The sequence below is a fragment of the Hemitrygon akajei genome, chromosome 19 (genome assembly GCF_048418815.1).
Source record: "Hemitrygon akajei chromosome 19, sHemAka1.3, whole genome shotgun sequence".
Classification (NCBI taxonomy): Eukaryota; Metazoa; Chordata; class Chondrichthyes; order Myliobatiformes; family Dasyatidae; genus Hemitrygon; species Hemitrygon akajei.
In genome coordinates this window covers 38,336,663-38,913,378 of record NC_133142.1, presented here as the reverse complement: position 1 = coordinate 38,913,378, position 576,716 = coordinate 38,336,663, and the positions used below count along the sequence as shown (strand labels likewise).

At 39.8% G+C, this 576,716-nt stretch overlaps 2 protein-coding genes, 1 long non-coding RNA gene and 2 pseudogenes across 19 annotated transcripts in view; 2 read left to right on the top strand and 3 right to left on the bottom strand.

Annotated features, from left to right (window-relative positions):
• LOC140741889 (contactin-4-like) overlaps positions 1-271,712 on the top strand; it is a 2,152,419-nt gene extending 1,880,707 nt beyond the window's left edge. For 8 of the 9 annotated variants that reach the window (XM_073072410.1, XM_073072411.1, XM_073072416.1 and 5 more), the window contains 10 exons: positions 18,594-18,714; positions 105,031-105,189; positions 108,277-108,426; positions 132,562-132,632; positions 135,140-135,374; positions 154,729-154,844; positions 158,031-158,217; positions 160,010-160,122; positions 164,716-164,884; positions 268,904-271,712. In XM_073072410.1, coding sequence (XP_072928511.1) covers positions 18,594-18,714; positions 105,031-105,189; positions 108,277-108,426; positions 132,562-132,632; positions 135,140-135,374; positions 154,729-154,844; positions 158,031-158,217; positions 160,010-160,122; positions 164,716-164,884; positions 268,904-269,007 — 1,425 coding nt within the window. In that variant the 3' untranslated portion in view covers positions 269,008-271,712. The remainder of the gene's footprint in view (positions 1-18,593; positions 18,715-105,030; positions 105,190-108,276; positions 108,427-132,561; positions 132,633-135,139; positions 135,375-154,728; positions 154,845-158,030; positions 158,218-160,009; positions 160,123-164,715; positions 164,885-268,903) is intronic. The other variant, XM_073072419.1, reaches the window with a different exon arrangement.
• On the bottom strand, positions 210,909-215,261 carry LOC140742114 (uncharacterized). Its single transcript, XR_012102222.1, has 2 exons — positions 215,183-215,261; positions 210,909-213,312 (listed from the first exon to the last, which is right to left on the bottom strand). It is a non-coding gene; the product is annotated as an uncharacterized lncRNA (long non-coding RNA).
• LOC140742134 (Y-box-binding protein 1-like) lies at positions 222,596-223,254 on the bottom strand (annotated as a pseudogene).
• LOC140742156 (5S ribosomal RNA) lies at positions 226,039-226,147 on the bottom strand (annotated as a pseudogene).
• Positions 271,713-302,983: 31,271 nt separating the features above from the next.
• pdzrn3b (PDZ domain containing RING finger 3b) lies at positions 302,984-558,104 on the top strand. Of its 9 annotated transcripts, none has more exons than XM_073072403.1 (10): positions 302,984-303,071; positions 305,787-305,867; positions 307,020-307,127; positions 522,451-522,704; positions 532,694-532,781; positions 537,766-537,864; positions 540,068-540,130; positions 545,322-545,423; positions 555,082-555,198; positions 555,879-558,104. In XM_073072403.1, exons 1-10 carry the CDS (start codon positions 303,021-303,023, stop codon positions 557,409-557,411), a joined length of 2,496 nt encoding a protein of 831 aa, XP_072928504.1. In that variant the 5' UTR covers positions 302,984-303,020; the 3' UTR covers positions 557,412-558,104. The 9 variants fall into 9 exon arrangements, with proteins under 9 accessions (XP_072928504.1, XP_072928506.1, XP_072928505.1 ...); XM_073072404.1 differs by lacking the exon at positions 302,984-303,071 and adding an exon at positions 303,361-303,407; XM_073072402.1 differs by lacking the exon at positions 302,984-303,071 and adding an exon at positions 303,723-304,535 and having other exon boundaries at positions 555,882-558,104.
• Positions 558,105-576,716: the final 18,612 nt, after the last annotated feature.

The following is a 576,716-nucleotide window of genomic DNA, read 5'->3' as shown; positions in this document are numbered from 1 at the left end:
TCATTCTTTTGGCTTTCAGTTTGAAATCTGCAAGCGATCCCTCTTTGTCCAAACAGCATTTCAAATTCTGCCTCTTCGCAGCACACCCTTGAATAACAATAGTGCATGGGGCACCTTTACATTCCAAATCAAAGTGTAATTGATTCGCAGGCACCGTGTTACCAAGCCATTGTCTCTGTAGCCTGGTTACTGCTTCCGACACCAATCCAGATTTTAAATTTTCTTCATTCAATTTAGGAACTACACTTTTTCCTTTCCCTTCAATAATAATATTCACCTCACCACCTTTTATCTCCTCACTAACTTTTAACACACCTTCGAACACAAACAACTGGGAATTCTCACTTCCCACTAGTACCATGGTTAACCCTTTCTTCACTGAACCAAGTCCATCTGACCCACAAGGACTGATTCCACCCTTTCTTTAAATTTCTGAACTTTTGTCTATAGGCCTCAGGTACCAATTCATAGGCCCGAAGAATGGCCTCTTTTACTCCCTCATAATTCTCAGACTCCTCCTCCTCCATGGACAACACTGCATATGCCCATTGTGCCTTCCCTTTTAACACACTTTGTAACAACGCCACCCACTGATCTCTGGGCCACTTCTGATTCACTACCACCTTTTCAAAATGCAAGAAATATCTATCAACATCCGTCTCCTCAAACGGAGGTACTAACCTAAACTCCCTACTAACATTAAACCGCTCCTTTCGGTCTGCCCCTTGAGCTCTTCGCTCTTGCCTGAACTTCTCCATGTCCAACTCATGTTGCCTCTGTTTCTCCATCTCCCTCTCCTTTTCAACTCTTTCCTTCACCTTTTCAGCTCTTTCCTTCTCCTTTTCAGCTGCTTCCAGCTGTTTTAACTTAATTTCATGCTCCCTCTTCACCTCTAACTCCTTTAGCTGGAGCTCATGCTCCCTTTGCTTTTCAGCTCTTTCTTTTTCCTTTTCGGCTCTTTCTTTTTCCTTTTCGACTGCTTCCAGCTGTCTCAACTTAATTTCATGTTCCAACCTTAATTTCTCCAACTCTAATTGAGCCATCCCACTAGCTGGTACCTTTTCAGGGATATTTTCCAATACCTCAGCCAAAAACACATTCTTCACAATATAGTACTGAGTTATGGTCCTCCACACCTCCCACTTTTTCATCGACAACCTCACCTCTGCGAGATTTAGTCCTTTCGCAATATTTATCAAGTCCGAATTTGTGGCAGCCTCAAGTGCCTCTAGAGTTGGATTTTTTATAAATTTGTCTACGTCCATCTTTGCTGGTTTCCCGTCTGGTTACCCGTGCAACCAGATCCAAGTTTGGACTTAAAAGCCCGATTTACTGGCCCTCCAATTTGGTATCAAATCCCGGACGAATCCTTTAGCTAAACTGTTCCTCCGTGATGAGCCCACCACCCAGGCAAGGGAGGACGCACACGAGCTCTCACTGGCTTTTGCTATAAAACGCTGTCCCTGGATCTCTAGCGTTTCTCCTGGTGCGTCTAAAGGGGTTGTTCCCCAGACCCCTCTTTTATCCTCACTTACGGGGTCTCAGATGTCAATCAGGTTGGGATGATGCAATCCCTCAACCAGACCACTCTGGTTGTCCCCTGAGAGGTTTCAATGAATAGTACAGTACTCAATACACAATTCTGTCTCCAAGAGACAATGGCCGTTATCAGTGGTTCCGTTCCGCTGAGGTCAGGACACATTCCAAACCTTATGTATTCTGAGTGTCTCTCTCTCTCTCATTTCCTGGGTCCCCGACCCAAATTAATAGCGATCTTGCGATTCTCAAAAAGGACTTTGTACCCTTCGGCCCCTCAGAGTTGCTTCACATTCGTAACACAATCAGCTTGGAGTAGGCTATACCTGAGGAAGTTTACACTGATAGACCCTCGGCAGAGCCTGTACAGTGGGTATTCAAACCCTGATACTCCAGTTATGGGCAAAAACTTGGATTATTTAACAGATTTTTGGGTTGAATGGAAAGAAGAATCAGAGGCCAATATTATAGTTCAATATTACTTTAAATATTGTTCCATAACGAAAGAAATTCAGTGTTACAAGATTGCAGTTGTTGAAAATACTGCAGCTCAATAAATTATTATGAAAGTAGTAGTATACATTTGTCCTGTTACTATCAAATAGAGCTTAAGTTTCATTAAAATTTTGCCACACTACTGCTCAGAAAAAGTCTCCTCCCCTACTGTGTGTTTAATATTTAAGTAGTATTTCAATAATACTGTAACCATATTATTGATTAAGCATTCTTTGTTTAAATAATTCATTTCAGGTTTTATGTAAAAATAAGTGAATTGCATTTGTCATGACGCTACCATGATTCGTCTGAGCCTCACTTAAAGGAAAAACACAACTCAGGCGCGTATCATTTTGTACTCCTGTCTTTTTATTGCTAAGGGGCCAGTTAAGGTTGCTGGCCGCCCCGAGACTCGGAGCTACCCCAGGTTGAGCTCCCTTCCTGTCCTTGTCTCCATGAGGTAAGTCAGACCGTCTTTGCAGTTACCCTAATGCTGGTCTGTTCCCTCCCCCTCTCCATCTGAATCCCTGACAGCTTCCTCGGCGGTTGACCTAGGCAGTCATCCCGGCCCTGCGTCCTAGTAAGGGTCCCAGCCCTGCGCTCTTAGAAGGAGTGCCTTGTCCTGTCCAGGAGTGCCTCGAAGAACCTTAGCCTCGTCCAGTCCTGTAGCCACGTCATGTCATCGCCAAGTTCCAGTCCGAGCCCCAGTCAAGACCCAGGTTCTGGGTCCTTGTCCAGTCTCTGGCTCGGAGTCCAAGCCCTGGCTCCTAGTTCCCAGTTCCTTATCCTGGTCCCGCGTTCCTAGCCAAAGTCTTAGCCCAAGTCTGTGTTCCTGTCCCAGCTCCTAGTCTTTGTCCAGTCCCATCCCTAACTCTAGTCCAGTCCAGTTCCTAGTACTTCAGTGTCTGTGTCTTGCATTAGGGTCCATTCCCAATGCCCCCCATGTGACAGTGTCATGAAATTTGTTAACTGTATTATATATTGCAGTACAATGCAATACATGATAATATAGTAAGAAAAATAGTTAAATAACTAAAATAAATAAATCACAGAGTAAATATGTATATTTATATTAACTAGATTAAAAATAGTGCAAAAACAATGTTCATGGATTCGATGTCCGTTTAGGAATCAGATGGCAGAGGAGAAGAAGCTGTTCCTGAATCACTGAGTGTGTACCTTCAGGCTTCTGTACCTCCATCCTGATGGTAACAGTGAGGAGGCATGTTCCTGGTGATGAGGGTCCTTAGTGATGGTCGCTGTCTTTCGGAGGCGCCGCTCTTTGTCTGTACACCTCCCCCGCTCACCACCATCCATGGACCCAAGCAACTCTTCCAATCAGGCAAAGATTCACATGTACCTCCTCCAACCTTATCAGCTGCATTCAGTGCTCTCACTGTAACCTCCTCTACATCGGTAGACTAGGCAGCTGTTTTGAGGAACACCTACGTGGCTGTCGATGATGATAGTTTTGACTTCCTATTTGCATGTCATTTCAAATCCCCTTCCATTTCCCATACCAACATCCATCTGTCAGTCATTAGCCTTCTTTACTGCCAGGGTGTGCCCCAACACAAACTAAAAGAATAGCTCGTTGTATTCTCTTTAGGCGACATAAAACCCAATGATATAAACATTGAATTTTACTACTTGGGTAACACACTCGCTGTGCTTCTTTCTCTCTTACTGGTTCAGCCCTCCCCTCCCCCACTTCTGGATACTGTTTCATTCCTCTTCTCACCTGGTTTCATCGGCATATCACCCACACCCTCACCTGGTTCTCAGATTCAGATTTACTTATCACACGGACATCAAAATATACAGTGCAATGCATCATTTGCATTAACAACCAACACACTTAAGGATGTGCTGGGAGCAGCCTGCAAGTTTGCACACATTCCAGCACCAATATAGCATGCCCACAGCGTTCAGCAGAACAACACAAACGGCAGCAGCAACAACAACAACAAAGCAAAGCTAAAAAGCAACAACAGCAAAACAGGCCTCTTCCCTGTAAACCCACCCACAGCCTCCAACTGTAGGATAGGCCACTTCGGGTCTCCAGTCCTAGGCCCCAGTCTTTCATCAAGCCTCCAACCTGTCTCACAGATCTTTGGCCTCTGACCACCAGACAAACCAATCCGAGGTTTCAACCTTCGGGTTTTTATCTCCAGAATCAATGACCTCTGGACTGACATTCGGCTTTGCCCTCCTGACTTTGCTGACATTTAGCTGGACTTTAACTTCAGGCTTCGGCCTCTTGTTTCATCAATTACAGGCCTCTGACTTCAGGCCTCAACTCCAGCACTCAACGACCATGGATTTGACCTTCAGGTCTCAACTTCTGGACTTGCATGAAAGGGGGTGTGGACCAACAGCCCTCATGCCTCCTACCCATGCAGTCCTCCAATTTGAGGGTCACTGAAAATGAGGATTGCTGGTCGACCGGAACCGCAGAATCGCTGACCAACAGTCATTGGGCACTCTGACCTGGACTCCAAAACCATCCCTGTTTATCACCATCTGAGCCATGATCTCAATGGACCGCAGCTTGGCACCATCTAGATTGAACCCCCTATCTGCTCCCCCCAGCTTCTTCCATCTGTCTGAATATAAGTTGACTCTGACAGGAAATAATAAAGGAGTAGAGGTGGGTTAGTGGGTGGAGGCGTGAATCAACCTTACACTTGGAGAAAGTAACTGTTTTTGAGTCTGGTGGTTTTGGCGTGGATGCTACATAGCCCCCTTCCTGACAGCAGAGGACCATACAAGTCTATGGCAGTGTGAGTTGGATTCTTAACAATGTTACTGGCTCCCCCTCCCGCACCCGTATCTTTCTGCATATACATCCTTGATGGCAGGTAGACTGGTGCTGGTGATGTGTTGAGCAGGTCTGACTACCCATTGAAGAGCTTACAGTGCAATTTCTGTACCATGCAGAGATGCAGCATGTTTGGTTGCTCTCTACTGTGCATTTGTAGAAGGACAAAAGTATAGATGTGCATAATCCAGCTTTCTTCAGCTCCTCGGAAGGCAGAGTCATTGGTGAGCTTTCCTGATTATGAAAATATGTTCTTGGACCACGGAAGTTTGTGTGTGATGTGCATTCCCAGGAGTTTGAAACCGCTTGCAGTTTCCACTGCTGTGCTGCTGATATAAAGAGGGATGTGAGTGGTGCAAGTTCTCCTGAAGTTGATAACTATCTCCTTTGTCATGTTGACAGTAAATAAGAGACTATTTGCCTGGTACCAGGCCTCAAGCTCTTACACCTCCTCTCTCTAGGCTGTCTCATCAATTTTAGTGATGAGTCCCACCACTGTCGTGTCAAACTGATTGTGGGAAAAATGACAAGGACGAAGCAGAACGGCTGTAAATGTGAAAAAGCAAATAACATTTGAGATGTGCCCAAGGCCGTGAGATTATTCTATTCAATGAGAACTCATTAACTGTTCTTAAAGTTTACAATGTTTGTGACACTTCATATTTAAACTTGATGTTTACTCTATAGCTTGGTGGAACTTTCTCAGTTTGTTGAGGGAAAAACAAGGCATGAACTAATTCTGAAATCAACTGTTAACATGTGTTCATCTACTGAAGTTTAAGGGTCATGGAGTAATTCAGTACCAAAACAGGGACTTTGGCCCAGAGGGTCTATACCAACCACAGCATCCTCCCTGCTGGTTCCTGTTAACCACGTTCAGCCCATAAACCTCTAAGCATCTCCCTTCTACAGTATGTAACTATCAAAATGCCTCCTAAATGCTGCAATTGTATATGCCTGAAGCATTTCATCTCACAGCTCATCCCATGTACTCACCTCCTTCTGTATAAGGAAATTACCTCTCGGGTTGCTTTTAAATCTCTCCCATCTTATATCTATGCTTACACGAGGAAATCTGCAAATGCTGGAAATTCAAGCAACACACACAAAATGCTGGTTGAACGCAACAGGCCAGGCAGCATCTATAGGGAGAAACACTGTCGACGTTTTGGGCCGAGACTTTCATCGTAAGCTTTCAGTCCTGAGGAAGGGTCTCAGCCGGAAACGTCAACAGTACTTCTCCCTATAAATGCTGCCTGGCCTGCTGCGTTCCACCAGCATTTTGTGCATGTTGCTTATATCTGTGCTCCGTAGTTTTGGATTCTTGAACCCTGGGGAAAAGATAATGACTGTCCACATTGTCCATACCCCTGCTCTATGAGATCACCCCTTATTCTCCAGCACTGCAGGGACTAAAGATCCAGTGTGGCCAACCTCTCCTTATAACTGAGGCTTCGTAGTCTAGGCAGAATCCTCATATATCTCCTACATCTCTTCTCCAGCTTGGCAGTCTTCCCTATAACAGGGTGATCAAAACTAATCAAAACACAGTATTCGAAGTGAAGACTCACCATTCAGGACCTTTTCAAAAGCCTTAACTAAAGCCAAATCCACTGACCTACCTTCACCTATCCAATTTGATGCTTCTTTGAAAAACCCCAAAAGATTTGGTAGACATGACCTACTACACAAAAAATTATGCTGACTCTTCTTGAACAGATTCTTGATTATCCAAGTGATGGTTGATCTTGTCCCTCAGAATTCCGTCTAGTAACTTTGCTACAACTGAAATTAAGCTCACCAGCCTGTAGTTCCCCCATCTGTCTTTGCTACTCTTGAACAATGGAATAACCCTTTTTCAGTAATGAAGCAAGTATATACAAGGGCCTTCACCATTTCTTCACTGCTCTCCCACAAGGTCAGGCCCTGGGGATTTTCCCAATTTATTAAGCTTCAACACTGCAAATACCTCCCTCCTTTACCATGTATATGATCCAAGACCTCCTGCAGCTCCACACATAAGAAAACCTGATGGTCTTTAAAAGGACCTAATCTCTCCGTAGTCATGAAGAACATTTTGGGATTATCTTTAATCCTGACTGTCAAATCCATCCCATACCCTCATTTTCCCTCCTGATTTTCCTCTAAAACTTTGGCTTAAACTTTTCAGATACATTGGGAATTCATTCGTAACCAAATCCCTAAATGTGGTGCATGCCTCCTTTTTTTCCCTCATCAGATCTTCAACATCTCCCATCAGCCAGTGTTCTCTGAATTGGGTACGTCTACCCTTCACCCTAACAGGGACATGTTGCCTCTGTTGTCTTAATGTGCCCTTTTTAAATCTTTCCACTTGCCAACTGTTCCTTTTCTCTTTAAATAGAGTCACCCAGTCGACCCCAGCGAGATTCTGCTGAATGCCCTCAAAGTTAGCCATGCTCCAGTTTAAGATTTTAACCTGTTTTATCTTTTTCCACAACTATTTAAAAATTACTGAAATTGTGGTCTCTGGATCCAACGTGCTCCCCAAACTGCCGCTTCATTTAGTTGGTCTGCCTCATTTCCTAAACAGTGGTCCCTTTCATGAGAATGCTCCTCTCTGCCTTGCAGGAGTAAACTGTCTTGGACACACCAGACAAATTCCACTCCACCTAGGCTCTCAGCACACTGGGTGGCTCAGTCAATATCAGGTCATTTGAAATCACCCACTAGTACTACCCTACTGTTCTTTCTACTACATTCAATTTCCCAACACATCTGATCCTCAAATTCCCATGGTCTAATAAGGTTCTATAACACAGCCCTACCAAGGAGACCAATCCCATCTAATTTCTAAGTTCTACCCAAATGGCCTCAAAATATGATCCTTAAACATCCTTTCTAAGTACTGTTGTTATGTCCTTCCTGATCAAAAAAGCAACAACTTTCCATTCTTAGCTGCTCCTCCTCAAACCTAAAGCATATGTATCTAAAAGCTGGTCTCTAAACAACAGATGGGTTACAGTCCAGCCCATATATGTCTGCCATTGTGGCTTCTAGGATCAGACCAATAAGTTGTGATGGATAATGAAATAGAAAATACATCTGTGAGGTGGAACATCTCAGAGTCTGGATATGTTCATAAGTTGTGTTAATGGAAGGATAAGCCAGTTGAACCGATAGAATTAACCTTATTTATAGTTTATCCTGCATCAGTGTGAATGCGCATCCTTGACTGTTCCATTGAGAAGCAAAGAACCTTCTGCCTCTTGATGGCAGCACTGAATGCAAAACAGGTCTTTTTTTCAAAGACAAGAGAATCTGCAGATGCTGGAAATCCAGAGTATTCACATAAAATGCTGGAGGAACTCAGCAGGTTAGGCAACACCTATGGAAATGAATAAATGGTCAATGTTTCAGGCTGAGACCCTGCTTCAGTACTTGAAAGGAAGGGAGAAGATGCGAAAATAAAAAAAAGATGGGTGTAAGAGAAGGAGAACTAGCTAGAACTAGCTAATAGGAGAAGCTAGGTCAGTAGGAAAGGTAAATGGCTGAAGAAGAAGGAATCTGATAGGAGAAGAGAGTGGACCATGACAGAAAGGGAAAATAGAGGGTAACCAGAGGGAGGTGATAGGTAGGAGATGAGAAAATGTATGATGCCAGAGAGGGGAATAGAAGAAGTGTTGGGGGAGGGAAAAAATACCAGAAGGAGAAATCAATGTTCATGCTATCAGGTTGGAGAGTACCTAGAAGCGATATGAGGTGATGCTCCTCCACCCTGAGAGTGGCCTCATCATGGCAGAAGAGAAGGTCATGGACCAACATGTCAGACAGGAATAGAGATAGGAATTAGAATCGTTGGCCACTGGGAAATTCCGATTTTGGTGGATGGAGCAGAGGTGCTTGACAAAGCAGTCCCCTAATCTATGTCGAGTCTCACCAATGTGGAGGAGGCTGCACTGGGACCACCAGATTCAATGGACAACCCCACCAGATTCACAGGTGAAGTGTTGCCTCACCTGGGAGGACTATTTGTGGCCCTGGACGGAGGTAAGGGAGGAGGTGAATGGCCAGGCGTTGCTTGCAGGAATATGTGCCAGGTGGCGGATTAGTCAGGAGGAATGAATGGGCAAAGTTGTCATGAGTCATGGAGGGAGCAATCCCTGTGGAAAGCAGAGAATTGGGGGGGGGGGTGTGGTAAAGATGTGTTTGATGGTAGAATGTATTGCTCACCTTCTGGGTTTCCATATCTATCCCTGAAAGTTGCTAAGATCCAGACACTGTTGTAGGAAGTATTCATTCTGACTATATGCCTTACTGAAATTATCTTCCTAAGTATAGTAGCTCACATTCTGAGGAAATGTTGATACTGTACATAATTATATTTTACCATGCTTGTGTAATATCCTGATTGTTTGGTGTATCCAGATGTAGACACAAGACATTGCCGTTTTACTAAAAGGCAGGCAGGCGTACATTTCCCCTGCCATATCTCACCCTTGTGTGTCAGTTTAATGCATTGACCCATTTCTGCATTTTCCTTCCTATGTTTTGAGGCAGTAATAAATATAAACACATGCTGCATGTGATAAAATCGATAACAAAAATAACATCAGATGTTGATGTCAGTTCATTGCTTATTTGAACTGAAATTGTAAAATGTAAGGAACAAAAGCCTTATCACATTCAGATGAATTTTCCTTCTGAATGAGTGGACACAGAAATTAACCATTGAAAAATATGAAGCTATACAATTTGTCTGCAAGAGCATGGCAGAATTTTAATACGGTTGTGGAAGAAGAAATCTCCAGGGCAGTTTCTGCACAGAAATGTACAGATGACAATGGCCTTGGCTTTCAGGAAAAGTGTCATTAGATACAAAAAGCAGGAAATTATACTGCACCTATGTAAATTATCATTTTAATCCCAATTGAAATATTATGTTCAGTCAGAGCACTTTAAAAAGGATGTGAAAAATCTGAAGAGAGACCTGGGGTTCACTAGATTCCAGGATAGGAGTTTATAGTTGCATGGATAGACCAAGAGAACTGTAGTTGTTCCTTTTTGAATTAAAATGCTGAGGAGGTATGAGAGAGGTGTTTAAAATTATGCATGCTTTGGATGGACTTGCTGAAGAAAATTGTTTCCAGTTGCTGAACTATTAATAACGAGAGGGTGTCAATGAAGCGTAATTTACAAAAGAACATGAGGTGACACAAGGAGAAATATTTCCCTGAAGTTCCTGGTTAGATTTGCAACATTTTGCTTGAATGCAAATACAAAAATAACATTCAGAACAAAGTTGAATAAATAATCAAAAGTGAAACAGTAGGAGAGTGAGAATAAGTCTTCATCAGAATTGATATAGACCCCTTCCCTTCCGAAGTATTCTCTGTTTCTATGAGTCGAGGAAGAATTTCAATCTGATACTGTTATTTTAAAACTTTATCCAAAAGCTTCCACAGGTATCTGCAGATAGTTGATTACCAAGCCCATGCAAAGTGTCAGGCGCACAAAGGTTCAAAGATTCATTTATTATCAAAGTATGTATGGAGTATATAACTGAGAATCTTCTTCTCCAGATAGTCACGAAACAAAGAAAAACATGGAAGTCAGTTCAAAGAGAAACAACAAACCACACCCCACCCAAAAAAGAACGATCACATGATCATCAACCCACCCCCCCCCCCACCCCAAACCCTCCTCCACCTACACAAAATGCAACAAGAAGACTGGCCCCCAAATCCCCTTCCCCACACAAAGAAATGAACATACTAATCCCCTTACTACATTTCAATGGTTTTCCCAAACTATAACAGGTTTAAACTTGGAAAAAGTTAGGAGTGGCACTATCAACCCTTCAGTTAAATTTGAAGAAACTTGGAGACCATTTATTCAACATTTTCATATGATGTAAGCTGACCTTTTCCGAATCCTTCTCAATGACTATTTGTTTGTGTATAGAGGAGCAGAGTTAATGACAAATAACGATTTTAACCGATGAAACATGGCAGCCCAGCTTTTGTTTTGTTTTGTTTTTATTGTGGGTTTTTTTTTTGTTAGTTTAGGGGGACTTTTTTTCCTCTTGTAAAAAACTTTTTTTCTTTGAATCTTTTTCATGTTTAGTTACTAAGCGATTGGGAGGCTTAGATTACACGTTACTCGGAGTCTGTTTCTGTATACGCTAACTGTTATTAATGTAATCCTCATCTCTTTGTATCACTATCATTGTTATATTTATCTATTTGAAACTCAATAAAAAAGATTGATAATAAAAAATAACATAAATACAACAAGAAAATCGATCCTTAAAGCCTCCTCCCTCAGACAAAAAAAACAGAAGGGACAGTACAGAATATAAAAACCGTAAAACTGAAAATTTCCATAGTCCATATAGTTAAAATCAATAAAAGCAGAACCTCAGTAATATCCTCCAACATCATCAAAAGAGAGAGACTCTGCTCAAACGCAGAGGCCTACCCTCCAGGCATAGCAACAGGCCACGTAGGCTCCTTCTCCAGCAATCAAAAGTAGTGAGATTTGCAACATCATAGTTGCCTATTTCAGGATTATTAAATTTTTGCCAAGATAAAATTATAGTTTCTTGAAAGAAAGTGAATAAAGATTTTGTATATCAGTTGATTTATCAAAATAAAATGTAGGATATACCTTAAAACATTTCCAATGAAATGTACATTGCAAAACTAATAATTTTGTTTGATGATCTGTATGTTTAAATATCATCATGTTTAAGAGATTTAATATCAAGTCCTTTGAACCTCAACATCTACCAGTTTGCTTCATTGTTTTCCCATTATGCCAAACACACTTTTTATGCACTTTAATATTATACATAGTGACAGGAATGTATTTTTTAAAGATTTTCCACAGTTAAATGAACCATGAAACCTCACAGACAAAATACTCACAATCTTGCTATTCAGCATTCATTACATCATTTCTCCACTTAGATAAGCCTCTTGTTAGCCCAATGGTGTATATGATGAATACTGACAATTAAACCCCTCAAAGAGCTATGCACATTTGAAAAAGAGAATTTGTACAGCATTTCAAAAAATGGTTAAGCTAAATCAGCCTATCTAATGGGGGCCACCAGGATAACTTCCAGTTCTCAAATGGCAGCGAGCCTTCCTCCTGTCTGTTGAGAAATAGTACCACAATACATCACAGAATGAGCCTTGATGTCACGATGGAATATCCTGAATAAAAGTCAAAAGTTGGGCTTCTAATTGAGTATCCTAATAAGGATATATGAGGGAAATTTTTCAGAATCTTAGTGAAATCAATTAAAACAATGGGCAGGGTCTTGCTGACTGTTGTTGAAACTAGAAATAGAATCTGTCAGTTTGCTTCATAACAGACTCCATAAAGAATGCACTGATGGAATTGAGAATTGCTGGGATTCCCAGCATTGTACCTAGTGCAGCATCTAAGATCCCCCATTGATCTCATTGGGAAGTGTAAGGAAATTAAGTTAATTCATTAATTAGCTTGCATGAGTTTAATTATAGGTAAATTTCAGGAAGAGTTTTTCAAGTGTTTAATGATTTGGTAATTGACCATTTAATTCTCTAACATTGCTTGCTTCTATTTTAATAATTTTGAAATGTTTCTGAAGATGAAAACAGAATGTTTCCAGTTGTTTCCAGATGACAGGGGTGGTGTAGGATAGGAACTGTTTCCACTCAGATCATATTGCTGAACTCAGAGACCTGGAGGGCAGTGTGACTGGCCGCCAACTTTCAGACAAAGTAAATGTGAACATAGTGGAATTGACGTGATGTACGTGGCACTCCTATGAACCATCAATCTGAAATTTTATATAAATAGTACACAAACCAAATTTTGAAAGCCTTATTTTTAGCTTTTCTCTTTTGTTATTCTGTATCTTTAATCACAAAGATAAAGTACTGGCTTATTCATCTATTTTCTGTCCTTAAGGGATTATGAAATTAGGTTAGAAGTTTTCCTAGCATAGAAATGAAAGATCTATGCTCTGACTGAATATTAATTAATGCAGCCTTTATTACCGGTTCTGTCAATGATGTGCAGTGCCCAGATGTGTGATCATCTCTAAAAAGCAAGCACACGGAATTTGTCAGTGCAATAATTATTTCCATAGAGGACAGGTTGATGAGTGCAACTGATTTGGATGAGAAAATTGGATTTCTTTCTGCTTCCTGAGATTTTTGAAGACAAGTTATTCCCAACAGCTTATCAAATGTGAAAAGAACTTTTACTTAAACTTTTCACATCTTTATTAATGGCCAAATGAACTATGAAATGAGTTCGGTATCAGAGCATGCATGCTGTGAAGGAATATGCAATTATGTGTAGTAACCCTGTCTTAGAATCGTACACACAAAGATAATTGATGTACAGACTGTGCCTGGGTTATGAATCCCAATTTAGGGATACCCTATATGCAGCATGAACAAACTCCCATTGAATTGAAATGTTCAACATATAGATCTTCTTTCCTACAAATGGCAGAACTAGTTTCCTCTTTCTCTTCACTTTTTATAGTCATTCTTTATTATCAGCTCCATGTGTTTTAGATGCCATTTATTACAATACAATGGAAGTATAGCTGCCATATTAAGTGATTTTTGTGTATTTTCCAACTTCGGGACAAAAGTGATTTGTGGACATCTGTAAAAATGGAAAAATAAGATGGGCCTTCATTAAAGTAGCAACATCTTGACAGAAAACAAACTCTGATATGGTTCTTTGTATTTTCTCACACAATCTTTCCAAAATCAATTGAAATTCAGCCTTGAAGGTTGTTCTATGTCACACTGCAAGCAATCTGTGCTTGTTTCGTCTGGTGTCTGCTGAGAGTCTCCTGATAGCACGTCGGCTCTGAATTAGAGTTCTAGTTCAAGTACTATTTCAGATAGATGGACACCAAAAAAAAGCAGAATTGCAGTCCTGAGGGACTGCTGTACCTTGGAGATGCCATATTTTGAATGAAATGTGTTTTCCAAGGTCCTGTGTATTCTCTCTAGTGGAATTACGAAGAAGTAAAGTGATATCTCCTTGAAGCCCTGCATGTATTTAACCTTCAGATAACCTTTCTGAAATGGATCATTTTCTTACTATCACATTGTGGTTCATGAGGAATTGTGAGAACATTGTCTGATGCAGTTTCTAATTGCAATAATGATTTCTCTTCAAGTGTACTTACTAGGCTAAGAGTACTTTAGAAATATTTGAAATGTTGCTATATAAGTGCGAGTATTTTTAATTAATTCAATTCTTCCTGGTGGTAGCTTATGTAACAGTGACCTCGCAAAACACATTTCATTCTCACATCATACTTACAGGAAACAGGATCTATCACCATAAATATCAGTAGTAAAGTCAAGGGTCTTGATGCTCCAGTTAGATTGACTTTTCTTAGCTTTCATTGCCTAGCCTCATTGTTTGAATTAAATTAAATTAATTAATTTACTGTTTCTCTGTTAAAAAGAATAAATTTAAACATAATATATTTATCTCAATCATTTTGAGTTGACAACCCATGCTGACAAATAGTTTTGATTATCAGTATGATTCCTAGTGTAGCATGCTGTAAGCAGGTTTCACTGCTGATGTAACGCTTTCTCTGTAGCAGCAATGTTTGGGTTATGACTAGAGATAATGAGGTTTGGAGTGCTGGGAGCTATCCAATGAGAGGACTGTTGTTCTTTCTTGTGAGTCTGGAAGAGAGAGTTTCGTGGTTTCTTTTTTGCTGGGGAGAGATGAGGAGGGAAGATGCAAATTGAGAGAGTTGGTAGACTGCCGGACAGAGTGGTCTTGGAGCAAGGGTCCGAAGGGCAGCGATGATCAAAGGAGGTTGATGGTGGATGAACGGCTTATCGGTGAGCTCCAACATTGCACAATAGACTGTTTCATGAGAATGGGCCCTTTTACTTTTTTTTTGTTTTCTTTACTAACCATATAGTCAAAGTAAGAATTATAAAGCTTAATTGCTTAATTGCATATTGTGTACTGTTTGTTATTTCGGGGTACTGATTTTGTATGTTTCTATAAGATCCCCTCTCTTTCTTCTGAACTCCAGAGAGTATAGTCGCAGGCAACTCAATTTCTCCTCATAGGTTAACCCCTTCATCCCTGGAATCCACCTGCTGAACCTCCTCTGCACTGCCTCCAAAACCAGTATATCCTTCCTCAAGTATGGAAACCAGAACTGCACACAGTATGTCAGGTGCGGCCTCACCAGTACCCTGTACAGTTGCAGAATGACCTCCCTGCTCTTGAATTCAATCCCTCTAGCAATGAAGGCCAATATTCCGTTTGCCTTCTTGGTAACACGTTGTACCTGCAAGCAAACTTTTGTGATTCATTAACAAGCACTCCCAAGTTCCCCTGCACAACAGCATGCTGCAATCTTTCACCATTCAAATAATAATCTGCTCTTCTATTATTCCTTCCAAAGTGGATGATCTCGCTTTTAACAACGTTGTATTCCATCTGCCAGACCTTCACCACTGACTGCCAACTGGAGAAACACCCATTTATACCAATTCTCTGCCTTCTATTGGTTAACCAATCTACTATCCATGCTAGTACACTTCCTCTGACTCCAAGCATCCGTATCTTATTTATAAGTCTCTTGTGCGGCACCTTATGGAACGCCTTCTGAAAATCCAAGTATATGACATCCACCTGCCCACTGCACTCATTATGTCCTCAAAGAACTCCAGTAAGTTTGTCAAACAGGACCTGCCCTTTCTGAATCCATGCTGCATCTGTCTAATGGAACCACTCCTTTCTAAATGTTTCGCTATCTCTTCCTTAATGACAGCTTCAAGCATTTTCCCGACTACAGATGTTAAGCTAATTGGCCTATAGTTGCCTGTCTTTTGCCTACATCCTTTTTTAAAAAGTGGCATGACATTTGCTGTCTTCCAATCTGCCAGGATCTGCCCAAAGTCTAGTGAATTCAGATAAATGATTACCAATGCATCTACTATAACCTCCACCAATTCCTTCAGTGCCCTGGGATGCATCCCATCAGGACCAGGGGACTTATCTACCTTCAGGCCCTCTAGTTTGCTCATCACTACCTCTTTAGTGACAGTGATTTTATCGAGGTCCTCACCTCCCATTTCATCCATAACATCATTCTTTGACATATTAGACGTGTCCTCCACTGTGAAGACTGACACAAAGTAATCATTCAAAGCCTCAGCCATTTCCTTATCACCCAATATCCATTTCCCCTTCGCGCCTTCCAAGGGACCTATGTTGACTTTAATCACCCTCTTCTGCTTTATACAGTATATTTATAAAAGCTTTTGCTATCTGTTTTTATATGTTGTACTAATTTACTTTCATACTCTGTCTTCCCTTTCCTTATTTCTTGTTCAGTTGTTCCTTGTTGCTTTTTAAAGTTTTCCCAATCCTCCAGTCTCCCACTACTCTTTGCGACTTTGTACACATGAGCTTTAAACTTGATACTCTCTTTTATTTCCTTAGTTATCCAAGGCTGGCTCTCCCCACACTTACTGTCCTTACTTTTGACTGAAATATACTTCTGTTGAGCAGTGTGAAAAATCTCTTTGAAAGTATTCCACTGTTCCTCAACTGTCCTCCCAAAAGCCTGTGCTCCCAATCCACATTAGCCAACTCCTCCCTCATTCCATTGTAGTCTCCCTTGTTCAAGCATAATACACTAGTTTCAGGTCTAACAATTTCATCCTCCGTCTGTATGTGAAATTCAATGATCACACTTTCCAAGAGGATCCCTGTCTACAAGATCGTTATTCTTACCCGTCTCATTGCACAGGACTAGGTCTAGAGCCTCTCTACCTCCCGCTGCAACTGGATTCTCAACTTCCTAACCAGAAAACCACAATCTGTGCAGTTTGGTGATAACATCTCCTCCTTGCTGACGATTAACACTGGTATACCTCGGGTGTGTGCCTAGTCCACTGCTCAACTTCCTATATACACATGACTGTGTGGCTAGGCATAGCTCAAATACCATCTATAAATTTGCTGACAATACAACCATTGTTGGTAGAATCCCAGGTGGTGACGAGAGGGAATACAGGAGTGAGATATCCCAACTAGTGGAGTGGTGTCGCAGCAATAACCTAGCATTCACGTCAGTAAGATGAAAGAGCTAATTGTGGCCTTCAGGAAGGGTAAGACAAAGGAACCCATACCAATCCTCATAGAGGGATCAGAAGTGGAGAGAGTGAGCAGTTTCAAATTCCTTGCTGTCAAGATCTCTGACAATCTAACCTGGTCCCAACATATCTATGCAGTTATAAAGAAGGTAAGTCAGCAGCTACACTTCATTAGGAGTTTGAAGAGATTTGGGCTGTCAACAAATACGCTCAAAAACTTCTATAGTTGTACCGTGGAGAGCATTCTGACAGGCTGCATCACTGTCTGGTATTGTGGGGGGGCTACTGCACAGGACTGAAAGAAACTGCAGAGAGCTGTAAATTTAGTCAGCTCCATCTTGGGTACCAGCTTGCAAAGTACCCAGGACATCTTCAAGGAGTGGTGTCTCAGAAAGGCAGTGTCCATTATTAAAGGACCTCCAGCACCAAGTGCCTGCCCTTTCCTCACTGTTATGAACAGGTAGGAGGTACAGAAGCCTGCAGGCACACACTCAGTGATTCAGGAACAGCTATTGTGATCTAACACCACTGATGTAGATCAAATTTCTTGGCAATAATTTCACTTCTTCTAAGTATTCAATTGTAAAATATTCAAGAGTTGCATCTCATTATGAATGACCTCTCAGAATTGTAAAGTTGTCAATTGTTATCTGATAATAAACAATTAAATTGATTGAAAAGTGCTAACATCTGGGTTAAAGTTATGGATGAAGTCAATCTCCTGCATTCCTTCTATAATCCTGCAATAATTTTCAACCCTAAATCATTTCTCATAATAGGTACTTACTCCTGAATATGAAAGGTCAAATTTTGTTTATTTTTCAAACTGCACAAGTATTAGAATTAGCAAACCTCCGCTATAATTAGCAAATCCATTACAATGCTTATTCACTGGGGGGATGTTTCTTGTTGCTCTTACAAATATTTTGACTGTGGGCAAAACTGAAACCAACAATAATAACAGGATAGAAATCGATTATCACTCACACGTCCATTTAATTGCATCAATTTTATTATAGACATCAACACTTAATGTAAATGAAAATTGTAGGAACATTAACAAAAGACGATATGCTGTTAAAATCCCTGAACTTGGGTGGTCACAATTGTATATTTTTAATGCTACAGTCACAGGCCACCAACTGAGTGGCATGTTCACATTTTACTCAGTTCAGCTCTGTGGATGAAATCCAGAGTAGTTGGTTAGTTTGGAGTTCTTCCATCTCACTGTTTAGTGCATTGATTTAAGGAAATTCTGAAAGATGTAATGCTGTGCTGGCCTGGAGTAAACTGGTTAGTCTGTACTAGCTATGCACATTGTCAGTGGTTGTCATGCAAGTCTGAATTATTCTGCTGCAGACTTATCGCCTGGCCTAACCAAAACAGCATGGATGCCAGTTTATGATATCTGGTCATATATCCCAGGCATTATGGGGTCAATTTTAATTTCACAATGTAAACTTCATCTTAAAGTAGGCAACTACTCTGCAGTTCAAAGGAAACCAAGGAATAAAACGTGAAATTAATTTAACCTTACATAATATTTGTACAAAATTTAGTTCATTTTCCCCATTTCTAAGCTTTAGTCTTTTTTCTTTCAGCAGGGATCCTCTGGTGATTTGATGATCAGAAACATTCAGCTTAAACATGCCGGTAGATTTGTTTGTATGGTCCAAACTGCTGTGGACAGTGCGTCAGCTGCAGCTGACCTGATTGTCAGAGGCAAGTATCCCAACTTCAAATGAAGTTTACTCACTGATTTATAATCTTATTAAGTGGCTGAAATACTTTCCTTAAAATGCTGCTGCTGGTTCTATATACATTTCTAAATATATTAACTATATGTGTTCTGATATGTTTTAGCACTTCACAATATGTAATCCTTTTATTTGGAGTCCATATTTGTTTATTCTGATGCAGTGATCTATTTTATTTATTATGGGTGCGAAGAATGCAAAATTGTGGCATGGTAACATGGATGAAACATGTATGAACCAAAGAAAATTGTATTCTCTGAATAATACGCATGATTATGTTTTTAAATACTGTAGTTAATGTTAATGGGTACTTGATAATCTGGAGAACCTTTTTCTTTATTTTATACCTGTGATTCTGTGACTTTAAGAATGTATTTTTGCAATTTTTGAACATGTTGTTTGGTTAAGAACACTGGGAAAGTAAACTCAGTGCTTCTTGGTGTTACTCTTAATGGAAATTTTTAGGTAAAATTCAAAACATGCTTGTGAAAATCCATGTGTTTTTTTACTAACCTCCTTTCTCTTGTGCCAGTTAAGGGTCTGGATGAATGGCTTTATTTAATTATCTAAAAGTATATTCACAAAACTGAAGGATCAGATATCACTAGTAAATGTAGGTCTTGATTTATTACTTAAGGTCTTGGGTAAAAGACCTTGAGTAATAAAGATCTTGTAGATTGTCTTATGTTTGAAGTGCATATAGGGAATATACTACATATATATTATAACCACAGTGACACACTCAACAAATACACAAAAGCAACCATACGGCTTAGTCCAGTGACAATCTATCCAATCGAATAAGTTATACTTACCACTAATAAGTCCAGGAGATACAATGGAGGGAAAAATACTTTTTTGCATGGAAATGGTACTATTATGTTGAAAGCTTCTATATATTTGTTATTGGAATCCGAGAATGAAAGGTACAAAATGTAAAAAATGTAATTACTTTGAAAAATCCGCCATTATGAAGTGAAATTATACTTAGTGAAAGTAAGACCCCAGTATTATTTTATAATTCAAAGATCAAACAGAATTTGTGAACATGATAGAACTTATTTGGCATACCTTCCTTTAATTGTGTAGACAGAATAGTGCTTTTAATATTTCAGAAATATTTGAGTAAAATTGTATATTGTTTGATTAAGCTTTCTTTGTAGTTCACATAATTCATTATGGGTTATATGTAAAAGTATGTGAACAGCATATGTCATTATGCCACCACGTCATAAGTGCATGCCTTACTAAAGTAAAACAAAGCTGACATGTGTATCCCCTGCTCCCATCATTTTCATTCAACAAATTTCTGGAGTTACAAAACATAACAGTGATGACAGTATGTTTTAAAATGAACCCAAGGTGACTATCAATTTGTAGAAGCACAGCACATATTTTTCTTCTGAAAGGGGAGAGGGATGTTCAAGTTTAAAAGAAATGCAGTACATTTCTCCAGAAGGGGAGAGGGAGAGGGATGGTCAAGTTAAAAAGGCAGAAAACAGATAAAATTCATGGGTTCATAAACAGTGAGTACAGGTGATAATAATATAAATAATAAAAAGGACAGAAATGACTGGCTACATTGGAAAGACAGGTGTATTTGATTGCACAATGGATAACTGGTTGATGTATACTTAATGAATTGAGCAGCATTTTGAAGGAAATGAAATAGCCAATGAAAAGCAAGTGGCAAGTGCCAGTGTTACCGAGTACATTAGCTGGAAAAGAATACAGTTTGCTTTGGAGTTTAACTGCTCCAACCAAACCAGCCAAAATGATCTGTGCTTATATCATGTAAGTAATGTAGGAACATTTTGAACCAAAACCATTGTTGATTGCAGAAAGCTTTAGGTTTCATAAGCAGAATGAACTTCTAGTCAAGATGGTAGAGCAAACAACGATTCCTCAGACAACATCTTGCAGATAGCCAGTCTTTTCAATTATTTCACTTTCTCTACATCTTCTGCTTGTTGTTTCTGTAGCCCCCAGCATGCCTTAGGCTCACTCAGCTCGCTGCCGTCTATGGGGGAGCAACCTTCGGCCCCGTCAAACTGGGTAGCCAGCTTGTGTGGATGTTGTGTGATGTCCACACCTCACCAAATAACAGACAGTACACCATATGCAATTAAATGATTACACTTTATAGATATTACTAGAACTATGTGATTAATAACGATACAGTATATATGAAGGAAAAGAAAATAAAGAAAAGGCGCCAAACTTATCAAAGTCCAAACCACTTTGTGCACAGCTGTTGGAGCTCAAATAACGAAGTCTTCTGGCCACCATTCGATCCCCTCAGACCTCCTCGACTCACAGCTCAGGACCACCTGAAGTGATCAACCCACACGTCTGTCTTCATCTCCTCTCCTCGCCAAAAATCCTGGCCTCAGAGCTCTGCTTGGGGTCTGTTCTGTTGCCCAGCTTACAGCACCGCGCCCTCTCTCTCTCACCCCCTCGTGCCGACTCCCCAAAAACCCTCCAACAATATCTTACAGACTCAGAAGAGAGAGAATAACATTAGTCCCAATTGGTTAACAAATGAATACAATTCTCATTATCAGTAATTTTAACCCAAACAAAACTGCGAGAGAAAGCACTTATCATAACAAAGAAGCATTCCTACTTTTAACAAAACGAAGAAGCCATTTTGATTAACATACGCAGGAACAAAAGAATCCCCTTACACAAAAAACCCCCACAAAGAAGAAACCCCCTACACTCTCCCCCCACCAAATTCAGTCATGTCCTCATGACTACTAAATAACTTGCCACCCTTCCTGCCAACACACACCCTAACTCAGGCACAAACAGTGACATTGTTCCCCACCCAGTAAATCTCACGCCCTGTTCCTCATGTGCTACATAGGTCAACTTATCTGGGAGTTCCCTAACACTCCGAGACCTCCGTATCCCCTCACCTAAACCCTCCAGGCTCAGACACAACTGGGAATACCTCGGGTCCACTTGCCAACTCCTCTCTCAATCTCTCACTCATGCCCCACTACACCTGACTCAGTGGGAGAAGGGCCAAAGATCTCTCCCTCATTCAAGGGTGATGCACCATTAATAACTCTCTCTGAGACGTAAAGGTGAGATATCGGCTTTTATTGACTGGAAGAAAGAACAAGCAGTAGTTGACCACCATACTACATCCTGGAGACTGAGGGCAGGGCTCAGGCCTCAATCGCCTTTATACCGGGGTCTGTGGGAGGAGCCACAGGAGCAGTCAGCAGGGGGGGGCGTGTCCAGACAGGTATATGTAGTGCACCACATTCACCCCCCCTTTGTTTTAAAAGAGAGTCCCCATGGGGCGAAGTTTCTTACAAGTATATTTACAGGTTAAGTCTATCAGGTGGTCGAATCTGTCGCTGCGATCTACGTAGCACCGGCTGTGATTGCACAGGTGCCGGTGGTGATTGCACCGGAGACGGTGGTTGTGCTGGTTCCGGCCTAACTGGAGGTGTCAGCCCACTAGGCATCAGTGATCCCTCATGCGTGTGCGAGGCGACTGGTATATACGCGTACGAGACGCCCGGTATAGGAGTGTCGTGAGGAGTCTGTGTAGGGCTTGGTGTGCGCGGTGTCACCTCGGGTACAGGGTTCATAGTTACCGTGGAGTGTTCAGGGTAGCGGTCTGCTGCTCCTGCGGGTGCCAGGTCGCGGACGGAGACCGTGTCCTCCCGCCCATCAGGTAAGACCACGTAAGCATACTGGGGGTTCGCATGTAGAATGTGAACCATCTTGACCAGCGGGGAGTATTTATTGCTCCTCACATGTTTCCGGAGCAGCACTGGCCCTGGGGACATCAGCCACGCTGGTAGGGTGGTCCCAGTGGCAGACTTCCTGGGAAAAGAGAATAGGCGCTCGTGAGGGGTGGCATTGGTGGACGTACATAACAGGGAGCGGATAGAATGGAGTGCCTCAGGGAGGACCTCCTGCCATCGAGAGACCGGCAACCCTTTTAACTTAAGGGCTAAGAGTGTGGCCTTCCACACTGTGGCATTCTCCCTCTCCACCTGTCCATTTCCCCGGGGATTATAACTCGTGGTCCGACTAGTAGCAATGCCCCTAGCCAGCAGGTACTGGTGCAGCTCGTCACTCATAAAGGAGGACCCTCTATCACTGTGGATATAGCAGGGATATCCGAACAGAGTGAAGAGCTGGCGCAGGGCTTTTATGACGGATGTGGTAGTGGTGTCGGGGCAGGGAATGGCAAAGGGGAACCGCCAGTACTCGTCGATAATATTGAGAAAGTAGACATTGTGGTCGGTGGAGGGAAGGGGGCCCTTAAAGTCAATACTCAGTCGATCAAAGGGGTGGGTGGCCTTGATAAGTTGCGCCTTTTCAGGATGGTAGAAGTGCGGTTTGCACTCAGCGCAGACTTGGCAGTCCCTGGTCATCGTCCTGATGTCCTCAAGGGAGTACGGCAGGTTCCGGGCTTTCACGAAATGGTAAAATCAGGTGACCCCCGGATGACAAAGATGTGCATGGAGGGCGTATAGCTGGTCGAGCTGTGCGCTGGCACACGCTCCCCGGGATAGGACATCAGGGGGCTCATTGAGCCTTCCAGGCCGGTACAGGATGTCATAGTTGTAGGTGGAGAGTTCTATTCTCCACCGCAAAATTTTATCATTTTTGATTTTGCCCCGCTGTTGGTTGCTGAACATGAACGCAACTGAGCGCTGGTCGGTCAGCAAGGTGAACCTTTTGCCGGCGAGATAGTGCCTCCAGTGCCTAATAGCTTCCACTATGGTCTGGGCTTCTTTCTCCACCGCGGAGTGCCGAATTTCAAAGCCTTGAAGGGTACAAGAAAAGAATGCTACTGGCCTGCCTGCCTGCCTGATTGAGGGTAGCAGCAAGCGCGAAATCAGAGGCGTCACTCTCTACTTGGAAGGGAATGGTCTCGTCCACCACATGCATCGTTGCTTTGGCAATGTCCCCTTTAATGCAGCTGAAGGCCGCGCAGGCCTCGGCAGAGAGGGGAAAAGTGGTATACTTGACCAAGGGGCGGGCCTTGTCTGCATAATGGGGGACCCATTGGGCGTAATAGGAAAAGAAGCCCAGGCACCGTCTGAGGGCTTTGAGAGTGGTGGGAAGAGGGAGTTCTAACAGGGGGTGCATACGGTCGGGATCAGGGCCAATGACCCCGTTTTCCACGACATACCCAAGGATAGCGAGTCGGGTGATTCCAAACATACACTTATCCCTGCTATAAGTAAGGTTCAGGGCTTTGGCCACTTGGAAAAATCATTGGAGGTTGGTGTTGTGATCCGGCCAGTCATGACCACAAATGGTGATGTTAACCAGATAGGGAAATGTGGCCTTCAGTTGGCACTGGTCCACCATCCAGTCCATTTCCCTCTGGAAGACCGAGACACCATTGGTGACACCAAATGGGATGCGCAGGAAGTGATAGAGCCTGCCGCCCGCCTCAAAGGCGGTGTAGGGGCGGTCCTCTGGGCGGATGGGGAGCTGGTGATAAGCGGATTTCAGATCTATTGTCGAGTACACCTTGTACTGAGCTATCTGGTTGACCATATCCGCGATGCGGGGTAGGGGGTACGCGTCAAGCTGCGTGAACCTATTGATGGTTTGACTATAGTCCACGACCATCCTATTTTTCTGCCCGGTCCGAACAACAACCACCTGGGCCCTCCAAGGGCTTGTGCTTGGCTCAATGATCCCCTCCCTGAGCAGCCGCTGCACCTCTGACTGAATGAAGGCCCTGTCCCCCGCGCTGTACCTCCTGCTTTTAGTTGCCACAGGTTTACAGTTGGGGGTCAGGTTGGCGAACAGCAGTGGGGGAGGGATCTTGAGGGTGGAGAGGCTGCAAGTGGTGTCAGTAGAGTGACTGTTGGCATGGTGCTGGGTGGGATGTGTGGGTCGGTGTGTGTGTGTGGTCCGTAGCAGGGTATGTGGCGAAGTCCCACAAAACTGAGGATTCCTGAGAGTGAGTGGTGGGAGGGGCCTGTCATATGCCATAGTCACACTTTCGAGGTGGCTCTGGAAGTCCAGCCCCAATAGCACAGGCGCGCACAGTTGAGGCATGACCAGTAGTGCAAAGTTCCGATATTCTGTGCCCTGCACCACCAATGTCGCTACACAACCCACCTGGATGTCTGTGGAATGCGACCCAGAAGCCAAGGTGACCCTCTGGCTTACTGGCCGTGTCACGAGTCCGCAGCGTTGCACTGTGTCCGGGTCAATAAAACTCTCAGTGCTGCCCGTGTCAAACAGGCAGCTAGTCCTGTGCCCCTCCACCAGGATGTCCATCATTGACCTTGCAAGCTGGTGTGGGGCGCTTTGGTTGAGGGTTACGGTAGCCAGAGTTGAACTGCCGTCTTGGTGCCTGGTAAGCACCGGTGGGTAGGGGGCGGGGCATGTTGGCGCTGACAAAGATGGCCGCCCCCATCCGGGCATGCAAGATGGCGGCCCCCATACCTCGCACGAGGCGGGCAGGCAAGATGGCGGCCCCCATGCCTCACACACAGCGCTGCCCGACCCCGCTCGTGGTTCAGACTTACAGACCTTGGCGAAATGGCCCTTCTTCCCACAGCTGGAGCAGGTCGCTTCTCGGGCCAGGCAGCGTTTTCGGGGGTGCTTTTCGAGTCCACAGAAGTAACACTGCGCGGGCTTGCGACTGGCAGCAGCTGTGGTTGGGTTCGGGGAGTTCGTGGAATCACGACTGGCAGCGGCGTTGGTGAATTCGCTTGCGGGAACCGGTGGCTGTGGGGTCTGAGGTGTCCACGGAACCGGCGGGGGATCGCGCGGCTGGACAGCATCAGCATTGTGCAGAGCAGCCTCCAGCGTGTCGGCCGTCTCGATCGCCGAGCGTAAGGTAAGATCGGCATTTTCCAGCAGCCGCTGGCGCACGTACACTGACCTGATCCCTGTAACAAAGGTGTCTCATACGAGGAGCTCCGCATGCTGTTCCGCTGTGAGAGTTTTGCAGTCGCAAGTCCGCACGAGTGTCTGTAGGGCTCAGAGAAACTCGGCGCTCGACTCTGCAGGCCGCTGTCGTCGCGTAGCTAAGCGATGTCTTGCATAGACGGTGTTCACCGGCCGCAGGTACTGTCTTTTGATGGCATCCGGTGCCCCTTGGTAGGTCGACAGGTCTCTGATAAGTGAGTAAACTTTTGGGGTGGCCCTCGAGAGGAGAATTTGGTGCATAACAGCGGGTTCAGTTGCACTAACCTCCTCCAAGTATGATTGGAAGCATGCAAGCCAGAGTTCAAAGGCAAGAGCTGCTTCAGGGGCTTGGGGGTCCAAATCCAATCTTTCCGGACGTAAAATGCTTTCCATGTTTTAAAACTTCCAGTCAATAAAATTGATGCACCATCAATAACTCTCTCTGAGACATGAAGGCGAGATATCGGCTTTTATTGACTGGAAGAAAGAACAAGCAGTAGTTGACCACCATACTACATCCTGGAGACTGAGGGCTGGCTCAGGCCTCAATCGCCTTTATAACGGGGTCTGTGGGAGGAGCCACAGGAGCAGTCAGCAGGGGGCGTGTCCAAACAGGTATATGTAGTTCACCACAAAGGGGAAGTTAGCAAAAGGCAGCATGTACCACCATCCAGCACATCATCCTTTGAATCTGTATTCTTCCTCATTTCTGCAATCGGTAGCTGCTGTTTGATTTTCTCCAAACTGAAACACTTGGCCTGGACTGCGCCTGTTGGCTCTTCAGCCTCCTGCAATCGAGACGTCAGCTTTTTCTCTGGCTTCTCCAACTCTCGCCACAGTCTCAGCAGTGCTGACTCAGGTTTCATGTTCATCTCCATTTGGGATGCAGTTACTCCACTAGCATCTTGCACCCTGACCTGAAAAGCAGCAGTTAAAGATAGGTCAGCCTCCAGTTCAGTGTTCACTGAGCTTATCTCCAGCCTTTTCTTCCTAAAGACTTCTTCCAGGTCAACTTCCACGTTTTCCACTTCATTTGGACTGTCGATGGTCATATTCAGGTTCCCTTCAAGCTTCTGCTTCCCTCTTCCGAGATCTGTCCGCAATTTCTTCACCTTCGCACACTCCCCTCTCCGGGCTCTTGGTTTGCTGTTACTCTTAGCCAGACAACTTTCTTTGTCTTCCCCAACTTGTAAGTCTTCCAACTGGTTCCGGATCACTTTCCTCAGTTTCTCCATCTTTACTTCAAACTTGATTCCGTAGAGACAGTCACTCACAAGCTGCAACCTTTGCCAGACCTGGCACGTGTCCAGAGAAAGCTTTAGCTCTTTAGTTCTCAGCCGCTCCTGCAACAGTCTTGCTTCAGATTGTTCCGAGGCAGATCCAAATACCAGGAGATCATCCACATACGCCAAAACTCCAAACACCTCCATATCCCCCAAGGTCTTTCACATGCCCTGCGGGAAGGTTGCAAGGGCTCCGGATATGCCCTGTGGCATCTTTTCAGACTGGAAGAATCCTAGGGGACCTGTAACGGTTGTCTTCTCCTTGTTGGCCTCATTGATCGGGATCTGGCAACCTCTGCTCCTCAGATCCAGCATCTTAAACCACTTTGCACCACTCAGCCAGGCCATCGCCTCTTCGGCCCTCAGGGCCATATTCTGGTCAATGATAGTGCGCCTCTTCAGCACACTATACTCCACGCACGCGCTGCCTACATCTTCCATGGCTTTAGGGGCCAGTCGTCACGACCTCTCTCTCACCGAGGTATCTTCAGCGGTCAATTCCCCTCCCTCGTGGTATTTCGGAGCATCCACTAAGAGGGTCTCACCCTCAGACACTTCCTCCAGACTATACCACCACTGGTCCTGGCTTGAATTCGGTACCGGCCCAATTTTGCTACACACGTCCGCACAAGCAGCTCAAAACTCTGGGTGCCTCGACAATGCCTCCAAACAGCGCTCACACGCCTCCTCCGGGCAGGCCCCCAGGCACCTCCTCAACAGCAGGGTGTTTGTCCCCTCCAGAATCGAAACGCTGCCCGTCTCAACAGTGTCCAGACACATCAGCATTAACGATTCATGAACCTCAGGCACCCCCACATTGGCCTCTAAGAACTCCATTTTCACTGACCAATAACTGTCGTCTGGATAATCACCGGCACTGGTACCCCAAATCTCCAGCGCCCTTAATATCATTAAGAGTAAATGCTTCAAATACCGGTTGTAAAATGAACTGTACAGCAACTTGACTGACACCCCAGTGTCGAGGATGGCTTTAGCGTGGCTTCCATCCATCCGTAATGACACCCGAGTGGGTGGTCCCTCTAAGCCTTCAGGAATAGGGTCTGTTCCTTTCGGGAGTTCCTTGGTGCATTGCTGGGAACGAGCTTCCCCAGAGACCCCAGAGCCATTCCCCCACTAGGCCTCCTCTAATTTTCCCGACAACTCTCAGATCAACTGAACAACTGAGGAAGGAGCTGATCCCCTTGACAGATCCCTCTGGCACCACAAGCAATTTATCTGCCCCCCTAGCCAAAGAAGATACCCTGACAACTTTCCACCAATCTCCTGCCACAGATATGGTATGCCTCCCAGCTGCGGCGTTTGACTTCCAGTCGAACCAAATGCATTTTCCCACACTTTCCCAGAACTGGCAGCTGTCACTTCGAGGTAATTGTACCAGACAGTTCTAACAACGTCACCAGCCCGCCTATTCAAACTTCCAACCAATCCCTGTTGCTTTCCCTCAGCCAAGCACTGCCACTCACCCAGCAACTGAGAGGTCCGCTCTGCCCACGCCTCCACCCCTTTAGGGCTGGACATTATTCCAACAACCGGGTGGAGCCCACCATAGCTGGAACATACCCACCAGTCCTTCCTCGCTCTCTTAACAGTATGGGCAACCCATGGTACCACCACCATTTCATCAGCGCTAGTCTGAATTCGAACAATGACCTCCAAGGTACCAACAGCCACCCCACCCAACACACATGCAGTGATAACCAACCGCACCGAGACACACTAGCTTTCCGTCCCCACAGCATGCATAATTTAAAGAGGGCGATCACACAAAATTCCACAGAATACAATCCCGGATGAGCCCCCACAATGTAGTCCCCTGGCACACCTTAAGCTCGCTCAGCTCACTGCTGTCTAGGGGGAGCAGCCTTCGGCCTTGCCAAACTGGGTAGCCAGCTTGTATGGATGTTGTGTGATGTCCACACCTCGCCAAATAACAGACAGTACACCATATGCAATTAAATGATTACACTTTATAGATATTACTAGAACTAAGTGATTAATAACGATACAGTATATATGAAGGAAAAGAAAATTAAAAAAAGGTGCCAAACTTATCAAAGTCCAAACCACTTTGTGCACAGCTGTTGGAGCTCAAATAACGAAGTCTTCTGGCCTCCATTCGATGCCCTCAGACCTCCTTGACTCGCAACTCAGGACCACCCGAAATGATCAACCAAGAAGCACCCCCCCCCCCCCCCCCCCCGCACGTCTGTCTTCATCTCCTCTCCTCGCCAAAAATGCTGGCCTTGGACCCCCGCTCAGGGTCCGTTCCATTGCCCAGCTTACAGCATCGCATGCTCTCTCTCTCACCCCCTCACACCGACTCCCCAAATGCCTGCCAACAATAGCTTACAGACTCAGAAGAGAGAGAATAACATTAATCCCAATTGGTTAACAAATGAATACAATTCTCATTATCAGTAATTTTAACCCAAACCAAACTGTGAGAAAAGCACTTATCATAACAAGAAGCATTCCTACTTTTAACAAAACAAAGAAGCCATTTTGATTAACATACACAGTAACAAAAGAATGCCCTTATACAAATAAACCCCCACAAAGAAGAAACCCCCTTACACTTGATTGTGTTATGGAAACTGTTAGAGCTGTGACATGCAGTTTAGAGTTTGATCGAATGATCTAGTGCCCTGCTGTGTCCAGAGAGTTGCCTCATGGAAAGACCAGAGATGAGGACTCATAAAGAACTGAAAAACTGATTCATGGAAAAGACCAGAGACAGGGCACAGGTCATGAACAACTCTATTTTGAAGCATTGAGGAAGATGGAAGCATTGAGGTGAATGCAGAGAGGGACAGCAATTGTTCTCAACTGAGGCCATGGGGGTGACAATGGTCAGTAGCCAGGTTGGTGGTGTTTGACCCAGTATGGTGGTCGCTCTTGTTATGACCTCGGCCCCCTCCTTTGTGAGAATCGCAAGAGCCCTAGTCAAGGGGGGGTCAACTGACCCAAGAGGGGGAGAGACGTGCTGAATAGACACAGGAAATGGGAGAGAGAGAGGGAGACGTGCGGAAGACCACGTTCTCCCGAGAAGCAGAATAAAGGCGACATTGACTATTGTCTCATGGAGACCACGTGAAAAGCCCTCGGGCAAAGTGGGCTGGTTGAGAGAGAGATCGCATCACCTGCAACCTGATTGACACCTGCGATCCCGTGAAGAAGTATAAAGGAGGGTCTGAGGGGGGGACAACCCTCAGACGCACCAAGGAGACACCAAGGAAGCACGATACCGATTCCCGTGGGAGCGAGAAGCCATTTTGAAGGAAGCCACGTGCGTTAGATTCCGATTTTTGAATCTGTGGCTGGAACCATCGGAAGACTGCTTTTAACTAACAACGGGGAAGCCTGCTCCCCTGATTCCAAGGATTTGCTCTGTAAAGACAACGGGCAAGTGCTTATCCTTTCTCAACCATCTCTCTCTCTCCACAACGTGAAACCCCAGCGGTTCCCAAAAGGGAAAAGCCTGCAAACTTCTGAGTGACTCTTTATATTTCAATTGGACTCAGTATTACCCCCTAGACAACTATAGAGCTTATTTCTGATTGATTATTATTACACCGGTGTTTTAGATTGAGTTTTGACGATGTATATGATCTGAATGTTTTGTACTAACCATACGTTTGTGCCCCTTTTTGAATAAAATGTTTGAAAATAGTAGCATCCGACTCAGCTGATCCATCTATCTTTGCTGGTAAGTTACCTGGTTACGAGGTTACGTAACACTCTTCATGGAAGAACTGAGTTCATGCAGCCACTCTCCTTGAATGCTGAAGAGAAAGTGTGTTCAATATTCTGAGATTTATGTGATTTTAGGACTGTACTTTCTATTGGTCTCCTTCAGTTTTTCAGTGCTTTTTTTCTTGTGCCCGATTTGCATCTGGGGAATTTGTCAGTTTTTGCGAGGGGGGTTAGGGATTTGGGATTTGATTTTCTTGTTGCTGTTTTTCTGTGTGGGTGATCTGTTACTCTTTGTGTAGGAGAGAGGGGGCCAGGGGTTTTAATGCTGTTGTTTCTCTTCTTTTCTATGAGTGAGGGGGCCATGGATTTGATGCTATTGTCGCTGTTCTTTTCTATGAGTGAGGGGGCCATGGATTTGATGCTATTGTCGCTGTTCTTTTCTATGAGTGAGGGGCCATGGATTTGATGCTATTGTCGCTGTTCTTTTCTATGAGTGAGGGGGCCATGGATTTGATGCTATTGTCGCTGTTCTTTTCTATGAGTGAGGGGCCATGGATTTGATGCTATTGTCGCTGTTCTTTTCTATGAGTGAGGGGCCATGGATTTGATGCTATTGTCGCTGTTCTTTTCTATGAGTGAGGGGCCATGGATTTGATGCTATTGTCGCTGTTCTTCTTCTCTGCAAGGGAAAAGGGTTTTGAGGTTTGTGAGTTTTGTTTCTTTTTTTTATGCAGGGGGAGAGTTAATGCCTTTTCTTCCAGCAGCTCCAATGTTCTTTTCTGTATTTCATGGCTCTCTGGAGAAGGCAAATATCAATGTTGTATTGTACATGCATACTTTGACAATAAAATAAACATATGAATAAATAGGAAGGGGAGTTTGTTTCTGCTTAGTGGCTGAACTGAAGACATTGTCCGAGCATTGCCAGTTCAGTGGCGGGCTTAATGATGCAGCAAGTTTGTGGAATCTTCAAAGTAAGCATTCAAATATAGCTGTTAACCGAATCACAACTCACATTTAAAGGAGCAGTTAAATCACTGCGTCATTCAGAGATACAACTGAGTTGCAATCAAAAATTACATTAGCATGAAAAAAACAGAAACCTGCTTGGTCAAACAAATTGTGTTACTATTGTGACAGGGGCTCACACACAATAGACCAATGCAGGTTTCAAGGTGAAACTTGCAGAAAGTGCAACAAGGTAGGACACATAAAAGGAGCATTTCAGCCAGACAAAAGTAAATGGACTGCACAGGGAAGAGATAAAGATAAAAAGTTAAGTTTCAGATTCAAAAAGAGTACTAATCAGTATGTTGTTGATGAAAAATCCAATGATGATGAGAGTGACACAGGACTGGGTATCCTTGAGGTTTACAATGCAAAAACTAAACAGAAACAAGTAATATGACTTACACTGGGAGTGAATGGCAAGTTAATTAAAATGGAATTGTACACTTGCTCTGCTGTTTCAGACATTCCACAAAAACAGTTTGAACAGCATTTCAAAAATACTGAAATGAAGCCTGTAGATATCCAACTGAGAACTTATACTGGTGAAAAGATAATTTATGTGGGAATGACATTCGTAACAGTGAATTTCAACAACGAGCAAACCACACTGGACACATATGAGGGAAAAAACAGGAGTGCCAGCCTTGTGGATCCATGGTTGGCTGAGACAACTACAACTTGATTGGAGGCCCATTTACTGTTTGCATGCCAATCCCTGGCAATAGAGTCAACTGAAAATGAATTACGAAAGGTACTGGATGAGGACACAGCAGTGTTTAAGGATGGCATTGGAAAAAAAACGTATTGAGTAAGTTAGTGTTAAATGAAAGCGCCACACCCAAGTTTTACAAAGCATGTTCAGTTCTTTATACCATCCATGATAAAGTAGCTCATGAGCTAGATCACGTGGAGTCCAAAATTGTTGAGCGGAGCCCATGGACAATGCCAGTGGTTTGGGTAGCCAAGAAGAATCGGTCTGTGTGGTGATTTTAAGATCACCGTCAGCACAGTACTCAAAGTAGATAAATATCCTCTGCCCAGGATTGAAGATATCTTTGCAAACATCTCCAGAGGAAAATACTTGAGAAAATGCACTTAGCTGTGGCCTACCTACAGATGGATATGGAAGAAGAGTGCTAAGTGTTTCTCACCATAAACACTCTAAAGGACTTTATCACCATACTCAGCTTATTTTTGGAATAGCACCTGCACCTGCACTCTGGCAGAAAGCTATGGACCAGGTGCTGCAAGGCTGGTCAGGCACGCAGTGTTACCTGGATGACATCACTATTTCTGGTGAAGATGACAAGAAACATCTACAAAATTTCAAGACAGTGTTAAAAAGATTAGAAGATTATGGGCTCACAGCACAACGCAAGTGTGAATTCTTCAAATCAAGCATTATTCACTGTGGTCGCACCATCAACGCACAAGTTTACACAGGTGAGCTGAATAAAATTCAAGCAGTGGTGGATGCCCTCAGGCTAAAAGATGTGTCAGAGATGCGATCCTTTTTTAGGATTTGTTAACTACCATAACAGATTCCTGCCAAACTTGGCTACTGTGCTCCACCCCTTGAACTCATTACAGAGTGGTAATCAGTGGCAATGGACAAAGGGTGTGAGGTGGCTTTCCAAAAGATGAAGGAAATGGTGATGTCATACACTGTACTCACACATTATTATCCACATAACAGTTACAAATCATACTAGGCTGGTATGAAGGAATGAAATTTCTTATAGGTATGGGTGAATTGTACTTCCGAGCAGAAAGCAGATGTCAGCTGTTCATAGCAGCTGAGGTAAGTTGATGTCATTAATGGAAGTTAATCCTCAAGAGTTATTGAAAGACAGTTATTGCTATATGTTAGAAAATACAATTTCCACAGCCAATAACTCAATTTTTCTTACCACTCATTAATTGCTAAATCTGTTCACAAGTAAAATGTGTTCTTCTAGTCCCTGACTGAGTTATACTGTATAATATAATTGCTTCATAGCTGCTTTGATATCTCCAGCTATGCAGTGGTCCTTGAAAGAATTGTTCTGAACAGCAGTTTCTCCTCACTTTGCTTAATGATAGAGTTGTGAATAAATTATCTCCAATTACTGATTGTCTCTCCAAAGTGATCTCAATATCAATCTGCCAACTCCTTAAGTTCTCCTGTCATTATCAAGAATTCTCTTTCCAAATAACATTGGTTCAAATATTAACTCTGACAGGGCAATGGACAGGTGATTTGCAAATTCAGCTGCAGTTCCAGAAATGAAATAGGGCAATTTGAATTTGCAGACACAAGAGACTACAGATGCTGGAATCTGAAGCAACAAGCATTCTGCTGGAGCGACTCAATAGGTCAAACAGGGTCATAAGTAGAACCTGTGAGGGGAAAGTAGTTGTAGATATTTTGATTGAAATCCAGCATCTGTACAATTAAATATGTATGTGGGAAACGAGTTGAAAGTAGGAAAGATTGTTGAGACATCTGGGCTGAATGGCCTTCAGAAAAAGTGATGGAAACTTCCATGTCAGTCATTAATTAAAATGGTGCCATGGTGATTTGCTGTTTATTAAGAGGAACCTTGGGACTTTTGCTGGGTACGTTTTTAGACTGCACAGTAGAACAAGTTAAGATCGCAAACAAATGAATTGTGGTGACTTCCTGTTTTCTATTTGCTGCTCTCTATTTTCTATTATAATAAGAAGATGTGCTTTAATAATATACCACACAGTCACACAGTTTTATACATTATACTGAATTGGTGTAAACAAGTTACCAGACTCTAGAGAAAGAGACAGTTCCATTCTCATCCAACCGCTATAGAAGCATTGCATTCACAGAAGCCTTTAATTTAAGGACATTAAAAAAGGTGTCTAGAAATTGGATTGCTTAGCACTATTCTTTTCTCAGTATTATGTGATCTAGAATTAAAGGTGCATTTTTGGACAAATTTTTTAAAAGACAATGGATGTTAATGGTAATGGATGCCAGGTATAATTGTGGAAACCACAAAATTGGAAAAGCCATAGCCCTTTGGCATTCGAGCTTTATTTCCCCGATATCTGATGTGCACTAGTGATACCCATTGTTTAACACAGAGCTCCCAGATCAAAAATAAAGAACAAAGTATGAATTGGTCTTATTACACATTATCATACACTTCCTAAACTGATCAAATTCTGTTCAAACCAAGACATTTTTGGAGAATTTAATGACTGAAGACTATAACTCATTGATATTCCTGTGGTCCCTCTTCTCATGAGGTGGATGAATCCCAGGCTTGATGACAGGGTTTTGCACACTGTTCATAAGTCGAACGTGAACAAGTGCTCACTTGCAGACATTGCAGCTCAGGATTGGGGGGCATGGGTAAAAGAAGGCATAGGAAATGTTCTGACCCCACCTCTCAGATGATGCTTACAGTCTATCAGCAGTCAGCAAATACATTCCAATCCTCATCTCCTCTCTAATCCTTCTATCAATGGTTTTAAATCAATGCTTCTGGTTTTAGATCACCCTGCTAATGGAAATAGCTCCTATTTTCTCCATCTAGACCATCAAAATTTTATACACTCTAAACTTCCGTCCACCTTCCAATTTGACCCCGCATCCCAGTCACGTTGTCTTCCTAGGTCTACTCTGATCTTCTTCTTATCCTATTGCCTCCACTCCAATTGACTTTGATTCTCAACCATCCTACCCCATCTGACACTGGCAATTCAGAGCTTGTACTTGTATTAGTTAAATCAACCAAATCATTCCCTTGTCCTTTCCTTGTAAAATTCTGAAATCCTGTATTACCTACATTCACAAACACTTTGTACGGCCACCCCAGGTAAAGGAAGGCTTCATTCAGTTCAGCCCTCATTCTCCATTTGTCAGCGGACATGCTCACTACTTCTGTAGTCAGTTGCCACTAGGGTTTGTGAAAAATCTTTTCAATGACAAGTGAACTCAAATGTGAAAATCAATTACATTTCACTCAAGTCTGTTTTGCAATAAATAGGTAAGAACATTCATAACTCAAACTCACCTAAAATATTGTCACTCTTCATGAAGGCAATCACGCTCCAGAATATCGAGATTAAATCTGATTATGAATAAATAGTCCAGTTTCCAGCTGTTCTTTCAAATGCTGTCACATTTTAAAAGCTTTAAAACATGAGAAATCTCTTGTTTCAGTTCTACCTAACCATAGTATTGCAATATTTTTGAACTGTATTGTAAAAGAAACAACCCTTCAATCCAGTCCTCTTTCCACTGAATTCCAAAAATAGAATTTCTCCATATTTCTACCCTGAATTATTGATCTGCTATTCTTGTGTTTCATCATATGACAGACACAGCATTCCAGGAATCAATCTAGTGAATCTTGACTCTTACTTGGATATCCTTTCTTAGTTTGGAATTTTCTTGAATATTCCAGATAGAGTCTTACCTGAGCCTTTTATGTCTCTGTTGTTGTACTCAAATCTTGCAATAAAGGCCAGGGCTCCATTACTTGCTGTATCAGTTCCCTCTGAACATCAACACCTTTCAAATTCTCAGCATTAAAAAAATTCTAATTTTTTTTCTCTAAAAAAATCAATGATTTCACATTTACCCACATTACCTGCCATAACCTTGCTCATTAAATTAGCCCTGAAGCTTTTCTGCATTTTCTTCAAAACCCACATTGCCAACTTGTGTCAGTTAAATTTGCAGTTCATGAAATTAAAATGGAAGCAAGGAGTTGTTGAATTTAATGTAAAATGTAAACTTGTTATACTGGGGAATTAATATCCTAAGATTCTCCCTAATTCCTTGAGCACTGTTTGTGGACTCTCTCTTTGATCCAAAGCAAGAGCAACTTGGTTTGTTATGAAGCAGTGCACTGCCGATCACTATTAATTAGAGAAGTCAAGGTGACAAAACCAGATAAATTTACCTATGCTCCATTCACCATGTGCTGTCACACAGGCCAAAACTGCTGTTATAAAAGTAGGCAATGAATTTGGACAGTCCGTTCCTTTCTGGTGAGAGAATATTTGGATTTGTTGAGACTATACTGTTAACCACTATGATCCTAGCTGAGCCATTCCAGATAGCTCCCAAAGATTTCATATTGTTTCACCATAAGTAAAATGGTGCAAATTCCCCTTTTCTAACTGTAATATCTGTATACTTGACATAAGCTTTAAAAGTTAGCTTCCTGGTGAATATTTCAGTGTTTGGAAGTCTGATCATTTTGCACTTAGTAACCATTTCATTTATGGTTAAATTCATCTATTTGACTGATTTTTAAATATATTCCACTGATGTCTGATTGAAATCAACTTTTGTGAAACATGCATTTGTTCTCTTAAAAGTCTTCATTGGTTCTTGGAAAATTAAGACCATAAGGCTATTAAATATAGGAGCAGAAATAGGCCATTTGACCCATCAAGTCTGCTCCACCATTTCTTCATGGCTGATCCATTTTTCCTCTCAGCCCCAGTCTCTTGCCTTTTCCCCGTATCCCTTCATGCCCTGAGCAATCAAGAATCTATCAACCTCTGCCTTAAGTATACATAAAGATGGCCTCCACAGCTGCCTGTGGCAACGAATTCCAGAGATTCACCAGTCTCTGGCTAATGAAATTCCTCATCTCCATTCTAAAAGGAGACACTTCTCTTCTGAGGCTGTGTCCTCTGGTCTTAGATTCTCCCACCATAGAAAACATCCTCTTCACATCCAGTCTATCAAGGCTCTACCATTCAATAGGCTTCAATGAGGTCACCCCTCATTCTTCTGAATTCCAGTGAATACTGGCCAAGAGCCACCAAACGCTCTTCATATGACAAGCCATTCAATCTTGGAATCATTTTCGTGATCCTGCTTTGAACCCTCACCAGTTTCAGCATGTCCTTTCCAAAATAAGGGGCCTAAAACTGCTCACAATACGCAAAATGAGGCCCCACCAATGCTTTGTAAATTCTCAACATTACATCCTTTCCTTTATGTTCTAGTCCTTTTGCAATGAATGCTAACATTGCATTTGCCTTCCTCAGCACAGACTCAACCTGAAAATTAACCTGTTAGGGAATCCTGCACAAGGACTCACAAGTCCCTTTGCACGTCAGTTTTTTGTATTTTCTCTCCATTTAGAAAATAGCCAACCCTTTCGTTTCTTCTACCAAAGTACGTGACCATGCACTTCCCCTGTATTGCGTCTTCCATTTCTTTGCCCATTTTCCTATTTTGTCTGTCCTTTTGTAGCCTCTCTACTTCCTCAAAACTACCTGTACCTCCACCTAGTTTCACATTGTCAGTAAACTTTGCAGCAAAGCCATCAATTCCATCATCCAAATTATAGATGTATAATGTAAAAAGAATCAGTTCCAACACAGACCCATGTGGAACACCAGTAGTCACCAGCAACCAGCCAGAAAAGGCTCCCTTCAATTCCTCTCTTTGCCTCCTGCCAATCAGCCACTGCCTTATCCAGGCTAGAATCTTTACTGAATCTTTCATGTTTTTAAGTAGCTTCATGTGTGGCGCCTTGTCAAAGGCCTTCTGAAAATCCCAGAACACAACATCAACCAATTTTCCTTTGATTATCCTGCTTGTTAATTCTTCAAAGAATTCCAATGGATTTGCCAGGCATGATTTTCCCTTGAGGAAACCATGAAGACTAAGGCTTATTTTATCATGTGCCTGCATGTACCCTGAGACCTCATCCTTCATAATTAACTCCAACTTCTTCCCAAACACTAAGCTCTGCCTTTCTTCCTTCTTGAAGTGTGGAGTGACATTTGCCAATTTGTAAACCATAAAATGATGAAATAAATTTCTGTTAGAGTGGAAAAATATAATTGGAGAAGTAATTTCTGTTAGGTTTCTTGTGGCATGGCATATGGTTAAAGGATGTACTGGAGAGATCTCCTTCATCTTGTTCTTGTGGATTCCCTTGTGCCAATTATTGCATCAGACCATAAGTATTCATGTGCTCTGCAGAAGCCACATGATCATTGTGAACAGTTATAGCATAAAGATGCTTCAGCATTGAGCCATCCCTTCTATTAAATCCTAATCACTATGGCATGAAAAGTCACATGATCTTTTCTGCTGAAGAAGGGATTGTTATTTTAGTGTGAGCATTGATTGAGTTTTGTGTCACATGCATGTCAACACATTATTTTCAAACTGGTTAATAGTCATCTACATCTTGGAGATCTCTGTAATGTACTCTTGGTGTATATATATATAGACTAGCAGTTACAGTGGATTCCGGTTAATCAGGACACATGGGGATCAATACATTTTGCCTCAATTAAGCTACTGTCCCATTTAGCTGAAATTTCATAGAAATACTTAAAAAGGTATAAAAACACAAACTCATTTTAACTGAGTAACTAGCTATGAATTTAAATGAAATACAGAATAAATTAGAACATATCCGATAAATTACAGTACTATAAAACTGTGTATTAGTTCATAATAGTTATCAGTGGTGGAATTGTATGCAACCATGTTCTTCTGAATGACTGTAAGTGAGCAAAATCAGCGCAGACACATAGTGCAGATAATGGACTGCCTTCATACAATGCTCTTGACAATTGTATCCTCCAAGTTCTCATTTTCATTGTAACATTCAAGGTGATTGTTGATGCCTTCAAATTCTTCAGGGTTCCTAACTTGCTGAAGTAGTGAAATAGTTTTAATTTCTTTTCTGGTCTCTTCTTGCATCTCAACTTCACTCCTGGCCATTTCTCGCATCTCACCATGGTGAGCAAAACTGTTCCGAATTGTTGTACAGCTTATTTCTCACCAACTATCAGTGACAAACATCACTGCTTTTTGAACACAAACACACACAACTGATGCTAGTTAGAAACCATTTGTCAAAAGTCTCCTGTCCCAATTAAGCCACATAGTGGCCCAAATAAGCGAATAGGATCCTGGCTATTTTCTCGATTAGTTTTTGCTCTTTAAAGGTTGCCCCATATAGGTAGCTGTCCTGATTAACAATGCCCTAACTAACTGTAATCCATTGTAATTGACTGAGAAAGTCAGTTTAGAACATCTGCAGAATTACATAGAATTTGCATCAAAAGTGGGTTTATCTCAATTCTGAACCTAGTCCGTGCCACACTCCATAGGAGTCTGGCAATTCATAGGATCATGCGGCATGAAAATAGGCCGTTCAGCACACCAGTACTGACTATCAAACACAATTTACATTGCACTATTTACAGTACATACAATAATCCCATATTATTTTCCCTGTCTTCCTTAAAACACCCCCCATTTACAGCTCCTTCAGCATTTTATATGTCTTTTTTCTTTCTCCTGCTATTATTCTCTTGCCGTCGTACAAGTGCCTATGCACTGGGCATCCCTGTTACTCTTCCACTGATGATCGGGCCATCCATGTTCCTTAAGCACAACAATTATTGCTGAACAGTACAAGATAGGTTGCAAGTGATAATGTTTAGGTTAGCAAGTGCACAGTGAGTGGGTGATCAAGAGTGCAATAAAGTAATCAAGTTTACAGTTAACAAGACTACAGATGAAGGTTTCATCAGCAGGTGAGTTGAGGCAGTGGTGACATCCACCATTGTACTGGAAAAGTGCTGATCTTTAACACTTTTCAACTTACTTTCAGGATGGCCCAAAGCAATTTGCAGCCATTGGAGCCTTTGATGAAAAGCAGTCATTTTTTTTGTGATGTGAGATGCATTCCAGATATTTTGTCATAGTCATTTCCTAGAAGCAGTAGTGCAAAAAGGCAGATAATGATTCTAGGGGTTTTGTTTGAAGGATAAAAGTTGGCCAAATAACTGAAAGTAACTTTCTTGCCCTTCCTTGCCCACCTCAGAGAACTGTCAAAGCCTCAGTTTAACAATTCACCTGAAAGGCAGCATCTTTCACACGCCAGCACTCCATAAGTACCGCATGTGACACCTGTCTGGATTTTCATTCTCACATCTCTGAAGTGGCACTTGAGGTGAGCATTATCCTTCCAATCAGGTTTAATATTCCCAGCGGTTGTCGTGAAATTTGTTGGCTTTGCGGCAACAGTACAATCCAGGGGTAGTCATATCCGAAGGGTGGTGGTGGGGACGAGCTCCCACTGCTAAACAAATGCTCTACATGGCGTGCATCTCAAACAGCCTCTGACAACCAAGTCCAACTCCTGGCCTTCACGTGTGGCATAGTTCTTATGCCCAGCGGAGCTGTTCTCACTGACAGGAGAAGGGGCAAAGGCAGGCCACTGGCACCTTAAAACCAGTTGCTCTGGGCAGATGGGGCTCATTTACCACGGATGGTATAGCTCATCTAGGAGAGGGAAAACTCCAATTTCAAACCTCCACTGCCTTGTGGCTATACCTGCTCACAGGAAAGGCTTTGGGAGTAAACCCCAAGGAAAATTCCAGAGTCAGAGTCCCGAAAGCGGCTGACTGCTGTACCCAGCACCGGCACGGCAACTCCTGCGATGCTGCTGGCACCAAACTGTATCGACTTTCGTCGTTCCTTTGGACCTGTCGTCAGCATGGGGGGGGGGGGGGGGTCCCACTGCACGGGCAACAGACGGATCTCCATATCAACTCTGCCCTGGCTTGCGCCCTGGAAAAGCTGCTCCCAGTGACTACCAGAGGCACAGTACCCATGGTCGAACACAACCGACGGAGGCCACACAATGCAATACATAATAATAATAACATACTGAATTACAGTAAGTATATATATTTAATAGTTATTTTACATAAGTAGTGCAACAATAGAAATTTTAAAAAGCAGTGAGGTAGTGTTCATGGGTTCAATGTCCATTCAGAAATTGCATAGCAGAAGGGAAGAAGCTGTTCCTGAATCATTGAGTGTTTGTCTTCATGCTTCTGTACCTCCTTCTTGATAGTAGCAATGAGAACAAGGAATGACCTGGGCATTGATGGTCCACAATGATACCTTTTTGAGGCTTCGCTCCTTGGAGATGTCTTGGATACTATGGAGGCTAGCTAGTACCCATGATGGAGCTGACAAATTTTACAACTTTCTGCAGCTTACTTTGATTCTGTCCATAAGCCTCCCTATATCAGATGGTGATGCAGCCAATCAGAATGTTTTCCATCTGTAGATGAATTCAAGTGTTTTAGGTGACAAACCAAATCTCCTCAAACTCCTAATGATATATAGCCACTGTCTTGTCTTCTTTGTAGCTGCATCAATTTGCTGTGTCCAGGTTAGGTCCTCAGAGATATTGACACCTAGGAACTTGAAATTGCTTACACTTACCACTTCTGATCCTTCTATGAGGATTGGTTTGTGTTCCCTCATCTTACCCTTTCTGAAGTGCACAGTCAGCTCTTTGGTCTTACTGACATTGAGTGCAAGATTGTTGCTATGACACCACACAAGTAACTAGTGTATCACACCCATGTACACCCTCTCATCACCATCTGAGCTTCTGCCAGCAATGGATGTATTATCAGCAAATTTAGAGATGGCATTTGAGCTGTGCTTCACCACACAGTCATTGGTGTAGGGAGAATAGAGCGGTGGGCTAAGAACACATCCCTGAGGTGCTCCAGTGTTGGTTGTCAGCGAGATGGAAATGTTATTTCCGATCCGCACAGACGGTGGTCTTCCGGTTAGGAAGTCGAGGATCTAGTTGCAGAGCGAGGTACAAAGGCTCAGGTTCTGGAGTTTTTTGAGCAGAACTGTGGGAATGATTGTGTTAGCAGGTGCCTGTATCCTAAAAGCCCACTGAACTGTACCTCTTTTACAAATTCGTAACAAAATCTTTGCCACAATCCTTGTTTTAATGAATAACAAGAAGGAGAAGTAATTGACGGAGCTTTAGAGGAGCCACTGGGTTTGAAGCATCAAAATATGTTTCATTATGAACTTATGACATTATGACAGGTTACTGTCGATGCAATGCTCCTCAGACAGGATGAAGAGGTCAATACTCCCCAATGCCATTAGGCTTTACAATTCAACTGCCAGGACTTAAGAACTTTTTAAAGCTATTATTAATGCTTTTTGAGCTAGTGATTTAGATGCATATCATATTATTACTGAGTTAAGTATTGTATTGTATGTAATGAGTTTTTGCTACAACAAGTGTATGGGACATTGGAAAAAAAATGCTGAATTTCCCCATGGGGATGAATAAAGTATCTATCTATCTATCTATCTATCTAATTATTGCCTTCTATGATAATTTGAGAATTCACATCAGGAGTTATGATTCAAAGAATATCCATCTACCAAACAAATTACTGCAATACTCATCTCCAACCAAGTGATATAACAAGAAGTATTACATACCAAATGACAACTGCAGTACAAATCATCTTTGTAAAAATCCAATACAAATATCAGTAAAAGTCTCATGGAGTACTTAACAAGTACTTTGCCATATGCACAGTTCATGATACTACAGTGTTTACTGGGGAATTGCATTTTAGATAATTTCTTTCACAGAGATTTCTGTAACTTAAATATTACAAGATTTCTCTTACTGTTTGGAATTAAATCTGATTCCAAAGAATGTTAGCTATACATCCATTTTAACCAAAATGATTAAAAAATGTCTTGATACTACATCATCTACATACAGGAGTTCTACAGAAACTTCAGAAACTGAGAATGCTTGTAACTTTAATATTGTAAATGGCAATACTGCGGAGAAATATTAAAAGTAATACAAGCTGGACAATCAGAGCATTGAAAGGAGCAAATCTCCAGAACTTCATCCCTCTCTATTTCCAGGCTTTCAAATCACTATCCCTAAAAACCTGACCAGATGTTCATTCTCCATGCCATATCTTTTCCTTTGTCTTTTCCATTGAGCAGCCTATCTCTAGCTGCTATGCCCTCAACTGTGCTAATCCCTCCTTAAAATCTTCTGTTTCTTTCTCCTTCTGGTAAAGTTTTCTTTAGTAACTACCTCTGTCTACATTTTTTGTACCTACCAAATGTTTCATTCACCAACTTGCTGTTAATTTTTTCTGTAATGGTGAACTTATGGAGGACCTGAGAATTTCTCACTATGTTTAAGGTGCAGTGTAAACTTTAATGGCTTTTCTGTTTATTTTTAATGTTATAGACAACCTTTTATAAAAAGTGTGGGCAGAAAGTGAGTTCATGATTCAAAATCATCTTATGCTGGCAGTTTATCTAATTCCAACTGTACAACTAAATTTTATTTCCAACATAATTCTCCTGTTTAGAGTGACTGAAACTATTTCACATGACCTGTAATTTAATGAGTAAAAACAGCAGTGGCAGCTGATAAAAGAAAAGAAATATCAACTGAAATTGCTTTTAGCTGGAAGTTACTTTTCCACTATTTCTAACTAGTCTAAAGCTTACCACCTGACTTGGACAGTTGACATCACAGTCACACAGAAATGGAATGCACACGGTGTTTAATGCTGCTGATATTTATATCGTAAGATTTTTGGAGAGAAGGGTCAGATTCACTGAAGTATTGCGTCCCAATCGCACTGCAATTTTAAATGCATAATCAGGACACTTAGAAGTTAGCAACTAAAGTAAGCATGTAAAAATAGGATTTTAATTCTGAAAAAATGTTTCAAATTAAAAGTAGTTAGATTATTTTAACCCACCTCAATCAATTATCCTTTTTAAATTGAGTTCTATAAAAAATAAAGTCAGATAAGTGGTTTTCAGACTGATTTACTTACCCCTGTATGGACTATTGTGAAAGCATTCTCACAGTTTTTCAGGTTATTATTGATGGTTCTTCACAGAAATGTTCATACTGACTTTATATTGCAGCTGCAGTTGACTGTTAATAGATAACCAGCATCCAACAACTCTCTGATGCTAGGTGAGATGTGATAAGATTGATATAAATTTGCTAGTCACCATCAACATAACAGTAACTTGGAATGAAAGAGAAGATGGGTTTCTTGTTTGTAAGGTTTTTTGCCGAGCCTGGAGGTAAGGTTGCAAACATTTTATCACCAGTTGAGGTAACATCATCAGTTGTGTAATTGAGTCTTGTTTCTGCCAAGTGCTTGCGTTTATATTGGTCTGACTCATTGGACAGAAGCACAAAACAAGACATCAAGAGAATCAACAAAAGACTCTATTAACAAGCATATTGAACAAGATACAACTTACGAACTTGTGCGTCTGAGGGACCGGGGCCGAGAGGTGAGCCTTGGACTCCTGAGGAGTCAACGCTCACAACGACCAATAATGTGGGATATGGGCCAGTGCAACAACCAACCAATCAGAGCAATGAGCTGGACCAATATAAGTGCGAGCGCTCGGCAGAAACAGCAGTCAATGGCGCACTGATGATGTCACTTTGACTGGTGATGAAACATTTGTGACCTAACCTCCAGGCTCGGCGAACAACCCTACAAAAATAACAGTAATTGTTAATAAACTGCGATGGATGGAGACCTCTATGCTGACGATTTGCTCACACTGCTATCGGAGAGGCCTACCACTGGGCAATCAAAATGTCTTACTACTGCACACATAAAAATTTTGAAAGAAATTTTCAGCAAAATCAGTTTGTAAGAAAAACAGCCATGTAGTATGGAGAGGTAAAGAGGAAAACTCTTTCTTATAACCAAGAAGGTGATTGAAAATGCATAAATGAAAGTTGGGCAGAGCATTGGCAGATGGAATTTAATCCCAAGAAGTGAAAGATGATATATTTTAGAGACCAAATAGTGGAACATGTAGGAATGGGAGTTCACTGGAGAATAGGAAGAGCTTTTTATAGGTTGCTATAGATTGCTATAGGTTTCTATAGGTTGCTGTAAGTGGCAACACAAGTGGATAAGGTTATGAAGAAGGAATGTTTTAAATTAAAAGTAGTTAAGTCATTTTAGCCCACCTTCTGCATAGGTTGTGACATAAAATATAAAAGTTGGAGCATTATGTAGAAAATTTACAAAACAGTGATTAGACTATACATTTGCATGCTACTGAGTAAGAAGGGCGCAAAGCTCATTCACCCAAATATTGCCTAGATTGGAGAAAGATTGGATAGTCTAGGCTTGTTTCATTGCAGCAAAGAAAGCTGAAGAATGACCTGAAAGAGATATACAAAATGAGTCACCTTATCCATGCAGACTGTTTTGCCCATGTAGGGACATTAGGTCATCAGATTTTTTCCTATGGTAAGAGTATTAAAAACAAAAGGGGGTAGGAATAAAGAAAAAAGAATTTTTTTTAAAGGGGAACTGAGGTTTTTTTTAATATATGAAGAATGATGACTAATTAGAACGTGCTGCCAGAGCAGAAGGTGGAGGCAAATACAAGCCTTACTATGCAAGGCACTGACATGAGCAAATGGGATTAGTGCAGGTGGGCAAAACTATATTCATGGAAGTGGTAAGAATGAAGGACACATCCTTGAGTAATGGTATTGCCTAGTCATATACATATTGGGTTACATTTATCGAACAGTCATGTTGAACATGCCATGTAACCAGTTTAAGTTCATTCTGCTGAATGAACATTCAAGGAAATTCTACATGTTTACTTAATACATTGGAAAAGTAATAATGAAACTGGTAAGAACTTGAGATAAACCAACAATGTTAAATGGATTTTTTTTTAAATGGAAAAACAATGATAAAAATAGAAATCTAAACTTTGCCTTCAAGTGCATACATTCACTGATTTTCATACACATTCGGCTAAAGATTCTCATTGTTTGGCAACATGCTCTTTATGAGTCAGCCAGTCTCCAAGAACTGCATCTGCAATGACAATGTGGATGTCCAAAGGTGGAAGAGAGACATTCTGAGCCTAGAGACCAGATAACTATTGCAGTTATCCCCTTAGATATCTGCCAATGATTGATGGTGAATTCAACATGACTATATTTATTTGAAAGACCAACCTTGATTGAAAAGATAAATGCAAATAAGTGATTATTGATTTCAAACGATTTTGTTTTATGTGTTTATAAATGTATTTAATTTGTTGCACTTAAATACTTTATATGAAACCCCTTTTCACTGGGCATCTCTAGAAATACAGCTCGCTAGCCCCTCACTAACAGCTGTGAGAAAACCACCTTTCTCAGATGCTGTATGTTTAGGGTAGATATGACCTGAATCCCACCAAACCCGTGAGGTTGGGATGTCTCACCAATCTGAACCATGATTTGTGTGAATTCTGTGTGTAGCATCTGCGCCCCCGATTTACCCCTGTTCGCCTAGGGGGAACCGCCGTCACCCCACCAACAGTGCAGTATTTCGGTGTAAATACGGTGTAATGCCCCCCCCAGTACACGCTCGCAACACAAGTATCAGACAATACACCAAAAGGCGAGTAAATAATTACAACTTTATAATTATTTCTTAGTGATGGGTTAGTAGAAACAGATAACAGATAACCTAAAGGCGCCAAATCAGTAAGTTTATCAGTTTGTGCACATAATATCTTAATATGTTGGAGGTCACGCCTCCAGTTCCATTTACTACAACTTTTCGAGCCTTCGGCCACCGTCCGACCCGTCGACTTCTGATATCTGCTGCCCTGGAACCGCTGTCCGCTCCTCACACGTCAGTCTTTCTCGCTCATCTGCTGAAAAAGACCATGAACTCCTGCTCAGCTCACACATACAAGATAGTATAACAATTCTCCATTGGTTAGTTCCCCCCTTAGGTAGGCCTCCGTTAGTCTTGATAGACCATGGATTTGCGCCTTGGAAAGTTTCCAGGGCGCAAGCCTGGGCAAGGTTTTTTTAATGGAAGACTGGCAGTTGCCCAAGCTGCAAGTCTCCCCTCTCCACGCCACCAATGTTGTTGTCCAAGGGAAGGGCATTAGGACCCATACACTTGGCACCGGTGTCATCGCAGAGCAATGAGTGGTTAAGTGCCTTGCTCAAGGACACAACACGCTGCCTTAGCTGAAGCTCGAACCAGCGACCTTCAGATCACTAGACGAATGCGCCAACACTCCCCCCTTATCTGCAGTTATAACCTAAACATGCCAGCTACAGAAACCCATTACAGCATTAAGTAACATTACAGAGAAGCCATTTGTTAGCCTGAACAGTTAACACCACAGTCAATGGTACTGAGAGCCCTACATGTGTAACTTACTGTCCCCATGTAGTCACCTGTCGGCAAGAAATAACAGACAGTACACTGTTTACAGTTATAAAGAAAGCATAATTAAGAATGGTAACTTAACCAAACAGTTATTAAAGAAACAAAAGGACCCATCATAATTAAACAGTCAAATGTGCACATAATTTGGAGCTCATCTTTAATTTGTCTTTATCTCATGCGCTAGACCACTTCACTCATTAAATGAAGGTTTTTAAAAAAATACTCTCACCAAATATGATGAATTCATTGATTCTATTCTGTTCCTTGTATTTACTGAGTACGCCCAGAAGAAAATGAATCTTGGGGTTGTATATGATATATTTATGTACCTTGATAATAAATTTACTTTGAACTTGAATCAAAAGTTCAGGAAAGAATATAATATTCAGGAACAGCACCAATATTGTTGCTTTTATCTTTGCCCTCAGCTGAATAATATGACTTAGCATCCACACTCTACCATGATTCAGTGGTGTATAGACTGCAAGATGATGCAACACTAGCTGCACAACTGAAGCTGGGCAGCCTTGCTGTGTTGTATCACCTCCATTTAAACCTGGGCTGATTTCCCATGGATACTAATTGTCCTGAGCATCATCTAACAGATGTAAATTACCCACAAAAGTTGTGCACAAATGGGTCAAATTTCTTGGCAATTCAGCTGGGTAAGCTGGTGCTGTCTTTGGTCATGTGACCTAATTAATATATTATAATATATAAATTATTATATCAGTTGATGCTCAGCTTACAATACTCTATGTATTTTATAATTTTGGGGGTTATATCAGCAGGTTTTCTGCATAAAATTGTTTTACCAAGAGCTCAATTGAAATGTTTCCGCTTGACAGATGATGATATTTTCTTCTCTGTAATAGTGTGTAGTGCTTCTCTAGTGGTTTGCTTTTCCTGTCAAAGGACATTTAAGATCGTTTGGACCTAATAATATTCATGTTCACATTTCATTTATCCTATTTTTACAAGTAAGTCATTTTAAAGCACCATCACCTTGCCATCCGCAGTATTCAGGTCATTTTGTTTTTATGCAACTTAAGCAAAAGGACAGTTTCTGGTCACAACCAGTTCAGATCATTGCATTTCTTTTCAATGTGATGGCACTGTCACAAAAATCTGAAGTACGGTATGTCAGGTTTGCAGCTCCCAATTCGACAGTGTTTGCTCTTTTATTTCTTGGCTTTTCCTCTGGCAAAGTTAGCTTTGCCTTTGATATGCTGGATCTGCCTTTCATGTCAGAAATCCCTCAGTGATTCTGCTTGCCTTTGCCAGTCTGCTTTTTTGTGTTCCAGTGCTGTACTTAGGGAGAATGACTCTTCTGCCAGCTTTACTACTTGTTCACCTTTATATTGTCTTGCTTTTATTTTGAAGTTGCACTTCCCTTTTCAGCTTATGTTTTCATTTTCATTCATTTCTTAGCCTTGTTCAGCAGACAGAGTCAGTAAGAGAGTGATTCACTTGTGTGCCTTCAGTAAGCATCCTCACTGGATTAGGAGCATATTGGCTATTACCCAGTGAAATTGGCAGTAGTTGCATAAAGGCCAGCCTTTACCAATCTCTAAGGAAAATGGCTTTATCTTTCTCTTGAATCCCTCAGTTGGACAATTCATGTTGGCAAGCTATCTTCAAAGGACATATTCCAGTGAGACTGAGACACAGGAAGTTCTCCCTCTTGCTGTGGATCTGCATAGAAATGGAGTTATTGAATTTGTCTTTGATGTGATTGCATTAGTTAAGTATCTTAACTGGCAAATCATCATCAATGCAGGAACCAGGTCAGACAGACAGCATTTCTGTCTCTTCTTGTCTACTTTCTCTGTATCTGTGGGTGCACTTCAAGTATGATGCATGTATTAACCGCACACCTCATCCAGCATTAAAAGGGGCACGAGGAGCCCTTGAAATAGCTGATAATCTCGCATTGGTCAGGACTGAGTCCATTTGAGTTTTAGTACCTTTCCATATTATTCCACTGGGCTCCTTCCAAGACTATCCAAATTCTGCCTGTTACCCTTACAGAATAGCAACTTGGAACCAGCGAGTAGCCTCATTTCTCGGCAGAGTTAGCCTGCAGGTTTTCTGAGTATGAAGGTAGCTAAGTCTTTGAGAACAGTGAAAACACTTACCTAAGTTTTCTACAGTGATAGCACAAACTGACTTCTTCCTGGGGACACCTCTTCAGAGGATTTATTTTGTCCAGAGGGGACTTGCTGCCTCCGCTCCCTCCCATCACTTAACTATGCAATAGTCCCCAGCAGATGGAGCAAAGCTGCTTATTTGTGGTGTGACCTTCCAAGAGATATTTCTGATTTCAGGAAAATATTATGGTAAGACCAGATATAAACATTCTGTAGTACCTATAGTTAACCGAGCACAATAGGATTACATGAGGGACTCACACATTAATGTTTTCAAATGGGCACCATGAATATTTTAAGGAATTTTTTTGAAATGGTGATAGAAGATTACAAGCATCAATTTTAACATGGGCAAATCATTGTAAATGAATATCTAAGGCCCGATTTCCCCATTCTGCCCAGATTTGATAGACATGTATTAGCTCATTTGTGTGGATAGGCCTATTGTCTCTGTCTACTCCTGCCCGACTAAAGTCATGTCCTTGTACCTCAACTCCGTTCTTTCCCCTTGGTTCAGTCTCTTCCCACCTACATCTGTGACACTTCTCATGCTCTCGATCTCCTCAGTAACTTTCACTTTCCTGGCCCTGACCGCCTCATTTTCACCATGGCAGTTCAGTCCCTATACACTTCTATTCAGCATCAATTAAGCGTCAAAGCTTTCCACTTCTTTCTCAATAAAAGAACCAATCAGCTTCCCTCCACTACCACCCTCCCCCATTTGGCAGAAATGGGCTTCACTTTCAATGATTTTTCCTTTGGCTCCTCCCACTTTCTCCAGACTCAAGGGGTCGTCATGGCAACCACTTGGGCCCCAGCTATGCCAGCTTCTTTTAAGCCAGAGTAGTGGCATGAACACAGTACTTTGAGGTTTGAATCCGGCTGATCCCTTGCACACCTTCCACCCGTGCTGGGCAGAGTGTTGAGCTAGCAACACAGCCTCATAAAAAACAGTTAATTGCTACAGAGAAGGCAAAAAATGCTGCCTGATGCTCCACAATGCGTGAAAAGGATCAACAACAATAAAGCCTGCCTCTTTGCTGGCTACGTAGAACAGTCCGTGCTTCAAACCTTCCTCGGTAACGCTCCCCAACTCTTCCTCAGCTACATTGACATCTGCACTGGAGCTGATTCATGCACCCATGCTGAGCTCATCAATCTCTTCAACTTTGCCTCTAACTTCCACCCTGCCCTTATATTCAGCTGGTTCATTTCTGACACCCCTCTCCCCTTTCTTGATCTCTTGGTCTCCATCTCTGGGGACAACTGGTCAACTGACATCGTTTGTAAACCTACTGATTCCCACAGTTATCTTGACTATACCTCTTCCCACCCTACATCCTGTAAATGTGCTTTTCCCTTTTCTCCGCTCCTTTGCCTCTATCATATCTGTTCCCAGGAAGCATCTTTCCTTTCCAGGACATCAGAGATGTCCTCCTCCTTCAAAGAACAAGGTTCCCTTCCTCCACTAATGATGCTGCCATCACCTGCATCTCCCCCATTTCCTGTACATTGACGCTCACCTCACCTTCCTACCACCACAACAGTAATAGAGTTCCTCTTGTCCTTACCTACCACCACTTGAGACTCCACATCCAACACATCACCCTCCAAAACTCCTGTCACCACTAAAGGGATCCTACCACTAAACATATCTTTACCCCCCCCTCTCCATTTCTGCAACAGAATTCCTTTGTCCATTCATCCCTCCCCACTAATCTACCTCCTGGCACTTAACCCTGCAAGCAGCCTAAGTGATACACCTACCCAGCCACCTCCTCCCACCTCTATTCAAGACTCCAAACAGTCCTTCCAGGTGGGGCAACACATCACCTGTGAATCTACTGGGCTGCCTACTGTGCCCAGTGCTCCCAATGCGACCTCCTCTATGTTGGTGAGTCTTGTTGTAAATTGAGGGACTGCTTCGTCAAGGTTCCCTGCCCCATCCGCCAAAAACTGAAACCTCCTGCTAACCAAACCTTACAGTTCTGATTCCCATTCCCATTCTGATTGAGGTCAATCCATCTTTTGTTGTGCCAAGGTGAGACCACCCTCAGGGTGGAGGAGCAGCAACTTATATTTCATCTGGGTAGCATGAATATCGATTTCTCCTTCCGGTAAAAAATGCTTTCCTTTTCCCTTCCCTCTTCTTTAGTTCCCCCGCTCTGGCCTCTTACTTCTCTTTACCTGCCTATTACCTCCCCCGGGTCACCTCCTCCTTCCCTTTCTCCGATAGTCCACTCTCCTCTCCTTTCAGATTCCTTTCTCTCCAGCCCTTTATCTTCTCAACCCACCTGGCTTCAACTATCACTTTCTAGCTATCCTCCTTCCCCTCCCCCCCCCCATCGTTTTATTCTGGCGTCTACCCCCTCCCTTTCAGTCATGAAGAAGGATCTCAGCCCGAAATGTCGCCTGTTGTTTCATTTCCACAGATGCTGCCTGACCTGATGAGTGACTCCAATATTTTCTGTGTGTCATTTTAGTTCATAGCTGTTTAGGTAAAGGAAATGAGGAACAGCTATTATTCAGATAGTTCAGAAACAATTTCTGTGCAATTCTGTCACAAATGATAGTAGAAATATCAATATGTTATCAAATTTTAAAAATATATGTAATGAAAGTTAAACTGTCAGAAAGCTTTAAAGAAGCCTTACTCTGATATTCTTAATTTGAATCAAGAATGTGCAATGATTTGATTCATCTTGCATCTTTTATAGGAGAATACACTTCACCTTTAAATGGTAAGAAGTTTAGCTTCTTGTAAATTGGTGTTGACAGGTAATCTCAGATTTTGTTCAATTTGGTTACCAACAAGATCGTTAAAAAGTGAATCTCTCTGCAGCTGTAATAACAAATTCGCAGAGTTACACCTGGTTGCTTTTGGCTGATTGAGATATATGTTTCAGGAACCTCACTACCACTAGGATGAATACAATCTTCAGAAAGGAGATTGATACTACATCAGTTGACTTTGGGAGAACCAGAACCCCAGGAGAAGAAAAATTTCTTCAGATTTGAAATCAAATTGAGCAGTTAACACTTGGCAGACACAATTTGACTTCCTATCCAGGGCATCAGTTCAAGTTGGAAATTAAATCCAGTTAAAAGTGATAGCTTGTGTCCATCAGATAGGTCAGCAGATAGATACCCTTACAGCTTTAATCTGTGCTTAATGTTGCCACTGATAAAATTGCTCCAAGCCACAAATTTTCTTCCATTATCAGTGCAACTAATTCATGTTTTGCACCCACAATGAGAAAGTTTGCACAAATATTGGTGGAAGAAAGCTTTGAACAGCACTCTGATGTTTGCATTAAAGTGGGATTTTTTTTTTTTGCTGACAACCATCTCGTGAATGCATTTTCAAGGCAGTGCAGCAACAAAGAAAACATTGTTTTGCCTTCCTTCATTTCCTTACAGTTTTCAAATTGTGTTGTTCACCGTTTCATTCCTTTCAGTGTACCATGTAGAATAGCTGAGGATGCTGACTTTTGATTGCGCTCTTCATGTTTTGTGTCATCGCCAGTCTTTGATTTACAAAAGTTTACACAATCAGTGCTCTGAACAAATGTTATTTATATTAATCAAACTTTGGATGCAAATCAAGGATGAAAGTGCTGTTGGATGCTGCCTGTGAACTTCACAGTCTGTGTAAATGGCAGACGCAGCAGAATTACGGAAGGATTGCAGCAATAAAGGAAACCACTTGGTTCATTAAGTCTGTGCAAGCTCCAAGCAAGAACAAACCTGACGTGCCAAATGCTGCATCCTTACTTCATGCTTCATAAATATTTTACTTACACATTTCTGGTTTAATTTTGATGATATGCAGTTTTATTTACTGCTCTCTGAACTTTCCCTACCACTTTCAGTAAACTATGTACATCTACCTCACCCACCTTCTTCTACCCCACTGACATCTCTGTTTCTGCAAATTGTGTTTTCTAATTTCTGTTGCCACAGTGACAGACAGTAGACAGCCAATAAGCTTAATACATGGACAGACTGATTTTATTGTGTTCTGTCCAAAGCTCTTCCTGAACATGCATAGAAATAGAAGATTTGTGCAATTTATAGGCAGGGATTATAGGCAAGAAACTGTTCTTGCTTCCTGAGAAAAATGGGCTTCCATGTCAACAAGAATTTATCATCCTCAGACAGAAGACTATGGATTGTAAATTCATATCTGGAACTTCACCTATTCGGAGAAATGACAGGATTGGATTAATTTAGTACAGAATTTGTAATCTAAACAGATTCCATCTGGCAATAAAACACATTGCAAAAAGAACTGTGATCTTGACATGTTTTGTTTTAAGCATTAATCAAGACAGGATTTAAATTTTTACATGAAGGCATCAATGTGTTTGAAGATTCTGTGGCCATATGTTGTTTACTGCAAGCAAACCACAAAACATGGGCTCTTAATTCCAGTTCCTGGTGATAAAAGTTGAAATTAAATCCTGGCTCTGATTCACTTTATTATAAGTGGGTCAATATTCCTCACACTTCAGGATCCCATGTTATGTTACTGCACATTAGAATCATTAATTTGAATATATAGAAAGGGTAAAGTGTAGTATAAAAATAATATTTTCTTTTATTATCATGAGTTGCAGCCTGTCAATGAATTTAGCTACCAAACAGATCTGGGTGCAAAAAACTTCAATTATGATAGCAATAAAACTGAAATCAAATGTCCTTGTATTTTCTCCTAATTATATTTTTTATTTCACCTCTGGATTTTAAACTTTATGATTAGCATACAGTGGAGGAAGCAATGATAATAAAAGTGTATTAACAATTTAAGGAAGCAGATTTTCTCAAGGTTATAGCTCCCCATAGAATAAAAAAAAGCATGAAAACAATAAAATATCATTGTCCATAGCCACTGCTGCATTTGTATTTATTATTGGTAATCAACGACTAATTTTTACCCAAGCAGTTTGCTCACTATTTATCATCCATTCTGTTCCTGTTTCATAAGCACTCCTACTGTTTGTTTATCATGTTTACGATTTAGTTATATTGTAATGCATCCATCATTTTTAATCTTTTCCTGTCTTGGTACAACAAAAAGGTGATCTCTCAAACTAACCATGTCAAAGCGATAAAACTGAGCAAAGGCTACTTGACTCTTCTAAGTTTTGTTTTAGGTAAGAAGTCATTAAGGGACTAATGAAAATTTTTGCTCATTCCTATAATTCCTTAAAACGGATAGAATTATTTGTCTTAAGCCTGTTATGGCATATAGAAGCCCTTTCAAATTTCAAAGGATCAGAAGGTTCAAAGGTTTATTAATTATCCAGATAGTCATGAAACAAAGAAAGAACATGAAAATCATTCAGAGAGGAACATCAAACCCACCCCCGCCACACAAAAAGGAACGGCATCCTGATCTTTAACACCCAAAACCCCTCCCTTTGTGCAAAAAAACACTAACAAACCACAACGGGACATCAACCCCAAAACCCTCTCCCCTTGCACAACAAAACGGAAAAGGAGCAGATGACAAAAAACAAATTATAAAAACCATAAGTCTGCAAAACACCAGTCCAAAAAATTGCAATAATCCAATGCATAAACACAAAACCATCCTCCGGTATCACCATCGTTCATTGAAAGAGAGGAACACAGTGAGCCAGATTATGATAGGCCACTCACAGACTCCTTCTCAGCAGCGATCAAAAGGAAGCCAATTGGCACTGAGCCCAGAATCAGAATCAGGTTTATTATGCAGGTGACGTGAAATTTGTTAACTTAGCAGCAGCAGTTCAATGCAATACATAATCTAGCAGAGAGAAAAAAACAATAATAATAATTAAGAAAACATAATAATAATAAATAAACACATAAATTATGTATATTGAATGGATTTTTAAAAAGTGCAAAAACAGAAATACTGTAAATTTTTAAAGAAGTGAGGTAGTGTCCAAAGCTTCAATGTCCATTTAGGAATCGGATGGCAGAGTAGAAGAAGTTGTTCCTGAATCGCTGAGTGTGTGCCTTCAGGCTTCTGTACCTCCTACCTGATGGTAACAGTGAGAAAAGGGCATGCCCTGGATGCTGGAGGTCTTTAATAATGGACACTGCCTTTCTGAGACACCAATCCCTAAAGATGTCCTGGGTACTTTGTAGGCTTGTGTCCAAGATGGAGCTGACTAGATTTACAACCTTCTGCAGCTTCTTTGCAGTTGCCCCTCCATACCAGACAGTGATGCAGCCTGTCAGAATGCTCTCCACAGTACAAGTATAGATGTTTTTGAGTGTATTTGTTGACATGCCAAATCTCTTCAAACTCCTAATAAAGTATAGCTACTGTCTTGCCTTCTTTATAACTACATTCATATTTTGGGACCAGGTTAGATCATAAGAGATCTTGATACCTAGGAACCTGAAACTGCTCACTCTCTCCACTTCTGATCCATCTGTGAGGATTGGTATGTGTTCCTTCATCTTACCCTTCCTGAAGTCTTGCTCACCTTCTACATTCATCTCCATCTCTCGGTCTTCCTCGATGCTTTAATCAGTGAAATGGAGTCAAACATCTTAAAGTTCTTTATTGTTGGATTGGCATGTAACAGTTTTACAAAACATAGTTTAGGCTGCAAGTAGTATTGTCTACATTTCTCATTGCCACACAAAAATAAAGATGCTTTGTGATTGTGCTGCAGAGGATGCAGGTAGATTCATCAGGATATTGCATTTTCTGTGAAATGATAAGAGTGTCAGGGTAACTGGACAAAGGTGAATTAAATTATGGGAGACATAGATAAAGTAGTTAGTAAAGACCGTTTCCCATGGTGGGGTTGTTTAAAACAAAAGTACATACATAGCTTTTAGGTGAGAGAGATGAGGTTTATATGAGATCAGAAGAAATATTTTCATGGTTTATTCCTAGAGCACATTATTAGAGGAGGAGGTGGAGGGAGATACAATAACAACATTTAAAAGAAATCTCAACAGGCAGTTGAATAGACAAGGCCTAGAAATGCAGGAATGCAGGAAAATGGGATTAGTACAGATAGGTGCAATGATTGGCAGATATACGCTGGGCAATACAACACTCCACACAGTACTCCAGTTGAAGATTCAATAAAGTAAAAGGCAACCGATTTCCATGAGAGAATCTTGAAAAGCCCGGCAGATGGGAAGGAAAGATCCGAGGGGTGTAGATAATGAGAGGTTATGTGTGACAGAATGGTGCAGCAGGTAATGCTGCTACTTCACGTCTCATGACCTCAGTTTAGTGCTGACTTCTGCAGCTGTCCGGGTGGAGGTCGCACATTCACCCTCATTCTCTCTCCTGTTCAAACTCCGGTTTCACCCCAATCACAAGATTCTGGTCAGTAAATGCAAATTAGACCTAGTAAAGGTAGTGGGGAGAAGGCAAGAAAGTCAGGGGTTTATTGATGAGCTTTATGGGAAAGTATAGTTTACAAATAAATAGTGGTGCAGGAATAATGACATGCTCTGAGAAATTCATTAAGCCAAATGACCTCTTCCTCTTCTATATGGAGGGTGGTCGCTCCTGGAGAAATTCTCCAATTATGACCCCTGAAAGGAAGTTTCGGTGTTTACAAAGCATTGCAGTATTGGTTAAATAACTTGGTCATTATCTGGACTGTGACAAGTACAGTAAAACTGCCAAGAATATTTCTGACTCTCTATTTCTTATCTTTTTATCCATTTCCAAAATGTTCCATATCATATTGAAATATTTGGAAACTTCTGAAAAATCTACCATCTGTTGATACTAGGTTCCTTATTTTAATTTCCTCTGCAAATTTTATGTTACTGTAGCTCTTTCAGACCGAATAAATGACAGACATAAAATAAAGATCATTTTGAACTGTTGACTGCCAGTCTCAATTTAATTCATTTTCATGACTCCTGCTCTGAAATCTGATACTGTAGTTTTGTCACTGTTTCCAATCCACCAGTGTCAGATTCGCAAGTGTCTTCACCCATATAATTTCTCTGTTCTAAATCTCCCCCCAGGAACATTCATTATTTCTAATTCTTCCCATGTTTAAAATTTTCCTCAAGCCATAATGGATTGATTATTTTGAATCTTCTCCAAAACCCTTTTTCTTTATTCTTGCTTTATGACTGCTCTCCTATGTTCAATTTAGCCTGCATTCTTAAACTAAGGCCCTACCTACCCTCTGAAATGGACTCAGATAATATGCTGGCCCTCTTTTAATGAACAGCCTGGTCTCAATGATATTCCAACCAATTTATATTCTTTATTCAACAAATGAAGTGATTAAAGATGTTCTAGAGTCATAGAACACTGCAGCATAAAAATAAGCCCTTCATGCAATCCAGTCTAGTGCTGAACTATTGATCTGCCTAGTCCCATCAACCGCGCCTAAACCATAGCCCTCCATACCCTTCCTATCTATGTACTTATCCAAATTTTCTTAAATGTTGGAAGTGAACCTAGATGCACTACTTCCACTGGCAGCTCATTCCATACTCTCACTATCCTCTGAGTGAAGTTCCCCTTCATGTTTCCCTTAATCATTGCACCTTTCACCCTTAACCTGTGACCTTTAGCTGTAGTCTCACCCAACTTCAGTGGAAAAAGCCTACTTGTATTTACCCTATCTATACCCCTCATAATCTTGTATACCTCTCTTAAATTACCCCTCACCCCTCTGTGCTTTAGATAATAAGCCCTAACCTATTCAAATTTTCACTGTAACTCAGGTCCTCAAGTCATGGCAACATCCTTGTACATTTTCTCTTCACTCTTTCGATCATATCGAGGTCTTTCCTGTAGGTAGGTGACCAAAACTGCACACAATACTCCAAATTAGACCTCTTCGATGTCTTTGGCCAATTTAGACCCAGTGGAACATCCCAGAAGATCATTACTTTGAAGAAGTGCTCTGATTCAATATAGAAAAAAAGACAAACATTTTAGGTATAAAAATGAACCATATACCACATTTCAGTCTTATTGACATCTTTCCTATAGGTAGATGACCAAAACTATGATAAATTTGAAATTGAAATGTTAAGATTGAAATGAGATATTGTACAGTACAAGCCCTTTCTAAACTAAAAGTGTTTAAGAGAAACTTGGATAGGTACATAGATGGGAAGGGTATGAAGGACTATGTTCCGGGTGCAGGTTGATGGGACTAGGCAGATGACTAGTTCAGCACAAACCAAATGGGCCTAAGACATTGGTGAGGCCTAATTTGAAGTATTGTGTCCAGTTTTGGTCACCTTCATACAGAGAAGTTGTCAATAAAATTGAAATGCACTGTTGTACATAGATATCTGCTATTGATGATGTTACGAACCCCGTAACTGAGTCACTTACCAGCAAAGATGAAGACATCCGTTGAAATCTGATGATACTATTTTAACAGTATTTATTAGTAAAAATACACAAAAATAATATCAATGCAAATATACAGTTAATATACGTCATCAATACTAAATCTAAAAGTGCGGGTATAATAATAATCAATAAGAAATAAGCTCTATTGTTGCCTAGAGGATAATGTATTGTCCAATGGAAAAATAAAGTTCACTCAGTTCATGCAGGCTGCAGCCATTGGGGACCGCTGTGTGCAATTGTTGGAGAGAGAGAGAGAGAGAGATAGGATGGGAACAGTTACCGTTACGGGTTTTTTTCCAACCTTCCTTTATGATTTCGATCCGTCAGGTGTCTCGTTGCCATGGCCATTCAATTGTGACCTCTCCTTTAGCTAAACCGTTCTTCCATAATGAGCCCGCCACCCCGGCAAGGGAGGATGCACACGAGCTCTCACCGGCTTTCACTATTAAACGCTGTCACGGGATTTCTAGCGTTTCTCCTGGTGCGTCTAAAGGGGTTGTTCCCCAGACCCCTCTTTTATCCTTACTCACGGGGTCTCAGATGTCAATCGGGTTGGGATGATGCAATCCCTCAACCAGACCACTCTGGTTGTCCCCTGAGGGGTTTCAATGAATAGTACAGTACTCAATACACAATTCCGTCTCCAAGAGACAATGGCCGTTATCAGTGGTTCCGTTCCGCTGAGGTCAGGACACATTCCAAACCTTCTGTATTCTGAGTGTCTCTCTCTCATTTCCTGGGTCCCAGACCCGAATTATCAGCGATCTTGCGATTCTCAAAAAGGAGGGGGCGACTTTGTACCCTTCGGCCCCTCGGAGTTGATTCACATTCGTAACAATGACTAAATCATCTCAGGAAGACATTGTACAATACAAGTCATTGCAAAATTGTAAGTGTTGTTTGACATGGGGATGTCGTATACTGTACAAATATAAGTTAAAACATTTTGAAAGCTTAAGATAAGTTTCTTTTAACTTTTATTCCTGTTTTCACATGATTTTTTAATGTGAGTATATAATCATTACTGTGAAAAATGCTCCTTTTGCTCTTCTGTAGCTGATGTCCTGATTACAACATGAATTATTGGTTCCCAGACCACCAAAGTTGTTTACAGGTTGGAGAACTTATGAATTTCTTTAGCTTTTCAACATTTGAGCTCAGGGAGGTATATACTGGTGTGCATAAATTGTGATCATATGGTGATCACTGGATCATTGTATTTAAGTCCTTTTGAAGGTGGGTTTATATTGATTAGTTGTTGCAGCCTGTGGATATCTGACATATGAGAAAACATAGTCCTGAGTAAAGGGTAGGACATCAATTGGCATAATACATTTTGACTCATCTGCTGCCAGGAATTCTAAAATAGAATAATTGAAGATCAGCAATCTAATTGTAACCCCCTGGGTCACCTCAGGCTCGCTCATCTCATCCTTGTCTAGGGGGAGCAGCCTTCGGCCCCGCCAAACTGGGTAATCAGCTGGTGTGGATGCTGTGTGATGTCCCTGCCTCGCCCAAAAACAGACAGTACACCATATGCGATTAAATGAGTACAATTTATAAAGGTTACTATAACTAAGTGATTAATAACGATACAGTATATATGAAGGAAAAAAAATAAAGAAAAGGCGCCAAACTTATCAAAGTCCAAACCACTTTGTGCACAACCGTTGGAGCTCAATTACTGAAGTCTTCTGGCCACATTCGATCCCCTCCGAACTCCTCGACTTGCAGCTCAAGACCACCCGAAGTGGTCAACCAAGCACATCTATCTTCGTCTCCTCTCCTCGGGGTACCTCCTGGCCTTGGAACCCCTCCCCCCCCGGGGTCCGTTCCTCGCCCCGTTTACAGCATCACGTCCTCTCTCTCTCACCCCCTCGCGCCGATCTCCCCAAAACCCCGCCAACAATAGCTTACAGACTCAGAAGAAAGAACAACATTAATCCCAATTGGTTAACAAAGGAATACAATTCTCCTTATCAGTAAATTTTAACCCAAACAAGCTTCCAGCACTCTCTCGCAACAAGGAAACATTCCTACTTTTAACAAAACAAAGAAGCTATTCTGAGTAACATACACAGTAACAAAGAAAAAGAAGAAATCCCCTTTACATAATCAGTAACTCCAACTTGCCTCACCTAAGTATAGATGGCTTAAAAGCTTTGTCTATGTAAATTTTGCCCTTCAACATCACATATGTTTCAGCACGTGCAAGTTACATTTTTGATTATGGGGAGCATCATGGCAATAGTCAGAGATGAAATTACTGAAGGATCAGCCAGTGAGGCATTATGGATAGAGCTGAGGAAGAAGAAAGGGATGAACAGCTTCTCGGGGTTGTACCATAGGCTTCCAAATAGAAATGGGAATTAGAGACATTGTGGAGGAATGCACAAATAACAGGGCTGTCATAGTCGGAGATTTTAAATTTCCTCACAAGACTAAGATAGGTGGAGTTTGCTAAGTATGAAAGGCCATAATGCTATTAGTTTTAAAATAGTTTTGGAAAGAGACAGAAGTAATTCACAGGTCCAAATTCTAAACTAGGCCAAAACAAATTTTGATGGATTGAGACAGGAGCTTGCAGAGGTTGATTGGTGCAGGTTGTTTGTGGGCAAACAGACTTCTGGCAAGTGGAAGGCTTTTAAAAGTTAGATAGTGAGAGCTCAAGGTATACATATTTCAGTTGAAGTGCAAGGCTGGTAGGAGTAGGGAACCTTGGATGATAAGAAATATTGAGGCATTAGCCAGGAAAAAGAAAGAGGCTGGGTCAGGTACAGACAGCTGGGATCAAGTGAATCCCCAGAGCAGTATAGGGGATGCAGGAAAGTACAGAAGAAGGAACACAGAGAGGCAAAAAGGGCACATGAGTTTGCTCCGGCATGAGTTAGATTTTATAGGTAGATTAAAGGAAAATGAATAGCTAGGGATAGCAAAAACAAAATGGTCATCTTTAGAACCATAGAACATTACAGCACAGAAACAGGCCTTTTGGCCCTTCTTGGCTGTGCCAAACCATTTTTCTGCCTAGTCCCACTGAACTGCACCTGGGCCATATCCCTCCAAGCCCCTCTCATCCATATACCTGTCCAAGTTTTTCTTAAATGTCAAAAGTGAGCCTGCATTTACCACTTCATCTGGCAGCTCATTCCACACTCCCACTACCCTCTATGTGAAGAAGCCCCCCCTCTAATGTTCCCTTTAAGCTTTCCCCCTTCAGCCTTAACCTATGACCTCTGTTTTTTCTCCCCTGGCCTCAGTGGAAAAAGCCTGCTTGCATTCACTCTATCTATACCCATCGTAATTTTATACACCTCTATCAAATCACCCCTCATTCTCCTATGCTCCAGGGAATAAAGTCCTAACCTATTCAACCTTTCTCTGTAACTCAGTTTCTCAAGTCTCGGCAACATCCTTGTAAACCTTCTCTGCACTCTTTCAAGCTTATTAATATCCTTCCTGTAATTAGGTGACCAAAACTGCACACAATACTCCAAATTCAGCCTCATCAATGTCTTATACAACCTCACCATTACATTTCAACTCTTATACTCAATACTTTGATTTATAAAGGTCAATGTACCAAAAGCTCTCTTTATGACCCTATCCACCTGTGATGCCACTTTTAGGAAATTATGTATCTGTACTCCCAGATCCCTCTGTTCTGCTGCACTCCTCAGTGTCCCACCATTTACCTTGTATGTTCTACCTTGGTTTGACCTTCCGAAGTGCAATACCTCACACTTGTCCACATTAAACTCCATCTGCCATTTTTCAGCCCATTCCTCCAACTGGTCCAAATCCTTCTGCAAGTTTTGAAAACCTTTCTCACTGTCCACTACACCCCCAATCTTTGTATCATCAGCAAATTTGCTGATCAAATAGTTTCCATTACAGCAGAGGAAGTGTTGATATCTGAAAATATATGAAGGTAGACATATCTCCAGGGCATAAGAGGTACATCCAAAGTGAGTCTAGGGAAGAAATTGCAAGAGACCTGGCTAAGATATTTGCATAATCATTAGCCACAGGTGTGGTGCCAGTAGATTGCAGGGTAGCAAATGTGGTTCCTTTATTTAAGAAGAGTTCCAAAGTAAAACCGAGGAACTATAGTCCAGTAGGCCTAACATCTGTGGTAGGTAACCTACTGGAGAATATTCCGATGGATAATATATACAGCATCTGAAAGGACACTAGTTGATTCAGAGTGATCTTATGAACCATATTGTGTTTTTGATGACAAGTAAGTATAGACATGGTATCTATTGTTGGATCTCTGATTATTTTCTGATCATTAGGGTTCTTTCAGGAGTCAGGTATGATGAGTAGTCTTTATTCTAATATATCAGTTTATTTTAAAGTGCAAACAAACATACAAATATTAAAAAACTAAATAAAGAGCTGAAAAATGATGCTAAGAGGTGAATGGATGCAAAGACAAAAGGAATAAAGAATGCAAAGATGGAACCCCTGAAAAATCCATCACTTTTATAGATAAAATATGGAATTCCTTAGATAGTAGTAAACTAACTAATAGGTTACATGATTACAGCAATTACATCACATGGGTAATGTGCCTACGGAAAAATGAGAACGCTGATAAACCATTAGTTTAACTGCTATACCGCTTTCTGCCAGTGAGTGGGGATGAACCACCAGATACTGTGAAAAGTACGTGAGTTGGTTAACAAGTACAAATCTTATAGAAGTATTACTGTTAAAAAAAAACAGTGGTTTCCAGCACTATGGACTTGAGTAAGGCCTTTGATAGTGTTCATGGTCTGGAAGGTTAGATGACATGGAACCCAACGAGAGCTGGCAAATTGAATGCACTATTGACTTGATGGTAGGAAGCAGAGAGCGACGATGCAAGGTTTTTTGCTTGGACTGGAAACCCGTGACTAATGGAATGCCTCAGGGGTCAGTGCTGCTCCATTTGAAGTTTGTTATCTTTAACAACAATTTGGCTAAGAATGTACATACAAGGCACGGTTAATAAGTTTACAGATGATGCAAAAAATAGTGATAAAGTGGACAGTAAAGAACATTGTCAAAAATTACAGGCGGTCTTGATCAGTGGGGCCTAGGAATGGCATCTATGGCATCACAGGATTTGCTAGTCATCATTAAATTCAATGTAGGACTGCTTTAGGAACTCCAGCTCCATAGTTTTCCTTTGAGTTTACTCCTGCAGCCTTCTCCATGAGTGGTTATAGCTGGAAGGCAGCAGAGAATTGAGATCAGAATTTTCTTTCTTCTAGGTGAGTTGCCAAACACAGGTAATAAGGCCCATCTGCCCAAAGTGACTGGTTTTAGGGTGCCAGTAACCTGCCTTTGCCACTTCTCCTGTCAGTAAAAATGGGTTTAGTACGTAAGACACACATGAAGGCCAGGAACTGGACTTGGTTGTCAGAGGCTATTTGAGACACACACCATTGGGAGCATTTAATAGATAATGGGAGTTTATCCCCACTACCTCCCCTGACTATAACAACATTAACGAAGCAATGCCTTCACTGGTATAAACATTAGGAAATTATGGAGTGGTTATACAAGACATCGGTGAGTCTGCACTTGGAACATTGTATTCAGTTTTTGTCACCCTGCTGTAGGAAAGATTATATTAAATTGGAAAGAGTGCAGAAATATTTACAAGGATGTGTGAGGAATTGAGGGACTGAGTTAAAGGGACATGATAGGACCTTGTTCTTTGTAGTGTAAGAGACAGCGAGGTACTCTTAGAGAGCTGTACAAAATTATGTGGTGCATAGTTAGAGAATGCATTCAGTTTTTTTTCCATGGGGCTTGGGGGATCAAGAACTAGAGAGCAAAGGTTTAAGATGAGTACAGAACTTAAATAGAACTTGAGAGCAACCTTTTTACACAAAGGGTAGTATGTATGGGGAATGAACTGACAGAGGAAGTGGTTAAGACAGGTACAATAATATTTTTTAAATGACAGTTGCATAGGTACATGGATAGGAGATATTTAGAAAGTTGCAAGCCAAACACTGGAAAATGGGACAAGCTTGGATAGGCATCTCATTCATCGTGGACCAGTTTGAGCTAAAGGCCTAATTCAGTGCTGTATGATTGGAGGATTCTTTGACTCCAGCATAAATAATGTTATGTATTTGGCAATATTGATGAATCCTTGCAGGAAATACATTAAAAAATAATTTCTTGAACATATATATTCAAAATTCCAATTCTAGAAGCTACATTTTGATCAACAAGCCATAGTATTTCAGTGTTGTTTGAAATGTCTTTACATTGAAGGAAGAGCTGTTGCAGCTATAGAACGATCACTGTACTTCCAGCAGGCTATTTAGAGGATGTCTTGGATATTGGAGCATTTCATCCAACCACATCAGAAATCACTTATAATCTACTGATTATTAAATGACACATTATTTTCCTTTTTTCTAAGCGTTAGTAAACTTGAGCCATGATCCCAAATCAATGCATTAGTCATTTAGCTCAACAAATATTATGTGCCTGACATTAATGTTGCAAAGATCATAGCAGGCATTTTAGAGGGTGATAAATACTATATATTAGTCATTGTTTTCGAAGGAAACAATAGCTTCTACATCTATTGTGAAAACAATGCTACATTTACTTGGTTCTCTTTCTTATTAGTTTCTCCAATATTAATCTCAATGCTCTTTTAATCCAGTGAAGTAAGAGTATCTATTTACAAATAAATGTCACACAATTGTCTGTGTCTGAAAATAGAAGGACAAAGCAGATGAGATGCCTATCTTTTCAACTATTTTATATCTAAGCCCAGTACTCAGGGTGGATATAAAAAAGTATTGATCAAGATCAAAAGGTGAATGGGTTTGATGGGTGCATGTAGATATGGAGAAATAATAAACTGAACATTGTTCCAAGACTTGATTTCAAGTTGCCTGGGATATATATGAAGAAAGTAGGTGATAAAAGTGAAGCTCAGAGATATTCAGATTTGCTCACCTGTTAATAAATAATACAAAAAATACTAGATTCTCAACAGGTCAGGCAGCACCAATGGAGAGAGAAACAGCAATAAAATTTCAGGTCAAGAACTATTTTATTAGAGCTTAGCATTTTTCTGGGGTGAATAAACTTAGAGTCATTTGTCAGATCAGATCTTGCTATAGGGCCTTTGGCCTAATGAGTCCATGCCTACCAGGGTGCTCACAATGGATGTAAAATTTGCTCAGATTTTTGTTATATAATTGCAGTATTGCTCACATAATTAACACTATTGAGCAATCATGTGCTTTTAATGGGGATTACTATCTTGGACTTGTGTTTATGATATTGATGTTGCTATTCAATAGCACCAAATAAAATGACTAAACTCTCCACAGCTTTTTCCCACTTATTTAAATCTGACAAGTCAACATGCACTTCATAACCTTGGTGAGAATACATCTTATTCTTCGTACTGTGTTAATATTAAAATCTTCTGCACCTGAGAAAGTTAACAGAGAAAATTTTCAATCTTAGTTTAGAACTTCTACTATATCCACAGGTTAAATTAGTCTGTGCCTTTGGTTAAATCCTGCCAACAAGGGGCAGTTAAACTTCATTTCGACCATGAGGCAAATAATTAGCTCCTGCTGAGATTTGATTAAGGAGACATGTCCAGCAACAGGCAGGAGTTCATATTATGAACTTCATGGAGAAGTGTCAGTTGGGTTCTCAAAGCACTCAATTTTATGAATTAGTCAGTGCTGGAAACAATTGGCTCCAACTGGGTATTGGTTTGGAAATAATTAGCAAGGGCTGATGACTCTGAGGTAACTGCTGTTTGGAGCCAGAGTGGGTGGCTGTTGACACTTGTTGTGAGTTATATGTCATTATTTAAATGTTTTTTCAAAGTCTATGATCCGTACAAAAGCTCTTTCGCTCATACGTGGAGCCATGTTTTATAGTCATGTTGTTTTCTTGGTAGTTGGAAGTAATAAACTCACTGGAGCAATGAAGATCTATCAGAATGTAGCTAATGGTTTACTCCACTATATGGGGCTGCTCCTGTCATTTTGGGACTAGCTAACTCATAAAAACAGTGGTGCTGTTTGATACTTGTTGCAGTTGAATAGTCCTAGCTTCAGGCAACCAATATTTCTAAGAGCACTCAGAAAAATATTGTTTGTAATCATTAATGAAACCGATTTTTATGCATAGATATTCTGTTGCTTTAAGGAAGTTTTGTTGCGGAGCAGTTTATTCTTTTGAAAAGAAATACTGGGGAAACAGGGTTTTAGTCAATCTGTGGAAAAAATAAAGTCAGCTGTAGAACTGATTATGCAGATTTTGCTACAAATTTTGCAGCATTTACCCTCTTAGAATACTCCTGTAGATGTTCAAGTTACAGCAAGGGGAGAGATGAAGTTCAACTTTTCATTTAGTAGTTCTGCTCATTTCCAGAGGAGTCCAGGTATACAAGTTGGAAAGGTTTAGAAGATGTGAGCCAAACACAGCAAAACGCTAGGTGGACTTCTTGTTAGGCATGGAGGAGTTGGACTGAAAGGCTTTTTTCTACTGTATTGCTCTCTGACATCTGCTCATTTTTAAGGTGTTATATTTCATCACCTTGTGGTGTTCCATTTTCCAGCTGAGTCAATCGAGTCAAATGTATTATCAGTCAGATTCCTGCAAACTTCAGAGAGCACTGATTGGAAGGGCCAAAGATATGTGAGCAACCCAGAAGATCAGAACTCATTGAAAGTGGTAGAGAGAGGCCAGGGACCCAAGAAGAGAGAGCAGCCCAAACAGATCTCATCCATAACCACGATTTCTGCAATATTACAATTTAGGTAGAATCATAATAATCCATATTGCCATTTTGATTTTTCCTTATGTTAGGGAAGAAAGTCATTCAGGCTGTTAAGTATACAATACAATCCTGTTCTGATACTAATCTTGCCCATAGCCTATTTTCTCTGTATTCCTGTCAGTTCCATCATCTACACTAGAGGGATACATTTTTGTTGGACATTGTGTAAAATTAATCAAAAACACAGAATGTAAAATTCAGATTCCTCAGACTTTATTTACTCACAAAACTGACTATTCTGTTCCAAGCCCAACAGCAGATTTTGGCTTTGCTTCCAGATGAGCTCAATGCCTTTTATGCTTACTTTGATTATCAAAACATGGAGGAACCATCACAAACTCCCACAGCCCACAATGGTCCAGTGACTTCAGTCTCTGAGGTCAAAGTGCAAGCAGCCATCAGGAGGGTGAACCCATGAAAAACATCCAAAACATCCATCTGGCCAAGTACAAAAAACCTATGTTGATCAACTGGTTGGTGTGTTCACTGAGATCATTAATCTCTCACTTTGGCAATCTGAGGGATCCACCTGCTTCAAGCAAACTTCACATACCCGTGTCTAAGAACAACGTGGTAACCTGCGTCGATGACTATTGTCCAGTAGCACCTACATCCACAGTGATCAAGTGCTTTGAGAGGTTGGTGAGGAAACAACTCCTGCCTGAAAAGCAATATGGATCTGCTCCGATTTGTCTACTGGAGCAACAGGTCCACAGCAGATGCCATCTCATTGGCTCTTCATTCAGCCCTGGAACATCTGGACAGCAAAGGTGCATACATCAAGATGCTCATTATCAACTACATCTCAGCATTCAAGACCACCATCCTAATCATTAACCTTGAAGGTTTTGGCCCCAATACCTCCTTGTGCAATTGCTTCTCTGATTTCTTCTCTTGCAGACCCCACTCAGTTCTGATTGGCAACAACATCTCCACAATCTCCATCTGCACAGATGCACCGCAAGTTTGCATGTTTAGCCCCCGCTCTACTTGCTTTACAGTTACGACTGTGTGGCTAAGCACATCTCCAACACCATATTCAAGTTTGCTGACGTCACCATTGTTATAGGCAGAATCAAAGGTGGTGATAAGTCAGCATATAGGGCAGAGATTGAAAATCTGGCTGAGTGGTGCCATAGCAACAACCTCTTACTCAATGTCAGAAAGACCAAGGAGCTGATTGTTGACTTCAAGAGGAGGAAATCAGAGGTCTATAAGCTAGTCCTCATTAGGGGATCAGAGGTCAAGCTAGTCAGCAACTTTACATTCCTTCATGTTATCATTTCAGAGGACCTGTCCTGGGCCCAGCAAGTAATTGCAATTGCACAAAATGCACAGCAGCACCTCTATTTCCTTAGGTGTTTGTAAAGATTTGGCATGATATCTAAAACTCTGAAAAACTTCTATAGATGTGTAGTGGAGAGTATATTGACTGGCTGCATCACTGTCTGGTATATAAGCACCAATGCCCTTGAATGGAAAACCCTCTAAAAAGTAGCAAATATGGCCCAATACATCACAGGCAAAGCCAGTGAGCACATTTACAAGAAGCATTACCGCAGGAAAACTGCATCCATTACTAGGGACCCCCCACTACCCAGGTCATGCTCTCTTCTCACTGCTGTCATGAGAAGAAAGGTACAGGAGCCTGAGGACTCACATAATCAGGTCCAGGAACCATTATTACTCCTCAACCATCAGGCTCTTGAAACAAAGGGGATAACTTTGCTCAACTTCACTTGCCCCATCAATGAACTATTCCCCCAACCAAAAGACTCACTTCTAAGTCACACATCGGAGTCATAAATAAGTGAGGGACAAAGACTGATCTTTAAGGCTCTCAGCCAGAAAAAAAGACCCATTAAGTCTGACCATGTAATAATCTATCTTTAATACATGCTGGCACACTTCCCCTTAATGCCATGTAGTCATATTTTGTTCACCAGCGTTCGTGGTGGCACAACATCAAATGCCTCTGAAATCCAAATTCACTACATTTTTAGGTTACCATCTGTCAGCTATGTAAATTACATCCTCAAAGAACTCTAACAAAATTGTCTGAAACACCCTGGTTCATTGGCTGCTTAAGTCTAGGGAAGACAACTTCCAGCCCTTCCAAACTCATGAGTTTGAGGTGTTTGATCCCACCCCAATTCCCAGTTTGTGTGGATGCTGTGTAATTTGCTACCCTGTTACAAATTAATGCCACAAAATAACAGTACACTACATACAATTAAAGGAATTATATTTATGAATCTTAACTAAAGGGTTAGTAAAGAATAACAAAAAGAAAAGGGCCCATTCTACATAAGCAGTCAAACATGCACAAGTCGGAACTCATCTTGAACTTCTCTGTCACTCACGTGCTGGGCCCTCAGTCAACAGGAAAGCACACACCACCTTCCGAACATCGCTCGCAATCCATCCGAACAAACGGGTCTCCCACCGGATCGTATGCTAAAGCTGCTTCTCTGTAGTGTCTTCCCTCTTCATCTCCCCTCAAACAAAAACCCCAAGCCCAACCGTCACCTGAGAAACCTCCCCTTAATCCGACTGTCCTAACTGGATGGCGCACATCTCTCACCATCTCTTATCTTCAAGCAAGCATGAAAACAGAACAGACTGCTCTTACAGAACTGCCAAAATGAAATACATACAGCACAACAGTAAAAATATGAACCAGGGCATTAAATGTCAAACAGGATTTATCTTTCAGAAAATTACATAGACTTGATTTCATTATGTTAAGCCTCTCTAAATTATTGGCTATTTCTTCCATGGTTATCAGAATCAGATTTACAATCAATCAGTGAAATGGTGTGAAATCTGTTGTTTTGCGGCAGCAGTGCGGTGAAAAGACAAAATTACCTAAAACCACAAAAATAAAAAAACCAGTGAAATAGCGAGGTAATAACTATATAACAATTACAGCACAGAAACAGGCCATCTCGGCCCTTCTCGTCCGTGCCGAACACTTACTCTCATCTAGTCCCACTGGCCCGCACTCAGCCTATAACCCTCCATTCCTTTCCTGTCCATATACCTATCCAATTTTACTTTAAATGACAATACTGAACCTGTAATGTTCATGAGTTTGTGGGCCATTCAGAAATCTAATGGTTGAGGGAGAAAAACTGAGTCAATGAGTGTGGGTCTTCAGGCTTCTGCACCTCCTTCCTGATGGTAGTAACAAAAGGAGGGCATGACCCAGATTGTGAGGGAAATCACCTTCATGAGGCACCACTTCTTAAAGATGTCCTCAGTGGAGGGGGGGGGTTATGTTATTGATGGAGCAGCCTGCAGCTTCTTGCAATCTTGTGGATTTCAGCCTCCACACCAGAGACGATACAACCAGTTGGAATGCTGTTCTGTGGACATTTCTGTATTTTTGTAGATATTTTTAACATCATTTGAGACCAGCTGAATCTTCTTAAACTGCTAATGAAGGCTGCTGGGATGCCTTCTTTATGATCGCTTCAATACGTTGGGCCCAGGATAGATCCTCCAAAGAGTTGATGCCCAGGGATTTGAAATTGCTTGTGTTTCCACAGTTAGCCCTTCACTGAGGACCGGTAAATATTCTCCTGATTTCCCTTTCCTGACGTCTACAATTAATTCCTTGTTCATGCTGATATTGAGTGTAGGGTTGTTAATGCAACAACATTCAACTAGCCAATTTATCTCAGTGCTGTACGCTTCTTTGTCATAATCTGAGATTTTATCAACAACAGTGTGTTATTGCTGAACTTATAGGTGCCATTTGCCCTGTACTTAGACACACAGTCATTAATGTAGAGAGTGCATAGCAGTGAGCTGACCTTGTATCCTTGAGGCACACCTGAGTTGATTGTCCATGAGGTGGGGGTGTCACTGCTGATGATTTTAGTTGAAAGTCTCCTGAATTTTTCCCATACCAGATGTTAGGTTAGCAGGCCTATGGTTTTCCACTCCTAGTCTTCTTCCCTTCTTAAACAGTGCAAATGTATTTCTGATTTTCCAGACTGTTGGGAGTTTCTCAGATTTCAGTAAGTTTTGAAAACTTCAACCATTGGCACCAGTGTTTCTGCAGCTACTTCCTTTAAAGCTATTGGCCCAGACATTCATGGCCAGTGTCTTTAGTACTGTTCATTTTTTCTGATACGTTGTCTGTCAGAACAGTGATTCCCAACAAGTTCTTCCATAGTATTTGAAACTAGCCCATCAGAAGCTTAGGATATTTGCAGAAATGTCCACTCTGATGATTGTTGCTAAGGCTTGATTTAACTTGACTGACATTTCTTGTTTCCCATTTTAATTCCCAATATTTGCTCTCTTGAGATTACACACATCTAGCTAACATCTTCTGTTTTATCTATCCATAAAATCCCTTGCAGCTTGTCTTGATGTTACTTGTCATTTTTCTCTCATAATCAGATTCCTCACTCCTTATTAACCCAGTTCTTTGTTTGCATTTTCTAGCTTTATGAGGAGGTATTTTTTCATCCCATGAACCTTTGAAATTTTCAATCTGAGTGCCATGGAGCTTGAGTCATTGAATTTGCTCAAGACTGTAATTTATATTTAAGGGGGAGTGGAGTTCCCTGAAAAAAAGCAGGAGAGTGATACAGAGGCCCTGATTAAGTAGCTATTATTTTATTGAATGACAGTGCAGCTTCAAAGGCCTTACTGCCTACTCCTTCTGGATGTTCTTAAGTCATCTCTGAGGCATCTTTTAATGATTTGATCTGACTACCTGGAGTCATTTGTTCTTTCAGATAGTTGGACTGCTACTTCTCAATGAGTATTTATCAGAATCAGAATCAAGTTTGTTATCACTGACACGTGTCATAAAATTTGTGAACTTAGCAGCAGAATTTCAATGCATTACATGATAATGGAGAAAAGCAAATAAATAAATAAATGCATTACAGTGAGTGTTTGTGTGCGTGAAAAAACATATGTGTGTGTTGAATAGATTAAAAATAGTGCAAAAACAGAAATAAAATGCATTAAAAAAACATCTTCCTTGTTTCTCTTGTCGAAAGGTATTGCTTCATAATTATTGCATTGAAGTTCATTTGCCATTTGAGTCTCCATTCTGGGAGTTTAGTAAACTCCGAAGATTTTAACAAAATTTCTGTTGAGTGCTTGCTATCTTTGTGAAAAAGCATTGTGGTCAATTTAATTACAATATTGACCTCTTCTGGAAGTTTTGCATATTTAACTACCTTCATTGATGCATAGCCTAAACAAATGATGAATGTTAGTTTTTAGAGAGAGGCTAAGTAATGCACATAAAGTAGTTTAGAAGCATAGAAAGTAAACTCATTAATAAAACTGCCTGTTCCATTCTGGTAAACTTCAGGCATATATCTTTGATCAGTATGCAAAAAAAAAATATTTTTTGTAAGTAGGAATTAATCTTTAAACACTTTCTGAATTGATGTTCACTTTAGGACTTGAAAGCATCCCACTCGCACCCCCCCCCCCCCCCTCCATACAGTTAGCAGGCATCCCTATGGATTTCAGTCCTGTACTTTACTGGATCTGTCAGGATATGCTTTTGATGTCTTATGAAAAGAGTTCTGATTCATTTCCCAGTTTTTACTACAGCAGATTAGCTGTGCAATATTTATGAACCCTTCCAATGCGGCAGGAATAAGGCAACAAGAACCTTGAAGCAGAATTTGCTTATTTAACAAATGCCACTTCTGTAGCTGGCTGCATTTCCACTCTCACTCTTCACTGCCACTTTCACATTGGTAAGTGTCTGGCAGATAGGGCCTTGTTATTAAGATATTCAATGGTTCAAAATTAGATTGCTGCAGGCCTAGTACATGTTCCCTGGCCCCATCTCTCCGGGTTTTACCCCATGAGGTAGTTTTTGACAATCCAGTGCTAGGAATAGTGAAGACAATACTGTTATTTCCCATTTGTGAGAGTGAAAATGTCCATTTTGGACTTGAACCTGAGAGAAGAAGAATGTTCACGCCCCCATTTATCTCCCTATTTTCAATCTGCTGAGGAGATGGGTAGGTCACAGGTTTATAATCTGCTATGGTAGTATAGTTAATCTTGTTACTCTGCATTATGCCACATAAAAATCTCTATCTTTTTCATTTTCAATGGATTCCTTATTCTGAAATCTTGTCATAGTAATATGACAAACATTTTAACTGAGTCCTCAAGTACTGGGTTAACAGATTCCTACTAGTATAACTATTTCATCTTGTATGACTTTGGTTCTTTGGATAACTGAAGACTTATCTTCACTAGGCACATGGAATCTATCATTCTCATTTTTTTTTTGGTTTCAAATCCCACATATACTACAGCAATAAAGTTGTTACTTTATTTCTGAAATTATTACTGTCTTTTTGCTGGCTAAATTCATCTGGACTTGATTTGCAACAATCAAGCTGCAACAGTAACCAGTAGCGCACATCCCAAACTATTGGCCAGCATTTCAAAGTAGTGTCTGGTGAATGAATGAACTCCACTGACACTTTAACAAATTATTATTATTATGTTGGTATTATTATTATTATTATTATTATTATTATTATGAGCTCTTTCCTCTTTCTAAGGTTTCTCATCACCTTGGTCCAATTCTAACCAGTCTTTGATAATTAACAAATGATCAAATATTTCTTCTCTGTACTTTCTTTAAACATTTCACTGTGATTTGGTCTTTAATAAAATCTTAGCAATCCATTTAATTTCATCGAAAACTACCATAGTCATAAATGATATAAATGTGAAAGTAGCAACTATGATAATAACTTATGGTTACTAAATACTAACTAAACTGCATACATGAATGTCTCCTTTGTCATTATAGTAATATTGATTGACTATAGTGATATTTCTGAACATTAGTGCAGCACTAAATGAGAACAGGATCAATCTCATGATTTTTCTCACTGCTGATCTGTATCATGACAAATGAGATTGTGATCACTGTAGATTTGGAGGTACTCTGTAGGATCCAAAAATGTATTTTTATCATTTAAAATGTGATAGCTGCCTTTTAGAAACACCTTGGAAATGCAGGACTTGCAGCACTTACCAATCTTCTGATTCCTACTATCTGGGTCATCACCTGAAAACCTCCCTCTGGATACTAAACTTCCTGACTGGGAGACCTCAGTCAGTCCGGATCAGAAGCAGCATCTCCAACACCATCACACTGAGCACGGGGGCTCCCCAGGGCTGCGTGCTCAGTCCACTGCTGTTCACTCTGCTGACCCATGACTGTGCTGCAACACACAGCTCGAACCACATCATCAAGTTCGCCGATGACACAACCGTGGTGGGTCTCATCAGCAAGAACGACGAGTCAGCATACAGAGAGGAGGTGCAGCAGCTAACGGACTGGTGCTGAGCCAACAACCTGTCTCTGAATGTGAACAAAAGAGATGATTGGTGACTTCAGGAGGGCAAGGAGTGACCACCCCCGCTGAACATCGATGGCTCCTCAGTAGAGATCGTTAAAAGCACCAAATTTCTTGGTGTTCATCTGGCAGAGAATCTCACCTGGTCCCTCAACACCAGCTCCATAGCAAAGAAAGCCCAGCAGCGTCTCTACTTTCTACGAAGACTCAGGAAAGTCCATCTCCCATCCCCCCATCCTCATCACATTCTACAGAGGTTGTATTGAGAGCATCCTGAGCAGCTGCATCACTGCCTGGTTCGGAAACTGCACCATCTCGGATTGCAAGACCCTGCAGTGGATAATGAGGTCAGCTGAGAAGATCATCAGGGTCTCTCTTCCTGCCATTACAGACATTTACACTACAAGCTGCATCCACAAAGCAAACAGCATTATGAAGGACCCCACACACCCCTCATACAAACTCTTCTCCCTCCTGCCATCTGGGAAAAGGCACCAAAGCATTTGGGCTCTTATGACCAGACTATGTAACAGTTTCTTCCCCCAAGCCATCAGACTCCTCAATACCCAGAGCCTGGACTGACACCAACTTACTGCCCTCTACTGTGCCTATTGTCTTGCTTATTATTTATTGTAATGCCTGCACTGTTTTGTCCACTTTATGCAGTCCTGGTTAGGTCTGTAGTTTAGTGCAGTTTTTTTCTGTGTTGTTTTTACGTAGTTCAGTGTAGTTTTTGTACTGTTTCATGGAGCACCATGGTCCTGAAAAATGTTGTCTCGTTTTTACTGTGTACTGTACCAGCAGTTATGGTCGAAACGACAAAGAAAAGTGACTTGACTTGACTTGATGAAACAACGATTTCCTTTTATTTATTTTTATTTATTTAGCAACAGAGCTTGGAATAGGTCCTCCAGCCCATTCAGCTGCATCTCCCAGCAACCCCAAATTTAACCCTAACCTAATCATTTGACAATTTACAATGACCACTTAACCTACCAACCTGTATGTCTCTGGACTGTGGGAGGAAACCAGAGTACGTGGAGGAAAGCCATGCAGTCACAGGGAGAACGTAGAAGCTCCTTATAGGCAGGGGGAGAAATTGAACCCAGGGTAGTTGTACTGTTTAAGCATTGTGGTAACCACTACTGTGCCACCCTGAACACCTTTTGGCTTGGAGTACATTATTCATTTCAGTGCTCACTGATTCCTTCAGAATGGAGAAAACAGATACATTGAGATGCCTTTGCTGGACTTCCTAGTTCGGTAAACAACCAGGAAGTTGAGCTTTTAGTCATCAACACAATTCTTTTTTCACATTGATTACTGAGACCTTAACTACCTAGACTGGGAAGAAGGTGCATATTGCAAGCTCACTCTGGAAAAAGTGCCAGTGTTAACATTGCAACTCAATATTGTGTGCAACCAGCATTGTGCAGTTAGCTCGAGTCAGATTGAACAAAGAACAGAGCTCCGGAACAAGCTCTTTGACCCACAGTTTATTACTGAACCAATTAAATTAGTCAAATTGCCAGCTAAACCAATCCCTTTTGCCTACACAATGTTCCTATCCTTCCACTTCCTGCACATGTATGGTTCTTTCTAAGAGCCTCCTGAATGTCTCTATTGTATTTGTCTTCTCCACCACCCAAGGCAGCGCATTCCAAGCACCCACCAGTCTTTGTAGAAGAAAAACGTCCCTGCACATATGCTTTGAACTTACCATTTTCACCTTAAGTTCATACCCTGTGGTATTAGGCATTTCAAACCAGGGAGGAAGATACTAACTGTTCTGTCTATGCCTCTCATTATCCTTTGTCTCCCAGACTTCCTCTCTGCCTTAGCCACTCCAGAGAAAAGAGCCTGTCTGCCCCATTTATCCTCATAGCACCTGTCATCTAATCCAGTCACCATCCTGGTAAACCTCTTTTGCACCCTATCCAAAGCCTCGTCATCCCTCCTATAATGGAGCAAACAGAATTAAATGCAATACTCAAATTATGGCTAACCATAGCTATATATAAATCTGCAAAATAACTTCCTAACTCTTGAACTCAGCTTGTTGACTACTAAAGACAAGTATGCCATATACCTTCTTTACCACACTATCAGTCAATATAACCACTTTCATGGAGCTAAGGACTTTCTTTCTTTCTTTCTTTCTTTCTTTCTTTCTTTCTTTCTTTCTTTCTTTCTTTCTTTCTTTCTTTCTTTCTTTCTTTCTTTCTTTCTTTCTTTCTTTCTTTTCATTTCATTTCATTTCATTTAGAGATACAGTGCTGAATAGGCCCTTCCAGCCCTCCGAGAAACACTACCCAGCAAACCCTGACAACCCCTATTTTGCCCTTCCATAATCACGGGGCAATTTACGATGAACAATTCACCTACCCGGTACATCTTTGGCCTCTGAGAGGAAACCAGAGGTCCCAGGGAAGAAAAACCCATGCAGTCCATGTTTGGTGGGGGGAGGGGTGTGGAACATGTACAGACACCTTTCAGAGGATGTTGGGATTGAACTCTGAACTTCAACACCCTAAGGTGTCACAGCACTGCACTACCATGGCTACCATGACTTGGATCCCAAGATCTCTCTGCTCATCAACACTGTTAAGGTCTTGCCATTAGAAGCGTACTATCCCTTGAGCTTTGATTTTCCAAAGTGCAACACCTCACATTTGGCCGGGTTAAGCTCCATCTGCTATTTCTCTATCCAACCAATCCTGATCTATATCCTACCGCCTTCTTTGACTGTCTTCTATTCTATCTGCAACACCTCCACTCTTAATTTTGTGTGCAAATTTACTAACCCACCCTTCTATGTTTTCATCCAGGTCATATATACATACTGTGAACAGCAGAAGTCCTAAAACAGATTTCAGGGAACATCACTAGTCACAGAACTCCAGCCAGAATAAGTCCCATTGAACACTACCCTCAATCTGCTATGAGCAAGGCAATTCTGAACCCAAATGGCCAATTCACCACGACTCTCATGCGCCTTAATCTCCTACATAAGCATCCCAGAGGGATCTTGTCAGCACATTACTAAAATTCACGTAGACAACATCCAGAGCTCTACCTTCATTAATCACTTCTGTCATCTCCTCAAAAACCCAATCCAAGTTAATAAGACATGAATTGCTTTGCACAAAGCCATGATGGCTATCCCTAATCATTCCAAGTCTTTCAGAATGCCCATAAATCCTATCCCAAAGAGTCTTTTCTTGTAATTTGCCTATCACTAACGTGAGACTCACCAGTCTGTAGCTTCTAGCATTATCCATATTCCCTTTCATAATTAATGGAACAATATCAGCTACCCACCAGTTCTCCAGGACCTTGACTGTAGCTAAAGAGGACATGAAGTTAATGTTCAAGGTTATGGCAATCTCATCTCTTACCTTTTCAATAACCTGGAGACTTATCTTCCTTAATAATCTTTAAGGGACCCCACACTACCTCCCTCTTTATTTTGAAATGCCCTAACAAATTGGTATGCTCCACACTGATCTCGCTATCCTCCATGTCCTCCTTGGGAAATATTGATGCAACAAACTCAATTTGAACCTCACCCAGAATCTTGACCTCCAAGCACATTTTCCCTCCTTTATCCTTGAGTGGTATTAGACTAAAGGTTCGTCCTTGTAGATATTCCCGTTGTGGGGAGAGTTGTACATGTGATAGAACAATCTGAGTCCAGCACTCTCTGTGTTCATGTCATTGGAGTTTCCATTCCATGCAACCAATCAGAATGCTTCCCATTGTTATTCTCTAGAAGATTTCAATGGTCTTCAATGACATGACAAACCTCCTCAAATACAGAAGAAAGCAGAGATGCTGGTATGCCTTCCACAGTGAAGACTGTTGCAAAATACCTATTCTGCTTATGGAACACAGCAGACCAGGCAGCATCTATAGGGAGAAGCACTGTCGATGTTTTGGGTCGAGACCCTTCGTCAGGACTAACTGAAAGGAGAAATACTAAGAGATTTGAAAGTAGTGGGGGAGGGGGAAATGCAAAATGATAGGAGAAGACCGGAGGGAGTGGGACGAAGCGAAGAGCTGGAAAGGTGATTGGCGAAAGTGATACAAAGCTGGAGAAGGGAGAGGATCATGGGACAGGAGGCCTTGGGAGAAAGGGGGAGGGGGAGCACCAGAGGGAGATGGAGAACAGGCAGGGTGATGGGCAGAGAGAGAGCGAAAAAAACAAACAATTAAATATGTCAGGGATGGGGTAAGAAGGGGAGGAGGGTCATTAACGGAAGTTAGAGAAGTCAATGTTCATGCCATCAGGTTGGAGGCTACCCAGCCGGTATAAAAGGTGTTGTTCCTCCAACCTGAGTGTGGATTCATCTTGACAGTAGAGGAGGCCATGGATGGACATATCAGAATGGGAATGGGACATGGAATTAAAATGTGTGGCCACTGGGAGATCCTGCTTTCTCTGGCGGACCGAGCGTAGGTGTTCAGCAAAACAGTCTCCCAGTCTGCGTCGGGTCTCACCAATATATAAAAGGCCACACCAGGAGCACCGGACGCAGTATACCACACCAGCGGACTCACAGGTGAAGTGTCGCCTTGCAAGCGGAACAAGTGCTACACCTGTCCTTACACTTCCTCCCTCACCAACATTCAGGGCCCCAGACAGTCCTTCCAGGTGAGGCGACACTTCATCTGTGAGTCGGCTGGTGTGGTATACTGCGTCCGGTGCTCCCGGTGTGGCCTTTTATATATTGGTGAGACCCGACGCAGACTGGGAGACCGTATTGCCGAACACCTATGCTCGGTCCACCAGAGAAAGCAGGATCTCCCAGTGGCCACACATTTTAATTCCATGTCCCATTCCCATTCTGATATGTCTATCCATGGCCTCCTCTACTGTCAAGATGAATCCAAACTCAGGTTGGAGGAACAACACCTTATATACCGGCTGGGTAGCCTCCAACCTGATGGCATGAACATTGACTTCTCTAACTTCCGTTAATGACCCTCCTCCCCTTCTTACCCCATCCCTGACATATTTAGTTGTTTGTTTTTTTTTCTCTCTCTCCCTGCCCATCACCCTGCCTGTTCTCCATCTCCCTCAGGTGCTGCCACCCTCCCCCTTTCTTTCTCCTGAGGCCTCCCGTCCCATGATCCTTTCCCTTCTCCAGCTCTGTATCACTTTCGCCAATCACCTTTCCAGCTCTTCGCTTCGTCCCACCCCCTCCGGTCTTCTCCTATCATTTCGCATTTCCCCCTCCCCCCCACTATTTTCAAATCTCTTAGTATCTCTCCTTTCAGTTAGTCCTGACGAAGGGTCTCAGCCCGAAACATCGACAGTGCTTCTCCCTATAGATGCTGCCTGGCCTGCTGTGTTCCACCAGCATTTTGTGTGTGTTGCTTGAATTTGCAGCTTCTGCAGATTTCCTCGTGTTTGCAAAATACCTATTCTGTTGGTTCTGCATTTCCTTATTACCTCTGCAGCATCATTTTCCAGTGGTCTGATATCTACTCTTGCCCCTCTTTTACTCTTTATAGATCTGAAGAAACTTTTGGTATCCTCTTTAATATTGTTGGCTAGCTTGCCTTTGTATTTCATCTTTTCCCTCTTTATGACTTTTTTAAATTTGTCTTCAGTTGGTTTTAAAAAGTTTTCAATTCTCTAATGTCCAGCTAATTTTTGCTCTATTAACTGCCCTCTCTTTGGCTTTTATGTTGGCTTTCACTTCCCTTGTCAGCTATGGTTTGGTCATTTTTCCTTTAGGATACTTCAGAAGAGATTCCAACGATCGAGAAATCTGACACCCTGTCCCCTGCACTAATTCTTCAGCCATGCATTCATCTGCCAAATCATCCTATTCTTATCATCACTGGTGTGTGGCACAGACAGCAATCCAGAGATTACTACTCTGAAGGTCCTGCTTTTCAGCTTTTTACCTAGCCCCCTATATCCTCTCTTCAGGATCTCCTCCCTTTTCCTACCTATGCCTTTGGTGCCAATATGAATCACAAATTCCAACTGCTTACTCCCCCATTTAGAATTCTGTGGACTTGACCTGAGACCTCTCTGACACTGACACTTGGGAGGCAACATTGTCATTCAGGCATCTCTTTCACATCCACAGAATCTCCTGTCTGCTCCTTTAACTATGGAATTCCCTATCACTTCTGCCCTCCTCTTCTCCCCTCACCACCGAGCCGGATACTTGTGGCTTTCCTCTGCTAGGTATTCACTCCCTCAACAGTACTCAAAGCAGTGTACCTGCTGTTGAGGAGAATAACCATAGGGATACTCTGCACTGGTTGCCTATCCCCTTTACTCCTCCTGACAGTGATCCAGTTACCTATGTCCTGCACCTTAGGTGTAACTACCTCCCCATATGCCCTGTCAATCAACCCCTCTGTCTTCTGAATGATCCGCAGTTCATCCAGTTCCAGCTCCAATTCCTTAACATGGTCTGAAAGAAGCTACGTCTGGGTACACTTCTTGCAGGTGTAGTCATCAGGGACATGGGAGGTCTCCCTGCTTTCCCATATCCTGAAAGTGAGCGTTCCACTAACAACCGGAAATCAGAAAATGCTGATAATCAAAGCAGTATACACAAAATGCTGGATGAACTCAGCACGCCAGGTAGCAGCTGTGAGAAAGAGTAAGCAGTTAAGTTGGGCCAAGACCCTTCATCAGGACTTCTGTCAACTGCCCTGTCGCATTCCCTAATAGGAGATCTGGTATTCCACTCTCTCTACTTATTGATTAAAAAAACTTTCCTGAACACAATTGACAACCTCTTTCCCATCCAGCCCCTTTACAGTATAGGAGTCCAGTCAGTATGTGGAAAATGAAGATCAACGGCTATCACAGTATTATGTTTCTTGCAACAGTCTGTGTTCTTGTTACAAATTTGCTCCTCTAAATCACACGGACATCTTGATGGCCTATAAAATAATCCCAATAATGTGGTCGTACCTCTCTGTCCTCTCTGAGCACTGCCATGATATTTTCCCTGACTAGTAATTCCATGCCTCCTCCTTTAATCCCTCCCGCTCTATCACGTCAAAGACAGTGGAACACTGGAACATTGAACTCCCAGTCCTGCCCCTCCTACAGTCAAGTCTCACTAATGGCTACAATGTCATAATTCCATGTGCTGATTCTTCCCTAAGCTTAATTCAATGAGTGGCGTGGTGGAGATACATCTCTACCAAAGGTGATGTAAGGTATTCCTTTACTTTGCTAGCCTGCAGGTCTTCTTTGGACAAGGTGCAGCACTTGCTTAGTCCCCTGATCAGGGTCACGTGAAGCCATGGAAGCAGCTGGTAGACAGTCATATCACAAGTCCTGGTAATGTGACCACTGATGCCAGGCTGACAATCTCTGAAGAGTATTGATAAAGGCTGGGGTCATCTGTCCAGTAAAGACACTTCTGAGAAGAAGGCAGTGGTAAACCAGTTCAGCAGAAAATATTGCCTAGAACGATTATGGTCAAAGACCATGATCACCCATATCATAAGACACGGCACATAATGACGATGAGGATCCATGCCCTTAGCTCATCCACCTTTCCTACAATACTCCTTGTGTTGAAATATATGCAGCTCAGAACATTTGTCACACCATGCTTAACCTTTTCAGTGAAGCTAACAGAAGACGTACCATCTTCCTGAGCTATTGCACTTAAGTAATGCATATTAGACTTTTTTATTACTTTGGTTATGTATTACAAGGATGCTACACACTACTGCCACAGTTGTGGAAGAGGTTGAAGTTTTTGGAGCAGCATTCTTCCAGAAAACTGGGGAACTTCCCACCACATTTTGGACCTGTAACTTGCATATGGTGAGAATTTTCATCAATGAAGGGAAGCATACCAAATGCCTTCTTCACTAGTCTAGCCACGACACCATTTTCAGCAAGTTATGGAAATGTACATCAAGGTCCCTCTGTACATTAATGTTCCTGAGGTCTCTGCCATTTACTCTAAACTTCTTAGCAGAATTGTGTTGCCTTATGCTTCTCTGAATTAAGCTCCATTTGCTGCAGCTTCCCTCAACTTTCCATCTGATCTATGTTCCACTGCATCATTTTGCAATCTCCTTCACATCTATGACTCCATCAATTCTTGAGTTGTCAACAAATTTACTGATTAAACCACCTTCTGTATGTTCTCATTCAAGTCAGTTATACAAGGGTTTAACAAGTGGTTAGAAATGTGACTTTAACTGTAAAGTAACTGTAGGCTGTAGGATCCTGCCTGGTATAAACAGTTCAAAAATTTGTAGCATCCTGAAATGGCTAAAGGAATAATTAGAATCTTTTATTAAAATGTTGTTATTTGGATTCTCTTACTGCAGTTAATCATTCTTCAATTTCCTTTTGCTTCATTCTGAAGGAGTGCATTTAACAAGCCCATTTAACCTCTTGAGTCAATGACAGATTTTTGTAGATCAAACCAATGAACAGTCAATTATCTTATTTTTCAGAAATTAGTTAATTAAAAGAATGTCAGATGGCAGAAATACATTTCATTGTGAAATTATTACTGGTACTAGATGGTGATTTTTATACTCTTATTGGAACAATTTGATATAATTATTTATTTACTAAAAACAGTAAGATCGTGATGAATTTGAAACTATAAACCTTGTCCTTTCTTTCTCTTGACTATAGTAGTCACAGATAACTATTAAATTCATTCATAAATCTTATGTATACTTGCTAATGAAAACAAACAGCAATTCAGTAGAAGCACTGTTGAAGGTGTGTTCTGAGTAACACAGTCAAATATGATTCAAAGCATGTGGTAGACAATGTGTATAAATAAAGATTGCAACAAGTTTAGCTGCAATGCAATGCACGGCAGTAGATAGACTATATGCATCACATACAGAAAATAATTCTGGAGGAACGTTGTCTCATTTTTTAACTGCATTGCATTTGTGGTTTCTAAATGACAATAAACTGAATCTGAATCTGAATAATTAGCAGTGTCCTACAATTATACAGTAAGACTATACTGTTAAAAGTAACTTCCCTTGAGCAAAATAAAAATTATTCAAACAAAAGAAAATACACTTTGGAATGTAATTACACCCAGGAGGATTTCACCTTTCAATTACTGCAATAGAATTTGAAACAGTTTACACTCAAGTAAATTGCTCCCACCAGGAAACAGCCTGATTACATTTGTTTTGAAAATCAGGTAACTTATGTATATGGAAATAGTGAAATTGAAAGATGTAAAGTATGCTGGACTTGTAAGTTCTGAACTGCTGATGAAATCTATTCAGCACAGTTAAATAACCAAACAGATAAAAAAAAAAATTTAATCAGAGGAGTCATTTTTTTCTCCCAAACTTTTATGGAGCTTGAAATAGAGAAGTAGGTAAACTGGAGATAAGTGACCTCAAAAAACAGACTGATGAAGAAAGTTAAAAAGTTTCAAAAGAAGCAAGTGGGAGCAATTGGGAAGTCCTGCATGCCACAGTTTCTGAAGAAATATTGGATTGTGTAGCAGGAGAGAGAGCGTGCAGAAGAAGTGAGCGAAGGCAGTCGGGACATCCTGCATGATACAGTTCCTGAGGACACATTGGAATATGTATAATTAGGCACTTAGCAAGGACCAATAAAAAGAAGTTAGGTTTAAGCAGAATGGCCAATGTGGGAGCAGCCATTGTATGAGGGGGAGTTCAGGCTTTAAGTCATAGATGCTTCAGCAAGGAGAAGGAAGGCTGTAGGTAGATTTTTTCATTTAATTTTTCTGTCTTTCCTTCTTTTTGCACAGTTAGAGCAGTGGGAATGATAGGAAGGATAGTGGAATGCTCCACACATAAAATGCTGGAGAACTCAGCAGACCAGGAAGCATGGATAGAAAAGAGAAAACTGTCAATGTTTGTGTACAGGAATACTTTGCATCTAGTGATCATGATTCCATTAGCTTCAAGTTAATTATGGAAAAGGATAGGTCTGGTCCTTGGGTTCAGATTCTAATTTGATGGTACAATTGGCCCTTCTTATCTGCGAGTTCCGCATCCGCGAATTCAACCAACTGCGAATCGAGAAAACCCGGAAGTGCTCTTCCAGCACTTGTTGTTTGAGCATGTACAGACTTTTTTTCTTGTTATTATTCCCTGAAAATGCAGTATAACAACCATTTTACATAGCATTTACATTGTATTAGGTATTATAAGTAATCTAGAGATGGTTTAAAGTATACGGGAGGATGTGCATGGGTTATCGTGGATCAGGATCAAAAAAGATCGGAAGTTCTCTTACTAAATAAGTCAGAACAGGTACATCCGGTATAATTTAGCGTCAGTTAGTCAAACGTTTGTCTTAGTATATAGTATATATTTTACTTTTTTATGCATATAAAACACTTAAGAACGTATGTTTCAGTGCCGGGCTCAGGAACGGAAGTTCCTGAGTTCGATCCAGTGACAGACTGCTATTAAGTGCGCTCTCCATCCATACGGGGTTGATGTGGAGGATCAAAAACTCAGAACCCTAAAACCCAATAATTAAACCACTGCGTTGCTTAGTAATAATTGTGGCTTTCATCGAGGCAGAGCCTTTCTCACTTTATCCTTTAAAATTGTTCCGATCATTGACCAACGTGGCCTAACACTTTTACAATGACAAATGACGTTTCACCTCTTTCTGATCGCTTTATTATTGCCACTTTATTTTCAATCGTGATCATGATTATTTTCGTGAACAGAAACACTGCGGATTCAGAGCTCCGCCACCAGGTCCTAATGTCCACTGCACTGAGACAAGTTAAATAAGGTCTGTGGTTCCGCTGGGTCCTAAGGTCCTCTGTATGGAGGCAGGTTGAATAAGGGACTTGAGCATCTGTGTTTTTTGGTATCTGCAAAGGGGTCCCGGAACCAATCCCTTGCAGATAAGGAGGGCCGACTGTGTAAGAAAAGATCTGGTAAGTGTGGATTGGGACAGGTTGTTTTCTGGCAAATGCGTAATTGATAAATGGGAAGCCTTAAAAAATAAATTTGTATGTTCCTGTCAGAATAAAAGGAAAGGATAACAAGTATAGGGAACTTTAGTTTTCAAGAGATATTGAAACCCTGGTAAAGAAAAAGAAGGAGGTGCATAGCAGGTATGGGCAGTTAGGAACAAGTGAAGTACTTGAGGGATACCGGTATATAAAAATGCAAGAGAACACTTAAGATGGAAATCAGGAGGACTAAAAGAAGGCATGAGGTTGCTGTAGCAGACAAGATGAAAGAGAATCTTAAGGGCTTGTACAAATGTGTTAAGAGCAAAAGGATAGCAAGGAACAAAATTAGTCCTCAGGTAGATCAAAGTGGTAGTTTATGCAGGGAGCCAAAAGAAATGGGAAAGACCTTAAATGGATTTTTGCATCTGTGATTACTCAGGAGGCAGACATAGAGTCTATAGAAGTGAGGCAAAGCAGCAGCGAGGTCATGGACCCTACACAGATTACAGAGGAGGAGGTGTTTGTTCCCTTGAGGCAAATTAGGGTGGATAAATCCCCATAGCCTGACAAGGTGTTCTCTCAGACTCTGTGTGAGGCTAGTGCAGAAATTACAGGGGCCCGAGCACACAAAATATTTAAAAAATCCTTAGCCACAGGTAAGGTGCCAGAGGATAGGGAATGTTGTTGCACTGTTTCAGAAAGGCTCTAAGAATAAGCTAGGAAATTATAGGCCAGTGAGCCTGACTTCAGTAGTGGGAAGGTTATTGGAAGGTATTTTGAGGGACCGGATGTATAAGTATTTGGATACACAGGGAGTATTTGGGATAGTCAACATGACTTTGTGCATGGTAGGTTGTGTCTAACCAATCTTATAGAGTTTTCTGAGAAGGTTACCAGGAATGATGATGAAAGCAATGCCTTGGATGTTGTCTACATAGATTTCAGCAAGGCCTTGGACAAGGTCCCGAATGGAAGGTTGATCAAGAAGGTTCAGTCACTCGGCATTGAAGATGAGGTACTAAACTAGATTAGACATCAGCTTTGAGGATGAAGTCAGAGAGTGGTAATAGATGGTTGCCTCTCTGACTTAGAGACCTGTGACTAGCAGTGTGTCGCAGGAATTGGTGATGAGCCCATTGTTGTTTGTTGTCTACTGTATTTCAGACATTTGTAGCTTGATGATAATGTGGTAAACTGGATCAGAAAATTTGTGGATGACACCAAAATTGGTAGTGTAGTGGATAGTAAGAAGACTATCAAAACTTGCAGTGAATCTGGACCAGCTGGAAAATGCAAATGGAATTTGATGCGGACAAGTGTAAGGTGTTGCACTTTGACCAACCAGGGTTGATCTTACATGGTGAGTGGTAGAGCACTGAGAGATGCCGCAGAACGGAGGGATATTGGAATACAGATCCATAATTCCTTGAAAGTAGTGTCACAGATGGAGAGGGTCATAAAGACATCGTTTGGCACATAAATCAACATATTGAGTACAGAATTTGAAATTCTCTAAGACTTTGGTCGGGGCTAATTTGGAGTATTGTGTAGTTATGGTCACCTAGTTACTGGAAAGATATAAATCAGATTGAAAGAGGGCAGAAAAAATTTACAAGGATGTCACCAGGAATTGCATATCTGAGTTATAGGAAAAAATTGATCAGGTTAGGACTACGTTCCCGAGAAGATTGAGAGGTGAGTGGATGGATGGACACCAAAGTATGAGGGGCATAAATAGGATAAATGTAAGCAGGCTTTTTTCACTGAAGTTGGGTGAGACAGGTCATGAGTTCAGGTTGAAAGGTGAAAGGTTTAAGGGGAATATGAGGGGGAACCTCTTCATTCAGATAGTGGTGAGAGCATGGAATGAGCTGGCAGTGCAAGTGGTGGATTTGGGGTTTGATTTCTACATTTAAGTCCAAAGTGCATTTATTATCAAAATATGTGTACCTTAAGATTCGTCCCCTTACAGGCAGCCACAGAGAAAAAGAAACCCAACAGAAGGCATTAAAAAAGATGGTCAAACACCCGATGCACAAAAACAAGAATAAATCGTGCAAACAATAAAAAGTAAGCAAATGACATTCAGAACCATAGTTCACAAAAGTGAGGTCATAGCCACAAAGCCAGTCAGAACTGCAGCCACTCCAGGAGCCCAGTAGTTGCAGGCTACATCCTCAGCTCAATTCAGAGACTAGTCAACCTCATCAAGCAGCTGAACACCAACCCATCCTTTGCCTCTGGACCCAACACCCTAGCCAATTCATTCAGGCCTGGTGCTTATGTCGGCCAAACATCAGCTCATTCCTCACTAATGGATCTAGATCAAGTCAAGTCAAATCAAGTCACTTTTTATTGTCATTTCGACCATAACTGCTGGTACAATACATAGTAAAAAAGAGACAACATTTTTCAGGACCATGGTGCTACATGAAGCAGTACAAAAACTACACTGAACTACGTAAAAACAATCTACACTAGACTACAGACCTACCCAGGACTGTATAAAGTGCACAAAACAGCGCAGGCATTACAAAAAATAATAAGCAACACAATAAGCAGAGTAGAGGGCAATAAGTTGGTGTCAGTCCAAGCTCTGGGTATTGAGGAGTCTGATGGCTTGGGGGAAGAAACTGTTATATAGTCTGGTCGCGAGAGCCCGAATGCTTCAGTGCCTTTTCCCAGATGGCAGGAGGGAGAAAAGTTTGTATGAGGGGTGTGTGGGGTCCTTCATAATGCTGTTTGCTTTGCAGATGCAGCGTGTAGTGTAAATGTCTGTAATGGCGGGAAGAGAGACCCCAATGATCTTCTCAGCTGACCTCACTATCCACTGCAGGGTCTTGCGATCCGAGATGGTGCAATTTCCGAACCAGGCAGTGATGCAGCTGCTCAGGATGCTCTCAATACAACCCCTGTAGAATGTGATGAGGATGGGGGGGTGGGAGATGGACTTCCCTCAGCCTTCGGAAAAAGTAGAGATGCTGCTGGGCTTACTTTGCTATGGAGCTGGTGTTGAGGGGCCAGGTGAGATTCTTCACCAGGTGAACACCAAGAAATTTGGTGCCCTTAACAATCTCTACCAAGCAGCCGTCGATGTTCAGCGGGGTGATGTTGCTCCGTGTCCTCCTGAAGTCAACAACCATCTCTTTTGTTTTGTTCACATTCAGAAACAGGTTGTTGGCTCTGCACCAGTCCGTTAGCCACTACACCTCCTCTCCGGCTGCATCGCCAGCTGCATCAACACATTCTTGGCCCTCGGGCCTACTACCATGATTCAGTCCATACCTGACCTTTCCAATTTTGCCCAGCGCTTAAATCAGCCAGATATCAGCTTGTTCCTCGCTTTCAGGCCTGAGCCCTGTCACCTTGACTCTTTCTCACCTCAACCCCATCTGTACTGTACATGCCACACCGCAAATGTCCCTCACCTTTGAGACTTCTGTTCACACCACCAAAATGCCAGATCATACAGCCAGTTCAAAAGTTCAGCCTTGACAGGGAAGTTACAGGCTGTTGATTGCAGTGATTGTTGTCCAGCAAAAACATGATTTATACAGTAGTTTGCAGATTTGTTCAAACACTAGAATGTCTGCAGAGTCTGGAAATCCAAGCAACACATGCAAATATTTCCAAGATGGCAGCACGACGCAGCTTGCAGCGGCCACTCCGGAGCTGATTATCTGTTACTTGTGAAGTGGGGTGCCATGCGCAAACATAATCGATTGAAAACAGACATGGGAGCAGGGAGGAACATTGGGAAATCTCCAGGAAGACCTTCTTCATTGCTGCTGCGAGGTCCGGGACTCTGCTGGGAAGAACAGGCCGCCAGTCCTCGGGGTCGCATTGCCGATGGCTGTTGGCAGGGCCGTCTTAATACGCTCTGCAGAGGATGGTGCTCGGGGAAGCTGTGTCAGAGGGGATGGTCAGTGGTTCGGAAGTTCGACGGACTTGGAGTCCACTGTGGTCAGGTCGCTTTCACTGTGTGCTGTGTCTGTGAGGCTGGGTTCAACGGAGCTTTCGTTGTGTGCTGCGTCTGCGAGGCTGGGTTTGACGGAGCTTTCGTTGTGTGCTGCGTCTGCGAGGCTGAGTTGGGCGGCACTGTGAAAGTCCATAGCGGGGGTATTCCCTTCTGCCACCAGCATAGGATGGCAAGTCTGTCGGGACCCTGGGGACTCGTGGAAACTGTGATTTCTTTTGAACTCATAGTCCTCTAACATCTTTGGACTATTTTTACTGTGCCCACTGTCTGTTCTTTATCAATTATACTATTGTATGCACTGTTGTAACTATATGTTGTAACTATGTGGTTTTGTGCAGGTCTTGTAGCTTTAGTTTTTGGTCTTGTTTGTCTGGTGGATTTGGAGCTCCTTTCCGGGGAACGCGCTAGACGGTAGCGTGATATGAATATGCAGCAGCCTCTCCGGTCTCTGGATTGGGGATTGCCAAACGTTATGTGGATTTTCTGGTGTAATCTGTTTTGTCATGTGCTTTTGTGATATCATTCTGGAGGAACATTGTCTCATTTTTTAACTGCACTGCATTTGTGGTTTCTGGATGACAATAAATTGAATCTGAATCTGAATTTGAAAACGTGATAGGAACTCAGCAGGCCAGGCAGCATCTATGGAAAAGAGTAAGCAGTTGATGTTGCAGGCCGAGACCTGTCATCAGGGTCTCTTTACTCTTTTCCATAGAGTTCCTCCAACATTTTGTGTGTGTGTTTGTCTGCTGCCAGTAAGGTGTCACTGTGTTTCACCAGTGCTATTGTAAACCAACTTGGTTATCTGGATAAGTACACAAATGGGAGAGGTATGGACGACTATGGTCTGGGTGCAGGTCGATGGGACTAGGCAGATGACTGGTCCAGCACAGACTAGATAGGCCGAAGGGCCTGTTTCTGTGCTGTAATGTTCTATGACTCTGTAAGGTCTCTAATATGACCATAAATGTTCGTTTAGTTATTGCATTTTAAATTGAACTTTGCAGCAGAATATCCTTATATACAAGCATATCATCTCTTCCAACTTTTGACCCTTAGTACAATTTGTCAAATAGCTCACAATAGTTTTTATGGCAACTCTCAACCTATGCAGACTTGTCAACAAGCCGGCTTAGTTGTACATCAGAGATTAATCATTAATCATCTCTCGTTTAGTTTTCTAAGATGCTTCAGCAAGGACAAGATTCCTTATAAGCTAAAATTCAGTCGATACTCACATTATCTAGTCACTAGCTTTGGATATTATCTTACTTACCTTACTTATCTTACTTAGCACCATGACAGGGAGAGGCATATATTTAATTTTACTGATAGTTCATTTTAGTACTTATTACTTTAATTGGGTGCCTAATGTCCTTCTAAATCATATTTTAAAGTATTTACAAATGCAAAGCTATTCCAGTTGCTATCAATTCAGTTGCAAAGTTTACACTAAACCTCAACTGTTTATTTGCTTAACTGTTCATTTTTCCCAACAGCCTGTACTTTCCTCATAGTTGGTGCTTGTTAAACACCGTAGTAGGCTGCATATTATCATAACTGTAAAATAAAAGTTATCCAGCACTTGCATGAAGGAAAACATTATAAGTTTAATTTTTGCCAGGTAGACTATTGGGAAATTACAAATCTGCTCCACTGATTCTCTTTCCATTTAATTAATGAGCACAATGCTTGCTATTTTCTTGTATGTGTTGCCGGTGGCTGAGCTTATTTTACTGCCTGAAATAGAGGTTACAATGCATAGGATCAAATGAAGTTGCAGAGGGCTGTAAACCCAGCTGTCTAGTAGGGAGGCTCCATTGTGCAGGATCAAAAGAGGCTACAATGGTTGTTGACTCATCCAGCTCCATCATGGGCACCACCTCCCTACCATCGAGGACATCTTCAAAAAGCAATGACTTAAGAAGGTGGCATCCATCATTAAGCATCCCCACCATCTAGGACAAGACCTTGTCTCATTGCTACCATCAGGGAGTAGATACAGGAACCTAAAGTAGCATGCTCAAAGTTTTAGGATCAGCTCCTTCCCCTCCACTAACAGATTTTCTGAACAGTCCATCAACACACTCTCAGTATTCCTCCTATGTGCTATTTATTTACTTAACTGTCTATCTATTTATTTATTTAATTACTTGTAATTTATATTGATTTTTCATGTCTTGCCACAAAACAACAAATTTCACAACATACAGTATGCAAGAGATGATAAACCTGATTCTGATCCTGATCCTGAATATAAATCATCTCACACCATTCCTAAAACTCATCATTCCTGGAATTATTTCTGTGAATCCATTCTGCACCCTATCTAAAGTTTTTAGATCTGAGTTTATCTCTACTCCCATTCTTGAATGAGGATTTGTCAGGAGTTTTTCAGAAATTTAATTAGACAACTGCCAAGAATCGATTTCAAAGGGTTTTTGTGGTCATTCATGTTAAAGTCATGTCCTTCCACCAACCGAATTCCTGCAGCAGTCTTCCTAATACCACTCCAACACAATTTTGTACTCCAAGGACACCTTCACTGTGCAAGACTTGTTTTAATTTAAGAAATGATATTGGATCAAAGCTGATAACTTAGAACTTTTGCAAATAACTCACAATAAATTGAGTAAGTAGAAAACTATACATGAATTGAAATGAGCCTGTGAACATTTTTTAATTACATGTTCACAAAAAAACCTCTGTAATTTTATTGATTAAAAAGTGCAGCAGTCCTCTGTAAAATTTATTCTATCTATGAAATGCTACTTGCAGTTCACAGACTCCCTGATCTAAAGATTCAATGTTGCTTTTGATTGGAAAGATATGGAGGCACTCACAACCACTCATTGGGGCAATAGATATTCTCCATTGTTGGGGTAAGGACAAGGGGGATGGTGGGAGAGTCTTCCTTGGAACAGAATGTGTTATTCCCTCATCTTACTCTTGTTTTTAACCACTCTTCTTCTCTCCTTTGTCATACATCTCCATGGCCTTGCAAGGGAACTAAATAAATTCCCAGAAGGGAACTAAACGAATGACTGATCAATTGTTTATCTGGTAAAAGTGGGTTAGGTCTTAATGATTGTAAAGGGTAGCATACCATGTTAAAGATTTCTTAAAGCAAGGATGTTCCGATTTGATGTTGCTGGAGGAACTCAGTAGGTCTGGGAGCATCAATGAAGGAGAATAGACAGTCAGCATACCCTAATGGAGTGTCTTGGCCTAAAACATCAACTGTTTATTCTCCTCCATTGATGCTGCCTGACCTACTGAGTTCCCCCAGAGTTTTTGTGTGTTGCTCAAGATTTCCAGCATCTGCAAAATCTCGTGTCTATTTCAATTTCATGATTTTTTAAATGAATTCAGGTTTGGTTTCAAATTAATATATACATAAATATATTTATCCCTGCAAGTTAAACACAAACTAAATCCAAAATATTTTATGAGAAACCACACTGATGAAGAAGCTGACTGTGTACAATGGTGAATAGTTTGTGTGATGTTAATTGTACTGAACTATTATGTACCATGAAAGCCAAAGCTGGTGCATCACTGAGAGAGATGAAGAAAGTCATCAAATGTACCAACTCAATTTGAAAAAGATGTCAGTCTGAATGTATGTTTTCTAAGACAAGTAATTCATTCACCTTTTATTCAAAATGAAAGAACCATGAAGCACAAAAACAGGTCCCTCAGCTGGCCAGGTTTATATCAGTCGTCAGTGCATCTGAAAAGCGTTTGATGGCTCTAGGCCTGTATTCACTAGAATTCAGAAGAATGAGGGGTGACCCTATTGAAACCTACCGAATGGTGGAAGGCCTTAATAAAATAGATGTGCAGAGATGTTTCCTGTGGGGGGTGGGGAGAGTCTAAGACCAGAGGACACAGCCTCAGAATCGAGTGCCATCCTTTTAGAATGGAGATGAGGAGGAATTTCTTTAGTCAGAGAGAAGTGAATCTGTGGAATTCTTTGCCACAGGCAGCTGTGGAGGCCAAGTCTTTATGTATACTTAAGGCAGATGTTGACAGATTCTTGATTGGTCAGGGCATGAAGGGATATGGGGAGAAGGCAGGAAATTGGGACTGAGAGAAAAATTGGATCAGCAATGATGAAATGGTGGAGCAGACTCAATGGGTCAAATGGCCAAATTCTGCTCCTTTATCGTATGATCTTATCAAGGACTTATTGATATCATTCCTATTTACCTACTGTGCTTTGATAATTCACATGTTTATCTAGTTGCTTCTTTAATATTTTAACATTTATTATATTGTATACAATTACCTCACTGAATGGTAAATAGATCCGTTGAATTACAATTATTTTGGCAATACAAAAAGAAAATAACATTTGAAAGAAGGTCAAAGAAGGACATATATTCTTATGTTAATAATTATGGGAAGAGATTTTAGGATAATTTTAAGCCAAGACTTTGAAGTAAAAAGAGGAATAATAATTTCATAAACATTCTGTGCTGCAATATTTATTGACTACAAGATGCACCCCAGCAACTTGCCAAGTACACTTCAGTGCTATATCACATCCTCACACAGCATCATAATCAGCAATTATAAGTCAGGGTAGCATTAACATCACCTTACCGAGCCTTACTACAGATCTCCCTTTGGTTTTGTGTAGTATTAGTGTAAAAATTATACGTTATTGTTGTCTCTGCATTATGAGAAACCTTGCTGTTTCAGCATTGCCATGCATGCATATCTGAATGCAAACATTCCAGATACGCTTACATGATTTGGCGCTCTTCCCATGTTGCCCTGTCTTCAACATTCTCCAACTGAATCACTGATTCTTTAGTAATTAGTATAATTATAAAATACTTTAAAACTGTACAGTTTTTTGCACCATGTCTGCGAGTTTTTGAAGGACTGCAGTCGATAAATTGTTGTCAAGGGCCATCTTGGCACTTTTTTTGGAAATTTTGTAGCCATAATCCCCTTGAAATTCATTTCCTGATAGTAGACCATATGACCATAAGACTCAAAAGCAGAATTAGGTTATTCTGTTCCACCATTTTATCATGACTCTTTTATTATCCCTCTCAACTCCATTCTTCTACCTTCTGGTAAACTTTACTAATCAACTTACCTATCACCCATTGACTTAACCACCATAGCTGTCTGTGACAATGAATTCTACAAATTCACCACTTCTATTTCAGAAGCGTTGTACATCACACAGTTGCTATAATATCACTTCTTATTACTCCCATCGGAGTGTGTACCTCAGCAAATTATTGCCTGGTCAAGACTTTGGTCTTAGAAAAAATATTGTACATCAAAAGTAATTCCCTCTAATAAGTATTTCAAGATAACTGATTTAATTTTCTTGAAATATGACTTCTCATAATATTTCAGCTGCTACTACAATCATACAGACATATTCCAATCCTATGTCAGCTTCTGCTTGCAAACTATGTTCTTTCCTTCTTGGTTTGGTGTCTGTAAGAATTCATTGTTTTGATCAACTCCTTTGTGGCTTGTTGGCAGCACAGTTACTGGTTTCAAGGGACTATGTCTCAATCCTCATCTGACCCAGATGTTGGGAAGTTTCAAGGCCAGATATTTGCCTCTCAAAATTTGGCTGAAGATCTTACCTCTTTTCTGATGCATGCTGTATCATAAGGTACACAGGTCTGCTCAATATGTCTATGAACTCTCAACCAATTTTTACGGTACTGGTCTACACCCTTTAATAGTTTCTCTCAAGCTCCTTTAATCATACCACTTTATCCTTTTCACTGCCTGTCTTAGAAGCAATTATTCATTTTTCATTGTAGTCAGCAGCCAATACCAAATAACACAAACATTCATAACAAGAATTGCAATCTCTCCTCACACTTACATCAAAGAACTCATGTGGGTTTTATACATGTATTTCGATACTTTCAAAACCAAACAAACCAAAGACATTTTTAGGAAACTATTCCACAGTGCGCACTAATATCTAAAGATTATCTAATTTTATGAGGAAAGGAAAAAGAAGATGCTCTATAGATTCTGCAATGCTTTGTGAAAAAACATTATTGTACATGTCTAAAATTATGATTTGGGATATAAGAACACTAATGCTAGATTTATTTGAAATGTCATTTTTTTTTTGCTTGAAGAGTTAAAAACTTTCCACAGAATGTTTTGAGATATTGTTTGTACTTCAATATCTCATAATATGATTTGGGATAAGATAATATGCTTCCTCTTTCTGACTTTCCTCCTATTAATTGGCTTATGGTTTTATGCGTTTTGTCTCCTTTTTGAATGAAGAAGCTACATGAGCTATTTTGCAATCTAATGCAGTGCTCCTTAAATCTTTAACAAATTAAAACCGATGTATTAACTGTCTCACATGCTATCTTTCTTCAGATCATTGGATTAAGTCCTTTAATTTTTCCCTGAATTTGTTGTGAGTATTTCACTGCAAAATGCCCGGTATCGGTTTTGTAGGTTTTTCACCATTATTAGCATTCCAGAGTGCCATCTGAATAAAGGACAAGCTTTATTCTTCTAAGGCAGACCTTCAGGATCAGTGGTAACTTACCTCACTCCTGTTTTGTGGCTTCTGAGAATGATAATAAGGCCAACGTTAGAAACACGCACACCCCACCAAGAAACAGAAGTGGCCGACAGCCTGGGCTTGTGGTTGATTTGTGTGGTTCCACACTTAAGTAGCACTTGAGGTTCTCAGTACCATCAATAGACAATATGTGCAGGAGTAGGCCATTCGGCCCTTCGAGCCAGCACTGCCATTCAGTGTGATCATGGCTGATCATCCACAATCAGTACCCCGTTCCTGCCCTCTCCCCATATCCCTTGACTCTGCTATCTTTAAGAGCTGTATCTAACTCTTTCTTGAAAGCATCCAGAGAATTGGCCTCCACTGCCTTCTGGGGCAGAGCATTCCACAGATCCACAACTCTCCGGGTGAAAAAGTTTTTCCTCAACTCCATTCTAAATGGCCTACCCCTTATTCTTAAACTGTGACCTCTGGTTCCGAACTCCCCCAACATCGGTAACATGTTTCCTGCCTCTAGTGTGTCCAATCCCTTAATAATCTTATATGTTTCAATCAGATCCCCTCTCATCCTTCTAAATTCCAGTGTATACAAGCCCAGTCGCTCCAATCTTTCAACATATGACAGTCCCTCCATCCCGGGAATTAACCTCGTGAACCTACGCTGCACTCCCTCTATCACAAGAATGCCCTTCCTCAAATTTGGAGACCAAAACTGAACACAATACTCCAGGTGTGATCTCACCAGGGCCCTGTACAACTGCAGAAGGACCTCTTTGCTCCTATACTCAACTCCCCTTGTTATGAAGGCCAACATGCCATTAGCATTCTTCACTGCCTGCTGTACCTGCATGTTTACTTTCAGTGACTGACATCTAAAGCTGTTGCAATGAATGAGGTGAACCCAAGCGCAGGACACAGGCACGGAGGTTGTATTAGGATGTAGATGCAGGCATGAGCCTTGAACAGCGAACAGGAGAGAGTGCAGGAAGGCAGGAGACAGGCAGAATTGATCTTGACACGGAGCATAGAAAGGGAAGCGGCAGACAAAACTTTTCTTAGCACGGAGAGACGGAGTTACACAGGTAAACCTCAATGCTGAAGTAAAACTTAAAAGACTTATCTTGACACGGAGAGACTGAGTTTCACAGGTAATTCTCGGTACTGAAGCAAAACTTAGAACGGTCCTAAGGGGCTGGGAAACATTAATTACCATACAGGAAAATCCAACGATCTGGCAACTAGTGGGTGCAAAGCCGGAGTTCTTATGCTGCAGGTCTTGATGAAAACCAAGTGTGCTGCCATCAAAGGAAATTAGGAGAAAATAGGGAATTAATGGTTGGGACCATGACAAAAGCATTTCTTCTCTACTTCATGCCTTAATGGAATCTACCTTCCCAAACATCAATTTTTCTGCACAATATTTAATCTTTTTTGCTCTACCTGCCTGGTAATCTGATCCCATGATAGATCTCAGACTTAACTAAATATGAGGGCTCACATGAAATATTCAGAGTAAATTAAATAAATCGAACCCAAAAAAATCTTTGATTCACAATGGAAGATGTAGGTTTGACTTTTGCTGAATGAGCAGTTTTGGTTACAAATGAAATAAAAAATGATTAGAAAATGTTCACTTTGTATCAAAGAAAACAAAGATTACATTGTATTTCACTTTGTGGCAATGACTGGTGGATCAACAATTAAAGTTGGCTTTAAATATTTAGAAAATATTGCAAGTGAATCTTTCAGGACGTCAAGACAATCTTTGGCTTGCATTTATTCAACTTGTGATCATTCATTTAGAAAGGGTTATTGATATATCGAGAACGCAGAGTAGTGGCCCTAAGGATGCCTTGGTACAGGGAGCTGAAGAACAGGGCTACACCATCTGATCAGAAATGCAAACATTCATCTTAATTTCTCCTGACCTTTCACCAATTTTATATTCACCCTAACTTTGTCACTCTAACTCCATGGGTTTCAACTTTGTTGACAAGTAGAGATGAATTATCACTCTCAAAAATCAGAGATCACAATTTTCCAAAAAAAAGGCACCTAAAATGAAAATAAAGATAAAATAAAATAATATAGGAAAATAGGAGCAGGAATAGCCACTAGGCTCTCAGGCATAATTCACCATTCCATATGTTCATGGAAATCTATGTTGGCTTGAACTCCTTTTTTGTAGGTTGTAATCTGTTCCCATGATAGATCTCAGACTTAACTAAATATGAGGGCTCACATGAAGCATTCAGAGTAAATTAAATAAATCAGACCCAAATAATCTGTTTCATAATAGAAGATATAGGTTTGACTTTTGCTGAATGAGCAGTTTTGGTTAGAAACCATAGCTCAAGTGGACAGTCAGACGCATTTTCATAGTTTTGAAATGGCTAATATGAGAGAAGATTTTAAGCTGATTGGAAGAAAGTATAGGAGATATGTCAAAGGTAAGTTTTTTACACAGATTGGTGTGGTGAGAGGGACACCCTGCCGGGGTAATGGTAAAGGCAGATACATTAGGGGTATTTAACAAATTCTTAGATTGCCACATGTATGATAGAAAAATGGTGTATATGGGAGTGAAGGGTTTGATTGATTTTAGAGTAGGTTAAAAGGTCAACAGAAAATTGTGGGCTGAAGGTCCTGTATTGTGCTGTCATGTTCCATGTGCACAACTCTCACCTCCTCAATCTTACAAATAATTATCTTTCTCCATCTCACATACTTCCATTCATCTTGCCTCCATCACCCTCTGTGGCTGACATTTCAAGAAACTTATACCTTTTGAGAGAAGAGATTTCTGTGCACCACTGTTTTAAATGACTAGCCCTTTATCTTGAAATAATATCCCTTTATTTCAGACTTCCCCACTGATGAAAACTAATTTACAAAGAGTTTTGTTTCAAGTTAATGGTCTTAATTCAAAATTCAGTAATACTTAATAGTTATACCAATTTGTACATTATCTTTCTGAGCAGATTAAGATATTTCTTTTGAATAATTTTGAAGGTGCTCTCCAAAATGTGATTGAATTTGTAATAACAACACAATATGCATTGCACTTTTTAAAATCCTTTTTAAGATAGCATTATAAATATCTGAATTTCTTGTACAATTGACAATAAATCAATGGATTGAGTTTCCAAAGGCATATCTCTCAATCTTTCACCATAACAGTACTAGTTCAACAGAAGCCAACATTTCTGCCTGTCCTTTCAGGTTTTCCTTCAGTTTTTCACTAAACCAATTCAGTGAACATCTGTTAATTTCTACCTAATTTACTTTTAAACAGTAGATGATAGATATCAATAGTTATCAATGTGTCTATATAAGAAGAGTGAAAAAAGTCAAGAACAAGATAAGGATGTTAAAGCTATCAAATACTTTGCCTCCAGTACCTTACTTTTCCTACATCTAATGTATGTTCATAGTGTGCATCTTTCAAACAAGCATCATTTTGATTCAGAGATCCAACCAGGTTGGATTAACTCAAACACTTATCTTTGTGGCTAACAAGATGTTACTTCTGCAGATCTTGGCTTATTCCACAACATTCAGTGTAAGTTCATTGTACTTAGTTTTAATGAAATAAAAACAGAAAAGAAAGTTCTCAGCAGGTCAGGCAGTATCTCAAAAGAGAGAATTTTAAATCAATGTTTCTGGTTGAAAACCCCTAAAGACAACTTTCCACAAATTTGTCTTTGAAAGACGCATAAAAATAAACTTTAGAATTACTGCATGCTGCAGTTTCTTATTGAGACAAGCATTAAAAATATGACCTGCTTATTGGGTGTTATACAACAGTTTCAAATCAAGCCTCAGTTGTGCTTAAAACATATATATGTACAGTGAATGATTTCTTTTGGATTTCTACTTCACATCCATTTTTTAAATTAGAATTTCTTCTTCTGCCTCTAATAGGAATTGTCTAAATATTTCTCTGGATTAACATTTTCTTTCCTTATTTTATTTTCTTAATATTTCAAAGTTGCAATCCTGAAAACTGCATTGGTTATGAAGTAACACTTCTCAATTGACTTTTGTATAAATATGTTCAATATATAACATGATCCCTTTGTTTCCGGCAGTCTGTTAATATACACAGCTGTTTTTCCAAGAGATTTACTGCCTGTGCATTGCATACATCCACTCAAATGTAGAATTTAGGGGGATGTAATTATTGTTTGAATAAGAGAGGAAATGAAATTATACAAAGCCAACATTCATAAGTTGTTGCGATTTATTGTGGCTTATTATATGGTAAGATCATGGCTTGGTAAATGTACAAATTCCGGTTAATTGGACCATCAGTTAATCAAGGCAGCTGCTTATTTGGGACAACTCAAAAAGTAATCAATAAAATAGCCCAGATTCCCTTAATTTATTTGGGACAATATCCTGCATAATTGGGACAGCAGACTGTTGCCAAACAGGTTTTAAATTGAGTCAGACGCGTGATCTTTGTAGCTGTTTGACACGATACCATGCTTAGAATGAACAGTTTTCAAATTGTTAGTTACTTGTGCTGCTGTTAAAAAAACTGTGATTGTTGTCACTGATAGTTGCAAGAAATAAGCAGTAAGACAATTCAGAAAGAACCGTTTTGCTCACTGCAGTTTCAAGCACAGAAACAGTACTTCAACAAGTTAGGAACAATGAAGAATTTGATGGTATTGACAATCATCTTGAATGTGGTAATGTAAGTAAAGATTTGGAGGAGCACTCATTGAAAATAGTATGAAGGTAGTCTATAATCTACACTAGATGTATGCACTGATTTTGTTCATTTACAGTCAATCAAGAGGACATGGTAATGTGCCCTTAGCTATCACCTGTAGCTCCCAGGAGTTGTTTGCACAAGACTGCAGGCGAACCCCAGTACATCGCTTTGACAAGTGGCTAAACCAGGTGTTGGTAGCCAGCGTGCCTTATACTTTGATGAGAGAGGGGCATGCCTGCCCTAGCATGAGGATGAGATCTACAGTGAGATCCAAGGATGCTCTGTGGAGAGCGAATGGCATGACAAGACACAGAAAAAGTCATGGTCATCCACTGCAGCTAAAGAAAGCCCCAGTTGTGATGGCGACGCATACAACTGGACCCAGACTTCTGAGGTCAAGAGAGTGGAAATGCCCCAATGCAATAGCTTTTCCACTTTAAAACCAACAAACCATTTATTAGGAATTAATACACAGCTTTATAGTACTGTAGTAGTATAGATAGTGTTCTAACTTGTTCTGTATTTCATTTAAATACATAATGTTTTACTCAGTTAAAAAGTAGTTTGTGTTTTTTTATACTTTTTGAAGTGTTTCCATGAAACTTTGGCTAGCTGGGCAGCCGCTTAATTGGGCCAAAATATACTAGTCCTGATGTGTCCCAATTGATTGGAATCCACTGTATTCATGTCTTAATTAAGTGATTTGCATACAATGTAATATTGCTGAAACAATTGTTTGTCAATGTGAGGTCAACATTTGTCCTGTTCTTCAGGCCTGGATATATTAATAATAATAATAATAATAATAATAATTAATATATATTCTGTTATATAATGTACAAACCCCATTTCCAGAAAAGTTGGGATATTTTCCAAAATGCAATAAAAACGAAAATCTGTGATATGTTAATTCACGTGAACCTTTATTTAATTGACAAAAGTACAAAGAAAAGATTTTCAATAATTTTACTGACCAACTTAATTGTATTTTGTACATATACACAAATTTAGAATTTGATGGCTGCAACACACTCAACAAAAGTTGGGACAGATGCATGTTTACCATTGTGTTACATCACCTTTCCTTTTAATAACACTTTTTAATCGATTTGGAACTGAGGATACTAATTGTAGTAGATATGCAATTGGAAATTTTGTCCATTCTTGCTTGATATAAGACTTCAGCTGCTCAACAGTCCGTGGTCTCTGTTGTCTGATTCTCCTCTTCATGATGCGCCATACATTTTCAATAGTAGATAGATCTGGACTGGCAGCAGGCCAGTCAAGCACACACACTCTGTGTCTACAACGCCACGCTGTTGTAGCCCTTGCAGAATGTGGTCTGGCATTGTCATGCTGAAATAAGCATGGACGTCCCGGGAAGAGACGTCGCCTTGATGGCAACATATGTCTCTCTAAAATCCTAATATATACCTCAGAGTCAATGGTACCTTCACATACATGCGACTCACCCATACCGTGGGCATTGATGCACCCCCATACCATCACAGATGCTGGCTTTTGCACCTTTCGCTGATAACAATCAGGATGGTCGTTTTCATCTTTGGCACGGAGAACTCGACGCCCATTTTTTCCAAAAACTAGCTGAAATCCGGACTCATCTGACCACAGCACACAGTTCCACAGTCTTTCAGTCCATCTGAGATGAGCTGTGACCCTGAGAACTCGCTGGCGTTACTGCATAGAGTTGATGTATGGCTTCCTCCTTGCATAATACAGTTTCAAGTTGCATTTCTGGATGCAGCGACAGACTGTGTTAAGTGACAATGGTTTTCCGAAGTACTCCCGAGCCCAGGTGGCTATAATTGTCACAGTAGCATGACGGTTTCTTAGGCTGTGCCGCCTGAGGGCTCGAAGATCACGCGCATTCAACAGTGGTTTCCGATCTTGCCCGTTACGCACTGAGATGTCTCTGAATTCTCTGAATCTTTTCACAATATTATGTACTGTAGATGTTGAAAGACCTAAATTCTCTGCAATCTTGCTTTGGGAAATGTTCCTTTTGAACTGACTAGCAATTCTCTCATGAATTTTGGCACAAAGGGGTGAGCCATGACCCATCCTTGCTTGCAAAGACTGAGCCTTTGATGGACGCTACTTTTATACCCAGTCACAATACTTCACCTGCTACCAATGTGGAGTCTTCCAAACCGGCGTTACTTGAATATTCTGTGCACTTTTCAATCTTATTTTAACTCTGTCCCAACTTTTGTTGAGTGTGTTGCAGCCATCAAATTCTAAATCTGTGTATATTTACAAAATACAATTAAGTTGGTCAGTAAAACTATTGAAAATCTTTTCTTTGTACTTTTGTCAGTTAAATAAAGGTTCATGTAAATTAACATATCACAGATTTTTGTTTTTATTGCATTTTGGGAAATATCCCAACTTTTCTGGAAATGGGGTTTGTATATTGTATATAATTTATTATTATTATTATTATTATTATTATTATTATTATTATTATTATTATTATTATTATTATTATTATTATTATTATGCAATATTTCTTCACAATATTATTTAAAATCGGTATTTATTGACATCTGTCTTTTCACAAGAAGAGATCCCTTGGTTTTGGCAAACAAGGTAGTTTCTCTATTTCAAGAGGACAAAACTGAGGGCAAGTGTGAGATACAGAGAAAAGCCAGTGAGTTTTCGTTGTGCTATTTTTGCCAATATCACTGACTTTCCATTTACTTCTTGCATCTAACAATTCTGTTAATTAAATATAATTGCTAAGAAATCACGTCCTTCAAACTTTTTTTTTGAAAGACATTTATTTTCCTCAAGATCTCAGTAGTACTTTTAATACTGCATCTTCTTGGGAGTGTAATTCTTTCTGTTAATCTTACAATCACACTGCACCATTGCCAGCGTGCAAGTGCAAAGCCTAACTTTGCTTTAAATCGATATCATATGCAGGCAGCGCAGAGTTTCCTCTCCTACATTTTCTGAATCCTGTGCATAATGGCATGCACCATTGAATGAACAATGTGATTTAGATGCTTCCAACATTGACATAACTGCCTCAAATACTGACCAAAGCAAGTTTGAGGGAAACATCTGATTTTTATTACTTATGCACATTGCTGTGCAGAAAATGTTGTTTTTTAAAAGTCTGTAATAAGATCAAAAGACAGCTCACCCCACATCTGTTTAGATTTACCCTTCATTGTTCCTGTAGCTCAAAGTTTTTTTTTTCTCTTTTGTCTGGAAAAGTCAAAGCAGCTGTTTCTTATCCAAACCTGCAGTCTCCTGCAGTCTGCTGTTAACAAAGATGTGGCTTTTACCTAATGTGCTTTGCTTTAAACAATTGATGTCCTGTTATCCATCATATAACATTCTCTCACGTGTTGTGTGTCCTTCTTACAGTTCCGCCAGGTCCACCAGGGAGTGTCATCGTGGAGGAAATTACAGACACCACAGCTCAACTTTCTTGGACTCCTGGCACAGACAACCACAGCCCAATCTCAATGTACACTGTCCAGGCAAGGACTCCCTTTTCAGTGGGTTGGCAAACTCTTAAAACAGGTAAATGCTGCAATAATATGCAAAAAAAATTAAATATTAAAAATAGATTTCTCTTACATTGCATGCCTACTTTTCCAATAATATTGGACACTTATCTCAGATGCACCATGTGATAACATTTGACTTTCACATTAATATGATGAATGAAATTGAAATTTTTACTCAGCATTCACTTTTAGACATTTATCAACATTTATCAACTTTTAGACATTATCTGGATAATTTGGGCCTTCACTTTTCAAAAAGTTCAAGCATTCTATTTGGCTCATTTTCAAGTAATATTTCCAATGCAGATATTACTGTATTGATGTCTTCAGTGGTCTGCAGCATTATATTAATGAATCTATCTCAATATTGATAGGATTATATGTTTAAAGAGAAATCATTATAATTAAGCAAAATTATATTAAAATAAATTTACTTTTTGTGTCTTTGTAATAAAGATCTGAGACACTTAGTTGGCATTAAACAGATTTGAAGACTTTCTAGTCTTTCAGCTCAAGGTAATAGTGAATGCTCTTGAGCTCAATTTGAGCCGAGGCTTAGAGCAGTAAGTCAGGTTGCTTGCACAGTTCTTTCCTATGTAACTGCAGGCGTAGAAGAAGCATGGTTCATCTGCATTCCCTATTACAAAGGCTTTGAAAATTAGTTTCTGTCAGTTTGGCTTTAGTTCTCAACTAATAATGTAACATTAGTTTTCAGTATAACAGAACATTCTGATCTCTGAATAACCAAAAACATGGTTGCCAGGAATGTTCTGGTTTAATAAGAGGTAATATAAAATGGCAATGAGTGACACAGTAGCACTGTAGGAAACAGAGCACTCTGGTTTAGCGATCAGGGTGTGATTCTGACCTCCAGAGATTTACATGTAGAGTTAGCACATTTGCACAGGCTCTCCTCGATGTTCAGGTTTCTTCTCATAACCCCATTGCAGTTTAGTAAATTGATTGCTGCAAATGGTATCCCTGATGGAAAATTATCAGGAAATTGTTCAGGGCATGTGTGAGAGATTAGTTTACAGTAGGGAATGGAGTTGCTGTGAGACCAAGCCGAGACATAAGGGGTCAATTATATTTCTGTGCCATAAGGAAGTATGAGATAAAGCAGCATCTAGCAGACAAGGTATTTCAGGTCAGTGACCTTCCAAAAAGTTGTACATTTTAAGTAAAAGCATAGGTGTGCAAAAGTGAGGAGGTGATAAAAGAACTATGGAAAGCTTTTTATTGTGTCAGTAGGTAGGATTAATTTGGGTTTAACGTTGTTTTGGATTTGACTTGTACTGCATTAAAAATTGGTGTCTAAATGTGTAGCTTTCAAAAAGTATCACGCAGCATCGCAGAGTGTTGGGAAGCAGGGTGACTCTTTCAATCCACCTTTCCAATTTCTCTTTCATTGCAGTGAAAGGGTACAATCAGAAGCATGTGGACATCAAAGAACATTAAAATAGAGGAATTAAAATCATGGGTAATTCTCATTAAAACTTTGCACAGACAATCTTGAATAAAATTCTTTAAGAATAATGTGATCATTTACCTCATATACTGGTAGGAACACTATATGAACTTGGTTTCTTATGGATCAGAAGGAAAAGAATCACTGACAGATTTGGCTCTAACACATGAACAATAAAGTTAATTTCAATTTCAGAATGATTCCCTGTCCTTCACATCAGGAATTAACATTTGTGGAAACAGGCCCAAGGACAGAATTCAATGTGATATTGCTTGTAAAACAATAGCTTATAAATACATCTGAATAATTTTTACTGGAGAGTGATCTGGAACAGAATCAGCATTTAAGTGGGAGGATTAAGAAAGAAAGATTGAAATTATACATGGAATATATATCTATAATATATCTGGAAGGTACTCATTTGGAAATCTAACAACTCAGGAGAAATATTTTTTGTTTGGGTATGGAATTTTCTAACACAGAGAATAGTTAAGGCAAATAGCATTATTGCTTTTAATGGACAGCTGGGTAATGCATGAAGAAGGAAATTGCATTTATACCTCAGATTTGTTGGTCTGCAATTCCAGAGTAATGTCTGGAGGAGAGACAGTGGGAAAACTCAATGTTTTCTAAAGTCACGAATCATTATTTTCATTCAGGGGAAGGAGCTTTTAATGTTTATGCCCATCCTTTCATTGTCCTGGCAGCAACAGCAATTGTGGTCTCTGTACTTCCTTCTTATTTTTTCCATAACTATTATTCCATGGATTTTTATTACATAAATAAGGCATTTTGTATTACACTGACATGAACAGAAGTTCACAGCTCTGTTGATAGGATTCCTTGTTCCACTCTAAGCATTTAAATGTGTGCTAATTGTTTCATATGTCTGTAAAAAGGCTGATGTCAGTTTTTGTTGTTCAGTGGGTCATCTGGTAATTAGCATTGGATAAGGGCTCACAAGCAAGAGAATGTTAGTGCTTCACATACCCGTGTGATAAGAAAAGACAATAATATTTTGGCATCTGTTCGCGGCTCCTGAATTAACTTGAGGAAACAATCTGATTGAGGCATTGATGCATTATGTCACTTGGACTCTGGCTTGGTGGGGGGGGGGGGTAGTGTGCTTTAGACCTGTTTCCTCTCAGATACTCTGTTTTAAGGAGAATTTCACTCAATGCCATCGCATCATATTATCTCACCATTAGACCTTTGCTTTTTACAAAGAACTTGATCTTCTGTGACCACTCCACTCTCAATTTCAGAACCACAATTTAAATAGAATAAAAGAACATACCAAAGGCAGAAAGGAACATACCGTGGAATACATCACATCATTGCAGATGACACTTGGAAAAGAGTACAAAGCAGAATTAAAGCTAGATTTTTTAATGATAAAATATGTTTAACAGCTAAGTTCTGAGAGTGATAATGTTGCATAATCATTTGTTGACCTTGCGATTTCAGAAACTAGCTGAATTCATTAAAAAAGTTTTCTGTAGGTGCCATTCTTCACTACTAATTGAAAAAAAGAGTTCCTTGTTTCAGTTTTACTAATGGATTTGTGTTTTAGAATTAATATGGAATAGACATATTGTATGTTTAGGTTAACACCTTAACTTCTCTTTGCAGTTCCTGAGGTAATTGGTGGCGATGCTGTCACAGCAACTGTAATTGACTTAAGCCCCTGGGTGGAGTATGAATTCCGAGTTGTTGCTAGCAACAGCATTGGTATTGGGGAGCCAAGTTTACCATCTGAAAAATCAAGAACAGAGGAAGCCCGTAAGTAAAGGAAGATAAGTTCTGAGCACGTCCTAATTTCTGTAATGTCTAAAATGTCAGAGTCAGGCAGTCAATATAATGGACCATACTCCAAAGGTCCACTACATGAGTGCAAAGAAACCATTCTACACTCCGCTTGAAACTTCCTCCTATAACCTGTGAAATGTTCTAAAGTTATGTCAGATGACTTACAGAAATTTGGAAAGGTTTTTTTAAAACTCTATGTGCAATTGTGAGCCAGGATCTGAATATTTCCAAAGCCCAACAGTTTATTACTTTGTAATTCTTTAAGCGGAAAATTAATATCTTGAAAGTTATTTGTCATGTTAATTCTTTTGATATAAAATAGTTTTACAAAAATATGGCTTTAATCTGCACATTACCGTGGTAATTATGGACAGTATTTAAATCATTTACATATTTTCCATTTGTGTTTGTGAAAGTCCTGTCAATTGGGCACTGATACAGATTTTAACTTAATTAAAATTTAAATCCTAAAGTCTTACCACATATACACGATTCAAGCCCTTAACACAATAGATGGGGCTATCTATCATTCTATTGTATAAACTGTAAGGTCTGTGAATGGAAATCTGTCAAAATATTTCTTGATAGCAGGCAGCAGGGTGGTCTGGATTAGTAGATGCAATCATCAACAAAAGACACATTTGGCACTTTTGTATGGAATTTCTGTTTCATCTTTTAAAAGCACTATGAAAAATAGTCACAAGAAGAGAAAATCATGCAATGTCAACTATTTACAAAGTTTTGAAATGAAAGCATGTTTTCCATTGAAAATAGATTGTTCTCATGAAGTTAAAAATAATAAGTTACGTTTGCATAGTGTCATTCCTGACTTTAGAATATACATAAGTACTTGCTATGTAGTGTTTATTGTACTTTTAATGGTGATGAGCCAGACTTAACCTGGTCCTAATCTTCAGAATTTGGGCGGGCATGCTGTAGGGTAATATAATGGGTGACAGATGACACACATTGTTAATGATAGATACAGCTCTACGTAATTCGCAAACACTATCATTGAGTTGTTGCGTAAATTTAGAGAGAGAATGTCTGACGTAATGACGTCAATTTAAGGCCACTGATTTTGTTTTGTTTGTAATGGAAGTAAAGGGCTGTGATTTTTGTTAAACAACTCTTGCATGTTTTATTCACAAAGTCTGACATTGGTGGCCTCGATGCTCTAGGACAATTCTAGAGTTACTCAACAACATGTGAACCAGTTCAGTTGCTTTGAACCTGCTGGAGATTTGGGAGCAGCTCACTACGACGTGGTTTTGCACTGGCAGAAGCCCTGTTCACACTGTGAGAAATCACTGCGAGCAATACCAAATTTTACCATGTCGTAGCGTCACTAAGTAGTTCCACTGTAGCTGGAGTGATGAGTCTACTAGAAGACCTGCCTGCTCGTGATAAATATGTCAGTCTGAAAACTCACCTATTACAGACCTTTGGACTATCTGAGTCTGAGCACGCCAAACAGTTGCTCTCCTTGTCGGGCCTGGGTGACAGTAGACCTTCAGAACTAATGGGTCACATGCGACTCTCCTGGGCAATCACCTCCCTTGTTTTATTTTTAAAGAACTCTTAATGCAAACAATGCCTGATCAAATTTGCATAGCCCTTGTTAATACACTGTGACGGACTATAGGGAGCTTATTAAAAAGGCCAATAATCTACACTCAGCCAGGCAGTGGTGCATAGTTTCTCTTCTCTTCCCTGTCTCAATAAGCCCTGTCAGCAGAGTCATGCCCAGGACACCAAACCAGATATGCAGCAATTACTGCGGCCTTAATGAGGCCACCTCACTGATCATTACTCATTCCCACATATTCAAGACTTTTAGACAAGAAGATCATTTTTTCTGAAGTAGGCTTAGTCAGGGACTACCATCAGGTGTGCTCAGGATGTTCCCAAAGCTGCTGTTATAACCCTGTTTCACCCATTTGAGTTTCTGCACATCCCATTTGGGCTGAAGAATGCAGCACTGATTTTTTCAGCATCTTATGGACCCTGTGTTAAAAGATTTAGATTTCCTTTTTTGTTTACCTGGATGACATACTTCCGCCAACACATCCAAAACTGAACACTTACCACACCTCTGCACACCTTTCAAGCGTTTAAGCCAAGATGGTTAAGCTGATCATTAACCCTGCAAAATGCTGAAGGGCCAACCGGTGGTGTAGTGGTATCTGCACTGGGCTTTGAGGCAGATGGTCCTGAGTTCAAATCCAGCCAGCTCCTAACCTGGGCATCAGCAGTATCTACATGGAAGAAAAACTCTATAGGTTCTGTCCATAGGGTTGCTATGAGTCAATGACGACTCAATGGTACTCAACAACAACAAATGCTAAATGCCAGTTTGGATTTTCTACTATTGACTTGCTTGGACACCACATCTCCATAGAAGGTGCAACACCTCTGCTGTCAAAAGTCACCACTATTATGGACTTTCCACTGCCCTGCACGACCAAAGCACTGCAAATGTTTTTAGGATTAGTAAATTGCTGTCACTATTTCATTCTGTGAGCTAATGAACTTATGCTCCTCGTGTATAGTGCCCTTAAAGGCTGTGCCCCTAATCACACGCTTGACTGATCAGTGAACATGAACAGAGCATTTAACAACAACAAACGAGCTCTTTCAAACATGATCTTACTGGTGCACCCACTCCCCAAGCCACCTATAGCCATCACTACTGATGCCTCAGACTGTGCTGTGGGTGCCGTGCATGAACAGTTAGTTGGAGGTGTGTGGCAGCCACTCACCTTCTTCAGTGAGCAGCTTTGCCCCTCCAAAAGGAAGTACGGTACATTTGACTAGGAACTTCTCGGTCTCTATCAGGCCATCCATCATTTTTGTTTTCCACTGTAAAGTGGGCATTTCACAGTGTCTTTTGACCACAAACCCCTCATGCACACATTGGCCAAAGCATCAGACCTACAGATCTGCAATACCATCTGACTACATTTCAGGGTTCACGACTGACATACAGCACATTGTAGCGAAAAATAGTGATGACTATGCCAGTGTGGCAGCTGACTGAGCTACCAACCCAGGTCCAGGCTTACAGGACAACAGTCAGGGGCCTGCAGTTGGCTGACATCAATCTCTGGGATACAGAAGTTTCTCTCCTGTGCGGTGTCTCAATCAGTTGCTCTCTCCCAATAGTGCCTGTAAACTGGAAGTGTACTGTTTTTAAATCCATTCACAGCCTCTCACATCTGGGTGTGAAGGCAACACAAAAACTGATTGCTTTAAGGATGTGTGAGATTGGAATGCAGCCTGTGTTGTGTGACAGCAGGTGAAAATTAATTAACCGTCTTGTTCAGGCACCATTGGCACCTTTCGAGGTCTCTGAGCGATGGTTTGACCACATCAATGTGGACCTGGTTGGCTTTTTCACACCCAGCGCCCTCCTCCCGTGGTTTCAGGTTTCACCCATCTCCTTACCATAGTGGACTGCACTACCATGTTCCCAGAGGTTATCGCTCTAGCATCATCAGTGGCTATGGACGTGGCTTGGCTCAGTTCGGCACCCCATCTGACGTACCTTCCGACTGTGGTCCCCAATTCATGTCAGCCCACTGGGCCGCAGTAACACAGAACCTCAGTATTTAATTGCATCACACCATGCATATTACCCACTGTCCAATGGCCTATGCAAGCAGTTTCACCATTCCTTAAATGCTACTCTGAGGGCCTCCCTGATGGACTAGTGATCCTCTCCCATAGGTCCTGCTGGGGCTCAGAATAGCTCCAAAAGAAGACCTGCAGTCACCCGCACGAGTTGGTAAACACAATTTTATTACTCCTATTCCCACCTCCCATCATGGAGTTCAGCACTCTTCAGTTCCAGTTGACCTACGTTCTACTTTGTTTTTGTCTGCCATGTTGCACATAAAAACCCCTTAATCCCCCTTACGATGGCCCGATCCAAATTTTAGAATGGGGTGAAATGGTTTTTCTTGTAGATAGGAAGGGTAAACCTGAATGTGTTTCTGTAGATCCCCTTAAACCAGCTGACCAAGACCCAGATGGTTCCACTACCATACCCCCTGCATCACAACATGCCCATGTGCATGTCAGTACGCCCCTGGATGAGCAAGAAGCACCTGCTTTTAATCCAACCAAAGCACAATGGACTGGAGTCAGGCAGCTTGTATGAGCTCCAGGCAATCTCACAATGCCAGTTTTGGTGAACTCTGAGGTGGTCTGTGTCGGGTATTGTAATGGGTGATAGATGACGCATGTTGTTCATAATAGAAACTGTTCTACATAATTCACAAACACCATCATGGAGTTGTGGTGTTTGCTTTAAGAGACGGTGTGTAACATAATGACGTCTGTGTAAGGTGACTGCTTTTGTTTTGTTCGTAATGGAAGTAAGGGCAGTGGCTTTTGTTAAGCACACAATATGACTCTTCTCTGTTTTATTCACAAAATCCTAAAATTTGGAATATAAGTAGTTTTTTTTAGCTTTTCCTTTCTTCATTATTGTTGACTCTGATTATGTTATTAGTTTGCAGTGTAGAATTTAAGGAATTTTATTGTAGGTCACTTAATTCAGGGGAATCCAGGTGCAATAATATTTGAACACTAAGTGGGGAAGCCATAGTAGGTTCTAAAAGGAATGCCACATACTACCTTTCAAAAAAGGTAGTAGGGATAGTCCACGTAATTACAGACCAGTGAGCCTTACGTCTGTGCTGGAAAAACTGTTGGAAAAGATTCTTAGAGACAGGATCTATGGGCATTTAGAGAATCATGGTCTGATCAGGGAGAGTCAGCATGGCTTTGTGAAGGGAAGATCATGCCTAACAAGCCTGATAGAGTTCTTTGAGGAGGTGACCAGGAATATAGATGAGGGTAGTTTAGTTAGGCCACACTTGGAGTACTGTGTCCAATTCTGGTCACCTCACTATAGGAAGGATGTGGAAGCATTGGAAAGGGTACAGAGGAGATTTACCAGGATGCTGCATGGTTTAGAGAGTATGGATTATGATAAGAGATTAAGAGAGCTAGGGCTTTACTCTTTGGAGAGAAGGAGGATGAGAGGAGACATGATAGAGGTGTACAAGATATTAAGAGGAATAGACAGAGTGGACAGCCAGAGCCTCTTCCCCAGGGCACTACTGCTCAGTATAAGAGGACATGGCTTTAAGGTAAGGGGAGGGAAGTTCAAGGGGGATATTAGAGGAAGATTTTTCACTCAGAGAGTGGTTGGTGCGTGGAATGCACTGCCTGAGTCAGTGGTGGAGGCAGATACACTAGTGAAGTTTAAGAGACTACTAGACAGGTATATGGAGGAATTTAAGGTGGGGGGTTATATGGGAGGCAGGGTTTGAGGATAGGCACATCATTGTGGGCCAAAGGGCCTGTAATGTGCTGTACTATTCTATGTTCTATATGATGAGAGTAGAACCTGTCTTTGGGCAAGCTTATCTAAACAGGAGTATATTATGTTTTGTAACTTTAAAACATACAACTAATTGAAAGAAAAACATGGTAACTGGGATTAACTCATGTACATTTTGTTTTACTTTATGAAGCACACACATATGATGTGGTGGTGCAATGATGTATGCCATTCACATACTTCTTACATATAACCCATAATGAGATATGTAAACAAAAATAGAATGCTTAATCAAACAATATATTTACACTATTATTCAAATGTTACTGAAATATTAAATTCACTGCAAAGTGCATCTCAGTTCCTCCTCCTTTTCCTATTTAGATTTTGGCCTCTTATCCTGAGTTGTTGCTTTTACTCTTTCAATATTTTCCAACATTTTTCCTTAACCTTTACTTTGAAGCCATCCAACACTCAGACAGCAGCAGAAAAAAACTGATCCTCCTCATAGTTTCTCTATCAAGTTTGTAATATATGATTTGCTCCTCTCAAAGCTATGATGCCTGTCCCTAATCAAGCCATGTTTGTCCAAAAGTATTAAAATCCTATCCCTAAGAATCCTTTCCAATCATTTCTTTATCAATGATATGAAGCTCACCAGACTATAATTTCCTGGATTATCCCTATTTCCCTTCTTGAATAAAGAAACGACATTGGCAATTCTCCAATCCTGCAGGACCTCGCTTTCTGCTCATGAGGATACAAAGATCTTCAAAAAGGCTATGACAATCTCCTCTCTTGGCTCTTTCAATAATCTGGCATGTATTGCACTATGGGTCTTACCCACCTTAACGCTCTTGATATCAAGATGCCCTAGCTCATTAGCATGCCCCACAATTTTCTCATGACCCTCAATGTCTTTCTCCTTGGTATATACCAACACAAAGTATTTATTTCCTCACCTGCATCCTTTGACTCCAAGCAGAGATTCTCTCCTTTATCGTTGGGTGGCTCTACCAACTCCCTAGATACATAAAAAGTCTTGGGATCCTCTTTAATCCTAAATACCAAGACAATATCATGGGCCCTTTGACTGATTTTAGCTTCCATAACTTCACCATATCCATCCTTTTTTCTTTTTGACTAAATTCATAACTTCTCTCAACATCCAAAGTTCCCTCATGCTGCCATCTTTGTCCTTCCTCAATGAAACATGCCAATCCCGAGCTCTGATCAGCAGGTCTTTAAAAAATTCCCACATGTTCCATGTTCAAAGTAAATTTATTATCAAAGTACATATATATCACCATATATAGTGGTTAATTGGGGCAGCCGCTTATTTGGGACAACTCTTAAAGAAAACTAGCCAAATTGCAAACAAATATATTTTGATGCCAAGAAGCGATAATTGAAGGGTGTGAAGAAAAAGTTCCATAATTTGAAAAGACCAGACAGTCTGACTGACAATACTAAAAGTAGGATATGCTGTTATGTTGAAACATTGCTCTTGGAAATATGCAGTGGGAAAATGGAAACTTATGGAAACAACTGTGCTTGTGGAAGCATTGCAGACCACAGGCAAATGAAAGGAATAAATCAGATTTTCAAATTAGTTGTCTTTTGACAACCAATAAGACTAATGCCCAATATTTCATAAGAATTCAGATAATTGGACAAAGCAGCTTAAATTAGAAATCCCCTAAGCAACAACAAATTGCAGCAAGCAAATAAAGTCAATGTAACTAAATATTGAAAAGAGTATTTCATGAATACAGAGAATGAAAATAATATATATTCAAGATAAGTTATTTTAGGTCAAATAATTCTGTTGATTGGATTTATGATACTATATCACTATATATTGTATCAGGATATACCTTGTTAATGTGGAATCAGATTTATTGGCAAAATAAGCAGTACAATGCTTTCTGCAGTTGTTCTATAGTATATCTCAACAGAAAATGAGTTTACTTATTTTAAATTCCAAGTAAATTCTACCAATTAGAAGTTCACTATGCTGTGGTGTTCAACATGTAAACTTTTCACTGCAACCTGTCTTTATCCTGGTCCCATTTAAGTTCGTTTATAGTTTGATCAGCATTCAATTCTTATCCACTTCCACCCCTTCAACCACTGTCTATGTTTAGGAGTAGATTACCAATATCTGTAGGTTTGATTAAAGCTTAAACCTGTTTCTAGATCGGCTGAAAGATTAAAGAGCTTTAAAAACTATTTTCAAAACTGCATCATTATAATTCCATACCTTTTGCCTTTGAAAATTAATGTGAATAAAAAGCACTGAAGGATCACTATTTGAGTATCAATTCACTTAGTTGTATAAAACACATGGTCCTAACAGAAGCTCGCTTTAACAATGAAGGGAAATTTGTAAATTTTAAATACCTTTATCATTTAGTTGCAGTAACCAAATCTTTAATAATAATTGATACCTTATCCTCTTACGTTTCACATATGAGAAAAACTTGAAATAATTGTCATCACTTTGTTTATTTTTTAACTTGTAATTAAGTTAATATTTAGAGTGAAGTGTCCAATCAATAAAGACTAATGAAACTTTTTCAAGCCAATAATAAGTTAAAGAAGTTCGGCTATTTGGCATCACTTGCTTCACATTAGTAGTATTATATTGATGTTTTACCAAAATCAAATTCTGTAGACAACAAGCTTTTCTCAGCCCTGAGAAAGTTGCTGAAAGTGATGCCAAGAGTCTTTTGCTTAATAAGTTTTCAGCAGTTTACGGGATTTACATCACTGTAAATGTAAAAAAAATATTATTTTGCAAAATAAGCCTCCACTTAAACCAAAGATAAATGTCAGAAACTCTCCAGACGTCGATGCCACAGTCTCTATGCTGGGTGGTAAAGTCCAATCGGTGCTCTCAAAGGCATTGAAACACAGGAGCTGCAGATGCTGGAGTCTGGAGCAACAGACAAATTGCTGGAGGAACTTAATGGGTCAAACAGCAGCCGAGAATTAATCAGCAGGCAGCACCTGAACTGATCAAACAGGCGGAGAAGAATTGTTGATGTTTTGGGTTAAAACCCTGCACCAGGACTGAAGGGGTGAAAGAGGAGAAAGGAAGTTGGGAGACAGGAGCTAGATGTGATTGGTAGACTGAGTATGGGTGAAAAATGACAGGTGGGGAAGGAGAGATGGAGGGAGAGTTGTGAGACAGTGGAAGGTTGATGACAGATGGAGGCAGGCAAAGAGGAAATAAAAATTTTCAGAACAAATGGAGCAAGGCTGGTCAGTGGGAATGTGGGAAGCGGAGAGATAATCAGGAATCTGATATGTAAAGGTGGTGATAATGGGAAACATGAATGGCAGTTGTAACTAGAACCAAATGGGGAGGGAAAGGGGGAAGCCTGTGGGTAAACAGTATTTAGAGAATGGATGGATCCAGGAGGGGGAATGAAGATGAGTGCTAGAAGAGATAAAGGCATGGGGAGTGGTGCTGAGAGTGATGTTGGAAAAGGGACAAGAGGTACACAAAAGAACCAGAAGGAGAAAGGTAAGTGTCAGGTGGAGGGGCGATGGGGGGGAACATGGCAAAGCATTGGAGGGAGAGTTAGCTAAATCTGGAAAACTCAGTGTTCGTGTCATTGGGTTCCAGATGAACCAGAGGGAAAATGAGGTTTATTCCTTTAGTTTACTCTGGACCTCACCATGGCAATGGAGAAGGGTTAAGATGGATTGGTCATAGTGGGAATGGGAAGAAGAATTGATGTGGCCTGCAAATGAGGCATTGGGAAGGGCATTATGGACAGAGCATAGATGTTCTGCAAAATGGTCAGTCCATCTATGTTTGGTCTCTCTATGTCGAAGAAGCCACATTAGGAGCAACAAATGCAGTAGTTGAAATTGGGGGTGGTCCACATGAATCTTTGCTTCACCTGGAAAGGCTGTTTAGGTCCTTTGATGATAGTTACACATACTGCAGTTGCTGAGGAAAATGCTAGGGTTGGACAGGAGTTTTTTTTTAGGAGGGATGAGCAGGCCATGGAATCACAGAGGGAATAGTTAGCAGAAAGAGGTAGGAAGGAGAAGTCACAACTAGCAGTGGAATCTCATTTCAGCTGTCAGAAATGAAACCTGATATGCTCATAAGGTGAAAGTTTAGGATGAGGGAACTCTATTTCTGTTCTGTCTGGAGAGAGGTGAGGACAAAAGTATGAGAAATGAAAGAGATGCAATTGGACTCCATCAATATTAACAGGAGAAAAGCCACATTTCTTGAAGAAGTACGACATTTCAGAGGTATTGGAACTGAACTGTTTTTAAATGATCTATTGATCAGAATACAAAATCACTAATAAAGGCAAAAATAAGTGACCTAACTTACTTAAAACATCAGGAGTAAGTGATATTAAAGACATTTGCTATTTCAATCTAGCTTGGTGACACTATTGAAAAGAACTGCATTGTAACATGGATTGGCCATGGCGAGAAAATGAAAAGTGCACCTAGCTCCTTACTTGGCACAACTGAGTTTCACCCCTGAGTCCAGCACAGAACAAGAGGTCAAATGGGTTGCCATCTAACTTTCAGATTAGTTCTGACATCTGAGCTATAATGTGCAAGAGTAAAAGTGAGAAATAATCTGGCCCATGAAGAAAGCTTGCTTTTGGCTCATTATTGAGCTAGTGGTGATGGGTAAGCAGTGAGTCCAGTATGTGGACTGTGGCTTTCCGTTCAGTGGTTTGAAACTCTGTTAGGTAGACACCAAATCATCTTTTCCTAAAATGCAAAATCAACAGATCAATCTGGGAATATTATCCCCTTGAAATATGTGAGTATGCAGAATGTAAATAGGATATAAATTAATAGCTAACAGGAGAATAATCACAACAATGACAATTTGTTTAACAATTTTTCTTTTTGACTCTAGTTCAGTGTTTTACTTTGATTAATCAGCAAGGTCCCTTTAAATTATCCACAAACATTATTAGCACTTCTGACCTAACTGGAAGACCACAATCTGTACAGACTGGTAATAATATTTCTTCCTCGTTGACGATCGACAGTGGCGTACCTCAAGGGTGTGTGCTTAGCTCACTGTTCTACTCTCTGTCCACCCATGACTGTGTGGCTAGGCACAGCTCAAATACCATCTATAAATTTGTTGATGATACAACCATTGTTGTTAGAATCTCAGATGGAGACAAAAGGGTGTACGGGAGCGAGATATGCCAACTAGTGGAGTGGTGTTGCAGCAACAACCTTGCACTCAACCTCAGCGATTGTGGACTTTAGGAAGGGTAAGATGAAGGAACACACACCAATCTTCATAGAGGGATCCAAAGTGGAGGGAGTGAGCAGTTTCAAGTTTCTGGGTGTCAAGATCTCTGAGGACCTAACCTGGTCCCAAAATATCAATGCAGTTATGAAGAAGGCAAGACAGCAACGATACTTCATTAGGAGTTTGAAGAGATTAGGTATGTCAACAAATACACTCAAAACTTCTATAGATGTACTTTGGAAAGAATTTTGACAGGCTGCATCACTCTCTGGTGGGGGGGGGGGTGTCTACTGCACAGGACTGAAAGAAGCTGCAGAGGGTTTTAAATTTGGCTGGCTGCATCTTGGGTAATAGCCTACAAAGTACCCAGGAACATCTTCAAGGAACGGTGACTCAGAAAGGCAGTGTCCATTATTAAGGGCCTCCAGCATCCAGGGCATGCCCTTTTCTCACTGTTACCATCAGGTAGGAGGTACAGAAGCCTGAAGGCACACACTCAGCGATTGAGGAACAACTTCTTCCCCTCTGCCATCCGATTCCTAAATGGCCGTGGAACCCATGAACGCTACCTCACTTTTTTAATATACAAACGTTTGTATATTATTTCTGTTTTTTGCACAATTTTTAATCTATTCAAAATACGTATACTGTAATAGATTTACTTATTTATTATTATTATTACTACTTTTTCTTCTTCTTCTTCTGCTATATTATGTATTGCGTTGAACTGCTACTGCTAAGTTAACAAATTTCACAACACATGCCGGTGATAATAAACCTGATTCTGATTCTGAAGCTTGTCTAAGTCAGGTGTCTAGCATATTCTTGGTATACCTTCATGTTTGCAAACACCCATTCTTTATTAATGGTTAAATTAATTGATAGGCTTCTGTTCTTAAAATGTACCATGAGAATTCCTGTTTTAAGTATCCACCCTGAAATCTGTACCCTTGCCCATGTGTAGCACTACGAACATAGAATACTGTGGAAAGTTTGGATTATGAACTATAAACATGAGGGCATAGATGCACTGGAATGCAAAAGAACAAACCAGAGATAAGTAGCAGTGTAACTAAGAAATTATAACCACTGGATGATAATAAGGAGGCTGATGGTTTCTTAAAGAGCTTGAACTGATATCTTTGCAATTATGATAAAGCTGAACATGAAGAGAAAGCTTCCAGCTATTGGTAAACTGAAGATTGGGTCTGTAAGTAGACGTGTTACTCATAAATCTAACAAGGGTACAAGGAGAAAGTACTTTTCTCAGTGGTTAGAATGTGAAGTTTGCTGCTGCAGAAGTGATTGAAAGAAATGGCTTGTATATCTTCAGAAGGACACTGGATGATAGAAAAAGTGCTGAATTGCTAAGAAGAAGGAGGCACAATAGGAAGAGATTTGTGTGGAACATAGAGACCACTAGGCTGATTAGACCAAAATCTGTGCATTACCTAAAATGATATCAGGGTAGCCTTTTTCAATTGTGCTGAATATAGGTACTTGCCACCTTGCCTGGTTTTCAATGAATGTACAAATAATACTTGATTGATTTATAGCTCATTAAATTTGTTTAAAATGAACAATTGTTTGTGATCAGATTCAATCTGGATTTCTTCCTAAATGCCACGACAAAATACTATATGTGTGTTCATGTTGTTTCATCCACAAATGGAAAGTACAGTTTATTATGGAGAGATTCATTTGTTTTCAGTGATAATAATCTCTTATCTATTCAACAGTGGACTGAATCATTTCCCCCCTATAACAAGGCATTGTTGGTCAGAGATCCAGACTAATTTGATTTAGCGTTTCAAAGATGTAACTTGGTAGACAGATTATAGCAGTGCAATTGATGAAGTCTACATGGGCTTCAGTAAAGCATTTAATGAGAACCCACATGTAAAGCTGGTCCTAAAGCAAATTTGTAAATTGGATCCATCATTGAATTGGTGTTAGGAGACAGGGTATGGTAGAGGGTTGCTTTTGTGATTGGAGGTCTATGATCAGTGATACACCACTGGAAGCTTTCCAGACTCTTACTGTTTGTTATGTACATTGTTGATTGATAAGTGATTGCAAGATGGCGTGAAAATTGTTGGTAAGATCAGAATCAGGTTTATTATCACCGGTGTGTATTGTGCAATTTGTTAACTTAGCAGCAGCAGTTCAAAGCAATACAAATGAATGAATGAATAAATAACAGTATATGTATATTGGAGATTAACAATTGTGCAAAAACAGAAATTATATTGAAAATCTGAGATATAGGTCACGGGTTGAATGCCCATTCAGGAATCAGATGACAGAGGGGAAGAAGCTGTTCCTGAATCGCTGAGTGTGTGCCTTCAGGCTTCTGTACCTCCTACCTGATGGTAACAGTGAGAAAAAGGCATGCCCTGGGTGCTAGGGTCCTTAATAATGGACGCTGTCTTTCTGAGACACTGCTCCTTGAAGATGTCCTGGTTATTTTGTGGGCTAGTGTCCAAGATGGAGCTGACAATATTTATGACTCTCTGTAGCTCCTTTCGATCCTGTGCAGTCACAACCCCATACCAGACAGTGATGCAGCCTGTCAGAATGCGCTCCACGGTAAAACTATAGAAGTTTTTGAGTGTTTTTGTTGACATATCAAATCTTTTCAAACTCCTAATGAAGTACAGATGCTGTCTTGCCTTATTTATAGCTGCATCGATATGATGGGACAAGGTTAGATCCTCAGAGATCTTGACACCCAAGAACTTTAAGCTGTTCGCTCTCTCTACTTCTGATCCCTCTGAGGATTGATATGTGTTCCTTTGTCTTACCCTTCCTGAAGTCCACAATCAGCTCTGTCATCTTACTGATGTTGAGTGCAAGGTTTTTGCTGTGACACCACTCCATTAGTTGGTATATCTTGCTCCTGTATGCCCTCTCATCTGCATCTGAGATTCCACCAACATCAGCAAACTTACAGATGGTATTTGAGCAATGCCTAGCCACACAGTCATGGATATAGAGAGAGTAAAGCAGGGGGCTAGACACACGCCCCTGAGGTGCACCAGTTTTGATCGTCGGCGAGGAAGAGATATTATCACCAATCCGCACAGATTGTGGTATTTCAGTTAGGAAGTCAAGGATCCAATTACAGAGGGAGTGGATGATGAAGAGAATTGTCTCAAATTAGAAAAAGATGCTGATCAGCAGCAAAATTAACAGAAAGAATTTAATTCTGATAAGTGCGAAGTAGTGTATTTTGGGCGGCCAATTAATGATCGGAGAAACATAATGAATAGTAGAGCCTCAGAAAATATTGAAGATATTGGAGAGACTTCAGTGTATATAAATCAAGAATCTATTAAAGTGACAGCAGTAGATGATAGGGTGGCAGACAACGCTGGTCTTCATTAGCTCGAGCATAGAAATTGAGAGCAGGGTTATGGTACAGCTCTATATTACATTGGTGAGGCCACATCTGGAATATTGCGTGCATTTTGGGTTACAAAAGGACATACGCATATGTCTCTTATTGGATTAAAGCCTGTTTCATTCAGGAAGCTTAAATTTCTCAAGTTTAAAGTGGATTTAGCAAGCAGATGATGCTGCACACATTCCTGGTGAATATGAATTTCTTATTAGCCCGTAAATACTTTCTGTTTTGTTGTTTCCTAAATGTCCATTGCAGGGAGAGCAAGGGCTGAGATATTTAATAAAATGGGGTTGGGACGTCAGACCATCTTCAAAAAGAAATACTGTTTGTTGTGAACATTGTATACACAAGATATTACATTGGTGTGACAGGATGGTTTTCCCTGGCACAAGCCTTATTCAGCTTAGTACATTTATTCCTGATTATATCATCTGCTGTACTAGGACCATCTTTCAGGAAGCACAGTTCCATGGCTCAATAAAGCCCTATCTATGTATACAGTGGCTTGCAAAAGTTTGGGCACCTCTGGTCAAGATTTCTGTTACTGTAAATAGCTAAGCGAGTAAAAGATGACCTGATCTCCAAAAGGCATAAGGTTAAAGATGACACATTACTTTAATATCTTAAGCAAGATTACTTTTTTATTTCCTTCTTTTACAGTTTCAAAATAACAAAAAAGGAAAAGGGCCTGAAGCAAAAGTTTGGGCACCCTGCATAGTCAGTACTTAGTAACACCCTCTTTGGCAAGTATCACAGCTTGTAAATGCTTTCTGTAGCCAGCTAAGAGTCTTTCAATTCTTGCTTGGGGGAGTTTCACCCATTCTTCCTTAAAAAAAAGTCTTCTAGTTCTGAGAGATTCTTGGGCTGTCTTGCATGCACTGCTCTTTTGAGGTCTATCCACAGATTTTTGATGATGTTTAGGTCAGGGAACTGTGAAGGCCATGGCAAAACCTTCAGCTTGCACCTCTTGAGGTAGTCCATTGTGGATTTTGAGGTGTGTTTAGGATCATTATCCTGTTGTAGAAGCCATCCTCTTTTCATCTTCAGCTTTTTTACGGATGGTGTGATGTTTGCTTCCAGAATTTGCTGGTATTTAATTGAATTCATTCTTCCCTCTGCCAATGAAATGTTCCCCATGCCACTGGCTGCAACACAAGCCCAAAGCATGATCGATCCACCCCCGTGCTTAACAGTTGGAGAGGTGTTCTTTTCATGAAATTCTGCACTCTTTTTTCTCCAAACATATCTTTGGTCATTGTGGCCAAAAAGTTCTATTTTCACTTCATCAGTCCACAGGACTTGTTTCCAAATGCATCAGGCTTCTTTAGATGTTCCTTTGCAAACTTCTGACAATGAATTTTGTGGTGAGGATTCAGAAAAGGTTTTCTTCTGATGACTCTTACATGAAGGTCATATTTGTGCAGGTGTCGCTGCACAGTAGAACAATACACCACCACTCCAGAATCTGCTAAATTAGTGGTCACCAACCTTTTTAAGCACAAGATCCCCTACCTTGGCCTTAGTTAAAGGCAAGATCGACCCCAGATCAATTAGTTACATGCATGTGCACCAGGGCAGAAAAGACCGGAAGTAAAACCCCTCAACCTGGAGGTAGAAATAATGTATAAACACCAGGGGTACCCACCCTTTTTTGCACCGTGGACCGGTTTAATATTGACAATATTCCTGTGGACCAGCCAACGTGGTGGGGGGGAGGGTTGTTAAACACGATGGGAATACAGCGATACTCGAAGCAGGTTCATTATATCCAGTCTATTCCGCAATTTATTTTTTGCGGCTCTTGGCACTTAGCTGCTGTACCGCTTGCTCACATTTTTTTACGCTCACAAAACTCAACGGGTTTGTCTTTAAGTGCAGGTGCTTGGACTCAAAGTGCCGAAGCAGTTTTGAGGGCTTCTTTGCCTCATTAGACAAACTCAGTACAATAATAAACCAATTTATTTTTATCCCCTTTTCTAAGAAAAGATGCGCTGGCATTGGAGAGGTCAGAGAGGTGTATTGCAGTGTGGCTTAAAATGTTAAACTGAGGGTTGTATTCAACACATTCCCTGTTTCTTTTACTGTAGTCTATCATTTAAGGTTTTGGGGGGTTTTCCATTGCTGATAAAACACTGATAATATGTCTACTCAATTGCTTCCAATGTTACACTGATCCTGCCTTTCCCTGGACTTCCTTAAGGCTGTGAAAGTTACCTCCCTTGTCACTTCATGCTCGTTCTGCCCTTGGACTGTCATTTTTAAGTTACGTTTATTAGCAAGTTTATGCATGTCAGTTCAACCTTTACCATTACAGATCTTGGTTGTCCTGATATTAGTCATCGAAAATGTTTCAAGGCAATATCTTTTTTCTATCTTCCAATTGTAACAACCGGACAAGAATGAAGTTTGCTGATTGCTCAACATGTCGAAACTACAGGCAACTAATAAGAGTAAGACTGAACTCTATGTCAACTGTAGAGTACACATTAACTATAGAAAGAAGAAAAAAATTCAAACACCTACAATTTAATTGCATATTTATATCTCAAACACTATAAATTATCAATATTGCAATTCAAACTGGATTTCACTTGAGTTGAGAAATGCAGATCACATTTGTTTTAATGTGGGTGTTATCTTCACTAAACATATCTTGCCTAGCCTCATAGCACTCTTCAATAACATGAAATGATATCATTGATGGGATCAATCCCAGATTATTGAGAAAGACAAGAGAGGATGCTGCTGAGCCTTTAAAAGAAACCTGTGATCCTCTGTTGACAAAGCCAGGGTGCCAGAGTCCTGGAGAAAAGCCATATAAGTCCTTCCTCTGTTTAAGAGGGCAATAGATTTGAAACAGGAAGACAAGGCTGTCCTCTTAGCCCATTACTATTTAACATTGCTTTAGAACCTTTGGCAATTGCCATCAGAGAATCATAGGATATTTCGGGTATTAATCGTGGGACAGATATTCATAAGTTATCTTTGTATGCAGATGATTTATTATTATTCATTTCTAACCTTGAGAAATCTATTCCAGCAGTTCTATCATTGTTGGCTCAATTTAGTGAGTTTTCTGGGTATAAGTTAAATCTTAATAAGAGTGAATTGTTTCCTTTGAATAGACAGGTCCCAATTTATGGAAACTTACCTTCTAAATTAGTTAATGACTCTTTTATTTACTTAGGGATTAAAATCACAAAAAGCCATAAAGAATTATTTAGGTTTAATTTTTTACCCTTAATTGATCAGATTAAATGCTTGTTTACTAAGTGGTCACCATTATCTTTATCTCTGATAGGTAGGATTAATGCTATTAAGATGGTTATTTTACCTAAGTTTTTATATATTTTTCAAGCAGTACCAACTTTTATTCCAAAATCTTTTTTTACTAATGTTGATTCAAAAATTTCCTCATATATATGGCAGAATAAAAATCCCAGGTTAGGTAAAATATACTTACAGAAGACTAAGAAGGAAGGTGGGTTGGCATTACCTAATTTCAGATTTTATTATTGGGCAGTTAATATTAGATATTTGTTATGTTGGTTGAAAGACTGGGATGGATCTTTTGGCCCTCATTGGGTGAGTTTGGAAATTATATCGGTACCAGGTTATGCTCTGGGTTCTATTTTAGGGACTTCTCTCCCTTTTGCTCTTTCTAAATTGCCGAAACGAATTGACAACCTGATAGTTAAACATACTTTACGTATATGGTTTCAATTTCGGAAATTTTTCGGGTTGACTCAACTCGTTTTAAATATTCCTATTGTATCTAATTGCTTTTTCCGCCCTTCAATTATAGATCAAGCTTTTTCGGCTTGGAAAACTAAGGGATTACTAGGATTTTCTGATTTATTTTTGGACAATTGTTTTATGTCTTTTGAGCAATTATCTAATAAATATAATTTGCCTAGATTTCATTTTTTTAGATATTTACAGATTAGGCATTTTTTAAGTACGGTACTTCCTACGTTTCCAAATTTTGTGTCTTCAGATATTTTGGAGAGTTTGTTTGAATTAAACCCTTTTCAAAAAGGGCTTATATCAAAACTTTATAATATAATTATGAAGATACGTTCAGAGCCCCTTTATAAGACAAAAAATGATTGGGAAAGAGAGCTTAATCTTATTATTCCTATTGAGAATTGGGATAGAATTCTTCAATTAGTTAATACATCATCTAGATGTGCCAAACATTCATTAATACAATTTAAGGTCGTACATAGGGCCCATATGTCCAAGGATAAATTAGCTCATTTTTATTCTTATATAAATCCTATTTGTGATAGATGTCAATTTGAAACCGCGTCTTTAACTCATATGTTTTGGTCATGTCCGCTTTTGAAAAAATATTGGAAAGATATTTTTGATATTATCTCTGCGGTATTGAACATCGATTTACAACCCCATCCTATTACCGCAATTTTTGGTTTACCAATGATGGACTCACTTCATTTATCTTCTTCCGCCTGTCGAATGATTGCATTTCTCACTTTGATGGCTAGAAGATCTATTTTGTTGAATTGGAAGGAAATTAATCCTCCCACTGTATTTCATTGGTTTTCTCAAACTATGTTATGTTTAAATTTAGAAAAAATTAGAAGTGGTGTATTCGATACTTCTATTAAATTTGAAAAGATATGGAGACCATTTATTCAATATTTTCATATGATGTAATATGACCCTGTTCCAAGCTTATTTGATTTTCCAGCTTTAATCTTATTTATGTTGAGAGGATCGGAGTTGACGACACTGATGATTATGTATTCTTGTGAGATATTATAAACAGCCCTTTTTTTTCTTTTTCTAGTTTTTCTTTCTTTTTTCTTTTTTTGCTTCTTTTTTCTTCTTTATTAGCTATTAGATTAGTAGTTTAGTTAATTTTGCAAACATTTTTTTCTTTTTTCTGTTTTTTATATTATATATTATGAAATACCTAGATTTACCTTGTTCATACATATACTGTATGGTTCATGTTTTGGGAAAACTCAATTATACTGTAATCATTGCTTATGTATTCTTTCATGTGCAATGGGAATTTGTATGTTTGTAATCCCTTTATTAATATATCAGTTGTATTTTGTTCATATTATTAATATTAATAAAAAGATTGAAAGAGAGATTCAAAACAGGAACTTACAGGCCAGTGAGCTTTACTTTTATGGTAGGAAAATATAAGAGACATTTCTGAGAGACAGGATCTACTAGTATCTGGAAAAGTATAGATTTATCAGAGATAGTCAAATGGCTTTGTACAGGCCTCGTCTTACAAACAATTGAGATTTTTGAGGAAGCATCACATATAAGGCTGTAGATGTTGTCTTGATGGACTTCAGTGAAGCAATTGACAAGGTCCCTCATGGTAGGCTAATCCTGAAGATTAAAGCACATGGGATCCAAGGATACATGGTAGATTGGATTGAAAATTTTCTTGTACATTGAAAACTCACTGAAGTTGAGAAGATTGAGGGGGGTTCTCGTTGAACTGTACTGAATGTTGAAAGACCGAAATAGTGTGGATGTGAAGAGGATGTTTCCAATAGTGAAGGAGTCTAAGACCAGAGAGGACTGCCTTAGAATAGACGGATGTCTGTTTAGAATAGAGGCATGGATGAACTTCTTTAACCAGAGGATGGTGAATCTGTAGAATTCACTGCCACAGATGGCTGTGGAGGTCAAGTCATTGGGTATATTTAAAGTGGAGATTGATAGGTTTGTGATTAATAAGGGCATCAAAGTTTACAGACAGTGGGCAGGAGAATAGGGTTGAGTGGGAAAATAAATCAGCCATGATCATATGGTAGAATAGATGTGATAGGCGGAATGGCCTAATTCTGTTTCTATGTCTTATTTCCTGAGACAGAGGGTAGTGGTAGAGGGATGTTATTCTGATTGCATGTCTGTGACCAGTGGTGATCTTCAAGAATTATTGCTGAGAGCTCTGTTATATAATGGACTGACTTGTAAGTTTGTAGGCCACACAAAATCTGATTAAATTGTGTATATTGAGGAAGGTTGCCAAATAATTCAGAAGATAGACTAGTTGGAAATACGGGCAGCGAAATGCCAGATAGATTTTAATCTAGACAGATATGGGTTGTTGCATATTGAGAAATCAAATGTAAGATAAGATTAGGTTAAGATTTATTTTATTTCTTACATCCATTTCACAACATGAGGGAGTAAAAATCTTTATGTTGCATCTCCATTGCAACGTACAAGCAATAAGAAGGGAAATGTGGGAGAATAATACCCAAACACTAATATTGTATATGCAATTTTTTTGTATACTTATATGTTCAGTCAGATATGCAATCAGATCAATGTGTATTGATAAATCTGATGGTCTGGTGAAAGAAGCTGTTTTGGAGCCTGTTGGTCCTGGCTTTATTGCTGCGGGTACCATTTGCCAGACAGTAGCAGCTGAAACAGTTTGTGTTGGGGTGGCTGCATTCACTGATGATCCTCCAGGCCCTTTTTACACACCTGCTGCTATAAGTGTCTGAAATAGAGGGAAGTTCACATCTACAGATGTGATGGGATGTCCGCACCACTCTCTGCAGTGCCCTGCGATTGAGGGTAGTACAGAAGAAAGTATACCGTAAATTTCTGTACCCTAAAGAGCACTGGTGTAGAGAGAGAGATCTTGGAAGCAAGTCCATTGTTCCCTTGAAGTGACAATGCAAATAGATAGGGTAGTAAAGGAGACACGTTCAGTGTGTTCAATTTTAAGGATGAGAAGTCACGTTGCAGCTGTACAAAATCTTTGTTTCTGGCTACTGATGGAACACTGCGTGCAGTTCTGGTCACCAGAATATAGTGAGGATGTGTAAATTTGAGTAGGGTGCCAGAACAGGTTCACCAAGATGCTGTATCAAAAGGACCACACTTGCTGTCAGAAGTTGACAAACTTGGCTAGTTTCCCCTGGAGCACTGGAGGCTGAGGGGTGAACTAATAGAAGTATTTAAAATTGTGACATACTCAATAGGATAGATACCTAGAATAATTTTCCAAGGGTGGAAATGCTCAATACTAGACTCAAGGTTTGAGGGGACAGGTTAAAGGAGATTTACGAGCTAAGTATTTTGCACAGAGAATGATGGGAGTGGTAGAAGCAGAAATAGCATCATTTAAGGTATATTTATAGACACAGGAAAAGGCTGAGAATGGAGGAACGCAGACCACATGTGCAGTGAAAATTGGCATCATGGTCAACACAGCTGTCATGGTCAGCAAGGCCAATTCTCATGCTGTACACTTCTAGGTTCTGTTTTCCCCCTCAATCAATAATACACGCCCCTCTTTTACTAAATCTGGATTTTAACTATGGCTGTATCATTCAAATGTACAGAACTATTTTTGTTATTGCATCAAGTCAGGCGATCACCATTAAAAGCCCTTGCAATGAGGTAATGCAGTTTAAAGTACACAGGAGGCACAGTCCAGGTGATACAATGGTGGGGCTTATACTGATGGTACTCATATATCAGTGCTGAGAACGTTTGTAGGAGGGTTGGCCTTGATCAGAGCAGCTTTTCAAATGTACTCAACTGCATTTTCAATCCATGTTTATTTCCTCAAACTAGACTGACAATGTAGGTTTAAGGCTGATGGTGGGTGCAGTTGCTCATGATCTCCGCTGCAGGTAATAATCAATGGGATCGATCAATGGGAGGTTTCTGCCAGTGCTGGTTAGATCAGATGACTGGCCTGACATAGTCAAATCAGGTGGGGCGCTCAGAGAGAGGGAAGTGAATCTGAGCTGATTTACAGTGGATGTTGACTCAATTCCAACTGCTACTCCCAGTGATTCTTTTGTCCTGGTACTTGTAACCTACTGCCACAACTACTTCCACCACTCAGTGCATGCAAGATTGGAAATGAGTATTTGCAGTTTAGGACTGACTTAGGAAAAAGTGTGCATGACTAGTCACACTTCCTGTAAAAATCATTCAGCTTTTAATATGGTGTGCAGCTTGTAAAAATACAGAACCCTAATGACCCTCATCAATGTGACTCACAAACCTACCTATTGCAACTATATTTGTGTTTATGCTTCTTTCTGAATGGTGTAATATGCTTCAACTATGTGAAAAGACCCACATTTAGTGTTTTGTTGCAAGGTTGAAAACACCAAAATTAGTATAATATGTAAAGAAAGGGTTATCATTTAAAATTAATACTCTCAATAAATCTCAATGGCATATTGGCATGATGAAACATCTGGCAATATAGTCCTTTACTGTCCTGGTCATTAAGGTGTCATTACAGTTCAAGTATATATTATGGAAACAGTCTGATTTTTACTTTCATAGTTGTGAAGAAGTGCTTATTAAGGCCATTAGACAGCTTGACAGCAAATTTAAAACCTGCCCTCTGATTGTTTTGCATTTACTGTTTGTAGAGCTAATTCAATAAAAATACACCAAGATTAAGTTCTTAGAATCTTAAGCATTGAGCCATAGGGTCATACAGGGCAGACACAGGTTCTTTGGCCTTTCCCGGGCACTTGATTCACAATTTTCTGGGCCTCGCAAGTTCTAAGTCCTCATCTATGTATTTACAACTATTTTGATATCTACTTTCACCATTCATCCAGGCAGTGCAATTCCAGATACAGCAACCTAGGTGATAAAGTTCATCATCAGATCCACTTCCATACGCCTGTGCTGTCTCGTTTTTGAAACTTCTGTTATAGCAAAACATTTTCTGCTATCCATTGTGTTGTGCCCACCTGTGTGGACCCAGCTCTGCACATCACAAAAACCAACCTCCCTTCAGTGAATTCTGTCTTCCCTTCTTATTGCAGTGGGCCAACAGATATAAAAGCCTGAAGCGTGTATCTCCATGCTTAAGGGCAGCATCTATTCTACTGTTATAAGACTTTTGAATGGTCCCCTTGAATGAGAAGGTGGATTCTACCTTTGCAATCTGCCTCGTTGCCTTGCACCTTACTGTATGTCTGAACTGCACTTTCTCTGTAACCATAACACTTTATTGTATTTTCTTATTGTTTTTCCCTTGTACTACTTCATTGTACTGATGTGATGAAGTGGTCTGTAAGGATGGCATGCAAAACAAAGTTTTCACTATACCTTAGTACAAATTTAACAAAACCTAGACAGCAACATAGTGAAAATCTTATTTATTCTCTTCAGTGCAATCACATTATTCTTATGATGGGAACTACATACAGTATTCCAATTGTAGCCTAACCAATGTTTTATAAAGCTGTATAAGCTCCTTACTCTACTAAATTCTAAGGCTTTGATAAAGAAGGCTGGTTTCCTATGAGTCCACCATCTCATGTACCTGCCACTTTAAGGGATCTTTGAATTTGTACATCACAGTTCTCTGAAGGGCCCAATTATTCATTGTAGGTGATCTATCCCTATTAGTTCTCCAAAGTGCATCACGTTGTACTGATCAGAATTAAATTTCATCAGCCATTGTTTCATCCATTTCACGAAGTATTTTTCTGCCATATAAGACCAAGCTCCTAACTTTCAACAAACCCATCAACTTCCATGTGATCTGCAAACTTACTGATCATACTTCCTACGTTAATATGCAAACTGGTAATGTATATGACAAAGTAAAGGGATCCCAGCATCACTCATCCTAGCTCACTGTTAGATACTGGCTTCCAAAGTCAGAAACAATCTTTCACCATCATCCTCTGCCATCTGTGATCAAACCGGTTTTAGATGCAATTAGCCAACCAGCCTTGGATCACCTGGTATCTAATATTTTGGACCATTCCTGAGTGAGACATTGTGAAAAGACACTCTGTAGTTTTGTATTTGCTATGTATTATTCTGTTAAGTAACAAAAGCCAGCTTACATGAACTCAATGTGCAAATGTTACAAAATTACAATGAGAATACATGTAAAGGTTGCAAATGTAAAGGAAATAACAATGCAGTCCTAAAACTAACAGAAGTTGTGGAATATACAGTAGCATTTGGGATCACAAAATATCAGCTAACGGCATTTTGATAAATAGGAAATGAACTGTTTGCTTTATTTCAATTATGCAGGTTTCCTGTCATCTGTATTTATTCATTCTCTTTGTTCTCTTACAGTTCCTGAAGTAGGCCCAGCTAATGTAAGTGGGGGAGGTGGCAGTCGATCAGAACTCGTAATAACTTGGGAGGTAAGATCAAAGTGCCATAACTTCATTTTTTTTGCAAGTTGAATTTTTCAAGTCAATGCACAGATGTTGAAGTGCAAGTTTTAAATGAGGCAACATAAATTAAACAGGCAAAATTAGTGTGCCAAATTAATAGCAACACACACACAAAATGCTGGAGAACTCAACAAGCCTGCGAGCATCTATGGAAGAGAGTACAATCGATGCTTCAGGCCACCCTTCAGCAGGACTGGAGGCTCTCAGTCCGAAATGTCAACTGTACTCTTTTCCATAGATGCTGCCTGGCCTGCTGAGTTCCTCCACATTGTGTGTGTGTGTTGCTTGGATCTCTAGCATCTGAAGATTTTCTATAGTTTAGATCCTACAGGCAAACAAAAAGTTCAATAAATGATATTCTTTCCAGTCCTGATGAAGGGTCTTGGCCTGAAATGTTGACAATTTATTCCTCTCCATAGATGCTGCCTGACTTGCTGAGTTTCTCCAGCATTTTGTGTGTGTTGCTGTAGATTTCCAGTGTCTGCAGAATCTCTTGTTAATAGAAGATTACTAATCAGACAGAGATTGTACTGTTTAGATAAAGATACAAAGTGTTGTGTCGTCTCCATGATGCTTTTCCATGTGTGGTGGGCATTGTCTGTCATGTCCAATGATGACAAGAGAATTTTTTAAGTGGAAAAAAAACTGCAGTCCCACTCTCTTGACCTCAGAAATCCAAGTCCAGTGGTACGAGCAAGCTCACAAACTGGGGTCTTCCTTGGTTGCAGAAGATGACCATGACATCTTCTGTGCCTTGTCATGCCCCTCGCTCTCCATACAACGTTGCAGTACCACCCTCCTGGCTGTTGTATATCACTGTAGATCTCATTTCCCTAACCAGCCAGAGCTGACTTAGCATGCTGGGACAGGATTGTCCTTAACTCACCAGGGCATGTGGCAAGCTGAAAAAAGAGCTAAATTGTGTGTCCAATGTACAATGCAGGAGTATGCTAGACAAAATTTATTGCTAAGCAACCAGTTTGCAGTTACCCTGGAAGTTATTGCCTTGGCTTCTTTGCAGTTTCACTCAAGTGCTTTGAAATCTGTGTTTCTTCAGAAACATGCCCTGAAGGAAAAGATTAAAGTGAACTAAAACTTAAAATATATCTTGGGCAATTTGTTCTTATGGCCAAATACAGAAAAAGCCTTGCAGGCATTCAGATTAATTACTAACAACTTTATAAATGGAACTTCTTCAAGTCTTCAAGCTACAAGCTTAGATGGGATAAACTGTAGTTGTTCTCCTTAGAGCCATTCTGCTTATAGGGATATTTCATAGAAATGTATAAGGTTGTGGTTGATTTTGATAGGGTAGAGTGAAACTGTTCCCTTTAATAGGTGGTTCAAGGTGCCAAACATATTCAAAGCAATGGGCAAAAGACACAAGGAGAATATGAGGAAAATCATTACAGAAAGGCTAGGAATGACTGCATTGCTCAAAAAAACAGCTGACATGAATGTGATGAGCTGAATATCTGTCCTCTGCACTGGAATAATTCCAAGGCTCAATGAAAAGCAACTACTAATCCCAAAGGAAATAAATTGAAAAACAAGAGATAGAAATGGGCATTTTTGGTCCTCACTGTGGATCAGTCTCCCTGAAAATGAATGAAATAAAACATTGTAAATGACACAATCCAAGTGAATAAGCCCTTCTGTAAGTCCTATGCAAACTTCATCAATCCCACAGTTTTCCAAAATAGTGAAATTAACTAGTTCCTTTTAGAAATTAGGTAACTCTTTTTTCAAGCTGTCAAATAATGCACAGCAAGGTGCTTTAAAATATAAATAAGGTTGAAGTCAGACTGTTCAGTAGTGTTGTTTTAGTGAAGGTTGTTCATCAGAACACCAGAATCTCCTGCTTATCTTCACCAAAAGGTTGTTTTTAGGTCCTGGTCAAGCTTCTGCCTCAAGTAGTGTTGCATCAAAATCAGAACACTTCCAGAAATTCTGTTAACAATGAGCCAAAGGATCAGTATGGAATTGCAAACTGATGTCTTGAGTGGAAGCCGAGCCCACAACCTCTCACACAGAGTGAATGTGCTGACACAGAAATGCAAGAGTTAATCCTGATTGTAATTCTTCACTCTGTTTCTGTGTGATTTAAAGCTAAACAGAGTGCCTTGTCAGCATAGCATTTTGTTTTTTCCAGTCCAAAATTGCAGAATGTGTATCAAGCCTAATGGTACCAACTTTGAATAATTAAATTCTTTGAAAGTTACTGTATATTCATAATCTTTTTAGTTGTTTTGCCTTAACTTGCAAATCATCAGTGCCCATTCTTTGAGAAGTTGCCTACTAAATTGAGGAAAGGTGAAAGATCACTACAAGCCCAATGAGCAAAATGGGCTTCTCTGTGCCTTAACAATCTGTTGGTGACCTGAACGATCAGTTTGAAAAGAATTTTTGTGTCTCCAAAACAGCTTGCAAATGTTATTTTTCATAACATTTTTTGTATTTGATTTCTCTTTCAGCCTGTGCCTGAAGAATTACAAAATGGTGAAGGCTTTGGATATGTTGTTGCTTTTCGACCACTTGGAGCAACAAGTTGGATGAAGGCGGCTGTAACATCAGCAGATGCATCAAGATATATTTTTAGAAATGAAAGTGTTCCACCCTTCTCTCCCTATGAAGTAAAGGTTGGAGTTTACAACAACAAGGGCGAAGGGCCTTACAGTACAGTACTCACTGTATATTCAGCTGAGGAAGGTAAGGAAAGAAGCTGAGTGAGTTACCTGTTGAAATAATTAATTATCATATCACAGCTCCGGGTCTTGCTGTCATGTCTGTCGTATCATGCCAAAGCATTCCATCCACTATTCCACAGCAAAACCATAAGCAGTCGAATTGCTGTCAGACCTCGTCCGATGTCTTTTGGTAAAATGAACACTGCAAGGACCTAGTATTTCTCAGTTATATAGGATATCTAGCTTTGTACAGCCAGCTAGGAGTGGGGATAAGCTCCCATCACCTATTAAATGCTCCCAATGGGGTGCATCTCAGATAGCCTCTGACAAACAAGTCCAGCTCCAGGCCTGCGTGTGCGGCTCAGCTACTAAGCCCGGTGGATCTATTTCTACTGACAGGAGAAAGGGCAAATATGAGTTACTGATGCCTAAAACCAGTTGCTTCAGGCAGATGGGACTCGTTAGCTGTGGCTGGCAGCAATCTGGGAGAAGGAAAATGCTGATCTCAAACCTCAACTGCCTTGTGACTATAGCCACTCATGGAGAAGGTGTCCCTAAGGCAGTCCTACACTGAGTTCAATGCTGACTGGTAATTCTTACAAAGCCTCTGGTGCCAAACTGTATCAATCTCTGCACTCCTTTCGATTCATCAGCTGTGTGTGGAGGGGGAGCCTACGACATGAGTAACAGCTTGGTCTCCATATTGTACTGGCATGGCTTGCATACTGTCTTACATATCATGTAGATAATTCGGATAAAACATCCGTGGCCGACCCTGATCAACGGAGGGCCTCAATGATCAGCTGAAATCTGAATCTGTAAATAAAAGGCACAAAACAAAGTATCTGAAACAGTAGTGAAGGGCCAAAAACCAGAGGGTAATCAAACAGACAGCATTGAGAATTCCCAGAGTGCAAAAGTTTCAGTGGTGAAAAATCTCTTGATCTCTACAGAAAGGCTGATATTGACACAATATAACTGCCTTTCTCTTTTTTTTATTATTGAGGTCTAGAACTGTGAGAATAATTCCAAACAAAAACCTGGATGTTGCAGTTTAGTTATCTAATGTCATGCTACCAAGTCAAGTCAAGTCAAGTCACTTTTATTGTCATTTCGACCATAACTGCTGATACAGTACATAGTAAAAATGAGACAATGTTTTTCAGGATCATGGTGTTACATGACACAGTACAAAAACTAGACTGAACTACGTAAAAAAAAACAACACAGTGAAAGCTACACTAGACTACAGACCTATACAGGACTGCATAAAGTGCACAAAAACAGTGCAGGCATTACAATAAATAATAAACAGGACAATAGGGCAAGATGTCAGTCCAGGCTTTGGGTATTGAGGAGTCTGATAGCCTGGGGGAAGAAACTGTTACATAGTCTGGTCGTGAGAGCCCGAATGCTTTGGAGCCTTTTCCCAGACGGCAGGAGGGAGAAGAGATTGTATGAGGGGTGCATGGGTTCCTTCATAATGCTAATTCCTTTGCGGATGCAACGTGTAGTGTAAATGTCCATGATGGCGGGAAGAGAGACCCCGATGATCTTCTCAGCTGACCTCACTATCCACTGCAGGGTCTTGCGATCCGAGATGGTGTAATTTCCGAACGAGGCAGTGATGCAGCTGCTCAGGATGCTCTCAATACAACCCCTGTAGAATGTGATGAGGATGGGGGGTGGGAGATGGACTTTCAACCCATCTTACGTAGATTTAGCCAAGCTAATACTTCTAGATACATCTTCAATAAATGTTAACCATTCTGATTGCATCACATGTGAATGATTCACTGCTTTTTGTGAAGGATTGACACAAGTTTTACCAATAATTGTGAGTTTTATTTTACATACTAGTAGAAAATTAACAACAATCTGCTGGAGACATTCAGCTTCTGAAGGGGAAAAGGAATTATTGATGTTTTATGTTGAGGCCCTGCGTCAGGGTTAAGAGAGGTGAGAGAAAATAACCGAGAAGGAAAAGGAGGACTGGCCAACTGGTGATTGGTGGAATCAGGAAGGGTAAAAGATAGCAGACAGGCGGATTTAGGTGGGGAAGGGGGAAGAGTGGAATTGAGCGGTAGAGTCAGGTAAATGATAGACTGAAATAGACAAAGAGAAAAAAGGCAGGTAGATCCATGTGAGGTTGGATGCAGTGTAATGATAAGTTGGAACACAATGGCTTCCCAGTGATAGAATCTGATAGGGAATGAAAGTGGTTATGGGGACCACTGGGGGCAAGATAACAGACAGATGGAACTACTTGGACTTCTAACTATCAACAGCTCACATGGCTAGGCCTGAACAAAGGCACTTTGACAGAATATTTTGAACCTTCAGTTATTAAAGTCATTTCAATACTTTGGAGAAATATCATTAACTAGTAATAGAAAACATAATAATTTAGTTAATTCAGTTAATTTATAAGTTTTAAATGACCTAAAACTAATCCTTCATCCTCACAGTTGTTGCTTTCTGTTAAAATTAGAGATGTTAAGTTTCAATCTTATCTGATCTGGTCCAGTATATTACCCATTCTAATTCTTGGATATTTCAGAAAGTTGGTATTCCAACACCAGATACCATGCTGGACCACAGCCAGAAAATCACTAGTGAACACCTTTCAGCTTCCATTTTTGCAAATTCTAGCATTGGTCAAACTTCCTTTCTGTCTGGTAAGAATGTGTCTACCTTCTGACCATTTATTCTCTGAAGTGCCTGAGGGATGAAAACTACACCATTTTTGCCCCACAAAAGCTGCCACTATTCCTTTTATCAGTTAGGAAACATTTAGGAGCCATCATTGTGAGGAAGACCACATGGCCATTGGTACAATTAACCCTCTGTATCAGTAGAATTACATGCCAATAATTCTGTTTGCAGTGAAAGGTTAAGAAACTTGCATTTTTTGTCATTTCAAGCAGAAGAACCAAATCTAAATGTATACTGCTGAAGGAATAGCCCAAGGTAACTCTTGACATTTTGCCTGTGTAAGCTCTGCAGATGTTAATGTACATTTAAACTCATGTTCAAATGTCAACTCTGCACAAACAGGACTTTAAAAATACTAAAAGAATGTTTGTGATAGCTCCCTTGGGACTTTGAGTTTGAACTGAAGAAATCAGTGCAATTACCTCATTGGCAAGTCAGTGGTCATAAATGAATTGAAAATAGCTGTTTTGTCATAGCACGAATTTTATCCTACCTTTAACCTGAATTTAAAATGTAGCTCCAGAACACACAATGAGTCCAGAACTGTGTTCAAAATGTGCTAAAATGTCAGGATGTAGAGGACTCAAAGCAGTGTACTTCAATACTATATGCACAACATGTAACCTGCTTTATCATGCCTGGTCCACTTTATGTGGAATTAATAGAACACAGAACATAGAACATAGAATAGTACAGCACATTACAGGCCGTTCAGCCCATAATGTTGTGCCGACCCTCAATCCCTGCTTCCCATATAACCCCCCACCTTAAATTCCTCCATATACCTGTCTAGTAGTCTCTTAAACTTCACTAGTGTATCTGCCTCCACCACTGACTCAGGCAGTGCATTCCATGCACCAACCACTCTCTGAGTGCAAAACCTTCCTCTAATATCCCCCTTGAACTTCCCTCCCCTTACCTTAAAGGCATATCCTCTTGTACTGAGCAGTGGTGCCCTGGGGAAAAGGCGCTGGCTGTCCACTCTGTCCATTCCTCTTAATATCTTGTACACCTTTATCATGTCTCCTCTCATCCTCCTTCTCTCCAAAGAGTAATGCCTTAGCTCTCTTAATCTCTGATCATAATCCATACTCTCTAAACCAGGCAGCATCCTGGTAAATCTCCTCTGTACCCTTTCCAATGCTTCCACATCCTTCCTATACTGAGGCGACCAGAACTGGACACAGTACTCCAAGTGTGGCCTAACCAGAGTTTCATAGAGCTGCATCATTACATCGCAACTCTTAAACTCTATCCCTCAACTTACGAAAGCTAACACCCCATAAGCTTTCTTAACTACCCTATCTACCTGTGAGGCAACTTTCAGGGATCTGTGGACATGTACCCCTAGATCCCTCTGCTCCTCCACACTACCAAGTATCCTACCATTTACTTCGTACTCTGCCTTGGAGTTTGTCCTTCCAAAGTGTACCACCTTACACTTCTCTGGGTTGAACTCCATCTGCCACTTCTGCATCCTATCAATGTCTCTCTGCAATCTTCGACAATCCTCTACACTATCTACAACACCACCAACCTTTTTTTTGTCTGCAAACTTGCCAACCCACCCTTCTACCCCCATATCCAGGTCGTTAATAAAAATCATGAGAAGTAGAGGTCCCAGAACAAATCCTTGTGGGACACCACTAGTCACAACCCTCCAATCTGAATGTACTCCCTCCCCCACGACCCTCTGCGTTCTGCAGGCAAGCCAATTCTGAATCCACCTGGCCAAACTTCCCTGGATCCCATGCCTTCTGACTTTCTGAATAAGCCTACCATGTGAAACCTTGTCAAATGCCTTACTAAAATCCATGTAGATCACATCCACTGCACTACCCTCATGAATATAAACACCATTGGAAATAATAATGCAGCTCAAAGAGAGTCATTTAGGAACAAGAGCTTAACTCTCCCAACACTGACCTTGGAATCAGGGGCGTATCTACGGAAAATAGCGCCTATGGCTAGCACTGAAATTGCACCCCTGTCCAAACATCTGACACCCATCTTTTAGGTAACTTTACCACAATATCAGCTCAAAAATACAACTCAAGCTCATTAATCTTTTAATTAACAAATATGGCACTACATGAAAATTATAACTGCACCTTTTTTGCTCTCACTGATGCAAATTGGTCTATGATATGATCAAAGTCAGTTTTTTCAGCTTCTCTTTCTACACTCAGCAGAGCAAGATCACAGAGTCTGCCTCGACCCATGGAGGCTCTCAAATATGAAAGTATTAGATTTAACTTGCTGAATGATCTCTCACAGCTGGCGATGGGAACTGCAATTGTTAGCATTATCTGAATAGCAATGCGAAGATTGGGGAAGACACTCTCATCTCCATACTGAACAATAAATTCAAGAAGCTCTTCAGGTCTTGATATTTTCATGTTGACCCGCCTTGATAGCAACATTCTACAATCCAAAATTTCTTCATATAGCTGCTGTCCATCAACATCACAGCTGTACAATTTGCCCAAATTTTCGCACTTCTTCTTTAGGTTGTTACTGTCGATGCTGTAACACAGTCCCTCGACATCAAGAAGGAACCCAAACTTGGCGTCAGTGTTGTGCAAACGAGTGAACCTTGTGTCCATTTCTCTGTGAAGATGATTGAGTGTTCCCTTCATGAGTCTTTCCATTTCCTCCTTAGCTGTTAACCCAACGTCTCTCGAGTTCTCATCAGCCATTCGTTTCTTTCATCTCTGATGCCTTTCAACTTCAATATTCCATTCTTGACAGAGACCGACTCCCTCTTGAGACTCACTGACCAACACTTCTCTTTCATCATAAAAATGATCTCGGAGGGCTTTCAAATCCAGGGCAGCATCGTGGAATTTCTTGCTAGGATCCTGCAGCCTTTTTTGAATACATTCAATGTGAATAAGTACTTTGTTCCAAAATCCTAGCAAAATCAGAAAATCATAACTCAACATGCGGTTGTACAGCTACCTTGCATCACTTCTTGTTTCACTGGTCTCATTTTCATTGTCTATCATGTCCTGGAGAACTTGAAGTATCTCCTCAAGGTACTTGTTGATGGGTTTCACTGCTTCTGTACTTGAACTCCACCTGGTTTCGGACTCTGACTTAACAACCACAGGCACGGCATTTTTGAGTTTTTCCCAGCGCTGTGTTGAATGAGAGAAAAACACATAGAGAGCTTCGATGGTTCCAAAAAAACATGACCATCATTGTATCCTGCTTGGGTGCATGTACACCCACCAAGTTGAGTGAGTGATTGTCGCAATTCACAAACACTGCCAGGTTGTTTTTCTCACTTATTCTTTGATTAACACCACTTCTGTGTCCAGCCATCACAGCAGCATTGTCATAGCACTGTGACCGACAATCTTGCAGCTCCATTTCATACTTCTCTCGCTGTTTCAAGATGTCTTCAACCAAGCTCTCAGCATCCTTCTGGCTTATCTGGATAAAACCAAAGAAGGACTCTCCAACACGGACTGTTTTCCTCTCAAAATCAACTTCCTCATACCTCACTACTTCTGACATCTGCTCACGGTGTGCCTGATCAGGAGTCGAGTCAAACATGAGACCATAGTACTTGGCTTTATGAATGCTTCTCAGTAAACTCTGGAGAACTGTGGATGCCATCATGTGGATGAATTCATTCTGGACACCTGATGAAAGATGAGATGTGGATCCAGGATGACTTTCCAAATGAGTGAGGTGTTTTTTTATGACAGGGTCAAAGATGGCCAGTAGTTTCAGTAAACCAAGGAAATTTCCCATGTTGGAGTTATCATCTAGCTGAAATGATTCCCTGTGTCCTCGCAAAGCCAGGTTCTGAGTCACAAGGAATTTTATGCAGTGAAGGATTCTCATCAAGATATCACGCCACATCTGCTTTTCTTTCTTAATCTGTGACTGAAATAACTCCTCTGTTTCCAGCTAAATTTCTTTCCATTTCTTTCCACTGTGTGAAACATTCCCGATAATTCTTGGCAATTTCATGAACACTAATCCTTTCAGGTGCTTTCCACTGGTTGAATCCACTTTCCTGCTCCAATGAGGATTGATGGTCTGACCGCAAATAGAGAAGACAACAGATACAAAATGCAGACTTTATAGAAGGGGAATAGACCAGCCATTAGCGAGTCACTTCCTCGCCACAACCATTTCCCAATTTCCTCTTGAACCAAGTTTTGCTCATTAAGCAGTTATTTGTTGGTAGGAAAGGCCCCTTACTGTTCTGGAAATACTTTGAACCCAGTTTTATTATTTCTGTTCTCAACACCGTCAGGCAGAATTGCTTTTCCAGTATCCTTGTCAAACTTCAGAAGTCCAATGTCATGCTGTTCAATCACTTCTGGGATGACAGTTCGAGGCTCTTTGACACCATCCAGTTCACTCGGTTCAGTGTCGTCAGGTTCAATCTCATCAGGTAAATTCTCATCAATAAACTCAACATCACCACCACCACCATCGTCTTCCCCTCCTGTCATGTCCACATTCACTGTGGCAGCCTCATTCTTAATCTTGTCATACTCGGATTTATCTGACTTGACTTCCTCCTCGGCTTGTGATGCATTTGTACTTGATCCACCTTCGGATTCTAACAAACTTGTAGCAGGTGCAGGCAACTCCATGGAACGTGTCGAACTACTTGTTCTGGGCTTTTCAAAGAAGGGTATGAAGAACTTACTTGACTTCTTGGCTTCCTCCGCCTCCAACTTCTGTCTCTTCCATCCTTCAGCTCCACTTTCCTTCTCCTTCGTGAAGAAACATTTCATGGTCTTCTTATACAATGCTCTGAAATAAGGCCATCCTCGTGCTTCTCACCCATGATAATCAAAGACAGATCATACATCTGAAGGAAATTCTTTTTTCACTATGTGAGGATGGCTTGTCTGACTTTAATAAAAACTGCTCAGTGGTGCCCCCCCTTCAAGTGGCACCCAGGGCACATGCCATGCCCACCATACCTTAGATACGCCACTGCTTCGAATCCCTGTGGAAATGGAGGGCATGCATAGGTAGGTCCTGCGTGCTTGAGAACTTCAAGTAACAGTGCATCCAAAAAAAACAATGGGAAGTTAAAATGCAGGAAGCCAATATACCCAGAGATTGTTCCTAGAAAATGTTGTACTGTACACTATCAGAAACATACCGTCTTTTCTCTCCACACAAATACAATATCTATCTCTCTTGCATTCTCTCTTACTCTCTCTCATTCTCTCTGTCTTGTCTCCCACTCTCTCCCCCTCCAACTTGAAACACCTTTGCTATGTTGCTTCTCGTATTCTGCTGTAGGGTCCTTGACCTGAAATGTCAACTGCCTTTCCCTTCTCAGTCATGCCGCCTTAAGCATTGAGTGTTTCCAGCATTCTCTGTTTTTTCATGCAGAGTTAACTTAGGGGTGTGCAGTCATGCAGCAATGACTAAGTCACGGGGTCAGGCAACAACAGATCCTATCCACAATTAACTCCAGAACGTCAGTCACCAACAGCAGTATATATCATTTAACAAATCTCCTGAATGTGCACTTGTCTGCCTGCACGCACATATTCAGTTACACACATGCACATCCCAGGCAGAAATTGGAATATCTGAAATGGGTGAATTGCCTTATGAAGAAGGTTGGTGAAGCTAAATTTAAATCTGCAGGAATTTAGGAGAGTGGAAGCACCTCAGCTGAAAAATGTAAGACTTTGTGGGATCAGCAGAATGGATGTTGCACTGAGATAATGAATGGATCAGCCATGATCTGACTGTTTGGCAGATGAGACCTGAGGGGCCAAATGGCCTTGTTCTGCTTCTAATTGACGTATTGATATGTGCATTGCAATTGGTTTGTCATTGTCACATATACCAGGATACATTGAAAAACTTGATTTTGCAAGCCATCAATACAGATTATTTCAAAGCATAAGTATATTGAGGTAGTCCAAGGGGAAAGCAATAACAGAAGGCAGAACATAACATTAGAGTTATGGAGAAAGGGCAATGCAAGATGACAATAGGTTGTAAGGGCCATGATGCAGTAGATTGCAAGGTCAAGTGTTCATCTTTAGCATTCAAGAGGTCTGTTCAAGAGTCTTATAACAGCAGGATGGAAGCTATCCTTGAGCCTGGTGGTGCATGTCTTCAAGCTTCAGTATCTTCTGCCCAAACGAAGGGAGGATAATGTCTGCAGTGGAAGGGGTTTTTGATTATAGTGGCTGCCTTTCTCAGGCAGCAAGAAGGGTATTCAGATTTGATGGAGGGAAGGCAGGTTTTCATGATGGTCTGTCCTGAAAGAACTATGCAATTTTTTTCAGTTTTGAGCAGGTCATTTGCCATATTAAGCTGTGATGCATCCAGAGGAGAAGCTTTCAGTGGTGCATCCTTAAAAATTCATATGGTTGATAGCGACCAGTTGAATTTCTTTAGTATTCTGAGCAAGTAGAGACACTGCTGTTCTTTCTAGTCTATCGTGTCTACACAGTTGAACCAGTTCAAGCTGTTGCTGACTGATATAGTGCTTATCAGTCAGTTAGTCATTACAGCTGTCATTCAAGACAAAATGCTGAAGTCTGAAGCTGAGCCATCCAGGTTAATGCTTTCTGGGTTGCCTTTCATCCGCCATCTATACCATTTTGACAAGATAATGACTGTTTTCAGTATTGATTGGATATGTACAATTGCCTAGCATCAAGATTTTCTTGGCTCTTGAATTCATGATTCATCCTTAAGCAGATATCATTGTGTCACCATAAATTGCATAATCACCTGCTGGGTGATCAATTTTCCACAAAAGTAATTGAGAATGCAGAGAACGCTCATGGCACTTTTTACAGGTTACTCCAATGAGAAACTTCCATATCACACTAAAGAAGCCTTACGATTAGCTGACATCCACTTAGTAGCATAATTTTGGCAGCAATCCTGGCACTCAGTTTCATATCATTAACAAGCTTGGATATATTACTCTTGATTATTTCATCCAAATTGTCGTTATGGATTGTGAACATCCTGAGCTCTAGCACTCTACCTACCCGCAAGTACCAAGTACCTCTCCCTCTTATGTTTGTGTTCCTCCCCTGGTCTTGGTGTTGAGTGAAGCAGTAGGTAAATAGGTCAGTATTATACCTATGTGAATTTAATCTCTTTTCCTTGCTAAAGCAGAGATGCAGCAAAGATTTGCTAGACTGACCATGCTTTCCCTGGCTGAGGACTCTAGAACAAAGACTCACAGTTTCAAAATTTGCAGAAGACTATTTCAGAGAGGGAAGCAGAGAAATTGCTTCACATTGCAGGTGGAGAAACATTGGATTTCTCAAGGTTATGACCTTGTTGATCTTACTGAATAGCAGAGCATCCAGCAGTGATTCTTACCGAATGGCAGAGCATTCAGCAGGGATCCTATTGAATGGCAGAGCATGCTGAAGAAGACTTGAAGGAAATAGTTCTTGTAAACTTCTTACCTTCTCTTGTTCTTTGCTGAGCACTCCCTGTTCATTTACTGATTTTTCTTTATGACTGGACCACATCTGTAGCTTGTCAACAGCAATGTTTAGAGATCCTAATGGACATAAAATTGGAATTATTCTTGCTTGTAATGTTTTTACACAAAAGTTAACATATAGCTTTATGATTTTGGAATCTTTATTCTTCGAGTGAAGAAATGCAACTGCTGACATAGAGAGAAAAAAATGTCAAGGCAAATTGATATGTAGAATGTCCTTAAAGTATCAAATACTATTTCCAAGTTCTAAGTTACTTTAAAGATTATAATGTAGTAATTGTATTTATTTCAAGAACTTCTTTTTATGTTTTGTTAATCATTAGTTTCAAATACTTTCGGTGATGATTATTGCTAAATGATTATCACTTCAGTTAACAATATATAATTCCAAATTCAGGCCAAAATTTATCATCAGAGTGTCTGCTGTGTATCCAATGCAGAAACACAAATGTATATGATCACAATATCTACCTCATTCATGAGTGAAAGAAAAGCCTTGTGCAGTTTTAGTAAACACCTCCCTAGTGAATTTGACTTTCCTAATGAATGTCCTACGATCTCTCTCCAGATATGACATATTAGAATGTAATATAAAGGTTCATTGCAGTATTCACAATCTCAATTGAAATACATTTAAAATGTTTCAGGCCCTTCAATGTTCTAAAGGTTTCAATCAGATCTCTCCTCATCCTTCTGGACGCTATAGAACTTAGGCCCAGAGCCAACAGACAATCATCTTATACTAAGTTTCTCGTTCCATGGATCATTCTTGTGAATCTCATAAGGTCTGATAGAGACAACTGTTGACCCACTAACTTTCCTCAAACTGCTTATGAAGTAGATCTGCTGCCATGCCTTCTTTACAATTGCATCAATATATTGGGTTAAGGATCAACCCTTCATTATGTTGATGCCCAAGTGAAATCCTTTCCAACACTGACCCCTCAATGAGGACAATAGAGAGCCAGTGGGATTCTGTTTTTATAGACCTTAAACACCAGATATTCTGCAGATGCTGGAAATCCAGAGGTATACACACAAAATGCTGAAGGAGCTCAGTAGGTCAGGCAGCATCTATGAAAAGGAATAGAGTCAATGTTTTGCCAAATACTTTATCAGGGTTGGAGTCCTGATGAAGAGTATTAGGCAAAACATCAGCTCTTTATCTCTTTCCCTAGATGCTGCCTGACCTGCTGAGCTCCTCCAGCATCTTGCGTGTGTTTCTGTAGACCAATTGTAGCAATACACAATGAACTGAATCCAGATCCTTGCTCAGGCAGGAATTGATTCTAGCTATAAGCAACCTCTCAAACCACTCTATCACATCACCGCAGCAGATGTGACTGCGACTTTGCAACGGCCATTTGAGGCTGCTCACCCTGCTCTTCATGGACATCGATATGTTTGATGCCCTTTTGAGGCAGGTAGGAACTGAGTGCACAGCAGTGAGTGTTTGAAGAAATCCATGAACGCTCCAGCCAGTTGGTCAGCAAGGATTTCAGTACTCCACCAGACTCACAATTAGGGTCTAACACCTGGCAAGGGTTTATCCTCCAGAAGGATTTTCTGATGACACCTTCCAAGACAGTGATCACAGAGTCACCAGATGCCACGGGGATTTGCCCAGGCGTAATATTATTCTCCTTTTCACTAAGGAAGACACAAGCAATCTCCCAGATGTATGGATGGGCCAAGGCCATAGGGTAACAGAGGAAATGAAACAGATTGACATTAGGAAGGAAACGGTGATGAGAAGACTGATGGGACTGAAGGCTGACAAGTCCCCAGGTCCAGATGGTTTGCACCCTAGGGTACTAAAGGAGGTGGCCCTGGAAATTGCGGATGCATTGGTAATCATTTTCCAATGTTCCTTGGATTCAGCATCAGCTCCTGAGGATTGGAGAATGGCTAATGTTATCCCACTTTTTAAGAAAGGAGGGAGGGAGAAAACAGAGAACTATCGACCTGTCAGCCTGACATCGGTGGTGGGGAAGATGCTAGAGTCCATTATTAAGGATGAAATAGTGGCATATCTAGATAGCAGTGATAGGATTGGGCCAAGCCAGCATGGATTTACCAAGGGTAAATCATGCTTGACTAATCTGTTGGAGTTTTTCGAGGATGTAGTGTACCTCGATTTTCAGAAGGCATTTGATAAGGTCCCACATTGGAGATTGGTGGGTAAAATCAAAGCTCAGGGCATCAGGGGGAAGACATTGACATGGATAGAAAACTGGTTGGCAGATAGAAAGCAAAGGGTAGTGGTGAATGGGTGTTTCTCGGAATGGCAGGTGGTGACTAGTGGGGTGCCACAGGGCTCGGTATTGGGACCACAGCTGTTTACAATTTACGTCAACGATTTGGATGAAAGCATTGAAAACAACATCAGCAAATTTGCTGATGATACTAAGCTGGGTGGCAGTGTGACATGTGATGAGGATGTTAAGAGAATTCAGGGTGACTTGGATAGGCTGGGTGAGTGGGCAAATACTTGGCAGATGATGTTTAATGTGAATAAGTGTGAGGTTATCCACTTTGGGAGTAAGAACAGGAAGGCAGATTATTATCTGAACGGTGTAGAGTTAGGTAAGGGAGAAATACAAAGAGATCTAGGAGTCCTTGTTCATCAGTCACTGAAGGTGAATGAGCAAGTGCAGCAGGCAGTGAAGAAGGCTAATGGAATGTTGGCCTTTATTACAAAGGGAATTGAGTACAAGAGCAAGGAAATCCTCTTGCATTTGTACAGAGCCCTGGTGAGACCACACCTGGAGTATTGTGTACAGTTTTGGTCTCCAGGGTTAAGGAAGGACATCCTGGCTGTAGAGGAAGTGCAGCGTAGATTCACAAGGTTAATTCCTGGGATGTCCAGACTGTCTTACACAGAGAGGTTAGAGAGACTGGGCTTGTACACACTAGAATTAAGGAGATTGAGAGGGGATCTGATTGAAACATATAAGATTATTAAGGGATTGGACAAGATAGAGGCAGGAAATATGTTCCAGATGCTGGGAGAGTCCAGTACCAGAGGGCATGGTTTGAGAATAAGGGGTAGGTCATTTAGGACAGAGTTAAGGAAGAACTTCTTCTCCCAGAGAGTTGTGGGGGTCTGGAATGCACTGCCTCGGAAGGTAGTGGAGGTCAATTCTCTGGATGCTTTCAAGAAGGAGCTAGATAGGTATCTTATGGTTAGGAGAATCAAGGGATATGGGGACAAGGCAGGAACCGGGTATTGATAGTAGTTGATCAGCCATGATCTCAAAATGGCGGTGCAGGCTCGAGGGGCCAAATGGTCTACTTCTGCACCTATTGTCTATTGTCTATAAAGTGTGCATAAAATGTACTTAGATCATTGGGGAGTGAATCCTCACTGCTATTTATACTAATAGGTTTTTCCTTTTTGGAAGTAATGACATTAAAACATTGCCCCAGCAGTCATCAAGTCAAGTCAACTTTTATTGTCATTTCGACCATAACTGCTGGTACACTGCATAGTAAAAATGAGACAACATTTTTCAGGACCATGGTGTTACATGACACAGTACAAAAAACTAGACCAAACTACATAATAAAAAAACACAACACAGGGAAAGCTACACTAGACTACAGACCTACACTGGACTGCATAAAGTGCATGTACCTAATTTAAGCAGCTAGTCAATCCTTACCAATTCAAAAGGATTGCAAATCTTACTATTTCACCTCAGCTGGCTAAAAGCTCTGAATATGTATCCTGTTTTACTGGAGGCCAGAGATCTGCATTTTTAAACAGTTATTTGTAGGATGACTACAGATGTTCAGGACTGCCAGAACAACCAGTCTAGCTTCCACAGAAAAATTATCAAAATTATCTTTATATTAGCATTTTTGATAAATGAGTACCGGTAAATAACACTCTCCACTCCAGTCACTGTTGCTCCAGATGTGTTGACTTAATGGGGCAGAACCTGCTTTTTGCAGTCCACCAGCATAAAAAAGATCAGCACTTTTCCAATCAACATCATCAAAAAGAAAATTATCCATCCACCTAGTATACTGAGTGCAGTTGGAAGAAACTTGTAAAATGCCTTTGAAGGCAGCATGATTAACCATGACGATTTTGAAGGACATCTCATTTCTGAGTTCAGCACTGAAGTAGCAACCATCCACAACATGCAAACATGCAAACTTAAACTACATTTTATTTTTGCTTGGCCATAGACAGGATAAACTGATGGCTCCTCCTGATATATTTCAATCTTCATCCATCAGCAGGTCACTTAGTAGAAGAATGCCTGATCTGATCCACAATCGATGTATGAATGCATCCAGTTTGGGCTGGATAACTGGAGGCTGATTAGGAATACAAACAAACCTATTATCTAATGCAGAAAATGGATCTCTATCAATGCCTAGCCACAAATGATGAACTGTGCGAAGAATCAGTGTCAAATTGAACACTGCTATCCTGGATGGCTTTTCATTTCTTTCTTAATATCAACAGATATATTCAAGTAGAAAGCAGCCTTGGGATAGCTGCAAGTCAGGATTCAGAGTTACTATATGTTCACAGTAATGCTCATGTTAACCTGGGAAGAATATATTTTTGGCATTGTTGATTCTCAGATCTAGAACCAACATTCAAAACGACGATAGTATGACATAGTTCAATAGAAACTATGTGTACCAGCAAAATGTGGATAAAGGTCACTAGAAATCTTAAGAATACAGTATAAGTATATAAGATTCTGTCATTATGTAGAGAGGTACAGTGGATTCTGATAAATTGGGTTATCGATTAATTGAGGCATCAGTTATTTGGAACAACTCTGAAAGATCAAAAACTAATTGAGAAAATAGCTGGGATTCAATTTATTTATTTGGGACACTTTGCCATTTAATTGGGACAGGATACTGTTGCTGAGCAGTTTCTAACTAGTGCCAGTCCCGTGCACTTACGTGGCCATTAGACACTCCGCCAAACTTAGAGGAAACAGTTTTTAAATATTGTCAGTTAGTTATTTCAAAAAGCAATGATTTTTGTCACTGATAGTTGGTGATAAATGAGCAGTAAGACAATTCAGAACTGTTTTGCTCACTGCAGTTTCAAACATTCAGACTTGGAAATGCCTGAAATGGCTGGGACTGAAAAGGAAACAATTTCACAACTTCAACAAGTTAGGTACTATGAAGAATTTGAGGGTATCGACAATCTTCTTGAATGTTACCTTCTTCCCAACCAGACACTCAGCTCTTAACTGTGGCTCCAAGTAGCTGCTTGCATGCAACAGCGGCCACACCCGGTACACTGCTTCGAAAGGCAGACTAACCAGGTGAGGGTAGCTGGCAAGTCTCATAGCCCAGTGAGTTAGGGACGTGCCTGTCCTAGCACGTTTCCAGAAGTCTGGGCAGATGAGATCTACAGTGAGATCCATTGGCCAGGAAGGTGTTTCTGCAACACTATGTGGAGATGAAGAGCATGACGAGGCACAGAAGAAATGATGATAATCCACTGCAACCAGCGAGGACACAGTGTGACATCTACTCATACCACTGGACCTGAACTTCCAAGGTCAGGAGAGTGAAACTGCCCCAGTGAAATTGCTTTTCCACTTTAAAACTCTCTCGCGCAGGTTTCCTGTCATCATCAGATACAACGGACAACCACCAGTAGTATTGGTAGTTTTCTAGTTTGTTCTGTATTTCATTTAAGTACATAATGTGTTACCCAGTTAAATAGTAGTTTGTCTTTTTTATACTATTGTGACTACTTCCATGAAACTTCGGCTAATTGAGGCAGCCGCTCAATTGGGCAAAAGTGTATTTGTCCCTATGTGTCTAAGTTAACCAGAATCCACTATATTTTTAGGACTTGTTTCTCTATTACAAATAGGATTTTCTTGATTGCAAAACCAAGGAATTTTCAACCACAATGAAAGCCAATGGCTGTGTACCCAGAGACTACTTACCACTAACTTTGCTGTACAGAATGGTGCAATGAATTTTTAATGACTTGGTTTATTATTAATATCATATTGATGGATTGAATGATGATTATTCGTGTATGCTTGCTTTTACATAGTTTACTGCCCCTTGGTCTGATCATATGTAAAGGGCAATGTGTCTTCAGCAATACTTTACCACTTCTAGCATTCAACAGTATTTTTTCTTAAATTATACTCGTTTCTGGAAGAATTTGCCTGTACTTTGCCCCTTTAAATTTAGTCATTGCCACTTAGTTTCAAGTTTTTTTGTTCAGTGTTTTTAATATTGTCTTTACAACCTAGCCAAGTTGTTGTCATTGGTTTACAAGTTTAATTAATGTTGTTTGTATTATTATGAATTCAGAATAGTCTGAGAAAACTAGTACTAAGTTCATATGCACTTTACTAACTGTATGCCAAAAGAGAAATTTGGGATATTTTAACATGTTTTACTTATTTTTGACTTAATTTATTCATTTTTATTCTATTAATCATTTTAATCTATTTGAATAAGGTCATTAGACATGGGAGAAGAATTAAGCCATTTGGCCCATTGAGTCTGTTCTGCCATTCTGCCATGGCTAATTTATTTCCCCTCTCAACCCCATTCATGTTTGGGAAACAAGGATACTCCAGGAAGATGGGTTGTGGTGACTGGTAGGGGTTTGTTGATGCACTTGGAGTTAATCAGAACATTGAGGATTAGATTAAGGTAATGGTGATGGTGATTGTTTAGCGAAAAGCTTGTGGTCTAGTGATATGGGACCAGAAGGAGATCTGAAGGCAGGAGAGGCATTTGGCAGTTACATTGGGTAGTTAAAGGAGATTTAATTTTAATTAATTAATTGCCCATTATGCCACTGGCATTTGGTGGTCGGAGCTCCCAAAGTACTATATCAGCAAGCTGCAGTGCTGGAGTTTCATGGCAGGAAGAGTTTTTCTTCCTTCTACCGTCTGCGTGAGATGATGGGCTGTTGGAACTTTGAGACTTTCTTTTAAACCGTGCCATGGACTGCTCTTTATCAGATTACGGTATTGCTTTGCACTGTTGAAACTATGTGTTATAATTATGTGGTCTTTGTCAGTTAGTCTTTAATCAATTATGGTATTGTCTGCACTGTTGAAACTATATGTTAACTATAACTATATGTAACTATGTGGTTTTGTATATGTCTTGTAGCTTTAGGTTTGTCTGATGGGTTTGTAGTTCCTTTTTGGGGAACGTGCTAAGACGGTAGCGTGATATCGATACGCAGCAGCCTCTCCGGACTCTGGATTGGGGATTACCAAACGCTATGTGGCTTTTCTTGTGTGGTCTGCTTTGTGCTTTTTTCGTGTTATCATTCCAGAGTACGTTGTCTCATTTTTTAACTACATTGTATTTGTGGTTTATAAATGACAATAAATTGAATCTGAATCTGAATCTCCGTCTATCCTTGGCCACATAGAAGGAATCTTCATTGCTGTTTTTGTAACAATTTTTTTGACCAGTCAGGGTTGTAAGCCCTAAGCTGAACCTCTAAACCTTGGGGACCAGTGGACCACTCTTAGTCTGGCCTTTACCATCTGACCTGTTTGGCATAGGTGACCCTACCAAGAGCCAAGGCACAAGGCCCTGACTCCAGCTCAGCATAGGTTATTATCCAGGCTTTAAACTCCATACTGACAGACCAACTGAGACTACTTCTCTTTAATTGACATTGAGCCAATTCGCACATTCATTGCTTATGCTGCTGCTCACAAACCTGATTATGCATGAATCTCCTGCACTGTCAGTATGTACAGTACATCCAGATGCCTACATCTATAAGGAAGCCATAATCAATTTGGTCTTCTGTATTAATTGCACAAGATTTAAAAGCGTAAATAGAATTCTATTCACTAGCCAACAAAAATATTGAACGGTACAATAGAAATTAGAGGCCAGTGCATTCTTAATTGGTTGGGAAGTGATAATCGCTGCTGATCAACATTCCAAACCCTAAAATGCAACTTTACAAGCATAAAGCCTCATTATTTTCCAATCTTTGATTAATTTTGGTATACTAGTTGTATCCACTTTTCATTTTTCTTCTCATTTAGACTTCACTTGGTTTGGAATCCTTCAATCTATTTGTTTGAAGACCCTCTCTATTTCTTACCACAGATAAGGGTTAATAGATCAGCTGATGTCATTTAACACAGCAAGGAAGTTCAGTGTTCCCAAAAAGAAAAGATGACCAATGCTGGAAAATAAAATCAGAGATTTGCCCTAGTTTTTAGCAGAGTCCTAAAAGCAAGCCTTAATTAATTATCTTTTGAAGTCAAGTCATGGATCTTGTGTGGCATAATTGATGAGTCAAATGACCTCCTTCTGTACTCTAACTATTTTATGATTCTAGATAAATTAGTAGTTTGTAATTTGGATATTAGTCATTTGGATATTCTTTCTGCATTATATTTTCTTCCCTATTATGAAATTTTTGATGTGATTTATCAGCTTTACTTCTATTTTAATTGTTGCCTGCAAGCTAAGTATGGGAACAATGTTTTTTGAATTTGCTTTCTTTTATATCTTCTGCTAGCTACAATTTACCCTTAAATACTTGCTTTAAGCAGACAACTTCAGCAGATTCTTGAGCAGTTGGTAACAGATTAATTCTTTCAGTGACAAATATTGGCTCTTTAAAATACGGTACCCCATTCTGATTCCGATTATCCTTTCCAGAACTTACAGCTTACCAGATTCTATTTGGCATAAGGCTATTAATCACTGAATCAGAGGAATCAATTTTTGATGCATTATATCAATAAATAATGGTGGTTAGTGCTGTAAAATTAAAAACGTCAGTTCTTATTGGGAAAATGACTATCAATGGTGAACTTTTCCAAATCTGCTTTTTCTGCAGTTCTATGTAATAGCCACATATTGCAATGAGATGCACAATTTCCTCCTTTTAGTGAGGCTTTACGTTTGATATTAGACTCTGTGCTTGAGCTTGCAAAATTCAAAACTAGATTCATAATTCTGATGTTGCTTGATATTGCTGATTACATCTTCCTAGTACTTCTTAAAGAGATCAGCTTAAAAAAAATAAACACAAGAAGTTAAACAGTTAATGGATCCAACAGATTTTTTCAGAAAACCAACTTCTTACCATTTGAACCCAAACTCATCAAGATAAGACTATCAGAATTAATTTTGGTCCAAGAACGTTAATGGGCCTCTCCTCCTTGTGATCTAGAGCCCACTGTAGCACCGTACAATGTCTCCGCCAAAAGTCTGTCAGCCTCTGAAGTCCAAGTTTTCTGGGAAGCTGTTCCTTGGGAGACAAACAAAGGAAAAGTCCGGGGTTATGAGGTAAGAAAAATGATTTCTGTAATTAATTCTGAAAGATGAAAAGAATCCAAGTAATTATAGCTGAAGTTAATGCAATTCAACAGGGTGTTTGGGGAATAACTCATCCTTTAAAGTTTATCCATAACGAGTTGTCAATATTCTCAGGAGTGAGCGGAAAAAAAGCTAATTAATTTTTGCAAAGTTTTGTGTTGAAGGAATATGAAAAAATAATGTATTATACAGTATAATTTGTCTTTCATTGCTATTAAGAAGCAAAGCACCAACCTATATCAAGGTTACCAAAACTCAACAAATACCCACATGTTCATTGAAATGTATAAGTAATTAGTGTAAGATTCTACAAGTTTAGTTTTATACTACCGTATACTTAAGTAGTTTGAACTTACCCTCACAATAGTTTCCAATTACTAAATCAAACAGAAACTATGTGAATGCAAGCATTGTTCACAAGAAGTTTAGAGATGCTTTAATGGTTTCCATGTCAAGTAAAAGTTATTCTTTTTCTTTCTTCCTGAACAAAGAGTTTTTGAACTACATTATGAAATTGGTTTATGCTGATTTTGTCACATAGTTACTGCACAATGTTATGTTATATAAAATCACATACAGTATTGACCATTTAATACATGTTAGTTCTAATTATGAGAATTGAAATTTCTCAAGTATATCAATATTTTTCAAGATTTCAAAGTCTAAAATATGGACTATCATTTTTATTAATTAAAATTATCTATTATGCTGTATCACTATATGCCCATTTGGAATAAATATCAATTTTGCCTCAATTTGACAATTTTGATGAGAAAAACGTAAGTATAGATTTGCATTTTATGTCTTCCAATAAAATAATTATTTAAAGAAATAAGCTAACCAAATGCAGTATCCGGAAATGTTGCAATTCACTCTATAAGACGCAAGTTGAGAAACCGGAACTTCAGTACAGACTGACCATTTGGAACTGAATTTATCTGTAATATCTGAGGATTAAGTATTCATTACAATTTCTTTGGAGAATACTATTGACAAAACAAACTTATGATTGAAATTACCTGACAGATACTATTGAGCAAAAGCGTCATTTTGCAATAACTTTCTTCAACGTAAAGACGAGGGAAGTAGAGCAAAGTTTCTGCTGGCCCCTGTGCCTTTGATAATGATACTTACCCATTGATAGGAATCTGAAAATTCAAGAGAAAATGGGCTTTCGGTGACATATGAAAATCAAATGAAACCTTCTGAAGGATCTTTGACTTGAAACATTAACTCCATTTCTTCTCCCGTGATTGTGATCTGATCTAGTGATGAGTTTAAGCATTGTTCTGTTTTTATTTTGGGCATTAATTAACATCTAGATCTCACAAATACTGTATACTCATCTTGAATGACATTTACCTTCATATTGCATTTTGTTATCATTTCTGTTACAATTTTCTAAATGTACAGTATATACTCATATACTGCTGCAACACAAAAAATGCTGGAGAAACTCAGAGGGTCGGGCAGCATTTATGGAGGAAAACAGGCAGTTGACATTACAGGTCGAGACTTTCACTAGACTTAAAGACAGAAGGTAGTGAGGGAACGGGAGGAGCAAGAGCTGGCAGGCAATTAGTGGATCCTGTTGAAAGTGGAGGAGAGGGCAGACAGTGATAGACAGATGGGATAGGGAATAACACCAAAAGCTGGGAGGTAACAGGCAGAAGGGACAAAGGGCTGAAGGTGATGGAATCTGATAGCCCAGAGAAGGTGGTGTATATAATAAAGGAAGGAAGATAAGGAATGAAGATGACAGTAGTGAGAGAGGTGAACCAGTGGGAGGAGTATGTGGGTGATGGGCTGATGGTGTGGGTGGAGGAGGGTATAGTGATGGGTCCAAGTAGATGAGGAAGAGGGGAAAGGGACAGAGGGGTGTAATTACTGAAAGTTGGAAAGTTCAGTATTCATGCCACCAGGTTGTCGGCTACTCAGGTGGAATATAGGGTGCTGTTCCTCTAGTTTTTATTTAGTTTGTTAGAGGAGGCTGAGAGTAAACATGTCGATGTGGGAAGATGGAGGAGAATTAAAACGCCTGGTAACTGGGAGATCTGGATGGCTACAGCAGATGATTGTAAAGCCTTCATCCAGTCTGCATTTCCCACTAGATGCAGATTGAAGACTACTTCATAGAGTAATTATGCTCTATCCACCATGGCTCTCTGAATTTCCCCAGTGACTAGTCACTTTAATTCTCCTTGCCATTCCCACACCAACATGGCTGACCTTGACCTCCTTTACTGCCACAATGAGGCAAAATGCAAACTAGATGAACAGCATTTCACATTCCAGCAGTGTAGGCAACAACCTGATGGGCTGAACATTGAAATCTCCAACTTCAGCAATTGCTCCTCTTTATTCCCCGTCACTCTGTTTCATTCATCTCCTCCATCATCTCAACCTGCCCATTATCTACACTGGACTGAAAGGTTGAGGGAACTGAAAAACTGAAGGAAAATTTTCCGCTGGAGCCCCTTGCCCACTACTTCCCCACCTTTCTCCCTTTATTCCATGCTCCATCTTCCTCTCCTATCAGATTTTGTCATCTTCAGTTCTTTGTCACTTCAACCTATCACACCACAGCTTCTGGTGCTTTCCTCTCTCCTTTCCCCTACCTACTTCTCAGCCTTACTTGGCTGGTTCCACCTGACAGCTCTTATTCCACCTTATCCCTCCACCTTTTTATACTGGCCATCCCCCCTCAATCTTTCAGCCCAGATAAAGGGTTCCAACCCAAAACGTCCCTTTTCCCTTCATATGTCCTGGCAGACCTGCTGAGTTCCTAGAGCATATTTTGCATTACTCCAGGTTGCAACATCTGCACTCTCATATATTGATTAATTTTGTGACTGCAGAAAACAGAGGAAGTTGGTCATAAAATTGCTCATGCAGAAAACTGACATATACCCAAGCAGTAGCTTCATTCACAGCTTTTACCATTGCACAGCTAGAGTATATAAATTGTACAGTCCACAAGTTTCAATTTGCTTTATCATCATAGAGGTTCTGATGACAATAATGCCTTCATTATTTGCTGTACAGTAATGCCATCAGTTTTGTTTCTGACATGCCTATTGAATTCAGTCACGAAAAACATTTATTGGAAATCAATTCATATTCTCTTGTCTTCTGCTTTTATGTCTTTTTCTTAAGATATGGTATTGGTCGGATGATGAAAATGAAGAAGTAGCAAGCAAACTGAGATTAAATGGAAACAACACTTCAACAAAAGTCACAGGATTGAAGGGCAGCACCCTTTATTACCTGGTAGTAACAGCTTTCAGTAGTGCTGGGACAGGACCTGCCAGTCTTCCAGTCAATGTCACAACTAAGAAACCACGTGAGTATTTCTGTGAAAGACTGATGAACTTCTAAAATTAGTTTCATGGGATTTGTCAAGATATGCTTCCAACATTCCATAATGTGAAAAATGGAGATATAAAAATCTGGAATTTCTTCACTTGAAGTTGTATTTGTAGAATAATCTCTGCCAAAGCCTTCTGTAATATTAACTGACCCTTAACAGTTAATAATTCTAGTTCAGAAATTCAATATAAACATCTTTTCTTTCTCTCTTCATAAAAATAAGCCTGAATTTACAAACAGAAAAATCCAGAAGTTGCTTTTACATTGTAAATTGGTATTTTGTAGTTGGTTTCTTATTGTGCTGAGATACATTAAAAAATATATATTTTACATGCTATACATGCATACATATTTTATCATCAATGGGAAAAACAATAACATAATGAAGGTATAATGTTACAGTTACAGAGAAAGTGCAGTGTAGGCAGACAAATAAAATTCAAGGGCAATAACCAGGTAGATTGAGAAACCAAGGGTTTTTCTTTATCATAAAAGAGATCCATTTAGTAGTCTTATAACAGCAGGATGGAAGCTGTCCTTGAGCCTGATAGTGCCTGTTTTCAATTTATTTACGGAAGGGGGGAGAAGAGCGATTGGCCAGTGTGGGAGGATGTTTGATTATGCTAGCTTCTTTCCCTCAGCATTTGGAAGTGCTTACAGAATCAATGGCTGTTTTTTTATGATAAACTGGACTGTGTCCAGAACTCTCTGCAATTTCTTATGCTCAAGACCAGAGAAGTTGCTGTATCACGCTGTGATTGAATACTTTCTGTGAGAGTCAATAAGGACATATCAAATATCCTCAGCCTTCTTAGGAAGTAGAGGTGCTGCTGTTCTCTCTTGGCTGTTGAACCAGGGAAAGCTATCAGTGATGCTTACACATAGAAAGTGGAAGCTCTCAAGCTTCTCCACTTCAGCACCATTGATATATGCAAGCTGTAAACTGTGCCACGCTTGCTGAAGTCAATGACTAGTTCTTTTGTTTTACTGACTTTGAGATAAGATTGTTGTTTTGTCTCCATGCTGCCTAGCTCTCTATGTCCTTCCTATACTTTATCACATCATTATTCAAGCTCTCTCCCACTGCCGTGGTGTCTTCTGAGAACTTGTAGATAGAGTCAGAGCAGAATCTGGGCACACTGTCAGGAGTGTAAAGAGAGTAAAATTGGGGGGTGAGGGTGCAGCGTTCTGGCTACCTGTGTTGAGGATAATTCTGTAAGAGATTACGCTGCCTGTCCTTAATGTTTACAGTCTGTTGGCCAAGAAGTCAATGATACATTTGCAGAGGGAGAAGCTGAGAATTTGTTTAGGAGTTTGGAGGTGAGGTAGCTTGGAATTTTGGTATTGAAAGTGAAGCTATAGTCAAAAACTTTAAGTCTGACTTAGCTATCTTTGTTATCCAGATGTTCCAGAGATGAGTGTAGGGCCAGGGAGATGGCTTCCGCCCATGGACCTGTTTTGGCGATAGGTGAATTACAGTCGATCAGTTTGTGAGGTCAGTGTTGATGTCTGCCATGACCAGTCTCTCAAAGCACTTCACGTTTGGATGTCAGAGTCACTGGGTAGTAGTCATTAAGGCATTGTTCCATTTTTTTTTGGCATTGGATGATAGTATTATTTCATCTCGTTTCAAAAGCTGGTTCTTGCATATAAAAACAGACAGGTAGATGGCATCTCTGGGCTTAAGAATTCCACCTCATAAGTTGCCTAATATTATTTGTGTTCACTGATATAAGATATCAATTTAGTATTTCATTATCTTATAGCACCAAGTCAAGCACCTGGAAAAATATGGTGGGAATCAGCTAGCTCCAGAGTTGTTCTAAACTGGGACCACGTCAAAGCAATGGAAAATGAATCAGAGGTGACAGGATATAAAGTAAGTAAATCTAACAATCTGTAAGACTATTTGTTAAGTATCTGGTTACTTATTATTTCCAAGGGATACGATACTGCAGACTGTTTTATTGATCTCCTGTGTAATGATGAAAAAAGCACTCTAATTTTTAAAATCTGTGCACAATGAAATATTCTATCTTTGAGAAAATCCGTTAAAACTAAATCCCTTATAAATTAAAACACATTGCACTAAATTTATTTAGTACTTCTTTTACTTGGCAGATTTTGGACAAGAAACTCACTTTAATGGTAAAATTGTTTAACATTACAAAGCTCTAAGATTATTTGGAGAGCATTGAGTTGGTTCTCTCTCCCAAAATGAATGTGTTACAGGCTCTTTAAATGATTCTCACCAATATGTACAATGCAAGTGTGAACCAACTGAACAGTCTACAGAAACAGAGGGATCTTATATATCTGCATATAACCTTGAAATGAAGTATTACATTTAAAAGGTTTTGGAAAAGATACAGAAATAATATATGAAAATACTTGCTGGCATGAGGAATTGCATCATAAGATTAGAATATATAGATGTTGTTCTTCTTCTTGGAACAAAGAATGGTTGGAAGTGATTTATAGAGGTGTACAACATCATAGCTGGTTGAGATTGGACAACTAGGGGGATCTGTTGGCAGATCGTTCAAGGACTATGGGACATAAATGATGTTAGAAATATCTTGTTTAAAATGTTATGGTTGTTTTATAAATATTCACTTCAATTTTATTGTTTATTAATTGTCTCTGAGTTTCAGGGACATCTAAGAATATTAAAAATAAATTAATAGTTTTGTAGTTAGCGAAGCTTTTCTACATCTTTACTGGTAAACAAAGGGCATTGGGAGTTTTCAGGGGTGGAGACTTTGAACTGCACTATTGATGGTCCTGTTGCCAGACCTTGCAGCTGGACCCCATCATGCAAAAACCAGTAAGATACTTCCACTTTCCCCATGCAAAGTAACTGCATGGACTACAGACAGCCTTTATTTTGGTCAGAGGCAGCAACCTTGCAAGGTCTGATCCATTATGTAATCCACATACCAACTGCAAGTAAATTATTTACTGCACGGAAAGCAAGGGGCATGATAATGACTTCCAGGGGATCCCCTTGCATGGTCTTTTGCGGTCATAAAATAATTCATAAGTCTTAGCTGTTAGATTGATTTTTGGGTTTAGGACATATATATTTAGCAATTGACTTTGGCTACCAGTCTTCACATCTGAAAGAGTATTGTGGATTTAATTTGGTGTGCTGCTCTGAACAATGTGTTCCTAAAAGCTGTGAATCCCAGTCCATACAATGCTGATTAAAGTTCGTTTAGCTGTCTATGGTGTGGATGTGAATCTGGAAGTGTGAAGGTTGTATGTAGTTACAAAGAAAGCATTGTCCATACATTGTAAATATTGACTGGCCTTTGGTGTTTGGCACATTAAATATCGAGCCCCACATTGGGCCAGGGACCTTTCCACCAAAAGGGTCTCCATATCATGCCTGCTGTATCTTGTTTTGTTGAATAAAGAAGCTGCTTTGTATCTACCACTAATATTCTCCAGTGACTTCATTCACACAACAACATTAGCTATCTCTTTACCAATTATCTATCCAAAGTCTTAGACACAACAGAGAAGTCAAAGTGGCTCGAAAGTGCCAGCTACTTCTCCTTACTCCAATGCAGTTTACTATTGCCTCAAGAGTTTCAGTTGATCTGTGTGGTGATTGGGTTTTGGGGTTAGAGAACGGGAGTTTGGCAACTGGTGTTTCATAACGTTGTGGTTTGGGAGTGAAAGATTGTCATTTGATCAGGTGGAGAAGACAAGAAAGTGATTTTGGGAGGGGAGCAGAATTTGGAAGACTGGTATTTTGTTGGCTGGTGGAAGGGAAGTGGGGATGTCAAGTTTAGGATTGAAAGATTGGCACCAGCAGCATATCAGTATAGTTTGTTGCTGGGAAGCTGGAGATTGGGGGAGTAGGTGGTGAGTGGTGATGGGGAAGCTGGATTAGAGAAAAGCATGCTCAAGAGCTACGGTAAGTAAATAAGATAACTACTCAGAAGATCGAGGAATTGAAGATTATAGGGAATTGTTACAGAAGAGGAGTTAAGAACAGCATGAATCAACATGATCATATTGATTGATAGGGCAGATTAGAGGACGACACATGGTCTATTCCTTCTTCCTTTTCTGATGTCCTAGTGTCCTTGCTCTGCAGGGAGATAGGTCTGAGGCATTCTTGGGAAGCTCATGCTCTATCCTGAGTGTTCATGAATGAAATAGTATGGTGCAAGATCCTAATCCAAATGACATCAATCTGTCTGATCTGTTACAGGGATATAGCACAAAATTAGCCCACTGTGTCCTTGCCAAACATTGAGCGCCAATTTTTTTATACCAATCCTTCAAATACCCATTTCATTTTTCGGTAGTCAAATCAACTTCTTCCATATTTTTCCATTCAACTAAACAGTAAGGGAATTTACAGAGTACTTTAATTTCCACCCTAATTTATATCCTAAACTTCTGTATATCACTGCACATTGTTGGTGTGTGGGAGGAAACCAGAGCACTGGGAATAAACCCAGACTGTCACACTGAGAACATGCATACTCTCCAAGGACATCACTGGAAGTCATGGCAGAACCCATCTTGCTGGATTCCTGAGCTGCCCCAATCTCACTGATTCACCAATTCAACAGAATATTTCAAGCAAATATGCACTTATTGGAAATGGCTTTATAAATAGTTGTACTGTATTATGAATTCTGAAGCATGCACGCAGTATTAACAGGTCATCTTTGCTGGACTCTGAACTAATCACCCTCCAAATAATGCTCTTTTCTCCAGATGGTTAACGATTAAATTCAGAAGTACAAGCATGTGATTTTTATCACAAAACCTAGAATGTATCCAATGGTGCCTACTTTTCTTGCACAATTTACAAGATTAAAGAACTAACCTGAGTTAGATAAGACAAGTGAAATCATGCAAATTGGGAAATTAGACCAGTTCCTTCAGTGCGTAATTCAATTCTGGATGCCGAACAGTTTCCTGCATCAGTTGTGTATCTCATAACTTCAAAGTACTTTATGCTTAAGACGTGAAAAATTAACAAAATCTCACTCAGAGGCATAAGATCTTTAAAAGTAGTGCTAATAGCAATCCTCCTTCCTCAACTTGCTTACTGATGCACCACCAATAACTCTCGGAGACGTGAGGCGAGAGATAGGCTTTTATTAGCTGGAAGAGAGAGCACTATCAGCAGCAAGAGACCATCACACAACATCCTGGAGACTGAGGGAGGAGCAGTGCCTCCAATCGCCTTTATACAGGGGTCTGTGGGAGGAGCCACAGGAACAGTCAGCAGGGGGGTGCGTGTCCAGACAGGTATATGTAGTTCACCACACTTACTCTGTGATGAGATAAGAAATCGCAGTGACGTACAGAAGTTTAGGGTATAAGTTTCCCATTGGAACAAGTAAAGTCTGTCTTAGAAAAGTTTCAAGCAGGGAACATAAATTGGGATAAAATCTTGTACAGAAGCAAAATGATGATTGTTAAGGGCAATTGGTCATTTAAAATCAGATGCAAAAATAACTTGCAAACTTGCAAAGTAAAATTTTCACAGTCAGTGAGTTTTTCAGCAGCACCTATCACAAAACATGCTGTGACAAACTCATTATCTCCTGGAATTATCAGACTTCTGCTGCTACCTTTAGTGAAAAACTGATGTGAAAGTAAAGAAAGTCCACTGTATTTTCTTGTTTACAGCTTCTGCGTAATGCTCCAGATGGAGAAGTCATCTTCCTTCAACAGCAGTTTCCAGACTTACACATTTGACTGCACTGTGAAAATCAGAAATGGTTTTCTATATTATAACAGCTGCTATTGTTAGCCTCACCATTATCAAGTCAAAATCCAGGTCACTTTTCTCTACAAATAGAGAAAAGTGGTTGCTTACTCTTGCGTAGCTAGCTTCTATTGATACTTTTCTCATATCATTGACTGGAATCCTGAATATTTTGCAGAAAACTAACAATAGTGCAGAATATTGGAGGGTGCCTGTAAATATTCCATTGCATTAGGGTCGTTTAATGCTTTAATAAAATGTGACTTGGAGCATAGGCATTGGAATGGCAAAAAGTTAGGCAAAGCTGGTCAATACCTCAAAACATCTCCATAATATATATATAGCAATGGCAAGCTCATGGTGGAGAAAGGTGCTGAATATTAGTTCAATTAAAAGGGGGGAATTATGCACTTTGTTTTATTTTCACAGGCAGGAACATTAGAACCAATATCAAAAGTGGACAGAAGCCCAAAACCTACAGAAGAAGAAATATAGGAATTATGGTGGAATGTAGCTCACAATAATACAAATGGCATTCATAGTGCTTAAAATGGTGCTTCCAATTACTTAGCCTCTATGTCTGAAATAAAACTTAACTGCTCCATTATATAATTGATACCTATGTTAATGCATAAGAAGGAAAAAATATCGAGAGAGAGTGAGTGTTTTGGCCAATGTTCTGGGGTCTAGTTTTAGGAATAATTCCTAATTGCGCTTATACCTTGACAGGTTTTGTACAGAAATAACAGACAAAGTAGTTCCAAGGTGATAGAAACCAATAACACATCTGTGGAGCTTCTACTACCTGATGATGCTGACTATATTATTGAAGTGAAGACATTCAGCGATGGTGGGGATGGAATCAGCAGTGCTCAGATCAGGATTCCAAGAATGTCACGTAAGTTATCTTTTTTTATATGTATTGCAGATAGCAGTTATTCAGTTTAATAGAGAGTAGTTCTATTGTATTAAAATACACCTTTTTGTTTTGATGCAAACTACTATGTGTAGCAGCAGTTCTCTCTCATTCTACTGCAGCTATGTTGTTTGGAACTATGCTATGTGCTGCCACTGAAGGAAAGAAGACATGCTGATCCCTTCTCACTGATGTATCTTGGATAGTCTAAACATGCTTTACAAACGACACATTAGTATTAGTTTACGGACTTCAGTCATTGATCTTGATTGTGAAATATGCTGAAAATGGAAGTGTCACATTTGTTCAATTGAACTGGTATAACATTCTAGAACTGGAGCAAGGGTGAATGCTGTATTTGTTCATCTTTATTTTGAATGAGCTATGATCTCCATTAAGACAGCAGGTCAAGGAGTTTCTTGAATGTGCGAGAAGAGATGGTTTAAAAAAATCTCTGCATACTTTAAAAAAACATGTTGATGCACTGTGGAATGAATATTGCCATGCATACAACCTTTGATATGGCAACACTGGATACAAACTTTAGCTGCAAACTAAAGGTAATCAGTCACGACATTTGTGAAAGAATAGACACCACCACAGAAAATGCAGGGGATAAATTATCATCGTCGAAGAATTTTAATTAAAATAAGCAAATGGCTAGATTGTTGCTGTTTTTTGGGGGGGTAAAGGAGAGCAAGGACTTACTTAATCCAGGGGGATAAAATTTCTTCCTAAAATTGAGGTGAAAGTGGTTAGAAATCATTGATTGTGGGTCTTATTTTCAGTTAGAGGAATGTTTCATCTCATCAAAGAGAATCCTAGATATGTTTGACACAGTATGAGACATTTAAAGTTTGTAGAAAGATCAGAAGAAACATACGGTTGTAATAGTAGGTGATTTTAACTTTCTACACATTGTCTGGGACTCCCATACTGTAAAAAGGCTGGATGGGAAAGAGTTTGTCAAGTATGTTCAGGAAAGGTTCCCTAATCAGTGCATAGATGTCGCAACTAGAGAGAATGCGATACTAGATCTCCTATTAGGGAATGATACAGGGCAGGTGACAGAAGTTTGTGCAGGGGAACACTTTGTATCTGGTGATCATAATGAGTTTGTATATTCCTGTCAGAGTAAAACGCCACCTAGTACATGCTGAACCATTAACTTGCCTGGTCCCATCCCATCCACCATAGCCCTCCGTACCCCTCCCATCTATGTACCTAGGACTGGAAAATTGCAAATATTACTCCACTCTTTAAGAAGGAAGTAAGCAAGCCACATAGTCTAACTTCAGTGATTGGCGAGATGTTGGAGTCCACTATTAATCTGAGGCTTCAAGGTAGTTGGAGGTACATGAGAAAATAGACCAAAACCAGCCTGATTTTCCTTTAGAGGAATCTTGCCTGACAAACCTGTTGGAATTCTTTGAGGAAATAACATGCAGGATAGACAGAGCAGAGCCAGTAGATGTTGTTTACCTGGATTTTCTGAAGGCCTCTGACAATGTACTGCACATAAGGCTACTTAACAAGTTAAGAGCCGGAATTACCGGAAAGACACTAGTGTGGATAGAAGATTAGCTGACTGGCAGGAAGCAAAGAGTGGGAATAAAGGATACCATTTCTGGTTGGCTGCCGCTGACTAGTGTTATTTCACATGGGTCTTTGTTAGGACTGCTCCTTTTCACATTAAGTGTTAATGATTTGGTTGAGAGAGTTATTGGTTTCATGGCCAAGTTTGAAGATGGTGCAAAAACAGATGAAGGAGATGGTAAAGTTGAAAAAGCAGGGAAACTGCAGAAGGATATAGACTTCAGGAGAATGGGCAAAAAAGTGGCAGATGAAATACAGTGTCAGGAAGTGTATAGTCATTCACTTGGTAGAAGGAATAAAGGTGTTGAATATTTTCTAAATGGGGAGAAAATTATGAAATCAGAGGTGCATAGGGTCTTGGGGGTCCTCGTGCAGGATTCCTTAAAGGCTAACTTGAAGATTGAATCAATGGCAAGGAAGGTAAATGCAATGTTAGCATTCATTCCAAGAGGACTAGAATATAAGAGCAAGGATATAATGCTGAGCTTTTATAAGGCATTGGTCAAACCACACATGAGTATTGTGAGTAGTTTTGGGCTCCTTATCTAAGAAAAGTTCTGCTGGCATTGGAAAGGGTCCGGGGAGGTTCAGGAGAGTTTTTCCAGGAATGAATGGGTCAATGTGTGAGGAGCATTTGATGGCTCTGGGCCTGTACTCACTAGAATTTAGAAGAATGAGATGGAATATCATTGAAGCCTACCAGAAATTTAAAGGCCAGTAGTGGGGGAGTTTAGGATCAAAGAGCACAGACTCAGAATAGAGTCACATCCATTTAGAACAGAGATAAGGAAGAATTTTTTAAGCCAGAGGGTGTTGAATCTGTGCAATTCATTGCCACAGACAACCTTGGAGGCCAAGTTATTGGCTATATTTAAAACGGAAATTGTTAGGTTCCTGATCAGTCAGGACTTCAAAGGTCATGGGGAGAAGGCAGGAGAATGGGGTTCAGATGGATAAATCTGCCAAGATGGAATAACAGAGCATATATGATGGCCTGAATAGCTTAATTCTGCTCTTATGTTTTCTGGTCTTATGCATACACTCTGATGCCTTATCTCTACACACTTCAATGTCTTATTGCAGCTGCCCATCCCAATTCATTTTCCTGCAACACTTTCGAGTTTGCTTGATTGTTGAATGTTAGTTGGGTTTCTGTTTTACCAGCCTTGAGGCGTTTCCTTCAATTATCTAAATTGTCTTTTAAATACTGATGTGACTTCTGTTTTAGTCAGCTTCTATATTCTGCAAAGCCTCAATATTACCTTCAGAAATAGGTGATAATTTACTGTTTTGTTTACCAGTCTTTTAGTAACTAATTACAGCATCCTTATTGTTTGCTGCTGACAACCTGGAGGATTTAGGATTATTTGAAGCAATGAAATTAATGAATTCAGATTTTGAATAAAATTGTAGGTATGCTAGCAGAGAGATTCTGAGAAATTGTGCATAAATGCATTCTCTCTGATCACTGAGTTTGTATCACATCTACAAGGAAATAAATTTTCAATAATGTTCATTGAAATCACACGACAGTTATTTCAGTGAATTTGTGATTGACAATGTGATATATAAAATGGAAAGTGAATCAGTGCAATAATCCCAACCAGGGGGACTCCAAGTACATATTGCCTGATTTTACAGAGAACCTACTGATTTAAGTAAAAGCTATCCAAATCATATCTGATTTGATTTGAACGGTACAGGAAGAGGAATTTAGAAGCAAATTACTGGAAAAATACACAAAGGTTTTTCAATAATGTTTTACATAATGTTTTGAGTAATCCTTGTCTCAAATCACAATAGTTCTCTTATTTAGCCTCTCATGGATGTATGAACTTATCCAGACTCAAGACAGATCTCTGTCTGCTTAGGACTTGCCTGTCCAAACCAATATTACTTGGCAGTCTACCCAATGTTTTATTTTCAAATTGATGAAAAACATAGAGATAGCCTGATTATAATACATCAAATATGACTTTGCAGTACTGGCCTATCAAGAAAAGTACCTCTTAGATAGGTCCCAAGTTTACCTTCAATTGTTCTCAATCCCAATCAACATATTTAATGCTACTTCTGATCCCTCAGCCCTCTAGTCTTTTGACCTACCTGGTCTCTATCTAACTCTACTGTCTGGCACCACATAATCTTGATGCTCCCTCCCTGGCTAATCATGAATCTAATCGTTCTTCTAACCACTCACTCATCACCTGATTCGAGGGACAACTCTGGCCCTCTCCTCAATCCCCAACACAAGGCTTCAATCCCTCCTGTCCCACTCCATCTCCATATGTCTAGATGTAGTCTTATTTTCTCTCTCCCCACCACAAGCAAAGTCAAGGTTCGGATCTCTCTCCACCCATCTCAACATCTCTTGGCTAGATCATGAAACCATATATTTCACTTATTTTATGTCTCTTACATTTGTTTTTCATCTCGAATGTGATTCTGGAACTGCTGGAGCCTGTGATTTGTGGTTTGGAGATCGTTTGGGTGTTCCAATTCTTTGCAGTCTGCAAGAGGGTTTCAGGAGGCAGAGACAGCATGCAGGATTCACATGGTGGGCAGGCTGCGAGCTGATGTTCAACTTCATTGCGCCGATGAAGTCTTCCATTGTTCACTAATTAAAGTGACGAAGGAGATTGAAACATTGAGGTGAATGTGGAAGCTTGGTGATCATTTGGGTGCTTCAGTGATCTGAGGTCCCCGAGAGGATTCTGGGAGACAGAGGCAGCGTGCGGGAACCTCGTGGTGAGAAGCTTGCAGGACAGAGCACAAGCCGTTGTTTGACTCCATTTCACCGATTAAAGCGATGAGGGATATTAAAGCATCGAGGCAAGTGCGGGGGGTGAGTGCTGGCTGCCTGTCTTTTGATGGCACATCTACAGCGAGGGAGAGGTCTGTCCCTGGACCTGGAGAGTGTTCCCCAGGTTTTCTGCATTTTGGATGTGGACCTGGTCTATAGACTTCTTCTCATTCTTATAGTTTTTTTAATATATTCTGTGGTTTTTGCCAAATCTTTCTTTTTGTCTATGTGGGGAGTGAGATTTAGGACCAATGTGGCTGTTCTATATTGTTCTTCTTTTATGTGGGAGGAGGGATTTGGGGTTAAAGTGCCTGTTCCATTTTTGTTTATTTTTTGTATGGGGAGGAGGGATTTTTGGGAGTTTGATGATCGTGCTGCCTTTCTTTTATTTCTGGGTTTCATGGCTACCTGGAGAAGAAAAATTTCAAGCTGTATACTTTGATAATAAACAAAGCTTTGAACCTTTGAACATCTGATCTAAGGCATAATTGTGTCTTCAGCCAGAAGCTACCTTGAGTACCCTACCTGTCCAGCTGTGCACCCCTTACCTCCCCCTGTCCCCAACCAAAGTCAACTGAGGACTCAGCTACTAAATATACATTTCCATTCCTGAAAATGTGAAAACCCTTGGGAACTCATGACCACAACTGACAGAGGACTGTCATCTTAAATTATCCTCGTCAGTGTAGTTGTATCTTCCGATGGTAGTGGACCTAGTCACAGATAGCCTAGTAAGCATTGCTTTCCTGACAAAGCCTTAGTGAGGGACTTTTACAATGATTTAACAGCTTTGCAAATGATTTTATCAAAACTCTAGTTGAAATTAAACTTAGCTAATTCATCTCAGACCTAGGTCCGGTGCAAAGCTGAAACTAAAACAATGTACATGATTATTTTGCGTACTGCACAAAAAATAATGAAAAGAGTTCATGAATACTCTACCATTAAATTATAAATTTAATGTACTGTATGTATTCTGCTTGAATAACTTCAGATCTACAGTTACTTTATGCGCACCAAGTAAATGTACAAATTTTAAAATAATTTGTTTTTGAGTTTAAGCATGCTTCTAGGAAATTCTCAGATAAGACAAAGACAATGCTGAGACTTTAATCATAGCTTGGCTAAATGCAAGCATTACTTTAGTATGATGTTTGATAAATCTTAAATACAACTGAAATTTTTGAAATAAATGTTTCTGATATTTTATTTGTCAGACATCTTCGTTCTCTTCCTTTCAGAGACTTGATTTCCTTCCCTACATGTTAAATAGATGAGGTCCACAAAAGGCACATGTGATCCATGGGTCCTTGGTAGATCAGATTCAAAGTTGACTTGACCATAGAAGCCAGAGAGATTCATGAAGGAGAGTTATTTTAAATGCAGTTCTGTGAGCAATGCTGTTCTGACAAGATCTGTGCTGGGACCTTTGGTGTTTGTGATATGTGTATAATTATTTGAATGATAAAAGTAAGTGCACTGATGTGTAAGACTCAAGATGGCACAATAATTGGTGGACTTGTGCATAGTGAGGAAGGTATTCAGACAATTCAGCAGGATACAGACCAGTTGGAATGTAGCCATTTAGCTCTTGTTGCATTTGCCAATGCAGTGGGTATTCCTGTGACAAGAGACCTCGCTGAGGATGGTTACGACCCAAGTGAAGGAGTATCCAAGGCTAGGACATAGAAACAGTACGAAACTGAAATGAGAACTGAGCACTAATCAAGACACTAGGTAACAACCCAAGTTGAGCTTATGGTTGAGCATTGAACCTCCGTTCAGGTACTTCTTAAATACTGAAATCCTGGCACCAAAACATGGCACCTAATTAGCGGGATGGTTCTGAATCCTTAAAGATGCCAGGCCAGCTATCCATACTCCGGAGAGTGAGAGCATTGAAATTCCGGAAGCTGGCACGTTGAGTGTTTTGTATCAGTTCAAAAATTTAATTTAGTTTGTGCTCCTGGTTGTCGTCTTGCTTGGTGTTGTCATGCTTCTAATATAAATGAATAAAAATCTGGTTTATTATCACTTTCTTATGTAACATGAAATTTATTGTTTTGTGGCAGCAGTACAGTTCAAAGACAGAAAATTTCTCTAAATTGCAAAAAAGTAGAGTAATGGGGTAGTGTCATGGGTTCAGGAATCATTCATAAATCTGATGGCAAAAGGGAAACAGCTGATTCCAAGTCACTAAGTATGGATCTTCAGGGTCCTGTTCCTCTTCCTTCATGGTAGTAAGAGCAAGAGGCCATTTTCTGGATGACGAAGGTCCTAAATGATGGATGTCGCCTTCTTATTGTACCCAGTTATTTCTATTGTTGTTAAGTTCAGGTTAGCATCAGTTTTTCCAATATGCCCACTGCACTCACATGCAGCAAGTGGGCTTGTCCTCTGAGTGACGAAATTGTTTCCCTTTGATTCCTGCTAGTTGTCTTAAAGCATAAATGCAAGATCTTTTCATTTGGTGGTTTCAGGAAGAAAAGTTCCAATGTCAGTCACCATGAGATCCAGTAACAATCACAATTCAGCTGAAGATGGCAGTGAAGACCAATTAAGTTGACTGTGCAATTGTGTGATGAGAAAAACAGTAGGGGTTTTCTCCAAACTATATTGAGTAGGCAGAAATTGTTTTGATGAGTATCTTGCCTTAAAGTTATTGTGATGCCATGTAAGATGTGATATCACTTTGGTGAAAATTCTAATCAATGAATTGAAAATTGTGCAGGTTCCAGAATAAAGATGTTCAACTGGACAGCAAGGTTAAAAATTACTGCACATTCAGTACTGCCTTGAGCATTTAGGAGTCATGTGCAAATACATTTATATTACCTATGCTGTAACTATATATGCTGGCATTATATTTTTATAATTTTAATATAGTTTATCACTTGTTATAAGTTCATCACTTATTAATACATGAAAGGGCAAATATATTTTTCACATTGTTTGATGTGCAATGTTAATAATTCAAAATAACTGAATTATTATACAGATTATTATAACACCAACTTTTTCACGGCAGATGTTTCAGCAGCATGCATTGAAATTGCATAAAATTCCATGGCAGGCAGGATAGGAAAAGTCATGCAAGCAGACTGATTTGGTACGGATATGTTGATGTTTTACTTCAATAAAATTTCTTGGAATTGAGATAAGAATCTGCAAGGTGTGATGGAATAGCAAAAATGCAGTGCCTGTGTGTTATCTTGCTATGTTTGGCTGAGCTGGCCTGCAAACAAGCTTGATCTCATCCTTCAGCTATTCATTCTACCTTTAGTTTGCTTGGATAGATGGAACAGTCAGATATTTGAACATAATGTAAATATAAAAAGTGCAACTCATTGATGCATTCTGCCTGAAGTAGCCTTATTTGTTCAATTTAAGCTTGATCCAAGGTACCAGTGTACAAACCGGTAGAAGTCACAAGCTAATTTTGTAATTAATGTAATTTCTGTAATCAGTGTAATTAATAGAGAATACCAGATCTAAAACATAAGGAGCCCAACATCATGACACTATCAGGAAATTGGTGACGGACAAATTAGAACTTGCACATTCACAGATAGGAGTATGGATCTTCCAAACCAGCTAATGCTTGTAGGTAAAACTGAGAACAGTTGTATTCAAATACAGCCCAGGCCAGCATTGTACTTTCAGCTTCATACAGTGGATCACAATGATTATAATTTAGAGTTACGTTGTATGATTAGCCTATGCCAAGAAATATGGTGAGATTTGAACTTCCCAAAAACACCAATAACGTGTTTAGTTTTGAAATGTAGTATCTTAACGGCCCTATCAATATTTTGCCCACTTACCCTTTCTGCAACAGTCCACAAAAGGATGTTATTCAAAATAACAAACTGTTTTTTTCTTAGATCTCAAATTGTTAGGACAGGACAAAACTAGAAATAAAAGTTTCTGATCTGATCTGCTGCATATCCAACCATTCCAAGTTACCTTGAATGGATCAGTTTTGCTGCTCCCATGAGCCAGTATTGTACTTTTCAAAATTGGATAAAATCTGACACTTCCTAATTGGGAAACCACAATCAGTGCAGATCAGTACTAACATCTCTACAGTTCTCACTGACAATAAATATAGGTGCACCTCAAGGATGCGTGCTTAGCCCACTGTTCTACTTTCTCTATACTCATGACTAAGTGGCTAAACACCACTCAAATGCCTTCTATAAATTTGTCACTGACATCACTGTTGTTAGTAGAATCTCAAATGGCAGCGAGAAGGTGTATAGGAGTGAGATAGATCGAATGGTTAAGCGGTGTTAAAGTAAAAACCTCTCACTCAATGCCAGCAAGACCAAGGAATTGAATGTGGACTTCAGGAAGAGGAAGCCAGGAGAACACACATCAGTCCTCATTCAGGAGTCAGTGGTAAAAAGTAAACAGCTTCAATTTCCTGGGTGTCAACATCCCAGAAGATATATCCTGGGCCTCAGAGTGTGATGGAGAACATTCTGATTGGTTCTTGGCAGCCTGGCATGAAGGCGTTCATGTCTTTGCACTATCCTGCTGCAATCAACAAATTTCACATCATCAAAACTTCAACTCAGGGAAAAACAGGTCAACGTTTCAAGCCAAGACCCTTCATCATCTCATAAGATCTTGCTTCAAAATGTTAATTGTTTTTCCATATCTATCAATGCTGTCTGATTTGATGAGTTCCTGTAGCATTTTGTGTGTGTTGTTCAAGATTTCCAGCATCTACAAAATCTTTTGTGTTAACATTATCTCCATTGACAGCCTGCAAATACTTCCTGGGGCAAATACATTCCCCACTTTCAATATCATCCTTCTTCCTTTGATTCTGTGGTCCACCAAACTCTCCTCTCAGATTCCTTTCTTTAGCTCTTGCACTTATCACTTCCCAGCTTCTCACATCATCCCACTCATCCACCTTCAGCCTCACCTGGTCTCACCTATCATCTGCCAGCTTGTACTCCTGCTCCTTCTCCCATATTCTTAACTGGGTTTCCCTTCATTTCTAGGTCTGATGAAGGGTCTCGGTCTGAAATGTTGACAGTTAATTTCCTTTCATTGATGCTGCCTGAATTCTTTCTGCCTTTTATGAGTGTTGCTCAAAATTTCCTGCAGCAGCAGAATCTCCGGTGCCTTTCTGGGACATTGCTGAGATCACAATGCATTATAGACCAAAACCATAAACTACAGATACCGTATATTGTTAACATATAGTGCACTTAATTCATATTGTGAATAGAGTACAGTCTTAGAGTTAACACAAGATTAGTGCAATCTTTCCTTTCAGTTAGTCCTGACGAAGGGTCTCGGCCCGAAACGTCAACAGTGCTTCTTCCTATAGATGCTGCCTGGCCTGCCACATTCCACCAGCATTTTGTGTGTGTTGATTAGTGCAATCTGGCCCAGTTTCACTGTAGGAAGTAAAGGCAGAAAAATTAAATGAAAATTCAGAATTTATGAATGCAGTTTGTCACAAAATAGATAGATAGATAGATAGATAGATACTTTATTCATCCCCATGGGGAAATTCAACATTTTTTCCAATGTCCCATACACTTGTTGTAGCAAAAACTCATTACATACAATACTTAACTCAGTAATAATATGATATGCATCTAAATCACTAACTCAAAAAGCATTAATAATAGCTTTAAAAAAAAAAAGTTCTTAAGTCCTGGCAGTTGAATTGTAAAGCCTAATGGCATTGGGGAGTATTGACCTCTTCATCCTGTCTGAGGAGCATTGCATCGACAGTAACCTGTCGCTGAAACTGCTTCTCTGTCTCTGGATGGTGCTATGTAGAGGATGTTCAGGGTTTTCCATAATTGACCGTAGCCTACTCAGCGCCCTTCGCTCAGCTACCGATGTTAAACTCTCCAGTACTTTGCCCACGACAGAGCCCGCCTTCCTTATCAGCTTATTAAGACGTGAGGCGTCCTTCTTCTTAATGCTTCCTCCCCAACACGCCACCACAAAGAAGAGGGCGCTCTCAACAACTGACCTATAGAACATCTTCAGCATCTCACTGCAGACATTGAATGACGCCAACCTTCTAAGGAAGTACAGTCGACTCTGTGCCTTCCTGCACAAGGCATCTGTGTTGGCAGTCCAGTCTAGCTTCTCGTCCAACTGTACTCCCAGATACTTGTAGGTCTTAACCTGCTCCACACATTCTCCATTAATGATCACTGGCTCCATATGAGGCCTAGATCTCCTAAAGTCCACCACCATCTCCTTGGTCTTGGTGACATTGAGACGCAGGTAGTTTGAGTTGCACCATATCACAAAGTCCTGTATCAGTTTCCTATACTCTATTTTTGAAATTCAAAGGGAAAACAAGACAGGATATTTATCCCAATTGTAGCTGAGTTAAAGGGTTAAAAGAAAAAATGAACAAAACTGGAACCTGTTAATGTATGTGAAAAATCTATTGGAACTTGAAAATTTATAGTGATCATAAAATTAATTATGGTAGTCATGGGAGATTTTACAGGTCAGTTGGGAAAATGAGGTTGGTAATGGATCTCAAGAGGGCGAGTTTGTTGAATGCCTAAGAGCTAAAGCTTTTTAGAGCAGTTTGTCATCGAGCCTACCAGGGAATCAGCTATACTGGATTGGGTGTTATGTAATGAACCAGAGGTGATTAGGGAGCTTAAGGTAAAAGAACCCTTAGGAACCAGTGATCACAATATGATTGAGTTCAACTTGAAATTTGATAGGAAGAAAGTCAAATCTGATGTAGCAGTATTTCAGTGGAGTAAGGGGAAATTACAGTGATATATTAGACGAGTTGGCCAAAGTAAATTGGAAGGAGCTGCTGGCAGGGATGTCAGGAAAATTTTTAATTGGGGAAGGGCAAATTATGAGGCTATAAGGCTAGAACTTGTGGGTGTGAATTGAGATGATGTTTTTGCAGGGAAATGTACTATAGACATGTAATCGATGTTTAAGGATCTCTTGCAGGATGTTAGGGATAAATTTGTCCCAATGAGGAAGATAAAGAATGGTAGGGTGAACTAACCATGGGTGACAAGTGAGGTGAAAAATCTAGTCAGGTGGAAGAAGGCAGCATACATAAGGTTTAGGAAGCAAGGATCAGATGGGTCTATTGGGGAATTTAGGATAGCAAGAAAAGAGCTTAAGAAGGGGCTGAGAAGAGCAAGAAGGGGGCATGAGAAGGCCTTGGTGAGTAAGGTAAAGGAAAACCCCAAGGCATTCTTCAATTATGTGAAGAACAAAAGGATGACAGGAGTGAAGGTAGGACCGATTAGAGATAAAGGTGGGAAGATGTGCCTGGACGCTGTGGAAGTGAGCGAGGTCCTCAATGAATATTTATCTTCGGTATTCACCAATGAGAGGGAACTTGATGATGGTGAGGACAATATGAGTGAGGTTGATGTTCTGAAGCATGTTGATAATAAGGGAGAGGAGGTGTTGGAGTTGTTAAAATACATTAGGATGGATAAGTCCCCGGGGCCTGACAGAATATTCCCCAGGCTGTTCCACGAGGTGAGGGAAGAGATTGCTGAGCCTCTGGCTAGGATCTTTATGTCTTTGTTGTCCATGGGAATGGTACCGGAGGATTGGAGGGAGGCAAATGTTGTCCCCTTGTTCAAAAAAGGTAGTAGGGATAGTCTGGGTAATTTTAGACCAGTGAGCCTTACGTCTGTGGTGAGAAAGCTGTTGGAAGAGATTCTTAGAGATAGGATCTATGGGCATTTAGAGAATCATGGTCTGATCAGGGACAGTCAGCATGGCTTTGTGAAGGGCAGATCCTGTCTAACAAGCCTGATAGAGTTCTTTGAGGAGGTGACCAGGCATATAGATGAAGGTAGAGCAGTGGATGTGATCTACATGGATTTTAGTAAGGCATTTGACAAGGTTCCACACGGTAGGCTTATTCAGAAAGTCAGCAGGCATGGGATCCAGGGAAGTTTGGCCAGGTGGATTCAGAATTGGCTTGCCTGCAGAAGGCAGAGGGTCGCAGTGAAGGAAGTACATTCAGATTGGAGGGTTGTGACTAGTGGTGTCCCACAAGGATTTGTTCTGGGACCTCTACTTCTCGTAATTTTTATTAACGACCTGAATGTGGGGGTAGAAGGGTGGGTTGGCAAGTTTGCAGGTGACACAAAGGTTAGTGGTGTTGTAGATAGTGTAGAGGATTGTTGAAGATTGCAGAGAGACATTGATAGGAAGCAGAAGTGAGCTGAGAAGTGGCAGATGGAGTTCAACCCGGAGAAGTGTGAGGTGCCTGAAGGGTATTAGAAGCAGATTCAATATTACTATTCCTGAGGAAATGACATAACAATTGGAAGGTAAAATCATTGCAAGTCAAAGGGGAAAGGACTGGGAATTTGTAGTAGGGCCACAGTTACAGCTCCAGGGACTCAAGCTCAATTTCAACTTCAGGTGCTGCCTTTATGGAATTTGCAAATTCTCTCTGTGACATTTGGATTTCCTCTGGGTTCTCGAGTTTCCTTAGAGCAGATTAATGGCAAAATAATTCATCAGGAGTTGATGGGCCTGTAAGAGGGCAAATGAAGGATACAGGGAAGTAATGAGATTTTTCACTTTGGGAATGGGACTATTCATGTTTCATTATAGGATTAATCATTCAAATCTCGCAAACAGTTGGCAGAGTTGCAATGGAGCATGCAATTTCTTCACCATGTTACACTATTCTATAATGTTGTTTTCTGCTGTGGTGCTAAACAATTATGTATGTGTCTACTATTGTATTTTCCCAAAACATAGTTTCAACTAAATTCAGATTCCTGCCTGAAAGAATGAGTAGTCCAAAACTGAAAGTGGATTTTCTTTGTTAAATCGTGCTTTACTTTCTTTGATTATTTTATTTTTATTTAATATTTATTAAAGAAGGGGTAGTAAGTAGGCCGTCATGCCTCAGAATCTCTGGGCTTGTGGCCAGGTTTGAAACCTACTTAAAGCATTTTTGAGATAAGTCTGTAAAATGGTGGACACACCACCTCCACAAAATATGTGATTTTGGATCCTTATACACTTCAATTCCCCATCAAGAAGGCCTCAAAACCCTCCGCTACTTTCTGGACAATAGACCTCACCAGTTCTCCAACACCACCACACTCCTCAGGTTGACAGAACTGGTACTCACACTTAATAACTTCTCTTCCGGCTCTTCCCACTTTCTTCAGATCAAGGGTGTAGCTATGGGTACTCGCATGGGCCCCAGCTATGCCTGCCTCTTCGTGGGTTATGTGGAACAGTCTATGCTCCAAATCTATACTGGTACTGCTCCCCAACTTTTCCTTCAATACATTGATGACTACGTTGGTATTGCTTCCTGCACACATGCTGAGCTCGTCAATTTCATCGACTTTGCCTCTAACTTTCACCCAGCCCTCAAATTCACTTGGTCCATCTCGGACACTTCTCGCCCCTTTCTCGATCTCTCGGTCTCCATCTCTGGAGATAGACTGTCCACTGACATCTTCTATAAACCCACTGACTCCCATAACTACCTTGATTATACCTCTTCCCACCCTGCCAAATGCAAAAATTCTATTCCCTATTCCCAGTTCCTCCATCTCCGCCGCATCTGCTCCAAGGATGAGGCTTTCCGTTCCAGGACATCCCAAATGTCCTCTTTCTTTAAGAATCGTAGTTTCCCTTCTGTCATCATCAATGATGCCCTCACCTGCATCTCCTCCATTTCCCGCACTTCGGCCCTCACCCCATCCTCCCGTCACCACAACAGGGACCGTGTTCCCCTTGTCCTCACCTACCACCCCACCAGCCTCCAGATCCAGCATATTATCCTCCGAAACTTCCGCCACCTTCAACAGGACCCCACCACTAAGGGCATCTTTCCCTCTCTACCCCCTCTGCTTTTCGCAGGGATCGTTCCCTCTGCGACTGCCTGGTCCACACGTCCCTCCCCACAGATCTCCCACCTGGCACTTATCCCTGCAAGTGTAAGTGCTACACCTGTCCCTACACCTCCTCTCTTACCGCCATTCAGGGCCCCAAACAGTCCTTCCAAGTGAGGCAACACTTCACTGGTGAGTCTGTTGGGGTAATCTATTGCATCCGGTGCTCCTGGTGCGAACTCCTCTACATCAGTGAGACCCGACGCAGATTGGGGGACCGCTTCGTCGAGCACCTACGCTCCGTCCACCACAACAGACAGGATCTCCCGGTTGCTACTCACTTCAACTCTGCTTCACATTCCCATTTGGATATGTCCATACATGGCCTCCTCTACTGCCATGATGAGGCCAAACTTCGGTTGGAGGAACAACATCTCTTCTACCGTCTGGGTAGTCTCCAGCCCCTTGGTATGAACATCGAATTCTCCAACTTCCGGTAATTCCCTCCCTCTCCCTTCCCTCATCCCACTTTCACTCTGTCTCCTCTTCTAGCTGCCTATCAACTCTCTCATGATTCTGCCTTCTTCTACTACCCATAGTGCTTTCCCCTTAGATTCCTTCTTCACCTCTCCTGCCCTTCCCCTCCCTGCTCCCCCTCCCCCACCCCTTGATCTTTCCTCTGATTGGTTTTTCACCTGGCACATTCCACCCTCCCCCCACCTTCTTTATAGGGCCCCTGTCCCCTCCTCCTTTAGTCCTGACGAAGGGTCTCAGCCTGAAATGTTGACTGCTCCTTTCAACGGACATTGCCCGACCTGCTGAGTTCATCCAGCTTGTTTGTACGTCTTGATCTGACCACAGCATCTGCAGTGTACTTTGTGTTTGCAAAATATGTGAATCTGCTTAAATCAGTAATTGGGTCTGATGCCAATGATTTGATTCTTGTTCAAATGGCCAAGCTTGTAGCCTAAAGCTTTGGATAGCTATAGGTAGCTGCTGAGATAGAGGAAGCAACAGTGGTGATTTTCTAAAATATTCTGTATTCTGGGCCAGATCCAGCAGATTTGAAGGCACCAAAATCACTTGTGCAATTGAAAATAGACGGGGAAAAACTATAGATCAGTTGCACTGACATCAACTGGCAGGAAAACAATGTAATGTTAAAGATGTGATGACTGGGCACTTGAAAAGTCATTAAGTAATTAGGCAATGGTTTTATAAAACAGAAATCATCCTTAAATCTCATGAGCTTCTTTGATGTAGTAACTAGCAAGGTAAACAAGGGAAGACTATTACCTGTGATGTATCTGGGATTTTTAAAAGACATTCGACATCCTTGATGTGTGTAAAACTATGGACTCACAGGGGAAAAGGGTAATATATTAACACTGAAGACTGGATTAAGAGAGTCGGAATAAATTTTTGGTTTGGTAGACTGTTAGTCATGGGATACTGGAGAGATCTGTATTACTTTTTCCGCTATATAGATTGCTCTTAATGTCTTAGATTAAATGCCAAAATATAATATATCCAAATTTGCTACTGGGTGGCTTTCTAATAAATTACAAATGGATTTAGAAATGTTAAGAAGGAGAAACCAAGCCAATTATAATACAGAGAAATGTATGCTTATTCACTTTGTTGAGAAGAACAGAGGAACAGCATTTTTTGAAATAGTCTTTTTTTTAACTGCAGATTTAAAGACAAAGAAGGAAGTTTTTCTGCAATTACCCCGAATTTTCATAAAAACACACACATGGAATAATGCATGAAAATTCCCTTGTACATCTGATTTGAACTTTCCTTCTCTGTCCTTAAAATATATGCCCTCTACTATTAAGTATTTCAACCCTGGTTTCCCCAATACCGCTCTGTCCTCCACCTCTGCCTCTCATAATTTTTATACAGTTTCACAGGGAAATCTTGCAATTATGTGAAGTTAACCTCAGGTATTGAAGTTCATTCCTTTTACTCAATTCTTGCATGACCCATGAGGCCAAAGAGTTTACTTTTAGCTTTGAAAGAAACCTTGGTAAGTTGCCACCATTCCTTTTATTACATACGGTTCCCACTCTGATACTATTATTCTGGAATGGAAGAGGAGATGTTCGGAGTGATCAGCAGGCTGTGTTATCCTGAATGATGTCAAATCTGAAGATTTATTGAGACTCCATCCAGATGATATTCCTCACTTATCCATTGCACTAGATGGAAAGGCTTTGCAAAGTCACCAAATAAATCATTACCACAGAATACCCAGATTCTGAACTATTTGTACTGATGTGCTATTTTAGTGGTTGGTCTATTTCAGTACCTGATTTATGATGGCCCTTAATATGATGGGGATTTACCATTGTTGTTTAATGTTAAAGAGAAATGGTTATGCATCCTCTCGCTGGATATGGTCATTGTACCTATTTGTTTCTAATCTTATTTGCCAGTTCAGGCCATGTCAGTATATTGTCTGGGTATTTCATTATCTAAGCCTTATAATGCTAAGCAGGCTCCTTACTGGAAATTAGGGTAGTTATCACTTCCTTACATAATATCGATCAAGGACCTGTGTCCATTGCCAGCTTCTTTAATCCTCCTCTTTTTCTTCCTCCTTCCTGCTCTGCTTTATTCACATAAAGGTTTATATACATGGAGTTCCCCAAGCCACAGAGGTAGTGCCTGGAATGAATAGGAATGAGCATCCAGCCCTCATCCAGATGATGTAAATCTGTGTTTCATTTTCCTGACCATTATCTCTATTATTTTTCTGGTGTCTTTGTGACTCTTGTTTTTGTAGCCCACATACTGATGTCAAGAAGCATGTATATTAGGATGGATCTTGTTCCCCAAGAAATATTAGAACTATACTTCTGTTGCGTGGACAGGAGTATAGAATTCATGGCTGGCAGATGCAAAATATGTGAATGGTGAAGCTCCCTGAGTGCTTTGTGCCGAGCATGATTATTATTTAGGTGTAGTTACTTCTCGTTTGTAGATTAGGTGAGTAAAATTCGTGGCCGCAAGGATGCAATTGATCACCAATTGCAACATGAAGAAGCTTGCTTTCTCTGCAAAACATACTCATTGGTTACCCACCATTCTTTGCTCTGGGTGCTTTAACCATCATTATGGAGAAATACGCAGCAAACTAAACATTAGCAACTTTGGCAGTTGAAACTCTGCCTTCGGCATGTGCCATATCTCAGTGACTAGTTCCATGGAAACATCAATGACCAATAACATTGCTCCTTAGGGAAAGGAATGTGTGGCCTCAGCCCCTTACAGGCTCTCTGAACCAGAACATTCCTCTTTTTGCCTTGCTCTACCTCTTGCCTCTTCTGCCAACTTGGCCTGACTTCTGACCCTTCATCTCTGTCTCTTTGTCATTTGGCATATCCATCAGGATGACAACCAAAACAGCGTTTCTCCAACAAAAGCATACCCCCTGAACCCACAAAAGGTGTTAACTAATTGTCACAGATGTGTCTTACATTTGCAGAAGTTACTTTTAGCAAATATATTTTAAAAAGATGCTATAAACCTGTCAGGCCACAATTGTAGGAAGATAAAGTTGAAAGTTCAAAGTAAATTTATTATTAAAGTACATATATGTCACCATATACAATCCTGAAATTTGTTTTCTTGTAGGCATACTCAGTAACTCCATTATAAAATAATAACCATAATAGAATCAATGAAAGATAACACCAACTTGGGTATTCAACCAGTGTGCAAGACAACAAACTGAGCAAATACAAAAAGAAAGAAATAATAATAATAAATAAATGAACATTAAATATCGAGAACATGAGATGAAGAGTCCTTAAAAGTAAGTCCATAGGTTGTGGAAACATTTCAACAATGGGGCAGTGAAATTGAGTGAAGTTTCCATTCACTCAATTGTAGGATTGTAGGATTTTCCATTCAAGGGCATTGGAAGCAATGTTTCTGCTTGAGAATTTCCAGCACCTTTTTTGTTTGTTTTCCTTATCCCCAACACATTTTCCTTCAAGTATGCCTGCTTCTAGTCAATCACCAAGTTGTTCATGATATCCATACATATCAAAATGATTTGCGATACTGTTTGGCATTTTTCACACGTGGTTAGCACATGATACTAACAGGCTTCCAAATATTGTGTTCAAATAGTTCAAGGGTTCATATATTATCAAAGCATGTAGCCATGTACAACTCTGAGATGTGTCTTCTCCGGATAGCCATGAAGCAAAGAAGATCATGAAGTCGTTCAGAGAGAAACATCAGACCCAACACCCCCCACCGCACAAAAAAGAATGATATTCCAAACACCAACCCCCAAAACCCCCTTCCCTCACCCACACAAAATGGGAACAGAAACATCAACCTCCAAAATACGTTCCCCTGCACACAAAAAAACTAACAGACCACAACAGAATATCAAGCCTCCAAATGCCCTCCCCTTGCACAACCAAATGGAAAATAAACAGGTGATAAAAAAACATAGAATACAAAAACCGTATGTCTGAAGAAGTCCACAGTGCATAACACAGAACCATGATACCTTCCTCCAATATCATTGAAAGAGAGAGACACCACATGATTCAGAGAGACCTACTGGCCTGCCACAGCAAGCCGCACAGAGACAGGCTGCTCACAGATTCCTTCTCTGGCAGCGGTCTTAAAGGAATGCAGTCAGCACTGAACTCTTGTATGCCTTCCACATTCGCCTTGATGTTACACTCTTCCTCGACGCTTTAATCAACAATTAATAAATGCTTTAACTAGCAAAATGGAGTCAAACATCAGCTCATACCCTGTCTCAAAATTTCCTTGCATCAGGCTATCCCAGTACACACTCACTTCCCGGAATCTTCTCAGATAATTGTAAATTGCAGGCTCTAACAATCCCAGAAACACATTTAAGGTGAGAATAAGATGTAAAACAAGTAAAAAAGGTCACTCTAAGAAATAAACTTTATTATTTATAATTGAAATTAAAATTCAGGATGTGCAGTGCTGAAAAATGTACTGCAGACCCAATTTTGCAGTTACCAAGTTCAGCTCATCTACCCCTTCCCAGTTCAAGTACTCACCTGATGAAACTTGAGCTGAAAGCAAATGTAGTATATAATCTTTAATCCAAGGTCATTTCATTTTGCAAAAATTGTGAAATTGATAACTTCCATTCCAAACTCTTAAATTATTTTTATTCATACAAATTTAAAATAATATTTCTAATCACAGTGATTGTTTCTCTTCAGGCATTAAAACACCTAGTGTATGATTGTATATTGTATTTCAGAAACAAAACTATTTATTTCAAAGTCACTTGAAGTTTGTTATACCAAATAGTTGTCTGGTATTCTATTTATATTGTCTGAAACAATAATATAAGCCAAGTCTTAAATTATTCCCAGATGATATTGTGCATAAGAATTCAGCATGTCATAACTTTACAAACTATTTAAAGTAATTATTTATTTAAAAGGTGCTATTTCTCCTTTTAGACTGTATTTCACCTCATGATGCAGGGAGATGTCACAGCCTCCTCATGTCAAATGCAAAATAAAGAACACTTGAAAAAGATCACAGTCATATGGAGGGATATAAATGATATCAGAGTTCACAGAGCAGGGGTTTATGAGTAAAAAAGAGAGCCTAGAAATTAAATTAATAGATTATGGAAGGCAATATGTAGAATATGGTATTTTATAGTAATATTTTGCAGATTTGTGATTTGAGGTAATTTTGTCCATATGAATTCATTGACAATTGTTAGCAAGTAATTCAGACTGTACAATTAATGTCCAAAGGACACTGAATAGAAAAGTGAAAAAATTAATATTTATGCAACTGCAATATTTTTCAGCATAGCAAATTTCCAGTGATACTATGGTATTTTATATTTGTGTCTCTGAGAACTTGTGAAGAGAGCATTAACAGTAATGAGTGCTGCATTATTCACCTCAAGATGCTGCTGATGTCCAACGATTCAGTGCACAATTAAAATCTGCTAAATCATTTAGAGTCAACTCCACTCAAGGAAACCAAAATGCATAGGCATGGTGCTGAGTGCGTTCCTCTGATTTACAAACCAATGTTTGCCCCAGGCTCCATCAAACCCAAAAGTGTGTTTCAGAGTTTATTGCCAGTTTCAACCACATTATATTTTTTGACAAGTTGATACTAGAGAACCATAAAGATCATTGTTGCTGTGAATTTACACCAGACTACTTGCAGAAAAATGGGAATCAACATTGTTAGAGAAAACAAGATATTCTATAGCTGAGTTTCTCAACCTGCTGTTGGCAATTTATTTCAAGTCACTACATCCAATGCATCAACACAGAAGTAATTTTCAGTGTATCTTTATTGATGAAATTTATGTTTCATACTATGGCCCATTTTCTCCCAGAGTATATTTCTTTATATAATTTAATTAGCTCAAGATTCACTGAAGTTTTGTCAAGAGTAAATTTGTTGGGCAGAAAGAGTATCTTTTAACAAAAGCAGATCTTATAAAAACATGATAAATGAATATTTTTCTACATTTGAGATGCTGTTGTGTCTACGGGTTTTACAATGACTCACTATTTATATATTATTCCATCCATTGTTTTATTGATTGCAGTAAAGTTCCAGGCCTGTTTCCTTCTCCCCAGTCATGCCCACTTACACACAATCTCTCTTCCAATACAAACCATCATTTAGAAATACTAGTTGCTACAAAAAAACGGTAGTAATACTCCAGTTTTTGCTATTTCATATGACGTTGAGCTATCTTTAAAAACATACATGATATTAGTATTGATTTTGTTTCAAAGTTGAAGTTCACCAGGGACTTACAGGGAATTACAAAGATAAAATGATAATCACGCCTGACATGGCATGGATTAGGAATCGTAATGTGAGTGGGTAGTCTGACTACTGGAGATACTGGAGATTTCTGGCATTTTTTAATTTTTGAGTCAGTGTAAAGGAAAAAGATGCATGGTAGTTCTTAGCCTAATCATAATTTATGTATGATAATAACCTGGAACAAGCTCAAAAGGACGGAGAAGCTTCAAAGGTCATTTGCACTTGAGCAGAAAATGCTGAGGCTGTAATGAATGAGTTGTTCACAAATGAGTTTAATCAGCATATGGAATCATACTTTTTCAATATCACTCAACACTTTAGAATGTGCTCAAAGCCTTTACCTTGTTTCTTCAGCTAGCTTATTAGCAATGCGCATCAGGATTATGCTGGAAAAATTGCCCTTTTTCAAACATAAGAAAAAGTTAGGGAAAAAGCAGGGGCTGTAGGAAATTATCCTTGCATCCTGATCCTACCATTATGGTTTCCAACTGTATCTTCAACCTCAAACTTTGTGTTCAACCGTCTTAGCTGGCAAGTTCATCATGGAGTTTTAAAAAAATGTTCTTCCTGATATATCAGTATACTTAATATTCTTGCTTTATTTTGAAATTTGGATTTTTTTTTGTCTATGCCACTTGCATGGGCCTAATTTTTCTCTTACATCTCAAAAAGAATCGCAGTGAGTATGCTACTCATTCTTCCAGATTACTTGGAGATAACAAGGATGAAAATTATCCCTGATATCCATTTATCTGATTGCAAAAGTTTGTCAGTGATGATTCCAATTGCACTAAAGTTAATTTTATTTCTACAAATGGACTTTATCATGAATTCAAGGAAATGCAGGATTTACATTGCTGCCTGGGTATCTGAGTTTGTGGATTGTTGATCTAGAGACAAATTTGAACATCGCTATTGCTACTAGGTATTTAAATTAAAGTAATTAAATAATTTTGGGGCAGAACAAAATGAATGAGTCAAAATGATGGCAATAAAGCTGTTCACAAATGTTCTTCAGGAAGGAAACCTGCTATCCTTAACAGAGAATTAATGTGGTTCATCTGTCAAAATGGTTAGCCTTCGACAGCCCTCTGATCTAGCCTAGCATACTATGCAGTTGAAGTGAAGTTAAAGATGGTCAACAAAGCTCCTATCAAAGAATGAATGAATGAAATAAGAAGTTCTATCAGAATGGATACGCACATAGGGGTTACTGTGTGTTTTGTTGTTGCCTCTCAATTATGGCTCTCCATAAGTAATTTCAGCCTTGGGTTTTCAACACATTGCTCAAAATTTGTATGCATTTGATGCTTCAGTAAAATCCTGTCAATGTATTGATAAGGTGGAAGAAGACATTTAACTTTAGTATCAGATCGTTGATGATTATTGTTAGTAATGATTCCTCTGACAGATACAATTCTGAAATGAAGAGCAAAGAACCAAAATGGGTTCAGTTAAAATGAAGAACAAAGGAAAAATTGTGTTGCTTCAATAAGTTTGATGATGGAAAAAGTTCATTTTTCATCCTTAAAAGGCCATCTGATCTTAAACAAAATTGCATTTGTATTGTTCAACAGAATATTGTACATGCGGGCAGGAGCAAAAAAATGGGCTCGATTTAAGAATGAAATTTTAATTTCTTTTGCCAAAAGATGGGAAAAGGATGAACAACACCACTCTGTACAAAACAGGCTCTGAAATGAACCACTCAGAATTTTTGAAGATAAACTTAAATTTTTTGAAGGTTTATTTGTAGCATGAAGATTTGTTCACTGAATAAGCAATATATTCTGCAGTGAATATTGAATTCAGTCCAGATTGCTTCCAGCAGAAAATATGCTTATGAATGTGATTTTCCTCTGAATAAGGAAAACGACACATGACACTGATTTGTGTTTAAAATGACGGTAGAAGATTTTACATTCCTCTTGGAGATCACCAACGCAGTTTTTTTTCCTGCTAATTCATCAAAGTTCTTTCAGGCCATGTCCCGGAGTTTGTCCTAAAGGTCAAGTGTCTGTTTCACAATGCCTTGCATATGATTAGAAGTTTGTTACTAGAACAGTTAACTGCAGTTTTATTTATCCACATGGTATTTTTAAGACTTTTTCTGAAAGAACTTTGAAAAACGGTCTTAGTGAATATTGGGATGGAATAAAAATACTTTTACTGATTGTCTATGAATAAGAAAAATATACAAACAATAATATTACATATTACCAATCCAGCTGATGCGATGCCACATTCAGAAAACAATGTACCTTTACCTCTCCAGGAGAGGTACAATGCTCTCCAGGACACAACCCATTTACTGAGTCAGTCCTGCGCTGGTTTAACTTACTAAAATACAACACCTTACACGTGTCCAGGTTAAATTCCATTTGTCGTTCTTTGGCCTATTTCTCTACTTCATCTAGATCCTGTTGTATTCTTAGATAATCTCCTTCGCTGACCACTGCACCATGAATTTCCTGTCATCTGCAACTTACAAACCATGTCATCCAGATTGTTAATGTAGATGGTGAGCAACAGTAGACCCTGCGTTATCACAGTGGCACACAGACCTCCAATATGAATAAGAAATCCCCAATACTACTCTGTCATCTTCCATCAAACTTGATATAATTTATATATTAGCTTAAATCAATAGATTTTTTTTGAATAAACTCACAAATGGATTAACTGAATTGGATAAATAGCAGATTCTAACTTATTCACATTTTAACAATTTCCTTGCACACTGAAAAAGCATTAGGCTAAATTACAGATCCGATGTTTCTGATAAGATATCATGACACTTAATATCCTATACCAATCTCCAACAGCAGAGAATTCCCAGTATTTATGCTGTGGATCACCCAACATTTTCAGCTGCATTTACATGGAACATAGAATAGTACAGCACATTACAGGCCCTTTGGCCCACAATGTTGTGCCAACCTTCAAACCCTGCCTCCCATATAACCCCCCACCTTAAATTTCTCCATATACCTGTCTAGTAGTCTCTTAAACTTCACTAGTGTATCTGCCTCCACCACTGACTCAGGCAGTGCATTCCACGCACCAACCACTCTCTGAGTGCAAAACCTTCCTCTAATATCCCCCTTGAACTTCCCTCCCCTTACCTTAAAGCCATGTCCTCTTGTACTGAGCAGTGGTGCCCTGGGGAAAAGGCGCTGGCTGTCCACTCTGTCCATTCCTCTTAATATCTTGTACACCTCTATCATGTCTCCTCTCATCCTCCTTCTCTCCAAAGAGTAAAGCCCTAGCTCCCTTAATCTCTGATCATAATCCATACTCTCTAAACCAGGCAGCATCCTGGTAAATCTCCTCTGTACCCTTTCCAATGTTTTCACATCCTTCCTATAGTGAGGCAACCAGAACTAGACACAGTACTCTAAGTGGGGCCTAACTAGAGTTTTATACAGTTGCATCATTACATAGCGACTCTTAAACTCTATCCCTCAACTTACGAAAGCTAACACCCCATAAGTTTTCTTAACTACCCTATCTACCTGTGAGGCAACTTTCAGGGATCTGTGGACATGTACCCCCAGATCCCTCTGCTCCTCCACACTACCAAGTATCCTACCATTTACTTTGTACTCTTCCTTGGAGTTTGTCCTTCCAAAGTGTACCACCTCACACTTCTCTGGGTTGAACTCCATCTGCCACTTCTCAGCCCACTTCTGCATCCTATCAATGTCTCTCTGCAATCTTCAACAATCCTCTACACTATCTACAACACCAACAACCTTTGTGTCGTCTGCAAACTTGCCAACCCACCCTTCTACTCCCACATCCAGGTCGTTAATAAAAATCACAAAAAGTAGAGGTCCCAGAACAGATCCTTGTGGGACACCACTAGTCACAACTCTCCAATCTGAATGTACTCCCTTCACCATGACCCTCTGCCTTCTGCAGGCAAGCCAATTCTGAAACCACCTGGCCAAACTTCCCTGGATCCCATGCCTTCTGACTTTTTGAATAAGCATGTGGAATCTTGTCAAATGCCTTACTAAAATCCATGTAGATGACATCCACTACACTATCCTCATCTATATGCCTGGTCACCTCCTCAAAAAACTCTATCAGGCTTGTTAGGCACGATCTTCCCTTCACAAAGCCTGTCCCTGATCAGACCATGATTCTCTAAATGCCCATAGATCCTATCTCTAAGAATCTTTTTCAACAGCTTTCCCACCACATTTGAAGGTAAAAAAGGTGAGTTCAGTGTATTTCAGTTATTTTAATGCAAAGGCGTTGTGAGCATTATAGGTGTTTTTAAGAGTGTTTAAGCTAACTTAATGTTTTCAAAAAAATCTATTTTTTTTAACTTTATTTTAAACAGTTTTGCATGACTTTGGGTGGCTAATTTGAGACCATGAATCTGCAGGACTTTCACAATTTGTCTATTTATGTGCAAGGTCTACTATTTATGGATTGCAAAATAAAGAAAAACACTTTATTAAGAAGAAATATAATCAGATTATTAGCAATTTCTTGCACTTCAAAGGTGGCGTGGCAATGTAGCAATTAGTGCAGCTGTCTCTCAGCTCCAAGGACATGCACTTGGTCCTGACCTTGGGTGTTCTTTGAATGGAGTTTACATATTCTCTCGTTGAGCATGAGAAGATTCCTCCAGATGTTCCATTTTTCTACACAGTACAAAGAGATGCAAACTGCCTCTCCTTCAAAAGGATCAGGCAAAAGGGAATGTTGATGGGCACGTGAGAGAAAATGAATTGCAGGGCTGCAGGAAAACGGAACTGATAATGTTTGAGTCTGGCATGGGCTAGATGGCTCACTTAAGCATTGTAATCATTCTCTATTATGCCCATTCTCACATTGTTTTTACATTTGTAAAATTGATTTCTTTGAATTAAACCAAGCTTGGAAATTTTATGTGGCAAGACAGATGTGGAATTTGATAAATCAACGCTGAAATTATAACATGGTCTCAAAACTAACTGATCTTCTTTTCTGACTGCAATCATTTTCTTGTGGTTGGAAACTGCTGAGTGTATTTTTCTTCTGGATAAAGAGCATGGACAGTTGCTCATTTTACAAATATTTCCTGCATCAGAGAAATTGAAAAGCTCAGTCAGTCAGACTGGGTTCTGTGCCTGGCAATATAACAGAACATTTTGTTTAATATGAGTTTAAGAACTCAGTTAAATATGTCAAGTAGAATGAGCATGTAAAGTTCTACATAAATGGAGTTATCAGCTGTGTTGTTTTCCACTGTTTCACAGTTCTGTAATATTGCATTTTCTTGCAAAGTTTTAATGGAAGTACCTTTGGTGTACACATATATATGTAAAACTGCAAACAGAAAACATTTCACAAGAAAAAAAATTACCGTAGATTCCGGACTACAGAGCGCACCTGATTAAAAGCCGCTGGCTCTAATTTTAGAAATAAAATCAATTTTTAAATTGTAAAGGCCGCATCGGATTTTAGGCCGCACCGGATTTTCGGCCGCAGGTGTCCCACGTTGTAATATGAGATATTTACACAGAAAGATATTACACGTGAGGATTTTTTTAACTTTTAATTAAATCCATATGGTAACAAAAACAAATACATATTGCAAATGCTTTTTTTCGAACCGTGCCCGTACGCGGCTACTTTTAAATATACGTTGCGTATACTTCTTTACTGAACAACATTCCAATATCTCCTAACGACTGGTAAAAAAATATATATATTGCAGCCTACCAGGAAAAGTTATTGATACCTTTAACTTAAAAGCAGAGTTCGCTCAGATCCAAAGCCGCTCGCGTAATGCGCTCCCTCCCTCCGTCCCGTTTCATCGCAAACCGGCATTTTCCCACAAGACACCGCGAAACCGGGTGTGACGTCATAGCATCCCGCGATGTAGTACAGAAAACAAATATAGTTTAAACTAAGTAGGCAGCACAATGCTTCGAGTGTTTTCCATGTTGATGAGGGTGAGTACAAATGACTGATTTACAATAATTTAATTGTGAAAGTGCGCTTGATTTATCGTACAATTTCATTGGACCTCTGTGAACTACTCATCAATTTTATTGGTCTACTGTTATGAGGCAAAATGTTTACGAGGCGGCATGAAAAAAATCATGCATTAGCCGCTTCGGATTATTGGCCGCAAAGTTCAAAGCTGTTCAAAATGTGGGAAAAAAGTAGCGGCTTAAAATCCGGAATCTACGGTAGTTCTCCCTAGTGAATGGAAATATTGCCTGTAGTGAGCTTCTTTTAGTAAGAAGAACCATAACTGATAAGACGTCAGTTGTGGTCATGCAGATGGAAAGAAGGTTGTAGCCTCCATTCGCGTTATAGGTAGAAATCATAAGAATGATGACATGAATCATGGCTTCAGATCTATTTGTCTTGTGTGACTATTAGCTGTCGTGATTCTTCTAACCCATGTCTCTATTTGGAAAGTCCTTCACTATTTAGCAATGACACTGAAATGATGACACCCTTTAAAGATGACGAATTTCAGTACATAGTCTGACTCTTCTGTTTTCTGTCCTTTAACATGGATAAATAATGGTTGAATTTGAAGCTGGTCTCAAAGCTTCATGCTGTTAACACTTGTTTTGTTTACATTCTAAATTCTCGTTTAAAAATCTTCAAACTCTTGTAAGGAGAATGTCCAGGGAATGTTCAAAGAAACCTTTTTGTCATATCCTCTGTGTTATGATCCTTTAACCTTTATTACAGGGAACACTTTCCAGTTCCTGAATCAAAGCAATTTTTAATTTAATTTTTGGTTGAACTATTAATTTTGTCTCAGCAGGTTTACTTATTTTAATTCTTGTTGTGTCTCATTGAAAATAGAACTGGCTGAAATAATATAAGAGTTTCAAACAAAGATGTTAACTACTTTCCTTTATCCTTTATCTTCATATCATTTATCCCATTAAAGAACTTCCTGAATCTTCCATGAAAATCTCAACTTCTTGTCCAACTACCCCTTAAAATAGAATGGCCTGTAAATGGAACATGTTATTTTTATTTACAGACAGAGGCATCAGCATATATATGTAGCAGCCTTGAGCTCATCTGGAAGCATGTCTGAAAATAACAGAGCAAATGATCTGGATCATTTGAAAGGGAATAATTCATGAATAGGAAAATACAACTAGGCCTTCACAAAAATTGTGTAACTACAGTCATAATTGGAACCTACTTGCTTACTTTTAAGCGGCTGTGTTTCTATTGACCAGATTACTTGTGGATTTTAGGATAGTAGTGCATTTCTGTGTGCAAGTCAGTATCATTGTGTTATTTTACATTGAAAGTTCAATTCCATTGAAGTCGATGGAACTCAAAAATTGGAGGGTGTACAGTATTTAGTTACTTGTATGCTTAGCGTAAGCAACAGAGAAGGGAAGGATCTTTGCATTTACTTTTCTTATTTTTTTATGCATTGGCAGTTCTTATTGTGCATTGAAATTCTACTATTCCAGTTCACTTACAGTTTCTGTGTCACATTTCAGACTTTATTTCCACTTTTTTTTTTCTGATACAATGCAGTTGATCATCCTGAAAGTAGGCACTAAATATTTGTTCAGAGCTTGAAGGAATTTTCAGCCATTTGTAAGTATCTTGGATTGATATCAACATGTGACTGAAAATTGAAAAATGTGTTGGGATAATTGTTTCCAGTTCTCTTGTGTGGTTTCAGAACCTGTGAATAGAGGCCTTGGGATTTTTGGGAATGTAATCATTTGCAGACTTGCTGCACATTTGGTTGGTCTTTCTAAAATTTATTCAGTATCATGCGAGAAGAGTGCAAGTGTTATATATGTGAATGTCAGTCTTCTTAAAATAAGAATGCTTCTTAAATGAAATAGTGGTATATATAACTTATATTGAAGTAAACCAAATCTCATTCAAGAAGAGCCTTCTTCCTATGTCCTCAGAAGCATGATAGATATGCTCAGTCATTTGCTTTTCCTCTATAAAAATGATAACTTAACAAATATTGTGCACATAAATGTTATAAGCTATCCATCATTAGATTGCTCTTCAAGTATAACATGCTGAAAATTTAACATAAGCAAGAGAAAGTCTGCAGATATTTGGAATCCAAAGTCACACACACAAAATGCTTGAGGAACTCAGCAGGTCAGGCGGCACCTATAGGTGGCATGAATAGACGGTCGATGTTTCGAGCCAAAATCCTTCTTCAGGAGTGAGAAGGAAGGGGATGATGCCAGAACAAAAAGGTGAGCCAAGGGGAATGAGGCAGCTGGAAAGTGATAGGTGAAGCCAGGTGGATGGGGAAGGTCAAGGCCTGGAGAAGAAGGAATCTGATAAGAGCGGAGAGTGGACCATAGGAGAAAGTGAAGGAGGAAGGCACCCAGAGGGAAGTAATAGGCAGGAGATGAGAGGTAAAAGGTCTGAGTGTGGAATGGGGGAGAGGAATTCATTTACCAGAGTTAGAAATCTGCCCAGGCAGAATATAAGGTATTGCTCCTTCACTCTGAAGGTGGCCTCATCTTGGAACAAGAGGAGACCATGGACTGACATGTTGGAATGGGAATGGGAATTAAAAGGTTTGAAACCAGGCAGTCCCGCTTGTGGCAGATGGAGCGGAGGTGCTCAGCTGATGCTGAAACAATATTAATTTTTTATTGCTTTCTGAACATTTCAAGTTACAAGGCAGATAGAACTTCTCTCTAGTGAAGGACAACCTGATGTCCAGAAGTTAATAGTTAGGCTTAAACCTCCTTGTTGTACAGGGTGTTTCTCATTTGTTCAGGATTAAAAGAAAGCATGAGTCACCTACTGTTTTTGCTGAGTAAGATTGTAGATCTCATGCTTTCAATGCCAGCCAGTGCTGTAGTGATATCCTTGCCAGACTTTGAATCGAGTGGTCCCAGCTTCCAGTCGGGCCTGCTCCTCACACGCTTTCTATCCGTGCTGGGTTGAGCGTCAAGCTACTAACTTGGCAAATAGGTTGCCATCCAAAGTGCCTTACGGGGGGGAAGGAACAACAACATGTTTTCAAGCAAAAAATCAAAATACAAAATCAAAGTGTACCGAGTTCAAACTGGTTAAGTAGGTTTTACTTATATTATTTAGACTGACACTGAAGGATGGCTCTAATTATTGGAGATTCCATTTTTAGAAAGTATGATAAACCAAGGCTCCATCTGCCTGTTTGGATGGATATTAAATATGCCATGATGTTAGAAGAGCATATAATTCTTAATTTTATAATACATTCTGCCATAACTGCATAAACAAATATGAAATTCATTGATTTTTATTTGAGGGATCTTCCTAAAAAAAATTTGCAGCAATATCACACTTGTCAGTTGTTGTCTGGTGCATTCATTTGAATATCACTTACAATAATATGCAAGTGAACATTTTGATTTTCAGTTGTTTAGTTAAGTCTGACTCTTCATGACCTCATAGAGTTTTCATGGCAAGATACAGAGCAGAGTGCCAGGCCTTTCTACCCCACAGATACTGCCGCTGCCCAGGTTGGGACCCAGCTGGATTTGAACTCAGGACCATCTGCCTTGAAGTCCAAAGCTGATCCCACTACACCACCAGCTGACCCGAAGGTGAACATTACAGAACAATTATTGCCAATGTATTTGCACTCTTTATTTGGAGATAGAAACTATTTTCCCACATTTAGTAAATCCAATAATTAAAAAATATATTCGCTCGGGTATGAGCTTTGGAATTCATCCACCTTGCTCCATAAGATTACAAAGAACAAAAAGATTGCATACACCTGAGCCATTTTGAACAAAAAAGGTATATATGTTGAACTGGCTTTTAATGAGCTACAGCAAATACAATATACGACTGAACAAGGTAACAGCTCCAGTTTTATATAAAATGCTCTCTCATTCTGAAGTATGAAAAGCAATATATTTTCTTTTAATAGCACTGGAACTACAAAGTCAGATGCTAAATCTTGTACTTCAGTTCCTTTGAAATCCAATGAACCGTAAAGGAGTCATTGTAAATGCTCAAAGAAAAGGGAAATACTCTCATGGCTCATTCTCTTAACTCAAAACACAGGAGCTCTGGATGGATTGAGTGGGAAGATGCATTTCTATATGAAAATGGAAGTGGGGGATTCTCAGAGAACTTGCAGCAAAGCAAAAATGCATGAGAATTTGAACAGGAGTGGAGCGATTAGGTCGGAAATTACATTTGCCACTTTCTAAGGACCTTAGAATGCATTTCATACTGTGAAAATGGGCATGCTTTCTCAAAAGGCCTGCCTGATGAATTGCAGAGGATAGAAAGTAAATTCTGTTCATGTCCTGCTGAAAAGACCTCCTTGGCATCAGAATTGGAATCAGATTTATCACTGACAAATGTCATGAAATTTGTTGTTTTGCAGCAGAGGTACGGTGCAATACATTAAAAATAATTACATTAAAAATACTGCAAAAAGAGCAAAACAGTGAGATAGTGCTCATGGGTTCATGGGCCATTCTTGCCATTGTCTTATAGCACAACCTTTTGTCCTCGATGATAGGATAATGCTCATGATGGAGCTGGCTTAGTCTACAACCCTCTGCAACTTTTCTTGCAATGCTGTGCATTGCAGCATCCATACCAAATTGATAAATTCATTATTCACACTCGCAGTGCTTGTTTATCAGTCTCTCAGTTGGCCTGCCTGCTCATGTTGCTCTGACTGGGGAGATTGAAATCATTGACATTGGTGACATGTGTCAGTAAACATTCTCTTTAAAAGAGTTCATAGCCAAACTGAAATCCATTTTGAAGGAAGCTTTCTGGTAAAAATATTGAAGAATGGTATTGACTCCTAATGAAACAAGGTGCCTATTAGTAATGAGTTATTTCATCAGCCATCACAATGATTGGCTAACACTCTGGCACATTATTGAATAAATATTAGATTGGCAATGAAGCCATTTTGTGAATCATGCTGTCAACCAATGCTTCAACAGATTAGGTGGAGTAACATTCAAGAGTCAAAGACAATATTCTTGAGGAGGAAGATATGCTTCTTCTGCCCCTGCAATAATTTCTTCCTTTACCACTGTGACTCAGATGTATTACCTATTCACTTGCTTATTTCCTTTTTGAATCTCAGGTGGGCCATGAGTCAACACTAATGAGTCCTGCCGAAGGGTTTTGACCCAAAATGACAACTTAAACTTTCTTCCATAGATGCTGCCTGGCCTGCTGAGTTCCTTCAGCATTTTGTGTGTTGCTCGGATTTCCAGCATCTGCAGATTTTTCTCTTCTCAGTAGTCGGTGTGTTTGACTGTATAATAAATGCTGCATTTCTAAGTAGTTAACTCTTCAAAATATAAAAGGAATTCTTGAGAATTATGACTGAGACTTAGTTATATTTCTATTGAATTACTTGGTCATGGAGAATTAAAGTGTAACTTTAAGTGTCTTAATTCGTGTTTCTATGCCACGAGCCTAAGGCTTAGTTTTTTGAGAAAGAGGATGATCCATTCAGGCAGTTTTTAGTGGAACTTTAGTGAAGATACTCACTCACTCAGAGGCTTAGAGGTCTGCACCATTTTCTCAATATGAACACACAGTCTCAATTTACAAATCAACACAGCACTGAGAGCGCCAGAGATGCTAGTTTTGAACCAAAATCATTTGAAGATAATTCATACTGTAGAACACCACAACACAGAAACAGGCCTTTCAGTCCATCTGGTCCAAGCTGAACTGTTATTCTGCCTCATCCCATTGAGCTGCAACGGGACCATAACCCTCCATACCCTTCCCATCCACGTACTGATCCAAACTTCTCTTAAGTATTGCAATTGAACTCGCATCCATTGCTTTTCCTGGCAGCTCATTCCGCACTCACTCCGTCGTTTGAGAGACTCAGAAGAGATCTACTGAGATGATAACGCTGAGGAATTTAACGTTACTGACCCTCTCCACCGTCGATGGACCTCCAGTTTCCTTCTCCTCTAGTCAATAATCGGCTCTTAGGTTTTGCTGACATTCAGTGAGAGGTTCAGGGGTAGAGAATAGTAGGAAGAGAGGAGGGAATAAATATCAATAGTATTTGGAAATTGTTTTGATTTTATTCATTGCAGTATGACTACATCTTAGGCCCAACCAAGTCAAATAGGGCTTTATTAGATTTCCATCCACATCCTGACATCTCCCACAAACTTCCTGCCCCACTCACAGGATTAGATATTTCCTCAGGGAATGCATTCGCTGATATGGATAGAAGACTGGCAAGAGGCAAAGAGTGCGAATCAAGAGGGCCTTTTCTGGTTGGCTGCCAGTGAAAAGTGGTATTCTGCATGTGTCAGTGTTGGGACCACTTCTTTTCATTTTATATATCAATGGATGATGGAATTGATTGATTTGTGGCCACATTTGTGGTTGGTATGAAGATAGATGGAGGGGCAGGTAGTGTTGAGGAAGCAGAGAGTGTGCAAAAGGACTGACAGGTTAGGAGAATGGGCAAAGAAGTAGCAGATGGCAAATGGTGTATGAAAGTTTATGGTCATGCACTGTGGTATAAGGAATAAAGGCACAGACTATTTTATAAATGGGGATAAAATTCAAAATCAGAGGTGCAAAGGGACCTGGGAGTCCGAATGCAGAATCCTCCAAAGGTTAGCTTACAGGTTGAATTGGTGTTAAGGGAAGCAAATGCAATGCTAGCATTCATTTTGAGAGGACTATACTAAAAAAGCAAGGATGTAATGCTGAAGCTTTATAAGGAATTGTAAGTAGTTTGGGCCACTTATCTGAGAAAAGATGTGCCAGCATTTTTGGAGAAGGTCCAGAGTGGGTTCACAAGAATGGTTTCAGGAATGAAAGCATTAACGTCTGAGGAGCATTTGATGCCTCTGGGCCTGTACTCATTGGAGTTTAGAAGGATAAGGGGATCTAACTGCAACATCGAATATTGAAAGGTCTAGAAATAGTAGGTGCGGTGAGGATGTTTCCAGTGCAGGACCAAAGTACACAGCCTTAGAACAGAGGGACACCCACTTAGAACAGAAATAAAGAGGAATTTCAAACAGGAAAACCAACAGACCCAATCTGTTTCCTTCCTCCAGCACTCTCTTCCATCTGGCAGAACTGGTCCTCGCTATCAAAAAATTTCTCCTTTGGCCCCTCCCACTTCTTGAAACCAAAGGTGTAGCCATGGGCACTCACATGGGTCCCAGCTGTGCCTGCCTTTTTGTCAGATAGGTTGAACAGTCCATGTTTCAAGCCTACACCTGTATTACTCCCCACCTTTCCCTACACTACATCAATGACTGTATCGGTGCTGTTTCCTGCACCCATGCTAAGCTCGTCAACTCCATCAGCTTTGTCTCCAACTTCCACCCAGTCCTCAAATTCACCTGGTCCATTTCCGACACCTTTCTCCCCTTGCTTGAACTCTCTGTCTCTATCTCTGGAGACAGTTTACCCACTGATATCTTTTATAAACCCACTGACTCTCACGGCTAACTGGACTATACCTCTTCCCACCCTATCACTTGTAAAAATGCCACCTCCTTCTCTCAGTTCCTCCACCTCCATGGCATCTCCTCTCCATATGAGGCTTTTCATTCCAGAACAAAGGAAATGTTCTCCAACTTCTAAGAAAGGAACTTTCTTTTCTCCACCATCAATACTGCCCTCAACAACATCTCTTCCATTTCACCCATGTCTGCACTCACCCCATCTTCCTGCCACCCCACCAGGGATAGGTTTCCTCTTGTTCTCAACTACCACTCCACCAGCATCCAATTCCAGCACATAATTCTCCATAACTTCTGCCATCTCCAATGGGATCCCATCACCAAGCACATCTTTCCCTCCCCACTTCCCCCCCCCCCCCCCCCCACTCTCTGCTTTCCACAGGAATCACTCCCTACATGATTCCCTTGTCCATTCATCCCTCCTGGTACTTAACCTTGCAAGCAGAACAAGTGCCACACCTGCCAGTACACCTCCTCCCTCACTACCATTCGAGGCCCCAAACAGTCCTATCAGCTGAGGCAACACTTCACCTATGAGTTTGTTAGTGTCATCTACTATATCCTGTTCTCCTGGTGTGGCCTCCTGTATGTTGGTGAGACTTGACATAAATTAGGAGACCGCTTCAAAAGCACCTATCCTCCATCTGCCAGAAAAAGCAATATCTCCTGGAGGCACCTATTTCAATTCTACTGACATTTTGGATTCCGACATGTCAGTCAATGGCCTCTTCTTCTGCTGTGATGTGCCCACACTCGGGTTGGAGGAGCAACACATTATATCTTGTATCCTCCAACCTGGTGGCATGAACATTGATATCTTGAACTTTTGGTAATCATCCCCCCCCCCCTTTCACTATTCCCTCTCTCACCTTATCTCCTTACCTGCCCATAACCTCCCTCTTGTGCTCCTCCCCCTTCCCTTTCTTCCATGGTCTTCTACCCTCCCCTATCAGATTCCCCTTTCTCCAGCCCTTTATCTCTTTCACCAATCAACTTCTCAGCTCTTTATTTCACCCCTCCCCATCTCCCAGTTTCACCTATCATCTACCACCTTGAACTCCTTCCTCCCCTTCCCCACCTTCTTGATCTAACTTCTTATCTATTTTTTCCAGTCCTGATGAAGGGTCTCGGCCCAAAACATCAAATGTTTACTATTTTCCATAAAGGCTGCCTGGCCTGCTGAGCTCCTCCAGCATTTTGTGTGTGTTGTGAGGAAGAAAATTTTTAGCCAGAAGATAGTGAATCTGTGGAATTCATTGCCACTGATGGCTGTGGAGGCCAAGACATTGGATATATTTAAAGTGGAGGTTAATTGAGTTTTGATTAGTCAGGGCAGGAAAAAGGCAGGAGAATGTGGTTGAGGGGATAGTAAATCAGTAATGATGGAATGGCAGAGTAGATTCTGGGCTGAATGGCCTAATTCTGCTCCTATGTCTTATGATTTTATGATATCACCATGGTGATACTGTTATTGATGTTGGTTTATTTTGTCACACATATCAAAATACAGTGAAAAGCTTGTCTTGCAAACTGTTCATACAGATCAAATCAATACACAGTGATATCACTGACAGTCCACACTCAGAAGTCAAGCTCAAGGTTCAAACAAACAGTATGCCTCAGGGACTGTGGCTTGTAGGTGACAGAATCCAGCACTTCTGTCAGAAAAGTTTACCAGTATTGAAATGTCTTTGACATTCACTGAGGTAAATAAAACTACTAAAAACTGTAGAAGGTAGAAAAAAGTCATCATTGGCACATTAAAACACAGCATTAAAAATAAGAACTAAACAAAATAGAACTAATTTAGGATAAATTCTCTGCAGGACAAGGCTTTAAACCAGATATGAGTAAATGGGTGAGTGTAGATGAATACAGTGGTATTGTTGGATCTGGAGATAATGATACCATAATAATGACTCCAGATGGTTTTTCAGAAATCAGGAGTGAAGCATGAATCTTGTGGTTACAGCATTTTATTAGGTATTCATAACAAGAAAATAACAATAACCAAGCTGATCTATAGAAAGTAAGAGCTGAAGAAAGAAGACCAAGGAAAGTAAAAGAACAAATAAGTTGTTAAACGGGTGATTATATAAGCATATAAGCAAGCTCAAAGATACTTAAACTGCATTAAAAATAACAAACTATACCTAATCCAACAGGGGGAACATGATAGGCGTGTGCTGCATGATCTGTCATTCCGTAAACTTTTTCTGTCCTGCTGTTGAGAATTCCAATTAAATCAATCGGCTCTGGTTCTACATTGGGTCTGTCTGGCAAATGATTGGAGAGGTGATTACCCAGCATAATGTTTGGGAGTCCTCTTGTGTTTCGGCTCTGTCATTTATAATTAAGCAAATCTCAGCAAGTGAGTAACTCCAAGTCTTGACCTTAGTTCTGTGGAAGTAGCTGAATATTGGCAGTTTCCTTCAGAACTGTGGACCACAGTCTGGAAGGTTAAACTCATAGACACCTCAATCATTCACAAATCAGCGCTTTCGGAGATGCAGTTACACTTCTTTAATCCAGTGTTAAATTTACTGAAATACATTATTTCTTGCCCAGAATATCTTGAATCAAATTTTCAACCATTCATTAAATGGGAAAGCCTTTTCCAAGCAATTCCTCTCAAAAATCAGTGGTGAATCTTCCTAATCAAGCCATCGTACAAAGAACTTAAAGCATTGTCATGTTTTCACTCTCTCTTACAGTTTGACCGTGAAAACTAATTGTAAAACAATGAGCACTAAAATATTTCAAGAACAAACTGAAAAATATTGCATTTCAATTTTCAGTCACACTTAAACAAAGGCAAGTTGTAAGGTACTGTAAACATTCCATCTCCATACATTGTAAATAAGTGCATAGGACAGACTTTACACAGGTCACTTTATATGTATGCCCTTGAATCAGCTTAGTATTTGAAAAACAAATTAGCTCAACTAGTTTGAAGCCATCATATAGCATACAGTAGGAAAGTCAAAATGCTTGACATGCAGAAGGTCATTTTGGCAGTAAAGACTGACATCATCACAATAGACGGTTTGCTCATACAAGCAGAATAATTACTGAGGAATTTGAAAGAGATAAATGCTTAATGGATCTTGTGTTTCAATATATAGCAAGAATATAAATGTTAGAAAATAAGAAAATTTAAAAGCCACACTTCAGAAAATATGTAAATTGAAATTTGAGACAATGTGTTAGACATCTCTACTGATTTTAGACTTCATCTACTCCTAATAAAAATGTAGACAATTTATTATATACACGAAGAATCTCAATGGATTTGTCAGTAGTTCCTTTATCAGCCTTTATGTTTACATCCATGAGAATGTAGAATTGTCTCTGTGCTTTCAGTAACTTGCTAAAACTATTATGGTGTATTTCCAAGCACAATGAGTTATGTCTCTTTAACTTCCATCATAAATCTCGAATTATTCCTTTCCAGTGCACATTGCATTGAATAAAATTAAAACAAATCAGTTTATTGAAGCCATCATCGAATGTTTATTTTCATTAAATATATAACATTAATTCATTTCATTTTCTAAATCAGTGCTCTGGAGTTAATTTCAGAGACATTCCAAAAAAAAACCAAGGCAGAAGTTAATTGATCAAAACGAACTTGTGTTACTTAAAATGTGACGAATGGAACCACAAGGAAAGCTGCAATATCACAAATAATGTCATTTTAGTACAAGACTGGCTATGTTGCTTGAGTTTGATTTTTATCCTGTTGATTTTCCAAGGAAAGGCTGTACTACACTAAGTTTCAGTTTGGCTATCAATAAGAAGATGTAATTTGGCTGTTTTGTGGATTCAGGTTTGATTTACTTTTAATATAGAGATACAGCACAGAAGAGGCCCTTCTGGTTCCTTGAGCCACATCACCTAGCAACCCCCGATTGAACCCTAACCAATTTACAATTACCGATTAACCCACTAACTGGTACGTCTTTGTACTGTAGAAGGAAACTGGTGCACCCAGAGAAAACTCACGCGTTCCTTGGGGAGAACAGTGGATACAGGGATTAAATCCTGAATTCTAATGCTCAGAGCTGTAATAGCATTGCACTAACCACGATACTAACCACAATACTAATAAGGCACCAGATAAGATAATTCATTGGGTTAATTTGGTCATTGATTAATTGGAGAAGATGCCTATTTGACATAACTCTTAAAGTACAAAAATTAATTGAGAAAATAGCTGGTATTCCCTCTGTTTATTTGGGGCACTATGCCACTTAATTGGGACAGGAGGCTGTTTCCAAACAGTTTCTAACTAGCATCAGTCGCATGCAATTGTGAGGCCGTTAGACACTACACCATGCTTAAACCAAACAGTTTTTAAATAACATCAGTTGTGTTCAAAAAGCAGGGATTTTTGTAACTGATAGTTGCAAGAAATAAGCATTAAGACAATTCAGAACAGTTCTGCTCACTGCGGTTTCTATCGTTCAGGCTTGGAGATGACAGAAACAGCAAAGGAATAAAAATAAAATGATTTCACTACCTCACAAATTAGGAGCTATGAAGAATTTGAGGTATTGATCATCCTCCAGAGTGTTACAGTGAAAATGAAGATTTGGAGTGTCTCTCAGGATGTGATCATCATAAGCATTGTCTAAAGACAGTCCAACATCTGAACTAGGTATCTGTGCTGATTTTGTTTAGTTATGATCAATCAAAAGAAGACGGCAATATACACTAGATTATTTCCTCCATCGATAACTACCAGGAACTAATACACAGTTTTATAGTACTGTAGTGGTATTGGTAGCATTCTAACATGCTCTGTATTTCATTTACATACCTAATTTCTTACTCAGTTAAATGGTAAATTTAAAAAAATATATTTTTTAACTATTTCTGTGAAACTTTGTCTGATTGGGGCAACAACTTAATTGGGTCAAAATGTACTGGTCCCACTTTCCCAATTAACTGGAATCCACTATACACATCTTCAAATGTATTTGAGATTGTGCCCAGCTGCATCTCACTACAAAGATATCTGATTATTTTCTGAATTTGGAATCTTGAGAGTTGGTACCAGACATTCTGAAGTATAAACCACAGTTCCTTTCTCTGCTTTTGACAATTGTAACTAGAGTACATCTCACAAAGCCTTCTGATCCATGAACCATCATGCCAAGAATCTGTTGTTTTCTATTCTCATGCCCAGAAACAATAGCATTCCCATGTGCATGTTGATAGATCTCCCCCAACTCCCCACTATCCATTACGTCAGTACTGTCAATTTGCTGTTATGACATTAACACTTAGGGAAAGGTGTATTCTTCCAGCTATGATTTTAATCCTGATGAAAGCATATTGATTTGAAATGTTAGCTAACAATTGGAAAATAGGTGTATTTTCTCTTTAACATTAAATATTGTGATCTTATCCCAGTCAGTTGTGACCTCTGGAAATTAAGTGAAGTTCATGGGATAATATCCTTGACTAAGACTTCAACCTATCATTGGTAGATACTGTCAAGAGCTTGTTAACGATGTATTATCATTAATGCTGCATCCACACTACACCAGATAAATCCGTAACCGAAGCTTTTTCTCTTTGTTTTTACCCTCCGTCCACACTAAAACGACGTTTTCGTCCCCCAAAACTGGAGCTTTCCAGAAACACTTTCCAGGGTGGGTTTTTTTGAAAATGCTGCTCGGGCAGATCAGTGTGGATGGGGTAACCTGAGACTTCTGAAAACGTTGACAGACAGCAGCGCACTATTTCATTGTCTTCCTGAACCCAACCTAACAATTTCAGAACAGACGGCAACGAGACTGAAGCCAGAAGAGTTAGAAATGTACTCACCAAATACCATAACTTACTGAATAAATAAGTATACTCACTTTGCCCTGTTTTCTGTCCTTGCTCGTATGAAGGTGGTTTACCTATTTATGCAAGTACTTGTCTGACAATAGATGTGTAACAGCCTAATGTAACATTGTATGGAAATACAAGATAACATTGATGCAGACATGTTTTATACATTTAACAAGGTGTTTTATTAATGCAACAGAGTTAGTCAGTTTGTCAATGTTCGTCGTCAGCCGGGCCAATCTGTCTGTGAACTCCCTGTCGGTTGCCTCCATGCGCTCCGGTATTTTTTTTTTACTTTTAAGTTCTCCTGCATGATAGCCAACAGCTGTCCGTCGTTTTAAGTTTTTCTAGTCTGTAACTAACAAACGCACACTTTTACAGCGAGATTCGACACTAAACATGTCGCTTCTTTTCGGTAGATGTGTCCGGCACATGCCCAGTAAGAGGAGATTCGCCGAAATCTCTGTTTCAATGTGGATAGAGATATTTTCAAAAATGCTTAGTGTGGATGCCTATCGTTTTTACGCGAAATTATCCGGTCTAATGTGGATGTAGCCTAAATCATGCTCTTGTAGCATTGGAGGAAGTCATTTAGTGGTCACGCACGTGCTGTTCTTCAAAAGAGCTGCTCAGTTTGGCACATTGCCCTTTCTGCCCCACAGGCTTGCAAATGACTTCCCCTCCACCACTCCCTTCCACCCCCACCCCACTCCAAGAGCATGGGTCAGTTTGCTTTTGGATCCACACATTCAGACGGTGCATTCCAGGATTTCTTCTCATTTGATTTTTAATTCTTCAATTAATTATGCCTTTAAGATCTGGTCTCTGACTATGGAAGTTAATGCTTCAGATGTTTCAGACGTAATAATCGGATGTGTAAAAGAGATTGGGGAGGGGGTGACACTACTAATCAAAGAGAATGTTATAGCAACACTTAAGCACTTAGAGAGGATATCCTGTTGGCTCAACCAGTGAAGCAATATGGGTAGAGTTCAGGAATAAGAAAGATGCAGTATCCATGATCAGGTTGTAGGCCTCTTAAGTAGCCAGCTGGATAGAGGAAAAGTTATATAATCCACTGAGAGAAAAATGTAAAAGCAACAGGGTAATTATAGTTGGGTGACTCTAACTTCCTTAACTCTTACTCACATTGTATCAATGGCTTAGATGGTGCAGAATTTGTCTGGTGCAGGCAGGAAAGTTTCAGGTCAATCATCCAACCAGGGAAAAGGCCTTACTGGAATTTATAATGGGAAATTATCCAGGCCAGATAATCAATAGTTAAGTGGAAGAGCATGCTGTGATCTGTGCTCACAGCTCTGGATGTTTTCGGATGGATATGGATAAGACTGAGCCTTGCCAGAAAGAGCTCAATCAGGGAAGGCTAATTACAGTTGTATTAGGCAGGAGCAGTGGAGAGTCAATTGGCAATGGCTGTTGTTGGTTACATGAAAATCATTTAAAAACCAGCTAGTCCAGTTCAGAACCAATATATTCCTATGAGGAGGAAAGGTAAGGATAACAAGTTTCCTAGGAATCTTGGATAGTGAGGTGTTGAAAATTTAAAAAGAATCATGTTTAAGTTTCAGAAAGCTAAAATCAGACAGTGCATTTGAGGAGTATAAAAGGAGAAGGAGAGAACTTAATCAGGGAATCAGGAGAGCTAAAAGGAGCCATGGAATGTCTTTGACAGGTAGAAATAATGCCAAAAATGTTGGCCTGGAGGCAGTGGAAGTATATGTACTGATAGTGAAATAAAGAATGGATATGCAGATATTCAAGGGCATGTTGATATCAAGAAAGAGGTGGTACTTGAAGAAGATTAAGGTGAATATCACCAGATCCTGGTGGAATCTATCCCAGGTAATGAAAAGACACAAGGGGGAGATTACTGGGCCCTAGATAGAGATCTTATTTTAGATTTCAATAGGTATATTTGATGTCAGAGAAATGTATACAATATACATCCTGAAATTCTTTTAACGCCATTATTCACATGCAAGATCCCAGAGGACGGGAGAATTACCGATGCTGTTTCTGTTTCAGAAGGGCAATAGAGGCAAAGCAAGGAACTATAGGCCAATGAGCCTTATATCAGTGATAGGAAAATTATTGAAGAAGATAGTTTGTGATAATAAAATCATAGACTTTGGAATAGTAAAATGCATATGTTACAGACGATTGGGTTTTAGAAGAGGGATAAAGATGATTGATTAGGGCAGGGCAGTAGAAGTTGTTTATATGGACTTCATTAAAGCTTGCAACAAGGACCCTTATGGTAGGCTTAACTAAAAGATGGAATCTACAGAGCCTTTGTAGATTGGATTCAAAATTGGCCTGGCAACAGAAGACAGAAGTTAGTGATGCAATGGTGTTATTCTGACTGTAGATCTATGACCACAGGTGTTTCACAAAGGACCTTTGATTTTGAAAATGTTGGTGAGCTGATTACTACCTTCACAGACTACACAAAGACTGGCAGAGTTGTGGATAGTGAGCAAGGTTGTCAAAGGATTCAGCAGGGTATAGACTAACTGGACACATGAGCAGAGAAATGGCAGATAGAGTTTAATCCAGACAAGTGTAATGGGTTGCAATTTGGGAGATCAATTTCAAGAGGAAATGATTCAGTAAATGGCAGGACCCTAAGGAGTAGAGTTCTTGGGTTCAAATCCATAGCTCCCTGAAAATAGCAACACAAGCTTAAAAATACATACGTCATAATTGCCACCATCAATTAGGAATCTCAGTATAAAAATCAGGAAATCATATTCTGGCTCAGTAAATCTTTAACCGGCCACTTTTGGAGTAGTGTGTGCCAGTGATGGGGCAAGTGAAATTGAGTGGTTATCCCCTTTGATTCAAGAATCTGATGGTTGAGGGGAAATAACTGTTCCTGAAACTGGTGGTGTAAACCCTGAGGCTCCTGTACATTACTCCTAATGGCAGCAGGGGGAAGAGAGCATGTACTGGATGGTGGGGGTCCCTGATGATGGATGCTGCTTTCCTATGACAGTGTTTCATGTAGATGTGCTCAATGGTGGGGAGGGCTTAACCCCTGATGGACCGGGCCATATCCACTACCTTTTCTCAGATTTTCCATTCTGCATCAGTGTTTCCATACCAGGTTGAGATGCAGCCCATCAGTATACTCTCCCTACACATCGTTAGAAGTTTGTCAAAGTTTTAGATGTCATGCTGCATCTCCGCAAATTCCTAAGGAAGTGGAGGCACTGCTGTGCTTTCCTTGCTGAGCCCAGGACTGGTCCTCCGAAATAATAACTCAGAGGAATTTAGATTGGCATCATAGTCAGCACAGACATTGAGGGCCAAAGGGCCTGTTTCTCTATTCTACGGTTCTATAGTCTTCGTTAACACAGCAGAAGTCATTCATCCCTGGCACCATCCAGTAAATCACTGTGCCCTCTGGGCCATGAATTTCCTGAAGTGTGGTGGGTTTAAGTAGTGTTAAAATACAACAGCAGCAACTAAAGTAGGACATGTAATTTTTTGCTTTGTTTTGTTTTTTAGTGCTTCTGCTTCCTTATCCATTGCCTCCTTTATCTCCTCCACTCGTCCTGCTATTTGCAAGGATTTGTGAATGTACTCTCCCATGTCAAATATCCTTGTTTTGCATTGCTCCAGCCCTATTCACTGCTTCAAGATTATTGGGCAGATCTTCCACTTAAGAACTAATGCAAGATAAAATGCAATGACCCAATATAATTGAGAGTTAGCTCGAGAAACCATTGCTGTGCTAATGAACACTTCATGGAGTCCAGGAACTGTGCAAGCTGGAAAATCTGCCCAATTAAACTGCACCAGGTTAGCCAGCAAAAAGCTCAGCAAGTCCCTTTGATATAAATAGGAAGAAATTGAAAGTGGGAGAAAGATAGCCATATCTTTTTGTTTGTTTATTTTATTTAGTTTAAATATATTTAATTATTCTTAAGAGTGTTTCTTTTCATAAGATTTTTTTAAATGTTATTTCTGTTCTGCAATGTACAGCACTAGGCTTCAACAAACAACCAGCAGCCAGCCTGCCAGAGAAAGTTTGTCCCCCAGACTACACTGGAAGAGACAATGTAGTCCAAGTGTAAGTGACTGGTGAGCTTGTGTGGCTCACCTCTCAACCAGAACCATTACCTTTTTGATTATTCTCTCTTCCATGTTGTTTCTTTCAAAGTAAGAAAGGCTTAACTGAATTATATTCCATTTGCAATATTGGACCTGATTGTCTCCAAAATATGCTCAGGTGACACTTAAAATGAAGCCCCATGGACCTTAACACATCTTGAACCATAACTTTATTTATGTCTTTAGGTTCAATGAACATCTGTTCAAAAGCCTTATCCAGTTACATATATCACCAGTCTGAGACACTGCCCAATTGACCATATCTGCTTTCCTCAGCCTCCGAAAATCTCTATCAATCAGATTCATGAAATTTCATGCTACATTCTCATGCTCAGACACTTACCTCTGGTTCAAGCCTCACACCTATATCTCACAGTTTGTGTACAACGCCAGCCAACCAACCATGCGATTCCTGCTGACTGGCACCTTTACTTCTATTTAACTAGATAATCGAAATTACACTGAATTCTGCTCACCCTGCTTTGTCTCTGCAAATTCTATCTTGAGCATTCTCAACAGGTATGCTTGACATATATCTTTTGGCTAGAATTTAAAATCTGATCATTTGCTAACCAGAACAGCTTCTTCCTTTTTCCCTGACCTAAACTTGTCATGATCTTGTGCACCTCTCTCAGGTTTCCTTTCAACTTTCTTTTCACAAAGTACACAATTCAGCTTCTCCATATTGGCTTTACAACTGAGAGCTCCCCATACTGGATGGAAGAAAATCACTAAATGTTTTCTAAGTCATCTTCATATCCTTACTGAAAGTAAGGTGATCAGAATCAAAAGCAATACTTTACCCTTGGTGTCAGTTTGTGAAATTTGAACATAACTTTTCTGCTGTTGTACTTTTGTATCTGCTAAGGAATTCCAGGCTCTCAAGTATTTTACTGACCATTTCTTCAACATGCCCTCCCACTTTCAAAGATTTATGCACATGTATATTGTTTCTCAGGACAGTACAGAAGGTGTACTCTAGTGATCACTATACGTGGATGAGCAGGTAAAGTGTACATATTTGTAAATATGTAATGAGTGTGTAAATATGGTGATCAGTAAAGTGGATAATAAGTCTGCAAGAGAAAGCTCAGCTAATTCAATAAAGGGACAAGTGGTGGGCAAAATTTAATACAGAGAATATGAAGTTATGAGAGAGAATGAGGAAAAATAATGTAGATTAAATGGCACAATTCTGAATAGTGCAGAGAAGCAGTGGGATCTAATTTGTACATCTGTGTACAGTGAATCCTTGAAAGTGGAAGAGCATGTTGAACTGGAGAATTGAGGTTGAAAATGGTAGCACTGTTGTCAGATCTATGTAACATGCTAATTAATGCCATGTTATGCCTCAACTTCTTACATCTGGTTGTCAATAGCACTATTATGTGCTGACACATTAACCAATCTTGTATCTAGAAAGTCCAGAACATCTTGTGATGTGTTATGAAACTGAAAAGGAATGATAGAAGTTCATTATGCTTTTTTTTTATTGATCCAAGTAAGGAGGCACTGCGGCACAGCTGGTAAATCTGCTGCTTCATAGGTCAAGCAACTGACCTTCAATACTGACCTCCAGTGTTATCTATGTGGAGTTTGCTTGGTTTTCCTCTAGATGCTCTAGTTTCCCCTTGCAGTGCAAAATGTGTGGGTTGATATATTAGTGGCCACTTAAAGTTGCCCCCAGAGTGTAGGTAAGTGATAGAATCTGAGAGGGAATTTGATGAGACTGTGGTAAGAATAAAACAGATTAGGGTGAAATTAGTGTTTTTTAAAAAAAGGATATTTAGTGGTTGCCTGAGACTCAGTGGGACAAGCTGTATATCTCTATAACTCTGTGACAATCAAGAGTATTGTATGCGCCACACAGATTGCAGGATGCACAGCTATTTCCTAAATTCTAATTTAGAATTAGTTGGAAGAAAATTATCTCTGTGAAAGGATATCATTTTCAATGCTCAAACTTCTCTGGTGTTACATTTAGTTGTGAGGTACACAATCACATTGTCCTTTTTTTGTAATTGAAGTGTTAATTAGTTTAAAATCTGTATAAAAATCAGTGGATATATTAGATGATGGAATGCTAAAATCAGAATTGGTCTAAAGTTTGACATGGACATCTAATTAACATTGTGTCAGGTGAGCGAATGGAATGAATGACAATCTGTGCCCCTGAGACTTCAAAATATTCTAATTCCCCTCAGGCATAAAGTGCCCTTTCATAGCGTGCATTCACACAAAAGGTTTTTCGAATACCTGATGGAATTCCAATCAAAGTAACTGTTGGCACATAGATAGGAATCTATTTGCTGTCAGTTCTACCAGAGTCTGGTAGAAGAATGTAATATCTGTTCAGACAAGGATGGCTTTTATAATCTCAACTCAAGCATTTCAATCCTGTTCTTCAATTTTATGCCACTGCTAAATTTACGAAGAGTCGCTGGGAGGTTACCTGCTGCTGATCCTTTGCACAGCTGGAGACTAATAGGCTCTGATTCCAGCTCGAATCAACAAAGAAAAGAAAATAAAGGTGCTGCTCTGTGGCCTAAAGCAGTTGATTCCGGCAGCTTCTGAATAAAAGGGACCAAATTTAATCATCCCCCAAATGTGGATACATAAATCTCAATGTGCCATTAGACAATTTTTGCAAAGCATGTCGTATGTCAACTTCATGCTCAGTTAAATGGGTGGGTTGATTGCCTGGGTGCTCCAGCAGTGGGATAGTATTGGAACAGGCTTGCTTTACTTTAAACAAGCCTGCATCATGGAGTTTATTTAGTGTGTTCAGGAATGTTTCCCCAGATGTAGAGGGCCCCACTTGGGGGAGGGCAAAGCTTGAGTTACTCTTGGGAAATGGGGTAGGACAAGGGACTGAGGTGTCAATGAGGAGTATTTTGGAACCAATGCCACAGTTCTAATAGTTTTAAATTAGTTATGAAATGGACAGATCTGATTCACAGGTTAAATTCCTAAAACGGTGCAAGGTAAATTTTGACAGTATCAGAAAGGTACTGGGTGGATTGGACTGGGTTGCTTGCAGGCAAAGGGATGTCAGGCATGTGGGAGACTTAAAAGTGGCTTTACAGGTGTTCGAGATCTGCATACTTTTTTAGAGAAGAGAAAGACTAGCAGGAATAGGAAACTCTGGTAGACAGGGGGTATTGAGTCTCTGATCAGGAGAAGCATGTAGGAATGGGTCAGCTATGAGCAACTGGGATCAAGTGATTTCCTGGAGTTCAAGTTCAACTGTCATTCAACCATATATGAATATTCATGAATGCAGTCAAATGAAACAGCGTCATTCCAGTGACAAGATACAAAATGCAGCAACAGTCATTCACAGCACAAGGCATATATTACACATATAAAACAGCAGTAAAATACAGTTGCACACAAAATATAGTCCAAGTCCCTGACTCCATGTATCTTGCAGCAGTCTGCAAGCAAACACAATACATCTTGTCTTCTGCTGAGCGAACACCTGAGAACAGCACCGCGGTACTCTGGCTTGGTTGCTGCACCACACTTCCTCCAGTGAACCACAGCGACTCTGAACCCCCTCTCCTGGGGGGCTGTAAATAGGCAACACCACAGTTTGTTTAGTCTTCGCTATGGCCAAGGCCACACAGCTGCCCCGCCATCCACCCCTGACATTCACCAGTAAAGCATTGAATCGAACTTGCAGCATTCCACATTACCAACGTCCAACAGGGTTTTGAGATCACAGGAAAAGTGACTGAAACAATCGCTCGCTGTTAGACTGCACTCCACCTTCACACACCAGTGCCTCTCTGACACAGACACAGCAGCAAAATCCACAGCACGTTCAGCTCCTTCAGCTTCTCCACCAATGAGCAACTCGCTGACGGGGTAGACCTGCAATTTTTAAGTTCTTAAAATCCAGCAGAGCCTTGTGATTGCAACAAATACATTTTAAAAAGACAATAAAACCCTTGGCCCCACAGAAGCCATTGCATTCGAGTGTACTACCATTTTACCAGAAGACCAAGTACAGGGGATGCAGGAGTGTACGTAAGAAGGAAATCAGAAGGGCAAAAAGCAGCGTAAGATAGCTTTGACAGAAAAGATAAAAAATAATCCAAAGGGATTTTGTAAGTGTTTTAAAGGAAGCTAGTAACCAGAGAGAGAATAGGGTCCCTGAAGACCAAAGTGGACATTGCCGTCTGGAACCACAGGACGTGAGCAAGGTGCTCAATGCATATATGGTATGTCCTCTGGTGAGACACTGGGGATAAGTGGCCTACAATATGCAATCACTTAGGAACTCACATTCAGGAAATGCAGGTGAGCTCATTTTAGGATTAAACTAAATGTTCACTTGTGGCTTTAAGAGCAAAATCTCAAAACAACATTTAACACTCAACTAGACTCTATTCTGATTGTGCTCCCCTCTTTCCCACCCATTAGTTTGCCCAGTGAGACTGTAAATCTGTTTAAAATGAGGACTTCATTTGCTTTTGGATTGGTATCCTTACCATCATCTTGGTGGTCAAAAATTGAAGTTTGGATCTGTTAACCCCTTGGTCAGGTAAATGTCTCTGTCATTTTAATTGTCTACTCACCAGGTTTCCTCAGAGATGTTTGAATTAAGATCACTCCCTCAACATCTCCATATTTCAGTCAGTGTGACTGGACCAATATTTGCAGAGAAGGAACGAAGACAGGCAGTGCAACCAAAATGGGACATGAAAATAAAAGAACTGTAACAGCCTGAAATCAGATACGAAAATAGAGTAGTTTGGAAACACGAAGTCAGCCAGTACCTATGAAAAGCAAGTAAGCTGTTCAGGCCAAAACCCCTTCATCAGAACTGGAAAAAATATGAAAGATTAAAGTTTGTCTTCATTTGTCATATTTACATCAAAGTGAAGTGTGTCGTTTGCATCAATGACCAGCACACTGAGGATGTGCTGGCGGCACCCCTCAAATGTCGCCATGCTTCCAATGCCAACGTTCAGTAACATTTCCACAATTTGCTAACCCTGACCCATATGGCTAACACAAGAGGGCACAGCTTTAAGGTGCTTGGAAGTAGGTACAGAGGAGATGTCAGGGGTAGGTTATTTACGCAGAGAGTAGTGAGTGCGTGGAATGGGCTGCCAGTGACGGTGGTGGAGGCGGATAGATAGACTCCTGGATACGTACATGGAGCTTAGAAAAATAATGGGCTATGGGTAAGCCTAGGAAATTTCTAAAATAAGTACATGTTCAGCACAGCATTGTGGGCCAAAGGGCCTGAATTCTGCTGTAGGTTTTCTATGTTTCTATAAATGTCTTTGGAATTTGGGAGCAAACCTGGGCACCTGGAAGAAACTGACAAATCACAGGGAGAACATACAATCTCTTTATCGATAGTGCTGGGAATTAAACTTTGACCTTCCAATCACTGGCGCTGTAAGGCATTACATTAACCGATGTGCTACCGTACTGCCCAAAGTCCACGGTGCTGTAACATTTTAAATGGCATATTGAAACAAAGAGACCTGCACAGACACTGGAAGTTGCAAGATCAATTGAAAAGTGTTTTAAAAGGTACATCGGATCATTCATTTTACTAAAAGAAAAATCGTGTTTTAAAGCAGGGCAGTTTTGATAAATGTTCATAAACACATCAGGCGTTAGCTGGGGTATTGAACTTATTTCTGTGAGAACTTCCCTAAGGATTCCAAGGCCTTGGAGAAGTTACAAACAGAATTTTTAGATAGCATGATGCTGTTTGACTCACTCATTGAATTCCTCCAGCAGTTTGTCCTTTTGCTCCAGATCCCAGCACTCGTAGCTTTTTGTGTTTCCATGATTGTTCTACTTAGAGAGGAGAAGGTTAAGAGGAATCTTAATAGAGGTGTTTAAAATCATGTTAAAATCAGAAAAGTAAGGAGGAGCCTTTCCCTTGACAAGGTTTTCAGTAGCCAGAGGGGACATATTTAAGGTGATTGGTAAAAATCAGAAATGTCACATGAAATTAATATTTTCACTGTGAGTTATGACTTTTACGAGAGTTGTTGAGTAGATTCCTTATAATATTCCAATAAATGTTGAGTAAATAGGTTAAAATAAAATTACAAGATCACAGAAAAATGAAAGGAAATAGCATTCATCTGGCACAACAGCTGCACCATCAAAATTGCTGAATTGTTATTCTATAATATTCTGACTCTGAGTGAATTTCAGACCAATGACATTAATTGATTGCACGGAGATTTTGGGTAAACATTGAGCACATTAATCCGGCATTCAGTTCTGACTAGAGTCGAGAACAAGATGACTGAGGATTAATGTTCTATAACATTGATGCCAGCAGTCAGATTTAGAAAAGTAACATAAAAGTAACTCTTTTGGAAATTTGAAGAGCACTCCAAACCTAGAGAGAGAGAGACAACAAACCTTAGTCTATGAATTCAAGAAACTCAGCAAGATTCAGAAAAGCTAAGCCATTGTTTGCAAAATAGGATCAACTCAGTTTTGCACAAATACAGAAGGTGTATTAACGAAGGAGATAGCCCCAGGCAGTAAATTATTGTTACATTACTCAGCAGAAACATGGAGAACATCTGGAATTAAGCCTCCAGGAGTTTGAAACAAGATGAAAACATTGTTGGTGTAAGGAAATCATTGTTTAATTTACTGGAGGCCAGGAAGAAGGTATGCAGTGAAATCTTGCAAAGGTTGCCCAAAATGCGTAATTTAAATTAATTCTTCAGGATTGTTGGACGTATCTTAAAAGTTCATCCAAGCTGTCTCTAAGATGACAGCTCTCATTAATAAATTCCTTCTGTGCATGTGTGTGTTATCCAGCAAAATTTAGAAAATTAATTCTTTGATCAAAGCAATTTCCAGAGAGTGAAGGATCATTTCTGATATAGATCAAGTGAGCCAAATAATCAGATCCAGTCCAATTCCTTTATGACGTACAGTGTGCGTCTAGGCACACAAAATGGCAATTAAGTTCTAACTGTAACACAGGTAAAAGAATATGAAAAAGTATAGTTGTTAATTGAAATGCATTTCATTGGCTTTGTATCTGTACTCGGCACAATGACAATAAAGTTGAATCTAATCTAATCTGGACTTTCTGATATGAAGAATGTTAAATATCATGTTCCAGTAAATGGAATTAATTACTACTTTAACTAATCTCAGAATGTAAATCACTTTGGCATGATCAATATATTTTGCTCATCCCAACTCCCTTAAGAAGGTGGTGTTTTGCCTTCATGATTTGCTCTATCTGAAGTGATATATTTATATTTATTGAGATACAGCATGGAATAGACCCTTCTGGCATTTTGAGCTATGCCACCCAGCAACCCCTGACATAACCCTAGCTTAATCACAGGTGAATTTATGATGACCAGTTAACTTACTAACCACTGCATCTTTGGACTGTGGGAGGAAACCAGAGCACCCAGAGGAAACACACACGTTCCATGGGGAGGATGTGCAGACTCCTTACAGATGATGTCAGAGTTAAGCTCTGAACTCCGATGCCCCAAGCTGTAATAGCTCCGTGCTAACCACTGCTCCACCATGGCGCCCCATGGTTGATGAATAAGAAGCTTTACAATTTCAACCTAGCAAACCTAATGGAGTGCTGATACACTTCCATCATAGAGCTTGAGGGTGGTGGCATTCCCATATGTTTACTCCCTTGACCTTGGGTCACAACAGATGCCAGACTGCTGTTGAAATCCTGTGTGCACTATTTTATTGACTGTATGCAGCTCTGCCATGTTTAAGAATCAAGAAGGCTATTTTGTCTGGATTAAAGTAGTAAAAAAACAAGAATTTTAATAAAGTATAGCCAGTTGAGCAGTAAATGTTCCTTCACAGTTTAGGAAGGGTTTCCAGTGTTTGTTCTTGAATCTCTGTGACCTGGATGAAATTTTCATTTAGGTACAAAACTACTTGAGATATTTTTATCCCATGTAATATCAGTGGTGTGTATAAGAAAACTGTATGGGGGTAGGACAATTGGAATAAAAACTTCCATTTTTAAGCTAAAGAAAGAAATTAACTTGGCTATTAACTCTGCATTATTAGAATTCTGAATTAGTCTTATTCTGTAATGAAAATATTTAATTTTTAAGTGGTTCAGGAAGATCCACCTTTTCAAAATCACAGAGGAAAAGAATACTGGTGAAATTTTAGGTTTTCTTTCAAAATTAGTGTTTCCATAGTTGTAAGAAGTTAATAAACAGCAAGTAAAGCTAACACTTAGTAATTCATTCAAATGAAACCATGATAATGTGATAAATAAACCAGGGTAAAACTAATAAAAGACAAACTCAGGATTGTTGTCTGGAGTATGCAACGTGTGGAATAGATTTTGCATATGCAGTAATGATTTCAAAACTATGGAAAGAAGGGCTGGATGCTATTGGTGCCAGGGGTCAGGAAGGGATGTTTAGGAAGGATGAGAAGACCAGGAAGTCACTCTCTCGGAAAGGGGTAGGGACGATAATATATGGATGGTGATAGAATTTTGTTGCAGCTGCTGGGAAAGGCAAAGGATGATGTGCTGGATGTGGAGGCTAATAGAGTGAAAGGTGAGGATTAGGTGAACTCTATCTCCATTCTATCTGGAGGATCCGATCTTTGTACTCACCTCCCCCCTCTTTTCTCCATCTGCATTTTCTTTTGTCTCTCTTTCCTCTCTCTCTTTGTTTGCCTCCATCATTCAACTGCACAGACTCCCAACCCCAATCATGCTCCCCTCCACTACCTGAAATAACCTGTCTATCATCATAAACTCCTCCTCAATCAATTAATCATCTTAGACTTCTTTCTCACCGCTCCCCTTCTCTTCATTATACTGGCCACATCGCCTCTCCACTCTCAATCCTGATGCATGGTTTTGGCCCCAAATGTTGGCAATTACTTTCCTCCCACAGATGCTGCTAACCCAATGAGTTCTTCCAGCAGATCGTTTGTTGCTCCAGATTCTAGCAGCTGCAAACTCCTGTGTTTCCTTTGTTTTTACCAAATTTTGTTTCTAATTTTTCATTTAATTAAGATTCACATCTCTTTTCATGTCTTGATCTTCTTTGCGGTGTGGATAATATTTCCATTACAACAGTGCATCCATTTGTTCAGATCTTAAATTGCAGTTATAATGATGCAGAAGTATTTGCAATCTGTTCTTTAAATCTGACAGCAACTTCTGGCATTTGCAAATGTGCACCTGAACACATATCCAAATATCCAAAACTGCTGTGTGGCACCTTTCTCCTCCGCAGAGTGCTTTGCTACATTTGGAAATGCCATAAAATTTGCATTCATTTTAAGCACTATCTGCTCTATAAAAACCATAGAAAATGCAAAGATTTGTTAAGTGAGTTATTCTGACCATTAAGATATAGGTCACGGTGTATAGAGTGTCTGGCAATGGAAAACTTCTTTCACGTGTGGATCTCATTTCCTCAGAATATCATTTAAAGCTAATCTTTAAGCATATGTTAATGGAGCTTTTACATTAAAGTATTTAATTTAAGAGTTAAACAAATCTTGGAATTTTAAATTATTTTCTGCCTGTGAGAACTCTTTCCTTTGACTGGTTTCTTCAGCAACTGCCTAATCACTGGTCCCAATAGTTCCCTTCAAACTAATACTTGATTACTAATCACAATAGAAATAGCTAAAACCATGACATGGGATCCACTTAATCCTTATGGGCTGTGTCTTCCCTTTACTGCAGAGTGGTACTTTCAAGGCACCAGGCCTTTAACATATCAAAATATTTCAAAGGAGTATAATCATGCCAAAAACTGATACTAAACCGAGGAAATAGGTATTACGGTATTTGATTAAGACAAAGCTAATTAGGTATATTTTAAAGAGAATTTTAAATGAGTCAGGGATGGGAAGTTTCACATAACTTAGACAACAGCCACAACAACCTTTCTGTTGTCATCCAAGAGATTTTTTGTAACTTCTTTGGAAGTATTTGAATGTCATATCAAGTTGCATTTTTGTTTCTCACTGTTAAATGCATTTAGTAAATAACAAATGAATAATTATTTTTAAATATACCACACCATATTTACAATTAGAATTCTAATACAGAGCTTCTCAAAAAGAAAACAGTAGGTTTCAATTAAATATGCTAAATTGTCACCTGTCAATATTCGTAATATACAGTTATAATATTCCCCGTAATAATTTCCAAATGTATTCCATAAAGGTCGCATTTGATGTGTATATTTTACTGGCTTCACTTCTCTTGGCAAAAACAATATAAAAAACAATTCTAGTTAATGACATCCCCTTTGGCTAGGTGGTGAGTCTTATACATTTAAATACCAGAGATACAAAATGAACTTGCGTGGCTGGACAAATACAGATTTTATCTGGAGCATAAGGGTTGCCAGAAAATACGTTACAAAGCAATTTTGGGTTGGAAGAATGCAACTCTTTTTTAAGCATTTAAATACAGGATTTACAACTCTCCCTCCCTCCCTAGCCTATGTAAAGAAGGAAAGTTACCAATGTGGGTTTATTTCAGGTTAGCCTCCCCACTGTATTCCGTTAGCTACTGAGTAATACACAGTATACAATTGTACAAGACGACAAATGTCTACCTATAAGTGAACAGACATAGAAATTGTCTTCTATGCCAGGCATATGTGACATCAGATGATGTGGTCTGATTCAAAGGGATAAGGCATACTGTTTCAAGCAGTTTCAGAGCGTAAGCATAAAGCAAAAAGAGTATCTTTGAGAAAGTGTTTCCAGTCCGTCCATGTTTGTTAAGACTTCTGATGCAACCAAACTTTAGTTCAAGACAAACACAGTTCTCTGTGTGAAATTGAGCAGCCTACTTCCCAATAAATATGACCCTGCGACTGGTAATGTTTCTGTGATCAGTATAGAATTGTGGACATTTCTCACCTATCTAGAGGGGAAACAAACAGCCAAGATCATTATGTATTCTCCTTGAAGTGCAATAACTGCTAATAAAATTTTAAAAAGACAACATTTCCGAATAACATTAGAACTTTAGTTGGGAAGATACTGTTATATTTAACTGGAAGTTTCCTATATTGTCAATGTAAATGATCTTTACAGATTTTCCCATTATGTAGTTAATCTACCTCTTTTACTGCTGATGTAGTACTGCTCTGATCCAGGTCAAACAGTCTCCTGTGATTAGATATGCACACTAAATCACAGAAGTTGGAAATGCACTGGACGTTTGGAATCCGGTGGCACCTCAAAGCATCCTCAGCTCTGGAACTGAATGCATTTCATTGGAATGGAGTCATTAGCATATTTTAATGAACTAAGATTGGGTTAAGTCTTTTGTTAAATGTTCTTCATTCACTCAATGTTTATTAAGATTTTACACCAGTTTAATGTGCTTTAAAGATTTATTTCTTGCTTCTAATTATTTTTATATAATTATCCACATCCATTTTATTTGCCCTTAAATGTCTCTGATTGTCAAGGATTTAAAAACAGTGAAATGCACCTTCAACAGCAGTGAGCTTTCAGAGGACATCATTGCAACACATCATCTGAGATTTAGTCACCACTCACCAGCTACACCTCAGAGTGGAGCCACAGAGGGGAGACTCTCAGTGCAATGGGCTCCACAGCATGTGAAGGTTATTACGAGTACAGGAATCACAATGAGGATGGGATGGGTGAATGCGCCAGGTCAAACATAGTATGCCCAATAATAAATGTAAAACTGAATTGCAATTAATTAGAAAGACTGCATTTCATGCATTTGTTACCTCTGAGCTGAGCGTAACAGTATGCAACAGCAAATGAAATTTCAAAACCCTTTCTAAAATGTACCATACAACACATTTCTAACAAAATATGTGGCAAGGAAAGATGTTCATTCAAGTTGTATGAGTTCACTTTTAAATTGGTCATGGGTTTTATTGGTGAGGTGTCTGAAAGCAATAATAAAGCAGCTTGGTTCCAGGAATAAAGCTGCAGAAATGTACCTAATATAATTAACTTGTTGAAATAATTACACTTCAAGGAGCTGTATCGTGTTTCAAAAGTCCAGTGAGATAATTTCCATGTGTCTCTACCTGGGCTGTCTAATGTGACTGTGATCATTTGAGTGAAACGTTTTTCTCCCCAATGACATTGTATTATAGATGTTGAAAATCATTATTAGTATAAAAATACATTGAGCAATTCTAACACTATTGTTGTGTATGTGGCCGTTTACACAACAATATCATTAATAAAAAACGCTGGAGACTGGAGCTACGTTAGCAAGGTTCTTTACTAACTAAAACCGAACTGAATACATATATACAGATCAATACGCGTCCAATAGCGCATGCTCAATAACGTGTTACTACGACATAAAATAGTCCCATATTATACAGTAGGGTATATGATATACTTTTAAAATGAAAGGGAGGAGAGTATCAACTTTTTTTTACGCTAAACAAATACAGTTTGTGTACCCTTAATGGACAAATGCCCACCCACTGTTTAATTAGTAACTTAATAATATGAAATTATAACAAAGTAACATAGTAATAATAATAATAATTGTAAGTCAAGTCTTTTGGGGGGGGTCTTCTCTGCCCCTCTGAGTAACGTCTGTCAATAAACTTGTTTGTCTTAATATAGATTTCCATATAAAAGTCATGAAAAGTTGACCTCTGAGCACAGGGAGTTTCCATGGTCTGCTTCAAAGATGACTTGCCACCAACAAAAGAAGTGATTGGTGATCTGTCTTTCCTAGTTATTCAAAAGTCGGGAAAATCCAATGACTCACAGAAAGATCAGTACTTTACCAGTAATCTTTCACCATTTGGTGCAGCAGTTGATTGAAATCCTGTTGTTCATTCCATTGTTCTTAAGCTGCTGTTAAAGTACAGTTTTGCTGATATTAAGGATTACCTGCAGTGCTATCTGTCTGGCTCAAGAGGGAGAATTCCTTCAGATGTACATTGAGCACAAGTGTGAAAATACAATAGAAACCTTACAGTTTTTTGCCAGAATTCGCCTCTGTTTTGATGCTGGTTTCCAACTTCTTTGTTGAAAGCAAGGCACATTGGCTGAGGATTCAAAATACATACGTGCAAAAAAAACTTTCCTGCAAAAGATTCAGTGTATGATTCTGAATGGAGGAAAAAATTGATTCAAGATTTACCTTGCGCAAAAGCTATTCTGGTTGAATGGAATTGATTTTGTCTCTCTTAAGTTTACCTTCTTCCCCAGCAACCTGGTTTTCATTTATTTCACCACCCTCAGTAATTTCTCCCCGAAGCTGGTTGCTATATTGTGGGTGGCGACCATAGTGACGACGAACAAAGTGAAGTGGGTAACGCTGTCTTCTGTAAGGACGACAATGTTGCTGATTTTGATCATCTTGGTTTTCTCCATCTGTTGCTGTCTCTGCTCCATCTCCTTTCTCTCCACCTTCAATGTTCTGTTGGTACTTACGTGGTGGAACTCAGTGACGACGATAACGATTTCTGTCCGGATCATATCAGCTGCCTTGGACTGGAACTCCTCTGGGATCAGTTACGTTTGCTGCTTCTGCACCATTTTCACCTTCCACTGCGTCGAACTCCACAGTTTCACCGTCTCCAACATTGTGGAGGTATTTCCGCGGGTTATTCTTTTTTTTATAGCAGTCTGATGTACAAACACATCTTCCTTTGTATCATCCCTGTTGATGAATCCATATCTATTTCATACAGTGAACCACTTTTCTGTTCCAGGAACCTTTGTTGCGATGACTTTCTTCTCCCCGGGGGATTTGGGTTTGTCTGTCTGTTACTGCTGCTCGGATTGCTGCTCCGTCTCGGCCTCGCTCATGGTGTTGAGGTGGTTGCGGTTCAGGCTGGTCTGAGATGGGGAGCGTCCTGCGTTCTCTCCGCTTCTTTCTTCCCTCTAATAAAATTCCTTTCCACTTTTTCTGAATCCAGTTGCAGAAAATGCTCTGCATTTCGCATTCCTTGCTTGTATTGTTGATCTCGATTCTGCATCCTTTCCTGATACTCCTGCAAAGTGCCTTCCTGTAACTGCTGTAGCTGTCTTTTCAGAGATGTCAATTTCTCCTGGTACATCCGCTCTTTTACTTCCAGGTAGTCTTCATCATCCTGCTTATTTTCTTTTAATACAAAATTCCTTTATTACAAATATTGGTGCTATACAATATATACAAAACAGTGACCAACACAATTACTTCACTACAAGTAGACAATACACATTAAACCAAAATGTTCCCATCTCTATCAATGATGATATTTACACCCCGCAGAGCCCAACGGTCCCGTAACGCCTCTAAGGTTGCCATGGACTGCCTGTGTTCCTTTTGAATATTTACCCGAGCATGGACACATACCCCCTAAACATTGCCAGGCACTCTGCCCGGGCAGACCCTTCCGCAACCCATTTCCAAGACCCTTGGGTGGCTGTTTTTGCCAGCCCTAGGAGCAAGTTAACATGGACGTTCTCATCCCTCCATGCCCCTCTCCTTACTGGATGACCATATATAAATAGGGTGGAGCTAAAATGCAACCAGAACGCGAGAAGAGGCCCACACAAATACACAAAAAAGGGCTGCAGCCTCACACAGTCTATGTGTACATGATACACGGTCTCCTCCAGCCCACAGAAATGACATGCAGTTGGGAAATCTGTGTACAACCTGAAGAACTTATCGCGGGGCACTGCTCTATGCAGCACCCTCCAGTTGAGATCCCCCAAGTGCATGGGAAGAACCCCCTCGTAAAGGGACTTCCAGTGGGGACCCTCCTCACCTCCAGGTGGAAAGACCAACCACCATGGCGTGTCGGCAGTGGACAAGGGCAAGGAAGTGGAGGGTGTGGAGCAGCAGCCCATACAGGTACCTCCTACCGGCATCCCTGAATGGGATTGTGGGTGTCGAAGAGAGATGGCTCAAGTTGTGTGGACTCGGCTCTTGGATAAGATTGCGGGGCCTGGGCCCGACAAGCAGCTCAGCCTGAGTCAGTCCACACACCTGAGCCGCACCAACATCCGTTGAGGTAGGGCAAGGGTCGGCCAGGACTCCACCCTCTGCCAGAGGAGGGGATTCCCAGCCTGAGGCAACCATGTTCCAGACTCTCAGTAGGTCCTGATAGAAGCCAGGCAGACTCTGCAAAGCAGCATGGCTGACGTTCGCAGGTGGTAGCCGCATACCTTCGTGAAGACAGCAGCCCCTCCGGAGGAAGAATGTCGCCAACATGAGCGACCTGGGAGGGTGCTTGGTGTACAGGAATCTCTGCAGAGTCCTGCGGCAGAGAGCCACCACTCATGTATGTACACACACCAGCAACTGTCCACCCTCTGCCACTGGGAGACTCAAGACCGCTACGGAGACCCAGTTTTTCCTGTTACCCCAGAAGAAGTCCACTAACTTACTCTGCATTCTCGCAACAAAACGGGCAGGAGGGGCCAAGGTGACCATTCGGTACCACAACATAGAGGCCACCAGCTGGTTTATGACCACCACCCTGCCTTGATAGGAAAGCACCCTGAGAAGGCCTGACCAGCGCCCCAGCCGAGCCATGACTTTCATCTCCAGGTCCTGCCAGTTCACCAGCCAGGTCTCCCCAGAAGGACTCAGGTAGACTCCCAGATAGAGAAGATATCTGGTGCTCCACTCAAAAGCTCTCATCTCCTCTGGCAGGGAGTCCACCTGCCACTGACCCACCAAGAGTCTGGAACATTTCGCCCAGTTGATCCTAGCGGAGGATGCCACCGAGAAAACTTCTTGGCACTCGCGCATCCTCCACAGGTCATTGGGATCTGTCATCATGAGGAGTACATCATCAGCGTAGGCCAAGAAACAAATAGGCATCCGTTAGTCTCGTGAGACCATGGATTTCCAGGGTGCAGGCCTGGGCAGGGTTGTATGGAAGACTGGCAGTTGCCCATGCTCCAGGTGTCCCCTCTCCACGTCACCGATGTTGTCCAAGGGCCGATACAGCTTGGCACTGGTGTCGTCGCAGAGCAATGTGTGTTTAAGTGCCTTGCTCAAGGACACAACATACTGCCTTAGCTGAGGCTCGAACTAGCGACCTTCAGATCATTAGACCAATGCCTTAACCACTTGACCACATGCCAACACAAAGTTAGAGTTTGTCCCAAGCCTTATAGGCTCATCAGGCCGGTGCTTGCGCTGATTTCCATGGCGTGAAGCAACTGAGAATACGAGACTGCACCCCCCCCCCCAGATAGAATGCCAGTCTATCGTGAGGTTAACCCCCAGCATTTTGCCGGTACTCATTTTCAGCTGTATGGACTGGAGCAATGTGTGGTTAAGTATCTTGCTCAAGGACACAACACGTTGCCTCGGCTGGGGCTCGAACTCACGACCTTCAGATCACTAGTCCAACACCTTAACCACTTGGCCACGTGCCACAAAGTAACTCCTGGTGGAGTCGTCGGGGCACCATCATGACAAGCTTTTTGCACAGATTTTTTTTGGTGATTGCTCATCATACGGCGTGTCTTGGACATCTGAAACCTGGCGGAGCCCATCCCTCTCCAAGTTTTTTTTAACAAGGCACGAATGGAAAGCATGCAAGAGAGCCAGTCAGATTTGAACTCTATGCCACCAGCCGGGTAGTATAAAGCCTACTGCACCTGGTATTCCCAGGCGGTCTCCCATCCAAGTACTAACCAGGTCTGAGGCTGCCTAGCTTCTGAGATCAGGTGTTTTCAGGCTAGTATGACCTAAGGCTGCTTATTGGCCCTATCTGTCTCCCTGTTGATGCTGCCTAGCTCTTCCTCGTCGTTGTAATAGTCGACAATGGATGACAGGAGAGCTGCGGGACATCATCCCCGCCAAGCTGCCCTCCTTTGTTGACACATCTAGTGCCTTGATGGTGTGCCAATCCAACTGGATTTTCCTGAGCCATTCATGTCCCAACAATGGTGGTCCTCCATTTTTCAGTACATAGAGGTTCAGTTCCTGTGTTTTGTCTCTGTAGGTCATTGTCACTTTAATTTTACCTTTGGGATGCACTTTCTGTCCTGTGTAAGCCTTTAGCAGTAGTTTAGTTCGTCTTAGAGGTATGTGAGAAAACAGTCATTTGCAGTCGTGTACAGAGATCACTATTAAAGCTGAGCCTGTGTCCAACTCCATTTTCAGTCTCATGCCTGCCACTTACGGAGTGATCCTTATTACTCTTCGATCATCTGTCTCTTCCAATCTGAAGTTGCAGACATGACAATTCACTTTCATTGGAGTGGTTTTCATCAGAACTGCCTTTTCATTTTGTGTACCTTGTTGTATTTTCCTTCCTGGTGTTTCTTGTTTCTCTGTATTTTGCCCTTTTTCTGCTGTTTACTAGCTTTGCATACTCTGCCAATGTGGCCCTGTTTGCCATAGTTTCTGCATTCTTTGTCTTTAAACCAACAGTCCTCAGGGTCATGTGACATATTCCCACAACAGTAGCATTTCTTTCCTTCATTTCTGCTCGGTGACATTTTATTCGTAGCATATTCCAGATTTTGTTGCATCTCTGAAACACATCCTCGGCTGTTTCTAATGATATTGAGATGTTTAGCGCTTTCTCAAATGTAAGGTTGTTTTCACACAGGAGCTTCTTCAGTGTGGTTTCACAGTACAGGCCACACACTAACCTGTCCCTCAATGCATATGATAGACCCGCTCCAAATTTGTGCAATTCAGCACAATATTCAGAAATGCTTTCATCTTTGCTCTGATTCCGATTGTAAAATTTAAATCTTTCAGCATTGACCAGTGGTTTGGGGTTTAAATGCTGTTGGAAAGTGTCTACTATTTGCTTGAACATTTTGTCAGCTGGCTTTTCAGGGGTTAACAAGCTCCGTAGCAGGCCGTATGTTTTTGCGCCCATTACACTAAATAAAATGTTGACTTTCTTTCCTTCATTAACACTGTTAGCATCACAATATAACTCTATTCTTTTGATACAAGTTGCCCAGTCTTCAATGCCACTATCAAATGCTGCAACGGTTCCAATTAATGCCATCCTTCTTATGTGAATTTAGCCTCAGTCCCTTGTTAATTTAGCCCTGGCCCCTTGTTTTCTTTTTGACTCACGTGACCTTTTTTCGGCTAGCGTCGCGAGCGTACTCTGGCTAGATGCGTATGTCGCACCTTTTTTCCTCTCTTCTGGGGCAGACGGACCCTCAGCCCGAGGTCAGCACCAGCTGGTCTCGCCTGGACGCACCGCGGCTCTGACTGTGCCTTTTGGTCTCCCAACGTTCCTGACTCCGGCTGAACTCCCACTTCTTTTCTAGACTCACGGCCTCAGTCAACCTCTTCTGAGTGCCGTTATCAATTAAAACATGGTGTTCCAATATGATGCAGGTTCATTATTATTTCCAATTTGTTGTGTATGTGGCTGTTTGCACAAAAATATCATTAATTAAAACACCAGAGACTGGAGCTATGTTAGCAGGGTTCTTTACTAACAAAAACCGAACTGAACACATATACAGATTAATACACACCCAATAGCGCATGGTCAATAATGTGTTACAACATAAAATAGTCCCATATTATACAGTAGGCTATATGATACAGCTATCTAACTGGTTCCAAGAAACTTTTATCATAAAAGTTTGTTTGCTTGGTTGCCATGCAATTATGAAGCTTTCTCTCAGAAAGGTGAATGGATTATTGCCTATATTGCTCTGACAATCTAACATTGCGAAACCTCAAATCGCTGACAGTCTAAATGTGTTTCACATGCTGGCTTAGGACAGAAGAAACATCATCTTAATGGCAAGAGGAAAATAAACAAAATTTACATATAGCTTAAAGAATGTTGATTTACATGTTGTTTTACATTCATAGTTTGATAAAAAGCCAAGTTCAAAAATTAGAATAACATAGATCATAGAACAAAGAAATTTACAGCACATTACAGGCCCTTTGGCATACAGTGTTGTGCTGATCATGTAACCAGCTTTAGAAACTGCCTAGAATTTCCCAGGCGTATAGCCCTCTATTTTACTAAGCTCCATGTAACTAAGAGGCTTTTAGAAACAGAAAACATACAGCACCATACAGGCCCTTTGGCCCACACAGCTGTGCCAAACCTGTCCCTACCTTAGAACTACCTAGGGTTTACGCATAGCTCTCTATTCTTCCAAGCTCCATGTAGCCATCCAGGTGTCTCTTATAAGACCCTATCGTTTCTGCCTCCACTTCTGCCACCGGCAGCCCATTCCACACACTCACCACTCTGTGTAAAAATACTTACCCCTGACATCTCCTCTGTACCTGCTTCCAAGCACCTTAAAACTATGCCCGCTCACGCTAACCATTTCAGCCCTGGGAAAAAGCCTCTGACTATCCACATGATCAATGCCTCTCATAATCTTGTACACCTCTATCAAGTCACCTCTCATCCTCCATCGCTCCAACCAGAAAAAGCCAAGTTCACTCAACCTATTCTCATAAGGCATGCACCCAATCCAGACAACATCCTTTTAAATCTCCTCTGCACCCTTTCTATGGTTTCCACATCCTTCCTATAGTGAGGCGACCAGAATTGATCAGAGTACTCCAAGTGGGGTTGACCAGGGTCCTATATAGCTACAATACTACCTCTCAGCTCTTAAACTCAATCCCACAATTGATTAAGGCCAATGATCCATATGCCTTCTTAACCACAGAGTCAACCTGCACAGCAGCTTTGAGTGTCCTATGGACTCGGACCCCAAGGTTCCTCTGATCCTCCACACTGTCAAGAGTCTTATCATTAATATTATATTCTGCCATCATATTTGACCTACCAAAATGAACCACCTCACACTTATCTGGGTTGAACTCCATCTGCCACTTCTCAGCCCAATTTTGTATCCTATCAATGTCCCTTTGTAACATTTGACAGCTCTCCACACTATCCACAACACATCCAACTTTTGTGTCATCAACAAATTTACTAACCCACCCCTCCACTTCCTCATCCAGGTCATTTATAAAGATCACAAAGAGTAGGGGTCCCAGAACAGATCCCTGAGGCACACCACTGGTCACCGACCTCCATGCAGAATATGACCCATCTACAACTTCTCTTTGCCTTCTGTAGGCAAGTCAGTTCTGGATCCACAAAGCAATGTCCCCTTGGATCCCATGTCTCCTTACTTCCCCAATAAGCCTTGCATGGGGTACCTTATCAAATGCCTTGCTGAAATCCATATACACTACATCTATGGCTCTACCTTCATCAATGTAGTTAGTCACATCCTCAAAAAATTCATTCAGGCTCATAAGGCATGACCTGCCTTTGACAAAGCCATGCTGACTATTCCTAATCATATTATGCCTCTCCAAACATTCATAAATCCTGCCTCTCAGGATCTTCTGCATCAACTTACCAACCACTGAAGTAAGACTCACTGGCCTATAATTTCCTGGACTATCCCTACTCCCTTTCTTGAATAAGGGAACAACATCAAAAACCCTCCAATCCTCTGGAGCCTCTCCCGTCCTCATTGATGATGCAAAGATCATTGCAGGAGCCTCAGCAATCTCCTCCCTCACTTTCCACAGAAGCCTTGGGTACATCCAGTCTGGTCCCAGTGACTTATCCAACTTGATGCTCTCCAAAAGCTTTGGCACATCCTCTTTCTTAATGTCTACATTCTCAAGCTTTTCAGTCCACTGCAAGTCAACCCCACAGTTGCCAAGATCCTTTTCCGTAGTGAATACTGAAGCAAAGTATTCATTAAGTACCTCCACTATTTCCTCCAGTTCCATACACACTTTTCCATTGTCACACTTGATTGGTCCTATTCTCTCACATCTTATCCTCTTGCTCTTCACATACTTGTACACTGCCTTGAGGTTTTCCTCAATCCAGTCCACCAAGGCCTTCTCATGGCCCCTTCTGGCTCTCATAATTCCATTCTTAAACTCCTTCCTGCTAGCCTTTGATCTTCTAGATTCATATCATTACCTAGTTTTTTGAACCTTTCATAAATTCTCCTTTTCTTGTTGACTAGATTTACAACAGGCTTTGTACACCACAGATCTTGTACCCTACCATCCTTTCCATGTCTCATTGGAACATACCTACTCAAAACCCCACGCAAATGTCCCCTGAACATTTGCCACACTTCTTCCGTACGTTTCCCTGAGAACATCTGTTTTTAATTTATGCTTCCAAGTTCCTGCCTGATAGCCTCATAGTTCCCCTTATTCCAATTAAATGTTTCCCTAACTTGTCTGTTCCTATCCCTTTCAAATGCTATGGTAAAGGAGATAGAATTGTGATCGCTATTTCCAAAATGCTCTCTCACTGAGAGATCTGACACCTGAACAGGTTAATTTAACCAGATCAAGTTCAGCCTCTCCTCTTGTAGGCTTATCTACATATTGTGTCAGGAAACCTTCCTGAACACACCCAACAAACTCCACCCCACCTAAACCCCCTCACTCTAGGGAGATGCCAATCAATATTTGGGAAATTAAAATCTCCCACCACAATCCTGTTATTATTACTTCTTTCCAGCATCTGTCTCCCTATCTGCTCCTTGATGTCCCTGTTACTATTGGGTGGTCTATAAAAAACACCCAGGAGAGTTATTGACCCCTTCCTATTCCTAACTTTCACCCACAGGGACTCCGTAGACAACCCCTCCATGACTTCCTCCTTTTCTGCAGCCGTGACACTATCTCTGATCAACAGTACCACACCCCCACCTCTTTTGCCTCCCTCCATATCGTCTCTGAAACATCTTAAAAGACCCTATTGTATCTGTTTCCACCACTGCCACTGGCAGTGCATTCCACACACCCATCACTCTGTGTGAAAAACTTACCTGTCATCAGCAAACTTACTAACCCACCCTTCTACTTCTTCATCCATGTCATTTATAAAAATCACAAAGAGGAGGGGTCCCAGAACAGGTCCCTGCAGAACACCACTGGTCACTGACCTCCATGCAGAATATAAACCATCTACAACCATCCTTTGCCTTCTATGGGAAAGCCAATTCTGGATCCACAAGCAAGGTCTCCTTGGATCCCATGTCTCCTTACTTTCTGAAGGAGCCTTGCATGGGGAATCTTATCAAGAGCTTTATTGAAATCCATTTACACTACATCTACTGCTCTACTTTCATCAATGTGTTTTGTTACATCCTCAAAGAATTCAATCAGGCTCGTAAGGCACAACATGTCCTTGACAAAGCTGTGCTAACCATCCCTAATCAGATTATGTCTCTCCAAATGCTCATAAATCCTGCCTCTCAGGATCTTCTCCAACAACTTGCCCACCACTGAATTTAGACTCACTGGTCTATAATTTCCTGGGTTAGAAGTAGAAGGGTGGGTTAGTAAGTTTGCTGATGACAGGTCTGCAGTGAGATGCTGAAGATGTTCTATAGGTCAGTTGTTGAGAGCGCCCTCTTCTTTGTGGTGGCGTGTTGGGGAGGAAGCATTAAGAAGAAGGACGCCTCACGTCTTAATAAGCTGATAAGGAAGGCGGGCTCTGTCGTGGGCAAAGTACTGGAGAGTTTAACATCGGTAGCTGAGCGAAGGGCGCTGAGTAGGCTACGGTCAATTATGGAAAACCCTGAACATCCTCTACATAGCACCATCCAGAGACAGAGAAGCAGTTTCAGCGACAGGTTACTGTCGATGCAATGCTCCTCAGACAGGATGAAGAGGTCAATACTCCCCAATGCCATTAGGCTTTACAATTCAACTGCCAGGACTTAAGAACTTTTTTTTAAAGCTATTATTAATGCTTTTTGAGTTAGTGATTTAGATGCATATCATATTATTACTGAGTTAAGTATTGTATGTAATGAGTTTTTGCTACAACAAGTGTATGGGACATTGGAAAAAAGTTGAATTTCCCCATGGGGATGAATAAAGTATCTATCTATCTATCTATCTATCTACTCCCTTTCTTGAACAAGGGAACAACATTTGCAACCCTCCAATCCTCCGGTACTTCTCCCATCCCTATTGATGATGCAAAGATCATTGCAGGAAGCTCATAAATCTCCTCCCTCACTTCCCATAGTAGCCTGTGGTATATCTCATCCAGTCCTAGTGACTTATCTAACTTGACGCTTTTCAAACGTTCCAGCACAACCTCTGTCTTAACGCCTGTATGCTCAAGCATTTCAGTCTGCTGTAAGTCATCCCAATTGCCAAGGTCTTTTTCCCTGGTGAATACTGAAGCAAAGTATTCTTAAGTACCTCAGCTACCTCCTCCGACTCCATGCACACGTTTCCACTATTGCACCTGGTTGGTCCTAGTCTCACACAGCTCATCCCTCTTGCTCTTCACATGCTTGTAGAATGCCTTGGTATTTTCCTTAATCCTGCTTCACTTGGCCCCTTCTGGGTCTCTTAATTCCATTCTTAAGCTCCTTCTTAGCAGCCTTGTAGTTTTCTAGAGTTCTAACAGTACCTAGTTTCTTGAACCTTTTGTAAGTTTTCTTTTCTTCTTAACTAGATTTTCTACATACTTTGTACACCATGGTTCTTTAAACCTACCATCCTTTCCTTGCCTCAGTGGAACATACCTATACAGAGCTCCATGCAAATGTGCCCTGAACATTTGCCACATTTCTGCTGTGCGTTTCCTTGAGAATATCTGCTCACAATTTATGCTCCCAAGTTCCTGCCTAATAGCATCATATTTGCCCCTACCGCAATTAAATGTTTTCCCAAATTGTCTGCTCCTATCCCTCTCCAGTGCTATCGTGAAGGAGATAGAGTTGTGGTCACTACCTCCAAAAAGCTCTCTCACTAAGCGATCTGACACCTGACCAGGTTAATTTCCCAATACCAGATCAAGTACAGCCTCTCCTCTAGTTAGCTTGTCTACATATTGCGTCAGGAAACCTTCTTGAACACACCCTAACAAACTCCACCCAATCTGAACCCGTTGCGCTAAAGGGATGCCAATCAATATTAGGAAAGTTAAAATCTCCCATCACAATAACCTTAATATTATTGCACTTTTCCAGAATCTTCCTCCCTATCTGCTCCTTGATATCCCTGTTACTATTGGAGGGGGCCTATAAAAGACATACAGTAGAGTTATTGCCCCTTTCCTGTTTCTGACTTCCACCCACACTGACTAAGTAAACCATCCCTCCATGACTTCCTCCTTTTCTGCTGCTGCGACAATATCCCTAATTAGCAATGCCACACCCCCATCTCATTGCCTCATTCTCTGTTCTTTTTGAAACATCTAAAGCCTGGCACACTTAGCAGCCATTCCTGCTCCAGAGACAGCCAAGTCTCTGTAATGGCCACAACATCACATTTCCACGTATTGGTCCATGCTGTTAAGTTCATCCGCCTTGTTTGATACTATGGACAAAAAAGGAACCTGTTCTGGTGATCTGCTGGAATACAAGAATGAGGAACATATGGAATAAGTAAAATTGATTCAGGTTGTTACTGTTGACAGTGCATCAAAATTTCCTTCTGATTCTTCTGTTGCAATGAGACAGGACTGCATCCCTCTTGTCACAAATGTAATTTAGAGGATAATGGCCATTTATTAGATTAAAGCATATTAGAGCCATTTTAATTCAGCTGGGTTGCTTGATCCCCTTGATCATCAGGGGATGAAGCTTCTTCAAATACTAAATGTGCGGGTTCTGAGTCTCAAAGCAAAGTTTAAAGGTGGAGAAATGTGGATGCCCTATGCAATTAACATTAATTCATCAGAAAATAAAATGACATTTGCAAATGCTCTTCAGGGAGTGCTTTCTGTAGGAAACCCCATACATCGTGTCCTAAAAATCCTCTTTAATTTTCCTCATCAATTTAAAATCCTCATCAACTTCCCAAGAACTCAATGATGTCTAAATTCTGAAAATTCATACAACAGGAAAAAAAGAAAATGCTTCCAGTTCAATTGGATCCATGCAATATGCTGTGTCAGTGAACTGTGCAGAATTTTAAACCAGAATTACATTGCATAACATTTCAGCAATTCCCTCTCCCATTTTATTTATTCGGATCTCTACCAATGCCTTTGATTTCTTTCGTCACTAACAACATCCCAAATCATTTTGGATTTATATTTTGTGCAAGCAACATCTGTCTTGCACTAGTTCACCATTAGAGCAGTGTAATATTGTAGATCAACTGACAGTCTTTGCCCAAAGCTTGCATAGTATATGAACTGGAGTATTCAAATGGAATTTAGTTCCTGTTTTAAAGTTACCCATTCCATTTCCAGTTTTTTAAAAAAAAACCTTTCATGTTTATCTGTAAAGGAATCTATGAAATAAAACTTTTTGTACTGAAATGAAGGTCTCCCATCATGACATGACGGACTTTATCCGTGATAGTTTTATCATGAGTTCTCGGGCAAACATGAGAGTGGGGAGCTGTGGGAGTTAACAGCAGGTTTGTCAACAGGCCTGGAACAGAATTCTGGTCATGGCAGTCAGTGGATGGGCCTGACAAATAAGAGATATTGTCAATGAAAATCAAATAACTTCTGGTGGTGAAAATCTGAAATATGAACAGTAATTAGAGGGAACTCAGGATGTGAAGCAACACATCAGATGGAGAAACAGAGTCAAGGCCTCAGGTTGAAGACCTTTTGGCAAAACTGAGTTAATATTTCAGGTTGAAGAATGTTCATCATAACTGAAGAAAAGTCTTAACCTGAAACAATAACACTGAAATAGTTCTTTCCACAGATGCTGCCTAACTTATTGAGTCTTTCCATGAATTCTGTTTTTATTTTAGAGATAATTTGAAATTTGTCAATTAGAAACAACAAAATATATTCTGTTCTAGGAACTTCCTCATTTGCTGCACTTCTTTGGATTAGGACATTGAGGAACTTCCAATGTAACATTTCTGGTGTTCTGCTGGTATTCTGCTCCTTCAGGACACCAAATATCATCATTTATTTTGATCTGCAGTCGAGTTGACATACTTCATGTATCAATTACATAAGAGTCTACTGCTGCTGTTGAAACCCTTGTCTTCTTGTCAAACAGAGTATGAATTCCTCATCAACTCCTAATATACTTTTCTGAATGTTTGTAAGTTGATGAGTGAAGTGAGAAGGTGATTAATGTATTTGGTGAGAGATCACCAGTGTTTTCAAAGAATGGGCAACAAGCTGATCATACATGTGAAGGTTTTAGAAGAGATGGAGCCAAGTGATATAATGGTTACAGATGTTGGTGTTGTGTATTTAATAATTGAGTAATATTGTAAAATATTGTTTCATTATTAATTCTTTGCTTAAATAATTACAGGTTGTAAAAGTATCTGAATGGCATACATCATTACACTACTATGTCATTCGCGCATGCCTCACTAAAGTAAAAATCAAGCATACACATTCTCCCAGGCGTCCATGTTTTTCTCTCAATTAATTTCTGGAATAACAAAACGTAACTGTGGCGACAACTAAGTTTTAAAATGAACAGAGGATCACCACCCACCTGTTGAAGTATTGCATGTTCCTTCTTCACACGAGAGCAAGAGAAACAATTGAGTTACAAAAAAACACAGCACATTTTTCTTCTTTGAAAGTGCAGTGAAATGTTTGAATCTTTAAAAAGGCAGAAAACGGACAAAATTCACGGGTTCATAAACAGTGAGTACTGCGTGATAATAATTTTTTTTGAAGAAGTAGAAATGGCTGGCAGTATCGAAAAGATAGACATGTTCCATCGCACAACAGATAACTGGTTGATGTATACTGAACAATCTGAGCAGTATTTTGAAGCAAATGAAATAGCCAATGAGAAACAAGTACCAATTTTGCTGGGTATATTTGAGTTTAAGGGCATACAGTTTGCTCAGAAGTTTGACTGCTCCAGCCAAACCAGCCAAAATGAGATTTGCTGATATTGTAAAAGTAATGCAGGAACTTTCAGAACAGGAACCATTGTTGACTGCAGAATGCTTTAGGTTTCATAAGTGAAAACAAAAGGAAGGGGGGGGGGGGGTCCATTTCAGCGTACATGACTGAACTGGAGAGATTATCTGAGAATTGTCAGTTCAATGATGGGCTCAATGATGCGCTGAGAGATAGTTTAATTTGTGGAATCTTACAAGAAAGCATTCAAAAACAGCTCTGAACTGAAGCCAAACTCCTATTTAAAACAACAGTTAAAATTGTTGTATCAATGGAAAAAGCAGACTGAGACACAATTGAGTTTCAGTCAGGAATGAAAGTGATGTGAACAAAAATTGCAGTGTCTAAACAAAAACCAGCCTGGTGACAAATTGTGTTACCATTGTGACAGGGGTTCACATACACCAGACCAATATAGGGTTAAAGGCAATACTTGCAGAAAATGCAACAAAGTAGGACACATACAAAGAGCATGGTGATGGAGATGGAAGAGGAGTCCGAAGTGCTTCTCTTCATAAACACTCACGAAGAATTTTATCACTATAATAGGCTTATTTTTTGAGTAGCATCTGCACCTGCACTCTGGCAGATGCTTCAAGGTTGTCTAGGCACCCAGTATTACTTGAATGACATCATTGTTACCAATAAGGATGACAAGGGACATCTCCAAAATGTCAAGACCTGTTAAAAAGATTAGAAGATTATGGGCTACTTCCGGTAAGATGGCGATCGCTTAGCTGCTCCGAACTTTTGTTCCGTTACTGTCGCTACCTTTGCACTAAATGTCTCCATTTTATAAAGCTTAGTTAGGAATTATTTTGGTATCTCTTACTTGCCTGTGAATATATCTAACCTACAATGTCTAGCAAGAGTTCTAAATCCGGGAGAAAAGAAACTACGACCTCGTCGGACGTGACAATGGAGGCGCTTAAAAATCTCCGAGACGAAATCTTAAAGCAAATTAAAACCGCTTTCAAACAGTTAGAAGAGAAACTGGATCGGATCAACGATAAAGTGGACAAACATGCTGAACACTTATCTCGCATCGATTCGACTTCTGAAGCTTTAGAAAGTCAGGTTCGATACTTGGAGACTCTCTGTTCCAGCTTAGAGGAAAAATCTAATAAACTTCTTTCCAAAATGGTGGAGCTCGAAAATCGCAGCAGACGCTGCAACATCAGAATTCTGGGATTACCAGAGGCAACTGAAAAGGGACCAACCGTGAAGTTTTTCGCCGAGTTTCTCTGTGAGATATTCGGGAAGGATCTGCTTCCAAACCCGCCCGAGCTGGAACGGGCACACAGAGTCTATGTCTCTCCCGGAATTCTGGGATCCCGTCCACGACCAGTAATCTTGTGTTTCCATCAATACCAGGTAAAACACAGTCTGATTGTGGAGGCACGTCGCAGAGGCTCTTTTTCTTTCCAGGATACAACCATTCGCTTTGTGGAAGATTTTGCACCCCAGACCTTAAAGATGCGCGCTGAGTATAAAGGCGTAATGAAAGTGCTTTTTGATCGTGGTTTCAAACCTTCCTTTCGTAATCTTGCTGACCTAAGAATCAAGTTTAATACCAGGGAATTCAAGTGGTTCAAATCAGCGAGGGAAGCTGAAGCATTTGTGGCAAGTCTTCCGGCTATCCAGTCATCTTCGGAATCTGATCAGACCTCCTAAAATGGTGGATAAGTACTCCTCGTAGTAAAATTACTTTCTCTGGACTCGGAATTCACTTGAATCACTCAGACATTATTCACTGAAACTCTAAAGGCTGTTGACAATCTCTCCCGGGATTTGGTGTGTGTGTAATCTATTTTTACCTCTGTATAACTTTACCTACAGAGTTCTACAACTAAATCTAACCTGTTTTGGAGATTTGAAGTCTTTAGTGAAGGCCTCCCTGTTTGTCGATTCACAGTTCAACTGCTGATTTATTTTTCCTCTGTTTTAAATACTTATTTATTTTATCTTTTTCTTTTCTTCATCCCCTTTTTTTTCCATTCTATGAATGTTTTTTTCTCCCTTCTCGGTAAACAGTTGATAAATACTCGTCTTGAATTTATAATTTTCCCCTTCCTCTTTTTTTTCTTCTTCCTTCTTACCTTTTTCTTCCCTTTCTCTTACTTTATTCTTCTATAATATTTCGCGGGTAGGTTAGTTTTGGTTTTCTTCCGATTCGCTCTGTATTAAGTTGTATATCTCGGCAGAAGGTGTTCTAATCTGTAGTTATGTTTTCTAGTGCATAAACTAGTTACTGTTTGTTATAGCATTTATACGGAACTGCTGTCAATGACACAGATCTGAAAGTTGTATTTGGGTTAATTTTTCTGGTAGAGCTAGCTACTTGTTTTGGTAGCCGTCTAGTTTTGGGTTGTGTGGATGGGGTGGATTTTCCAGTTCCAACATTTCTTTATTGTTTAGGACATGTTTATATTTTGACCTTACGAATCTATGTTTACATCTCTGCTCCCAGACTGCTATTGTACCACTTGATTTTTTATATGCCTGCTGCCTTTTATGCATTAGTAATTGATAATGGCCAGTGCACTTAAATTTGTGAGCTGGAATGTAAAGGGACTGAATCACCCTGTTAAAAGGAGGAAGGTATTCGCACATATTAAACAACTCAAAGCTGACATTGCTTTCCTCCAAGAAACTCATATTCGTTGTTTCGATAACTCCCGGCTTCTGTCCAAGTGGGCGGGTCAGCATTTTCACTCATCCTTTGCCGCTAAAGCTAGGGGAGTCTCCATTCTTATTAACTCAAATATTCCTTTTGAACTCCATAACAAAATATCGGACACAAATGGCCGTTTTATTATTGTTTCTGGTAAACTATATAACACTAAAGTTGCACTAGCAAACCTGTATGCCCCCAACTTTGATTATGTTAACTTTTTTGAACGGTTTTTTTCCTCACTACCAGACTTAAACTCATACTCTCTTATATTGGGTGGTGACTTTAACTGTTGGTTGGATCCTAAACTGGACCGATCGTCCTCTGTTACCAGATCACCTACCAAATCTGCCTTAGCTATTCAGTCGTTTCTCTCTAATTTTGGTATCTCTGATATATGGCGTTTCCTCCATCCTACGGAGAGAGATTATTCCTTTTTCTCACATGTTCACCATATCTTCACTAGAATTGACTATTTCCTACTCGATAACCAACTTATCCCATTTGCCCACACTTGGTGACTATCAGAGTATACTGATTTCTGACCATGTCCCAATTACCCTCTCTCTGAACTTTCCCGGTCTCCCTCAGAGGAACAAACACTGGCGGTTCGATTCAACTTTATTATCGGATGATGATTTCGTAAAATTTATTAAAGACCAGATAACCTTCTATTATAACACTAATAGATCACCTGAAGTGCCATCCCAGATTGTTTGGGATGCCATGAAAGCATATTTGAGGGGTCAAATAATCTCTTACACAGCAAATCTCAATAGAAGATCCCGTGCAGATCGAGCAGACCTCATTAACCAGATTAAAGATGTGGATCAATTATATGCCCAAACTAAGAACCCTGAATTATACAAGAAGCGCGTTGAACTCCAAACTAAATTTAACCTTCTGTCCACTCAACCTGTCGAACGCCAACTTCTCGAAAGCAAGAGCCGCTTTTACATTCATGGGGATAAGTCCGGTAAATTCCTAGCCAATCAGCTGAGGCGTTCTAAAGCCAAACAACATATTACAAAGATCCGGAAGGAGAACGGAGACTTTACATCGGATCATTTAGAAATTAATGACGCATTTAAAAATTTTTATTCTCGGCTTTATTCCTCTGAATCCCTGAATGACAATATCTCTGTGGATCAATTTTTACAGAATCTGAATATCCCCTCACTTTCATCTGATTTCAAAGCCAAACTTAATGTGCCTATATCACTAGAAGAAATATCTTTTGCAATTTCTGCACTGTCCTCAAGGAAATCTCCTGGACCTGATGGGTTCCCTGTAGAATTTTATAAATCATTCTCCTCACTTCTTTCTCCTCAGTTACTTTCAGTATTATCTGATTCGTTTAACTACGGCAAATTGCCACCCTCTTTCAATGAGGCATCTATTATTCTTCTTTTAAAAAAGGGCAAAGACCCAACAGAGTGTTCCTCGTACAGGCCGATCTCTCTGCTGATGTAAAGATCTTAGCTAAAGTGTTGGCTCATAGATTAGAAACCATTATTCCCTCCATTATCTCTGATGACCAAACAGGCTTTATTAAAAACCGTCTCCCTTTTTTTAACATTCGGCGTCTATTTAATATTTTATACTCAGTTCCAACTGGGACTCCAGAATGTGTTATCTCCCTTGATGCGGAGAAAGCATTTGATCGTATAGAGTGGAACTACCTTTTTGCAGTCTTAGAAAAATTTGACCTTGGCCAAAGTTTCATCTCTTGGATCCAATTGCTGTACCTGTGTCCTACTGCTTCTGTTCTAACTAACTTTCAGAAATCCCAAGTATTCAATCTCAAACGTGGCACCCGTCAGGGATGCCCCTCAAGTCCCTTTCTCTTTGATTTGGCTATAGAACCTCTGGCGATAGCATTTCAAAAATGTCCTGAACTGACCGGGATTTGGAGAGGGGGTGTTGAACATAAAGTCTCTCTCTATGCTGATGACTTACTACTCTTTCTCTCATATCCGTCTACATCCTTACCTCTAATGTTTTCACTTCTTGACCAGTTTAGCCAGATCTCTGGCTATAAACTCAACTTACACAAGAGTGAACTTTTCCCAATTAATAAAGAAGCACAAGAACTAATATTTCGAGATCTCCCTTTTAAAGTAGTCCATAATCAATTTACTTATCTTGGAATTACAGTCACAAGGAAGTTTAAAGATCTCTTTCGTGAAAACTTTGTCAACCTTTCATATGCTGCAAAACAGAGTCTGGTACAATGGTCACCTCTACCTATGTCCTTGGTAGGTCGTATCAATGTCGTCAAAATGTATGTTCTCCCCAAATTCTTATACTTATTTCAATCTATCCCAATTTTTATTCCTAAATCTTTTTTTGATTCCTTAGTCTCTATTATTTTGTCATATCTGTGGCAGAATAAGCACTCTAGAATTAATAAAATCCACCTCCAAAAATCTAAAAAAGAGGGTGGCATGGCTTTACCTAACTTTCGCTTATATTACTGGGCAGCTAATATACGTTGTGCTGCCTTCTGGTCTTTCTTCCACGGTCAACCTGAGTGCCCTAACTGGGTGGCAATGGAGTTGAGCTCCACTAAAGAATTATCTATATCTGCACTTCTTGGCTCTGCACTCCCTAGCAGTCTGCCCAGATCAATAGCTAATCCTCTGGTTAGACACACTTTGCGTATATGGGCTCAGTTCAGGAAATGCTATGGTTTCCAGGGGTTTTCCATTTCTAGCCCTGTCGCACATAATCACCTTTTTTTACCTACCACGTTCGATTCAGCATTTCATGTTTGGTACAGGAAGGGCATTAGACATTTTGAAGATCTCTTCAATGATAACCGCTTCGCTTCTTTTCAACAGCTCTCTGTTAAGTTCAACCTGCCTAACGCTCACTTTTTCAGATATCTCCAAATCCGACACTTTACTGCTCCTTTAATTCCTAACTTTCCTGAAATGCCTGCGAAAAATGCTATGGACCTATTTCTCTCCATTAATCCACTAGGTAAAAGTTTAATTTCAATTATCCAAGATAAACTAGCAGCCTTACGACGGGCCCCTGTGGATAAAATTAAAATGGCCTGGGAGCAGGATTTAAATATCTCCTTATCCGAGGAGAGCTGGGACTCAGTTCTCAAATCGGTTAACTCAACCTCTCTTTGTGCTCGCCATTGTCTCTTACAGTTTAAGATTGTTCATAGAGCCCATATGTCTAAATCTAAACTATCTCGATTCTACCCTGGCATTAGTCCGCTCTGTGATAAATGCAAGAGGGGCATGGCCTCTCTCATCCATATGTACTGGCTCTGTCCTAGCTTGGAGAAATTCTGGAAAGATGTCTTCACTACACTATCGGGTATTCTGAATCAGCACCTAGAACCTAACCCCTTAATTGCTCTGTTCGGTTTTTGGGGCGAGACAGATTTATGTCTGGGTCCGACCAAATGCCGAATACTATCCTTTGCCTCTCTCCTGGCGAGACGCTTGATCCTCCTTAGATGGAGAGATGTTGCCCCGCCCACTCATGCGCAATGGCTTAACGACATTATGGCCTGCTTGGATCTCGAAAAAATTCATTATTCAGTTCTCAATTCGGATTTAAAGTTCCATAAGATCTGGGGGCCTTTTATCGAGTACTTTCATAACCTTCCTCTTGACTAGGGTTTTTTTTTTTCTTTTCAGTCCCTTGCTTTCAGCTCCCTTCTTTTTTTCTGGTAGTAGGCATTATTATTCTCTGTTGCTAAGTGTATTTACAGTCTGGGAGTTTGACTGTCCGGACTTATACTCTCTATACTGTGTGGTGGTTGGTCTGGAATTGTTGTTTTTTTTCTTGTGTTGTGGGGTTTGGGGAGGACACTAAGCTCACTTGTCTTTAATTTAGGTGCTTTTTTGTTAAATTCTCTTCCTGTGTAGCATATTGTTATTGTATGCTTAACCTTGCTCTGTATTAATGCTCCTCATTGGGATTTGGGGTTTTTAATTTTGTAAAATGTTTTGAAAAACTAATTAAAAAAATTAAAAAAAAAGATTATGGGCTCAGAGCACAATGTATTTAAACTAAGCATCACTTACAGTGGCAACACCAGTAATACACAAGGTTTACACAAGTGTGCTGAGAAGATTCAAGCAGTGGTGAATGCCCCCAAGCCAAAGGACATGTCACAATTGCGGTCCTTTTTAGGATTTATCAAATACTATAAAAGGCTCCTGCCAAATCTGGCTACTGTGCTCTACTCCTTGAATTCATTACAACAGATTGGGAGAGATGGCAAAGCCTTGTGAAGTTGCTTTCAAAAAGGAAAAGGAAATAGTGATGTCAAGACTGTACTCACACATTATGATCCACATCATCCAATGAAGCTTGCTTGTGACACCTCATCTTATGGTACAGGTACAGTCATGTCACATGCTATGAATGATGGGAGAGAATGCCCCATAGCCTTGTATCATGTTCATTTACCTTTATATTGAAAAATTATACACAGATTGACAGAGGCCTTGAGTCTAGTTTGGGGTGTAAAATGTTTTAACTAGTACTTGCATGGGAGAGAGTTTACCCTCATTACTGATTATCAGCCTCTAGTGTCCATTTCAATAAAGAGAAGGGTGTTCCACTAACAGCAGCAGGCCCAGTTTCTTGGAGGACACAATTACAAGATCAAATTCAAATGGACAACTAATCATGGATATGCTGATGGATTGTCCCACTTACCCTTGGAAAAGGAAATAGCTGAAAAATTTGCAAATGAAGACACTCCCCTCCATATTACAGCCCAGATAATCTATATGGAAACCAGAAAACACCCCACACTGACTTGGCTACATGGCAACCCTAAATGGTTATAACGTACAGCAAAAATTTTAGTTCCTCATTTTTACCATTGTAGGGATGATCTTGGCCTTGATGGGGTTGCCTTACGTGGGGTTTTGGAGATTTACTATCCAAACTCAGAGCTAAAGTGTTGGAGGAGCTACAAGCCGGTTATCTAAGCAAGGTCAAAGTGGCTCAGAGCTTCGTCTGGTGGCCTGGGATCGATCAGTCGAGCAAGCAGCTTGCCATGCACTGTTTGAAATGCCAATATGTTCAGAATGTTAGGGTTCCTGGAAATGGCCTGCATTGCCCGGGAAAAGGATTTGTTGGACATTCATGGGCACAAATTTCTTAGTAGCAGTAGATGCAAAGTAGCCAGAGGTGTTCCAAATACCCTCCACTACAACCTTGTACACTGTTGACGTGTTAAGATGCCTATTTTCAAGGACTAGCATTCCAGAACACTTAGTCAGTGACAATGGACCACAGTTTGTTTTGGAACAGTTTAAATATTTCCTGAAAATGAATGGAATGAGACCTATTACACCCGCACCATACTATCAAGCTACAAACGGCTTGGTGGAAAAGTTTGTCCAATATCTAAAGGATGAGGGAGGGAGAAGGGCCTGCGTCCTGGTGAGACTGAGACTTTGTGCAAATCAGCCGCCACTCCCTAGCCTACTCCTGACTAACATTCAGTTCCTGGACAACAAGCTTTGAGAACTGAGAGCCAGAATCTCCTATCAGTGTGAAACAAAGGAATGCAACGTTTTGTGCTTCGTGGAGATTTGGCTGACAGAGGAGATATTGGATCATGCTAATGAGCCCTCTGGGTTCTCCCTGTTCCGGATGGACAGGTCGAAAAACTTCACTTGGAAGAGTAAAGGAGGAGGGGTATGCTTCATGGTCAACAATGCTTGGTGCGACCCCCAGAATGTGCATGCTCTCAAATCCTTTTGTTCCCCAGACCTGGAATACCTGGGGCTGCTGTGCCGACCCTACTGGCTGCCCAGGGAGTTCAGGGCTGTTATCATCACAGCGTGTACATTCCACCACAGACTGATACCGACCTGGCTCTCAGCGAGCTGTACGAGACCATCAACACGCATACCAAGAGGCTGCCTTCATCGTCGCCAGTGACTTTAATCGAGCATCGCTGATGAAAGTCTCTCCGAAGTTTTGTCAGCACATCCAGGTGAGCACTCAGAGAGATAACATACTTGACCACTGCTACACTCCCTTCACAATGCTTACAAAGCTCTCCTTCACCCAGCTTTTGGAAAATCAGATCACTCTTCAATCCTGCTTTTGCTGACGTACAGCAGAAGCTGAAACAAAAGGCGGCCATAGTTAAAACCGTCCACTGTTGGTCCGACCAATCAGCCTCCATGCTGCACAACTGCTTCGATGACGTTGACTGGAATGATGAGGATGTCTCCGAGTTCACTGATGGAGTCACATGCTTCGACAATGTTGTCCCCCAGGAGTCGGTCAGGGTCTTCCGAAACCAGAAACCCTGGGTCAGTAGTTCCGTGCGAGCAGCACTTACAGTGCGACATTGAGCTTACATTTCTGGCTATCAGCTAAAGCTCAAGAAAAGCAGCTATGATCTTCGCAAAGCTATGAAGGCTGCGAAACAACAATACAGGGACAAAATTGAGTCAAGATTCACAACAGATAGCACACGTGACATGTGGGGCGGGCTGCATTCCATCGCAGACTTCCAAGCCAAACGTAGTGGTGCCGCCAACATCGCGGCCTCTCTCCCAGATGAGCTCAGTTGCTTTTACGCTCAGTTCGATGTCACTAACTCTGAACCTCCGAGGAAAGCCACCGTTACAACCTGCAACCTGGTCATCTCTGAGGCTGAGGTATGCAGATGTTTCCAATGAGTGGACAGTCACAAGTCTGTGGGACCGGACAGCATCCCAGGGCGAGTAATCAGGATGTGCACAGCACAATTGGCAGGTGTGTTTACAGACATTTTTAATCTCTCCCTCTCCCAGTGTAGAGTACCCTCCGGCTTCAAATTATCCACCATTGTCACTGTACCAAAAAAGACCAAGGTAACATGCCTGAACAACTGGTGTCTGCCGCGTTCACCTCAATAATAAGCAAATGCTTTGAGAGGCTGGTCAAGGATTACATCTGCAAAATGTTACCACCCAGACTGGACCCCCTACAATTTGCCTACTGACACAACCAATCGACAGACAATGCAATAGCCAGAGCTCTACACACCCGTCCTTACGTATCTGGTGAAGAGGGATGCTTATGTGAGAATGCTGTTCTTGGACTACAGTTCCGCATTCAACACCATAGTTCCATCCAGGCTCGACAGGAAGCTCAGAGACTTCGGCCTTGACCCTGCCTTGTGCAACTAGGTCCTGGACTTCCTGTCAGATCACCGGCAGGTGGTAATAGTGGGCTCCCTCGCCTCCACCCCTCTGATTCTCAATACAGGAGCCCCTCAGGGCTGTGTACTAAGTCCCCTCCTTTAGTCCCTGTATCACCATCCACAGCTCTAATCTGTTAATTAAATTTGTTGAAGACACAACCGCTCCCTCAATGTTGCACAAACGAAGGAGCTGGCTGTGGATTACAGGAGGAATGGAGACGGGCTAACTCCTATTGACATCAATGGATCTGGGATTGAGAAGGTAAACAGCTTTAAGTTCCTCGGCATACACATCACCAAGGACCTCACGTGGACTGTACACACCAGCTGTGTGGTGAAAAAGGCACAACGGCACCTCTTTCACCTCACAGTTGAGGAAGTTTGGTATGGGCCCCCAATCCCATGAACTTTCTACAGGGGCACAATTGAGAGCATCCTGACTGGCTGCATCACTGCTTGGAATGGGAACTGTACCTCCCTTAATCGCAGGACTCTGCAGAGAGTGGTGTGAACAGCCCAGCGCATCTGTAGTTATGAACTTCCCATGATTCAGGACATTTACAAGGACTGGTGTGTAAAAAGGGCCCGTAGGATCATTAGGGATCTGTGTCACCCCAACCACAATCTATTCCAGCTGCTTCCATTCGGGAAACTGTACTGCAGCATAAAATCCAGGGCCAACAGGCTCCAGGACAGCTTCTTCCACCAGGCCATCAGACTGATTAACTCACACTGATTTGAGTGTATTCTAAGTTATTATAATTTATTATAAATTACTATGATTGCACATTGCACATTTAGATGGAGACGTAACAAAGATTTTTACTCCTCGTGTATGTGAGGGATGTAAGAAATAAATTCAATTCACTTCAATGTACTGTGAGCAATGTCACCAGAGCACATTACACTGACACTGAAGCAGAAACTCGCCAATTTCCTCCCTGCATATTGGAATGCAGAACACCCCACAACCAACAGCTCACCAGCTATACTGTTCCTGGGTTGTCCTTTGTGCTCATGCTCGGATCTCCTCAAATCCACTCTCCGATCGAATATGTAGGATGAATAGTTGAGACGAACAGGGGGCTCTTAAAACAAGGAGGTTTACTATTTCATTCCTGGACAAACTAGCCCTGTTAAAAGACCTATGGAAGTAATCAAAAGTGGGTTCTTGGAAAAATTAAGGACAGAACTAGTCCACTGTCCTACACAATGGTGATTATGTCTGATGTCAACCTGAGATGATACAGTTCAGGACAGCAGAATCGATTATTAGAGAAGTGTGTCCAGAGCTGTCAGAACCACTTATTAAAAAAAAACCAGGTCCCAACCAGGGCAGCAGCAGTATCTGTGCAGAAGACCTGTCAATCTACTTCCGTATCTTGCCATGAAAACCCTGTGGATAACTACAGCATCTATAATGTCATCATGAGTCAACGCAACCCGATAGCACTCAACAAAACAACAGAGAGTGATATCTTACATATTTGAATTGAGATGCATTCTATATTGTTTTGGAATTTATAGCTAAGTAGGGAGGACTGTTGTGTACTTGATATTTCAATAATATTTGAGCAATATTGTAAATAGTGTTTGATTATGCATTCTTTGTTTAAATAACTCATTACGAGTTATATGTAAAAGTATGTGAATGGCGTATGTCATTATGCCACCATGTCATGTGTGCACACCTAAGTTTAAAAAAGTGTACATCGTCTCCGGAGCTTCTGTGTTTTTCTTTTGATTAATTGCTGGAGTTACAAAACAGAACATTTGGCAATCTTTGTGAAAGAGATACAAAGCCAGAGGCATTATTTAGGGTCAATTGGGTTGAAGGTATTATAAACAATTTACTTCAATTTGGATTAGTGGTTCAGAAAAAGGATAAGGGTTGTTATAACAGTACAAAATTTGCAGCAAAACAAATTTAATGTTAGCCAATAGGAGTCAAAATATCAAGGCTAGACAAATGGGAAGTGTTGACTCCATAAATGAACATAGAAAGCCAAGACTTTGGAAGGGAATAGAGAATGCTCTGCCTACAGTTGAGATGATGGAATAGAAAAGCTACTTGTGAGAGAATATTGAGCAGGATGACAGGTGAAAAGATTGTTATGAAAGAAAAAGACAAGAGTTAGGCCACTGGACCTCATATTCAGGTTCAGACTGCCCAAGAATGGAAGTTCCTTAGAAGTGACTATGAGGGATAGATGGATATCCTGAATACTCAGTCGAAGAAAAACGAGAACAGTAAAGAATGAGATTTGAAATCAGGCTGAGTAGAACATGAGGGGCTCCAAAGAGGAGAAAGCATCAGAAAAAGAGGAGTGTAATCAATCTGATTTGGTGATGATGAATACAATGGTTAAGTGGGGTGGGTAAATGGTGGAAAGAATTGCTAGGCAGAGATATTTCATGCATTTGCAATGGTCCCAATGGTAAGCTAATTGTTGTGTTAAATTCATGTATAATATAGTTTTAAGCAACCTAAATATTAAAAAATGACAGCAGTTATGGATAAATACACTTCTGAATAAATACAAAATGATTTTTTTCTGGTTGGATCTATTTTTATCCATTCATAACAACACACAAGATGTTGGAGGAACTCAGCAGGTCAGGTAGCATCAGTGGAAATGCATCAATGGGAATGAGTTGACCTTTTGGGCCGAGACCATTCATCAGGACTGCAAAGGAAGGGAGAAAATGCCAGAATAAAAAGCTGGAGGGAGGTGAAGGAGGACAAACTAAAAGGTGATAGATGGAAAAAAAAATAAATGCATTTAATTTATTCATTTTATTTTAACTGATCCTAAATGTCTTCATTTCCCACTCCTTATATGCCTAGAGTTCTGTTCAGTTTATGAAACATTGACTGTTGATTCATGGCCCCCGCACATTGACATTCACTCCTTAAGTGCCTATTTATAGCTTTTTCTATTGGGGTGCTTAATGTAGGGCTGTTAACCAGGTTTTTGATCTTCATTTATTGTTTTAGGATCTGGTCATTGCTAGGAAACTTGCACTTATTGCTCAATCGCAATTGCCTTGAGAAGGTGATGGTGAGCCAATTCTTGAACTGCTACAGTCCTTCTGGTGAAGGTAATCTCACAATGCTGTTGGAAACCACATGCTAGGATTTAGACCCAGTGATAAAGAAGATCAAATGATGTATTTCAAAGTCAAAATAGTATGCAACTTGGAAGAAAACCTGGAGGTCATGGTGTTCCTGTGCATCTGCTGTTCTAGTCCTTGGAGTTAGAGGTTGTAGCCTTGTGAAGTGCTGATTTGAGTAGCCTGGCAAATAACCAGAGTGTGTTTTGCAAATGATATACACTGCAGCCAATGTGCAGACAGTGCCAGTGTAAATGAAAGTTTAGGGCGGTGATTGGCTACAAATCAAATGGACTACTTAGCCTTGGGTGGTGTTAAACTGCTTGAATGTTGCTGGAACTGCACTCACCAGGTGAGTGGAGAGCATTCATTCAGAGTCCTAACTTGTGCTTTACCAATTGTAAAAAGGATATGGGGTGTCAGGAAATGAGTCATAGCATACCTAGCTTCCTAGTATTGTTTGAACTCACAATTGGTGAAAACCTGGAGATTGTAATTTGTCAATTGCTTTATACATATTTAAAGTGCAAGCAGCATCTCATACTTCACTGGTTCTTTGGGTAAACAAGATATAATTCCCTATGACAAACTTGGCTATTCCCATCCAATCTATTAAAGCTATGACCAAGATTTATTGTGTATTCTTTGAGATTGTGGGCAAGTTTGAATTATGCTGCAGTGCCTTGAAGATACAGGTAAAAGGGTTTTTTTTTAAATTTTGGCTAACCATAGTAGTCTTACTGTAATTGCAGGCTGCTCATGTTTCCAGCTTGGTTCATACAATCCAGGACAAAGCACAAAGGGAAATCTTTCTCTCACAGCAATATAGACAGCCCAGTGACAAGAAATCAAATTTTGTAAGCAAGCTGTGCATGGGGTCGTAGGTTCAAATTCCGATTGAGATAACATTTGTATTGTCAACAGCTACACTGCTTACAACTCAATTTTAAAATTCCCCCCAAAATGCCCTAAACTTTTGGAATTTCTGCTTGGAAGTTAGGAAAAAATGCAGAAAATTGCAAACTGGATATATTCTGTTTTTTTACTCTGTCTTTGCGCAAGGCAACAATTGATGAGGAACTCTATAAGGATTTTATTAAGTATTAACAACAGCACAGTTTTTGGAAGAACCTTTCAGTGTTTCCACCAGTCTTGTTTTGCCATCAGTATAATGGCAAATGTGCCAGGTTTATGTTGTATTTAAGATTTACAACCTTTTTAGTATTTTGTCTTTTTAATATATATACATTACTTGAACTGTGTTGGTGAGGAGCCTGTGTTATGTTTTTTTTTTACTTTGAGGACTATATTTTAAAGTTAAAAATTGTAGTTACGCTGAAATGTACCATTTCTCCATTGCAAGGCATTTGAAAGGGAGCCTCAATTTTGTGTCGCCTGTTAAGTCAGGATCTGCAGATCAGCACGTGATCAGTTGTATCTCCTTGTGTCATTCTCTGCCTGTTCAGCAGTCTCCTGCAGTGCAGAAGAAAGTAGGGCAACTGTAGTCATTGACAAGGAGACACTGGGGTCAGACATTACTTTGATCTTGCACTGACAGATTAGATCAGCTGGCGGATTGCTGTCTCTGCAGCTGATCAGAATGCCTGTGTGTAGATCCTTTCTAATATATTATGTGTACACTGATAAACTTTGCTGATTGTTCTAGCATCTAATCTGGAACGAAGGCTACAGAGATTTTGTTTTAAGTTTGAGTCTTTCTTTTCTCAGAATGAAATAAACTTACACTGAAAATCCCTTTTGACACGTATGAAGTTTATAGGTATGCGTTTTCCAAAGTTTGCAGACAGAAAAGAAGCATGTTCAGGTAAGTTGGTACCAGTTTATCAGCAAGGGAAATCAAAGTCGGCAACTTGCTTTTCAAAATGCTTACATGAATGGCTTTAAATCATTATGTTTGCATTAAAGGCTGATATTAGGCCTGTCATTTTTTTCCCCCAGTAATCTCTGCAGGCTTTAGTCTGTATGATAAATCCACAGGAATAATACCACCAAATTATTTGAGAAATGCCAAAAATTTTAAAATGTCTCTCAGTATTTGCTGTTTACGTACTGCCAGTTTTGGATTCCTGCAAGAATGCGGAAATCTCCCAAGTTAGCAAACATTCACCTAACAAACCTTTGCTAAAGTGGAAGGTTTTATTTAATTTTCACTTCATGTTACCTTCGCTACAACAAAGTGCAGGGAACACAGATGGAGGTTGTCTTTGAAACACTGGTCCATGAAAAGCAGTAGTATTTAAAATTTGTCTGGTGGGGTTAATGGAAAGAACTGTGAGAAATGAACAAGCTGTTTAAAATTAACGTTGCAGAAAACTCTCTCGAGAACCTGCTCTCTTCCATCTGGTTGCAATGGCCATTGTGAAGTTTTAACTTCTACGTTTTAGCGTGTCAAAATGAACATGGTCTGCTTTTATTTTATTTTCTGGCTTGTATCTGTGTTGGAAGGAAAATGACTTTCTTGTAGTCATGAAATGACTTTCATGAAAATGACATCCATGGTAAATGGTATCTGTACGAAGTTCACTGTGCTTTGCACCATACAAATTTTGCATAACAAAGGATTCTTTAGGAACATAATCCTTTTGTTAACGGGGAGACTAGTAGCTAACTGATAGCTCTTTGCAGTCATATCCAGACTGCATGCTGTTAATTTCTCACGGAACCTTACACTGATGAATCCAAACACCAAACGTACTTCAGATTAGACCAGTTCCAAGGAACAGTGAGCCTATTCATTTGACTAGAGGTGTATGGCTGCTTAGAAGCTAAGATTGTCAATTGAAAATTCCCCCAAAATGCCCAAAACTTAACGATTTTCTGCTTGGAAGTTCAGAATAAAAATGCAGAAAATTGAAAACTGAATATATTCAGTTTTTTATTCTGTCTTTGCACAAGGCAACAATTGAGGAACTTTCAGGATTTTAGTAAGTTTTAGCAACAGCACAATTTTTGGAAGAGACTTCCAATGTTTCCCCCAGTCTTTTTTTCTAAATTGATTTTATTAAATGTTAATACCTTTTATTGTTTTACTTTTTTCTTACTTTTAAAAAAATTGACTTGTTTAAATTGGTTTGAGGAGACCTTAATGCAGCTCTTAAATTACTATACTGTTATGCAGAGGCCTGTACATAGAGTAAGTTGTAGATTCAAATTTTGGGAGCGGTTCACCTTTGTAGTGCTGACATTGCCTAGGTTCATATGCACATCTGATGGTATGACCTACAACCTGCACTTTGCAATCACAGTTAAATAATGAATAAACCAATCAGCAAGTTGCAAGAGAAACAAACTAAAGAGTCCCCAGCAAGTCATCAAATTTTTGTCCTACACCAGACTTGTGCGTCCATGTTCCACCTCTGTCCACAGAGATCACTACCAAAGATCATGGTATCTCTTTGTTCTGCACCTCAGTTCTGTGATGCCGTGATCATTGGCCCTGAAATGAGTCCATTCCTCACAATAGCTTGGGGCAGTTAATGGCACCAATGTTGTATGGGGCTGCCCAGCCACAATGGAAAGTCCTCCATTACCAACTGTCCAATTTTCCATACCATCAGGGTATCGTTAGATGCTGCCATACAGTATCTGTGATTAAGAGTATTCTTTAAAATCTGACTTACTTTGCATTAACTGTAGACTACATATTGTAGCGAAAACCAGGATTCATTTGGGTCAAATATAATAAATATGGACACATCTGTTGCAGGAAGGACTGAGAGGAACACATTATTTTCTGGGAACAGCAACACACTGAGCAATTAGTCTTCATTTGTCCTGATAAATGGCCTGAATGGTTGCTGTGATGGAAAATAACTGGTTCTTTGAGTCTCAACAGTAGAGGCCTGGACACACACAGTTTTAATAATAAGGAATTTATTTACAAGGGGAAGTTGGGTCGGCTGTACAATACACAGTAAGAGGTGTGGGGACAGGGTACAGTTACACATACAAAGAACAAGGGAAAAGCACTATGACAGCTATCCCCTTTGACCTTGGACAGCTGCGGCTCCCTTACCAGGACAAGCGATAAACCTTCCCAAACATAAATCAATGCACTTACCTTCAATGAGGTGGTCTGTAAGAGAGAGCGAGCCAGGCACATGTCTCACCTTTTATAGCATGGGGCTGGGTGCGATAATCCAATTAAGGTGACCAATAATTTAGGTGTGCATTGATTAGTTGGGAGGGACTAAATGTTGATTGGCGTGTGGTGTGTCCTCCGACCAGCCAGATGGCAGTACATCTGTCACGTGGCCGGTATCTCTGGATACAATGGTGCAATAAGTGAATAATTAAGTTTAATTGTAAACCCAGGAGGTGTAAGTGACTTTATTTAGTTCAAGTGACCTTTCTTTAACCAGCAAAAGTGAATTATAGCTCTCTGTGAGTTTGATTTGAAACTTCAGTGGTATGAAGAATGTCAAAGTTTGATTTGGATGTAAGGGTGAAGAAGAGGACTACAGAGTAAGTGACAATAGGGATAATTTAATAGATTCTAATGAAGTTATTAAAGAAAACAAAAATGGCAAATTACAAATAAAATATTAGTTGGATTTTTAAAATGAATTAATATTTCAGAGATCTATATTGCTATTCCAAAAAATCCGAATCAAGATACTTGTAAATTCATGCAGTTGTAGAATTTAAATTCAATTTAAAAATTCTGGGCATTATGTGATGTTAACTTCAGATTATTGCAAAGTCAATGAGTTCAGGAATACTCTTTTAAGAAAGAATGCTATTGCCCTTGCTGGTCTCACACCAACTTGAAAATCTTTGATTTGCTCCTTGAGTATTGGGAGATTGTCAGGTCATATGAGGTGTAGTCATATCCAAGGATTGGCTTAAAGATCTCATTAGGGCAGGCAGAGAAAAGAGGTACACAATGGACAAACTTGGTACTTAAAGAATAACTTGATATAGCTTTAACAGAATTACCTATGGTGAATATTATTTTATGATTATCCTTATATTCAAGTGACAATGGAAATACTCCTAAATGCATAATAATAGTATATCTCAGTGGATGCACTGAGTCAGACGTTTAAGGTAATGCACTTGAACACCCCATAAAAGCACACAGAGATATTAGAGCATGTTTAATAAATCACAAGATGATTCCAAGATCATTTCAAGCTTTACAGCAAGGCATTTATGGAAGCCCCTATTATCTGTTACTGTAAGAGTAGACAATAAAAAAAGGACATATCATATTGACTCAAAAGTCAGCACCTACATTCTGTGCACAACGCTATGGGCCTACTTCACTAGCTACTGGAGCCAGATGATCAGAAGAACAGTATTGGACCTCCATTGGGGCAATGCTGGGACCCTGCCCCCACATCTTGCAACACTCAAGATGGCACTTTGTAAATTGTGAGAAATTGTCATTATTAAATTTTAGATGTATCTAACATTCAAAAGCATTTATTTGTTTTTATTTTGAAATTTTTAAAATAAAGAAGTTCCATAACTTCTGATTTCCCGCCATTTCTGTAAAACTCAAATTTGTATAATTTATTTATTAGTTTATTTATTATTGCAATATAGACATTTTATTGCTTATTTATTAATTATTGTTATTATTATTAATAATTATTATTTGTCTTTTGTCTTGTTGTGTTTTGCACATGAGCTGTTTGTCCATTTTGTTGAGTGTGATCTTCCATTGAATCTATTGTGCTTCTTGGAATTACTGTGTATGCATGCAAGAAAAATGAATCTTAGGGTTGTATATGATGAAAATATGTACATTAATAAGAAATATACTTTTACCTTGAACTTTGAACACACTAGAACACAGAACATAGAAATCTATAGTACATTACAGGCCCTTCAGCCCACAATGCTGTGCCGACCATGTAACCTACTCTAGAAACTACCTAGAATTGCCCTGCTGCATAGCTCTCTATTTTTTTAGGCTCCATGTACCTACCTAAGAGTCTCTTAAAAGACCCTATTGTATCCATCTCTACCAATATTGCTGGAAGTGCATTCCTCACTACTGTGTGTGAAAAACTTACCACTGAAAGCCCCCTGTACCTACTACTAGGCACCTTAAAACTATGCCCCCTCATGTTAACCATTTCTGCCCTGGAAAAAGCCTCTGGCTATCCATGCAATCAACGCCTCTCGTCATCTTAAACACCTCTATCAGCTCACCTCTCATCCTCCATCGATCCAAGGAGGAAAGGTCAAGTTCACTCAACCTATTCTCCTAAGGCACACTCTCCAATCCAGGCAACATCCTTATAAATCTCCTCTGCACTCTACTATAGTGTCCACATCCTTCCTGTAGCGAGGTGACAAGTACTCAATTGATTTCAATAGGTACATTTAATGCCAGAGAAATGCATACAATATATATCCTGAAATTCTTTTTCTTTGCAACCATCCACAAAAACAGAGGAGTGCCCCAAAGAATGAATGACTGTTAAAACCTTAGAACCCCAAAGTCCCCCCAGCTCCCCCCTCCCACGCACAAGCAGCAGGAAGGCAACGTCCCCCCCACCCCCACCAGCAAAAAAGCATCAGCACCCTCCACTGAGCACTCGAGCATGCAGCAAGCATCAATAAAGACACAAATGTGCAGTACCTCAAAAACTACTCGTTCGCCCGGTAATTCGACATACCACAGGCTCTCTCTATATAACTAAGACCTAACTAAGGTCTTATATAGCTGTAACAGTACCTCACAGCTCTTGAACTCAATCCCATGGTTGATGAATGCCAACACACCATACACCTTCTTAACAACACTGTCAACCTGCGCAGCAGCTTTGAGTGTCCTATGGACACACAAGATCTCCAAGACCTCACTGGTCCTCCACACTGCTAAGAGTCTTAACATTAATATTACATTCTGGCTTCAAATTTGACCTACTGAAATGAACCACTTCACACTTATCTGGGTTGAACTCCATCTGCCACTTCTCAGCCCAGTTCTGCATCCTATACAGCATATGGCAAGGTCTGCACACCATCACAGACTTCAAATCTAAATGCAGTGAGTTTCCATCATCGCTGCCTCACTCCCAGATGAGCTAAATCCTTTTTCCGCTCAATTCAATATTGCCAACACTGATGAGCCGCTAAAGAGACCTACAGCTGATGCGACCTGCAGTTTGGTCGTCGCTGAGACTGAAGTACAAAGCTGTTTCCAACGAGTGGACAGTCGCAAGGCCGCGGGACCGGATCGCATCCTGGGGTGGATACTCAGTATGTGCGCGGCCTTGCACAACTGACAGGTGTGTTTACAGACATTTTTAATCTCTCCCTCTCCCAGTGTAGAGTGCCCTCCTGCTTCAAAACATCCACCATTGTTCTTGTACCCAAAAAGACCAAGGTAACATGCCTGAACAACTGGTGTCCTGTAACACTCATATCAATAATACGCAAATACTTTGAGAGGCCGGTCAAGGATTACATCTGCAGCTTGCTACCACCCAAACTGGACCCCCCACAATTCACCTACCAACATAACCGGTCGACAGATGACACAATAGCCAGAGCTCTACACACCATCCTTACACATCTGGAGAAGAAGGATGCTTATGTGAGAATGCTGTCCTTGGACTACAGTTCAGCATTCAACACCATAATTCCCTCCAGGCTCGACAAGAAGCTCAGAGGTCTCAGTGTTCACCCTGCCTTGTGTAGCTGGATCCAGGACTTCCTGTCAGATCGCTGGTAGGTGGTAATAGTGGGCTCCCTCACCTCTGCCACTCTGACCCTCAGCACAGGTGCCCCTCAGGACTGTCTACTGAACCCCCTCCTTTACTGTCTGTATACCCATGACTGTGTTGCCAACTACAGTTCCAATCTGCTAATTAAATTTGCTGACGACACTACATTGATTGGCCTAATCTCAAATAATAATGAGGCAGCCTATAGAGAAGAAGTCATCACCCTGACACAGTGGTGTCAAGAAAACAACTCTCCCTCAATGTCGCAAAAACAAAGGAGGTGATTGTGGCCTACAGGAGGAATGGAGACAGGCTAACCCCTATTGATATCAATGGATCTGGGGTTGAGAGGGTAAGCAGCTTTAAATTCCTCAGCATAAACATCACCGAGGGTCTCACATGTCTCTCCAAATGCTCATAAATCCTGCCTCTCAGGATCTTCTCCAACAACTTGCCCACCACTGAAGTAAGACTTACTGGTCTATAATTTCCTGGGTTATCTCTACTCCCTTTCTTGAACAAGGGAACAATATTGGCAACCTTCCAATCCTCTGGTACTTCTCCAGTCCCTATTGATGATGCAAAGATCATTGCTAGAGGCTCAGCAATCTCCTCCCTTGCTTTCCACAATAGCCTGAGGTATATCTTGTCCAGTCCCGGCAACTTAGCTAACTTAATACCTTTCAAAAGCTCCAGCACATCCTCTATAACAACACACACAATAGTGTTATGGACCCCTTCCTGTTTCTGTCTTTCACCCACAATGACTCAGTAGACAGTCCCTCCATGACTTCCTCCTTTTCTGCAGTCTTGATACTATCCCTGATTAGCAATGTCACTCCACTAAACCTTTTGCTTCCTTTCCTGTCCTTTCTGAAACATCTAAAAGCCAGCACACTCAGCAGACATTCCTGCCTCTGACACATCCAAGTCTTTGTAATGGCCACAATATCATAGTTCCACATATTGATCTATGCTCTAAGTTCATCCGCCTTGCTCCTTGCTTGAAAGTAAACACATCTCAAACCATCTGGCTGAGTGCGTCTTTGCTCTATCATCTGCCTATCTTTCCTTCCAAACTCCTTACAAGCTGTCTTTACTTGTGTACCAACTGCCCTATCCACTGCCTCTTCACTTCAGTTCAAATCTATATCTAGCTTAAACCCTCCCCAATAGTATTAGTGAACCTCCCTCCCAGGATATTTGTTCCTCTCCAGTTCAGGTGCAACCCATCCCACTTGTACAGGTCACCCCAGAAAAGGTTGCAATAATCCAAGAACTTAAAACTCTTCCCCCTGCACCATCTCCTCAGCTACTCATTCATCTACACTATCTTCCTGTTCCAACCTTCCCTAGCTCGTGGGACCAGGAGTAATCTGGAGATTACCACTTGGAGGTCCTACTCTTCAGGATCCTTCCTAACTCCCTAAACTTTCTGCGCAGGACCTCGACCCCTCTCCTACCTCCATCATTAGTACCAACATGTAACATGACCTCTGGCTGCTCACTGCCCCCTTCAAGAGATATCCTAGACACTAGCATCCAGGAAGCAGCACACTATCTTTTGCTGCCATAGGATCTCCTATCTATCCCCCTAACTATCAGGTCCCCTATGACTATTGCTCTGCCTGACTTCATCCTACCCTTCTGAGGCTCAGAGCTGACCAGAGTGATGTTGGTCTGGCTGCTGCTGCCTTGCCCAGATAGGTCATCTCCCTAATTTCAGACTACTTGTATCACATCAGAATTTGGAGGAACAAGAAATTAACTTTTATCAAATAACAGTGTTGATGATTTGCAATAGTTCAACAAAGCTAAAAATCATGTGTTGATGATTTTCACTTGGTACACAGTGTCTGAGGCTTCTTGCTTAAGTGCCCAACAATAATGAGGCAGCACTGACGGTTTTCAGTTGCCCCAATACCGTTTCTCCATGACAGTAATGTCCTGGTAAAACCTTTCACCATGTTCATCACTGACAGCACCAAGATTTGCAGAGAAGAAGTCTAAACGGGAATGCAGAGAATGAATCTTTAGTGTTATGTTACACTTCCTGATTTTGTATGCTTGAAGCATGTTGTCAACCAGCTGCATGTAGTTTGGTGCTCTGTAGTTGCCAAGAAAGTGTTCAACAGCATCCTCGAATACCTTGCATGTAATCTTCTCCAGTCCCACTAAAAGTTCTTTGAATTGCCTGGCATTTATGATCTGATTGATCTGTGGACCAACAAAAATATTCCTTAATCTTGCCATAAATTATTCTGACTTGGAATTATGAAGTGAAATATAGGCAATTTCTAAAAATGGTGCATGATAGGGAAATTTCATGGTGATTTTCATGAACAGCAGCCCAAAGTATTCAGGAAGCAAAATCTTTTTTTTTCCAGTGTTACTCATCTCATCCAGCCCTCAATGCTTATCTATTATGAGCTCATCATTGCATTTTGAACTTATGGGACATAAATATTTTCTTTTAATTTGCATGTTGTTCATGGTTGTTTTTGTATTTGTTTACAAATTATTTTGGTCTCCTTTACACTTGTATACTAGAAATGACATTAAACAGTCTTGAATCTTGAATTTATGAGTCATTCTTACCTCCATGTTGGAGGTACTGCTAAGGAGTTCAAAAGGCTGAACAAAATGTAGATAAGAATCATCCCTGTATACCAATGAACTGAACCCGACACATTTGGAAAAACTTACCAATGCATGGTCTATTCAAACAAATGCAAAACAAATCATCTATTTTTCACTCATTACAATAGATGCCAAAGTAATCTAAGTAAGGTAAAAAAAAAGGAAATTAATACTCCCTTCAAAATAGCCATTCTTATGTTTGTAGCAACCAGAATACACAATATATCATTATTCAACGTAGAAGTGACACGCTTACTAATTTGCTGGTTTTTGATTGTAAGTTACCATTTCTATTCACTTATTTAGAGCTCTATTCCAAATTATTCCTGGAAGTTGCTACTGAAGGTTTGATTGATATTGGAAACATCCTGAAGTACAGCTCATTAGAAGTTAACTAAGCTATCGGTTGACTTAAGCAAACCTATAAAAAAATAGGTTACACTGTCAAAATTAAATTGAGCAAAAATGTCAGAAAGTGAATTTTCAAGCCCATTTTATTCTCACTTTGGGCACTTCAAGAGGACTATCAGTTTCAGATGTCTTCTAATTTCATGACAAGAAGAACCATCCATATTCTTTGCTATTCTGTTTAAATGAATGATTCTTCATGCTTTTCTCTCCCATCCTCAATAAGACAATGAATTGCTGACTGTTTGAATTCTTCACCATTGGAATTCTGTGCTGAAATTACTACTGATTAATTAAGTATTCTGTGTGTATTTCGGAATGTTCATTGTTTCACTGTGAAAGTTTAGCAGGACCCCAAACCTAGATCATTAGTTTCTGATAGGCAAGCAAAGTCAAATTTTCTCCAATTACTGTTATTAGTAAAGCTGGAACAGTAAGATGTAAATGTTACACTTTAGTTTCTGTAAATAGTGAACTCATTGCTGGGCTTCTTAGTTGCTTTAATTAAATAATTATATAATAATTACTGAAACAGTTGAGAACTTATGTTCAACTTTTATAATTTGTCTTAATGTACTGGTTTAAAGGAAAGATTGTTACAAGATCATTCTGTTTTCATCTAGGTCACCTCTGAAGAGAATGTTTTTTGATTTTACTATGATTCAGGACGCATGCTGACTGAGTAAAGAGATACTAGTAGTTATTCAATCAAATTTAACCAACATGTAGTGTTCAGCTTGGAAGAAAAATATGCTATCATGTTCCTCTGTGTTAATTTAGAAGCTGCTTAAGTGTATACTATTAACATTACAAAATAAGAATTGTGTTCTTCTGCTGGATGTATTTTCAAATATCAATGAGAAAGTGTTATATTCTCCAAGACCCAAATGTTTAAATAAATGGAAAGTCTTCCAGTTACTATATTTGGTGTTAAAGACAGATAGATGCTTTTACATAAAGATTTGTTTGTGCACATCTTGTTCTTCACCCTTCACATATAACGCATTACAGCCCTCTGCCACTGGACAGTTCGTGACATAGGAATCTGAAAGGCATTTCATTTTCACTCTCTTGAATTGAGATATTTCTTTCTTATAATTTTGACAGACAAAATTAACTCAAGGAGTTGGGTAAAAGAACAACTGTAGGATTGAAATTTGTTACCTTTTTGGTTAGGGGTCAAAGAGTGAAATAATCAATCTCATTGATATCGCACTTTAGCTTTGGCAGTTTTGGTTTTTGGTTAGCTTACATTTGTTTCTTAATGATTAGAGAAACTTTTTCCTTTCAAGATTGCAGTTGATTGAAATAGTCAATGTTTATACCCATTTGGTATCCAGCCAATATGCAGTATATTAGGAGGTTAATTACATTGCTTCAAACTGTGTTCTAAGAGAAGTAAATGAACAACTGACTACATGGGCAAAACTGTGTGGCTGTTGCCTTGGTGAGGTGACCATTGTTCATAAACAAAAGGTCTTCATGGGTGAATTCCATCTCTGCCGAAGCCACTGAAGTTTCCTTTTACTCATTTCTCTATTGGTCCTGTATAAATACAACTTCTGTAAAATATTACAATTTATTAAAACCTCTTACCAGAGGCATGTCAAAACCCAAATTTTGCTCTAAGTAAACCATTATTTGGTTTGAGATTAATTTTGATTTATTTCATAGTGGTCTCAAAATAACTGTAGGTAGCAAACTAGAAAAATACCTTTATAAAATGTATCAGTTGTATCTTGAAATATATAGAGCTCATATACAATCTCAAAGTTTCATTGAAAAACATTCAGTTTTTGATTGTACTTTTAAAATAATAATTTCCACTATCTACTGCAATTGCTTTCTGAATTTAAATTGTTTTGGCTTTTTTGTGAAAAGGATTCCCCCCCCCCTCCTATTTTTATTTGGGTGTATGCTTCTACTCTTTGCTACCCTTGCAGTGGAGGTGCTGAGCATTGGCTCCCTCGAAAAAGAAAGGCAAGTTAATTTCCCTGTTCTGTTCATGCAGATCCAAAGTGCAATTCAGGAGCTGTTTGGCGTCAGGCAGATTGCTGGGTGATGATTTAAAGGCTGTAATCTGATCTCAGGATGCAGATGATGATTTTAAATTCTTCTTGGAGTTCATTCCATCATCTGATAGATTACTAACTGATTAGATTACCAACCGTGCCTTCTGCAGGATTTTACTTCTTTGTTGTGAGTTGGTATGCAGAAGATAAAAATAAATTCAGTGAATGAAGAAACCCATTTAAAAATGTCTTTCATCTAAGTTTATGTATTTAGTGCCATAAACACCTGAATAAGTACAGTTAACCTGCAGTGGATGAGGTTTGTTGAGCCAGAATAGATTCTTGTGCCCCATGTCAGAAAATCCAAATGAGATAAAGAACACAATGTCTCTGTTGAATTCTGTCACAATTCTTAGAATAATTGCCTGACAATAAATATAACAATTTTTCAAAATGTGAAATGAAATAGGAATTCTTCTGCCTACAATAATTTGGAAAAAGTAACCGTGTTCTTTATCATAAGCACTACATTTACATAATACAGAAGAGATTGTCAACCATGTGTGTTTATGCTCACATAGATTTCATCTGTAAGCTATTGGATCAAAAGTTTGTTTGTGGTTTTGTAGCAGCATTACTATGTGGTCATAACAAAATTAGAAGTTCAAAGTATGTTATACTGAATGAAGGAAGTGAACTCAAGGACAGGACACAGACACGGAGATTCAGTTTGAATGCTTACATGGGCATAAACGCCAAACGGTAAACAGGAGGGATCTTGACATGGAGTCTTGACTCAGAGAGACGGAGTCTCGTAGGTAAACTTTGAAACTGGAGCTAAACTTACAACAGACGGTTCTAAGCGGTCAGGAAACATAGTTATCTCACAGGAAAAAGACCAAAGAACTGGCAACTAGTGGTTGTGATGCCGGTGTTCTTATGCTGTAGTTCTAGATGGAAACCAGATGTGCTGTCATCAAAGTGAATTAGAAGTAATTGGGAAATAAATGGTTGGAACCATGGCACAATCAACAGAAATTAGGAGCAAAATAGGGAATAAATGATTGGGACCATGACAAAGTAAAATTTATTATCATAGTACATGCAAGTCAACTCATACAACCCTGAGATTTTCTTTCTGTGGGCATACTTAGCAAATCTATAGAACAGTAACTGTACACTGTAAACATCAGGAACTGTGCTAACTGAAAAAAAAATTCTGCAAATGCAGATATAAGTAAATAGCAATAAATAATAAGCATGAAATGGCAATATAACAGATTCCTTAAATGGAAACATAGAAACATAGAAAATAGGTGTAGGAGTAGGCCATTCGGCCCTTCAAGCCTGCACCACCATTCAGTATGATCATGGCTGATCATCCAACTCAGAACCCTGTACCTGCTTTCTCTCCATACCCCCTGATCCCTTTAGCCACAAGGGCCATATCTAACTCCCTCTTAAATATAGCCAATGAACTGGCCTCAACTGTTTCCTGTGGCAGAGAATTCCACAGATTCACCACTCTCTGTGTGCAGAAGTTTTTCCTCGTCTCGGTGCTAAAAGGCTTCCCCTTTATTCTTAAACTGTGACCCCTCATTCTGGACTTCCCCAACATCGGAAACAATCTTCCTGCATCTAGCCTGTCCAATCCCTTTAGAATTGTATACGTTTCAATAAGATCCCCCCTCAATCTTCTAAATTCCAGTGAGTATAAGCCTAGTCGATCCAGTCTTTCTTCATATGAAAGTCCTGCCATCCCAGGAATCAATCTGGTGAACCTTCTTTGTATTCCCTCTATGGCACGAATGTCTTTCCTCAGATTAGGGGACCAAAACAGCACACAATACTCCAGGTGTGGTCTCACCAGGGCCTTGTACAACTGCAGTAGAACCTCCCTGCTCCTGTACTCGAATCCTCTTGCTATGAATGCCAACATACCATTTGCCTTTTTCACCACCTGCTGTACCTGCATGCCCACTTTCAATGACTGGTGTACAACAACACCCAGGTCTCGTTGCACCTCCCCTTTTCCTAATCAGCCACCATTCAGATAATAATCTGTTTTCTTGTTCTTGCAACCAAAGTGGATAATCTCACATTTATCCACATTAAATTGCATCTGCCATGAATTTGCCCACTCACCTAACCTATCTAAATCACCCTGCATCCTCTTAGCATCCTCCTCACAGCTAACACTGCCGCCCAGCTTCGTGTCATCCGTAAACTTGGAGATGCTGCATTTAATTCCCTCGTCTAAATCATTAATATACATTGTAAACAACTGGGGTCCCAGCACTGAGCCTTGCGGTACCCCACTAGTCACTGTCTGCCATTCTGAAAAGTCCCGTTTATACCCACTCTTTGCTTCCTGTCTGCCAACCAATTCTCTATCCACATCAATACCATACCCCCAATGCCGTGTGCTTTAAGTTTGCACACTAATCTCCTGTGTGGGACCTTGTCAAAAGCCTTTTGAAAATCCAAATATACCACATCCACTGGCTCTCCCCTATCCACTCTACTAGTTACATCTTCAAAAAATTCTATAAGATTCGTCAGACATGATTTTCCTTTCACAAATCCTTGCTGACTTTGTCCAATAATTTCACCTCTTTCCAAATGTGCTGTTATCACATCTTTGATAACCGACTCTAGCATTTTCCCATATGACTGTAGCAATCCCCTTTTCTTCAAGAGCCTGATGGTTGAGGGGTAGTAACTGTTCTCGAAGCTGGTGGTGTGAGTGCTGAGGCGCTTGGACCTACTACCTGATAGTAGCAGCGAGAAAAGTGCATGGCCTGGGTGGTGGGGATCTTAGATGATGGATGCTGCTTTTCTGCAGCAACATTTCATGTAGATGTGCTCAATGGTTGGAAGAATTTTACTGTGATACACTGGGCGAATCCGCTACTCTTTGAAGGACTTTCCACTCAAAAGCATCTGTGTTCCCATACCAGGTTATAATGCAGCCAGTCAGCACACTTTCCACCACACATCTATAGAAGTTTGCCACGGTTTTCGATGACATACCAAATCTCCGCAGACTCCTGAGAAAGTAGAGGTGTTTTGGTACTTTCTTCACAATAATATTTATATGATGGGTCCAGGACAGGTTTTCTAAGATACTGACACCCCAGAATTTAAAGTTGCTGACCATCTCCACCTCTGATTCTCCAATGATTACTGGCTCATTGACAATAAGTTACAATAAATAAATAAATAATGCAAAACACAGGTGGCAAGATAGAGTTCAGAGTTTATGGACTATTCAGAAACCTGATAGCAGATGGGAAGTTGTACCTGTGGGTCTTCGAATTCCTTCTACTGGTAGTAATGAGAAGAGGGCATGTCCAAGATGGTGAGGGTCTTTAATGATGGATGCTGCCTTCTTGAGGCATTGCCTGTTTAAATAGTATTGGTGTCTCAAGAAGGACCTACACATGCAGGGCATGCCTTCTCATTACTATCATCAGGGCGTTGGTGCATGGCCAAGTGGATAAGGCATTGGTGATCTGAAGGTCACTAGTTCGAGCCTCAGCTAAGGCAACGTGTTGTGTCCTTGAGCAAGGCACTTAAACACACATTGCTCTGCGATGACACCAGTGCGAAGCTGTATCAGCCCTTGCCCTTCCCTTGAACAACATCGGTGGCGTGGAGAGGGGAGACTTGTAGCATGGGCAACTGCCGGTCTCCTATACAACCTTGCCCAGGCTTGCGCCCTGGAAACTTTCCAAGGCGCAAATCCATGGTCTCTCGGGACTAACGGATGTCTATAATATAATCAGCAGGGAGAAGTTACAGGAGCTTAAAGGTATACACCCATCTTCTTTTCCTTCTCTGTCAGATTTCTGAACAGTCCATGAACTCATGAATACTACCTCACTATTTGGCTCTCCTCTTGCGCTATTTACTTTTTTTATATTTCTTGTAACATAATCATACTTTATCTATTGGCAACTGTACTGCTGCTGCAAATCAACAAATTTCATGACGTATTTCATGATGCCTGATCTTGATTTATGATTTATGCTACGATAATATGTATTCAAAACTGTTTCTAGGTTGTTAGACTACCTGTGTAGATAAACCATGCATGATCTTGTATAATTATCTTGGATTGTAGCTAGGATTTAGGAAGCTTTAAAAATATGGCCCAGCAAACCAGAGAAAAAAAGCAATTCAGCAGAAACATCAACTTGATTAGATTGAATTTTCCTCAGGAAACTCTATAGCTGCTTGTGTGTCATTGTGGGGGACAATGGAGGAGATAGGAAAGAGGATTTTTGGTCTCGGCTCAAAACGTCAACCCCCGATTTAACCCCAGCTTAATCACAGAAAAGTTTACGATGATCAATTAACCTACTAACTGGCACATCTTTGGACTGTGGGAGGAAACTGGAAGACCCAGAGAAAACACATGCGTTCCACAGGGAGGACGTACAGGCTCCTTACAGATGATGTTAGAATTGAACGCCGAATTCCAATGCCCTGAACTTCGGTAGCATCATGCTAACCACTGTGCTATCACGGTGCTCAAGAATATATAAGTTCTATGACAGAATTCTGAAATCCTCCTTGTAAATATTAGGGTCCATCATGGAAATGCACAATCCTAAAGTCCTGACAGGAGAAGTGAAATTGTTTGTGAGTATTACGATTTAGTTTCCTTGCTGGTACAGTTAAACGCAGTAGATTGGTAGAAGTTGGTAGAGATCTGAATGAAAAGATATAGCCATAAATATTAGCCCACAAAGATCAAAAATGGACCAACAACACAGACAAAAATGACATTAAGTATTTATGTTATGTTCCTAAGAGAATTAATATCAGTTGTTTATAACCTGTGGTCATTTACGGGGAGGATTTCTTGTTCTCTGGTGCTATTTCTTGCTCAACAGATGAAATCACCATTGTTGCAATGGTAAAAATTTGTCTCCAGTGAGATTTTCAATAGCATTGCTCTAAATAATATTGAACACTGTCCATTCACAGAAGAACCAGATTTCACCAATGCTGAAGCCTCCAAAACAACTTATTTAAATGGCCAAACAATTTGCTACAGCTTTCTCTCTGCAACGCAAGTTGAATTAAACTGACACAAGCACCACACTTCAGTCGGTGTCGACAGATGCCAGAAAAAAGCCCTGCCAAATAGGAAATGGTTTTAATGAGGAAAAGCACACAAAGCAGTGTTTGATGTAAGGGGTAATACCCAGCTCTTCACAGGAAACTACCACCTTTTCAACATTTCTTATGAGAGCAATGTCCAACAGGCTGTGCTCACTCGCAACCCTAGAACTTCTCAAGTACAGACTCCTATATGTGCTTCCTTTGCTCTCAAGATCAGGAATTTCTGCTCGTGCTACTTTGCAGAGGTCAAAAAATCTCAGCTGTTCTAATGAGATCCATTTTAGGTTCATGCAACTTTGGCATTCAGAGCCTACAGAATCATTTGTCTGAATTACAGGGTTCCTGAAAGTGAGGCCATTGCCCTCAGAGATGCTCCCTGGTGATTTCCTGCCAGAGGTAAGATTGCATGAGGAGGGTGCCTCCCCATCGTCCACTATTTATCACAGCCTTTACAGGTTCCTGTGTCCCCCTGCAGGGCAGCTACCTAACACAATAATTTCATCTTTTATATCCCTCCCACCCAAACATGCAATCATGCCTTATCCGCATTCTAACTGGAAGGAAGAGTGCAATGATGTGACCCTTCAAGACAGATTTTTAAAATCAGAAAGGTGTAAGGGTGGTACTAACAGCAAGAAAAACTTGATGAGGAATGCAGTCTGTTCCTAAAATGAAGAGAGAGAAATTGCACTGTTTTGTAATGGTCTCTAATAAATGTTGTCATTTTTCGAAAGCTTCTCAAACAGAATTAGGTAGGTTTCAGGAGAGTAACTGAGGGATTTAGTGTTTAAACAGGAAAAGTTTCTAGAGGTAGATCAACCATAATCTTGAGTGGCAGAGCAATGGCCTACTGCTGCACCTATATCTCAAGTTCTGCAAAATTAAACCAATTTATGAAAGCTTCCACTGACTTCCTAGTTCTTGAAATCGGAATAATGCCCACTGGACCAACACAAAACGAAACCTGACCCAGGTACAACAGCAATATTCAAATTAATTATAGAAATGTGCTTAATACAAAAAGGTATGTCTATTTTAATGTTAATATTAATGTTTACAGAATCATTTTAAACGTTCAACATTTTTATTTTTGATAGGCCCCAAACATCGTCAATGTCAAAGACATTCAAAGAGGTTCAATAACAATGACAGACTCAACAGTCAAAGTCATTCTGTAAATGCAGTATGCTGCCTCTGTTGAGACAGATTCTGTGCTGTACCCCACATGCTGACTAGCTGCAAACCAAGCAACATGCTGGAGGAAACTATGCAGACCAGGACAGGAGGCCAGCTAACTCAGGACAGTGGAAAAATTGCTCAATTAATCCAGTCCATTCATTTGAATTGAAGGGTGAATTGGGCAAGATAATTGGCAGCCAATTCACGAATCCAATTTACAGGTATCCTTGTTGAATTAATCATTCAGGAATCTATTTCAGACTCCAACTATCAATATTCTTTCAATGTGGATGAAGAATTATGTGTATTTTCTCAATGCATTATTTTGAATAAGTAGATAGCCTCAAGGTTAAAAAATTACCTAGTGTGAAGAAAATAAATCTTCAGTATTCTTTGATTCTGGTAAGAGAGCAATGATTTTTTTTCCATATGTTCTCAATACTCTGTGGAGAAAAGATTTTCAATAATTTCATTTCACTGTGTATTTTTCAATATTGTACAAGAATTAAACAACGTGATCCATTAATCATTTGAACATTGACTCTGTGTTGGTCATTTGTTTTTGATTTTGTTCACAGATCCGGGTGGTGGAAGATCTGGAACCGCACCATCAAACACTTGTACACTGTCAGCCTTTAGCACAATAGTGCTATCTTTGTCAGCAAGATCAGCATTATGGTGAAAACACACGCTGACTTCCCTGACATCCTATAGCAGTCAATGATCTAAAGACTTGGAATGAGTGAATCTACAAACTTTGCTATTGTGCATTAACTGACCCACCAATGTTATCTTTTCCTATAAATTTTTATGATTGTACATTTTGTCATTTCAAATTTATGTGGTTACACCAATAACTACCAGTACAATTCATCCGACAGGTCAAATTGAGAGGTATGTTCTTTGCATGAGGTTTCGTTTGAGTTTTTCAAATGCACTGAAATCAACATCTGAAAAACATCAGATATTTGATGTTACCAAAGCGTGCAATCTAATGGTTTGCATATTATGTACAGATGGCTATATTTATACTTGTGAAATGTTCGGTATTTTGAGTTTATTATTTAGCACAACTTTTTGAAGTATCTTGGAATGTGTTGTAGGTTTTAACATTGTAATACAATTTTCAAATTTGTCACCTGTACCTGAAATCACTGTTGCTTGTATGGAAATTGGAGATTTAACCAGATAACATTGGTGCAGTATCTATACTTTAACTAACAAAGATTTCTCTGAAATATCCGGGTACAGTCATAACAAATGAAAAGTAAACTGTATGTACTCACACATTTCACAACTACTGAAACTTCCTATTATTTAAAGTATATTATATTTTTGTTGCAACAAGCAAACCTGGATTACCTAGTGTATTCTAATGTAGTAACAAGCAATGAAGTTTAATTAAAATACAATGATGAATAAGGCTGAAATTGATTGTTAGGTATGTATTGGTATGAGTGTAATATGCAACACATATACGAAATCTATGGTATAGCTGGTGGGTGGAAGGAAATAAGACAGCAGATGGAAAAGGTGAAATAAATCAAATCTGTGATGTTGCATGTGAAGGTGCATTTATTTTTCTGTTAAATTAATGTACATAAGTCTTTCATTGCATACTTGTAAATATGTGTCGGGAGCAACATCATTTTCCATTAAGCTGTTACTAGATTAGCTGTAAAGGTGAGCTGGTCAGTTTGTTTACCAGATTGAATCTAAATGGTTGCTATAATCTTTTAAAAGTTTGATCTACTTTCAGAAAAATAATTGTTTACAACTATGTTTTTTAAACTTCAAATCTGTTTTATATTTTTCATCCGTCTGTTATGACTGGCCACTGTTAATGTAGGCAGCAGTATTTACATTTAAATATTGTTTGCTTAATTCTGTAAATAGTAATTTGACAGAATCCTGTGAAATAAATCTGCCTTGAAACAGTTTTCCCCCATTATCATCCTCTTAATAATCCTGAAGAATACTGTTTTCTATCTGTAGTAAATAACTGTTTTCTCATGATCCTATTTTTTTTACCAAAGGGTCGAGATAAATATTAGGAGTCAAGTTTGAGAAATGCAATTTAAAAATTTGCATTTTAAAAAAATGCACTACAAAAACAAGGCTCTTTTTCAACGTAAAGCCTGCTTAGGGCTATAAATATGCACACAGGCTGAGCTTTTGTGGCAACCTTCACAGGGAGTTTGGTTTCTGAACTTTACTATGGCACCACTGAGAGCTAAATGTGAGAGCACTTCACTCATCACCATCATATATTGGCTTGGACATTCCAGTGAAAGTGACAGTGAAGCTACTGCTTTCCCAATAACGTATACCACTTCAGCCAAGGAGGAGGCACAGAGTTTAAGTCTAAGGTTAAGTCCAAAGGTTACTGATCCAATTAAACCCTTGCACCCCTAGCTGTGCATAAAAGGTGTGTTACTGCCTGGCTTATCTATTTTATTTATGAGTGATACAGTGTGGAATAAGCCTTTCAGGCCTTTCAAGTCTTGTTGCCCCAGCAACCCCCGACAATTCCAATTAATCCTAACCCAATCACGGGACGATTTACAATGACCAAATAACCTACCTGGTGCATCTTTGAACTGTAGGAGGAAACCAGATCAGCTGCGGAAAGCCCACACGTTCAACAGGGAGGATGTACCGAGACTCCTTACAGGCGGCACCGGAATTGAACTCTGAATTCCGAATTCCGATGCCCTGAGCTGTTATCGTGTTGTGCTGAATGCATTGAATATTGTAAAATTGCTTTTTTTGTGGCTGCTGCAAATTAAACTTAACAGAAATTTAAGCCGGGTCTTACTCTAAGTACTCTTTTAATGACGGTAGGTGTTAATTATTACCAACAACTCTGTGGGTTTGAAAATTAATTTACAGTCTGGAGTCTCGCCCTTCATATTTGAATTAGTTGTACTATTTAATATTGTTCTTTTTTCCTTTCCGTGTCATTGGTCTCTTTTACTTAATCTATTTGTCCCCCTTTCAGTGCCTTTATAATAAATTGATCCATTCTAGCTTGCACTTCTTTTTCAGTCCAAGTTCTCGTAATTTCATAATTGCTCAATCTGACCGGATGAGGAGCAACTCTCTTACTCTTGCTTACCCTGTTCACCTCTGTTGCCACATTTACCCAGTTTTAAATTCTTGTGAAGTCACCAGACTGTATTTTCACCAAAGTAGCTAGCCCTGAAAGGACATGTGTGATCAATGACTGATCTCACTGGATTCATTCTTTTGAAAAAAGCTAGCCTAATAAATTCATGGGAATATTATAACTGAAGTATTTCATATCACACTAGAAATTTAAAGTTGATATCATGAACTTTCTTTGATGTATTTAAAATAAAGTGGTGTTTTTCATTGTTCACAAAAGCTCAGTTCCTTATTGTTTACATTCTCTATTTTGTTTCATCCACAAGATTCATTTGTAATATCTGCTGAAGGGAAGCTACATAACTTTTCTACCTCCAACATCTATGTACCTTTCATACACCTGCTCACTAAGTGTACGTTCCATTCACTTGATTTCTAATCATTGATTTTTTTTCTTGTTGCAGTTGTTATGAGTGAAGTAGAGTTCATTGAGGCTCTCACTCCGCCCTTAATAAACCAGATTCTGATTCTGATTCTGAATTGATCAAGTTCAAATGATCTGATTGTGAACCATTGTTGGACATGACTTCTTCAGGAAGTCTGTGTGAGGAAAAGCTGAACCTTAAGACTTTTTGTGTGTTCTGTAATGGTACTTACATTCAGTAATGTATTACTTGCTGCTTACTCCGGCTGTAAATTAATGATAAAATGAGTTGCCTTCGCATCGTCTCTTTGGATTGCACTGCCTTTTCATTCATTGTCATCAAGCATGGACCTCAGTCTGCCATAATCAATTATTCGCTTCTTAGATTACACCTCGCCCCCTCAGTCCACCAACACTGATGCAGTACATAGAGTCCTCAATAACTTTAGTGCTTGTAACTACTGTGACTCATCATCATTCCATCCTTGTCAATTGTACGTATATAAAACAAATCAGTGGATGTCTAACCTCGAAGAGAATTCACTCCAGAATGGACAGAATTACACAGATGATCTCTGACCAAGTGTGTGTGGCTCATCTCAGGGCTCTTCAGAAACCTTTAGAAATGAGAGAGTAGTTAATCACGTACAACATGGTCCTTAACAGGGGTGAAGGCATAAAAACAACCCTCTTTATTAATGACTATTATTATGATGGACCAACAGTTGTTTTGTTTGAGCTGCTGTCACTTGAGTGAAACTCAAAGGGATTGTGTAATACTGCCTTTGTATAAGGAAAGGCGTCTCCTTTGCAATTTCCACAAATATTGAAATCACTGAGCCCATGAGGCCAGGCCCAGAGTTGATGGGGAAGTGCCTGGGACTGAAAAGAGGGCTCGGAACCAATCTCTTGGTAGCAAAGTTGGGACCAAATTCAGTGTGAGTGTTAGGATCAGGAATGGCAATCAGACAGTGATTGATGGGCATGGATAGGTGAAGGTGTAGGGGAATCAAAAGCATGCCAATAGACATGGAGAGAACTGGTACAAATGGATCGGAGTTCAGAAGAAAAGGTCAAGTTAGCTTGGCAGATTGAATGCATGCAAATGTCTTTTAAAGCCAGCAAACCTGAAAAGACAAGGGTTGTAATTATTTAGGTGGGGAAGTCAATAGATTGTCTCATATATAAATTGCTTAAGAAGTACTTAGCTGAAATGTATTCCTACTGCTGGACTTCACAGTCAGGGTCTTTTAATTCATGCTGAAGCATGCTTAACAAATGCTATGAAAGCTTACTTCTGATGGAGCAGGCTACAAACAGTGCAGTTGCATATATGAACTGAAAATTATGGAAGTAACATCCAGGCCAGTTCTGTAATTTTCTGTTATCACACAATGTTGGGTCCAAAAATACATCTTTGAACTCTCCTGTGAACTCCCACATCAAGCAAGCCAAGAACAAGAAAAGTAAACCTCAACTTCCAATATTTTCTCTAATTGAAATTAAACTATCTAGTGTATCAAAATATAAAACTATCCAATCTAGTTTCTAGGTCAGTCTTCTAATCTGGTTGTTAAATGCCATCTCTTACCAGATTAATTTGGATATTGTGCACATTGAAGATCTCTTGGACCATATGAGACATCTACAGTCGCACACATTTGGTAAATGTAAATATATAGAAAGTAAATAACTATATGCAAGTTGAAGAAAAATTTCAAAGTAAATTCTGCCCATAATAATAGACTTGCATGGAGATTTTTCTAAACAGCATTTCAAAAATAAAATAACTCTTCTAATGAACAGGTTTAACGTTTTTCGCCTAAAACGTTGAATGTTTGTTTCATTATACATCCTGTATATTTTCGTCTGCATACACTAATGTGGGTGAAGAAAGGAAATGAAGGTTATTTATACAGTATATTGTAGTGTTTTGATTGGTTGAATGTTTTGTCTGAAGTCATTTGATTTGTTTGATTTTCTTTGAGCATATTTATCCTAGTTTTTAAGTTGCATTCCTTTTGTTTTGCTCACATTCAATTCACTAGTAGTTAATTGTTTACTTGATTTTTTTCATGACTTTTGTAATTTTGGGCATGTAGTACTTTGGAGTCTTCAATGTGTATCCTTTTTTCCCATGCTTTTGAAGTTTTACTTAAAATGTTTTTCAGCACATCAAGTCTTCATATTGCCATCTTTCAAGCCTAACATTCAGAAAGACTAAAATGATATTATGCAAATGTAAGGTTTTATAAAATTAGTGAATAACAGTCATACTACAATTTTTATATTCTAAAGATTGAGATTTAATAAAATAAAATTTGTTGAAAATATGAATATGCATATTTCAGCTGCACACTTTTTCTTTTATGGCTAATCTTGTGAAAGTATTCCTCAAACATTCAGATTGTTCTTTATTGTTTAATTTTGTTGGTATCCTTTAGTTATTTGTTATTATAATCTATCTGGATAGGTTAACCATTAATGGTTCCCTGACTTGCAGCCACTCTTATTTTAATTATTTTTTCATCATTTCCTGTTAACAAATATAATGACATCAGACATAATCCTTATCACTGTACACCTTCCTTCACCAAGAATGCTGGTAAGTCATTTGCTTCCTTATCTTTTCCATATATGCTTGAAAACAAACTGTGATGATATATGTGAGAAACTTGATACAACTTTTGTTTCTGTCTTCTTGTAGATTTGGATCAACAGTCATTTATAGTAATGATTTAGAAATTACAAACTTTTGCAGACTTCAGTTCCATATTATCACTGGCAGTTTCGGAGGACACTTATCCATATTCTGTTGGGTGGAAGTCAAGGGGAAAGTAAAATATCAAAATTTATACAGTCTTCATGGTCAACCTTTGTACTCCACAGACAGGTGGATCACCAAAGTAGATTTGAAATGTGAGTTAAATGTTAAAATTGTCAATGCTTACCTGAAAACATAATCGCTAAATGGAAATTCATATTTTAAGATGATGTAAAGATACTGTAATATTCTTGATTAGATCTGTTGTATGGTACATCCTTGAACGAAACTTCAGCAAAATGCATAACACTAAAATCATTACCACATACCTTTGCAGCAGTAGCATACAAATTAAGTTTTGAGAATTGATTTTAAGTTGGATCATTGATTTTAGTGTTTTATCCATCCTGCTAATCATTATTTGTCTTTTCCTTCACTTTGAGAGTTTGAAAGGTTAAAACAATGTCTGCTTCCCATTGTGATAAATAAATCTGATGCTGAATATGCAAAGCCTGCCTTTTCATCTATATGAAGGACATTTCTACACTTACCACTTTTTGCCATTACTTTATATCTTCTCACATTCGAAGCTTTCCCTATATTTGGATTTGTGAAATGTGTCTGAATTTATAGATGCCACTAACTGCATCTCCATTTTGGGGTGTTAAATTGAATGCAGGTTGCATTTCTAGTTTTATCATCACCTGTCCTTTCAGATCGCAAAGAATATAAAGATCAAGAGTGAGGCTGTGGTGAGAAAGAATGTGAAGTGTCATAAATGCTTACACTGTGCAGACAATCTCACATAGGGGTGTGTGGGGTGGGGGGGGGGGGGTGAGAGGATTGCTTTCCTAGGAAATTGCCCAAATTGCGAAGCATTCTCTTCATTAGCCAAATCGCTGAACAAAATGCAAGTATTACTAATTTTGAAAACTACCATACAACTGTAAAGGGCTTTCGGATTCACAGTCTTCAGGAAAGGATATTTCAATCCTAATACAGAATCTTGACCCTTGGCTTTGATGCCGCTACATCCACTGAGTTCTTTGGGCTGTTTACTTTTATACTTCTTGCTCTAAACTCCAGCACTTGTGTTTTGCTTCTGACTCTAAAATTGTACCTGTGTTTGTGAACAACTGTATTGTGGAGCAAATTAATGTCTTTGTTGAATCCTGATAGACAACAACCATGAGGAAATCTGCAGATGTTGGAAATTCAAGCAACATACACATAATGCTGGTGGAACGCAGCAGGCCAGGCAGCATCTATAGGGAGAAGCACTGTTGACGTTTCGGGCCGAGACCCTTCACTAGGGTTTGGTGTATGGAGTGTTATCTTTGAACTTGTAGTGCAATTGATAGAGTTTGCTGTCTTCAACTTCCTCCCCCTTCCCTCCTCCTCCTCCTCAACACTCACTCTCTCTCTCTCTCTCTCTCTCTCTCTCTCTCTCTCTCTCTCCCCCCCTCCCTCTCCCTCTCCCTCTTCCTCTCCCTCTCCCTCTCCCTCTCTCTCTCTCTCTCTCATTCTGTCTCCCCACCCTCCCACCATCCACCACTATTACCACCACTGAGAGGGAGGGAGACCGATTGCCTGAGAGCAGAGGCTTCTGACAGCCACACCCATTGTCTTTATGTTTCAATCTCTTGCGACACCTCAGTGGCCAACACCGGCAAGGAATCGAGTCGACAGGGCCACACTAGTTGGTGCCCTGAGGCACCCATCTTCCAAGCCACTCCTGGAGATATCAAAAATGGCCAATTGGCGAGCTCTGGGAATAGGAACCCACCACCATAAAAACCACAGTTTGAATGTAGCTGCAGATCACGGACTCTGACAACCCCATCCACCTCGAAAAGGGGAAAAAAATATTAAAGCAAGGAACTTAAGCCGCTTCGCAGATAAGCTCAAAGAAGTCACCCTCTGACATCATCTTAGCTCCGCCCGTTCAATATTTTTGAATTAATGATTATTTTTGATTCTTTTTTTGTCATTTTGTGCATTTCTCATTCCAAAATGCCCTTGGCAATGTGGTGGGAAGCCACCTTTGTGAGTTACTATCATCTTTCTGGTGAATGTTCTCACTTTGTGCTGTTGTGCACAGAATTGCAGGATTTAGATCCAGTACAGGATAGGACAGGCCCTTTTGGCCTAAATGTCTGTCGTAACCATGATGCCATTTGTCTGAATGTGATACATATCCCTCCATTTCCTGAATGTTCACATGCCTGTCTAAATGTTTTTTAAATATTACTGTCATATCTTCTAACTTTCGTTCTGGTGCACATTCCAGGCTCTTCTAACTGTATGTATAAGGAAAACTTAAAGATAAAAATCTTAAAAATGAGGTCTATTTGTGACATGTTCATTGAAACATTGAAACATACAGTGAAATGCATCATTATGAGGGGTATAGATAAGGTGAGCAGTCATAGTCTTTTGCAATGGTTGGGGAGTCCAAAACTAAAAGGCACAAATACAAGATAAGAGCGAAGAGATTTAAAAGAGACCTGAAAGGCAACTTCTTTACACAAGGAATAGTGAGGACCTGGAATAAGCTGCTGGAGAAAGTGATTAAGGTGAGTTAATTCCAACATTTAAGTAGTATTTTGATAGGTACATGGTGAGGAAAGATTTGGAGGTTTATGGGATGAATACCAGTAATTGAGACTAGCAGGAAAAATGCATAGTTGATATGAACCAGTTGGACCAAACTATCTGTTAGGTGCTGTATTATTCCATGACCACCTGTTACCACAGTAAAGAATTCTCCGGGAAGAGTAGTCACAATATAATAGAACTTCTCATTAGTGACTGAGGATTATAGATCTGAAGCTAGTGTCTCGCTTTTACACAGCAAATTGTGGTCACATGGAGCAAACTACCTCATTGTATAGTTGAGAATAGTACCTCAGAGACTTTCAAATTGAAACTCGGTAGTTATTTCTACACACGATGTAAATAGGAATTTCGCAAGATTTGTTGGGCCGAATGGCCTATTCTTGTCAAAAACTTTCCAATGTTCATTTAAATTAAGACAAATTTGGAGACTTAAGACACTGCTGGCTAAAAAAAATGTACTAAATTGGAAAAGGCTGAAAGAGCTCGGAGTTTCAAAAATTTAATTAACTATTTCATAATTTTCATCAAAGAATAGAGTATATTCAACTGAGGAATAAAAATTATGCAAGAATGGTGTCAAATTTAAATAAAAGGCATACAGGATAGCAAAAATTAGTCATGGACCAAACTGTGCTGGAAATCAGATAAGATTCCTAAGCTTGATAACTTTTTTATATGACACCCTAGAGCCTTAAAAAGGTAGTTTTAGAGACAGTGGATGTATAGCAGATGAGTATTTCCAAAAGGTCTCAATGTATTGGAGTACTGCAGCCCTTTCAATACAAAGTTACAGAAAATATGATGGAAATAGGTTAAGCAAATGGGTGTACATTTGGATGTAGAAATGGACTTCAATACAGTGCAAAGGGACATTCTCTGTTTTGATAAACCAGACTCTGCTGCAGTAGAGTAATGCATAAACATTAGTAATTAGACTTTCCATTATCACTTGTATCAAAGGACATTAAATGGCACCAATACAGGTCATTTCATTACAACAGTGTATTGAGATAGGATAAAGTGTTCCAGTTTACAGTTACAGAGAAAGTGCAGGCAGACAGAGTGTACGACCATGACAAGGAGGATTCTAAGGTCAAGAGTCCACCTTATCAATCCGGCAGATCGTTCAATAGCCTTATAATGGGATAGAAGTTGTCCTTGATTCTGGTGGTACATGCTCTCAGGCCTTCGTGTATTCTGTCTGAGGGAGAGGGAAAATGAGAGAATGTCTTAGTTTGGTGGGATCTTTGATTATGGTGGCTGCTCTGCCAAGGCTGGGAGCAGAGTATATAGAACCTGTGGAGTGGAGGCTGGTTTCTGTGCGGTGCTGATCTGTATTCACAACACCACAGATTCTTAGAATTGGATTTTTAAAATTATTACATTTACTGAGTTACAGTGAAAAGCTAGTCTTTCATTCTACTCTACTCACAAAGATGCAATCATTACAAAATGCATTGAGGTAGAACAAGGTGAAACAATGATGCAGAATAAAGTGCATCAGCTACAGAGAAGGTGCAGTTCAGGTAAACAGTAAGATGCAAGATCAGAACATGGAAAATTGTGTGTTCAAGAGCCCATCTTGTACTAAGGAACAATTTAACAGTGGGGTGGAATCTATCCTTGAGCCTGGTGGTATGGACTTTAAGGCTTTTGTATCTTCTGTCTGATGGAAGGGGGATGAAAAGAGAACATCCTGAATGGGTGGGTTTTGTGATTCTCTTTGCTAAGGGAACAAGAAAAGTCCATGGAAGGGAGGCTGGTTTTTCCGATGCACTAAGCTGTGTACACAAGTCTCTGCACTTCCTTCAGGAGCAGATGAAATACCAAGCCAGTGTGCATCCAGATAGGATACTTTCAATGGTGCATTGATAAAAATTTGCCAGGGTTGACTGAAACATGCAAAATTTCTTTAGCCTTCTGTGGAAATGGAGGCTTAGCTTAATTGGTTATGGCATCTCCTTGGTGATTGCTGTTCTTCACTCCCCTGAACTTCAAACTCTTAAACCTCTCAACCTCTGCACTGTTGATGTAAATAAAAGCATGTGCATTGCCTCCATTCCTTCCTGAAGTCAATGGTCAGTTATTTTGGTTTACCTACATTGAGAAAGAAGTTCTTGTAATGATGCCATGTCAATAGGCTCTGTCTCTTTGTCTGTACTCCATCTCATCATTATCTGAGATTCAGTGCTCTCTCAATGGTATCATCTGCAAACTTGTAGATGTAGTTGGAGCAGAATCTGATCATGCAGTTGTGAGTGTACAGGGAGTAGAATAGGGGTCTGGGGACATAGTCTCGGGGGGCGCCAGTGTTGGAGATAATTGCTTGGAGCTGTTGCTGCCTATCACTGCTGATTGCAGTCAGTTTAACAGAAAGTCAAGGATCCATTTGCAAAGTGAGGTGTTGAGTCCCAATGCTAGGAGTTTGCCTGGAATTATGGTTCTGAAGGCAGGTTGTAGTTAATAAACATAGTCTAACAGAGGTGCCTTTACTGTGTAGATGCTTCAGAGATAAGTGAAGAGGTAAGGATCTAGTGTCCACTATGGACCTGTTTTGGCTATAGGCGAATAGCAGTGGGCCAAGATTATCTGGGAGGCTGCAGCTGATGGGTGCAGTGAACAGCATCTCAAAGTTCTTCATGGTAGTGGATGTCAAAGCCACAATGGACATGATCTTAATTGCTCTCCAAGGAAAAAGCAAGGAGCAGCATTAGTAATCATATGTGGCTTTTTTTCATTCCCACAAAATCCTTGCCCACTGAACTACTACTACTACTACTTCTTCTTCTTCTTCTTCTTCTTCTTCTTCTTCTTCTTCTTCTTCTTCTTCTTCTTCTTCTTCTTCTTCTTCTTCTTCTTCTTCTTCTTCTTCTTCTTCTTCTTCTTCTTCTTCTTCTTCTTCTTCTGTTTTATGGCGGTTGGCAAACCAGCTTTAAGGTGCATTACCGCCACCTACTAGACTGGAGTGTGGATCATTTGATAAACAGGAGGAATGAAAAGAATTGCATTCCCTAAATTCTATATAATAAACCAGAGTCTTTCAGATACTTCATAATAGAGGCCCATATTTCTCTTGAACTCCCACCTAAAATGTATTCTATACCCACAGCAGTTTTTTTGTTTATCTTAAGTGCTCCTATCATCTTCACTCTTTCTCTTTCATACTTCTTACATTTTATCAATACATGTTCAACTGTTTCTGGGTGATTACAGTATTCACACAACCCAGATGGATGTTTCCCAATTTTGTATAATGTGTATTTAAGACTTGTGTGACCAATTCTTAAACGACTGATGATCACTTCTATCTTTCCATACCCACCTGATATTCTTTGGTATCTGACTTGCCTTTGTATCTTGTACACTCTCTGTACAAAATTTCACTCTCATCCCAGGGCTTTTGCCATGTCTCCTCAACAGGTGTTTTTATAATGCTTCTCACTTCTGCTTTGCTTAGAGGAATCTGGACCTCTATTGTAGACAATTTGAGTGATTGTTTAGCTATAATGTCCACTTTTTCATTACCCTCCAAACCACAATGAGCAGGAACCCAGAGGAAGCTTACTTCTACCCCATTTTCGGTCAGTATATACAACTTGAATATAACCTTCAATAAGATATCCTGCCTAATTTCTGATTTTCTTGATTTGATAGAGATTAATGCAGGCAAACTGTCTGAACAAATTGCAGCCTTTTTGACATTGTTTTCTTCTATCCAAGATAATGCACTCAATATTGCCATTAATACTGTTGTATACACTGATAAATGGTTTGATGTTCTTTTCCTAAGGCACTGAGGAATGTAGACTGCAATACCTGAGTGGCCAGAGTTAGAGGTGCCCAGTGAACTCAGTGGCCACTTCTATTAAGTACACCTGGACACCTGCTCATCAGTGCAATTACCTAATCAGCCAATCATATGGCAGCAACTCAAAGCATAAAGACATGCAGACATGGTCAAGGGGTTCAACTGAGTTCAGAACGAACATCAGAATCAATGTGATCCAAGTGACTTTTACCATGGAATGATTGTTGATGCAAGATAGGGTGGTTTTGGGTAGCACCGAAACTGCTGAACTCTTGTGATTTTATCACACAGTCTCTAGAGTTTGTAGAGAGTGGTGCAAGAAACAAATAACATCAGTATTGTGGGCAAAACACTTTATTAGTAAGAGAGGTCAGAGGAGAATGGCTAAACTGGTTCAAGGTGACCATACCTCAGATAACCACATGCGCAAAAGAAGAGAATCTCTAAATGCACAACATGGTGATGGGTTATAGCAGCAGAAGACCGCAAGCATACACTCAGTGTCCACTTTATTAGATACAGGAAGTATCCATTAAAGTGACAACTGAGTGTATGTCCCTATTTAAAAATCAGCAGCTCAAACTTAGCTTAAAACGTGTGGACGACTGGGCGATAGTGATTTCAGTCCTTTTCTGTGTTTTTTAGACCTGGTCTGCTTAAGACACTGGAAAAAAAATACTTCCAATACAGAATCGGAAAGATCCTCTTAATTCACTGGAAGGATACACTAACCAGCATCACTGTTCTCTTCCATACCAAGATCCCCATAATTAGGGCACTGATTGCCCTCAGTCAGTGACGTTGGACAGGCCACATTCTTCACTTGCCCAAAACCAAACTTCCAAATATTAGCAACATGCACAAAATGCTGGAGGAACTCAGCAGACCAGGCAGCATCTATGGAAAAAAGTACAGTTGACATTTTGGGCTGAAACCCTTCGGCAGGACTGGAGAAAAAATGCTGAGGAGTAGATTTGAAAGGTGGAAGGAGGGGAGAGAGAAACGCCAGTCGATAGGTGAAATCCTTCTGCCACCCCCAATGGATTCCATCAGCAAACACATCTTTCCCTTCCCCCCACTTTCTACTTTCAACAGGGATTGCTCCCTACATAACTTCCTTGTCCATTCATCCCTCCCCACTGATCTCCCTCCTGGCACTTATCCTTGCAAGAAGAATAAGTGCTTCACCTGCCCCTACACCACCTCCCTCACTACCATCAGGGCATCAAACAGTCCTTCCAGGTGAGGCAACACTTCACCTGTCAGTCTGTTGGTGTCATATGCTGTACTGTGTTTGGTGCTCCCGGTACAGCCTCTTGGATATCGATGAGACTGGATATAGATTGGAAGACCGCATCACCAAGCATCTAAGTTCAATCTGCCAGAGCAAGTGGGATCTCCTAGTGGCCACACATTTTAATTCCACTTCCCATTCCCACCCATTCCAATATGTTCATCCATGGTCTCCTCTACTGTTGGGATAAGGCCGCACTTAAGTTGTAGGAACAACACCTTATATTCCGTTTGGGTAGCCTCCAACCTGATGGCATGAACATCGATTTCTCAAACTTCCAGTAATCCCTCCACTCCCACACCCCCCCCCCCACCCACTTCGCCATTTTCATTCCCTTCTCCCTCTCTCATGCTATCTCCTTTCTCACCCATCACCTCCCTCTGGTGCTCCAATCTGGTGCTCCTTTCTTCTATCTTCCAAGGCCTTCTGTCTCTTTCACCAATCAATTTGCTAGCTCTTTGCTTCATCCCTCCCCCTCCAAGTTTCACTTGTCACCTGGTGCTTCTCTCCAACACCCATCGCCTTTCAAATCTGCTCCTCAGTATGTCTTCTTCAGTCCTGCTGGGGGGTTTCAGCCCGAAATGTCGACTGTACTTTTTTTCCCATAGATGCTGTGGTCAGGAAAAGGGGAAGGAGAAGTAGGAAGCAGGAAGCACAAGAGACATGTTTTGTAATGATCAATAAATCAATTGCTTGGAATCAAATTACCTTGCCTGTCTCAGGGCTGGGTGTGTCTGCACCTACACCACCCCATGCCCCTGACACCCCTTCTCTGTCACCTGTCCCACATCCCTCCCACAGTGCTCCACCCTCACCAATCCCAACATCATTTGCTCTCACCAGATTTACAAAGTCATCCTCCACTCCACATTGACAAATACTATACTGTGCAAAAGTCTTGAACACCCTAGCTATACATACGTGCCTAAGAATTTTTGACAGTAGCGTAATTCCAAAATCACTCAGCAGGTAAGACAGCATGTGTGAAAAGAGAAACAATGTTACAATTATAGGTCTGAGAACCTTCACCAGAAAGAATCAAGGATGTGCTGAAAACTTTCATTGAGCAACGTAACCTCCTGAGTGACTCCAGGGAACTTCTGGCCCCGACCACTGGAGGTGAAAAAGACGTATTTGGACTGCTATTGAGACCCTGAAGGCCATGAATTAAGAACACATAGAGGCCCAGTGTAAGCACTGGAAAGAGTGCACCAGTTGACAAACTGTCCCCTCATCCCTCAGATACCTCTGCCATCTATTGGCCCACATTGGCCTCATCTGTTACTTCACAATCTACCAATCATAGTGAAAGCAAGTGATCCTCAGTTCAAAGGGACTGTGTAAAAAAAGGATGGAAAAGGGAAAATAATAAAAATATTTATAGAGGGAAACTACAGAATACCTGTATAAAGGAATCTAGGTGTTCTTGTATATAAAACACATAAAGGCGGTTAACAGGTGAAAGACATAATATAAAAGACAAGCGGAACGGTGATCTTTGTTGCAGAGGAAAATCAATACAAAAGGCTTGCTACTACCGATCAAGGTTTGGAGAAACCTCACGGGCTCAACTAAATTCAGTTTGTATCTTCTTATTCAAGAAAGGATATAACTGAATGAGAAGCAGTTTGGAGAATGGTCATTAGATTGGTAGCTGGGCTGAAAGGATTGTCTTAACTTATGCAGAAAGGTTAAGCTTCAGAATTTAGAAAAGTGAGAGGTGATCTCACTGAAACATTCAAGGTTCTAATACAACTTGACAAAGCAGGCAGTGGGAGAATAGTTCCACTGTGGGCCAATTATGATTTCGTGGCATAGTTTCAGATCAAGGAGTTTGCAATGTAGGACCAACGTGTGGAGAAACCTCTTCCCTTAGATGGTCATGAATCTTTGGAATTTTTTACTCAGAGGAATGGAAGCTGAGCAGTAAACATATTTAAGGTTAATGTAGTTAATGTTTTGGACTGCGAAGGAGTCAACTGATTCATAGGATTGAGCAGGGAAACAGATTTCAGGGGAAGAACAAGTCATCTTGTGTGTTATTGAATAGCAAAATGAGCTCAAGGGTGTTATACACTATTCCTGTGCCTATTTTTATTCTGTTTTAACTTCTAACTGTGATATAACGTAACTAACGATACTTTCTGCCTACTTGGGCTTCAGTGAAGCTCCCCTTTTCCAGCTGTCAACTCAGGCTGAACCTGATGGTACATAATGCTAATGTGCATTCAACAGCCTACATGTAGCTCTCAGAAAGGCTGTATAAGAGGTAAATGCCATATGGTGACAATACTGCACTGTTGAAGTTATTTGAAATTTCTGTTGTAGTTTTTGGATTTTCACTATTATTGCCATAAATAATAATCAAATATTTCTACAAATTGACAATAACTGGAGATAGAAGAAAAGCAACTGAATCATCACATCATTCCATTATCATCATAACAGTACATATGCTTTCTTAACAGCTAGCCATCAAAGTAAGAGGCAAAAAATAGTACAATCTGGAAGCTTTCACTTAAAAACAGGTAATATCACAAAAGTATCATATTATCGCAAAAGATCACTAAAGAAATCTGAGATTAAATAATTTCCACTGATTTACCATCATTAATTACATTAATTTTGAAGTTTTTTTAGTGTGTTGTCTTGAAACATTTTCCATGCATCTGAATACAGTTAAAATGGCAATTTAGCATTTCATTACACATTCCATGTTCCTCATATCTCAAGTTACTTCACAGGTAATAAGAGTGCAAAGAGCAGAAAGTTGGGGTCACCGTTATGCAGTTTCTCCCAAACCCTTTAGAGCATTTTTCATGCTAGTAATCAGAATAATAGCATGTTTCATGACATTCATTAATGAGTGGATACGTTATATATCCATAACTACAATGTTTTGCAGAAGGGTGATCATTCAGTGACATGAAGGAATTAAAGCAATTGTGTGTAAAGAATATGATACATAGAAACAATTTTTCTGACTCATCAAGAAGCTTTCATGTAACCTAGGGAATACATCTATCTTGTCTTTTCCAACAATTGACACTTATGGAAAGAAACAATATTATCATGTTTTTCTGCTGCTAGATTGTGCCATGCCCTTTTAATTCATTTAGTCTTAACCTGTCAAAGAAACTTGAAGCAGTTTTAAATCTCCCTTGCCAAGTCTTTGATTTTAAATTAATTATGATATGACTATTACAGGCTGGTAGAGAACTGCAAGCTAGTGAGCCTGACTTCCATTGTAGGGAAGTTACTGGAGGGAACTCTAAGAGACAAGATCTACCCTTAGAAGGATAGTCAGCTAGGTCTGGTGCATGAGAGATCACGACTGACAATTGTTAGGGAGTTTTTCAAGTATAAATGTTGTCTGTATGGACTTCAAGTTCCTACATGGTAGGTTGATCTGGAAGATTAGGTCACATGGGGTTCAGGAGGGATCTAGCGAGATTGATTTTACTATAAATGGGTAAGTTATATGAAACAAAGGGCAATGATTGAAGGTTAATTCTGCAAATGGAGGTTTGTGAATGGTTGGGTGCCGCAGGGGCCAGTGCTGGGGCCTCTGTTGTTCATTATTTAAGTAAATGATTTGGATATGAATGTACAGATCATGATTAACAAGTATGTGATGATACTATATCAGGGGGTTTGTTGATAGTGAAAAAGTTTACAATGAATTGTGTAGAGATCTTGATCAATTGGTAAGATGGGCTGAGGAAAGGCAAATGGATTTCAACTTAGATCAGTGTGACGTGACACATTTTAGACAGTTAAACCAGGGTAGGATTATACAATGAATAGCAGGGTAATTTTGAATGTTGCAGAATGGAGAGATCTGGGAGTATAGGGGCACAATTCACTGAAAGCAGCTGTACAAGCAGACATGGTGATGATGGAAATGCTTAGCATGCTTCTTCACTGCCATGTCATTAGTTAGGGCATTGGGTTTAGGAGCATGGACATTATATTGCAATTATACATGTCATTCTATTGACATATTTAAGTTTGCTGATATCACCACTGTTGTGGGTTGAATCAAAGGTGGTAATGAATTAGCATATAGGAGGGAGATTTTCAGCAAGACCAAGGAGTTGATAATTGACTTCAGGAGGAGGAAACCAGAAGTCCATGTTCCTCAGTGTTATTATTTCAGAAGACTTTTCCCTGGGCCCAGCATATAAGTCCAAAGAAAACACAGCAATACTTCAACTTCCTTAGAAGTTTGTAAAGATTCAACATCACATCTAAAACCTTAACAAACTTTTATACATGTAAAGTGGAAAGTATATTGACTGGATATAACACATAGTATGGAAACACTAATGCCCTTGAATGAAAAATCCTACAAAAAGCAGTGCATTTCACATAGCCCATCACAGGTAAAGCCATTCACATGATTGAGCACATCTATACCAAGAACTATTGCAGAAAAGCAGCATCCATCATCAGGGACACCACAACCCAGGTTATGCTCTCTTCTTGCTGCTGGCATCAGGAAGAAGGAATATGAGACTCAGGACTCACACTACCAGGTTCAGGAACAGTTATTACCCCTCAATTATCAGGCTCTTGAACCAGTGGGAATAACTTCACTCAACTTCACTTGCCCCATCACTAAACTATTCCCACAACCTATGGACTCACTTTCAAGAACTCTTCATTTCATGTTCTCGGAATTTATTGTGTTTTTTTTTTCTTTTGTATTTGCACAGTCATTTGTCTTTTGCACGTTGGTTGTCTGTCTGCCCTGTTGGGTATGATCTTTCATTGATTCTATTATGATTCTTCAATTTACTGAGTATGTCCACATTAAAATGAATCAGATGGTTGTATACAGTGACATATATGTGATTTGATAATAAATTTGATATGAACTTTGGGAAGTCACTTGCTGTATTGTGTACAAATTTGGTTGCCCTGTTTAAGGAAAGACATTGCCTACTAGAGACGGTGCCAAAGAATTTTACAAGGTTGCTGCCTGGATTAAAAAGCCAGATTTATAGGAAGATATTGTCCACACTTGATCTGCATTATTTGGAGCAAAGAAGAAAGAAGGTGACTGCGTAGGAGTTTGTAAAATAATGAGGGGTTATAATAATAATAAGTTGGATGTTCATAGTCTTTTTACCAGGTGTCCAGTGTGAGATAAGAAGGGATAGATTATATAAAAGACCTGAATGGTAACTTCTTTACACAGCCGATAGTAAGTACCCAAAATGTGCTGCCAGAAGAAATGTTCAAAGTGGGTACAATTGCAGCTTTTAAGAGGCATTTGGATAGGTACATGGAGGGGAGGGGCTTGGAGGGTTATTGGTGAAATCTTGGCAACTGGGACTAGCTAGAAGGATGCTGTGGTCTGCCTGGACCAGAATCTTTCTATGCTGTATCGTCCTGAGTCTAACTCTAACTGACACAGAGATGATTGCAATGTAACCCTTCTCCATTCGCAGCATATCCGAGTTTGAACCTAATTTTCAGAGCACCATGATTGTGGCAGAAGCCAAGATGATTGAAATTAAAATGCAAAAAATAAATGCAGTATTTCAGAGTTCAAATTTTTTCTCTCCTTCCTCTGTCCTCATTTAGAACATAGAACATTTACTTCCCACTATTTCCATCACCTCCAGTCAAATCAAATGCACTTGCAAAATTTTGGCATCCTCTCTCAGCCGGCACCACCACTGCTTTTGTAATCCACTTGTTTCCATTCTATTGTGACATCTTCTTTGTTTTTTTTCCATGTCCATGTCAACAGCCTATTCTCTCCCCCCTTTTTTTGTAGCTTAAAATATTCTTTCCTTCAGTTGTGCTCCAGTCTGATGAAAAGGCACCTATCTGAAAATTAACTCCGCTTCTCTCTCCAGAGATGCTGCCGACCTCAGAATCAGAATCGAGTTTAATATCACTGGCATAGATCGTGAAATTTGTTGTTTTGTGGCAGCAGGACATTGCAATACATAATAATAATAATAAAAGCTAAAAATTACATTAAGAACTTGATATAAAATTTAAATTAATATGTGTACAAAGAGAACAAAAATGTAAAAAAAAGTGAAGCAGTATACATGGGTTAATTGTCCATTCAGAAAACTGATGGCTGAAGGGAACAAGCTGTTTCTGAAATGTTGAGTGAATGTCTTCAGGCTCCTGAACCTCCTCTTTAATGGTAGCAATGAGAAGAGGGTAAATCCTAAGTGATGGAAGTCCAAAATGACAAAAACAACCTTTTTGAGGTATCACCTTTTGAAGGTGTCCTCAGTGCTGGGGAGGCTAGTACTTATGATGGAACTGGCTGAGTTTACAACTCTTTGCAGCAAGTTCTGATTCTGTGCAGTGACCCTTTCGTACCAAATGGTGATGTAACCAATTAGAATGCTCTTCACGGTACATCTGTAGAAATTTGTGAACATCTTTGGTGACATAGCAAGTCTCCTGAAACTCCTAATGAAATATAGCCATTTTTGTGCCTTCCTTGTAATTGTGTCAAAATGTTTGGTGCAGGATAGATCTTCAGGTATTTTGACACCTAGGCACATGAAACTGCTCACTATTTCCACTGCTAATCCCTTGATGAGGACTGGTAAGTGTTCCCTTGACTTCCCCTTCTTGAGGTCCACAATCATTTCCCTGGTCTTACTGACAATGAGTTAAAGGTTGCCATTGTGACACAGCTCAATCAGCTGATCTCTCTGCTGTATGCTTCCTCATTACCAGCTGTAACTCTGCCAACAATAGTTATATCATCAGCAGACTTATAGATGGCTTTTGAGCTGTGCCTTCTGGGTATTTCCAGTATTTTCTGTTTTTATTTGGGGTTGACTTATTCCTCTTTTTCCTCCATTCCATCGCTCTTTGGATTAGACAGATCATCCAGAGGCAATGATCGTAGCTCAGCAGGGTAACTGTGGAATTTAATTTCAGTTAATTATCTGGGATGGTGCTCATAAATATGCTGGATTTTTGTAAACTCCTTTCCAGTTTATGAATGTGCTTTGAGGACACAAACTGCTATCTTTATTTGATCTAGTCCACACATGAGTCCAGATTTAAAACAATATGATTGATTCTTACTTACTCTGTGAAATGACCTTTCAAACATTTCAGTTGAACCATAACTACCATGTTACTCCTGCAGTTCAAGGAAGCAACTCCCCACCACCTTCTCAAGGGCGATTAAAATTGGGCAATGAATGCTGTCCATATCTGCAATGCCTTCACTACAAAAACTGAATAAAGACAATAAAGGATACTATGTGATGTAACTTGCTGTTTTGCAGCAAATTATGCATTATTATTGTTGTTGTGTAAACAAAGTTGCCAGAGAGAGACACATTTTGTCGATATGAAAAGTACTCTTTTATTTAATACCCACACTCACAAATAAGCTGACAACCTTTTTGAGTCGAGAGGGAGAAAGAAAGACCCTTTGGGGGCAAGAGGTCTGCTTGACCCAACACTACATGACATTTTATATGCTAAATATCAAAGAAACATTCAGGACAATTCCATATTTACAATGCTTCCTTTGAACTACCTGTCACCTTCACACCTCCCTCTTTGTGCCCATACTACAGACAGCCAAACACACATAAATAACAAAGTTAAATCAGCATTGTCTGGTCTTCCAATTAACTATGGTGTCTTCCAGTTAACTTGGTTCACAGTTCTTAGGAATCAATTGTATTTTAGATTTAATCCACAGTTCAAATTTGTATCTGAAGACTGGTGGCTGAAGTCAGTTGCTGAAATTATTTGCTATATGTGCCAACCCCAAAAATGCTCTAGCAATTATTCAACCTAGAAATTAAATAAATTATATTCACTCTTTTCACATTTCATATCCTTAATTATCCGAAAAGGCAAAATTTCAGAGCATACCAGCTTGCAGGCCTGCGTTAACAAAAGAGAAAAACAAATTCAATTTGCATGTAGGATAGATATTTCCAACCTCACAAAATGGAAATTTTCTGCCTTTGAGGATGGCCTTTAATCTATTTACAGTTCAGGTTTCTTTATAAGGTTAATACTGCCCTGGGGAATTGTAGTAAAATGGTTCAGCTTTTTAGCTTGTTACAATAACAGACTTCAAATAGCCATTCATTTTTTTAATATCAGATTGATAGTAATGTGCTAGAAGTCATTGGAATGTAAAATACTTGTTCATGAAATGAAAAAAAAATCCATTATTTAAATAAGATCATCCATTATTACATTAGGAAGCCACCATTAAAACAATAGACTGATGGAAATCTCGTAAGCTGAATAAAGTCTATTTACATTTGTTTTTACCATTATTGGAAAGATGTTTCAATAAAGCCCACTGAATTTTCTGGAGGATAAAAGCACTTCAGATTTATTTTAATATAATTTATTTTAAATCTAGCTATAGTATTGAATCCAGATCTTTGCTAATATTCATCCTCAACTCAAAAATGTCTAATGTTTGTAAACCTGGTAAAAGAAAAATCTATTATTCAGTAACATCATTTAATAGGAGTATTAGCCCAGAATTATTCTCAATTCTCATTCTTTAGGGAATGGATATGAAGTACTTGTATTATTTTAAAATTATAGCCTCAAAAACAGATTCATTCCAATGGGTTTATGCCAACATTCTTGACCCACAACTTCTTTATCTCAGCAGTATCTCCTGTATTTGTTGTCTCATTCTTTCAGTATGGTTTTCTACCCCCCTTCTTTCTTGTTTATTTTTTTCTTAAATGCATAAATGTTATTCATTTCAACTACTATGTTGCAAGATTCTGAAATATTACACTGATTCTTCAGAAAATGCCATTTCTACTGACTTCCTCATTGGATCTATTAACGACTATCCTATATTTATGGTTGTCAGTTTAGGATTGCTTCACATCTGGAAAAGTAATTATATTAGTAAATACATTTTATAGCGGACTGTTTGAGATTACATATGAAACAAAAATCAACTTGAGCTGAAAGAATGAAATGAATGACATCGATATATTAGAATACCTTCCTTTTGCCTCCATATATACAATGGTAACCATTCTCTGTTGCACTCTAGGAATACTGGGAATGGAATTTTCTTTGTGGTTCTGCTTGCTGCCAACGTAACTGGGAGTGCAGTGGGAATGCAAAGAAAATTGATAAGAATATTACATTAATAATCAAAGCCATTCAATAGCAGACCTTAGGTGAGCAAGACATTCCTGTGTAAGTAAGTACAGTAAATAAAATTTATTATCAGAGTATGTACATGTCACCATATGCAACCCTGAGTTTATTTTTCCTGCGAGCATATTTAGCAAATCTATAGAATAGGAACTGTAAACAGGATCGATAGACAACAAACTATGCAAATACAGATATAAATAAATAGCAATAAATAGGGAGCATAAAATAACAAGATGAAAGAATCCTTAAATGAGTGTAGTTATCCCCTTTTGTTCAAGAGCCTGATGACTGAGGAATAGTAACTGTTCTTGTACCTGGTGGTGCGAGTCCTGAGGCACATTTACCTTCTACCTGATGGCAGTAGCAAGGGAAGAGATTGTCCTGGGTGGTGAGTATATTTCATGGTGGATGCTGCTTTTCTACAGCAGCGTTTCATCTAGACGTAGTTGGGAGGATTTTACCCATGATGTACTAGGCGGAATCCACTACCTTTTGTAGGATTTTCCACTCAAAGGCATTCGTGTTTCCATACCAGGCCATAATGCAGACAGTCAGCACACTTTCTGCCCTACATCTATAGAAATTTGCCAATGTTTTTGATGATATTCCAAATCTCCACAGACTCCTGTGGAAGTAGGGGCGTTGTTGTGCTTTGTTCGCAATTATATTTATATGATGGGTCCAGGACAGGAACTCTGAGATAGTGACACACAGGAATTTAAATTTAGTAATCCTCTCCACCTTTGATGATTACTGGCTCATGGACCTCTGTTTTCCCTCTCCTGAAGTCTACAATCAGTTCCTGGTTCTTAGTGACATAGAGTGAGAGGTTGTTGTTACTACACCACAGCCAAATTTTCAGTCTCCGTCCTATATGCTGATTCATTACACCTTTTATACAGCCCACAACAGAGGAGTTATCAGCAAACTTGTATACAGTGTTGGAGCTGTACTTAGCTACACAGTCACAGGTGTATAGCAAGTAGAGCAGGGGGCTAAGTACACATCACTGTGGTGCTCCTGTGCTAATGGAGATTGTGGAATCCAAACAGACTGGCATCTACAAGTGAGGAAATCCAGCATCCAATTGCACAAGGGAGTATTGAGGCCCAGGTCTTGGAGTTTACTAATAAGTTTTGAGGGGATGATGGTGTTAAATGCCAAGCTGTAATCGATAAACAGCATTCTGATCTATGCATTTTTGCTCTCCTGATATTCCAGGGTGTGTGAAGTGCCAAAAAGATAGCATCTGCTGTAGACCTGTTGCTTTGGTAAACAAGTTGGAGTGAATCCAAGCCACCGTTGGAGTCAGGAGCTGATATGCTTCAACACCAGCCTCTCAAAACACTTTATCACTGTGGATGTAAGTGCCACCAGGTGATACTTATCCATGGTATCATACATGGAGTAGAACATCCATAGAAAGAAATAGTCTGCATTTGCTTACTTTCTTCTTATTCTGGGTCATCTGCAAATGTTATGTGGCTGATAACTAGAAGGCCTGCTTAGTTTCTACATTTTTTTCAATCTCCCCCTGTGGTAAGGGAGGGCTGGGAAAGAAGCATAGAAACATAGAAAAACTACAGCACAATTCAGGCCCTTCGGCCCACAAAGTTCTGCTGAACATCTCCCTACCTTAGTAATTACTAGGCTTACCCATAGCCCTCTAGTTTTCTAAGCTCCATGTACCTATCCAAAAGTCTCTTAAAAGACCCTATCGTATCCACCTCCACCACTGTTGCCGGCAGCCCATTCCATGCACTCACCACTCTCTGAGTAAAAACTTACCCCTGACATCTCCTCTGTACCAGCCCCCCAGCACCTTAAATCTGTGTCCTCTTGTGGCAACCATTTCAGCCCTGGGAAAAAGCCTCTGACTATCCATACGATCAATGCCTCTGATCATCTTATACACCTCTATCAGGTCACCTCTCATCCTCTGTCGCTCCAAGGAGAAAAGGCCGAGTTCACTCAACCTATTCTCATAAGGCATGCTCCCCAATCCAGGCAACATCCTTGCAAATCTCCTCTGCACCCTTTCTATGGCTTCCACATCCTTCCTGTAGTGAGGTGATCAGAACTGAGCACACATTCCAAGTGGGGTCTGACCAAGGTCCTAAAAGGCTGCAATGTTACCTCTCAGCCCCTAAATTCAATAAGACTATTGATGAAGGCTAACACACCAAATGCCTTCTTAATACAGAGTCAATCTGCGCAGCTGCTTTGAGCGTCCTATGGTCTCGGACCCCGAGATCCCTCTGATCCTCCACACTGCCAAGAGTCTTACCATTAATGTTATATTTTGCCATCATTTTTGACCTACCAAAATGAACCATTTCACACTAATCTGGGTTGAACTCCATCTGCCACTTCTCAGCCCAGTTTTGCATCCTATCAATGTCCCGCTGTAACCTCTGACAGCCCTCCACACTATCCACAACACCTCCAACCTTTGTGTCATCAACAAACTTACTAACCCATCCCTCCACTTCCTCATCCAGTTCATTTATAAAAATCACGAAGAGTAAGAGTCCCAGAACAGATCCCTGAGGCACACTACTGGTGACTGACCGCCATGCAGAACATGAACCATCTTCAACCACTCTTTGCCTTCTGTGGGCAAGCCAGTTCTGGATCCACAAAGCAATGTCCCCTTGGATCCCATGCCTCCTTACTTTCTCAATAAGCCTTGCATGGGGTACCTTATCAAATGCCTTGCTGAAATCCATATACACTACATCTACTGTTCTTCCTTCATCAATGTGTTTAGTCACATCCTCAAAAAATTCAATCAGGCTCATAATGCACGACTTGCCCTTGACAAAGCCATGCTGACTATTCCTAATCATATTATACCTCTCCAAATGTTCATAAATCCTGCCTCTCAGGATCTTCTTCATCAACTTGCCAACCACTGAGGTAAGACTCACTGGTCTATAGTTTCCTGGACTATCTCTACTCCCTTTCTTGAATAAAGGAACAACATCCACAGCCTCCAATCCTCCGGAACTTCTCCTGTCCCCATTGATGATGCAAAGATCATCGCCAGAGACTCAGCAATCTCCTCCCTCGCCTCCCACAGTAGCCTGGGGTACATCTCATCCAGTCCCGGCGACTTATCCAACTTGATGCTTTCCAAAAGCTCCAGCACATCCTCTTTCTTAATATCTATAAGCTCAAGCTTTTCAGTCTGCTGCAAGTCAACACTACAATCACCAAGATCCTTTTCCATAGTGAAAACTAAAGTAAAGTATTCATTAAGTACCTCTGCTATTTCCTCCGGTTCCATACACACTTTCCCACTGTCACACTGATAGGTCCTATTTTTTCACGTCTTATCCTCCTGCTCTTCACATACTTGTAGAGTGCCTTGGGGTTTTCCTTAATCATGCCTGCCAAGGCCTTCTCATGGCCCCTTCTGGCTCTCCAAATTTCCTTCTTAAGCTCCTTCCTATTAGCCTTATAATCTTCTAGATCTCTAACATTACTTAGCTCTCTGAACCTTTTGTAAGCTTTTCTTTTCTTCTTGACTTGATTAATTACAGCCTTTGTACACCACAGTTCCTGTACCCTACAATAACTTCCCTGTCTCATTGGAACATACCTATGCAGAACTCCACACAAATACCCCCAACATTTGCCACATTTCTTCTGTACTTTTCTCTGAGAACATCTGTTTTCAATTTAAGCTTCCAATTTCCTGCCTGATAGCCTCATAATTCCCCTTACTCCAATTAAATGCTTTCTAACTTGTCTGTTCCTGTCTCTCTCCAAAGCTATTGTAAAGGAGATAGAATTATGATCACTATCTCCAAAATCTCTCCCACTGAGAGATCTGACACCTGACCGGGTTCATTTGCCAATATCAAATCAAGTACAGCCTCTTGTAGGCTTATCTACATATTGTGTCAAGAAACCTTCCTGAACACACCTTACGAACTCCACTCCATTTAAGCCACTTGCTTTAGGGAGATGCCAATCGATATTCAGGAAATTAAAATCTCCCATCATGACAACTCTGTTGTTATTACTCCTTTCCAGGATCTGTTTCCCTATCTGCTCCTCAATATCCCTGTTACTATTGGGTGGCCTAAAAAAAGCACCCAGTAAAGTTATTGATCCCTTCCTGTTCCTAACCTCCACCCACAGAGACTCCATAGACAATCCTTCCATGGTGTCCACCTTTTCTGCAGCCGTGACACTATCTCTGATCACCAGTGCCATGCCCCCACCTCTTTTGCCTCCCTCCCTCTCCTTTCTGAAAACATCTAAAACTCAGCACTTGAAGTAACCATTCCTGTCCTTTAGCCATCCAAGTCTCTGTAATGGCCACCACATCAAAGCTCCAAGTACTGATCCACACTCTAAGCCCATCTGCTTTGTTCACAACACTCCTTGCATTAAAATAGAAGCATCTCAAATCTCCGGTCTGAGCATGTCCCTTCTCTATCACCTGCCTATCCTTCCTCTAGTACTATCTACAAGCTTTCTCTACTTGTGAGCCAACCTTCTCTTCTCCAGCATCTTCAGTTTGGTTCCCACCCCCCAACAATTCTGGTTTAAACTCTCCCCAGTAGCCTTAGCAAATCTCCCCGCCAGGATATCGGTCCCCCGGGATTCAAATGCAACTTGTACTTTTTGTACAGGTCACACCTGCCCCAAAAGAGGTCCCAATTTTCCAGAATTCTGAATCCTTGCCCCCTGCTCCAATCCCTCAGCCACACATTTATCCTCCACCTCATTCTATTCCTATTCTCACTGTCACATGGCACAGGCAATAATCCCGAGATTACTAACTTTGCGGTTCTGCTTCTCAACTTCTTTCCTAACTCTCTGTACTCTTTTTTCGGGATCTCTTCCCTTTTCCTACCTATGTCGTTGGTACGAATATGTACCATGACCTCTGGCTGTTCTCCCTCCCACTGCAAGATATCTTGGACGTGATCTGAAACATTCTGGTCCCTGGCACCTGGGAGGCAAACTACCATCCAAGTTCCTTTCTTGCGTCGACAGAATCACCTGTCTGACCCCTAACTATAGAGTCCCCTATCACTACTGCCTCCCTCTTCCTTCCCCTACCCTTCTGAACCACTGGGCCATACTCTGTGCTAGAGGCATGGCCAGTGTCGCTTCCCCCAGGTAGGCTGTTTCCCCAACAATACTCAGACAGGATTACTTATTGTCAAGTAGTACAGTCACAGGGGTACTCTCTAGTACCTGACTCTTCCACTTCCCCTCCTGATTGTGACCCACTTGTCTGTCTCCCGTGGCCCCGGTGTGACCACCTGCCTATAACTCCTTTCTATCACGTCCTCGCTCTCCCTGACCAGGCGAAGGTCATCAAGCTGCATCTCCAGTTTCCTAATTCAGTCCCTTAGAAGCTGCAGCTCGACACACTTGGTGCAGATATGGCCACCTGAGAAGCTGGGAGACTCCAGGACCCCCCACATCTGACACCGAGCACAGAAAACTGGCCTCATACACATACTTCCTCCTTTCCGCAAATAACACAGGTACACCTACCTCACCTCATCCCATTACTGCTTAAGCCCGTTGAACCAAAGCCCTGTCATTCTGCTGCCTCTTACTCCACTGCCTGCTCCGAATGCTGCCCGCTGGATATGGCGGTCTTCTTTATAACCTTTCACGCTCTACTGGCTGACATCATGCGCCTTCGCAGTCTTGCGTCTCCTTTACACCAAGTGGTAAAAACTGCCTTCACTCCGAAAATCAGCCGCTCACTCATAGCCTTCTTGCTGCGATCTATAATTGAAAATAATAGCTTAGGTTGATCAAATGGTGAGAGTACATTTATGAAATGCAATTATGAGAATGAAATTTGATGGAGGTTGAATGTCAATGGCAACTGGAAATAAACAAATGTTAAGTGCTGAGGAAGGGTCTCAGCCTGAAACTTTGACTCTTCATTCCTTTCTTTTGTTGCTTGACCTGCAGCATTTTGTGTGTTCTACTCTGGATTTCCACCATCAGCATAATCTCTGGTGTTAACAAATGAGATGAAGTACTCAAGGAGAATAAGGTATACTTGTAAGATTAGTTGGGGAAAGGAGTGCTGTGCTAGATTTGTTTTAAAAAGATTGTGAAAGGTTGGAGATCTGTTAGACATTAAATTTATGTTGCACTGCTAACCCTTCCTAATCTGGTAAGATCTCTAAATCACTTGGAGCAATGAATCCCAAAGCGAAGAACATCTGCATATTTTTTGTGGCAACTACTAGAATGTGGCTTTCTCCCATATAAAGTCATGTTTCACTTTTGGCTCTCACAGGATTCAGAAATCACCAAACTTGTGGTAGCCTTTGATACATCAATATTAGTTGGTTGTTTGGAATCCAGTAAATGTTATGGTTTCAACGGTTGAACTCAAATTGAGTTGCATATACTACTGTCACAGCTGCCCAACCAAATTGATCTGATAATACCTTTTAGATATTCTTGAGTATGTCCCTCAAATGTGCGGAGATTCAGTGATGTGTAGTGTGGACTTCACTTTTTCTGACATTGGTTGCTGTCTAAGGGAACACTGGCATCCAACATCAGTGATGTCATTAAGGCTGGTGTGGCACTAACCACATCAAAGAGTTATAAATCCAAGATTGCTATTTTAGAGTTTGTTAAAAATTAACAATGATTAGGAACTCTATTAAAATTATAAAGCATAGGAAAGAAATTTTCATATATTTTACAATTTAAATATTACATGAACCCTTGATGTTCTTGTCACTCCATTCAAAGATGTCTTTAGAGAAGGCTGCAAAGTAGGTCATCCTATTTAAAGGCATCACTATATAGCTTTCCTGAGGACACCCAAGAAATTGTTTTCAGTTTCATTGTGTGACATCTGAGAATGCAGTTTATTCAAGTATATAATCAGATCCATTGCCAATAAACAAGAAAATAAAAAATATATTTGAAATATATGTGTTTATGGGACTCAATACATCAAATCTGTAATCTATTTTCAGTCAGAAGATTGCTTTCCAATAAAAGGTCATCTTTGAATTTAGTCCAGACCTAGAAACAACATGTTGAATAGGATTGTTAGCAGTAAATCAATTAACGTGATAATCAGAATGATAACACAGAAATTAAAAGATATCTTTGATCTGAGTTTTGGAAAGGTATTAACCAATTTAGATATTCTAACAGCCTCCTCATGTCATTCAAACTCCTGTTAAAGAGGGAAATGCATTCTTTCTATTACTCTTCTAAATATATATTAAAAAATCTCTTGTAGTCACAGGACCACTTTTTGCTAAGTTATTGATCTGAGCAAATTCACATCACACCACCAGATACACCAACTTGTAGCTTATTTCACTTGCAGAATTAAATATCAACTTTATAAACGACTTCACACTTCATGAAAAATGTTTGTAGTGAATGTAATGTCTGACAAATACATAATGCCCTCTCAGGAATTCCACAAAAATGAGCCCTATCATGTGCATTTCCCATGTACATATATTCCTGAAATAAAGTTGATTAGACTCTTTTTTTTAATCTGGAAGATGTTAAGTGAATAAAATTCAGCTTCAATGGAAAAATAGTCCAGAGTAAAAGAGGCTTTATTTCAATGCTTTATTAAAATTTCTCATTCCTGAGATCCCATTTTATATTGGGAATTGGTGGGGTGCAGGGTCTGAGGTGAGTTGCAAAAGCCATTAATTTTTATATTACAAGTCTAATGTGCAAATTGCTAAGGAACAGCATTTAAGCCAGTGAGCAGAATGTCAAATATATCATAATTGGCATCCAAGTTTCCCACAAAGTTTTGAGATAAGTCTAATGAGTATAATGGGACCTTAATATTCTTAAGGGGTTTTTTCTTTCAAGTTTTGCAGTGAAAACTTAAAGAAATCTTTTTAGAAATATTTGTGTTTCATTTGACTGTAGTTTCACTTTCTGATATCTTCAGTTAAGATTCCATTTAAAAATCCAGTTTGGAACCTGATGAATTTGTTGTTTTTGATATTCATAATGCACAAAAGGCTCCATATCTTCGATGGAGTCTTTTCAATTCACTTAGAACAGCAAGTTAGAGCAAGACGATATGAGTCTGGCTCCTGGACAATATGCTCTAAATGTAGTCATTGCTGTAACATAAGAAATGCAGGAGTTAATCTTGTTCACAAGAGAGAAGTAGCAATGTGATTATTAACTTTTACTGGTAAAACTAATTGAGGGATAAGTGTTGGCTTGAATACAAGAAATAGCATCACTATTTTTCTTTTATAGGATCATTTAGTTTGTACCAGAAAGTGCAGGAGCTTTAATTTCTCACTCATATAATAGCCCATCTGACTTTGCAGCACTTCATCAGTATTGCAATAGAGCAGGGGTTCTCAATCTTTTTTATGCTATGTACCCCTACTATTAACTGAGGGGTCCATGAACCCCAGGCTGGGAAGCCCTGGAGTGGAGTCTCATCCTAAATAATGGTAACATTAATTCTTTGAGAGTTATTGAGATTTATATATTAATGTAATTAATATAAATCTATAACTTTGTTAATAGGTTTAGTCAGATTATGCTAAATAGGATTCTGGCATTAAAGTCGAATATGCTTTCAAATAAATAGATCACACATGGGTGCTGGAAATAACAATTGATTTTATGCAGTTTGTTTGAAGGTCAATGTTGTTATCAGAGTTCTAGAAAGATAAATATTATCAATGTTACTAAAACATTCTTGCACAACATTGTATATGAAATCTAAGAGAAGCACATTTTCTTTTTGTTCCCAAAGGAAAAGAAAACACAGAATTATTAATCCTGCCCAATCTGTCTGGAATTCTATACAAAACATGTGTTTGGTTTTGTACAAGTAAAATGCTTATGCGACCGGCTGGTGTATATCTAGGGGAAAATTCGTTCACCCGCCAAACCGCATCTCCTGTCTACATGGATGCTGTGAAATACACGCTAATACAAACTCGCACACACAATATCAAGCGCACACCACGTATGTTTACAGAATACACTTTATAAATCTTACTAGAACTAAGTGATTAATAATGATACAATATATATGAAGTGAAAGAAAACAAAGAAAAGGCGCCAAAACTTATCAGAGTTCAGTCAATTAGTGCACATCATTGGAGATCAACCATCGAATCCTCTGACCACTCTTCGATCTTCTCTGACCTCCACGACCCGCGCATCTGGGTCCACCCTCGGTGATCGACCAGCAGTGTTGCACCCGTCCACCTTCCTCGCGGTCTTCTTCCCAACTCCCAAAAGTCTGCGCAGTCCCAGCTCACAGACTCACAAGAGAAAATAATATCTGACCCAAATGGTTAACAAATGAATACAATCCCACGTTATCAGTAACTATCACCCAAACAAGCTTCGAGAAGCTCCGAGATTGCTCTGCCAGTTAGCATAACAAAGAAGCATTTTTACTTTTAACTTTTACTTTTAAGCCATTTTGATTAACATACGCAGTACACAAGTATGACTCTTGTTACTTTAACTGCATGCTGTGTTTAAAAATTCATAAAAGTTAAAATGTTTTATATGTGAAAATCAAAATAAAATTTGCAGATACTAGAATTCTTAATTAAAATACAGAAAGTGCTGGGAACATTCAGCAGGTCAGACAACATCTGGAGAAAGAGCAGAGTTAACATTTCAGGCCCAATTCATAAAAACTGCAAAAGAGAGAAAATAAGTCAATTTTCAGTTGCACAGAAGGTGAAAGAGGAATGGGTGAAACAAAGGAAACAGGTTAATGTCTCATCTACAGTAGAAGAGAGCTATACTTTTTTGTCTGTGCCTTCCTATTGAAGCAGGACATGCCCAGTAGGTCAGGCTACACCAACAGAATAAGCAAAATATAGTGTTACAGTTACAGAGAAAATGCAGTTTAGGCCAACAAAAGGATGCAAGGGCCATGACTATCTAAGATTGAGAGATCAATAATGCGCCTTCATTGTACAACAGGTCCATACAAGAGTTTTATAATGGTGGAACAGAAATTTAAGCTTGGTAGTGTGCTTGCGTATCTTCTAAACAATGGGATGAAGAGAAGAGAGAGTGACTGAGGTGGAAGAGGTCTTTTATTATGTTGGTTGCTTTACGAAGGCAGTGGGAAATGTAGGAAGAGTCAATGGAGAGGAGATTGGTTTTTTTGTGATAGATCAGGCTATGTTCACAACTCTGCAATTTCTTGTGATCTGGAGAAGAGCAGCTGTCATTCATTCCAATCTGTGACACATCTGGACAAGATGCTTTCTATTAAAATTGTTGAGACATCAAGGACATGAAGAATTTCTTTACTCTTCAGAAAAAAATAGAGGCACTGTGCTTTCCTGGCCTGTCCTGATACAATCAGAAGGGAAGAACAAGTTAGCTGATGTTGGAGAATTCAATATTGAGCCCTGCAGGCTGCAGCATGCCTTGAGCCCAAACTGGAGCTTGTTGGAATAGTTTGAGTTCCTGCATTGTGGAAAGTGGCAGGTACAGCATCCCCTGTGGTAGTATGGGGAATAGTCATACAATGTAGAGTACTTGGGGAGGGACAGAGGAGCAGATCAGAGAACCACAAAGTTTGCTTTGAAATGCCTTTAGGGGAGAGTAAGGGAATATATGTTCTTTGGTTGATTGATTTTGGAGCTGGGTGTAAGTGAAAGATGATCCATCGAATGTATAGGCTGTTGGGGTGGAAGATGAGGATGAGGGAAAACACTGAAGTTGGTCTTTCTGGGAGAAAACGAAGTCTTATTGAATAGTCAAGCAGCCACAAATGCTTATTTCTATTTATTATGTTCTTACGCTGTGACATGTCGAATAACCCTTCACAATTATTTCCGTTCCCCCTTCCATTTTCTTCCTTTCTCTTATTCCACTCCTCCATTACTCATCTCCCTGTATTGTTTATGATCTTTCACTTTTGCATAACCATGTATCTCCCCTTCCCTTGTTAAGTATTAATCCCCAGGTCTAGTTGTCTTCATGTGCTGTTTGCCCCACTTTATTCAATTTGGCCCTTAGACTAATGATTTTGGTACCTGGGTGTGTTAGCGAAGGCCAATTTTTTGTCAGGCTACCCCCTAAATAACTAGCGAGGCCCATCACTTATTCTGTTTAAACAAAGGATGTGCCTTTGAAGACAGGTCTCTGCGACTAATGGAACTTGGGTTAAGCAGGGGTTATCCATGCTGGCCTCAGCAAACAAATGCATGCATGCTGAATAACAACGTACCACAATTCCAGCCTTGCAAAGTTTGCAGATTTTGTGATCCCAGACCTGTAGTGCAATTTGCTGGCTTGGGCCATTAGTTCTAATTGCTGCCTTACTCGTTACTCACACACTGACTTTCAACAAATTAGTCTCTGCATTTTGGACGCCAGTTGGGGGGGGGGGGGGATAATGGGACTTCGAGTCATTTGTAGCGATGTAAGGGGTATATCAATAACCGTCAGAGAACGGGAGAAAATGGCTGACTTTCGGGGACGAAGCCCAAGCCTCCAGCGATGAGCCGTCAGAGCGGCTTATGGGACCTGTAACCGGATCAGGTGTGAGGACTGCGCTCCCTCAGCCAGAGGTGAGATGTTACCCCCCTCCCCACCCAGAAACGAAATGCTCCGCTGCTATTATTTATAAAAATCAGTATTATCTTCCGCAATTACGTCTGCGTTATCTGCAATTAGGATGATTTTATGTTCCTCCCGCAATTTAGGTGAGATGACGTCTTAAGGTACAGTAAGAAGTTTGCTATTCCATGGCAAAGCTCTGAATTCTCAGGTATCGTTTAACCCATTTCATACTTTAACCTTGACGCTGATCACAGGTGCAATTGATGAAAGTAACGCAACTTATCGCGCCGGCTGTGTTGAACAGCCCGGCGTCGGCGATACTGTCACAGGAGCGGGGCAAAGAGGTAAATTTCCTTCAACCTAAAAATAGGCTCAATTCTGTGACAAATATGTCCACGTCCCTCGTCTGTCCAACAGCGTTCCATAACTTCAGCCACTGTTGTGCTTACAACAAAACCCAAACAAATTTCCATGCGATCGGATAAACTGAGGAGAGAGTTGCCAACTGCGTACCGATATTGATCAAAACCACCCAGCACACTGCAGCATTTTTGGTTGTTTTGAAACATTTGTTTCCAGTTTGCTCCCCTAGGATAATGGGTACGGTAGGCGGTCCTTCTGCATCCTTTTCAAGGAAGTATTAGACGATTAGGTTCGTCAGTTTAGAGCCAGCAGCTGGCTGCCAATGAGTGAGGAAAACCAGCGGAAGAGGGTGCAGAACTTTCAGCCTTAGTGGTGGGTTGAAGGGGCTTTCAAAAATGGGATTTGACCTGGAGCGTTTCAGCGAGGAAGTGGATCCCGACTTTAAATGCAACTTGTGCAATAAAGTGCTGGAAGATCCCCTCACAACCCCTTGCGGACACGTCTTCTGCGCCGGCTGCCTCTTGCCTTGGATCGTGCAGCGAGGCAACTGCCCGGTGAACTGCCGGCGGGTCGCCATCAAGGAGCTGAACCACGTCCTGCCCCTGAAAAACCTCATCCTGAAACTGGAAATCCGTTGTGACAACTACGAGAGGGGCTGCCGGAAAGTGGTGCGGCTGCAGCATTTGGCAGAGCACACGGAGATGTGCGACTACTCGCCGGCTGAGTGCCGGAATAAAGGCTGCGGCGAGCTGCTTAACCTGAAGGACGTGGACGCGCACATGCGGGAAAGCTGCGAGCAGCGGCCGGTCGGCATCTGCCAGCGCGGCTGCGGCCTGATGCTGGTCCACGGCGAACAGAAGCTGGGCACGCACTGCTGCCTTCAGGCGCTCAAGGCGAACAGCCAAGCGCTGCAGGGCAAGGTCGTGTTGCTGGAGCGCGATCTGAAGAAACAGAGCACCAGGTCGGGCAAGCGTGAGAAGTCGCTGTTGTCGCAGCTGTCAGCCCTGCAGAGCGAGGTGCAGATGACAGCTCTCAAGTACCAGAAGAAATTCACAGAGTACAGCGCCAGGATACGGTCCCTGACCAAAAGCCTCCCTACTCACTGCAATGTGAGTTTTGTTTTGTTTTGCCTCTTTCGACCCCCTCCCCCGCCCGTCTTTTCTGTATCAGTGTGGGATGCTGGGGGTGGGGGAGTAAGTTGTTGCCCGAGTCTGATAGAGTGGTGCGCGTGCTCGAGGAGACGGGGTGTATCTGGGTCACTCATGGGCACCCCCACACAAACTCACGTTCCGGGAATCTCTCCCGTGGACACGGCCCCAAACGTTGACACTCTCCCATTCACAGTAACGACCTTCACAAAGGGGGGACTCCGGGGATATCTGTCTCATTGTTTATCTCACACACACAATCATGGACCATCCCAGCATGGAGTCACAAACTTCAGACTTTCACACACTCAAATACAGGCTTCCACACGGATGCAGATTCCCGGCTCTCTCTCGCCCCCTCTCTTAAACAAACACAAGATCACTGGCAGTCTTAAATTCTCACATGGACGTGGTCTCACTGTATCTCTCTCCCTCTCTCACAAACACCCGTAGATTCTCTTAGAGATACAAAGAGTCTTGGGCAAACTACAGACTCGTATGGAGACGCAGTAGGCATGGACCATTGCGCAAATACAACACACACACACACACACACACACACACACACACACACACACACACACACACACACACACACACACACACACACACACACACACACACACACACACACACACACACACACACACACACACACACACACACACACAGCTACCTACCTATTCTTCACAACATAGACGCTTCCATAAAATCAAACAATGAATGACCGGGAGCTCAGATATTTAATAATAGATCTTGCAGTTACTATCTTCTATATTCCAAGGGGCGACGTGGCATCCGTACAGCATTTAACCTCAGAGACAGCGAAAAGATGCGATGAGAAAAGTTGTTACTCTTATTTTTTAAAAGTTAATGATCAATATATTGCTCATTTTTATAATGTATTTCACGAAGCATTGTCGTGGAATGAAATATTTGAAGCGAACTGTCCTGGGTGGGTATTTGTGAGTTTAAAGAGGGCTGTATATTGCTGTCGTGGCTTTAACCTTGGCAGCAGGTATGACCAGAACAAGCCACCTTTCCGCTGTCGCTGAATGGTTTGGTGGAAGTTTCCACCGGTTTTTCAGCAATTGTTACTCTTATTCACAGCAGTCGATACTTTCCATTTTTGCCTGATTGCGTGCACTTGCCAGCCGTTCATTAACAGTTGTTTAGATCCAGACCAACACCTGCCATTTTATCTGCTTTTAGGGCGGAGAGACCCTGACCATCATTATGCAGCGAGATGCGGGCTCCCTCGGATTTAATATTATCGGCGGCAGACCCTGGGCGGTATGTTTGCAGTTCAGTTATATTCATTATGTTTTTCCAAAATATTCCTTAGTAGGTATATGCCCTATTGGTTGTGCTGCGACGAGTGGGAGGTCTTCAATCACATTTGCACCGTCTGACCTCTCTCATGCCCACTATGGAGGACGTGCACTCGGACCTTTAGCAGCGTTGAAATACTTTGCACAACGTGTCAAAGTGGCTGCCTGGAAATATCCCTGGCAGCCCCAGCTCGTTTGACGCTCACATTTTTTAAGATGTACAAGCGCCCAGCTGCAAGGCGATTCAGTTATTGCCATCACCTCTCAGTCGGCTCTCTTATCACTGTAATGGGAAGTTACTTCACTGTGTTCAATCTCAGGAAACAATAATGTCCATTTATATCGTGCAATGGATTTAGTATAAATATTCCAATGCATTTCGTGGTAATGTTGTCAAATTTTGAAGGAAAAAAAACTTCATGTTTGAAGAGATGTCAGAGCAGGTGTCCAAAGATTTGTCAGAAAGGTAGGTTTTGAAAAGAATGGGGATAGGGAAAAGAATGTTGGAGATGTTTTGCTAGGGAATGCGAGACTTCCAGATGACTACTAAAGGCATAGCCACAAGTGGTGGTGAGATTAAACTCAGGAATGCAGAGCATTGGAGGAGATGTACATCTCTGACAGTGGAAGAGATTACAGAGATGAAACTAACTAGTTTTAGCAGTGGGCAGGTATGTGGTGGGAGACACAGCCTACAGTTGGATGCAACTGGTTCAGTGTCAGCGGCTGCAGAGGGGGTGGTGGTGGTGGTGGTGGCCTGGGAACAAGTTGTGATACAGATTTCAACTTTTAATACATGTAGGTGGAATCATTTCCTTTTTTGCTGGTGCTGGATGTCAAAAAATGTTGAGGCAATGAAAGATTAAGTGAAAATGTTGTGACATGAAGCCATGTCTCATTGGTATAAATTAAATATTTTGGATGGTATTTAACCTATTACATATAATATTTAGATGTTGCTGAGAGACAGCAGGTTAGAAATAGGAGACGTGAAATAGATCTAAATCATCGCAAATTGATACAGCCTCTTTGGATGTATTTGAAGTTATTTCCTGCTCTACATTTTAAAAGCTAAACTAGCTTTTTTTTGCTTGTGGTGCTATTTTTTGAAAAGGAAAATGAAGAGAGCGCCATGTCTGAGGGGATCTTTGTGTCAAAGATAGTGGAGAATGGACCTGCAGACAAAGAAGGTGGACTGCAGATGCATGACAGAATTCTAGAGGTAGGTGGTGCACTTTGTTCTCAATCATTGATAAAGTGTTGCTTAATTTATAAGTGATGTAGATTGGACAAGATTCAATGTAATATACTCTGCTCATGATATAAATTAAGATGTACAGTACCGACAGTATTTACTTCTACTCTCTGGTGGTTGTGTGGAGGAAGCTGGATTATGTTCTCCCTTAATTATATACTACATGCCAATTCTCAGATGTACGCCCCTTGTAATGGCGTTTGACTTTCCCAGACTTGCAATTGTGGCCTTTCTGCATGAGGAGACCAGCAATCCCAGGTCGGGAACTCCCGGGGAGTCGTGACTCCACCAGGTCACTAGGGTTGGAGGTCTCTGTGAGACCAGAAGTCAAGGCCTGAAGGTCAAACCCTTGATCGGCAAGTCCTGGGGTTGATACACGGATGTCAGCAAAATCTGGAGGGCAAGTACAAATATTGAAGGCCAAAGTGCTTGTGTTGTTCTGCTGAACATTGAGGGCATGCTATGCTGTAGTTAGAATGTGTAGCAACACTTGCACGCTGCCCCCAGCACGTTCTTAGGTGTGTTGGTTGTTAATGTAAGTGATGTGTTTTACTGTTCCAATATACATCTGATAAATCTGAATCTGCACCCTGCAGGTCCTTGTTATTAGGATTGAGCCAATCTTGGCACACTGGTTGATAGAGATCTGCAAAAGAAAGGGTTGTACTTTCCAAGATCAAAGTTCTGAGACAAAATGTATGTTTGTTTGGTATGGGGTGACACATGACTACTTTAAAACATGTTATTTCCATTTTATTGCTTATATTGTGTATAATTTTCAGCCATTTACAGAAAAAAAACTATTTTGTGCTATTGTAAACTATGTTAACCAATTCTCACACAATTTGGTTCATAGCTACTAAACTATTTACATGTGGTTATGTTTAGACTTGGTTCAATATTCCAGTATGACATCATTTACATGTAAGTTGACCTTGGTATAAAAGTGTTTTCCCTCTTTTGGGTTGAACCTTGCTGGACTGGCTCTCATCCAAGTTGACTGTTGAACTATAATATGTATTGTATCTCTGTGCATGTGAATCTGAGCTATGTCCAACATTTACTGAGGGGAAAGCAGTAGTAATGGAGACTAATATCAAGAGTGAAGTTTTTCTGTGCCATACCAGAATCTAGGGAGTCCTTAGGTGTGAGTGGAAACTTTGTACATGAATCAGAAGGCAAAAATGAAAATAAGTGGTGGATGATTAAATTATTTTGCTTTATTTTATGTTGTTATTGTTGTAGGTTCCTAATTAACAATTTTATTTGTAAACAACTTTGTAAAAATAAATAATTACTTCAATTGGTTTATACATGTTAATGATTGTTACAGACGTTTGAGCACTGTAATATTTGCTTATATAAACCAAAATTTTTTAGGTGTTAAAAAATCTGAACAAAAAGATATTTCACAGACCAGGCACCGTCAGTGGAGAGAGGAATAGAGTTAAAATTTGAGGTTGATGAAATTGCAGTTTTGACAAAGGGCAAACTCTATCTTCACATTTATCTTCCATTGAAAGTTGTTAGAGTTTCAGGACAAAACCAAGTCAAGTCTAGTGGCTGATGCACATTTGGACGATATAAGAGTGGCTGAAAGGAGATAGCAAGCTGCAGCTCTAGGTGGTGAGATACAACCTGCACAATCTGACCCTTTTTTTTTTATAATACTGAAAAAGATAGCATTCTTTTTATCCATGTGATATATCATGTTTCATGGTTCTTATCTCTCTGGTGGACAGCTTTATAGCCAGGGACTGTCTTTGAAGCTAAGTTTCCTGAAACAACATGTTATCCACTTGTACTAGTTGGGTAATATTTCTGGAGTGCTACCCTGTCCATTTTTCCCTTCCATTTCAAGGGAATGCATATTGCTCTGACCATTGTGCTGAGATGGTTTAGTGGTTTGTTCTAGCATTAAACATTGACTGCAAACCACTGAGTTACATGTAGTACAGATTTGTTATGGAATTTGTTCAGTGATTACAATAAAATTATGTATGTAAGACTTCTGAAGTTGAAGAAGAAATATCTAAATAATTGAGTGCCTATTTACAGGAACCATACAGATTAATTTTTAATATTACAGTTACATAATTCCAAATATAAATCGAATATTTGTGGTTGAACCACTGGAGAAGAAGACAAAAATGAACGAAGCTGGAGGGTTTTTAATTTGATCATTCTCCAGATGGCAATAACAATATCGCATATGTGCATTATGAAATTTTTAAGCTATTTAAAAATAAATATTTTGCCCTGGGCATGAAGTTTGCTCATGCTTTTCAGTTTCAGTTCAGAGAAATACATCAGCTTTTCAGTTTTTGGAATAGTAAATTAATGAACAGGAAATAAGTTTAAGTGTTTTGTTCCACTTAATTCATTATGGTCAGATTTTCAGTCAAGTAGAAAACAAAGTGTTTGTGTCTGACATGGAAATATCCAGCCAGAAAAAAATACCTTTTTCTGCTCTGATTTGCAATCAATCCCCACTTAAAGGGAAGCTCTGCATAAAGAGAAGCTCTGATGTGCAATGAAGACACAAGAGACTGCAGATGCTGGAACATTATGCTCGAAAAACTCAGCAAGTCAAGCAACAACTGCCAGGAGAATGGAATTGTTGTCAACACTGAGAGTGAAGTTAGTATAAAGAGGAGAGAGGAAATTGTGAGTAGGTCAGTGGGTGATTGGCCAGTTGAGGATAGATGAAGGATAATATTCAAAGAATAGCTGAAGGACACCTTTCTTCACACAATTTCTGAAGACCAATCACTGACTGACCCTGTCTCATCTCTTCCCCTTTCCTCTGATGTGTAGTGCCACTGGTTGCGTCAAGCTGGTTAGATCAGATTGACAGATTTTTACAAGCAGTAGACCGGGAAGTAAAATGAAATAATTTCATTTAACATTTTAGAAAAAGTGGAATAAAATTCAGAACTGGCACAATAAGTTAAGATAGACACAGATATTCTTTAACATTTTAACATATTAAAAAATTTTTACTTTATAGATATTTTAAATGTTATTCTAGGAATGACAAACCTGACACAGAAAGTTAGTTCCTCTGTGCCAGATAGCTTATTCAGCAATAATTATATCTCCATATGCCATTAAGAACTCAATTACACCTCCTACAACGCGAATTACATTTTCATTGCGTTTTTACAGGAGGAACTTAACATTAAAATGTTGATTTTATGTGTTTTTAATTCAAAAAGACTCAGCAATCCACCATCCTATGGAGAAGAAAAGTATCACTGACCAGATGTATTGGATTACTATGTTTAACTGTTCAGGTTTTAACACCAGTAATTGCTGTCAGGTTCACAAACAAGTGAAAGTGAACACATAACAGTTTGCTTTCATTACATCGACAGATCCTATAGCATTGATTCTTGAATCAACAAAAGCTTTCTGACAAAACCAAAGGCAATCAATTGACTTCTATCAAAAGCTCAACAATTTTGCTCCCTTCACTGGATGCTTTGACGGGTTGCTGGTGGTACCCAACCTTATGGATGATTAATGCTTTGAAAAGATGCACATGGTTTTACATTCTCAGTTAAACTCCAGTTTCTAGTCTTATGTTTTTGTGGAGGTGATGTGCGGGCTTGACGGGGGACGGTGGTAAATCATTTCTAGGAGTCACTTTTCGAAATAACCATTTTGAATCATGATTTAAACCAATCAGATAGGGACAGGAATAATCTGTTTAGCTCCTTGAACTTGCTTCATCACTCAGATCAAGTCTGATCTGTGAGTGCATTCCATCCTCTGACCTTTTTGGTTAATCTTTGGTTAAAAGAAATCTATAACTCTCACTTTTATAATCAATGATCAACTTAGCATTTACAGGAGAGAGATCTGATGTTCTACTGCCCTTTATATCTCCTGATGTTTCCTAATATCACTGTCACAAGGCTTGGCTTAAGTATGTGTTCTCTAGTCGAAAATCTCCCCAGTTAATAGAAATATTTTCTATGTTCTTACTGTTAGTTCTGCTTAACAGCTTGTACTTCTTCCCCTCCCACACCTTCTTGGTCTGGTTTCTTCCCCGTTCCTCTCCAGTCCCGAAGAAGGGTCTCACCTGGACACTTATTCCTCCCTATAGATGCCACTTGACCTGCAGAGTTCCTTTAGCATTTTGTTTGTTGCTCTGAATTTCCAGCATCTGCAGAATCTCTTGTGTTTGAGTTCAGCCAGCATGCTGACTGATTTGGGACGCTCTAGTTAGAAAGAGAGGTTGATACACAAGGCTTTTTTTTTGTCCTAAAGGCTGCTGGGTAACTTGATAGAATAATTTTTAAAATTCCAGCAGAGGTTTCATCATTCCTTGAAGTTTCTTAATAGGGAGCACTTACGGCATTTTTGATCTATTTGAATTTTCTTTGTTAAACAAGGAACAATTTGTATTTTATAACTGGGCTGAACGGCTTTTAAGAACTGTTTTCAAAATTTGGCTAGATTTAGAGTAGAAATCAAAAATTCAATTCAGATTAATTTGGTTCACTGGGAAGTCGGGAATTGTGGCAGTACCTGTTCCAGTTCTCTGCTGCAGTTAGGAGGGTGCTCATGGCATGGAGACAAAACCTTGAACAGAAGAGAGCTATGATCGATGAGCTGAGTATGAACACTTATCTGGTGCTTTTGAGTTGCCTAAACTCCCGTTCAACTTGGATACTTGCAGTTGTGTCTATGATACTTCGTACACGGTGAACAAATAATGTAGACTCCTCATTTAACTCTGGTGACTTAAATTGTCACTGTGGTTGAGGTCATATATTTTGCAGGTGATTGCCTCAGAGCTGCAGTTTAGTAGCATTGCACAAAGCCTGACAAAGTACAAGGTAAAAAACCACTGACATTGCATCAACTATACCTGTGGTGGAAACTTGTATATCACGTGTCAAGTGTCATGTAAAGTTTATTGTCATTTAACTGCATACATGTACATAACATATTTAACCATACAATGTATATAGAAATGAGAACATTTTTTTGAACCAATGTGTAAAGCACAGTAGTACACATAACACGCGTAGCATATAATAACTTATAAAGCTAGGATAAAATCTGCAGAGGAATCATGTATAAATAAACTAAAGTGCATTCGTATTTAAAAATTGTATGGTACGGAAGAGATTAACCAATGACACTTCGAATATGATGAGGTCGGGAGTTCAGAAACCTAATGGACTGGGAGAAGAAACTGTTTCTCATCCTGACCATTCATGTTTTTCTGCATTGTAGTTTCCTGCCTGATGGTAGAAAGCCAATGAGCATGTTGGATGGATGGGTGGGATCCTTTATAATACTAAGGGCCCTGCGTATGCATCAGTCCTGATAAATGTTTCTGATGGATTTTAGGGACCCTCTCAGCTGTTCTTACAGTCCTTTGTAGGGACTTCAGGTCCAATGCTTGACTGCTCCCATACCAGATGGAGATTCAATTTGTCAGCACACTCTCAATGGTGCTTCTGCAAAATGCAGTTTAGAATGGAAGGGTTGGGTGTTGGGAGCCTTGTTTGCTTCAATCTTCTTAGAACGTGGAGGTGCTGCTATGCCTTCTTGTTCAGGAAGGTGATATTAAGGGATCCGGTGAGATCATCGTGATGTGAACTCCCAGGATCTTTGTGAACTTAACTCCCTCTATGGAGGAGCCATGTATTCGCAGAGGGGGATAGTTTGTCTGCATCTTCCTGAAATCCACAATGATTTCCTTTGTCTTCTCCACGTTCAGGCCTAGGCGGTTGTTCTCACAGCAGTTCACCAACTGCCCCACTTCCACTCTATACTTGATAAGGCCAACCACTTGATGACACGGTTTGAGCTGGATCCTGTGACACAGTTGTGTCAGCAGTGTGAACAGCAACAGGCTGAACACACAGCCTTGGGGAGCATAATGGGATTAGAGACTTTGCTGCCCAGACGGACTGACTATGACCTTACTGTTAAGAAGTGCAGTATTCACTTGCAGAGGGAGGAGTTGAAACCCAGAGAGTACAGTTTCCCCACCAGTTTCTGGGGTATGATGGTGTTGAATGCTGAACTGAAGCCTATAAACAGCATTCTGGCACATGAGACCCCATTTTCCAGGTGGGACAAGACAGAGTGGAGGGTTGAGGCTATTGCATCATCAGTGGATTGATATGAGCGATAAGTAAACTGGAAAGAGTTCAGTGTAGCTGGGACAGAGGCCTTAAATGTGCTCTGTGACCAGCCACTCAGAGCTTTTCATAATGGTTGATGTTAATGCCACCAGACTGTAATCATTTAGGCAGATTACTGTTGCCTTCTTTGCCACTGGAATGATGGTTGCCGCCTTGAAAGCTGAGGGGACAATGGATTGGTTCCATAGAGATATTGAACATATCCATCAGCAGCTCCTTCAGCTGGGCTGCGCAGTCTTTCAGAACCCGACCTGGTATATTGCATTTAGGCAGCTGGGTGTGAATGAATCCTTGACATGTATAAAATCATGAGGGGTGTGGATAGGTGGATGGTCATGGTATTTTCCCCAGGGTTTGGGAGTCCAAAACTAGAGAGCACAGACACAAGATAGGAGGGGTGAAACTGAAAGGAGTCCTGAGAGGTAACTTCTTCCAAGGGGTTAGTGAGTACTTTAAATGAGTTGCCAGAGAAAGCAGATAGATACATGGTGGGGACGAGCTTGGAGGTTTAAGGACTGAACATGGGCAACTGGGACTAGCAAGGAGGATGCTGAGTTCAGCAAGGACAAGTTGGGCAAAAAGACCTGTTCCCCTGCTGTATTATTCTATCACTGCTTTATCTGTTGTAATGAAAATTATTTTAAAATTCTTTCTGTGTTCTTTTCTGATTCAGCTCAGGATATTTGCATATATGTTCACAAACAAAGGAGACTGGCTCGTAGGTTAAACCACAAGAAAACATTTTATTAGAACTAGCAGAAATGCAATACAGAAAGAAAAACAAATGTCTGCAATAGTATCAGTACAGAAATCAAAATCATACTTATCAAATTTCAAAGTAAATTTATTGTCAAAGTACATATACCGCACCATATATGACCCTGAGATTCATTTTCTTGCGGGCATACTCAATAACTCCTTAATAGAACAATAACCGTAATAACATCAATGAAAGGCCACACTGACTTGGGCATTCAACTAGTGTGCAAAAGATAATGTTAGTAATAATAATAAAAAATAAGGAACGAATATCGAGAATATGATGACGTGTCCTTGAAAGTGAGTTCATAGGTTGTTGGAACATTTCAGTGATCGGGCAAGTGGAGTTGAGTGAAGTTATCCCCTTTGGTTTAAGAGCGTAGATGGTTGATTAGTAATAACTGTTCCTGAATCTGGTGGTGTGAGTCCTCAGACCCCTGTACCTTCTTTCTGATTGCAACAGTGAGAAGAGAGCATGAGCTGGGTGGTTGGGGGGTGGGGGGGGGGGTGTCCCTGATGATTAATGCTGCTTTCCACTAAACAAGTTGATCTGTGGATTGTTGACAGACTTTCATGAAGCTTCTTGACACTGGCATTTTGACTGAAGCACTGTCTGACTGACTGGCTGCCTGACTGTCTGTCTGTCTGTCTCGACATACTTCTCTCTAAATTCTCCAAGTCTTTGCACCAGCACCGGTCATGTCCTAGCCTAAGATAAGACTCTTTCCCCCTCCCCTCCCCCGCACCAAGAAAGTGCCACTTTTTATACCCTTCAAAACCCCTTACACTTACACAGTTCCACCTCTTGATAGTACCAGCTGCAATCCCTTATCTCTTACAACCTCCAGCCCAGACAAACTTGTTTTTTTTACCATTGTGCACTATTATGGCAGCAGACTTGTATTTCCTTCACTTTCTGAAATCATCGCTGTGGACTGATTGTCTTGTACTTTCTCAAAACAATCCTTCTTGCAGTTAACATCATTCTGTCCTGCAGACTTTCATTTTATTTTAGTATATACTTAGGATATGCATAAATCACGTTTCATTCTTTCTTTACATCTGTATTTTTGTGGATGAACATACCATTGGAGAATAGAATGGTTACACACAGCAGAAGCTTACGGACCTCCGAGTCAAATGGGATAAAGTGCTTGAGAAACTCAGGGAGGTGATGTAGCAGAGAAATCACCGGGACCTGATGCACTGCAAGTTTAGATTTAGAGGAAGTGGTTGCAGTGATAGTGAACCAATTGGTTAAAAATTTTCATAACCCACTAATCTCCAGAAGGATACCAGAGTCTTGAAAATATCCAATATGACTATCTTGTTTTTAAAAAAAAAACAGAAATCAAAAGGTATTGAACTGCACACCGATTAATTTAACAACTATTATTGACAAGATGCTAGAGTCAATAGAGGAAATAGTTAATCTTTTTGGAAAGTTATGTAATTAAATCCAATCACCATGATTTTATGAAAGGTGAATCATTTTTAATAAATGTGTTTAGTTTTTTGAGGTAATAGTTGATAGAGGAGAATCTGCAGATGTAATGCCACACAGAAGGCAGGTGCATAACTATGTTATTGTTGGAAGTGTGCTCAAATGGATTGAAAACTGACTCAGAGAAAACAGTTGGTATAAAAGAGTTTTCAGACTGGAAGGAGGTATCTAGTGCAGAGAATATACTGCACTGGCTGCAATTGACCATTGTTTACCTGGAAGCAGGAACAGAATGAAAAGATGCTGATGATAGGTGCAAAGAGTCAGAAAGGCAGTTTGTGAGAAGGATACTGTAATTTTGCAACAAGATTTGGATAAATTAAATGTGTGGGTAGAAGACTGGCAAATGGAGTTTAAGGTGGGGGGCATGCGTTTTGGTAAGACAAGTCAAAAGGCATAATATTATCTAAATGAAGAGAGACTGAAGATGAGTGAAGTATTGACGGGCCTAAGAGTTCTTTTAAACAAATCACAAAAGTTCAATAAGTCATTAAGAAGGAAAATGGCATCTTGGCCTTCATTGCAACAAATGTTTGAGTTTAAAAATAAGGAAGCTGTATTGCAATTGTATGGGGTGTTTTAAAAGAGACAGTCATTTAAAACTGAGGTATGTAGACATTGCTTTTTGCAGATGGCATTGAATCTCTGGAATTCTCTGCTCTGGCAAGTTCTGGAAACTGGATCGTTGGAAGTATTTAAAGTGGAGGTGGTTAAATATTTAATAGATTGAGGAATAGAGGGTATGGCGAATTGACACAGCAGAGGAGTTGAGGTTAGCTCAATATCTTTGAGCATGATTACCGTAGATTCCGGACTACAGAGCGCACCTGATTAAAAGCCGCTGGCTCTAATTTTAGAAAGAAAATCAATTTTGTACTTGTACAGGCCGCACCGGATTTTAGGCCGCACCGGATTTTCGGCCGCAGGTGTCCCACGTTGTAATATGAGATATTTACACAGAAAGATATTACACGTGAGGATTTTTTAACTTTTAATTAAATCCATATGGTAACATAAACAAATACATATTGCAAATGCTTTTTTTCGAACCGTGCCTGTAACGCGGCTACTTTTAAATATACGTTGCGTATACTTTTTACTGAACAACATTCCAATATCTCCTAACGACTGGTAAAAAATATATATACTGCAGCCTACCAGGAAAAGTTATTGATCGCCTTTAACTTAAAAGCAGCGTTTTCGCTCCGCCGCTCGCCCCCCCGCCGTCCCGTTTATCGCAAACTGGCATTTTTCCCACAAGACGCGGCGAAACCGGGTGTGACGTCATAGCATCCCGCGATGTAGTACAGAAAACAAATATAGTTAAAACAGTTCTAACTTTAACTAACAAATGAATTACTAAGCGAAAATATTATAAACTAAATAACTGCCATAAAGGCAGCACAATGCTTTTCTTCGAGTGTTTTCCATGTTGATGAGGGTGAGTACAAATGACTGATTTACAATAATTTAATTGTGAAAGTGCACTTGATTTATCGTACAATTTCATTGGACCTCTGTGAACTACTCATCAATTTTATTGGTCTACTGTTACGAGGCAAAATGTTTTTGGCGGCATGAAAAAAAACCATGCATTAGCTGCTCCGTATTAAAGGCCGCAGTGTTCAAAGCTGTTCAAAATGTGGGAAAAAAGTAGCGGCTTATAATCCGACATCTACGGTATATGAAAATGATGGAGCAAGCTCTAAGGGCCTCATGGCATACTGCTGTCCATACTTTCTTGTGTTCTCATGTTCTTCTGAAAGTTTGCACTGCAACAAGGCTGAATGAAGCCCACGTTCTTCCATCACTGTTGGCAATATGGACATTGATGATCTCTCCTGAGTAATGTTGACCTATTATTAATCTATATGAATTGCTTGTTGAATGAAGTATAAGCCCTCATTTTTTAAAAATAACCATCAACAGCCTTTCTCCAAAATGCAGCAAAGAGTTAATTGCAAACACATATTGGCAGTGAAAGAGTGTTTAGGTAAACTTCTGCCTGTGGGAAAGTTAGAGGTGTTTCTAATTACATAGATTTATGATTTAATCACTATGACAGCTGTAAGAGTCTGGCAATGCCCATAAATACTGAGTAGTAGTAAATATAGTCAAAAATAAGCTGTGCAGTTTGTGAAAGAGGATTTAAAAAATTCCTGCAAGATGGCATATTTTATGATCGGCTCACTGTGAATTGCTAAGTCTTAGGTCAGTAGAGTCCCAAAAAAAGACATATTTTATTCTCCGTTTTGTTTTGTGACTTTATTGTTGTATCTAAGGAAAAGAACATAGAATCACAGAGTCGTACAGTACAAAAGCTGGGCCTTTGGGCCATCCTGTCCATACTGACCATCAAGTACTTTCCATTTAACAGCCCTTGGTCTGTAGCATATTTTGCTTTTGCAATTCAAGTATTCATCCAAATGCTTCTTAAATGTTGTGAGACGACCTGACTTTGCCTTCCTGGGCAGTGCGTTCCAGATTGCAACCACCCTCATTCATTGGCCAATTTACCAGGTAATCAGTATGATCTTCCAGCCTCAGGCTACCCTCCCATCAATAACAGCATCTATTTTCATTTAATTTTCACATAATTGTACCTTGTACCTTTGCACCTAAGTGTTTAATGTGGAAAACAAGTAGCAAAGGTCCTGTATTGATCAAACACGAGGAAATCTGCAGATGCTGGAAACTGAAATAACACACACAAAATGCTGGTGGAACACAGCAGGCCAGGCAGCATCTATAAGGAGAAGCACTGTCGATGTTTTGGGCCGAGTTCATCCTGACGAAGGGTCTCAGCCTGAAACGTCGACGGTGCTTCTCCTTATAGATGCTGCCTGGCCTGCTGTGTTCCACCAGCATTTTGTGTGTGTTGTCCTGTATTGATCCCCATTTGCTTCATTCCAGACATCTCACTTATGATCAGCAGAGATTTAACTATCGTACTTATTTGCCTGAAATGGGCCCACAATAACTGATATAAAAACTGAAAGTGTAGGGAATATATTTTTGCTCTCCAGATCAAGGCAGTCTTTGGAGGGGGGAGGGGGGAGTAGGGACTCAAGATTGCTGTGACCATTTAACATAGAAGACCTATCACATGAGATTCCCATTTTTTGACACTTTGGACTGGGGCGCATTGAGAAAGGTCCTATTGAGTTATGCCAAAGCAGGCTAAGCATGTGAAAGTCTTTATTTTTCTGAGTGGCCTACAGCAACTATAAGCCACATATGCAAGGATGGCAATGACTAAACTGGTGTTCAGCTGCACTTTAGCCATCTCTGGACACACTTGCACGTCTAGTTGCTCTCCTGGGGTCAAAAATAACAAAGACTTGTAAGCAAAATTATGGACATTGCAGTCTGCACGGATACTCCTGAGTTTTCACTACTAAACATTTTATAAAGAGCTTATTTGGTAGTGTTTTAAATTCCTGTTTTCTTACTCATTCTTGACAACTGGCTAACTTCAGTTCAGTACCAAGTGTGTGTCCAAAGATCAGAGTCGTATCTTTAGTTCAATCTTTTATGTTATCACAACAAATGGACTCAAACTCTGAGTTGTGAATAGGAATTGCCATTAAAAGTATTGCTGTTGATTTCAATGCTCACCTCTAAAATGTATAAATGAGCTTTTCAATCTAGAATTTATATTTTATTTAGATCCTCTCTTAGCTTAACATTTTGAAGTGGCTAATGTGATGGTCTTATCAGATTTATTGTGTTCCCAACTTTGGTAAATGTTTGGCATGGTTTTGACATTGCTGAAAGCTGTGACACATTTTCCTAATCTCCAGGAGGGCTTGCTAAAATGTAAGAAGGAAAATGATGAGCAAAAGCTTTTCTCTTTTAACCACTTAGGCAAATACCACTAAGCCACAGCATTCCTTTGCTGTTAACTCAGTACATACCCCTGCTGATGAATACAATACTTGAAATGATTTTGTTGAAAGTTGATTGATTTTCCAGTGAGAATCTTGTTATTGATCCAGTGGATGTGTCCACATGCAAGCTCCTGCTGGCTTCAGCTGTCCTCATCAATGTGGACTGACAGAAAAATCATTTATTCGAAGCTCTGTCATCTTGACTTTTTTATTATAAATGCTTTAGACCATATATGTCAAACTCAAGGCCCGCGGGCCAAATCCGGCCTGCGGTGGAATTATCTTTGGCCCGCGAGATAATATCTAATTACTATTAAAGCTGGCCCCAGTAATCGAAACGCCTATGGCATATGATATGGCTAATGCTGAGTTTATTCAGGTACCAGGTTTTCAGGGTTTTTAGTGTTTATTCAGCAGTCTTGCTCGGCAGTCTTCTTCATAAGAAACGGAATTTGTAAAGTGAAACACTTTGTAGTTATAGCAGAGACTGAGACACATGAGAGCAGGCTGAAAAAACGGAGGCAACGAAAGCTGCGTTCGCACGCGTCCGACTGATCCGGCCCGCATGAAGCTGCATTTTGCTCAATCCGGCCCGTGACCTAAAATGAGTTTGACACCCCTGCTTTAGACCAAAAGACACACATGCAGAATTAGGCCATTCTGCCCATCGATTGGCAACCATTTTGGGGAAGAAGAATTTGATGCAGTCAGTTTATACAATTGTGCTATCACACCATGGCAGTAATTTCTGTGCCAGTACTTTCCCAGAGTGTGGGAGAATTTACTTAACTAACGGAAAGCTTCTTAACCTGAGTTTCAAGGCAAATAAGATTAAGTAATTTGGCCATTTAAGGTAAAGCTTCTTTTCTGCCAGAGAACAAACAAAAGCAGCTGATGCAGTGACCCATTTTGTGATTGTGGTTGCTATTCTGAAAAGTACCATTTAGCCTCAGCCCCTACTTGACCCTTAAGAATGCATTTGACAGGTGTGAGGCCGGAAGGTTCCAGAACAAAATGTGAAGTAACATTTCAGAAGCAGCTGCATATGTTCAAGTTATTGCTCAATGTGCACATGCAGTTGATTTCAAGGCCTTCATTTTCCATGGCATGAACTTCGCATTTGCACACCCTGTTATTTACTAATCTTCCTTTTCCTCATTTTTACTGTAATTTGAAGCAATGTATGGTAGTTACACTCTTAGAAAATATGTAATAATATCCACCCTTAGCATAAAATACTGTTTCTTCCATTTAATTGTGTAATTTAACAACCAAAGCAAATAACCCAGGTAAACAATTTATTGCTATTCCATTTCAAATAAATTCACTCACTAAATTTTGATCATCATATTTACTCTATTTAAAGTATTTTTTTTTGGAAGGCACTGAAAATGGTTTTCTATGTTATAGTTTTCTAACTATAGTAAACATTCACAAAACTAACTTGTAGATTAAGTTTTCCTTCTTGATTTTGAATTTCATACTTTTCAGCAAAGAAATGATGCATTTTCTTCAGAGAATGTGTGTGGACCTTGAAAATTCTGCATCTCTTCTATTTAATTTAGTAACAGTTGGTGCTGGTTTCACCAGATGGTAAATATTTTGTGCAATGATACAAAAGTGGTGCTACAGTGAAAAATAAATGGCTGAAAAGTCACTGGTGCATAAAACAAGTTCTCTGTATCATCATAGAGGCAGCATCTACTTATGCCACCTTGTGACTTCCTTCTCCTCTGGTCTTTCTCCCCAACCATGAAATTATTGCAACTAAGGTAGAACTCACTATTTTCCCCAGGTCCAAGACTTCCTGCTGGACCGAGCATTTTAAGCATTTTTAGGGTTACCTAATTGCTTCCTGAATGGGGTAACTCTGAGAATTCCTTGTCAGCCCAGTATCTTCACTTTGCATAGTCCATAGTAGATTCATCAATTGGAGGTATCACTCGTCAATTATTCTTACCTCCCCAATTGTTGTATCACTTCCCCTTTAATTTACTTTACCCTTTACTGGCATTCCTGTTTGTTTTCTATGTACCATCATGAATCCTCTGGCTCCTACTTTTTAGTGGATTTTTAAAAATATTTACCACTAAATAATATGTATTCAGTGTGTGCTTTTGATCATATGTATCTTTGATGTGCATTTGGTGGATTTCGATCATATCTTCAAACTTAGACCAAAATTCTGCATTACCACACACAACTGTAAGCAAGGGCAGCTTGTATAGAATGGTCGATCCACTCCTGCGGTGAAGGGTTTATGGATTAACAATGTGAGTGGCTAGCCGAAGTCATCAGGGTTCCGAACTGCAGCTGCCTGGTTTCAAATAGGTCTCATCTCGACAGGCAATGCTAGATATAACCCTTCCTGTTTATAAACACATTCCCAGCTGTCTGCTTCTCTGAACAATTAGTTCTCATTCTGTTCTCATTCTTTTGCTCATTTCTTACTCATGGCTTGCTCTCTCTCTTGCGCTCTCTCAGAATCCAGAATCAGATTTAATATCACTGGGATATGTCGTGAAATTTGTTAACTTAGCGGTAGCAGTACAATGCAATACATCATAATATAGATTTTCTTTCAAAAGCGAAGTTGTGTTCATGGTTCAATGTCCATTGAACATTGAGGGGAAGAAGCTGTTCCTGAATTACTGAAAGAGTGCCTTCAGGCTTCTGTACCCCTTTCCCGACGGTAACAATGAGAAAAGGGCATGTCTTGGTGATGAGTGTCCTTAATAATGGATGCCCGCTTCCTGAGATACCACTCCTTGAAGATGTCTTAGATACTACTTTGATTTCTTACTCATTTTTGTCTCTGTCCCTCTCTCTCTCTTTTCTTTCTCACTCTTTCATGCATGCTCTCTTTCTCCTAACTGTTCCTTCAGTTTGTCCTGCTCTGCAAGAACACTGCTGTTCTCTGTATTCATCCCTTTCATTCTTCAGCTTTTCTGTTTGCACATTGTGTGATTTGGTACTTTATCCTTTCCTGCAAAGACACACAACTTTCTCTCCCTTTCCTCTTGATGCACCATCAATAACTCTCGGAGACAGGAGGTGAACGATAGGCTTTTATTAGCAGCAAAAGGGACCACGACATCTTGGAGACTGAGGGAGGAGCAGTGCCTCTAATCACCTTTATACAGGGGTCTGTGGGAGGACCCACAGGAGCAGTCAGCAGAGGGGCGTGTCCAGACAGGTATACATAGTTTACCACACCTCTTCAATTCCTTTTTCCACCACTGCAAATTTTCCTTTGAGATCCAGGTTTAACACACCCTGCTTTGTCCATTTCTTGTTCAGACTTCTCAAGGAGAAGCTGTCACCTTTCTACAACCTAGCCCATGGTGCCGCTGGGCTCTAGGTTCTCTTGATTCTAGGGTTTTTCAAGTATGCAGTTAGAGACACACCTAGGACAAACTATGAAATCATCCTAAATGATTAGTACCTCTCACATCACTGAACATTCTCAGTAGCACCCACCCTCTGTAGTGTGTGTTCACTGAATGAGAATATATAGCCTTCCTACGCTACCCACACCCATACTGCTGGCCATATAATGGGCCACAACAGCATTTTATGCTGTGATTGTGAATTATTCACACATAGAGTGAAACTAGAGGACATAACAGAGCTTTATTTGACACCAGAAGCAGGCCTTTCAGAGGAACGCAGTGGAATCTCCGAGTTCAAAGTACATTGATGTTTTATACTTGTAAGAACTAAAGATGATAGGTGATTCAGTACAATTTCAAAAGCTACAATGACATTGTGTACTTCACTATTTTGAATCTGACAAATGGTTCCATTGAATTTCATATTTGCAATAGGTGCACACTGTTACTGACAAGACACCTCTCAATATTCAAACACCCTCGCTGGACAAGTGATAAGCATGGCTGGTCGGAAAACCTCTGAGGACAGAGACTCCAGAGTCCCAAACTTATTGTTGTAAGGGTCAGTCCAATCATTGATAAATAGAGTGGGCTTGATGTCCTAAGGGTAAAAATCAGTCTGGTTTGAACCTTCCCTAATCTCTTGCCGCAATAACGCAACATAACATAGATGAAGATGACTGATGCTGACTATGAAATATCCCCACTGTTTTATGTCTGGCTGATGCATATGAGAACACTTTATGGTTATGTCAGTTTACAAAACTTATCTCTTCAGTGGCATCCTGCTGTGTGCCAGTAGCTTGCACATTGTAGTTAGTACTGTTTGTTTTCAAAGCTGTCCCTTTAATTTACTGCTTGTGGTTTACATTTGAACAGGGAGTTTTTTGAAAACTAATACTAGTGCACATTAATACCTGTTTGTCCATATAATTCCTGAATATGTCCCATGTCGAACAATTCCTAGTCTAGTGAATCTAATGGTACTTAGTCTCATTGTTATTTTTAATTTTTAAATACCGGAGTATTATTCAGTAGGTGTAATGTGAAAACCTACTGTAAGCCATTTCCGGAGCAAGTTTGATTTTGTTCAGTTTTACATGACTATTTAAATCTTCCTATTGATACATTATTTAGTTACATAACATCATAGTATGTAAATAGCATGTGAGGAAGGTATTGTTTATCCTCTTTAACTTGATTCTTGCCATTGTCATTGTAATCCAAATTGAAGGCTAACTTCCATCTGGCAGTACTTATATAACATAACTGTGGAGTAAGTGGGCTACAGACATCCTAGAGTGCTTTGAGAATGTGACTTGTGAAGAAAGCACTTTGAGCAAGATTGTAGCAGAAAACACATTTCCATGCTTTAATGGAATTGTGCATTCCAAAGCTTGCAAATGCAGTGTTCATACTTCAGCAAAGGTAATCCATGGCTCTGTGGTATCCTGTCAATCAAAGTGGAAATAATCCAAGTTTAAATCATATGGCAGCAACTTAATGCATAAAAGCATGCAGACATGGTCAAGAGATTCAGTTGTTGCACAAACCAAAGTGAGCATGGGGAAGAAATGTGATCTAAATGACTTAGACCGTAGAATGATTGTTGGTGCCAGATAGGGTGGTTTGAGTATCTCAGAAACTGCTGGTCCCCTGGGATTTTTATGCATAACAGTCTCTAGAGTTTTCAGAAAATACAGGCAGTCCCCGGGTTACGAGTGCCCGACTTACGGATAACTCGTCATTACGAGTGGACTGCCATAAAGCCCATTATATTGAAAATTTGAGTTAAATACAATGGTTCGCAATAACGAACGCACGCATTACTTTGTGACGCTCATGAAAACAGTATGCGGCTTCAGCGGTTTGTCAGCTCAAGGAAGGAGAATGCCGTCCACCATTTTTAGTCGTCAACACTGTTGAGTGTGTAACTTTGTAATTGGCTTAAATTGTGCCCCCAATTCGCGCATGCTTTTCAGGGGTTTACACTTGATGACATCACCAAAGCCAGGCAAGCTGTGGTTGATATTGGTAATGAACTGCAGTTAGACGTCATTGAAAATGATGTCGTAGAGTTACTCGACTCCCATACCAAAGAACTGACCAATGAAGACCAAATGGAACTAGAGCAGCAGATGATAGCATTTGATGAAGAAGAAGACTGGGACCTAGGAACTCCAGAACCGAAAAAGTTTGTGACGAAAGATTTAGCTGAAGCCTTTCATCTCATTGAAGCAGGATGGCAAAATTGGAGGAGCAAGATCCTAATACAGAGAGGTTCACCAAAGTTTACCGTGCAGTTACCGAGGACCTCAGCTGCTACAAGACCATTTATGACGAGAAAAAGAAAAGCTCTGTACAAGGCTCCCTTGATGCCTACTTCAAGAAATTGACTCCAGTAGTAAACTCCCCCCTCTCTTGCAGCAGAATCAAACCCTGATTCTCCAGCACCAGGTCCATCATAATGTTACTTAACAAATGCCCCTTCCAGTATGCAAGACATTGATGGAACCGTATGTAGTTACTTTTATTATTACTGTATTATATTATGTACTGTATTATTATGTTTAAGATGTTTTAGTATATTTGGAAATGTTTCTTAAGTGTTTTATATGCATAGAAAGGTAAAATATACACTATATACTAAGACAAACATTTGACTAACTAATGCTAAATAAGACCGGATGTACCTGTTCCAACTTACGTATAAATGCGACTTAAAGGCAGACTTAGGAACGGATCTCATTCGTAACCCGGGGACTGCCTGTAGTGCAAAAGAAACCCCTTCCCACAAAAAAAAAACAGTTCTGTGGGCAAAAATGCCTTGTTAATGAGAGAGGTTAGAAGAGAACAGTTCAAGCTGACAGGAAGGTGACTCAAATAAAGACATGTTACAACAGTGGTGTGCAAAAAAGTATCATTGTACCTTAGAATCAGAATCAGCTTTAATGTCACTGACATAAGTCAAGAAATTTGTAAATCTTATTGTGAACCTTGAAATGGATGGGCTACAGCAGCAAAAGACCACAATCGTTCACTGGGTGGCCACTAAGTGTTAACGGATCTCACCTGCATCAAAAGTTTCAGAAATATGAAAGCCTGTCTCCTGAGTCATCTCTCCTAACACAAATTCAGGTGTATGTGTTCCTAAAGCAGTTCAGTCCATTCCCATCACTGCTGGTCGCACTCATAACCAGTAACTTTGATGGGCAGTGATTTCTGGTACAGCTTATAATGAATTAAATGTCACAAAATAAATGCTTCAGCTGCATAAATATTTTTGGATTGTAATCTGCATGTAATAGACCGCTGAGCGCATAAATATTTTGTCCCTCATAAGGAGCAGTCTGATTTATCCCTCTGGTATTGTTTAGAAACTGAAACTTAAGCACTGGGATTAGTTGGAGCTGCCGTATAGCTGCTTGATGTGCAACAGTTTCCGCTGACACTGTGGCTGATCCTGGTGGTCAGCTTTAAGCATCTGTGTTAATAGTCTTCTGATGCACCAAATGGTGGCAGCTGTAACATACAGGATTAGTTAAGCACTATACTGTTAGCATGTGGGTGTAAGAGGTTCAGTGTGGCTGCAGCATGCAATTTTGCAATGATAACTGAACTGAACCTAAAAACATCATTGAAATTGTCATCATCAGCGATGGTGGTGGTGATCCTGCCTGTTATTCTGCTTGCTCTGACAACTGTGTGTTATGTAATTTGCTTTCGTTTTACTTCTACAAACAACTATAAGCATGTTTGGAACCATTTTTATGATAGTTTCTTTTCGTTCGACCCTGCGTTAAGTTTAGGATGAGACCATAGAAGAACCACATTCATCCATGCTGAAGCTGCGTGTCACAAATTAGCAAATCCCAGGCTTTTTGAGAGGAACTACACATAACATGAATATTAGAGGCAAAGTAAAAACATGGGAGATGGACACTGAGCAAATCCACACGGATGAATGTTCATTTATGTGGTCTTGTATTGACTGAATGTGAAAAATTGTTTGGTCTATTGATCTGCTTGCTTTTTGTTAAAATGATGTCCTTGAGCTGATTAGTTTCAAAGTGATTCTGTCATAGTAACTTTCAGCAGTAGAATTTGGATTTCATTGTATTTAGAATCACAAGTGAGATGTGTATCTCTTGAGGTATCAACGTCTGTTGACAATCCCAAACTGCTCATCAAATTGACACCGAACCACATCTCTGACCTCATGAAATGCCTATCATGAAAGGATTTCACATTATTCAATTTGGCAGGCAGCATTATAGTGAATGAATAAATGCATGGCAGTCAATATGTCCAGCTTTACATGCTGCATGAATTTGAATTAAGCATGCAATATTGGATTATCTAATCAACTGTTGCCCTTGTCCTTCTAGGTGCAGGCGCTGAAGTAGGTATATGTCAGTAAGGAACCCTTGAGGATTTTTCAGTTCTTTTTGTACATGACACAGATTTTAGGCTTTGTGTGAATATTGGACTGAAAAAAATCTTCAACGTAGTTGAAAGGGGGTAGTAATGCAGTGGTATGTTGTGTGCTGCAATATAGAGCCTGTTGAGGTATGTTCTTCAACTGTATCGATCTTTTGTTTGTAAGAAAATGAAAGTCTCAGCAGATACAGGAGTTGAGACACTTACTGCAGAATGCAGTTCCTCTAGTGTGATCTTGTTGGTGATGGCCGAATATTTGAGTGACACTTAATGTCATTTTACTGCTTGCATGCAAAGTGTTACTGCATATGGGCTGCTTTATCTGAACCTGTAGTCAGAAAACTGACATCTTGAGCTAAACTGCAGAATGCTGTTGTGTGCCTGGATCAGATATCTAGAGAAAGCCCCTCTTTGATGCAATTTGTCTTAATCTTCTTCCTCTAATGCCTCCATCTCCACATCCTCCTGTATAGCAAGCAATAGCTGTGTGACAGTAATGCAAGATTGTAGCAGATGAAGATTCAGTGATCAGCTGCTCATGAGTGTACTCCTACATATCTCTGTGCAGAGAAGGCAAAACCTCATATGGGGAACTTATTAGAATTATCTATAACATTCCTACTTACTCCAAAGTTCAAAAATGTTCAAAATAACATTTTTATTAAAGTACCTATATGTTACCATGTACAACCGTGGGATTCATTTTCTTGTGAGCATACTCAGAAAGTCCAAGAAACACAGTAGAATCAGTGAATGACCACACCCAACAGGCTGAACAACCAACATGCAAAAAACAACAAACTACAAGTACAAGAGAAATCAAAATAATAATAAATAAGTATCGACAACATGAGATGAAGATCCTTGAAAGTGTGTCCATAGGCTGTGGGAACAGTTCAGTGACGGGGCAAGTGAAATTGAATGAAGTTATCCTCACTGATTCATGACTATAGTTGTGATTATTCTCTCCAGCATTTCCAGGAAATAAGAAACAGCAAACAGAAACAGCTGGAGAAACTCTGTATGTCAAGAAGTATTTGAAAAATACTCGTTGTCTTAGAACAGTACATCTGTCTCAAATACAACAAGCAATATGATGTCCTTTGAATGAAATTCCATGTGAGGTTACTGCATGCATAAAATTGGACCCAAGGGCATTTTGACTATGGACACATACTAGTTATTCCTATGGGAGCAGCAGTCTTACAAGTTGAACAGAGTGGGTTTACTTTTAGAATAATTATTAATAGAGTTCCAGCCTATTAAGTTAGAACGCTCACTTTATGGATAAAACTGCAATCCAGCAGTTCTTGATGCTTTTTGCTCCAGGATCTGAAGGTGAATTCAACAGATCATTGCAAGTATAGTCATATGCTACACATTCTAAAATATTACAAACTTCAGGTTATGCTAACCTTCACTTCCAATAGGCAGAATAGTTCAGGCACAGGTCCATAGTTAGATTCCATCATCTAGCAAGTGTCGGAACTCAGTGTTAATTTGTTTTTACAATCTTTGGATTTGGAAACATGGTTTCCTGAGACATGGAGAAGAAATTTTGCCCTTGCATAATTTTTGAGGATAAGCCCTTCGCTCCTGAATCCTTTTGGTCATCCTGCATGAGCCTCCTATGACTGGATCTTCTGTATTCCTGCTGTCATCCAGGGAACCACTAATAAAACATTTATATTTTACCCATTAAAGTCAGCATTTGTTTCACGTAGGAAAAGGTATCTGCATGAAGTGGAGACTGGTTGCATCTTACAAACTCTCCTCCAACTGAATCAATTACAAAACCTCAAGTAAGAAAGCATTCCTGAAAATAGCTGTGATGTGGGTCTGTTGCCCACTGTTCAGACCTGTTTTTCAGTAGGTGGTCTACCTTTGCAATAGCCTCATTGTGGCAGGAGAGGCATGCAGTGAGCATTGCATGAACATTGTTGTCTCTTTCCATTCTCACATGCTTTTCAAATTCAAGTTTATTTGTTATTCAACTGTACACATGTTTACCAACCGAAAATTAAATGAAACAACGTTACTCTTGACCAAGGTGCACATCACAGTACATAAAACTCACCAACAACACATAGGTAATATTATCACAAATAAATTGACAAATAATAAGGTACATTTATGACACAAGTTAAAACGTACACAGTGTAACATTTTTGGCACTTCAATAGTGATGAGACCTAGGTAGTGGCTGGGAATTTAGTAGTCTAACAGCCGGGGTGGGGGAGGGGGGGGAGGAAAAGCTGTTTTCCATCCTAACAGTCTTTGTCCTAATGCTGCGGTACCTCCTGCCTGATGGTAGGAGGTCAAAGAGATTGTTGGATGATTGGGAGAGATCATTGACAATGTTTAGTGCCCGCTGTATGCAGCACTCCTTTTTTTAAAAAACTTTTTTCATTAAGTTTTCAGATGATTACAGAAAGAAAAAAAAATAATAATACCCTTCCCCCCTCCCCTTAGCCCCTCCCCCCTAACGTCCCTATAGAAAAAAAAAGAAAGAAAGAAGGAAAGAAAGAAAGAGTGCCTGGATATCGGAAGATCCCCACATGCTCCACGGAGTTCGTAATAACTTTAGTATATATATTTATTTCTTTCCCCAAATAACCAATTATTTTATCTTCAGAGCACCTATATATTTATTCCTGTCTTTTGTAAATAAGGGCGCCAAATTTTCAAAAATGTTTCGTATTTATCTCTTAAATTATAAGTAATTTTTTCAAGTGGAATACAGCTGGAAATTTCATTCTTCCAACGATCTATACTTAAGTATGCATCCGATTTCCAAGTAACTGCAATAGCCTTTTTGGCTACTGCCAGTGCAATTTTTATAAATTCTTTCTGATATTTATTCAATTTGGGTTTTGATTTTATCCCTTCAATTTTGCCTAATAAAAATAATATTGGATTATGTGGAAGTTGTGTCCCAATAATTTGTTCCAATAAAACTCTTAAATTTGTCCAAAAAAGTTGAATTTTAGAACAAGACTAAGTAGAATGTAAAAAAAGTACCAATTTCTTGGTTACATCGGAAACACTGATCAGATAAATTTGGATTTAATTTATTTATTTTTTGTGGTGTAATATATAATCGATGTAAAAAATTATATTGCACTAATCTTAACCGGACATTTATTGTATTTGTCATACTATCAAGACATAGTCTTGACCAATTTGTTTCTTCAATTTTAATATTCAAGTCACTTTCCCATTTTTGTCTTGACTTATGGACTCCTTGTTTAGTTGCCTGTTTTTGAATCAAGTTATACATACAAGAAATAAATTTTTTAGTTTTTCCTTTTTGAATTAAAGTTTCTATTTCACTAGATTTCGGCAATAACATTGTTTGACCTAATTTTTCTCTTAAATAAGCCCTTAATTGGAAGTAACAAAAAAGAGTGTTGTTTGATACTTTATATTTATTCTTTAATTGATCAAATGACATTAATATACCTCCTTCAAAACAATCTCCTATATATCTAATCCCTTTTTGAAACCAGTTGTATAAAAGTTGGTTATCCATTGTAAAAGGAATAAGTTTATTTTGAAATAAAGATCTCTTTGCTAATAAAGATTTCTTTATCTCATCATCAATATTTATCTTATTCCATAAATCAATCAAATGTTTTAATATTGGAGATTCTTTCTTTTCCCATATCCATTTAGATTCCCACTTATATATAAAATCTTCTGGTATATTTTCTCCTATTTTATCTAGTTCTATTCTAATCCATGCCGGTTTATCTTCATCAAAAAAGATGCAATAAATCTAAGTTGATTTGCTTTATAATAATTTTTAAAGTTTGGAAGTTGTAACCCTCCAAGGTCAAATTTCCATATCAATTTTTCCAACGATATTCTTGACATCTTACCTTTCCAAAGAAACTTCCTCACATATTTATTTAACTCTTGAAAAAACTTCTGGGGTAATTGTATTGGTAATGATTGAAATAAGTATTGTAGTCTAGGGAATATATTCATTTTTACATGTATGCAGCACTCCTGATAAATATCTCTTGATGGGTGGGAGAGAGACCCTGATGATCCTCTCAGGAATCCATTATTGGGATAATTAGTTGCCTTGAAATTCCCATTCCAGACAGGGATGCAGCTGGTCAGGACACTTAAAGGCGCTTCAGCACCTTAGAAAGAATGTTTACTATTGCAAATCATGAAGAGTTAGAATGGGAGAAGGGAGCTTTGCTAGCCTCAGTCTTCTCAGGAAGTGGAGACATTGCTGTTCTTTCTTGACCAAAGAGGTGAGTATTGAGGGACCAGGTGAGATTTTGGTGTGTATGTCACAAGTATCTGTATCAGTTTAAAGATGCTGTCACAAATCATTATGAAAATCTCTGACAGATGCAAAAAAATGAGTGTTTCATGTATGAACAAAATTGTACCCCATGTTGCTTTAAAATATCAGAGCAAGACTGCCAATAATGCATGTTGGCCTAGGCTTTCAAGCACTTACTGCGCTTTTTTAGTGTCTTCTCGGTGGCCGCAATAGAACAGAAATTTAATCCTCCAATTTTTTAAAAAAAGACCATTCCAGATCTTTTGGGCTTGGTATGATTAACAGGCAGTAAAAGATCCTTTTGGGGAAGAATAATGTAAATGTAATAAAAATTCACATTCAATTTGAGTTTGAAAATTCAGTTTGAAGCTATATATTAAACATAATTAACAACATGAGAGGTTTGAATGTAGAATTGGCTTCAAGTGCACCAAAAATTGAGATGTGAGTTAACATTTAATTACATATTTAATGATTCTCAACAAAGATGGATTTCAGAAATAATGACAATACAAGGAAAGTTTATACATAGTTAACTGAGAAGTTATGGATGGTATCAAAGGTAATGAAAAGGCAATGTTACAAAGATTTTTGGTAAAGAAAATATTAGAAACAAGTGAAGACTAACTAATGCAATAATAAAGAGTGAGAAAATTGATTACAAATGTATGCTTGGAAGAAATAAATTGGACACAGATCTTTTATATATTTATATATAAGTAGCTAATAAAGAAAGTAGCTAAAGTAAATGTTGGTTCCTGAGAAGATAAGATTGAGAAATTAATAATGCTTAATAAGCTGGTAAGGAAGGCGGGCTCTGTCGTGGGCAAAGTACTGGAGAGTATAACATCGGTAGCAGAGCGAAGGGCGCTGAGTAGGCTACGGTCAATTATGGAAAACCCTGAACATCCTCTACATAGCACCATCCAGAGACAGAGAAGCAGTTTCAGCGACAGGTTGCTATCGATGCAATGCTCCTCAGACAGGATGAAGAAATCAATACTCCCCAATGCCATTTGGCTTTACAATTCAACCGCCAGGAGTAAGATATGTTAAAGTGCCGGGGTTAGGACTCAATGTATTTAAGTAAACTACTTAAGAACTTTTTAAAAGCTATTATTAATTCTTTTTGAGAGTGATTTTAGATGCATATCATATTTTTACTGAGTTAAGTATTGTATGTAATTAGTTTTGCTACAATAAGTGTATGGGACATTGGAAAAAAATGTTCAATTTCCCCATGGGGATGAATAAAGTATCTATCTATCTATCTATCTATCTATCTATCTAATGGGAGTCAAGGAAACAGAAGAGAGGTTGCAGAAGTCTTTATTGCAGAAAACTTGAAAGTGTTCAAATCATCAAGGAGAAACAGAAGACAGAAGCAATGGAATAACTTAAAACAGTTGTTTTTGCAAGAGAGAAATAGTTCTTGGCAAACTAAAGTGATTGAAACATCACACACAAAATGCTGGAGGATCTCAGCAGACCAGGCAGCATGTAAGGAAAAGAGCAAACTATCTACATTTTGGGCCGAAACCCTTCATCAGGACTCCGCATCTGCAGATTTTCTTGTGTTTGTAAGGTGACTGAAGGCTAATGAGTACCCTGGACCTGTTGTTAGTTATGATCTTCCAAACTTCCCTAGATTTTGGAAGTGTCCCAAAATTCTAAACATAAAACACCTATTAAGGAAGGAGGCAAACTGAAAGTAAAAATATGTTACCAGTTTGTGTAACACTTCGCAGCAGAAATGGCAATATGCCCAATCAGGCAATATCTGCGTGGCTTCATAGAAGAGAAGCAGAATTTTACAAATTTGAGCTCCTGGAGATTATTATAGGGAAACTAGTCAATTTACTGCGTTTGGAAATCCAAAAAGCATTTGATATATTACAGCACAAACAAAGAGCTCCTGATATTGGAGATCATGTTGAGGTAGTTAGCTGAATAACAGAAATTAGAACTGAGATAATTAGGTCTTTTTAGGTTAGTAATTAGTAACTAACATGGGTACCATAAAGATAAGTGCTAGGGCCTTGGGTATCTATATAAATGACTTGAATAAAGGCACCGTATATATTGGCCAAATTTGCTGGTCAGGGACAAGCTGTGAGTCGGATGCAGAACCAAAAAGGGATATAAATTTGTTAAATTAATGGCAGATACCATTACATTTGGTAATTTTAGAATGTTGCTCAAAAGGAGAGAGACTGTGGGTGATATTCAGGGAAGGGTCTCGCAAACATGAACCATAGCCTGCAGGCTCATACTGGAAGGCATATAGAATCTTTGGTTTTATTATAAAGAGAATGGCATACTAAACTCATTCACCCACCTGATTCTGTTGCACAAGCAATTGTCTCCTTTTTTTCCCTTCATTTAGTAATTTTTTTATGGGAAAAGCATGAGAGCATAGGATCTTGATGTTTATTGAAGTAAAATTTGACAAGGGAACGGTTGAGACAAAAAGAAGAAAACAAGGATGGCTGGATGTTTATACCTCCCACTTAGATTTCTCATTGCCTCTGTTTATTCAAACCAGCTGCTGACTATAAAATATAATTGTACACAGGGTTTAGCAGGTCTGTAGCCACAGGGACACTAATCATAGAGTGCCCAGCTTGTCTGTGCTGAACTCTTCTTCTGTTTAATCCCTTCGACCTATGCCTAGCTCCATTGGCTTCCACTCCACGTACTTGTTCATATGAGGAGCATTTGGCAGCTTTGGGCCTGAACTCACTGGAATTTAGAAGAATGTGTGGCGATTTCATTGAAACCTACCGAATGTTGAAAGGATAAGATAGGGTGGATGTGGAGAGGATGTTTCCTGTGGTAGGGGGTATCCAGAACTAGAGGGCACAGCCTCAAAATTAAGGGGTGACCCTTTAGAACAGAAGTAAGGAGGAATTTTTTTTGCCAGAGAGTAGTAAATTTGTGGAATGCTCTGCCATAGACTGCGGTGAAGGCCAAGTCCATGTGTATATTTAAGGTGGAAGTTGATCATTTCCTGATTAGTCGGGGCATCAAAGGATATGCCAAAGAGGCAGGTGTATGGGGTTGAATGAGATCCAGGATCAGCCATGATGGAATGATGATTGATATCATTCTGATCCTTTTAACAAATTATTTCTGCCCTTTGAGTGCAGGGCTCTTAATCCACAGTAACTTGGACCATGGACTGTTTTGGTGACACAGAAGAAGCCTCTTGTGTCACCAGAGTCTTCCAGTCCCTGGATTTTCAGGGCTTTCTCAGTTCACTAAGAATTCTTTAGCTCCCTGACACTGCACTGAAATTTCCCTTGGCTCTGGAGTAAGCTTCTCTTTTGGCCTTGCTGTTAATGTCAGTCTTTGAAATTTGAAATCTGTTCTCTCCATCAAAGTTCAAAATAAATTTATTATCGAAGTATGTATATGTCACTATAAATTACCCTAGGATTCATTTTCTTGCAGTCATTCACAGTGGATTAAAAAAGAAACAGTAAACTCTGAAAAACTACACAAAAACAAAGTGGAAAAGAAGACAAACTGTGCAAATACAAAAAAAACAAATAATAATAAAAAATAATATTGTGAATATGAGTTGTACCACTCTTGAAAGTGAGTCCTTAGGTTGTGCAATCCAGTGATGAGATGAGTAAAGTTGTTCATGCTGGTTCAGGGGACTGATGGTTGAAGAGTAATAACTGTTCTTGAACTTGGGGTTATGTGACTTAAGGCTTCTCTACCACTTTACTGATGGCAGCAGCAAGAAGAGAACATGGCCTGGGTAGTGGGGGTGTCTTTGACAATGGATGCTACTTTCTTGTGACGTTTCTCTTTATAGATGTGTTTAATGGTGGGAGGAGCTTTACTTATGATGGACTGGGCTGTATCCACTGCTGTTGTAGGCTTTTCCATTCATAGGCATGATGCAACCAATCGGGATACTCTCCACTGTGCATCTACAAAAGGTTGTCAATGTTTTAGGTGCTATGCTGAGTCTGCACAAACTTCTAAGAAAGTAAAAGCACTTCTGTGTATTTACTGACATTGTAATGTCACTTATATGCTGGACCCAGGACACATCCTTTGAAATTATAATGGCGGGAAATTTAAAGTTGCTGACCCTCTCCACTTCGGATCTCCTACACATAGACCTCCGTGTTCCTCCTACTGTAGTCATTAAGCAGCTCTTTAGCTTTGTTGATGTTGATTGAGTGAGTAAGCACTCACACACTCTTATACAGCTTCAACATTACACATGTCAATTCCTGTACTTAATGCCCTGATTTATGAAGGTTAATGTGCCAGAAGTTGCCTTTAGGACACTCTCTACCTGTGATGCCATTTTCAAGGAATTATGGATCTGTATTCCCAGATCCTTTTGTTCTACTGCCCTGCTCCGAGCTCTACTGCTTACTGTGTAAGTCCTACCTTAGTTTGGTCTCCTAAAGTGCAACACCTTTCACTTGTCTGCATTGAATTCCATCTGCCATATTTCAACCTACTTTTCTAGCCAATCCAGATCCCACTGCAAGCTGTAATTGTCTTCCTTGCTGCCCTCAGTGTCCCCAATCTTGGTATTATCTGCACATTTGTTGATCTAATTTTCCATATTATCATCCAATTCATTAATATTGATGGCAAACAACAACAGACCCAGTACTAATCCCTGCAGCACAGCTCTAGTTACAGGCCTGCAGTCAAAGAGGCAACCTTCTGTTACCATTTTGGCTTCTCCCACTAAGCCAGTGTTGAAGCCATTGTTGAATTCAGTTTACTACTTCATCCTAAATGCTAAGTGACTGAACCTTTTGGACCAGCCTCCTACATAGGACTTTGTCAAAGGTCTTGCTAAATTCCATGTAGACAACTGCCTCTTCATCATCAACTTTCAGGGTAACCCTGTCAAAAAAACTCTGGAAAGATTGGCTAGACAAGGCCTACCACACACAAAGCCATGTTGACTATCCCTAATCAGACCCTGTCTATTCAAATACTGGTTCAGTACACCTTATCCAAAATACTTTGGGGCCAGAAGTGTTTGGGATTTTGGATGTTGGAATATGTAATGAGATACCTTGGGATTACAATCATTTCCGACTCTGAATTTATGTGCTATCGGTATGCAGTCTTTGTCTTACACATGTTCATCACACATATGTACTTAACAGCAATAATTATTACATATCATTAAATTTTAAACTGCACTGTTGTGTTTCAGACCAGTTACTGCTAAATATGCAAAGGTACTATAACAAGAAAAGAAAGTGAAGTGAAGTTTAACCCTCAAATTTCTCAGTCTTATTATGAGGCTGTTCCCTTTTTGCATTTCAGTTCTACAGACTTTGCAAGGTATTGCCTGTTTAACTATTCTTAATGAATGGACAGATTGATAAACACGTCAGTGTAGTTTTTCATTTATTCTGTTATATTTCTTTGTTCTACTGTGAATGCCTCCAAGAAAATGAATCTCGGGGTAGTGTCTATCAGCAAGTTATGATCTATAAGTATTTGATAATAAATTTGCTTTAAACTTTGAACTTCTGAACTGTGCATTTTTAATGTCCGTACTATACAAAGCTTTTCTTGACAGTACCTCCCAATTCTTGATCACCTCTTCTCCAGGAATGGCAATGGCATTAACACACTGTTTCATTTTTTTATTTCTTTCGAGTGTATTGTTTTCTCCACATGGATGCATTGCTTTCCTTTATTCACCACTAAGTTATGTGACAGCAGTGGCTCAAGAATTTAGCCTACTGTCATCTTTCTAGGGCATTGGTAACAAAAGCAATTTTGCCAGCATCCACAAGAATCTCATAAATAACACTTCAAAATATTTTAAAGCAGATCTTTTGCCATGAACTTACTGGCGAGCTGCCCCTGGGCAACGCTGTTTATTCCAGCATGATCCCAAAGCAGTTGCTTAGTAGGCTCCCAGCTCTACTATTTTGGCATGGTACCCTAGCTTGCCAGTGACCTAAGCTGTCAGTCTGATTGGGATCCTGAAGATTGTGACTGTCCTCTTATATTTGCACTATTGACTACCACGTAAGAGCTTTGGAGAAAAACAAGTAAAGAAACATGAAATGACACACACAGCTGAAATCCAAGCATGTAAAGGCACTGACACCAGCTTTATAATTTCTGTTTGCCTGTCTGTCAGTTGATTTCTTCCATTCACTTGAATGAGACTGTTGTACTTGCTTACCTAAGTGCCTGAAAGTTAGAAAGTCGATGGAAGTTCTTGCTACTCTACTAATCTACTGCTTAAAGTTATCATCTTCCTTAGTGAAGCACAGAGGACTGGTTTCAGATTAGAAGATCAGACCCAGTGTCTATAAAGTTGGTGCTTTGAGTGACACTTCATTTAGTAACCATTTCTTCTTCTCTTTGGTTGGTATGCAATTACTAATAATTGCTTATCCATTTGTAAGGTGCAGACTTGCTATCAAGGCTGACGCGAAGGATACAGCATTTCAGAGTCAATCACTTTGTACTTGAGGTTTGCCTCTGACCTCTAAGAACCACAAGTATAAGCCCACACAAGTCAAACTCATTATCAGAAACATGGCCACAGGATTTTTGCAGGCTGTGTCTGCTGATATATTCCATGTATAACAGTGCTCATTACTGTATGGTAGAAATCATTGAATCCTTTAACCTTTGTCTATGTAACTTTAGTTTTAGCGTCTGAAAAGGACTTTGTCCTTCCTGGAAGATTACTTCCTTAGGTCAGAAAAATAAAGAAAGGTTGGAGGTGTCTTTTGTTGGATGTCTTTTTTTGAACTAATGAACCTGGAACTATTCCACTTGTGGAAAGATTATTAGACCATAAGATATAGGAGCAGAATTAGGCCATTCGGCCCTTTGAGTCCCTCCTGGCTGCTCATCTTTTAGAATGCTGTGGACCGGATCTGAGACATCCCTGACTCTGGCAACAGGGAGGCAACATGGCATCCAGGCGTCTCAATTGCATGCACAGAATCTCATCTCTGTTCCACTGACTATGGAGTCTCCTATCACTGCTATATTCTGCTTTGTCTCTCTTCTCTTCTGAGTCACAGTGACAGCCTCTGCCCTGGTAGGTTGTCCCCCTCAACAGTATCCAAAATGATATACTTATTATTGAGGGCAAACAGATGCAGGGGTACACTGCTCTGAACGTGCATTTCTGCTTCTTCTCCTGACAGTCACAGTTACCTGTCCCCTAGAACCTCCCTTAGCTCTTATCTATCACCTCCTCATTCTCCCGTAAGAGCTGATTCTGATATTTCTGTCCATTGAATTTTGATGGGGAACCTCACAAAAATCAGTTGTGGGGACTGTGATCCCATTTTTTTTATCAGTTTACTTAAGACTGTTCATGATCCTAAAATATGATTGATTCTTTACATCCAGTTTGATTTTTCAGTACTGTTAATTTTTTTCTGTTTTTATGATGCATGGACAGTGTCAGTCATTAAAAATATCACAGAAGATGAATTTTGTGTGATAATGTCAGTGTTGTACTATTGGTAACTTGCAGTATTACAGTGCGCATTAAAGTATGACCAAAGGTTTATGTTATATTAATGACAGGTGCTACCTTTCCCAGTAATCTATTTTGTGGACCACTAGCAATAGTCATTAACATAATTCAAGATTGTCTAATGTTATTTCCTTCACACAGATGAAAGGAGAACAAAAAAGACACCTAAGATAAAGAACAAGTTACTACTAATAATAATAAAATTACACAATAAGTATAAATACATAAGCTAGTATAAATACATAGACAATTGTGTGTCCATAGGTTATATACTGTATAAGATGACTGATGAGAAATAATAAAGTAGTTGTGGAGTTAGTGGGAGGAGGTGTTGATCAGCCTTATTGCTTGGGAAAAGTAGCTGTTTTTGAGTCTGGTGGTCCTGTTGTGGATACTACATAGGCTCCTCTCTGATGGAAGTAGGAGTTTGTGAAGATTCGGCATGACATCAAAAACTTAAACAAACTTCTATAGTTGTTTAGTGGAGAGTATATTGACCAGCTGTATCATAGCCTGGTACAGAAACACCAATGCCCTTGAATGGAAAATCCTACAAATGTAGTGGATATGGCCTAGACCATCATGGGTAAAGCCCTCTCCACCATTCATAACATCTACGCAAAAAGCTGTCGCAGGAAAGCAGCATCCAACATCAAGTACCCCCACCATCCATATCATGCTTTCTTCTCACTGTTGCCATCAGTAAGAAGGTACAGGAACCTCAGAGCTCACACCACCAGGTTCTGGAACATTTATTACCCCTCAACCATCAGGCTCTTAAATCAATGGGGAAAACTTCATTCAACTTTGCTTGCCCCATCATTGAAATATTCCCACAGTCTATTGACTCACTTTCAAGGACTCTTCATCTCATGATCTTGATACATATTGCTTATTTATTTATTATTATTATTATTAATTTATTTTTGTGTTTGCGCAGTTTGTTGTCTTTTGCATACTGGTTGAATGTCCAAGTTGGTGTGGTCTTTCATTGATTCCATTATGTTTATTATTCTACGGTTATGTCGAGTATGCCCACAGGACAGTGAATCTCAGGGTTGTATATGGTGACATTTATGTACTTCGGTAATAAATTTACTTTGAACAATCAGACCACAAGCAGGATTTGTGGCATCCTTCATGATGTTACTGGCCCTTTTCCGGCACCTTTCTGTATATATGTCTTTGTTGGTAGATAGGCTGGTGACAGGGATGTGTTGAGCAGTTTTGACTATCCGTTGTCAAGCCTTCCTGTCTGCTGTAGTGCAGTTTCCGTACCAAGCAAATTCTTAAATTTCTGGGAGAACTATTCTCATTTTTCTACTGACATTTAGATTTTGCATGCAGAACCAACCAAGGCTCTCATAATCATTGCAGTAACTAATTCAAGCAAATTCTGAACTGTAAATTGATGAGTGCATTCTTAGTGTTCAAGGATAACTTTGTCAAACCACTGATAACTTGCTGGTGACTGGAAGGGGCAGTTCAGATTCTTGAGGATATGACAAACGTGAGCAGCCTTCCACATAGATAGGCGCATAGAAGAGTTCAGTTGGTTAGAAATTGCTCCAGTGTTTATAGCATTGCTGACAGGTTTTTAAAAGCAAATATTTTAAAGTTTAGAAATGGAACTGTTTGGTTTTTAACTCTTGTTTGTTTTACCATCAAAAGGATTAGGTAAACAATAAAGCATTTTGCAGTTAGCTTGGGTAACCATAAAAAGTCTGACAGAACTGACAAGAGTAGTACAGTGATCGTCCTTAGCGTCTGGTTGTTCCAGTTTTCCTTTAATCAATTCACCTTTATGGCAGAATACAGGATTGAAACTTGGATTTTGAAATGAACTTTGCAGACTGCTCATAAATGTGGATTGTTCTTTCATGAGTTAAAGCAAAAAACACTGAATTTGAAGTATCTCTATATCATACAAGAGCCATAGGAGGCCAGACTTCAGTCTCCACTTGATAAACACTGTCATGAAAAGAGCTTACAGATTCCAGACTGGTTAACTTGCATTTAAGTTACTTTTATTAGGACTCTACATCTTATTTATTTACCATTTCATTGGAGTCTCTTTTGCTGGAGTATGCAAATATGAATTATTATGGTACTTGTGAGAATATGTTGACTCAGTATGTTCATAACTGGAAACATGACCTTGTAATTACAGTACTCTCATTACTCCATGGCTAATTTTTACTTTCACAACTTCAACATAAAGTTAATTAAGCAAACAACTTTTATTTAACATTCTTTTACTCATAAGACAAACCAAGATGAGCAAAACTGAGTAACTTTTATTTTTAAAATAATGAGTTACAATAAAAAGTCCCATGTGTACTGTATGTGTGTCTGTGTGTGAGTGTATGTACAGGTGTGTATTGCAGTAAAATTTATTATCTTGTAAGGGCACGAATAGTTTTGTTGGTTTTGTGTGAGATTGGTTTGTTTTGTAGGCCTGCTGAAAGAATGGCCTAATGAGGGTGACCAGATAACAAGTGTGAAAAGTCAGAAATTTTGCCATGCATGGGGCTGGAGGAGTTGAAGTAGGGAGAAGTAGCAGTTGGAGATATAATTTTGAGAATACAGAAGGTACAACTGAGATACAGAGTTGTTAAACATAGAAACATAGAAAACCTACAGCACAATAAAGGCCCTTCAGCCCAAAAAGCTGTGCCGAACATGTCCCTACCTTAGAAATGACTAGGCTTACCCATAGCCCTCTATTTTTCTAAGCTTCATGTACCTATCCAAAAGTCTCTTAAAAGACCCAATCGGATCCACCTCTACCACCGTTGCCGGCAGCCCATTCCACGCACTCACCACTCTGAGTAAAAAAAACTTACCCCTGACATCTCCTCTGTACCTACTCCCTAGCACCTTAAACCAATGTCTTCTTGTGGCAACCATTTCAGCCCTGAGAAAAAGCCTCTGACTATCCATACGATCAATGCCTCTGATCATCTTATACACCTCTATCAGGTCACCTCTCATCCTCTGTCGCTCCAAGGAGAAAAGGCTGAGTTCACTCAACCTATTCTCATAAGGCATGCTCCCCAATCCAGGCGACATCCTTGTAAATCTAGTCTGCACCCTTTCTATGGCTTCCATATCCTTCCTGTAGTGAGGTGATCAGAACTGAGCACAGTACTCCAAGTGGGGTCTGACCAGGGTCCTATATAGCTACAACATTACCTCTCGGCTCCTAAATTCAATTCCACAATTGATGAAGGTCAATACACCGTACACCTTCTTAACCACAGAGTCAAACTGCGCAGCTGCTTTTCACGTCCTATGGACACTGTTACGTACCCCGTAACTGGGTCACTTACCAGCAAAGATAGAGAGGTCCGTTGAAGTCTGATGGTACTATTTTTAAAAGTTTTTATTTATAAAGGGGCACAAAAATAACGTTAATACAAACATTCAGATAATATACGTCGTCAATACTCAATCTAAAGAGCGGGTATAGTAATAATTATCAATAAGAAATCGCTCTATCATTTGTCTAGGGGATAAAATATTGTCCGATGGAGATATAAGAGTCACTCAGTTTCTGCAGGCTTCTGCGGTTTTGGGGACCGCTGGGTTTCCACTTGTTGGAGAGAGAGAGATTTGTGAGAAAAGAAACTTGCCCGGGTCTTTTGGTGATGCCAATCCATTGAGTCGGGGGAGTTGGTTCCCCGTTGTTAGTTCAAGAAAATCGTTTCTGTGATACCCGCCACCTGCTCCCAGGCAAGGGAACCCAACGCACGTGGCTTCCTTCAAATGGCTGCCCGCTATTACGGGATCGCTAGCGTGTCTTCTGGTGCATCTCAGGGGGCTGTTCCTACAACCCCTCTTTTATCCTGACTTGCAGGGTTGAAGATGTCAATCAGGTTGGTGGATGATGCAATCTCTCCCCGTCACCCAGCCCACGTTGCCCTGAGGGCTTGCACGTAGCCCATTCCCCAATCCACAAAGGTGTCTCCAAGAGACAATGGCCGTTATCCGTGGCTTTGTCTTGCTGAGGGGCCAGGACACATTCCAAAACCTTGAGGATTCTCTCTCATTTCCTGGGTCCAAGACCCGAATTAATAGCGATCTTGCGATTCTCAAGAAGGAGGGGGCTGCGGTCATAACAACACGAACACCAAGATCCCTCTGATCCTCCACTCTCCCAAGAGTCTTACCATTAATATATTGACTATATTCTGTCATCATATTTGACCTACCAACATGAACCACTTCACACTTATCTAGGTAGAACTCCATCTGCCACTTCTCAGCCCAGTTTTGCATCCTATCAATGTCCCGCTGTAACCTCTGACAGCCCTCCACCCTATCCACAACACCTCCAACCTTTGTGTCATCAGCAAACTTACTAACCCATCCCTCCACTTCTCATCCAGATCATTTATAAAAATCACGAAGAGTTAGGGTCCTAGAACAGATCCCTGAGGCACACGACTGGTCACCGACCTCCAAGCAGAATATGACCCGTCCACAATCACTGTTTGCCTTCTGTGGGCAAGCCAGTTTTGGATCCACAAAGCAATGTCCCCTTGGATCCCATGCCTTCTTACTTTCTCAATAAGCCTTGCATGGGGTACCTTATCAAATGCCTTGCTGAAATCCATATACACTGCATCTACAGCTCTTTCTTCGTCAATGTGTTTAGTCATATCCTCAAAAATTCCAATCAGGCTTGTAAGGCAGGACCTTGCCTTGACGAAGCCATGCTAACTATTCCTAATCATATTATACCTCTCCAAATGTTCATAAATCCTGCCTTTCGGGATCTTCTCCATCATCTTACCAACCACTGAGGTAAGACTCACTGGTCTATAGTTTCCTGGGCTATCTGTACTCCCTTTCTTGAATAAAGGAACAACATACACAACCCTCCAATCCTGCAGAACCTCTCCCATCTTCATTGATGATGCAAAGATCATCGCCAGAAGCTCAGCAACCCCTCCTTCACTTCTCACAGTAGCCTGGGGTACATCCCGTCCGGTCCTGGTGACTTATCCAACTTGATGATTTCCAAAAGCTCCAGCACATCCTCTTTCTTAATATCTACATGCTCAAGCTTTTCAGTTTGCAGCAAGTCATCACTACAATCACAAAGATCCTTTTCCATAGTGAATACTGAAGTAAAGTATTCATTAAGTACCTCTGCTCTTTCCTCTGGTTCCATACATACTTTTCCATGGTCACACCTGATAGGTCCTATTCTTTCACGTCTTATCCTCTTGCTCTTCACATACTTGTAGAATGCCTTAGAGTTTTCCTTAATCCTGCCTGCCAAGTCCTTCTCTTGGCCCCTTCTGACTCTCCTAATTTCCTTCTCAAGCTCCTTCTTGTTAGCCTTATAATCTTCTAGATCTCTAACATTACCTAGCTCTCTGAACCTCTTGTAAGCTTTTCTTCTTGACTAGATTTATTGCAGCCTTTGTACACCACGGTTCCTGTACCCTACCATAAATTCCCTGTCTGATTGGAACATACCTATGCTGAACTCCACACAAATATCCCCTGAACATTTGCCACATTTCTTCTGTACTTTTCCCTGAGAACATCTGTTTCCAATTTAAGCTTCCAATTTCCTGTCTGATAGCCTCATAATTCCCCTTACTCCAATTAAAAGCTTTTCTAACTTGTCCATTCCTCTCTCTCTCCAATGCTATTGTAAAGGAGTTAGAATTATGATCACTATCTCCAAAATGCACTCCCACTGACAGATCTGACACCTGACCAGGTTAATTTCCCAATATCAAATCAAGTACTGCCTCTCCTCTTGTAGGCTTATCTACATATTGTGTCAGGAAACCTTCCTGAACACACCTAACAAACTTCACCCCATCTGAACCCCTTGCTGTGGGGAGATGCCAATCGATATTTGGAAAATTAAAATCTCCCATCACAGCAACTCTGTTATTATTACACCTTTCCAGGATCTTTTTCCTATCTGCTCCTTGATATCCCTGTTACTATAGGGCGGCCTATAAAAAACACCCAGTAAAGTTATTGACCCCTTCCTGTACCTAACCTCCTCCCACAGAGTCTCCGTAGACAATCCCTCCATGGCGTCTACCTTTACTGCAGCTGTGACACTATCTCTGATCAACAGTGCCACGCCCCCCACCTCATTTGCCTCCCTCCCTATCCTTTCTGAAACATCTAAAACCCAGCACTTGAAGTAACCATTCCTGTCCCTGAGCCATCCAAGTCTCTGTAATGGCCACCACATCATGTCTCCAAGTACTGACCCTCTGAATACCAATCTCTGAATAATTTCATGGGGAGATGAATGAGTGTGTGAGAGAAGCACAGCTAACTATACACTTGGAGAATGTTCTCTATCTGTCTTAGAGGTACAGCTGGAATCAGCCCTTCCAGCCACACTGACCACCAACCCCTGACAACTCTGATTTAACCCTTACCTAATCATGGCACATATTCCAATGACCAATTAACCTGTGTCTTTGGATTGTGGGGGGAAACTGGAGAAAACCTACACATTCCACTTGGGAGTGTTCAATATTTGTTCAATGTGGGTGCTCAAAGAGTAAAATCTTCCACAAGGGGCAATTCATTATTCATTGCGGGACTGATTTTCATTAGTTACAATTACAACAGAATTAATAAGAATTTGACATAGTGGCATGATGTCTTCAAAACTCAAAATCATTTCCTTCTTTGAAATTCAGTATGCAGACCTTTGCTGTAATACACCTTCCCTATACCATAGGTATTGCCTCCATGGAAACCTACCATTGTCCCAGCTCTAAACCAGATGTACAGCATCTGGCCATTATTCCAGCGCTGCCACCTGTACATTCTCATGACTGAGCTGAGCAAGGTGCATGGCAAGTTGAGAAGAGAGGAAGGGAGAGAAGATCAGGCCAAACAGTGCTGCTGAACAAATCTCATAGTAAAGCTTATGTGTGTGAGGCATTACAGATATCACTGTAAGAGACGCTCTTCCTCACATAGCCCAATCACATTTTCTGATATTTGCTGCACTTTGGGAAGGGCTTCTACTTTTGTTGGGATAGCCAAGCTGCTCCATTGCACGGCAATGACGATGATTCAGCTTGCAATGGTTGTTTTAAAGATCCAAGTGACTTGGGGAGAAGAGCGGCAAATTTTCTCCCAAAATGTCCACTCTGAATAAAAAAGTGCTGTACTTGGGATTCTAGCCTTTTTTCAATCGGAAACATGAGGAAATCTGCAGATGCTGGAAATTCAAGCAACACACACAAAATGCTGGTGGAGCACAGCAGGCTGGGCAGCATCTATAGGAAGAAGTACAGTCGACGTTTCGGGCCAAGACTCGTCGTCAGGACTAACTGAAAGAAGAGATAGTAAGAGATTTGAAAGTGGGAGGGGGAGGGGGAGATCCAAAATGATAGGAGAAAACAGGAGGGGGAGGGGGGGTGAAGCTTAGAGCTGGAACGGTGATTGGCAAAAGGGATACACAGCTGGAGAAGGGAAAGGATCATGGGACAGGAGGCCTAGGGAGAAAGTAGGAGGGAGTGGAGCACCAGAGGGAGATGGAGAGCAGGCAAGGAGTGATTGTGAGAGGGACAGAGAGAGAGAGAAAAAAGAGAGAGGGAAAAGAAGAAAAAAAGGGAAATAAATAAATAGATAGATAAGGGATGAGGTAAGAAGGGGAGTGGGGCATTAACGGAAGTTAGAGAAATAAATGTTCATGCCATCAGATTGGAGGCTACCTAGACGGAATATTAGGTGTTGTTCCTCCAACCTGCGTGTGGCTTCATCTTGACACTAGAGGAGGCTATGGATAGACATATCAGAATGGGAATGGGACGTGGAATTAAAATGTGTGGCCACTGGGAGATCCTGCTTTCTCTGGCAGACTGAGCGTAGGTGTTCAGCGAAACGGTCTCCCAGTCTGTGTCGGGTCTCACCAATATGTAAAAGGCCGCACCGGGAGCACCGGACACAGTATATCACACCAGCTGACGCACAGGTGAAGTGTCGCCTCACCTGGAAGGACTGTCTGGAGATGTTTAGAGGACATGCATTCTGTTCCTGCTCTATTGTAAAGCTACTCTTTATTAGATAGATACTTTATTGATCTCAATGGAAATTATTGTAGGTATAAAGAATAAAACAGAAGTTTGCTCAAACAGTCTAACAGGAGGGGGTCATCACTTCCCAGCTATAGGTTGACTTATTATAGAGCCTGTTGGCTGAGGGTAAGAATGACCTCATATAGTGCTCTGGAGCAGCACAGTTGCCTTAGTCTATGACTAAAAGTGCTCCTCTGTTCAAACAAGGTGACATGCAGAGAGTGAGAAACCTTGTCCAGAATTGCCAGGATAGGGTCCCTCGTTCTACCGCAGCCTCCGGTGTGTCCAGTTTGACTCCTATAACAGAGATAGCCTTTCTAATCAGTTTATTGAGACTGTTGGCATCACCCGTGTTGATGCCATTGCCCCAGCACACTGCTATATAGAGGATTGTGCTGGCGACAACAGACTGGTAGAACATGTGAAGGAGAGGCCTGCATAGTACTCAGTCTCCTCAGGAAGTAGAGGTGAATCTGGTCCTTGTATACAGTCCCTGTGCTGGTGCTCCAGTCAGGTCTATCATCCAGGTGCACCCCCAGGTGCTCACCACATCCATGTCCTCACCATCAATAGTAACAAGGAGCAGTGCAGGCTTAGTCTTCCTAAAGTCCACCACCATCTCCTTTGTCTTACTGATGTTGAGCTGTAGATGATTCAGATTCCACCATTTGACCAAGTCCTCCACCAGGGCCCTATATTCATCCTCCTGTCCTCCTTTTATACACCCAACTATTGCTGAGTCATTAGAATGTCTGTAGATAACAAGTCTGAGGTATACAGGGTAAACAAGAGAGCCAATACAGTCCCCTTTAGGACCCCAGTGCTGTTTCTAGCCATGTCTGACACACAGCTCTGAAGCCTCACAAACTGTGGTCTTCCAGTCAGGTAGTTCATTATCCAGGATACAGTGGAAATGCCAATCTGCACTGAATGGAGCTTTTCCCCCAGCAGTGAGGGACATGTATCCTTTATACTGCAAACTCTGTAGAAACTCTGGTCACTGTATGTGAAAATAGGGACAAATGTCTCTGACAGTACTTTGCCTGGGTCCCACAAGGGAAGGTCTCAGATTATTTTAACTCCTGAGCAATATATTTTATACTTATATTTTCTTACCCCATTGTAAAATGACTTTATAGATTATCAGAATATAAACAACTCTCATGGTAGTTTGGTTACTTATTTACATGGAAGATATATTTCAAGTCAAGTCAAGTTGCTTTTTATTGTCATTTCGACCATAAACTGCTGGACCATGGTGCAACATGAAACAACACAAAACTACGCTAGACTATGTGAGACAACTCAAGGCTACACTAGACTACGTAAAACAACGCAGAAACTACACTAGATTACAGACTACATAAAGTGCACAAAACAGTGCAGGGCAGTACAATAATTAATCAGCATCAGTCCCAAATTTGCCTTCATGTGAACTTTGAATACAGGATGGCTGAAGAAAATAATTTAGATTGATATAGTATTATGTCAGTAGTGTTGTCTCACACAATGTTTGAAAGATTATTTTGCAGAACAGTAAATACTTTAGCTCATAATGTATGTTTTGTGCAAAAGTCTTAGGCACCCTAGATTATTGTTATGGTTTCAGATGGTATGGCCTTCATGGAGCCCTAATCTCAACTTCATCAATTCTTTCTGGGATTACCTGGAGAGATAGAAGCAAGCGAGACAACCAAAGTCTGCAGAAGAACTGTGACAAGATCTCCAAGATGCTTGGAACAACCTACCAGCTGATTTTCTTAAAAACTGCACGATCGTGTACCTAAGAGAATTTATGCAGTTTTAACGCAAAGGGTGGTCACATTAAACATTGATTTAATTTATTTATTTTACTGTTTGCTGCTCTTCATAGTAAATTTTCTGATATTTAGAAACTTCTCATTTCATTATTTTGAAAACATTTTTGCTATACATGATTTTTTTACACGGGCCTAAGACTTTTGCATAGTACTGTATATGATTTGTTTTTGTAATTTTCTTCAGTGTGGTTACTAAAGGCTCTAAAATATGAAATGTCAGCATCTTATAACATCTGTATTTTGAAGCTGAGTCAGTTTCTCCAAGGCTGTTTTGCTAGGAATGTGTCTAATTATTCCCTGATGTTAGCTTAACTTAGCAGATCAGAATGGTGTGAATTTCCTCTGAAAACATATGTGAAGAACTTCTGTGTTTTTGTTTAAGGGTTAGCTGGTGTTTTGTGCAAATTGTAATATGAAATAACTCTTCCTGTACCAATGGTTGGAAGTTTAGTATTTGACACTGAAATTCTGATGTGCACAGAAGTAATAATTTCCTTATTTTTCTGAAAACCCATAACCTCTGTTGCTTTACAAGTAGAATTTTGGTGGTTTTGCTTCAAGATACTCTATGGAATAGGCATGTTTTTTTTTGATGCTATGATACATTAATATGGTTTAGGGAAAATATGTTTAATTATATTATTTTCACAAAATGTATTTCACTGCCATTTTCTTTTCATTTCAATTAGATCAGAATACTTGATATAAAACGGTTTAAGATAAAATCTTTCAAGTTTTGTTAAAATAGCCTGTAAGTCAATTTGCAAATTTGAGCTAATCACTGAGAATGTTGTACTTACGACTGAACATCTGACTTGTATTTAGGAATTGACTGAATGCAAGTTTTGTTAACACTTTGGTATCCTATTGCATTTATGCTTCAGAGCCAAGACTCTTGCAGTTTTTGCAACACCTAGTGTTTGCTGTGCTTGTGATGAATGCTCTTGTTCTTCTGTCATTGAAGTTTTTAAATAACCTTGCTGTATCTTAGTATTATTGAATTTTAAACAATTCTTCAAAGTTCAGGTTCCTTTCTCTGCCGTTTTAAACAGGTGCTACCAGCTGTGGATTTCCAAGATTTAAAATAGTGTACTGGTGTTGTACAGCAGTTTTCTAATGGGCTTTGTTCTACTGGAGTTCCTTTGGCATATAGATGTTGTATAAACCAAATTCTTCAATTTCAGTAGTTCCTTTTTTTAGTGACTCCCTGGAGAGCTTCAATTTTGGTAATTATTTTTATTACTTTTTAACACCCTTAGAACGCTTATATCGCATCCCACCTATGCTGACTTTCTCCACTATGCTTCTGTAATGATGAATGCTGGAAAATGACAATAAAATGGCACACCACACCACTGTCTAATCTGTCTGGTCTTCCTTTTGCTGATTGCTTGTTGCCTGTACTGAGATGCAGCAGCAGTAATCTGGAATGGCTGGCATATATGCATCCCCTAATCATGGAGCTAGTAGTCATAAGAAATTCATTAGAGTCCATGGCCAGCAGCTCTGTGAATCTTTTGTAAGTGATAATCTCAGCATCTTATTGTTTTACTTTATCAGATTTTGTGTGACATGCTGTAAATATTTTGGGAGTCATGAGTTAATATCCAGTTGGAAGATACAAATTATTAGAGAGATGGAGGAATGTTCAGACTAATGAAAAAGTAGAAAAAATCTAAAAACAAGGCACGGCACAGTAGTGTATCAATTAGCATAATATTACAGCTTCCATGCCAGTGACCGAGGTTCTATTTTGTCACTGCGTGTTAGGAGTCTGTATGTTCTCCCTGTGACCATGTGGGTTTCCTCTGTTCCACTTCCCTCCTACATTCCAAAGGAGTATGCATTAGTAGGTTAATTGGTCTCTTGGGTGCAATTTGGTGACACAGGCTCATTGAGCCTCAATGGCCTGTTACTGTCCTGTTTCTTCAAACAAAGAATGTAAGTAAGAAATAAAAACATTAAGTTTAGTAATACTGGCTTGAAGGCTGCTTCCTTTCTGTATGGAGTTGGAACATTGTGCACTATAACTACTGGTCCTAGACTAGTTCCTTCTCTTGCAACTGTTGCAAGTGGACCCCCTACATCCATACTTCACAGTCCATAATGCAAAGTGCCTCCCTTATTGTCTTGAAGATTCCCACAGTCTAGCTTTGATATCAGACCCTTTCACCCATCTATACCAACTTTAGAAGCTGAGAAAGTCATCTAAAACTTTGATAAGAGTGGAGAGTATAATTTGAGGAAATATCAAGCAGGATAGACAAAGGAGAGTCAGTGAATGGTGTTTATTTGGATTCTGAGAAGGCCTTTGACAAGGTGCTATATATGAGGCTGCTTAACAAGATAAGGGCCCATGGTATTACAGGAAGTATACTAGCATGGATAGAAGATTGACTGACTGGTAGGAGGCAAAGAATGGGAATAAAGGGAGCCTTTTCTGGTTGCCAGCCTGTGAAGGAATTGACGGCCTTGTGCCAAATTTGCACACGATACGAAGGTAGGTGGAGGGGCAGGTGGTGTTGAGGATGCAGGGGTTTTGCAGAAGGATTTAGGCAGATTAGGAGAATAGGCAATGAAGTGGCAGATGGAATACAGTGTAGGGAAGTGTATGATCATGCACTTTGGTAAAAGGAATAAAGACAGTGACTATTTTCTAAACAGAGCAAACTCAGAGGTGCAGGATTCCCAAAAGATTAACTTGCAGGTTGACTTGGTGGTAAGGAAAGTAAATGCAATGTTTGCATTCATTTTGAGAGGACTAGAATACAAAAAGCCCGGGTGTAATGCTGAAGCTTTATAAGGCATTGGTCAGTGAACACTTGGTGTATAGTGAGTAGCTTTGTGCCTGTTGTCAAAGAAAAGACGAGCTGGCATTGCAGAATGTATAGAGGATGTTCATGAGAATTATCCCAGGAATCAAAAGGTTAACACATGAAGAATGGTTGATGGCTCTCAGCCCATACTTGCTGGAATTTAGAAGAATGAAGTGGGATCTCATTGAAACTTATAAAATGTTGATTGGTCTAGATAGAGTGGATGTGGACAGGACGTTTCTTATTTGGGGTAGTCCAGGACCAGAGGGCACAACCTCAGAATTGAGGAATGTCCATTTAGAACAAAGATGAGAAAGAAGCTTTTGAAGGAGATGAGGAGGTGTCCATGAAGATTGGGGCTGTGCTGCTTTGCATCTTCCAAAATTCCACAGATTCTGGAACGTTTTCCACAGATTGAAAAATAGCAAATGTAATCTCTGAATTTAGGAAAGGAAAAAAAAAGAAAATTGGGAACTCCCATATCAACTGCACAGCCCATCACAGGCAAAGCCCTCCCAGCTATTAAACACATCTACAATGAGAGCTTCCACAAGAAAGCAGCATCCATTGCGAAGGACCTCTATCAACCAGGTCATACTCTCTTCTCACTGCTTCCATCAGGAAGTAGGTTCAGGAGCCTTAGATCCCACACTACGAAGTTCAGGAACAGTTATTACCTATGAATCATTAGGCTCCTGAACCAGCAGGAATAACTTCACTCACCTCAACTCTGAATTTATTCCCCAACCTATGTACTAACTTTCAAGGACTTGACATTGCATATTTTCAATGCATTATTTGTTAATTTTTTTTTAATTTGCGGTTTGTGATCTTTTGCATGTAGGTTATTTATCAGTCATTGTGTGTAGTTTTTCATTGTTTTGTATTTCTCTGTTCTATGTGAATGCTTGCAAGAAGCTGAATCTCAATGTTGTATAATGTGTACTTGGGAATAAATTTACTTTAAGCTTTGAACTTGGAATTAGGCTGATATTGGTTCATGGGAAAAAATAAGATTCTGACTTCTATCTAGATCCAATCTATACCTCTTATAATTTTTATGGCCCTATCAGATCGCCCTCAGCCCCCATCGCGACAAGGAAGACAAGACCAGCCTATCCAATCACTCCTTAAAGTACAATCCAGGCAACATTTAACTTTCCAAGGAAGGATATATGGCTATAATAGCGGGTCTGGGTCAAAATATGTTCGAAAAGTTGAAGGGTCCTTCAACATTTAACTTTGGTGGACTTTAGGAGATCTAGGCCTCATATGGAGCCAGTGATCATTAATGGAGAATGTGTGGAGCAGGTTAAGACCTACAAGTATCTGGGAGTACAGTTAGACGAGAAGCTTGACTGGACTGCCAGCACAGATGCCTTGTGCAGGAAGGCACAGAGTCGAATGTACTTCCTAAGAAGGTTGGCATCATTCAATGTCTGTAGTGAGATGCTGAAGATGTTCTATAGGTCAGTTGTGGAGAGTGCCCTCTTCTTTGTGGTGGCGTGTTGGGGAGGAAGCATTAAGAAGAGGGACGCCTCACGTCTTAATAAGCTGGTAAGGAAGGCGGGCTCTGTCGTGGGCAAAGTACTGGAGAGTTTAACATCGGTAGCTGAGCGAAGGGCGCTGAGTAGGCTACGGTCAATTATGGATAACTCTGAACATCCTCTACAGAGCACCATCCAGAGACAGAGAAGCAGTTTCAGTGACAGGTTACTATCGATGCAATGCTCCTCAGACAGGATGAAGAGGTCAATACTCCCCAATGCCATTAGGCTTTACAATTCTACCGCCAGGACTTAAGAACTTTTTAAAAGCTATTATTAATGCTTTTTGAGATGGTGATTTAGATGCATATCATATTTTTTTACTGAGTTAAGTATTGTATGTAATTAGTTTTGCTACAACAAGTGTATGGGACATTGGAAAAAAAGTTGAATTTCCCCATGGGGATGAATAAAGTATCTATCTATCTATCTATCTATCTATCTATCTATCTATCTATCTATCTATCTATCTATCTATCTATCTATCTATCTATCTATCTATCTATCTATCTATCTATCTATCTATCTATCTATCTATCTATCTATCTATCTATCTATCTATCTATTCTTCTCATTTTGTTGGAAGGACTCTGTTGGTGTGTCGGTAGAGATCTAGTCTTCAGCCAAAATAATTGAAGACCACTTTATCAGTTTATTAACAATTTACTGTTTGAGATCTGATATTGTGCAGTTTCAGCATGGCATTACAATTCAAAAGTGTTCCGCCATGGACTGCAGCATTTAGTCCAAGGGCAGGCACAAATAGTTTTAAGTGACTTTGACTTATTTGCTGGCTGTCAACTACTTGGCAGGTTAAAGAGGAAGAAATTTGGAGGGAAATTACAAAGATGTTAAAAAGACATTTAATAGTGATAATTGGAAATTTCAGTTATTCAGAAATAGTCTTTTGAAGTAAGAATATAAGGGACCAAAAGATAGGTGAGTTTCTGAGGTGTATTCAGAAGAACTTTTTATTGCATTGAGGAACTTGGTTCAGAAAATGAAGCAATGTAATAGCAAATATCAGTGGAATAATATCTAGAAAATAGCTGCTATATTATCTAGAGCTTTGAAAAACGATCTAGAACACACTAGGGAAGATCAGTCAGCTGGGGAAGTGTCATTTTCAATGTAATGAGAGTAAATATGGCTTGAATAAATTGCTTATCAAATACTAGTTAGATTGCTTTTACAGACAGCAGGCTGACTGGCCTCTTGTGCTATAACCATTCTGTAGTTCTGTGAAGACTAAACTTATATTGTACTCTTGGGAAGCTACTTGATTCTGCAGTGGCACATTGGAGAGATTCCTCCACATTGACATTGAAGTTGATTCAACAGACTATTCATTAGTGGTATCAAAACAGCCTTAAAATACATTTTTGCAGCATCAGAGGTGAAAGTATTCAAGATTACTTTAAGCATACATATTTGAGGACAATATAGTTTGTTCCTTGACACATCTCTCATGCTTCCGGGCTAATGACTTATTTAATTGAATCCATTGGCAGAGGGCAGGTCAATACAAACAACATGTTTTCAAACTTGTCCCTCTTACTGCAAAAAAAAAAAAAGAATTTTTGTGAAACACACACAAAATGCTGGAGGAATTCAGCAGGCCAGGCAGCATCTATGGAAAAGAATACATTTGAGGTTTCGGGTAGAGGCTCTCTCTTCACCAGGACAGTTTTTGTGAAGATTGGTACTGAAAAGTTTTATTTTAAGGGATAAATTGAACTCACACTTGTGTATCAGGAAGATATGGTTTTACTTTTAGATACTGTTAAATTAAAAATTTGATGGTCACAAATATTTCAGTAGGAACACTTTATATCAAAGAGTAACAACTTACTTTTCCCAAATAAACAGACTTTACCCTTTCAAAGTGACACTATTTTAAATATGATTAAGCACATTATAAAGTTGTGATGATATCAGGAGGGGATGAAGTTACAGATCAAAAACAAAGCTGAAAATACAGGTCAGAGTTCATTTGTCATGGCACTGAATGGTAAAACTAAAGTTAAATACCCCAGATTTTCAATATAATAAACTTCCTCCTTTTCCTTGAAGGTCTCTGAAGTTACTGCATTCACAATGGGAATATCTAATTGATACTTAAGGTCAGAAATTATCTATGGATATTCAATAATATATATTTTTGTGTGCTGAAATACATACAGGATGGATGTAGACAACAAGTGGCTTACACAGAGCAAGCCACAAAGTAGTTGTACCCCACATCAGTTTTTCCAATTATTTGTTCATTGTCATAGGTGCCTTCTATGTATTTCATATGTGTCATATTTGAAAGGCTCAACCTATAATTCTAGTCTTAGATATTTTTCTAGTAGCTGCGGGGACAGCTTGGTTAAGATGTGATGTCACAGCCATTGCTGGAGATTATCGTGATTTTTCTTTTAGTATACTTTTGAAATGTACTGTAATTCACAAGATATTTTAAGTCATATTTTTACTATCTATAAATATAACCAAAAAGGGACACATAGGTCTGAAATATTTTCCTTGTAGTCAGGATAATATCATAATGTTTTCCAAAATATGGTTGAAACAATTGTTCAGTAGCATCATAAGCCCTATTACATTTTAATTTGCCTAGAAATTTCAGTGTATAATGTGTGTACAAATATAAAAAGGTAAAGTAGCTCTGGGTCATTTGACCCTTTTAGTTTTCTCTTTGCTTCATAAGATTATGACTGACCTTTCCTCTCAGAGTTGTGTTTCTTGATTCCTCTAAGATCTGGACATGTATTGATCTTCCTTGTGGAAACTTGGCTACTAAACTCCTCTGAGTGACGAAGTTACCTCTCATCTTTATTTTGAATGGTTAACCCCTTAATTTGTGACATAGACTGCAGTTCTAGCTATCCCAGATTAGGGAAACCAACTTCAAGCCAAAAGAATTTCAGACATCGCTTTTGGATCACTGATGAATTTTAGATTTTGGGAACACTGGACAGTGCAATTCCTTTAATAGCATTTACTTGGATCATTTCAGAGGAACATAGACCAACTTCTTCCAGGAAGCATCCACCATTCTGTTTATTAATGGCCTGACCTAAATATTGGCCTCAAAATCCCTCTTTGATCCTCTTTGTGTTTGGCAATGGAGTTTCCCTACCAAATTGTCTTATCCTTGTGCTTCTCCATTGCTATGGTGAGAGCAAATGCAAATTGGAAGAAAAGCAATTTCATATTCTGCTTGGTTAGCTTTCAACTCACTGGTATGAACATTGAATTTTCTAACTTCAGGTAATGCACACACACAGTGCCCCCTTCCCACATATATGCACTCATCACCTTAATCTTTTCCCCCCTTTATTCACCTTTCTCCTGCCCTACAACCATCCTCCACCCCCTCCCCTGCCCATTTGGTTTCACCTGGCAGCTTCTATGCCACTCTTCCCTCCCTCCACAGTATATTAGCAATCTTTCCTCTTCCCCCTCAGTCCTGATGGAGGGTCTCAATATCAAACATTGGCATATACCCTTTTGTCTCCACAGATACTATTGGCCCTCTGATTTTTTTGGAGTTCTGTTTTATGTTCTAGATTCCAGCATCTGCAGTCTCTTCCATCCCTCACCCACTCAACTCACTTAATCAAATACTGACCCCAGATTCCCCTCCTTTTGTCGCACCACTGCATTGAGCTCTAATGTATCTTCCCCAAACTCTATCTCCCAATTCCTGCACAAGCCATTGCATTCCAGTAAACCAGACTTTGTTTGCATGAAAATTCCTGAGTCAGAATGTGGATAAATTTTAAATTCACCAATCCCCAACAGAGCTACAGTACTTGAAGTGGAGAAAAATAAAGTGAATGCAGCTGGTTTCACCTCTGTACAATAGTGCAAAATAATTGTGTAAGATCTTTGGAAGTTATGAAATAGAAGTATTTCTTCATAGTGTTTGTTTTCAAAGTTCACTTCCATTCTGCTGGAAATCTACTGAGCAAGTTCAAACCCAGGATGTATGCTGACTTTCAACCACCACAACGTAACATTTCAACTAGTCTAATTTATTTCTCGTGGTTCCAAATAACCCTTGTGTCTCTGTACTTCTGAAGAAAATTTTATGCCTGTCCATGCCAATACATTGACACAAAGCTGTGGGACTCTTCCAGCCCTTGTTTATCTTGGCAGTGAAGTCACTCAGGCACTCAAAATAACTGCAACCCTGCTGGCATATATATATCTAAAGTTTGTCAGAGCTCTGCTACATGCTTTTTTTTTAATTATAAGCAAATGAGTGATTTTTAAAAAATGATTGCAGGTTTTGATATTTTGTGGAGTGTCTTCTCTGTACAGCAGGAAAGGATTAAAAGAATATTATTTCATTGTTAAAGCCCAATGGCATCTGGTGCAAGTGACTAATTCTGGCAAAAACATGATAATAAAAACATATTTAATAATGTTTAAACATTTCCAGATGTAATTAAAACTAGTATGGAGAACTGGCAATGGGCTAGTGTATTATAAACTTGATTAGATTGGACTAGATTAAATTAAATAGCTGCCAGTAATGGGTGGTTACAAATTAAAGAGCAAATGTTTTGTTTGTTTTTTCTCCTGATTAGGCTTCTTCCAACTAAAATCAAATACTTTTTTCTTATTCTAAGGAGAATGCTTTCAATAAGGTACAGAGTTATTTACCATTTTTAGTCTTTTCACAGTAAACCTTTGGGAAAAATTGTTGCTTCACTAGCTCTTCACACTTGTGTTACAATTATGAGAATCCATTACTTTTTCCTATACCTTTTCCACACTCTTATAATGCAGCAGACTTTTAGACGTCTATTCATTTTATCCTTTTGTGAGCTAGGTTGTGGTTATTCAAAAATAGTTTGACATCTGTAGACATGCTTTCAAAACCAATGCTGTTGTCATTATACACTTTCCAACAGGAATCATTTGGGAGGGTCTTGGCTGAACTACTTTTGGATATTTCAGATGCTCAACAACCCTATTAATTTGCTCTCTATTCATCATCATCTTATGTCTCTCAACTTTTTTTTTAATAAAATGCCCTTCTAACAGTCAGTACTTACGCTCCTTTTCACCTGATGTGTCTTAACTAGTATTCATAAAGTCTTTTGTCCAGCCCTGTGATCTTCCTGTTTTGAGAACGGATCCTTGACCTCACGTGTTCTTTCCATTGCTGCAGTTTGACTAGCTGACTACTTACAGTTGCTTTTGTTTTTAATCACATTTGTTGTCATCCCCGATTAAAATCATCTATTTGGGTACCGGTTAAGTAGGGAAATGGTTTGAATGTCGACCCATCATGGTTTGTATCAGCTGACCGATCAGGGAAAGTAGATGTAAAACTCTTGAAAATAAAAATGCTATTTTCTTTTATTTGAGTCATTGTTTGATCTTTGAACCAGCTAGAAGGAAAAGAGCAGCATATGCACGGGAGTACCGCCATCTCAAATTTGCCTTCCAAGCCACACACCATCCCAATTTTGAAATGTATCACTGTTCCTTCACTGTCGCTAGGTCAAAATCCTGGAACTCCCTCCACTCCACCTTACCCCTTAACAGCATTGTAGGTATACCCACAACTCAAGGACTTCAGCAGTTCAAGAAATCAGCTCATTATCACATTCTCGAGGGCACCAAGGATAGACAATTGAATGCTGTCTCAGCATGCAAAGCCTACACTCCTCAAATGAGCATTAAAAAAAACATGCTGGTCTATAATAAACCTGTGTGTGCTTTTATGTTTCTGACTCTAGATTTTATGTGAAATATTAAACTGAAGTATATTTGGTGGTATGCGGTGATCTTTTAAAATATTTATTTTACTCCTGCTGGTATTCAGTATGAGAATGGGAATTTTTAAATTTGCAGTGCACCTGACCAGGATTCATCAACATCTTGACTGCTTAAGCTTTACTGAAATAGCTGTTGACTGTCATAGGGTAATAAAAAACTGGCATTTTACCCCACCATGCCTGTGTTGACCATCTGTATTAATCCCTTTTTTAACATGGGCCTATAGCCTCTGTGTCTGGGCAGCTCAAGTGCTTGGTTAGATTTTTCCTAAATATAAGTGTCTCTGAATAAAAGAAACCTTCATTGCTTTTTTTCCAAGACCCCTGCACCTCACCTTAAACCTATTCTCCCTCTTGACATCTCTGATTTGGGGTAAAGTTATCTCATCTCACTCTGTTCTCACATGTACTGTCGCTTGAGGAAGATGGACCTAATCAAGAAAGCCTCTCCTCAAAATTGAAAAGTTCCTCCTAATTTAAGAGATATTAAAACTCAACCTGTGCATTTCACATACACACTGCAAGTTGTTAAGTTTACCTTGGCAACAGCATTTATGTGTTGATGCTTGGGAAGAATGGGGGTTGCAACAAGTGAGGAGTTGGAGTAGGGTGGGGATGTGGAGGGAAGTAACTGCCTGATAAACGTTGTTCACAAAAATGCAGTGAGCCAATACATCTTGTAGCTGGCAGTTAATTAGTTAACAGCAGGCTGAATAAGGGTGCCAAGGTACAAGGCGTTGAATATTAGAAGGGATGGTTTTCAATACGTAGTTGTATGTTTAAATCATGCAGTTTTCATTACTTTCATATATTTGCTGAATTAAGAGTTAATTACAAAGGTCCATGACATAATTATAATATTTGCTTTAAATTTTTATTTCATTAGCGATAGAGTGGAACAGGCCCTTCCGGCCCAATGAGCCACGCCGTCCACAAACCAAATGTTTAACCCCAGCCTAATCACAGGACAATTTCAACCTACTAACCAGTACATCTTTAGAGTATGGGAGGAAACTGGACAACCGGAGGAAATCGAAGCAGTCAAAGGAAGAATGTACAAACTCCTTACAGACAGTGCTGCGATTGAACTCTGGACTCCTGTGCCCCATGCTGTAATAGTGTCATGGTAACCGTTACACTACTGTGGCGTCAACAATACATTATTAATGGCTGCCACACATTGTATCAGCATATGCAACATGTAATGAGGAAATGATATTGGTATTAGAATCGTGGGACTTATACAAGAAATCAGTTCAAACACTTCAAAATGTGCCCCAAATTATGTTTTTTATTCTCAATATGTACATAAAAACTATTAGAAATTAATTCTGATTTTTAAATTAAGCATGAACATGGATTATTTAAGAATTTAGAAAAGTAGTGCTGTTGGGAATATGATGGGTTACAAAACAATATGAAAAAATGCGGACATAACAAAATAATAAAAACTTCTTTAAGTATGTTGAAAATAAATGTATTTGAAACGAGGCAAGACGCAAAGGGAATTAAGCTGGGATAATTGAAATTACTTCGTTAATAAACAAATTTCTTCTGGTGATATCCTGCCGTTGCCTGTACGGACCTTATACGTTCTCCCCTTGACCGCGTGGGTTTTTCTGGGTGCTCCAGTTTCCTCACATAGCCCAAAGATGTAACGCTTGGTAGGTTAGTTGGTCATTGTAAATTGCCCTGTGATTAGGCCAGGGTTAAATTGGGGGTTGCTGGGTGATGTGGATCAAAGGGCCAGAATGGCCTACTCTGCACTGTATCTTAATAAATAAAAATAGATAAATATGCATTGCATGGCAACTTTCACAGGATTTCATATAATTCTGAAAAGACGATGCAGAAATTCACATTCATTTGGGAAAGCATATACTTGTCTTGGAGACAACATAGAGAAGAGTAATTAAATTAATTCCATATATGAAGGAGTTATATTATGAAGTGGAGATTATATATTACCTCTATACTACCTAGCATTAAGATTGAGGTGATCTATTAAAATACTGAGAAGAATCAGTAGGGTGGATGTTGAGATCATGTTTCTACCTTGGGAACACAAAACTACCGGTAAGTGGCAGTGGCTCTGGATAAGCTTTTCCCATTTAAGACTGAGATGAAGAGGATCTTGTTTTCTCAAAACATTGTGAATCTTTGGAACTCTGTACTTCAGAGAGCTGTGGTGCCGGTTGTTAACGTTCACTTAATTTTTTAGACTTTACAGGAATTAGAATCTGAACAGTAGATGGAGTTGGGGTCAGCATCAGATTAGCTATTGAAAGGCAGAGCAGTTTTGAGAGTCTAAACGACTGTTGTTTGTGTTTTTAATTTTCTTTTGGTATCCTTGAACATGATGCACAACCTAAATTTAAAAAAAAATGGTTATTCATCCTGTTAAGAGATTTTGATGGGTGGTTTGGCAAAAGTGGGTGCTAAATCCACTTTTTTTTTCAAAGTGTTTGCTAGTGACTTTGATATTGTAAGTAGTTAGGTTGCAAAGTTGTGTTTGGCAACTATGCTGCAGCGAAGTCTACAAACAGGTGTCAGGTGTTATAAAGAGTTAGCGAATTTAGAGAAGAATAAGGATAAAGGAAGTGGAAATGCAATGAAACTGTTGCAGATGGTGGAAGAACAGAATTGAGGTGCAATCTATTATAGAAGCAATGTGAGTGCAGGGGATATATGCATAGATAGTGAAAATAAGAAGCCATAAAAAAAATTAAGATAAGAGGTCTGAGCTATTTACAGAGAATATACAAAATACGTTGACCAGAGTTCTGCGGCTGAGAGGAACTTAGTTTGAAATTAGTTTGGTATTAAATTTACTGAATGTCCTCTTTCTGTGAAATGACTTATTTTTCTTGGAAAATGCTTTTTCCTTTCTATCAATATTACCTGAGAATTGATATGAGAACTGAATGTTGGAAAGATGAAGGGAGGGGATTTTTAACAATGATACATCAAAAGATTGAGACTCAGACAACAAAGATGTAATCCATGAAGTGAATGAAAAAAGGGGCAGAGTTTTAGGTACACAAAAGGTTGTTGAAGGGTTGGCAGAATACACAAGGTTACAGAGCTGGAAGAGAGTGAGACTTGGGTAATAGTTGCTAATCAAGTGATGGGCAGACAACACAGAGCTGTCATATCAGGAAAGATATGATCGGAATTACAATTAAATCTGGAGTAACATAATTTCGTATAAGAAAATGGTCTGTCAATGCAAGCGATCCACTTTCTAATAGCACCAGAGACCCAGATTCTATTGTTAGCTTTGGTGGTGTCTGAATGGAGTTTGATGTTCCACCTGTGACTATGTGGGTTCCAGCTTGCTTGCCAAAGATTGTGATTTGGTGGGTTAATCAGCCACTAATTATCACTCCAAGTGTGTGAGAGAGTGGTACTGTGGCCATAGTACAGAGGCATGGTGAGTTCATAAGAAATAGAAAAAATAAAAACAGATTAATACAGGATTATTGTGACTCTTGTATTTTAGTTGATGGTTGTAGTATTCTCTATGGGCTAGAGAGTCTGCTTCCAGACAGTGTGCCTCTATGATTCTTAGGATTTTGCATCGGACAAGTCTAAAGGTAACAAATTACCAACTTCTTCTTCTGAAAATTAAAAGCAACTCCCTAATGTTAGTCTGTATTCTGGAGTTAGGGTATTTTGCAAATATTAATTTTAACAGCAACCAGTCTTCATATCTGCATATGGATTGTAAATTGAATTTAAAATGTAACAGTTGTCTCCTGGAGCTGCATTTTAGAGTAAATTGCAGACCAGGAAATACCCAATTGACTGGAGATGTCCGCCAGTGCATGAATGCAGCTCTGGTTAACACTCGTTTTGGGGGGGGGGGGGGGGGGGGGGGGGGGGGGTGTGTGTGTGTGTGTGTGTGTGTGTGTGTGTGTGTAGGTGTGTAGGTGTGTGTGTGTGTGTGTAGGTGTTTGAAACTATGGTGCAACTCAAAGGAAGCATTCTGAATGTATTGTAACTATAGAAATTGTCCTGTTGTTACCTTTGTTTTTTAACATATAAAGTATGATGGAATATTGGCTTTGGAGGCCTCTTCTTCCAAGTGTGTTTCTAGTATGATGCCTGCTTGTGTGCTAAATAAAGACTTCTATATTCAGCTTCCGTGTCTCCCAGTGACTTTGTTCACAGTCACAACACCGAACACCACTGGTTCTGTTGCATCATTCAGTCAGCAACATATGCTTTTATGAAAACTTCACATCCACATCAGATATCCTCAACAATTTTTTTGTGTCAAGGAAGCAGCTTATTCATGCAGAGGGAGTCAACTTCACAAATTCATTGTATAACCCTCTTATTTAATTGATATGAGTACAACTCTAATTTTGCAGAAGGCACAATATTGTTTCATTCATTGCATTAAAAATGCATTGTTATTTAATTGAAGCTGTTAAAATGATGCTCTCAATAATTTGTTTAATGGAAATTCATGAAACTGTTAAATGTAAAATTTGGAAGATGTAGTTTTAGAATGAGGATGACAAGTGTTAATATTAACATTTTTCACAAGGTGAAGTACAATTTAATGACATATTGATACCAGTGTAACTCTGTGCATTTTGGCAGATTAACTGTGATATTTAAACTACTTCTTTCAGGTAAAACTACTTACGTTTGAATTAATAGAAGTTTAATCGTAGCATTTGCACATGGGAATAATTTATGAATTATCCTCATTGTGTTTGTTTCTTCTTTCATTTTACAGGTGAGGCTCTAAACTTTTCATTTGATCAGTCAGCATTTGTAAGTATTCTTTGATTACATTTCACAACATAGACAATAAAAGGATGGCTGAATAATGCTACTTTAATGATACCCAAAGGTTCAGATTAACATTACAATTTCAAATATAAAAGAGTGAAATATTAATTTGTAGTTATCATTTCATGAGAATATGATCTCTCCATGCTAATTTCTATATTTTGAATCTACATACAGTACAATTAAATCACATTGAACTATTTGTTTTCTGATATTAATTATTTGGCAATAAAGTCTAAATCTGAATTATTCATAGCATGTCTGGAAGCAACAATACTAGAATATGAAATATAAAATATGCTTAACAATCATTTTAATCCTGTGACACTCTTTATAGCTGTAAGTTCATGCTGTGGAAGATATTGAAATATTGAATCAGTTATATTGTCTTTTGGATGATACTTGCAATGCTGAAATGGTAATATGGCAAATTGGCCAAAACTCTGTAGGGAAGCAAAGCCTTGTAAATGCTGTAACCACTTGTTTCAGTGCTGATTTAGGATTTATCCTCTAAGTACCTTGCTAAAGAACTAAAATTATGATTTAGATTGATGGAACAGAATACTATGTAACTACATTTGTGAATCCACAATACGTTTCTTCTTTCCATACTTCCCTACAGTTCTGTGGTCAGTACATTATAAGATATTAAATTAGTTTGTGCTATACCACTGGGAGCATCCTGAGCTGGATCCTATTGGTTTCAATTAAAAATCTAGCAGCGGCATTCTGAATGAGTTGGTCAAAAGATTGCTTTCAAACGCCAATAAAAAGTGCTTTGCAGTAATCTGGTCTATTTGATATAAAGGCGTGAATTATTTTTCCAGCGTCAGTATGTGAGAGAAACAATGTAATTTTGCAATATTTCTTAAGGGTAGAAGTTCTGCTCTGGTCACTTTATGTGTAATTTAAAATTCAACCGGAATCAAGGCTAACACCAAGGATAAACACCCAAAGATGCTGACAGATCTTTCTGTTTAAGGGGACGGTAATCTTATTGCATGTTCCATTAATTGGATGTTTTGCTTCGTCTCTTCACCTTGGGGGGAAAAAAAATGTTATCTACAGTAAGTTGCTACAAGTTAGAGCCATAAAATAATACAGCATGGAAACTGGTCCTTAGGCCTAACTTGTCTATGCTGACCTAGATGTCCATAGAAGCTAATTTGTTCATGTTTGATCTGTATCCCTCTAAGCAAGTTGCTGGATGGTAACAGTTGTTGAGGATGGTGAAGTGAAAATGATCTATTTCCTTATACACAGTAGAATTAAGACTCAAAAGTAAGTGAATTGCAATAGTTAGAATAGAGTCAATTGCAAGCCCTAAATTCCTGGGCAAGTAAAATGCAGGTACAGCAATTTCATGGATTTTATAGCAACATTGAGGTTTGGTGGCCAGTTTCATGACACGGGTACCTGAATATTTTGAATAATTTGTCAATTCTTAATTTGTATGTTTCATTTCCTCACTGCTTCACTGAGTAATCTGTAACAACAACAGCGAGCGCCATTGAATAGGTTGCATTTTTGGCAGACTTTTCTGGACTATTACTGGGTACTTGAGTTTACTCTGAACCAGATCAAGATGTAGGCAATACATGCTATACTCCTTTTGTCTTACAGGACCTTGTAAACAAACAAAAATGACATGATTATCAGCCAGTTTTGGAAAACTATTGGAAAACATTTGCACTATCATGTGTCCAAGCGTTTCAACATTTGGTAATGAAATAATTCAAAATTTAATTTATTGTGCCATTTGGTCACTGTGAAACTGCAAAGGAAATCACTCTGATCATGAACCTGTAGGCTTATATAAAATATTTTATATTTAAATTTTTAATCTTTTCCAAGTAGCTACCTACGTAATCATTGAATGGATCATCTCTAATGTACTATCCACCTGTATAAATTCTATTACCCGTATCTGAAGGAAAGAAATTTATGTATGCTCTCTCACTGGTAGACTTGTCAGCTGGATTTAACAATAATTAATTTTCCATGCATTGAGACACTGAGGTAAATCTTCCAACCGACTATGATGGCACTGGCTACATGCCCATGGGCCACATTGATCGATCAAGTGTAATTCTGGTAGTGGTCTTCAACTGGGAAAACTAATTAGATATAGAAAACCTACAGCGCAATTCAGGCCCTTCAGCCCACAAAACTGCACCAAACATGTCCTTAACTTAGAAATTACCTAGGGTTACCCATAGCCCTCTATTTTTCTAAGCTCCATGTACCTATCCAGAAGTCTCTTAAAAGACCCTATCGTATCTGCCTCCACCACCGCCGCCGGCAGCCCATTCCATGCACTCACCACTCTCTGCATAAAAAGCTTACCCCTGACATCTCCCCTGTACCTACTTCCAAGCACCTTAAGACTCTGCCCTCTCATGCTAACCATTTCAGCCCCGGGAAAAAGCCTCTGACTATCCACACGATGCAATCTCATCATCTTATACACCTCTATCAGGTCACATTTCATCCTCCGCTTCTCCAAGGAGAAAGGGCCGAGTTCACTCAACCTTGTCTTGTAAGGCATGCTCTCCAATCCAGGCAACATTCTTGTAAATCTCCTTGTAATTCTCAGCTCATCAGCATAGCCCAGCAGATACCTGGCTGTGCTCCCAAAATGGCCTTATCAGCAAGTGACGCCCTGTCTTCAGCTCATCAGCATTGCCCAGCAAATGGCTGTCTGCACTCCGAAAATGGTCTAACTAGCCAGTGGTCCCCCGTTTCCAGATTCATCAGATTTCAAAGGATAAAGAAAAGGAGTTTTGATTTTTGATGCTCACTGATCTTCAACAATATTAGGAATTAGAATTTTTTTTAAAAAACAACACTGTTATTAGTAATAGGGGTACTTAGGAATTTAGAGTAACAAGGGAAAATCAGACAGAGGCATGAGATCTTGGTAAAAGAACTAGCCCTTTTTTTTTAAAGCTTTTAGCCAATTTCATATATTAAGAGAGATTGTGATGATCAGTACTTTTCATCCTCATTCTTTGCAGTTAGCTAATAGTAACTCAGAAATATTTCAGAATACCGAGGTTCATTTCAGCATTTCCAGGTAAGGAAAGAAAGTTCAAAATCATTCCTTCTTATAGTATAAGGGCCTCACTCCTGAATGCATGTATATGTATACTTCCTTAGAGAATAAAATCTGATGTGGCTTTGATGTATCACTCAGAGGATGAAATTGTTACTTAGTGGCACTTATCAGGTTGTGGAATAAAGAACAGTTCTTTGTAGAAAGCACTAGTTGGGTCTGTAAAATTGGACCTCGTACAAGTGAAACCCTTAGGATGGTGTAAGAATATAACTGGGAAATAAACTATACCGTAATTTCTCAGACAGGAGACCAGACATCGATACAACTTTCAAGATGAAATCTCATCAGGGCCCTATGTATTTGGTGCAGGATATTTCTAGTCTTGTAATCAAATCCTCTTGTAATAAAGACGAACATATTGCTTGCATTCCTAATTAATGTACAGTAATGTGTGTGCAAAGACTTCTAGGTCTCTGGTCACCTTTCAATTACTCTCTATTTTAAAAATAATTCTTCCTTGTATTTTTTTCTGCCAAAGTGGATGATCTTCCATTATTCCACATTATGTTTTATCTGCCATGGCGTTGTTGATTGTACAGTCTTTCTATATTCCCCTGAAGCCTCTCTGCATATACTGCCACCTAGCTTTGTCACTGTCAACAAGCTATATTACAGATGATTCTCAATAGTCAGATTATTGATGAAGACTGAAACATTTGCATCACAGCATGGATCCCTATGACACCCCTAATGGTTACAATATGCAAACCTGAAAATGCTCCTTTTATTGTCCTTTATCAAATCAACTGGTATTGCCCTCATGTACTCTGTCATTCATTACATCAACAATTTTCAATTCATTTGTTTAATATGATTCCCTTTTCATAACCATAATTGACTGACTCTGCCTAAACCTTTAATTTTCCCATTCCCTTCATATTTCACCATTTTTCCTTCAACGTCTTGGGGATTTTTACTTGTGAAGGTTTCTACAGATATGTTCAAGGATTTTTATTTTGCTTTTAAATTTCTGTAATAGTTTAGTTATTTGAATATATTTTGAATATTTCTGAATGTGGGTGACCCATAGCAAATGTTCTGAAATGTGGTCCTGGCACATTAAGATATCCAGGTATATTCTGCAAACAGGTATTTGATTGATTTCTGCCATGTAGCACATACAAATGTTGCATTATCTATTCAATTCCTGGACATTTTGCTTCTGTTTATCATAGATTCCAAATCTCATGTTTAAGTTTTGTCACGTTTGAAAGATTTAGCCCTTTACTGATTTACTGCAGCTAGTCAAATATTTATTAGCTGTAAAGATGATTAGTTCTGTGTAAGCATTGGTCGCACTCCATTTATATTCTCAGTGCTCCAGGTGCTTCCTGCCTGAACTCTGGGAATTGCAGAATTAGCATATGATGCATTTTTTTAGAAAAGTATTTCACATCATGAAAAAAGGCTCCAAAGAATCTGGTACAGACTTTAGGAGTTGAAATAAGGACTGCATGAGAAAATGAGTATTTTGTACATTTGTTCCCCTTGTCCTTCATTAAATTCTGTTCAGCCAACACCACTGAAATGACTGATCTGGTTTGGAACTACCCAGATCCTTGTTCTCAAATTGCTTTATGTTCAATCCCGCTTAATCTTTGCAACATTCTCTATCCCAGATCTCCAGTTTTGGTGTTGGGCCTTTTACTGATTTTTAATTGTACAAGTTGAGTATCCTTTATCAGAAATTACAAAATTTGAAAACCTCTGAAATCCAAAATTTTGTTAAGTGCCGACATGACGTCACAAATGAAAAATTCCAGACAGCACTGGGAAGGTTCCAGGTCTCTGTGCACCACAGACAGTTCTAAGAAGTGACATCACATATATAATGAACAAAAGTTATAAAAAATAGAGAAACACTGCAAAAAACAATCTTGATCGTGTATTGATCGAAAAGTGGCTTTGGAAGTGTCGGAGTGAATATATGCCTCTTAACAGTATGCTGATCATAAAACAAGCAGACATCTATCATGATGAACTGAAAATTGATGTAATTGTGAATAATCAGCAAGCTGGTTACAGAAATTTAAGAAAAGGTACAGCATTTTTTTTAAATTTCAAAACTAAAATATCTGATCATAAAGCAGCAGAGAAATTCATTGGGTTTGCTAAGATTAGCATTAATGAAAATCTAACACACTGAGCAGCTGCATTGGTACATTATGTGTGATGAACAAGTGTAATGCAAAGACTGCTTACTGGTACAGTCGACCTTCACTAATCCTAATACTTGTAATCCGGTTCCTTCGATAATCCGGCACTGATTTCAAATTTTTCGCGCAACTTTAATTTTAAATTTCCCGGGTCACCGTACCATTCTGCTGCGGATTGTTTTGGTTGCGCTAGATCTGTTCAGGTGTTGGTGTGCTCTTGTAAGCACAGACAGGCGATTCCTGCTTGTTTTCCTGCATTTATTGATACCATTTGTGTGAGGCACAGCCACCCGGCACCCACCCGTCTCACCCGCCAGCAGTGGGGGGAGTTGGTACGCGCTGGGTTGGTCTGCCTTCTTGCCCGCCTGCCGGCAGTCGCACACTGCCCTCCGGCTGTGGTAAACTATGTATACCTGTCTGGACACGCCCCTCTGCTGGCTGCTCCTGTGGCTCCTCCCACAGACCCCTGTATAAAGGCGATTGGAGGCACTGCTCCTCCCTCAGTCTCCGAGATGCTGTGCTCCGTTTTGCTGCTAATAAAAGCCTATCGTTCGCCTCCTGTCTCTGAGAGTTATTGATGGTGCATCAATTTTATTAGCAGCAATTTTAAAACATGGAGAGCATTTTATGACCCGCCAGATTGGATATTGACCCTCAATCTCCAGAAGCCGGCATCGCTTTTGAACTCTGGCTAGCATGCTTCCAATCGTACCTGGAGGAGATTCGTGTGACCGAGCCTGCCACGATGCACAGAGTTCTCCTCTCCAGGGTCAGTCCGCGGGTCTACTCCCTGATCAGGGACCTGCCGACCTACCAAGGGGCACTGGATGCCCTCAAAAGACAATACCTGCAGCCAATGAACACCGTCTACGCGAGACCGCTTAGCGACATGGCGGCAGCGGGCCGGAGAATCGAGCGCTGATTTTGTCCGGGCCCTACAGACACTCGTGCGGGCCTGCGACTGCAGGGGACTGACGGCGGAACAGCATGCGGAGCTGCTAGTAAGAGACGCCTTCGTTACGGTCAGTGTACATGCGCTAGCAGCTGCTGGAACACGCTGATCTTACCTTACATTCGGCGATCGAGCTGGCCGACACACTGGAGGCTGCTCTGCAAGATGCTGACGCTGTCCAGGTGCGTGATCCCCCGCCGGCCCCGTGGATGCTGCAGACCCTGCAACCCACCGGCCTATTGACCATGGCTGCTGCCAGTCGCAAGTCTGCACAGTTACTTCTGCGGACTCGAAAAGCACCCCCGAAAATGCTGCCCGGCCCGAGAAGCTACCTGCTCCAGCTGCGGAAAGAAGGGCCACCTCACCAAGGCCTGTAAGTCCAAGCCACGAGCGGGGTCGAGCAGCGCCGCATGCGATGCATGGGGGTCGCCATCTTGGTCACCGCCATCTTGCCTGCCCGCCTCTTGCGAGGCATGGGGGCGGCCATCTTTGTCAGCACCACCTCACCCCGCCTCCGACCCACAGGTGCTTACCGGGCACCAAGACGGTGATGCAACTCTGGCCTCCGTGACCCTCGACCAAAGCGCTCTACACCAGCTTGCAAGGTCAATGATGGACATCCTGGTGGAGGGGCACAGGACTAGCTGCCTGTTTGACACGGGCAGCACTGAGAGTTTTATTGACCCGGACACAGTGCAATGCTGCGGACTCGTGACACAGCCGGTAAGCCAGAAGGTCACCATGGCTTCTGGGTCGCATTCCACAGACATCCGGGTAGGTTGTGTAGCGACATTGGTGGTGCAGGGCACAGAATATCGGGACTTTGCGCTACTGGTCATGCCTCAACTGTGTGCCCCTGTGCTATTGGGACTCGATTTCCAGAGCTACCTGAAAAGTGAGACAATGGAGTATGACGGGCCCCTCCCACCAATCACTGTCAGAAATCCTCAGTTTTGTGGGACTTCGTCATATACCCCGCTACTGACCACACACACACACCGACCCGCACATCCCACCCAACACCATGCCAACGGCCGCGCTACTGACACCACTTGCAGCCTCTCCACCCTCAAAATCCCCCCCCCCCACCACTGTTCACCAACCTGACCCCCAACTGTAAACCTGTGGCAACTAAAAGCAGAAGGTACAGCGTGGGGGACAGGACCTTCATTAAGTCGGAGGTGCAGCGGCTACTCAGGGAGGGGATCATTGAGCCAAGCACAAGTCCTTGGAGGGCCCAGGTGGTCGTTGTTCAGACTGGGCAGAAAAATAGGATGGTCGTGGACTATAGCCAGACCATCAATAGGTTCACGCAGCTTGACGTGTACCCCCTACCCCGCATCGCGGATATGGTCAATCAGATAGCTCAGTACAAGGTATACTCGACAATAGATCTGAAATCCGCTTATCACCAGCTCCCCATCCGCCCGGAGGACCGCCCCTACACCGCCTTCGAGGCGGGTGGCAGGCTCTATCATTTCCTGCGCGTCCCCTTCCGTGTCACAAATGGTGTCTCTGTCTTCCAGAGGGAAATGGACCAGATGGTGGACCAGTACCAAATGAAGGCCATGTTCCCATATCTGGATAACATCACCATCTGCGGTCACAACTGTCAGGATCACGACACCAACCTCCAATGATTTTTCCAAGCGGCCAAAGCTCTTAACCTCACCTATAACAGGGACAGGTGTGTGTTCGGAACCACCCGACTTGCTATCCTTGAGTATGTCGTGGAGAAAGGGGTCATTGGCCCTGACCCCGACCGTTTGCGCCCCCCTGTTGGAACTCCCTCTTCCCACCACCCTCAGAGCCCTCAAACGGTGCCTGGGCTTCTTTTCCTATTACGCCCAATGGGTCCCTCACTATGCAGACAAGGTCCGCCCCCTGGTCAAATCCACCCCACTTCCCCTCTCAGCCGAGGCCCGCATGGCCTTCAGCTGCATTAAAGGGGACATTGCCAAAGCAACGATGCATGCGGTGGATGAGACCATTCCCTTCCAAGTAGAGAGTGACGCCTCCGACTTCGCGCTGGCTGCTACCCTCAATCAGGCAGGAAGGGCGGTAGCATTCTACCCGCCCCTTTGAGCGACTGAGTGTTGACTTTAAGGGCCCCCTTCCCTCCACCGACCGCAATTTCTACTTTCTCAACATAATTGATGAGTACTCACAGTTCTGCTTTGCCATCCCCTGCCCCGACACCACTGCTTCGTCTGTCATAAAAGCCCTGCGCCAGCTCTTCTCTCTGTTCGGATATCCCTGCTATATCCACAGTGTTAGAGGGTCCTCGTTTATGAGTGACAAGCTGCGCCAGTACCTGCTGGCTAGGGGTATTGCTACTAGTAGGACCACGAGCTATAATCCCCGGGGGAATGGACAGATGGAGAGGGAGAATGCCATGGTGTGGAAGGCCACACTCTTAGCCCTTAAGTCAAAGGGACTGCCGGTCTCTTGCTGGCAGGATGTCCTCCCCGAGGCGCTCCATTCCATCCGCTCCCTGTTATGCACGTCCACCAATGCTACCCCTCATGAGCGACACTTTTCTTTTCCCAGGAAGTCTGCCACTGGGACCACCCTACCGGCTTGGCTGACATCCCCAGGGCCAGTGCTGCTCCGGAAACATGCGAGGAGCAATAAATACTCCCCGATGGTCGAGAGGGTTCACCTACTTCATGCAAACCCCCAGTATGCCTACGTGTTCTTACCTGATGGGCAGGAGGACATGGTCTCCGTCCGCGACCTGGCGCCCGCAGGAGCACCAGACCCCTACCCCGAACACTCCACGGTGACTATGAACCCCGTACCCACCGATGTATATACCCACGTGACACCCTGCACACCAAGCCCTACACAGACTCCTCACGACACTCTCATACCGGGCGCCACGCACAAGCATAAGGGATTACTGACGCCTAACGGGCTGGCACCTCAAGTCAGGCCGGAGCCAGCACAACCACTGTCACCGGTGCAATCACCACCGTCACCGGTGCAATCACCACCGATGCTACGTAGATCGCAGCGACAGACTCGACCGCCTGATAGACTTAACCTGTAAATATACTTGTAAGAAACTTCACCCCGTGGGGACTCTCTTTTAAAACAAAGGGGGAGTGAATGTGGTAAACTATGTGTATACCTGTCTGGACACGCCCCTCTGCTGACTGCTCTTGTGGCTCCTCCCACAGACCCCTGTATAAAGGCGATTGGAGGCACTGCTCCCCCCTCAGTCTCTGAGATGCTGTGCTCCGTTTTGCTGCTAATAAAAGCCTATCGTTCGCCTCCCGTCTCCGAGGGTTATTGATGGTGCATCACCGGCATCGCCCAGCCGGCACTTCGTTCTTTTCTGCCTGTGACCTCAGATCAGACGTGGCGACCCGCTGAATTTAAGCATATTACTAAGTGGAGGAAAATAATCTAACGAGGATTCCCTCAGTAACTGCGAGTGAAGAGGGAAGAGCCCCGCACCAAATCCCCGGCCGCCTGGCGGTCGCGTGAAGTGTGCCATATAGAAGACCTCCTTTCTCCGACTACTGCTTCTGCTCACCCAGATGTGCTGCCACCAACATCAACAGTTTTTGAAGAAACTGTTGTGCCAGTTTCAGCACCAGTTCCTGATGCTTCACTCATTTTTCAAGATGTAGATGTTGATGATCCTGACAACCCCACACTTGCAGGCATGTAAATTTGCCTGAAGGTATATTAAACATCTCACTTTAGAAGCGGAAGTGTTCAACTGTTCTGTATAAGTTAATTCCTGTACATTTACCTGTACCCTTTATTTTATCTGTGCCTGTACAGTATATTACTTTATTAAAGTTTCACTTGCTACTCATTTAATATTTTTGTTTTATTATTATCTAACCTGTACTGATTTACATGATATTTTAAAGGTATGATGAGACGGTTAGCTATTGCTTAATGTGATCCTTCTGTAATTCGGCATTTTCACTAATCCGGCAGTCCTCAGGTCCCAATGGTGCCGGATTATAGAAGGTCAACCTGTAGTACATAAATTCATAGTTGAAAATTATGATGATCCCAAGCTATCTCAATATATGTTAAAGAAGTCCAGATTCCAAGACATTTCTGGTCCCAAGCATTTCAGATAAGGGGTACTCAACCTGTACCACCTGTGATTTGAATATCAAGGTTCAAAACTCTGGAGTTCTTTCCCTTAAGCCTTGCTTTCCTCTACTCTTCTATTCCTTTAAGTTATTAATTTAAACGGAAAATTCTGTTCTTATTGTGTCACTTGTGCTAATTTCTCTTGTATGGTTGATGTCAAATTTTGTCTGACAAAATTCCTGTGAACGAGTTATGGTATTTCAGTACGCAAAAACTGCATTATTAATTCATGTTTTTGAACTACTAGTGTCATTGTCTCACAGGTTAATATGAGTATTTTGATGCATTATGTCTGCAGATTGGTTAGATTTGAAATCATGCAACATTAGTAGAATATTTCATTGTAATAAGGATAGGATTCCATGCAATTTATACATTCATAAAACTGAAAATCTAATTTAAGTGGTGCAGTTTATACTTACAGATTTATTGCTTTCCAGTGTGATTGTATATATTCCTTTTTATTAAACTAATTTCAAAACTTTGTGTTTAAATTGTTTCACCCTTCCAGCTATAAAGGAGCTGCTATTATTAAAATGAAGCAGAGATTCACCAGTGCAGTGATGTAGCAAGGGATATGAAGCTATTTAATGACAGCATTTGTATTCAAAGGACCTGGGATTCCTGCAAAAAGATACATGCTGGTGTATATCGAGATAACAATGTTAATTCAAAATGTTATCCTGAGTAATTTCAGAATAATATTGTGAAAATTGGTACCAGGATCGTCATTACTAACTACAGTAATCAGAAGCACCTGCAAGAAAGAAAATGACATCTGTTCCACCTCACTTCTGATATGAACAGGAAACAATCTCAGCAAGAGAATGATTTGTTTTCAAATTACTCCACAGGAAATTGCAACCAAATTAATGTTTTTTCCCCTCTTAAATGGTGCACTTGAAAGAGAAGTTGTTCTAAACCCTTTGATTGTCTTAACCAGCTACATGATAGAATTTCCTTTAGTTTGAGATTTATTATGGTTAGCATTTATTGTTGAATAATTTCTTGGTGATATTAAAGTAATTAAGTAATTTTTGGTTAATATTTTTATAATTTCCATTAAAAAATTTGGAAAGGCTAAATTGATCAGAAGATGAGGCAAATTAACCTGTTAATTAAATCAATTAATTCAATTAATTAAATCAGTTAATCAATACTTACACTTTGTGCTGTCTCCTACCCTGATACCGTAGCCCAGCCAGCAGTAACCCCGTTGTTGATTGCCTGAATAGATTAGTTAAAGATTGAATATTGCCAGTGGCTACTATGAGTCCAAGTTAGCCTGTGTTGCTCCATGGCCGACTATTTCTTAAAGGGGAGGTTACAAGGGTGAGGGGTAAATGACCTGCAGGGAATATATTCAATTAAGTAAACACTGAAAAATGATGATTTTGATTATTATTCATGGAATGTGGACATTGCAAGCAATACAGGTGTTATTATTCATTCCTAATTGCCCCTGAACACAGGAGGAAGTTAAAAGTTGATGGATTCCAGAGTCATATATAGACTAGGCTGGGCAAGGATAAATTAATTCTTTCCATGATTGACAGTAATGAACATTAGTGTATTGGTCCAGAACTGTAGCTTCAGTGTGGTAACTTAATTTGTGTCCAGTTTGAACACTTTTAATGCCACACCAAAAGTTTTAGTTGTCACAAAGGGGATTTATCTTCTGGCAGCAATCACTCTGGTTTCAGAAATTAATCCAACTATAACTAGAGGCAAGTTTGAGTAACGCAATGTCACTGTCATCCCAAGAAAATCAAGTTGCCCCATGCTCAATTCACATTACATTACATCATATCACAGTCATATCTGAGATTGATAAAAGGTTTCACTCTTGCTATAGTTATTTCCAAGAGGTGACCATCAGTCCCACACTCTACTAGCAAGCATACGATGCTTTTTAAAAGAGTGTTCGCAGCCTGAACTTTGGGGTCCATCTGACAGAAGAGCCAGTTAGCTTGTTCAAATAATTATACTGCTTTGGCATCCGATAATTTATTACAAATTTTTCTCTCAATTCTCTATATCTTCTACCCCATGAACACAGAAGTTACATATTTTCAAAAGTTGCATGAATGGGTTACATCATTGTTGTGCTATATGTACGAGATATTGGGACACAAGCACGTGATCAGATAATGTCCTGGCGATGCTCGGCTGAAAGAGGACACTGACACTGGTCCTTTCTGTAATTTGGAAGTATTTTGCAGAAACATCACTGGTGGAATCAATCCTGAAGAAGGATCTCAGCCGGAAATGTCAACTATTTATTCATTTCCATAGATGCAACCTGACTTGCAGAGTACCCCCAGCATTTTACGTGTGCTTCTTTGGATTTCCAACATCTGCAGACATTTCTGTGCTTATGACCAGTGGCATTTTCACACAGCTGTCAGTGCCTTGGTATCAGAAATATATTGCAAGTTAACAATCGCTACTGCCGATTAGTCCAGGTCTGATGTCTTTATCTTCAAATACCTTTTTTTCAATTGAAACATTGAATGTGCATGAATGAGTGGGCCATCAGCATTCTGTAATTTAATAGCTAAGATGCAGGGAAGCTTGATTCTCGAGTACAGTGCTATTGGTTGGAAAGATTCACTCTCCGGAAAATTGGTTAGAGATAACAATTCAGTTAGAAAAGAATTAGAGCAATGAAACAGCCTTGTCTGACACCAAGCTTCACTGAGAATGGTTCTGTTGGAGACATACCTTCATGGCAAAGCGTGTGTAAGATGCTTGTTCCACTATGGCAGGCAGGCCATGTCTCCAACAGTGAGGGGATGGGTAGTGTCTTCTATAGTTCCTCCTGATGGATAGAGTGAAAAGCTTTGGGTAATGTTGAAAACAGTTGCATATTGTGGCTGCTCCTTGCTGTTTTCCTAGAGTCATCACATTGCAGCTAACCGCTACTTGATTGATGTCCTCTGGTGAATGTTGGTGATTCCTGCTGTTGAACACACATTTAGTTCTACATGGTATCAATAAATTAACTATTACACTGGCAGTGCTGATTCCTTGGATCCTGATTGGTATTGTAATCTTCCTACTGTGCATTTTTATGGTGGATGTTCATTATGTATTGACATTTGTATGGAATTGGATGTAATTTACACACAATTATGCATGTGTGTTGTGATCATCTTCATGGAACTGTGAAATTACTCGAAGCAGTAAATGTTTGGCATTACTTGCTGGTAATTTTCCCTCATTATTTTTTTTATGAGAAACTTTGTTTCAAAGTGTAAAAGGTAAAATGTAGACCATCCTGAATATCTGTGCCTACATGTTTCAATCCTATCAATGCCATGCTGAGTATTTGGTCTCAAAGTCCATTTCAGAGGAATGAATTGCTTAGGATAAGATTTTAACTCTCTCAGTTAAGATGTTCTTTTGTTTGTTATATGATAGGTGCTGATGATTTTAAAAGGGATATTTTATTCAGTTCTATTATTAATCATAATGCATTGCACTCATCTGCATCACTGATACTCTTCCTGATCCCTTGAATGATAAATAGACAAAGGCAATGGAATAAAAAACTAAAATTTTAAAAGTTTCAGAAGGAATAATGTGGCTAAAATCTACTATTATTTTCAAGGCACTAAGCAGAAGAATGGTAACAGGTGATTTACCCAGATTTTCAGTGGCAGAACCTGTGTGTGGAAAGAGGCCTGTGAAAAGGTTAGGGGTAAATGAAGGCTGGTGGCTCAGTGACATCAGTGCCGGACTCCGGAGCGGAGGTTCCCGAGTTCAAATCCAGTCAGTCCGTTCCCGAGTACACTTTCCATCCGTGCTGGGTTGAGTGTTGAGCTCACAACTCGACCTCATAAAATAAAGAAAATACCGTGAAATGTCTGTGTGAGGAGTGGCGTCCTTATGCCTTGTAAGGCATAAAAAATGCCCGATGCTGGCCTCTCAGGCCTAAGTCGACATCATCATCATGAAGGAAATGGACTCACTCACATGTTGGGTGTTGAATTTATTTGGCTGTGCATGTATGAGTCTAGGTCTCCAACTCACTTCCATTGCAAAAATAACTGCAAAGCATGTCAGTCTGTTGCATTCAACTTCATGATAAACCAAAGAGGCAAACATTATGCATTCCACTTAAAACACATGTGAAGTAAAACTATAAAGGAATTTATTTAGCTGCTCTCTTGAATAACTTGATTTGTGTTTTAGAATGGCTGAAAGGGTCAGGTTATGCATTGCTAAGAATAGCAGTAAGTTATTTAAGCTATGTGAAAATAATCAATATGTTAAAATATCAAAATTTAACCTTTGTTACAGTATTCAAAGTATTCAATGAAAGAATACTTTGTGCTAGGGTACGATGGAATTATACTGTAGTTTTCTCTTTAGTAATTCAGTATTGGGAGGGATTTATATCTGTTAAGTTACCATGGAAATTCCAATTAAATACAGGAAGATGTACATTCTTTCTGACTTGAAGTGTTTATTTGCACAGGTGGTGCATTTAACATTTGACTGCCTAACATAGTTAAAGGATTTGTATGGGGAATAGTTTATTGGCTGTTAGCATGACAATATGTTACATTTTTCATTTCATATTCCATTAGGTTATTAATATCCTGTTCTGCTTAGCACAGGGCATGCATTAATCCTCGTTTAGTAAAAAATGTATCACCTTCTTTCCTTCTCTCTAGATTTAAGCTGTTAGTTCTCACTGAACAATAAATTACAGTGTAAGGAAGTTTCATACAAAACACCTTTCATTGTTATGTACAGTATAATTTTGCATGTAACTCTATTATAATTTAATGACAAACAAATGTTTTATTACATGTTCAAGTGCAGTTACTTAGAACACGGTTAATCCAGTCTGAGAATTTTGTGTCAAACCTGACAATCTCAAGGATCATAGACAAAAGACATTTGTGTTTTAATGTTTTAAATTAATAATGATTCATCTTATGGATGTACCTTAAGAGACAGCACATCCTTTACAGGCTATAAATTTTCTAATACTTCCTATTACTTAGTTACTGACTAATTGTCAGAGTATATAATTAAACTGAAGTGTTTCCAATTTCCTTAAAATAAACTTCAGTTTGGTTACTATTGCAACCAAAGCCAGTGCTGGTCCGAGTCTGTTGCTTGACAAACACAATTTTTGGAAAGGAAGTAAAAATGAGTAAATAGATGAGAAATATCCTTTATAGTATTGCTTTCCCCCATGACATTGGGAAAACAGTAAAAATGAAGAGAGCTTGGTGCTCAGGACAAACTCTGAAATTAACTAAAGTTAAAAATAAATCTCAAGAAACAGAAAGTTTAAAATAAAAAAAATATTAGAAAGAGTCAACAGATAAGACACCATATGAAAGATCTGATGAGGGTCTTTGAAGTAAACTGCTAACTGTGTTTCACAGATGCACCCTGACCCACTCATTGTTTCCAGCATTTTCTATTTCTATTTAAAACTTGAACATTAATCTGGTTCATGCTGGACAAGATTTCCAATTCTGCTACAACTAGTCTTTTATCTGCATTATTAATTCTTGCTACTCTCTATGGTACCTATTATTGCTTGAGAAAGTGACCGAGGGCTAATTTATTATACACTAACTAACGTAGATGGACTTTATCAGGGGTGATAATTCAAATAGATTTTTCTCAATTTTTGAATTCTTGGATGAAGTCTTAGTTTTAATTTCTATAGATCATATCAAAATAGTAATTATTTGTTGCTTAAAATCCAATTTTGGTTTGCATCATGGGAAGTAATGTTAGAGAAAAGAAATGCATCTAGGATGAGAGGTCAACTTGAGAGAATCACATAATGCAATAGTTTTAAAACATGATCTGGCTGAGCTCCACTCATTCAGTTGGTCAGAACTCTTCCTATTACTGAAAATAGGCCATGATTTCATGTTATTGCTCTAAAACAGAAGTTCCCAACCTGGGGTCCATGGACCCTTTTTTTAAATGATATGGCATAAAAAGGATTGGGAACCCCAGCTCCAAAATGTCCCATTTTTCCCAAAGAAATGCAAACATCAAGCTTCTAAACCAAAGTGGATGACCTCAATCACCACTATTCTGAGCTGATTCTGTACAATTGATGCTCTCATTGTTATTTCACTTGCACATTTGTTACATTGACTGTCAGCTTTTATGTATAGCTTTTTATAAATTCTATTGTATTTTCTTTCCTGTAAATGCCTGCAAGAAAATGAATCTTGGCGTATATTACATTACTGTAAAAGTTTTACAGTGAACTTTTCAACTGTAAAATGCTGCTAATACAATATTGGGCAAATTAGGCATTGCGGAGCAGCAAGCAGAACCAGCCTTACTTGTACTGACAACCTGTGTTTTCAATCTAACTGGCCCGGCATTTAAATAGCCCAACATTGGGTCATTCTTTATACCAGGACACAGGCCTTGTCGCACCGATACACTCTGGGCTTGGACCCCGCTCCCACACTTTGGCTCAATCCCAACCTTACACAAACTAGCCTGGTGCTTAAACTGATCAAACCTTGCTCTGGGTCCGAATCTGCCTCTCCTCCACTCTGACTTTGCTCCATTCCACTCACCCTGACTTTGCCTTGACTTCACCTCGCACCCTCTCACCTCGACTCACCTTCACCTTTGCTCGTCTCTCCATTGTTTGCGGTGATCATTTACAATAAATTTCACAAGATAAAGTGTTAATAATAATGTATTTAGTCGTATTTGTTTTATTTGCCACCAATAAAACAAAGTTTCAGTGCCACCTTAAACTGGATATGTGACAGAACGAATGATTGACCAGGATTCCATTTTTTTAAAATTATGTTTATAATATGCAAAGTTGTCTGCTAACTGTAAGAGTGGCTTTTTGAGGCAGAACAAGAAAAGTCTAACATTCTTTCTATTTCTGACTGCAGGGAATGGCATCAAAAAATGAAAGCACAATGCATCATACACAGTATAGACAATAAGGGCAGCAAAAAACAGACAATTCATATCCAACAGAAGTTGAGCAAAATATTCTGGCATCAATTACTTGTGGTTTTCAAAATAAAACATTTGAGTTTTTAGAATCTAACGTTAGTGAAATTCAGTCTGCCATTCTTTCAGACTAAGATATTTGCTTTGTGAAGCCTCCAAATGAAATTGCCACATTTTTATATGTTTTAAATATTATGTATTTGATGAGTGATGTTCATGAACATTACATTTTTTATGATCATATTATTAGAATTTGATGTTTCTTTAATGACTAGCACTAATTTTAAAATGATCCCTCACAACAATTATACCATAGTAGATAAATTAAAGAATTTAAATAACTTACAATAAATTCTATTTTTTCAACAGAATCATTTTCTACTCTTAATTTGTGGTTCTTAATTGGTTAAGTTAGACAGCACAACACTCAAGGGATTAGGTTGGTAACTAATGGTATTTTTTTGATAAGTTTGCTTTACAATAAAATATGTTGAAATTGAGTTCCAAGCTTTGACTGGTCTATGTGCAACCTGTACATGAGCATGATTAATTTCTGATTCATTACATATTCCAGAAAGGATTGAAAATTCAAAGCTAACATTTAGAAATGCTGTGCTCGAGGAACAGTCACTTTGAACATCAGTTAAGTTGTGTCCATATGTTAAATGTCAATAAAATATGAGAGGCTTTTCACATACATCTTTAACCTTAATGAATGCCTTCAATTCCTCATGGGAGCTAGATCTAGGACAAAATATTCAAGGGTTAAGTTCTATTTAGCAGTGTTCAACTTTCTTTTCTCTCTTGTCAAACCTACAGTTTTAATGGTAAATTGTGTTTAAAAACTATTAATCATGCTGACTAAGCAATAATTTATAGCCAAATTCATTATCTGAATTTAGAGAAGAATTTAAATTAGTAAGTTATGCTGCTTAAAAAAACTACATAGTTAACTTGGTAGACATTGCTGAAAGTTAAAGGACATGTAGAAAGTATGTGGTTGATCAATGGAAATCTATTTAAACCCATTTGGGAATATTTGGTGTATAAATGAAGTGTTTGACTAAAACTGGATTTATGGGGTCTACTTGGCACAAAATAGGTTAGCCAATTGAGGGGCAAGGTCTTAGAGGTGTAAAAATTGATACATTGTGACTGTGCTGTAAGTAATAATATTTTTGAATGTTCACAAAAATTCAGCAAACTGAGTCCTGAAGCCTTTAATGTTAAGATGGTTTTGAAATCATCTGTAAGTTGATCCAATGGATTGTGTTGGTACAATGTTGAATTGATACAATAGTGTTTTTCCTTCAGGAGGACTGTAAATATAGATTGAGAAGATTATTACTAGGAGTTGTGTGACCTGAGAGCAACATGTGGTTCTGGGATTGGAAATTAGACATACTGCATCGATGATAAAAGCAGATTGAATCCTATCGATCTTTCTGATGACTTCGGTGTTTCCTTCAGTGTGATGTCAGAATATTGTCCCTCAATCATTATCTACTCATTGCACTTTATGGCTGTCATGCTTCCTAAAGTAAAACAACGACAGCACTTCAGCAGATTTTCACTGGCTGTGTGATGTGAAAAATGATACATAAATGCAGGACTATATTTTTCTATTCGAGAATTAGATTCTTTAAGAGTAAACTGAGAGTTTTCTCAAAGTATCCCATTCAGATGAAGACAAATGCTTAAAATATTTAGGATTATGACTGTGAGTTTTTGCCACTGCCTGTTCATCTCTTATTTGAGAGCTTTACGTAAACGGCTGCTTAATTTGCCTCGAGAAAAATCTGAATGCCATGAAAAAAAACAATGTGGTTTTCTCAAATCACATTAATTTCTCAATATGTCAAGAAAAGTCATTAAATTACTCACTTTAGCTTGATATTTCTCTTCTTATGGTGGTTTTTATATTTGCATCTGAACAGCTGGGCTAACTAAATTGAATATTTCTCTGGCAATTGAATACATTGCAACATAAAATTTTAATTTTATTTTAATTTGTTTATTGAGATCTTTGTGGCATTAAAATTATATTACCAACTTCCAAAATGCCATTGTAAGAAACTGTAGAAAGAATGTGCAATTCATTAAATGTAGTATCAGAAATAGTTTTATTGAGCTCCCTTGGATAACACTACTCTGTTTCCAAAAAATAGGGTATTATTTGTTGCATTTTACCCTTTCTCAGTACCTGATCTCACTGTTCCCATTGGAAGGTAGCCCTTGAAAGGCATTGTTCTGGCTACCAAGGAATATAAACCAGAAACAAATGACTGATCCAATTATGGAAAATGATTGCACAGCTCTCTCATAGGACAAAGAAACCTCCACACATTGCGAAAGAACAGTGCATGCCAGAGGCATTTTCCTTCTGTGGAATCCTCCCGCTGGAAGGTTTTGTTAAAGTAATGTGCACGCTCACTGTATGCCTGCACATTGGAGAATCTTGCAAGCTAAATACCCCAGCCAACTCACAATGCCATAGTTGTATTAACCAATGACTGAAGATTCCCCACCTTGATGTAGCACAGAATGTTATAAGTGGCATATCTCCGCAGACTGTGCAGGTTCTGAATTTGGGCTTATCAGTGTGAAGTTGACTTAGAAAGTGATGCAGACATCTCTGTAATCTTGAACTGGAGGTTTTCTGATGGGAGATTACACATGTGAGCGAGACTATTCTACATTGGCGTTGTTTCCTCTGAAGACAGATGATGTGTCAGATGTTGTTCTCCTTTGATGAAGCAGAAACATCTCTCCATTTTTCTAGCTGTCCTGGCTTCTTAATTGTGAAGGGAGGACCCAGTATAAAACATGAGATAGTTTGGTGATCCCAGGTTGGATCATTTGACCTGAGGGTTTGCTTTACAAAGGATTGAGACCATCTTCCATAATGAAGGGAGAATTTGTCTGGGTTTTTACAGGATTGTAGCTTTCAACGTTCATGAGATCTGGCTCCTCTGAGATTTACAATCTTCACTAATATAATCGAAAATCTGTTCTAGTGACAAATTTGTATTGTTGCATGACTTTTGACATTTCTTAGATATGCTGGATGTCAGGTTGAGAGCATTAGGATAGAAGAGAAATAGCTCACATTATTTGTTAACTCTACTGTCACCACGCACAAAATAACACATTAACATGATTTTTATCTGCACAATATTTATTTCTCTGTGGTTTCACTGACAGGTTTTGAGACTTGGTTGGTTTTGTCCACATTGGAAAATCCAAAATCACTGAGCACAGTAACCATACCTTCATAGTAATGAATGATTTTGATGAAGAGCATTTATTTATTGTCTTTACCTGCCTAGTTTCAGTGGTACGGAATCAGAATGTCCCACACTTAATTGCTTGTTTTGATGGACATAAACTATTAGAGCGTGTTACAAGGCTTAACACGGTATCAATTTCCAAAGCAACTCTCTAAAATTACCCCCTGCTGTGAAGTGGCTGCCATTTTCTTAAGAGGCAATTGTGCCTCATTAATATGGAGAGGTTATTTCTAATTTTTTTTTAAATTTAGCTTTCATTTGATTTTTGACAATATTTTTGAAAATGAGATTGTTTTTACAGGGCTCCATAGGTAGGGAGTTTGTGACTCTGAACAGTCTGTACACAAACTCCCTTCATTGTGGTTTGTCAAATATTCTTTTAAACTGCTCATTTTTGGTTGTTGCTGCCAAGGCCAGCGTATATCGCCTATCCTAAATTCTGCTTGTAAAGGTGATTGAGAACTGTTGCCTTGGATTGCTGCAGTCTTCCTAGAGAGAGTAATCCCACGGTACTGGTAAGAAGCAAATTCCAGGGCTTGGATAAAGCAGATGGAAAGATCCACGATGCTTATATACACTTGCTGCCATTGTGCTTCTTGGTGGTAGAAGACACAGACCTGGAATGTGCTGTTAGATTAGTCAGGCAAGCAACTGCATTTTGTCAGTGGTACACAATGCAATGATTAAGCAGTGGTGACCCCAAGATGTCAGTGGTGGTTGATTTCATGCATTTGAATGTTGAGTTAGGCAGTCAGATGCCAATTTGCAGAACAGGACTTTATAGAACAGTACAGCACAGCACAGGTCCTTTGGCCCATTATTTTGTGCCAACCCTTTAATCTGTTCCAACTCAGTCCCCTGACTAATGAAAGCCAATACACCATACGCCTTCTTAACCAACTTATCAAATTGCCCATCAACTTTGAGGGATTTACAGATATGAACCCCCAAGATCCATCTATTTCCCCACACTGTTAAGAATTCTGCCATTAACCTTGTATTCTGATTTCAAGTTCAATTTTCCAACTTCACAGTTTTCCACTTTCAACTCCATCTACCACTTCTCAGCCCATCTCTGCATCCTGTTAGTTCACCCTCTCCCAGATAAATACTTTCTCTGTACTATCAAGGCTATAGTGAGGGCCAGGGAATTGTAGTCACTGTCTCCGAAATGCTTCCCCACCAAGAGATGTGTCATCTAACTGGGTTCAACCTAGGCTGACCTTTTCTATAGTCTTCCTGTCTACTACATTTTGTGCCAGGAGTCATTCCTGGCCACACTTGCCTTTTGCACTAAGGAGATGCCAGTCAACATTAGGTAAGTTGAAGTTACCCATGATAACAACCCTGTTATTTTTGTGCCTTTCCAAAATGTACCTCCTGATCTGCTGCTCTGTTGCTATTGGGGGTGGTGGGGTTATAGAATACTTACTTTAGAGTGATTGCTCCCTTCGTGTTTGTGAGTTCCAGCCACACTGACTCTGTAGACATATCCTCAACGACATCCATTTCCACTGCTGTGATACTATCCCTGACTAGCAATGCCACTCTCCACCTCTTTTACCTTTTGAAATGTCCAAATCCTGGAACATGCAGCAACCATTCCTGCCCTTGTGACAGCCAAGTCTCTGTGGTAGCCACAACATCATAGCTTCATGTATTGACCCATGCTCTGAGATAATCACTCTTGCTTCTGGTATGTCTTTCATTAAAATAAACACATTTCAACCCAGTCAACTGACTGTATTTCTTCCTCATAGTCTCTCGACACTTTGCCTCTACCTTTATACCCATTGCTGCTTCCTGTGACCTATCACTTTGGTTCCCATCCCCATGCCAACCTAGTTGTAAATACTTCCCCACCGGGTTTTGCCCCGGTGAGGACTGAACTTGCAGGAGGAAAAAGATATAGAGCATATAAACTCTTCCAACTATTTTGCAAATAACGTGGAAGATTAGTGGATGAAATATGATATGGCAAGTGTGATGAGCTGTGCGTAGGAATTAAGAGCTCTAGTAAACTTGCCTGCAAGGATATTGGTTCCCTTCAAATTCATATGTAACGTGGTCCCTTTGCATCGGTCATATCTTCCTGAGAAGAAATCCCAATGATCCACAAATATGAAGCTCTGCACCCTACACCAATTGTTCAGTCACAAATCATCCTATTCTTACCCTCGCTGATGGGAAAGGAGTAGAATGTGAGAAACTGAGAGTTTCTATTTATTAATTTGAAGATTTTTCAAAAATAAAGGAAACACCAGTGAGGTGTTCTGTGAATTCCAGTCAAGATGGCACCTGCATACAACACTCCTTCGGTCGACATCTCCTGGATAGATCACGAAACAATATATTTCACCTCTTTTACGTCCTTTACACTGTTGTTCACATTGAATGTGATTCTGGAACTGGTGGAGCCTGTGATTTGCAGATTGGAGATCGTTTGGGTGTTGCAGTGCTCTGAAGTATCTGAGAGGATTCTGGAAAGCAGAGGCAGCATGTGGGAACCTCATAGCGGGCAGATGCTGAACTGATGTTCAACTCCATTTCGTCAATTCAAGCGATGAGGGAGATGGAAACATCGAGGCGAATTGCAAAAGCTTGGAGATTGTTTAGGTGCTTCATGGCTCTGCAGTCTCTGAGAGGATTCCAGGAGATAAGACTCCATTTCGCTGATTGAAGTTTCCATTGTGCGCCGATTAAAGTGATGAGGGAAATTGAAGCATCCAGGCGAGTGCGGAGGGTGAGCACCAGCAACCTATCCTTTGATGGCTTTGCTATGGAGAGGGAAAGCTCTGCTGCTGGGCCCAGGGAATGTTGCTCAGGTTTTCTGCATGTTCAATGTGAACTTGAACTATATAATTTGTTTTCAGTCTTATAGTTTTTTATATTCTGTTTTTTTTCACCCAATCTTTCTCGTTTTTTTTTGTTGGGGAGGGGGGATTCTGGGGGTTGATGATTGTTCTGCTTTTCTATTGTTTCTTGGTTTCATGGCCACCTGGAAGAATTTCAAGTTGTATACTTCAATAATAAACAAACCTTTGTACTTTTGAACTACTAGGTATAAGAATTAAATGCTGTACTGATCTTTTTTGCATGAGTATAAGAGTTCAAAAGTAGTAAAGTCTTGTTGCAACTGTGCAGGTAGGAGCATATATAGAGTATTGTGTGCAGTTTTGGTCAGTGTACTGAAGAAAGGATATTCTTAATTTAGAGGCAAAGCAGCATAAACCTCTTTGGATTGATTCCTGAAACCAGTGCTTTTACTTTGAAGATCTGCTTAAAAAAAGCAAACATTGTCGATCATCCACCATGTGTAGTGTAGCAGTGTGACTGAAGTAGGTTTGCAGGAGCTTTATCCAACAAAGTATGCCACCACATCATATAAGAAGATACTAGAGTGAAAGATTTTAAATAAATGCTAAAAGAGGAAAGATTTAATGAGAATCTTGAAGAAGTAAAGCATGAGAGGAAGACAGAAAAGACATGGGAGGACATTATTAGTTTCTCGGGCCTCAGCAGTACCAAAGGTGTGTTGGAAACATTAAGTATGAGTGTTATCAAAGATTATTTAGGGAAGTAAAGAAACCTCAAAGAGTTGCAAAGCTGGAGGAGATTAAGATTGCATCATTTAAACACAATAATTTGGAGGAGTAATGAACAGCAATAAGTTTTGTATACAGTATTAAATTTCAACTGCGCAGTGCTTTGGAGTACCTTTGTATTGTTTCTTAATGAAGTGAGCTTTCAGATTCTTTAATAAAAAGAGATCACTCTTAAGATGATGATGAGTATTGGTAGCTTGGGTTAAGGCTTTCAATGTTTCAATGTTCACTGAGCTTGGAAATTAGGTTGGAGACGTTTCATCACCAGTTAAGGTGACATCCTCAGTGCTCAGTTGTTGGTGTTATATAGGCCCCCGTTCATTTGCCTCGGTCCTGATGTACCAAGAGCCAAAGAAATGCGAGTCTATAGAACTCAAAGGTCAGCTGAAGGGATGGCCAATCAGGACTGAGGCAAGTGAATGGGCGCACTCCCAGGGAAGAAACACCAACAGCTACACAAAGAGGTTGTCACCTCGACTGGTGATGAAATGTCTACAAGCTAGTTTAGTTGCCAAGCTTGGAAAACAATGCAATATCAAACAAGATCAGTCTTGCTTAAGACCACTAGATGGCAATATTGTCTCAAGAGAACAATCAGCTTGCTTTTGCTTTTAAAAGTTGTTTATAAAATATAATGCTTCACTCTTATGTTACATTTTACAAAGAAATTGAGAATGCAACACCACCTAACTTATTTTCAAAAACACTGGAATTACTTTTAACATTTTCATGATGGTATTTTTTTATCATAGCATTAGAATTTTCAGTCTTATTTTGATAAATAATCAAGGCAGTTAATGTATTGATCTTTCTAAAAATTTGTATACTCCAAATGGTTGAAATATTTCAAGCCATTTTTATAAACCAAAAACAACTTTTGCTTTGAAAATAGAGCAGCATATCATGGAGTATTGTATCATTGTTTTAATGATAATGTTGCATCTGTGTTTCATCAAAAAATAACCAGAAAATTTGCAGCTGCAGTTTTTGAAGAATGCGGGAGCATGCCTTTGATTTCTGAATATTACATGCAATTATTAATCACCCCACTTTTCTCTTGAGGACTGAGGATATTCCATTTTCTTTGGTGTTTGATTTAACTTCATTTCAGTTTTACCTGTAATACTGATGCTGTTATTTTCACTAAAATCTTTTTTCATTTTCTGTCTTCATCACCCAAGTTTAATTTCATCTGGACACCCCCTTCTACAACTTTTCAAATGTCCCTAGAGAGGGGTGAATGCACAAGCCAGATGAGAAGGCACCAAGAAAGCTGTCCTCATTAGGGCCTTATAAATCAGCCGATGGACTTAACCATCAAAGCATGAAGCTGAAAATAGCGTAATGAAAAATTAATGAGTGCTGAAATATGCCATATTTAAATATTTTATTGGTCTTTCATCAGACTTCCAGCACTAGAAATATGTGATAGTATCTGTGAACAGCCACTTGTTGCTGTTATCCTTTCATCTAAGGAATTTTAAACATGCCCAAAAGCCTACATTCAATGTTTACCTCTTTTACCCACAGCAAGTGAGGAAGTTTCAGTCTTGCAGATTGATATTTCTTAAGAAGGAACACAGTATTCAGCCTCCTTTCTAAGTGTTTTGTCACTAATGCCATATTGTCTCATAGATGTGAATTTTGTTTCCTTTTGTTAAATTTTCTTGGGCCTCATATTTTCACGTAAGTAATTAGATGGGTTTAATACTAATATTAAGTGATGGGAAAATCTTGATTCACATAAACAGCTGCCTTCCAGTAAAAGTGAGTGTCAGACTGTTAGATTGTCACTAAATCACTCTTCCTTTTGGGGAAAGAAATGTACAATCTTTCAATGATCTGATGAATACATGATCCATTTTGCATCAAGCTGAATGATCTAGAAGTATATTTGTTAGGCCAGCTGAAGGTGGACAATAAATACTGGCTTTCTCCTGTAACACACAATTCAGGAAACCCACATTTGCAGTTCTGGATTAATGTTGAATTAATTAACTCCTCTTGACATTTATAAGCAACCTGTAAAACCATTTTCTATGATGATAATGAAGTGATTTTATTATTCCTTATGCTGACATAAATCATTGCAACCTAAGGCAGAAGTAAATTGTTAGTTTTACCTGAAGCATGTTTCAAAGTGGATGTGATGCCCCAGGCTTGTATGGAGACAGTCTGAAGCTTGATGAATTGATTGGCAGTTCCATTGTCCAATTCTCAGACAGGCAGAAGGCTAAGACTTGATTGGCAGGAGGAAGGATGCACTCTGATTTTCTGTGAAAAAGAAATAAGATTCATACACTGAAGGTCAGGTTTGATCAGAGAGAGGCAAGATCCAAGCAAAGTATGTAATTTTTGCACTTAATCCAAAAAAAAAATGTTGAAGAGTAAGAGTTTTGATTCGTGGTTAGATTGGTGTGAGGTCAAATTTGTATATTTGTATGTTTACATTGTTGCTAATTTGAAGGGGAATTGAGATTTAGAGGAAGTCAGTGAGACTTTCTATATAGCATGAGTATATTTACTTGAATATAAAGCATCTTAATTATTTAACTGATTACATCTCAAAGATAATATTGCCTTTTACATGATTGTTGAAGTGCATACGGATGGCTATGAATATTATTTGGCCAAATTGATTCATCAAAATGTCCCATCTGCACTCCCACTCCCAGCAATTATATGTAACAATTTTTAGTAGCCAAAATAAACACTGTGAGGGAATGATACAGACTAACTTATAGGTGAGGTCTGTGACTCAGGAAGAAAAGTAAAATAAACGTTTGTTTTGACAATATAGGGTAACATGTCAGCATTGATAAAAGAATCTATCAAATAATTAAAAGAAATTGGCATCCAAGGTTCATTTTCAGATACTAAGATCAGTTCTAGGCTCTTTAGCTGTTTACAAGTTTGTATTCATAAGAACAAAATAACCATACAACAATTACAGCACGGAAACAGACCATCTCGGCCTTTCTAGTCTGTGCCAAACGCTTACTCTCACCTAGTCCCACTGACCCGCACTCAGCCCATAACCCTCCATTCCTTTCCTGTCCAGATACCTATCCAATTTTACTTTAAATGACAATACCGAACCTGCCTCCACCACTTCTACTGGAAGCTCGTTCCACACAGCTACCACTCTCCGGGTAAAGAAATTCCCCCTCATGTTACCCTTAAACTTTTGCCACCTAACTCTCAACTCATGTCCTCTTGTTTGAATCCCCCCTACTCTCAATGGAAAAAGCCTACCCACGTCAACTCTATCTATCCCCCTCATAATTTTAAATACCTCTATCAAGTCCCCCCTCAACGTTCTACGCTAGAATGGTCTATATCTACATATGCTGATGATACAAATCTAGGTGCGAGAGTGAGTGAGTGAGTTCTAAACAATTGAAGTTGTTGGGCAAGAGGGAGTAGAATATGAGAGACTGAGAGTTTGAATTTATTAACTTTGATAAGGAGAATAAAAAGAAATTTATGAGAAACCAGTGACATGTGCCATGAACGACTAAGTAAGTAAATTTCCAGGTACAGGAAGCAAATGCTGTGCTGACTAGACTTGTATTTAATTATTTCACTGTGTTCTGTGCTTCAGCTGCAAAACAGGGTGCAATTGTGTCAAAATTCACTCATTTAGCTTTCCATCTTTGTTTCTTTAGGATTCTCAATGAACCTTTTTTTTATTTTGATAAGCTTTTTAATCATTTACTGTAGTATCTACTTGTGTGATTAGTTGGCAAACTTTGTTGGGTAAAGCTCCTGTAAACCTACTTCTGTCAGACAGATGCCTGATGATGTACACTGTTGTTGCCTTTTAAATTGCAAATCTTCAAAGGAGAAGTACCAATTTCAAAAATCAGTCCAGAGAGATTTATGCTGCTTGGCCTCAGAATTATGAATATCTTTTCTCCAGTACACAGACTGAAGCTCCACATAATACCCTATGCATGTTCCTTTCTGCGCAATTGCAACAAGACTTTCTTACTTATGAACACCATATTATTTCAATAAAGATCAGTACAGTATTTACTTCCTGTATCTGGACATCTACTTACTTACTTATTCACAGAACATGTAACTAATTTCTCATCAGTATTTTAAAAAAATTCTTCCTATTAAAGTCAATAAATTCAAATTTTCATTTGGTGCATCAAGGATTTAAAAAGATAGAAGTTTCTGTTATGACTTTTAATGTGGATTATCATTATATGATTTGTTATTTTGGTTTATTTAGTGTTGAAAGGTGATTATATTATAAAGTATAAAAGTTTCTTATCTTTTATATAATTTATAAATTGCAGGCTGGTTAAAGGAGTTAAGTTGCACTGTGATGGATTGTTGTTTCTTAGGCCCCTTGCTCATGTTTGTAAATTGCAATTTCTAAACACAGCAGCTTCCACTTGTAAGATCAAACAGATGTAAGGAAACTTCTAACTAATATTGCTTTGTTTACTTTCTGGTTGTAAGCGGTAGTCAGTCTTCAGTTCTTAAAATGAAAATGGAAAGCAGTAACCAGCTTGAAGTCAAAGCAAAGCACTGTCTATAGAACTGCGTTGCAAACAAGTTCTGTATTTCAAAGACACTCTGTCTGTAGAAGCAGATGTAGCTCACTGCATTTGGTATACTACTGCTCAAAGATGCAGCATAAGACAATTTGGCTTGTTTCAAAACAGACAAGCTGACTAAGTTACTTAGTTCAAGAAAACTTGCAGGCCAGATGGATAATACCATTTAGCATATCATGTAACTGATCTATCTATGTTGGGAGTTTTATGTACTCAAAGAAGTTTGTTTTACAACATTAGCTGAGGACTGTCTCCAAGAAGCTTTTAGACTGTTTGTGTTAAAAAGACATCTGAGATAATATCACATGCTTGTGAAGTCACTGAAGTGGGAGAGAAACAGTACAAATGTAGGCAACAGTTTTGGCTTATTAGCAATGGGGTAAAGAACTTAAAGACGTTATGAAAGAAACATGGGGTGTACGAGAATATATTCTTCTGGCTTCAGTTTCTGCGATGGGCAATTGGTTAATCGTAATCATTGGCATGTCTTTTTAGTTGTACCTGTGTTTTGGAAATCTGTTGTGTTTTATGTTTCAGAAATGCTTTGTGTTTTGGAAATGGTTTGTAATTTATAAATGTTTAAGATGGAAATCCTCTGTGAGATTTAAATGTGTTTGTATTTAAATTTGTATCACTGAAAATAAATGAACTGTGTTTTAAACTACTTTGTTAGCTAGATACATCTGCACATTCATAGGGAGAGGGTATCCGCTGCTCAAATAGTGGCTATTGGCTGTTAAACTCACCATGGAGAATAAACAGGGAAGTGAACTAGTCTTCAAAGGTTCAAAGCGACATTTAATGTCAGAGAAATGTGTACAATATACATCCTGAAATGCTTTTACTTTGTAACCATCCACTAAAACAGAGGAGTGCCCCAAAGAATAAGTAACAGTTAAATGTTAGAACCCCAAAGTCTCCCCCCAGCTACCCCCCACATGTAAGCGGCAGCAAGCAATGATCCCCCCTCCCTCCACCAGCAAAGAAAAGCATTGGCACCCACCACCGAGCACTCAAGAGTGCAGTAAAGCAACAGCAAAGACACGGACTTGAAGACTACTCGTTCACCTGGTATTCAACATACCACCGGCTCTCTCTCTCCCTAATAAGGGAGAAAGAGGTGTCTCCGTTTCACAGCATGAAGGGAGACATTAAAAAAACTCGCTGGTTTACAATGTTAAAAGTCCTTTGCGCGCTTTTTCCGAGCTCTGTGCTCAAAGATCTCAGGTCTCTGAGCACGCAGCTGTAGATCTTCCGACTCACATGACACACCGATCTCCTTCCAGGACACCGACCTTCGATCTGCCCATCTTCAGAGCCACGAAAACTTGGCCCTCTGATGGCGATCAAAGCTCTTAGGCCGTGCCCTTGGGATATCAAGTAACGGCCAGTCGTGAAATCCCAAGGGCGGGTCCCATTCCTGCAAAGAACTGAAGTCAGCAAGTAACTCCAGGTCAGGGTCTTCAAAAAAACCCTGAAAGGGAAAAATAGAGATATTAAAGATAAAAATAAAATTGTTTCCCAAGATGCAAGCGAAGGAGTTGCTGTTAGGTGCCATTGACTCTCCTAAGCTCCTCCAAGATTGGGTAATTGCAGTATAATCTCCCTTTAGTGAGTGTAATTGTGGTTATTTATATCAGATATGGCGTAAGTTCTTCATTTGAGTTTAGAACTTTGAGGTCAGCAGACCCAATACCATCACAGTATGTAATAGTAATTCCTAATCATGTTCTGGTATCCATGTGGAATGGCCTGGACTTCGCAATGAGCTGTAAAGTGGTGGAGAAAGCAACACACAAAAATGTGTTGTTGTCTTCCACTTTACCATTATCACCTGCTTCACTGCTAGAGAGGATCTTTGGTTTGGTTTTTTGTTGCTTTCAGGCTGGTTCGAAAGCTGTTTGTAGAAACTGCTGATAGTTTTTTTTTTAATGTGCAGCACATTTAAAAAGGTAACGAGAAACATTTCTTCGTCCACATACAGAACCATACTTGCCTTCATTACAAACCTGGAAAAATGTTTATTTTGCATTTATGACTTCCTCAAATTATTGAACACACTTGACTGTATCCACACGGACACTTTTGTCTCTACACCCACCCCCCCACCAACAAAAGATGGTGGTCAGTCCATCACAGGCAAATCCCTGCCCACTACTGAGTACATTTAAATGGAGCAGCATACCTCATTAAAGTCCCCTGCCATCCAGGTCATGCTTTTTACTTAGTATTGTCATCAGGAAGGAGGTACAGAACCTTTGGATTCACACCTCCAGTTATTAGCCTACAACCATCAGGCTTCTGATAAGATGGTGACGTGTCCATATGCAGTGGCCTCTCAGGGGCCAAATGCGTTTTAGTCTCCTCTTAGTTTCTTCTTTACGATCACAGGACAATGCTGGGCATTAAGAACTTCAGGTACTGCAGGCCTATCTATCAGCAAGCTGCTCATTGATGGAGGAACTGGAGGAATTGGACTTTAGTGCGGACCATGTTACTACTTGCTACAGGAAGGCATCAGAATCAGGGTGAGAAGGCAGTGTGCAGCCTAACAGTGAGTGATTGTCTTAGACATTTCTTTTGTGCTTGCAAGACCCTGTTGGAGATTGATAAAGTAAAATGCTGCAAGGCTGTTTCCTTTGTTTAGTGGTGGGGAAGCTGCATCTCACTGGTAGTAGCAAGGACGAGCTTCAAGCTGTGGGATTGCTTATTGCAGCAGTCCAGGAGAGGAGATGCTCCCGGAGGTGGTGTAGTGCAGTATCCATACTGGATGAGGGGCTAGCCCCTTCTGTTGGTGCTGCCCTCCAGTGTTCGATCAGTGGAATGACACACGGGATTATGTCATGTGTATGTTCATCTGGAGACACCTTAGAACGGCATGTTCTTGCCAATAGCACCCATGCACCATCAATTTACAGGACATGTCACACAGGGACTTGGGCTATATACTGTGTATATATCTTTGTGTGACTGTATTTTAACTTGCTATCTTATATGTACAATATGTCCCTTGTGTATGAGTGTAAGTACTGTGTTATGCAACTTGGCAGTGGAGGAATGCTGTTTCTTTGGACTGCATTCATGAGTATTCCTGTATGGTTGAACGATAATTAAAGTTGAACTGGAACTTCATTCACCACTACTCCCAATAGATTCTATGACCTACAAGACCTAAGAGTCAAGGGCTCTTTAGAGCTCATGGGATCAGTACACAATTTGTCTTCTTTTACATATTGGTTGTGTGTCAGTCTTCATTTATGTATAGTTTTTCATAAAGTTTTATTGACTTCTATTGTTTTCCTGTAAATGACTGTAAGAAAATAAATTTCAAGATGGTAGATGGTAACATATATGCACTTGGATAATAAATTTACTTTGAACTTTGACTCCTCCCCCCAAGTAGTCCATGGCTTATCTACCAATTAGTCATCGAGTCATACAGGCTGGAAGTAGACCCTTTGGCCGAACTGGTCCGTTTCAGCCAAGGGCAACCCGGTGGCAGAGTGGTTAGCACATCGCTTTACAGCACCAGCGATCACCAGTCAGGTCCAGTTCCTGCCGCTGCCTGTAACGGGATTTCCTCCAGGTGCTCCAGTATCCTCTCACACTCCAAAGTCAAGGTTGGTGAGTTGTGAGCATGCTCTGTTGGTGCTGGAAGCAAGATGACACTTGCAGGCTGCCCAGCACAATCCACACTGATTTGATTTTGGGCGTCACGGTAGGGTAGCAATTAGTGCGATACAAACTGAGCTCAGGACGTCAAGGTTTGGAGCTCAGTTCTGGCGCCACCTGTAAAGGATTAGTGCATTCTCCACATGACCATGTGGGTTTCCTCTGAATGTTTCAGTTTCCTCTCACGGTCCAAAGACATAACAGTTAATTAGATGTTGTATATTGTCCTGTGATTAGACTAGTGTTAAGTGGGTGAGTTGCTGGGTGGTGTGGCTCATTGGGCCTATGGGCCTGTTCTGCGTTGTATCCCTAATAAATAATAAATAAACCGGGATGCTCAGCTATACTAGTCCCATTTGCCCATGATCTTATTGAGTTGTATATAATTATGAAAGGGTGAATGCACTCAATCATTTTCTCAGGGTTGGAATCAAGAATAGAGCCCATATCCTTCTAAACCTTTCCTATCCATGTACCAGTCCAAATGTATTTTAATTGTTATTTTATTTCCCTCAACCACTTCCTCTAGCATCCTATTTGGCTCTCCCTATAAAACAAGAATTTGCCCCTCGAATTCCTCGTAAATATGCCCTTTATTCTTGATTTCAACCCTGTGAAAAAGATGGAGTGCATTCACCCTTTCTTAATAACATACAACTCAATAAGATCATCCCCATGTCTCTTCTGATCCAAGGAAAGAAAAATTGATTTCACAGCTTTCAAAAATGCTAAAGTAGGATGTCACAAACATGAGAGAATCTGTGGATGCTGAAAATCCAAACAACACATACAAAATGCTGGTGGAACTCAGCAGGCCAGGATTTGAAAGAAGGACAAGTGAGAAGGCGAGTGTACTTCATTTTTACTTTAAGCAAAGGGTTTACGTATGACATATGGACCTATGCCATATATTTACTTTTAGATATAACCCACAATGCTGTGTTACTGTTTTCCAGTGTCAGTTGTTAGTTGTTATTAATGCTGTGTGCATTTGTAAGGTATCTTTCCATACTGTAAAATAAAGATTGCTCAGCACCAGCCAATATAATTTGACAAACAAGAGAAAATCTGCAGATGCTGGAAACCTAAGCAACACAGACAAAATGCTGAAGAAATTCAGCAGTCCAAGCTGCATCTTATGGAAAAACATACAGTCGACCTTTCGGTGGAAATCTTTTGGCAGGATTGGAGAAGAAAAGATTAGGAGCAGATTGAAAAGGTGGGGGAGGAAAGAGAGAAACACAAGGTGATAGTTGAAACCAGGTGTGGGAGGGATGAAATAAAGAGCTGGGAAGTTGATTGGTGAAAGAGATACAAGACTAGAGAAGAGGGAGTCTAATAGGAGAGATCCGAAGGCCATTGACAAAATTTGATATTAAGCCACATCACAAAATATTGAAACGTAAAGATACATTTGATTAAAAAATAGTTTTGAATGAATTGGTTAACTGATGAAAGAAATGTTGAGCTGTAGAAATAAATAAGTGAGCAATTTCTGAGTGCAACTAGCAGGCTGACACAATATCTGGGATGTTTTGGAGGCTAAAATTGGATATTTGTGGATGTTAGGAATTTCTTGGGGATGAATGAACACAAAACGATTGGAAAAGATGACATGGTATGAGCTAGGACATGATAACAAGAGCTCTGATGACTATTAGTCATTGGGAGGTAGAATAACAAAGGTCTGTCATTTTTGCATGGGATGCGGCAGACATCAATTTAATAAAGGAATTAATGAAGGTTTCTAAAGCATTTGAGCTGATGTTGAAATAGAAATGTTATCAAGGTGGAAAAGGAGATTCTTAATTCAGATACTATTTGTAAATAGTCTGGTTAAACCTTAGTTCCTAGGGAAAGAAATGGAGTTAGCAAATGGGATAGACTGTGTACTGGGAACAGAGACAATAACTTTGGTATTTGCACTGTTTGAACTTGCAAACATTATGCTGCAATATTAATCCATCAATATAGATATACTAGCTCATTGCCAACTAGTGTATGGCCTTTTACCTTTGTGCTGACAGCAGCCGTCAACAAAAAGAGGATTAAAATACTTAATCCAGATCATAGTACACAATGCAAGTTCTATCCAGATTAACAGTAGATCCATGTATTAGAAACATTGCCAAAAGCAAATCATTTTCCAGATTTTGTAATTTTTTTACCTGTTCAAGATATCTGCACACTTTAATAAAAATATTATTTTCCAGTTTCAACTGTTACTTACTCTATTCTTGGTATTTATTTGTATTCATCTTTCAATAGAGGAAAAAAATGGAAATATTGAACATCCATTTCTGGGGATACTTCATGATGGAAAGGAATTACAATGAATTTCGTTGTTTTCTATAATTATAACCTGTATGCAAATCATTCCTAATAGCAAAAAAAATGTGTTAACAAGTTTAATGTATTCAGGTGATGAATCAGCAGAGTAAATGTATAGGGAGTTACAAAAGAGGTTAAAAAGCATGACTTTGAGGGTAGTAATCTCTGGTTTATTCCTTGTGCCACATGCCAGTGAGGATAAGGATAGTAGTACATGAGAGATGAATGTGTTAGTGCATTGAAATTCTTGGGACTCCTCAGGTAACGTCAATGCAAGGAATAAAGATTTTGCATATTTAGTGGATACAATTTGTTCCCAGTAAACACAACTGTTAGTTAAACTGTCATTGAAATTCAGCAAAGAGCACAGTGAAGCAAAGCTAGCGTTCAGCAATAACTTTGATAATCTAAATGAGAGTCAAGCCACTGCAGAATACTGAAAGGAGAGGGGAACAGAAGGTGGGTCCGGTGGTGGAATCCTCTGAGCGTGGTTGGAATTGCTGGATGATCCATTGCAGTTTCTTCACTCAAAGGGTGGTGGAGCTTTGGATTTGCAGGCACCTGGAAGCGTAGTTCAAATTCAAGTCAAGTCAAGTCAACTTTTATTGTCATTTCGACCATAACTGCTGGTACAGTGCATAGTAAAAATGAGACAATGTTTTTCAGGACCATGGTTACATGACACAGTTGATGCACCATCAATAACTCACGCTGAGACTGAGGAAGCGAGTTATCGGCTTTTGTTGACTGGAAGAATAAACAGCACTACATCCTGGGGAAAATGAGGGAGAGCAGCAGCCCACAGTCGCCTTTATACAGGGGTCTGTGGGAGGAGCCACAGGAGCAGTCAGACAGGTATATCTAGTTCACCACAACAGTACAAAAAACTAGACTGAATTATGTAGTAAAAAAAAACAACACAGAGAAAGCTACACTAGACTATAGACCTACACAGGACTGCATAAAGTACACAAAAACAGTACCGGCATTACAATAAATAATAAACAGGACAGTAGGGCAAGGTGTCAGTCCAGGCTTCGGGTATTGAGGAGTCTGATAGCTTGGGGGAAGAAACTGTTATATAGTCTGGTCGTGAGAGGCCGAATGCTTTGGAGCCTTTTCCCAGATGGCAGGAGGGAGAAGAGATTGTATGAGGGGTGCATGGGGTCCTTCATAATGCTGTTTCCTTTGCGGATGCAGCGTGTAGTGTAAATGTCCGTGATGGCGGGAAGAGAGACCCCGATGATCTTGTCAGCTGACCTTACTACCCGCTGCAGGGTCTTGCAATCTGAGATGGTGCAATTTCCGAACCAGGCAGTGATGCAGCTGCTCAGGATGCTCTCAATACAACCCCTGTAGAATGTGATGAGGATGGAGGGTAGGAGATGGACTTTCCTCAGCCTTCACAGAAAGTAGAGACGCTGCTGGGCTTTCTTTGCCATGGAGCTGGTGTTGAGGGACCAGGTGAGATTCTCCGTCAGGTGAACACCAAGAATTTTGGTGCTCTTAACGATCTCTACCGAGGAGCCGTCGATGTTCAGTGAGGAGTGGTCGCTCCGTGCCCTCCTGAAGTCAACAACCATCTCTTTTTGCACTCAATATAGATTTCTGGATATTAAGATGATCAGGGGATATTGCAAAAATGCAGAAAAATTTTGTTAATCTTGTGAATGGTAGAACAGGGTTGAAAGGTCTTCACCCACTTCCCTTGTATGAGGAGTTCTCAGAAAGGAGAACACACTTAATTTAGTTAGATTGTTGAATTGTAACTGAACCAGCAGAGGGAAGCAGTGTTTAGTGCTCACCTGTCCAGCATAACATTTTTTCATTGTAGGTTGTGCTAGGAAAGTTTGCTATATCTATAGCATAAGAACTTAATTATATTTCTCTACTCCTGACATACTTATTATTTTAAGGTTTCCAAGCATCCAAAGCCATTAACCAAACATTATTTAAAAATGAAAACTCCTCAGGGTAACAGTGAGAAAAGGGCACGCACTGGGTGCTGGAGGTTCTTAATAATGGACGCTGCCTTTCTGAGACACCGGTCCCTGAAGATGTCCCATTGCAGAAAAGAGATGATTTGAAAGACTGGTTCCTGGGATGCAGTTTTTATTGTATGTGAAGATCTACTGAATTAGCCTGTGTTCTCTTAAGTCAGGAAGAATCTCACAAAAACTTCAGTCCTTGAATAAGGAATAGTGTGTTTATGATTAAGATGCGGAAACAGTTCTTCACTCAAAAATTGGTAGATTAATGTAGTGGTGGCAACAGCAGCCTCAGGTGATTTTTAGCCATCGTTAGAATAAAGTGTGCTGACAGATAAATACTGTATTTTGCAATGAAGGATAGGAGGAGTGGTCTCATTGTAGATCTTGAGAGGCAGTGTTCCTGCTTCTCCTGGACAGCAAAGAAACCTATAATTACAACATAATTGTGCTCAACTGCATCCAGTGTAACTCTGGATAATGTTTCAGGCACATATTACCTGATGGGGAAACAAGCACTGCTCCCTGTCTCATGATAGTGTCGCAGGACAAGTCCCTTTGCTGCTATTAGTAACCAATCTGCACGTTTATATGGAAGCCTGCTGGTTTTGCTGGGGTGTCATTACATCTCCAGTTTAAAATAAGTATACATGAGTTCAGAGAAGAAGTGAATGAAACTCCAACTCTGTTAATTTTATTTGAATGACACTGTAGTTTTATCAAATTTTTGTGGGTGAGATGTGAATGAGTATCTTTTGTTTAGAATTTTGATTATTTTTAGATTTAGTATTTCTGATTGTCTTGATTGATATTTGCTTTATACAGAAGCTTCAAATGTTTGTAGACTTCTTCAGTGTTCAAAAATCTTGTGAATTAAGTGTAACTTGGATTAAATTTTCCTACTGTTGGTGGTACACCTATCTATACGCACTCTGTCATCAAGTAGATTTTGACTTCCAGTGAACATGCACCAGTAGACCTATTTTTACAATCACATCTATTGCAAAACATTCTTTAGTACTTTCATGTTTGCTTGTTAATTTCACCACTTTTCAAGCTTATAGACTTTGCCTTATTCCTTGAAGTCGATAATCCAATGCAGAACATTATAGCAGACAGAAGTGTTGGCAGTCTCACCTCTAAGTACAGACATTAAATGCACCTCATTTATGGCCTATATACAGAGTAACTATGAACGATGGAATTATGTTGGAGCCTAATATTGGCATTAATAATATATTGAGAAACTTCAGAACTGACATTGCTAGGTATTGAATGCAAAATAATCCCTGCCAAGCATGTACAAAGTTAGAAGATATTTTAATTAAATTTCTGTTACCAAGCATGATTCTGCCTGATTACCTTTGGACTTTGGATCTACTACAGATATTGCAGATTTTATGTGGTGAAATATTCCAAGAGCCCTCATATATTCATTACCAAAACAATATTCTATATTTTCTTACGACAGGCCCAGTGGGGTGCTGGTTTGTGCTGCTGCCTCACAGCCCCTTGCACAGAGTTTCATCCTGTTCTCTGGTGCTGTCTGCACCCTCTCTAACCACGCGGGCTTTCTCCACATGCTCCACTTCCCTTGCACACTTCGAACAAAGACATACTGGCTTATGCAGGCTGATTTATATTTCTGCGTAGTAGCCTATGCCACAGCCTTCGTAAGTGGCCTGCGCTGTTGTGAGCATTTACACCTGTGCGTTGGTGTGTCTGCGTCGCTCTGCAATTCACCGCCAAAACACCAGTTGGCGGTGAGGTTTCTAATGGTGACTGAGCACATCATGTTGGAGTTGGAGCTAATAAATGCTGAACAAGGGTTACTTTTATTGAAATTACTGCAATGCAGAAAAGAGAGAAGACATCGGAGGAGATAGTATGTACGACCATTGAATGGATTGAGGCAGAAGGAGGGTGAATTTTCTGTGCTTGTCCGGCCACTGAGAGACATGGACGAGGAAATGCATTTCAAATATTTTCGAATGCCGGCAGGTAGATTTGACGACTTGGTTCATCGTCTCCAACCATTTGTTTCACATCAGTGTACACACAGTATGCCTATAGACAGGAGGAAATGCGATGCTACCAAGCGGACCAATCACAGTTTTTGCAGTCTGCGTCGTCACAACGCGCAGTTACAATTTTGGAGAGGTGCGCATCAGGCTCTAGCGTAGGGTACTGTGGTGAACTATATATACCTGTCTGGACACGCCCTCTGCTGACTGCTCCTGTGGCCCCTCCCACTGACCGTGGCTCCTCCCACAGACCCCGGTATAAAGGCGATTGAGGCCTAAGCCCGGCCCTCAGTCTCCAGGATGTAGTATGGTGGTCAATTACTGCTTGTTCTTTCTTCCAGTCAATAAAAGCCGATATCTCGCCTTCACGTCTCAGAGAGTTATTGATGGTGCATCAATTTTATTGACTGGAAGTTTTAAAACATGGAACATATTTTACGTCTGGAAAAATTGGATTTGGACCCCCAAGCTCCTGAAGCAGCTCTTGCCTTTGAACTCTGGCTTGCATGCTTCCAATCATACTTGGAGGAGGGTAGTGCAACTGAACCCGCTGTTATGCACAGAATTCTCCTCTTGAGGGTCACCCCGAAAGTTTACTCACTTATCAAAGACCTGTCGACCTACCAAGGGGCATTGGATGCCCTCAAAAGACAGTACCTGCGGCCGGTTAACACCGTCTACGCAAGACAACGCTTAGCTACGCGACCACAGCGGCCTGGAGAGTCGAGCGCTGAGTTTCTCCGAGCCCTACAGACACTCGTGCGAACTTGCGACTGCAAAACTCTCACAGCAGAACAGTATGCGGAGCTCTTCGTACGAGACGCCTTTGTTACAGGGATCAGGTCAGTGTACGTGCGCCAGCGGCTGCTGGAAAATGCCGATCTTACCTTATGCTTGGCGATCGAGACGGCCAACACGCTGGAGGCTGCTCTGCACAACGCTGACGCTGTCCAGCCGCGTGATCCCCCGCCGGTTCCGTGGACACCTCAGACCCCACAGCCACCGGTTCCCGCGAGCGAATTCGCCAATGCCGCAGCCAGTCGCGATTCCACGAACTCCCTGAACCCGACCACAGCTGCTGCCAGTCGCAAGCCCGTGCAGTGTTACTTCTGCGGACTCGAAAAGCACCCCCGAAAATGCAGCCCGGCCCGAGAAGCAACCTGTTCCAGCTGCGGGAAGAAGGGCTATTTTGCCAAGGTCTGTAAGTCTAAACCATGAGCGGGGTCGGGCAGCGCTGCGTGTGAGGCATGGGGGCCGCCATCTTGCCTGCCCGCCTCATGCGAGGCATGGGGGCGGCCATCTTGCATGCCTGGATGGGGGCGGCCATCTTTGTCGGCGCCAACATGCCCCGCCCCCGACCCACTGGTGCTTACCGGGCACCAAGACAGCAGTTCAACTCTGGCCTCCGTAACCCTCGACCAAAGCGCCCCACACCAGCTTGCAAGGTCAATGATGGACATCCTGGTGGAGGGGCACAGGACTAGCTGCCTGTTTGACACGGGCAGCACTGAGAGTTTTATTGACCCGGACACAGTGCAACGCTGCGGACTCGTGACACGGCCGGTAAGCCAGAGGGTCACCTTGGCTTCTGGGTTGTATTCCACAGACATCCGGGTAGGTTGTGTAGCGACATTGGTGGTGCAGGGCACAGAATATCGGAACTTTGCGCTACTGGTCATGCCTCAACTGTGCGCGCCTGTGCTATTGGGGCTGGACTTCCAGAGCCACCTCGAAAGTGTGACTATGGCATATGATGGGCCCCGCCCACCACTCACTGTCAGGAATCCTCAGTTTTGTGGGACTTCGCCATATACCCCGCTACTGACCACACACACACACCGACCCACACATCCCACCCAGCACCATACCGACAGCTGCGCTACTGACACCACTTGCAGCCTCTCCACCCTCAAGATCCCTCCCCCACCGTTATTCACCAACCTGACCCCCGACTGTAAACCTGTGGCAACTAAAAGCAGGAGGTACAGCGCGGGAGACAGGACCTTCATTCAGTCAGAGGTGCAGCGGCTGCTCAGGGAGGGGATCATTGAGCCAAGCACAAACCCTTGGAGGGCCCAGGTCATTGTTGTTCGGACCGGGCAGAAAAATAGGATGGTCGTGGACTATAGTCAAACCATCAATAGGTTCACGCAGCTTGACGCGTACCCCCTACCCCGCATCGCGGATATGGTCAACCAGATAGCTCAGTACAAGGTGTACTCGACAATAGATCTGAAATCCGCTTACCATCAGCTCCCCATCTGCCCGGAGGACCGCCCCTATACCGCCTTCGAGGCAGGCGGCAGGCTCTATCACTTCCTGCGCGTCCCATTCGGTGTCACAAATGGTGTCTCGGTCTTCCAGAGGGAAATGGACTGGATGGTGGACCAGTGCCAACTGAAGGCCACATTTCCCTATCTGGATAACATCACCATCTGTGGTCACGACTGGCCGGATCACAACGCCAACCTCCAACAATTTTTCCAAGTGGCCAAAGCCCTGAACCTTACTTATAACAGGGACAAATGTGTGTTCGGAACCACCCGACTCGCTATCCTTGGGTATGTCGTGGAAAACGGGGTCATTGGCCCTGATCCCAACCGTATGCGCCTCCTGTTAGAACTCCCTCTTCCCACCACCCTCAAAGCCCTCAGACGGTGCCTGGGCTTCTTTTCCTATTACGCCCAATGGGTCCCCCATTACACAGACAAGGCCCGCCCCCTGGTCAAATCCACCGCATTTCCCCTCTCAGCCGAGGCCTGAGCGGCCTTCAGCCGCATTAAAGGGGACATTGCCAAAGCAACGATGCATGCGGTGGACGAGACCATTCCCTTCCAAGTAGAGAGTGACGCCTCCGATTTCGCGCTTGCTGCTACCCTCAATCAGGCAGGCAGGCCAGTAGCATTCTTTTCTCGTACCCTTCAAGGCTCTGAAATTCGGCACTCCGTGGTGGAGAAAGACGCCCAGGCCATAGTGGAAGCTATTAGGCACTGGAGGCACTATCTCGCCGGCAAAAGGTTCACCTTACTGACTGACCAGCGCTCAGTTGCGTTCCTGTTCAGCAACCAACAGCGGGGCAAAATCAAAAATGATAAAATTTTGTGGTGGAGAATAAAACTCTCCACCTACAACTATGATATCCTGTACCGGCCTGGAAGGCTCAATGAGCCCCCTGATGCCCTATCCCGGGGAGCATGTGCCAGCACACAGCTCGACCAGCTATACGCCCTCCATGCACATCTTTGCCACCCAGGGGTCACCCGATTTTACCATTTTGTGAAAGCCCGGAACCTGCCGTACTCCCTTGAGGACATCAGGACAATGACCAGGGACTGCCAAGTCTGCGCTGAGTGCAAACCACACTTCTACCGTCCTGAAAAGGCGCAACTTATCAAGGCCACCCGCCCCTTTGAGCGACTGAGTGTTGACTTTAAGGGCCCCCTTCCCTCCACCGACCGCAATGTCTACTTTCTCAACATTATCGACGAGTACTCGTGGTTCCCCTTTGCCATCCCCTGCCCCGACACCACTACCACGTCCATCATAAAAGCCCTGCGCCAGCTCTTCACTCTGTTCGGATATCCCTGCTATATCCACAGTGATAGAGGGTCCTCCTTTATGAGTGATGAGCTGCGCCAGTACCTGCTGGCTAGGGGTATTGCTACTAGTAGGACCACGAGCTATAATCCCCGGGGAAATGGACAGGTGGAGAGGGAGAATGCCACAGTGTGGAAGACCACACTTTTAGCCCTTAAGTCAAAAGGGTTGCCGGTCTCTCGATGGCAGGAGGTCCTCCCCGAGGCACTCCACTCTATCCGCTCCCTGTTATGTACGTCCACCAATGCCACCCCTCACAAGCACCTATTCTCTTTTCCCAGGAAGTCTGCCACTGGGACCACCCTACCAGCTTGGCTGATGTTCCCAGGGCCAGTGCTGCTCCGGAAACATGTGAGGAGCAATAAATACTCCCCACTGGTCGAGAGGGTTCACCTTCTACATGCGAAGCCCCCAGTATGCTTACGTGGTCTTACCTGATGGGCGGGAGTACACGGTCTCCGTCCGCGACCTGGCGCCCACAGGAGCAGCAGACCACTACCCCGAACACTCCACAGTAACTATGAACCCTGTACCCGAGGTGACACCGTGCACACCGAGCCCTACACAGACTCCTCACGACACTCCTATACCGGGCGTCTCGTACGCGCATATACCAGGCACCTCGCACACGCATGAGGGATCACTGACGCCTAGTGGGCTGACACCTCCAGTTAGGCCGGAACCACCACAACCACTGTCTCCGGTGCAATCACCACCGGCACCTGTGCAATCACAGCCGGTGCTACGTAGATCGCAGCGAAAGATTCAACCACCTGATAGACTTAACCTGTAAATATACTGGTAAGAAACTTCACCCCATGGGGACTCTCTTTTAAAACAAAGCGGGGGTGAATGTGGTGAACTACATATACCTGACTGGACACGCCCCCTGCTGACTGCTCCTGTGGCTCCTCCCACTGACCGTGGCTCCTCCCATAGACCCCGGTATAAAAGTGATTGAGGCCTTAGCCCAGCCCTCAGACTCCAGGATGTAGTATGGTGGTCAACTACTGCTTGTTCTTTCTTCCAGTCAATAAAAGCCGATATCTCACCTTCACGTCTCAGAGAGTTATTGATGGTGCATCAGGTACAGTGTAGGTTACGTGGCTATGCCGTACCTACAGCGTTCATTTGACGCAGAAGTATAAGTCAGCCTTTAGCCGCTGTAAGTTATTTCTTGTGCAGGTGGGCTATAGAGGAATCTGGAAAGCTGTTGAGTATATGAAAGAATAGGTTACAGGGAAATAGGATAGGTAGGTTTGCTCCAAGGCTCAATGTGCTGAATGTCACCCTACAATGTATGTAAACATGAAAATTTGACACCAAACTATATAAGGAGATAATAGGCAGTCAGTGAAAATAAAAAGTGTTTTACACAATGTTGTAAAATGAGCTGCACAAGAATGGGAAAAATATCAGGCATAATTGCTAGCGATGGAGTGCGTAAATTAGAACATTGTCAGGATAGGAACCCAGAACTGGAGGAACATGGACGTCTCCAAAGGTTGTGACCTAGAGGAGAGAAAGAATTACAGAGTGTCAAATGCACTGAGTGACTGACCTGGAGGGAAAATGATCCTAATTTTAAAATAAAAGGTTAGTTTAATCAGATGCCAGGGTAGGTCAGCAAGACAAGAGCGATGGACAATTTAGAATATGAATGAGCTGACGGCTGATGCTGCCGAGGAGATAGCAGTGGTGTGTGGATTAGTTTAGGTCCAAAGGTGACATGAGTAAACTTTATATCAGCAGAAGAATTGGGACAAAGCAACATTGAACATTTCCAAATGGAATCTTGTTGATGATAAATATATCAACCTGAAGACATTTTAGGGAAACTCCTTTTAAATGAGAAAAATAACACCAACTTTTTTTCTGGATTGATTTTCTGTTGTGTTGGATATCTCTTCAGTTTAGAAAAAACAGATTGAAAGCTTCACAAACGATGGAGACAGATCTCAAAAATGTTCCACTCAATGCAGCACTAAGCAGTTTCTAAATGAAATTCCACAGTAACAGACAATAACAAATCTGTAGTTCCTATGGCAACACCAACTGGCTACATTCTGAGGAATTGAAACTACCTGTTTTCCATTGCACACCTCATTAAAGAAGTGTTCCTTCAGTGTCTCTCTACATCATTGATAGCAGCTTCCAGTCATGTGGCTGTAGTAATGAGCAGCAATCATTTCAGCTTCTCACAATTATAGCAAATTCAAAGACAGCTGCAGAGGGGGCTCTTAATAGTGCCCTGTAGTGATACACCAGCAATACCTATCCATGTTTAACTTTCCTCCAGTAGACCACAAGTCACTTTGACAGGTCTGTTGTTCTTTCACTGTGAAGAGAGCACAGATGTCTCCCAACATGTTATGTTTCAACTTGAGTAACTTCAAATTATATCTTGTTTTTTTCCCATGCCGCTTCAATTTGTAAAACTCCACCATACATGTATCATCTTAGGGGGAAAAAATAAAGAACATTTTGTTCAAATTTACAGGTGCATTATGCTACTTGGCTGATTTACTGCAAAGCTTAAAGAAAAATTTCATAGATATCGTTTCATAGCAAATGTCTTGAGTACATTTTCTGTAAAACATGGGGCTGTGGATTTTCAAGTCAAGTCGGCCTAACAATTGTACTGCTAATCATGATTTGTCTGTTTCATTTTATGATTTTACATTATGAATACATTAATTATTTTCAAGCAGTATGACATGGGTGTTGCTTTTCACCTTGGTATGCAATAGCATCTTTAGTTTGTGAAGCACCTTTTAGTTAGTAAAATGTCCCAAAATGTTTATTAATCACCAATAAAACTGGCCTGGCAATCAGCACCCTGCATCCAAATCTGAGAGAGAATGCATGGTTGAAGATTTTACAGTTGGTGAGGGATATGATGACCTTAATTTTGAAATTGACAGGAATTTTTTTTTAAATGATTAATGATAGAATTGATGTTAGATTAGTGTAGATTTTGTGGGAATGTGAGTTTGAAGAAACACAATGGAAAATAAACACAGGGCTTAAGTTCTTGTCACGAGCTCTGACTTGTGAAATATCAGAATACACTAAAGCAGAACTAAATAGATAGGTTTTCCTTTAGTAGTGAAAGTAAATGAATCCCATGATAATAGTTGGGAAGGAAGAGGAAACCGTTAGAGATAATGTGCAACTTCAGTGTCATTTAAAATACCGACGAAACTTGTGACACAGTATTAAATTTTATTTTTTATTTTCTCCTTGCAACATGTCAGTCATGCAGATACAGAAGAATTATAGTTTTCTGAATTGAGTGGTTCCTTAATCTGAACATTTTGAAAGAAAGTTTTTATATAGTCTAAAGGAATCACTTATGGAGAATGCAGTTAACTTGTAATCAGCTGCTGAGAATTTGTTGGTTGTCCTCAAGGATGCTCATTTTGCTGGTGACATTGTTCCATTGTGATGTGTGGTGCATTTGAAGTCTATGTTGCACAAATTCCATGTGATCTTGAATTGCATTCATGCGATTAGGTATTTTATTTATGTCCTTCGTAGAAAAGTTCTTCCAGGTCAACGCCTTTGACCACAGGGCTATTAGACAGTGGTCGGCACGTAATGTCCTGCAGGCGCTGCAGGAGAAGGACAAAATTGGACTCAGTGGGGTGGTTCCCTGAGCAGACTGTCCAGTTCATCTGGCAAAATGCCTCATCACCAGACCTCACCAACAGGCACCAAGACCTCGCCTGACTGGCAGTGAGAGGGCCACTCCCAGTCCAATCCCTCCTGTACACCCGAAACGTCGTCTCCACACCCCTCTGCCCACGGGAGGACTGCAATGAGGTGGAGTCAGTGACTCACCTCTTTGCACACTGTGGGTTCGTGAAAAAGGTGTGGAGGAGGATGGAAGGGATGGTGTCAAGATTCATGCCCAGCAGCTGCGTAACTGAGGACTCCCTGATTTATGGGCTGTTCCCGGGGACGCACACGGAGACAAACATCCGGTGCTGCTGGCAGATCATCAGCTCGGTGAAAGACGCTCTTTGGTCAGCCCGAAACTTGGTGGTCTACCAGCACATGGAGATGTCCGTGGCTGAATGCTGCGGGCTGGCACATTCTTGCCAGCAGGAATACGTGCTGAGGGGTGCACTCAAGCTTGGTGCAGCCACCGCGAAGGCCCGTTGGGGAAGGACCACAGTTTAAGGTTCATCACCCGCGGGAGTGGGAGGGGTCGGGTGGGGAGGAGAATACCCCTCATCAGTGGTCTGGATAGACCAGTCAACATGGTGCCCCAGGAGTGGCTGGAAATCCAGAGTCAACACCTGGATATTTCTCATTAATAATTTTATTTTATTGTAAATAAGTCTTTAATCATTGACTAAAGTTTGAGAGTCAATGAATGTTTTATTGTAAACATCTTTAATTTGAATAGGAGCAGAGAGTCAGCGCATAATTTATTGTAAATAGCTTTATTTATTGAATAAGGACTCAGATTGAACAAATGTTTTTTTCTATGTAAATAACTTTATTTTGTAATATTTCTGAATAAAGTATTTTTGGGAAAAAAATCTTATTGAAAGGTAAATGGGTGGGCTGGTTATAGTGGCATTTTTCCTGCCCTGTGGAACTGCTAGAGAAAGGAAAAAAAACAAGGAAGAGACATGTAACTTGATGCATTCTGAGTAATACTTCCCAGCCGAAGTCGTATGCAAAATTTTAAGTCATATTTTTCCTAACTGCTGCAGTGATTGTAAAAGGCACAAAGATTAGTCAGATGTAAAGAGAAGAAAGGAATGGGAGAGGGGAGAGGAGGGTTTTTAGAAGAGAAAAGCTATAGAAACTTATGAGGTGTGATCAATTTTGATTTCAAATTGCTCAGTAGTCATTTGTCACTGGATTTCATTATTATCTGTTCCTTAAACAGTGCTCTTACCACCAAATAAGCACTGCATTTGATTTCCAAATTGCTATCCAACGCATACAGTGTATGCAAAATCTATCTTTGATCACAAAACAGTAGAAATTGCTTTGTTTGAATTAATCATAAAATAATTTTGCTTAGGTGTACTATAGTTCTGCAGTTTCTATCTATATTTGTGAGCAGTAGCTTAGTACTGATTGGGGCTGGAATTTCTAGTTTGCAGATACTTCAGTTCTGTCTCTCAGAGTACATTGCACTTGACATACTGAATGGTACGTTTACACACTCGGTTGTACAATTGGTGTTGATTTGAGTGGATGCTGCAGCTTGTGAGATGGTATTAACCAGGCAGTTCCATCGCTATTTCATCAGCTTTGATGAAGTAATTCATGCTCACCAGGCAATTTCATGAACGCAGGATTACTTGCTTTTTGAATCACTTAATAACAACATAACCTTTTTCTGGTTTTAGAATTTAAAACTGCTGTCTTAAATGTAGTGATGTTATATTCAAACTTAATAATTGTTTGTTGGTATATTAGAGCCTGACAGCTGGACATCCAGTTTTCCTTGGTGGGGGTTGGGGCTGGAGAAGCTGGTAGATGTTCCCTTTAGAATTGCTTAATAATGTAGTGACTGTGATATAATACACTTGTCTTCATGTCCTTCATTTTCCAGGATATTAATCAATATGAAAAGACATCAGCCTACTGACCTATTGGACGGTTGCTGTTAATATACTTTTTGAATCTAGTGTGGTGCAAAGTATGTAGCAGTGAATAAATTAGCTCAAAGTATGGTTAGTGCTTTATAGTAAGGAAAACTGGCCAATAAAATAATTTTTAACAGTGTTATTTAGGAGATAAATGCTGGCTGATGCACTGGGAAAACTCCTTAGCTCTTTATTGGATAGTGCTGTGGAATCTTTTACACAACTGTCATTAAATATCTCATCCATGAGATGTCACTTCTGATCAATTAAGATCATGTGCTGATAACCTTGGGATAGGTTTGAGTTCATAACAAATAGAGTACAAACACATAATGCCAGTCAGGGTAGAAAGTACCATTCATGTTTCTATATGTAGAATGGCCTGCAATTTGCAAATTGTTTCTGCTCTATTGAAATCAGTTTAAAGTGTCGAGAAGGAAAGGGTACTTGATTAGACGATCAATATAATTTAGATGCAATAGTTAAGCATTCCGTCCTGTGGGATTGAAAATCAGTTTTGTATTGCTTTTCTTATGTTTCTTTTTGATGTTCTTTTTATCATACTGATAAAAGTGTCTCATTATAAGCATCTGATTATTTCATTATTGCACTATGTCAGAGCCAATTCTTCTTCCACTGTCCACTTCCCTGATACACATCCTATAAATGACATATTTTGTCCCTTATATCTACACTTGCTTCAGATCTTATTCTGAATGTGTAGTTTAGAATCTTATGCTGAAGATTTTTTAATGGAAGTATTACTTGCTGAAAATGAACATTGCATAACTTTCAAACAAGAGAAAACCTGCAGATGCTGGAGAACCAAACAACACACACAAAATGCTGGAGGAACTCAGCAGGCCAGGCAGTGTCCACAGAAAACAGTACAGTCAACGTTTCAGGCTGACACCTTTTATCAGGACTTAGCTGTCTTGCAATTATTCCAAAGATTGCAGTCATTATCTTCCCATATTTCTGTATGGAATGACCATTCTGGGTAAAAAGAGTGTGTTGTACATTTTGGAATTGTGATGGTGAAAACTTGTATGATTATTAACTAATGTTAAGATGAGACACAAAATAATTCTGTGATGCTTAAAGTAAAAAAGAATACTTTTGTGTGAATAAAAATCATAAAACTGCACATCTGGAAATCCAAACCACAAACAATATGCTGGAAACACGCAGCCAATTAGATAGGATTTGTGGAAAGAAAAATAGTTAATATTTCAGGTTGAAGACCATTCTCAAGGGACTTCAATCTAAAACGCTAACTTTTCTTCTCAATCCACAAGTGTTGCCTTACCTTCCTCATCTGCTGAGTGTGTTCGGCATTTACTGTTTTCATTTCTTTGTGGAATACTTGCTGTCGTAGCTTTTTTTGTTAACTATGATTTTAAAATGCCATGTCTCTTGGGTTGTGTGATAAATTTCTTAAGAGTAATTTCCCATAAGTTTGCTGATATTAATAAAAAGATGTTACCTATTCCAAGCCTCCATTTGGACCAGTGGATTTTTCAGAAAAATACCTTGATGCACCATACCATCTGTATATTGGGTGTGCTGTGCTGGTCTCTTGTAGGTTTTATTTCACAGCATGGTTCTATTATTGCACCTGAAGCTTGATCTATTTTGTCAGCTGGCAAAAGATGCCTTTTTAGTCTTTTTGGAGAGATAAGGATAAGTGGACCACATGCTGTTCCCTTTTTGCTGTCTTCTCTGTCCTTTCTTCTCAGAAGAGCAGCCAGTCACCATAATGACAGTATTTTCTGAATACACTTGCAATAAGTGAAATTTGGAGTGGAAGAAAATTACATGCCGAGGCTTTTTATGTTGCAAGGTGCACATTTTGTAAGATTCACTTTTAAAGTGATAATGGAAATGGATGGTTCTGTCAACATCAAACAAATTCTTTCAGAATGTGTGTTTCTTAGGCTTGAGTCAAAATATTTTACATGACATCTTTTATAACAATTAAAGACATAGTTCTGCATATTCAATTAAGTGCAAATTCCAGTTCACATGATTTTCAGCTTTTTTGTTATAAATTTCTTTATAAATTTATATTATTTATAAATATAAATATTATTATTATTATTTAAATTTATGTAATAAATTTGTTATAAAGTCTCTATCTATATTCAGTTGTTATTTTGTTAAACTTGATTCACTTAGAAAAATGTGTAATATATCAATCTATTTATATGTATCAGAATACAAAAAAGGAACCTGATCAGTTTTAATGAAACTGAATAATGCATTTGGACAAATGTAATTTAAACCTTTAAGCATATTATTTTTGTTTTCTCCATCTCTTTGGCAGAGATGTATAGAATTCATTTAAGTGACAGAATAGCTTTTAAATTGCAGAATAAAGATCGAGTACCCAATAATACCAAGTGTTATAGATGCCTTTTTAATCATTGTTAATTTAATTATGCATTCATCTGAAAGCCTTGTTATTTAAATACGTAAAGAGAAGGAATAGACTAAAGTGCAGAGAGCCTGACAAATTTAGCTTTGATGCTGTGTAATTGAATTATTGAATTTTCTTATTTCCCAATGCCTTTTGTTCCATCTGTATGTTTGGCATTGAGAGAAGGTCATTAGTGGCCATTGTAGTTTAAATGCAAAGGGGGAACCTTTGGGCTAAAGCGATTTTGAATGACCATTAGGGTATGAGTCAATTAAAAGAATCAGCAAGTAAGATGTTAGCTAGGAGTGCGCGCTGGTCAGTGGTAAGGTCCCTTTGGGCGGCTTGATTCATCAACAGCTCATGCTTCAATAAGTGTCTGCATTTGCCTGGAGCATCTTGGCTCATAACAAATTGCTATTGTAATACATAACTCCTCAGTGTGAGAATTATCAGAAACACATCGTAAACATGAAGTAAAGAATAAAAGCGAGAAAGCATGAATTTACAACCTTGGACAGTGACTCAACTCAGTATTGTTGTATTTGATTTGCAAGATTTGCTGAACTGTTTTGCATATTTTAAACTTTATTTCTTAAAAGGTCAAACAAATAATAAAATTCATGAATCTAAGATTTATTTTTAAACATTTCTATTAGAATTCTAGGAAATAAAGCAGCAAAAATGTTATAATTTGCAATCAGATCCACAAAACATAAAAAATTTTCAACTGAGCCTTGAGTTTGAATTTACCATTTCTGATATTTTGACTGCAACAGCTTCGGAGGTGCTAGTGCTCAATTGTTGGGCGTTCCAGTGGGCAGGCTCCACGTTTGTTTCAGTGGGACTTCCTTGAGGTAAATGGGTAGATATCACAAGATAGGAAATGATTAGTTACTTAGATGTATAAAAATCAACAATATTCATTTTTAGATTTTAATATACATTTATAGCAGGAAAGTCATGAATATGAACGGTCAAGTGAGTCAACCCATGTCGATCAAAAAAGTTGTTTTGAACCTGCTTGTTTTGCGTGAAACCAAAATATGGGGATTTGGCAAGGAGGGTGATATATCATTTAAATTCTATTTGCCTGAAAGCACTATGAATTTTGGTCATAAACAAGTTCAACATCTTGCTGTTATAGTTCTTTTCTTTTTAAATCTTTTTATTAATTTTAAGAAAAACATTAGTGAACTATGAATACAAAACATTTGAGAGTACATAATTAATAGTTTAAATAAACAATCAGATATGTAATAATCAATATATAAGGCCTCCCAAACTCATAGTATTAATGTAAAAGAGTCGAAAAGGAGAAGAAAAAAACCCCAACAAAAACTAAAAGAAAACTTAAAAAAAAACAAAAAAAACAAAAAAAAAACTAACCAACATGGGCAATTGCATAATGTTAAATACATACAGTAGTGCCGATAACTCCGAACCTCCATCCAAATAATTAAGGATAATAACAGTAAGGTTTAGGATCAGACCATTTAATTCATATGAAAATGTTGAATAAATGGTCTCCAAGTTTCCTCAAATTTAACTGAAGAATCAAAAACCACACTTCTAATTTTTTCTAAACTCAGACAAGAAATAGTTTGAGAAAACCACTGAAATACTGTTGGAGGGTTAATTTCTTTCCAATTCAGTAAAATAGATCTTCTAGCCATTAATGTAACAAATGCAATCATTTGTTGAGATGAAGCGGATAGACGATTATTATCTATCATTGGTAAACCAAAAATTGCAGTAAAAGGATGCGGTTGGAGATTGATATTTAAAACTCTTGAGATAATATTAAAAGTATCTTTCCACTGCTGTTATAGTTCTGTTAATATTTTTTTTCTGTCCAACCGTCACCTTCTATGTCCAAGCTTCTGGACCAATCCCTCTCTTAAACAGCACCAAAAGCAATTTCCATACCTGTGTAACTTCACCTCCATGCTATCTCCGACCTTTCTTCTCTCCTTCCCTCCTGCTTTCCGGAACTTGTTTTCTTGATATTCCCATTCTGATGAAATGACATTGGCCTGAAAAAAAATGTTTCTCTCCCTACAGGTGCTGTGTATCACCAGAATATCATGATTTTAGGCTTTGTTTTATAGGTTTTAAAATTATCCTAACTAAAACCAGTTCAGCATTCAATAATACTTATTTCTACACTTTAGAAAAACTTATATTTAGTTTTAAAAGAAATGAATTTCATTAGATCATTAATTCAATAGATTATAGACAGTAGGTGCGGGAGTAGGCCATTCGGCCCTTCTAGCCAGCATCGCCATTCACTGTGATCATGGCTGATCATACACAATCAGTACCCCGTTCCTGCCCTCTCCCCATATTCCTTGACCCCGCTATCTATAAGAGCTCTATCTAACTCTCTCTTGAAAGCATCCAGAGACTTGGCCTCCACTGCCTTCTGGGGCAGAGCATTCCACATATCCATCACTCACTGGGTGAAAAAGTTTTTCCGCATCTCTGTTATAAATGGCCTACCCCTTATTCTTAAACTGTGGCCTCTAGTTCTGGACTCACCCATCAGTGGGAACATGCTTCCTGCCTCCAGCGTGTCCAATCCCTTAATAGTCTTATATGTTTCAATCAGATCCCTTCTCATCCTTCTAAATTCCAGTGTATACAAGCTCAGTCGCTCCAATCTTTCAACATATGACAGTCCCGCCATTCCGGGAATTAACCTTGTGAACCTACGTTGCACTCCCTCAACAGCAAGAATGTCCTTCCTCAAATTTGGAGACCAAAACTGCACACAGTACTCCAGGTGGGGTCTCACCAGGGCCCTGTACAGCTGCAGAAGGACCTCTTTACTCCTATACTCAATTCCTCTTGTTATAAAGGCCAGCATGCCATTAGCTTTCTTCACTGCCTGCTGTACCTGCATACTTGCTTTCATTAATAAATACAGATTCAGTAATAAATTTGAGCATATCCTTGATGCTGTTTTCAGTATTCTTGGTTTTCAGAATGTCAGTGTGAAGGAGAATCCTGTTAAAAGGAGACCAGAGTAAATTCAACAACCTTTATGGAGCTCTTTATGGACAGCAAAATAGGTTTCGGTGTTAAAGAAAAACTTTATTGCGACAACTTTAGGAAAAAGAAAAATGTGAAGAATTGTTTAGGTGCTGAGGTATGACTGCAACTGTATTTAACCATTAAAGTATTCTGTGCTCAGTTGAAGATGTTCCGCTAGAATCATTTTAGCAAGATATTTCAGTTCACAATTCACTTTCAGGATTCAGGGAGTTTATTTGACTTTTCTGTTACCATTTCCTTCCATGTGCCATGTTGTCTTGTCAGTTAATTTCACAAAACTTTTGCAAGAAATTTAATGCACTATCATCAGCTGAAGGAACTGTAAGCATTTCTATTATGAATGTGACCATTTGTGTGCACAGTGTGATATGCAGTAAAGAAACCTGAAATGGGGAAAATCAACTACATCAAAAAATTTTGCATTAGACAGCAGTAAGGAGGGATACTGCTATGTAAGAAAGCTGTGATTGAACTATGAGTCTATTTGTAATATAACTGTAATTGTTATGCAATAAATTGTGACTGTTTTGAAGTTGTTTTGTATTTAAGGTTATTCACTCTTTTAATGTGAATAGAGAATTTACTGCCCTGCCAATCCACATTTCCTTTAAATCTAACCATTAGTTTTCCAAACTGATCAGTTCCACTCTCCTTGAGCATTGAGCTTAATTCTACTAATAGCATTTAGCAATTGATGGTTGCAATGTGGAATGTGCAATGTGCAATGCAGTTTAATGTGGATAAATGTGAGGTTATCCGCTTTGGTGGCAAGAACAGGAAGGCAGATTACTATCTAAATGGAGTCAAGTTAGGAAAAGGGGAAGTACAACGAGATCTAGGTGCTCTTGTACATCAGTCAATGAAAGCAAGCATGCAGGTACAGCAGGCAGTGAAGAAAGCTAATGGCATGCTGGCCTTTATAACAAGAGGAATTGAGTATAGGAGTAAAGAGGTCCTTCTGCAGCTGTACAGGGCCCTGGTGAGACCCCACCTGGAGTATTGTGTGCAGTTTTGGTCACCAAATTTGAGGAAGGACATTCTTGCTGTTCAGGGAGTGCAGCGTAGGTTCACAAGGTTAATTCCCGGAATGGCGGGACTGTCATATGTTGAAAGATTGGAGCGACTGGGCTTGTATACACTGGAATTTAGAAGGATGAGAGGGGATCTGATTGAAACATATAAGACTATTAAGGGATTGGACACACTGGAGGCAGGAAGCATGTTCCCGCTGATGGGTGAGTCCAGAACTAGAGGCCACAGTTTAAGAATAAGGGGTAGGCCATTTAGAACAGAGATGCGGAAAAACTTTTTCACCCAGTGAGTGGTGGATATGTGGAATGCTCTGCCCCAGAAGGCAGTGGAGGCCAAGTCTCTGAATGCATTCAAGAGAGAGTTAGATAGAGCTCTTATAGATAGCGGAGTCAAGGGATATGGGGTGAGGGCAGGAACGGGGTACTGATTGTGTATGATCAGCCATGATCACAGTGAATGGCAGTGCTGGCTAGAAGGGCCAAATGGCCTACTCCTGCACCTACTGTCTATTGTCTATTGTCAATCGCGTAATACTTTGTACTCCCAAAACTCAGTTAAACAGATATTCAAGCTGTTGATCAATCTTGGCTCCACAATTAAATCAAATGGTGACAAAATAAATAGTTTAACAATCACATAAACTTTCTTCTGAGCAAATAAGATTAAGAACTTCTTATATCTACAAAAAATATCCATAAAGCTCTGTTTTGTTAAGAACTAGATGGAGGCAGCTATTACTGAGCTGAATCTTGGAGTTGAGGAATATAATCAATCACATTCTTCTTTTTCATTTCAGAGAGTGAAAGCAAAACCTTTCATTGATCACTCAGTAATTTGTTGATCCAAAAAGTCTAATATTGACTTATAGAATTTTGTAATAGGTTGTACTCTTAATAAAGACAAATAATCAGTTCTTTAAACATGTAAGGATATGCAATCTTTGGAGCCCTTCAATTGTAGAAATATTTAGTTGCCTTAATAACATGTCTTTTTTGTTGATAATATATTTTTTAAAAGCCTGAAGAAAACGGAAACTTCAGTAATTTCAGTGCAGTTGATTGTAATGATTGGTTCAGAGTTGTTCATGTTGTTAGTTAAAATACCAAGTCACTTTATCCTTGGATCTATTATCATTTTTCTTTATTTCATCATAAGATTTTCTGATTTTATCAATTGATCAACAAATATACCTAAATACTATTATGATAATAATCAGGCAATTCTCTAAAGTAACTTAGAAGTTCAGAAATTCGAACAGTTCAAGCTTCAGAATTTAATTTTGTACCGTTAGCTTTTCCAGAAACATCAGTCAATTGTCACTCTGATTATGTTTCTTTCTAATAACCAGTGAAATTGTATCATCTGCTCACAAAATACTTCAATCATTGCTTACTGTACAGTGCTACTGACTGGTCTGCATGATTTCTTTTAATAAATCATATCAGTCAATTAATTCAACGCATCAAATAGCTGCCAAGTTACTATCTGAAAGCCCTTCATTTCAAATGGTATTTCTGTTTTGGAGGAAATTTCATGTAAATATCATAACAACAGAAAACACCCAATAAACAGATCAGCTTTTATATCAAAGGAAAGGCTCATGAAATAACGTAAGATCATAGCTGGATCTTTGGCTCTGTGTCACTTTTTTGTGCTCTTGCATATACCCTGAATTGACTAATAAAAATACTTTGAGTCTGTATGTGGAATAAACAGTCTTCTTAGCCCCCTGAAGTAGAGAATTCCTAAGATTCACTAGTCTCTAAGTGAAAGTGTCTTGTCTATTTGGCCAACACCTTGTATTCAGACAGTGTTCTTGGTGCTAGATGCCCCGGCCAGTGAAAATATCATAATCCATCCTTCCCAAATGTCATGCTTTCCCCACCACCCCCCTCGCACTGTCAAGCTCATTGGCAGCTTTGTCATAAGTGTTGAGGCCCCCGTCAGTCAGAGTTGACCATGGATATTGCATCCTAGCTGTCTAGATACACAAGCCTGGACAGTACAATAGGGAGAACAAGCGGTTGCCCATGTAGCAGGCTCCCCCTTTCCACCCATCTGATGAACCTAAAGGAATGGCAGAGACTGATACAGTTTGGTACCAGCATTGTCACAAGATTTTCCAGTCATCATTGAACACAGTGTAGGACTGCCTTTGGGAATCTAGCTATGGATTTCTACCTCGGGGTTTACTTCCGAAGCCTTCCCCATGAGTGGGCGTAGCCGCAGGGTAAAGGAGGTTTGAGAGCAGAGTTTTCCTTCTATGTAAGCTGCCAACCACAAGTGATGAGCCCCATCTGCCCGAAGGGACTGGTTTTAAAGCGCCAATAACGTGCCTCTGCCCGTTCTTCTTCTGTTAGTAGAAACAGTTCCACCGTGCTCAGTAGCTAAGCCACACGTGAAGGCCAGGAGCTGGACTTGGTTGTCAGAGGCTATTTGAGGTGCACTCCATTGGGAGCATTTAATAGCTAGTGGGAATTTGTCCCGATTACCAACCTCCCCCCCCCACCCCCAAGCTATAAGAACCTTAAGGAGCCAAGTTATAGATATGGGCATGATTTGCTTTATCTCTGCATATCAAACAATTCTTTCTCACAGCCCAGTTTTATACATCAAATTAGCACAGCTTAATTACATTGCATTTATTGCAAATATTTCTTTTGGAGACTAGGAGACAAATATTCCAGGTCCAGTCTCTCCAGGGACCTACATAATTTTAGTATAACACTTTTACTACAAGAAAAACCAACAGATCATTTGCCTCCCCAATCAATTACTTACAATTTAGAAAGACCTACAAGTCCTTCTGAACACATACACCTTGCAATCTCTCAATGTTAATAAAAAAAATAGTCCACCTATTATTTATTGCTGAAGTTGATGTCATTGTATTTTTTCACAAAAATCCTGTCTGCCGTGATCTTACTTGTCACTTGACATGTCTGTATGCTCCTGATGTCTTTGGGCATCCTCTGCATCCAATTCCTTCCTGTTTTAGGTCATCAGCAAATTGGGAATTATTACACCTGCTTTCCCAAAGCAAATCATTGACATAGATTGAGTAGCTGCATCTGAATTGTCACAGCCACTCAGCCTAAACATAGCGCATTTATTTCTGTTGTTTTTTTGTGAATCACTTCTCAGTTAATGTCAGTGAATTACTCACAATCTCAATCCAATTACTATTTTCATTTATTAATTTTTTGTGTGGCATTTTATTAAGGACTTTCTCAAAGTCTAAGTATATTGCATCCTCTTAATTTGCCCTTATCTATTCTGCAATCACAAAGAGTGAGTTTTTTTTATCAAATGTGATTTCCCTTTCATGAATCTAAATCCACTCAGTTCCATCCTGTTCCTCATTTCTATATGTGCCATTGCCTCTTCCATAACAATAGATTACAAGTTCCTGCATGTTCTCTTATGAAGCCAGGCTAATTGGTCTACAGTTCCTGTTGTGTCTCTTACTCATTTCTTAAATTGATGAGTTACATTTGCTACCCTTCAAAAGTTTGTATCGCAGGTTGTCAGTTCTGGCAATTAACTGACTTAAGTCTCATTAATTCCTCCAATGCCTTTTACTTTTACCCTTAATAATTTCTTCCAGCATACGTGTTCACAGTGTACGTGTTGTTCGCTTAAATTCATTGAGGTTTTCTCTCCCTGTTCGATGATCTTGGGTACAAGATATTTGTTTAATTTTTCTGCCATTGTTTGTTTCTCAAATATTGTAAAGGACCACATTAATTTTTTTCATCTTTGCCTTTTTACATGTCTGTGAAAGTCTTTAAATTCCTTTTATGTTTACCTGTTATTCTGCTTTCCTTTTTCTTTGTTGCTTCACAGAATACATGCTATTATTGAACATTAAACATACTCTAGAATAGTACAGCCCAATAGAGATCCTTTGGCCCACAATGTTGTGCTGACCTATTTAAATCAAACTAACCTTTCCCTCCCCTGCAGCTCATAATCCTTCATTTTTGTGACATTCATATGCTAGTTTAAGTCTCTTAAATGTCCCTACTTTAACCAATCCCTAACACCTCCCCCAGCAGTGTCTTCCAAGCACATACCATCTACAACTGGTATTGGATATTGCCATCTGTGAAAAAGGTGCTCACTGGTCACTTTTACTATGCCTCTCATAATCTTATACACCTCTAGCAAGCTGCCTTTTTCACTCCAAAGAGAAATGCCCTAGTTTGTTCAGCCTTTTCGCAGAAGACACATTCTCTAATCCTTACAGTGTCCTAATAAATCTTCTCTGCACCCTCTCCAAAGCTTCCACAGCATTACTATAATGAAACGACTAGAACTGCACACAGTACTCCAAAGTTTTATAGAGCTGCAACGTTAGCTTGTGACTCCTGAACTCAATCCCCTGATTAATAAAGGCCATCACACCATAGGCCTTCATAACTGCATATCCTTAATTTATGAAAGGTACAATATATTGTTTGTAGTTTCATATACAAGTTATTAGTTGTGCAAATCAATTAAGATAATTGGATTTGGACTGGACTGTTCATGGTATCCTGTGTCGCTATATTTAACTCCTGATATTTTACCTGTTCTTTCAGCTAACCTGACTGCTTGCACCTTCATTGTATTGCCAGTCTCTGATCTGTTGCTGAAACCTTCACCCATACCTTTTTTTTTATTAACGTCTAGCTTCCACAATCCCAATACTGTCATGGCTAGATTCTCACTTTCCATACACTTTTTCTCAAGCTGACCCAAACTATGTTTCCTGTCATCACTACCTCCTCCCATAGATGCTGTCTGGCCTGCTGAGTTCTGCCAGCATTTTGTGTTTTTATATGTTTCCTGTAAATTGTCTCATGTTGAGACCTCTTCACCAAAAATCTTGATGTTCACTGAAATACATGGACTATTGGTATGTAACACTGTCCAAATTTGACCTGATAATGTCATTTAAGGCATTTCTACCATACTTTCACTGTTAAAAGTCTAATATGAGTACAAGTTGTTCAATTTACTTGTAGAATCTGTTCATTTTGTGAAAACTTTAATTTGAGTAATTAGAGGTGTGTTGGTGGTGCTGTCTCTCAGAGCCAGGGATCTATTTGATCTTACTTTGGTTACTCATAGTATGATGTTTGCAAGTCCTCTTCAAGAATAAGTGAGTTTCCAAGCACGTGCTACTAATTGGCTGCTGTAAGTTACCCTGTGTGTGAGAGAGATTGCTCCTCTGGGAGAAGCATGGAGGGCAAATAGCCTCCTCTATGTTACTTTGAGTATTATAATCAACTAGTCTTCAGTTGTAGTTCATCCAGACAAATTGTGTATTTCTCCCAACAAGTGCTGTTGATTCTGTAAAAGTGTGACAATGAAGCATTTAACAAACATTCCCAGCCTCATTTTATCTAAAAGAGCTTGGATCCAAACTGCATTCACATATTTCCAAATGTTCTGGACTGTAAAGATGCAAAAGAGATTTGGAGGTAAATCTGTACTAAGTAACATTGCATTATGATCGCAACACGTACAAAATGCTGGAGGAACTCAGAAGGCCAGGCAGCGTCTGTGGAAAAAAGTACAGTCAACGTTTCAGGCCAAAACCCTTCGGCAGGACTAGAATATCAGGAAGGCTTAAGCATCCGTAAGATTAGATTGTCATACAATTTTAAAATGCTTGGGTTACAGCCATTGGAATCTTGTCATTTAATTAAAATGCATCCACGTGTATTATTAGAGCAGAAGCCTTTCAGGTTTCATTAAAGTACATCAGATAAATATTATTCAAATGTTATTTGTATTCTCTTTGAAATGTTGCACTTGAATTTATGGAATGCCTATCAGAATATGACAAGCCTGAAAATACTGAGTGCAACACACCCTGGATTTCGAGACTCAGTATACAACATAGAACAGCCCAGCATCAGTCCTTTGGCTCTCCATGTCTGCACAAGGGAGGAACAGAGGGACAGCTGGTCCAGATTCCGGTCAAGATGGTGCCAAGCTGCAGTTTCTACTGATGTCATGTCTCAGACTTAGTTGTTTTTTAAGGTCGTAGGGAGGGTTTTGGAAACAGCTTGTGAAGTTAGGAATCATGTTGGGGTTTATGGACCGAGGCAATGGGGAATTAGAGGTCAGGAGCTGTAAATGAAGAATCTGGGCAGGAGTTTGACTCCAGGCTGGAACATTCTGTGGTCAACAGAATCAATCCCGGAGCTTGGGTCACAAGGGTTGGTGATTCCCCACGTCGCTGGGGTTGGAGGTCCATGCGAGTTCAAAAGTTGAGGCTTGAAAGTCAAACCTGTAATATGTGAGCCCTGGGGTTGATACCCAGATGGTGGGTAAGGCGGAAGGTCACAAGTCCAGAGAAAAGTGAGTCTGGAGGTAGAAGTCAGAAGGTCATAGGCCCAAGTCATTGACTCTGGAGGTAGAGCCCTAACAAGTCATTAGGGTCTGAGTAACTGGGGTCAGAGATCCATGTGAGTCCAGAAGTTGAGGCATGAAAGTCAAACCTATGATCAGTGAGTTCTGCAGTTTAGGCCTGAAGGTCAAATCGATGATCGGTGAGTCTTGGGTTGAAGTTCAAAGTTGGAAGCCTGATGTCTGTGAGTCTAAGAGTCTGGAAGTCCGGAGGCGGCCTATCCTAGGGTTGGAGGCCTGTCTGTGTGTGTGAGGAAGGGATGGTGGGAAAGAGGTTTGTTTTTTTGTTGTTACTAATTGTATTGTTCTGCTGAACATTATAGGTTTTCTATGTTGGTGTTGGAATGTGTGACCACACCTGCAGGCTGTTCCCAGCACTTCCTTGGGTGTGTTAGTTATTAATGCGAATCACACATTTCACTGTATGTTTTGATGAACAGTACATGTGATAAATCTCAATCTGAATCTGATTGAGAACTTTAGAATAATCTATGAAATATCTTAATAGTATATTAATGGAGAGGGTTCAATGAACTGGAATGTATCAGCTAAAATTAGATTGAAACCATCCACCAAGCCATGCGGATAACATTTCAAAAAAACTTTTGTATTGCACATTTTTATCTTGTTTTTCTTTTGTACATTATACCACAGAAATATTGAGACTTGGTTATTGAGATTGTAAAATTGTTGAAAATTCTCTATTATTTGCTTTTGTGGGCTAGTCTTTATAAGTTTGCTGGCAGAGTTCTGTTGGGGATTCAAGAAAGCTACACCACTACACACTGATCAGGAAAAAAAAGTATTTTAAACGTTCAGAGGTCAGATTAGAGGATAAATTCTGCTTGGTTTTCGCAGTTATGTTCTCAAGTTATTCTGTTGGTATTTTATGTATTTGTCACTGATCCAGTGCCCCTTTCTGTATTTAATCCTCTCTCAGGCTATGCTACAGTAGAACCATGCTGCAGTCTGATAGATCCCGCCATTCCATGTCATTCGGTTTACAGAACTACACATTATTTTTCACAATTCTTTCTGTAGCCAATTAATTGTAAACAGTGGGCTTTTCATTTTGTTTACACTATGACATCTGGCTTGGCTCAAGGATTTCTCTTTGTACCTTTTCTTCTTCAATCACATATGCCCCTCAACAATATTATCAATTTTATACATATTTGTTGGAGGTTCCTCACTTGATCATCTTCTTCAATTGTAACCCCTTTGCTGTCATCAATTGTCCAACATCCAGAATTTGAAGAATAAGTTTTATCCCCAAATAAACATTTGGAAGACCAAATGCAACATCCATGGTTCACACTACAACCTTAGTTCCTTGGACACTGACTCCATCTCTCTCCAGATATTAGTTAAGAACTTCCAAACCTTGCAACTTTAGAACCATATTTGACCCACATTGTATTTCAGATCTCATATCTATGACTTTTTAAGACCACCCAATTCAACCTCTGACATATCGAAGCTCATCTCATTCACTGCTGCAGTCCCCGTTTTGCCCTTTGTTCCATTTACACTTACTCATTCCAATGTTTTCCTGATTCAACTCCATAAGCACGATTTGTCCACTTTTCATTCATGATCATTCAGATTTGCACAGGTTCCCAGTTAAGCATTGCCCTGAATTTAATTTAATTTCCGTTGTTTTAAAATGTTGTCCTAGCCTCATCCCTCTTTATGTGGCCTACTCTGGCTCTGCCACTGGCCTGAAAACCTGTCCTCCAATTCTGGGCACAGGATTGACCCCAAATTTGATTGCACCACGGTAGGTAGTCATGTTTAGCTAACCAGACACAAAGTTCTTTAATTCCCTTCCAAGGTCTCTGCACCTCATTTTGCCATTCTTAATTATCCCTTTCTGACAGCTGTTTAACCTCCCTTTGTAAGCAAGTGCCTGGTTTCCATGCACTTGACCAGGTTCTAATAACAAGCAAGAAAACAGGTTGAAGCTAACGGCCTTGTCTTGGAAGGAGAGTCCCAAGTAGATTGGAACAATGAACAATCTGTTGGAGGAATTCAGAGGCCCTGCAGCATCTTTGAGAGGAAAGAAACTGTCAATGTTTCTGGTCAAAAACCTGTAGCAGGTAAACTGAGTGCTCAACAGAGGTTATACAGTATATTGCTTTGAAGAAAGTGGAATAAATTACTTGACAGAAGAAAAGCATAGATGCACTGTAGTTTTGAAGAATTAAAGGGGACTTGCTTGAAACACATAAATGCAGAAAGGTCGTGTAAAGGGTGGATCTGGAAAAAATGTTTATTTTCTGGGAACATCTATAATTAAGGTTTATTGTTTAAAAATAAGGGGTCACGGCTTTTAAGACAGAAATGAGATGAGATTTTTTTCTGGGTTCATGAGGGTTTGGAACTTGTTTCCTCAGGAGAAGCTAGAGTCTTTGAGTAATTTTAAAGCAGAGGTTGAAAGGTTCTTGATAAGCAAAGGGGTGAAGTATCATTGGGGTACATGGTCTAATTTGTATGTTTATTAGAATATTGTGTAAAGAAATGAGATTCAGGCAAGAAAAAGGATGGGGCTATCATATGAAATGATTAGTGATGTGGTCAGGATTGCTGCTGAAAGAATGGAGATATAAAATGATTATCTAATCTTTGTTTAGTGTTGCCAATGTGGAGCTGACTGTACAGGGATAAGCAGATAGTTCAGCATTCACTGGGATGAAGTGTGAATTTTGTCATAGTGGTTTAAAAAAAAAATTACTTGCATGACTGTGGTATTTTTGATTATCAGAAAGGATCTTAAAAGGGTTTGTAATAACCTCATAATCATATTTCCTCTCGGGCCCTCATAAGGGCGACCTTTAATATCCAGATGGTAAAGATGACAGCTTATTGTGGAGAGCAAGACCCTTCCTATCTACATGTACAAAATTCAATTTTGGTTCCTAAGATAAATGTCTGCATGCAAAAAGGAAGACCCCCATCACACCATATGTGATACTCAATGTTGTCTATCAGCAGTCAGCACTTAAGCAAGAGTACTGCAGGTTATTAATTTGCCAAAAATAAATGTTCAAAAAGTTATGGAAGGTTCTTTGTGCCCTTTTAGTTTCCAAGCGATGTTGATGGTGACAAAAGTGCTTTTCACAATTGACAAATGATTTGGAGGAAGCATCTGCTGATCTTAACAGTTGATGAACAAAAAAGCATAACATTAGCTCTGGACTTTTGCATCTGCATTCTGTTTTATTTATTTGTGTGTGGTGAAGCATCATCTGCTGCTTTCCATCTGCAGTTTTAATGAATAAAAAGTAAATAAATGGATGAGAGCATTTTCAGTCCTCTGTAGACACTTAATGTTCTGGCTATCTATCTTTTTTCCCTCTGTTACCCTGTATTACTTTCACCACATTGTCAACCAAGAGTGCCTTGGAGATAACAATCAGGCAATTAAAGCCAAATGTGTCAGGGTTGTGCCCCTGCCAAACTGAATTGCACATTTTCAGTTGGCAGCTGTTTGAACAAGGGCTTCTCTTGAGGGATTTCAGCACAGCGGTTTACCTGCTGGTTGACATGAAGTGCAGTGCAATTTGGAAATGACGGTGGGAACATATGATGAGAAAATGATCTGAAATACTTGCCATGAGACTGAAACCTAGCTTTTACACTGAATATATTGTTCCCAGTGCAATTAATGCTTGTTCAGTTGAATGTAAAATTATTCAATGTTTCGTGACACTAAGCATTATAAACTAACGTGGCTCCAGGCTTGTAAGGTATGATAAAAATATTTAACTCCAAAACAACAGAATAATGTATTTCAAACAAGACAAAATCTGCAGATGCTGTAAATCAAAGTGATATACACCAAAATGCTAGAGGAACTCAGCAGGCCAGGCAGCATCTTTGGAAAAGAGTAAACTGAGTCAGCCCGAAACATTGATTGTTTGCTCTTTTCCTAGATGCTGCCTGGACTGATGAGTTCCTCCAGCATTTTGTGTAGATTAAGTGAATGTATTTAATCACTTTATATATCATTGACATAAGATGTGAGTTGCATTTCATGTAAAACTGCTTGATAAGTATATGTTTATACAAGTTTCACATCATTATATATTGTAAAAAAGCCATTAGCAGAAGCTTGAGATGAAGAGACCTCATACTTGTTTTATTTTGTGTGTCACTCATTTGTTTTGATGTTGCGTGCTGTCGTGGAGTCCCAGTGAAAATGTCCAGTACCATTTGATTCCTCCAGTGTACTGTTTTGAGGTATGCCTGCTTCGAAAGCAAGGATCTTTGTGATGTGGAATGTTGCCGCTAGAGCAAAATACACCTGCCATCATGTGTAATAGTCTTTACATATTTGAGGACACTTCAATAAAGTTACTTTTGAGTGCAAAAGGAAAACCTATATTGATGCAGAGTAAGGCTTAGATTTATGATGCTGTTCAGATTGATTCAAAGTGGAGACATACATTTTTTGTAATTATTGTTGTTAGAAAAGTGAGGGGCAGTTTGCCTACAAGCAACACAGTGTGATATTGACCAGATAACTTTTCTATTCTACATAACGTTTAAGGGGGGAATTTGAGTCGAACATTGGGGATAACTCCTATGCTGATTTTCAAGAGTATGTTATGACTTTAACATGTGCTTGCCAGTGCTGTTGGGGGGTCTCTTTGGAAAGGCAGTACCTTCAGAACTGCAGCACTGATGGCACAGACTGGATTTTACATTTAAGTCCCTGGAGCCTTCTGACCCTGAGACAAATGTGGTTCCAACTCAACTACAGCTGATAATGTGAATCATAAATCATGTATAAATGTTAATTTTGTGTTGTGCATTCATTTTATAAACTATTTGAAGCTTACTCTATTATGTAAGAAAATCATTATTTTTGACACTTTAGTTGTTGCAATTTCCTGTATTTGCAAAGCAATGGAAGAGTATGCTCGTTTGTCACCCTCTGACCAGAGATCCTGTGGCAGCACAGGCTGACTGTTCTATTATGGATTCCTTTTGTACATATTTATTGTCAACAAAATTCAGTCCAATTTGCTGTTTTTTTTCTCTGCAAATAATTGCTACTGTTCTGATGCTGGGGCACTCTATTAACACAGTGCTGAGACACACAGGTAAAATAACTTATCATTGCTCCCAAAGTTGCATTAAATACAGAGTTATCTCTCATTTCCATTAAAAGTGTACAGGCAATAATTATAGTGTATTAAACTTCACTTCTGGAAATCGATCCTGCACTCTCAATGGAACAGAATTTCTGAAACAAAGTAATCATATTTGGCTAAAAAGTACTCAATGTTCAGTTTTGGTTTCATAAAATTAAAGAGAATTTGTGTGATAAAGTATATTATACATATATATAAAAGCTTAAAATAAATGTGTTTATCTTTTGAACATCTGCACAGAACTTAGTTGAAGTTACTTTTTTGTATATCATATATTTTAATTGAGAACTGACAGTTATTGAAGCTATTTAAAATTGTTGCTGAGAGAAAACATGAACTTTATGGTTTCTACCCTATTCGTTGATGCACATTTATAAGAGCTTCTCTGAAATTTTCTTAGTAATGAAGTCTCTTGCCGGCTTCTAAGTGTTGCATTCAATAGAGTATTAACAGGCAAGTTACAAATTTATTTGTAATAATAATGTTGTTTTGTAACTTTTTAAACACATGATGTAACTCTACAAAAATGCATAGTGAATTTTATTCAATGAAATTCCAGACATTTAACTCGTTATGGTTGTTTATTGCTTCCAAAGTCAATTCAATTAAAAATTTTGTCAATTTGTTCCAATTCAGTTGTTAGTTGCAGAGTTTGGAAAAGAAAAATAATGCTGGCTCACGTTTGACAGCTGTCTGATAAATTATGCAGAAGAGCACATTGACAAGTGTGACAGACCGGAAGGAATGGCAACATCCTGCTAAAGCTCATTAATTTATTTGCCGATTATACATGCTGTGCTACCTCTTCAAGTCATTACAAAATAAAATGAAAATTAGCTCAGTGGGTCATGTTAAAGCAAACAAGAACTGTCAATTTTCTATTTTAAATTCTTAATATCCTACATAAATTAGCATGAAATAGCTGCAGACTGTTTACATTATAGCTAGTGTAAGATGATGCTAATTGTTTTTTATAAAAGAACATTCCTCGAAACAACTTAAATGGTTTTGAAGGCATTGGCTTTTGCAAAACAAAGTTTAACTCTGTACTGACCAAGAATGGAAAATTGTGACTCATAGTTCATGACTGAAATCAAATTTGTTTATTATTCCCAATAGTTAACAGTTTGGTCAAGAATGGTGAAAAGAAAATCGCTACTACAATATGAAGGCATTTGTTATCATATAGATAACAGATTAGTCAGTGTCATGCTTTGTTGCAAATGTGCAAATTGTTTTAATTAATATGAACTTATTGGGATTTCAACCTTTTGTGGCCATTTAGGATTAACCTGATATCACATGTGAGTTGCATGTTTTCTATTTTTCTATTAAAATAGCTGCAGTTTCCAGCTGAATCTATTTTCCCCATGCTTAAATTATATCCAAGATGGTGGCAAATTGGGTGCTACATCAGTGGGAAAAATTATTGACATGCCTTGAAATTTATGAAATTAATTATGAAACATAATTTGTATCTCTGTGTCTTTTACTACAAGTCTTAAAACTTTCAACTGGTTTGCAGGAGAACTTGCACCACTCACCCGTCCCTTTATATCAGTGGCACAGTGGCGGAAACTGTAAGCAGTTTCAAATTCCTGGTCCCAGAACACAGTCAAGAAAGCTCACCAATGTCTCTGCTTTCTGAGGAGGCTGAAAAGCTGGACTTTACACATCCATACGTCGTTCTGCAGATGCACGGTAGAGAGCATCCCAACAAGATGCATCACTGCTTGGTATGGAAACTGCACTGCGGCAGACAGCAAGGCTCTACAGCGGATAGTCAGAACAGCCCAACACATCACTGGCACCAACTTACTCGCCATATGTACAGAAAATTGCTGAGAAAGGGCCAGTAACACCATGAAGGATCCCACACACTCCTGCTCATTGGCTGTTCGTCCCACTTCATTCAGGGAGGAAGCTATCTAGCATCCAAGCCAGAACGAACAGACTCAAAAATAGTTACTTTCCCCAAGCAGTAAGAATGATCAATACCTCCACCTACTAAAACCACTACTACTTTATTATTTTTCATCAGTCACCTTATGTACAGCCCAGAGTCACTTTATGGACATGCAATCAATCCATGTATATAAGCTTCCTTATGTATTTATATTTATTGTGCGTACCTTTTAGCACTATTTTTGTGTTAATTCAGTGTATTTTTTTGAGCTGCATCAGATCTAGAATAACAGTTCTTTTGCTCTCCCTACACTTGTGTACATGAAAAAACATTTAACCATCTTGAATCTTGATGTTAGCTCTGTTAGCTTCTCTCGTATGAAGCTTCAATTTCTATTAAATTATTTTGTGGAAATTGCTGAAGCTTGTGTCTGATTGCAAGTTATTCTCAGTCTTAGCAGACTGGAATCCCACAGATTGTAATTGCAATCATTGCTTTTAAACTCTCTGTCAGCTAGATTTAAAAATGTAAAGTCCTTTGTATCCACTGTGGAAAGATGCTTAATCCAAGAAATGGTAAAAAAAAAAGGAAAATAAGTGTTAGATCATGTTTATTTTTCATCATAGATAAAGTATTATTCATATCTTGATGGCCAGACCAATTGCAAATTCATTTTATTCATTCATTATGTGTGGTGTCATATGACATGGGCAATAACTGTCTTCACTGTTATTGTGCTTGGGAAATTTTTCTACAGAAGCGGTTTGCCGTTACCTTCTTCTGGGCAGTATCTTTACAAGATGGGAGACCCCAGCATTATCAGTTCTCTTCAGAGATTCTCCCTGGCATGAGTGGTCACATAACCAAGACTTGTGATTATGCGCCACCTGCTCCTATGGCTTCACTTGACCTTGATCAGGAGGCAAAGCAGGTGCTACACCTTGTCCAAGTATGACCTGCAGGCTAGCAGAGGGAAGGAGCTCCTTAAACTTCCTTTGGTAGAGACATATCTCCACCCTGCCACCCAGATTGCAAATAGTCATCTCAAATTTCCAGCTCAGTATACCAGCTGTAAAATGTGCTGAATTTCATATGATATACTACATTTTTCCTAAAGAACTTATTTCAATTGGATTGTAGATGAAGTCAGCAATTCTGCTGCCTGTGATCTTCTGCAGATTAGATGAAAAATCAGACAATGATAAATTTGGAAAACATTTTTCTTCACTCTCTTACGTATGGGGAAAATTAATCTGGGGTGCTGGAAGAGTAAGTTATCTGCCAAGGGATTGGAGACATGAAGAATAGTAATAAATTGATAAGAGTTGTGCAATGACTTCACAGGTCTCTTGAAGCTCTTATTTCCAAAGGAGGTGTTGATTTGAATTCCTGTAGTTGGAAAAAGTTTACTATTTAGCAATCCAGCATGGTTCTTTTTCAGATGGAATTAAAAGGCACTGAACTAAGCCAAATCTATCACTGCATGTCCAACTTAATTTCTAAAAGTGTAAGCTCCCTTCAAGAAATATTGTTTGAATAAGTACTGATTTTGGTGTTCAGTGCTGTGGCAGTAAATTACTTTGCAAGTTTGTTGGATAAATGAGTTTTCAGGATATAGAGGACTAGGATAAATGTGATGAAGCATTTTTAATATCAAAGTGTTGTCTACATTAGATCACCAAACCTAGGAGAGATGGTTGAGCACGGTGTGATAGAACAAGGGAAAAAGAATTTAGTTGAGCATGTGTTTGCAGAAGATATTTGAACTTGTAGTCTGTACCTCGTAAGATGGGGGAAAGGCTCAGGAGAGCCATGAGTATACTGGTATCGGGTTAGCTGACTGCTAAATTTTAAATTTAGACAAAGACTTTAATCCCTATCTGATATAGATAGCTATGGGTACCCTCACTAAAGGGAGATTACTACCTAATCTTCAAAGACTAGTTCACATCCCTGTTTATCTTCCATGGTGCGTTTAGCTGCATTTTGAGTGGTGAGTCTGTCCTCCCTTCCAAGGATGAGATACTTCCAGTTAAAAAGTAGTTTAAATACAGCTCATTTATTTCTAGTGATATATACTTAAGTACAGACCACATTCTTATAGCGCATGTAAAATGCACAGAAGAGTTCTAACTTATAAAAGACTTCAAAATTACAAACCATTTCCAAAACACGGGTACAATTCCTACAAGCTAAAATAACATACCCACGAGCCGCAGATGAACCAGTCGTCCATCACTGAAATGGAAGGCAGAGGAATGGATTCTAATTCACCCCATGTTTCTGATACTCTTCTTGATGTTCCTGGACCATTCCTAAAAAGCCTAAACTGCTCTCTAATTTATACTGTCTTTTTGCCAGTTGGGCGACTTCACACACATGATATTTTATTAGATAGTTTTTAACACAAATGATCTAAAAGCTTCCGGAGACAGCAATCCCAGATACCTACAATTAATGCTGTGAAGCTGACTTCTATTTACAAGCAGAAGCCAAACAAGGAATATTATTGGAAGTTATCATTTCAGAGGACCTGTTCTGGGCCCAGCACCTAAGTACAATTGTGAAGAAAGCATGGCAGCACCTCTGCTTCCTTGGAAGCTTGTGAAGATTCAGCATGACATGTAATACTTCTGCAAACTTTTATACTTGCTTGGTGGAGAGTACTAGTTGCATCACAGCCTGATATAGAAACACCAGTGTCCTCGAATGTACAAAGTGAAATCCCACAAAAAGTAGTTGGTATGGCCCAGTCCATCAAGAGTAAAACTGGCCCCTCCATTGAGCACATCTGTATGGAGCCTTATCACAGGAAAGCTGCATCCATCATCAGGGACCCCCACCACCCAGGTCTCTCGCTGCTGCCATCAGGAAGAAGGTACAGGAGCCTCATGATTCGGGTGCAGTTATTTACCATCAGGCTATCGAACCAGTGGGGTTAACTTCATTCGGCTTCACTTGACCCGTCACTGAACTATTCCCACAATCTATAGACTCACTTTCAAGGACTCTCCATCTCATGTTCTTGACATTGCTTATTTAATTATTATTGTTTTTCACTCTTTCTGTATTTGCACACCTTGTTGTCTTTTGCACATTGGTTGTTTGTCCTCCCTGTTGGGTGTGGTCTTTATATTATGATTCTTAGCTTTACTGTGTATGCCCCAAGAAAACAAGGGTTGTATATGTGGTGACATATATGTACTTTTATAATAAATTTACTCTGAACATTCACAATAAATAATAGCTAACTTTTGAGCCATTAAATAAATCTTCAAGGTGGGAGCTGTCTCTTCATTTTCACCAGATATACACTTTCTTCGTAAAATGGACAATAATAGTAATAAACTTACTTTGATCTTTGCACTTATTCAAAACCAACTCTTTGATCTTTAGAGGCTCACAGTTGCTGTGTTTAGAAAACTGAGCTTGGAAAAAAGCAGGACCCCCCCCGGCCCAGGATTATGAATATCTATCACAGGAGTAGAGTTCATTGCAACAGCATATCCAGCCTCTGATATACTCTTGCAGTTGCTATATTTATGTAACTGGTCAAGCTTCAAGTTGTGGTGGTGCTCAATAGGTTGGTGTGCTGATGGCAACAGTAAAGATTATTGGTTGGACTCTGGTGATGATGGTTGTTATTTGCCATTTGTGTTGTGAATAGAGAATCATAACGTCATACAGAATATAAACATTCTCTTTGGCCCAGCACATCTGTTCTTGCCATCAGGTACTTACTTTTGATTAATTCACATTCCAACACTCCTCCCATGAGGTTCAATGCAAGGGCACTTCAATTGCTCATCAAACTAATTCTTCTCTGCTTTCAACATCCCCTCAGGTTGCAGGTTTCAACCACCTCTGGGTGTAAAAAAAAATAGTCTGCAACTTCTTTCTGAATGTGTTATTCATTACATTAAATCTCTGTACTTCTGTCATAAACATCTCTTCTCTGTAAGAAAGTTTTTGTATTATATATTGTATGAATGCCTTTCATCAACTCCTCCTCACCTTTCTCCACTTAAAGGAAAACAAACCCACCTATTTAGTCTCAGCTCAGAGCTGAACACTCCATTCCAGGCAACATCCTGGTGAACCCTCTCAGCAAATCCCTCCTGTACCGTAACAACTAGAATTTATCTATTCATGCCTGGACGTTGGTCAACTGTTCAGAGGAACCTTGGAAACATGGCTGTGTGGAATCAAAATTAGCTTCCCATGGAAGGCAGAAGATGGTCACAAATGGAGCATATTCTACCTGGAGGTTGGTGACTCGTGGTGTTCTTCAGGGATTGATTCTTGCTCTTTGTGATTCATATAAGTGATTTGGATAAGGAAGTGGAAGAGTGGGTTAGAAAGTTTGCAGATGACATGAAAGTTCTTGGTATAGTATAGAAGGTTGTTGTAGGTTTCAAGTGACACTGATAGGATACAGAGCTGAGCTGAGAGGGGCAGGTGGAGTTCAATCCAGAACATATGAAGTGATTCATTTTAAAACATTGAACTGGAAGGCAAAATACAGGGTTAAGAGCAGGATTTTAACAGAGTAGAGCAGGGGTTCCCAATCTTTTTTATGCCATGGGCACCTACTATTGATCAAGGGATCCAGGAGCTCCTAGTGTGGAGGATCAGAGCACCCTGAGGTTCATGTCCATTGATCCCTCTTTTTCAGTATTTTTCAATATTTTTATTAATTTCTACCTAGAAGAATACAGAGCTCAATACATATTATAAAACAAAAGAAAGATGTAATAATACCAAATACATTATATTTGAATCACATTAGTGAACTCTTTACCCTATATTCATGTAGATTAGATTAGTTCGTATGTTGAGATCTGAATAATTTTTATATATATATATAAAAAAAACTAACCCCACTACCAAAGCCAAAGCTGTTTGGTAAAGAAAAAAAGGGGGAAAAAAACCTTGTCAGATAGCGAAATATGTTTCTGTACTTTAGCAGGAAATCAAAGGTTTTGAAAATAATTTTGAAAATCTTGGTTAGATTCAGAAATTGAACAACGAATCTTTTCTAAATTTAAGCATGCCATAACGTCCCGTAACCACTGAACATGATAAGGCAGAGCAGCATCTGTCCATTTAAGCAAGAACGCCCTCCTAGCCGTAAGAGAGATAAAAGGCAGAATGTGCAGGTCAGATAGCTTCAAAATGATACCTTTCCCTCCAACAATACCAAATAAGGCGGTCAAAGGATTATGCTTAAAAATTACTTTAAAAAGTACAGAAAAAGTTTGGAATACTTCCAATAGTTTTCAGGACTTGGGCATGTCGAAAACAGATGAATGAATGAAGCTTCTCCATTGTTACACCAATCACAGTAGGGAGATATATCCATATAAAAACGAGATTGCTTATCCTTGTTCATATAAGCCCTATGGACCACTTTAAATTGTAGGAGGGAATGACGGGCACATAACGATGAAGTACTAGCCAGTTTAAAAATTTAATTCCAAGTTTCTTCAGAAATTGAAGTCTTTAAATCTTGTTCCCAGAGATTTTTTGATTTTGTCTAAAGAATCATTTCTCATTCCTATCAACAAATCATGAATATTGGATATTGAACCATTATAAAAAGGTTTCAAATTAAGAATTTCCTCTAATAAGTTTTTATCAGGACTTTTAGGAAATGTATACAATTGAGATCGCAGAAAATCTCTAATTTGTAAATATCAAAAAAAAGTAGGTTTTTGGTAAACTATATTTAGTTGATAGTTGTTCAAACAAAGAAAGACTTCTTCCAACAAACAGATCCTGGAAACATTTAATACCCAATCTATCTCATTGTTTAAAAACTACATCAGTCATAGAGGGCTTAAAAAATAATTTTTAAAAATGGGACTAGAAAGGGAAAATGTCAATAAACCAAAGTGTTTTCTAAATTGTATCCAGATCCTCAAGGTATGTTTAACTACCACATTTTCAGTTATTTTACTTAAAGATAAAGGAAGTGAAGATCCCAAAAGAGAGATAATAGAAAATTTATTAACAGAGTTAGCATCTAAAGAAACCCAACCTGGACAGACCTCATGATTAATATAATATAACCAAAATGTAAAATTCTGTATATTAACTGCCCAATAATGAAACCTAAAACTTGGTCAAGCTAAACCTCCATTCTTTTTAAATTTCTGGAGATGAACTTTATTCAGTCGGACATTTATTTTTCCATATATAAGAGGATAAAATAGAGTCAAAGACTCAAAAAAAGAATTTAAGAATAAAAACTGGTAAGGCCTGGAAGAGGTATATAAATTTAGGTAAGATATTCATTTTATTAGAATTAATTCGGCCAATCATTGATAACGAAAGAGACAACCAATTTGATAATGTTCTTTTTACATAATTTTAAAAAGTAAGAAAATTTTCTTTAAATAGGGATTTATAATTCTTAGTAATTGTTACACCCAAATAAGTAAATTGATTTCTTACAATTTTAAAAGGAAGATTAGTATTAGTTGATACCAAATTATTCAAAGGAAAAAAATTCACTCTTATGTAGGTTCAATTTATATCCAGAAAACTGGCTAAAACAAGAGAGTAAAGGAAGTGCAGAATGCGTGATATCCTCAGATGCTGAGAAGGCCTTTGATCGGGTTGAATGGCACTATTTATTTAAAATGTTACAAAAATTTAATTTTGGGCCCTATTTAACTCAATGGATTAAATTACTTTATTTATCTCCTTCTGCTCAGGTTCTTACTAATTCTCAGAATTCTAAACCATTTAAACTTCAACGTGGAACCAGACAAGGTTGTCCTTTGAGCCTGTGGTGAACTAGATATACCTGTCTGACTGCTCCTGTGGCTCCTCCCAAGACCCTGCTGACTACCCCTGTGGCTCCTCCCACAGACCCCTGTATAAAGGCGACTGTGGCCTGCTGCTCTCCCTCATTTTCCCCAGGATGTAGTGTTGTCCTTCAGTCAATAAAAGCCGATAATCTCACTTCCTAAGTCTCGGCGTGAGTTATTGATGGTGCATCAGAGCCCTTTGCTCTTTTACCTGGCCTTAGAACCCTTAGCTATTGCCTTTCGAGAATCAAGTGATATCACTGGTATTTTGCGGAAGGGTACTACCCTCAAAGTTTCACTTTATGCGGATGACTTATTGCTTTTTACTTTCAATGTCGAGATTTCATTACCTTCCATTGTTCCCTCAAGTTGCAGCATTAGTTGATAGGGTGATTAAGGAGATACATGGTGTGATGATCCTTATTAGTCTGGGGATTGAGTTCGAGCAAGGAGGAAAAGTTTTGCAGCTTGATTAAAATCTGGTTAAAACACACTTGGAGTATTGTCTTCAGTCTAGGTCATCTCATTGTAGGAAGTTTGTGGAAGCTTTAGAGAGGATGCAATGAGTTTTATCAAGATGCTGCCTGGATAAGACAACATGTCTTTAGAGGATAGGTTGAGCAAACAAGAGCTGTTCTCTTTGGAGCAAAGGATGAGCGATGACTTGATAGAGATGTAGAAGTTTAAGAGAGACATAGATAGAGTGGATAGTCAGAGACATATTTCCTGGATGGAAATGACTAATATAAGGGGCCATAACTGTAAGGTGTTTGGAGGAAAGTATAGGGAGGTTCTCTGAGGTAGGTGTTTTTTACACAGACTGGTCGGTGTGTGGAACACATTGCTAGGGGTGGAGGTAGAGGAAGATACTACATTAGGGACATTTAAGAGACTTTTACAAGGGCACTTGGATGGGAAAAAATGGAGGAGTATGTGTGAGGGAAAGGTTAGTTTGATCCTGGAGTAGCTTAAAGGGTCGGCACAACATTGTGGGTTGGAGGGCCTGTACTGTGCTGAACTGTTGTATGCTCTATGTTGCTGCATGCTTTAATGTCCATGGAGTTTATGTGAGTGACAATCTTGGTGAAAACCCCTGCCTCTGGTTGAAGTTTGGGCTTAATATTCTGTGAAACACTTGCTGCTGTCTTCTGAGGCAGGGGTGATTGACCACCAGCCACCAAAATGTCTTTTGCAAGGCGTGACTCCATTCGCTGGAGTGTTTTCCATAGGATGCCCATTGACTTCATCTTTGCCTGGGCTACTTGATGGCATAGCCTATCAAATGCTTCCGTGATGTCAAGTGCAGTCACTCTCACTTAACTTCTGGCATTCATAGTTGGAACAAGGCTGTAATAATGTTCAGATGCAAAATACTAGTGAAACGTAAACTGGGTGTGCGTCTTATTTTTAATACTTTCCTTAAAAGCCTGACTTCTTTTTGTCATCTGCCATCATTGATTTAAAGTTAACTTCTAACCCTTAGCTTCTTTAAAGACATGACATTGAGGGAAGTAATTGTTTTTATATAAATTTTTTGATGCTGTTTGTTTAATCTTGACTGGAATTCGAATGTAAAAACTGTGCTGCCTACATTGGACAGATATCATGAATTTATAGAAATCAGGATTATTTTAAGTCAAAAAGAAGGTTCATTTTAACTGGGAGAGCAGATAAAATGGTCTTCAGGATTCAGGAGGCTGTAAAGTATGAAACTTTTCACCATGTGCTTTTCACAGAGAAATTTCCAGCTTTTTTACTCTCCTTCTGTGAGAGCCTCCCAAGATCTTTTTGTCAGGCCATCCCTCAGTGTGAATCTACTCTTTTGTTCCCAGCTGGCCACCACTTTTTCAGTTTCAAATCAGTTACACATAAGTAACACACCAGTAGCTGAATTCCCATGAATTAGAGAATTTTTTTTGTGTGCCATACTCTGCCAGAGCCTCAGCGACCACTTTTTTTTCAAATGGTTGTCTTGGAGGAAAGATTCTATGAGTGATCCCCCACGTCCTTCTCACAGCGCAGTATTTTTTTACGAGGCCGAGTTGCGAGCTCGACACTCAACCCGGCACGGATGGAAAGCGTGTCCAGGAGCGGTCTGACTGGGTTCGAACTCGGGAACCTTCGCTCCGGAGTCTGGCGCTGATGTCACTGCGCTACCAGCCGGCCAAAATTAGAAATACCTGGTCTTTAAAATAAAAAAAGTCAAAGAGTTTTACAGTCACTTCACTTCTACTTGAAGCCTTCTTGGGTTTAAATTGTATGGCTGACATAAAAAAATATCTCTAGCAGCTATTTATCCAGATGTGATAATGGCAAATTACTGTATGATTGATTTAGCAATTTCTCCCTTTCTGAACAATGTATCCCCCTTCTGTAGCAAATATAATAATCTATTTTTGCTGGACACCTTGAATTATGATTAAATTAGATTATATAATATCAATTTTTGAAGCATTAATTGTATATTTTCCTCCCTAAATGTTTTGAAATTTTGGTGTAAATATTGGGCACATCTTTGTCTTTTTTTTGCACATTTTGTGTGCATTGGATAAATGGCAAAATAAGCACCTAAAAACTGAAATTTTGTATCTCTGATTTGTAGAGATTGATGTTTTGATTACAAACAGATAAATGAATATTTATTTCATTTTTATTCTTTTCTGATGAATGTCATTTGGTTGATGTTTCATCAAACAAACCGCATCCTGACAGATTTGTGCCTCAGTTGTGCTATTTGATGCAGAACTTGCTCCCTGTGGACAGTTCACACAGACCCATTACTTTAAATAGTATTATATCCTGCATTTTCCTCCGGGGTTTAGACAATGTCACACAATGTCGGCTAAGTCATCCATGGGGATATAACAGTATTTAAATGCTTTACTGTAATTGTGATGAGTGCATATATCATTGCATGTATTTCATTCCAGTTGAGTCATTTTATCAAGAACTGATTTTTTCTTTGGAAGGAGAGAACAAATTATAGAAATGTCAATCAAAGATTTTTTTCCTTGGATTTTGAGATAATCAACTTGTCCATTTTAAATTAAAGTTAATAAAAGTTACACATCTTGATATGAAGGCATAAAATATGTGGAATTAAAAAATAACTGGATTATAAATGATCTACAGAAGACTGAAAACAGAAACTAAACTGGCATTGAAAAAGATGTGCTGTTGTCTTTTATTAGTTAAATGACAAATGTCAATTAAACCTTGCATCCCAAAAATGCAAGGTTTGAGATATATTGAAAACAAATTTAATTTGTCATTATTTTATATTACAGTAACATATCTAATTTTAGGCAATATTTTAATTTTCAATTGGAATAGATAATTCCAAAATTCATGTCTCAGCAACAGCAATTTGAAAATTTCATAGTTGCACCTTCATCCTACATCTGATAATTTCTGGGACAATGAAACTGGGTCTTTGTCAGTGTACTTAGTGTAGTTGCCAGTGATCTTTTCTTCTATAAACTCTTGTCCGGAATTAATGTTAAATCAATAAATGCCCCTGAAGAGTTTTCTACGGTAATGCATTATCAAAAAACAGAGCTAAATTTAATTTTAATTTTATAAATTTTCATCCAGGACAAGGCTATTTTGCACTAAAACAAAACATTTTACCTGAATCAGAGGAACAAAGAATTTAAGTCCTCATGTACATTCACATGTACCTAGTGTTTACTTGGATCCCCGTGAATTGCGACATTTGCGCAATTCAGTCAGTTAATTAGACAAAAAATGTCCCATGGCACTGCTTTGGAATGTTCTCCATTTATTGATTTCTGTATTGAAAACTGGATTATATTGTTACACTGAGATTGTTGTTTCTAATCCCATGAAAAATAGTTTAAAATCTTTGGGTGTGAGATTTTGAGATCTAATTGATATGAAATTGCAAATTGAAAAAAATAAGTCCTGGAATAAGTTTGTTCAGTCAGTGTGTCTTGAGCAATATATTAGATCTCAAATGTGTGAAAATCATAATTTCTGCCGCCGAAACAGGGATCACATTTGAGCCACTAAATAAAACTTTATGATAGAATCAGTTCCTTTTCTCCCCGGTTGTCACAGTATATTACAGGAGCAGTGAAAGCAAAGTTACAACGAGAAATACCTTTCCTTTTCAAATCTCAAAAAAAATACTTGTGTTTGTGTCATCTATGTCCACATTTCCCACAGCTCCTTGCTTTAACACATATAGTCGAGTATAGTTTTGACTCCCAACAAGGAAAATATTGAGGATTATGGTTTTGCTGCAGTCCCAGCACTTTGCCTGTCATTTTCACTTAAGACTGGTCCAGCGTCTGAAAGGATGCTTCTTTTGACAAAGAAATTGGTCTAATAATTAAGTATGATGCATGATAAACTGGTTCAGTAAATTTCCCGCAACATAAAAATTTCTGTTTTTGATTGTTCTGGAAATGACTTGTATGTGTAAGGGATGTATCAGGCCGAATTGCACCCCTTCCACTGCCACCCCCTTTTAAATCAGTATAAATTGCAATGCCTTCCTGCTCACCCTGTACCTGAAGTGCAGTAAACTTCTACCGCCATTGTCAAAGAGCGTCAGTGTTAACTAGCAGATGAAAGGCTTTCCACTGCTGTGAGGGGCTGGTGTTGGGGGGGGAGGGGTGGGTGGAGGAGATCAATTTATCAAATTACACAGTACAGTAAGGATTTGGGCAAGGGCAACTGATTGATAAATAACAGTCGGCTGCATGAATTAAGTGGCCTTAAGAGAAAAGCTTAAAAGGAAATGGAAACTAACAAAAGAGTTTTATTTATCATTACCAATCAACCAGGAAAGTTCTTCAACGTTGTTTATGTAACTTTGCTCTGATAAGCATGATTTTGCATCCATATTTAGAATTGATTCTGCCTTCATCAATCTTTAGACTGCCTGCCGATCCACAGAAAACATGCAGACATGAATTGCTTCCAGGTCTTTACTGGCCTTGTTCTTGCAAGCCCAGTCTATGGGCTTGCACTTCAGACATTGATTCATCTTTTCTATCATGTTACATATCATTCTCTACGATACATACCACATCCCTTCCAAAAACACTGAGTTTCCCAACTGTGTTTGAAACATAAGAATTGTAGTTTTGTGCTTTGTTTTATTCTATGATTGTAAGCAGAAGGTATTAAAAATTTGACCTTGTGTGAACTGAGTTCAGTTGAACCTTATAGGGTTTAAGTCCTGCAGGTACTGTAATTATGTCAAATAAATAAAGCATAGACTGTGGCTGATAAGCTTTTTAACTGTTTTTTTTTTCTGTTTTTGCTTCAGTAGCTTCCATTGCTAAGATACACCCAAACAGTATCCCTTGTAAATCATTTCAATTCAATCTGTCCCAAGGCTATGGTCATACGGCTTGGCTGTAATCTTTGCGCAGCTACATTTGATTAACCTCATGGCCGTACTGCAAGATCTAGGCACCTTTGCAACAAAAATGAATTTTATTAGGCTTTATCCAGAGAAAGACAGGCCATGCTTTAGAATACAAGTTCTAAAAGTCATTGTTCTCTCCTGGAAAACAGCTACCAGGCAGCCAGTATTTAATTAGGAATAATAATTTTAAAAGATAAAGCAATTTGTTTTTTTCAAGACCAATAGGACGTATGGAATATCTGTAGACTATTCCATTAAATTTTCCATGCAGTGATGATTTGTTTGGTTACTTGGAAAAAGAATAATGTTCAGACATGTATTAACTGAATTCTTGAGCATAATTTAATTCTGTAGCAATATTTAGGGAGTAAAACCAAAGATGACTTACTTTGTTCAATCATTAGGCCAGATTCTGTTCCTTGCTGTTCATTGGGTCTTCAACTTCTACACCCATACAGTGCAGTAAGGAGGAATCGTATGCTCAAAGGTACGGTGGCATTTCACTTTGCCCCCTTGGCTTTGTTTATGCAACTGGGTCAATAGGACCATCAACTTTCATTGAAGAAGTAAGTTCAGATTTATTTATTTATTTTTCTTTATTTCATATGTGGATTTTCTCCAATTGAAAATGTGATTTTGAAAAAGGGTTTTGTTTTTGTTATCTTTAACTCTGCCACATGAGACCTGGTCCCCATTTGTGGCTTCTTCCACTGCACACAAGAGCCTTGAAGGCCTCCCAAGTATTGCCCAACCCCCAAATACTGCCACAAATAAATTATGAGCTCAGGACAGAATGCAGACAACATGAAGAAGTGAGTGTATTTAGTGTACAGTCTAAAATGTAAAGGTATACCTTTATTTTAATTACAATTAGGATTCCAGCTTCAATCATCTGCTCTATGGGATGTACCAGATAGCATGAAAAAATGCCTTTAGTTTAACTTTATGAGTAGCTTTACCAAATGCCTAACAAATTTTGTAACAATTAAGTTTTTAAGCTACTTTCCAGAATTTATTTATTGCTTCATTTGATCCTGTGTTACTGAAATACATGCAAGCACTGCCCATTGTAAGTCACTACAGTTTAGCATTTGAACAGTTTTTAAAAAGTTTGATTGGTTTATTCCTTTAAATTGGTGATTACTGTGTAAGACAAAGATGAATCTCAATTATAGCAACATTTCCACCTCTTTCATGTTACTTACTGAATTCCATGCCTTAGTCAGCTCATTTCCTACTGAACGTTTCATCGCACATCTTTAAGGTATCTAGAATTGATTATTCTAAAACATCCCTGATTTATCAATCATTCTCCACCCTTTATAAATTTGTTGTTACAAAGCTCTACAGGTTTGTTCTAATGCATGCCAATTCCTGATCATCAATCAACAATGTCCTTGCCGACTTGACTTTGCTCTCTCTTAGCTAATAAATTAACTTTAAAGTGTTCTGCCTTAGTTTTTAAATCCCCTTATCTCTTTCTTTAACTGTAATTTCCCCCAGAGCTGCAATTCTCCAATTCATTCCTTTAGTTATCCTTGAATTATTTGATTATTTCTCCATCTTCAGCTAATAAGTTTGATTTTTTTTATCCCTTTATGTTTTATGGAATCTCATCTTTCCTTGACCAAGCTCTTGGTCAGTGTCCTAAACTGCCTTAATAAAGCTCTTAAACAACTTGGACATTTTGCTGTTATGAAAGGCCTATGTTAACACAAATGATCATTGTTGATAGAGAAGGCAACATTGTAATACAGCTAATTTTTAAAACTTATTTTCTGCATCTATTTTCAGAAATTGAGTGTGTTAGTAAAAGTTAATGACAGTTCAAAAACTACACTTAATTAGACTATTGAGTGGAAACAATTGACCATTCTCCAAATTTGATATGTTAAATAATTTCACAAACATATGATGCAAACATTTTATCCTAAATTAGCTCTCTTTAAATGGGCTATTTTCATTAGCTAATATCTCCTTCCCTTAATATTAATTCCAGGAGAGCAACTCTCATTAAACACAGATTTGCTGTATCTGAATAATTTGACAATCAATTTACCTACTGTACCATAACCACACCCACTAGTGAGATTAAGTACATTTGCAGACCAACCCATTTGCCAATACCAGTAATGAGTTTGTCTTGATATTCATCCATGGTCAATTGGCAACTTTATTTGCTAATGTCTGCCCTTCTCTGCTTCTCAAGTTCGATTGCATGTTTGAACAGCAATAGTAGAGCAGAATGGCAGTAGCAACTCTGCAGCATATTTAGCTGGGAATGAAATTCCTGATGCCTCTTTCCTAACAGTTATAGTTACAATATGGTTAATTATTGATTTTTCTGTTTTAATTACATTTTTATAGGGTTGTTAACCTTCAATAGTTTTTGTGAATGTTTGGGATTTTGACAAGAATTCTAATTGTTTCAAGGGTGCATAACTAATAGAACCTTGGTCATTTCACTGTGACCAGGTTTATTCAAGCTTCAGAAAGACATTCATTGTAGGAAGGAGCTATGTTGTGTAAGACCTTACCCTTCAATTTATGCAATATAGAAATTGCTTCTTTTTCCCAAGAAATTGCTTCTTCTTCCCAATGAATATCACAAGAAAATGCTTGTTTTTCGTTCAGATGGTTCAGTTGGAATATTATAAGCAACAATTGGTTAAACACTGGAGGTTCTGCAGATGCTGGGAATCTTGAGTAACATGCAGAAAATGGTGGAGGAACTCAGCAAGTCAGGCAGGACCTATGGAGGGGAATAAACAGTCAACGTTTTGGGCTAACATCCTTCATCATATGACAGATATTTCGGGCCATTCGCATTTGTAAAAATGTATGGATGGTTTCTGCGATTCATGTTTAATGTGAATATTTGAGAAATGTATTCATCAAGTTATTTAGAAACATGGAAACATGGAAAACAGGTGCAGGAGTAGGCCATTCAGCCCTTAGAGTCTGCACCGCCATTCAGTATGATCACGGCTGATCATCCAACTCAGAACCCTGTATCTGCTTTCTCTCCATACCCTCTGATCCCTTTAGCCACAAGGGCCATATCTAACTCCCTCTTAAATATAGCCAATGAACCGGCCTCAACTGTTTCCTGTGGCAGAGAATTCCACAGATTCACCACTCACTGCGTGAAGAAGTTTTTCCTCATCTCGGTCCTAAAAGGCTTCCCCTTTATCCTTAAACTGTGACCCCTCATTCTGGACTTCCCCAACATCGGAAACAATCTTCCTGCATCCCTTTAGAATTTTATATGTTTCAATAAGATCCCCCTTCAATCTTCTAAATTCCAGTGAGTATAGGCCTAGTCGATCCAGTCTTTCTTCATATGAAAGTCCTGCCATCCCAGGAATCAATCTGGTGAACCTTCTCTATACTCCCTCTATGGCAAGAATGTCTTTCCTCAGATTAGGGGACCAAAACTGCACACAATATCCTAGGTGCGGTCTCACCAAGGCCTTGTACAATTGCAGGAGAACCTTCCTGCTCCTGTACTCAAATCCTTTTGCTATGAATGCCAACATACCATTTGCCTTTTTCACCACCTGCTGTACCTGCATGCCCACCTTCAATGACTGGTGTACAATGACACCCAGGTCTCGTTGCATCTCCCCTTTTCCTAATCGGCCACCGTTCAGATAATTTTGTTAAGTAATCTGTATAAATACGTAAAATCATAAGATACAGGAGCAGAACTAGGCCATTTGGCCTATTGCGTTTGCTCTGCCATTCAATCATGGCTGATTTATTATCCTCCTCAACCCCATTCTCCTACGTTCTCCCTATAACTTTTGATGCCCTAATTAATCAAGAACATGCTTATATATACTCAGTGACTTGGCCTCCACAGCCGCCTGTGGCAATGAATTCCACAGATTCACCACCCTCTGGTTAAAGAAATTCCTCCTCAGCTCTATTCTAAAGGGGCATGCTTGTATTCTGAGGCTCATAATAAGATTATTAAGGGATTGGACAAGACAGAGGCAGGAAATATGTTCCAGATGCTGGGAGAGTCCAGTACCAGAGGGCATGGTTTGAGAATAAGGGGTAGGTTATTTAGGACAGAGTTAAGGAAAAAGTTCTTCTCCCAGAGAGTTGTGGGGGTCTGGAATGCACTGCCTCAGAAGGCAGTGGAGGCCAATTCTCTGGATGCTTTCAAGAAGGAGCTAGATAGGTATCTTATGGATAGGGGAATCAAGGGATATGGGGACAAGGCAGGAACTGGGTATTGATAGTAGATGATCAGCCATGATCTCAGAATGGCAGTGCAGGCTCGAAGGGCCGAATGGTCTACTTCTGCACCTATTGTCTATTGTCTGTAATCCGCACACTTAGTGGAATATCATAGTATTGCTCCCAAGATGCAAAATTGTCTAAAAAACATAGGAGATTTTTTTTCAACTGATAAATTTGAAATAGAAATGTGTTTCCACTTTGTTTTATACCCTTTCATCAAGTGGCCCTATATGGATTATTCTGAGAAGTTTGAGTAAAGCTGTTCTTAAATTGTCATTCAATGATATATTTTCTTTATATCTAAGGAATAGCTCCTCTGCATGTGTGCATTTTATTCATTATTAAACAAATATAAAGTTAGATGCCAGTCTGCAGATATGAACAACTCTGTCATATAATGGCATGTTTATTAATTCCCTCTTGGCTTTACCATAGTTAATTGAAGTGATACATACTCAAGTTAAAGTGCTTAATTACACTATTTGTTTGTATTTCACCTTCAACTGACAGCTGAACTTGGCTGTTAAAAATAGTTCAGTCAACTTTAACTGGTTTGCAGCAGAGCATTAAGATGGAAGATGCTGTGAGGGCAGTGTATTACATGCTGAGAGAAGAGGAGGAACGGTTGATTTCTGTAGCACACATAGTGATTCTTCTTGGCACGAATGAAGCAGTATTAATGATAATTGCAGGCTTCCCACTAAAATACTGTTATTGTAATTATTGCGCAGCATAGAACCAACTGAACTAAAAACACGTGTAATGGGAGAAAGAAGAAGCAATTTCTATCGTGCAAAAGCTGAAGGGCGAAGTCCTATACAGCACAGCTCTGTCCAGCAATCAATAAAAAAAAATGACTTGGTGAGGCCTGAGCAAGCCTGCTTACGGAGAAAAGACCAAGAACTCTGTCAGTCATGCACTCTTGAAGCAATTGGAATTCTTGTCAAACTTCAAAGTTCCAAGTAAATTTATTATCAAACATCGTATAAGTCACCATATACAACCCTGAGATTCATTTTATTGCAGGCATTCACAGTAAATACAACACAATGGAATCAATAAAAGCCACACCCAACAGGACAGACAAATCACCGATGTGCAAAAGACAACAACTGTGCAGATACAAAAAAGAAAAAGTAAGTAAGTAAATAAATAGATAGATAGATAGGCAAAATATCAAAAACATGAGAAACACAGTCCTTAGGTTGTGGGAACAGCTCAGTGATGGGTGAGTGAAGTTGAGTGAACTAATTGCCTCTGGTTCAAGAGCCTGATAGTTGAGGGGTGGTAATTGTTCCAGAATGTGGTGGTGGAGGTCGTATAGCTCCTGTACCTCCTTCCTGATGGTAGCAGCAAGAAGAGAGCTTGACTTGGATGTTGGGTCATTGCTGATGGATGCTGCTTTCCTGCGACAGAGCTCCATGGAGATATGCTCAATGGTGGAATGGTTTTACTCGTGATGTACTGGGCTCTATCCATTACTTTTTGTAGTCTTTTGCATTCAATGTTTCCACTCCAGGTCATGATGCAAACCTCCTCCGCACATCTATGGAAGGTTTTCAAAGTTTAAGATGACATGCCGAATCTTTGCAAACTTTCCAGAAACTGGAGGCACTGCCATGGTTTCTTTATAATTGTATTTTTGCGTTGGATCCAGGACAGATTCTCTTAAATGGTAACACCAAAGAATTTAAAGCTGCTGACTCTCTCCACCTTTGATCCCCTGAAGAGGACTGGCTCATGGACCTTTGGTTTCCTCCTCCTGTAGTCAATAATCAGTTCTTTGGTCTTGCTGACATTGAGAGGCTGTTGTTACCACTCTGGCACCACTCAGCCAGAGTTTCAACCTCTCATGTAGTATATGCTGATACGTCACCACCTTTGATCTGGCCAGTAGCAATGGTGTTGTCCGCAAACTTAAACATGGCATTGGAACTGTGCTTAGCCTCATGGTCATAAGTACAAAGCGAGAAGACCAGAGGGCTAAGCCTAGTGGTGACAACTCTACTGATGGAAATTGTGGAGGAGGTGTTGCCAGTCCGAATTGTCTGGGGTTGGCAAGGGAGGAAATGAAGGATCCAGTTGCACAAGGAGTTATGGAGGCCAAGGTCTTGATATTTATTGATTAGTTTCGCGGAGATGATAATATTGAATGCCAGACTGTAGTCGATGAACGTCATCCTGATGTATGCATTTCACTGGCCAGATGTTCCAGAATTGAATACAGAGCCAATGAAATGGCATCTCCTGTTGAACTGTTGTGATGCTAGGCAAATTATAGTGGATCCAAGTTGTTTCTCAGGCAGGAGTTGATGTATTTCATGACTGTCCTCTCAAAGCATTTTATCACAGTGGGTGTAAGTGCTATTGGATGATAGTCATTGTGAGAGATTACCATGTTCTTCTTAAGCACCAGTATAATTGAAGCCTCCTTGAAGTAGGTGGGTACTTCAGGCTGCTGAAGCAAGAGGTTAATGCTATATAGGTGAACACTCTAGCCATTGATCCGCGTAGGTCTTCAGTAGTTGACCAGTTATCCTGTCTGGGTTGGATGTTTTCCACAGGCTCATCGGTGGCCATGGGAGTTTGTGAAGGTGTCGCCAGGTTTTGACAGTCAACGTGAGCATAAAAGGAATTGCATTCACCTGGGAGCAAAGCTTTGGTGTCAGCTATGTTGCTTGGTTTCATTTCGTAGGCGGTATTAACAATTAAGCCCTGCCACAGCTGTTGAGTGCCCTTCAGTGATTCAAGTTTGATCTGGAATTGCACTTAGCATGTGATGGTTTTCCAGATATTGTACCTGGACCTCTTGTATTTTACTTGACATTAATGCCACTGATCTGGCCCTCAGCAGATTGCACATCTCCTGGTTCATACAAGGGCTTCTGGTTTGGGAGGACTCTGTATGATTTTAAGGGGACGCACTTGCTATGACTGTTTTTATAAAGTTCGTGGCAACCATGGCGTATTCGTTCAGATCCTCAAATGAGTTCTTGAACATGGCCCAGTCCATTGACTCAGAGCAATCCTGTAGCCACTCCTCTGCCTCATGTGACCACTTCTTTTGTTTCCTTACTTCTGGAGTCTTGCTCTTTAGCCTCTGCCTGTATGCAGATAGGAAGAGGACAGCCAAATAATCAGATTTCCTGGAATAGTTACAGCAAGGGAGGAGGTCATTTGGCGCATTAAATTATAACAGGCTCTAAGTAATGTCCCATTTCCCCTGCCCTCCCCCATAGCTCTACAAATTTCTTCCTTTCCAGTACTTCACTCCAGCTGTCTTTTAAAAGCTACAATTGCACATGGCTCCACCACTGGACAGTGCATTCCAAACCATATTATATGGCCTGTACCATTAGTCTTTTCATATGCATTGCACATGGTTTCACACTATATGCAGTGGAAGAACAACATAAAAAGAGAGAAATGTACTTTTTAGATAACTATATTTCATCTGTTCTCACAATGCACAGACAAACTAGGTATTTTACCAGGGCAGCAAGTTAGAAGTATCCATTCATCACCAACCAGACCATGCTCAACATTGCTGAGGTTTCACATTTGATCCTCATAACTACACTAACAGTTTGAGGCCTCATATATATAATTGACCAATAACCTCAGTGTCCTGCAAAGCTGAGCTGTCTGCCCATGGTGACTGGGCAGATCTCAGGTGGAAAGATCTGAGGATTTACCTATGGATTACTATGACATTCTTCTCACGGTAGATTTGAAATTAAACTGTGATAACAATTAGTAATAAAATAATACTTCAACCCACATTTACCTGCCTTAAATTAATTAAAAACTAATATCATTTGATTTTTACAAAAATTTTTATCAGTCCAAATCAATGATAGAATCCACACAGAATCCTGCTATATATGGTAGCCATAGAAAGCTAAAGGATCAGGTTTGAACCATATCCAACTTCTCAGCTCAGCTCAAATTAGCTCCATCCGTGAACTCTATGTCAGGCCCAGCAGAATAGGTGTGTAAGTCAAGAATTTACTCACCTGGAAAAAGGACCTCAGCAAAAAGTGCACTTTGGTCCATTCCTTTTTCTTAAATCCACAAGTGACCCATGTTTTCACCATCTCTTCTGATCTTGCTCTCTCACTCAAAACCTGGGTTTGTAGTTTAGGAAGCTCTTTGAGGGAAAAGGAGGCTGCGGGGAAGTACAGAAACCAGACAGTGAAACAAAAGCAGGGAAGGGAGCGATTGAAAGGGCAAGCGATGTAGGACTGAAGGTGCGCGTGTTGAGAATTTTTCTTTTGTCAGCTGCTGATGTATAGCTTAGGAGGCCGCCTTGTCAACAGGACTGCTACAACATGCACCCCATGTTGAGCAAGAACTTAACACAATACCCACAGCAGTGGAACAGATGGAAAACCAGTTGTCTGCACTGCTGTCTGCAATACCAGTGACAAGTCTACTGGTAATTGCTATTAAGCTAGCCACAGTCGTAACAATAATATTCTGTAGTACACTACTATGAAACTCCGTTACAAAACCATATGGTAATGTTATAAGTGCTTTGGACTTTAAAAATATGCTTGCATTTATAGAACAATATAATTAGGTCATCTGACTTCACAGTGAATTTGTTCCTGTTCAAAAACAGTTAATATTTAGGTGTAGCACAATAAGATCCCACCAATTCAAATGATGGAATGATCGGGCAATTGTTTTTCATAGAATTAGTTGTAGGAAACTGACTACCCAGCCTTGCATTGATAATCTGTCATTTTGTTAAATAGTGTTGTACCTACTTTTTATTTCCACCTCGGCAGTAAGATGGGGTTTCTTTTTAAAGTCTCGTCTGAAAGAAAACACTCCTAGAAATGTAGCACTCCTCAGCACTGACACAATACTTTGGATTATGTGCTGTTTTGGCAACAGTGTTACAACAAAACAAAACAAAGTTCACACATGTAGTACAAGTTCCAAGAAGCAATTATACAGTAGCTGCTGTTAAATCATTTAGACACAATCTCAGATTTCTACAAGTCCACTGCTCACATCAATTATTGAGCTTCGTGAGATTACAGTCATGAAGGGTGTCGTTTATGAAGGAATGCTGGCAGTGTTGATCTGTAAACCATCCTGGGCAAAACATCTTGCTGGCTGCGATCAGTTTTTTCCAAAGGAAACTATTGGTATTCAGTTATTCCTGTGTAGGCCTGACTAACAAGGACCCACTGAGTCCAGGATGTGTCATTACAGTTGTTGACACATCTATTGCTCAGTTTTGACACAGAACTCCATCTGTGTGCATTGGTGAAGTACGATCATGCTGGGGCTCCCCACCTTACATCAGTCAGTCCTACACATAGTACCTCAGACCCCGTTCATTTCAGTAAAGGCCTCCACACTGGAAATAAAGATGAGGGCAAGTTATATATTTTTTTAGCAACACACACAAAATGCTGGAGGAAATAAGCAGGTCAGGCTGATAACGTTTTGGGCCGAGACCCCTTTTCAGGGCTGGAAACGAAGGGGAAGATGCTAGAATAAAAAGGTGGGGGGAGGGGAAGGAGGATAGCTAGAAAGTGATAGGTAAAGCCAGGTGGGTGGGAAAGAAAGAGGGCTGAAGAGGAAGGAGTCTGATAGGAGAGCAGAGTGGACCATGGGAGAAAGGCAAGAAGGAGGGGTACTGAAGGAGATGATAGGCAGGTAAAAAGAGGTGAGAGGCCAGAGTGAGGAATAGAAGAGGAGGGAAAAATATTTATGGGAGGGAGAAACTGATGTTTCTGCCATTAGGTTGGAGGCTACCCAGATGAAATATGAGGTGTTGTTCTTCCATCCCTAAAAGTGGTCTCATTGTGGCACAAGAGGAGGCCATGGGCCAACATATTGGACTGGAATGGAAATAGGAATTAAAATAGTTTGCCACTGGGAAATTTCACTTTTGGCAGATGCTCAACAAAACGGTCGCTCAGTTTTTGTTGGGTCTCACCAATGTAGAGGAGGCTGCATTGGGAGCAGCAGATACAGTAGACTGCCCAACAGATTAGCCAGTGAAGTGTTGCCTCACCTGGAAAGACTGTTTAGGGGCCTGGATGGAGATGAGGGAGGAGGGGAATCGGCAGGTGTAGCACTTTAATCGCTTGCAGAGATAAGTGCCAAGATGGAAGTAGTGGGAAGGGACGAGTGAACAAGGGAATACCTAGCTTCATCTATCACCTAGCTATCCTCTTCCCCTCCACTCACCTTTTTATTCTGGCGTCTTTCCCTTTCCTTTCCAGTCCTGAAGAAGGATCTTGTCCCTAAATGTTTATTCTTTTCCATAGATGATCTGCCCTGCTGAGTTCCACTAGCATCTTGTGTGTGTCGCTTTGGATTTCCAGCATCTGCAGAACTTTTTATACTACATATTTTCTTGTTTGATTTTTTAATGCTTGGATTGTTTACACATGTAAGAAATAATTATTTGAACTAATAATTAATGGCTTTAAAATCTCTCAGAAGAGCAAGCATATTTAAAACTGATTTAAAGTTTGATAGGAGGCAACACTCCACCCACCAATTTAGTTACCAGTCAAAAGCCATTAGGTAATGAGGCATCAGGAATATCCTGCCTGAGGCCTTCTTACACCCGAGAGCTTGTTGCACCGTAATGTGTCCTTCCCAGGTGCAGTGACTCAGCTCTGTTCAGTGCTCCTATGGGCTGAAGGCGACATTTGGCTCGTGCAGGCGACGGGCTACACCATTATTCAGGCCATTACTTTGTACAACTGAATGGAGGCACTGCATCAGTCAGCAGAGAACAGCTTAAATCTGAGGAGGGTCAGAGTTGACCATGTATCAAAAGGAGGACTTATGAATCACCTCACCACTTGACCAGACTTAGATGGTAAAGGAAACTGAGGAAAATGCCCAAATAAAAGTAAATTACAAAATAGCTTGGATTAATGCTGTGTTTTACGTGTCCTCATGATGCCCCGAAAGTATTCTAATTTCAGAAAACGTTGGAAATACTCAGTCGGACTGAAATTGTGGGAAGACAGAAGTTACAGGCTTGAGCTGCCGTTTATTTCCAGTATGTTCTTTTTTTTATTTTACATTTCCAGCATTTGCAATTATTTTGTTTTTCAGTAGTTTAATTTGAATTGGTTACTTTGAAGTGAAGTTACCATTGACATACAGTAAATGACCAGCTACTGTATACTTAATTCAAGATTCGAGATTGTTTAATGTCATTTCCAGTGGACAAGTGTAAAGAAGTACAAAATAATTGTTGTTCCAGATCTGATGCAGCGCAAAAAGAACACAATACTAAAAACACAATAACAATAAATATATAAGATAACTTATTAATATAGATTGATTGCATTTCTGTAAAGTGATGCTAAGCATAGGAGTGCCTGTACATGAGGGCACTCTGACAGGAAGGGATAAAGAAGTGGTGGTGGATATGGAAGGGTGAGATAGTGAGTGGAGGTGTTACTGCTTATTGCTAACACTGATTTAATGGTAAACGTTGTCCAAAGCATCAGGAGAAATTCTCAGTACTTTGTATCTCAGGTCGTGTGACTCTTTTTAAACAAGAGTACAAGAGGGACCTCTGCTTAATGTTCCATCTGAACGAGAGCATCTCTGACAGTTCATCCTTCCTCAGTATCATGTTGAAATGTCAACAAGATTGTGTACTCGAGTCCGAGTCACAGGCACAGATGTGTTAGCTTTTGATTTATTTGTGCTACTAGACTAGGCAGTAAATATAAATTTAGGAATCATAAAAGATCTATTGGAACAATTTAATATTCACATCACAAGCACTTCACTAAGTGTGTTGTTAAATTGATGAGGGTTTTATTTTGTAATGCAGAATAAGTGTCATCGTTTTAAAATTAAATCTGAGTAAACTTGTCCTTCTGGTTCGCAGCTTTGATTATTACAAAATATTCTTAATTGTAAAAATGTCCAGTAAAAACATTGTGGATTCATGTATACCCTACTTAAAATTCTTGACAAGAGATCTCTAGGAAACCTGTTTCTTTGTTGGATCTTCACATTTATTTTTGCTGGTATATGCACCCACTGTCTCTAATTACAGACTTTATGAGCAGAGCCCATTGTTTTGCTGAGTTAGCTCTATTATCTTTAGACTTCTATGATTTTCTTCAAGTCAGATTCAAGTTCAAGTTTATTGTCATTCAACCAAATGGTACAACAGGACTAAGGTGCACAACACAGTACATAACAACTCACACACAACACATAAAGAAATATTACCATAAATAAATTAACCAATAATAACTTTCATTCCAGAAGATTAACATTTAGCATACAATGCATTTGGGACACAAGGTAAAAAGTAAAGAGTGTAACATTACTGGCATTTCTTATGTGATGAGACCTGGGTGATAGCAGGGAGTTCAGTAGTCGCACAGCTAAGGGGAAGAAGCTGTTTCCCATCCTAACAGCCTTGTCATAATACTATGGTACCTCCTGTGTGATGGTATGTGTTCAAAGAGATTGTGGGGTGGCTGGAGAGATATTTGCAATGCTAAGCTCCCTGTGTACGCAGCGCTCTTGATAAATATCTCATGGGTAGAAGAGAGACACCAATGATCCTCTCAGCAGTCCTCACAATCCTTTGTAGGGCAGTTCCTGTACCAGATGGTGATGCAGCTGGTCAAGACACTCTGAGTGGTGCTCCTGTAATTGGAGAGGGGCCACAGAAAGTCTCACTCGACTCAGTTTCTTCAGGAAGTGGAAACACTTGCTGTACTTACTTCACTGAGGAGGTGGTGTTGAGGGACCAGATGAGGTCATCTGTTATGTGTACTCCCAGAAACTTGGTGCTCCTAACTCTGTCCATGGAGGAGCTGTTTATGTGCAGTGAGGAGTGGCCAGGCTGCAACTTTCTAAAGTCCGCAATCCTCTCTTTAGTCTTCTCCACATCGAGACTCAAGTTGTTGAGCTCACATCATTCTACAAGCCACTCTACCTCCTCGCTAATTGCTGTCTCACAGTCATTGCTGACGAGGCCAACCACTGTTCTGTCATCATCGAACTTGATGATTTGGCTTGAGCTGGATCTAGCAGTAGTCATGTGTCAGCAGTGTGAGCAGCAGCGGGCTAAGCATGCAGCCCCGGGGATACTGGTGCTCAGCTAGATGGAGATCGAGACATTGCTGACAACACACACTGACCGGCCTTTCTGTCAAAAATACAAGATGCATTTACAGAGAGAGGTGTTGAGACTCAACAAGGACAGTTAGCCACCAGCTTCTTAGGGCTGATCATATTAAGCACTGAGCTGAAGTCAACAAATGGTACCCTAGTGCAAGAGGAGCCATTTTCCAGTTGGGACAGGGTGGAGTGGAGTGCAGAAGCTATGACATCATCAGTGCTCATTCTGCTGCTGCTGAGTCAGATTTCTTGGAAAAATCTGTCATCATGGAATTATTCTTCGGTGTGTTATTATTTTAGTAGAAAATACTGTAAGGTTCCACTCACACTATCGATCTGAACATGTGAGATGTTCCTTTAGTACCCAAATATCATTGTGCTATAAAGGAAACTGGTTCATGAAATCCCAATGTTGTCCTTGAAATTCCTTCTGGGTCTTATGCAGGAGTATCAGTGGTGTGTGTTGCACCCGATTGGTTGTATTTTCCACCTTTTGCAAGAGCCATGTTATACTTGATTACTTTAGAATTAAACCATGGTCCATATTCTCTGGCAAGTGGGCACTGACAGGAGTAATTTCCTGGCCCTAGTTACATGATTTGCATGGTGATGGGAATATGTTAATCATTACCAAAACTTATTTTTATCTATGCTAGCAAATATCTGTGAAAATACTTTCAATAATGCCTCGAGGAAATCTGCAGATGCTGGAAATTCAAACAACAACACACACAAAATGCTGGTGGAACATGGCAGGCCAGGCAGCATCTATAGGGAGAAGCACTGTCGACGTTTCGGGCCGAGACCCTTCGTCCTGACAGTGCTTCTCCCTACAGATGCTGCCTGGCCTGCTGTGTTCCACCAGCATTTTGTGTGTGTTGTTGTTTCAATACTACCTAGTAGCTTGCTGAAGGTCAGATAGGGGTGTCTCTTATTGTTGCTGTTAATATTTGTAGATAACCAAATAAGTGGTTAAATAATGAAACACTCCTTCAATTCTGCCCTTAATGCAGAAATGATTGGCAGAGTGGCCGATTCCTGTGCTTGAATGGATGGTTTGATATGAAATGTTAAGAGGATAGCAGCTTTGCAATACAGATGATGGGTGCCCGTTGTCCAAGTCCATCAGCAGAGATCTGGCCATTTTATTTAAGCTGAAACTCAGTGTACACTGTGGCTGTGTGTGGCCTGGGCAGCTGCTCTATTTTCTATCCTGGAGGAGATGAAAGTGCATCTGTTGTGGAACACAGTTTCAGTACTCCAAACTCTTTCATTTGAGTTCTGATGTGGAATGAAATCTGGACAATGTTTGTCATTTCTGGGAGTGGTCTAATGAAATTTTTGAAGATTTTCTATTCATTCATAAAATGAGCTTGCTTACAAGTATGATTTAAAGAAATGAAATTTATCATTGAATTTAATTCACCATAAACAAAAATGAACAAATTTGACTTTAAGATATGATTTTCTGCCAGCAGACTTTATATAATTTAGCACAGAAGCAGAGAAAGCAAAGGAAAATAACTAGTACAGTTAACTTCTAGTTTAGATAATTTTGCTTTTACTTCTGTTTACATTTTTATTAAACTTTATTTCTCAAAATAAAGACATAAGATATAGAATAATGGAGCAGTGAAAGGACGGCAAGATCCCAAATGGTAAGCTAAGTTGGAATTTCAGGATATGCTATATCTACTAGATTATAACATTTATTGGGTTGTGGAGGGTTTATGAAGGAAGGAGATATTCATAAATTAACTGCCACATCTCGTAACATATCCATGAGACTGTAACAAGAGTAATAGTCCCCATGGAACTGAGGATGACCTGGAAGCCAGGGAAGAAAGCTTTTGAGAAGGTGTTCTGTTTTCCTTATTTTAAACAGATGTAAATTTTCGTCTAATTTACTGAAGTCCTATCCTATTGCTTTGAGCACTATCTTTTATCAGAATGTCTCCACTGTGCTATTCGAGTCATAATCCCTGCTCTGTTATTACAAATAGATTTACCTTTGTAACCTGATACAACGGAAGAAGGGGTTACCTGACTATCCTGCCCCAACTTACTTAACTTTTGTCAAGACATATGTGGAATTTCTGGACCACAGATTTTATTTTTGTATCCTATCATGTTTTATTACTAAATTCTAATTTTGCAATGCATTCAAGAACATAGAATCCTGTCCAAGTTTTACTACCCGGATGAATCTTTGGCAGAGTGCACTTCACTGAAACCAGTCGGCAATATTATGGGCAAGCTCCTTCAGATCTGTGCTCAGGTGGCAAAATTGGAAATTACTCACAATGGCTCAAATAGAACGAAATAGGCAATGGTTATAATTACTTTTATGAACATACATGGAATGGCTCACAACTTAGGAAGATGTTAGAGTCATCCAGCACTATGGCACAGAAATCGACCCTTCAACTTGTGCAACTCATGGCAAACTGTTATTCTGCTGAGTCACATTGGGAACCACCTGAACCATAAACCACCATACCATCCTCTCCACACTTCTCTTAAGTGTTGCAATTGAACTCAAATCCATCACTTCTGATGGCAGTTTACTCCACACTTGCACCACCCTCTGAGTGAAGAAGATCCCCCCCCCCTCTCAGGTGCCCCTTAAATGTTTCACCTTTCAACCTTAACCTATGACATGATCTCTAGTTCTAGTCTCACCCAAAATCAGTCAAAAAACCTTATCTATGCATCTCATAATTTTGTATACCTCTATCAAATCTCCCCTAGACTCCTACACTCCAGGGAATGAAGTCGTAACCTTTTCTACCTTTCCCTACAATTCAGATCCTCAAATCCCAGCAACCTCCTTGTAAATATGTTCTGTACTCTTTCATTCTTATTGATATCTTTCTTGTAGGTAGATATTCAGAACTGCACACAATTCTAAAAATTTGACCTCACCAATACTTATACAACTTCAATATTAACTCAGCTCCTGTACTCTTTACTCTGATTTATGAAGACCAATGTGCCAAAAGCTCTCCTTACAATGTGTGACATCATTTTCAAGGAATTATGGATCTGTATTCTCAAATCCCTCTGCCCTACCACACTCCTCAGTGCCCTATCGTTTACTGTGTAATCCTACCCTGGATTGTTCTGCCAAGGTGCAACACCTCACACTTGTCTGTATTAAATTCTATCTGCCATTTTTAGTCCATTTTTCCAGCTGCTGCAGATCCTGCTGCAAGCTTTGATAACCTTCCTTGATGTCCACTATAACCCCAATCTTGGAGTCTTCTGCAAAGTTGCTGATCCAGTTTACCACATGATCATCCAGGTCATTGATATAGAAGACAGACAACAATGGACCCAGCATTGATCCCTGTGACACACCACTAGTCACAGGCCTCCAGACAGAGAGACAGCCATCTACTACCACCCTCTGTCTTCTCCAGGTAGGCCAGTATTAAATCCAATTTACTGCTTTATCATGAATACCAAGAGAATGAATCAGCCTCCCATGCACGATTTGTCAAAGGCCTTGCTAAAGCCCATCTCGACAAATTCCACTGCCTTTCCTTCACCATCTTTCCTAGTAATTTCCTTGGAAAAACTCCAGAAGGGTGGTTAGACATGACCTACCACATATAAAGCCATGTTAACAATCTCTAATCAGGCTCTGTCTATCCAAATGAGGTTGCATGAAGTTTTTTTGACCTAGGTATTCAATGATCTGGGTCCACTTTATGGAATTTATATTTTTAATGGTTATTTAAATTTTGCTCTATTAATGAGCAAGGAACGCATATGGTTTCATATAGTATTTAACATCAGTTTCCTTAATGACACTTAATGATAAATCATAAACATTAATCATCCTCTGCTTCATTATTTTAAACTTAAATTCACAATGAAAATATTCTTCCCATTAAAACCCTTGTATAATTGCAGTATGGCTTAAGATGATTTAGAATGTGTAGTTTACTTTGAAAGAATGGATAAATTGTCCGACGTTACGTCAAATGGTGGTTGGTTCAAATACAGTTATCGTCAGTAATCAGACAGAGTTTGTCTTTGATGTGAAGGTAATAGACAAATTCCGGTGACTATGAGCACAATGCAAATATTTTTGAAAGAGTTGCTGGTAATTGTGTCAGATGGCTGGCCAAGTGTTTTGGCTGGCTCAAGGAAATTACAGTGGGTGTTTCTGTGATGTGATGTAAAAAGGCTGAAAGATCTGTGCAAGTGCTGCACTAATTAGTCATGGTTGTTAATTGGTATTTCTACTGGATGCCTTTATTGGCAGCAAGTGCTTCCATCACTAGTGACGTGGGTATAAGGATGGAAACTTGAAACTCCCGTCACACCCTGTCATTCAATGACTATCAGTATATTATGAAATCCTAGTCTCAAGCAGCCTTCCCACGTTTCTGATGTACGGCTTTTACAAAATAAATATCCTTGCTCAATATCATTGAGGAATGCTGATGCATTCTTTTCTCTGTATACTGTTGATTTGGCTTCAATCCAGGCAATTTCATAAAATTAAAGGCAAGAGATGAGATTATTAGGTCCCCTGAGTGCGTACTAATGAGCATCATCAATGCCCGCCTCTCTTATACAAAGCAATAGTCTTTTATAGGATTTACAATGCAGGCGTGACAATAGAACAGCATGTAAATTGCTCCTCATCAACTGACACACTTACTCTTTGACATACAGACATTGCACATTATGAAATGCCAAATAATGGCATCATTGTAATTTAGCAAGAAAGGTAGGAGCAGACTCCTTGATGTGCATGGCCTGCACATAGGGGAGGAAAGTGATTTTTTTTTTAGCAATACCACAATATTTTGTTTCTGAAAGCCAGGTTAGATATTGATTTATGACAATTTTCAAGAAGAGTAAGTGTCACCTTCAATTCAAGAATGAACATTTTCTTCACAAGTATGTAATTGGCACGCTTTGCAAGTTTGTGGCGTCAATCAAATTTACATAGTGGAATAATAGATGGGACATGCCATTCTGCTGGTTCTTCCTAAAAACAATTAAGAGGTTTGGAAGCTTTTAATCCGATCTAATCTATCAAACTTCCTCTCCACTAACTCTCTGGTTCTCTGCCCCTTTGACCATGTTTCTGAACCCATTCCTAGCAGATAAGGTTTAGGACATTCCCTCTCTGACCAACCTTCTAATTGATTAGACCATGTTTCCTATTCCAATATTTCCATGTGCATGTGATAAATAATAAATCTGAATCTGTATTCTTCAGTCAGTGAAAAGTAAACTACAGATGCTGGATATTTATTTATTATTTGATTTAGAAACACAGCATGGTAACCATCCCTTCTTGCCCAAGGGACCCACATCGTCCAATTACACCCATGTGACCAATTCACCTACTAATTCGTATACCTTTGGAATGTGGGAGGTAACCAGAGCACCCAGAGGAAATCCATACAGTCACAAGAAGAGTGTACAACTCCTTACAAACAGCGACAGATCAAAGCCAGGTCGCTGGCACTATACACTAACTGCTATGCTACTGTGCCACTGAAAAAAAAGGAACTGTTGGAAATGCTAATCAGGCAGCATCTGTGGGAAAGGAGACCCTGCGACCACACTAAATGTTCCAGCACCTCTCTCATCACCATTCAGGGCCCTAAGCAGTTCTTCCAGGTGAGGTAGTCCTTCACTTGTGAATCCATTGGTGTCTTTTAATGTATCAAGTGCTCCTGTGACCTTCTGTATGTCAGTGAGCTCGACGCAGATTGCAGGATTGCTTCAATGTTCAAATTAATTATCGAAGTGCATATATGTCACCAAGTACAAAGGCAATCTCAGTAAATACAAGAAACACAATATAATCAATGAAAAACCAGTCCCAACAAGGCGGATAACAAACACTGTGCATAAAAGAACAACAAACTGCAAATACAAAAAGAAGAGGAGAAATGTCAGCAATCAATAACGAGAACATAAACTGAAGAGTCCTTGAAAGTGAGTCAATTTCTTTGGGAGCAATTCAGTGATGGGCAAGTGAAGTTTGTCCCACTGGTTCAAGAGCTTGATGCTTGAGAAGTAATAACTGTTCCTGAACCTGGTGGTGTAGTTCTTAGGCTCCTGTACCTTCTTCCCGATGGCAGCAGCGAGAAGGGAGCCTGGCCTAGATGGTAGGGGTCCTTGATGATGGATACTGCTTTCTTGTGGCAGCACTTCGAGTACTTTACCCATGATGGACTGGGCCATATCCACTACTTTTTGCAGGCTTTTCTGTACAAGGGCATTGGTGTTTCCATACCAGGCTGTGATATAACCAGTCAATATCCTCGCTACCACACATCTATTGAAGTTTGTCAAAGTTTTAGATGCTATGCCAAATCTAAGCAAACCTCTAAGAAAGTAGAGGTGCTGCATCGCTTTCTTCGTAATGGCACATGTGTTTGGCCCAGGACAAATCCTCTGGAAAAAAAACAACACTGAGGAACTTAAAGTTGCAGACCCTGTCCACATCTGATCCCCGATGAGGACTGGCTCATGGACCTTTGGTTTCCTCCTACTGAAGTCAATAATTGTCTCCTTGATTTTGTTGACGTTGAGAGGTTGTTGTTGAGGCACAACTTGGCCAGATTTTCAATCTTCCTCCTGTATGCTGATTCAGCAAACAATAGTGGTGTCATCAGCAAACATAGATATGACACTGGAGCTGTGCTTAGCCTCACAGTCATAAGTATAAAGTGAGTTTTGCATCGCTGAGGTATCTTTACTCTATCTGCCATAGCAGCTAGGATTTCCCAGTGTCCGGCCATTTTAATTCTAATTCCAGTTTCCACTTCCACACCTGAAATGTTTGTCCACAGCCTCCTCTACTGCCAAGATGAGGCTTGCAACACACACAAAATGCTGGAGGAACTCAGCAGGCCAGGGATCATTTATGGAAAAATGTACGGTTGACACTTCAGTCTGAAACACTTCAGCAGGACTTTGGCAGTCCTGTCAAAGGGTCTTGGCTCAAAATCTTGACTGTAGCTTTTTCCACAGTTGCTGCCTGGCCTGCTGAGTTCCTTCAGAATTTTGTGTGTGTTGTTTGGATTTTCAGCATCTGCAGATTTTCTCTTGTTTGTAAGATGAGGCTTGACACAGTTCAGAAGAAGAGCACTTCATTTATCACCTTGGTAATCTCCAACCTGATGGCATGAATGTTGATTCTCTAACTTCTGGTAACCATTCCCCTTTGTCCCCTTTTATTTAATCCCACTGCCCCCATTGCCCTTCTCTTTTTCCCATCTTCTCAATCTACCCATCAACCACTCATCCCTTCCTTCAGCTCCCCTCTTCACCTCTTTCCCTTTATGCTGTAATCCATTATCTTCTTCAGGCTTTTGTCACTTCCACATATCAGTTTCCATTTTTTTATGTCATCCCCACCTCCCCCCCCCCCCCAAACACCACGCCACTTTCCTGCCTATTACCCTTTTTACCGAGATCCCCCTATTAACTGCCAGCTCTTCTTCCACCCCTTCCTCTCACCTTTCTGTACTGGCTATCTACCCTCTTTCAAGTCCTGATGAAGGGTCTCAACCTGAAACATCGACTGTCCATTTTCCTCCATAGATTCTGCCTGAGCCACTGAGTTCCCTCATCATTCTGTGTATTGCAGCAGACCTTTTCTCACATCACTTTGACCTGAAATAAACTTATAGAACACTATAGCACAGAAATAGACCATTTGGCCCATTTAGTCTGTGCCAAAACATTAATCTGCCTAATCCCAACCACTTACACACAGATGTTAACCCTCCATACCCCTCCCATCCATATACCTATCCAAATTTCTCTTAAATGCTGAAATCAAGCCCACATCTCCCACTTGTGCTGGTAGCTCGTTTCACATTCTCACCACCCTCTGAGTGAAGAAGTTTTCTCTCAAGTTCTCCTGAAATATTTCAACTTTCACCCTTAATCCATGGCCTCTAGTTGGAGGCTCACCCAACTTCAGTGGAAAAAGCCTACTTGCATTTTCCCTATCAATGCCCTCATAATTTTGTATACCTCTATCAAATACTCTCAACCTTCTACATTCTAGGGAATGAAGTCCAAACTTCCTCAACCTTTCCTTATAACTCAGGTCCTCAGGTCTCAGCAACATCCTTGTAAATTTTCTTTGCACTTCTTTCAATCTTATTTGAATTCCTTCCTGCACGTAGGTAACAAAAACTGACCACAATACTCCAAATTGGGCCTCATCAACTTCTTATGCAATTTCAACATAGCATCCAACTCCTGTACTCAATACATTGCTTTATGAAGGCCAATGGGCCAAAAACTTTCTTTATGACCCTATCTACCTGTGATGCCATCTTCAAGGAATTATGGATCTATATTCCCAGATCCCTCTGTTCTGTCACACTCTTTAGTGCCCAACCGCTCACCGTGTAAGATCTAAGCTGGCTGAATCTTCCAAAGTGCAACACCTCACACTTGTCTGTATTAAATTCCATTTGCCATTTTTCAGCCTATTTTTTCCAGCTGATCTAGATCCCGCTGCAACTTTAATGATCTTCCTCACTGCCACATGATGGCAGTGGGAAAGAAGCTGTAGCCGAACTTTGAGGTGTGGATCTTCAAGCTCCTGTATGTCAAGTTCCTGATGGGAGAAATGAGAGGAGAGCATGGTGCAGATGGTAGGAGTCCTTAATGAGGTGTACTTGAAAGTAATGCCTCCAAACATGTACTAGCTTACCACGGGTGATAATCTATGCTCTCTCATGAAGACTAGGGTGTACCTGTGCAATTGGCTCCCAAATGAATCAGTGCATTAGGAAATACATGGTAAAATTGAAGATACAGAACAGTATTTTTCACATTCATGGAATCTTGTGGATTAAATGTGACACTCGTACAGTACTGCAATATCAGTTATGTGAACTATTGTTTTCAACACTTCATTCCTGCTTGCTATTTTTTTCATAAAAGCATTATCTCTCTGATGCACTATCAATAACTTCAAAAGACTGGAAGTAGAGTAAATACTGAAAGGCTTTTATTAGCAGTAAAACGGAGCACGTCCATGCTGGATGACTGTGGGAGAAGCAGAGACACAATCACCTTTATACCGGGGTCTGTGGGAGGAGCCACAGGAGCAGTCAGCAGAGGGGCATGTCCAGACAGATATGGTTTACCACACTCTCCCTGGCTAAAGACAGATTAGAATGTTTTCTTCCTTCTAAAGCTTATTAGACTAGTGGATGTCACAAAACTCTAAACCTACAAGTTACAGTATCTGAACACTTCGGTTTAGTAAGTTCACTGCTATATCCATTGATAAGTATTCACAGGAACTGATGGGCTAAGTAACAAGATATGTGCCAATTAATGCAAAAGAATTATTAGAATAAGCTGATGGTTTTGTTTATATTTAATCCTTTACCAAAATGAAATCTACTGAGCTTTGAACAAAAAGGTTAATTAGGATTGTAATTCTATGTAGAATAATTCCACTAAGTTAGATTTCGAGGCACAGACTGATGTAATGGCATTTCATAATGTGCACTTATGCAGTGGAGGTCTCCTCAGTTTGAGGAATCCGTAAGATTTTCATGGTCTGGAGACCCTCACTTATCTCTGGTCAGGAAAACTATGATGCAAGACATTAAGATACAAGCAAGAATTGCTGTAGTAAAAACAGTTTCTACAATATTTCACAAGTAAGTTATTTATGTAAAAACAAAATTGCTCAGTATGCAAAACAACTGTTTTTTATGATATGGAAGTCAAATACCCCTTGTAATTAACACTCAGTTACAAATATGCTTTCGGATAAATTGCCTTTCTTAATTGTGTACAGATGAAGCATAATAAAGTCAGCGTGGAATGCAAGTGAGGAGCCTATCATTTCTTTGTAACAGCCGGTGAAAGCTTGACTTCAAACATAAGAGGTGTTAATATTTGTCATGATATTTTGCCAAAATAGAACAGTTGATTCTTAATTAGGGAAATTTCATCTATCATAGTCAACAATTATGACCTCCTGTATCATGACTTGTCATGAATAATCAATGAGGGCTGATTAATATGCATGAGCAGCAGTCTATATAGTGTGCGCTGAAGCACGATTCAGCAGCTTGACTAAAGCAGAGGAGGAAGCGTTAGAGAGAGCAACTGAGAGAGTGAGAGAAAGGGGCAGTTGCTTTCTGTGACCTGGGCTATCTCTGCTACCAGTGTAATTTGTCTCAGCTGACGTGATTCACCTAGGTTACTTGAAGTGACATCCACATGAATGACAGTTAACTGAACCATTTTAAGAAAAAGAACTGGACGAGGAAGGCTTTCTCACAAATTTTTCCAACATGGGATGCAATTTGTGCTCTCTGCAGAAAAAAGAACAGTACAAACTGCTATACGAAGTTTGCCAGGTAATCTTGGTTCTTTTGCTTTGCATGTGTTATTGAAATTTAAACTAGGAAGTCTGTTTGATCCTATTTAAACTAATAAGTTTGTAAACATGATGCAAGCAGGATTTTCAGACATTTTTTACATTCTTTACTGTTCAGTTGAAGTAACTGCCTTTCTTTGTTATTATCTGTGGCCATAACAAGAAATGTGATCATTCAGTAGTCTGAATATTGTAGAATGAGATTTTAGTTGGGATTTTATCATTGTGTGGAATTTGTGATATCATCAATGCATTTTATGCAGAGTGCTAAATATTCCTCTGACATTTATAGTTTCTACATATTTTGAGGTTCCATATTTCAATGTTTGTGATTGGGAGTCTGAAGTTTGTCATCAGCAAGTATGTTAAGCATATGAGTAGCGTAATTACTTATGCCACAAGAATAAGAGGAAGTCCCAAATGAATAATAAAATCTGGATTAACTCTTTCATAAGCATATCATAATGCTTTTAATTTTAAAGTCTGTGTGTGTGTGTGTGTATGTGTGTGCATTTCATAACAGATTAACTCGTAGTTGTTTCCAGTTGTAATATGAAATGGTTTGTCTCTGTTGCTCTGCAAATGCTTACACATCGGCACAATATGTGTGTACTGCCTCTAACCAATTCTAATGTCTGTTTTACAGCAGTAGGTGGCACTGTAACTCAAGCAGGCAGGTGACAATAGCACTTAATGTTTAAAGCATTGCATTGTCTGAATAAAGGCTTTCAAGCTATTTAAAATATTACAAAGGTATTTAAGTGTGTTCTCTTCTGAATTTTCTGTTTTCAGAAACAAGGTTTTATAGCCAAATTTACTTAATGATGTAAATATTTGAATTGAATGCCACTGAGAATATAATATTCTGTATCTGTGCATTTGATTTTAGAATTAAAACTATTACACATTTCCTGCTTTTTATTGTACAAAGATATAAAAAGGTGACATTCAGCATAGATGCAAGTATCTAAACACCAGATCATCTCCAGTCAATCTTCTACTCATTGTTCAAAGAATATAGTCAAATAATAGCTGCTCCAAGGATACAAAGCACGTGGTAGTAAAGTGCAATGTTAAAGTGGAGATGACAACAGTTGCCATAAATACTTTGAATATTGAGATTCAGGAGGCAGACCCAGTCTCCTCTTCTTCTATTGTTGGTTAGCTGCTGCAACTTTTCCCAGCTGGCATTAGATTCCTTCCTCTCTGTCTTACCACAGTCTTAATAAGGACAAGATAAAGTCAATTTAAAAATTTGTGCTCCAGTAGTTGATTTTGGAGAAATAAATTATTTTGTTGAGCATGTTAAAATCATCCCAACTAATTATCTTGTTCATAAGTTAGATACTTTCCCCAAAGCTTTGGCATTGGCCAAGTTTCCATGACAAATGGTGACATGGATAATACTTTGGCGTTGATGTGTTATGAATTTGTAAGACTATATTGTATATTTTCAGGTTTGTTCCTTCACTAACTGCTATTCAGCTCATAGGCTGATTGTATTGACTTCTATATCAATAACATTTTTTCAAACAATCCTATATTTCTATTGACTATTTTTAAGCCAACATGCTACTTTATCCCATCTGGAAGTGCTGAGATGTGCCTAATCAAAGGAAACCAATAATATTTAAAAATGTTGGCACAGTTTAAGCCTTTGGCAATGAAAACCATTTTTTAAATTAATGTAAGTTGTTGGTAGTTTCACACTACAATATTGCAAAGTGTCAGTTATCATGCAATTCTGTTTCTAAATTAGTCCTCCCTGTCATACATTCCCTTATCTGCACTTTTGGTTATCCTATTCAGCAGTCTGATGTCAAATACTGTTCTTGAGGGGAGCAATAAAGTTGCTTCCACTATGCAACACAATGTATGTTTCTTTTTAGTATCTTGTTACGGTACCTTCATCCCTTCCCTGCAGACACTTCCCCACCCCAACCACTAGTTCATGAGATGACTATGTTTAATCACATTTTGTTATTTGCCACTTTTGCAAATACATTTAATAACTTTTCGCATCTTTTTGCTGTCACTGTCTTTCCATTTTCCTGGTGGTTTATGATCTAATTGACATTTCCAAAGTTCAAATTGTCTGAATTTTAGCTCACACATTTTCATTGTCATATACGGAATTACGGTCATTCAATTTGGAACTTCCTAAAGGAGCTGCTTCACAATTAAACTTTGCAGTCATTCTGAAATCAGTGTCAAATATGCTGATGTATATTGTGTAAATTTTTGTTTGTCCTTTGCTCGAGTGAATAAATCCTTATTATTTTATCAGGCTTTAGAATAGTTTTAGGACTGTGGATGTTTTCTTTACTTGAAACTTTTTGTGCTTCTGGGGGTCGATTATCCCTCTAATGATTGCTTTTTTTTGTATTTGCTTCTGAAATTCTGAATCCTTTCCAGTTTTTCCATTTCTTTATTATGTTCTGCATGACTTGCAATGTGCATTCTTTTTAAAGTTAATCAGTCCTTATTACTGGATTTTGTGTCATGGTTATTCAGGGGTCCTCATGTTCTAAAGTTTTTCTGCAAAGTTACTGCAGTATTTCAGATTCAAGAGTGAGGGAATAGATCTAACATCTTGCTCAAAAGGAGCCAGCATAAACTTGATGACTGGATGGTCTCCTTATCTCCCAAAGTATATTATCTTGTCATTCTGTTTGTTTAATTTGCAAGCACTGACATTGAAAGTACTAAACAATAATTACTTAAGTTTGAATTCTACATCTATATAACAATACTTAGTGTTAGATTAATAGTTGCCTTTGATGAGAAGTACAAATGTATAAATTACAATTACTGTTAATTTCATTTTCCAGTGCAAACTGAAATTGTGCATTAGGTAATCTGTCTAAGAGCCTGAAAAATGAGCTGGCAAAAATAATTCACAATTTTCAAATACCTATTTATTTAACATTTCTATTCCATCCTGAAGCTATTGTGTTGCAATGACACCAATGTTTGTAACATCCTTCATATCACATCTGGAGAATTGATGGCATGATTTAAATATTCAAAATGTCCCCTGAATGCCCTTGATTGCAGTGAGTTTTCAAGTAATTCTCTGACAGATGCCTATCCTATCTTTTACATTATAAATTAAATGTACCTTGCATTTGTTAGCCTCCATGTGTTGAGTATTTTGTTCATTCAATATAATGGATGTACTTTGTCACAGAGAAATGTTCATAGTTTGATGAATACAATTTTGAATCTAGCACGACTGAGGGGAATTAGAAAGAAGCTCATTAGAACAACTGACCTGTTTTTTTTTCCTTATGAGCTCCCTGCTGATTCTAGTGGTTGGACAATGTGGAAAATTAAATAGCTGGCACTGATGCCATTTTACATTATGGGTGGATAGAATATTGGATTACTTCCAGTAGGAACATCATTCTGAATGACCACATGTGGGAAAATAACCTCAACGTACTTAAGATGACCTCACTGTACTGCTGACATTGCTTTCAATTCCTCTGGTCATATTGAACTTACAAATCTTGCATTCAGCCAATGAAATCCATATTTTGCATGAAGGAAGTGAGTATTGAAGGCCTTTTACATCCAGTTTCAGTAACAGCAATCATTGTTATATGAAAGTACATTGATGGATAGCTGGATGATATAGTGCATTAGAATTAATCGATACTGCTTAAAAATATATCTTTTGTGCTTAACTGTTGTATTTCTCAGATGCTGTTGCACTATTCTTAAATAACTGTGCTTAAATAACTGTGCTTATTCAGATCTATCACTTCAAGAGGATACCTAGAATTGTGGGCAACTGTTTTCTGCCAAAATATCCTTCACAGGTACATAAAGGAAAATAGTTTTAGCAGTGAGTAAAACTTGAGTGTTTTATACTCGTTTGATGTACAGTTACAGTATGGAAATTTGTTGAAAACACTAGCAGGTAAAACGTACTTAGTTACGGTGACCTGGAATACCTTCTGGCTTGTATGTGTCTATTACAAGTGTTATCTGTTTACCTGAAGAAGTATAGCTGTTTTACCGGTATGTACAGCAGCAAAGGGAGATGTGAATACCGCACACAAGCTCGCAATGTAGGTTGATCTTTTGATGAAAGGGAAATACTTATGTGTAGAAATTAGTTAGCAAAGCTTTTATGTAAAATTTTAAATATGAAGCTCTTGATAGTCAAAAATATTGATATGCACTTAATTTAAATCATGCTTATAATGATCAATCAATCACATAGATTTTGATTGTAACCTCAAATTCTGAATGGTTGGATGTTGGATAAGTTGGACATCTTCATACCCCTCATTGTTGAACAGTGTCATGGAATACTCCAGTCACTGAACAAACCTCAGTTAAGTTGTTTTTATGTAAAATAAAATATAAAGTTTAGTCATCATTCTTTATTTCTTAAAAATGGATCAAATTACTATAATCCAAATTTGTCACTGACAGATTAATTGATTAAAACAGCAGTACTCAATGCTTTTCCTTAACTGAAACCTTGATTATAACCAATATATAAAACAATGCTGCATTGCTAGGTATTTTTGTTTGAAATGACCTCTCACGTTTTTAAAACCACTCATCAGCTCTCTTAATAACATTTATTCTAAGTTCTAAACTCCAAGTGTGAGGAAACTGCCGAACAGTTGTAGAAAATATTAAAGTCTTCCTTGATATTGATATTTCTGAGCTAGAGATTGCAAAGGAAGTAATCAACCAGGTTCTCTCTCCCATCTGTTGAAATTTAGTGTGTGGATATTGGATGAGGATAGGGAGTGGGTTGGTTCCAGTGAATCACCAGACTGATCATCATCGACAAGGTGAACAAAGCAACAGTAAACAGTTTGCTGCATTGTTGGTTGTTGGGAGCTATGGGTATATTCAGGGAGAACATCAAGAAAATGATTGACAGACCTGACTGAACACTGTTAAATTTATGATTGTCATGCACTCAAATACTTTTATGATGAGTTTGTTTTCATGTGGCTGCATGGACTTGAACATTTGCCAGTAATAAATAATTTGTGGTAAAGAGAATATGGAACACTTGGGTATCATTTGTTACAATCTACGTCATAGCTCCTAACGTCACCAAGTTTTTAAAATTTGAATTACTCAGCCATATAGTATGAAACCACTCAACTATACATGAAGGGAAGTTTACAGTGGCCAGTTATTCTGCTAGTGTGAATGTTTTGGGATGTGGGAGAAAATGGGAGTAGCTGGAGAAATCCAAACGATCTCAGGGAGAATGTGCAAGCTCCACACTGGCAGCACTTGAAGTCAGAATCCAACCTAGGATGCTGGAGCTGGGAGTCAGCGGCTCTATCTCATGCTTCACTCTGTCAGCCTCTACAATAATTAAAGGGAAATTTAGCATCATTTAGTTTATGTGAGGTTGCCAGACTCTTAATTGCACATGAGACCCTTTGGAATGCATATTATCTGAAAATGGCTCAAAACTACACTGATGTCTTTCTTTTATAATATCTCACCTGTGCAGAGGGGACAGTCGGATACATGCGGCAGGGAAAACGAAAGATTTGTTGAGAGGACAGAGTTTGGGAGTGGGTAGAATATCCTGTGTTCTAGTAAGGTATTGTAGGCAAGGTTATGGAAGGGTTCTACTGTGAAGACTATTGGGTGGTGGGTATCATGGACATGAGTGTCATATGCACAAAATATCTGTATCAAAACTCCAATTAACAAGGTCCCAAATGATGTTCACTAATCAGGCTTCTTAAAATTATTTTGCATAGTGCCTAAAAACATCGTAATAAGCAGTAGAATCTCTAGGCCTAAGTTTTGTAATGATTTGGACAGCTGTAGGTATTGTAACTGGAATTGTATGATTAACGGTCTAATAACTAAATATACAACAAGAGAAAAATGTGTAGTTCTGCACCATTAACTTCACATTGCTTCACATATAAATTACAGGTAACTCACCAAACAGATTTAATGAAGAGAATTTCAGCAGTATTTGTGGATAAGGCAGAGGTAAAGCATGATGAACTGTATATTTGATCCTCTTTGTATGGTCCATTCTAAAGAATTACAAATCATTGCACTTCCAGGAACTCTCATTAAAACATTTCTTTCTTAGGATAATAAAAGCTTTAGCATTTTATCCAAAATGCTCCAGCGGAAGGCGTGTTTTTGACAGAGTTTTCATTGATCAAATTGGATTTCTTTGAAATTCTGGATTATTTTAATTTTTAGCTTTACATCTTTGATTTTGGGATCTGTCTAAAATACTTTAAAACCACCAAATGGAGTGGAAAGTGGATCTCCAGCTCTGGTTGATCTGAGTGTCAGTTGTTTAGATTGAAGGTTGCTGGTTCTTTGTGGAACATAATCATTACTCCAGCCAAATTAATTTTCTTTTAACAGGAAAAGTTGTTAGAGCTGTTAGCTATCTTGTAAAAATGTTTACATGTAGTGATACTATTGATTTGTAAAAATAATAGGTCATTATTCTCCTTGTGCAGTTTCCACAATAACATTTAAACCTTTTGTGCTCTGAAACTCCAGGGTTTGCTTTATCCCATTATTCTTGGCTTCCGTGCTGAATTATGTACTAAATTCCCCTGTTTATTGATTTTTGTAAGGTCCATTAATCTGGTTCTGTAAAGCACCAGAATCTCATGTGTTGTTTTTTTTATATATCAACACAAAAAACTTGTACAGACACACATATATGGTGCAATATTAAACAATATTTAATGTCTGATGTATACATATCTGAAATAGATTATTTGGATTAGGCTACAAGAATGACTAGGATTAGAGTATTTTTAATATCTGATGGACATACGTGATACTTGAAGTGTGAAATTATGATGATTTTTCTTGCACACATCAACAACCAGGTTAACTATGTTGTCTGGCTTATGCTATTACCACCTGTCCTAATTGGTGCATACATGGCCAGGTGCATTTCCACTTCATTAGGTTCTTAACTTTACAGATGGCTATTGTAACAGATTTGTCAGATCTTCTTTGTTTTCCATCTGATTTCCGGATCTGCCTTTTGCAATTCACCTGGCACCAGTGAGTTTCAATTCTTCAAATAAGTCAAAAGAATTTTACTGGTTTTCCCTATTCAACAGTTTTTTTTCTATGAGCTAATACATTGAACACAATCAATTAAGTGAAATTTTCAACCCTGCCCTTTACCACCAGTATTACCTTGAGCACAGCAAAATCCCTTTAAAGTAGTCAGGTATTTGTTTAAACAAGGTGATAGTTCACAAGAGCTTTCTTTTACACAGAGTATTTAATTTCAGCTTTACAGCCACTGATTTACTCAAGCTACAGAAAGGACTCTGTTTGACAGGCTGGGGACCTGTAATCTTCAGAAACTGCCCCTTAATGACGGTGGCGCCTGTCTGTAGCTCAGAAGTCCCTTTCTTAATTGGGCATTTTTGAGAAACTGGCAATTGAAATTTTCCACCTGAATTGACCATGAATAATTTATGTGATCCAATAGCATAAAGAGATAAAGTGCTTAGTTTTGATTATGAACTTTATTTAGGGTTTCCAAATATATTCCAGTTTCCTGTTCAAGTCAATATTGTAATGTTTGTGCTTTGTTAGTGGACCTTTCAGTTTTTGTGACAGTGCAGTAAAATGAAGTGAATCTCACTTTTGTTGCTAAAATTTGGCAAATAGATTTCTCGACCCCATTGCCATGGTTTTGTAATCACAGTTTGATATCAAAAAATCAGTTTAATTTGTGTATTTGAAGTTAACTAATGAGCAATTGAAAGAATTTATCACAAGATTTTTATTGGCATTGCATGCTCTGTGAAACTCAGTACCCAGTAAAGGTTCAGAAAATGTTTTAATTTTTCTGTCATAACATTTCGCTAGATATCTATAATGAATCTCCTGTTTAGGCAATCTGTTGTGCATTTCTTCAAATAATTAGTTGTTTTCATCAATCACAAACAAAACTTAACACTAATTCTGAAACACTCTTATTTTTACTGAACTTATATCACACATATTTATTGTTATGCTGTGGCAGTACAATTCAAGATGTCACATTTCTGAACATATATTTTGAAAGAATGATTTTTTAAACAGCGTGAAAGGTTAAACAAAGAGATACCAGTACCAATCCTACTAACAATGTCTGTCTGAATTTAATTTCTGAAAGAAAAAAATGTAGCCTGTACTGGCAGACAATAGCTTAAATTTCTCCATTAAATCTAATACTTATGAGTGTTGATGGGATGATTTAAAAATTCCATCTTAAATCAATCTTCATTTATTTCATAGGCAGGCTCATATTTCAATCACTTCTAAATGGTCCTGATACATCCACACATCTGTCCGGTGTACTGAAGCAGGTGGTAGAGGTCACTGGGGAGGAAAAATTGGAGTCTGTCACTCACTGCTTCTTGAGGACGAGGCTGCCAGGAAAGGAAATGAACTGAACACCGAAGCGAACTCGCTGCATCTGACATTTCTTGGGGCCTCCACCAATCTCTTCTGTAACTCCAGCTGTTCATATCATTCCCTAGAGAGTCTGTTAATCTCCCGCCACAACTTTTGCAGGGGACTAGCAAGACCTACTTGTGACTGGGTTATTTTATCAATGGTGTACAGCTAAGTAAGTTTTAGTACGCGGGGAGTAGTTTAGGTCAGGGCAGTCATGCGGTTTTATTTCAGACTACTTATCTTACTTATGGGCATGATACGATGCTTTAGAGAATACAGTGAAGTTCACAAAATACAATTCTTTATATTTTGTTCTAGTTTTTTCAAGATAATGTAACTTTAACCTGCACAAGATACTGGGACAGATATTGAAACAGTGACAAAACTATTGTACATTTTCATTTGATGAATCTGCTAATTAGCTCCTTTCCTTGCTGTATTTCTTTATGAAGCTATTTCTAGAGTACACCAATGCGTAGTTAAACACAGAAAATACTTTTTATAAGGTTGTAAGACTTAGGAGCAGACTTAGGCCATCCTGACTATCAAACCTGCTCTGCCACTTGATCATGGCTTATTTATTTTTAGCTGTCAACCCCATTCTCCTACCTCAACCCCATTACTTTTGACTCCCTTACTAATCAAAAACCTATCAACTAGATCTTTGGTTTACTTGCAGACCCCAGTCAATTTGGATTGGTAACAGCACTTCCTCCACAATGATCATCAGAACACGAGCACCACAAGGCCGTGTGCTTAGCTCCCCACTCTGCTCACTTTATACTTGTGACTCTGAAGTTAAGTACAGCTCCAATTCTATTTATAAGTCTGCTTGGTGGTGACATCTAGGAGGGAGATTGAAAATCTGGCCGAATGGTACCAGAACAATAACCCCTCACTCAATGTTAGCGAAACCAAAGAACTGATTATTAACTACAGAAGGAGGAATTTGGAGATCCATGAGCCAATCGTCATCAGGGAATCAGAGGTGGAGAGGGTCAGCAACTTTAAATTCTCAACATTATTATTTCAGGGGATCTGTCCCGGATCTGGGTCTTCCTTAGATTTGGCAAGTCATCTAAAACTTTGCCAAACTTCTATAGATGCCCAGTGGAGAGTATACTGACTGATTACATCATGGCCTGGTATGTAAAAAGCACTGCGCTTTAATGGAAAAACCTACAAAGAGTAGTGGATACAGCCCAGTCCATCATGAGTAAAGCCCTCTACACTATTGAGCACTGTTGTAGGAAAGCAGCATCCATCATCAAGGACCATTCTGGCCATGCTGACTTCTCACTGCTGCCATCAGGAGGGAGGTACAGGAGCCTCAGGTCCCACACCACCAGCTGTGATGTCATGGGCGATTTTGAATCAGGGTGCCCTGCAGAGCTGAAGTTACACTGAGCTGAACTGAAATATGTCTTTTGATTTTATGTTTTATATTTTTTGTTTTTACTTGTATTTTTTTTGTTGCTGTTTGTGCAGTTTGTTTTTATTGTGCGTAAGGGGAGGGGAGTTGATGGTTTTTTTCTTTGAACAGATTCCATGTTTCATCTTTGTTTTATGGCTGTCCGGGGGGAGACGAATCTCAGTTGTATACTGCATGCATATTTTGATAATAAATGCACTTTGAATTATCTGAATCTTCCAAATCATTCCCAGAAAATCCTGCCATTGGCGATCTACCATTATCCCTGTTTGGCCCCCCTTCTGATCAGCTTTAGCCAGCTCCTCTCACATGCCTCTGTAGATACCTTTACTCAGATGTAATAGCAGTGCATCTGAATTTAGCTTCTGCCTCTCAATCTGCAGGGTGAATTCTATCATATTATGTTCACTGCCTCCAAGTGGTTCCTTTATCTTAAGCTCCTTAATTAAAACTGGTTCACAACATCAAATCCAGAATTGCCTTTTTCTTTGTGGGCTGGACCACGAATTGATCTAGAAACTATCTCATATGCATTCTACAAATTCCTTCTTTTGGGATCCAGTGCCAACCTGATTTTCACAGTCTATCTGTGTATTGAAGTCTTATGGTTCTCAATATTTTAAGGGCATGAGATAGAGTTTCACAAAAATCATTTATTTAAAATTGGAATCACAAGATATTAAAAGTGTGTTAAGCTGGGTACATATTGGGTGAGGAACAAGTTTGTAGCAAATGGTTAACAGAGCACAACACAGCTCAGTCCTCAGGGGAACCATGTGTGCTATCCCAAGAACCAGAATTTGTATATGCAGAAGCAAAGATTCCCTACCATCCAAAGATGAGTATTAGGGCCATTACTCCTATGGCCTTAAATAAAAGGAGAATCAGAATTAGGTTTAATATCACTGGCATATGTTGAGAAATTTTGTTATCTTTGTGGCAGCAGGATTCAGATTCAGTTTATTGTCATTTAGAAACCACAAATGCAATCCAGTTAAAAAATGAGACAACGTTCCCCCAGAATGATATCACAAAAGCATATGACAAAACAGACTACACCAGAAAATCCACATAACGTTTGGCAATCCGCAATCCAGAGTCCGGAGAGGCTGCTGCGTATTAATATCGCGCTACCATCTTAGCACGTTTCCCGGAAAGGAGCGCCAAATCCACCAGACAAAACAAGACCAAAAACTAAAGCTACAAGACCTGCACAAAACCACATAATTACAGCATATAGTTACAACAGTGCAAACAATAGCATAATTGATGAAAAACAGACTATGGGCACGGTAAAAATAGTCCACGTATAATGCAATATTTAATCATAGAAAAAAAACTGTGAATTATGTGTACACACACACACACACGTAATAGTTAATTTAAATACATTGTGCAAAATTAGAAATTTAAAAAGTAGTGAAGTAGTGTTCATGGGTTCAATGTCCATTCAGAGATCGAATGGCAGAGGGGAAGAAGCTGTTCATGAATCATTGAGTGTGTGCCTTCAGGCTTCAGTACCTCCTTCCTGATGATAGCAATGAGAAAAAGGCATGATGGACATCACTTTTGAGGCATCGGTCCTTGCAGATGTCCTGGATACTATGGAGGCTAATGCCTATGATGGAGCTGTCTAAGTTTACAACTCTCTGCAACTTACTTCGATCCTGTGCAGTGTCTCCCCTCCACACCAGACATTGATGCAGTGAGTTAGAATGTTCTCAACAGTACATCTGTAGAAATGTGAGTGTTTTTGGTAACATACTAAATTTCCTTAAACTCCTAATGAAGTAGAGCCATTGTCGTGCCTTTCATGTAGCTGCATCAATATGTTGGGTCCAGCTCAGATCCTCAGAGATATTGACACCCAGGAACTTGAAATTAATCACTCTTTTCACTTCTGATCCCCTATGAGCACTGGTGTGTGTTCCCTTGTCTTACCCTTTCTAAAGTCCACAATTGGTTCTTTGGGCTTACTGAAATTGAGCGCTAGGTGGTTGTTGTGAATCCACTCAGCTAGCTGATATAGCTCACTCCTGTACGCCTTCTCAACACAGCTAAGATTCTGTATCATCTGCAAACTTACAGATGGCATTTGAGCTGTACCTAGCCACACAGACTTGGGTGTCTCTATAGAGCAGTGGGCTAAGCACATGTCCCTGAACTGTGCCAGAGTTGATTGTCAGCGAAGTGCAGATGTTATTTCTGATCAGCGTAGGTCGTGGTCTTCCAGTTAGGAAATCAAGCATTCAGATGCAAAGGCCCAGGTGCTGGAGCTTTTCGATCAGAACTGTAGGAATGATTGTTTTAAATGCTGAGCTGTAGTCAAGACACCATCCTGACATAGGTATTTGCATTGTGCAGGTAATCCAATGCCGTGAATAAAGCCAATGAGATTGCATCTGCCATAGCCCTATTGCTGGGGGTCCATATCCTTGCTGAGACAAGAGTTAATTCTAGCCATGACCAACTTCACAAAGCACTTCATCACTGTAAATGTGAGTGCTACTGGACGATAATCATTAAGGCAGCTCACCCTGCTCTTCTTGGGCACTGGTGTAACTGTTAACCCTTTGAAGCAAGTGGGAACATCTGATTGTGGGGTTGAGAGGGTCTTACTTTGTGCTGCTTGGCTGCAAGCAATTGGCAAAGTCCAGTGTGAGTAAAAATGAAACGGTGAAGCTGAAGTCTACAAAACCATAAGATATAGGAGCACAATTAGGCTATTAGTTCCATCAAGTCTGCTCTGCCATTCGATCATGGTTGATTTATTTTCCCCCTCAGCCCCATTCTTCCGCCTTCTCACCTCAACTTTTGAGGCCCTGACTGATGATGAATCTACCAACAACACACACAAAATGATGGTGGAACACAGCAGGCCAGGCAGCATCTATAAGGAGAAGCACTGTCAACGTTTCGGGCCGAGACCCTTCGTCAGGACTAACTGAAAGGAAAGATAGTAAGAGATTTGAAAGTAGTGGGGGGAGGGGGAAATGCGAAATGATAGGAGAAGACCGGAGGGGGTGGGATGAAGCTAAGAACTGGAAAGGTGATTGGTGAAAGTGATACCGAGCTGGAGAAGGGAAAGGATCATGGGATGTGAGGCCTCGAGAGAAAGAAGGGGGGGGGAAGCACCAGAGGGAGATGGAGAACAGGCAGACAACTAAATATATCAGGGATGGGGTAAGAAGGAGAGGAGGGGCATTAACGGAAGTTAGAGAAGTCAATGTTCATGCCATCAGGTTGGAGGCTACCCAGCCGGTATATAAGGTGGTGTTCCTCCAACCTGAGTTTGGATTCATTTTGACAATAGAGGAGGCCATGGATAGACATATCAGAATGGGAATGGGATGTGGAATTAAAATGTGTGGCCACTGGGAGATCCTGCCTTCTCTGGCAGACCGAGTGTAGGTGTTCAGCAAAACGGTCTCCCAGTCTGCATCGGGTCTCAACAAGATATAAAAGGCCACACCGGGAAGGATCTACCAACCTCTGTTTTAAATATACCCAAAGGCATGGCCTGCACAACCAGCTGTGACAATTAATTACACAGATTTATCATCCTCTTGTAAAACAAGTTCCTCCTCATCCCTGATCTAAAGAACTTTTCTGGTATTCTGAGGCTGTGCCCTCTACTCCTAAACTCTCACTGTTGGAAACATCCTCTCAGCATCCAATCTATCTCAGGCTTTTAATATTAGCTATTTATCAGTGATACCCCCCTCACTCTTCAAATCTTCAATGAGTACATCATACACTTCAGATACATTAACCCTTTCATTTCTGGAATCATTTTCATGAACCCCCCTCTGGACCCTCTCCAATGCCAGCACATCCTTTCTTACAATACTCAGAATTGCTTACAATACTCCAAGTGCAATTTGAACAATGCCTTATAAAGCCACAGCATTACATCCTCACTTTTATATTCCAGTCCTTGCGAAATGAGTGCTAACTTTGCATTTGCCTTCCATACCTCCAGCTCAACCTGCAAGTTAATATTTAGGAAATTCTGCATGAGGATCCCCAAGTCCTTTTGCACCTCTGATTTCTGAATTTGATCACCATTTAGAAAATGGTCTACAGAAAATGATCTTCCTTCTGCTACTTCTTTGCCCATTCTTCTAATCTGTCCAAGCCCTTCTACAAATTCCCTGCTTCCTCAAAACCACCTGCCCTCCACCTATTTTTGTATCATCTCTAAAGCTAACCACAAAGCCATTCAGTTCCTTCATCCAGATCACTGACATAAGTGGTGTTAGAAAGTTTGTGAAATCCTTAGAATTTTCTCTGTTTCTGCATAGATATGACCTAATGTGTGAAGATCAGACCACATAAGTCTTAAAACATAAAGAAAACCCAATTAAATATAACACAAAAACATTATATTTGTTAGTGTATTTATTGAGAAAAATAATCCAATATTACATGTATTCGTTGGAAAAAGTAGGTGACCTTTGGTTTCAGTAACTGCTGTGACCCCCTGTACAACAATAACTTCAACCAGATGTTTCTGGTAACTGTTGATCAGTCCTGCACAATGGCTTGGAGGAATTTTAGGCCATTCCTCCTCACAAAACTGCTTCAACTCTGGGATGTTGGTGGCTTCCTTGCATGAACTGCTTGCTTCAGGTCCTTCTCTAAAGTATTTATAGGTTTAAGCTCAGGACTTTGACTCAGCCATTCCAAAACATGAATTTTGGTTTTTCTTTAACCATTCCATTGTTGATTTACTCTTGTCTTTTGGATCATTGTCTTGCTGCATTATCTAATTTCTATTAAGCTTCAGGTGATGCACTGCTACCCTGACATTCACATGTAAAATTCATCTGTAGAACTTATTGTTTCCTTAATGATTGCCTTGAGGCAGCAAAGCAATAAAGCAACCCCAACCCATGCTCCTTCCACCATGCTTCACAGTTGGGATGAGGTTTTGGTGTTGAGATGCAGATCTTTCTTGAGAAGAGCAGGCTTTGTCAGTAACCTGACATTGTGTGTCTTTTTATAGGGCAGAGCATCTCTACAACCCACACCTCTGATCTCATCTCATTCTCCAAATAGCTTTTGTAGAATCATTACCCCAGAGGTTCTATACTTTTTCCAACAAATACATGTAATACTGCATTATTTTTCCCAATAAATAAATGAACAAGTATAACATTTTTTTGTTTTATTTATTCAATTTTGTTCTCCTTATCTAGTTTTATGAGTTACATGAAGATCTGATCATATTTTAGGTCATATTTATGCCGAAATAGAGAAAATTCTAAAGAGTTCACAAACTTTGTAGCACCACTGTATAACATGAAAAGTAGTAGTCCCAACATCAACCCCTGCGGAATACCGCTTGTCACTCTCAACCAACCAGAAAAGGTCCTTTTTATTCCCACTCTTTGCCTCTTGTCAGTCAGCCAATCTCCTGTCCATGCTGGATTCTTTCCTATAATACCATGGGTGCTTTGCTTGTTTAGCAGGCTCATGTGTGGCACCTTGTAAAAGGCCTTCTGAGAATTCAAGTACACAACATCCACTGTTATTTGCTCAAAGAATCCCAACAGATTTCTCCTTAAGGAAACCATTTTGGCCTATCCTGTGCCTCCAAGTACCCTGAAACCTAAATAATGGACTCCCAACATCTTGCCAACCATTGGAGATGGTCTAATTGGCCTATAATTTTCAGTGTTTTGCTATTTTGTGTTCTCCTTTGCTCTTATGCTCTTTGACTTCCATTGTCAGCCATGGTTGCCTCATCCTCCTTTTGGAATGAAACAGTCATGCGACTTCCAAATTATTACCAGAAACTTCAACCATTGCTGTTTTGCCATCATCTCTGCTCATGTCCCATTCCAGTCAACTTTGGCCAGCTGCTCTCTCATGCCTCTGTAGTTCGCTTTACTCAACTATTATACTGGTACATCGGATTTTAGCTTTTCCTTCTCAATCTACAGATGAAATTCTATCATATTATGATCACCGACTCCTAAGGGTTCGTTTGCCTTAAGCTCCCTAGTCAAATCTAATTCATTACACAACACCCAATCCAAAATTCTTTCTCTTGGGGTTGAGCAACAACCTCATTTTCCCAATGTACCTGTGTAATGAAATCCCCTATGACTATTGTAGCATTGCTCTTTTCATGTGCCTTTTCTGACTTCCATTGTAATATGTACCTCACATCCTAGCTTCTGTGTGGACAACTGTATTTATCAATCGAGCCTCTCTGCCTAACTGCCTATCCTTTCAACACAATGCATAATCTGGGATGTTAAGCTCCCAGCTATGATCTTCTTTCACTCAGTTAGTTTGCAGGTGAATGGTAGAATCTGGCAGGAGTTAATGAGAATGTGGAGCGAATAAAATGTGGATCAATGTAAATGGGTGGTGATGGCTGCACATGAACTAGAAGAGCTAAAGGGCCTACTTCTGTGTTCTATCCCTCTATAACTCTATTTTTCATTTTCAGCTTCACACAAATGTGAGTTGCAAAGTAGCTAGATAAGGTAATGTACCGTAGTTGTTGTTGGGACAAGGTTTTCGTCTTGTAATCTTCCATATTCACATGGTAAAAGCCACTAATAACATGGGTCCAAGGTAGGAGGAAAACAATCAGAGATTGTGATGTTCATGAGGGTAATACAGCAATTAATCAACAATTAAGCAAATTCCTTTTGGGAATTTGAAATAGTATGGAGATTTTCAGATAGGATAGGTAAAAGTTAGAAATGTTATCACGTTCAAAAACTAATTTTATATTATGGTGCTTGCTAGTGTACTTCTCTTTAAGTGATGAAGAATTCTTTTCCTCCATTAACCATTTCTTTTGACACCCACTAATGAAAATACAGATATCACTGACAAGGCTGGCATTATGACCCTCCCTCTTTGCCCTCTAAAGTTTGTAGCAAACTACCACCTTGAACTTCTACAATCATTCTGGTGAAGGTACTCTACAACAAAACCATAATGCCAGACATTTCAAGGTTTAGGATTCCTCAGAGGTTTCAGCATTGCCAAAGACCTCTTGCCCTAGGTTGTAGGAAGCATGTGTTTGGAGTAGCCTTACTAATTAATTGCAATGCATTCAGTATATGGTAAGCTCTGAAGCCATTGTGCACCATGATGGCAGGAGTGATTATATAGGGTGATGTTCAACTTTTTGTGTGTCTGCAATGATGTGATTGATTTGCAGTAACCATAATCATCTTTCTCTATGCATTTTATACAGAAGTTCAATTAACACTGAATACTTTGAGTTAGAAAAAAAGTCCTATTACTAACTTAAAGATCAGAAATACCTTCTTTAAATTTTCTCAGACAATTTGTGCTGTAGTTTTTCTCTAACTTTTTATAAATATGTATATCCTTAAACAGAACTACATAAATTACATCATGATATTAGATTTAGTGTCATTAGATGTTTGATTTCCTTAAACAATTATTTCTTTCACAACTGGTTGGATGTCCTAAAATAAAATTATTATAATATTGCAAATAAATTACTTTAACTACCAGTTTTTGGAGTGAAGTAATTTCTCAGTCTGTCATATACACTGAATTTAAATTGGGAATAAAGTTTCAAGCCATATATTGCTACAATAATTCACACGTGCCCACAAAATTTTTATGCTTCACAAAATAAGATCTTATCGTTGTGATATGTATTTCCATTATACAAAATAAATGCCGTAACTAAAATATTTAGATGCCATATGAATTATGATAATAGCACTATCTAAGTTAGTTTGAAGACTGCTTCCTTAGTTAAATCAGTTAATTAGAATGTTCAGGTAGAAAATAAACTGGCCTATTTATCAGATTGCCTCCTATTAAGAGAAACTTATTAGTGCTGATATAAAGTGTTGCCTGAGGAACTCAAACAAAAAGAAACATGTTAATAAATTATGAACAGCAGGAACTTTCCAAAATTCATTTAAAGCACTAAAATTTCATAAATGTAGTGTTCTTTATATTTTTAGAGTAGGGCATCACAAGTCTGCTATAGCAGACTATCTGTTTTCAGAGAATGGCTTTTTAAGGTTTTCCTGAATCTCACAATATACCTAGGCTGGTTACTGACTCATCGGCTCTCGTCATGAGAAAGAAAGAGCATTGCACGCTGATTGTTTCACTGTTTAGATTGAACTCCTGCAAGAAAGCTCTATTCTATAAACTAGAGGCCTCCAGCTATTTGAGCAATGAACCTTTCCTGAGTGTCACATCTAGATATTAAGTAGACCATATGAAATATTACGTCTGTTTGAGTCAGAATAGTGATTAAGACCCCAGAATATCTTATGTTTCCCGGACTACACAACTTTTATCTCCCACATTTCTCTTTTCTTACCTTTTTATCTGTGCTCACATATTTTCTCTTTCACCATTTGTTCTTTTCTCTCTGAAATCACATATTTTCCTGTCACTGTTAGTCTTTTATTTCGTGTTTCACTTTGTTGTTCATTTGTATTATAATGGTTTCTTATCCTTTTTACAATTCTGTCTGGATTGTGTCACTGAGACAATCCAGACAGAATATTAAGTGGATTAATTAATTGTCCCACTTACAGAACCAACCAAAACAAACTAATTAACAGAAATGAAAATTAGTATCTCAATCCTTCTTCTACCTTTCATGTCCAAAGTGAGAGACTGTAATCCTGAACTCACTCTCCCCTTAATCGTATCTTTTCCACTTGGTCAACACAGTAGTCACATTCTTATCACCTGTGAGTAAATAAATTTCTTCTGAATTCCTATTTCATTCCTTGTCAAATGTCCTCTATTGAGCAGGTTAAGTTTGTTCTGCCATTAAAGTGGAATTGCTCTATTGTGGATTTCTATGAGGCCATCTAGCACAGAGACCTTCTGCTCATGTATTATCCTTGCCCATTTTGTTGGCACCCTCCTCAGTGCCTTTGTATAGTTTGCATAACATAGCATATGGTGTGCTCCCAAGCTGTAGCAAAATTTCCCTACCTTTCAATTACCTTCCTCTGCAAATAAGCCCAAGTATTAACGTTATACTTCAATAGTTTTAACAATTTCCTTATCTGTAAGCCCCTTTTCTCCTGTTCTGATTATTTTATATAATGTTTGATCTTACTTTTCTGACTTAAACATAATATCCATGATGAAATTAATAATTAAAATAAAAATAACAAGTTCAGTTATATTTGTGGGAAGCAACATGTTTAATTTGAGCAGGTAGTATGAAAACAAAAAAATTGCCATGAATGTCTTGATCAGGCCCTTGAAAAGGATTTAAACAGAATTTAGTTAGGAAAGCTTTGGATTTCAGGGGTATAGAGTAAGGTGATGTAGGCAGAATCAGATGGGTGGATTATATTGGAAAGGATGCCGAAAACATTGAATGTCTAGAAGGAAAATTTGAAACTCACATAATGCTACAGTTAGATTGAGAAATATTTTTAGTGATGATTAAAGTTTAGAAATGTCACACTTCATTTCATTGCAAATCCCTGTGAAATTATAATATTGAAATATTAACAGGGTTGTAATTCCATAAGGGTGATCCTTAGTTATACTTTTAAATTGACAAGAGTTGTTAGAATGAAGAAATAATACTGATTTGCAAATTCCAAAATCACCATTCTGAGACCAGCCTATTTTGAAGTGTTTTGATTTTACATTTGGTGATCAAAACCTTCCCATCCCATCCACCCAAAAAAGTTAATTAAATTGATCAAAGCACAGAGTGAAATTGTCTCTGATGTTCTTGTTTTAAAAAATCTTCAGATCAAGGACCAACCTGCTCAGCCTCACAACAGATTTAAGAATGAAAAATCAGTTTGTGAAAGCTTATTCAACTTACCACTTTTGCATGACCTCTGATATTATTTGCATTTGACCTCCGTCAGTACTTCCAGTTTGGATTATCTATAATGTGCATTAAATCTTTCTGTAATTAAAGCTGGTTTATGAATAAGTAGGTTTAATTAAACAGATTAGCATCAGGAGAACTGTATAGACTGAATCCATTTCATTGCCATGAAAAATATCTCTTACAAAATATATTTAAAGTTGTGAGCTTTCAGTTTCTGATCTGCTGAACCAGTTCAAACAGAAGGTTCAATTGTACTTACAGTAAATATTCTATTAAAAGATCATATTTTGATGAACTATTCAATTTCAGTTTATGGTTTAGCATTAAACTATCAAGATAGTTTCTCACTAAAAAGTAATTTACTTCTGAAACACTTATTGTGCAGGGTTAGGCTTTTTTTAAAAAACAAAAGTAGTAATTAGAAGTTATGACATTGTTTTTATCTTGTTATAATTTCATTTTATTTTAATTCCTAGTAACAAAAGCAAAACTACCATAGTTTAATGTCATCTGAAATCCTCAATTTGTGATTGTTTTAAATAATTATTGATTTTGGGGTATTACTGGCAATACCATGATTTATTTCCCATACCTAACTGCTCTTGAGAAGGTGGGGGCGAATTATGGCAGTTCTCCTGGTGAATACACTCCAACAATACTCTTGGCAAAGAAATTCAGGAATATATACTGGTGATGTATTTGCAAACCAGGACATTTTGTGACTTGAGGAGAACCTGCCGATGGTGGTTCACCCATATTTCTGCTGCCTCAGTACTTCTTACCGGAGATACTATTGGCATACTCTGGACAAGTAACTGCAGTAACTTTTGTATATGGTATAAACTGCAGCCACTGTAGGCTGGCGGAGGAGAGAATCAATGCTTAGGGTGGTGCATGGCATATCAGTCAAGTGGCCTGCTTCACCCTGGATGATGTCAGAGCTGAAATTGTCCAGGCAAACAAAAGGTATTCTATCATCTTCCTGACCTGTACCTTAGTAGATAGAGGAAAACTTTTGGCTGTCATTTGCCATAGAATAGCTAGCCCCTGATCTGTTCTTGTAGTCGTAGTATTTATGTGGCTGCTCCAGTGGCTGTTGCCTACAGAATATTTTTGCTGATGGACTTAGTGATGGTACTAATATTGACTATCAAGGGTAGGTGGTTATTCTACATTTTTGTTGAATATGTTAACCAATAAGCTTCTCTGCTTGGACATAGCTGAGTATCTTCAACATCTTTAAATAATGTCTAAGAGGGCTTCCTGTTCAAGCATGTGACTGCAGTCAGGTTTACACAATGCTTGTGTGTTATATTGTGATGGTAAATCATATAATGTTGATGAATATTATATTGTCTTTAGAATTCAGGTTTTAAACTAAATGCAGTTATGTCGCACATAGAATGTACTGTGCTAAAGAATTTCTATTTCTAAGTCTTGCAAAATCTGAAAGGTTTACAGCAAAATATTTGTGGTTGAAGTTGATTTGTCCATTGCATAATATAACCACTTTGAAGGCATAAAACATTGGAACAGAATAAGCTATTCAGCACATTGAGTTTTCTCTGCCATTCGGTCATGGCTGATTTATTTTCCTGATCAACCAATTCTCTTGGCTTCTCCTTGTAACCTTTGATGCCCTTACTAATCAAGAAGCGTCAACCTCCACTTTAAAGATACCCAATGACTTGGCCTCCACAGCCACTTGTGGCAATGGTTTTGACAGATTCACCACCCTCTGGCTAAAATTCCTCTTCATCACTGTTTTAAAAGGAGGTCTTTATATTCTTAGGCTGTACCCTCTGTTCCTACACTCTTCCACTACTGGAAACAACCTCTCCACATCCACTCTATCTAAGCCTTGTGATATTGAGTTGGTTTCATTGCGAACCACCCTTATTCTTCTAAACTCCAGTGAATACACATCCAGAGCCATCAAATGCTCTTCATATGTTAATCCTTTCAATCCTGGGATCGTTCTCGTAGTCCTCAGAAAAGTCAGGAAGCAGGTTAGTCAGGTGAAAGAGATTTTAGGAAAAAAATTGTAGATAGAATGATTAAGATGAATCAAGCTTGTTCCACCATTCTGGATCGAGAGATAGATGGCAAAGTATGGAAAGGAGAAGGGTCTGAGTAAATGTGAGGCTACAAATTATTACATGCAGGCTATCAATGGATTATGCATTTAATTAGGAAAACCACTGATTGCAAACCAGCACAATGGATATAAATAGCAATATTTTAAATGATGCTCAGGAGATGAGCAAAGACCAGAGGTGAAATTAAAGGTAAGAAAAACGTGTTAAAAGATCTCAGCATCATGAGGTTGAGATATATGCTGAGATAGATGGAATTTCTTCAAAGCCGGAGAATTGCTTGTCGCCAAGTGTTTGATATTGGTTTCCAGGGCCAACTCCAAGTCCAATGTGGTACTCATTGATCACTCGGTGTCAGTTTCTTTGAGGTGTTTTGTGGATACTGCCCTTTATCGGATTTTGATGCGGTTTGTTTCACAAATAGTTATGTCAGCCAACCCACAAAGGACTGTCAGTTTGATGTTTGATGTTGAAGCTTGCCAAGTCAGCATGGAGGATAGGCACTGCCACGCTGCATCTGAAAGCATTTGGAGTGTAGTTCTCCAGACAGCCTGTCAGGGTCAAGTTAATTTTGTTCCACCTGCATGTTATTTCAGGAATTATCACATCTATCAATGCCATTACCCAACTAATTGCATAGTAAATATTGACTATCCTATCACCAAACCATATCTAAGTCTTTCTGACTTGTTTCCTCCATCTTAGTGATAGAGTCATACAGCAGGAATAAATGTGCTTCTGCACACAAAGCCCACGCTAACTGTCAAATATTCATATTCTCCAATTCTACATTAACCCCAATTTTTTTATTCTTCCCCACAATGCAGTCAACTCTGTCAGATCTTTCCACTCACCCTTACCGATGTAGGAGTCAAAGGGAGAATAATCAAAAGTATTCAGTAGAGGTTAGGACTAAGTTTGGGTTGATGAGCTGAGAGGCAGGAACTCCACTAGCTGTGCTACTGTTTAGACCTTAGTGAGTGATAGCAATTATTAGCTGCTTCAAATCTGGTCGTGGTGGATGTTGCCACCATCTCTGTTGATGAAAGATGAAAGTAATCCCATCATGGAATGTCTTCGCTGGAGCTCTGGAGACTGACGAGTGAGATGGGAGAAGTATATAATGTTCAGAGAGGCCCATACAATGTAAAGACTCTGAGTCTTTTTCTCAGGGTGCAAATGTCAAAATTACATAGCATACATTTAAGTAGCAAAGGGGAAATTTTAAAGGAGTTTAACCACATAGAATTTTTACTCAAGTTTTTTTTTTGCATAGGTTACTGAGGGGACATGGTAGAACTGAGTACAATAGCAATGCTGGAGGCATTTAGAGAGAGACAGAAAAAGACAATTAATCAAGGTGCATGCACCACACACGGAGGTGGGATTAGTGCATTGGCATCATGATCAATCACAGACATGATGGGCCAAAGGGTCTCATTCTGTGCCATCCTGTGATTTATGACTATAATATTCCTTACCCTGAGATTTATAACTATTACTTTAATCCTTTTCGCTCCTTATGGAACATAGGGCCTCAACAAAAGTCCTCCACTTTCTGCCATCTCTAGCAGATGTTTTTGCAGTCTCCCAAGTTTGGCCGGCGGCTTTCAGTTCATCCAAAAGCCTACGCCTCCAGGTTTGCTTTGGGCGACCTCTTCTTCTCTTCCCTTGTGGATTCCATTCGAGTGATTGTCGAGTGTCCTTCTCCTAGGCTATGTTGGTTCGCGGCTCCTTCTTCCATATTATCCGGTGCACCCCTCACATGAGGGATTCCCCCATCCACCACCCAGGGGACGCGCCTCAACGCCGTATAGCCCCAGCGCGAGGTGAGATTTATAACTATAATATTCCTTATCAGGTTCTGGAGCACACCAGCAAACATAATACCTCAAGAAAACACTCCATCCACTTATTAGGTGTCCACATTGTTACACCACAATTGCTGGTTTAGAGATCTGATATGGACACTGTATTTCCCACCATTTTAGCAGATAAAGGGGGGAATGAAGAGAAGAAAAAATGAACAAAAACTGATTTGCTTTAGCTTGAATGTGCACCCAAGAATGATAATTAAGTTAAAAGCGATTACAGGGTTTTGGCAGGAGTCAACCAAACATGTCAGCTCAACAACACTGAGATGAAGAGATAACCTGATATAGTCGGTGTAATAGGTATTTACAAGGTTCAGGATTAGTATGAAAATATTTGGTCAGGGCATCACAGAGAAAATTGTAAAGGAATTAAGATAGGGAAGAGGGGGCAAAACTAAGAGGACAACACAATCAATAATGTAGTTTCCTGAAGAAGAAGAAGAAGAAGAATGGGCTGCAGCATTCTAATTATAAAGCAGTTAAATTTTACAACATGAAAAAATACCATTTGGAGAGTCATGCCTGTTTGAAATAATGATATAGTTTGCTTAATTCCTCTGTCCATTCTCTCTGAATGCTAAATGCATTCTTTATAAAATATATTTATGACATTTTAAGATCTACTATGAGTTCTTATGTGGTATCCATGTCCAAATGAATTATTTTTTAAAAATCCATTTTATTTTGATTCTCCCTTTGTTCTTTTGGCAGTGACAGAGGATGCCAGAGCCATCAAAAAGAATTTTAAAACTTAACAGGAACAATTAGTCGTGCATAGACAAAGAGGAAATGGTTTCTGAGGAGTTTGACCTTTTTCGTCTTGTCATTCTTCCAAAGACTATCATGCCCTTTATGTAAAGCTAGGCAAAGTTAAGAGAGAATAAATGAGAATTGTAATGATAGAGGATTTTTCATCTGATTTACAGGAAATGTAATTGCTGTTCATTGTGTGGTTTTCTTTTGAAGTAGTCTCCATTTAATTTTTTCTAATGCCATCTTCTAAAACAGATTACTTCAGGACAGTTATTATCACTGTTCAAGTATAATTAATTGAATTTTAGATTTGAAGAGTGTCGGGATCGGTTAAAATTCTCATATCTTTTTCAATATTTGAATAAATATGAATGGCAAAATTGCACACATTCTCATAAGGCAAAAGTTCAGCCATAATTAATCAAAAATAGAAGATGCTTTGAGCATATTTTTGATCAACCCCGGCTTCTGGACCATTCACTTCCTTGGAATGAAACTCAGAAAAGGTTTCATCCAGATCTAGCAGAAAGGGAATTGTTCTCATTCCTATCGCTTTGTCATCCTTCTTAATGTTCCATTTTAAGTCACTGAATCTTTCTTTTTATACAGCTAAGAAGTTAGAACCTCAGAATAATTGCGAAAGAATGAAAAGTAAAAATTCATATTTCTGCTTTATTCCATGGATATATTTTAATCGAATTGAATTGATGTTATTTTCAACAATAATTCATTGAGCTAGTAAAGGTTAACACTTGGAACAAAATTCCTTTATATGATTAAAGCTAATTACCTGTCTGGTCTGAGCCACAAGAGACGAGAGATGCTGGGATATGGAGCAACAAAACAATATGCTTCAAGAAACACAGTAGGTTGAACAGCAGCTGTCAGAGTGATGAAGAAAGAATCCTTGGTGTTTTGGTTTAAAATCCTATAGCAGGAATGAATAGAGAGGAAAGATGGCCATTGGTGAGACCAGTAGTTAATTGGTGGACTGACTGGAGTTGAAGGATGTGAGCAGATGGAGCCAGTTAGGGGAGGGATGTGGGCGATGTGCATTGGGGAACACAGGCAGGTGAATGATTGGTAGAGGCATTTAAAAAAAGTGCCAGAAGGTGCCAGATGGGGAGAAGAGAGTGAACATGGAGATGGCTACTGGAGGATGGTAAACAATAGCACAAATACTACAGGTGCTGGCAGCTGGTCAGTACAGAAGGTGATATAGGTTGAGCACTACTTATCCAAAAATCCAAAATCTAAAATCTTCTGAAATCCAGAATCTTTTGAATGCTGACATTACGCCACAAGTGTAAAATTCTACAAGGCGTTGGGAAGGTTCTGGGTCTCTGTGCATCACAGACAGTTGTGAGAAGTGAGCTCACATGCCCTGAGTGGGGCCTTGTTGGCACCAGTTTGTTTTCAGGAGTAAGCATAGCCAAGGCTTCTTACATTACTCACAGTGATTACCATGAGTTTTGCGCTTATTCTCGACTCTGTGCTGTGAAGATATTGTTGAAAATGTCATAAAGGCCTGTAGACACCCCACCCCCCCGGATGGGCAATAGTTGAAAGAAAAAGAGGAAGCATATATGTTTATATATAACACAGAACGTCAAGTTGTTGGAAAAACGACAGTTGTGTAAGTGAGAAGCATCTGACAGAGAAGTGTGATTGAATTGACTTTTTCTTACATCCATCACATACATAAGGAGTAAAATCTTTACATTACATCTCCATCTGAATATGCAATATACAATATTTTGTAATAAGTAGTACAGTATGTACAACAGGACAGTCAGTATAGCATAGGAATACAATTATATCAGCGTGAATTAATCACTCTAATGACCTGGTGGAAGAAGCTGTCCTGGAGCCTGTTGGTCCTGGCTTTTATGCTGCGGTACCATTTCCCAGATGTAGCAGCTGGATCAGTTTCTGGTTGGGGTCACTCGGGTCCCCACTGATCCTTCAGGCCCTTTTTCTGTGCCTGTCTGTAAATATCCTGAATAGTGGGAAGTTCACATCTGCAGATGCACTGGGCTGTCCACACCACTCCCTGCAGAGTCCTGCGATTGAGGGAAGTACAGTTCCCATACCAGGCAGTGATGCAGCCAGACAGGATGCCCTCAATTGTGCCCCTGTAGAAAGTCTTTAGGATTTGGGAACTCATGCCAAACTTCTTCAGCCATCTGAAGTGAAAGAGGCACTGTGGTGCTTTTTTCACCACACAGCCAGTATGTACAGACTATGTGAGATCCTCGGTGGATGTGTATGCCGAGGAACTTAAAGCTGTTCACCCTCTCTACCCCAGATCCATTGATGTCAATAAAGGTTAGCCTGCCTCCATTCCTTCTGTAGTCCACAACCAACTCCTTTGTTTTTGCAACTTTGAGGGAGGGTGATGACTTCTCTGTAGGCTGCCTCGTTATTATTTGGGATAAGGCCAATCAATGTAGTATCATCAGCAAATTTAATTAGCAGATTGGAGTTGTGGGTGGTGATACATTCATGGGTATACAGAGAGTAAAGGAGGGAGCTTAGGACAAGGCCCTGAGGGGCTCCTGTGTTGAGGCAGAGGTGAGGAGCTCTTATCATCTGCCGGTGATCTACAGGAAGTATTGTATCCAGTATTGTATTTATAGTATTGTGTATCCAGCTACACAAGGCAGGGTGAAGACCGAGACCTCTGAGCTTCTTGACAAGCCTGGAGGGAATTATTGTGTTGAATGCTGAACTGTAGTCCAAGAACAGCATTCTCACATAAGCATCCCTCTTCTCCAGGTGGGTAAAGATGGTGTGTAGATTGTGTCACCTATCAGCCGGTTATGTTGGTAGGCGAATTGTAGGGGGTCCAGTGTGGGTGGTAACATGCTGCAGATGTGGTCCTTGACCAGCCTCACAAACCATTTGCTTGTTATTGAGGTGAGTGCGACAGGATGTCAGTTGTCCCCAATTACCTTTCCTATCCATGTACCTGTGGTGAACTACATATACCTGTCTGGACACGCCCCCTGCTGACTGCTCCTGTGGCCCCTCCCACTGACCGTGGCTCCTCCCACAGACCCCGGTATAAAGGCGATTGAGGCCTGAGCCCGGCCCTCAGTCTCCAGGATGTAGTATGGTGGTCAACTACTGCTTGAAAGTCGATATCTCGCCTTCACGTCTCAAAGAGAGTTATTGATGGTGCATCAGTACCTGAGTGTGTTTTAAGGGTTGGAGGGCTGGTGGTGGAAAGTGTAAACAGTTTTAAGTTCCTGGGGATCAACTTCTCGAAGAATCTATCCTGAACTACCTCTTTGTTTTCATCATTAAGAAGGCATACCAACTGCTCTACTTTATTAGGAGTTTGAGGAGATATGGTATGCCACCAAAGTCATTCCTTCTGATTGCGTCACCATGTGGTATAAAGGCTGCAGTGGGTTGGAGAATCAGCCACCTCCATCACAGCCACAATCCTTCCTACTTCCAAGAACATCTTCAGGAGGCGGCACCTCAAGGTGATAGCATCCATCATAAAGGACCCTCATTCGTGATGTGCCCACTTCTTATTACTACCATTGGGGAGGAAGTACAGGAGCCTGAGAACCCATGCTTACTGTTTTAGGAAAAGCCTCTTCCCTTCTGCCATCAATTTATGAATGGTCTGTGAGCAATACCCTGTTATTCCTCTTCCATTTAATTATCTATGTAATTTATAGTAATTTTTATCTTGCACTATACTGATGTCATAAAACAACAAATTTCACAGTCTAAGTCAGTGACAATAAACCTGATTCTAATTCAGCCATTTCCTCTGGCAGCTTGTTCTGTAAATACATCAACGTATTTGTGAAGAAGTTGACTTTTTGGTCCCTTTTAAGTCTCCCCCCTCACCCCATTAATCCTATGCCCTCTAGGTCTGATTACCATTCCCTGGGACAAAGGCTTCATCTATGCCCATTGGGATTTTATACACCTCTAAAAGGTCACCCTTTGGTCTTCTACACTCCAAGGAAAAGCCTGACCAACCTCTCCCTATAACTCAAGCCCTCGAGTCCTAGCAAAATTCTGATAAACCTTCCATGCGCTCTTTCCAGCTTAATAATGGGTTTCCTATAACAGGGAACCAAAGCTATACTTAATATTCCTGTTGCAGCCTCAATAATGTCATGTACAACTGCAACATAATGTCCCAGCTCCTATGCTCAGTGTCCTGAAGAGTGAAGGTCAGTGTTCCAAATGCTTTCTTTGGTACGCCACCATGTGTATGTACATAGAGACCTAGGTCCATTGGTGAATGGCAGATGGAACAAAATGGGGGAGGAGAGCGATCCGGTGTTTAAAACATGCACTTATCTGCTCTGATGAATTTGCCTTCTATTATTCGCTGAGTAAAATAAGCTTCATTCCTATTACAGGAGAGTGCATCAAAACTTATGTTTGTGTTTTATGTCTTGCCATTTGCTAGCATGCTTTTTTTAGATAGTTTATTGGTCCTTGGGCTTAGCACATTCATAACTGAAAAAGGAATCTGTTTTACAAGGCTAAAGAAATTTGTTCTAACTGGGTATCTTGCGCATATGGACTGATGAAAGAAGAAATGTATGTACATGCCATTCTATTACCTAGCATGGAGAGAGGAAATTGCTTTTTTGACAAGTGGTTAGACAGTGCAAGAAATGGGGATTGGATGCTGCAGCAACAAGAATTAACTATTACACTGAATATTCTTCACTCAGTCTGCTTTGTTTTGACCAACTGTGCAGTAATTGAAGTGTCACTTTTTGTGGTGCTATTGCTTCCATGCAGATGGATTGAAAAATTACCAAAAATGAGACAACTCTAAAATTGTCATCAGCATTTTATACCTGCTTTCCCAAAGATTTGCATAGCTTTACAAAGTTGAAAACATACTTTTCATGTAAAAGGGAAACTAAAACATTCATCAACGAGAGAGAGAGTGCGATTCACCGACAGCAAGTGTAGAAATTAAACTGTTTTTGTAGATGAACTCGAAGGAGTCGCTATTGAGTGCCACCATAACTCCACCTCGGCTATGAAATTTTCATTTGAAAAGATATAATAAAGACAAGTAACCATTTAACTGAATAACAGTTTGTGTATTTACATGAAATACAGAACAAATTAGCACACTACCAAAACCTCCACAGTATTATAAAACTGTGTATTAGTTCTTAATCGTTATCTGCCACGTTCCTTTGATTAACTGTAAATAAACAACATCAGTGCAGATACCTAGTGTAGTTAATGGACTGCCTTCATACAGCGCTTAACACGATAGGATCCTCCAGATCTTCATTTTCATTTGGACATTGAAGATGATTGTGGATACCTTTCTAATTCCTAATTTGTTGAAGTAGTTAAATCATTTCATTTTCACTTACTGCCATTTCTGGTATCTCCAAGTCCAAATGCTTGAAACTGCAGTGAGCAAAACAGTTCAAAATTGTCTTTCTTCTTATTACTTGCAAACTATCAGTAACAAAAATCGCTGCTTTTTGAACACAACCAGACAAAACTGACACTATTTAAAAACTGATTACTCTAAGCATGGTGTGGTGTTTAATGGCCACACAAGTGCGCGTGACTGATGCCAGTTGGAAACCGTTTGGCAACAGTCTCCTGTCTTGATTAAGTGGCATAGTGTACTAAATAAACAAAGGGAATCCTGGCTATTTTCTCAATATAGTTTTTGTTCCTTAAGAGTGGTACCAAATAAAGAGCTGTCCCAACTAACTGATGGCCCCGTTAGTCAGAATCCTCAGCAGTTTAAGCTCAAAACTGTTTGGAAGTCTTAAAACACTGGACATAGAAGGACTTGGTCGACTTAAGTTGTGAGTGGCAAAATTCTCATTCATCTGTGGATTGCATGTGATAGAAGATCCCTTAGTCTTAGAATTCACTTCGAGCTGGAAGAAACCAAACATGTTTGCTTGTTTCATCTGCTTCAAAAAACAATGAACTATTAATTGGCACAAATCTACCAGTACGTGTGGCATTTTGGGATGTTCAGTCCAATAAATAAGAAGATTGACCTGCTGGCCATTAATGTTTTTGGTCAACGCTTGACCTATTGGCTCTGACCCAGAGTCAAAATCTCACTACCTATTTCTCAAGAACATGATTGGAAGTTATAAAAATCGTACAGTATTTCTTTAAAATGAAAACCATTCTAATTGTTATTTTGTATTTGCCAATTGTTGTTGCAGAAAGTTCCTTTTAATCAACAATGTTTCACTTGTGAATACACTGAGACTGTGCCAATAGGTTTCCAAGTGGCATACAGTGGGAAATTTAAGGGAATTTTTATCATAGATTTATGTCCATTGGCAGCAAGTTAGAAACTGGCTCTTTTGTTAACTGCGGGATTCATGTATCTAGATGTTGAAGGAACTCTGAAACGTAAATAGCATCCAAAATGCACAACTCCCATTGTATTAATATTTTTTTTAATTGGCCTGTTAAGTACAGGCAGTCCCCGGGTTATGAACGAGTTCCGTTCCTGAATCTGTCTTTAAGTCGGATTTGTACGTAAGTTGGGACAAGTACATCCGGTATTATTTAGTGACAGTTAGTCAAACATTTAGTATATAGTATATATTTTACCTTTCTATGCATATAAAACACTTAAGAAACGTATGTATTCCAATAATTAAACCACTGCGTTGCTTAGTAATAATTGTAGCTTTCATTGGGGCAGGGCCTTTCACATGCTCCATTATTCTCACTTGATCCTTTAAAATCGTTCCAATCGTTGACCGAGTCTAGCCTAACACTTTTCCAATGACCGATGACGTTTCACCTCTTTCCGAACGCTTTATTATTTCCACTTTATTTTCAATCATGATCGCTTCCCGTCAACAGAACAGAAACACTGCGGGCGGCGGGTCCCGAGCTCTGCCAGGTCCTGAACACCACCACGCTGAATTTCCCAGGTCCTAAAGTCCACCACACTGAGACAGGTTAAATGGGGCAAGTGGGGGCTGTGCTGGGTTTGAGTATTTGATCCTCCACAATATTTTGCATGCGAATTTAAACTGGAGTTGGCAGTGTTTTTTTTTACTAGGTTGATTTGCGAGCTCAACATCAACCCAGCGTGCTCGGGAGCGGTCTCTCACTGGATCGAACTCGGGAACCTCTGTTCTCGAGCCCGGCACTGATCTCACTGTGCCACCAGCCAACCGGAAAAGTGGGGGGGGGGGGGTCAGGGTGAATCTTGCTAAGAAAAATTTAAGCCAAATACAAAGTTAAACTCTCAACACAATGTCAACGGCAACGACTTAAAATGGCGGAAGGCGTCGCAATCCTACTTAAAATGGCGGACAGCATCACGTTCCGACACTGTTCTCCTTCCTCAGTTCATAAGTACAAGTTGTACCTAAGTTGGACGTTCATAACTCGTGGACTACCTGTAAAAAAAAAGAACCGAGGCATTGAACTCACCATTCACATCACTGAGTGAAAATGTCATACAATTGTGACAACAGCACACACAAAATGCTGGTGGAACACAGCAGGCCAGGCAGCATCTATAGGGAGAAGCACTGTCAACGTTTTGGGCCAAGACCCCAACAACACACACAAAATGCTGGTGGAACACAGCAGGCCAGGCAGCATCTATAGGGAGAAGCACTGTCAACGTTTTGGGCCAAGACCCTAACAACACACACCAAATGCTGGTGGATCACAGCAGGCCAGGCAGCATCTATAGGGAGAAGCACTGTCAACGTTTTGGGCCAAGACCCTAACAACACACACAAAATGCTGGTGGAACACAGCAGGCCAGGCAGCATCTATAGGGAGAAGCTGTCCTGAAGAAGGGTCTCAGCCCGAAACGTCGACAATACTTCTCCCTATAGATGCTGCCTGGCCTGCTGTGTTCCACCAGCATTTTGTGTGTGTTGTTTGAATTTCCAGCACCTGCAGATTTCCTTGTGTATACAATTGTGAACTGAGATTTGCTCCAAACATTAATTTGAGTGTACTGTACTAATGGGGATGCATGTGTGTAAGAGAGTACTCAACAATAAGATAAAGAATACAGTCTGGCATGTATAGAAATATTACAAAGCATTTACTTTTAATCTGAACAAAAGAAAATCTGCAGATGTTGAAAATCCAAGCAACACACACAAAATGCTGAAGGAACTCAGCAGGCCAGGCAGCATCTATGGAAAATAGACTGAACTTTTTTTCCACAGATGCTGCCTGGCCTGGTGAGTTTCTCCAGTATTTTGTGTGTGTTATTTTGACGTTGGCATCAATTAACCTCATGAACATTAATTAATCTACGCACTTAGAAAAGTAAATTAGCAAAGTCCAGGAAGGGTAGTTTGCAGTAATTATCCATTACCGCCCCCTTTAGAAATTAATTTACTGCTGAATACACCCATTCTCAACTTTTTCTGATATTTTGATAGGGAAGCCATGGCTAAGGCACAATAACATTGTGTTAATTTCAATTCTGAAGCTGTCAATGAATGATTTTACAGCATACCCTACAACAGAGCAGGATGTCACAGCTACAATATGTCTGTGTTTCTTTGTGCATGCACATTTGGCATTAAGTTGTTGTGCATTGCACTCTCTTATAATAGCTCATCCCACCTGCATTATTGTATAAAGTACCAGGCAAAGTCTAATGACTCAACAGAACTGAAGGACAAGGTGGTGGTCAGATTCTCTTCTGTGATATGCATTGACCTTTCTCTTGAATGTCAGGAAAAAATTCATGGAAATATCCTCCTGCCTCATACTGGGAGGCCTGACATGACTTTAGAACAAGCATTGCCCACAAAGCTGTTGAGGAACTTTAAAAAGATGGGAAAAGAAGCAAGCATCCATCTTTGCTATCTTTCAAGGCTGTCATGTTTTAACATTACGTAATTAAAATTGAAATAGATGTTTACTGTTATATCGAAAAACATTTTAAAATTAATCAAATAATTTAAATAATTACTAGAAACAACATTTTCTTACTCTTCATGTACTGGCTGGCTGCAATATTTCTTTTCAGATTAATGGAATCATGGATCATGCTCGCGATCTAAATTGGTCCTTAAATGCACAGAAATTTCACTAAATCTGTACTGTAATGCTGATTGATTGCGTAAGTAGTCCATCAACAATGCACACTGACAGGTTTTTCACAGCAATTGTCAGTGAGTCAAATTTTCTTACATCTAGATGTGTGTGCATTAAAGTTCAGCACTTGCTGGCATTTATACAAATAACTGCTGGTAGTTAACTATGAAGCAAAAATGACAAAACCATATAAAGTGTGTGTCAATGTTGATAGGTTTATGTCTCACACACAGGAGGAGAGAAAGCTTTGCTGAATTACTGAATATTAAGTGTTGAAGTAATTCTCTAGATTTAAGTGTACAAGTGCTTTCCAATTTCAGTCCGAAACAAAATCCTACCTCACAAAAATAGTACAAGAGGATGCTGAAAAAATATCAGTATCCGATGTTCTTATCTATTTTGAGGAAGTCCACATTTAACACTCCCAGCTGAATGTGTGGCTATCTCTCCAGAAATAACAAGGGATTACTTGAGGAAATAATGTTTTCCACCACTATAGTGCAAGTGAGATCTTTAATTAAATGTGGTGTGTTTAGATATGATCAGAACAATAGGCACCATGTGAAAAGTGTCCCTTGATACTTTTCCTACAATTATGGAATTTCATGAGGGCATAAATGAACTATTGTTGTTTTATTACAGATCTCATTATTATTCTTTTAAGCAATAGAAAGCACAGATGTAAAAAACCATCAAAGCCAAATGTCAGCAGTTTAATAAGACAATGTTTACTCACAGACATACCGTAATTCCTTTGTGCATCCTGCCAGTCAACATGTTTACTGAAAGAGCTGCTTTGACTGTTAGGTCACACATATTGTAATATTTGATCAATGTTTCAGTTTCCCTTTTAATTATTTTAATACCTACGTTGAATCTTGAAACCAAATCTAAGAACTTATACGTATAAATAAATAAATTCAGTCACCTGAATGCTCACATAATGTGGCAGTCGTGCTTATGATCAGGTCTTAGTGAATCTTATCAATGTCTTATACGAGACACTTGGCATTTTAAAGATGATTGCCTATTTGTGAATTACTCAAATAAATCTTCAGACATCTGATAAGTAATTCTGTTGGAAAGGCAGTTTGCAGAAACAAATTTGCATTGCAGTTTAGGAGTATATCCAAAGTATGCAATGTAGTGATATTAATTTATCAGAGGTAAATATTTTCACAGCACAGCGAGATTAGTCCTGCAATATGATGCTGCAAGAGGGAAATTAAAGTAGATTTCCCTGAGGGGATTATCCACAGTGTCATAAAAGGCCAAAATAAGTTCAGTTTTCTGATCTGGGAACACTAAAGTACTTATAATTTAATTACTAATTATTGATCTAGCCATAATTTTAACTGCTAATGGCCTCATAGAAAATTATCTGTCATAGATACGAAATTTTGATTTTCACCACTGAAATAGTAGTAAATTCAAACTTAAATATTGCATATGCTTTAATAAGAAGCGAGGCTTTCCAATTCAAACTGAATCAAATGAAACATTGTACAAGTATTAACAGAGTTTATTCATTAATAATTATTTTCGATTAGTGAGATATGGAAAAGCAAAAAGATTTTGGTGTGCACATTCATAGTTGTGTCATCAGGCACTGCACAAAATCTAATCACAGACCATGACCATGTTGGCCTTCCTCTGAAGAGATTTGGAATACAACAGTAAAGAGATGATTAGTACGGAGTTATGATCAGCTTCCTGAAGAGTTCTGAATCTAGTATTTGGAATTACAATATATATTGCACTTGGTTTTGGACCATACAGATTCACCAGTATGATATCAGTCATCAATGAAAATGTTGTGAAGATTGTATTCATTTGAGTTTGGTCTGAAAATGAAAACAGTTTTTTATCTCAACATTATTCCCTCACCCTTAAATAACTCATCAGCATGTAGCTATTTTCAGTCTAAATCTGAAATCAATAACATTTTGTTAAAGCCTGGAGTTTGAAGTATCTGGCGATAATATGTACAGTAAATAAAGGTTAGAGACAAACACGTGGGTAAGAGGGATAATGAGAGGAGACAAGGGGTATTTGTTCGTATTGATTCATTACATGTGTCTTAAATCACTGACAAACAGAAAGTGAACTAACCTATGTACCGGTATTTGTCAAATAGACTTAGGGGCCACACTGATGCAGTTAGGTGTTTCAACATCCAGGGTAGGTTTAATATATTTGTGCCATTATATCTTTGTGCTTATAGACTCTATACTCATGGTTCTTATGTGCTCAATTATAGTCTCAAGTGGTGATTGTCCATTGTGTCCAACAATGACAAGAAAACTGTGCAGGAGAGTTTTTAAAGTGGGACAGTTCCACTCTTTCGACCTCAGAAGGCTGGGTCCTAAGGTATAAACAAGTGTCACAGACTGGGATCTTCCTTGGATGCAGTGGATGGCCATGAAGTCTTCTGTCCCTGGTCAAGCCCTTCACTCTTCACAGAGCAATGCAGTACCACCTTCACTGAAGATCTCAACCACCCAGTCCGCTGGAGCTGAATTTACATGCTAGGACAGGCATGTCCCTATTTCACCAGGGTATGAGGCTACTGGCTACCCTCACCTAGTTTAGCCCACCTGTCAAAGCAGTGTTCCTGGGTGTGGCTGTTGTTGCATGCAAACAGCCACTTGGAGCCACAGGTGAGAACTTAGTATCCAGTGGAGACCAAAGGTGAGTGAGCTGCTCCAGAAAGGACACAATAAGCCCCTCCACCAGAGGTGCTACCCTTCCCTCAACACCCCATACATCCCATAATCTCAGGGATATCCTTGCAATTTGGAAAATTGTAGTACTGCACGGATAGAAATATGTCTATATTTCCAGAGATGAATTGGTTAATGGTAATATCACTTTAATTGACAAAGAAATGTGCTCTGTGAGCCCTATCAATGGTCAGTAATTGGACTTAATGAAATATTTCTAATACATAAGTATGTCACCAGCAACTAAGTCTTAAAATTTGGATTTGTCTAGTCCTATTGGATTTGGAAGGGAGACATGAACATTCTGATTAGACTTAAACTGATAATTTTTCTGGCTGTGGTCAGTGGACTACATGCATTTTCTGTGACTTTGGAATGTTAAAATAAAGAAGCCATCATACTCCATTAACACATACTTTTGTTATTTTTCTTCATTATGTTCATTGTTTTAAACATGCATGGATGAAACAATTTGTCTGATGGCAAAATTAATCCAATGTCCAGAAGTCTGATTTACCATGTTCTGATCAATGGATACTTTGAGATCGAAGTAACCAAATACAGCTACAAATAATTTGGATTTTTTTAAATGAAAAAGGTAATTTAAGCATTCTTAAAGGTCATTCTTACCTCAAAAATAGTTCTAATAAAGAAATTTCCTTCCCATTTCTCTTTCTGTCTCACTCTTTTCCTGAATGTTCTTCTCTCCACTACCATCCAAGTAATCATTAAATAAAATTGTGGCCAATGAAAAGAAAGAAAATGGGGTTGAGTTGTTCAAGAGGTACATTTCTAACACTGTTACACAATGTTCATTTAAAGGTCAAATATTTACAGAGATTCTGACTACACTTTCTAGCACAGAAATCAAAATGCCTCATCCTGAACTCTGAAATCATCTCATGGTGATATCCAGAACTTATCCCTTTTATCCCTTCTTGACAAAATGCTTACCTTTTAGGCAAATGGAATGAATAAGAAGAAAATTAGTTGTGGAATTTCTTTCTAAACATCTATGAGAGATATAAAAGCAACAAGAAGGAGAAGCATTAGGACTATACAGCATACAAGAGCAAACTGAAGTCTATTACCATCAGATGAACGTTAGCCTCCGTACTCTTGATGTTGTAAAAATACCACATGAAGTATTTTTAGAGGATAAAGTATACTCTAATGATCAAGGTACTTGCGGAAGGGAGGTCAGAGATTAGCTTTATTTGTCACATGTGCATCAAAACATACAGTGAAATGCATTGTTTGGGTCAAATCAAATCAGGGATGATTCAGCTGGGGCAGCCTGTAAGTGTTGCCAGGCTTCCAGTGCCAGTATAGCCATGCCCACAGCTTACTAGCACTAACCCTAACCATATGTGTTTGGAAACCAGAGTGTCCAGAAGAAACCCACACGGTCACAGGAAGAATGTACAAACATCTTACAGGCAACATAGGGAATTCAACCCTGATCAGTGTGGCTCAAAGGGCTAGAAGGACCTACTGTATGCTGTATCGTTAAATAAATAGGTAAACTGTCTATAATGTGCAGAGACCTACACATTGCCTGGGAATTTCCCCAGTGCCTTGTGGAATTTTCCATTTGAGATGTCATGTCGGCACTGTAAAAGATTTCAGATAAGGGGTACTCAACCTGTACAGTGGATTCCAGTTCTTTGGGCTATTGGTTAATTAGGGAAGCCACTTAGTTGGGACAGGAGACTGCTGCTGAACAGTTTCTAACTAGTGTCAGTTCTGTACACTTGTGTGACCATGACACACATGAACCATGCTTAGAGAGAACAGTTTTAAGATGGTGTCTGTTGCATCTGTTTTATTCAAAAAACAGTGATTTTTGTCACTGATAATTGGCGAGAAACAAGCAATCAGCCAATTCAGCTGCGGTTTCAACCATTCAGGCCAGGAGATGCCACAAACAGCTAGGAGTGAAATTAAATGATTTTACAACTTCAACAAGTTAGGAACTATGAAGAATTTGAAGGTATCGACAACGATCTTGAATGACGCAATGAAAATGAAGATTTGGAGGATGCAATAATCAAAATCATTGTAGGAAGACAGTCCATTGTCTGCACTAGGTGTCTGCATGGGTTTTGTTCATTGACAGTCAATCAAAAGAATATGGCAGTGTGCACTGAATGAATTCCTACATCAGTAACTATTGGGAACTAATACGCAGTTTAATAGTACTGTAGTGGTATTAGCAGTGTTCTAATTTGGTCTGTATTTCATTTAAATACATAATTTATTACTCAGTTAAATGGTAGTTTGTCTTTTTATACCTTTTTAAAAATTTCTATGAAACTTCAGCTAATTGGAGCAACCACTTAATCGGGCCAAAATGCTATGTCCCAATGTGTCCCAATTTACTGAACAATAGAGGTTGTTGAGTATATTGTGCTATTTCTACTGCAGAGGTTTGTAAGCAGTGACTATCTGTTCTCTATCTCTCTGTGGAGTATGTAACATTTTTGACAGGTTTGTAGTCATGTACATCAAGTGATTTGTCTGCTGATGAGTTTCTTTGAAATGGATTTGCATGTCATTTGAGAATTGTCTTCTCTGAATTTCTACACAATCTTTATGCAAATGCATGGTGTAGAATGTATTCTTGTAAAACTACAACAGTTAACAGCTTGTTGAGGGATTTTGGATCATTGCCTTGCTATCAGAAAGGATGAACTCATTTTGAAGAGAATGAGCAATATCAGGTAACTTAACTCTTGCTTAAGCATAGACCTGGCAGAAGTTTACAAAATTAGGAGAGGAAGTGACAGAGGAGGGAGCTGGAATCTTTTTGCCCAGGGTTGGAATGGCTAATACTAGAGGGCATGCGATTAATTAGAAAAGTTCAAAGGAGATCTGGAGGCAGGATGTTCTTTTACAGAGTGTGGTGGATGCCTGAAATGTGCTGTTTGGAGTGGTGATGGTGACAGGTATGATGGACATTTTAAGAGGATCTTAAATGGCTACATGAACAGAGAATGGAGGGGTATTAAATTTGTACAGGCAGAAGGGATTAATTTAATGATGTGGTATTAGCTTAATTAGTTCTGCACAATAAGGTGGGCCGAAGGGCCTATTCCTGTGCTGTACGGTACTATATAAATGCCATTCAGAACATTGTTAGATATAATAGCTAAGATGTGAAGTGGCAAGTATTCTCCATGTTAGCACTTGATGAATTGACAGGGCATTTCAACAAATAATGATTTTTTGATCTTGAAAGGAGAAGCACTTTTTGTTTGTCCTTTCAGTTTCCTGTTGTATTTCTGCATGCAAGCTTCTCTGTGCTGCCTATGATTCATTCTGCACTAGTCTATGGTGAGGTTATATGTGGATTGCTCTGTTTATGTTAAAAAGAAAAGCTTGTGCAATAATAAAGCTAAATAAAGATGCAGACACCAGCCTGGTGAATGATAGAAAATTCTCTCTGCGCAAGGCAATTCTGATGTGCATTGCAGTAAAAGCCCCTGATGACTCTGGGTGACAATTCAAGCATTAATTGAAGAAAGAATAAATATGAAGCATTCACTTCCCAAATGCTACCAAATCGGAAATGAACTATTGTACTCTATAAACACTACTGAGATTTTTGCTATGAGGAAACTTAAATGAAGGTAAGCTACAAAAATTGTTTTGTTGGGTGGGCATGTTTTTCACATGAAATACCAATAAGTGTGGATGATCAAACTTGCTAACCGTAAGTCATCGAAATTTGTACTTTTTTTGTGTTGTGCAAATGAAAATAGTTCTTCCCTGGAATGACACATAATATCAGCAATTCCTAATTTATTCTGTATCTTTGGGAATTTGAGAAGCCACCAATCGTTATTGAGGCATTGATGAGGCATACAGACTTGCAACCAGAGAGATGTAAAATATGTATTTAGTAAAATCTGAGGCAGAAATCAAAATGGATAAGAAATGAAAACATAGATTGAAAGATAATTGTTGGTCCCTATCTTCCAGTGCTGCATTTATGGGCCAACCAGTAGTGTTTCTGCCGCATCTGGCTGCCTATTCCAGTTCAAGCATTGAGCCAAGTCATTTAACATGGAGACAAGAATGGATTATTGTCTTAACTGAATAGGAACAGTTGTCTTCCTGTGCCCTTTCTTTAGATCCATACTTTGTTTTGAAAGTTCCCAGAGCTAATCATGAGAATGCCTTTATGTCCTTTGTAACATGTTGGTTTCTCATTTTCCTCAGGAGAAGCGTTCTTAGTTTAGCTCCTGCTCTGTCCAGTTGAATCTCATTCTCTTATCACTGCCCATATGCTCCATTATCCTACATGATCTCAATTTCATGCCATTCTTCCCTTCATTTTTCCCTTATGCTACATATACCCCTTCAGTATTCCACTTTGTCCATGTAGACGTCCTCACCTTCCTTGTCCGTTAAGTCGAGGGTGCAGAAAACTGTGCGTACATTAAGGATATGTTCAGGATCTGGACCACCAAGTGCCAGGTGTAGGTCAAGCAGAGGGTGGATTCAAACGGCTCCACCATCCTCCCCTCCCTCAGTCTTCGTCATCAGAGGGAACTGCAGTTGCATGGCATAGGCTGGTCAACCAGGCTATGCTGTAACTGCAATAAGTCAGGATATGTTGCAGGCCAATGCGGTGCAGTGATCTGCAAGAACTACAAACAGGAACTCTGCCACACAGAAGACTGCTAGGAAAGCAAAAGCTGCAACCTCTGTGGAGAGGCAGGTCACCTGAACAAAACCTACTCAAAACGTGCCAGCTCCAGTGAACAGGCATCAAATGGGGAGCTGACACTAATAATGCTCAGGGCAAATGCCGATGCACCCACCACCAGCACAGAGGGCACAGCCAGCACTAAAATACCAGACTGTGGCTGAGGAAAGGCTGATCATCTCTAGCTCCCAGTGACCAACCTCCCCCCAGTTGCACCACCAGCATCGCCAAACCCCAGGGAGGATTATCCTCATTAACTGAGCCCGTAAACATTGTGGTCGTTAACCAAGGCCGTAGGCATGCCAGCTCATGCTGAGTGACCAGGATGAGAACTCTGCCTCGAGAACTAATCATGCAGTTAAAACCGGTATCTTTGCATGTGTGCAGTGTAATGAGAGTGGTGTGATGTGCCAAATCTTTACAGTACCTGGCCAAGGTCAAGTCCAGTGTGCCTTTCTTACAGAACTGCAGGCTACCACACCTCTGCAACTACTGAAGATGGATGCTTGGTAGCCCTGTGGTTTGTCTGTATGGTCAGGTGGGGTGGGGGGGCAATGATTGCCACATTGTCATGCTTCCAGCCTGGGAATCCTGCTACTGGACACTGATCTAGTGTCCCCATCTCTATCAGGTCCCATTAGATGAAGCTGCTAGGGGTCTGTTTTGGAAAGATGGAGGCATCCAAAAAAAAATCAGCTGGAACGAGCTGGGAAGGTTGAGACTGTGGGGAGGGCGCTTGCTATCTATATCTAGGAGGAACCTGGTCATCAGGTATGAGGTGTTCCCAAGGCTGCTGTGTTTGGTGCTGATATGTTCCATCCCCTGCTCCTCCAGCTTGGGAATCGCCCGAGCTATCATCAGGTTCATCTGGGAATCCAAGATGGAGTAGGTCAGACAGGTCACAATGCACAAGCTCATCATTCAAAGTAAATTTACTATCAAAGTACATGTATGTCACCATATACAGCCCTGAGATTTATTTTCTTGTGGGCATACTCAATAAATCTATAGAAGAATAATAGAATCAATGAAAGACCTGGGTGTTCAACCAGAGTGCAGAAGACACCAAACAGTACAAAGAACGAAAGAAATATCAAGAACATGAGATGAAGAAGCTTTGAAGGTGAGTCCATAGGTTGTGTGAAGTTGAGTGAAGTTATTCTCTTCAAGAGCCTGATGGTTGAGAGGTAGTAAATGTTCTTGAACCTGGAGGCGTGAGTCCACTTGTACCTCTTCTTGATGGCAGCAGCAAGAAGCAAGCATGCCCAGGGTGGTGGGGGTGGCCCTGATGATGGATGCTACTTTTCTGCGACAGCATTTCTTGTAGACATTCTCAGTAGTGAGGAGAACATTGCCTGTGAACTGGACCATATCCACTACTTTTTGTAGGATTTTCCATTCAAGGGTTTTGGTGTTTTCATACCAGGCTGTGTGTGATACAGCCAGTCAATATACTCTTCAGAACACATGTATAGAAGTTAATTAGATGTCATGCTAACTTTCCATTAACTCCTAAGGAAGTAGAGGCACTGCCATGCTTTCTTCAAAATTGCACTTACATTCTGGGTCCAGGTCAAATTCTCTGCAATAATAACACCAAAAATTTTAAAGTTGCTGACCCTCTCCACCTCTGATCCTCCACTGAGAACTGGCTCACGGATCTCTGGTTTCCTTCTCCTGCAGTTAATAATCAGCTTTGTGGTCTTGCTGACATTGAGTAAGAGTTTGTTGTTAATGGTACCACTCAACTGAACTGACTGGGGTCTGCAAGTAAGCAAATGGAGAATCCAATTGCACAATGGGGTATTGAGGCTGGGGTCTTGGAGTTTATTCAGTAGTTTTGAGGAGATGATGGTTTTGAATTCTGAGCTGTAGTCAAGAAAGAGCATCCTGATGTATGCATCTTAGCTGTCCAGATATTCTAGGGTTGAGTGAAGAACCAATGAGATGACATCTACTGTGGACCTCTTGTTGCAGTAGGAAAATTGGAGTGGATTTAAGAAGCTTCTCTGGGAGGAGTTGATATGTTTCATCACCAACCTCTCAAAACACTTCATCACCGTAGATGCCAGTGCAACTGGGTGTTATTCATTGAGGTAGGTCACCACACTCTTCTCGGCACCAGTGTCATCAAAGTCTGCTTGAAGCAGTTGAGTATCTCAGACTGCAGAAGCGAGTGGCTAAGGATCTCAGTGACCACTCCAGCCAGTTGCTTGGCCAGGTATGCCGTGTGGGCCAAATGCTTTTCATGGGGGGGTTCACCTTCCTGAAGGCTGGTCGAATGTCAGCCTCAGAGACTGAAGCCATAGGATCATTGGGGGATGTGTGAGTTTGTGATGGTTCCTCCATGTTTTGATGGTCAAAGTGAGCATAGAAGGCACTGAGCTCATTTGGAAGCCGTCACCTATATCATTTGATTTAACTTCATGAGGCGATAGTATTCAAGTCCTGCCACAACCGTCAAGCACCCTTCATTGATTCCATTGATTCAGATTTATTCAGGAATTGCTACTTCACCCATGAGATTGCTTTCTAGAAGTCATGCCTAGACCTGTCGTAACTTGCTTGGTTACCAGACTGGAATGCTTCTGATCAGGCTTTCAGCTAATTGTGGATCTCTTGCTTCATCCATGGCTTCTGATTGAGGATTATTTTGTGGGGACACACTCACCTACAGCTCTTTTACCAATTCCCATAGGTATCTTGTCAATACCTCTTCCCACACTGTCTCCTATAAAAATGCTATTGCCTTTGCTCATTTCCTTCATCTCCACCATATCTGTTCCTGTGATGCATCTTTACATTCCAAGAGATCAGTAATGTCCTCCTTCTTCAAAGAACAGGCTTTCCCTGCCTCCACCATTGATGCCTCATGCACCTTCATCTCCTCCATTTCCCAAACATCCATGTTCACCCCATCTTGCTGCCACCTTAACAGAGATCCTCTTGTCCTTACTTACTATTCATTTACCAAAATACAGTCTGGACATGGAACAGTTGCCATTCCTTATCATAGTATAACTGTGGCTAATGTGTGGGGACCACAATTACTGCAGGTTATATGTCAATGATAATTGGGCAGGTTTTCTTCAAACAAGCCTGCTTGAAGTTCCCAATTATGATTTGAAATGCACCAGCATGGGCTGTTTCTTGTTTAGAGACGGCATCATGCAGCATCTCAAGCACTTGATTATAGTTGGCTGCTGGTGGTATGTAAATTGTGGTCAGGATTATGTAGGAGAACTCCCTAAGTAAATAGAGCAGGAGGCGTTTGACTGTTACATGTTTAAGGTCGGGTGAACTTGAGTTTGACAAAGCCACCACATTGGAGCACCATCGAGAATTTATCATGAAACGCATACCTCCTCTACCTTTTGCCTTTCCCAAATCAGCAGTTCAGTCAATTTGATAAATCAAGAAGCCTTTCGGTTTGACCACTATATCTGGTGTACTGGGAGACATCCAAGCTTTGCTCAGGCATAGAATACAACAGGCCCTCATTTCCCTCCGATACAGATATCTTGCCCTCAAGTCCTCAATTTTGTTCTCCAGTGACTGCACATTTGCCAACAAGATACTGGTTAAAGGGGGCCTCATCCTTTTGGGTTTCAGCCTAGCTTAGGTCTCCCTCGACCCCGGACAGTTGGTTTGTGAAGAGGATCTGAAGAAAGATGAAAGGGCATGTGTCACATTTCATTGCAAGCAGCTGTGTGACAGAGAACTCTCTAATCTCCGGGCTGTTCCCTGGAACACACACGGAGACAAACATCAAGTGCTGCTGGCAGTTCATCAACTCAGTGAAAGACGCACTTTGGTCTGCCTGAAACTTGCTGGCCATCCTGCTCGTCGAGATGTCTGTGGAAGAATGCTGCCAACTGGCACATTCCAGTATGTGCTGAGGGACACACTGAAGTCTGGTGCAGCCACCACAAGGGCTCGCTGGGGAATGCCGCGGTGTAGGGTTCTCCTACTAGAGATGAAAGGGCCAGGTGGAGAAAGGAAGCCACTCAATTACTGTAGTAGTTAGTATACCACACCAGAGTGGCAGCAGTTCCAAGAATGTAATTGAACAGTACAGAAAGCTTTGACCATGTATGTAAATAATAAAAAGGTATTAAACGGTTTATTCTTGTAAATAATTTTTACTATGAATGAAGTATAATTTGTTCCAAAAAGATAGCATTTATAATGTATTCTCGAATGTTCTCTGTCCTTATTTCCAGAGATAGCTCTCTTTGCTACAAGGAATATGGCACCATTCTTCTGGAAAATGTTTTTATTGCTTTAATGCAATAGAAGTAATGTGCTAATATTTATCAAAGTACAGAAAGTATATACTGTAATTGTGCAATTACATTACCCTGTAAAGATAATTAAAGTCTGATATATATTATCTAGACTAATGCATATTAAACATAATAAAATATCTCAAAATATCCTTAAGCTGTGCACAACTCAAATGAAAAGCTATGAACTTGCATTGTCAAGTATATAGTACTTAAAGTGTTATACGTGGTCAGGATGGTACAAAAAGAACTTAGGTCACTATCTCAGTCCAGGCAGTTAACTTAGAATTTGGTGCGAATATATCCTGAGCTGTGATATTTCCTTGGTTTCTGCTTGGTCCTCAGGTTTCCTCCAAATCACAAGGGTGTGCTGGTAGATTGATGGACTACTATAAATTAGTCATTAGTATAGGGAAATGGTAAAAAAAAAATCATAGGTGAGTGAGCTACACAAAGAGAATAACTTGCAAGGCTACAGGGAAATATGAAAAAGAATTGGGACTGTTAGGTTTACTCTGCTGAGAGCCAGCAGGAATCTAATGGGCTGGTGGGACTCCTGGGATGTGATAAGAAAGTAATGTTGAATGCTTTTCCAATTGAGAAAGAAAACTTTTGCAGATAAGTTATAATTCCTTTTTGTGTAGAGATATTTTATCTTCCTTTCTTCTGATGATTAGCCGTATAATTGAATTATTTTCCTTTGAAGCAGATATCCTTTAGCAAGTTAGCAATCTAATTTCATTAATATAAACTTGTTTAGTGATGACTAAAACAGAAAGTTGTTAAGATCTAATTTATTGGATTACAGAGAAAACAAATTTTCTCTTTCTAAAAGCTTTAAAAATATTTAAAGAAGTTGTTTTGATATTGCATTTAGAACTTACTTCACATGGTATATTTGCAGTCACATTTCCTATTCAGAGTCTCACAACTCCCGATGCTATGCCAACCCCACTGGTTTAGGTATTCCACCAATTATTAATTAAAAATAAATCAATTTAAAATTATATTCAACTTAGGCAAACTAATTAAAACTAATATTAAATTAAATTTTTGAAAATTGCATCACTGCCCTTACAGTTAAAGTCCTTTATATTATTTTACTGAACAGGCCCTTACCAAATGTGCCAGCTAGATTAAATGCATCTAGCCACTCCGTCCATCATCTTATAGAATGCCTTAGACCCAGTGGCAAACACTGAGACAGAGCAGGATGTTAGATTCTCCTCTATATCTGACCTCAATTGTGCTGTATACTTCTACCCCTCACTGCAAATACCCAGAAGTCCAAAATGTGCTAGTATACACACTGGATCTATATTATGGTCCTCCATAGAACAACTGGCTGATGAGGTACACATTTTGGCCCAGTATATCATTCTTACCAAAGGTGGTTCTCAATATGTTGGAAATTATAGACTAGTGATTCTTATGAGAGTGGTGGGCAAACTATTGGAGAGGATTCTTAGAGACAGGACTTACAAGCATTTGGAGAAATATAGTCTATTTAGAAATAGTCAGCATGGCTTTTTGGGTTGCGGTCATGCCTCACAAGCCTAATTGAATTGTTTTGAGGAAGTGTCAAAACAAACTGAAGAAGGTAGAGCAATGGATGTGGTGTACAGTATATGCATCTTAATAAGGTATTTAACAAGGTTCCCCATGGTAAGCTCATTCAGAAAGTCAGGAGGCATGGGATCCAGTGAAATTTGCTTGTGTGTATTCAGAATTGGCTTGCCTATGGAAGGCAGAGAGAGAGTGGTAGTAGATGGGGCATTTTCTGCTCGGTGGTGGTGTTTGCACAAGGATCTGTTCTGTGATTTCTATAATGACTTGGATGAGCAAGTGGAAGAGAGGGCTAGTGAATTTGGAGATGACACGAAGTTTGCTTATGTTGTAGATAGTGTAGAAAGTTATCCTAGATTACAAAGGAATATTGATAGAATTTGCAGATGGAGCTCAATCCAGAAAAGTGTAAAGTGACTCACTTTAGAAGGTTGAATGAAGGCAGAGTGTGAAGTTAATGGTAGGATTCTCAGAAGTGTGGAGGAACAGAAGTATCTTGGGGTCTACATCCATAGATCCCTCAAAGTTGCAGCGCAAGATGAGAGAGTGATCTAAAAGGTGTATGGTGTGTTGGCCTTCATAAGTTGGGGGATTTGAGTTCAAGTGCCATGAGGTAATATTGCAGCTCTATAAAACACTGGTTAGACCACAGTTGGAGTATTGTGTTCAGTTATAGTTGCATTATAGGAAGGATGTGGAAGCTTTAGTGAGGGTGCAGAGTTGATTTACCAGGATGCTGTCTCGATTATAGAGCATGACTTATGAGCATAGTTTGAGTGAACTTTTCTCTTTGGAGTAAAGGAGGATGAGAGGTGACTTGATAGAGGTGTTTAAGATAATAGCGTGGACAGCCAGAGACTTTTTTTTCCAGGCGGAAATGGCTAATACAAATGGGTATAATTTTAAGGTGCTGGGAGGAAATGTCAGAACTTCAGATCAAGGTCTCTTTGGTGGCTTTTGCTATTGCTTGCATGGTGGGGGTTGGGGTCGATGCTTCTGCTGCTCGTGTGATGGGAGGGGAAAGGGGCTCTGGGGTCTAATGTATCTATCATTCACTCTATGGGGTTTCTTGTTTCATGGATGTCGGCAAAGAGTAAGAATCTCAGGATGTATCTACGTACATTCTATGATATTAAGTTCAACCATTAAGTTTGAAACATTTAGTGTGATTTGAGATGTTTTACATGCAGAGAGCGGTAGGTGTGTGACACATGCTTCTAAGTGTAGTGGCAGATACACTAGGGACATTTAAGAGTCTCAGATAGGCACATCTTAGACTTGGGGGAAAGACTGAAGGGTCATGAGAGAGGGAAGGATTAGATTGAATTTAAAGAGGGTTTATAGATCATGTGCTGCTCTGTGCGTCACTGTTCTGCGTTCTTTATACAATGTTTTAAAGTCCATTATATTAACTTGGCAAATTATCAGTCAGTAATATCAGCAAATAGTGCCACAGAATACTGCATTGACATTTGGTTCAATTGTTTTCCATTCTAGAGGGTAGTGGGTTAAGCAACAGGATCCAGAAGTTGTTTTGCTGTTTAAAAAAAAGATTCAAAAGATGTATTGCTACTACGTATGCCTCTCATTGCCATGTAAAGCATTGCTGGCAATCTTACTATAGAGCTGGTATTTAAGAAAAGAGGTGAATGTGGGGGAATTGAAAGCTACACACTCTCAGAAATTGCAAATATTTGTCTTTTTCAGTCCTGATCTTAAATTAGTTTCTGGCACAACATACTGTTAGTGATATAATTAATGACTAATGCTTTAGGCTAGATAACATATTTGAATTTGTTCATTTACTGTCATGGAAGCCTTAATCACATTTCTAGAAAAGATTATCATTATATTAATACATCAAAATAATCCGATTACAAATTTCAAACAAAATAATTATTATATATTTATCTTAGATAATAGTTACACAAGATTGGAAGAACAGAGCAACTGAAATTTTTAATTAAAATGGAATTAATGCAGTTCGACATGTATATTCTGTACAAATTTGAAAATATAGTTATCTAGAGTGCCAAAACATTGTCATTCAGAACAAGTTACAAATTTCTAATTTTTTATTCTATCTTTATTTTAATGTGTTGTCCAAATGATTACTTTTTGTTTTGAAAGCATAATTTATTCCCATTTGATTGATATCCATTTGCTAAACTTGAAAAGATGAATTTTAGTAGATCTGATCTGTATTAGTCCTGAACTATGGAAAAGTTTTTATGAAATTATTCACGTATTTGAAATGGCAGCAATTTTTTGTACTTCATATGTTTAACATGGTATGCCAACAGCTGCATTTGTGAAAAGTTAATTGGCCCTTCATTAATTAATTCTGAAATATACTGTCATAATTAGAGAGGACATCTGTTTGCTGTGATTGCAATAAAATCCTGTTTTCAACTCAGGTGAGGAGTACATAATTCATTTGTAATGTCCACTAAGCAGTCTACCAAGTTTGGATCAAGCACTCATGATATTAGAAAATAAGCAACACGTTATTTTACCTGCAAAATAAGCTACATGATTTATTGTAAACATTATCTACAGTGTACCTACCACAAGTGCACTTTAAACTTCTTCACAAGTTATCCAATGCACAGTTTCAGACTGGATTTCATAAATGTATATATATATGTATATATTAACAGAACTGGGAGTACTTACATTTGTAGCTTATTACATTTATTTGAGATGCATTTTAAAGATTTGTAGTCTTTTGTTACTTAGATTACCTATATTAAGGTTAGAGATGTTGTTTTGCAGAAAGAATTGAACCTGATTATTAAATATAAAACTGCCACTGGGACATTGCTTATAAAATATTCATTTTATAATATAAAATATACATGCAGAGTAATGTACATAATGTGCATACTTTCTGATAGAAAGAAACTAGGATAAAGCTGAATGTGCAAATCCAAAGATTCTTGAGTGTAGCAGTGCAAAGTTTAAAGTACATTTATTATCAATGTACATTTATTATACATTATACAGCCTTGAGATTCATCTCCTAACCTTGTCTCTAGTCCCAAAACCCTGACCTTTTCGGTCTGGCCCCACACTTAAATCGTCCAAACATTGGGTTGTTCCACGTTCTCAGACCGCTCTGGGGCCTGAACAGTGCCACCATGACTTGACCTGTACCCGATCTTTCCAATTTGGCCCAACGGTTAAATTGATTAGATATCAGGACTTTCCTCGCTCTCAGGGACACAGCAAATCTGCTTTGACTCTACTTGGACCCTGCCCCCGCTTTTGCCTGCCTTGTCCAGGTCTTCTCAACGCTACCGCCACCTCTCACTTCTCACTTCTCCGATAATAGAGTTGATCGTTATTAATGCAGTAAGTTTGTAATAGTTTTCTTTGTTTATTTTGCTACCAATAAGTAGTCGTAGGGCATCACCAGTACCATCTTAAACTGGAAGCGGTTATACATGTAAAGTAGTTAAGAAGGCAGATAGGATATTAGCCTTCATTAACGGGGTCTTTGAATGCAAGAGCTAGAAGGTTATGATCCAGCTTTATGAAATGTTGATCCACTGGATTACTACATGCAGCTCAGGTTACCAGACAGTAGGAAAGATGTGATGGCACTGGAGCTGATGCAAAGGTGATTTACCAGGATGTGCCCTCAGATAGAATTACTCAGTTACAAAGAGAGACTGGAAAAGTTAGGTCCATTTATCCTGATGCAGAACAGGTTAAGAGGGGACATGACTGAGAAATATAACATTTTAAGCGACAGACTGCTTTCCTTTCATTACTTTCATGACTGGGGCTGAAAACATTGCGCTAACCACTACACTACTGTGCTGCCATGATTTCTTTGTACAGCTCACTGTCTATTGCCTCAGCTTGTGCTGTTCACTGACAGTTATAGTTCCCAGTTATTATTCTTTTCTGCCAAGCAATTTTTATTCAGACTACTTGTGTTATTTCCCTTTCTGTTACCGGTCCTTCTCCTTGACAGTAGTTTGTTCTCTTATCAAGCTTGTGGGACTGCTGTTAAAAAGTACTACTCCTTGATCACCTTTTCATTATAGATATTTTACTTACTTTTGAGACTGTATATTTACTTTATATACATAGATATATTCATTTAAGGGATGTGGGCTTCATAGGCTGAAGCATTTAATTGCATATCTGTAGTTGCCCTTGGTTCCTTTTCCGAGGAGGTAGTGGGGTTAAACTCCCACTACCTATTGACTGCCTCTAACGTCGGGTGTCTCAAATAGCCTTTGGCAACCAAGTCCATCTTCTGGCCTTCATGTGCAACTTGGCTACTACGCCCAGTGGAACGATTTTTACTGACAGGAGAAAGGGAAAGGCGGGTTACTAGTGCCTTAAAACCAGTCACTTTTAGCAGATGGGGCTCATCATCCGTGGTTGGCAGCTCATCCAGGAGAAGGAAAACTCTGATCTTAAACGTCCAGTACCTTACGGCTATACCCACTCTTGTGGAAGGCTTCAGGAGTAAACCCCAAGGAAAATTCTGGAGCTGGAGTCCCTAAGACAGTCCAACGTTAAGTGCAATGCTGACTGGCAACTCCTGCGATGCCATTGGTGCCAAACCGTATCAGTCTCTGCCGTTCCTTTGGATTCATCAGCTGTATGGAGAGGGGCAGCCTGGTTCAAGGGCAGCAGCTTGCTCTCCATGTCACACTGCCCAGGCTTCCATATCGCATAAACTGCTAAGATGCAATATCTATGGTTGACCCTGTCCAACTGAGAATGTGATGGTGAGCTACTTCCTTGAATAACCCTTCTCCTTGAGGTGTAAGTGTAATTACAATGTTACTGAAGGTGGGATGGTAGCAGTTGTAGTTCCCAGGATTTTGACTGTGTGAAGGAAGAGTGATATTTTTTAAATTCAGGATTGTGTATGCCTTGCAGAACAGCTTACAGGTAGTGGTGTTCCGATGCTTTTACTGTCCTTATCCTTCTAGCTGGGACAGGTTTTGATTTTGGGATGTGCTGTTAAGGAGATCTGGTGAGTTGCTGCAGTGTATACAGTAAATGGTACAAACTGCTGTCTCTGGTTTCAGTGGCACAATGAGTGGATGGTTATTGATGAGGTGTCCATCAAGCAGGCTGCTATGTTCTGTACTCAAGCTTCTTGAGTCTTGTTGAAGCAGCACTCAACCAGGCATGTGGAGAGTATGTCAACATATCCCTGACTAGAACTTTGTTTCTAGTGGGTAGGCTTTAAGGAATTAAGAGGTACATTATTTGTTGCAGGATTTTTAGTCCCTGACTTGCTCTTGTAGCCACATACGCCATAATCTGCAGGTTACAATATCTACAGATGTATCATGGAGAGCATTCTGACCCATTGCTTCACCATCTGGTATGGAAGTGACAATGCATAGGATCGAAACAAGCATGCAGAAGGTTGTAAACTCAACCAGCTCCATCATGGGCACTACCCTCTCCACCTTCAAAGGGCAATGCCTCAAGAAGGTGGCATCTATCATAAAAGACCCTTACCATCCAAGTCATGCCTCCTCCTCGATGAAGAGGTACAAGAATCTAAAAATGCAGGAGTATAAATCTAACCAGCTTCTTCTCTTGCACCATTAGATTTCTGAATAATCCATCAACACTGACTCACCATTTTGCTCTCTCTTTGCACTATTTTATATAGTCATTATAATTTATTGTAACTGTTGTGTATCGCAGTGTACTGCTACCATAAAACAACAAATCTCATGACATAAATCAGTGTTAATAAACCTGATTAAGATACTGATTTTATATGGTTACTCCAGTTCAGTTTCTAGTTGATGGTAATCCGCCTAGATAGTGATAGTGGGTGATTCGGTGATGCCGTTCACTGGAGGAGGATGCTGGCTTGATCTTCTCTTGCCATTGCTTGGTACTTGAGGGGCATGTATGTTACTTGCCACTTATCAGCCCAGGCCTGGGTATTGGACAGGCCTTGCTGTATTTAGCTGTGGACATCTTCTTTATCTGAGGAGACACAAAATGTGCCTCCTCCATTGTGCAATCATCAGCGAACATCCTTAATTCTGGTCTTATTATTGAAAGAAGGCCATTGGTTAAGCAGCTGAAGATGATTGTACTAGATACTACCCTGAGGAACTCTTGCAAAATTATCCTATGTCCTACTGCTCTGCAAATACCATAGATATCTTCCTGAGAATTGTGACTTAAAGACCAGCACAGTTCTGTTAAAACATAGTTTTCCCATGAGTGTATAATATTCAAGTGGCAGTGCAATTAATTTCTCAGCCCGCTATAGTTAAGCTTGCAAAGCATTACATCAAATGGCTTTGTATTCACAATTGTAACTGTCTATAAAATACCATGGTTTATCTTATTAAGAATGGCCATTTACTTTATTTTCTTGATGAATGGTCAAATTCAAAGGATCTATACATAAAGCTTCCAACTACATTTCTCATGGAAAGTATTTTGAACTTTGCAGCAGTATGGTGGTTTTAGAGGTATTTGCAAACCTGTCAACCTGATAGGAGTAGGATTATTTCAGAGTTCATTCCACATTTTTTAAATTATCCATGAGGAACAATTGCAAACTAATCAATTTACTGTGTATTAAGTGAAAGTTAATACACTATGGACATTTTATGCACACTAAAAATGCTTGTAGTAATAAAAACATGCATTAGATATGGTTCATATATATATGAATTCATTGTCTCCCTTTTCTATTAAATGACCACTTACGTTGCAGAATACTAATTTGTCACTAGATTCTGCATGAAGCTTACTGGTTCAGCAAGGGCTTGCTTGCATTCCCCATCATCGATCCTGGCAAATCTGCTCTCAAACCTTATACCAAATTAGACCTGGGTAGATAACCACAAGTCCATTGTTTCAAATGGGGAAGTAAGAGCATTTAGGGATATGAAGTAGAAAAGAAAGAATCCTGTTGTGTTTGTTATGTTTAAGTCCTTTTTAATTGTTTTACTTACAAAAAAGTATTACATGTTTTAACTTTAATTTTTAAAGTAAAAAATTGTAACTGTCTTGATCGTTTACTTATTTTAAAATATTTTTGAATACAGAAACTAGGTAAATGTTGATAGCCAGCAAAGCAGGGGGTTGGCTTTAATTATGAAGTAAAGTCCTTTGGAGAAGTTTCATTGATGGGGCTGGTTTTGGCCCATCCATGTCATCTGATTATCTCAGTTATGCTGCTGTCTAGGGGGTCACTAATTTGCTCCAGTGAGTGTTGATCCAGATTTTCCGGCATCTCTCATGTCTCCATTGGCTCTATTGTTATTATTGCTAATTTGCTGGATCATTTGTGTTATTGTCATTTAGGTTTGCTTTCTGTGTTTTGCTGTTACGTTATTGATTACTCGTGTTGCTTTCTCTTGTTGAGAGTAGAGGGCACTTTAACCCAGCATGTGAAGTCAGCAGTATTACTTGAAATAGTTTTTGCTTGTAGTCCATGTGTCAATGGGCGACGCAGTTGTTTTATTACATGACTTATATCTCTAAGTAGATATATGAAAAGAATACATAAAGTGAGAGTCCATTACTGTAACAGATTGGTAAAGAGACTATTATGAATATGTATTATTATAAAAAAGATTTTATTGCATTCTCATATTTTTGAATTTTTATTTGACAGGTTAATGGAAAGGACTTGTCCAGAGCCACTCATGAGCAAGCTGTGGAAGCATTCAGAACAGCCAAAGAACCCATTGTCGTTCAGGTGCTGCGAAGAACTCCACGCACAAAAGTTCTTAATGCATCTCATGAGTGTCAGCTTGTAGATATGGGCACACAGACAGATATCACCTTTGAACACATCATGGCACTGGCTAAAATAAGACCACCTACTCCACCTGTTGTGGTACTGGAAGAATACCTCTTACCTGAAGAGTAAGAATATTTTCTAATTTCCTATAAGCATAATATGTTAATTTGTTTCAAAATGCAAAATTAAGTCATAATATTGTAGTTGTTACCTCGAAGTCATTTAAATCAATTGTAAACCACCATTTGCTGGAAAACTCAAAATTAATTTTGAGAGCCCTGAAGATATTTGGCAACATTACATTATGATTCATGTGGCAATTTATGTTGTAATCATTTTGTTTTTTTTAAACAACCACTTCAAAAACACTAATGCGTATTTCTTCTGAAAAATGAGTTTCAGATTTGCAGAATTTACTTATCTATTTTTATTCACAAACCTTAAGTTAAAGATTGTTTAGCACTGGAGAGTCCATCTGTCATCCCTCTAGCTATTTTGATTATCGTTGGCAGCAAGTACAATCCCGACAAAAGATTTTTGATTAGGGTTAGGATTTATTATTCTCTTGTGAAAATATTCTTATTTGAGGTCGTGAGATATATTGATCATATGATGTCACATTAAAATTGCATGCCAAGTAATTGGGTACAGTTTAAAGCATTACAGTGGGTTTACTTTGGTACCTTGAGAGTGAAAGAAAGGTTCTATAGAATTATGTATTTACAAATGGAGCAAATTATGAGTAATAAGACATTGAATTTTCAAACAAACACTTTTGTTGAAACAAGTTATTTCACTTCTCAGTACAAAATTTAGTAATTTGAGGAGTCCACATTTTAGGACAGTTTTGTGAAAGGTACCGTTTTGAATATACTGGTAGAACAGAGTGCCCGATCTGATGATTCCTTTCTGCTGTAAACTAGAGGCTAAGTTAATTAATCCAGAGATGCCAGAATCAGGTGTATTATCACTGACATATATCGTGGTTTGTTTGCTTTGCAGCAGTAGTACAGCGTAAGACATAAATCTTACTATAAATTACAAAAATAAATAATGCAAAAGATGCAGTGTTCGCAATTCATGGACTGTTCAGAAAACTGATGGCAGAGGGGAAGAAGCTGTTTTTAAAATGTTGAGTGTGGGTCTTCAGGCTTTTGTACCTCCTGCCCAATCTAGTAACATGAAAAGGGCCCGTGCCAGATGGTGAGGGTCTTTAAAGACATATGCTGCCTTCTCGAGATACTGCCTCTTGAAGAGGTCCTCAGTGGTGGGGAGGGTTGTGCCCGTGATGGAGCTAGCTGATTCTGCAGCCCTCTGCAGCCTTTTGCGATCATCTGCTTTGGAGGCTCCATACCAGACGGTGATGATGCAACCAGTCAGATTACTCTCCACTGTACATTTGTAGCAATTTCCTAGAGTCTGTGGTGACATACAAAATCTCCTCAAACTCCTGAACCCTTGTTCAAATCCTACAGTGCCAAATGTCAGGTTTAAATTTAGTTATCAAATTTCTGTTATGTATGAGAAAAAACATCACTAGTAATGATCATCATGCAATGATTAGGTTGTTAGTAAAAGAATGTCTTTACCCTGTCAGACTTGTATGTGACCCTAGACCGATTAATGTGCATAGCTCTTAAATCGTCACCAAAGTAGCCTCCTATTTTTCCACAATTTGTTGCATCTGCCATTCAGCTAGCCCGGCCGTAACTTGGTATCCCTCTCTAAAGCCACTTCAGCTCGCTGCTCAATCTCCTTGAGTAAAGTGTGAGCACTAGAGATTCTGCAGATGCTGGAAATCTCGAGCAACACAGACAATATATAGGAGACCCTCAGCAGGTCAGGTAGCATCTTTGGAGGGCAATAAACAATTGACATTTTAGCTCATGCTTCTTCAACATGACTAGAAAGGAAGGAGCAAAAGCCAGAATTAAAAAGTGGGGGGGGTCGGGTGAACAAAGAATGTAGGAGGGGATAGGTGGAAGAGGTAAAGGAATGAAGTAGAAGGAATCCAATAGGAGAAGATAGAGTCACCATTTCCCAATCCCAAAATGACCTGTTTACTTCTTTCTTGTTTTATGATTAAACCAGTCTTCAATTCAACCTCATGCTCCTCATGTTTTTTCCCCATGCTCCTGATTGGAGGGCCTTGTGGCTGCTACATTATTAAATGCCTTCAGGAAATCGAATTGTGTAAGGGCATTGGCTCCCCATTATCAAAATTGAAATGAATAAATTTCTTAAGTATGTTATTTCTATTACAAAAGCCCAGTGGGGCAGCATGGTGGTGCTCCTAGTAGAACTACTGTCTTGCAACTTCAGCAACCTGAGTTCAATCCTGATCTTCATTGTTGTCTCTGTTGAATCTGCACATTTTTGCTCTGACCACCTGGGTTTCTTCTGGGTGCTCAGTTCTTTTCCGTGTCCCAGAGACATGTGGGTAGGAAGGCTGATTGGCCAGTGTAAATTGCCCCAGCTTGTAGTCAAATGGCAGAATCTGTAGATAGTTGATGGATCTATTAGGAGAATAAAAAGCAGGATCAGTGTACAAAGAATCTAAGTAGGTATTTGATGATTAATGGTGATCATCCTATTGTTATTTTCTAAGTGCAATTCCATTTCTCACTCCTTCACATTTGCTACCATCAAGTCTATGGAAAGCATCTTAGAATATTTGCAGTTTTGGGAGACATGAACATGTGCATCTTTATTTTCTCTCTTAAACCCATGTTTTCAAGTCCTGGGATTTATTGTTCTTGTTTTACCTTATGCTAATATCTTTCATCTCCTCTTTTACTTGAGATTGTTGCTTTCCACTGTTTTTGGGATACCTTCTATGTTTTCTTACGAGATGATAGAAACAATTATTTGGCTTCTTTGTGACTTACTTATTCTGCAATATATCTTTTTCTGTGTGAGATAATTTTGCCTGATGTTTTCTTTTATAGATATCTAGAGAAGTTTTTGGAGCCTATTCTTCTTTGCTGAACCTCAGATTTGTGCCCTTTTTTTGCCAAATTTATAAACATTTTTTGCTAATATTATCCTTACTTTCCTCTTCCTAGATGAGGCTGGAACATTTTTCCAGTTGGGCATTACTGATTCTAAATAGATTTATTCATTGTAAACTGTGTATTCAGGTTTTAACTGTTTCGCTATTGCACGTTTACTGATTTTAGACTTACAGTAAATTAACTCTATCTGAAGACAGCGCCCTAAATCTAAACATAGCAAGTATTGAAGGTTAAGGCCTGAGTTGGCCATGGCAGCTTGGGAAGTTACATGAAAATGAAAGTGAGCAATGGCTAACATATGGTGATAAATCTTCCCCAACCATTTTAATGATCTTTTCTAAAAGTAACCTGAAGTATTTAATGCCAAATCTAAGTAATTTTAGATCCAGTCTTCATGGTGACAATTAGTTTCTACCTACTTACAGGACCTGTGTCGAGTAATGAAAATTCATGATACATAATTTGCAAATCACTTCACAAATGATGTGGATAACATAGTTTCATTTTATGGAAAACTTCCAAAATTCTGCCACCCCCATCATTGGTGCAAGCGGTCAATGAACTAAACCCGTTTTTTTCCTCAAATCTGAATAAATCTACACTGAAGTAAAATGCAAGTCTGTTCAGCAGTTAGCTTAACATGTGAAAAGTAAAAATACTTGAAGATATGTGAAACCCCGCTGTTCTCCTTGGCTGCATAAGTCTAGGGAAGATACACTCCACTCCTACCAAACCCTTGAGGTTGAGACGACTCTCCTACCCCAAACCCCGGTTTATGTGGATGCTGTGTCATTTGCAACCCTGTTACAACTCAGTTCCAAGAAACAACAGACAGCATACTGCATACTATTAAAGGAATTGTATTTATGAATCTTAACTAAAGGGTTAATAAAGAAAGGAAAGAAAAAAACAAAAAGGGCCTATTATAGTTAAGTGTGCTTCAGTTGGAGATCAGTCGATCTCACCATTTGGCTCCATTGAATCACGACCTCCCCACTGGGTTGTATCCTATGATCAATTCTCTCCAGCATCTTCGCTCTTCATCTCCCGCTGAACAAAAAAACCCAGGTCACATTCCAAAGCATCCATTATCTCTAACCATAACCCAAACACAACTTCTACAGAAAGACCATTATGTTATCAGTGAAACCTTTCCCAGGGTGTTACATATGACAGGGCAAATGTGCCTCTTCTACTAAATTGGAGCATTTAGTTGTGTCTTTTATTATCATAGTACTAAAATATATTAGATATGTAAAAATAATTTAAATACTCAGAGACTATTCCATTTCTTTTTGTCCCATTGTCAACTCCATTATATGAGAAAAGGCTGGATGGAGTTAATAAAAATTGTGTTCTCTGAAGCTTGCATGAATAGCCATAGATTTTTTTATTTCTAAATTTGGAAATACTTCCATGTAAATAAATGGAATTTATTACGTGTGATGTTTTTGTTATTTTAAATGCCAGCTTAACATTGAACAGTTTCATTATACGTGTACGTGCATCTTTAAACAATATTTTGAAGTGAGGGGAAAGCTTTATCTTTGGCAAGGAGCAAAGCAGTTGCTGAAAAATAATCAGTGCTGAGATGATCATCGGGGCCTCTCTTCCATCCATTTGAGATATTTATCAAGAGCGCTGTGTATGCATGGCCCTTAGCATTGTTAATGATCCCTTCCATCCCTGCAATAATCTCTTTGATCCCCTACCATCAGGCAGGAGGTACCGTAGCATTAGGATAAGAACTATTAGGATAGGAAACAGCTTCTTCCCCCAGATCATAAGACTACTGAACTCAAGTTCAAGTTTATTGTCATCTTACTGTATATACAACCAAATAAAACAGTGTTCCTCCAGACCACAGTGCACCCAAATGACATATATCAGACATAGCAAATGAACCAAAATATTATGCTTTTAAGTAAGTTAATAAAATATATTTCAAAATACATTTAGTAAAACACAGCACAGGTAAACAGTGAAGAGTATAATAAACATCTCACTTGTCCTAGTGATGAAAACTCGATGGTAGCAGGGTATTCATTGGTTTCACAGTGAAGAAGGTGTTACCAAGTATAACAGTCCTAGTCCTGATGCTTTTTTACGTCCTTTCTGATGGTGGTGGGTCAAAGCAATTGTTGGATGGGTGGCAGGGATCCTCAGCAATGCTTTGGGCCCTTTGCCTGCAATGGTCCTGGTAAATGTCACAAATAGTGGGGAGGAAGACCACAATGATGCTCTTGATGGTTTTTAGTGTCCTCTGTTGGGTCTTGTGGTCTGTTGACTTGCAGCTTCTGTACCACACAATGATGGTGCTTCTGTAGAGAGGGAGAATTGCAGCCTCAATCACCTCAGAAAATGCTGCTATATCTTCTTGACTAGTGAGGAAATGTTGTGGGTCCAGGTTAGATCATCCATTATAAGCACACCAAAGAACTTGGTGCTCTTCACCCTTTCCATGGCAGAGCCATTGATGTGCAACAGAAAGTAGTTGACCAGAGCCTTCCTGAAGTCCACAAACAGTTCTTTTGTGTGCCCACATTGAGACTCAAGTTATTGTCCTCACACCATTTGACAAGTTTCTCTCTACCTCTCATTGTTGCTGATGAGACCAATTGGTTACACTGGGCAGTAATCATTTAGGCCAATTACCGTTGCTCTCTTGAGCACAAGAATGATGATGGCTGCCTTGAAGCCTGCAGAAACAGAAGACTATTTCAGAGATATATTAAAGATGCCTGTTAAGACCTCTGTTAGCTAGGCCACACAGTCCCTCAGCACCGAGCAAGTATGTTGTCTAGCCCTGCATGGGTTTATCCTGGCTGGGGTGCTCCTCGCCTCAACTGCAGCCAGTCAGAGGGCCTGTTCCTCAGGAAGAGAGGTGGCTTTCCTCTATGTCACCATCATCCAATTGCAAAATTGTGCAGACAGAGAATTCAGCGTATCAGGAAAGGGAGGCGCCATTGTCGTTGATGTTCAGGGTAGACTTGTAATCGGTTGTGGTTTGTGTAGCGTGCCACGTGTACTGCATGTCTCTAGTGTCACAAAGGTGTCTGTGGATATTCTGTATGTACTCATGCTTCGCCTTCCTAATGACACAGAAGAACGTGGCTTTTACTGACCTTAGAGCGTCCTGTCCCCTATCTGAAGGCAGCATTCCAGTCCCTAAGCAGTGTATGAACCTCTGCAGTTAGCCATGGTTTTTGGTTTGCCCTAGCAATGTAGTGTTTAATCACCGATCCCACATATTCACCAATGTGCAGGTATCTGCTTCCCTGAACATGCTCCAGTCGGTGCTTTCGAAGCAGTCCTGCAAAGCTGAGTTGGCACCTTCTAGCCAGGCCCTGATCGTCCTTAGAACTGGTGAGACTTGTTTAACCAGTGGCCTGCATGCAGGGATTAGCAAAATGAATATGCGGTCTGAGTATCCAAGGTGATGTCAGGGGATAGCATTGTAGGCTCCCCGAATGTTGGTATAAACCAGGTATAATATATTCTGTCCTCTGGTTGCCAATTTGACTTACGTGTAGGACTGTTTTTAAGTTGGCATGATTCCAGTCACTAGCAATAATGAAGTGAATGGCTTTGAGGTTGCAGCTTGTGCTGTAGAACTCCTGCAGCACTTCACCAGCACTAACACAGGGGAGAACGTAAACAGCAACTGTCACAATAGCAGGGCTGCACTTCACCATTAAAAACCCTATCTGCAGTGAGCAGGGGCCATTACTACCAAGGTGTTCACACAGCAGTTCTTATCAATATAGGCACAGAGATCTCCTCCATGGGACCTGCCAGAGATCGGAGCAATTCAGTCCACCAGAACTCCCTGCCAGCAACCAGCTCTCATCACGTATGAAACACCTGTAGCATTATACTGTTTACTTTTTAACTTGTATATATATGTGGGCCTTATTGTTAACTTATTTGTGGTAATATTACATTATGTGTTATGGGTGTGAGTTATATGTACGGTGTGGTGCACCTTGCTCCAGAGAAACATTGTTTTGTTTGGTGGTGCACAGGTATATAGTTGAATGACAATAAACTGAACTTGAATGCACTTATGAATGAATTAAATTTTTATAATTACTTTCTGATGAGGTAATGGCAAGTAATTTGTATAAATCAATATTCACTAGGACTTAGCCCACAAGAGATTAATTTGAGCCTCAATTTAATGTTGAGGAAAGGTTAACTTGATTTAAAAGACAGTTAACATTAACACTTAAGCTGATCCATATTTCAGCAGAATTTTATTGTGATCCTGTCATGTTTATTGTGTTAAGTTTTCCACTGTTGGATCAGAAATTCTACCAGGACAAAACCAGCATTCTAATTAGCATGTACCAAAATTTGCAAATAATCAGTGTTTGAATACATAATCAAAATTCCAGTTGAACATGTTTTTGTATAATTTATAAGTTGCGATGAGAAGTCTTGAAGGAAAAGTTATTATAACTGTACCCATCAAAAAGTTCATCTGTGGAGAATTTGTTGTCTAATATCCTTGTGTTCAATTACGTTAGTTTATGAAATGCTTTTGTTCCAAAAATTGCTAAATATTAAGTTAATGATACAGAAAAACTATTCAGTCTAGACTGCACAGGATTTCCTTCCTATTTTGTTGTTATATTGTATGAATCACTGTGATGCCTCATCAGCATTTATGAATTGAGTGCCAAATGATTGCATGTTCCAGGGTGTCTTGTGGGAGACCATAGTCCCATACCAGACAGATTTTAAGCATGTGCTCTAAGGAACTTGTGCAGCATCAAGCATTGTTAAAAGATGTTGCTGAGAATCTTGCTGGTGTTGATTTATGTACCATTCTCAGAACCACCCCCCACTTTACCCCAGAGGGCTAAGGTATCACTCCAAATATACAAGGGAATGATGTGTGACAACAAAATTGGCTCACTTTAGAAGTTTAAGGATTGCAGTTTTAATTTGGAAGTCAAATTACATTTCATGCTGAGAAAGCTCATCGTCAGGATACATTGTACAGGGTTGCCGCAAGGGACACTTTTGGGTCACGTGTGGCTTTCTTATCATTTTGGAACTCAGCAAGTTGGAAATTGGCTTGACCTCCCACTGCCAGTATTATTTGCCCATTCCTCATTTAGAGTAGGCTCAATGTCAGTGAAGGAGACTGTCTGCATTGAGGTAACAATAGGGGCGAGAACCACAGGAAACTGTATCAACATACTACGGAAGTAAGCTGAGCCTTCTCATGCAAGTTGCATGAAATTCTTTGAAGCTCATATCACTCCCAATGTCATCAGTATGGTTTAAGCAGGAAAATAAGATTTTTTTGTATGAGGAGCAATTTGTGTTCCCACCTAATGCTTGCCAGTTTGCAGATGATTTAAATAATTAATACTGTGCCAATATTGTTTCATGTATATTACACTGAAGAAAGCCCTTAATGAAATTGCAGACAGCTGTTTGCACAGAAGGAACATTGAAGCTTTTTGCCATAAAACATAGACATCCTTATAGTTTATATGTATTAATACTGTGGCTTCTCGCCAATAACTGAGAAAATGTAGAGACCAGTAAATGAAACCTCTCAGACAGTTTGCCACCATTTTGGATGGATAGCACCAAATCAAATCAAATCAAGTTTAATTGTCATTCAAACCATATATAAATACAGCTGAATGAGACAGTAAATCACATGGGTAATTTTCAAAACAGGCGAAGGTTAGAAGCGCAAAACACCAGATCTCCCCTCAAACAAATCTAACCAGTGAATGATAAAAGAGGACAAAGACACTGCATGTTTTTTCTTTGGTTTAAGAGATGGAAAGTGAAGTTAATCTGAATTGTGAAACCTGCTGATGTGTAGGATTTGTAGGCCAAAGCTGTGGCACAAGTGGCCAGTGCTAACAGTTTGAATTCTGCCTCTGCAGATGTGACATCTAAGGTTGTGAAATCTAGGAATTTGTTTTTTAGCACCTGAAGCTAGTTTTAAAGCAATTACAATAATCTTTCAGAGGAGTCTGTACTCTACATGTGTCCTTTGGAATTATCAACACAGTTTTATCTTCTGGAGGCAGTAACATGTAGTAAATGCAATGCCTTTGTATCTAAATCTCATCCTTGGAAACTACAACAGTTATTGTTGGATCTGACAGACTATTTCCACTCTAAAAATCAAGGATTCCATATTCGTGTTTGCAGAAATTAATGGATATTAATTTCACATCATATAATAATGTGGGAAGGCTAGAATTTGGTGCGGTGTTTCCAATGAGTATGGGAATTGACTCTTGAGGTTGGAGGTAATTGGGTATCTCATGCAGTGGGTCAAAGAATAGGGTCCTGAAAATCCAAAGGAGAGGCATTAATAATAACTTAAAAAGGAACCAATGCTGGCTCACAATCCACTTAGGGAGGACAAGTGATCCAGAAGCGGGCAACAGAGATGCCGTGAAGGATTTGATTTAGAATAGAAATCCATGTGTTAAGTAACTTGTGTACCAGTCAGCCGACTGCAATGCAGGTAGAAATTCTATAGGTGGCACCCATGCACAGTTTGCATGTCACTGGGCAATGCTGCACCTATCCAGAATCCTTGTGCTATGTGCAGAGGCACTCAAGAGACCAGAGCATGCTTCCTTTGTATCTTCACAATGATCCTAATTTTTGGTCAATAAAGTTTATAATGAAAATAATCTTTAATGATGGTGTCACAGAGAATTTATGAGGAAGTTGTTAGGATTTGATTTAATGTGAAGTTAGTAGATGCTCTAGATTAAGAGAAATACATTGAACAATAGTTAAGAGATAATAATTGTCGATCCTCTTCTGGGAGATTTTAGTTGGACTTTACGAACCGAAACTAAAAGTCCTTGGGCTTTATTCACTGTTATTCTTTGTTGCTAACTGGAAGAAATAGTGAAAAAGAATTGTGTAATAGACCATTTAATTTCTGGGGGAAAAGGCCCTATTTTGACTAATTTATGATTAATTTCTTGATTATTATGTATTTTGAAACCTGTGTGCTATTCTAGGTGGAAATTTATGTGCTATTTTGGCATTTAATATTTTTTGAGCTTAATACATTGATTTCATTTTAATTTGTTTTGAGAAAGGCATCCGTCAGGACAGGACTATTATGATTCAAATGACTATTTTGGAGGATTGCAGACTGAAATGGACAGAGAAGAATTAGAATATGAGGTAAGTTCATTATTAGAGGTCATTTAGACTGAAAACCTATTAAATGTTGCATATTTCAAAAATCTGAGAATTTTTCTTCATGAGATGTCTTATTCTTAAGTATTTATATAGTATACTTGACTTTTCATGTTTCATTATGCATGTAGATTAAAATATTTGCATATGTATGGTTCTATAAATGTTTGCATGCAAATTTTGCCATTTATTTCACCAAGTTCAAAGAATATTTGAATACAAGTATTTCATGTGACACTTTCAGTTCATAATATTTTTCTTATTGTATTCACTAGAATTCTAAACCTACATCTATAATGTTTAATGCAAAGAGGATGGTACAATATTGCTGCAGATATGGAGCTTTCCTGCAGATACATAACCTTTGCATCTATTGTGACCTTGTTGTTGTGTGGCATTTCCACTGGGTTTACTCCTTTAGTCCCGCACACACTTCACTGCTGTATCCCCAAGACACTTTGGTGCAGAGGGTAATTCATACCGTCACTTCCCCTCAGTGCTGGTTGCTGGAGGGAGAACAAGGCTTGTTTATATCCATTGTGAGAGAAGAGGTGCAGGGAACTAAACTGGGGAATAGGAATGCCTGCGAGCCAGATCAGTCTCAATGGATAGAGAGGACTTATTAAGAAATAATATTAAAATATAAATATAGAACATAAATTTGAATTGAGGGAATCTGTTGGATTTTGTATTAAAGTGCATAGATTTCTCCAAGGACTAGTGATAATACATTAAGCAATTGATGAGTACTAATAAATCTCAATCCTCTTCTGGGATGCATTTTGCAAAAACAAATTTTCTATATATTGTAAGGTTAGATTTTATCTCCTGACTCTTTGTAACATTTTATACCATTGTGAACCATTCCCTGTGGCGAAGCACTAAATCTTCTCCAGCCATTAAATGTAAAACAGGTTGAAATATGTCTCTTCTTGGGTCATAAATAAATTGATTTTCAACAACAGAAGTTATTTCAAACATCAATACATCAGTTAAAAATAAAACAGAAATTCTGATAATTAGCAAATACAATGTACAAAAGGATGTGATATAAAAAAAAAGATTAGGCTCAAAATTGCAAAGCATTTTGCTGTTGGTTCTTTTGTAATGATGTGAGCTAAACCATTAATAATGGTGACTTTGATGTACTGTGTAGTGCCAAAAGGTGACCAGTGCAGACACAGGCAGCTGAGTGTTGGGAAACTCTTAATGGTCTGGAAGACTGTCTTTAGCCACTAAAGAAGCTTGTTCATATCTTGAAGACTAAGATCAATGGAAAGGTCAAAGCGCTAACAAAGCTGAGCTCCAATAGTTTTCTCAGTTACTTTTTGTTGTCTGTTGATAAATGCATTTGAGCAGACCGCAGAGACTCTAGTTCCATTTACTGTAATGGAAATGTCGAAGTGTGCAAGAAAAATACCAAGTTAGCCTTGTGGGGCTTTTCACTAATGGACGTGCTCTGAATTTAATTCTGCTGCAAACGTGAAGATCAGCTATTGTTTCCTGTGAAATTGCTATATAAATTCAGCTGTTTAATACAACCAAGAAGGATAGGAAGAAGTTCTTGACTGTAATTTTTCTGTTTCTGTGCAGCTCAAACGGGTCAAGAAAATACATCTTAAACCATCTTTCTTCATTAATGGTGCAAATTTTGTTGCTAAGGTTGATAATTACTGATAATGTTCTCACAATGAAGATATAAACAGTATCTTGTGCTTGATAAATGGCATACAATATTCATTAATGCCAGTTCAATCACAGCTGATTTAAATCTTTATATAAATCAATTATAGGAGCTTTGTTTTCTGTATTAAACAAATACCCATATCATTTTAAGAAGAAAATGTTAAAGCTTTGAAATTTATGTCATAAAATCAGACGTGCCTGTGCTTATCTAATATTTAAATCTGGCCTTCCAATATGTAGAATGTCAACATTAGAGCTGCTTGATGCATCTATGTCTCCCTGATCAAGACGGTAAGATGGCCTCTTAGTCCCTTCTGGCCCAGCCATTGGAGATGCAAGTTTTTTTTTCTTGTCTGAAAGGAAAGGCACAAGGAATATGTGATGGGGAGAAGAGACTAAGTATGAGGTACATATTTACACTGCCTGCATCTTGTAAATCAGGAAAGACGCAAAAAACAAATGGAATGTTAAGGTCGATAATTTGTAGGTTGGCACTGGCTGTAGATTCTCATTGATGACTAGCACACCCTCCTTTAAGCTCCTGAACTGTTGGATACAGGTTTGCAGCTTTCATGTGACACTCCAGTAATAGGCTGCTGTCAGTGGCTTTTGAGTCCCACAACCAGGGATGCCTTTACTGTTGTAAAATGTCCCTCAAATATTAGAATGGCTAGATGTGTAACAGCTGTTTAATGTCATTTGGAATAGTGTTAAAAGATTACGAGTATACTCAGCATCTGATCAGCTGTATTGGGTTAAGACTGGTGATGTTTTTGTTAGCTGAATCCCAGTTATTGCTTGGAGTGTTTGAGGCCAGTGTTGTCCTTTTGACGATAGTTGGTTTCTTCACTGATTCGGACTCAAGTCAATATCTTGGTGATTTCCATCACTGAATGTGTAACCTGGTTCACATCATTGGTGACTTTGTCCAGGTGCCATGTTATCGACATCAGTGGTTTCCTTGGGCCTTGGCACAGATCACCTTTTGCCTCCGCAGTGATTCATTGACCAAGGTGTCGAAAGCCAAATTGGAAAATCAAAATAGCTGTTCCATAAGCTTTCACGTTACATTTGGAGACAATCACCTCTTCTCCTTTAAGGGTTACCAGTTAGGAATGTTTCAGCTGATGCTTGGCACTCATATAATTGTACTTCTGGAATAAGCTCCTAGGCCATAAGCAACTTGGCAAAAGGTAATAATTCTGCCTTGAATGCATTCTCCAAAGAAAATGGTGTGAAACTCAATGTGGTTTAAAACTGTCTGAAGTGTTGTGGTTACTTTATAAAGCAAAACTCAAAACATAACAAAATCCAGAAACTGTATTAATACGAAGATATGGTTTTTGCTTGTTGGCTTTATGGTCAACTGCACATTAACGACTGGTATAAGGGTCATTTTGAGCTGTGACTTAAAGCTGCTGATTCATTGCAAACCAGTGCTAGCACAGTGTGGAGACCAAGATGACACCATGACCCTGCCTAACATTGATTAATGTCTAAATCACAACTCCACAGCCCCAAGCTATGGGTAATATTTGCTGTTTTATAACTACAGATGGATAACTTCTATCCAATCTGTAGCTTCCAATTGTCCTTCCTTTCTACAGCTGATCATCAGTACCCATCTGAATTTTGAATTTCATGTTTTTTTGTTATTTTTTTATGTGATCAAGAAGTATGAGAAAGAAATAATAACATTAATTGCATTGTACTTACATTAAGGAGAACAGAAATATCAGCAGCACATTGCCTGGCAAATTACAAATATTGACAAATCTATAACAAAGGTTGCTAGTTTGACTGCACTGCCTGACAGCTGTCATGCATTATTTTCATTTAATAATGTATTTTTCAATTTTCTTAACAGCTCTCCAGCACTTAGTGATATATGTACTATAGCTCTCAGTCATCATAAATTAGAACCCACAGCAGTAGTTTGTGTACACACCTCCCAGTCAAATGTAATTATATCACATGTATTGCTTTCTGGCTGCTAAAATGGTTTCAGATTTTCCATACATTTGATGGTGTTAACCAAAATTCATTACACTGTCTTGTAACTCTGGTGTTATATAAGGCAAGTTTACTAAAAAACCAAATATTCAGATCTGCATGATTTTTTTTTATAGACATAGCTTTTGAATTCTCTTCTTGAAAAACTGAAATTGAAGGGGAAAGATTGCTGATAAACGGAAGAAAGTTCATATTGATTTTGGGATTTATGTGCAAATTGACCTAGAATTAAAATGACATACAATTATTGATGAAAGGTCTGACCACTGTGATTTGTAATCCTGGGCAATAAGTCTGTACAATATCAAGAGCATACTTGAACTTCTATTGAATTTTGAACTTAATTTATGTTTTTGCAGACTTAAAAGAGGTTAAGAAGATTGTTCTTTGTTAAGTGTTAAATTATATTCAGCCCAAAAGAGGTTAAAGATAAAGCAATAATAAGAGATTGGGAGGTAGAGAATCAGGAAGCATTAAAAATATAACCCTGTTGTGAGGATAAAGAGTCAAATTTAACAGCAATTGAACACTGAAGATGTACAATTTTATGTGATGAACATGTATAGTGTGTATAGAATATTTTAATAGTTATTTTCATACTTAAACATGTAGTTTTTTAAAAAAGTAGCATTTGGTGAGTTGCTGAGAGTTAAATTTCATTTACGGTTAATACATTTTGAAGCCTGAGGTGTGTTGTACGATAAGCTGGTCAAGCAAATGAAATCCGTTCCATTTCAAAGAGTCACATAGTCTAACCACAGTCACTTTAAAAAAATGTTAGATTGCAACAACATTTATGCCTTACTTATCTTTTAATAGACTGAAAAAGCACTGAAGAAAAATTAATGTATTTTCATAGGACAGAAGTCTAAATTTCTAGTCAAGTTCTGGTAGGCAGCGAAAACTGATTAATGAAAGAATGCATCTTCTTCTGTGAAGTTTTGCTTTGGAGTATCATTTCAAAAGGTGGGCAAACAGGTGAACTTCACATTAATTTAATGGAAAATTAATTTTCTGTGTGCAAGAATCCTTTTAGAACAAAATGATTGAAATTCTTCTCCCAACATTTAAAGTGGTGAGTGTTCGTAATGTCACAGAAGTATTCAAAAAGCACCCTGAAGAAACTGTTAACTGAAGCATGGTAATTAAAACTAAAAATAAGATATTGATCTTGAATGTAAAGTCTCTTTGAAAACAAGCTTGAGGAAAAAGTATCTTTTTAACACGCCCTGCTAATTTCTTTTTGTCAATTTTCTTTGTGACTGCTCAGGAAGTAGATTTGTATAGACTGCAAGGGCAGGACAAGCTTGGTCTCACAGTATGCTACAGAACAGATGATGAAGACGACATGGGAATATATGTCAGTGAGGTAAGGAAGATATTGTACTTCAGAAAGAAATACTTAGCTGTTGTAAGTTTTGTAACAGTAATAACAGGGTCATAATTCCTGGTTCAGGTGCATAAATTGCCATTCAAGCTAGCATTCTGGCACTTTTCAACTTGTGGATCGAATTATGAAATAGGACAGCTTTGTGTAATGATGTTGCACACTCATGCGTTAAGCTTCATGTTGTCTACTTGACAAAGGCTAGTAAAAGTGTTGTTACAATGTGTCTTCCATTGAATGAGATCTTTTGATTTTTAGAAGTAGAATTTTAAATGAGCTGGAGCCGTACTGGTAGAATGCTGGTGTTTAGAAAGTTGTGTAATTCCTCTTTCTGAAGGTACAGATTTATTCTTTATTTTAAATTATTGAGAAGAATGTAAGGAGTGGATTTTTAAACAGTATCACAAGCAATTTTTTGTAATTAAACTTAAAGAAACCTTTGTACATGGTACTCTTGAAGAAGGTACTTGAATAATGAAACAAAAAGTGATATTCAGTGAAATTTAGTATAATGTATTCATGGAACTAAGCATGCTATTTTGTAGTTCACAACACAGAACAATTTTTGATGTTCAGAGAAGTGAATTGGGAACTTACAAAGTTGTGTGTATGATCTTCAGTTTTTCTCCCTGGTCTTCTGTGCATCTATTGCAGTGACACAAATATATTCTCCATGGTATCAAAAGTGTGCAATGCACATTCAGGTAATATTTTCCAAAGGCAAGGTAATTCATCTTGAAGCGGGTTTCGACAGACTCCTGGGGGACAATTTTTATGTTATTTAAGATGACTGAACTGTTTCAAAGGCAATGGAGTTTGTTGCTGAGAAATCACCATGTTAAAACTTTAAGTGTTAGTCTCAATTGTGTCCCTGAGCAACTAATCACCCTTTCTACATATCTCTAACCAGTAGCCAGTTATAAGTTCATTGTGGCAGAAGCTCCCAATTCTGCACTGTCCTCGTTGGATAATCTTCCAACTTAATGCACACAGTTCTGGTGACTTTTCTCTTGCAGTACTGATGCTCACCAACCATGGGAAGAAATAATTAAAGATACAGGTTGAAATGGTCATGGTGTAAAGGTTAAGTCTTATGTTATTGGGGAGGGTGCATCAGACCTGAGGAAACAGATATTACTCGAGGATAAAATGTAACACAAACATAGAGAGGGATGGGCTCCACCAGGTTTCAGATGCCCAAGACACGCCGTACGATGGGCACACCAAAAAGATCGGTGCAAAAAGCTTGTCATGGCAGCGCCCCAACGACTCCAACAGGAGTTAAGGGGCACATACACACACACACAAAATGTAACACAGAACCACTTTATTAGCTAACCCTTAAAGGATATTCAAGTATAAATCATGTCTGCCGACTTAATGGACTTTCGCTCTGAAGTGTGCTTTATATTAAAAAAAATTGTGATCAAAGAGTGCAAAACCATTGATCTGACTTAGTTTTCAGTTGATAGAACAGGACAGAATTGTAGAACATAATTTTCACCTTGCATCTTTTCAAATATATCAAGTTTTGAATCTCACTAGCATTCATAAGAAGGATGATTAGCCCTCTTCTGGTTCTGCTGCACTTTCATCTTTATTTAGTTGGAGAGAAAGCAACCAATTTAAGATTTATATATAAAAACAAGTGACTACATTTGATGTATCAATTTCACAAACAAAAAACATAATAGTGATTTGTGATCAAGGAATTTTCCGGCCTCAAAGACATCTGGGTGATTTGAAGTGGCAAAACAATGACATAACTCATGACATGGATGTCTAGAAAAGATAGCCAAAGTAACTGTAACATTTAGATGTTCTAGTAGGGTCAATAGGATGGTTTAGGTCTTCCACACTGACTTGATTTCTGAATTCCAAATGGAAGCAAAAACAGGCTTTATTTGAGAGGCAGCTGAAACTGCAGAACATGTATCTGTAATTGATTTTTTTTTTTGATTTAGCTATCTTATTTACAAGGAGATACAAAGAATTTTTTATCTCAAAAATGAGAAAATGTAAAGAAAAAGATAAACCTATGCTAACAGCCAGAAAACAGTGCAGTGGAAACATGTGAATGCATGCATCACCTGTGGTCTGTGGGTGAAACAGCACTGGAAAAGGTAGCTGAGAAGCAGTTATTATGCTTGTTACTTACCAGAGAAAATTCTTGTTGATTTTTCAGATTGATCCAAATAGTATTGCAGCAAAAGATGGCCGCATAAGGGAAGGAGACCGAATAATTCAGGTAAAACTTTGTTCACTGTACCAACAGACATAAATCAATATGCCGTTTTAGTCTGACAGACTGACCTCAACCTGGCAGAGGGTAGATGGTGACCCTTGAACACCTCCTCATCCCTACCCCGGACTACGAGCTGATCAACAATCATTAAGCCACTGTTTCCCATTCCATCAGAAATCTCATCACTCCAGAGGTTTTCCCCTTCACAGCCTCTAACATGATAGATCCCCCAATGCACTACTACCTCTTACTCAAAATTCACAAAGGTGATCGCCTTGGTAGGCTCATTGTTTCAGCCTGCTCTTGCCCCCCTTGTGCATTCCCTTCCCACCCAAGTCCAGGATACCACAGAATAGAAGTGCATTCTCTGTACTCTTCCATTCCCCATCAGGAAGTTATTTGGACTCTGTTTCTTTCCCAAACATAGATTCAACTAGTTCCCTTCTTTGAACACTTTCCTCAGGCTGGTACTTGGCATATCCTGAACAACTTCTCTGATTGCTATCATTTTCTGCACTCACATTGGCATTGGCTACGACTGCACCCCTCTTTGTTCCAAACCTACCCTCGCCCCACTCCCTAACATTTTCTTCACGACATCGACGACTGCATTAGTGCTGCTTCCTGTACCCATGCAGAACTCGTCTCTTCAGGTGTGCTACTAACTTCCATCCTGTCTTCAGATTCACTGTGGCTATTTCTGACACCTCTCTCCCCTTTCTGATCTCCTCGTCTCCATCTATGGAGAGAAATCATCTGATGACATCAACTACAAACCTGCTGACTCAAACAGTTACCTGGACTAGACCTCTACCCTCCACGTCTCTTGTAAGAATGCCATTCCTTTCTCTTCACTTCTCTGATCCACAGCATCAGTTCTTGAGATGAGACCTTCCACTCCAAGACATGTCAGATGTTTTCCTTTTTCAGGAAACATGGTTTCTTCATACTACTCCCACCCCCCACCCCCCCAACCCTCCAGCATAACACCTCTTGTATTTTACACACTTCTATTCTCACCATGCCTCCACACATAGTGAACAAGGTTGGGAGTTCCCTTGATCCTTACTTTTCACCCCATCAGCCTATGTATACGGCACATCTCCATGAGTTTAAAACATGCTTCCAGCACCAGCCCCATCTTCCCGTTCCATCCCCTCAGGGATCACACTCACCCTGACTCACTTGCCTGCTCAAACCTTCCCCTCCCTTCCTTAGGCACTCTCCCTACAACTGCAGGAAGTGTAACACCAGTTTGCACACCTCTTCCCTCAGCCCCTTCCAGGTGAGGCAAAGATTTATTTGCATTATCCATTCCATTCAGCGATCACCTTGTGGTCTCCTCTGTTTTGGCAAAGCCACATGCAGAGAAAGCGAATGCTTGACTGAGCACCTCTGCTGTGTCAGCAAAGGCCTTTGGAAGCAAGAACATTTAATTACTTTTGGAATTGACTGAGCTGCAGGTAAAATCATCTGTTTATTATCTAATGAGTTTAATTAATTTGCTTAGAAATTTTGAATTCTCTAGATGAAGACCATCTACCATCTTGTATGTGGCTTTAGTATGTTTAATGATAAAATAGCTGGATTCATTAGAATAATAGAAAATTTCATAAGAGTTTAGGAAGTAAAATTGTCTAATGTGTTATGAACCCCATAACTAGGTCACTTACCAGCAAAGATAGAGAGGTCAGCTGAAGTCTGATGGTACCATTTTTAAATGTTTTTATTTATAAAGAGGCACAAAAGTAAAGTTAATACAAACATTCAGATAATATACGTTGTCAATACTCAATCTAAAGCACGGGTATAGTAATAATCAACAATTCGAAGTAGCTCTATCGTTTGTCTAGGGGTAAAACTATTGTCCGATGGAAATATAAAAAGTCTCGCCAGTTCATGAAGGCTTTTGGCCGTTTGAGGGACCGCTGGGTGTTCACGGGTTGGAGAGAGAAAATAAACTTGCCAGCCTGTTGGACTCAAATCGTGGAATCGGGAACATGAGTTCCCCGTTGTCAGTTCGGAATCCTTTTCGGGGTTATTAGCCACTCGATTCCCTAGCTAGGGGATCCAAATCACACGTGGCTCCCGAGCAGCTTCCCGTTCTTACGGGAGCAATGAGCGATGGTGTCTCCGTCTGGTGCGTCGCTGGAGTACCGCCTCCTGCAGTCTCCGTTTTATCATGGCTGGCAGATTTGTAAATGTCAATCAAGGTAGGGTGATACAATCCCCACCCCCACATTGCCCGAGGGTGTCCATGTCCCTGATAGCTGGCACGTACTATAGAGTTGCAATTCACACAGGTGCCTCTAGATAGATAGATAGATAGATACTTTATTCATCCCCATGGGGAAATTCAACTTTTTTCCAATGTCCCATACACTTGTTGTAGCAAAACTAATTACATACAATACTTAACTCAGTAAAGAATATGATATGCATCTAAATCACTATCTCAAAAAGCATTAATAATAGCTTTTAAAAAGTTCTTAAGTCCTGGCGGTAGAATTGTAAAGCCTAATGGCATTGGGGAGTATTGACCTCTTCATCCTGTCTGAGGAGCATTGCATCGATAGTAACCTGTCGCTGAAACTGCTTCTCTGTCTCTGGATGGTGCTATGTAGAGGATGTTCAGAGTTATCCATAATTGACCGTAGCCTACTCAGCGCCCTTCGCTCAGCTACCGATGTTAAACTCTCCAGTACTTTGCCCACGACAGAGCCCGCCTTCCTTACCAGCTTATTAAGACGTGAGGCGTCCCTCTTCTTAATGCTTCCTCCCCAACACGCCACCACAAAGAAGAGGGCGCTCTCCACAACTGACCTATAGAACATCTTCAGCATCTCACTACAGACATTGAATGACGCCAACCTTCTTAGGAAGTACAGTCGACTCTGTGCCTTCCTGCACAAGGCATCTGTGTTGGCAGTCCAGTCTAGCTTCTCGTCTAACTGTACTCCCAGATACTTGTAGGTCTTAACCTGCTCCACACATTCTCCATTAATGATCACTGGCTCCATATGAGGCCTAGATCTCCTAAAGTCCACCACCATCTCCTTGGTCTTGGTGATATTGAGACGCAGGTAGTTTGAGTTGCACCATATCACAAACCATATCTAAGAACAATGATCAAATCCGTTGCATTGTCTCTCATTTCCTGGGTCCAAGACCCGAATTAATAGCGATCTTGCGATTCTCTGGAAGGAGGGGGCTGGTCCCGCACCCTTCGGCCTCTCAGAGCTTTGGTACATTCATAACAAATGAAACTGCAAAACTGTTGATAACATTGTAATGAGAATGGAACTTTTCAGTAGGTTAGCTGCTGAAACCTCTGCAGTTATTGTTTTTGTAGTTACTTGCACCCAAGTATTAAATAGGGAGTTCTTTTACGTCAACAACATGATAGATTTCTGAGTCAGGCTGGTTTGGAAATGGCAGGAATTTGTAAACCTGCCATGGTTGATCTTAGAGCAGTAGAAGTCAAGGGTTTTGAAATTAATGCTGTAAATGTGTTGGGGCTGATCATGTAGTCTGCTGTGTACTGAATGAACAGAGAACATAGAATAGTACATCACAGTACACGTCCTCCACCGACAGTGTTGTGCCAACCTTTTAACCTATTCTAAGATCAATCTAACTATTCCCTCCCATCAGACTTCCATTTTTCTTTCATTCATGTGTCTATCAACAAGTCTCCTAAATGTCCCTAATATATCTGCCCCTACCACCACCCCTAGCAGCGTGTTCCACACACTTATAACTCTCTGTGTAAAATACTTACCTCTGACATACCCGACTATACCTTCCTCTAATCATTTTTAAATTAGATAGATAGATAGATACTTTATTCATCCCCATGGGGAAATTCAACTTTTTTTCCAATGTCCCATACACTTGTTGTAGCAAAACTAATTACATACAATACTTAACTCAGTAAAAAATATGATATATATCTAAATCACTATCTCAAAAAGCATTAATAATAGCTTTTAAAAAGTTCTTAAGTCCTGGCGGTTGAATTGTAAAGCCTAATGGCATTGGGGAGTATTGACCTCCCCATAAATTATGCCCGTTTGTATTAGCTATTTCCACTCATGTAAAAGTCTCTGGCTGTCCACTCTATCTATGCCTCTTAGCATCTCATAAACCTCTGTCAAGTCACATCTCATCCTCCTAAACTTCTAAGAGAAAAGCCCTAGCTCGCTGAACCAATCCTTATAAGACATGATCTCTAATCCAGGCCATGTCCTGTTAAATCTCCTCTATACCCTCTATAAAACTTTCACATCCTTCCTATAATGAGACACAATATTCCAAGTGCGATCTAACCAGAGTTTTAAAGACCTGCAATATTACCTCATGGCTCTTGAACTCAATTTCAGCAACGGCCTTCTGAAGTTCCCAGTTGAAGCCATTTTAATTTCCACTCCCTGTTACCACACTAACCTGTCTGTAATTGGCCTCTTCGTCTGCAGGAGGTCAAATGCAAACTAGAGGAGCAGCACCTCATATTCCACCTGGGTATTCTACAACCTGATGGCTGGAGCAATGAACTGTCTACGTTCAGTAACCCGGTCCCCATCTGTTCCTTTTTCTCTCCTTTTGATCTGTTCAGTCCAGGAGAAGAGTCAAGGCCTGAAACAATGACTGCCCATTTCCCAACACTCCAGCAATGGGTTTTGTTTCTGACTACAGTATTTTCAGTCTTTGGTGTTCCCGTATATCAGTGTACTTGCATGTTCTGAAATTCTTCAGTTTATTCATTTAAAAAATTGTCAACATATTCAGCATCAGAACATTGCGAAACATCTACTACAGTCTTGACTTTGCCAGAGAAAATCATGAATTGATTTAGACACTACAGTAACTAACAGCAGAGCAGCAATGACAGAGGCCTGTCATCAGGTCACGTTTCGTTTGTATGCACATTGTTTTTGGTTGTTTTTCTTTATGTTTGTATATTGAATACTGGTCAAAATCTGATAATAGTGTAAGCATAAAATTCCAAGTTAAAAAAAATACTTTTCAAATCTGGACAGGATTCATGGTTTTTTTTTACTTGATTAAGCCGTAATGTAATTCATCCATTTGGAATAGAGTAATCAATACAATTAAGTTTGTTAACTTTCACCCTATAATATGGAAGGTTTAATGAATTTCACTGAATTAAAACACTCTTGTCTGTATTTTGTAGATAAATGGCATTGAGATCCAAAACAGAGAAGAAGCTGTAGCTTTGCTTACCAGTGAGGAAAGCAAGAACATTTCACTGCTTTTGGCAAGACCTGAGCTGCAGGTAAAATCACCTGTTTATCACCTGATACATTGGTCATCTTTTAATTTGCTTAGAAACGTTGAATTTCCCTGTGCAGACCATCTACTTCCCTGTATGTGGTTTTAATACATTTAGCATTAAAGTAGTTGTATTGAAGAATTTCAAACATTTCAGAAAGTAACATTGTTTCAAAGGTACATTTAGTGTCAGAGAAATATACAGTCGGCCCTCCTTATCCGCAGGGGATTGGTTCCGAGACCCCCCCCCCTCCCCCCCGTGGATACCAAAAGTCCCTTATTTAACCTGAATCAATGTGTTGGTCTTTAGGACCCAGCGGAACCCCGGACTTTATTTAACATGTTCCAAGCGGTGAGCTTTAGGACCCGGCGTAGCTCTGAATCCGTGGTGTTTCTATTCACAAAAATAATCACGATCACGATTGAAAATAAGGTGGAAGTAATAAAGCAATCGGAAAGAGGTGAAACGCCATCGGTCATTGGAAAAGTGTTAGGCTACAGTCGGTCAACGATGGGAACAATTTTAATGGAGCTGTCAAAGGCCCTGCCCCGATGAAAGTTACGATTATTACTAAGCAACGCAGTGGTTTAATTATTGGGTTTTGGGTTTTTGATCCTCCACATCAAGCCGGCACGGAGAGCGCACTCGACAGCGATCTGTCACTAGATCGAACTCGGGAACTTCCCGAACCCAGCACTGAAGCATACGTTCTTAAGTGTTTTATATACATAGAAAGGTAAAATATATACTATATACGAATGCAAACGTTTGACTAACTGACGCTAAATAATACCGGATGTACCTGTTCCGACTTAGTAAGAGAACTAACGATTTTTTTCTATCCCGATCCACGATAACCCACGCACATCCTCCCATATACTTTAAATTATCTCTAGATTACTTATAACAGCTAATACAATGTAAATGCTATGTAAAATAGTTGTTATACTGCATTGTTTAGGGAATAATGACAAGGAAAAAAGTCTGTACATGCTCGAACAACAAGTGCTGGAAGAGCACTTCCAGGTTTTCGCGATTCGCGGTTGATTGAATTCACGGATAAGGAGGGCCAACTGTATACAATATACATCCTGAAATGCTTTTTCTTCGCAACCATCTGCAAGAACAGAGGAGTGCCCCAAAGAATGAACAACAGTTAAACATTGGAACCCCAAAGTCCCCCCACAGCACCACCCTCCCACACATAAGCAGCAGCAAGCAACAATCCCCCTTCCCCACCCGGCAAAAAAAGCATCGGCCCCCGCCACCAAGCACTCAAGTGTGAGCAAAACAACAGTAAAGACACAGACTTGCAGTTACCCCAAAGACTTTGTGTTTCAGCCAGTATTCGACATACCACAGGCTCTCACATTGGAAAACTGTTGATGATAACATTGTAAAGAGAATTAAGTAGTTAATTAGGTTAGCTTCTGAAACCTCTACAGTTGCTACTTGCATAGAATTATTAAATAGGGAGTTATTTTATATAGACTAATAAATTTCTGAGTCAAACTGGTTTGGAAATTACAAGATTCTGTGCACTGGTGCTTACCTATAAATTCCTAAATCTGAGCTGGATTATGTTGCACAAGGATATCAACTTGATATGTTTGTGCAATTGATGTTATAAGAACAGTTGAGACTGAGAAAGCAATTATGCTGGTGCAAAAGGCCAACTTGAGGTCAAAGAGTATACTGTCCTTCATCGTAAAGGGGTTGGAACACAGGAATAAGAAACCTTTTTCAGAAATTAACAGGGGTTTGGAGGCATCATGTGCTTATCTGCTGTACATGTATCTAAGGAAGATCATATATGGGTTGGAAATATTGCAACATTGGTTAAATAAATTAACTTCTAGGATGCAGCTGTTTTCATGCATACGTAAATTAACTTTGCCCACTGATCCCATTCAGGTGTTCCAGATTTTAAGCAGATAGGCAGTAAGTATTGAGTGCAAATGGTCACAGGTAAAGGTCTGGGACTCATGACTGACAGCAGAAGAAATATATCTATCCAAGAATATCTGGAATTCTATGCTAAAGAAGGTATGGGCCCTTAGTGAATTAATGTATTTGCCACCAAATAGAGTGCAAGAACTGAAGAAATAAATATTTTATCCACAGGAAAAGGAAGGCCTCTTGCAATGTTTTTAGTATGGACAGTGGAGAGTAAAGTGATGGCAGAATTAGTCTGATGTTGTAGACATGATAAGCCCAAATAACCAACCCTGTACTAGAAAGATCTGATATTTTTTATTACTTCCATATGTTTGACTCACAAATTGAGTAAAGGCAGATTTTCCATTCAACAAAGACATAAATGATGACTTGACAGCTAGAAAATTTCATTTTGTTCAAAGATAAGACTATTATAATAATGAATTTGTGTTTATTCTAAAAGATGCAGAGTTCTTTGCTCAGCTATTGTGTTGCATATGGCACAACATGTATTCAATAATTCAAAAACTGACTCATCTGATTGGGCTGATTGTTTCTCAGTCTTTACAGATGATTATAGCAATATAGTATCTGTTCCAAATTGTACCATTTGTCTTATGGTAGTACCACCAGGACATGAAAGAAAAATCAAAATATTGAATTAGAGAAGTTTTATAACTTTCATATGTTACTGCTAATATTGAGGTTTCTATGAGTATATTTTTCTTTGGGATGGGGAATGAAAGAAATTAGGTATGTACTTAGATGTAAACACTTGTAGAAACAGTATGTAACTGAACATTTGTTTGTTATGGATGGGAGTTGTGAGGTGTTTAGTGTGTGAAATGTATTGTCTGTAAGGACAGGCAAATCTTGAATTAAAGTGAACAGCATTTGTAGATTAAAACAAAGATGTGAAGAGCTGGCATTAAGGGGAAAATTCCAGGAATTGATAAAAGAATAAATTTGAGAGAAATTTAATTATTTATAGTATTAGTTTTATAGAACTAAAAAGATACCACATCACAACCAGTTAAACAAAATAGGGATGCAGGATCCGGTGACATGTGGTAACTACATGATGTGGGAGCTGGTGGACCTCAGTGCCATTCCTGTTGACCACAAGTGTTGGCTGCACTAAGAACTCAGGCTCAAAGCTGATGACCTGAAATCTGAGCTTCAAACATGGCAATTGCACACGTTAGATTAAGTATGTCAAATTCGGTCTGTGACCAGAGCCAGGAGTGTGTCTCTGTGAGATAGGGAGGGGGATCCAATGGGTAGTGCTGGAGGAGCCTCAGCGCTGGAGCTTTGCCCAAAAAGACTGTTGCTCCCCATGGGAATGAGGAAGGATGAGCAACTGAACCATGAGAGGAAAGAAATTCAGTCACAATTGCAGATAATTCAGTAGAATAGACACAATTTTCTCCATAGGATCGAGAGGCTTGAAGGCTGTTCTGTCTGCCTGATGCCCGGGTTTGGAATATTTCATCTGACCTACAGAGGAATTTGGAGTGGGAGGGGAAAGATCTAGTTGTTGTGGTCCACATGAGTACCAACAACTTAGGAAGAACAATGAAAGAGGTTCAACTGAGCAGCTAGGGACTAAATTAAAATGCAGAACCTAAAAGAGAGTAATCTCTGATTTGTTACATGAGCCATGTACAAATTGGCACAGGGGTAATAGAATCAGAGAGATAAATGTATGTCTCAAAAATAGGTGTGGGAGAAGTGGATTTGAATTTGTGGGATATTGGTACCAGTACTGGGGAAGGGGAGATCTACTGCAATGGGATGGGCTCCACTTGAGACCAGGGTCATGGCAAACCACATAACTAGGGCTATGGAAAGGCCTTTAAACTATATAGGAGGAAAGTTGTGGTGAGTTACACAGATGCGAAAAGTTGAGGATAAGTTAAAAGGGAAAGAGAGTGCAAGAGAATTATGAAAGGCTCCAGAATAAATAAAAAATAAAATGTTTAGAAAGGGTTAAGAATGTAACTTAAGGTATAAGGAGGAATTTAAGGTGGAGGGTTATATGGGAGGCAGGGTTTAAGGGTAGGCACAACATTGTGGGCTGAATGGCCTGTACTGTGCAGTATTGTTCTTTGTAACACGGAGACAAAGTTGATAAGAACAGGACTGAAGATGTTATATTTGAATGCAAGCAGTATACAGAATGGGGTAGAAGATCTTGTAGCACAGTTACATATTGGCAGATATGATATTGTGGCATCACTGAGTTGTGGCTGAAAGAAAATCACAGTAGAGAGTTTAACATCCAAGGATACACGTTGTTTCAAAAGGACAGGCAGGTGGACAGAAGGGGTAGGGTGGCTTCTCTGAGATAAAAAATAATGAAATCAAATCCTTAGAAAGGAGTGACATACAATTGGAAGATGTAGTATCTTTGTGGGAAGAGTTAAAACATTGTAGGGGAGTTATATATATCTATATATATATATAGGCCTCTAAACAGTAGCCAAGATATGGGGTACAAGTTACAATGGGAGATAGAAAAGTCATGTCCAAAGGGCAAAATTACAGTAGTCATGGGGGAATTCAATATGCAGGTAGATTTGGAAAATCAGGTTGGCACTAGATCCTAAGAGAGAGAATTCGTAGAATGCTTTTAAGGGCAGTTTATGGTTGAGCCTACTTGGGAAAAGGCAATTCTGGAATGAGTGTTTTGCAGTGGACTAGATTTGATTAGGGAACTTAAAGTAAAAGAACCCTTAAGAGACAGTGATCAAAATATGATAGAATTCACAGTGCAGTTTGAGAGGGAGAAGTTAAGATCAGATGAATTATTATTACAGGAAAGAGAACTGCAGATGCATGAGAGAGGAACTAGTAAAAGTTTATTGGAAGGGGACCCTAGTAGTATTGACAGCAGATCAGCAATGTTTAGAGCTTCTGGGAGCAAAGATAAATTCATCCCAAAGAAGTATTCTGAAGGGAAGATGAGGCATTTGTGCTAACAAGAGAAGTCAAAGACAGCATGAAAGCAGAAGAGAGGGTATGTAATATAGGGAAAAAATTACCTGGAAGCTTTTAGAAATCAAAATCAAGCAACTAAAAAGCAATGCAAGAGAGAAGACAAAATATGAAGGGAATCTAGCCAATAATATAAAAGAGGATACCAAAACATAAACACGAGAAATCCTACAGATGCTGGAAATCCAAAGCAACACACAGAAAATTCAGGGGGAACTCAGCAGGTGAGGCAGCATCTATGGAAATGAACAAACAGTCAATGTTTCGTGCCAAGACCCTTCTTCAGGACTGGAAAGGAAGGAGGAAGATAAAAAAGAAGGGGAGCGGGGAAGGAAGATAGCTAGGAGATGATAGGTGAAGCCAGGTAGATTGGAACGATAAAGGGCTGGAGAAGAAAGAATCTGATAGGAGAGGAGAGTGGACCATGGGAGAAAGGGAATGAGGAGGGGAAGCCAGGGGAAGTGACAGCCAGGTGAGAATAGGTAAGGCCCAGAGTGGAGAATAGAAGAAGAGGGGAGGGAGAGGTAATTTTTTTTTTACCAGAAGGAGAAATCGATATTCATGCCATCAGACTGGAGGCTACCCAGACAGAATATAAGGTGGTGCTCCTCCAACCTGAAAGTGGCCTCATCATGGCACATGAGGAGGCCATGGACCGACATGTTGGAATGGGAATCGAAATTAAAATGTTTGGCCACCAGGAAGTTCTGCTTTTGGCAGATGTTGCGGAGGAACTTGATGAAGCCGTCCCCCAACTTCCAATGGGTCTCACCAATGTAGATGAATCCGGATTGGGAATACTGGACATAATAGATGACCCAGCAGATTCGCAGCTGAGGTGTTGACTCATCTGAAAGGACTGTTTGCAGCCCTGAATGGAAGTGAGGGAGAAGGTGAATGAGCAGGTGTAGCACTTCAACCACTTGTAGGGATAAGTCCTGGGAGGTAGATTAGTGGGGAGGGACAAATGGATAATGGAATCATGATGGGAGCAGAGAGTCTGGGGGAGGTAAAGATATGTTTGGTGGTAGGAGTTTGGAGATGGCAGAAGTTGCAGAGAATGATGAGTTGGATGCGGGGGGGGGCTCATGGGGTGGTAGGTAAGGACAAGAGGAAGTCTATCATTGTTAAGGCAAAGGGAAGATGGGGTGAGCACAGATGTTGGGGAATTGGAGGAGATGCAGGTGAGGGCAGCATCTCTGATGTCCTGGAAAGGAAGGCCGCAACCTGGGAACAGATGCGGTGGAGACGAAGGCACTGTGAAAAGGGAGACAGGGTGGGAAGAGCTATGGTCAAAATAATCATGGGAATTGGTAGGTTTATAAAAGATATTGATCAACAGTTTGTCTCCAGAGATGGAGACAGAGAAATCCAGAAAGGGGGGAGGAAGGGGTCAGAAATGGACCAAGTAAATTTAAGGGTGGAATGGAAGTTGGAAGCAAAGTTGATTAAATTAAAGCAGCACCAATGCAGTCATCAGTGTAGCAGAGGAAGAGTTGGGGAGCATTACCATGGAAGGCTTGGAACATGGAATGTTCTACGTAGCCAATGAAAAGGCAAGCATAGCTAGGGCACATGTAGGTGCCCATGGTTATCCTTCAAGTCTGGAGAAAGTGGGAGGAGATAACGGAAAAAGTTGTTGAGTGTGAGGACCAGTTCTGCCAGACAGAGGAATGTGGTGGTGGAGAGGAGCTGGTCAGTTCTTTTATTGAGAAAGAAATGGAGAACTTTAAGACTTTCTTCAACATGTACAAAAGCTGGATGAACTCAGCAGGTCGGGCAGCATCTGTTGAAATGAGCAGTCAACGTTTCTGGCCGAGACGCTTCATCAGGACTGTCTTGTCCTGATGAAGGGTCTCGGCCAGAAACGTTGACTGCTCATTTAAGCAGATGCTGCCCGACCTGCTGAGTTCATCCAGCTTTTGTACATGTTGATTTGACCACAGCAACAGCAGTGTACTTTGTGTTTAAGGCTTTCTTGATGGGGGATAAAAATGAATAGGGACCAGATATCCATAATGAAAATGAGGCAGTTAGTGTACCTTTTCCAGATAAATAGAGTAAAAGGCAAAATTGGATATCAGACCACGGAAAATAACACTGGGGAGGTAATAATGGTGGACAAAAATTGACAGATGTACTTAATAACTATTCTGTGTCAGATAGGGGACAGAAGTAAGTATGGTCACCATGACTAAGGAGAAGGTGCTTGGGAAGTTGAAAAGGCTGAAGATAGAAGGTTCTGAAGAAGGTGCTCAACCTGAAACGTCAACTGTTTTTAATCATTTCCACAGATGCTGCCTGACCTGCTGAGTTCCTCCAGCATTTTGTGTGTGTTGCTTTGGATTTCTAGCATCTATAGAATTTCTCATGTTTATAAAGGTGGTTAAGTCACCGGGGCCAGATGGACTACACCCTAGGGTTCTGAAAAAGGCATCTAAGAGATTGTGGAGGCATTAATAGTGAGCTTTCAAGAATCACTAAATTTTGGAATGCTGCTGGAAGACTGGAAAATTGCAAATGTCACTCCAGTCTTTTGGGAGGGAGGCAAAAGACAGAAAATTGTAAGCCAGTTAGCCTGACTTCAATGGTTGGGAAGATGTTGGAGTCCATTATTGAAGATGTGATTCCAGGGTATTTAGAGGCACATGATAAATTAAACCAAAGTCAGCATGGTTTCTTGCCTGATAATCTTGTCTGACAAAATTTCTGGAACTCTTTGAGGAAATAAGAGGCAAAATAGACAAAAGAGAGTCAGTGGATGTTGTTTACTTGGATTTTCAGAAGGCCTTTGACAAAGTGCCACACATGAAACTGCTTAACAAGATAAAGCCCATGGTATTACAGGAAAGGTACTGGCATGGATGGATGGAGGAGGCAAATAGTGGGAATAAAGGGGGAATTTTCTGGTTGGCTGCTGGTGGTTAGTGGTGCTCCGAAGGATCAGTGGTGAAACCACTTCCTTTCACATTATACGTTAATGATCTAGGTAATGGAATTAGTGGCTCTATGGATGATATAAAGCAGTGGTCCCCAACCACTGGGACGCAGACCGGTACCGGGCCGCGAGGAAACGATATGATTTGGCGGTATGAAGTGATATGAGTCAGCTGCACTGATATAAAGATAGGTGTAGAGGCAGGTAGTGTTGAGGAAACAGGGAGTATGGAGAAGGAATAAGACAGATTGAGAGTATGGGCAAAGAAATGGCAAATGGAAATCCATGTAGGGAAGTGAATGGCAATGAAGTTTGGTAGAAGGAATAAAAGTGAAGACTATTTCCTAAATGGAGAGCAGATTCAGAAATCAAAGGTGCAAAGGGACTTGGAAGTCCTCATTCCCTAAATATTAACTTTCAGGTTGAGTGGGTGGTAAGGAGGCAAATGCAATATTAGCTAGCATAAATTTTGAAAGGAATTGAATATAAAACAAGAATGTAATGCTGATGCTTTATAAAGCATTGGTCAGATCACTCTTTGAGCATTATGAGCAGATATGGGCATCTTATCTTAGAAAGGGTGTGCTGGCACTGGATAAATTCTAAAGGAAGTCCACAAGAATGATCACAGGAATTAAAGGATTAGCATACAGGGATCGTTTGATGGCTCTGGGCCTGCTCTCACTGGAGTTTAGAATAATGAGGGGAGATCTCATTGAAACCTCTCAAGTACTGAAAGGCCTAGATAGAGTGCATCTGGAGAATATGTTTTCGTTAGTGGAGGAGTCGAGGACCAGAGGGCACAGCCTCAGAATACAATGATATCTCTTTAGAACAAAGATAAGGGGGAATTTCTTCAGTCAGAGATTGTTAAATCTGTGTAATTCATTGCCACAGATGGCCATGGAGGCCAAGTCATTGGGTATATTTAAAGTGGAGGTTGATAGGAATTCTAAGCTTACAAAGAGCAGACTGGAGAATGGGGTTGCCAGAGATATTAAATCACCCATAGTGGAACAGACTCAATGAGCCAAATGATTAGTTCTTCTCCAATGTCTTATGGAATTTTAGTATAAAGGAGTGGATTATTTGAAAATTTGTAGAATAGTACATAAATGAAATAATTATTCAGAAACTAGGGAAAATTTGTTGGACAACACTTGTTGACCTGATTTATTTCTCTAGTCAGCTCTAAGCCAGACAGCACAACCTTATATTGTGAATTCAAATGTCTGTATCCTGAGTTATGATGTTTTCAATGGTTCATTTTAATATTAGAGAACGCATGCAGTGTACTACCTGAAATTCTTACCCTTCGCAGACGTCCATGAAACAAAAAACTCCAATGAATGATGGAAACATCAGGACCCAAAGCTACGCCTCTACCCACTTGCACCGAACGCCCCCTACCCCACCACACAAGCAATAGCAAAAGCCCCCAAAGAGACTTTGATCTAGAGTCTATCTACCCCACCACACAAGCAATGGCAAAAGCCCCCAAAGAGACTTTGATCTAGAGTCTATCTACCCCACCACACAAGCAATGGCAAAAGCCCCTAAAGAGACTTTGATCTAGGGTCTATCAGAAACTGCAGTCCATAACCCAACATTTCGGTATCTCAGACAGGCTCTCTCTCACTAGCAAGTTGAGAGAGATTTCACTCCTGGGAAACCAGCAGCTCGCTGTTCCAGTGTTATAGTTATAAATAAATTGCAGGATGTATCATAAAATGACACATACATGTCAAAAATATTTACAATTTGTGTTGATATGTTCATGAAATTCAGTTGGATGAAGGCTGGATAGATGATGATCGGAATGACTTGCTGGATGATTTGCACATGGACATGTTAGAGGAGCAACACAATCAGGCAATGCAGTTCACAGCTAAAATTCTTCAAGAGGTAAGAGAGTCTTAGAGAAGATCCGCTGCTCAGTCTTAAATTCGAAACAATCTTTTTATGACATCTGGGGACCTTTACTAAATTACTTTTCCAATTTATAAAGTTTAACAGTGCACAGACTTTTATGTATATTTCTATCTTCTTAAGCAAATATGGTTTTTTTTCTAATTATCCATTATCATCCATCAGCTTTTTTCTTTGGTAGTTGGTAGCGGGTTGACTTTTTTTTATATAAAAAATTTCTTTTATGATGTATGACCTATCTTTAAATTTTTGATTACAGAGTGGTATACCTTTATGTGATATGCTATAACATTCTGATCAATTTTATTACAATATATGAATGTACACAATTTATGTTGAGATGTATCTATGTGTTGCACTCTGTAAATCTTGTTTTTTCTTCTGAATAAAAATACTGTAAAAAAAAAAAAAAGAGGTAAGAGAGTCACTGGCACCCACACTCACAAATTCAGCCTCTGGGGGGAAAAGTGTCTTTTAATCAGATTTTTTTTTAACATTCCACTTAACATTCTTATTTCAAAGGTTCCATTCAGGGTACCTGATGTCCGTTTGTAGGCATATTGATGCCCATATCATATTATCATTTATGCCTTGCTCAAAACTGATCAGAGTACTTACTTTTCAAGCTTGTTGTAACCTTGTCTTCTATTCTTTAGCAGAAAAAGCACGATGATGATGAGGGAACAACAGATACAGCCACCATTTTCTCTAACCAACATGAGAAAGATAGTGGTGTTGGACGTACTGACGAGAGCACACGAAATGATGAGAGCTCCGAGCAAGAGAACCTTGGGGATGAGCACAATAACCCTGATCCATTGAGACTCATGTACAGCCATGACACTCTCGGAAGCAGTGACACGCAGTTTCAGCAGGAATCATTCATTTCTGGGGACTATGCAGATGCAGATTTTCTTGGAATTCCATCTGATGAGTGTGAAAGGTTCCGTGATCTGCTCGAGCTTAAGTGCCAGATGCAAAATGACAGTCAGTATGGTCTTTACTTCCATGGCAATGCTGTTGGCATCAAGAAGAATGACCACGAAACGGTTGATCAAGAACTAGAAATGTTGAACGAAGAATTGCACAATATTGAGCTTGAATGTCTTAACATTGTCCGAGCCCATAAAATGCAACAATTGAAAGAACACTATAGGGAGTCATGGATGTTACAGAACAGTGGTTTTCACAACTACAATACCAGCATTGATAGCCGCAGACATGAGCTCTCCGATATAACAGAGTTGCCAGAAAAATCAGATAAGGATAGCTCTAGTGCATACAATACTGGTGAGAGTTGTCGAAGTACACCATTGACATTAGATTTATCTCCCAATAACTCGTTGCGCAGGACAGTCAAAAATCTGAACAGCCAAAGTGATGAAGGGGTGACGAGCAACACCCTCCCGAGGCCACTGCTGTCCCATTCAGTGGGCCTTGCAAAGCCAAACTCTGCAACTAAGGAACCCGACCATTGCCAGCAGTCAGATGGAAAAGATGAGAAGCAAATTTTGGAGTGCAGCAAAAGCCAGGCTTTCTCCCAGTGCTCAGCCTGCCCAATCTCATACCACCGTTCTCCGTATAGACATGCACACATCCCAGCACATGCTCAGCACTACCAAAGTTACATGCAGTTGATACAACAAAAATCAGCAGTGGAATATGCACAGAGCCAAATGAGCCTTGTCAGCATGTGCAAAGAACCTTCCTATCATGACTCCTCAAGTCAAATAGAACCCAAAATGGAGTGGAAGGTGAAGATCCGAAGTGATGGGACCAGGTATATTACCAAGCGGCCAGTCAGAGACCGGATCCTTAAGGAACGTGCACTGAAAATTAAAGAAGAGCGTTGCGGCATGACAACTGATGATGATGCGATCAGTGAAATGAAAATGGGGCGTTATTGGAGTAAGGAAGAACGAAAGCAGCATTTGGTGCGTGCAAAAGAGCAGAAAAGACGGCGTGAATTCATGATGCAGAGCAGATTGGAATGTTTAAGGGAACAGCAGACCACTCAGGAGAAGAAAGAGGTGAACATCATTGAACTTAGCCACAAAAAGATGATGAAGAAAAGGAGTAAAAAAATCTTTGATAACTGGATGACAATCCAGGAACTTTTAACTCATGGCACTAAGTCACCTGATGGAACAAGGATATACAATTCCCTGTTATCAGTAACAACTGTATAAATGTTTTTTCCATGATGTATATTAAATACTACCATTTGAGGTAGAAAAGATCTTGCCTCGTTGAAAGTGGCATAGCTTGTAAGTGTATAAAATACATCACTCCTCCAGTTGTGACTGGCAGGGCTATCAGTGAATGACAACACTAGTTCACAAACAAAGGTTGATGCAATTGTACAAAGGGCAACAATAAAACAAACAACTTCCAGTCTAATACTGGATGTTTAGTTATTATCTATAAATTTAATAACTCTGGAAATAACATGTGCCAATAGATTTTAGTCTGTTAATATTTTGTTTAAATTTAAGAGACTGACTGTTTTAGATATTAAATCTTACGTACCAAGATCTGCAGTTCTATTTATACAGAAATATATTTTGTTCTTTATACTTTTTCCTGTTTTCTGTGTAACTTGTTCAAGTTTTACAGGACCTTCCCATTGGAAACTGTTTAGGATTTCCTCTAATTAAGTAGATCTGCTGACTTGCAGCTTGCAGTAAATTAGAGATAATTTTTTTGCATGTACATAAATTTCATGTTTATAGAAATGATTATGTAATTGTGAACACACTTTGTAGTTAATGCGTGCTTTGTAGAGCTTAATGTACTGAACAAATACAGCTAAATGAACATTTGGTTAGTTACACACTCCATGTCTTGTACAAGATGAAAATAAATTATTGTTTTTATATTGAGCTTGCAGCGGGCAGTGTATGATTTAAAATAAAATTAATTACACCAATTTTAAACCTGCCTCTTTTACAGCAACCAGACCTGAGATTATATTCATCCATTTCCATACTTTACATATATCTCAGGAGACTCTTATCCAATAACACTATAATAGCTAATTAAGAAACCAATTTTGTTTTCTTTCATTTACATTTAGACTGTAGGAAAATAGGCCATTTTATTCAGTTCTTATTTAGTCTAGCATCAGAGTGAAAGCCATAAGACATAAGAGCAGAATTACACTATTTGGCCCATCAAGTCTGCTCTGCCATTCCATCCTGGCTGATGTATCATCCTTCTCAACCCCACTCTCCTACCTTCTCCCCGTAACCTTTGATGCCCTGATTAACCAAGAACCTTTCAACCTTAAATATACCTACACAGCCACCTGTGGCAATGAATTCTACAATTCACCACTTTTTGGCTAAAGAATTTTTTTCTGCATCTCTGTTCTAAATGGATGTCACTCTATTCTGAGGTTGTGCCCTCTGGTCATAGACTCCCCAGTACAGGAAACACCCTCTCCACATCCACTCTATCTAGGACTTTCAATATTTGATAGGTTTTAATGAGATCCTTCCTTGTTCTTCTAAACTCCAGCAAGTACAGTCCCAGAGCATTCAAACACTCATGTTAACCCTTTTATTCTTGAGATCATTCTCGTGAACCTCCTCTGTACCCTCTCCGATGCTAGGACATCTTTTCTTAGATAAGGGCCACAAAACTGCTCTCAATACTCCAAATGCAGTCTGTCCATGTGTTATAAAGCCACAGCATTACATCCTTGCTTGTGTATTCTAGTCCTGTCAAAATGAATTCTAAGACTGCCTTTGCCTTCCTTACTGCCAATTCAACCTGCAAGTTAACCTTTAAGGAATCCTGTGCAAGTACTCCCAAGTCTCTCTGCACCTCTGATTTTTGAATTCTCACCACTTAGAAAATAGGCCATATCTTTATTACTTTTGCCAAAGTGCATGACCATTGTATTCCATCTGTCACTGTTTTGTCTGTTCCCCCAATGTAAGTCTTTCTGCAGACACTGCTTCCTAAACACTGCCTGCTTCTCCATCTTCATATCGTTCGTAAACTTGGCAACAAGCCATCAATTTATTTTATTTGGAAATAAAGTCATTGTACTTTATTGTCACTGTCAGAAGTGACATCTCATTGGTAATAGAAAATATTCTCTGTTGTGACAATTTCCCCACAGCATAGTTTGGAATACGCCCAGCAGATTCTTCTCAATGATTTCAAGGGACGAGTACATTTGTACTGGAAGAGAATATGTTTTAGTACTTTTAATAAATACAATGATCATCCCAACAGGGCACATTTTAGCTGGATATCTGTGGCTCTGCAGCTGAGTCTTTCCAGATCTTATCCAGACTCATAATTGTGGATATCATTTTATCCCTTCCTGGTGTGAATTGAGACAGGTTCCCATGGGGAAAATGTATTTGCTCAGCACAAAATCCAAACTACTAGTTGTGCACGTTTTATAGCCTTTCTTTAAATGTTCTGTGCTCTTTTCAGTCTGCCATTGCTCAAGTGAAGCAGGGAGATTAATATTACAGTCTTTCTTAAAATGTGACTCCTTACACACAACTTCCACTCAGAAGTATTTTTGAAACCCAAATTAATTCTTGTTTTGATTCATAGCTCACTTAGTGGCAATGTTCTGGAAATTGTTGAAATTGAGTCTCATCTCCCTACAATAGAAATAAATGCACTGGAAGTATGCATTAGATGAGGCAGTATCTGTGCAAAGGAAACACCCTATCGGTATCGATTCATGCATTCTCACCTGCAATACATCCTACTCATCAGTATTAACCAGTAAGGAAATAAATGGGAACTCTCAGCTCACCCTCTCCTCCCAGGATCTATGCCAATCAACACACTTGATAACCTTCCCAATGGTGATAGATAAGTAAGAGCTCTTGGATTCCAGCAAAATATATTTGATTGGATACATTCTGTCTTGGTTCATAACAACTTTACCTTAAATTTTAGAAACGTAGAAAACCTACAACACAATACAGGCCCACAATGCTGTGCCGAACATGTACTTACTTTAGAAATTATCTAGGGTTACCCATAGCCCTCTATTTTTCTAAGCTCCATGTACCTATCCAGGAGTCTCTTAAAAGTCCCTATCATTTCCGCCTCTACTACCGCTGCTGGCAGCACATTCCATGCACTCACCTCTTTCTGCATAAAAAACTTAACCCCTGACAACTCCTCTGCACCTACTTCCAAGCGCATTAAAACTATGCACTCTCGTGTTAGCCAATACAACCCTGGAGAAAAGCCTCTGACTATCCACATGATTAATGCCTCTCATTATCTTGTACACCTCTATCAATTCACCTCTCATCCTCCATCACTCCAAGTAGAAAAGGCCGAGTTCACTCAAACTATTCTCATAAGGCATGCTCCCCAATCCAGGCAACATCCTTGTAAATCTCCTCTGCACCCTTTGTATGGTTTCCACGTCCTTCCTATTGTGAGGGAACCAGAATTGAGCACAGTACTCCAAATGGGGTCTGACCAGACCAACATTACTTCTCAGCTCTTAAACTCAATCCCGCGATTGATGAAGGCCAATGCAACGTATGTCTTCTTAACCACAAAGTCCTATCACTGTCCCGTTGTAACCTGTGACATCCTTCCACACTATCCACAACACACCCAACTTTTGTGTCATCAGCAAATTTACTAACCCAACCCTCCACTTCCTCATCCAGCTCATTTATAAACATCACAAAAAGTAGGGGTCCCAGAACTGATCCCTGAGGCACACCACTGGTCACTGGCCTCCAAGCAGAATATGACCCATCTACAACCACTCTTTGCCTTCTGTGGGCAAGCCAGTTCTGAATCCACAAAGCAATGTCCCCTTGGATCCCATGCCTCCTTACTTTCTTAATAAGCCTTGCATGGGGTACCTTATCAAAAGCCTTGCTGAAATCCATATACACTACATCTACTGCTCTGCCTTCGTCAATGTGTTTAGTCGCATCCTCAAAAAATTCAGTCAGGTTCGTAAGGCACAACCTGCCGTTGACAAAGCCACGCTGACTATTCCTAACCTTATTATGCCTCTCCAAATGTTCATAAGTCCTGCCTCTCAGGGCCTTTTCCATCAACTTACCAACCAATGAAGTAAGACTCACTGGTCTATAATTTCCTGGGCTATCTCTACTCCCTTTCCTGAGTAAGGGAACAACATCAATGCAAGCAATTCCCAGTAATCTGATAGTTTGAATGATCTCTGTCTTAATCTTCAATCACAATTTTGCATAGAGCTTATGAAGTGTCACATGCTCAGCATGGGAGAAAGATATTACCAACATATCTCAGTATCTACAGCATAGATACTATGCAGTGCTGGACTGAAACCAGAATTTCAACCAGATCTCTGATTCCAAAAAAAATTACTTTCTCGTAACTTTTTCTAATTTGTTCGGAAACACCAAAGCCAACTGAAACAGCCCGAATATGGGAAATGAAAGGTTTTGAAATTCCAATAAAAATGGACTCTTACCTCCTGAACCAGCTTGAAAACTCCTGTCCTTTCCATGAATCTTGCTACTACAGGAAAGTGAATGAGAGCACAGGTTTCTGAGCACCTGTGTTATCAGCATCTTACGTGGCAGAGTTTTTCATTACTACTGTGCACTGCTATATGGCCAGATCCTACAACCCTCAGTATGCACGTTCATTTCCATTTCAAGAACAGATCCTGTAACTGAGGCACAAGATGGCAAAACTGACTTGACCAATGGTCATGATTCTTGTCATCAAATACAATAGTAGCTTTGGTGCAAAATGAAGAACGATGGACAAATTTCCACAGAAACAGGTTGGTATTAAACTTTCCTTCCTACGCTGAATACACACCTGCTGGGATGCGAAATTTGTGGAAGAGAAGGATTTGTTTAAGTTCTGCACCGATTACACATAAATCATGTTCCAAATAGCACATAATTTTGTTAATTAATAAACAGAGAACCCATTATGAAACCACACTTTCCAATTTGCATTTTATATTTTAAGATGTTCATCTCCGATTTAAGATTAAATTATGACAAGAATATCATGTATCACACGCTACAATTTTCAAATAGCATGAACATCACCAATAGAGATAAATTATTTTACTATCCCTAATTTGCTTAATTATTCAATGTAATATTTCAAATTATGTCTTAATAATAGTTAAATATTCACTTAAACAGATTCTTGATATTAACTCCAATTACAATGCTACTTCAATAGTTCTACTATATTTGATTAATTTATTCCCACACATCAAGATGTCACAACAGTGAACATTTTCTATTACCTGGGAGTTGTCACTTCTGACAGCAACAATAAAGTACAATAACTTATTTCCAGTTAAAAGAAATTAAATTTACACTTCAAATATGCAGACAATATGATTATTGCCCATTGCTAATAACCGAATATTGTTTTAATTTTACACAGAGGCCATGATCATTTTAAGTTATCATTCAAAGGACTTTCTTAGTTTTATTGCACATTTATGCATTCAGTATTGCATACTTTGTCAATGACCGCTGTGAAAATTTCATACCAGATTACTTCTCTGATTTTTATGGCCATGACTTTTTTCCATCCCGTTAATCAATTAGGTCCATCTGTAAAATGGAGCAGCTCCAGTGTGGGTTAGTTCATGGTGTAGTAGGAGACCATTCTTAAAATCTGGTACAGCCTTTACAGTCCCTTTCAAGAACAAATGGTGTACTGTATGCTGCACATTCTATCTCCATTTGTAACTGAAAATGGCATTGAAGTATATCAACATCACATGGGACTAGTCTCTCTGGGATAAGAGGATGCCTGCTCATGTTTCATGGAAGCCCTTTCCACCAGCTTAAGTGACCCAACCAGCAGAATAGACAGGCATATAGAAACACAGTAGTTGAGTTGCTAGTGCAGGGGTTCCCAGCCTTTTTTATGCCATGGACCCCGACCATTAACCAAGGGTTCCATGGACGCCAAATTGGGAATCCAAGGGTCAATAAAGTGTGAGTGGACAGGTTTGAACAGAGGCTTTAGCACAAAAGTCTTTGTTGAGAAAGGGCAGAGGATAAGGTGAGGTTTCTGTCATGTTTTACTTCCTTTATCATTACATACTAGAGTAGCAAGAATGGATCCTAGGGCAGCTGTGTGCTCCTCTTGTACAAAGTGGGAAGTCAGAGAGCCATCCAGTGTTCCTAAGGACTACACATGCATCTGGCTGCAACTCCTTAGACACTGGAAGTGGATGACCTGTGGATGATTCAGAAGGCTGAGGGGATGATAAACAGGAGCTACAGGGAAGCAGGCACATCTAAGTTGTAACGGATTTCAACGGATTGTAACATTTCAACGGATGTTGCCCGACCTGCTGAGTTCGTCCAGATTTTGTACGTGTTGATTTGACCACAGCATCTGCAGTGTACTTTGTGTTTACATCTAAGTTGTAGGAGCCAGCTAGCTGGGTGATTGTCAAGCAAGGGAAAGGGAAAAGGTAGGCAGTGCTTGTTCCCTTCTATACATGCATAATACCATTTTAACAGACTGTTGGGGTGGGGGAGGGAACAACCTATTGGAAAAGGCCTAATGACCAGCACTCTGGCACTGAGTTTGGTACTATGGCTCAGAAGGGAAGGGTGAGAAGAGGAGAGCTATGGCAGCAGGGGATTTAATAATTAGGGAAACAGACAGGAGATTCTGTGGACACGAAAGAGATTCCCAGATGGTACGTTGCTTCCCAGGTGCCAGACTCAGGTATGTCTCAGATTGGGTTCATGACATTCTTAAGAGAGAGGGTGAGCAACCAGAAGTCATTAGTTAAATTAGTGGGAAGTTAGAGGATTGGAAAGCTTTCAAAAACCAACAGAAGGCAACAAAAAAATCATTAAGGTGGTAAAGATGGTATACAAAAGTAAGCTAGGCAATAATATTAAAGGGGATACCAAAACTTTCTTCAGATACATAAAGTGTAAGAGTGGATATCAAAATGCTGGAAATTGATGCTGGAGAGGTAGTAATGGAGGACAAGGAAATGGTGGATTAACTGAAAAAGTATTTTACTTCAGTCTTCACTGTGGAAGACATCAGCATGTCAGGGGTCATGAAATGTGTGAAGTTACCATAACTAGAGAGAAGGTTCCTAGGAAATGGACAGGACTGAAGGTAGGAAAGTCACCTGGAGCAGATATTGTACACCCGGGCATTCTGAAAGAGGTGGTAGAAGAGATCGTGGTGGCATTAGGAATAATATTTCAAGAATCACCAGATTCTGGAATGGTTCTGGAAGACTGGAAAATTGCAAATGTCACTCCATTCTTCAAGAGACGAGAGAGGCAGAAGGAAGGAAACTAAGCTGGTTAGTCTGACCTCAGTGGTTGGAAAGACATTGGAGTTCATTGTTAAGGATGAGGTCTCAGTGTACATGGAGGCACTGGATAGAATAGGTCGCAGTCAAGGGAAAATCATGCCTGACAAATCTGCTGGAATTGTTTGAAGAAATAACAGGCAGGATAGACAAAGGAGAATCAGTTGATGTTGTGTACTTGAATTTTCAGAAGGCCTTTGACAAGGTGCCACACATGAGACTTCCTATGGTATTACAGGGAAGATCCTTGCATGGATAAAGCAGTGACTGACTGGCAGAATGCAAAGAGTGGGAATAAAGTGAACCTTTTCTGGTTGACTGACAATGACTAGGAGTGTTCTACAGGGTCTGTGCTGGGACCAATTCTTTTTACATTATATATTAATGGTTTGGATGATGGAATTGATGGGTTTGTTTCAAAGTTTGCAGATGATATGAAGATAGGTGGAAGGGCAGGTAGTTTTGAGGAAATAGAGAGGCTACAGAAGGACTTAGACAAATCAGGAGAATGGGCAAAGAAGTAGCAGATGGAAGACAGTGTCAGGAAGTGTATGGTCATGTAATTTGGCAGAAAAAAAATCAAAGGGTTCATTATTTTCTAAATGGAGAGAGAATACAAAATACTGAGGCACAGAGGGACTTTGGAGTGCTTTTGCAGGAATTCATAAAGTTTAATCTGCAGGTTGAGTCTGTGTTGAGGAAGGCAAATGTGATGTTAGCATTATTTTCAAGAGAACTAGAACATAAAAGGAAGGATGTCATGTTGAGAATTTATAAAGCACTGGTGAGGCCTCTCTTCAAACTTTGTGAGCGGTTTTGGGCCCTTTATCTTAGGAAGGATGTATTGAAACTAGAGAGGGCTCAAAAGAGGTTTACAAAAACGATTCCAGGATTGAATGGCTTGTTATATGAAGAGTGTTGGGTGGTTCTGGGGCTGTATTCACTGGAATTCAGAAGAATGAGGGGTGACCTTATTGAAACCTATTGAATAGTGAAAGGGATGTGGAGAGAATGTTTCGTATGGTGGGAGAGTCAAAGACCAGGGGAAGTAGCCTCAGAATAAAGGGGTGTCCTTTTAGATCAGAGATCAGGAGGAATTTCTTTAGCCAGAGAGTGGTGTATTTGTGCAATTTGATGCCACAGGCAGCTGTGGAGGCTAAGCTGGCATGTATATTTAAGACAGAGGTTGATAGATTCTCGATTGGTTAGGATCTCAAAGGGATACAGGGAGAAGGCAGGAGATTGGGTCTGAGAGGAAAAATGGATCGGCCATGCTGAAATGGTGGAGCAGACCTGATGAGCCAAATGGCCTAATTCTGCCCCTATGTCTTATGGTCGTATAAATATTGGTACCAACAATATAGGTAGGAAAGGGAATGAGGTGATGAAGAGCAAATCTAGGAAGCAAGGACGGAAGCTAAGAAGCAGGACCTCACGGGTTTACGAGAGGGTATAATTTGTACAACAGTGCATTCCGTGCACTTTGTACTCTGTGTAAAATCACTACCAGTTTCCCAGCATCTGCATTCTCTCATGTCAGTCTTCAGACTTACTCACAAAAACCATTGCAAAGTTAAGGCATCTCCAATGCCTGGTATTCTACAAGGTTGACAGTCTGGAATAACCAACAATTGTGGTAGACTACACGGAACATCCAAATATTGGGCAAGAATTAGCCCTGCAAATTTGAAACGCCATGGAAAGGATATATTCAGTATTCGCACAACTACCAACCAGCACCATTGTCGAAACAACATATTCCAAAATGGTACACAGGAATTAAGGAAAATATACCAGTTAAACCTGTTCTTTAAATAATCTACTATGAACCAATTTCAATTACTCACTCCTCGAAAATCCAAGTGGAAGAGCAGCTCAGGAAATTGTTAAATTCCATTTTTTCTTCAATGTAAAATTTGATCAAAGTAACTTATAGCATTTGGGCAACTCTGACTATAAAAAGGCAGATAAAAAGTAAGATTGTTAGGCTACTTATTCAGTGTTACCTTAAATCACATAGATGAGAAACAACATTCTTTACTATTTTCTGAGGATGTGCATCCAACATTTTATTTTATTATTATGAAGTTTGATTTGTCACGTACCCAGGTGCAGGCAGACATGGATGGGAACAGTCAGAAGTGCCGTGTTATTAATACTGCAAGAGCTGTGCTCAGCCATAAACCTACATTAATGATTCTTTAGTCAACCACTGACAAAATATTGCGGGGCTTTGATATCTGTGCAGTCTGGATAATATTATCACTATAGATAGTTTCAGCAACAATTTGGAGAAATTATAGAATCACTTCCACCTACACATTGTGAAATTATAGCAGTCAGTTTGCCACAGTGCAAGCTGAAGTAGTGTAATTGTTGTCTGAAGATAAATTCTGAAGAGCTGAACCCGATTAAAGTCAAGGTTAATTCTATCACGAAAGCCAAGGAGGAAGGAAAAGACAGAGTTTTATTACTTTCCAAGAATTATTCACTATTATTTTGGATTGCACATGATTTAGCAATGTTTTTAACATTTTTGACACTTTAAAACTTGTGGGACTGCAGAGGTTATATTGGGATTAGAATTAATCAGCACATCCAGGTCAGTCCAAATTCTATGAAATTTGGTTTCTTTGTAGTTAAGGAAAAAATTCTGCTTACAAATTTACTTGTGAATCATATCCTTCAGTTCATTTTTGCATGGAAAAATGAAACAATCCTCATTTTTAAAAGACTTCACAATTTCATCACATATTTCACATAACAACATACTGAGAAAATCAATCTTTCAAATTTGTGTATAGTTTGATTGAATTATGTAAGCCAGCAGGTTGCAGATAAACAGTTTGCACAAATAATGAAGCGTTGAAAATTAATGTTATGACCTAATGTTATTCTCAAATGAAGGTCTAGAGTGGTTCAGTGACTAAATTACAACTTTAACCACAATGAACCCCAGTCAACTAAATGGAATATCCTAAATACTCCAAAGTTTTCCAAAGAACATGTCACCATGTGCAAAGACTATAATATGAATTAAGCGCAATAGGACCAATCAGATACCTGGATTCACATTATAATATGCTGTTGCAGTTTATGTGGTTGTTTTGCTTAATCATCTCACAGTCACTCAACCCATCCATTTTTCTCTACTTAATATTCATGACAGATTACTGACAACTTTAGCCAAGGCAGTCATTATTTTAAAGAAAAACATAAAGCTCGGAGTTTGAGGAGATTTGATTTGTCACCTGTTATGAATGTACCACAGTTCTGAGGGGCCGAAGGGTGCGGGACCTGCCCCCTCCTTCCGGAGAATCGCAAGAACGCTATTAATTCGGGTCTTGGACCCAGGAAATGAGAGACAATGCAACGGATTTGACCATTGTTCTTAGAGGCACCTGTGTGAATTGCAACTCTATAGTATGTGCCAGCTATCAGGGACATGGACACCCTCGGGCAATGTGGGTTGGGGACTGTATCACCCTACCTTGATTGACATTTTCAAATCTGCCAGTCATGATAAAAAGGAGACTGCAGGAGGCAGTATCCCAGCGACGCACCAGAGGAAGACACCATCGCTCATCACTCCCGTAAGAACGGGAAGCTGTTTGGGAGCCACGTGTGATTCGGTTCCCCTAGCTTGGGACACGCGTGGCTGATAACCCCGAAAAGGATTCCGAACTGACGACGGGGAACTCACGTTCCCGATTCAACGCTTTGAGTCCAAAGGGCTGGCAAATTTATTTTCTCTCTCCAACCCGTGAACACCCAGCGGTCCCTCAAACGGCTAAAAGCCTTCATGAACTGGCGAGACTTTTATATTTCCATCAGACAATAGTTTTACCCCTAGACAAACGATAGAGCTACTTCTTATTGTTGATTACTACTATACCCGCGCTTTAGATTGAGTACTGACGACGTATATTATCTGAATGTTTGTATTAACCTTACTTTTGTGCCCCTTTATAAATAAAAATGTTTAAAAATAGTACCATCAGACTTCAGCGGACCTCTCTATCTTTGCTGGTAAGTGACCCAGTTATGGGGTTCATAACACACCAAAGTCGCCTACGAAACTCGATTGATGTATGGTGTCTTGTTGAATCACAGCTGCTATGGAGTCTCCAATGCACAGAATCACAAGAGGATGCAGAGGGTTATAGACTCAGCCAGCTCCATCACAGGCTTAATTCTCCCCATCAGTGAGGACACCTTCACAAGGAAGTGCTTCAAGAAGGCACCATTAAAGATCTTTACCATCCATGATGTACACATGTTGCATTACTACCATCAGAGAGGAAACATAGCAGCCTAAAGTCCCACATTCAACAATTGGGAACAACTTCTTCCCCTCTTCCATCACACTTATGACTGGTCCATGAACATACTTTTCTTGTAAAATTTAATTATGTTTTGTAATTTATGTTTTATGTCTTTGTCACCAAACAGTAAATTTCACATCATCTGTCAGTGATAATAAATCTGATTCTGATTCTGATTCTAAACCAGATAACTAAGCACTGAAAGGCAACATTATTCAGTTCATTACAATGTTGGTCCAACATCAGTAAATGCTTCAATTGCCTTATTAACGTATCATACAACATACATCTGAATCTGCATAACAAAGATCCCGCAAAGCAGTTTGTAAATGTTCTGTTTGGCAGTAACATTCAACAGCCATCTGTTCAACACATTCTGGCTTTCTGCCCAATATATTGGTTTGCATTGTCAGTTATACTCTAGAGAGATGCCCAGCAGAATCCAAAAATTCATCAGTGAAGACAAAACACTTTACAATGACACTGACTCTTTCTGAAAGCAACTTGGAATGAGGTTCTATGTCCAATTAGTAGAATTGGTTACAATGGAGGTTAAAGAAGGTCAATTCTAAATGTATTACAGCAGAAGTAATGATAGATTCTCATTTCAAACATTTGATACTGAGGCAACACTAGACATCATCTATGAATAATGTTGGCTTCTCTGTTCATTAACTTTTTGATCTTTCATTCCAAAGACAAATGGCCTGAAACAGATATTTTGCTACACAATTCATTAAATAACAGATTTAGGAAGCAAATGATAAGCCATTGGTTATTGAACAATGCATACATGTAAATTCTACAATTTTGTGATATTTTAATTGCAGACTTCCTCTAAATGCTGGCTACTTTTGAAAAGTCTTTTTTGAATTGTTTTTCTTAACGATTGTATCCATGTGTATCAAGCATTAAATTGTATAAGCCTGTAAAGAAAACAAAGTGCACGTATTAGCCAGTCAATCCTCATATAATTGAAACGACTAGCTGATTCTAACACCTTAGCTCTGCACCTTGTTCGTTATTACCATGGCACTTTACTCATTAAGTTAGAAGATTACTTTTGAGAAGGAGAAGCTAAAGTCAAATCTATCAGTATTACAGTGAAGTAAAGGGAATTACAGAGGCATGAGAGAGGAATTGGCCAAAGTTGATGGGAAGGGGACACTAGCAGGGACGACAGCAGAGCAGCAATGGCTGGTGTTTCTAGAAGCAATTCAGATGGCAAAGGACAGATATATCCCAAAAAAGAAGTATTCTAAAGGCAGGATGACACAAGTGTGGCTGACAGGGGAAATCAAGGCCAACATAAAGCAGAAGAGAGGGCATATAATAGAGCAAAAAATTGCGAGAAGTTAGAGGATTGGGCTTCCTTTAAAAACCAACAGAAGGCAACTAAAAAAGCCATAAGTAGGGAAAAGATGAAATATGAAAGTAAGCTAGCCAATAATATCAAAGAGGAAACCAAATGGTTTTTCAGATATATAAGGAGTAAAAGAGAGGCAAGAATAGATTTCAGACCACTGGAAAATGATGCTGGAGAGGTGGTAATGGGGGACAAGGAAATAGTGGATGAACTGCCTATGTATTTTGCATCAGTCTTCATGGTGGAAGACACCAGCAGTATGCCAGAGGATCGAGAGTATCAGGGGTCAGAAGTGATTGCAGTTATAAGTCACCTGGACCAGATAGACGAAACATCAGGGTTCTGAAAGAGATAGCTGAGGCATTAGTAATGATCATTCAAGAATAACCAGATTCCGGCATGGTTCATGAGAATTGGAAAACTGTAAATGAGACTAAATAGAGGTTAATTACAGTCTAACAGGAGGGGGCCATCTCTTTCCTGGATATAGGTTGACTCATTGTACCTGGAGGCCAATGGTAAAATAAGCTAAAGTCAGCATGGTTTCCTTAAGGGAATATCTTGCCTAGCAAATCTATTGGAATTATTTGAGGAAATAACAAGCAGGACATACAAAGAAGAATTGGTGACTGTTGTGCATTTGGATTTTCAGAAGACAATGTGGCCAGCTGGTGGTGTAGTGGCATCAGTGCCGGACTTCAGAGCGAAGGCTCCCGAGTTCAAATCCAGCCGGCTTCCTTGCACGCTTTCCATCTGTACTGGGTTGAGCATCGAGCTAGCAACTCGGCCTCATAAAAATAAGAAAGCCTGCTAAAAAAAAACACCGTTATGACGGCGTCCCGATGACTCCACTCAGAGTTAAGGGCTTTCTTCTTCTTCTTCGACAATGTACCCAGGCTGCTGAGCAAAGTAAGAACCTATAGTATTACAGGAAAGATACGGGCATGGATAGAACAGTGGCTGATTGGCAGGAGGCAAAGAGTGGGAATAAAGGGAGCCTTTTCTGATTGGCTGCCTGTGACAAGCAGTGTTCCGCAGGGGTTGGAGTTGGGACTGTTTTTTATTACGTTGCATATCAATGATTTGGATGACGTAATTGATGGCTTTGTGGCCAACTTTGCAGATGATAGGTGGAGTGCAGGTAGTGTTGATGATGCATGGAAGCTGCAGAAGGAGTAACAGATGGAGTTCAGTTTTGGGAAGTGTATGGTTTACACATTGGTAGAAGGAACAAAAGCGTAAATTATTTTCTGAATGGGAAGAAAATTGAAAAATCCAAGGTGCAAAGGGACTTGAGAGTCCTCATGCAGGATTCCCTGAAGGTTAACTTGCAGGTTGTCAGTGATGAGGAGGGCAAGTACAATGTTAGCATTTACTTCAGGAGGGTTAGAATATGAAAACAAGGATATAACACTGAGGCTTTATACCACACTGGTAAGGCCTCGCTTGGAGTATTGTCAGCAGTTTTGGGTCCCTTATCTGAGAAAGGATGTGCTGACAATGAGGAGAGTTCAAAGGAGGTTCACTATTTAATTTTGGGAATGGAAGGCTTATTATATGAGGAGTGTTTGAATGCTCTGGGCCTGTACTCGCTGGAATTTAGAAGAATGAGAGGGGATCTCATGAAAACCTATTGAATGTTGAAAAACCTAGATTGTATGGATGTGTAGAGCATGTTTCCTCTAGTAGGAAAGTCTAGGACCAGAAGGCACACACTCAGAATAGAAGAACGTCCATTTAGAATGGTGATGAGGAGAAATTTCTTTAGCCAGAGCGTGGTGAAACTGTGGAATGCGTTACCACAAGCTGTGGAGGCCAGGTCAGTGGGTGTATTTAAAGTGAAGGTTGATAGATTCTTGACCAGCCAGGGCATGAAAGGTTATCGGGACAAAACAGAAGAACAGGGTTGGGAGGGAAATAGATCATCCATTATCAAATGGTGGAGCAGACACGAAGCGCTGAATGGCCTAATATGCTCCCTTGTCTTACAGTCATATATTTAAGTAAATTAACTCTTCATACTTCCCATGGAAAACATGCTCCTTCAGTCTTTATGAAAACAAAATCTTGACTGCCTTCAACTCAGACCACCTTTTCATTAAAAGAAGAAATCTGTGAATACAGTAAGTACTAAAATGTAACCCTTCATTTTAACATTTGTGTTGTCTCCTGATGTCTTCATTGCAATTGTCCCTGACAAGAGAAAGTTACAGTAAATCACAGAATATCTAGCACACTGGGGACTTTGGTGCAGCCAGAGTAGCTCAAAGCCTAATCTGAAGTTAATATTGCCGTTCGGTAGTTTTCTGCCTTTGGAGTTTAAAGACAATTGAAGCACACTCACTTGTTAATTCAAAACAATGACTGTCAATGAAATAGTATTCACCTACAGTACTTAAGCAAAGTGCATTCCTTTGTGCACTCTCAATATTGGGGTTAGTTCATTTGTTGCTATTTACCCTGGCATAACAAATATAAAGTCAGCTTCTACACAGACGAACTTCATTGGCCACCTAGTCTCATTATTATGTTCTAATATTAGCAGTATCATAGTGTTGTTGCCAATAATAAAATAAAGTAACTAAAATAACTGACCCAGAACACACACACACTCTTAAAACTCAAAGATTCTTATTATTTTATTTGTGCACATGGAAGACAGTATGGGTCCTGTCACCCACACTGTTCTGAAGCCAGGAAAGCAAACTTGCTATTCCTAGACAGAACTGGAATATCAGTTATGGATATTGACCATTTGGTAAATTATATATGTTGAATACCTTGCGTGCAGGATCAATTGCCATTCACAAATAGAGGTGTCAAAGCTAATCAAAACTTCAAGCAGACAGCTGATGATATTTGAAATTAGTGAAGATAATTTTGCCTTAGTTGTTGGATATTTTTCACAATCTTCCGTTATTCTTATCTCACCTGTCTCCAGCACTGTCAGGACACTGGAGCAGGGATCCAATCGCAGACCCAGTACCGTGCACACAGTGATACTAATTGAGTAACAAATCCTGAGGTGCAAACAAAGTCAGCATCAAAGTTCAGGCAGAGATCAAAACATTCAGAGAAATCCAAAAACCAGAATCAGGAAACAGGCAGAGTTCAGGAGTCAGACGGACAGAGTTCAGATACAAATGCTGGAAAGGCTCAGGAAAACTCACTGGCACAATCTGGGAACAAACAGGTGAAAACGCAGGACTAAAATCCACTGAGCAACAAACAGAGAGGCAGGTGGAGCACAATGAGACAGAAGTGGCAGCAAAACAGGTAATAATGAGAAGCAGGTGAGAGGGGGAGTACTCAGTAATACAGGGGCCGGAATAGAGCAGGAGTGGGGACAGGAGCACATGGGGCATGAAAACAAACAAGAGCACATGGCAACACAAAACCACAGTCTAGGGGGAAAACACACAGAAAGACAAAGTTCAACTGGAGGTACTGAGAGGCACTCCTGTTGTATAAAGGGATGCTATGCTATAGGAAAATCTTTCTGGAAAATTTTCACTAAGGAGCCTCACTATTCTGACTTGCATACACACAGCCACAGTCACCCCAGCCTATCTCTTCTGCAGGAAGCTGAGGTGTTTCCGGCAGTCTCATTTCAGAGGTCTCACTTGACTACAAATTCCCCATGCATTTCTTGCCTAATCATTGTCTTTAATCCTTGCCTTACCACATCTGTCATACACCTTCATCTTTATCCTGTAAAGGACAAAATAAATCTTACTGAATTTCAATAATGCAGATTCTCTGAAACTCCACAACAGTTTCATCAGGGACGGTTGGCTTTTAATATCAGGGACACACATGCAACACTCCTGGATAATAATGAGAGAAGTAGCACCCCTCTTAGACAACAGAAAGTCTGGTGTTAGTCGATTTTGGGGGGCCAGAATGTTAGCATTTCACCAGTGATGTTATTGATGGCTCAGTAAATGTCAAGTAGCACTAAAGCAGTGTTAGTAGCCAATTCCTCCAGCAGTGCTGAGGCCATGTTAATGCTTTAACGAGCCTGTCTGGCAGGTTCCCAGAACAGACACACCACAATCCAGAAATACAATGCCTCCATCGTTCTTCGATAGCAGTCCCACACAGTAGGATGTAGAGAGAGAGTGAGCAGGTGGTACATCTATGGTACTACATAGGCCAGATAGCAATATGGCTTTGGTTCAGGCCAGAGATCCCATTTTAAAAGGGCTACCCCTGGCAGTCAGTGATAGGCCTGTTGGCCATATACCCAGTAAGTACTGTAAACGGGATTCGGAGGGTCACCAGTAGTTTTGACATTGCACATACTGTTACCCAAGTCTAGACCCATCGCTTGATGGTCACAGTAGCATACTGCACCCATTTCCCCATGAAGCAGCTTCAGAGCATGGAGGTTATGCAATCATTGTAAATAGGTTGCACTGGCAAGAGTCATTCCTATGGACGGGTGGTCTTGTTCTCCCTTAAAATTTTAGTTTTGTTATCAAAGTGCGACACAGAATTAAACTCACAACTATTCATGGGTATAAGCACATTGACAAGCCATGTTCTGAATGTATAGCCCCTCCCCAGAGCACTCCCAGCAACCTGACCCTTTAGTATGTGATGCATATTTATAACAAGGCAAAGAAAGTGTCAGCAGTATTACTGTCATGAGGTACTGCAGCATTTTGGGCGGAAAATGGATGTCCAGATTACCCAAAGCTTACAATACATAATGATTACTTAAGGTGGCAAATAGCAAAGATCAAGAGATCAGTGCATCGTCATTCTTCTGGCCAGCCGTTCCCTCATGTGGTGGCACCGTTGGCTTAATGTGCAAAGTGGGTATCCACGTAGGTTTTCCTTTGACCTTGGAATGGACCTTCCCAGCGGGGCTCCAGGTAGTTTTTTTCAGTAGGCTCTCACCTGTACACAGTCTCCTGGCTGTTTGCTAACACTCTGCAGCCAACACAATCTTCTGAGTTTCAAGTTCCTGTTGATGGGAACCTTTTAGAGCTTGTGTTTGTGTTATTCAGTACTGCAGCGTGCTTTCACTCATAATGTGGATCTGTTTAATGAACAAGGGAGAAGTGACATGGGATATCACAAAGTTATCTCATGCGAAAACAGTTTCGAGCACAGCGCCTTGTGAAGGGGGCCAGTGGAAGCACCCCTGGCCACCTTAGCTCAGTCTCGTCACACAATTTAGCTAACCTGCATTACAGGGCCCCATTCTGTCTTTCAACTGCCCCATAAGATTAATCATGGTAAGGGCAAGTGAAATGATGCTTACACTACAAGGTGTAGTGTAACTCATATGTAAAGTGATGACCATTACCATGTGATATTTCTCAGGGATCCCAAAACTGAATAATTTCTCCTAATACAATTTAGTATCAGTTCCAGCATCATTACTCTGAGTTTGTTGAGGTTCTACCCATGGAGATAACAACGCACTAACAAGTGCATAATCACAACCCATACTAATATTGCATAAAGTCAATTTGGAGATACACAAATAATCTCCAGGGCGAGGGCCCAGCTGTAGAAGATACTGGCAAAGTCTTTCAGGATTACGTCTCTGGAAAATCATACAGTCATTGCTACGTTTCCTGCTATGGTCGAGAATCTCTCACTTTTGATTATACCCATCTTTCTTTATAGTCTTGCACATCATGTGCTTTACTCCATAAAATCCTTTCATCCTCTGGTGCGTCATCTTGGATTTGTACTTATTCATCAAAAGAATTTGGAAAGTATAGGCAGCCTGATCACACTGGACTGCTATGTGGCCATAAGGATCTGCTGTTGCTACCTTAGCAAAGGACACAGCTCATTTGTTCCCTCTAGTGATTTCATCCTTTGGGATGAAAAGCTGTCAAAGAAAAATTACTCACAGACTTACATCAGATGGGAATTTTACAATGGCAGAGTTGAAATCACACAAGTTCTTAAAAGCAGTTTAGAATTGCAATATTTAAAGGTAACTGTGCAGTCTATAGTGCTGGAGGTGGTGGAGCAGAAACTGTTATCAAAGTTGCCTTGGCCCAAGGGCATCTTCAAGCCCTATGGTCATGCTGTCCCCAAACAAAAAGATGCTCCTCACGGACATCCCTGTGTTTATCTCTACTGTGTCTGCTGTCCCATTTTCATGTTTGTTGGATCAATGAATGTAAGACCCATTTAGAATTTATTTCACATTTTGAATAGTATTATAATAGTATTATTATTATAGCTGGGTGACTTGGACAGGTTGGGTGAGTGGGCAAATGTATGGCAGATGCAGTTTAATGTGGATAAATGTGAGGTTATCCACTTTGGTGGCAAGAACAGGAAGGCAGATTACTATCTAAATGGAGTCAAGTTAGGAAAAGGGGAAGTACAACGAGATCTAGGTGTTCTTGTACATCAGTCAATAAAAGCAAGCATGCAGGTACAGCAGGCAGTGAAGAAAGCTAATGGCATTCTGGCCTTTATAACAAGAGGAATTGAGTAT

Bases quoted from the DNA above. Each gene is read 5' to 3' on its own strand.
- pdzrn3b (XM_073072401.1), top strand. From the start codon at position 303,822: ATGGGATTTGACCTGGAGCGTTTCAGCGAGGAAGTGGATCCCGACTTT. The intron at 304,536-305,786 runs GTGAGTTTTGTT...ATCTGCTTTTAG, and splicing joins GCCTCCCTACTCACTGCAAT to GGCGGAGAGACCCTGACCAT. The intron at 305,868-307,019 runs GTATGTTTGCAG...TTTTTTGAAAAG, and splicing joins TCGGCGGCAGACCCTGGGCG to GAAAATGAAGAGAGCGCCAT.